Below are 466,152 nucleotides of genomic sequence, written 5' to 3' on the forward strand. Positions count from 1 at the left end.
TGATCATTTTCTTGCCAGACTTTACAATTGGAAATACACTGATGTTGAGCTTTAACTGCATTAGCAGTTGAAGTTTTACCACACCAGATCTGCTTGAGCACCAGCTTGGTGTCTAAGGCACCACTCACCACTGCGAAGGGCTTAACTTTGTACTGTCATACAGGTTTGGGAAAGTTGTTTCTTGGAGCACCCTGAGATTTCTCTTCTGTGAGTTTCTGCATCACTAACCTTGCAAAGAAGTGCACTCTGCCTTCTGCCAGACAGGAGCTTCTCCAGGCTGCATTTGGACCCCAATCCTACTCCTGTGGGAAGTGACAATGTCCCTGTAGCCTCCAGGAGAAGAGAGCATTCCTGTAGACAATTATTACAACCCAGAGTACGGAGAATGTCTTTATCTGAAGGGGGCAAAACTGCATTGACACAAAATGCAATCGCTGGAAAAGATCCCTGATGGGAGTTAAATACCTACTCAGCAGCATGCCCAGCACATGTATGCACTAATACTCTAACTATGATTCTTCCGAGAAATTCTTATTTTTGAAGTCAGCTCTAATGAATTCATGTTTAAATTTAACCAGCCATCTAGACTTTTCCTTTGTAATTTATGAATGAGAACAGACACACACTTGAGCTGCAGAGCCACAGCAATATTTACAATACAAAGCTGAGCAATGACAGCTCTATGATTTAGAAGTGAAACAGCAGCAAGTCTCAGATTAATTAAATTTGTAATATCAAACCCAGTCAGCATCCTTTCCCATTCTGATTCTATACATGTGATATCCTAAACCAGATTAGGAGGAATAGAAGTATTTTCAGCACATACGTGTTATGAATTTCAGTGGGCTTCCACTGAAGCCCTCACTTAATTCAGTTCCTACAGTAGAAAGCCTCTCAGTCTGGACACCAGCTGTGTAGCATGGCATGATGAGGAAGCAACAGCCTGACGGCAAGTGGTCCCTCACTATGAGGACCTCATTGTGCCACTGACCTGGTGAGATGGGAACAACAAGAAGTAGGTAGTAGCTATTTAATTTTAGATGACAGTAAGCGTCTTGGTCTAATTTTTATAACTATGTTTTAACTTGGAGAATAACAAATGAAAGTTTAATTTCTCCATCCTATACTTAGCACATGAACTGAATCATAATTTCCTGATTGAAGCACACTTACCTGTGCTTTCAGAGTCCACAATAGTCTGAAGGTAAGGAAGATGAGACCTAGAACTGCAAGAAGTTAAAAGCAAAACTGAAACTGAACATCAAAAATGCTGTCAGACTTACCATTCCCAACATTTAAGATATTCCTATGGTCCTTAGGGTATATTATGAAAAAATCCCAAAGAAAAAATCACAGACTATTTTCTTTCATTCTCATTTTTGCTTTTTTCCCCTCTCCCATTAAAGAAGAGATTGTGTCAGATAGTGATAGGGGAGTTTTTTGCAGGAACTGTCAGGACTGCCTACAGCTTGACTTGTGTTGGTTCAGAAATACATTCCAGACACTAAATTAGTTCAACAGAAGTACACTTGTTACTCAAGGAGAAAATATCTGAATGAAAAAAGTGTTAGTAAACATCTCATTAGTGAGACCTAAGAACCCAGGAAGCCAAGATGGGAAACACAGCAAATCAAGTGAAGCCACACTTTTCAAGGAAGCTGAACAAATATTCTATTTGAAATAGATTAAGACGGTCTTTTATTTTTCTTTCATAACCTATTGATGAAGATGAAATGCACTTTCTGGCACTCCAGACAGCACCAATTAAGCATGATTTCTTGCTTGAGTTCCTCATAACTCCACTTGTCTCTCACTTCTAAGTCAATTCTGTTTTGAGCTTTAAATTTCTGTTTTGTTCAGAGAGAAAACATTGATCCCACTCAAACAGCCTAACTTGAAATTCATAAAAATATAAATAATTCTCAATCCCTGCCACTAAAGTTACTGCCCAACGCTTGTGTGTTATTTTGTTAAAGTTACTTAGTTAGAAAAATCAATTCTTTGTATACTCTAAGCTTATGAAGGGTGGATCGTCTCTTATTATTGGGTTATACAGTACTTGACAAAATAGTCTGATGACTGTAATTGCGTAGGCTATGTATATTGCTTTACCTGCACACTTTACCAAATGTGCACCCTTAACTAATTCTCACCCTTAACCTTTTATCCTTTCAGATGTGAAATTTGAAATGCCCTATTCATAGGCCAGTCCCTTAGCTACAGCACCTTGTCCCAGACTCATGCATACCTCACACATTGGTTGAAGTTCAGACAGTTCATGTTATTTCTCCTAAGATCAAGAGTGAATACGGCAGACTTTCAGCCATAGCTCCCAGAGCCAGTGAACATGGCATTGCATTTGGACAGCACTCCAGTGTCTGTGGGAAATGTGCTGCTGTTGGCCAACCCTTTCTCTTCCTGGTGGTTTCTCCTGGAAAACTCCAGCACACTGAAACAATGCATTAGTGGAGCAAACGTACCAGCATATACTATTGAGCTAGATGATCTTAGTGATCTTATACAACTTCAATGATTCTATGGTTCAGAAATTACTAGAGAGATGCTAGGTCCCACCTCAAGTTTCTACAGGTACTGAACTGCATGCATCATATTTTCTAGCACTCTACAGCTTATATATGCTTGCTAGTTAGCCAAAGCTGTTTATCAATCCACACAAGAGATCTTTTAAAAAAATAAGTACCACTCTTGCCACAAACAACCTTGACACATCTGCACCATCTTCCATTAGCCATTCAAAGGAGCTAAACATCAGTACTGATGGATTGCTCTGAATCTCTTAACACTGAATATCACTTCACGCAATCTTTACAAAAAATGGATTTTCCTGGAAAATTATAAAGAAGAGGAAGGCTTCAAGGAGGTAGGGCTGTGCAGTTTGTTGGAGTGGTGCAGCTCTTAGCAAGGCCAGAAGGAAGCACTCATCATCTGAGAAGGACATTCCAGAGAAACCCCACTTACCAAAGAGCAATTGCAAAGCACATCCCTTTCTTTTGCAGATGGCCAACTTGTGAGGGTCCTGAGGCAGCCCCAGGAGTGCAGTACTGCTGGCAGACAGCAACAGACAAAGTCTCTTTCCCAGTAGCATATCTAAGACTGTTGGCTGTCCCATTTTGATAGCATTTACACCGTACAAATGTAGGATAATTCCCTTAAGGCTCTCAGTTGCCATACAGATACTGCAGCACTTCTTTGCTCCATACAGCAACAATTGTTTATTACATCAGTTTTAAAGTCACTGTAGGCTGTCTGGACAGGTTTTGATGTTTGTGGTATTCATACTGCAAGGAGCTGCCCTGCTGTATATATCGCAAAAAGTGCTCCTTGAAGATAAAATGTAAAAAAGCCAAAAAAAACCAAACAAACACAGCAGAAGCACAAGAGAGAAAAATGGATGTTTACATTCAACGTCTTGGGATATACAATCCTAATCTAGGTCTGTATAGTGACAAACAACGCAACAGTGAGATACATCCAGAGAACAAGGAAGAAAACAGCAACCTAATCTGGGGAGCCACAACCTCAAGCTATACACTATGGTTAGAATTACTGCTGACCTTGATTCCTGTTGTCCAGGCAGTAGAGATCCAAAAGGAGAAGAGATGATCAGAACTGAATTACTAGAAATATTCAGTTCTGAATTTCTCCACCAGCTCATAGGGCAACCCTGCAAAAATTGCAGTGTCTTCTGTTGCATCCCTATGTTTGTGGAGATGACATGGAGGCTGCAGCTGTTTGGAAACAAAGATGAAAAGGCACATAGCATAAATGGACTTACCTCTCCACATTTTTCCTAATTAACGGTGCTGTCAGAATCATGTTTCTCTCTTTCTTTCTTGTGCTGGATGAATTAATCAATTTTCCTCTGCTCCAGTCCTACGACTCTAAGGCAGGAGTTACCCACTGCATTCAAATGTTATCATTTTGACATTCATCAGCATTTTCTCCTCTCTCTCTGTGGGCTAGTGAAAGTTTTGGCATAGTTTATTTACAGCATATTCATTTCATGCCTCTAGCCATCCTAGGGACATCTCACACACCAAATCTTATAAAGGTTTTTGGGCTCATTTTAAACCTACTGGTGATTCACAGACCACACTAGCTGACTGGGGAGCACCACATCTAATTACACATCTGAATCACATTAGAATTATTTGGGAACTTAGACAAATTAGAATACAAACTGCAGATAAACTACCCATCTTGATTCTTGTCAGCATAAGCCTCCAGAAGCTACAGCAAACTGCTCTATTTAACAAACAAATTTCCATTTGACTGTTGTAATATATTGTTTGCCTAGAAAAATAGCAGAGAATTTTGCTGGGCTGAAGATTTTTCTTTGCATGTATATCCATATCCTGATTACGAGGAAGATATTTTCTACCATAAAGCTTGCTAACTGACGTGTATTATTGCTCATTATGACAATTCTCCTACTATTAGAAACTTCATATTAATAATTCAGATGAATTTCAGCCCTCTAGCAAGAGCATTTGATATGAAACCTGAGAAATAGATCAACTGTATTATAAATGGTAGAGATACATTTTCTGGCCACCTGGAGTCTATTGATTATTTTCCTCTTCATAATAAGGGTGCCAGGCAACCTGTTTGCTCTACATTTTTTATTTATTGTACTGACAAGTTTAAATCCTGTCCTGAAAATATTACTAAAAGACAAAAGTGCATAGCAGCTTGCTGTCCTTCCACAAATAATATGTTTTCCTGTTCCCCAGTATTTTTGCCAAAGGACAGTTTTGTCACAGGTTTCAATGTGCCAAAGATCAGCCTCTCAGCCTCTCTGACAGAAATGTTGCTAGTAAATACCTCACAGTGTGTATTCACCTTGGGACCCTGCAAGCTGCATTACCAGTGGGGATTACCATTACCACCAAGACTAAGCTCTGAAAGTGCATGTGAGGATGTGCTAGATGTTTAGCCCAGGGATTTGCACATTAAAACCATCCACTGCCAAATCCTCCAAAGCTCTGTAGAAGGAATTTCCAGAGTACAGCTTGAGGACTCCCATACAAATACAGCAGAGAGACTTTTCACCAGCTGGCCAGAGGCTGTCTCCCCTTTAGCAGTCTCTACGTGCAGAAGAATGCAAGTGGATGCCCAGTATTCAAAAACATCAGCCCTTCTGGAGAAAAACTCATTGCTGCTGCATCTTCCAGCCCCATCTAGTTCCCCCTTATCTCTGCAGGGCACTGCAGATGGCAAAGAACCAGGGACAATGCATTGCTCAAACAGAGCTGAGTCTGCTCACAGAGAACATTCCTCTGACACACAGCCCTTGAGCTCGAGGGACCTGACATGAAATCCCACATCTGGTGCTCTCTTAAGAAATTGGAGAGTGAAGTGGCAAATGCTTTTTGCACTTCTCACCCTGCTGCTTTCTCCTCTGAAGTGGTCCTCTACAAACAAGACTTCATATTACACTATGACCAGTGTAATAAAAAACGAGTACAAGCTTTTTACCTTTAGTGTGTTACAACAAGAAAACCTCAGGCTACCACGAATGTCCTATATGAATCAAAGGGGCAAAGGGATATTAAAGAAAACAGGCTTTATCCTCTCACTGGTTGTACATGTCATAACGCTGCAGAAGATGTTTGTAAATAACTGCCTGAACAAAAAGGCCGTTCTGAAGACTAGTTTCTGGAAAACTCAGCACTACAACTGGAGAAATAGAAAAAAAAAATCTTTTCACATACACCTTTTTCACAAATCGTTGTATTATTTGTCTGGTGACAAATGGCACTAAAATCAGAAAGATAAATCATAGAATCACAGAATCACCAAGGTTGGAAAAGATCTAAAAGATCATCCAGTCCAACCATTCACCTATTACCAATAGCTCCCACTAAACCATGTCCCTCAACACAACACCCAGTCCCTGAACACCCCCAGGGTCAGTGACTCCACCACCTCCCTGGGCAGTCCATTCCAGTGTCTGACCAACATTTCTGAGAAGTAATACTTCCTAATGTGCTGCTTGAATCTCCCCTGCCGCAGCTTGGAACCATCCCCTCTAGTCCTATCACTAATTACACGAGAGAAGAGGCCGATCCCCTGTTCACGCAACCTCCATTCAGGAAGTTATAGAGAGCAATATGGTCTCCCCTGAGCCTCCTCTTCTCCAGGCTGAACATTCCCAGCTCTTTCCCAGTAGCATATCTAAGACTGTTGGCTATCCTATTTTGATAGTATTTACACCGTACAAATGTACGAGTACTCTACATATATAAAATAACATGGCAGTCCTTTTTCTTAGGAGCCATCATGGACTGACAAGCAGAGAAACATTGGAAACAGACAAAAAAAACCTAAACTAACAACAACCAAACCACCCAAGACATGATGTGGATATGTGGGAGAAGTCACATTTGAAAGCAAAAAGAAAAGCTCTACATAATAGTTAGGTCTGCACCATGACGTTATGTGGAAGCCTTTATTGGAATTTCTCTTGAGTCATCCCCGACTGACAGCAACTTCAGCATGGATTGGACTGAGACCCATAGAAGCGTAAAAATAAATCTCCCAGATAATGTAGTAACACTTCAAATGTACTTAATTGTTGTGATTTTTTCTCAGGGAGATTCAGAGCATTACTTGCTCTAAGGGGAATGATTGCGGAATTTGAAACGTAAGCATTTAGAGAGCAAATTAATCTCTAATTATGAGTGCTAAAAATAAAAACACAGCTATTAATTTCAGCAGCAAATGATGAGCCCTTATGCTATGAAGCAAAATAACAGCCCTCTAGAAAATATTTGAAGAGACCATTGATATTTTTGCCATAATTTGCTCAAATTACTGTCAAATTTTTCCTCTGACAAGTTCTCTTATGAAACTATTTTGCATTGTCTCATACAGTTCCTACCTTCAATGAAGATCTCAGGTTCAGAAATAACTAATGCAAAGCTAATGAGAATCTATTAAACTAAAAGAATTCGGTGAATAGCTGTGTTGAGAAAAGCCTCCTAGCTTGAATAATGATGCTATTATCGAGTTTTGGTGCACCATATCATTTCTCTCAAAGGTCTCCCTTGACAGACACCTAGGTAAAAAGCATTTTACAATATATTGCAAAGGTTAACATTCTGGAGACTTTGAGACTGGATTCCCTGCAGCAATCTTTCAGCACCTTTTAAAGCACGCTGGAAAGGGGACAGTAGAGAAAAGAAAACCACTCCAGTGCTACCCATTATTTTATATCCCTCACCAGTACCGAGGTCCAAAACAACCAAACATCTATACAGAAACAAGAAAGCAGGCTTTTTCATTTGGTGGAATATCAGTTCAGAAGGCCACTTTGCCTGCTGATTATCTGCACAAGAGCATCTAAACTGGATGACAAGAATTTTGTTCTAAAACTCCATAAGAACTGGTTGAAATACAATCAGTAAGGCCAAGAATTACATTGTGCTGCTTTTAAATCATTTAAACAAATCTGCAGTTGTTCTACTGACCTTTAATTAATTCGAACCAAAGAGAATGTGCACCATAATATAAACAACTGTAAAAATAAGAGGAGAAACTGCTGATTCCTTCAGAAAGACCTTGTCAGGCTTCTGAATCCTACACTTCTCTCTGAAGGGCATTCAGAACACACCAAATAGCAAAAATCCCTGAGGATACATAATTAATGTGGTACGTCAGCTGCTATGTTCAATAAACAAGGAAAGTATTCTATACATCATTAAGAAAATAGATTATTAAAAATTGAACTCCTGAAGAAGAGAAGTCCAAACGTAAATTATATCAGAAGCTTGAATCCCAGGAGCATTGTTTTTAATAATGTTACAATGGATGCCTCTGTTCCCTTCCCCATGAAGCCCTCAAAATGCCAATTACCCACGGCAGCACACAGCTTTGAGTGTATTCAGCTATTCATTTGACATTGAAGCAGCCAAGACTAGACAGCAGTAGCAGTGGCAGAGTTTACCTACTGGAATCTAAACAGCTGCAGGGCTCTCCTGAAGACAAAGCCCCAAACCTATGACAAATTTACGTTGAATATAGGTTCAATGTGGGCCAAAGGAAGATTCAGCTTCGACTGATGTCTCCAGTTCTCATCTCCCTTTTCTCTTACACTTCCTTTCACCTGATAATATCACCCATTCTCCAAGTATCCTCCTTTTCCCTCTCATCTCCTATTATTCTTCAAAGCATTCAGATTGTCCATCTCACTGCATGCTGTCGCCTGTTCCTCCTGCTCCAGGTGTGCATCTCTAAAGTCAAGCACATGCTCTATTTGAGCACTATGTAAAAGTATTGCAGAATTGAGTCAGCCTATGGGATTTAGGGGACTTGGTATTAATCTTTTTAAATAATCTGTGAAATACAAATGGCATCAGATTATAAAAAAAAAGAGAGAGATCTCTATATATTTTCAGAACTGTGCATACCATGCATCCTACAGAGCGCTTGCAGTGATTCATCTCTTTTGACGTTAAGATGTGATTCACTTGACTGACATTTTATTTCTGAGGTGTTACAAAGTGAATGAAAAGTGAACAGAGCTTGCGATCAGTACAGATGACCTGCCGAGAGATGACCCTTCCTTTCACACTGCAGTAGGAACCTCATGTCTTTTTCCCTCACTGGTATTTATAACACAGAAAAAATAAAAAATTTTAAAAAATCTGAAAATTCTCTCATAAAACCCTGTTAAATCAGGAAATTAAAAGGAGATATATATATATATATATATATATATATATATTTAAGTAAATATCTATGGATGAGCTTTGGGGTATGGAATATGATTAAGATTACACTTTCTCTTACAGTTTTTTCCCAAGATTCAGAGCCTTGTCAAACTGTGTCAAAATATTGAGGGTTTGAGGCTGTAGCAGGAAAAAAAAATTCATCTGTGTCATATCTGAAGTTCACAGACTGCATGCTTCATATTAATGGCATAAAGTGTACCTTCATTTTTTGTACTCACAGTAGTACATGCTTTGAAATGGTTACTGCCTTTCAAGTAATTGCATGCATTGAAACAAATAGCAAAGATTAGCAACTTAACCATCCAGATTGCAAATTAGCTGGATGGGGCTACCAGATCTTTTATCTTTACTTATAAGAAATTATCATCATGAACAAGAAGGATTAACAAAACGAGGAAAGGGAAAGAATAAAAATAACCCATTTCTGATACAAGGTATGAAATTCCTTACCTAATATCCAGCTTAGATCATTCCTTGCACCCTTCGAGGTAGAATGGCTCTGCAATTTACTTATATCATAAAACAGAAAGGTAACAAAGGAGGTGGTTATGCAGCGAAGCATGAAAAAACAACATAGTTCATAGGTGAAAATAAATCTAAATGATACTGTAAAGCGATTCTTCACTGCTTGTTTGCAGAAGAGTAGTAGCAACCTGAACACAGGAAAATTGATTTCTTGAGGCAACCAGGTCTGTACCAGGGACACTATCATTACCCACACATTACACAAATTACTTTTCTAAGGACACACTTCAAACAATTCACTGGTAGAAATCCTACTCAGAAGTAGAAGCATTACCTGAGCTTTATGACCTGATGAGAACTGGAGGCAAATATATCTAACCTAAAGCTGTCTGGAATGTCACTTCAGGTGTTTTCAACCTTGGTGAACGTCAAGCTTCTCCAAAGAACTTCGTCAAGAATTTTTAGATTGATTTCAAGAGGCACTTAAACAAAAATGAATAGATGCAGCAATGATTATATTTGAATGAAGCTTTATAACTTGTAAAACACACATAGGTATTTTCTGACTCTAACTAAGCCTGAGCAGGAGGACATTCAGGAACCAGCAGGGGAAGGCAAATGAACCCAGTTCCTTTAAACTTCTATCTAAAGCCAGCAAAGGGAGCAATATTCTCATCAACAAACACATTATTCCTGATATGGACTCAAACAATATGTCCCAAATCAGTCACTCACACTTGTTGCAGAACCCATCGGTTTTGAGTCACAGTCAGTTGGTTTTACCTTAAAGTTGTATTATCACTGGAGAGCAAATGTTTCTCAAACTGTGGCTTGTTTTTGTCTCAAAAGACTTTGAAACTACTATTGGAAACATTTACATTAGAAAGAGCTGTGGCCCAACAGGAATAAGTTTGCCTCATTACTTCTGAAAATGCAGCATCTCAGCTATGCTCTTCTTGGAATGTGTGGGGGGATGGTTGGAACCCTCTCTAGTCTCATCCCAGTAGCTGAGAGTTGTTAAATGTGCTCTTGGAGCTCATTCACTCAGTTTCACTTGAAAGAAGCACACTTTGAGCACTCTAGGAGCCAAAGCACTGCAAGTGGAAACAATAGGGACATATTTTTTTGCTTTTCTTTTTCCAAAAATTGCACTCATGACAAACTAAGATGATACACTCCGCAGGTAAAACTGCAGTAGAAAAAAAGATCTGCAAAGCAGTAAGGTAGCAATCTGAGATTAAAAGAAAAACAGATAGAAGAGAGGACAAAAGAGGGGAGAATCTGTAGAAGAAATCCTATTAAAACATTGGGTGGTGCTTAGGAACACTATAATAGCAGGCTGCTCGTATGAAGACTTGTAATTGTAAAAGCAAATTGTGTTGAAAATGCATGGAGGACCCTCACCTGGAGGCAAACTGCTTTGTGAAGGGCAATAGCAAAGGGATTAATTCCTTCTGCTTATTGACATGGCTGTTTTCTAGGCTCTGGGAGTAGGCAATGTGAATGACTGGCAAAAGAAAATCCCACTAGATTTGGAGACGCGTGAACAAAAGAGTGAAAGCTGCAGCAGATGAGAAAAATGAATACAAAGGATGGATGGGTCTTAAGAGTTGATCCAGTTTCTGCCAGTATTGTCCTTGCAAACTTCCTGTACTAGCATTCATTTTAATTGTGTTGGGCTGTGCTGCCAAGGAGGTTGGCACACTGTAAGAAGTGGATAATGAAATGAAGGCAGTTTTCCTACATATTTGAGCCAGAGGAAAGCAAAGCTCTAACTCAGAATTACTTGACAATAGGAAGAACGACTTGGAGAATTGGCCCCACCTCTGGAAGTGCTCAAGGCCATGTTGGATGGGGCCCTGGGCTCTGATCTGGTTAAGTGGCAATCATCCCACGTCACAGGTTGGAACTGGGTGCTCTTTAAGGTTCCTCCCAACTCCAGCTATTCTGTGATTCTCTGAGAACTGGAAAACAGACAAAGGCATGAATACAGTCCTCCAATTTCTGGCTGCCTTTATAAGGACAGCAGGAATGAAACCAACTAGTCAGAGAGCACCACAAAATGAGGTTTTTTTTTGAAAATGAACAGAATACAAGAATATGGGCTACTATATACTTAACTGAAAATAGGGTGCTGAAATGAAGGCAGAAAAGCTGAGAATTAAGCAGTGACAACGAAAGGAAGTGTCTAGAAGGTGGTAGGGTTGTTCAAAATGAAGACTAGCCAAAAGCAAAACAAATGTTTTCAGTTGTCTGCAACTCAAAACCACATAAATCAGGATTGAGGAAAATCTGAGATCCCACTTTTTTTTTTTTTACCTTATCATTTTTCTCTGTGCCAACATAGCATCTTAGCTTTAAATTCAGTCTTATTACTTTAAATTTGTCTGAAAAGCCCAAATGTACAGAAAGACTCATCCCACTGTAATGCCATAGCCTAACTTCCTCATTAGGCCTTTAGTTGAGGTATATAATGACTCACCAACAGTATTTCATCTGAGTGAACACAATAATTCTAATAACTGTCTGCTAATTAGCAGGTTTTTGAGATAAAGACACAGTTGAATAGCTTGCATCATCTAATACCCCAAATTAATAATGCTTCAGTAGCAAATAATAACATGTTAGAGATTGGTATTGTTACTTTTTGGTACAGTACAAAATAGATTAAAATGAACTCAGCTTGTTTATCTGCAAAGCCTAAGACCATTTCAAAATGGTGAAGATCACTAGCTTGACTCTAACACGCAACGCCCTAGAAAGCTTTTACAAAGCTAGAAAAACTGCTCTTAAAGCAAGATTCAAACATTTCTGGATTATAATTTTATGAATAAAATTAATTAACCAACAATTCATTACATTTTAAAAGCTTCATCTGACCATAATGATCCTTGTTTGCAGCCCAAACAGTATTTAGTAATTGCAGAATGATGGAGCAATGTGGATATTTTTTTGATTACAGTTCATTACATAAGATTACAAGGAAGAATTTGTCTTTGAATCATAATGAAAACTTAATTGACACCACTATGCTATAATATTTCAAATGATTAAATTTCAGTCTCTGTCTTAATCAGTTTTATATTAGAAAGAGATTTTAACAAGATAATGCTGTGAGCATAATTTCATTCCTTTGTAAAACTGCTGGCTGGATCTTGTAAGTAATTAAAACTCCAGCCATCTTGGAAATCAAACACAAATGCAATTCCAAATTTAATATCCTTTAATATTATATAGTATAAATTCATTTTATTTTCCTCTACTGCCTTTAATCAAAATTTGTCTTTTTTTTTCCCCTCTTCCCCTAATAATTGGTTTAAAAATTATACTTGCAAGATCACTTCAAGAAGGATAAATGCCAGACACCAGAATCATGCTTCAGGACATAAGTTAAACTCGGGCAACAACATGAGTAGAATTACAAGGGCAAATTACTTTTCTATGCAGTATGTGCAACGATTCTCTGAGACTGCTCTCTCAAGATCTTCTCCTCCACCCACAGGTGCTCTCAGCTGAAGGTACTGAGAGTTCATTCAGACATTTAGCATTCTTCAAGTAGGCTACCCCATGAGTTCACATTTATTTCAGAAGCAGATCTCTGTGCTGTATTTAAACACGCAACAGCCCAAGATAAGCTCTTGTAGGGATCAATATGATGTATCGCAGGACTGCAGTCCTGCCCATCCTTCATACATCAGGCAGCCCCAAGTTCTAAAGCAGTGGGAGCATCTTTAGAACTAAAATACCTGGAGGAAAGAAAACAGGCCACACACAGTTGTGATTCAGCCAGCCCAAATACAGGCAACTACTGCTTTGTTTTCACCTGAACTCATTCCAATATTCAGGAAGATACTGCAAAAGAATCACATAAACACCAGCACCACAGGTTTAATTAGGAGTAACTCCTCAAATCACAGAGCGAGTTGTTTGTTGAGAGGTCCAGCTGGCCTGCGTGCTAGAGACACAGTCAAAAGAAATACAAAATCCAGCTTTATGTCAAAAATCTAATTGCCAAACAAGGAAGCAAGAAATTGAGGAAAATAAGTAGTTATTTGCACTACCTCACATGGATCACTAAACTGTAATGCCCTGTGTTAAAATGCATCAAAGCTGTTGCTAAGATGATTAAAACTACGTAATCACAATATTTTGATCCAGATTTCAAACTATATAAAAATTCAAGGATAATTGGAACCATGGTCTCAGCACAGGCTTGTCACTTACTACAAGCTAAAGGAACACAGGCTACAAAACCAAGTACATTTCTCTTATTTCTTAATTAGAATCTGCCACTTTCAAAAGTGTTCTGATTTTTGTCCCTGAAAAATCCATTTCAACAGAGCATTTAAAAACAGTATATAAAATAAAAATCTCACCTTTCATTCTTGCCAATGACAACAAAAGACTTAAGATGCTATATCCAAAATATGCAAGTATACAGTTATGGCTGAATGGATTCTCTTTTTGCTGCAAAATAGCCCAGCTACAGTCTGAATGTCAAAGAACGCCCCCTGCATAGAATGGCACAAGAACCATTCTCTACGTGTAAATGATGTAAAGAGGTATGGAGAAATGCATTGTATTCGCAATAAATCCAGGTAGCATATTAATTGCCCCACTCCCCACACACAGAATCAGTTTCATGGTAATTTTGCGTACTGACTTGTAAAGATTAACAGGAGTAAAACAATGAAGTACAGACATCTTATATTTAAAAAGTTTTATTCTTTTCCCCCCCTTAAAAAAATACTTACACATAGTTTTGATTTGATTATATGCAGTCATAAAACTGAGTTCAAAACTCAATCTTAAATATAGGAATCTAGGGAGCACAGACTTACTGACTTCAAAATTAGCTCCAAGTTTTTCCCTTAAAACAGAGAGCGTTTTACAATTAGCTGGGCTGGTAATACCTGCCTGTTTCCAGAAGAGTCAGTCCCACCTGTCCTGTGATCTTCCCCCTCTTGCACGTATGACGCTGTTTTGCCTTGAACTGTATATCAACAAGGAAATACACCATTGCTTGACTGGCACAAGTGACCAGGGCAAGGAGTTAAACCAGTGACAATCTGATTTAAGAAACCTAAAACAACAGCTACATAAAATGGCCAATAATTTTCTTCAAGTTAAATTCTCACACCAGGGTTGGACTAGTTGAGCACCAGAATAATAGCACAAAAAGGGCTGAAATTTGTCACCAGGGCCCAAGGAGAGAGAACACTTCTTAGCTCAGCATCTAATCACAGAATCCTATTAGCTGCATTATGAAAGCATATGTCTAGAGGTCCAAGAAGATAAGTTAATGGTCTCTGCTGCCTACAACATATCATATTGCACATCATGGTTTATTCCCTCTGAAACATCAAACCCTTTGATGGATGAAAAGTTATTTTGCTTGTTATTGCCAGATCTTGATTTCTCCAGCCCAGTCACAAGTTGCAAGGAGTGATGGCAATACTGGGTGACATACTGCACTCACACAAGCTTCTCTATGCGCTGACAAAGTACGAACAATCCTAGAAGTATGGTAGTTGTAGAAAAACACTTTTCCATCTGAACTTCCTGTCACCAAAAGCGTTCCATCTGGAGAAAACTCACAGCCCACTGCAAATCCTTCCACCTGTTAAAAAGAAAAATCAACAACAGTGTAACTCCTGTCTCTGATCAGGGAAGTTCATTGTGGTAAACTTAAGAATGAATACAGTACAAAAAAACAAACAAACACATATTTGAATAAATATGCACTAAGGACTTCTCCAGGTTTATATTAAGACACATCTATACCACAAACTTATTCAATTAAGCTACTAGCTATCCAGAAAGCCTTTTAGTAACTATTTTCTTCAAAAGGTATATAATTCAAAATTGCATATAGAAAAGCAAAGGAAGGCAATTAATACCAATCAGTGATTTATCATCAAGCACTATTAGCAAATACATTAAAACACACAGGTACTTTGCTCACTGTCTCACTTCTGGACTTGAGTAATATCAATCTGGTGAAAGGAAATACCTTATGCCCTTCATATCTCTTCTTTTTGTTGATTCGGTAAGGCCGCTGGGAGGAAAACAATGCCATGTAGTTTCCATTTGTCTGAGCAACAAATGCCGACTCTCTTGGGTGCAGAGCCAGACTTGGACAAGTGTAACGCTCCTGAAAATAACCATTATGAAATAAATTATTTGTTCAAATAAACTAAGTTGTTTTTTAATAAATTTGAAGGACCATAAAGACATCTCCATAAATATACTTACTACAATCTGCAAAGTCTTGCACAAAGTCAAATATTAAACCAAATATCTATCCCAATTTTCTAGAAATTGATCAAAATCCCACCTTCCTTTGCACTATAATTAAACAGCAGAACTGCCAAAGGACAGTACATAAATTTATTGAGACATCCATTTTCTGCTCAAGGAGAATGGAAGTTCAAATGTGGAAGCAAATCCTCTTAATCCATACCTCTTCCCGTGTGGTAGGGTGGGAAAAACATCACTGATTTTGTTATAGGGTTTGGAAGAGATGAACTGGGAGGGACGTTCTGGATATTGCCAAGTATTGGTCACAGAAATCAAATAGCTTTAGGCATTGTACCTGGCAAAGAACTGCATGCTTTGTGGGGGAAACTGAGTCTAACTGGAAGAGGTTAAACACTGTAGAAGAGGGAAAAAACTGTCCAGTTCAGAGATGCTGTCATCCTACAGTAGGTGGGCTGTATGTATTTGCTGTTTGTTTCTTTGGTAGAGGATAGGGAGGAGGTTATTATGAAAAACAGCCTTCTTTGATTCTGAACCCAACTGCTCTGTACTCTATTTATTTAGTGCTCTTTTTCTTTTTTTTTCTCTATTGCCAATTCAGGATGATGAAATATTTAACAGCAAACAAAGACATAACTGTGGAAATTAAACATGAAACAATCCCACTAGATCACCTACTACATGTCCCTGTCAGTAAAGAACAGTTCATTCCAGCCAAAAGGCATCTGTATACAATCCAATCATATTATATTACACAAGATATTAGACTTGAGTTTTCGAAAAGACCCAGGGACTTGGAATTATCTATTAACTTCCTCAGTAATCTCATTCAAAGCTGTCAGCTTTTCTAGACAATTTAGTCTATTAAATATCTTGCTTGAACAGGTTACTGTAATACTGTACCTGCATTGATAAAAGTAAATTTTGCCTCTCTGATTATATCATACAAGATATCAGCATGCATGTATCAGGTTGCTGTTATTATGCAAATATTAAATTTAATTTGTCAATAGTCTTCATTCCAGCTAATTAAAAATTAATCCTTTCACTATCCAAGGAGAAGCGGTGGAAAAGAAATGTGGTGCTACAGCAACTACTGCCATTGGTAAGTTAAAATAGCACCGCAGTTTTCTTCCCTAAACATGGCTTAGATGTTAGTGAACTAGCAATGAACATAAATAGTTTAACACGGGGAGATCTATCAGCTTTCCAAGTGGTTTTTAAAGATTAAAGTAATGTTGTTAATCTTACATGAAAAATCTGATTGGAAATTTTTGCAGCACTTTGGAAGTCCCACGCAATGATGGTACGGTCAGCCGAGTCTCGGCTTACTGCGTCTGTGCTTGTAAGAAATTCTTTTCCTTCAGGAAGAAAGAGTATATCCAATGTTTGCTGTACTGCAGCTTTGTACACTCTTGTCACCTAGTGAAAAAGAAAGTTTGTTATTTTGGAACAGACTAGAAGAGCATGATAATCTACGTTCTTGGTATTAATACCTATCTCCAACCAATTACAACTATATTTTAACATGTGAAAAAATATTTTATTTTTAAATATTGAAGTGCTAGCATATCAAATAGTTTGATAATGTGTATGTAGATAGTTCAAAAACTGAAAAATTACATGAGGTAGAAAAGAAAGCAGTTTGCATATTATATTTAGATATACATAAGATTCTTGAGGAATTAGAGTTGGATCCAAAACGAGCTGTAGATGCTAAAGTGCTGTGAAATCAACACAAGCTCCCTTCTATTTTACAAACTCAGTGTGCTCTGAGGATCTGTTTGGAGAATTCTTCTTTCAGGAAACTTTACAAGTTTATCTTTTGGTCTTTTTGTTCTCAAAATGTTAAGCAAGCTACAGAGGCAGGGAAAGGAAATCAACTATGTCAGCAGGAATTTACAACTTAAAGGACATGTCAGGAAGTAAGTGAATACTCTTGTTGCTGTGGAGGAAAGCTTGCATGCTTAGTAGGTACACACAAATGTGCTCCCAAGGAAGGTCCCCTTTTTCTCCTTTGTAGAAAATAACCCAGTTCATCAAGGACCTGACACCCTGGGGAAAAAAAAAAAGGAAAGAATGGTAGTAAAAAAAGAAATCCAAACAGAGTCTGCTCTTCTATAGTGCTGCCAGAGACAGGGATAGTGGTGACAGCAATGCTGCTGACAAGAAGGTTCAGTGCTTTAAGGACTCAGCAAGCATCCTGCCTTTTTCTGTAGGGAATCAATCCCACGCCTCCTACCAAGGTTCTGGTGCAAGGCAGCCTGTGCTGCTGCTGAAACAAAGGCATTTGCAGCCACTCTGCAGAGAACAGCAGACAGAGGGAAAAGAGTTGTCAATGCTTAGAACTACAACTGGGCTCTGGAGTAAATAGTGTGCCTCATGCAACAGCTCCAGTTCTGCAATTAATTCACATGAGCAATCTCGAGAGAAGCTTATGATATGAAAGCAAATACTAAGGCTCTCAAATCATTTTCCCAAATCAAAATATATTTTATGTATTTCCCTTGTGTTTCCCTGTTGCCATCTCCTATTGCCTCAGTGTCAACAGGCTCACTGTCCTAAGAACAAGTCAAGATCCTCTTTTAGGACTTATACCATGGAGGGCTGGATGCATGCAGAAATGGATCCTCAGCCACAGGACTCTGAATATTTCAACAGCCTGCGAAGAAGATCTAAAGAAGTGCAAAAGATTTTGAACTATTCTAAGGAATATATGAATAATTTTAATTTCCTTTCTTTCCAACTTTGTTCATGCAATTCTACATCTGTGTTGTCTACTTTGAATCTTGAAAATCAATACCTTTGATTTCCTTTTCTGATTTACCTCCACTGAAGACAGACTTCAAGGCAAGTGGCCAGATCAAAGTATTTCATCTCTGCATATGCTGATCTTTAAAACTAGGACACTGGAAGATTCGTAGTTATTAACATCCGAAACTTTCTTTTCAAGATAGCTAAACCATAACAGCCTCCATTTCCAACACAGCGTTCAGAGGTTACTCCTTGCAATCTAGTAGAACTGAGCAGAGACACTGCAGTCTTGTATTGAAACAGTTCTCAATTTTGTGAGGCATTTCAATGCCTGCCTAATGTCTGTAACATAGCATATGGCTGCTGAGTTCAGGGGACCAGAGCAAATAATTTACAATATCAAACAGCACAAGAACTTCTCAATTCCTCGCCTCGAGCTCTTAATCTATGAGAGTCTGGAAATGTTCGGAACAAGCTGATCCTACTGTACAGTAGAAAGACACTAGATGATCTCCTGAGGTCCCCAGCTCTGCTTCCTGTGATCTCAGCATGTAGAGGTATGGTAGCAACTGTTCTAAGAGTTTTTCTCACACTGTGTGAAATGCGGTTTTGGAACATAATGTTTGCACTTTGTGAAGAGCCTTGGTCACGCAACTATCCTACACACACTCCAATAACATCAATAAGGTGTAAACCTGCAGACAAAATATCAGCACGTTTTTCAACAATATGCCTGCATTTTTTAGATAGAGAATACACAACTGTGCTACTGCACAAGTCAATTTTTCATTCTAGGAATTTGCATAATATGCAAAGCAATTAAACTTTGTAAAGCCAAAACTGATATTTGCATATTTATAGCTTCCACTTTGTCTATGGAGAAATCACCATGCATAGCTATTTCTTCACCGAGTTATAAAAGGAAGCCCATAGTTCATTAGCAAAGTAGAAAATCAAGCTATTTCTTGGGAGCCAAAAACAGAAAAAAGAGAACAGTTAAAAAGCAAATACACCCAATTTACAATGGCTGCCTGTAGTATGAAATGGAAAGCCATACAGAATCTTAGCTGTAGGAAGTTCAGGAGAACTGACATAAACATAAGGAAATTGTTTCAAATCTAAAGAGGGGGGGGATTTAGGTTGTGAATAAGAAAGAAGTCTTTTACAGTGAGGGTGGTGAGGCACTCAGACAGACTGCCCAGAGACATGGTCCTTAGGACTTTCAAAGCCAGAATGGACCAGGCTCAGAGCAACTTGATCTAGCTGTGGATGGCCCTGTTTGCAGCTGGGGAGCTGGACTATAGGTCACCTTTAAAGCTCCCTTTCATCTCTAAGGACTGTAGGATTCTACGGCAATGTGGAAATAGTTTTTAAGTGTTGCTGAAATTCAGTATGGCTCTTACATAAACTGTCATCATCAATTCAAACATCTTAATTGCTAACCATTATACATACCTGCTTGTCTGCTAGTCAGTAAGAAATCCAACCAAATTACCCTGCACATCTTAGCTCTATAATAGGAAAATGTCATTAGAAAAATTAGTATAAAAGATATTTTCTTTACCTTTGACACATACCTCAGAAAAACTATGCTGCTTAATCATTAGACCATGTGGTAAAAGCTGCCTCAGAGAACAATAAATTAATACTTTGAATAGCAGATGGGAACTTGGAATACATAGTATTTAAATTCCCCTGTAAAGACGGCTTTCAGAAATAACTAATTGTAATACCCATGATATGAAAAGTACTCATAATAAAACTTTCTTTGTTCTACCTTGGCCAATAATTCATAACATGCCTGAGGAACTTGCTTGGGGAGATCATCAGTTTTTCTACCCTGCTGACTTTAGTTCGTTAATAACAAACTTATGGTCTTTTTCTATTTTCATATATATTGCCCATAAGCATTGGAAAACCACAATCCACTTGTACAAACTATGTACTTTACGGACAGAAAATAAATCTTCATAAAAGGAAGGCCTAATAGTTTCTAGCATCAACACAAGTCAACATAATAAGGCTTCTTTACAATGGCAACAGTTCATGGCTGCGGGCGTTCAAGTAGAAAGGTAATTTAGACAAATTAAATCATTTTCAAGTAGATTCTTATGGCTCCAGGGATTTGAGAAGCATGTTGTGATGCTGAATTCAAGGTATATATTTTGTACAAATATTCCATAATGCTTCTCAGCATAAAATATATGCAGTGCCTGTTATTTCGCTTCTCAGGAAGCTCAAAGCCTCCAGGCAAGCACCTCAGCACCTGGGGCCATTCCAGTTCTGTGCCTGCCACCCAGGACCTCCCCTGCACCTTACCCTCCTCAAGTCCCTCAAGCTTTTGGCAAGAAAGAAATGTGCCTGCACAGTTGTTTCATGAGAATTAAAAGATAAGGTCTTAGAAAAGACCTAAGGTGACAAGGCAGATGACTAAACTTTGCTCTGTAGATCCACACTCACAACAGAACCACAAAAATGTCACACACACACACAGCTTACTTTTTTGATTTCTATCTCAAAGCTACAGCAGCTGTTTTAATCAAAACACATGACGATAGACAGGAAGTAGTTTCATGTTCTCTTAAAGCATTTTAAGATAAGAATGATATATCACATAAATGAAAACCTGTATTTCAACAAGGCCAAGTGCAAGGTCCTACACCTGGTTCAGGGCAATTCCAAATATGATTTCAAGCTGGATAAGGAACGGACAGAAAATAGCTCTGCCAATTATTTGTATTTGCAGTCCAGAAAGCTAATCAAATTCTGAGTTACATCAAAAGAAGTTTAGCTAGCAAAGCAAGGGAGGTGATTCTCTTCCTCTAATCCATTATCACAAGACCCTACCTGGAGAACTGCACTCAGGTCTGGAGTGTGCAGCATAAGATCAGGTTAGAGGTTAGATCAGGTGTAGAGGATGGGCATGAGAATGATCAGAGGGCTAGAACATCTCTGCTGTGAAAAAGAAATGGCTGAGAAAATTAAAGTTACTTAGCCTACAGAAGGCACCAGGGAGAGCTTAGCGCAGTCTTTCAGTACTTGAAGTGTGCCTAACAGTAAGATGTGAGGATTTTTCATCAGGGAGCATAGTAACAGGACAAGGAGTAATGGCCTTATACTAAAAACTGGTAGGTTTAGGTAAAATATAAGGAAGAAATTCTTCATGATGAATGATGAAGCACAGGAAAAAGCTGCTCAGAGACGCTGCAGATTCCCCTTCTCTGAAAGTGTTCAGGGTAAGTGATACCCTGCCCGTAGCAGAGAATTGCAACTGGGTAGTCTTTAAAATCACTTCCAACCCAAACCATTCTCTAATTCTGTGATTTCTCTTTATGTAATTTGAAAAAAAAAATAAAAAATTATTGCTTCTGTATTTAAGTTTCAGTATTGTTTGCAACAGCTTCTGTTTTGAGACACAGCTCAAGATTATTGAGTCATCTTGCAAAGAGGAAGTGTTTAAAATGAAGAAAAGGTTGAGCTTAATATGGCATTGACCTATAAAGCTATTGGAATGAATACTTCACACCTTGTTTGGTGGTGGTTATTACAGGTTGTCTGTTTTTGGTTTTTTTTTAAAGTTACTTTCAGATTGATTGAGGACGCACAAGAAACTCCTGTTGGAAAGTTTCAACTACTTATTAGAATGAAAGTATACTTTTCTACCAGATTTTTTTTATCTAAAATCATCTTCCCATTTTGAATAGGATAAGTGAAATCTATAAATTAAGAGATGAAGAACGTCAAACACAGAATGCCTTTTCCCTGAGAAACAATAATTGAAGACTTTTCAATTCAAAAATAAGATGACTGAGCAGAGTAAAAACATCAAAAATTCTGCTTGAGTAGCATGGAGAAGGTGAGCGTTTTCTTCCATTATAAGAAGTAGATTCCAAAGTATCTTGGCTCATTTTTAGCCCGTTTCAGATTTGCAAGGAGCAGTTGCATCGGAGATATGCACTGACAGGTCTATGGTTCTGATCTGTGCTACAACAGCAATAGCCTTCTGAACAAACACAATGCAATTGCTCATATATGAGCTGTAGCCACATAAAATGTTTCTGCGCGCTCAGAAAGGATGTTGAGATTTGAAAACACATGCCGTTCTGCTCATAAAAAATGTACACAGATCAAATTTCTTTGAACTTTTTATCCACAGACCCAGTAAGGAATTTTCTCTGATAGTGAGGGAGGAATAACTTTAGTTTTCTAAGGCATCGAATAAATCACCTTATTTTAATTACACTGTTCTTCATAATACCACAAGTACATGACAATGTATCGGCTGTTTCCATAGAAACCAGAAGTACAAGTTGTTCCACCAATTCCTACAGCCTTTTTACATATTTATGTACTATCCAGAGACAAATTCATTAGGTCTCCTAAATACACGCTACTTAAAATGACTGCATCTCATCTTAAAGAAATGTTTCCAAGGAAACAAACGCACTGCACTTGTACTCTAAATTTATTAGATTTTCAAACTGCACTTTAATGACTTAGGCTTATTTCTTTATAAACTCAAGTGCAGAGATATAGATCAACAGTAATAAAGAGAATCTTTTTAAACTTTTTTAAGGATAAAGCCATAGATGGCAGTTGTAATACTGTAGCTAAGCAGGGTTAAATCCTGATAAATAATATCCAAGATGGGGGGAAAAAAGCCCTGTTGATACTCTACTTTGGCCTTTATTAATAATAAACTCAGTGCATTTCTCATCTGATTTTACAAGCTCTAAATAACCATTTTCACCAATTTTCTAGTTAATTAGCCATATCATTCATAAGGCCTAAATTAAAGAATGAGAATGTTGTGTACATCTCCAAACCTCAATTTTCCCTAAGACCGCCTGCCACTGCAACCAACTGACTTCGTACTTATCCTTTTGGAAACCTTCCTGACAACATTATTATTCATCTCTGCTGCACCTTTGTATTCTTTTGTACTCATCCCATTTCTAGTAAGTCAGTGGTTATTGTTTCTGCATGATATTCTACTCCTTTGTTATTAATGATTATGTTACCACTTTCTTTTTTAACAATATTTATTTCACACCACATAGGTTAGTTCCTACCTTCTCCTGTTTATCTAAACGCTCTATCAAAGTGCATTAAAAATTATCTTAGAGTAACATCAATTAAGCTTTATTTCATTTTTTCCTATATCTTCAGCCAATCCTTTCTACACAATCTGTTCTGTGACTGTGTCAGATCTTACCACTGGTTCCCTACTGCCTGATTTTGCAGTTAATTCGCATTTATGGAGCTCCAGAATTTCAAATATTGACTAAAAATCAGAATTAGAAAGAAGCAGAGCCATAGTCCTGTCACCTTTTTCATATTCTCTACTCAGATTACTACATGGTACTATATCTTCCTGTGGTGACAGCTGTAGCACATAGGTCTGCCCAAATTTCCAATAGACCTCACTAGATTACAAGACAAAGCACATGATCAGCGGATTAGGGTTAAGTCCCCTCTGGCATCAAAAATCTGACCACATCACAATAACTTATTCTTCATTTTTTAGCAGATCTCTTCCAGAAATATTATGAACTTTTCGAACTTTTGAAATCCACGTGAACAAGAAGAAGTTCTTGAATGTTTACAAAATGTTAAGAAATGTTCATCAGAACAATATAAGTAAAGGTAGAATTCCAAAATAGTTAAATGCATACATTCAGAAAATTCAAATGAATATTCAGACACAAGTTATTAAGAGCAGAGCTCTCCTTTCAGCAGAGCTAACAAAATCCTTGCTTTATAATATCTAAACCTTCCTGACACTTGTAAATAAATCTTTTTCTATTCAGACTGACTATTCACTCATTATTTAGGAACCTGAGCTTCTTTAAAAGTAATATCCATACCGTATAGTTACATTTGAAATCTTGTTCTGATAGTGCAACCATATAATCTCAGGAATTCAAATAAAAAAAGAAAAATATCTGTAATCATGTTTTCCTTTGTGAGTAAAAAGTCCTTAAGTGTTGAGCTCACAAATTTCAGTCTCAACCTTTTGCTCTCCGTGGTACTTCAAGGAATATTAAAACTTCAGGTAGAATAATAAGTTGTTGGGACATACATCGTCTCCTAACTAAAAAGCCAGTATAAAGCCAAAAGAGAGTGTGTAATCCAGCTAGCTTGTGCTGAACACCTTAAGACATCCATCAACAATTCAAAGAATAGGAATACCTTTAAAATCCATAGCTACTTTAATGTCTTGGTATTCTTCTTATTGTTGCACTGTTCCTTTTTACATGGCCTTTTACAAGGTTTTCCCAAGTTCAGCTCCATGTCCAAATATCTTGCTCTGTTGACACTGCAGATATCTGTGTTTTTGTATTGTTTTCACTTATCTTTCTATTAAAATAGCAGCTCACTTAAAAGTTTTCCCATTTTTCACAAATGTCTATAAACATTCTCCAAATATTAAATAAATATAATCAATCCGTTATACAGCAACGTACAGCCTCCAGAACAATCCCTTCTCCAGAAAGACAAAACTAGGTTTAACACAAAGAAATGCCACTATAACAAATCTGTATTTTCTATTCAACAGCCTCTTTTATTCTTTTTTTTTTCATGCTTTGATTATTTTTCTCTGTAATTTTGAGAGGCCCGTGTACTTTACATTTCACCGAGTAGTTAACAAGCTGTTCCTTTCATTCATTTCTCAGCTTAGCTTTATCTTGAAGATTACAGCTTTCTTATTGTTCTTCCATTCCTTATCTTACTCAGTGCTCAATGCTACATTTGAAATCATTTTGCCTATTTGCAAAAAACAGGGGTAGTAATAAATGTATTTCAAGATTCCTTTTTTATATATATCTGCCTTTCTGATTAATAGCGTACCGTACATTTCTCAATGTTTTAGTAGCTAAAAGACTGCCCTAAGTCTGTCTTCATACATTTTCATAGGCACTTAAAAATCCAATTTTTATAGCACATTTAATATATGAATAAAATTTATGTTCATAAATTTGCACTTCTGTTAAAAATCCTCCGCCAGCCAAAATAAAAATGAGATATTAGTAATCCTAGTCTGGCAATACATGGGAGGGTGCTCTGAAAGTAATGCCTCCTCTTTTATTATGTTGGCTTGCAATGCCAGAGGCAGATGTCCGTGGTATGGAGGTAGATACTGAACCTTCCAGACAATATTCCATTACATTTTGTTACCACGCAACAATGACAGCAGAGCAGCAGTCTGATAAAGCAAAAATATGCCACTAAGTACCTCTGTGCTGAAAAAAAAAAAAATGCCACCCTCTGACATGCATTGATTCTTACTGAATATTTGTGGAGGCCTAACAATGGATGTGAGCACAGTGACATGGTGATGCGTTTCAGCAGTGGCAATAGCGATTCACATCCATTGGTGTAGATCTGTATGAGCGCAACATGCAGGCTCTTGTTCATTGCTGGTAAAAATCTGTAGTTAATGGTGGTGACTATGCAAAAAAAATAGTTTTTGACCACAGAGAATGTGTGCTAACAAATACTGTTCATGTGCTCTAAATATCTGTTGTGGTTTCCATGGAAATAAAATGGAGGCATTATTTTCAACGTGATCTATGTGCCACTATCAATTACTTTATGTCACTGTCCATCATCAGAAAGCTTTGATGTGGCCCACAGGTTCATAGGAAAGCCCACATAATTCACTGCATATATACACATATAATTGGACAATAGATTTTTTAGTAGCCATTCCCTCTGACTTTTCTTTGAAATTCCACCAAAAATTCCCCTATTTCCTGAAATATGATGATTATTTTTATATATATCTAAATCTAAGATGCGTAAGAAGATAGCTTTTTAAAACACAGGCATGCATTCTAAATCATGACCTGTGAAACTGAATTACCACAAAATGCCAAAACAGAGTTTTCTACATGCAGTGAGTAACAAGGTTCAAGCTTTTGGATTAGGATGCTCATTATATTGACAAAATATGCTGCAAGGCCTGAAAAGGCTATTTGAAGTATGATAACGGGAGCCAAAATAATCATTACTTCACCCACACAGTTGTTCCAAGCTGAATGACAGGTTAAAGCACTTGAAAGAAGACGCAAAACAAATTGAAAGCCATTGGAAACTTAAGAAAGAAAGAATACCAGAGAAAATCTTTTGATAAATTAGGATGAAAGCACTTGAAAGACACTAAAGATGTTTACATCAAAACTGAAACTAAGTGCCAAGACACCTCAAATATCTTTTTGGTTAAGTGCAAAAAGCACTCATTAGAACAGGATAAATGTCAATATACTGGGCAGTACACTTTATCCAATCTTGAATATGACCTTAAGTCATAAGATGGAAAAGAACAAAAGCAAACTGTTTGCACACTTTGAATTAAGATAACAACAGACATTCGAGACAGGAAGACGTGAAGAATCTATTGAAATTCCACAAACGAGAGAGAAATGGGCATTACATACTAATGAGAGGTGTGACTGGTGCCTAATAAACATACTGTTTGAAATATAACTACATTCTTTTGTAGAAATGATGCACACACAATACCATTCTGCAAGAGGAAGCAAAGAGCAGTCAATTCATCATTTTTCCTCTTCTCCACTCCATTCATTGGATCTTAAACATCCTCTCAGTGCACATGCACACCCCAGGTTTTTCAAATTAAAACACCCTTTTAGAACCAATATAAATGTTAGTGTCTAACAGTTTACACCCACCACTGAGCTACAGCTATGTTAAATGGGAAACAAAGGACAACAGAAACTCCCTCCTTCCTTTGGAAACATTTCATAGTAGGAGAGCAGGCCACACTGCTGCTTTTGTCAGCCACAATACATACAAAATGGCTTTAAAACAAACACATCAGAAAAAGAGATCAATATCTGTTACAAGGCTAAACCCACTTTCTCCACTTTTAAGGTCACTAAACACTGTTTCTTATCAAAATTAAAACTCCTAATGCACTGCTTTATCTGATAGATTTCTGACTGATGAAGTTACACAACAGAATTGTTTCCTAATGAACAAAGCAGGTAACAACTTCTAAAAATTCCCTGAGATCACCAGGTACAGAAGTTGTTAGAAGAAATGAGCTGGTGGGGTTTTTTTGGTTGTTTTGTTTTTTATTTCACTGAGCTTAAAACTTTCTTATTTTACTTGGGGGAATAAACATTCATTCACTTGTTTGTTCTCTTGGAAAGTAAATTATTCCCTTGTAGAACAGTGGGATATTTCCCTTACCTCTTCATTAGCACCAGTTTACGGAAACAGAGTTACGCAAAATCTGAGTACTGCAGTGCCCTGCAGTTACAGAAATAAACAAGGTTTGCATTTCTCAGCGTTCAGCAGTTCTTTACAGCAGGTCCAAAGGCTGGAGCTTTGGCAATATAAACATAAGTGTATGGTTAGTCATTAAGAAAAAAAGAGAGAGAAAAAAAAAAAGCATGATTCTGCTAGTCAATAGAAACAAAAATGACTTCTACAGTATCTGTTTGTCCTCTGGAAATGAATTATAGATGTCACCCAAAGCATTCATTACTGGCTCTGAATGCAGATATACATGCAGCACAAGTTACTCAAAGGTGACTCCACATCATTTCAAGTCAGGCTACTGGGAGGTTGATTTTCAGAATTACAGGTGATATAAATAGTACTGAAATCTACAGTTTATCAGTATAAGTTTGCTACTTTGTCTTCTTATGTGCTTTTCATAAAAGCAAATATCTCACAAACTGCACATTGGCCTCATCTCTTCTTCTCCTGTAATCTCCATCTCAACACATCTTGTGTTTGTGTTCTTGATTGCAATAATTCCTTCTGTAAACCATGTCCTGCACTTTCTCCACTTTCCTGCTCCCTGTTCCAGCAATGCTGTTCATCAGTACCAAGGGAAGGTATTGAAACTGAAATTTCACAAAGAGGATTAAGGGTGCAAGAAGAACACTATTCTTCAAGCCAGCTGCCTTTGTAATTCCAGTACACCTTTCAAAGTCAAGACCAAATCACAAAGGATTGGCAGAGATACTGACAATAGGAGGACATCAGACTCCAAAGGTGACTTAGAACCTATTCAGCACAAGCATTAAAATGGTAGTTATCCTTTTACTTCTACTCGAGTCAATGGCAGTTCAACATAATCCTCAGGTCATTACATCACAGACTCTGGTAATGGAATTGCAGGAAAAAAAATCTTACTCAAGCGTAACACCTGAGCGGTGAATATCCACTGTGAAAATATATATATATGTTCTATTTATCTCACTGAAAGTGAAGTGCCTTCTCCCTTTATTTGTATTTGAAATTGTCTGCTACCATACATGAAAGATTTCTAACCACATCCCTCCATAGCTGCCCTCATTCAGAGAGGCATGTTTTTGCAACGTACCACATTGGGCATTTATTAATATAGAGCACCACTATCATTTTTTATCCATACAGATTGGGCACCCTAGACACATGCAAGCTGAAAGTATTGCGATTTTTGGCATGAACTTGCTCATTGATCACAGTTGATTACAAATCTGGAGTGAAATGTGGCATTCTCAGACAGTCAAAAAAGGATGTATACATATGTAAAATCCATCATGGAGAAACAACAGAAAAGAAAGGAAGAATGTCTCTGGCTATGCACTCAAGTACGCTATCATTTGATGAATTTGTGAACAACTGTAACGTTATTTACAAGAAAATTTATTGCAACACATTAGAAATAAATTGATTTATTTCCTCAAAACTCAGCAATAAATTCAAAGGAACAATTGCATCTCAGAATCTAGGTTGTGCACAAGAATACTGTACTTCCTCAATACAGTGATACTCATATCAACTTCAGAACTCTCATGCAGAGCCCTCCTATCTGAAATATATCTTCTTACATCCCTAATCTACTATTCTGTTTAGAGACAGTGTTTGGAGAAGTAATCCTTATCTTCTTCAGATCCCTTCTGCCACCCTCAAGAGCAAACAGATGGCTAGCTATGATGAGTAGGCTCTACCCACCCAAAAACTCAAAAGAAAACAAACAAGTATTCACTTTACAGTCACTTCTGTTCTTTGAGCTGTTCTGTTCATACAGCTTCCACTTGGTGTCACAGTACAGCTCTGGTCTTCCCTGAGCTCTAAATGACACCTGGGAGTGCAATGTTCTGCATTCTTCAGATTAAAGTAAAGGCAGAAGATATTTGTGCCTCTGTGTAGCTTTTCATGCATGTAAAGTTACCGCAAGCTACTATGCAAGAGATACAGAGACATATCTTGAACCACATGTTATAGATTAAGGAACTTCCTATTTCTTCAACTACCCTTTTTTTTTTTTAATAAAAGAAAAAGAAATAATTAAAAAAAAAAGTTAACTTCATAGAATCATAGAAACGTAGAATGGCTTGGATTGGAAGGGACCTCAAAGATCATCAAGCTTCAACCCACCTGCCACAGTGACTTGAAATGAGCTATTGGATTAATTAATTCAACTGAACATTACCTGTATTTATAGAAGACAACAATAATCATGTTGGTTGTGGGCTATGTTCCTCCCTGTGCTTCAAAAACATTACAAAGTTTCACATCAACAAATAGCAACAAAATCATTGACAAATGCAAAATGCTTTAAAATAAGATTTCAGCAAAAAAACAGGACATGAAGCAGCTTAGTAATAAGTGCACATTCATCCTAGGAAACATCCCCAAGAGGGATGGAGTGGGGGAGGAGAAAGAAAAAAGGAAAATAAGGATTTCCATTACCTTACACATCCTTATATCCCATGCTTTGACTTCTGGACTGAACCCTCCACAAATGAAAACATTTGAATCCGTAGGGTGAAACTTCAGTGTGCTGATTCTAAATTCATTTTTACTGCTGATGATTTGCTTTCCTAAAATAAAGCAAGAACTGAAGATTAAAATTTGATCAGAAAATGAAACATTTTGTTAATTTCAACCAAGTTTCAAAAATACCCAGGTTGCTAAAGGTGAGTGTGTTTATATTAGAACATTTTGAGTGTTTGGGACTCCCCTGGTTTTCTGGAAACACAAGATTGAAATCAGTAATTTCTTCCCACATTAAACAAATCTTGCACCGCTGACCACTTTTTACTGAGAGGAGAGAATCAGAGGACTGGCCCACGAAGGAGAGGAGCACCACCAAGGTCTCACATCAGCTGACAGGGCTAAATCTCCAAATCTAACAGAATATTTCCCAAAGAGAAGTCGTAGTCTTTCTTTTATTGATAGGATGAAAATTAGAACCAGAAGAAAAGAGTACTGTCTGAAACCCCACATACCAAAATGTACTACAGGTCTGGAGTGGTTTATATTTCTGTGAAGGGAGGACTGAGCATTCATCTTGAAAGAAGGCAATAATTTGCATATCTTATGAAGGCAATAGCTGTTCCCATGGATACACTGTTCCCGACATTTAATTGTTCACACTAATCTTCACAGGATCCTGTGGCTAATATCAACTGTACTGTACACACTTTCAAAGACAATAGAATTCAGATAGGTTAATTTACAGGACGTTTCCACAGGTCGCTGCCTTTGTGCTAACAAATTCATGACATTAATGTACATTCACTGATCTATTATTTTTGAAATAGCAGCACAGATAAAGATAAATACATCGTTTCATAATTTCAACTGTGTGTTATCTTCCATATACCAAATGGAGCAGCCTTTCAGTATACAAAGGGTGGGCTATGAGTAAGAAAGGGGCAGACTCTTTAGCAGAGTCTATTGTGACAAGACAAAAGGAAACAGTTTCAGACTAAAAGAGGGGAGACTTAGGTTGGATATAAGTGATAAGTTCTTTCGAAAGGGGGAAAGAAGGGAAGTGAGGCACAGCAACAGGTTGCGGAGAGGTAGTAGATGTCCTGACCTCTGAGCCATTTGCTGGACAGGACTCAGAGCAGCTGATCATCTGTAGGAGGCCCTTGTCATGGCAGGGGAGTTGGACCAGATGGCCTTTAAGGATCTCTTCCAACTCAAATGATTCTGTGATCCTGTGATTACAAAGTTTTAGTGAAGAAGCCACTGGAAAAGCCAAAGAAATGCTTATACTATTACAAAGCTTCTTCAAATATTCATTAATCAAGATTTTCATCAAGTGAGAGATATCTTACGAGTCTTAAACAACTGAAAATGCTTCGAGCTAAAAACATTAGTGATGGGTGTAAATACTTCTGGTTAAGTCAACAATACTGAAAATCTAGATTTTTTTTCATGCTTATTTCATGATTTAGAGCCAATTAATTTGATTTCATCATCAGTTCCAATTTCACCATCTGCTGAAATAAGCTTACACAGTCAAGAGAATAAGGCTTGTCAAATTATTTACTTATTCACTGTAAAGAAAAGAAGAGAGAGATTGCACTTCATCAGGCATGTACAGTTTGAGCTGGCACTTGCAAGGAAAATACACTGCAGGGATTTTAAGGAGGGGAGGCTGCTGCTCCACATGAACATCGGTTGGCTGTTTTTTTTTTTCCCCTTTTTAAACTGTTCAATTTGGTTGAAATCTCTGATCATCCATACAAGATCTAGAGGTCCTCTCTATCACTACTGAGGGGAACACTTAATTCAGTCCTCAGTGTTTCTTCCCCCAAAAGAAGAAAAGGGTCACAAAGGCAGCAGAGGCCTTCTCTTCAAACCATGTGCAGCACTGACCATCTTTCTTCCTGTGAGCTTGCAGTATCCTAATGACCAAGGAAGAGAAAAAAGACCTGACGGAAAAGGAACATACCTTTGTTTGCAACACAGTGTAAATGAATCCTGGCAGAAAGGTCCAGACCTTACTGCCATACAACCAACACCCATCTCTGATGTTGTGTGCCAACAGAATAAAATAGGAAGAAATACTTTTACAGTAGCCCTCATATTTAAGAGATCCAGTGGAACTTCTCATCTTGCATTCTGAAGACCATTAACTTCTCAACTGAATTTACTGAGATCTGGTTTTACCACCATGAGACTTCCGTCAGTTTGTTGAAATTAAACATATTCAGCTTCTGGGGGCCTTATTTTATATATTGCAAAAGATGTTATTTGAGCAGAAAACTCTCTTATCTGCAATAGAGTACAATGGCTGTAAAACAGCAAGCTTGTGTATATCTTTATTGTGTATATATTTACGGAACGTTAGTTCCTATAGGTAGTGGATTAAAGGCCCAACCAACTCATCAAGTGCAGAAAATTCTATTTTCTTAAACTTGCTTTGGCACAGATCATTTTCTTCTGTGAAGACTTATTCCAAAGCAAACAGTTCCCTCAATCTTCAATTTTCACATTTTTAGCAACAATACCTAGTACATCTTTGCATTGTGTTTTATACAGCACTTTAATTCAATTCTTCATCCATTAACGGCCCACCAGTAACATACACAGTACGAAAAAGTCTTTAAAGATATCCTGAACATATGTTTCTGCTCATTTTATGCTGCAACCTACTGTGAAACTGCTCAACTATGAAATCAGATATTTTAAAGGCTATTTAACATCGTGAATTTTTCACAGAACATCAGAATGGTTATCGAGCACAGGATGCTTCTCTAACTGTGTTTAGTGGTCCTAAGGTTCACACTCCTACCTGCGTAATCCAAAACATTCACTTCCATACCCTAATCAGTAAAGAAAAGTGGCATGGACATAAGGGTAATCTTGCAAAGTAGATTAGATTTCCCTACTGAGTTTACAAAAAGAAATGAGGCAGTATTTAAAAAAATAATAATAATCTTATTGCAGTGACAATCTCTCTCTCATGTGCAACAGTGAGAAGAAAATTAGATTGATCAGACATGATTCATTCTTAACAAATTGATGTTGGCTGTTACTTGTCCCGCTTATCTTGCTGTGCTTACAAATTGTTTAGTTAATTCTCCAAGGAGTAAAGTTACACCAATTACATGTATTTCCTATTTGTTTTTCCCCTAAATAGTCATAAATTTTTAGTACTTCGACTATTAAATCTTTTTACCTTCTGCGCTTGGAAACATTTCAAAAATAACCTCTCCCTCTTCTTAATATGAATTTACAAAATCTGCATATAAAAACTGACAGAGTGCTTCCTCCCAGCTGGAGGATGATCATTAATGTCTGTTCAACATATTACCCAAACTGCTGGATTTTTGCTTGGATTGTTGTGACCTCTCAAAGATATCCATGCGCATTCAAAAGATTAAAATAAAAATGTCAGTTAACTGTTCTTTTTTGTGAATATCATATGAAACACTCATGCTGGTACTATCATGCTATTCATGCCCAGCACTACCTATACAGTAGTAGGAAAGAAAGGTAGAACAAGAAGAGAAAGTCACAGCACTCCCAAGGTGATGATTCTATATGAACAATAAAATTTGTATCTGAGCAAACTGAATTACATTAGCGATAATCAGGTTATAACTATAAGGCTAACAGACTTGTATAGAAAAGAAAATAGAACAGAAAATGTGGGCCATCCTTGTGGAGGTACAAAAATATTTCAATAATATCTCTCAATGCAATTTAAAATAAGTTTAAAAAACAACAATAACACAGATGTAAAGTGACCATAAAAATATGAAATTCCTTTCCAAATCAACGCCTGCATTTCAGTGCCCTGCCTGTGGCAATGTGAAATCTTTCAAAATGATTTAAATTCCCCACTGGAACTCTGAGCATGAGACATTTGAGATCAAGCTCAGTACATGATGAGAAATACAATTGTAGCATTTGGCAACTTGGGAAAAGGGCCAAAATTTCTTGGAACATTCCCTCTCTCATAACATTAAAGAATGAAAAGTATCTATAATATGCAGATAATATTAATCCAGCCACTGTTCTGCCTATGCTATTAGCGTTAGCACCATTTCATTTGTGGCTAATGAAAAATCCACTGATGAATAAAATATTCCAAGAATAAAAGTTATAAATAACTTTTAAAAATATAACTCCCCTTCTAAAATTGGTAGAGAATTTGCACTTCTTTTGGATGTAACAGAAGGCAAACGCAAAACGTGTCTGATCTTGAATTGCCTAAAAATAAATTTTATTAGAATAAAATGCCCAGTGCTCTGTCAGAATATTACTTGCTATTTGGTTAAAAAATATATATATATATATATCAACTACAACAACACCAGCCCACTATCAGAATTGTCACTAGTAGAACAGGAATATGAATGCAGTGCATACATATACAACCAAGGAGTCCTGTTGGTTCACACGCTGCAGTACCAGTCTCGCATTTCTGAAACCTTTCAAAAAGTTTATTTTTATAATGAAAAACAAAAACGAAATAGGGCAATTAAAAATATCGGTCATTACTCTTCGCAGGCAAGTCGTTTTTTGGATTTACATAATACGTATGAACCGCCATACTGCAGCTCTGACCTTGCCCCATGCTAACTGCAGCCAAAGAACTGTTCACATGAATAACTGAGTTCCTTAAATATTTTATGCTTACTTTGGATCAGACCTATACTCTGCAGAATAGAAACAACTGTTTTCACGAAAACCATATGTGTGGAGAGTCATAGCCAGATATCCAGGTGTTAGGATAATGAATTACCTGTTATTTTAATAAACGATGATCTATTAAAAATGCCTTTAGAAGATCTGAACAACATCTGTGTTCAAATTCACTAAACCAGGGCAAGTTAACACTGTACCTCATCACTTGAATTCTCTCTGTTCCTTGTTCTTCCTCATACCACCACCAAACTTGAATTACAGCACTACTGTAGCACAATAGACTATGGAAGCCCGGAGAGGTTGTGGATGCCCCACCCTTGGAGACATTCAAGCTCAGGCTGGAAGGGGCTCTTAGCTGTAGGCATTCATTGCAGGGGAGTTGGGCTAGATGATGTCTAAGGATCCATTCCTGCACAAAAGATTCCATGAATCTATGAATCAAGCAAGCTAGACTTTAAGGGGTTATCTTACTCAGGTGGTTACCCTACTCAAAATCAGACCTTGCTGTGGCAGGTAGATCTCCGTTCCAAAGTACGGAGACTTCATGGCCTCTCTCCAGAACTCCTGTTTTAGTGTTTGATGACCCTTGATTTGAGACAAAGTTTGCTGTATTCCTATGCTTGTTCTTCATCTCCCATCCTTTCAGGGAAGAGCCTGTCACTATTTTCACTATGAGGGCACTTTCTTTTGAAAAGCCTTCTAACTGGCTGTCATTAGACTTAGAACAAACAAAATGCTAAGCCACAATTTTCAGTTAATAAGCCAGAGAAAAATAACTCAAAATGCTTCCTTCCAAAAAGAAAAAAAAAAGGAAAAGAAAGAAAAAACCTTTAAAAGTCATTCTTTAAAGGCTGTCAGGTTTCTTGTAATGATGAAGATGTAGCAATTTTTATAACATATATGTAATATAGAAAAAGAAAATGTACTGAAAACTAAGATAAGAAAGATTAAAACACAGCAAACATGACTAGAAAAAAATGTTGAGACAGAACAATATGCATAGAGCCTCAAAGACAGCATTATTCATAAAATCCCATCAGTATGCTTTTACTGCATTTAAGCCTGCTGCTAGTTAGTTCAGTCTAGCTATGGAAAGTAATTAACAATGATGTCCAAAAAAGCATATAAAAGTCCTCTGTGAAGAAACAGTTCTGTCATGTATCTGAAGTTAATCAAAGAAGAAATCATTTCAGTACAAATGAACAGCAAGGAGGAATGAATGATTCAGTGAACTAATGTAAATCAAAATCTTATAGCAGCCTTAGAGTTTTTCAAATGGAAATGAGTCTTTTTATATCAAATTGATTTGAATTCCAGAGGCAAGCTGCTTGCCCAGTTTCTTTGGAAAGAATTGACTGAAATTATGAAAAAGAATAACTTTACAAGAGAGAAGGAAATGGCCTGGATGTGTGTGAAATCTGAATAAAATTCTTATCCCTTACTCTTAGTTTCCAAGTCAGGCGAATATCACTGAAAGTCAGTTCGAAATACCAACAGTACGAGTGCAGTTGACAGAAGAAACCCTGTATTCATAAAATAAGGCAATAATGAACACCCTGACTCTGATAACTCATTTTGCCTTTGAACACAGAAATTACTCATGCAGTAAAAAATAGCTTAGAGGTCAGTAAGGAAAGAGCCATTTACAAGCTTATCTGTTTTGAAACTCATGTAAATATAACTTTCTACTGTTTTCAACACCTCAAAAACACTAGAAAGAAGGTATTTCTAATGAAGCACTAGAGTCAAAAACTATAATTCCGTTCCTGGACAGTTACACAAGCAATTTTCAAAATTAAAATAAATCATTACAATTATATACCTTTAGAATTTTTTCTTTAACTTTAGGAAACAAGTCTTCGCCCTGGCAGTCCTTCCAAATGGCCCAGGCACATAAAATGTGTTCTGTCACTATAAATCCCCTCAGTGACAGAAGCCATTCTGTTTTAGATTTATAAGCACTCATGTCAAAAGTTAAATCCACATACGTCAGTAAATTTCAGTTATATATGAGACTAGAAACAAGAAGACCACCACAATGAAGTCTGAAAACAAAAAAGTCTTATAAAATAAATGACTTGGTATATTCATAGAATCATAGAATGGCCTGGGTTGAAAGGGACCACAATGATCACCTAGTTTCAACCCTCCTGCTATGTGCAGGGTCACCAACAACCAGACCAGGCTGCCCAGAGCCACATCCAGGTCTTGAATGCCTCCAGGGATGGGGCATCCACAACCTCCTCGGGCAACCTGTTCCAGTGCATCACCATTCACTGTGTGAAAAATTTCCTCCTAATATCTAACCTAAACCTCCTCTGTCTCAGTTTAAGACCATTCCCCATTGTCCTACCACTATCCCACCCTAGCAAACAGCCATTCCCCCTCCTGTTTATATGGTCCCTTCAAGTACTGGCAGGCCACAGTGAGGTCTCCCCAGAGCTTTCTCTTCTCCAAGCTAAACAAGTCCAGCTCCTTCAACATTTCCTCATAGGAGAGGTGCTTCATGTAACACTACTACATCAGACATACAATATTCAATATTATGCCGCATGTTTTAAAGTATCAAGTAGCCATCACTGAATTTAAATACTTCTTTGTGTGACAAGTATGGAAAACAATAAATTCCTAGAGCACAGAAGAGAACCTGACCTTGATGTGAACAATATTCACAAATTTCCTTAATCACTTTCCCAGTATTCTCAGTTTATTCAATTCTCTGGATACTTCCATAAAAATTCCTTCTTAATTTTATATAAGATAAAACTCTCTTAAACAAAAGTTTCTTGTTGTTTTTGTATGAATTTCTTTTGCAGTTTCACACAAAAAACATGGTACGTTTGCAGAGGTAAATATTTAGAAACAAATTAAGAAGGAAAAATAAAAAAAATTGCATCTCTTCAACCATTTGAGGCCTAATCCCACCTTTATACACATACAGATGTCCTGTTATGACTGGCCCCAAAGAACACATGAATGCTGAAAACATAGATAAAGGAGGAGTAATGCTGACAGAATCTGTTTGGCTTGTGAAGGAAATGTGAGGAGACAGACCATTAATTGAAAATTAATTGTTGAGTTCACAATGTTCAAACTCACAGTCAAATTCACAATGCAGTTTCAATCTCAAATTTCACATCAGAATTTGTTTCTATACTACATGCAGAAGTCAATCTTAAGGGGTTCTGCAAAGACTTTAATGAAAGACTGTGACAGCATAAAAAAATACTCAGGTGTCATTCTGCCTAGTACTGCAGTATCTAACAACAGAAATTGCACGTGCTCATGAGGTTAGAGACATTCTGGTTCTTCTTAAGAATTTCATGCTACCCTTAATTGTGAGAAACTTTTTAATGAAGGATATTTCAAGAATTCTAACCTTGATCTATAGATTCTACACATTTTCAAAAGAAAGAGCAATGCTCACAATATCGAAATTTATCTGCATTAAAGGCTTAATACTGCTTAAGTGTACCAGTACGGGGCCTTTACCTGTCTCCACATCTGTTAGGTGCAGCATTGAATCAAAGCCACCACTGAGGATCCTTCTTCCACAGGATGACCACTGGGCAGCTCGGACAGCACAGGAATGACAGGAAAATGTCCTCAAACAGCCACCTGTGTCTACAGCGTCCCATACCTTAAAAAAAAAGGGCAGCTTTAATCATTAAACAGAATAATTTTTTCAATGTACTGATAACTAGTTAGAGCAAATCATTTTCTGACTAAGAAAGCTTTGCATTCCAAATGCATATCGGTTAAGCTGTAAATATCTGTTTGAAATAATTGCACGGTTGATTAGAATTAAGGCATTTTATTAACAAGGCATGAATATGTAATGCATTTTCATGACTTACATTATTTCTTGAAACATCTCTACTGCTCTCAGTAGCATTTTGTGTTATACTATTCCATCTATATTTCTGCTCTTCTGTGCATGAATACATCTAAATACCGTTTGTCCTTAAATCATTTTTTCTTTGAAGTTTTTTACTTTTAACAGACCTTTCTAGTGGATTGCAGCTTCCACATCTGCCTACAGATAGGCTATAATCATATTTCCCAGTCTTGCAGTTTGTAGCCTTAAGTAGAATTTCTCCTTAACTTCGCTGAGAAGTCAGATAAGATTACCTTACAGATATAAAGAACAGGTCTAAGCCCTCATTTCTCAGTTTATTTTGGACCAAATTAGATCAACGCTCAGCACTTCTGAAAATCCAATTCTAGTAGTTATCTGTTTATTTTTATGTAACAACTAACATTTGAAGAATACAAATAGCTCAATTCATACTTTAAGAGGAATTTTTAAACATAAATTGTTTCCAACTAAGACATTTTAGAATACAGAGCTACTAGACGTAATTATAATTTCAATTACTAAATGTGTTTTGCAATAATCAAGAGTTCATCCTTTTTGCCATATTCTTTTGTCATAATTTTTAGCAAAATTTTCATGTTTAGCAACAAATGACCCATGTAAAAATTTGGCATGCTTGCTTTTGTGGGAAAAAGGCTAAATATCCAATTATCTTGATGAATATTGCACTTCAGTAAAAGGTCAGTCATAAAATATCTCACGATCATTTCATAACAGCTGTTATTTGAACTGTCTAATGAAATATATACCAGCTGCTACAACCATACTGGTAAATCCTCAATTTTATTTCTTCTAATATTAGTAGTACAAATAAGTCAATGCTTTGGTACTACACTTCATGACAGGTTTATTACAGTATCAGTCAGAAAGTAGAACCCAAGGCAGTTTATTGCTTTGAAGTCACCATTTTACTTCACTATACTTGTCTAGGTGGTTAGTCATTTCCACCCTCCAAAAACTAGCATATTTTAAATAACACTGCTTATGAGCTTTGAAGGTTACTCTGAATTCTGTCTAATCTAATTAGCTAAATTTTAAGATTGTTTATATAATACTGGGAACATAGTAGGCAATTTGCAGAATATTAAAGAAGGGACCTTTTCAATAAGTGAGACCAATTTCTACATTTAGTTATGTCTACACAAGTTAGTACTGAATGACAACTGACTACATGTCTGTGCCTTTTAAAATATGTTAAAACGATAACAATTCAGTAAATGAAGGGAAAATAGGTATGTATCTAATAGCATCAACACAATTCACAGTTCACAGGAAAACATATGCGAGAAAGGAGAAATCAAGACTTCTGGTCATGCATTTTTATTTTGAATTCTGTTTTTCTTTACACTGGACAAAAAAAAAGGCAAAACCATTATTATACTCAGAAGGGAATGTTACATTATACAGAATTATTTCATCAAAGAATCTTCTAGCACAGACTGTAGTTCTGCAACATCAAGCAATCAAGCAATATTACTTGAATAGTCAGTTAAGACTGTAACTGTGATAACCATGCCCCAAAAAAGTAAAGAAATCAGGAAAATGTAGTATTAAGCTGCTTTTGAAAGCAAGTTTCTCTGCTTTAATGAGTTTTAATGATCATTTCAAGCTTCACAGTATTAAAAAGGGTTAATTGTGTCTTGGAGGGATTTTAATATGATGAAGCTAATGAATGAATCCGGATGAAAGGAAAAACAGGTGTTACATGCCTCAGATATTTTTCTGACAGGTTTCCCTGATTAAGTATGAAAACTCAATTTTCACAAGAAGGATGAATAAAGCAAGTTCTTAGCACTAGCCTGATTGGGAAAAAAGAACAAAATACAAACACTGTATAAATGGGAAAAGCACAGCCTTAAAGCTGCACATTTCTCTCCATTTTGTGAAAAAGAACTGATTAACTCATATGGATGAGACAACCACATACTAGGGGAAAGTCACTCAATATCATATTTCTCCCTTCAAGTATATTTTCTGTCAGATCCTTCTTGCATTACAGCAACATGGACAGGGCAGACTAGACTGAGGGTGTTCACTCCATTTACCCATCAACTAACAAACTTCTAATCACTGATTCACACACTGAGCGAGCACTTTGCCAAACAGGATTCCTCCTTCAGGCTACAGTCGTCTCCTAACTTTCATCCTAGCTTCTCTTTTTTAAAGCATTACATTACATTGGTCCCTTCCAGGTTCCACCAGGATCATAGGCATTGCATGTGCCTGGGATCAAAGATTGCCTCTCCTTTTGATCCATTGTTCCTCTCTTCTTATTTCTCTGCTCCTTGCCTCCAAATGGGAGATGATTGTCCTCCTCTGCTCTGTCCTTGTTAGTTCCCATCTGGAGTGCTGCATCAAGACCCCAGCATAAGATAGACATGGAACTGCTAGAGTGGGTTCAAAGGAAGACATGAAGATTTTCAGAGGATTGGAGTATCCTTCCTACGAAGACAGGCTGACGGAGCTGGGATTGTTCAGTCTGGAGTAGATTCTGAGGAGACCTCATAGTCGTCTTTCAGTACTTAACAAGAGCTGATAAATATGAGAAAAAACTACTTTTTCCATGGGTAGATAGTGATAAGACAAGGGGAAATTGTTTAGATTAAACATCTGGGGGGAAATTTATCAGTGAGAGAGTGGTGAGGACCTGGAACTGCTGCCCAGAGAGCTGTGGATGCCACATCCCTGAAGGCACTTAAGGCCAGGTTGGATGGGTCCCTGGGCAGCCTGAGCTGGTGGGTAGCAACCAGCCCATGGCAGTGGGTTGGAGTTGGATGAGCTTTTAGATACCTTCCAATCCAAGATGTTCTATGATGATTCTATGATTGCCTTTCACATGTCCTCTCAATTGCCCTCATGTGTGTCCTTGTGTTATCTGCACACAGTGGCTGCCCCCATCCCTAGCAATAGCAGATGGGGCCTTCCTGAAGGAATTTTTCATATCTTTTGTCTGGTGAACATACCTCAGTCTAACTTTAATACACTAGTGTATGCCCCATTGCATCTGCAGAGAATAATTTCAATTTTTAGGTTTCCGTGTTCATTTTCCCAGGACAAGGGAAGCTCTACTTGCTATTTGCAAGAAGTGGTATTTGATATTTACAGTTAGCTCCTCAGGAATCACTTAAGGGACACAGTCATGCCCACAAAATGTCATATAAAGGTGAGCCATTGAAAATCAAGATACAAAAGTGTGTGCAGCACTGAAAACAAAGCAATTAAAGAACAAGCTTTGCACATTCCAAACACACAAGAAGTTACCAAAAAGTGAGAACTATGAATGCTTAACTGTAATAAATGTATCCAATGCAATGAAGACTCTTCTGTGCTTAGAAGCAATAGGTATGTTAACTGTACTATGACCACAAATAGAGAACCTACTGCATGTGATTACCAAATTCCATCAAAGGATCATCACAAGGTAGACATCATATTTGCATTCTTAAGTAGTTCTTCATTTCTGTGTATGATTTTTCCACTGCTTTATCAAAAGCAAAGAAAAAAAAAAATGGGAAGAGGCTTTACTAACAGGAGAACTCTACATACTCCATCAAATGCTTCAGATAATTGCCAGCTCTATAGATGGTGCTTATTCTTTATGGGCAGCCACACACATTAAAAAAGAAGGGAGACTGCTGCAAAGGGATGAATCTTACCTATGCAAGATCACTTCTCTCTGCCAAACGCTCAAATGTCAGATTAACAGATTGTCCAGGATGAAAAGTACTTTAGGGCTTTTCTTCCAACTGCCTTAAAGATAGTTAAGTAGTTAAAGGAATAATTTATGTGTAAGTTTTTCTAGACTTGCTATCTTTATTTATATGCTGGCTCAAGCCAGGATAGAACAACAAGACTAAAATGAAAATCTGAAAGACTTGCATTCATGTACCCTGCAGAGCTGCAAACACCCAACACGATGCCTGAATCTGGAATCACATTCTCTAAATTACCATTGTAAATAAGAAACAAATACCATCTAACCAGTGCAGAGCATGGTAATTTAAAAGGTTACAAAATAGCCACCAGGATTCAGCAACAATTTTTTTTTCAAGTCATGACGAAAGGACACATGACAAGAGTCCCCTAGAAATAAGGAGAAATAATCTTAGCTCTGTGAGAAGAAATTTCAGCTCACTATTCTGAAAACCTTCTCCCACATATTCAAGCAACATTTTACATTATAAACACTAACCATCCATCCTTCCCCTTTGCAAAGAATCCCCAAAACATTAAAATATATGATTGCCATGAGTAAAAAGCAGGAATCACTGTTTTAATTTCTCCATATCTATGATTACAAAAGAACTCTCCAAAATTTGAAAGAGAAACAGGCTAAGACTCAAAGATTTAAAGTCAGCTAATTATTGTCAAATATTTTCTTCAGCGCATTTCTGGCATTAAGGTATCATGAATGCTTCAAAAGCATTTTTTTTTCCAGTTTTGTTAAAATTGGCTTTTACATGTCAAGCTCATTCATTTTTCAGTATTAGTTCTTGCTCTTTTGCAATTCACTATTTATAACATTGCCCTTCCATTCCTTTCTCCATTGACTGCTTTCATTTCATTTCCTATTCTGTTATAGAAAGTATGTTGATCATCGGATAGGTTTAATATACAAGGCCAAAATGGTGAGGTATGGACAAAAGGGACAAAACTGTACCAGTGATATTGTTAGAAAAAACAAAAAAACAAAAAACAAAAAAAACCACTGAGGGATTTTCTAATTCAATTACTTTTTTCACATTCTCCATCATATTTGGAAATAAAAGCATCAGAAGCTGCTCGCTTTTCTGCATCATTTGGGAACACTGTGACAATTCTGCAACCAGCATTTTAGACCTTCTCTCACCTTCAAGATCAAAAGACCACAAATTGTATAAACAAAACAATATAATAGAAGAGATTTATTGCAGATTATATGTTTCTGGGTCCTATTTTCTGTCTGAAAGCTTTCAGGAAAGCAGCCCTTGAAAATAAAGTACTTTGGGTTGAAGTTAATAAAAATTCTCGTGGCAAATCACAAATGACAGGATGAGAGGGTAAACATTTGATACTCAACTAAATAGCAGGCAGAGAAGAATGCTCAGGGGTGTGCTGTACTATCAGCTAGGATACAGGATAAAGGTTTTTGTCATCAACTGGATATAGGCTTCAATTCCTAAGCCACAGCATCACAAGTAAGAAAAGCTGTGAGAACTAATCTAACACAATTGATTAATTAGGAATTGAATGCATCTCTTTCATTGGTTTTCTGTGATTGTCTATATTATGCTAACCTCCAAGTGAACTGAGTTGGAGAAAATAAAATACAGCCACCTTAGTCTGAGAAAGGATGAGTTGCATCTACTCAGACCGTCAACTGCACAATGAAATCAAGAACAATGATTTAGTTGTGATAAATTAGAGGCTAGAAGTATCAGGCAGTTAGCTGTACACATTTTAAATTTGCATATATAAAATTATTTCAGCAGAGACAAGAATACTAAACAACAAATTAATTTCAGGACCATGCACAACAAAATTAAACTCTTAATGCATTAATTCAAGCTAATTTCAGCAGAGCATTCATATTGAAATAACAGAACTACTTTCCCCTTAACTTAACCACACTGTGCCATTCTACCTTAATTATGAACTTCCTCAATCAACGGCTTCTACTTCATGAATGTTAAAAATAATTCCCACATACATTAACTAACTACAGTGGTAGCGTTTAAGAAGCAGTCCTATGCAACAATGAGCCAAAGGTCTGGAAAAACCAAGAGCCCATGTCAGGCTTAATGTTTATTAAGTAAAATGCAAATACCTGTTGAGATGGCTATACAGAATATGATTTGAGGGTATACTAGCTTCATGTGAAAGGTAAATGTCCCTTAAAATAGCTTTTCAGCAGAATTCTGTAAAGCTAGAGAAAAGCTAGCACATTTTCAAATGTTATGAACACTTACTCCAAGAATGTTTAAAAGTGTGCTAGGGAACATATTTTAAATGACACCCATTTTCCTAATCTAGACATGGTGTAAAAGATACATATCAACACTGTCACTTGAACAAGCACTTAGTAAATTCCACTAGCTTCCTTTTTGGAGCTGATGTATTTCAAAACACTATTACTTTATCAATCCAAAGTAGTAGCACCAGTGACTCAAAGAAATGCCGACAATTATTTTTTTAATATCCGATTAAGAGTTTACATTTGGAAGTTTTATTACTGAGGTACTCTCACTATGGTAGAAAGGAGAAGAATGAAAAGTAGCAAAATATAACAAATTAGCCAAGGCAGCTAGGTCTCACTTCATTTTTCAACAAAAAGATAACATTAAAGTGCTTAAAGTACATTTGTTAAACCAATGAGGTGGAAAGTGTTCTCCTTACAAGAGAACAATATGTTAAATATTAATATAGGTCTTTTGCTGTTGAGGATTTCATTCTGACAGAAGCATACAGCGACTATCATACCTCATACCAGTACTATACTGCTAACTTGGTTAGCAGTACTAATAGAAACCAGACAGTGGTATGAAAATTGATTTTGCCAATCACATAAAACCATGATTTATTGCTCAAAACAATTACCAGGAATTCAACAATAATTTCAACTGAACAGTGATACATTTAAAAACTTCCAGAAATTATCCAGCCAACCCACCAACTAGCAGCACCTTTCCTGAAGCTCTGGCCACCCTTCAGGGCACCATGGATGTGATTACAGATCTCAGGCAACCCAGCAAAGAGATAGGAAAAACACAAATGACATGGATATTGTGGTCTAGAGGCTCATCTCCTAACAGACCAGAATGGCCACAAGACCTCAAAGTGACTGATGCAAATTTTACTGAATTTGGTGTATTTGTTACAACTGTCTTTCAGTTTGTTTAAATTCAAGTAATCTGAGAAACTACCCAAAATTTACTCATCACTGACTAGACTAAGGGGTACTCTCCGCATCTCTCATAGAGCTCAATAACATGGATGAACAGTGCCACTATTGATATAAAAATTATTCATACTTGAAGTAAGAAGGATCTGTTTTGATAGGACAAGAGGAAATGGTTTCAAACTAAAAGAGGGGAGATTTAGTCAGGTTTTTTGTTTGTTTGTTTTTTTACAGTAAGGGTGGTGAGCCACTGGCACAGGTTACCCAGAGAGGTGGTAGATACCCTGTCCATGGAGATGCTCAAGGTCAAGCTGGATGAAGCTTTGAGCAGACTAACCAAGCTGTAGGTATCCCTGTTTACTGCAAGGAGTTGGACTAGATGACCTTTAAAGGCTTCTTCAAACTTAAATGTTTCAGTGATTCTATGAACCCAGAGGTTCCTAGAAACCTTTAAATGCCTAAACTACACTTTATGGACACTTATAAGCACAAGGTCTTTTCCAACCTGAGCAATTTTATATTTCTGTGAAGCTTTTGGATCAAGAGATTTACACTGTCAGCTGGAAATGGGAACAGACAAATGAATTAAGTAGAATTCTATATAAGAAATAAAGTTAAATTAAAAACTCACAACCAAAACCCCAAACTGCTGTGAGTCTGACCACATACAATATGGGAATGCTCTTGGTAAAGCCTTAATAATAGCTATTACACTCAACCAGAGCTTGTTTGTTGATCATCTACTCTTGGAAATACACTTACTGATTCCATGCTGCCACAAATAATCTTCAGCAAAAGGAAAACCCGACCAACCAATTGAAAACACAAATTGCTTTAAAATACATAAACTGGCTGATGTTTTGCCACTAGGGCATAATTAATACAGCTTCCATGGGAATGGGAATCTTTCCAAGTCATAACTGGCAAACAGAGCTCATAAGAGAGATGTAAAGGAAATACATATGTATATATATATAAATGGTAAAAGGACTGAATAAGATTGATATGAATACATAGATATTTACTTTAAATTGCAAATTAATTTTTAGATTTTCACCGTACCAAAAACTGGAGTATAAAGGTATTTACTGTATTTTTGTCAGGATGAACTAATTTAACCTGAAAATAACAACTTGTTCAATCCCTTTGGTTTTTAAATTGAAAAGTAAAGAAAGAAGTAAATAGAGCACTGCCATGAGTGAATTCCTATTTTTTGGACATAATTTGCTCCCGGAACTACAGAAAAACAGATAAGATGAGGAGCCAGGATAAGACATTACTTCTGTTTGGTAGTCTGCAACGTTCTTTTTCAATCATATGAAGTTTTTGAACAAAGCTCACCAACTCCTTACAGCCTTTTCATAGGCAGTCCTTCACTTGAGGGTTTTTTTGGTAACACACACATTTCTAGTCTGGGTGAAAAGCTGCAAAGCACAAATAACACACATACAGATGTTCTGATGTGAAAGACAGGAACAGAAATACCATATTTAAACTCTTGACTAAAGTAAAAATAATAATTTTTAAAAGAAGTGGCAAAACACTACTTAAATTGAACTTTCCAAACAGAATTAGAATCATAGAATATCCCAAACTGGAAGATACCCACAAAGAAAATCGAGTCCAACTCTTGGCTCCAAACCGGACTACCTGAAAATCAAATCCTGTGTCTGAGAGAGTTGTCTACATGCTTCTTGACCTCTGGCAGGCTTGGTGCCATGACCACTGCTCTAGAGAAACTACTCCAGCTTTTTTTCATTACTATTATCTTTTTAATAGCGTTTGTTTGCTCAAAAGTAATAGGCTTCACACAGTAAAGATGGAAACCCAAATAAAACTGTCAAGGTACGAACAAGCTCAGGATGACAACTTGGCCTTCCAGGTCATTTATTTGGCAACAAAGTTAGTAGTACCAGAATTACAAAATGCCAGCTATATGTGAGTGCTTTCATGACATAGCAACCCATAGCACAATTTTATATTTATTACAGCATAACTGGAGATGTGACTGCTAAATCTGTCATGACTTCAGTTTAACAAACTATTTCCATGCAACACCTGGGGCTTCACAAAAATAACAAAGCTGAATAGGCACTTTCCTTCAGACTGCTCTCACAGAACAAAACAACCACTGGATATGAAATAAATCTCCTTCACATCACTTATTTTCAGAGTCACACATGAACAAGAAATAAAAACCGCGTCATCAGAAATGTTTTTCTTCTTAACTGGAAGCCAAATCAATTTAATGCATGTGTAAATATTATTAAGTAATATAGATAAGCTTTCATGAAAACAAGGTACAACTTACTATTGCTCAGACTACTTTATTATTGCTTGGACACAAAACATTTAAGTATGGAAGATAAGCTATATACAACAACATCATAATCTAACACTTCTTTTATTTGACAGAGTGACAACATAAGGGCATTTCTTATATTTAGGAAACCAATGAAAAAAAATTAAGGAGACCATAACATGTATTGCTACAGTCCATTATGGAATGCAATTATGAGAAGGTAAATCTATTTTGATGCAGGTCCTCAGAGATGCTATTAAGATGCCATTAAAACACCATTATAATGTTAAGTTTAAACAGCAAAACAACTTCATTACAAGTCCTACCATTATTTTAAACAGGGGAGCACAAAAAAATCCGCCATCTAAAATCAGACCAGCTAACTACCAATTCTCACCGTAACAGGTATTCTAAGTCAAAATAACTACATCATCCTCACTTTGGGTCTTCTATTTGCAATTTTAAAGTTTGTTAATCTTCACAAGCTTATGTAAGAATTAGGCTGCAAGTGGTCTGATACCCAAGGTGGCACTCACGAGAGTTGTTAGCACTAACGGAAGCTGAGAGAAGAGGGTTGTTAAACTAAATGGCAAGTCTCCCAGTAGAATCAAATATCTGGATTTTAATCTCTGTATTATTCTATTTACTGTAACTTTCCCTTCTAACTGAAGAAGTCTTAACAACACAAATAATTTATCATTAAGCAATTAGCAGTTTTATACACGCATTGCTTAAATGTACCTTCACGTAAAAGTGGTAAATTTCCTTCCACATGACAAGCATTTAGATGAAAAAAAATACTGCAGGATGACTACTATATTCATAAAATATATAATTATTTATTCACCCTCAGGCACTGGAGATGCTAGAGATTCCTTTCTTCACATCAGAAAGATTGTTTCCCTCAGAATAACACTGTAAGTTTGAGTTATTTCGGCTGCACTTCCACAGCTAATCACATAGTTGATGTAGCTTTGCCACAGTGAAGCAGAAGCTGAATGGCTACAGAGATGGGAGAAATGCCAGCCAGGGCACCCGTCTGGTGTGACACTGCAGGGACAGATGACGTCCACAGAGCAGCAGTATCAGAACAGTAACCAGCCAACTTCTCACTGAATGCAACTTTAAAAGTGGATACTATTAGAGAACACACAAAAATCAACCACATCTCTTTCCTTTGAATACTTATGGAAAAAATAAAAAGCAGTGCCTAAGTGGTTTTCAATCTGTTTCTGAACTGAAAGATTCCCCTGGGAAGGACACAATACGCAGCTACCTTAAGCCAACTGTCAAGTGACTTGCTAGTCTTAATCACTTCTTATGGATTCTCTAGGAGCAATCTGTGTTCCCAAGGGTCCAACAATCACAGGCTTAAGCCATTACTACTACCTACTGAATGGTACTTTTACAGTATCATCACATTATTGAAATACAATTCCCATTGTGCAAGGTTTGACCTATCATTTGCTATAGAAATACTTAAGCTTTGAATAAATAAAAAATGACCAGTTTTAAAAACAGTTAAGTTTTCAACACGGATAACCACAGGCTGAAGGCAGGAACAGACTCAGACATGGAACCAGTGCATCTCGCCTGAGAAAATTTATTCCAAATCTTATGGAAGTAAAAGGAGTGGTATGGAAAACTAGCTTAATTTTTGATAATATGGACCAGAGTTTAATTAATTTGTTGGTTAGAACTTATAAATCCATTCAAAACAATTATTGTGCAGCTGTAACATTTTCCTTAGTGACACTTTGTTACAAGATTAAAGCTGAGAGGAAGCGAACATGTTCATTTTCATCATTCTTCTGTATTTTCTCTACATTGCTGAGATCTTCACAATTCTATCTTTCTTCCTTGAAGCCAAAACATTATTAACAAAGTCCTCTCGAAAACATTTTCTTTCCCTCACTTCTGACTACTCATTTAAAAACTTTGGGGGAAATTACAGCAAAAGATTTTTGAAAAAACAGTTTCCTTCTGCACAAGCATGTACTTGTGCTTTATATCACACACATCTTAAAAGACGCAGCAGAAGACTACAACAGTTTGCAGCATAAATTCTTGATGTAAGGAGGCAGAGATGTCTGAATAGATGGACACATCTTTTGAAGTATTTTGGCAGACAGATAGACTTTAGGACTGTGCAAGTTTTCCCATTTCCCCTCTGCTCTTCAAAAGGAGAGATACCTCCATTGAAACTGTACTGGAAGTAGAAACATTCTTTCCTGTATCCCTTTCAAGACATGTTAAGGATAAAGCATTTTTGCTGGGATGAGATCCCTCTGAGCACAACCCCAGAGCTGCAAGCCCTTGTAGCAGGTCAGTGAGGTTCTGGCTGCACAGTCATACAGCAAACATCCATGCACTGAGATGCCAGCTCCTCAGGCCCAGTACATCAACTCTGTTCCACATCATCTCCACTGCCGGTTTTAGCCCAAACCATGCAGTACCAAGTGAAGTCAAGTGAGCTGAAAGGCAGCAAAGCCACAACCTTTGAGAGTCAAAAATAGGTACTGGGAACTGCAAAAAGTTAAACATATATCAAGGTGTAAGATCCATGTTGATGTGGATTTTAAGATATTTGATTTCAGCTATACACTTTAATAGACATGTAAATAGTTAAGAAAGCACTAAAAAGGACAATTGGTCTTGAAAGCTTACTTAAAACAACACGGATATTTATAAATGACAGAAGAATACACCTGCAACTGATTTGTCTAAGTGACAAAGGCCTCTGGATCCAGGTCTGGGTCCCTTAGCTCCCCCAGAACAATGTTATTGCCACCAAATACCTTCACTTTGCAGTGGTGTATCACTTTGAAGTACGTATTTCCTACATAAATTAAAGATCCTGACTGCACAGCACTAAGCTGCTTGCCAGACTCCTTGCTGATGCTCTCCTTATAGAGATCAAAACAAGACTCGGATGTCTCTACAGTAGGAATTCCTACTCAGGTAATTCTTTACTGAATGGCTGAAGAGAGATTTTGCTCAGAAGAAAGTCTGTAAAAGAACAAACTGTAAGATCTTGAAGCTGAAGAGCATTACAAAATGAATAACACTGAGATCCAAGGCATTTCGTAACAGATGTCTGCATTTACTGGTCACTTACAAGAAGTATATCTAGCATTGCAAGGCATGGGTGACCTGATTTCTCAGAGTTTACATTTGGCTCCTGGGATATTGAGTGCCTGCTCTAAGATCTGCTGACTCAAAGCTGTTTGCACCACAGATAGTAACGGTTCTCTCCAGAACTTACTTTTTCTTTAATGTATGCAACTGTGCACATGAGGTATTTCTTTGACACATCCCCATCATTTAGATGTAGTAGAGAGACTGCAGAGCAGGACTCTCACCTTTCCCCCCAGACACACCACTCTACTCAGTTTTCCTCACCCAATGCAGGCATCACTATAACTACAGCCTGGCCCACCAGTGCATGTTGCAGGCCCCGATGAGTGCCAGGAGCCCTTATGTGTCTGAAAGGAGTATCGCCACCCCCTTCAGCCTCGTTCATGCCATAGACTTGACTGTCACATCTCTCTCAAGCATTCTGATGTCACTGTACTTTTTCTGCCTTCACATTCACGTGCGTCTGCACTGAAGAGAACGGCACAGTTTTTGACTCGTTCCTCCTGCTGGCAAAACCCAGACCAGCTTTATGCTCTCTCAGGTTAACTTAGACTCAACTACTCCACAGAAACTTTAGCACAAATGTACATCAGCTGTGTCATTGTACTTTTTAAACCTGTTCTCTTTTAAAGTAAAGTGATTACAGGAGCTCCTTTTCTCCAATCTATTTGCATGACAACAACAGAAATCAGTAGGTTTTTTGGTTGGTTAGGTTTTTTTGTTTTTAGTGGTTTTTTTTTGTTTTTTTGTTTGTTTGTTTGTTTGAAGAAATTCAAGTATCTACTTATTAGCATCTTTACACAAAACAGAACTGATTAGCTTTTGTTATTTTTCCTTCACATATCCGCACCAATCCATTAGGCAGAAAGGGGCTCAATACTCATATTTGCCATCTTGTGTGATGAGGCATGTGGTTATTATTCCTCCTTGCTATGCAGTTTCATTACTACAAAAGGATTTATACTGCCCTTATGATGCTTCTGTACAAGACTCAACCCCTCTCCTCCTAACACCTGATGAGTAACATGTTAAATCATCAACTCAAAAGAAAACTATTGACAACAATCTCATCAAGGCCTTTATCCCAAAGGACATCTGTAGATGATTAGCAGGCCTAATTCCATATAGTCAGCAAAGCTGGCTTTGCACATTCACATACATTACTAAAGCAACACAGTCAACAAGTACAGCTACACCCACAACCACCTGATCACAGATCCCAGAGTGCTCCATCCTTTGCACTGCAATAACAAACAAGAAACACAACTTACACCAAAGACAATTTGTTTTTTTGCTGCACATGAAAAGTGTGGAGAATGTTACTTCATTATGAGATGTATTTCATAATATTTACCATACAAGTACAGTAGGATTACTGAATGAATATTTAAAAAAATAACAGTGAATGCAAATATTTCAGGTTGGGCTTGAAAATTCTAGCAGTATTACATGCTTCTGCTTATTCACAAAATTTAAGGAGATTAGTGACCAATTTTCAACATATTTTTCATCAGTACTTAATGCCTATTTAAGCACATAAAGACATCAAGGCCCTAGAGCATGTCTAAAGAAGGGCAACGAAGCTGTGAAGGGTCTGGAGCGCAATTCTTATGTGAGTAGCTGAAAGAACTGGGATTGCTCAGTCTGGAGAAGAGGAAGCTCAGGGGAAACCTTATTGCTCCCTACAGCTACCTGAAAGGAACTTGTGGTCATGTGGGAGTCAGCCTCTGCTCCCAGGTAACAGCAATAAGATGAGAGGGAATGCCCTCAAGTTGCAACTGGGGAGGTTCAGGTTGGAAATTAGGAAAAAATTTCTTCTCAGAAAGATTTATTTCAGAAGGGGAAAACTTTAAAAGGGAATCTCTTCACTTTTCAATTAAATTTCTACAAGAAAGGCAGAAAAGAAAGATGCAAGAGAGAAGCCAAGAACTAGAACATGATTTTCTAGGATATAGGAGGGGTTTTTTTGGCTGTAGAGTAAGCTGCCTTGGATTGTATAATGTTCTTTGCCAAGAAAAGCCATTCTTACAGAGAATGACACATGGAGCACTATGACTGAAAAAACCTTCTGGTATTATCATAAACCATATTTCTTTAGTTGGAGACGTCAACATACCTTTGTAACACTTTATAGTGGATTGCTACACTGTCGGTCTATTTTACTATTACTTCCCTCTTCGTACTCTTCTAAGAGGTGACTGCTTGCTTAAAAAAAAAAGAAAAAAAAAAAAAGAAAAATCACACACTACAGTTCATGCATTAAACACATTGACCAGATGCAGCAGAACAAAGGGGACAGGATAACCAGCTCCTCATGCAGCAGTATTAGACATAAGAAGAACAGAGGGGCTAAGCCCAGTAATAAGAAGAATGAAAACTTTCTTATGCTGCTAAATTTCCAGAAGTAAAGCACATTTTTCACAGTGGGTAAGATATTCCAGAAATGTAAGTACTACCTTGAGTAATTATTGTTAATTAACTAGCAATGAGACACTATTTCCAAATGTGACATTTAAAGCACGTAATGTGATTGTGAATATTCACAAAGATAATTAAGTTCACCTGCTTCAAGTCTTTGATTTCAGCACATCTGAAAACACCTCTTAAACTATCATTAGACCTGTAATCAAGTGTTTTGTTGCTCAGGAAAATTGGATACTTTTGCTTACCTGCTAATATAGTGATACATGTTCAAAAACAAATACTCAGCTTTGTTAAGAACCTCCCCCTCAGGCAAAAGCTCAGAAAAACACTAGTTTTGATTGTTTTCTCTGAAGAGACGGTTAAAGCGAAGATTCTCACACCATCAGATGAAAATAAAAATTACTGAACTCCCCTAATTGTACACAGACATAAGACTGATGTGATAACTGAAAATACTCCTCAAGGAACAAGGCATACAATATCACGCATACTAAGAATACTATCCACATCAGTTGTATACCTTCTTCCATCTTGTTTACAGCTGAGCCAAGGTTATTAGGAAAAGATAAATTACATCAAATAACAAGGATGAAATACGATGTACAGCACAAGGATGTTAATATCAGATGCACTGACATTATGCTGCTAGAGAGAGTATGACAAAGTCGTAACCATTATCATCTTCGAAGACAGAAGGGGGCTTTGAGCATCAATATTGATCTTGGCCTTGACCAACATTCTTGGAAACAATAAAAACATGAAAATAGGAAAAAAAATGACCCCAAAGAACAGGCCGTCAAGCAATGAGACCTTGCCATTTTATCCTTCATTCTTCTACATGTAAAGAAAGCTTCCTTCCAAGTGGGAAGGAGATTGATGAGTAACATGCTCAAAGATGTAGAAACATTTTGGCAGAATTCTGAAGTGTGATAGATTAAGTTTTCTCTGTTGCTCTCAAATTAAATTGAGGATTTTAATCAGTCAAAGTAACAGTGTGATTAATAGCAGGTTTTAAGAACGTCCTACTGGTCTGCAAGGTTTGATTAGCAACCTTGTGCTATAACTGAAAAGTGTCCCCTAACAATTCTTAAAATAATAACAATAATAATAGTAATTAAATGTTCTGAAAATGATTAATGCCAAGAAACTCTGGCATTAACAGACTGTCTAAAAAATGCTTATTCTGCTACCTACCTACATAAATACATATTTAGTGCACTACTTCAAAGGTCCATCAGAAGCACTGGCAACAAACTACTTGGAGAACAAGGAAGAGAACATGGTACTCATGCGTCAGGTCATTACCCTGCCTTCAACAGCAGCCAGCTGGATTTTTGCCTTTTCTCACTAAGGAAGGGGCAAAACTCACTCAAAGCAATGCTTATACCTCAAATTCCCAACTCTGTATTGTAGAAGGGGTGCCTACCCTCCCTAACATCTGTTTCTTTAAGCTGTAAATGGACAAAGACAAAAAAACATGTTTGTAAATCCTCTGGACATGAACAGCTGTGAGAATTACAACCATGTTGCCATACAAGTTCTGGTAAAAGTGATCATCACCAATAAAAGAACCAAACCACAACTTTAGTTCTTCAAAGAGAGCTCAAAGCATGTATGAGAAAAAAGAGAGAGAGGGAAAGCAACCTACCCAGACTCATCCAAAACACAAACACAGTGGAGAAGTAAGACTTAGAATACAGAAGGGGCAAGAAAAATCCATACTATGTAAAAACACCGAAATACTGATGAAATTTGGGAAGTTTCATGTGAACCACCTCTGTTCCCACATAAAGTGGCCAACAGAATAAAATGGGCAGCAGGTTATATCACACTGATATGACAAATAAGTGGCAAACCTAAAGCAATTCAGGTCAGCCAAAAGCAGGTGTTAACTGAAAGCCAACTGCTATGTTACATGTCCTGCAAGCTACTGCAAATTTAGCCCCCATCAGAGATGTTAGATTTTCTCCAAAGGGCATTGCTTTCTAGAAGGGTATGGTTAGGCACTGTACAGTATGAAAGGGCAGGCATATTTTAGCAAAAGTATAAGCCAATTACAGCAAAACATTTAAATCCCCACCCACAACTGTACACCACATATACTAACCTTCTGAGGAAGAAAAAAATAAATCACTTCAGAGCAATTACCTACTTTATACACGGTATTAGATACACTTGGGGTGACACGGTTAAACCAGAGCAATTTGCTGCATGTAATTCAAGAAATTCAAGGAATAATAACATATAATGACAAGAAACTATTATAAATTACTTCAAAACACAACATTTTCTATTGTTCTGCTAATATAGAGGAAGAATAACACGGCATGAATTTGGCAGTTACTCATCAACTTCACAGCGTAATTGCAGCACATGAAGAGTCATATTAATACATGCAAAATACCTACAAGCACAGTCACAGTAGTGGTCACTAGTAGTTAATATTTGCCCAAAAACACTTAAGCAATCAATATCTTGCCATCAGGCAAAGCAGAATGTCAGGAGAAGACTAGATGTATTACAACTCCCCAGGAGATGATTAGCTAAATTACTATAGCCATTTATTAAATAGTCTGATTTTCTCTTCACCCCTATATATCATGTTCATTAGCATCGATCACTTCTAAGTCTCATACACTTATGCTCTATTAAAAGCAAAGATTCATCCTAAGTATTAAAACATCTCAATTTCATTCTTACAGCGCTTCAAGAGGCAAGTTGTCATAAGCCTTCTTGATCCCTACAGGGTAATTAAGGACTGGATAGATACATTCAAAGACATACCTACACCCTGCAGATTTTGAACATCCATCACTAGAGGAAGAAATGATGTTCTACTCAGATAATAACTATGGGTTTAGCAGCTACACTCCCAGCTTCTGAAGCTCTGCATATCTATACGCTGTTGACCTATGAGTTATTTAGGGAGAAAACGGATATTGACCAACTTTAATAGGGTGTTGTTTATTTTTGTTTTTCAATTAAGCTACAGTTAAATGATAACTACCGACTTCAAAACACATCTATTTAGACTGTATTCATATATCAACATACTGCTTTTAAACACAACACTGTGAATCACCAAAGGCCTTCCGTATGCCTCAGAGCATTTTATGTACATATATATCTCAACATAATCAAATATAACCATGAACACAGTCAATAAAATGAAAAATCACAAACACAGCAAACTAAAAGAAGCAGTTTTAGCTGTCTCATACTTGCACCTTATTCACTGCATAACACAGTAGGGACAACAGCTCTGGACAAGTTCAGCCAAATCTAACCATCAGATCAATGGCAGCATCTCTACAGCACAGTTCTGCCAGATGCACTGTAAGCATGCACACTATTAGCAGTTTTTTCTACAACAGCACATAGTAACAAGTGGCTACAACAGTTCTACAAATAATAGTAGAACCGTACTTGAGTACAAATCTCTATCTGCAGGAAATAATCCCAATTAATTAACAAATTCTGTATCATCCCAGTACTAACTGACCTGCTCTCTTCAGAAGCAGTTATAGAATCCTTATTGCTCACACTGATTTAAAGTAACATCCAAATACAAGAGACAATATACAGTCAATATTGAAAACAGCCACCTGAAAGTCTGGACTCTAAAGAGTCTTCCATTCGTATATCAGTTGGCTTAGCAAGTAATGTTTTCTGAATAACTACTCATTTTTTCAGTAACATAAAATACATTGTTTGTTATTTCCAAGGCCACTGGTAACACTAGTAACTGGGAAGAAAACATGAAAAACACTATGCTACAGAAAGTACAGACAGAATTCTTAGCCCACTTAAATCAGGGACAAAAGTTCTTAGTTCTGTAAAGCAGCTAAGCATTTCACAGGCATTGAGGACACTCATAATTAGCAATATTTCAATACGAGCAGATTAAGACTTCATTTCCTAAATTGTTTAAACATTTTGCACTATAAAGTATATTGTTGACTTCAACACGTCTGCCAAGCTTTAACAAAGAAAACCAGCTGTCTCACCTCCTCAGTACATAAAAACTCCCATTTCGATGAGAGAGAGCACACGGTCTTGTTCCACCAGAGCAGTGCTACAATACTTGGAGAAGTGAGGTTTGAATACCCAGTGACACCCAGTGAAGGTGCATTTCTCAGCTGTAACCTCAGAGAGAAAGCCAGCTGCTATGAATAACAAGTCCTGCTTACAGTCAGATTTACTAAAAGCACATGGCAAGGGTTAAATGAATTGAATGCACAACTGATTCCTTTTGTAAGTAATTACCCCCAAAGCCTAACAGCTGATGAAGCTGGTACCACAAGCAGAGAGTGTTGGGATAGGAAGCAGGCAGAAGCTCCAAAAAGAAAAAGAGGAAACGTATGCCAGTGAAAGGCATGGAATGTTACCAAGAACAGGCAAGAAGACATCAAAGTTTGACTAGGGAAACTGGCAGTCATGGAAGAAAGTGAACAAAAAAGAAAGCAAGGAAATAAGTCAGTGGAAAGGTAGAAACTCGTAATGCACGCTGCCTAGTACCACTGACACCTCTCTAAAGTAATTCATAACCTGCACTGATATTAGCCAGTTATTTCACTTTGCAGATATGAAAATATTGTTAAAAATTTACACTCCTTAAATTCAGATACTGACAAAAAGCTATTAGAAATACTTAAAAGAAAGGAAGTTTCAAGTGGCGCATTCAAAGGGCCTTTTTGAATTAGTTGCATATGAGATAATTAAACTGTAGGACTATGATACCCTTATAGTTTCACCTGTTTGTAGTTACAAATTATATTTTTCCCTGAGCAGCCCTTGCACAATTACAGATACAGCATATTTAGAAACTGCAATAATCAGTCACCAACACTGCAAGTCTGCAGCACCCCATTTCTCCAGCACCAAACTAAAGTTTTCTATTGATTAAGAGATTTTGCTCATGTGGCAAAAGTTACATTCTCACTGCTAATTAAAATGTTCAGAAAGAGAAAAGTTAATGAAGAGAGGAAATAATTATCTGGAAGAAGGTACCAGGCGTAGATAAATTAGAGAAATCTTACTTCATATAGCAAGGTGCTATGCCACAGGTATGCATTTATCATACAACCATAAGCAATCTTTATTATCTGCCATTCCCTCCCACTAGGTATCTTCAAGCCACTGGCCAATTTAAACACTTAAGAAAGGTAGAAGTTTCTATGGAGAGCTCCAAAAGTGTGTCACTGAATTCCCAAGTGCAGAAATAATGGCACCCATTGACATTCATTGATAGTGCCTAAATGTTTATGGAGACCAATCAGTGATGTGAGCACAGTGAGGGGGTGGGAGGTACATTTCAGCAGACTTTTATGAGTGTGGCTATTGCTCATCACTGGCAAAAATGCATATTTAATATAGCTAATAGTGCTGGCTATGCTGAAAAACAGCATTTTATAGCCGAAAATTTGGTCTATCAAATAGTATTACTGTACTTATCTGTTGTTGTTTCCATGGAAGTAAATAGGAGGCATTACTTTCAGTGCAACCTACATACAATTCCATTTTAGATTAGTTATAGAAGACAAATCTACAGCTGGGTTTAAATTAAAAAAACAAAAATAAAATAAAATCACACTAGAAGACAAATCAAATACTCTCAGAATACCCAAGAAATGCGTTCTTCCTTGAAGATGGAGGATTACTATTACAGGAATACAAGACGGTAAGTCACAAGTTCCATACCAGCAAAGCAAGTTCTCCAGAGAAGAAAGTTTTTATTGTATTTCTTTTCCCTTCTATTTAAAGGGAATCTAAAACTAACACATTCTTTATAGCAAAAATATATAACAACGTCATTAAAGTTCCATCAGGCTTCACCTAAAAGATTAAAAGTCAACAACCTTTGGTACATTTACCAATATTATGATCTAAAAATGCACATGCTAAAAATAAACCCTGGTTTTAAAAAAAGCAAGGACACAAACATACTGAAAGTAAGAGAATCTTCAAGCAAGTTGTTTCTACTTCTGTTGCTGGATAAATCCAACACAAGAAATCTCTCAGTAGAACCCAAAAAAGAAGATCAAAGCTTCTCAAAGGTTTGTTTCCTTGACAACACTGACAGACCACGAGAGGTAAGGATGTATATCATAAGATGTCATGTACTTTTGTTAGCAGATTTTTTTTTATGTATATAGCAGTATGTAAGATGCAGCTACAAAGACAGACTTCTAGGAAAGAAGCAAGTTTATACTGGTGTTATTTATATTTTTAAACAGCAAACACATTTGGAATTTCTCAACTGGTGACAAAACTGATACTCCCACAATGTATTAAATTAACCTGAGAACATAGAACTATTCTAGCTCTGTTCTTTCCAAGCTCCAAAAGTCACAACATTTTTTCTTTTTACCAGGAATGAAGCATCTGGATGTGGATAACACCACCATATGCTTCTCCCACCTCAGGCAATGTTCTGCTCCATATAGAAGCTGTCCACAGAGATCCTGCATGTAATTGGAGGGTTTAATTCGTGACATTATCAGTTAAGCTTCATTAGGACACTGCTCCATTGACATCTCCGACTTTTCTCTCTGCTAAAGGGTTTGCTATGCTGGAGGGATGACAAGTTTGCTTATTAGTCTGCTAAAGGCCGCTTAAGAGACAGTTTTTGAATATTTGGAAGAGCTCTTAGTAGAAAGTACAAAACTCAGCAATTCACAACAGACAGACATTTCTAAGAAAAAAAATCAGAGAAACACTTCATATACTTGATTTTTATTTTTTTATTTTTTTTTTTGTATGGAAAAAAAAATGGAATGGAAGAGTTAAAGACAGTCCTCACCTGGCCTGAAGACACGGCCAATCACCAGCAGTTCTACTGTTATCAGAACTTCTTTTTCCTGAACTTTTCCCTGAGTAATTCCCACTTACTTTGGAAACACATGTATATAAGACATATCGTGACATATCTTTCTACCCCTGCTCCACTTCTCCACAGATAACATCATCAAAAACTTCAAAGAATTGGGAAAATCTCAGTGAGGGATCGCTTCCAGCAATGGGTACCGCTCTAGTATTCCCTACTAAGACCACACTTGGAAATGTTTTCAGAATTAAGATGTAAAACTGATGCCCTTACCGAACAGGAAATCAAACCCAGAAGTTGAGATTCACTGATTATTTTGCATTTATTTTTATTCTATTTTTTCTTAATACTACCTCTCTCACAAGTATTAGGATGAATTTCCATCCAACTGAGCGTTGCCTTTGATTTGCTTTAACTAAGAAGGAAAGAATACAATGGTCTATCAAGCAGTGGAGAGATCAGGATGCTGCTATTTATACTCAAAGAAACATACTCCTTTGAAAAAATCCTTTGAGGCACGAGAGTGTGTCAACTACTGAGAACATAATAAAAACCATATAAGTCATCTCCAGCTGTGGATTCTGAGAAAGTGAACAAAGGCATTACAAGGATTTCTGTTTCCTTGACAACAACATTGCTGGAAGCAGGAAAAAATAATTAAAAAATAAATCTCTCTGTAACAACGATCTCTGAACGTATCTAGGTATTAACACACCATAATGTAGAACAAACCCTAACCAAAATTTTTGTGATGAAGAGGCCAAAATCCACCACCTTCACAAATTGTTCTTAGTCAACTTGTGTTAATGGCTTTTGCAGAACGGTTGTGTAAGAGTTGGCTATTACCTCCTGACCTGTATTACAATCTTGATAGAAACACAGTCAGGAGCTTTAGTTGATGGTCAAATGCACTCCTTCCCGCACAATGTTCCTTTTACTATCAAAATTATGGGCAACAATAGAATGAAATAATTCTGTTATAAAGAAATACAATATAAAGAGAAGCACATGAAGCACTCAGAAAGTATCACTCTAGATCTTTACATACATCAAACAAGCACGCATCCATCCTAATCATCAGACAGATCAAAATCCCTGGGGAAAAAACAAACAAACAAACAAACCACATTTATATATGGTTGAGGGTATGAGGCACCATTAAAGGAAGACAGCTTCAACATTTCTGAATAGCCTGTTTAGCTGGTTCATCAACAATAGCATCTTCAACAAGAGAATGATAATGCTATTTTCCATATGCCCCATTAAGCAGCACAGTGACCAAAATGAGGCTTTTTACCACTTTCAAGACAATGGGAAGAACTTGCTATTTTTACAACAGAGCATTAGAAGTGCCCTAACATTGAATAAGTCACCTTGAAAGATCCTCCACATCAGCAACAGTTAAAGCAATATTGGCAGAGCTTTGAAAACAGAATCTAAGAAACAAAACATTGGGGCTACTTAGCAGCGCCGTATCTCATACTGCTCAGTGAATAGTTCGAGTCTAGCTCAGTGGAGACGGCTACCTGTGAGCTTAAAGGAGGCAAGCTGGCAGCCTAAATTCAGTCCCATACAAATAGACATAATAACTCTATCTATAATGGCTTCTTCAAATAAATTGCTATCAGAATGCTTGAAAACAAATGCTAGAACTTGTTATTCTGACATAGAGTAGCAGTAATGTCTAGGAAGTCTCTATTGTTACCATCAATGTTACAGGTGAAAAGAAGCTATTGTTTTCCCTTGCTTTCAGTCCAATGCAGCAGAACTAAGAATAACAAATTCCTCAGACATCCTACTATGCCATTTTTCTCTTGTGGAAAACACAATAACAAATAAATAAAAGGTTGTGAAAAATCTAGGAAGAAAAATAAAAGCATTTCTTGTACTATTTGACAGACTTTGGGAAGCAAAACCCATATATTAGATTTGACCAGAATAAGTAATACAACACCCCGGAGCTAACACCTGGAGACAAAATAGTCTCATAAGACCAGAGAAGTATCAGCAGGGATCTATTGAATCTGTTACAAAGATGAACTGCTTTGGAGATCACAAATCCCCAGACTTTCAAACAAGCACAGACCAGAGGAGGACATAACAGCACCATAAATCTTTGTCACGTCCATTTTCACTTGGCATCTACTTAGGTAATCCACTAGAGACTGACTGTTGGTCTAGACAGAGCCTCAATCTCAACCAGAAGCATGTAACATCTCTGGTTTAGCAGTGTCAACCTTTTCAATCTTAAAAACTTCCTTTCCTTCCATAGGTTCAGCTGTCACTCAGCTAAGCTGGAGTACAACCAGGCAAGTGGAGAACAAAAAGCATAAGAAAAACTTCCAATGCGTTACAAGTCATCCCATTAAACTTCTACTAGCACAGGTTTTGTATGCTAAAGAGTCAAAGTATTTCTTCCCTTGATCCTGTTATTTTATGCAACGTACTGAAAATGAAGAAATACTTTGCAATGAGTACCTGCTGCTATGCCAGCATTTCAAACAGAAAATGAGACACACAATTAAAAGTTCATACAAACATAATCGTATAAAGATGATATCTTATTAAATATATTAAAAAAAAAAAAAAAAAAGCCATCCACAATATTATTTTTATGAACAATTATTAAATAAACAAAGACCAGCACCAGAAACTACTGAAAACGTTTACATCTCTGGAGCTCTATTGCAATTATTTGGTTTTCCAAATAAAAGATATACCAAGATGAAAACAGTACATTGGTAAATATGTCTTTCAAGATACAACTTTTTATCTACTCTGTTACTACAGACAGATATTCAATGATAGCACAGGATCCAGAATTCCATATTTGGACTTCTAAGGCAGAAACAATGTGTAGTTTCCAGAATGTTCGGTCACACTATAAAAATTAGGCACCTCTGTCAGCTATGTTCAATCTCAAAATCTACAAGCAACTTATTAGCCAATATTAAAATCACAATCACTATTTCTATGTCTAAATGCACAAAACCAAAAGTGGCAGGAGCATACTAAAATTCAGCTACAGCAGCTACCGAAACAGAAGGCATAGGGGAAAAAGTGTTATCCCATGAAAACAGACTGGAATTAGTTTAAACTAAGAGTGAGACAAGCCCATTCAGAAACCTTAAGTAGGTACTTAAACTAGAAATGTAAGCCACTGAAAATACAGTTAGAATGCATTAGAGAAGAACACAGTCACATTAAGAGCTCCAAATAGCACTACTTTGAATCATGTTTACTACCTCTTTTGCTTGCCACCTATGTTACAAGCACCTCAACACAAAGGAAGCTCAATATTCAAAGAAAATTGAAGGTAAAGGACTATTATCAATGTCTAAATTTAAGCTCTAGAAAACGAAACAAAACAAAATCTCCTTCAATCTGCTACAAAGTCTTCCAAGTTAGAAGAACTTTGGGTAATTAATCTACAATACACAAAGCTTCCCACAAAAACTTCTGTCTTACTTTCAAGTTCCCATGAAGCTTTCTTACATGGTTTGCAACACAGCCATAAACTTTAGATTTAATGTCTTTCAACACACAAAATGGAGGGAAATATTAATTTAATACTAATATATGATTCATTAAAAGAATAATTTAGTTACCATCCCTTTCTAAGATGCTGCTGAGCCCCATCTGCTGGTAGAAGTGTTACTCAGGAGTATTACACACCAGAGCTGATAGTTGATTTTTTCCAGCAGCACCAGTTGATAACTGTTTTGTTTGCTTTAAAATACATCCATAGACAAACACACACATATACACAAATCCTTAATTAAAAATACTTCTAATGAAAGAATATAGAAGCCTTTGAAAATGTGCATTCCTTAAGTATTCCTTAGTATTCTGTAAATACTAAAGAATTTATACAGACTGCTTCATAGAGAAGATGGTAAAGAGCACACTGGTTAAAGTGGGAGAACACAATAAAACGACTTACCCAATTTCAGGTGAATTTCAGATATATTCTTGTGTGGTATGGAATATAAAACATAAAATGATGATTTATTTATAATAGTTTAGGTAGGAATAAAGAGACTGAGATTTCTAATTTACAGGAACTAATTTCAAGCATTTCTTTTTTCTCTATGGCAAAAAAATAAAATAATAATAATAATAAAATCCTTTCCCAAAAAGGGAATTTCTTAATTTGTGATGAAACATTTAAGAGGGGAATATTTAAACACAGAAGAACAAAAGAGATGCAGAACAGTTTGGCTAAATAAAAACAAAAAATGCAAATGGCTGCAGATCTTCTGATTTAAATCAAACCTAAACCACGAACAGCAGTTTGATCTGCAAGACAGAACTCTCAGCTCTGAGAAATCTCCACTCATACTGGTGTGGTATCTTCAAACAATACATACTTTGCTGCATTCACTGAGGAACTGAAATTTGCATAAAAATCTTCATTTGCAATTATTCATGATTAATTGAACGTGGCTCTGGATTTTAGGCTTCTTACTGTGTTTTGAGTCCAAATCAGATGCTCAAAGTAAATACTGCAGACATCCTGAATGTCTGTTACCATGAATATTCCCATTAAAAAAATAAGAAGAGGAACAAGCTTCTGTTGCCTGGATTTAAACTATAAATTCTAAGCAGGTGTTTTTGGAAGAAAACAGCAAAGGAAAGGGTAATGGAAAGTACAAGATTGGGAAAGGGAAAGAAAAAAAATGGGACATCTACATCTGCTTTCAATTGTTTGTATTATGCTTACACCAGTAAATAGACAACTCCAGACAGTGGTAGAGAGCCAAAAAATTCCCAGAAGATAAATTATTGCTGTTGTAGTCATTAGAGATTTGTGGGCTCATGACCCCAGAAAGTTAAAGAAATTAGCTTCATAACATCAAGACAATGCTTAATCTAACTGTGCCCTCTACTGGCTTGAAAGGTAAAGACACTACTACTCATACCGTCAGTCTTTGATTTCATTAAGAAACAAAAAAAAGCAATAAAAATCGTTTCCAGACGTTCCTCTACAGACTACCTTTCAAAATACTGAAATACATTTTAATAGGCTTCATAATAGCTTACACTGTCACTTAAGTAATGTACTACACTCCTACAGTCTGAAGTGTTGCCAATATTATCACACTCCGCATACACCAAATTCCCATGGTTCGGGGCACCTACAGAAAATCCATTCCTTTAACAACCAGCTTTACTGTTAAATACTGCTTCCAACCAAGGTTAGTAGCACCACCCTTCTACCTACATAGAAGAAAACTGACAGGCTGTTATTCATATTTTTTAATACTTTTACGTAGCAATAACAACTTTTTTTTAAGATTGCTTTACCAAGTTATGGTACATCCACAATTATGTTCACTCATCACTGAAACGAGGCTTTGGGGCAGTAAACAAACATTAAATAAGTGGTAGGTCAGTTTTAAGACAAAGTCAAAATGAATCACAGAAACACAGAATCACAGAACTGTAGGGGTTGGAAGGGACCTCTAGAGATCATCGAGTCCAACCCCCCCTGCCAAAGCAGGCTCCCTACACCACGTTGCACAGGTAGGCGTCCAGGTGGGTCTTGAATATCTCCAGAGAAGGAGACTCCACCACCTCCCTGGGCAGCCTGTTCCAGTGCTCCGTCACCCTCACCGTAAAGAAGTTCTTGCGCACATTCGTGCGGAACTTCCTATGCTGAAGTTTCAGCCCATTTCCCCTAGTCCTGTCCCCACGCACTACTGAAAACAGACCAGCCTCGCCACTATGGCTCCCACACTTCAGGTATTTATAAACCTGGATCAAGTGCCCTCTCAGCCTTCTTTTCTCAAGGCTAAACAGACCCAGTTCCCAAAATGAGCCATACTTAAGTCAAAGGCAGGCACAATTTTGTACGACACAAATATACATTGCTGCTTACAAAAAAAACTATCCAAAACTAACCAAAAACTATCAGTGCTTTTTGTATATCTTAGTATTTTCCTTTTAAGGCTGTTTATCAGGCAGCAAACAAGATTTAACTTATTGAGTACTTTAAGCAAGACTTCTTAGAAGAAAAAATACCATTATTTTTCCTATTTTGCCCCTATTGAAAAAGTTGTACAAAAGTGCTCAAAGTATCCAAACTTTGATAGTTTAACAGGTTATGGTGGAAAAAGTGGAAACAAGAAAATAGAAGTGAAGCAATTGAGAGCTTTATTCATGTTAAAGGACCTGTTTTTTGTTTGTTTTATGTGAAAACCAATGCTTTAGTAGAATCTGAGGAGAAAATAAACTAAAACTGTGTCTGAGAATGAAGAATGCTGCTTCAAAGACGTGAGATCAGCACCTACTTCACAAACTCCCACGGCAAAGTCAGGGGAAGGAGAAAGAAAACAGACAATCCCAAAAATATATATGTATAATAAAAGTCAACCTAAATGACGCTTAATTATCTACCGCAAATAAAACAGTGAAAAAGCAAAGAAAACTCAAATGTAGAGAGAATTCTGGGGAGAGGAGTGGAAGGAAATGCATTCTAACATGAAATCAGAAATCCAATCACAAATTACAGTTAATTCCTCTCATTTTAGAAATACACTGATACAAAAGCTGTTTTCTCTCTTTACTTACTGAAGTTAATTTAAAGCCCCTGAATTTGAGGAAAAAAATAATTAGGGAGCAGCACAGAGCTGTGAGTGGGGAAGGTCAGGTTGGGTGTTAGGAAAAGGTTATTCATCAGAGGGTGGTGAAGCACAGAACAGGCTCTGCTGGGGCCATGGTCGTGACCTGAGCTGCCATAGTTCAAGAAGCATTTGGACAATGCCCTCAGACAGAATGTCTGGACTTTGGGTGGTCCTTTTATGGAGCCAAAAGTAGAACTCCTTACAGGATCATTCAAACTCAGGATATTCTATGATTATGAAAGGAGGAGTCAGACTTACTGTACTGGCTAAGTGAACTAAGAATTGAAATCAAAGTCATTACAGTTAGAAGGAAAATACATTAACTACTGAGTATTTAAAAACGAAAGAAGTTTTGAGTGAAAAGGCTCCTTAGACCACGATATAGGACACAGATGTATAAGACCCAGGAAAGCACCTGCAGCAGCAGTCACTCATGCCTAGTATTGAAAAGCATTTCCTCTGAATATGAGCATGTTATAACTGCCAAACACACAAGCAAACATGTTATTCCCAGAAAACCATTATTTAATACAGTATTTTTAAGCACACTGATAAGTCCAAAAAGCATCTTGCTTTACATTACCTTTATTGTTTTATCCATAGAAGCTGAGAGAAGCATATGACTTTGTTCTCGTACAGTACACCACTGGACTGCATTAACAGGGCCGTTGTGTTCAGACATATGAAATATTAAGCTTCTTGGAACTTCGGTTAATTTATATCTGGATCCTAAATATGGCTTAATTAATTCAGATATCTTTCTCACTGTCTGCTCTCCTGATCCATCTGGCTTCATATCACAACTGGTGCTTTGATCAGACTCCTTTTTTTCACAGGCACTGGAATTTTCTTGGCGTAACCTTTTAGGGATATACGGCCTAATTCCTTTTGGGACAGTTGGACTATCTTTATGTGTTCTCTTCTGGGAAGCACCATTTCCAGAGTTTCTTGAAGAGCTCGATGTCTGTTCATAGTTTTTATAGGGCACACATAATGCAGTAGGACTAGAGTACGCTCTCCTACAATAAGATGTCAAATGACTGTTATTATTCGGTGCATAATGCTCAGGGCAATCTTCACAAACAACATTCATGCCAAAATTATCAGTGTTCTCAGTGAGCTGCGTTTCATATGTAGATTTTGTACTCAAAATACCAGGTGCAAAGTGCTGAACAGGATTTGCAGAACTCGGAAGGCTTACTTGTCTGCTAGTACTGAGATCGTCAGCTTTTTCAGTTTCTGCCTCAGGCTCTGAATCATCATAAGCAACCAGTGAGGAACTCATTATGGTTGGATACAGCAGACTCCAGAAGTCTCGTGATGGAATCCTCCAAATGATGATCTACAATAAAGAATTGACCATTCAGAGCACAATCCACGACGGAACCTACAGTTTCAATAGCTTAAGTTCTTAAAATCCTTTTCTGTTTCATTTCTGTTCATTCCTGGAATGTATTTTTCTATTATAGCACATATGTACATTCCATTATGCAACATAATGTGCCTCCAAGTACTTTGCATACATTTTTTATGCAGTGCAGAGATACATTTGTACAAGACAAAACTATGAAAATGAGTATGGAAAGAAAAACTTCCAACACAAGTACTGCAAATCACTTTCCCCTTGCTTGCAATAGCATTCCCTCCCCCTCAGACACAAACAAAAGGCTAATGTAACTATGCAGCATTTTAAGATATTCATTTATAGGAATATGAATACAATTACTTAGCAGCGAGACTAACAATATCTATTTATTTCAAATTATCCGTGTTGTTATGTGTGAAGGAACTCAATTGGCATCAAAAACAATATGCAGGCTGCTCTGAAAGTAATGCCTTGTTATATTGGCCCATAACATCAGTGGTAGATGCTGGTAGTAGAGGCTAAACCTTCCAACCAATATCCCATTACGTTTTGTTGCTGTACAATAGACGGCAGCAGATGGACAGTGTGACACGATGGCATTTGATATGAAAGCATGTATGAAGCAAAGGTGCATCACTGAATTATTTCATGTGGATGAATGATGGCACCCACTGATATTCACTGCTGCTTGCTGAATGTTTGTAGAGACCAAACAGTGGATGTGAGCACATTGAGGTGGTGGGTGATGCATTTCAGCTGTGGAGACAGTGACAGTGGGTGACCTCCACTGGTGCAGATTTTTACTGTGCAGCATGCAGGCTCTTGTTCATGGCTGGCAAAACTGTGTAGCTAATGGTGGTGACTATGTTGGAAAAGGCTGTTTTGTAGCTGAGAATTTGCTCCAATATGCAGTGTTATTGTGCCCTTTATACCTATTGCTGTGTTCCATGGAAATAAATAGGAAGCACTACTTTTAGAAGGACCTACATAAATGTATTTTTTACTTATGCAGTAGTCCTACAATGAAAGGAAGTTTTCTACTTACATCTACAGTAAGTTCCACAGAGCCTTTAGTTAGTGCTTATCATGCTACAGCAATTTAACCTACAACACCTTGCTTTAGGTCAGACAAGAAGCTATCCTCAACAGCTTCTTGATTAAAGCGAGAATGCTGTCTGAATGACAGCATCTACATAAGCATTTTCAGAGCTGATGCCACAAATGAGTGTCCTACAAACACCGCTGCAGGAGTAGTACACCAGAACTTGTAAAGATTACTCACTGAGCTTTTCAAATTAAAGCAAGCATGTTTTCATCAACCTAACGAAATAACTGCAGGCTATGCTTTGCATTCTGTAACGCTTACAAGCAAAATCCACAAAACTTGTTCCTACTAAAGCATGTATATGTAAGTATCTGATTCTTCTCAAATTATCAAGGTGCTCAACTGAAACAACATGACCAACATTTTAGCTCATAAAAGCACCGAGATCTCCCTCTAGAGGATGTTCCGTCTTTATCTGAAGTTTATGATAGCTATAGATCCCAACAAACAACTGCAAGGGAAAACTCTATTTTGAGTAATAAAACTTCATTTGCTAAAACAGGATTTCAGTTCAACAACGTCAAGAGCTTGAAGAAAAACAAAAAGTTGCAAAAGAACTCATTTGAAAACAGTGAATCAGCTCCACTTTAAACCTTCCATTAAATAAATAGTTACAGTAAAGGACAAAAGTATTTTGCAACACTTAAAAGTAAGCAGTTACTGTTTGTATTGCAAAGTTGCAAACAGACTCCCACTGGGATTCCTGGCTTTTAAAGAGCAAACACTGCAAGAAGATGACCTCTGTCTGAAAGCTATAAAAGAAGATATACAAGCAGAGTGGCTTTAGGCATTAGGCTTTCACTTTATTTAAACACATAAAACCAACAAACACAAGAAAACAAACAAACAAACAACAACAAACACCATTAAGTTGAGGCTCTGAGGTGACTACAGGACAATTCCTTGTATTCAGAATCACAGAATGGTTTGAGTTGTAAGATAGCTTAAAGCCCATCCAGTTCTGGCTCCCTGCTGTGGGCTGGCTGCCCCCACCAGCCCAGGCTGCACAGGGCCCCATCCAGCCTGGCTTTGGGCGCCTCCAGGGATGGGCACCCCCAGCTCTCTGTGCAGCAGCACCACGACATCACTGTCCTCTCAGTGAAAAATTTCTCCCTAACATCTAACCTAAATTTCCACTCTTCTAGTTTAAAACCATTTTCCTTTGCCCTGTCACTATCAACCAGCATAAGAAGTTGATTTCCCTCCTGTTTAAGAGATCCTTTGAAAGCCGCGGTGAGATCTCCCCAGGACCTTCTCTTCTTCGTACTGAAGAAGCCCAAATCCCTCAACCTTCCTTCACAGGAGAGGTGCTGCAGCCCTCCGACAAGAGGGCCACCTCCCCACCCCGAATAACACCCATAAGCCTCAGCACTCTCGTAAAAGCAAGGTATCTGTGCCATTCTAAGTCTTCCCACTCAGCTCCTGTTCCTAAAGACGAAACAAAACAACCAGCCACAAGTTCCCTACGTTGCTCCAAGAGAAACGTTCGGCAGAGCCTTCAGCTCGACAACGAGCCCCAGCTCCGCACGCACACGGAGCTGGCAGGTGAGCAGCCGTCCCCACACGGCTCTGACAGCCGCGATGCAGCACGGAGGGCGGCACAGTGAGAGGGGCGCAGGTCATGGCCGCCTGGCCGCTCTCCCCGGCCCCCCTCAGGCCCAGCCGCCCCATCCCACAGCCGCCCCGCACCCGCCACTACCTGAGAGACGCCGGAAGTCGCACCGCTGCGACAGCACCACTTTAAAATAGTGCCGGGTGGAAACCAGCACCGTCACACGCCATCCCCCATCCCAACTCCTGCCTGCATGGCGCAGTGGGAGAGCGGAGCTCGGACTGTGGCTAGCTGGGTGTACCCGAGGACCACTTTCGATGTGGATGCTTCGTGGGGGTGCGGGGCGAGCGCTGATTGTTAGGGGGGAACTGGAGGTGCGGAACGAGGATTCCGCATAGCGCGTGTTGCCCAGCCGGAACAGGCAGCAGCGCTCCGTGCGCGGTGATGCAATGGCTGTGACAGCGGAGCGCTGAGCGGTGGGGCCGCGTGGAGCTGGGAGCCGAGAGATCACGGCCAAGGGGGAACCGCTCCGGGATCCGCCTCCTCTGGGCGACCTGCGGGGTCTCCTCGGAGCGGCCCTTTCCTGGGAAGCTCCATATGGGTCAGTCCTGGTGGCTGGGAGATGGGTGGGGGCCTGGAATGGGATGGAACATTGAAATGTCTTTGAGCCTGACAGCTTTCCTTATCTAATACATTTGGTGACACGCATTTTGCAGGAGTGTAGAATATCCAGCTGTTTCTTTGATTTAAAGGTCAGAATTAACATTTCTATGTTTCAAAAGCTCGTTAAGACCCATGTCCCACATCACTGAATTCCTGGCTTGAGTTTTGCTAGCAAAGAAGGACAACACTGATGTAACTAAGATAAGATTTCAGTAGCATTCAGTTTCTTTTCCATCTTTTAATCCAAACGTTCCTCATCTTTTATTGACAAGATGGCTTTTCCTGCTTCATAGTAAAAATGCACCTTCATGTTTGTACTCAGCCCATACCCATTTTATCAAGGAGTCTTTCTGTTTTATAACTCTCTAGTTTATGTGCTCAGTCTCTGCCATGATATTTCAGCCTTTCTAAGAGGAGGCAATCCATCAGCAGGTACATTAAAGAATTAAGGTGAAACGATTTGTTCTACACCAAAGAATGAGCCTCGTTTCCTATTTTACAAAATCTGAACATGGCAGATTTCCTACAGAAGGATTTTATTCCAACTTTCATTAAGTGTTTTCTAATGTGAATTGACCCCGTATACTTTCTTTTCCAGTTAAATAGTTCGTGCTCATGAAAAGGAGAACGCTACTATTCAAAGAAAAGAATGTAAGTAAATTGTAGGCCTATGTCAGTTAAGAACTTAATATCTATTATACTCCTCTTTAAAATGACACTGTCAGGCTGCACATAATCAGACTTGAAGGGATCTAAATTAAGAAACTAAGGCTCACACATAATACATTAATAGTTACTTTTATTTTAGTTCACTCTGTAATGTAAGTATGCTGTCAGTATTAATAGACTAAAGTAGAAAGTAATGCATATATTACTCAGTCTTTTCAGAGTGTTCATTTGAAATCTGGGAATATTACAGCTGTCTGGCAAACAGAGCCTTAATGAAAGATATGTTTAGTTAATGGTAGATATGGAGGACTTGCTAAATTAAAAACAGAAGTTTTCCAGGCAGGTGAAGGTTGGTTTTTTTGTTTGTTTGTTTCTGTGGCAGTTCAAATATGGGATATAAATATACCAAGGTTGTGATTAGGCTGATTATTTCATAGAAGGAATACTTTCAAATTGTGCTTGACACTTCAACTATTATATTTTTTAATTCTGGGAAAAGGAGATAAATACACGAGGCTTTATTGTTAGCAGCTTTTATAATTTATTCCATTTAAATACATACCATGTAAACCTCAGTCTATTCATGCTGCATGCTAAGCAGTGAGTCAGCTTACCAGGAGAGTGGTGAGGTGCTGGAACAGGCTGCCCTGAGAGGTTGTGGATGCCCCATCCCCAGAGGTGTTCAAGGGTGGGGCCCTGGGCAGCCTGGTCTAGTATTAGATATGGAGGTTGGTGGCCCTGCCTGCAGCAGGAGGGTTGGAGCTTGATGATCCTTGAGGTCCTTTCCAACCCAAGCCATTCTATGATATTGTCACGGGATTCAATAATATACTTGTGAGACTGTCTAGAATTCTAGAGGGTTTTTTTTTAATCTGAACAAGTGTTACTCTTCTGAAAACAAGCAAACAACAAAAAAGCCAACAGTCTGCTCAGTTCAAAGCTGATCAGAGGTGACAGTCCCAAAAGTGCATCTCCTACAACCGTTTCCTATGAAATCATTAATGGGTAAGACAGATAAATGTATTTAAAAGGGCTTTTCCTCCTTTAGTAGAAGACTTCCTGAACTTGTTTCTGTACTTTCAACCAACTTGAATACCCATAATCCTTTGAAAGACATGTACTTGGCACAGAGCTCTTTCTTCATGGACTAAAATATGGCATGGCAGTAAACACCTGGAGTGGGTCATTTTCCCCAACACACTTGTTTTCAACTCAGTATGAGTTAATGAATTTAGCTTACCTTTTCCAGCACTACATTTGCCACCATCCCAGCTGGTTATGATCTAGGTAAAATAGGAAACAGTTTATGACTTAAGATAACATCACTTTCCTCAAGGAAAAAGGACATGCAACAGCTTGGGTGATTGCATCAGCAACTGCATCCAACTGTGATGCAGCACTTTGCCACCCCGGCCAATTTGCAATTATACTTTCCATAGAAAATTTACTTTTCCCTCAGTGCATTTTTGTCATTAAGATCTGCACTACATCATTTTATCAGCCTTAGGTTTTATCAAGATGACATTGCAGGTGCAGCTGTTGTTCACATACCGGGTGTCTTCCTTACCTTCTTCTAACACCGATCTTCTTGAATATGAACATGACAAAAATCAGAATGGCTTTAAAACTCTCTTACCGTATCCACTTAATGCTTTTCTATTTACAATTTCAAGTATTTAAAGAAGATGATGCTTTGATTTTTACCAACAACAACAAAAAAAAGCCTCTGCACTTATGTGTGTTTACAGACCTCATCATTCTTTGCAGAAAGCTGCTAAGCACGAACAGTTTCTTAAAATAAAGAGTTCTGCCTCTGCAGTTGAAGTTATTTTTTCTACTGATGGCAGGCTGATAATAGCTGTGCCAAATTTCCTAGACAGCAATAGAAATCTGTTTTCAGACTGGAGCACTTAAAGACAGTTTATCTAATAATTTTGGAGGAAAATAAAAACAACAATTCAGAGGAAGAAATGACCAGAGGAGCAAAAATTTCTGTGCCAGAATTATTGAAGACACGTATTGTGAAGTAGAGTTAATTCAGTGTAGTCCGTATTACAGGAGTTTCCACTGTTGTAAGTTACTAAGAGGTAGACATGTATTCACTAAAATTAAGTACAAACCTGCTTGTAACATAATTCAGATTATAACTGCAGAGATCAAAGAGAGATTAAAGTGCTTCTGATTTGGAGTGAAAATAGCCTTCCCAATTTATATGCGTTTGAAAACAAGAACTTGCTTAACAGTTTAACAGCATTACTGAACTTTCTGTGTTGTTATACTGTAAACCACGCAGCTGTAGTTTTCCAGACTCTTGGTTGCTGTAGATTTAAATTAATTAAATTTTAATTAAGATATGTTGGACATAAGGAAGACTGCTGGATTGTTATTCTTAGACTTCAGCTATCTCCCAGTGTTGTTTGTCTTATGCACTGCTGCAAAACAAATAGCTCATTCCACTTCAGATTATTGCTTACCTATGGATTGATTCTTCCACAGAAAGCAGCACTTCTCAATGATTACCTGTATGTTTCTTTAAGCTCTGGAGGAGAGCAGACCTTTCTCTCATATTTTTCTATGAGCTGAAATACTGCATTGTAAACATTAAGACAAAATTCCATTTAACAGTAAGAAAAATCTCTTGAAAATTCAGCTTTTGTGAGACAAAAATTTGACAAGGTACCAAATAGTACAAATACATTAAGCAGTCATAAATCTCTTCCAACTGATCAGAGATGCTCTGAATCCTAAATATATTTAACTAACTTGTCACCATTTTGCAAAGGCATTCTAGAGTAAGACGAGATACTTAGAGAAACAACATTGGAATGATCTGTGCATTTATTTGCTGCTCAATGTCAGTCCTTTTCTGCATGAAACTGAATTAAATGTTCTAAGCTTGTTTGCTCTTCGAAGCTCACTATGTTGAGGTCTTTATCCATCTGTTATCAATAGCATTAGATATGTGATCAGTGGAATTCTCTCTTCTTATTCTATTTCCTTAGTCCTCAAGGTAAACTTGGAAGAATAAAACATTGGTTTTTTATTCTACAGTTCTTCTGGTTTTGCTGCTGCTGTTTTCAATAACCAAGCTGAAAAACTGGAAGTCGTTGGATTTGAATTGTGAATAAAAAGTTCATTTACAGTCCAGCAAAATGGCTGATAGCCCGAACTGTGATTTGAAATCCTTGAGTCCACTTCAGCTGTTTGAGAAAGTAACTGAACAAGGAGAGAAAGTCAGAGCACTGAAAGCAGGAAAAGCACCAAAGGTATTTTCCATTCCATGTGCGGAACCGGTCATTTTTCAGGTCTTTAAGAGCACTGAAGAATATGATTGTTCTGAGATTTATATTGCATTAAGAAAAAATTCTTTGTTTCAAATTCTTATGTCCACTTTGTGGTCATACCTCAAACAAAATTGTTATTAATAAGAGCAAAGCTGTTATTCCTGAAGTAAGAACAGAGTGCTGTAGGCTTAGAAGTCTGCTTCCATCAGTTGTGATCCAAGATACTTGATATAAACTTCAATTGAAAACCATTTTCCTTTTGCCCTGGTATTAGGTTGTCTGTTTAAAATAATAATCGTTATCTTTCTCCATATGTTATTGTACAGATTAGCAAATATATCTTCTTGAGCTGTCCCTGATTAATCTTCCTGAAAAGATTCAGTATTTTGCCATTAATTTCCAGTTCCCTGTGCAGTTATCACTATGTTGACAGAGTCCTGTTTTAATATGTTCTCTCTTGTGGATTGTGCATGGGAGTAAGCCTTGAATACTAAGTGCTGTATAAAACCTTAACGTATTTATTGCTTACATAATACATTAGCTTTGTATTAAAAAGTCATAACAATGGAATTTATGAAGACCTTCATCTTCTTGTTTGTCTTCAAGTTTGTAAACTAATCGTTAACAAATGAGTTATTTTAAGTCAAGCCACTAAAAGAACATTGTAAAGTAAATTAGGTAACTGTTGTATCTGCGTATTTCTCTGTCTGCTTAAAATGTTAGTCTTGTTAAAACTAGAAAAACAGACAAGTGTTTTTTTTCCCTTCTCATGCACAAATGGAATATTGGGACAGACACTTTAAATACCTTGCCAATGATAACAAGTTGAATTCTTCTGGTTAGAAAGCGGTCACTTTCTATTTGCCTTAATTTTACCTTCATCAGAGATGCTACAAACATAAATAAAGGCTTGAAGTGCATTATTCAGGAGCTCTAAGTCAAAATATGGGTATAGATTTTTAGAGGACTGAGACGTTCATACGATTGTCTTCCTCAATTATGTCAACTCAAACAGCTGTTTTTTCTTCACTCAGGATGAAATAGATGCAGCAGTGAGAATGCTGTTGTCCTTAAAGCTGTCATATAAAACAACAACAGGACAAGATTATCAGGCAGGCTTACCTCCAAAAGATCATACATTAATAAACAATGGAACAACTAACGAAGAGGATGAAGATCTTGTGGACCCCTGGAATGTGCAGACATCAAATGCTAAAGGCGTGGATTATGACAAGCTCATAGGTACAACTCTTTGCTATTGCTAAGGGATTTATGTGAAACCATTGAAAGGATCACAAAAAATAGCAAAAGAACACAAATCCTGATCAGCAGAATTAAGTAACATTTAATTTATGGCTGATGTTAGCATTCACATCTAAAGAATTTACTATAGGAATTGAGAATGTCCAAGGCAAGGATTTCCCATTGAGGACTTAAATACATTTCAGCTAGAAATAAATTATGTTCAGTTTGTTTTTAGCCTAAGAACTATTATTAGAAGTTATGTTAATGCAGATATTGTGAATGGGTATGTTGATCATCAGTGTTTGTGATACTGAACAGCAAGAGCATAGAGCATTCTAGCCAAGTCATAGAATTCTTCTCTATCTGTCTTAGCTTTTGCATTAGGGAGGTCAGGGATGATCCAAAGCTAATGCAGGAGTCTCTAAGGATAACAATACAAGACACGCTGTCAAACAGCCAAGTGCTGGCTGAGGCAGAAAAGATACAGCTTGTGCATAAAAAACATAAATGGTAATTGTATTATATAAGGCAAAGGATATAACTGCCACTGACTAGTTTTCAGATCAGCTAAGGAAGGTATTGGTTACTATTCCAGTACTGAAAAAAAGAATAGCTTACCTTCTTCCAAGGATAAGGACCTGCTAGAAAATTTCCAAACAAGACCATCTCCAAGTAGAGATACTTCCCCTTGGGTTGCCAGCCCTTAAATGAGGTTGAGGAGGAGTGGACCCAGGGTCTCCTCCTTCAAGTCTCACAGGTGAATTGCTTGCACCTGTGCACCCAGGGCTGGCCAATCTCCTTCACCAGGTGCTCACCCTGTGACTAACAGTTCACATACAGTAATGGAAAATATTTTAGAAATGTTACAAAAACTTGCAAAGCTCTGTAATTTTAAAAGTGTGGCTTTAGTTCATTTCCTTATTTGTTTTATAGTTTATTTTTAAAGCTTGAGTCCGTAACATTGAAATAGGCGAGAAAACTTTTTCATTCACTAATTTTGCCCTCCTTTAGGTGAAATAGTTGCCAATCTTCAAAATATATTTAGAACCTCAGTGAAAATTCTTAAGCAGTTGTATGTTGCTGATGTGAGGAACAAGCAGACTTCAGTAAAGCTTTCCCCGGTTTCATCTGCAATGGGGAAAAAAAACAAAAACAAAAACAAATGCTGCTATTTCAGTCTGATAAAACCTTTCTTAAGTGAAATTACTTCATCTGAAAATGTTTTATTTTATTCAGTTGATTTCCTAAGCCACATAGCAATGAGTCATACTTGACTGCAATGAAGAGAACTATGCATTACCTTTACAAGCCTCTTGAGGGGAGCAGTGTCCATAATCTTATTGATACAAATGGGGAATATAAAGTTTGGAGAAGAGCATTTGGGATTGGAAGTGGAAAGCACGACTGGAGAGCTGAACATTTAAACATCCAGAAAGGGACATTAAGTTGCGTGCAGCCATTATATCCTCTGATACACAGAGCAACCCCTTTGATCTACTTAATGTTTCTCTGAAGGACAGTGGTTCTGCCATAAAAAAACCCGCTGCTATAATCAATCATGGGTGGAGCAAAATGGGGATGTAATGATTAGACTGGGCCTACTAGCATAGAGTTAATGTCAGGGAATACTGTTGGGACTCTGGAGGAGAATACAGAAGAGGTAGCGATTTTGCATTTTACCTGAGATGTTAAGATGTTGTTTCTGATTTAGGCCGTACAGATTAATGAAAGATCTCTTTTAGCCATGCTAATGTTTTATGTTTTGTTTTGTTTTTTTTTTTAACATTATTATGTTAGTTCGGTTTGGCAGCACTAAAATCGATACAGATCTGATCAATCGAATAGAAAGAGCTACTGGGCAAAAACCTCACCGATTTCTACGGAGAGGAATCTTTTTTTCTCACAGGTGAGATTTACTCATTAACATTCAAAAATGTCCAATTTGTTAAGACTTTCTCTAAGCATTACTGGGAGAAACCTGTGACCAGCAAAAGACCGTGTTGATTTACACCAAGTAAAGCAACTGCAATTAGCAACAACTGGTCTACTCTGTCAACATTTGAAACACTTTGTTCTTTTTGGGTACATGCATCAATTTTTTCTTATGCCTTCGCTAACCCCAGATAGAAAGAGAAATGTGCAGGAAATCTTTGCTTTGTACATGTTCCATTTTGACCCAGAATGTTAATGGCTGGATGGAGAAATTGGCCTAGCAAAGAATACCAGGGCTCATATGCTGCAAAACTCTGCTTATTTGAGCAAGGGTCTGCATGGCCAGTGGATCTGTGCATCTGTGCTATCACATAAAAAAGGCTCAGGGAGTAATATTAAACACCAGCCTGCAAGTCCTTTATAATTTATTTGTTAACATGCATAGACTTTCAGCCTAAAGCAGCTCTAGCACTTTTCTAATAAGTTCAGTCATGTTTTTCTATTTCTGTTTTTTGTTTTTCAGAGACATGGACCAAATCCTTCATGCTTATGAAAATAAGAAGCCCTTTTACCTTTATACTGGCAGAGGACCATCCTCTCAGGCAATGCACGTTGGGCATCTTATTCCATTTTTATTCACAAAGTAAGCTATTTCTACCATTAGTGTTATTCAAAAACATTTTTTTTCCTAAGGAAATGTTGACTGCTGTTCATGGAACTACCAAAATGATACATTACAATTAGTTGTTTGTCTGAGATAAATATTGATGAACTTAAGCAATATGATCATTAAAATAACCTAGTCCTTCTGTCACTATGAAGCCTTCCTTGCGCCTCCATAGCAGTTCCTAAAACTTTTTCTTCTCTTAAGCCAAGTTTGTAATGAAACTCAACATTAGTCATATTAGGTGGTGCCTGCAGTAGAAGCAGGACACAAAGATACTGGACTCTGAGCCAAAAAAATCTCTAAATTCTACTCCCATTGCAAATCATAACATATGTACAGGAAACAGTAACTCTTTTTTCCAGATAAGTTGTCATTATAATCTATATAAGTTGTTTATGTTTGCTCACATCAACTTAAGTGACTGCATATGGTGCAATCCTTTGCATATCATTTTGTTTAAAATGTATAAGAATACTTATAGCTGTCTAGCAAAAATGTCTTTATTTCTACTTATTCTAAAATAAAATCTCCCTGCTTTTATTAGGTGGCTGCAAGAAGCATTTGATGTTCCTTTAGTTATACAGTTAACTGATGATGAGAAATACCTTTGGAAGGATATGACAACTGAGAAGGCATATGAATATGCTAAAGAAAATGCAAGAGATATTATTGCATGTGGTTTTGATGTCAATAAAACCTTTATCTTTTCTGATTTAGACTACTTGGGGTAAGTTGAAATACACTTAAAGCACTGAAATCAGAAATGTATTTGCATTTTCTCTCCAACTTGAATAGTCAGCAGCGGTTATTTAGTAAGCATGTGTAGGCTTAAGAGCTTCAATAAGAGTTTTACAATACTTAAAGTAGAACTGTTGATTTTTATGCTATTCAGCATCTTACATGCATACTCATGTCATTCTCTTGTATAATATATGAACAAATTCTTGTGTACAGAATGCTTGAATTTAAATTACAAGAAATATATTAAAGGTAAAAATACTAAAACCACCGAGAAAGCTCCAGGCTGATTTAGGATGGCACCAAAGCCTTTGAGATGCTTTTATAGTTTAACCGCATTAACTAAAAGCATTTCACAAACAATTAGTTGAATACTGTATGAAAACGCAGCATTTCAACTGAGTGAAGTTTAAATATGATCTAAGAGAAAGAAACTTCTACTGGAGCTGCCTTCTCAAAAGGAAGAAAATATTTGGCAAAGTTCAGAACTGACGTTTTGGGCTTTGTTCTTCCATAAGGGATAATAAGCTTCTGAAAATACCTGGGTGAGAGGATGCTTGTTTTAGAGAAGAACTGTAGCCCCTAGACTGTGGGTCCTATAAGACAGCTTTTTCTACTCCTCTGACTTTCCTTCCTTAAAGTTAGGTTAACACAGATATACCTTGTGACTACTGAGTAAGGGCAAGTTAGACGTGCCAATCCTATTGCTTCAGTTTTCCAATAGTAGTAAGAAAACAGAGAAGATGCTGAGCTGTATTTCATTTGGAAAAGCTGCTGATGTATGTGGTGATAATGGAAGACAGGGAACGTAGCTTTGAGCTACTATTGCTTTAGTGAACCACTGGGATACCAAGCAACAAAGGAAATGTGATCCATTCAGGTTGTCTGAGTTGACAGAAAGGCATAAAGATAATTAAACTGCAGACTCCATAAGGCACAGTTTCCAAATGGAAATATTTCTACTTTCAGATAATTAGAACTCATTAAAAAAAAATAAAAATAAAAAATGTTGTTTTCATTAAATATTTGTTGGAAAAAAACAGTAAAATTTTCCAGGCAAGAAAAAAATTGTTTTTAGTGTCCTCTAATAATCCTCTAATTATCATCTCAGTGAACCACAAAAAGACCAAACTGATGCTTTCAGAGATTGAATCCTGCAGGCTTTGTAACATTCTCAGCTTTTAGAATGAAAACTTCTATCCTACTCCTGGCTTCCCGTGTTATTTTTCCACTTCCTTTCTCACAGGTCAAGTACAGGATTCTACAAGAACATCATCAAAGTTCAGAAGCATGTTACATTTAACCAAGTGAAAGGAATCTTTGGCTTTACCGACAGTGATTGCATTGGTAGGAAACAAATAAGTTTACTGGAAATGAACCTTGCTTTCACTTTCTACGGCACTATTTAAGTAGCTATTCAGGGACCGCTCAGGAAACAAAGGGGAACAGCAAGATCCGTGTTTCCAAGCTGATTCTAGAAGGATGTTATTGTAATTTCTTCAGTATAGAAAACACAACAACATTTCTAGGTTGTAGCATTACTAACAACAAAGTATAAAACAGAAAAGTTGAAATGACCAGGATAGTGAACCATTCCTGATTTTTCTAACTATTTAGTTATAGTCAATTATATACTTTCTAGAAACTTCTACTGCAAAACTATATAGAGACTTTTCAGAAAAAAGAAACTTCTACTGCAAAACTATATAGAGGCTTTTCTCTTCAGAAAAAAAACTTAATGCACACACATATATATATTCATAAGAAAAAGAATGTTCAAAAGCCTCATTATCATACTGCTAAGTAGTTCTTTCTTCCATTTGCTTCACTGCCATCATCATCAGGTTTCTGTCTCACTAAAGAAGACTGAGAGAGGATTTCATCACTGTTAACAAATATCTGAAGTGTGGGAACTCAAATGATGTGGTTACGCTCTTTGCAGTTGCATGCAGCAACAGGACAAGGGGCAGCGGGTGAAAATGTCTTTGCAAACTTCTCTATCCAAACTTTTTGTTTTGTAGGGAAGATCAGCTTTCCTGCTATTCAGGCTGCTCCATCCTTCAGTTCATCATTTCCACAGATTTTCAATGGCAAGGAGAACATTCAGTGTCTTATCCCATGTGCTATTGATCAAGTAAGAAAATCATATTTCTTAACTTGTTTTTCCTCGATTTGTTTGTGTAATTTACTGTTCAAGCATCATGGTGGCATATCAAAATGTGTGTGAAACGTTCCTGCAAGCATCATTTTCAGGTGGGAGCTGGAAGAGATCAAAGGGCATTCTGCTGTGTCCTGACAAAAATGAAGGCTTAGCTTCAAAATCATGCATTCATGTGTTACTTATTCTTTCCAGTCTTGAATCTGTCTCAACCCATTTCAAAGTCAGCTGTTATCAATGAAAGCAAAGACAGTATGATAATTATGCAGAAGTTTAGTGACATGGGGGTAGAAAGAAGCTTCTAGCCATCTCCATGGTAACTAGGGCAAGAGAGGGTGAGCCATGACTTGCATTGCAGGAGATTTATGTTGTACCCTGAGGGAAAATCTTCCATCAGAAATGGTAAAGAGGCAATGGAATAATTTGTGAGAAAGGCTGCAGAACCTCAGCTACAAGTGACTGCGCAGAGCAGCTGAGGAACATCAGTTACAAATGATAGTGGTAGCATCTCTACTGTAATTAAGCATTGTTTCTAGGAAACAGATTCTGCGCCATCTGAATCTTTAGCTCTTTTAGTCACAGGGACAGCCACTGGAGGATTATTTAATTACATTCATCAACCTCAATGTTACGGAGTAATATTTTTGCATTTGGTTCAAGTCACAGCACAGCAATAGCACAGCACCACCAGCTTGATCACTGATATAGTCAGATGTATCCATCTCCAAATCCTTGTTAACCAAGAGATTCAGAGTGTACAGTATAACTACAGAAATGAAAAAATAGATGATAATTCATCTTCTGGATGAACCATATCAGCTATGGAACTTCAGGGTCTTTCTTTACTTGAGGCCACCCATTAAGGCATGAACTGGCCAGCACTAACCAGCCCTAAAACCACGTTTTACCTTTATTCTGAGTTTTTATTGATGATTGTTCTAGGATCCTTATTTTAGAATGACACGAGACGTAGCACCTAGGATTGGCTATCCTAAACCTGCCTTACTGCACTCAGTCTTCTTCCCAGCCCTGCAAGGAGCACAAACAAAAATGAGTGCTAGTGATGTCAACTCCTCTGTCTTCCTCAATGATACACCCAAACAAATCAAGACAAAGGTAAGCTCTTCAAACCTTAAGCACACAGATCTTTACAACAAATGGAAGTGGTGATCCTCATGTTTACAGTGGCAACATTTTTAGGTCTTCTTTGAATGTATCTGCATCCTTTTCCTATACAACTAATTGCAAAGCGTCTTTAGGAATTGATAGTTACGCAAATTTAGCTGAACTGTCGAATGTAATCTTTTGCCTTGCCAACTAAGCTGATAGTACAAAAAATAGCTAGAATTTGTTTCATTTTTAGTCTAGCTATGCAAGCTGTGGAATATGTGTGCACTCCACAGTCATTAGAAGCTGACATCTAATGACTTCCTTTTGCTTTCTTGCTTAAATCTTGTTGCTCTGCCTTTTTTCATATCACCCTTCAGCTTCTCCTTTAATAGACAAGCTAGAGGACTGTGATAGAAATCTCTTTACAACGCAGTAATGCAAAGTTTAGTAGGAACTGGAAAATCATTGTGTTGTTTCAGATTAACAAGCATGCCTTCTCAGGAGGCAGAGACACTATTGAAGAGCACAGGAAGTACGGAGGTAACTGTGACGTTGATGTGTCTTTTATGTACCTGACTTTCTTCCTCGAAGATGATGACAAACTTGAACAACTGAAACAAGTAAGTAGCCAAGCTGAAGATAGTATCCTTCATTCCTTTCCTCGAGGACAAACCTTTAACTAACTTCACAGGTCATACGGTCTTTTTTTTCTTTACTTTTTTTTTTGAAATAAACATTTTTATTTTCTAAGTATTTTCAGAAGGATCTTTACAGTACGGAGCTGGTAAGTCCCCAGCTTTTTAATGATGTCTCCTTAGGCTGTTTTTAACTGTATGATAAACTCCACCTGTTCTTTGTGTGCAGAGTACCTAGATACAGCTTCAAAAGCTTGCTGATTCTCTTTTCCTCATTATCACAAGAAAGGACAAAAATGTTTTGTATAAGTTACATTTATACACGTCTGGCAGACCTCTGTCCATTGGGGGTTGTAGCAAGACCTTCAATTTTAGTAGCAATATATCTTCTTTGGAAGGCAGTATATTTAGTTAATAGTACCCACGTCATACTGGTTTATCAGCTTTCTCCTGCAGGAGCAGCTGCAAGAAAGGCAATAGCTACAGATTCTTTTCTAACCTTCTATTCCTTCCCACACAAGGACAAGGTTGGATAGTTATTAGTAATCCTTTTGCAAACTCTTGCAAATTGCTTCCTTATGGAAATCTGGAGTATATTTGACATACTTAGCATTTTTCTATAATGCTCCAGCCATTGAAATACTGTGTATGCACTTCTTGCTACTAACAGCACAAAGACTAGACTGCAGCCAGCAGCTTATCACAGAATCATTAAGATTGGAAAAGACCTCTAAGATCATCAAGTGCAGCTTGTACACCCATCACCATTACTGCGCTGCTGCCTCAGAATCAGATTAGAAAGCATGAAGTTACTGCTTACAGCAGCATTAGCGGAGCTGTTTCAGTTATGGTACCAAAGCTTTCAGAACTGCTTCCTCAAAGCAACAACATCTTTAAAAAATTAAAAATAAGAACTGAAATTAAAACAGTTTGTTCTTGTTGAAGTATTTTCCTTGAATTGCTTTTACAAATGGCCTGGTGAGAAGGGGAAGTAACAGTATCATGTTTATTGCCCTTTCAAATCATAGTTGCCTCAACCATGCTAAACTCAGCTGCTTAGTGAAAATGTTTTCAGGAGCAGAGCAACTGCATGGATTACCAACTCTTTATATGACAGCTAGCATTAAACAGAGATTGAGGGTGTGCTGTAAAAAGCTTACTCCAATCATATCTCATACTTTACCCAAACTAGATGAGAGAACGGTACAAAAACCTGAGCTTCTTATTGCAAAAAGCAAACTGTTCGTTTGAAATGAGGGGCTGAGGAGAAAAATATGCAGTTTCTTGCAAATAATTACATCACTTCCCAATCCAGTTTTTGTTTATTATATATAACTAGTCATACGTGAAATTACCCAGCTGCCTCAGTCTCTTAAAAGTCAATAAGAAATTCTTATAGGTGTGTTTTCAGTGATACCACATGATCTTCTAAGGCACACGCTCATTTTTAAGACATCCAAATCTTCATTTGCCCTGGCCAAGCTTTTTAAGAAATATTTATCACCAGGTCTTGTTCTGTTTAGCACCATATTTAGCAAGTAACACTTTCTTGACAGGCATACACAAGTGGGGAACTGCTCACAGGGGAGCTGAAGAAGGTGCTTATAGAAACATTGCAGCCCTTGATAGCAGCTCATCAAGAGAGACGGAAGCAGGTCACAGATGAAGTAGTGAAGCAGTTCATGACTCCACGGAAGCTTGCTTTTGAATTTTGAAGGAATGCTTATGTAACTCATCACTCAATCAAAACTGAGTAGTTGTTGTCTTCTGCTGTATATTATCACTCCCTAGTTATGAAGAGCCTGCACTCAGTGCTTTATAAATAATGCTCTCAATGAGCCCCGTATAAAGAGCATCAGAGTACTGGATTAAGTTTAAAACAGAGTTTAAAATAGGACTTGTATCTATTTAAAATCAAAGTATGTTAATTAAGGCATCAAATCTATTCAAGATATAATTACCTAATCTAACACAGAAGCATGTCTGTCAGCCCAAGACTGTACTTAATTGTATTTCATGTTGAAAATATAAATAAAATTGCCATTTTGATTATGAAGTCTGACCTGTAAATTGTTCTACAAATGTTGGTTAGCAATCAGATCTCAACCTAATAATTGGTAGGCTCCATTGTGTTTCACGTCACTTGGTTTACAAGCCAGTGTGTCCTCTGGGGGTACTGGGAACACGCTGCACGCACCAAGTGAGTGCTACATAGCAAATCACAAGGTGTCTTGGGCCTGGGATCAGTGCAGAAGGAATCTATGAGATCTATGAGTTGTATGCAAGAAAAAGAAAACCAGCCTGATTTTCTTACTGCCTTCCTTTTGGACCTGTCAGAGTTTGCAGAAATTTCACTCTAATTCCATTTTGGCTTCTGTTCAGCTGGTCTCAGTATCGTCAAGTTATAAAGTTCTTTCATATTCTCAGGTGGAAGATATTAAACAAATGCAAATGTTAGTTTCTAGTTCAGAAAAACACTAAATGTTGGATCATACAGTGAATAAAAAGCTCCTCCTGGACACATGGAGACTCGTAGCGTTGTCTGTCCTGTTTTCCTGCACTAGGTAGTTTAAAGTAGGGGTACCTGTATTTTAAGATACACTTTCTCACCAAAATACATGTTGTTAAAAAGTTTCAGTGATATTTCATTTTTCCTTGCTTAAAAAGAACTTTGATGTCTTTGCTGTGATTGATGGGATAAAAATCATGATTCACTAATTTGATTTAGTATGTCTAATTCCGAACATACAGTTAGAGCTGTCTTCTATTTATACAGAAAAGGCAGTTGCTAGCCCAGACACGGCCTTATCTAAGTCAAATAAATATACCTTTGATAACACTGGTGGGTACTGATATACAGTATTTGCAAATCATTTAAAACATAAGGAAGGCAATGAGACGGGGTGTGAAATATTTAAACTTTAACAGGTTTCCTTGTGCGGGTCACAAAAAAAAAGCCACCCACCACCTGTTTTTCTGTGAACCTTTGAAGTCAGCTGATGGCACTTGAGTTGAGAAGTTGCAAGGGTGAAAGTTCTTACTGGCTTCAAGAGACCTTGATCAGCCCCGTAGTTCCTTTGATCAATGAGCCCTGCCTGGAGCTTCTCCCTTCCTACCTGCAGTAGTTCTGCAACATCACATAAACATCCTTTCTAGCAGTGACCTGCATTTCTGAGATGCAAATGCGTGCGTGCGAAGCTGTGTATGAAGTAACCCTGTTATCTTTATATTTCTGCAAGGTACTGAAGGAAGAGCAAAGCAAGCTTAGTCTTAGAATCATCATAAAATGCTTAGGTTGGAAGGGACCTTAAAGATCATCCAGTTCCAACCCCCTGCCACAGGCTGTTTGCTAACCACCACATCAGGCTGTCCCATAACCAATCCAACACTGCACTGAATGCCTCCAGAGACACTACCCACTTCTCCAGGCAGGCTGTGCCAACACCACACTCCCTCTGAATGAAGAATTCCCATCCAGTATTTAACTTAAATCTTCCCATTCCCCCTTGTTCCATCTGTACCTGCCCACAAAAAAAGCCAGTCTTCCTCCTGCTTGTAAGCTCCTGTTTTGCACCTTTCAGCTGTGTGCTGAAAAGCACTGTTTAGCTTTTGTCCTATTTTTATGGTTTATGTAACCTGGTACCACTAATCTAATGTCATGGACTTTAATGTATGAAAGTAAACATTTACCAGCCACTACCTCTCCATAACCCATGGACATTGTATCTTAACACTAACAAGTGTTTAGCAATCAGTAGAAACACCTTTCTTTTTTTAAGCAGTGGAGCAATTCATAGGAAAGACAAACTAATCTCTATTTACAGTAGACTTCGATGATGACCTTCCTGTTCTTGTCACCTGCTCTTCTCCATCTTTAAACTACACACAAAACATAAGACTTAATGACCTTTAAAGGGCTTCCTGCAAACTTGTAATGCAACTTTCTTCTTGAAAATGTGATATGCAGATCTGTCCTTCAAGATGTATTTCACTAACCAAAAATGTGGTTATTCGGGAGGGGAAACGTGCTGTAAGAAGAAACAGTCACGTGTTTTATTCTAAGCACATGGATTGATTTTGTAACGCAGCATTTAAGATCTCATTCCAAAGTTTTAGAAGGGAAAACGATTGCAGAATTAATTTATTTAACTTTTTAAAAGGCTTCGTTGACACTTTCTCTATTGTTCAGTCATCACAAGGACTTGATCATTGTTTTGATGTCCAGTGCCTTTCAAACAGTGAAACAGAGTGCTTTATAACCCCATTTATCTGGGCTTAACGAGTAACCTCCATATTGCTACCAGAGCAAAGTAATGAGGGTCAGTCCTCTGAAGATTAACAGGTTGCAAGCAAGACTGGACGCTGAATTTCCTTATGTAGCAGCCAGCTCAGAAATACAGAGAGGTCAATGTGACCTATTAGAGCAACATTCCCATAGGTCTGATATAAAATACTTAAACGTGACTCCACCATTGCAGTTACCAAGGAACACGAATTGTGAATAGCTTCACATTACTCTGCCAGTCACAAAGAGGCACACTGAAACCTACCTGGATATTCTTAAACATTGCCAGAAGAAAAAAAGAAGAAAGAAAAAAAAACCCAGGAGCTATCAATGACATGAAGCCAAATGTGCCTTCTAAGGAAAGCTTGCTTTATTCAAGGCCAGCAAGTTTGTTTCTGAAAGAAATTGTCTCTGCAGAGAGCTATATGGTGTCTTCGTTCTGCTGGCTGGCCTTCAGCTAGATAATCTATCAGAATAAATAGTTCTGCAATTATCAGAGCAGCAAATACAGAAGCTGAAGGTCAAGGCAATACAAAGTAATCAGAAAATAGAGCAGCCAAGTTCTGAAATCTACAAGGCAAACAACTTGTTGCATATGGAGTTGAGTACACAATATAAACGCCATGTCACATCATTAAAGAAAAGTTGGTTCTTATTTACATGCCTAGGCTTACAGTACTTGTACATTCAATAGCTTTGCCTGATGGCTAATTCACCTTGATGTAAAATACTGTGAGATCTTGTCTCAAAGCAGGTGGTCAGTCAAACCCTGGCTACATTGGGTTTGTTTTCCTTTTTTTTCCAGTAAGGAGCTGTAGCAAACTACACAGTGCAAGCAATAAAGATTCTTAAAACAAATTGATAAGATTGGTAAGATACAACTTACCTCTTACGTTGCATTTATCTGTTCAGGCCCCAGGAGAACCTGCTTTTTACAGTGCTGAGTACCTAGAAGAGGATCTCTGTTCTCAGCCACTCTCACTGGCTTCCACAGCTGGGCCCACTAATTTCCAATTCATCTGTAATTTGTGCTTCTTGAAACAAGCTGTGTGTAAGTTATGCCCACCCCAAGAGACATTCCTAGTCATCTGTGTGCTTAAGGCTATTAGGGTAAGTTGGGATACTTGGGCTGACCACAGATAGTATCAGCGCTATCTAATAATAAATGGTTGTTTTGCTGGATATACAGCTATGTATTTTGCTGCCTGTTCACAGGCTGTAGTGCTTGAGAAGTAAGGTCAGCTGAGAATAATTTGCTATAAAGGAATTTGATTTCAGAAAACATTCTGACAGGGCTGGGATGAGTCAGTACCCTACTGGGACAGCCCTCAGCCAGACACATCCCTCGTGGAGAGGTGAGGGTAGAAACCTCTTAGCATTTGTCTTAAGAGAAATCCCAAAGCATGAGGACTTCATCAGATTTTCTGTTACAAGGACTTTCAAACCAAAGGAGGTTTGGAGCTGACACCCTAAAGGTCTAAGCATGGGTCACAGGTTACTGAGGCCATACATGCATTGGGATAGAATCAGACTCTGCGCCAGATCTTTCAAGCTCCCTCCCCCCCCAGTGCTCTATACCTATCTGGTATCTTAAAGCTGCTCTTGGATCGCATGTGAGAGATTAACAGACTCACAAGAGACAAACATTCTGAGAGCTGTTTGACAGCACAGCCATGACGTGGTTTAAAAAGCAAGCTGAAGGCTTAGGTTTCAGAAGGACAGATCTGGAATTTCTTACTAGCTTCTCCCTGAAAGAAATCACCTTTCTTCCTTCCTAGTAGCACCTGACATTTCTGAACTCGTCCTTCTAGTACATGATTAATTCTTCCCTGTCCAGGGTAGCTGCCAAGTCGTGTGTGCTGCAAAATCACTGTATGTGTAGCCAAGTCTATGCTATGAGCTGGTAAAAGGGGGCCAGAAGGTTATCAGCCCTAAGAGAACTGCTTTAAAAGCAGCCTTCCTCTTCCCCTCCAAAAACAAAAACACTCTTTCAGCAGATTCATTCTGTTCCAGGTGTCACCATTCAGGGAGAAACATGGAAACAAAACCATCTGTGTTACTCCTGAGGCAGGATCGACAATCAAAGCAGACTAAGCCTGCCACTCATTAAAAGAACAACTGGAAAGGAAAGAGATTCGTATTTCAGCCTCCACTGAAGGGATGTAATTGTAGAGTACCTGGGCAGAATTACAGCCTGCCTGCTCAGGCTGGAAACACAGATATAGCGAGTGCTCAGTGGATACCTTACAGCATTATATATAAAGAGAATGTGAGCGATAGTGTTATATTGTACACAAAACCATTGATTTCTGCCTCGGTAGTGAAGATGATTTTCTGTGCTGGTAGAAAATAGAATTAAATCTTTACCAAAATCTCAGCCTAGACCAGCAGCTTTTTGGAACATAAATATCGCATATTTGAGTGGCCTAAGCAGTGGTTACAGTACATTAACAAGATAAAAGGGAGGTTGTACACAAGTGCAAGCCTCCCTGATGCGTATGTAGTCCAATGAGAGGGAAATGAGGCTGTTGGTCAACGCTGTGCTGAAATGCCTCTGCTTCAAGTGCTGCCCATCAGTGGGGAGCTCAGTGTGTGTCTGTGTTGGGCTCCAAAACCAAACTGAACAAAATACGCCTTTTGTTAGAGCTGCATCAGCTATTTTTTGTTTATAAAATGATCTGTAAACCTCAGCACAGCTTCATACGTGACAAACACCACCATGTTCACAGGAAAGGCACGGATGCAGTTCAAACCCAGGCCTTTGAACAGCACCTTGAGCCCTTCCTTTCTGACACTTTCTCTTGCGCAGTGGATGAGGCCTTTATACTTATGCTGTCCTGACTCATCCACCTGCATCCGCGACTTGAGGACATCCAACGGGGTAGCCAGGCCCCAGGCCAGCACTCCAGCAGAGCCCCCAGAAAGCAGCACAACCAGGAAACCTGCAGAGAGAGAGCAGCGAGATCAGCTTTACGTGTGCCAACAGCTCAAACTGATTCTCCCCAGACTCTTATTTAACTCTTTCCAAATCTCATACTGCAGTTGTAGGGACAGGAGGGAAGAAGGAGCTGTGGGGCTATGCATGCTGCGCACAGGACTTGGCCTCACTAACACCCCCCCCCCCCCCAAACATTTCCTGTCCCACCATGTTGCCATCCTGGTTGGACAGGCTGCAAATCTCCCCCCAGTTGTTTTTATCCTCATGTTTTCCAGTGGTTATTTTGCTCAGCTCCTGCAGCTGTATGTTTCCAGAGGTCTCACACTGACCACAAGGCTCCTGATCTCACAGCATGCTTTTTTTTGGCATCCTCCATACAGGCTGTGCAGGTCAGAACCCATCTCAGCACCACACAAACCAGACACAACGTAGCCTAACAGCACTCACCCACTTCAGACAGACCTACTCATTTTTACAACTCTCGGAATGATGCTTTTTGGTAAATGTCACTTCTTTGGGCTTTTCTCAAAGTGGATTATCTGCTTTTAGGATATCCTCTGCAACTGAGGAGTTTGTCTCTTTCTGTTCTGCACCTGAACTTTATTTTCAAGCTTCAACCTGACCTGAGCAGTGCTTCACAATGGCTCACGGGAGGTTCGCCCATGTTTCATCTCCACCTACACATCCCATTTCTGCACTGAGGGGATGTTGTACCCATGTTCTAGGTACCTGAGGGTGCTGTGAACAGTCTTCTGCAGGAAGAAAAGTTGCTGAGGGATGAGATCAGACACTCAAAGTTCAGCTCTTGTTGATGCAGCAACCTGAGAGCACGACTTCCCAAAGTAAGCCCTTTTTGTATGTGATGTCAAATGCTCTCCAATACCTACCTGGTTTGCTCTTCTCAGCTGGTGTGAGCCAGTCACAGAGAGAAGTGTATGTCAGGAAATATATTGCAGAAGAGGAGCAATCCCTGCACAGCAATGCAGAGCAGCCTTTGTAGAGACCCCCAAAGCCTTCCTCCTTGGCGATCACCTTCAGACAGTGCAGAGACCCTCGGTACTTCGGCTTGGAAAGGGGCTGGGAGGATGTGACGGAGGGATGGGGGTTCCTCTGGGTCTGCATTCGAACTTTAGCTACTTCACTGGGTGTCATAAGCACAACCTGAAAAATGAGAGGATGAAGCTTAAATCTTCACATCTCAACTGCATGTTGGAGCTCACTCCTGCCTGACCCCTCAAATTACATCTCCTACTTTTCAGGCAATAATTGTTACTTGAAGCAAGCAAGCTGAATCTTGCTTCACTCTATCCATGCTAAATTGACCCAGGAAAGCAGGCGCTACACTGTGCAGGTTGCATGGTGAGGCAGAGACCCACAAAGGATGTTAGCTAGCTGGGAAACCAGATGGGCACAGCAAGGGGATGTGCTCGGCTCTCTGATGTAGCATACATCAGGGCTCTTTTGTACATCTGTACTTGGAACTAGGGCCATAACTATCAGAAAACAGCCTGTGCTAAGCAGAGTCACCACTTGCTGGGAAACACCCACTGACCTGGCCATCTGGACTGCCTGTAAGAGGATTGCCTCCATCCGCCTGTGACTGCATGTGTTTCTGACACAGGGCACTGGGGTTGGAGTGTCTGCAGATGCTCACGGACACCACAAGCATCCATCAACCCATCCATCATCCCATCATCTATGGGAAACAGCTCCTGAGCACCCCACACCACATCACCATCAGTCACAGGCATTGATTCCTCTAGGTGCTGGCTGCTCCAGCCTTTGGGAGTTGCAGGAAAGGAGATGACCTCTACCAAAACACCAGCCTGTGCTTTGCACACCAGCTTACGTCTTTCTTACATAAACCTACAATTAAAGCTGCTTGGAAATTTTGCTTCCCAGGTTGTTTTTCTTCCTTTTAGTTTTGCTTTCTTTTGCCAAGGCCTCAGGGCAGGACGTCACAAGAAAATAAGCTTTCCTCCTGCTGAGCACTCAACAGAAAACATCAGTTGCCTTCCCAGCCCCACGTGCCCCAACAAGACCTCCTGTTGTGCTTTCCCCACTTTGCTGCCTACCCGCACAGCACCAGCAGCACCTCCAGCCAGAGAAACATCCAGCCCAGATGGCTTGGCATCGGCTGTGCCATACCGCAGCTTGCAGATGTTACAGAGGAAGTTTCTGTATGTGCCGAATGAAACAGAAGAGATCAGCGACACTGTGAAGACTGACGCTGACACACCTTTGTAAAATCCCAAAACCTGATTGAAAACAGAGGGGAAAAAAAAGGCTTTTAAGAGGGAGTGATGTGGGAAAGTATATGTTCAAAACCACTGCCTACATACAGCTGAGCCTAAACTTATTGCCATCCTATAGATCACTGGCAAAGTTAAATCCCGTTCTAATTTCCAGGTAATGCTTGTACGCAACTGCAACTTGTCCTCCCCCGATTGACCTCAGCAGCACTGCCCCTTTGAAACACAAAGCCATGCCAGTGGCTCTGATGAGAGGTACCTACTCTTTCCGTCCTGTATGTTTCTTGAATGCAGTGCCAAATGCCATTGTAATGCCCCTCGGTCTGAATCCTCACCTAAAAATACAGGAGTAACTTAGAAATGCAGACATCACACTTAAAAACCATCAACGAATGTTGCAGCAGCAAAGCAGCTCATCAGCCATAATGAAGCATCCCCCTAAAGGTTACCATTATCTTTAAGAGAAGAACATAAAATGAAATACATTGATGTGACAAAGCTGAAAGCTTTCGGTCTCTGTATTAGTTTTCTAAGAGGGTAAAGAAACACCACACAGCCCATTTGTGTTCAGATTGTGGTCAAGAAGTAAAGTCCCAACAGGTACCTTCACTGTGTCCAGCGGATACCCCACTGCTGTGCTTAGGCCACCTGAAACAGAAAGGTTTTGGAGACAGTTAGCAACACACATCACAGCAGGCTGTTCTGCAGGAGATCATGAGGGGAACTGCAAAAAAATGCAGCTTCTGAGCCTGTCTGCTCTTGGTAGCATATCAATCTCCAACCCTGGTGTCTGAGCTAACAATGATAGAGCAAAACTCTTGGATTTCTCTGAAAACACAGCACACCAAGAGGAGGAATGTGAGCACTGCGGGGAATTGACAAAAGCAATTACACTAGGGTTTGAGGCAGGGCTGGGAAAACATAAAGCCTTGGGAAGGTACATGCACCAGCCCTGCTGTAAAGGGCCAGGTGTAATGCACAGAATTGGGCTGTCTCTGTTCCCCCTCTCAGTTTAGACAAGAGCATCTTCCCTGTGAATCAGACACTTTGTACACTGCAAAAGCAGAGCAAGGATCAAAGGTCTGGAGGCTGGGGAGGAGAGAGCCTTGTGCAAGGGCCAGCATGGAGCAGGGCAAGATGAAGGCACAGAGGGGGATTAGCACAAAGCTGTGTGCCCAGCAGCATGCCTGCACGCAGCAGCGTTTCCAGCATGCTGGGGGAATTTGTCAGCCCTACATCAGCACCCAGCTCATCTCAGGACCTTAAAATAGACGCCAGGATTGAAAATACATTAATCCTGTTGGACAATGTTACAGCCTTGGTGGTGGATACAGAGAGTGAAAGTGGATCAACGCGGACAGATAGATAAGGTGTTCGGCCTCCATCCCTGCATCACTGGCACAGGAGAGAGTAGGGGGGTGAGCAGCTAAATTCCTCCTGGTACAGCAATGCCCCACGGCTGGAGATCAAGCCAGGTGCAGTGGAATTGCACCTCTAAGAGTCATTTACACCACACCCATTGAAGTGCTGTTTGTGCCCTTCAGGGCAGGCACAGACAGCACCCAGCTGGTGGTGTACCGCTGGAAACAGCCACTCATTGCTGCTTAAAAAAATACTAGTTGCTGCAGGCATTTCACATTTCATGGGATGCATTCACCTGTGACTGTACAGCTGCTTGGAAGCTTGAAAAGCTTTGCTACATATTGGGAAAAAGCAGCAGCTGCTGGTGGTGGGAGTCTCCAGGAGGCGATCCTGAAGTGCACAGCTCAGATGAAAATAATCAACTGTTCCCAGCCTGCAGGAAAAATGAGGGTTGTTCTGCAAAAATCTGCCTGCTCCCAGGAAAAAAATAAGAATAAAGATTAAAAAAACAGGCCAAGAAGTGACTTTCTGTATTTTCAGTCCAAAACAAGAGTAGGTTGGAAGAGAGAGGGGGAGTGTGCAGGCAGCATGACCCAGAAGGAAGAGTGATGCAGCCACCCTATGCAGGAGTGACAACACAGCAGGTCACCTGGGGCCACCTGTCCTGTACCCATTTCCCAGTTGGCAGCAGGCAGCAGCCACAGGTTGCTCCATGCCAATTTCACATTGCATCTCATTCTGAAGGGCTCCTAATGTCCTTGGCTCCAGTACCAACCAAGTGCCTTCACTTGGGAGGGAGCACAAATGTAAATGATTCACCACAGTGGAGATGTGAGCCCTCAATACTCCTAAGCAACCACAGGGTACCTAATGAGCAGAAGCACTCTGGGCAGTCAGGGTTTTAGTGCTGGGGAGCTCAGCCAAGTCTGCCAAAGGCTGAAGAAGAAGGGCTTTGCATAGTGCCACATGATATTAATAGCTTGGGACAAAGATAGACTGACCCACACACACGCTGTCTGCATGGCAAAACCGAACAAGGCCAGATATGTACAGCATGCCTACAGGGAAAGGGGTCCTATAGGGTTCCTGCTGTGTCATACTGCACTGGCTGTGGGGAAATGAGATGATAAAATCAGAGCAATGCTCTTCATTGGGTTGCAGGGAGCCACTTGTCACACCTGTTTTTGAGAGTCTCTCAGGGACTGTGCAGAGACTGCTGGAACACCTGGAATGAACACACCCCAATACTAAATCTCTAACCCTGTCACAATCAGGCCACACGGGCCAAGAAATTAAAATAAGCAGAGCTGGCAGGAGGATCACAGCAATGGCATTGGCACAGAGGAAATGGCAGCCCTCTGGAGCTCACCTGCCTGCAACAGGCCCAGCTGTGACACTTAGGGAGCAAGAGGGAGCTTGGACTACAAGTTGGATCTATTGAGAACAACTTCCAGAGGCTTTTATTCTATCAAGAGCTGAGAACATCAGAGCTGCTCCGTAACCCAGACAAGCTGAACTCCTTCCTGTAATGTGACCCCAGCTATGGCTGGCAGAGCTGCTTTATCTGTACAGCCAAGGAGACAGCACGTTCCCTCTATGTTCCCTAGATGGGTTATTTTGTCTACCCCTGGGCTGCATGAGACCAACATGTAACCTTGCAAATGGGATGCAGGAAGACTGGATGTGGCCCACGTCTGGCTGCTGTGCTACCATTACAGGGCAGTGCCAAGTGACTCAGCTGCCCTTTCCCGAATCTCTGCACCCAGGACAAGATCTAAGTCATCCACAAGTGATCAGCAGCCTAGGGTATCAATATGCACCATACGCTGCGGTAGCAGCATGGCTAGGAAACACACACAGGATCATAGGGAAATCCATGCTAGAAGGAACCACAAGAGATTCCTGATCCAACCTCCTGCTGAAAGCTTCCTCAGCTTTATAGGTCAGGAAAGGCATCTTGAACTGCTCTTCAGTGGTTATTGAAAGGTCCTGCACCTGTGTCAGCACAATCCCAAGTATAACTGCAAGAGGCTCAGAGGAGCTGGGGATGTCAGTTGATGAGAAACCTGATGGAAGACAGCAGTGAGCACTTGTAGCCCAGAAAGCCAATCATACCCTGGGCTGTACCAACAGAGCAAGGGCCAGCATGGAGTGTGAGATGATTGTCCCCTTCTACTCTGCCCTTGCAGGTCTCCATCGGGTGTATCGCATCCAGCACAAGAAAGATGTGGAGCTGTAGGAGCAGGTCCAGAAGAGGACATGAAGATGATCAGAGAGGGCTGGAGCACCTTTCCTGCGAAGAAAGGCTGACATAGTTGGACTGACTTAGTTTGGAGAAGGCTCCAAAAAGATCACGTTGCAGTCTTACAGTACACTTAAAGGGAGCTTATAAACAGGAGGGAAGTCAGCTTTTTACACAGGTAGATAGTGACACTGCAAGGTAGAATGGTTTTAAACTAAAAGAGGGGAGATATCGATGTTAGGGGGAAATTTTTCACTCAGAGTGTTGAGCCACTGGCACAGGCTGCTCAGAGAAGCTGTGGATACCCCATCCCTGGAAGTGATCAAAGCCAAGTTGGATGGGGCCCTGGGCAGCCTGAGTTGCTGGGTGGCAGCCACCCCATGGCAGGGGACTGGAACTGGATGAGCTTTGAAGTCCCTTCCAACCCAAGTCATTCTGTGGTTTTATTATGGCCTGTCTCACCTCTTGAGTTGTTTGATGCCCTTCAGCTGGGTCTGCAGCCTCCTTGGGAGAACACAAGATGGCTTCAGCTCTAATAAGGACAAGCCATGAGGCACATTCAGCACTATCAACATCCCAGTTCTCACAAGAAAGCTGTCCCAGCCCTGGAAGCTGTCCCACGTAAGGGGACAAAAGTTGGCACATGAGCAATGCAGGAAGGCTATTTGGAAAGTGAGTCTGCAGCTCTAAATTCCTTTGCAAAAGAAGTTTATCCTCAGGTGACTGGCTCCTCTTTGACTGTGCCAACAAAAGTAAAGGTCCCAAAGGGAACACGGCCATCACTGACTCCCTGAGCTGAGCCCAGCCACTAACAGCACCTATTAGAGGATGTTTGATTCATTCTTCTGGGATGGACATTCCTCTATCAGCACCAGCACAGGGCTCACAACACCACTGCATGTCCTGAGGTCAGCAAAGAAAGAAGAATAAGCTGGAGCGCTGCTGGGACTCAAACCTGGCCCTGCTTGTGACAGTTCAGTGATGAGCAAATGAGTCGTAGCCCCTCCCAGGAAATGCACACCACTGCCAGCATCACACTGCCCAAATTCAGCAGATCCAACATGAAGGTCTTGGCTGTGCCTTCCACCCACCCGGCAGGATTATCCGGCCTGTCACCACCCCAAGCCTCTTGGTATTCAACACTGCTACATCTGACAGGCACATTTCAGAAGAGAAATGAGACCAGCGCCTGTGCTTTGCTGTTTAAAACAAGGCTGGGTTTGAGCAGTACATGCTCTAAAAACATCTAAAATTAAATCATGCTTTTCTCCCCCCCCCCCCCTTTTTTTTTTAAGTATGCCTAACCTACTTTTTCCTCCCTTCTCCTCAAAGCCTGCATAGAAATAACCCCACAGCCGTCAATACCTCTCAACCCACGATCATGCACATGCCATTCACACAGCCCCTCCTCACTGTCACAGAGCCATGAGCTGTGTCCTCAGCCCCCTGTGTCTTCAGTGCCCAGAGCCAGGACTCCATCAGCCATGCCGGGATTTGTTGCCCAGGCAGTACTCACTGCTTTGTATCTCCAAAAGGCACATTGCATTTGATCTCTGATTTTCTCCTACTGAAATAAAAACAGAGGAGATTACAGACCTCAGACAACCAAATTTCATCAGGGTGGTCTCTGCCCTGGTCATGTTGTCTGCATATTAAAGAAGACACTGTTACTGAGAAACCCCAGTGGGCAGACTCCCATCTCTACCACCGCAACCTGCCAGCTAGCTTAGCAACAAGGAAACACAGCTACCTGCTTCCAACAAAAAGCAACGCTTTATTTCTTTACCTCCAATGGCCCCCGCAATGAAATCCATCCGGACTGAGTCTGCTGCCTCAATGACCCCAACAGGCGTTAAGGAGGAGGAAGAAGGAAGGATGCCGGCTCCGCTTTGCTAGAGCCCCGTGGGTCCTTCAGATCCAGCGTGATCTGCAATATGAATCACCTTCCTGTCTTCTCCTGCCTCAAGGGATTGTGAGCCTCGTGGATACTTGATGAATTTGTACACTGGAGGCAGTAACAGGGAGGCTCCTGGAGCTGGTCCAAGAACACGGTGAATAAGTAATCCCCCGGAGCCCTGCAACGCTGCGCCGGAGCCCTTCTGCCTGGAAAATCAAAGGGGTGGTGCTTGCGGGGTAAGGCTGCCTGCAAAAGGGCCATTTCCCGCGGCTCTCATTAACCCCAGCATTCAGCTTTGCACTTGCTCTGCACCGCAGCAAAGCAGCACAGTGGCTGTGTTTGCAATGCGTGCCCCATCCGTGCCTGCCCTCCCTCCGGACAGGGCAGATTCCCTTCTCAACCAAGAAATCCCTCCCCGAGGCATTTCCCTCGGCTTTCCTATGCACACAGTAGATCCTGAAGCCCTACCCACATCCCCTTAAATAATTACCTGCTTGTCGTTTCTGCATGCATCCAGCAACAAATGCAAGCACGTGGGAAGCCTCCCTTTCAGATCACAGAGCAGTTTTCTCATCCCCCGCAGGAGCTCTGCTGCTTCACATCTTGCTCAGCCTCCCGACCTATTTCCAGAGCCAGCTCATCAGCATGGAGCTCTCTATCACTGCTGCCCTCACTCTGATGCTTTGATCGGCAGGGAAGAGGGATTTTGCTAGGGGACTGATCCAGAACCATTCTTTTTCATTATTATTACGGTAGAAGATGGTGATCTGAGGAAGGTAAAAAAAAAGACTTGCTGGTCAAGGGAAACCAGCCATGACGATGTCACATTGCCTATTTCTATTTTTTGCGCAAGAGTCCTGTGCTGGAGGTTAAGTTGTGCCCCTGGATGAACCTGGAAACCAAAGTCCTGATGCAGCGAAGGGCTTGCCAAGCCATGATCTGAATTGTATTTCTCCTGATGAGGTTTCACCAGGTCAGAGACAAGGCAAAGAGAAAATTTCACAGCTGCTGCCCGCCGGGTCGGCTCTCAAAGGAACTGAGGACTTTTGCCCACGGTGCTAAGTCTCCTGAACATTTCACAAGGCTCTTTTTTTCTCCCTGAAGTGCATATTTTGGAAGCTTCAATGCTGTATAACACAGCTCGCTGCAATCGGATTTTCTGAAAAACAAAAGAATGAAAGGATTTCTATCCATTTGTATTCCGTGATTTCTCACTCATCCTTCCTGAAACACATTTTGTGTTGGAGAGAATGTTTTATTCTACAGTGTAACGCCATGCAAGGACAGCAGGTACTTAAAAACAGGAGTAAAATATTATCCAGTGAGAGGGCAATGTAACTAACTGCTGACACACACCAGGTTACCCAGCAGCTTCTTCCACTTGGTGACCATACAGGAGTTGTTATGGTTCAGCAGCAGCCTGTACATGCCAAGTGGGGTAAACGGTGCTGTATCCAGTTCTCATACCAAAGAATTATGTCCCTGTGGGCCCTCTCCAGCTGTGAGTGTGAGACCTGGCACCTCGGTGACATATGGGAACAAGGACATGGTCCCTAGTGATGGGCAGCCTTGTAGCAGAGACATGCTCACCACAGACCTTGGGAACCCTACTGAGATGAAGGTGTTTAGTTTTGCTTTTCTGGGAGCTGCTCCCAAGCCAAGTGAAGGAACTCATGGTGTTCCCACTGTGAAAGCATCACCATGTGTCCCACTCATCACATGTTCAGGGACTTTGATGGAAGGTGAGGACAGAGCCTTCTGCAAGCACAGCCCATGTAAGGCTGCATGCCAGCAAGCACAGACAAAGGTGTCATTAGAAGTGAAGGAAACCTCTGAGACATGAAACCTGTGTTATTGCTTTTGCTGTCACCCTCAGTTCTCACAGAGAACTTCAAGTTTCTCTTCCAGCCGATCAGTTGTGAGCCATTCCCACCACCCTTTCATGCATGGAGCACAACGTCCAAGGATTGATGTAGTTCACCACTAATCCAGCCTGCAGTGAGACACCACAGCCCACATCTGTGCAAAGAAGCACACAAGTCTCCAAGTCTCAACCTCAGTGGTCTTCTCCAAGCATGCCCTAGGACATCTGACGCATGAAACATGCTTAAGAGCCTCTACAAAGACAGAACTCTGCTAGAAATAACTCAGAAAGTCGTTCCTCTAGAAGCAATCAGTTTAAGAGCGATTTGTTCAAAACAGAGAAATTTCAAAATGGATTTGGAAAAAGAAGAGCATGGACTCTTAGAATGAAGACTGGACTGAAAATGTAAAGCAATCTGCAGGAAATTATGAAACCAAGTGATAGAAAAGAGAGGATTAGCTTAGTTTTGCAAAGCATGTGCTGGAAGTAATGCCCCATTTGCTTCACAGGAGGATTGCCTTCCCACTTCAGTAAGGGAAGTGACAGCAAGGCAACAGGGCAGTACAGATACAGAGCCAAATGGAGGTACTTAAGGAGCCTATAGGAGCAATGTTAAGTAGCATCTCTTGAAGGAGACACAAAAGGAAGAGCATCCCTTTATCCCTCCCCTTCCACAGGATGCTCTCAGGATATCACCATCTCCATCCACCCTGCAAAGTGACAGAGCAGCCAATCCTTTCACCTCTGCAACCACCTGCAACCTCACCCAGCCAGACTGGCTGAGAAAATGTTCCTGCCTTACTGCATGCCATAACACGCTGCATTTTCCACTCCTCTTAGTCTATGTTATCAAAAATTAATTCCCTTCCCATTAATTTCAGAAAATCCTTGACTGGGGAGGCTATTCAAACAGCACCGTCCCACCAATGTCACCAGGCTGCTTGCAAATTGCAGAAGGGAAACAGTGACAGTGGCAACACTGAGCTGGCAAAGCCTGAGCTGCAACTTGCATATCAGTGGATGAGAGAGGGGTGGGACCTTCTGGCTCTGTCTGCATATCAAGTTATCTCACTGGACTTTGTCTCAGTCACTAACAGAAGAACAATAACACTGGGGACTCAAACATTAACTGCAGGAATTTCACAGCTCAACAAACAACACCCGTTAAGGAAACCATTCTGGCAGCTGCATTACTTCTCAGCAGGTATAAATGATCAATGATTTCAGCTGTGGAAAGCTGAAATAAGGTTGTAATGTTTCTCACCTGCTCCAAAAGGAAGGGAAGATGATGACTGCAGTAGTTCAAGAAACAATGCTGATTTGTTGTATGGCTGTAGGTAAGTCACTCAATCGTTCTATACCTGATCTCATCAACACAATGGATTGCTGTATGTCCACTGCCATGGAGCTAATGAAGGGGTTTCAGGCACCTGCCAGACACCCAAGGGTTTCCTATGAAAAAGCAGAAATAACATCAGCACCATCCTACACCAACACCCATGTGACATCCATCCCGACAGCACACTGAGCCTCTTTCCAATCTATTCCATATTTTCAGCACTTAAGAAGACACAGACAGTAATCTGGCAAGTCTGAGGATACAAACTCCCTTCACTGTGGGGAGGCATTCCCCAGCCCCCCACCCCCTTCCCCACCTGGCAATAGCTCATTCATTATTTGCCATGACCATAGTAAGGCACAACCCTCAGCCCCCTCACAAGCAGCTGGTGTCATTCAGGTGTTTGGCTGCAAGACACAAATCTGGTAGGAAGAATGATAAGTACTAAAAAGCACTGATGATGTTGGGGCAGCATCGGTGCTCTTTCTAATGTCTTTGGATCTGTGTCTTTTCCCAGTATGTGCGCTCCTACAGTGACCTCAGGTCTCTGCTCTAAACCTGTAAAAAGCAAAAATCAATGAGATTCTGCGTTGTTTTCTTGTCACTGCAGCTACATGATGCGATGTGATTTAACAACCTCAGAACTTCCTGGAAGTTTGGAAGAAAGCCCATTTCTAGAGCTATAAACTATTATTATGTAGGAGTTCAGCGGCTAAAGTCACATGGGAAAGATTGTTCTAAAGATACTTAATTGCCAAAACTGGCACCAATGTGTTTAGGAGGAAAAAAAGAACGTTTTTTTAAATAACAGCATTATTATGGGCTTGTGTTAAGAGGGGATATAGAAAAAAGAAAGCAAGAAGATTTTTATCTTGGGGGAGAAGAAGTGAAAAAATAATTAATACATTCAGCCTCTGAATATCACACAAGCTCACGGCCTCGCTTATCGCTCTTCATTTTTGTTTTCCCTGGCTCCAGCTCAGGAGCTGTATGAGCACCTATCTCTGAGTGCCTGGGAAGTTTCCACAAAGGCACCTTAGTCACGCTGCTCAGCCTGTTCTTTCGGTTTCTAAGAACATGGTGTCTTTTTTGGATGACTAATGCAATAACAAACAGATTTCACATGGCAGCTGGGAGAATGACAGGAAACTAACCTGTAAACAGGCCAAGATAGCTCTGTCCGTACACCTTAGTGCTGTTGCCTCACAATGTATTCCCCCTTCATTTTGGCTTTTTCTCTTCATACACTACTAACTGGTGCACACCATACAGTGCACCCACACAGCATTGTGTGGTAACTTAGCAAGTTGCTGCTGCTGGAGACCTGGTCTCCCAGTCGTTGACTTTGCACGTGGATACAAAATGTGCCAGAGGATTTCAAGTACACAATGTTGAAAGTGTATTTGTATAGCTGCTGGCAGGGAAAAACCATTTGCTGAGAGGAATGTTCCTGTAAGAACAAGCTGCTTAAAAACAAAGGCAGGAGACAAGCAGAAGAGGTTCTCCTGCTAGCTCTGCCCTTTCTACCTCAGAAATCAAGGACAAAACAGTTCTTTACCCATGTAATGGACACAACTGCCTGCTTTCACTTCACTGAAACAACTTGAGGTTATATCGTTTATAAATCCAGATTGGTAAAATACTATAAAATGTCAACTCCTGAGTTTTATCTTCTTTTTTTGAGTTAAGGCTTTGCTTTTGCACATTGTCACCAGTCACACCTGTATTTGCCGAGTGTCTGGCTAATATACATTGAGGGGAAGAGATGGGTACAGCTGCTTGGTGGACAGACAGCTGCTAGTTCAAGTAACTGGATGTGGTGCACACCTTCTTATCTCAGTGTACCTCTGTGCACCTCAGTGCACCTCTGGCATCTTAAACCCTGTTGCCAAACAGCTCAGCACACTGGGTCTGCTGCAGCCCCACGCTCCATATCACTGATTGCATGCAGATGCAAAGTGTCCCTTCTCCAGGAGAAGCTCAGATCAGGTTCTCCCACCAGGCCCAGCTCTCCTCTTGGAGGGGTCTCGTTTTGGGATCATGACCAGGAGGTTCTGGGGGATCATCAAGTCCCCACCCATCAGAGGGTCTGCCAGCAGAGAAGCTGCTTCAGCAGGACATGACTCCTGGCCAAATGGATCAGACACAGCCAATGCTTTTAAATCCCTGTCTTATCAAGGGATTTCATAAGGCTGGGAAGTTTCAACATTTGATATACAGTACCTTTGAAGCCTGGGGGACAATAACATCAGAGAATACCCTAAAGGCACCCAAGGTCATAAAGTTAATGGATAATAAAGACATTTAGTTCACAACAAATAATGCCATAGCTGCTCTTTTCACAGACAGTATTTGGAGTATCCATCACATCCCACCACTCTACTGGTTTACTGTTGTTGCTTCAAATGGGCAACCACTCCATGAAGCACTGGCTGATCTTTGAGGCTACTTGTACAAGCTCTGGAAAATGAGAGACTCTCTTTGCAAGCAGTTTGCTAGTGCAGATGCAACATTCATACAGCTCTGGGTATCCATGATCTAAATGCCACCAGCTTCACAGAATGAGTAGGGCACAGAGAGATGCTGCCCAGGAGTCTCTGAAGTGTGATCAAGGGAGATACGGCCACTTACTGATGCTAAAATCACAAGCAGGAAGATTTTGGAACATCTGAGCCAACAATGTGCACTCTATTGAACACTACTGACACCAAAACATGTATATAAGTTTATGGTAACTATGAATTTCTGTGTCTTTCCTAGCTGCACTGATGTTTCTTTGTTCTCCTCCCAGTTCTCTCCCTGCTTCTTCCCTCCCACTTCCCATCTCCAGGTGTCCTTGGTGCTCACCTTCTCTCAGGTCTCCTCTGGGTGCCATCAGGGGCAGAACAATGCTGAGTGATGTTTCTTAAGTGAGAACCAAGGGGAATGTCCTTTCCACCCTTGTCCTCCGGCATCAGCAGTAAGGCCTCTTCCACCTGCACAGCCACAGGTCACACCTAAAAGGCAAAGGGACCAATGGAACAGGGCTTTATAAAGACAGTTTTTTTTCTCTCAGATGTGGCAGTGCTGCTGCAGTACAAGCTGGTAGGCCCTCTCTTTAGTGAGCCCGCATCTCATTGTCCAACAGGGATGCCAAACTCCTCTCAAACAAGAAATCCTTCCTCACTCCAGCTCTCTGGGAATTGTGTTTGGGTCTGCCTCAGCAGAATGAAAAGGAAGTCAGCCACAGCTGGGTCAGATCTATGGAGCCTGAAGGGCACCAGAGTTCACAGTTGACCTATGAGTCATGCTGTGAGCCAGAGGCATCACACACCACTATGGAGGACGCATGACCTGCCACAGCTTTTAAGCTGTCTAGAAGAACAGTAGAATGGAGAACCATTAAATCTGGGTTTCTTTGAGTATCAGGCTAGCCCTCTCCTCTGAAACTCTATGTTTGCTGCATGCATAAGGCCCTGGACCAATAGGCAAAACATCTGGCCTAATAGCACCAAATTGTGAGAACGCTATGACTTCCTTCCCTTTATCACAAAGCTCCTACAGAAGTCACACACAAGTATAAGCACCCATATTGACACACCACCATTGTCCTCCCCACACCGAAGCTCAATACACTCCTCTTTATCGATATAGCTTTGCCTCACAAGTGTAACTCAGACGGAAAACATCCAAAGAAGAAAAAAATCAACAGATGGGAAAATAAGTTCATTCCTGGCTGAACCAACCCTTGAGGTCTCAGTCTTCCTACCAATGAGCTTTTGATGTTCTCTCTTCTAATTCATAAGGTGCCCAGCGCTCCCCCTGCCCTGCAGTTTGAACTCATGCCTGCTACAGTGGCGTTCAGTGGCTGCAAATGGAGCCTATTATGAAAAGCTTGAGCATGCAGGGACAAGACAGCCCTCTGCAGCCTGGGAGGGGCTGCACAAATGCAGACGAGGAAACAAGAATCCCAGGGATCCTGAAAAACTGGAAAAACAATCTGAAGAAACAGCAATGTAGCGTGGACAGCGAGGAATAACTACATAGATAGGAACTGTGCAAACATGAGACTATTCCAAAGAGGGGAGTGGAGGGAAGGGAAGCTCTCATACTCAAATATATGAATATGATATATTCAGTGCTGTCTGCAAATGCCTAAGGTAGTCACCCATCAGTCACTGTGCAAAGCCTTAGGGAACAGCTCAAGAAACAAGAAGCCAACAGAAGGAAGAAGAGGCTACCAAGAGCCAGAGATCAAGAATCAATATCCAGTACAGTTCAGAGAAGATAAAGGATTTAAAACTGCCTTCAGATAACTTAGAAAGCGTCTGCCAAGAGAGGGGAATAAATGACTTTCCCTGCCAGCTGTGGGTGAACATTGTAATTACAAAGCACTTCTGGTGGAGAGGGTGATTTCTGCCAAGCAGATTGCCTGGGATATGAGGGGATTCGCAGAACAGAGGAAAACCACTTTGGTAAAGCCAACCTTTCCCTTTTCATTAACTATAACGATGCCCCCAAGAACAGCTAAATCTAGGACAGGCTCTCGGGACTTGGTAGTTTCAGACCCACTTGCCTTTGCTTTTTTGTTCTTCCAAATTGAGCTGCAAGAAGATGGGAATGCTTTGGGGGCAACAGAGCGGGGGTTGGGGAGGGGGGAGGGGGGAGGAGAGAGGGGGAAGGGAAGGGAGCAGAAGTGCTGAGCGCGGCTCCTACCCCTTTTCGCCCCATCCCCGTCCCTCCCTCCTCCCGCAGCCAGTGCCTGCAGACGGCGGGGGGGAGTTGTCCCGCTGCCCGCCCCCCGGGGGCGCGGCCCGGTGCCCGGCCGAGGGCGGTCGATAGAAAGAGAAGGCGGGGGGAGTATCGGCAGTGCGCGGCGAGCAGCGCGCAGAGGGCCGGGCCCCGCCGGTGGGAGCGGAGGGCGCTGAGCGCTGAGCATGGCTTTGGATTTCCTCGCGGGATGCGTCGGCGGTGAGTCGGGGAGGGGGGTGCTGAATTGAAACAATATAAAGTAAATAAATACAACATTTCTTTGTAAAGGGTGGGGAAAAGGAGCTTGGCAGGAGGGAAATGTATATATTTATGTACATGTATATATATATTCAGCTAAAGCCCCTCTCTAAGCAGAAGGAGGAAGGGGAAGGAGCGCGGGGGCTTCCTGCAGCCCCTGATCTGCAACGCGGAGCTTTAACGTTAAGGGGAGGAGGGGAGCGATGCCATCGCTGCTTGTCTTCCTCTTCCCTGTGTATCAGCTTATGGCCTCCGCTTGTTTCCCTCTGCTATTTATAGCAGCCAATGTGCGTTCTGGAGGAAACCATTTATTCTCACACCGTTTTGATTCTCTACCTTTGCAAAGAGATTTTTTTCTTCCCCTGCTTCTCATCCCGGCCTTGTCGGAGGGACTCCGGGTTGTGGCCTTTATGTTCTGGTGAGGTGGCAAATTGCCGGCCTTCGTGTTGTCCTTGGGCACCGTGGGCTGCCCCATCCCTCTGTGCAGTGCATTCCCCCATGGCTTCTGGGGGAGCAGCAGAGTGTGCCCCGTGCATCATTTGGGATCGTAGAGGTATGGAGCTGGGGGAACCCTTGCTTTAGGCAGCACTGTGTTTTCCAGTGCAGTATATAACTGCCGAGCCTGCATGTAACACAGAAAGTCCCCTGATGCTGGCATAAGATAAAGTTGCTCCTTCTGCAGGTGTTGCTATCTGCCCACTCCTTTAGGCTGCCCCGGATTCTCCCATAGAGGCACGCTGAGCTCTCTGCCCATGGCCATGCCTCAGGGTGAGGGGAATCACTCTGAGCATCCATGTGACATGATGCTGCTGCAGACCCCAAACCACAGCCTTGCCAGAGGCATAGAGGCACCTGGTGCTGCTTTGGGACCAAATCAGGGTCCTGACATGCTGGGGTGCTCCCTGCCTGCCCCCCTGTCATGCCTCAGGAAGGCAGCTCATAACACCGTCCGCTTTGTTCCAGGTGCTGCCGGAGTGCTGGTGGGACACCCCTTCGACACCGTTAAGGTGGGTTGATTACAAAACACTTCTAAGTAGAAAACCTGATTAGTACTTTTTCCCGAGGAGATGGGGAGATTAACCAGATGCTGTAGAAGCCTCAGTCTGTGCTGAGAGTTTGGAGCAAGCCTCGTTAGCTGCTCCTTATGGACTGGCAGCCTCCAGCCCTGCAGAAGTGAACATTCTTTGTATGTATGACTCAGCCCTGAAATATGAACAAGTGTTGGCCCACACCCAATTCCATCAGTGCAGTAATATCATTGCATTTGAAAATAGGATCTTACACTTAATTTTGTTCGATGCTTGCTCCTCTGTAGCTGTTCACTACTAACTGCTAGGAGAGCCTCTACCTCCATGGCAACTCCAGCTCTTCTGTCCCTACACTGAAAGCTTTGCGTTGTTTTTGCCCCAAGATCTGCTACTTACTCCTCAGGCATTAATTTGTTGCATAAGCCCAGAGATGTAAGTGGACAAAAATCCATAGCATGAAGCTTGTTGGGGGCCTTTTTCTTCCCTTTAGGTATAATAGATGAATATTCTTCATAACTTTCCAAGTTAAAATATTATTTCCTTACGGTTAGCTTTGTGCCTTATGCATACTAAGAGTAGCTAAGGCCTTCTCAAAGATAAGATTTTTGGACAATGTTAATTTCCCTGGAGGCCCTTCAGCCCGGACTCCAGAAGTCCCAGCCTATTTTTCGGCCCTGGATGATGACTTGAGTCACTTTCTGGCAGCCTTATGTATAATCTCATGCTGGAAGAACAGAACAGGAGACATCAGTGTATTTACCACTGTGTTATAGTCATATCACTTGACTGCAGCACGCCAGCTGTGATAGCTATATTTGGAATACCTCCACGTTACTGAATTAGATATGCAAGGGCTGATAGTATTACAGGGGTCATCACCATATTATGTATTCTAGCCACATGATTGACTCAACACTGAACAGATTTTCACAGCTAGTGGATTTTAGTTCTTGCCAGTACAAGCTGCTCAAATAGTTAAACAATGTTCATACGTTTCTGAGAGTACAGTAAAGTTAACTGTTATGTAATTGGGTTGAATTAGACTAAATATCTTCAGGAATGGTAGCATCCAGACTTGAACACTTTTCTAATGGTGGTACAGGGACGGCTGTCTCCTCTCTCCCCATCCTGCCAAGTTCTGTTGCTTTACTCAAAGTGAGAGTCACGGCACTGAAGCCAGCAAAACCGCTAGAATTCTGTGCTCGTGCTGACATTCAGGGCTGGGGGAGGGGATGGGGAAGATGTTTCACATTATAAACAGCACATAGTGCATGAAACTAAACACTTAAGTGCCTGCAAAACTGGGGTTCCCATGCTAGTTTTGGCAGATGGGTTAACGCAAAAAAGATGTGCTGGCTTTAGAAGAAGCATCTCGCTGTACAATAGAGCGGAGCAGTTTGGTTTCCAGATGATTTAAAGCAAAATCCAGTGTGCAACGTGGCTTTCATACCACCAGAAGGGATAACGTTTATCTGCCCTTTCTCGGAGGGCAATACTAATGTTTGTGTTATTAACTGGCATAGTCACCACTGTATGTGGGGGAAAACTAACACCATAACCACTCCTTAAAAAAGAAGAAAGCATATTGCTTTGTATATGTATATATGTTAATAAGTTGTTTTGCATTTCTGTGGTTGGCCATCACCTTAGACTTTGTTTTATTATAACTGAACAGTGGGGAAGTTGCTTAGATAAGCCAGAATTTTATTTCCACTTTGCCCTTTAAGCTTCTTTTTTTGGCTGGTGCTCATTCTTCACAAGGGGGAGGGGGCTGGTGGGACACACAGGGAGAGCCATGCCTGGGAAGCCAGGCTGAGAAACCCCCTTCAAGCTGATCCCAGAGCTGGCACACTCCTTAGCCCTGGTTTGTTGATGTAATGTGTAAAATTGCTTTTTTGCTTTTAACTGCCTTTACTTTCTGAGCTAGGGGCTGTCTTCATTAACAGCAAAAGTGTTACTTTGTTGTAGATGAGAGATAAGCCTCATCACGGGAGAGTTACCTAGTAAGTATAGCCCAGGTGAACGCTTCTGTTTCTCTCAGTCTTAATTTATTCCAAAATGTAATAGTTCAAATAAAGATCTAAAAGACTTATGAAGCTTTTATCCTTTTTGGTTTTTAAACTGATATGTCCCTCTTCTACAACTGTGACGTGGAGGGAGCGGGGTTTAAATATCCGTTTAGTTATTTATTGATGTAAAGCCTTATTCTGAACCTTTCCAGTATGCATTTCCCAACTATGCGTGCTATCCACACACAGTGGCTGTAAGACAGAACCTCGGGTCTTACCCACCACATATCCTTGGAGGACACTAATTGCTCAAATGTCTCTAAATCGCTCATTTCACTGTTAAATGTTTGGAGTGTTATAAGGCTTTTTGTTGGTTTGTTTTCCTTCGTTTTGTGTAAGTCTTTAACAATGTGAAGTTACAGCTTGTCACTGTGGCAGCTGCCTTATTGACAGCAGCTTCAAACAGGAATGAAGCAAAATGAAAGGATGTGATGATTGGCAGTCAGTGAGTAAATAAAGATCTGTAAATGATTCATCCTTCCCGTAGGTGTGCACACTAAATTAGAACTTGTTGAATATAATATTAATGCCCACGAAATAAAGCTTTGTATACATCATTTTCTCGCCTAGCAGTTTGCTGCTGCAGGTGCTGCCATCTGATCTCAAAGCTAAGAGCTGCTTTTCTTTCTCAGGTGTGATGATGTGTCAGTACTTTTAGCTTTCTGAATACTTAGTTCTACAACATCAGTCAATGTTTCATAAATCATGTCGTTAATAGTAGAAGCTATACGCTGCTAGGAAATTAAACCTAGACATACAGTATTGATTATTTTAACTCGCTAAAGGTACTCGTATGGAAAAGTAAAAAGGCTGCTAAGCTGTAATTCTTCCAAAGCCCATATATTTGGAAGCCCTTTAACTTCATAACTGAGATTTGAATAGCAATAAAATGATAAATGGAGTCAGACCAATGTTTTGGGCTGTTCTGACAGCTCATTGACATGTATGGCTTTGCTTATGGGACTGCTTCCTGAGCAGCTTTAACAGACTCACCTACTTCAACCCCCAATGAGACTCTGAATAACAAAGGATTTATTTGCTGTGAGTCCTGCTCTAAGCCTGCTCTGAACTCTTAAGATGTTGTAAAACTCTGTTTCCTCTTTGAAGACCTGAGGTTGTCTCAGTCTCCAAGCATGGCTTGGTGTACACTAAAGTGCACATTAAAAAGACACTAAAAACTACAGCTTTGATTTACGAAGCATGAAATGACATGCTATGATGTCAAAAACACTCAAGCTATTCTTTTCTTCCCTTGAAAAAAGCCAACCTTAATACGGGCTTCTGAGAAACCATGTCCCCAGATTGGTTCTAGACCCATGTAACTTTAGGGGCCTTTCATTCTGTTGGTAGTGGAGTTACTTGAGGCAATGGGGATAAAAAGACTAAACTCAGGAATTTCCCACACCTAATAATCCTTTCTTTTGTTCCAAATAAGTCTTGAATTTTTGTGCTGCAGAGCTGCCACAGCAGTAAATGGTTGATAAGCATCTCCTCCAAGGAGCATTGCAGCCCTCCACGCTGAGATCAAAGACAGATGTCTAACTCAACCATTCTGGTGAAACCAATTACTGAGTTACTGCAGTGCAGGGTTTTGCATGAGCTATGTAGCTCCCAGGCTTTCTGTTTCAGTGAGCTGAAGGCAAATTGGCAGGAAAACCTGAACCAGACTTTCCCATCAAAGGTCAGAAACCACCTCAAAAAAGCAACGTCACCACTCAGTACCATCGCCTGTTGTGTGGAATGTTTTATATCCGTTTTGTAAAAATTAATTACTATTTAAAGGTGTGATGCAGCCAACACCCTCACAAGCAGTTTGCATTCAGCAGACTAAGAGTTAAAAGGCTAAGTGACTTTTTGTTCCTTTCCTTATCTGAACGTTAAGCTATCTTAAGTCTCTTCCCCTCAAAACTCTGAAAAAATCCCATCCCAGTGAAGGGCCTCAAGCCTGGTAGCCAGAAACACTACATGTGCTGTTGAAAGCTCCCAACCTTTTATTATCATCCCTATTTCACGCTTGACTTGTAACTATTCTTTATAAAATACTACTGGGTTTGTACAGATATTCCTTGGTGTGTACTGAAGTATTCTTGGCAGCAAAAGGAAGCCCTTGTGTACTCAGGACACAAAAGCTTCTACCTGAAGTTCTAGGTAACAGCATACCCCGTTATACTCCTCTAATTCTCAAAACAAGTTAGTCATATCCTCCCTTCATTATTTTTTTTCACTCTCCAAAATAATTCTGAACACTCAAGAGAATGTTTTTAAATGATTTTGCCACATACGGCATTCTAACGTCCAGTCTGTGCTTGTGCATATATATTTTAGAGCAATTCTTGATGTATGTAGCAGACACTAATTTACCAGTTGTGCTGCTCTCGATGTACAAAACAGCATCTCATACCACTTTTTATAGGTTCGTCTACAAGTTCAAAATGTAGAGAAACCTCTCTACCGTGGGACCTTCCATTGCTTTCAGTCCATCATAAAGCAAGAATCTGTAAGTACAAAGTTAACGCTTTCTCTGTTGTGGATCTTCATATATTTTGTATGAGAAGGGTGGGAAATATGGTTAAAAAAAAACCCAACACCCTATAAATATCATCATCAAAAGGAAAGCATACTCTGAATCTCACATGACCACAAACACTGTAGTATTTTGCATTGGAGTTTTCAGGTTTGGTCACTTACATTCAGAAGTTTGCTGAACATTTCTTCATTTTCGTCATTAAATTTGGCAATTGAAATGACAAAGTTAATTTTTTAAACAAATAGTTACTCAAACAGCTGATTTTCTGAATCCAAACAATGAGAGAACACGTTAATGGTTTTTCTCTTTCTCCACTGGAGCTTAAAGCCATCCCTTTAGTTATGGTCCTTAGGGCTTTTACTTAAAAATATGTATATAAGGCTTACCAGAAAACTTTTAACCTCGTGGACTGAGAGATTATTTTCTGAATGTACTCAAGTACGCATTTGCACTGCTGAAAATGCTTCGGTGCTTGCATTCTAAGCAGAGATGACCTTACTGTTACAAAGCAAGTTCTTCTGTCCACAGTTAGGAAGTTAGAGCATGAGTGAGATCCAGAAAGGACATTTTCTACACAGCTTCAGGAGGTTATCAGCACTAGTGCTAAAAACACTTCTTTTTCCTTCCTTCTTCCATCAGGCTTTTGGGCTCTATAAAGGCATTGGGTCACCAATGATGGGACTTACCTTCATTAACGCAGTCGTGTTCGGTGTGCAGGGAAACACGCTGCGTGCCCTCGGCAAAGACACTCCTCTGAATCAGTTCCTTGCAGGCTCGGCAGCTGGGGCCATCCAGTGCATCATCTGCTGCCCCATGGAGCTGGCAAAGACAAGGATGCAGCTTCAGGGAACTGGTGAATACAAACAAAAAACGAAGAACTACAAAAATTCTCTGGATTGTTTGATCAAAATCTACCGAAAGGAAGGGCTGAGGGGCATCAACAGAGGCATGGTCTCTACGGTCATAAGAGAGACTCCAAGCTTTGGCTTTTACTTCCTGACCTACGACTGCATGACCAGATACTTGGGCTGTGAAGCTGAAGACAGTTACGTTATTCCCAAACTGCTGTTTTCTGGGGGGATGTCAGGGATTGTGTCCTGGCTCTCTACCTACCCTGTGGATGTGATCAAGTCGCGGCTGCAGGCAGATGGTGTTGGAGGTGTAACTCAGTACAAGGGCATCCTGGACTGCATCAGGAAGAGCTACCAGGAGGAAGGCTGGAAGGTGTTCACGAGAGGCCTCACTTCTACGCTTCTCCGAGCTTTTCCTGTCAATGCAGCTACTTTTGCTACTGTCACTGTGTTCCTAATGTACATGAGGTCAGAAAATGACCTTCGTGAATGTGACCCAGGCCCGGTAATCCAGCAGCCTTCTAGTCTGTGAGCAGTGTGTGCTTACAACCTCGATCTGAAACCCAGCTGTCTTCTCAGTGCAAACAGCTGATCCACACAAGTGGTGTAAAATGTATGCTAACTGTATAAAGAACTCCTAGATGCATCAAATTTAAGATTTCATCCCATTACTTGTATAAATAGCACATGACTTTATAAAGGACTTCATAACCAATAGTATCCAAGTAAGATGGGGACCTGCCTTTAGAAAGTACTGTACTGCTGGGGCTCCAGAAGAGGATCTGGAGAAAGTCAGAATACCAGAAATCAGGTTTTAACCCGTGTTCTGAATGACCGAGTTGAATGAATGCAGAAGAGTGTTCAGAAAATAGATGCTTTTTGTATGTAGCAGGAGCACGTATAGTCCTCCCAGGTAAAGTAGGGAGAGGGGAGGGGAACTTAAATGCTGGAAGCATTTTGCAGGTAACCCTGAACTGTGTAAGACATGGATTAGTGCTCAGCTAGCCTCATGTTTTACTTTTCCTCTGCTTGTAAGTGTCAGTGGTTTTAGTAGCATCATTATTCATACTGGTTTGCTTAAAAAAAAAAAGAACAAATTGTTTCCAAGCTACTCCCTTACCTTTCAGATTAAACATCTCAAGCACAAAGTTAGCATTTGCACTTGTATTTACTTCTTCCTTTAAATTTCAAGGCTAGTACAGATTAAAGGAAAGTCAAGGCTAGCAAGACTGATGTTGTCTGCCTTCACCTCTACTTCTTGTTTGGTGGTGCACAGTGTGTGTGGGGTGGTTTTAGGCCATGTAAGCTTTGTTCTGAGTTAATGCAACTTTGTGCCACTTCTCCCAAGGTGCAATATAGCAGCCAGTGATGTACAGAAGTCCTACCTGTGTTATTGCACAAAACGTTAGTGGGTGTAGTGATAGCATGGCAGCTTGAAGTACCGTGGAAATACGCACATCTTTAGGTCTGGAAGTTTTATGCCTTCCCAGAAAATAAGGGGTGTAAGTGTAATGGTTTGTGTCGAATGCACTTGCATTGTGAATTTAAACAGTACCGATTTCTATGTATTTAGTTACAGTGCTACTGAAAAGACTAAAAAAGGGGGTTTGGAGAATTTTCTGGTTACGTGAATCTGCTGTGTTTTATTTTTATTGTTTTTAGCAGTCAGAGCTTTAAAATGCAATTCAACATCTGGAAGAACCACATGTATTGGGCACCAATAGCCAGGAGAAAGAAAGGAGTGCATGCTTGCTGGGCCATGTTCTAAAACATATCAAGCTACTTCAGTTAATTTGTTACATTTTCAGTTGGGACAAGTGCAATATGTGTTTAATTTATATGGATTTTTTGCACTGTAACAACATATGCTGGGGAAACCTGTGAAACTGATATGTGTTTTTATACCTTGAAGGTATGTTGGATGTTTTAGTGCCTACTTGCACTGAGATTCAAATTGAATGTTAAATCTGTCTACTAAGCTGCACATGCACAACTCACAGCAAAGACCATTTACACCTTTGTACAGTAGTCTGTAATTACTGTATATAAAACAGAGGGAATAAATTTTTTTTTAAAGATATTGATATCTTCTTCAACCTTTCTTATGTTTTTGCTCAAATACTTCCTTGTTTTAAATCTAGCCTGCAAAAGGGTGGGCTTTCTGGCTTTTGCCTGAAGAACTGTGTTCTCCGTCTGCCTTCCGTACACCAGCAGGAAGGAAAGCACCTTGCACCAGCTTGAAATACATCAGCTGGTTGACCTGACTTATTCATAATGATCTCTTCAGCAAGTAGCTCACTTAAAGATATTTCGCTACCAAGACCTGCAATGGAGTAGGGGGAGTATTTGGACCCTTCAAAATCCATATTTATTCAGTCTAAGTAGAATTCTCTCAGCAAGAACAATGGCTTTGAACTGGGGCACAGAAATAAAAGGCATGGAATAAGCAAACAGTGTCCTCAGAATTACCAAGGCTGGAAAAGACCTGAAGATCATCCGATCCAACCATCCTCCTACACCAGTATCTCCCCACTAAACCATGTCCCTTAGTACAACATCTGAACATATCTTGAGCACCTCATTTTTCCTAGTATCCAACCTGACAGACTGCCTGTAGAAGAAATTATTTGACCAAAAAGGCCACATCCTTTTACCCACACCATTTGTTCAGATGTTCTTTCCAGAAACTGATTCACATGGTACTTGAAGGAAATAATCTGAGGTGGGCACTAACAATTACTGATACTGCATTATCATCAAGTGTAAGGGTAAAAGCCAGCTTTCAACCTTTCTGATGTCAGCTACTTAAAACCCTTGCCATTGCAAGCATTTCAATGAGATACAAATTGCCTCAGCCTTCCTAAACGTAGTTCAGTTCCTCTGTACAAGATTTTTGCTGTCAGCCCATATAGCCAAGTGAGATCTGTATTCTGCTCAATCCAACAAGCATTACAGGCACTGGATGGGAGAAGCTCCCCAACAACAGAAGGGAAGAGGAAGGTAAAACTCACTGAGAGCAAAACTCACCTACCATCAAGTCCCTGTGCTCTACTTTCTCTGATGACCCACCCTCTTACTGGGTGGCTCATATCAGTGTTATAAATTACAGCCATGTACATGTTCAAATAGACAAAAGGGGGGGGGAAAAAACCACTGGCTTACACAATGTCAGCAATGAAAACAAAGCTTTGACCCAATGTCCTGGAGAAGTCGAGATTACTTTTAAACAAGCTTGAACACAAAAAATTCTTATGCTACAGAAAACTTTTCAGTGACAAATTACACTGTGCAAAGGTAGATGCTGTGGAAGTTAAGTCTTACAGAGGTTATTATAGCAGATCTCAAGCCACGATAGAAAAAAAAACACTAAATTAAAGCCTAAACATAAAAGCTGACCCAGCATAGATATGTTTGTTCTGTGAAATTAGATATATTTGCTACAATACCAGAAAACTACGTTAACAGCTGTTGTTACGCACACTTCTGTTACGTACTTAGTTAAAGGACAACTTAAAGCCCAGCAGCGTGCCAAATATTCGATTAGCAAAAAAGGGCAATGAAATCCCTTCTTATCAGAAAAGCAGCCCCAGAAGATAGGAACCTATAAAGGTAACATGCCGTATCAGGCATTACCATCATGGGAAAAGATGAAGAATCTAATTGTCCGTCTCTCTCTGGGGGAAAGTAAGACAGCAGGGAGGGCAGTGATTCTTGCTGGGCTAAGCTTGGCTTTGAAACCATGAGGAAGAAGACTGCTTGTTCCTATGTTCAGGAATTTATATATGCTCACAGGCAGTGTGAAAGGAAAGCAGAGGAAAATAAGCAGTCCCTAAAAGTAAGTTTGACCCAACAAACTCTTCTGGTAGGACACAAACTCACATTGGATGTCTGTTTGTACAGGCACATCCTTTACCCCACACAATTTCATCGAGGTCCTGAGGAGGTGCTCCTTCACAGCAGGAAGGTAGGAGCCCCTCTGCAAGGCCAGATTCTGTCTGCAGAGAGAAGCAGGTATATGCTTTCACCTAATGAAGAACCTACGATGGGGAATTTTCCAGACAGGCTAGGAGCAAGCTTGGTTACTTAAAGGTGGTACAGAAAAATAACTCTTACCTTTAATTTTCTGCAAGAAGTTCCTCCTGGGTTCCCTGCCTGCTCACAATGGAGTGACTATGCAGTTCCATTTCACAGTCTTGGGGGAAAAAAAATGAGGTAATGCACTCAAAATCAGATACACTTCCCATAGTAGTTGAGCATTTTAGTTTACAGCCCATTGCTTCTCAGATTCAGATTACAAAACTTTTCTCTTGAAGAGATCTTCTATCTGTAAACCATGCAAGAGGAAAGAAAACTGACATGCCCCCTCACTAAACAATAAAGCAGAATAAAACAGAAACACCAAAACAAACAAACAAACAAAACACCCAAAAAGCACACAAAAAGCCCCATAAAGGCCACATTATTACACCTTCAAATGCTGTTCCAAGCAATACACTTCTGTATGAATTTTAAACCAATGGGAGTCATCGGATTCATTTAAATCCATTGGAAGTTCAAAGCACTGGGTACGTTAACTATGGGATGGAAATTGCAGGTCATTAGTTACACCTTTCCCATGTATGGAGACCTTCAGCTCCACCAGCTGTTTCGACAAAAAGCAGCAATAACCAATCCCACCCCTTTGAACTGTGATGTAAGCAACTCTGAGACACATCAAAGAACACGAACGGTGTTCCACAGTCAAATCCTGATTATGATCCAAGACTTCATGTCCAAAGGCCAAATCTTCCGTTTTACTGGGAGAGAAATGTGTTGAAACAACTGCATGATGCTCCCTGTGTAAGGCTGTCACAAACTCTGCAAGCCAAAACTGCTGTTGGCGACATTAGTGATGCCTTTGGGAAGCATCTTGCAGTTCTGAGAAACACCTGATTTATGAGCCCATTATGTCATCCCATAAACACCATAAAGAGACATAAAACAGGGCTTTCTACAGTTTTGTTTCACAACCAGTTGCTGATGAGCTGTAGCTGAAGCAGATTTGTTAGGACATATCCAGTTACTGAGCTTTCTTGTGTATGGGTTTTCCACTATTTCACAATGAGTCCAGCTCATTCCTCTGCTTATCCCTCAATGATTTATCTCAAAAGTATTGTTCACTTGTTACACACAAACCTCCCTCCCACATACACACTCTTGTTGGCCTGCAGAGTACCACTTTGATAGCTTCTGCAACTGCATGGCAAACCTTACCAACAGTGATTCACTGGGGGAAAGCAAAATGGCGAGGCCCCAACTGCCTTCAGTGAACTCACAACAGACTTCTTTGGAGGGCACTGGTGGAGCGAATCATCACTATTTTATGCATCTATTAGATAATAAACCTAAACAGCTCCTCTACCAGGTGAAAGCATACCATTAATAATATCTTATTAGATTTCCACACTTCTCTCAAAGAACTTTCCTGAAAAATTCAAAAGAGCACTTCTGTGGGGTCTCAATGGACAAGCTTTCTCCAGAAGAATATTAAGTGCTCTAAACTGGCGCTCTAGACTACTTTGAGAGAAATGAATAACTCCAAGGAAAACTGCCTTGATGCAAGATTGTGAGTATAAACTTGTCTTGATTTACCTTTGGCAAAGAGAAATAAAATGGATAAGGTGAAATGACCTTACCAACTGGCAGCCATCTGGGTAGCATTTAAACGTTACTCTAAAACCTTCTTCACACTACCAGCCTTCTTCAACTTGATTCAAATGAATACTGCATCTCATGTTAACACAAAGCTTTCAAAAGTCATCATTATAGCTTTAAGCAATACAGGAACATTAGCGTAGTTACTATAAACCACTGTTTGATATATATGTATATATATATTTAAATGCCTTTTGTATTATATATAATACAAACCAAGTATCAAAGAACTGCATATTCAGGGATACTAGTCATTAGGAGCTGCCCTTGAGTTTATTCATCTGAACTGAGTAGGAAGACTGATCAGTTCCAGTCTTTCCAAGGCATGCACTGATGAAATCTGTCCTGTGAGCACCTTAGGATAACCGAGGACCAAGTGTTAACATATTTCATAACCACCTTAAAAACACTAGCTTTATTCAAACATTTTAATACCCCAGTAATTTTGTTACTGCTGTTAAGCATCTCTTCTTCTGTTCCTCATTTACTGTGGAATTGGCAGAAAGGACCTCAATCTGCCTTGAAAATATTATTGCTGACAACATACATTGCTAGAACATGTTCCATGTAGAGCTTGATTGACAATTTGTGACCACGACAGAGAAAAAAAAAGAAACATCAGACTGCACTATCTCAACAGTAAACTTCTCGGTCCAAAAAGAAGACAACCAGTGCCAAGGACAAGTGTGGCCACAGTTCTTGCAGAGAGCAATAAAGATCTCAGTGTTATCTGTTAAGAATTTATTCGCTTACCATTTCAAAGCTGTACCTGGGCTCTTCCTACTCACTTTTTAAGAACAGTAGTCTTTAGAACTAATGAGTTCCATTTGCCTCGCATTTAAAACAAGAACTATTGCTACAGGCAGAACAAAGACACAGCTAAAAAGTCTATTAAATTCTACAATTAAAAAACTCATCTGAGTTCAGAAGATAGAAAGCTTCAGGAATTTATGTGCACACAGTCTTTCAGAATTTTCTCCTTCCATTTCAACTGCAGGAGAATCAGTCAAGGTAACATTAAGCATAAATCACTGGTGAAGTTTAATGGGCATGAGGGAATAGACATTTACATCTTTTGCTCCTTTAAGAACTACAGGCTGCACTCCCCCAGCCCTCAGGCTCTCCTCTTCTTACCTGAGCTTGCTCACAGATTCATGGTATAAAGAAGGAACTTGTGGCTAGAAGTTGGCCATGATAGTTTGCGGAGTCCACTTTGTTGTTATTCTCAAAACTTGTAATTTCACTGAAAATGCATAGGGAGAGCTCTGGAATCAACTATTCCTGCAGTTTTAAGAACACAATGTGCCAATTAAACTATAATGCATAAATAACTTACTGCTTATTGTAATTATTTATTCAATCCCAGTATGAATTTCACTAGTTAACAAAGAAAGATCTTTCATGTTTCTAAATGTTGCTCCTCAGATTCAGGGATGTCCTGAATGCTTAACAATTTGAGGCTTAGATGAGATGCTCCCTTACACAGATGCAATAGAACTACAGACAACACAAGTTTCAGTTTCCAGCACAGCTTTAAAACAAGATTAAATGTAACTCAGTGGCAAACACATGTTCAAGGATAAGGAACAGACACCATCAAGCCATCCCTTTAGTTTGCAACTCAATATAACTGGTACCACTTTATGACACAGAGTTTCGTGCAAGACTGAAACCACATATACTATTAAAAAAAAAAGGTCAATTAGAACTAGACTGAACTCATTTTATTTCCTTCCAAAAAGGACAGACACTAATTTAACTGGACACAGAATTTAACTGCAACTATACAAATTTAAGAATATTATCCTGCTCAATAACTGCTTTTAAAAATATATATATACTGCCAAAGTTCTAGTGCATTGCTTATAATTGAATAGCCCACCTCTCTTCCAACCCCTAATAACCTCAGACTGGATTCATAGAGTTCAAATTAACTTAAGTACAGATGGCAATTTTCTTGCTTTTCAGTGTAGTTTTGTATTTGTATTATCATTGTTTTCTCCCCAGTCTACTGGTCTCAAAAGTAAGACTTACTTACTGTGTCAGCCATGAAGTTTGACAAACCTTGTAGGAAACAAATTCAGAAAAAAAATAACAGTTTTTAGTATAAAATACATGCCACATCCCTCTAAAAAATACTACTTATCAATTTATGTGCACTCATGTTTATTAGTCAGTCACATTTTTACTATATTATCTGCATATTTCTTATTTTGAACACTTGAACAAACAAGAAGTAACCACTTTTAGCCAGACCTTCCAAAATCCATGAAGTTCTTTGAGAACTATGAGTGGCTGTTCTAAAGTAAAAGGCATCCAAGGGGGTTCCAAGAAATATTCAGTCAAACAAGACAGCCGAAAGAAGATGACAGCTTTCCTTTTCCTGCTGTGACCAAGCCCCACAGTTCTCCCATGTCCTATTGTATTTAAACCATCAAGATTCCTCTCCTACAATTAAGCACAGTGCCCACATTTAGCTATTTACCGTATTGCTTCACCCACTTGCTTTCCAGGCATACTGAAATCTCACTATACTGACGAGTTTCCAAATCCACCATTCCAGTTAATGGAAGTCTAGGTCACACAAAAACAGAACTGTAGTCATCAATTATATTTATGCATACCACCTGATGTGGCATTACGGAATTTCATCACAAATCATTGTAATTGAATGCAAAGTAAGGAAACTTGAGTTTATTTAGCTTCCAATATCGGGAAGATCAAGAGGAACTAGGATTGCTCTGGACAAAAGAAAATAGACTGTGCTTACAGATCATTTTCTGCCATATTCTTTCTTTAGGATGACTGTTTTATTGTTGCCCTTTCTATTACATGGGATGTACATATTATCAGGTGTTAATAAAAGGTCAGTGCCTGTACAATACATTCTACAACTGAGCACCACTTTCCGTAACTGAACAGGCAAAGAAATTACACTGAACACCAGCATCTGGCAGTATTTCTCCAAAAAAAGTGACTAAAATGGGTTTAAATTGATTAACACTATTAAATCACATCTAATATTTGATACTACATGATCTCATTACAGCTATACGATACAATTATACAAAATGTGTTAACATCAAAGAATACAACCAAAATTAAGATAGCAAACAAAACCTATATAACTTTTTTTCTTTACAGGAAAATACTTTTGAAGTATGCATGTAACTGCCCATTCTTTTAAAGAAAATCTACCGCAAGCAAGTTATCAACCTCCAGGAAATCACACATAGCATTACTACGCATATCCCCAAAAAGTGTACAATATGCACACTTGGAATACAAAATTAAAAAAATCGTAAGCAACAGGTGAGCTTCATATTTATAAGAATGTGAAAAGTAGTCCCATTTTAGCACTGTTGTATAAAGAATCGTCTTTTTTGATGCAAGTTCACGAACCGACCCCTCTGGTCAGGGTCACACTTTACAAAACACCGTGTTCTTGAAACGGGATTACAGAGCAAGGTAGAGCATCTCAGCAATGTCACCTGAAAGTTTTTTGCTTTTTATTTACTACTTATCAAAACATGTCCTTTAGGTTTGTAGGGTTCTTTTTTTTAAAATTCTTTCCTAGAAACAATATACAAAGGGGAAGCGTATTTATTTTCAATTCATTCTCCTGTAAGATGGTTTTGAGTTCAAGAACTTTTCCTCCAACCTTCACTGGTTGTTTTTGGCCTTAGCATGTGTTAAAATGTGAGATTTCAGGTTAGTTGATTGCGCAAACTTCTTATTGCAGCCATCAAATGGGCAAACATAGGGCCTGTCGCCAGTATGAATTCGCACATGTGTGCGTAAATTGAAGTCCAGTGAAAAACGCTTTCCACATCCTTCAAATGTACACTGTTGAAAGGAAAACACACATTCCATTAGCTAAGAAAAGTAGCACTTGCCTTAATCACAGAGTAGAAAAACATTCTAACACTGAACATGCATAACAACAGATGTTGAGGTTTATTATAAGCACATCTTTAGGCATCACCATTAATTGTATTTAAAAAAATAATGTGAATATTTCTGGTTGTTTTGTACACCAGTTTATAAAGAGGAAAGAAACTCCTTGCAAGGGAATGCTTTCACTAGAACACAAGAACCCCACCACTCTGCAGCTCAAACAATATTTTGCTAAGCTGTACTAGAAAACAGAAACAGTCCCACAGCAGAATTTCCTTTTTTTCATAAAAAGCTGCACAGATTTGCTTGCTTTACAAACTTTACTTTCAAGATGAGCTCAGAATGCAAAGAGTAGCATGTTTTGCAGCAAATACTAACAAGGAAACACAAAGCAGCTCAAACACATGCACATAACTGAATGCCGCAAATCAAATCTCTGAAATGATTTATTTCTCCAATGTAAAGAAATAACCAAAAATACATATCTCAAGTGCATAGGAGTGAATCAGTGTGCTCAAGACTACGAATACCTGAGAAGACTATTTATGTGAATAAGATCATATGAAGAAGGCTGGGGACCTCTGGTGGCAAAAGCTCACATGATTTGATATGAATGGAAGAACACACAGTTAACTGCCATAATTTGAAAACTGATTGATACCTACTACTATAAATCAGTATCGTAAGACAACTGAGCAAAGAACCCTGAGAGACAGGGCCAGGTTGGCTACAGGACTATCACAGCACTCCTCAGATGGAGGAAGAATACATTTTCTTCATGTGGTAGTAACTGAAAACTTCCTTTTTAAAGTGGGTATATGTATATATACACACACACACACACATATATATATATATGTATATGTAACTTTACATTTTTTATAGAAGATATCTTTTGTGTACAAACAACTCATTAACTGCTATTAATGGACACAGAAGTAGACAAAGGATAGCCTAAGAAGTCACCCAGTTTTAAAGATCATCATCCAGCGCTTCATCTGGTCATTGAAAAACAAGCAAAAACACACTGTCCCCAAAGTGATACAGAAGCCATATTAAGAGTTACACTCTATTCACATTCTAACAAATAAGTTGTAGTCTGAAGTTTACAATACCTGAAAGGGTTTCTCTCCAGTATGAACTAGTTGGTGTCGCTTTAGTTTCGAGCTCTCCACAAAGGCCTTTCCACATTCTGCACATACATGTACTCGAGGGCCATGAGTGTGCAGATGCTTCCTCATAGCAGAGTTGTCCCTGAACATCTTTGTGCAGCCCTTAAAAATAACAGTGAAACTCAATCAGCCTGTAAGCTAGTACTTACAATGGTTTTATCTGCTTCAATAAAAGCATTTAACATGCTTTCATACTCTGAATCTTTCTCCTAAGATGGCCATGAGAAGGAGACCCCTATCAATTATTAAGAAAAAAAAAAAAACAAAAAAACACAACAACTATGCAATGAAAGCTAACATTTGTAAAGCTAAACAAGCAAAAAAACTCTCTTCTCACTTAGAGTTATGAACCATGTGCACTCAAATAAATAATAGGACAGTTTTATGGAAAAGATGCAGCTCTGGTAGAAGCTAATGAATGAACTAAACAAAAGCACATACACTTTCAAGGAAAATAAAAACAAAACATCAAAACATTAGATAGAATGATAGTTCATGGCTATCTATGGTATATCCTTTAACATGCTGTGTACTGTGCATACTGACTACTAGAAAACTCCAGTAAGTGATATATTCTGTAATAACGTATCACAGGCTACTCTCTAGCACCAATCTCCATCTGCACTGCTACCTCTCCCAGCTTTTCATCCGTTTCCTTCTCTGCCTTTCTCACTCCTGGGAAGAGATAAGAGTGTTTCCAGCACATAATGGCTTACAAATACCACCTAGTGCACACTTAAAGAAGAAAACCAAACACTATCACTTTGGGATAAAAAGACAACAATTGATTAAACAGCTTAAACCCACAGTGATACTGGGAAACTAAATGAGGTTGAAGACTTTGTGAGTTACTGTCAACTCAATCTGAAAGGAGAAGATACTCCAACTCAGATATGGTATCAGAGGCTCTTAGTCTGGGATACACACTGCATTGATACAGGACTACCTCTTTTGATTGCAGACTACGCTTAGGCTAGCAGTGGCCTGGTACTCTCTTTATTCAACCTTTCTTTCAATAGAAACCTATAATACGCTTTAGAAATATATTTCCTGCATTACACTAAATTCCTTTAACCACTTTACACTCTATGGGTACTCCAAATGATACTCTTTTTATGTAAAAGTAGGCTACCAGCATGGCTAAATTATGAGTCACACAGTTCAACAACAGAACCTAAAGAAAAAATCAACAACTAGTATCCTATTCTACAGGCTTTCTCCATGGAAACTATTTATTCAAATCTAATAACCACATTTAAACATGCCTTTTTCTTAATACAAACAGGAAATTAATCCTTTCAAGAAAAGTTCTCTCTTCAGGTACTAGAATTCAGCTAATTTAAGAAGTACTTCAGCAAAATAAAGGCACCATGAACTTGTTTGCATTTATTTTGAAGTTTCCTCTGACAGGAACAATTACATCTTTTATAGTATTTTTCTTTTTTAAACTGAAATCAAATATACAACACTAGAAAATACAGGAGGTGGAAGGATATTCCTTTTTCCCTTTTTAGATGAAGTTGAAGCTATGAAAAAGTAAACAGAAAATGAAGGCATCGTTTCTCACTACTGTACAGAATAAATGTTCTAGCATCTCCACGCACTGAACTGCAGTAAAAACATGACATATGAAGAATGTAAAGAACTGGAAATCAACAGAAGCACAAAGAGGAGTCCAGAACTAAGTGACAACTTCTTTCACTACAACTGTCAGGAAGAAGCCTTCTATTCATACTCTCTAATATGCACTACTAACTATCTCCCCTGATTATTTGCTCAGGCTCGCACTATCTAGATCAGAAGTCAGCAAGATTGTTTTTCTCTTTTTTCATTACAAGATAATCTGGCTAACAGAAGCTCTACAGAAGCCGGGTAATGCAGTAATGATAAAACTACCGATTTCAGTGACTACAGAATTTGTTCAAGACTGTGCCTTCCCCACTATCAGTAGATCAGAATTGTTATCTCCAAACCCCTCTCTCAAAATGATGCATCCCCCAGCTCTGTGGAATGTAATTCCAGTCTTCCAATAATGCTAACTTTGGCATTTGCACCACAGATTGCTGATTCCCGATCTAGACTCCCAAATCTGTCATAGCTTCCAAGCAGATGATATATAGATCTTAGGAACGTACTTTGAACAGCTTTCAGAACATTCTTTCAAGTATGTATTCTTGGGTGGCGGGAAATCACAACAGTAAAACCAGCATGTTAGGGACTGTGCATCATGGTTACCAGAAGATTAGGGATGCACTAACCTTAAGACAAGAATTGGGAATAATACATTATTCAGTTGAAGGTTTTTAAGGAAGCTTCTAAAGAGTGATAAGTTAAATACAGTTAGCAAAGTATATAATCTATTTACAGCAAGACATTTTATTTATTGTCAAGAGAATATCAATACAAAATTCGGATCTACAAACTGCTACCTTCTCAGAAGCTGAGAAAACTTGACTTACTTTGTGAGGACAAGCTATCGTACGTGGAGCATCATCTTCCTTAATTTTTCTTGGCTTCATTCTTAAAAAGAAAGAAAGAAAAAAAAACCCATTATTAGAAAGACACTGGTAGGCAGCTCTTCTCCAATAACTGCCTTCATAATGTACACACTTGATAGTATCATGTGAACCATTAATACTCAGTTTAATGTCTTTAGAAGCCTTACAATAACACTAAAGCATATTGTGATATTTGGAAAATTCAGCTTTTTTAACAGGACCTCTGAAACAGAGAATAAAATACTTAACACTACATTCCTTGTCCTCTGAACATGTGAAAAGAGGATTTTCCTGATTTACATGAATTGCAATTGACACTTTGTTTGAAAATCTTGTTTTTCTTGTGCCTGTGTGGCTTATTTATCTTTGCTTCTCCACCTTGCACCAGGACATTAAGGACAGGATAATTTCAACAGATTTTAGAATCCAAGAATGGCTCGGACTGGAAGGAACCTTAAAGATCACAGACTTTCAACCTCCTGCTATGGGCAGAGACATCTCCCTTTAGGCCTAAGTTGCCCAAAGCCAATCATCCGATCTGGCTCTGAACACCTCCAAGGATGGAGCATCCACAGTTTTTCTGTGGTACCTGTTCCAGTGCTTCACCACCTCATAAGGCATAATTTCTTCTTTATACCTAATCCAGAACTTATTCTCTTTAAGTTTAACACCATTATCCTTTGTTCCATCACTACACGTCCTTGTAGAAAAAGTCCCTCTCCAGCTTTCTTTCAGACCCCCCTTTGGTACCAGGAGGCGGTCTAAGGTCTCTTCTCCAAAATGAATGCTTCTTTGTCTTCACAGAAGAGGTGCTTCAGCAGTCTGATTATCCTCATGGCCTCTTCTGGACTTGTTCCAACAGATCCATGTCCTTCTTGTGCTGAGGGTCCCAGAGTACTCTAAGGCAGTGTCTCATGAGACTGGAGGAGAATCACCTCCCTCAACCTGCCTGTCACGCTAGTAGTTCCACCACACGATACAGAAGCACCACAGAAGCAGGGAAGGCAGGCAAGTTGTGGAACTTGCACAATGTAGACATCTGTTATGACCACAGAAACTGTAAGTGATATTTCTTGAAGTTATTGTATACATGGATTCCACTCTTGAAAACTGACAAGCAATCAATTTTGGCTACTGATAGGGGTATTCACCATTACATTGCAGATACCAGCAGCTGCCAGTGACCATACTGGAAACCAGTAAATGAACACTTGCATAGAAACTCAGTGTTTCAAATGCAGACATAACACTCCCTAACATTCTAACAGCAACATTACAACAGTCTTGTTCCAACAGTTAGCTGAGAGTACAAAAAGAGATAAGCAGAGGAGTCCACTGGTATCTAAGATAGTTCTAAGCCATAGGAGGGCAGACCCTGAAAACAGACATGGAATAATGGACTTTTGAGGAGAGACCAAAAAGGAACATGCATTTTAACGTACATTCTTAAACACTTGATCTGAAGCTGGATAAAATGCAACTTCTAAATGTTCAAAACTATTCTGAATATATGCAGGGAAAATATGTTAAAAGTTCTTCATTTCAACTATGTGAAACATAGAAAGAAACATTTGTTTCTTTGAAGGTAAACTCCAGGGTTGACACTGTCACATTCCTTGAAGAAGCACTAAAATCTACAGTTTCACTTGCCTCATTCATGCGGACAAACAGGAGAAGACAAGAATGGAAGTCATTCTGAGGCTGAATTAAGGCCTAACAAGTGAAAAACATTGCTGTAAATTCTTGAAGACTAGATTCAGTAAAAACTCCTTAGAACTACCAACAGAGTCTCCTATGGTTCCGTGGGCAAGAGAAATAGAATCATAGAATACTCCAAGGATCATCAAGTTCCAATGCCCCTATGCAGAGACCCCCTTCAACAGTTCCATATCTTTCCTGTTCTGGAGGCCCCAGACCTGGATGCAGTATTCCAGATGGGGCCTCATGAGGGCAGAGTAGAGAAGGACACAATCACCTCCCTGTCCCTATTGGCCACCCCTCTTCTGATGGAACCCACAGTGTCACTAGCCTTGCAAACTGCAAGAGCACACTGCTGATTCATGTCCAGTTTTTCACCCACCAGGTCCTTCTCTGCAGGGCTACTCTCAAGGAGTTCTTGTTCTTCCTCTACATGTATCTGGGATTACTCTGACCTCAGTGTAAAACCTTTTCTACACTGAACTTCAATAGATCCACATGGGCCCACTTTTAAGTATAATCCAACTCCTCTCCATCTGCAGACATAGCATAGTTCAAGTGAACTGCTGAAAGCACTTAATAGTGATTTCTTTGACAGAGTACAAATAAATAAATAAATAAATAAATTTTTAAAACCCCATTACCCTTGGATTTAGTGGCTACCATTTGTTTCTTTCTCTGAGAGGAGAAGACACTCCTACTAGCTCAGCATCTGCAGACTACACTGAATATGTACAATGCTAACCAAAGAACACTGTAGCCTCCTGAAAGGGTAAAGAACATGAGAATTGTGGATTCAACAATCTTCTAGAAAATGGTTGTGAACTATTTGTATTGACAAAGCTTTTCTTGTGCCACTGCCAGCACCATCAATCTGGAACACAGCAAGTTATTTTTGTTCCTGCAGGCCATTCTCTTTATTATCTTAACCTTCCTGGTAACTTTTCCTGAGATTACAGACTAGCTGAGATAATGTTATGATGATATTTAATGTATATGACCCAACTGGCATACAGAATGGCGGTGCTGAGTTTAGTTTAATATAAGTTCTGAACACTTAAAATCCATGTAATACCATGTAACTATGGTACAGGCATTAAGACTACAGGAAAAAAAACAATGAACCACACACGGTACCTATATGGAAAGCTCTTAACTATCCTTTGTATAGCATGCTCCTTATTGTGTCTCAATGTATTTTACAGAAGGAGAAAGCACTGAAATGCACATCTGCAATACCAAGACAGGCAAACAAGAAATATACTGACAACATGTGATGTGAAAGAACAGCATCATGTTGTAATACCAACAGACATCCTAACTGGACAATGCTGGTCCCATGAATACCTGTTTTAACATTATCAGTGTGTTAGATGTTGGCTCAGTGATTTCCCTGACCCCAAAAACCAAAATACTCAAAAGCCCACGATGGCCACGATATCATCAGAAACAGTAAAAACACCACCATTCTGAGTTCATAATAGACCTTTTGTAAAAGAGACTAAATAAACTGGAATCACTAAAAAGAGATGTTAACAGCTTTAATAGGCAATTCTCACACTACTCATACTTGGTATAAGATACCCCTGATCATCGTTCAGTGGAATCTATGTGGACAGCAACTTAAAGAAGAATTGAAAGACATTTCAAATGTCTTAGAAAAAAGCTTTTGGTCTTACTTTAAACAAACTAACTTTCTGCAAAAGGAGACCATGCTAGAACCTGGTTTGTTGACCTTAATTACACTGCTGCAGGTAGCTCTTGCTGGTGGTTAGATATTTGGATTCCACCCATTAAAGCATCTCTACCAGCTCCATCCAAGTTTTCTTAGCCTGAAATATTAATCAAAAACAGAACTCTAATATACACCACTATTTAAAACAACTGTAAACACACACATTAATACCTGAGTGGAACTACCAGAACAGCTGCCTTTGCTGAAAGTCAATTTAAATGGCAGGACCAGAATTCTCACTTCTGCTGCAAGTTTCCACTAGAAGTGAACCTTTTGGATGATGGTACTGGGACAGTGCAATTAAAGACTATACCTCTTAAATTGTACTTAAAGCATCACACTGGGGAAGGGAGGACAGGGGTGCGACAAAATAAGAGAAGAGGTTACAAATGTAAGCAACCTAATAACTGCACGGAATGAGGTCCATGAAAGTACTCTCTTACCCATGCAGCAAATTGCATGAATTTGCAGGTATTGAACCACCCAACCCCTCAAAATGAAGAATGTTACTCTGTCACTACAATACCAGAATGTAACAGCTAACTACTTCCTTTCACCCACCCAGTGAACCTGAAAAGACTTTCAATCTCCACAATCATGAAGATGGATACAATTGTTACCTTAAAGCACAAACCAAAAACTAACAGCATACAACTCCTGTTCCAGCATCTCCCTTTTATGCTTGTTAAACCTACTTTCCTCACATTCTTTTTTCTCTTTCTGTGCATAAACCTCAACAGCATTGCTCCCTCAGGCAACTTCTACTCTTCCCAGAGGTCTCTGGTGACCAGCAGTGATAATTCACCTCTACAGATGACTGAGTCTCCATTAAGAGAACGAGGAAATTATTCTATACCAGTATCGTCACTACCATTTAAGTCAGCACCCTCACTTCATCACAGCCCTTGTACTGCCCTACTGAGGCAGAATTAACAGGTGTCCCTGCCTATCTGTTAGCACTAAAGGATTCTTGAAACTGGCCAGACTGGCTTTCGGATAAATAGTCACAAGAGGAGTGGTACAAGGTGTCCTAGGAATCTATCTACAACCGGAGAACCCACACATTCAGTGTTTTAGTATGCTTTGTCCACAAACAGGTCAAAAAAACTGTTGTAAAATGAAACTGGTCTTGCTGACCCTAAACTTCTGGCAGAAATAATTACTAGTTTTGTTCTGCATAACTGGAACACATCAGTGAGAGAGTGAACCTTGCAGCATTGTACAGAGCAAGAGATTCTCCTCCCCCAGTAAAATAATGTGGGTAATTGTCAGTTTACTGCCCTTTTAAGTTTCTCAGCAAGAACAAAACCAGTACAGAAGTGTATACTTTATAAAGAGGCCTAAGTCATATAAATCTAGGTGGCCAGAATGCTTTGTCACTCTTAAGAAGGGTGTCTGATTTCAAACTCTAAGGCAGCTTCCTCTCCTTTGTTTTCTACCCATTTTGGAAAGTGATCTGAACAGGAAGGGCAGTTCTTATAATGGCTCTCTTTCAGAAAAGGTACTAAGAGGAGCAGAAGATAAAGCCATGGAAAGGATAGTCCCCTTACTGTGCCAATTCCCCAGCTACACCATCTTCTCTTTTTCTTTCTTTGCATTTTATTTGTGTTTGTTCTATTGCCTTTAGACAGTTCAGCTACGTAACCACCAAGGGGGAAAATGAGAGGGGGAAAAAATTAAAACCAGGGATGCTGGTTTTAAGTGGCTTTGGGGGAATTTCAAGACATCTTCCACATTCAGCAACTGAAAATACATCGGCTATTTCTCCAAGCTTTTATGACTTTTTCCACACAGAATTACTTGTAATCTATTCAGACTTGGATGAAACATTTTATTTCACCTTAGGGGAATTTTAGTGTCCCAGACAAAATGCATCAAAAAAGAGAGCAGTAATTACTAGGTTTCATCTCTTTCTTAGCAGAACGTTGACAACTAGTATTTCAAATTCTGACTTGACTGCCAAAGATAAATGCACACATTCTTTTTCACTTTCTTTTTTATTGCTCTTTTGAAGTGTACATAAGACACATAATAGCAATTTTATTTGTCAAATTCCTGAAGTTGCCCAACCAGGTAAAACGCACAGATCTTCTAAGAATAACTGAACACATCTCAATGTTCTGACACAGCTGGGTTATTTGCAGCATTTTCAACAGTTTCAGAATGTATAAAAAACCTTTCCTGGAAGTAGCAGCTCCAGTTAAAGGCCCAGATTCCTGCTACACAACTCAATTACAAATGCATCAGGAGAAAAAGAAGTAAAACAGAACAGCTGCTGAAATGCTTGCTCTGCTATGCCACCTAGCAGCTGTGTCACAGTGGTGCCTCTTCCATAGGCTCAGTTACTGCAATTTGGCGTTCATTTATTTATTTATAAAAAGGCTGCAGTTCTACAGAAGATTCCAAGCATCAAAACACCCACCCACACCCACACTTCAGTACTCACTGAGCTCAGAAGTCCAGACCCCTACCTGAAATCTGTTCATACTACAATTAAATACTAATAAGGCCATAGTTTTGAATTAGAAGGCTGCAAAGCAAGCCTTTAGCTTGTCCAAGCTTTGTCTATTTAAAGTTAACCTCAGACATTTGTTCACATAAATGAAGGCAACCATCTCAGTCAACTTAATCAAAAATAAGCTGCATTGTTATACAGTGAATTGAGCCTCACTTTTAGTATCTTATTTCTACAAACACATAGTACTATTTTTCCAAATATCTTTAAGAAAATCCATCCCAAGGTATCTTGTTTTTGACTACACCAAATTAACTTAGTATTAAATTCTCCGAGTCAGTTTATGCTTCCTTATACGTAGACTATACACAGATGTTTTTCTTTAAATCACTGAACTTAAATGTAATACTTTCAGCAGAGCACATGCTACTTTCTGAGTTTTGAATTCATGCGCTGCCCAAAGTTCTCACAATACATCTGAGAATTTCATAATTACACATCTTCAAGAAATCCTTCAAGCAACGTTTGAAACTTTCAAAGAACTTCGCATTAAATAAGCAAATCCTTTTAGAAGTAAAAATACACTGTACTCCTAGTACCTCCAAAGCCAATTCCCATACAAGAACTAAGCTTTTTCTTCCAGTTTTGCTGTGCAAGAAGGTTTCTAGTGATGGCTGCATGTGGTATTCAGGTAACTATGACAATTACTAGTAGAAAAATGATTTGCAGATATTAGAGCTTGAATACATGCTATTAGCTAAAATGGGTCCTTTCAACATACTTCACTCCCTGAGAGGGTCAACACCAAAACAAACAGTGTTCTAATATACCCATGTCATCAGTTTCAGCTATACACAATCACTTCAGACCTAATGTACAAAGGTGTTGGGTTGTTCTTTTCATGTTTCTTTCTTAAAACAGGAGTAGAAAATTGGAGTCATTGATTCTGACCAACAAATCAAAGGTTTTCCAAAAACATTGCATGCCTGAGGTTTTTACACATCTAGAATTAAGCTATCGCTAATTTGTACAGAATCAGAGCAACTCGTGGATACTGTCAAAGGTTGTACATTCCCAATACCAACGTGTATTTGCCCTGTGACTGAAGTGGATCACATTTCATCTCCTGTACAAAGACATATTAGCAGCAAAAGTATGAGACCATACATAGAAAACTCAATTTTTCTGTTATCTGCTGTAAATTCTAGCTCTAGAATTCCCTAGAACATTCCATCAAGAGAAAGTGGGAATTTTACAGATGCCAGAAAAAGAATTCAAACCTAAAAATGCACTACTTTTTACAATACTAAGGCACATTCAGAAATACCTGACAAAATCTTGTAATTTTAAGACCTAGAAAGCATATCAAATATCAAAACCAATCCAGACAGTAACACTCAGTATTTGCATGGAGAAGACACTATGACAAGATGTTAAACTTCATAACAGAAGACAGCTGTATGTAAGTACCTCAGTGCTTAGCAGAACCAAAGGTTTCAGAACATTCTGAAATACCTGAGAGCACTATTCCACACACATGATTAGCAGATATGTTTAGAATTGGAATACTACATACACTCAAACTAACACTTATATTTTGCTTTCACAGAAAATTATATTCACCCTCCCTGCAAGTCTCAGAGGAAAATCCATTCATTCTGATCATGATTAGCAAACCAAGTAACAACAGCAACAATAGGCAGAACCACACAACATTTCAGATAAAATCTCTTTTTCAGTCCTTAATGACTTCTTTTTAAACATAGCTTGCTCCAGAAGTAATGCCTCCCATTTATTTCCATGGGAAATGGGTACAGAAAGTACAAGAACACAGTTTGATAGAGCAAATTCTCTGCTTTGAATCACTATTTCTCAGTATAGTTACTAGCATTAGCTGTGCATTTTTGCCAACCAGGAACAAAAGCCTGCATGCTGCACTAGTAAAAATCTGCACCAATGGAGGTGACCCATTGTTGCTGCTGCCACTGCTGAAATGCACCACCCATTGCCACACTGTGCTCACACCCACTGCTTGGTCTCCGTAAACCTTCAGCACTGATGAATGATAGTGGGTGCCATTTTTTTCTCACAGGGAGAAATTCAATGACAAACATTTACTTCATACATATTTCCACATCAGGTGCCATTTTGTCAGGCTATTGCACAGAAACACAATGTAATGGAATACTAGTGGGAAAGTTTCGATTCTATTGCCATACCACCAACATCTGACTCTGGCACTGTGAGCCAGCATAACAAAATAGGAGGCATTACTTTTCGAGCAGCCCCATTTTCAGATTAGACAGTTTTGCAGCGTTCGCTCCCTGCTTCTTTCTAGGAGCTTTCAATATCCACAGTTCAATGGCTTAATTACAACAACTGAAAATAGAGTATGTGCCAGAGGTCCTCCACTGCATACACAGTGAAAACTAATAGAAGCAGCTTGAAAAAAGCAGCAAGATCAAACAGGGAACAACAGCAGACAAACCTTGCTGAGCGTCAAGATCCAACTAAGCAAGCTTCCCAATCAAAAGTTGTGCCAATAGCCCTTGTAACCTAGCAAATAACTGAAAAACTCAGTGCTCAGTGGCATTCCAAAAAAGAATCACTTTTCTTCCTGCACCAGCTGAGTCAGGAAGCAAGAGTAACAAAATCTGACCATCCACCTGCCTTAGGTGATACAGCTTTGCAACACAGCTCTGCAGAATGTCCAGCTAATAACAAAACGAAAATAAGCATAGTTTCATGCTTTTAACATTAGAAAAAACGATCACAGCAGCTCCAGGAAGTGAGCTGCTAAGCTTAAATTTTCAGAGACAGAGTATTAACGTTGTGTATGCACTGTACAAAGCAGTGAGCCTTCGGTAATTACAAGCACATGCACACAAAGAAGGCAACCCTAATGTTGCAACAGGACTTTTCCCCAGTAACCTCACGATTGCCCTCTGGTGGCTACAGGCTGCCCAAGCACTCCAAACCACACCAAGAGCTTGTCAATGCTACTCGTTGTAACAGCACTCGGGTGCCTTCACAAAATCTATCGGAAAATAAGTTATCTAGTAACTCAGGTCAACGGATTGCATATGTAAATGAGTAAAAATTTTGTTTCACTAGGGGAAAATACAAGCAGTACAGTTAACAAGTGCAAAACTGCAAGAATCAGTGGCACTTGAAAGCACAAGACACATCATTCCATTAAAAAACTATGTCTAAAACACAGCTTAAAGGGGGAGAAGGAAATTGAAAAGAACAGTAAGTGGTTTTACACACTATTTCAGCCTAGCTTTCTTATTCTGAACAATCCAAATGCTGCATCACATTTATTTGGTCCTTTGTCACCAAAGAAACTAAGACTACTCACATGAAAGATGCAGACTATAAATGCATTTTGGCCTTGCCTGACTAAATAAGAAATCACCCAATGAATATAGAACCCAGTTATTTTAATACGTAACTCACTGCTCTGTTCTGAATTTAGTTCCTTGGCTTAGAAGATGATTACACAGAATAGGTCATATTAAATTTATCATTTATACTGCCTAACAGATTCTCGATTAAACCACTGGAAAGAAAACAATTTTAGTTTGAAAATCCTTCTTCCTACTTACCTAGCAAACTCAGCCAGCTGCTTAGGGTCCGAGAGGTCAATGCCAGGTATTCCACCAGGAGGAAGCTTCTTTCCTGTCATGTACTCTGAGTAATCTGGAGGAGAATTCTCTCCAATGATCTGCTCTTCCACCACTGTTTCATGGTCGATATCTTTTTTATCATCTGAAACACACAAAATACTGAACTCAATATATGCTAAGATCAATACATTATACTAACTATTAGGCTGCACCTCAATACAAACTCAAAATTGCTGCACACTTTTAAGAACACAGTGCCCTAGTGGATTGCTACACTAAAAAAGAATGAAGATATCCATACACTTAACAATACAAAGAACACTGTGGGTGGGAATAACAGCAGAAGTAGCCTATCTACTTAAACACAGACAAGCGTAGGCTGCATTTTAAAGATAACACACTTTTCCTGAAACAATGTGAAAATATTTAAATTACCTTAATCTCTTGAAAATTAAGCTCTACAATGTTCACTTAGATCTCAACAGCAGCCAGCAACCAAATAAACCTAGCGGAGGAATGGTACTTACCTTAAGAAATTCTGAGTACTGATCTTTAGCTTCAGAAACCACTGACCCTCAACTAAAGAGTCATGGAGGGGCAAGAAACTTCAGCTACTAAGGGCTTCACTCCCTGCTCATAAAATTGTCTCTCCTTAACACTTGCAAATAGGCCTGAAAGAAGCAAAAAGCTCAACAGTGTGACTCTCTCCCCAGGGGGCTTCCTCCTTCAGTGGCAAAGACAGCCTAAGCCCTTACCCCTCTAATGTGTCAACAGCAGATAGGGATCATTCAGACCTTTGATCTACAGGTCAGTTAGAGACGGCTATTTAGCCTGCTCTAGAGCTCCTCCACTGGATTTCTGCTTAAGGACCACAAGGAAATTAGGTTGAAGACCTGCTGTTACTGACAACCCGCATTCAGACTGCAGAATGCGTCAACACAGTTTTCTCTCCCTCTTTGCTTTTTCTAAAAACACAAACCACAGAGATGCACAGAAGGCTGCGAATGGAAACATCCACGAATCTCCTCCTTGCAAAGCTCACATCAGTAGGGCAGAAGAGACAGCATCAATCCCATTTTCCACTCTCAGCTGAGACCACTTCCCAAAACGCACCTATGACAATAGATGTATATATAGCTTTAACTATTCAGCTATGCCTTAACAAACTTGCCACTGCATTACTTCTCCTACTCTGTACGCAGGAAGATTTTGCAAACCACTTAATGTACAGTCTATGTATGACTCGCAAAGGTAAATTCTTTGTAAAAAATCAAATTGTGAATTTACAGAAACATAACGTGGACAAGGACAGAAATATTATTTCTCCAATTAAAAAATAAATAAGAAGAAATCATCAAACAAGGAACAAATCAGGCAAAGTAGGTTTTTTTGAGGGTTTTTTTTGTTTGGTTGATTTTTTGACACAAGTACAGGAAATAACATTATTCACTGCTCAGTAACTTAAGTGAGGAAAGAGATAAGTCATAAGCAAATAAAAGAAATATACCATGGAGAAATTTTTATTCAATTTGTAATGGCTGCTTTTAATCTTTGCCACTGAGCTATTTCTAGAAATGTTACTGCTTGTTTGGAGTTTAATCTGATCTACCAGATCAAATAGCAAACAGTTCATGTATACGTTCCATAGTAAAAGAGGGAAATTGACTTCAACATGGCAAAGACAGCAGTGTAAATAAGAAAAAATCTGCAGTATTAAAAATAAATTGATAACTGGGACATTTTCCTTCAGTTTAATCTAGCTTTCTGCTCACCATGTTACCTTTCAGTCTTCATCAGTGCTTTAAAGAAAGTAACTGACTCCACCTCAAGCAAGTATTATAGGCTAAATTTTACAGCTGCAGGAGTTAGAAATTCAACAATAAACCTCTAATTCAGCAACCATTTGTTCTTCTGAACTGTCAGAAGGCTGAGAACAGATACTTAGTGATGCCTACACACACATAAAGGCATTATCAAGTTCAAAAGAGAACCATTTTTGAAAGCTAACTGCAAAGCCTTCTCCAGGCTGTAAGCAAGAATGGGATCATCTGCCTTCACATCGGCCATTTCCACTGCTACTCAGAACTTCCAGTTTGACCGTTTTATGACATTTGTAACAGAAACAAGTTTTCATTTCCTGCCTTAGATCGGATGCATGAGTCAACTGGGTAATTTATAGACATTCCTTAAGATCTTCTGTCTTTTCCTTGCTTAAAGGCCCTCAGTGCAACTCTGCTTTCTTGTTATTTGGAGGGCCAAGCCAGCCGCCAGTACCTTTCCTTCCAAAAGCCCACCAACAGAAAGCAATTCCACAGCAACGCTTCTACATAGGAAAACTATGAAAATATTACCTCACATGAAAATAAACAAAAGCATAACTATAAATTCTTGACAGTTACATGAAAAATAACCACTCATGTCTTCTTACACCAAAAAAGTGCTCTACAGCAGGATGGACCTGCAGTTTTAAAAACTAAGTCAACAAAAGAAAAGACAAAAACAACACAGCAGCTACCTTGAAGCACGGGCTAATGACCTTCAAGACAGACCTGATTCATACCACAGGTCAACTAAGTTATTAAAAGCAGCAGCTAACTTGAGCACTCTTAAGCATTCAGATCATCCTAGTTACTGACCATCTTATGATGGTCCTTGATACCATCAACTCACTGAAATAAAGAAACCTGTAAGTGCTGGAGGAAGTCTGAATTGCCTTTATCATTGTCCTCTATTCAGAACTTTATCACAGGTTCAGTTGTAATGCCCTACCAACCTTCACTAAGCAACTCAAAGTTTGGAGGCTAAAGTCCAAGCAAACTTTCACTGGGGCTAACAAGTTAACCAATATTCTTATTGCAAATAGGACATGTTGACTGCTTGACATTTTCTGCCTTCAATCAAGCCCCAGTAACAACTATGTCTAAGTGACTTCACCTCTCCTTACCACTTACAAAGCATCAAAAAAACAAACATACAGCATAGAAAGCAAACTCCCCAATTCTAGTTACACCTCTGGAGAAGTGTAGCATAAATAATGCATAGCAATTTCAGAGACCCATGTATAGATAGAGGAGTTATTTAGTTCAGGCTTCAAGGAGAGGCAAATTTCTTTGTGATAAAAAACAATGAGCTTCCTACATGAAGAAATTTCTTACTGAAGGCAGAAAGTTATTCAGTAGTTCTTTACAATATTAAGATGATGAAAAAAAACATATATCCTTCTTGTACCGGTCTGCCCTAACAGCTTTACCAGTAAACTACAGAGGATAAATTACTCCGAAAGTAATGCTTTCTATTTATTTCCATAGAAATGACAATAGCTACAAAGAGAACAAAAACACTGATAGAGCAAATTCTCTGCTACAAAACGCTATATTTCAACGTAGTCACCATCATTAGTTATGCATTTTTGCCTGCGATGAACAAGAGCTGCATTCATAAAAATCTGCAGCAGCAGAGGTGATCCACTGCTTCACAGCTGTTATGACTGTGTCACTGCTAGGAAAAGACTGCCTGCACAGTTCAACTTTTGCTGTTCTTACATGCATTGATTAGACTCCATAAGCATCCAACAACTGTCAATGAACATCAGTGGGTGCCATTATTTCTGCATAGAGGAATTCAATGACACACTTTCGCTTCATACGCACTTGCATGTCAGACTGCCCCTCTGCTGCCGTCACACAGCAACAACATGGAATGGGATGGATATTGGTGGAAAGGTTCAATTTCTACTGCTGCACCACCATCACCTCCTCTGGCATTGTGGACCAACATAATAACATAGGAGGCATTACTTCCGGAGCAGCCCCATACTAAAAGACAACTGCTCAGATGATTATTTTTATCACCCCTGTAATATGAAGTTAAATTAAAACCCTTTTATTTTTAAGATATTAACATATTTCTTTGGTTGGTTGGTTGTTTTAGTATTGTTGTAATTTACTGTGCCTTGTTTTTTTGTGTTTTTTGGTTTGGTTTGGTTTTTAGTGGTCCTGAAGAATCTTCTAGAAACCCAACACGACCTCCCCAAGTTTCCAAATATGGATCAACTACCTGGGCTTTTTGGAAGATCGCAAATCATTTTTAAACCATACATATACTCATCTTAGACTTCCCCACCTAGAAACAGGTTACTACAATGGTTTAACATCTTTGGGCCATGCTGAGGGTGGTTGTGTTACTTTAGCCTTAAGCCTGCAGGCTACCCTATATTATTAACAATGTAAGCCAACACAACCTATTTCAGACTGAAAAGCTTTGACAGTCCATCTTTATTTAGAGGCAGATGTGGTTTCACTAGGATAGTTCTCCCTCAAATCAAACTCCAGCTGTTTGAAATTCCAGCATTTGCTGGAGCCAGAACATCAGTCCCACCTTCCCAAGTGCTCACATATCTCAGAAGCAGCCTTGTAAATGCAATCTCGGAAAGCAATTCACAATAATCTTCCCCTTCTTTTACTATCGTGTACCCAACACCTAGTCACTAAACAGGAAGACTGAAGCTGAAGATGATAAAGGCACAAATACCTTTCCTTTCACAAGTGGTTAACATATCCATTGATATATACCTCTTCAACCATTTCAGAAAATGAAATACTTTTTGTTCAGTATCTGTTTTCACACATGGAAAAAGACCATTCTATTTGGAAGATCTGGAAAGCGAACATAAACTAGAACAAAACATTCCTGTTTCAAACTAAACAGATTAAAGTAATCATGGGTCACAAGTTTGACATTACCATCAATATTAAGGTGGTAGGAGAAGCTATGGTTAAGTCTAAACTGTTGCCAACAATAGTACAGCAACTAGGAATTGACCATATTAACAACAGAAGGACTGAGCAGACCACCTTAATCACCTTGCTATGTATTTCATTCACCATTTCTACTCGTTTCAAAAAGTACTACACTCACTTACAAACAATATACCCTTGGTTACATTTGACACCACGCATGTACAGGCTAACACAGTAGCACCGGAAAACAGTAATTAAGCCACACTGTATTCCCATGCAGCAGTGAGCAAAGTGCCCTTGTTCCCAATACAAATATCCAGGACCAGCAATATAGGACTCATTGTGCTACAGTGATTCACAGCCTCGTTTACTGTTCATCTTTTGATAAACTTTTTTGTTAAATATTCCAACCAGTCAATTAGCTGAGAGCACAAGTCTTAACTATGTCAAAATACAGAGGTCAAGCAGCTAGCTTGCTCAAAACAAAGCACACTGGATTCTGCAGAGAAACCTCAGTAAAACCTTCCTTTGGCAGGTAGGTAGTTTGTTCCAGGGGTTTATTTTCATTCCAGCTTTTCCTCTTTTGGAATTTTTCTGGAATTCATTCCCCCTCAGAAAACACACACTGAAGCAACAGAACTTCAGCATTTAACCATGAGCAACTTCAGATCACTTTTATACCATTCAGCAAGCTGTATTAAAGGTATAAAAGCCTACCAATCAGGCTTAATAAGCTCTGCTCTGAGGTTATTATCAAAGACTTTGAAACTCAAGGCAGGAGGGTGGAAGGTGGGCATACATGGAGGAAAGTCAAGCCTTTTCTTCACATGTGAAATCCATGATATTGCTTTTGGAGAGTTTCTTCCCCATTTGAAGTCAAGTAATAATGGGTATTCTGCATCACGCATATAATTGGGCCAAACATACCAATGCAATTCAATCTCCACTACATTACAAGTGGATATCATTCTGGCTGGGCTTGCATGGTCATGAGCACAAAGAACAAAACCTCTGAAATCGATACGGCTATCCTGATGTAAAAGTTGCGTAAGGAGGAACAGAATCAAGCGCATTGATTATGCACATTATTCATTTCAGTCAAGTAATAAATCAGCACACAGAAGCTCTAAAGAAGCATCCTATCAGGCACTCTGAATTTCAGAGCACAAATGCATGCTGGAAGCTGTCAATTGATCCCAGTGAGGTCCTGCATCCTGCCAGCTCATGAGTCATACAGCCACTTGCATTCAGCTATTTAGATAGCTGAAACCCAATTGTCTGTTTTAATTTCTTTTGTCTTTCTTGCACGGTCAATTCTACAACAGATAACAAGTGACTTTCATTCAGATTCCACTGACACACAGAAGCATATAGAAAACGCTGTTCCGCTGAACTGTACTCAAGAAAGTCTTTACTGAACATTCTCTGTTCATCAAAATGCAGGTAACTTTTATTGGGCTTATTAGGCTGTCAACTAAGTATATGTCAGAAGAACAATACACTGTCAAACTTTTTAATATGGACATTTATTTAACAACAAAATCAAAATCACTATTCTTTAGTATCTTCTCAGACAAGAGAATTAGGTCATTCAATATACTTTTCTTTCAGCGCTCCACTTACTAACAAAACCACTGGTCAACCACAGACAACATAGCCAATGATCATAGCAGACCACCTCAGAAGTTTAACAAGTACCCAATACTCTGCTGGGCTCACTGAATACTAAAAAGAGCAGGAAAAATATGATACACAGAAAAGGTGTCCCATTATTCAAGGACTATGCACCCATTGAGTGTTACAGGAAATGATGTTATTTGGCTGCTTTTTTTCCCCCACCCTCAAATAATGTTAGCACAGAACTTTCCCTGTAACTCTTCTTACAAAAAAAAAAAAAAAAAACAAGAAAGAAAAAAAAAGAAAAAAAAAAAAACCAAAAACCAACCAAACAAAACAAAAAAACAAAAACCAGAAAGCACTAATGTAGCACAAGTAAAATTTCTACTGAGGACAAAAAAATTCCCCCCTATGCATCTTAAAAGAAGGGTGAGGAAACTGAGACAAACAGAATCAATGGGAATGGCTGGCGCATGTCAGGTCCATCCCCAGCCCTGCAGATACCAAGCATGTCCACAAGATTTTCTTGCCTTTGAGAGACACTCCCACAAAAAGCAACTCGGAAACCTCCACTCTCCCTGTGCACGGATCCCTCGTGCCTATTAAAAAGCCCATTTGAATCGTTAGATCCAGCCAAGGAAAAGCTGAGCGGTGTTCCGAGTGTCAGCCTGAATCCGCTCCCAGCTCCGCCAGCACAGCGAGGCCACCACCGGGTCAGCTCCGCTCCTGCCGAGGGGACTCCCCAAGCACCGGTGAACCCCGGTCTCCACCTCGGGGGTGCGTAAGGCCCCAGCCAGGCCATGCTCTCCCGGCGGCAACCCCGGGATCGGGCGGTAAAGCCCCATCCCCGCCCAGCCCTGCTCTTGCCGTCGCCCGGCTCGGAGCTCTCGCAGCCCCCGGGCGCGCTCCCGGACGGTATTTCAGAGGGACGGCCGCCCCGGGGCGAGGCGAGGCGGCAGCGGGAGGCGCTGGGCGGGCGCTTCTCCCCCGCCCCCCTCGCCTAACGGTCACGGGCCGCAGCACACGCCTCATCCGGGGCCGCGGCCACGCTCGGCATTGAAATGCGGCCCAATGGGGCCCCGGGTGCGCGACGGAGGCAGCGCAGGGGCGGGAGGGAAAGCCGGGAAGGCGGCGGCGGCGGCCCGGAGCGAGAGGAAAGAAAGTGCCGGGAGGAGCGGGAGCGGCGAGGCGGGAGGAGAAGCGGCGGCGGGGCGGGGGGAGAGAAGCGAGGAGGCTGGGTGCGCCCCGCACCGTGCGCCCGCCCGCGCGCGCACCCCGCCTCCCCCTGCTGCAGAAACTACGCCATTGCGGCCTAGTCCTGGAGCCGGCGGCGCGCTGCTCCCTCCACCCGCACCCCCTCAGCCGCCGCCATCTTGGCGGCCGCCGCCATCTTTCCTTCCCCCCGTCGGAGCCGGGTAGGAGCAGCGGCAGCGGCAGCGCAGACCCCGCCATCTTTTCGGGGAGCCGCCATACTTGCCCTGGCGATGAACATGGCGGCGCCCATCACACACATCAAAACATGGCCTCCCTTCAAAACAAAACCGTCCGGACCGAGCCGGGCGGCCCCCGGCGCGGCTCAGGGCCCGGGGAGGGAGGGGTCCGGTGCGCACTTACCCGAGGCCCACATGGTGACCGAGAACTCCCCCTCCAGGGTCTTGATCTGCACCTGCTTCTGCTCCCATTTCCTGCCGCCGCCGCCCTCGGCCCCGCCGCCGCCTCCCCCGCTCAGGTAACTCTTCTTGCTGCTCTTCTTGCCGCTGCCGCCCTTCTTCACGCGGCCTCCCCCCCCGGCCGAGGAGGACCCGCCGCCTCCGCTCTTGCTGCCGGCGGCGGCCACGGTGACCAGGGTCTGCTCTATGTACTCGTCCTCTCCGGCGGGGGCCGGCACCGGGATGAGAATCTGGTCCTCGAAGCCGTCGTCGGCCCGCAGCCCGTCCGAGTCGTCACCCCCCACCACCTCCTCGCGGGTCTGCACCAGAATCACCTCCTGGTGGTGGTGGTGCAGGTGGAGCTGCCCCCCGCCGCCTCCGGCCGCGCCGCCGCCCGCCCCGCTGGGGTCTCCGTCCGAGACGAGGGGCTGCAGGGCGATCATGGGCTGGTGGTGGTGGTAGTGGTGCGGCGGGTGGTGCGGGCCGCAGTCCTCGCAGCACTCGTCCTCGTCCTCCTCCTCCTCGTCCTCCTCGCCGCCCACTACGGTGGTCTCGATGGTCTCCACCGGGATGGTCTCCACCTCGATCTCGTGCAGCTCCACGATCTCGGCCGGCATCTCCGAGCCGTCGGTGGCGATGTACAGGGTGTCTCCCGAGGCCATGGCCGGGCGAGGGGGCGGCGGGAGGACAGAGCTCGCTCGGCGGCCGGCGCGGGGGCTCCGCTCCGCTCCCGTCGGCGGATGGTGGGGCTCGGGCTGCTCTCGCGTCCCTTCCTTCTCCTCCTCCTCCCCCTTCCACACAAACACCAGCTCCTCGCAGCCAGCGAGAGGGAGGGAGGCAGCCAGCCGCCAAATCCCGGCTACGCTCCCTCGCGAGACTTCCGCTGCTGCCGCCGAGACGGACCCCAGCCCCGGGAGGCCGCTGCCGCCGGTGCCCGCCCCCCCGCCGCCCAGCGGCCAATCGCGCCGCCCGTCACGCCCGCGGTTCGACGAGGCAGCCGAAGCGGCCTATGGCGGGGCAGCTTCGCTCGGCGGTCCGCCTCCGTTCACCGCCGCGGGCCTATGGAGCTGCGCTGCGACCGCTGAACGCACCTCCAGGTGCGGGGCGACCAATCGGCGAGTGGCGGCGTCAGCTCGTTCCCGCAGCCCCGCCCTCGTTCCTTCGCCCCTCCCAGCGCTGCCGCCCCTCCCGGCCGCTCTCTCCCCGCTCCGCCCTCCGCCCCGCCTCCGTCTCGCACCCCCTGAGGCGCCGCCAGGTGGCGCGCGCAGAGCCCGACCGTTAACGGCCCCGGGCTGCGCATGCGCAGAGGAGCGGCGGAGCGGCTGAGGGAGGCAGCCGGCGGGGCTGGGGTTGGGCGCCGGCTCCTTTTAGCGCCCGACTGCAGGCAGTGAGGGCTCAAGTGCGTTGGTGAATTGAGTTGCTTGAAAAGCAGAGTTCAAAACGAACGGCGCCCCGACTCCAGCGCTCCCCCACATTCCAGGGCGTGGAAATCCCCCTCATAAAACGCGGCAGTGAATCAGCTCTTTGCCCTCACAAAAAGCCCTGCAGGCCCAACACGAGCCATTCCATACGGACAAGGCCACCTCCTGGGCCTCCCCTCAGCTTCCTTCCCTTGTTAACACCTTTCCCTCCCACTGTGTGGGACATAACGCAGCTCGTGGCAAGTGCAGGTTTGCTGCTTTGGTTATTGCCAAGGCTACTGCAGGTCTACATTAATTTGTTTATACCCACTGCACCACTGCTTTGCGTTCTAATCTCCCAAAGCGACACCTTTTAGGAACTAATATAAGATTCACCTTAAAGAAAAGGTTTTACTGCAGTGTGAAGCATTCTACGCGTTAGTCTATTTGACAATTGCTCAAGATGATCTTGGAGGTCTTTTCCAACCTTTATGATGCTATTCCAAGTCTCCAGACAGTGATACTGAACTCTGGGCTAATGGTGAAATTAGAAAACGTTTTCCTATTAAATGTCAGAAATAGCAACACAATTACTTAACATGTGGAGAGGTAGGAATTCCTTCTCTTCAGTCACTCTTAATGCTCCCGTCCTCACAAACTGCAAGATATCACAGAATCAAAGAACCATAGAATGGATTGGGCTGGAAGGGATGTTAAATCCCACCCAGACACAAACCCCTGCCCTGGGGTGGCTGCTCCCCATCAGATTAAGCTGCCAGGGGCCCCATTCAACCCAGCCTCGAACACCTCTAGGGATGGGGCATCCACAGCTTCTATGGGCAGGCTGTGCCAGAGCCTCATTGCAGTTTGCAGGTCAAACTTAACAATACAAGGAAACTACCTGTAGCTTTGTAACATCAGAATGTTTCCAAATTAGGGTGACGTTTCTCTTGCTCCAATTAAATGTAATAAAAAACGGTGAGACGTGAAGCTTGTGCATTGCTTTTTAGGAAAAAGTGCACAAATCATTTCTGCTTACTATTCTAAGCTTGCACAGAATGTTAATTAAATTATTATTTTAAAATCCCCTTCTCACACCATTTTCTGGTGGGGAAAAAGAAAAGAGAGAGAGAAAAAGAGACATTTGCTAGAAGCTTCTGTTATTGACTAGCAATCTCAGTAGAATACGCTTACCTGGTAGAAGAGGAAGTAAGTCAAATGTAGGATTTCCCTTTAGAGTAGTCTTACACACATCTGAGAACCTTTCATTGAAAAGTAATCTTCAAGCATCTGCTGCAAATAAGCCTTTATGAAAATATATTATTTACAAGCCCTAGATTGCTCAGTGCTGTTTTGTTCTTTTCCTTCCTCCTAGTTCCTTCCATAAAACCTATCATAAATTGTAGTTCACCATCAATCTGCAGAAAGCCATTCTTAACTTTTCCTGCACACACTACCAACATTATTTTTGTCTCCACTCTACTTTGTTGGCACTGTACAATTCCTGGTAACAATTTCAGTTCCTGAGCATGTCTAAGTGAAAGAGTCGAACTGAATTTGTTTTCTTTTGATAAGTCAGCTTCTACCTCCCTTAGCCTTTCTTTCCTTTGGATTAACTGGCTCAAACGTCTGCCTTTCTCCAACACGTAGGTTGCCAAAGGAAAACCTTGGGATTCAAAGAGATGACAGCTGCAAATCCAGCACAAAAGCAAAGTAGCTCTACATAATCATCACCTAGATAAAAAAGTAAGTTAGGGAATAACAAGGTTTGACCTTTTTAATTTTGATGCAGAGTCCCCCCAAAAAAGAAGTGCTGTCCACATATATCTGAGATATCACTATTAGATATAGTGGGAAAAAAAAAAGAAAAAGAAAAAAAAAAAAAGGAAGTAAAGGAAGACAAGAGAGGATATCTATATGAGGTCTGTGATTTCTGCTCTGTAAGAAATATCTTAATCCTCTGATCCTCCCTCTGCTTTTATTTTCTGTGTATGTTTGGTGTCAAGTGTTTTTGCCCTGAAACAAGTAGATCTTTCATTTAGGACATGAGCATCCAACCTTTTGACTTGCCTGGGTCTTGTTAAGTAAACAAGTATTATCTTAGGCCACATATAAAATATATAATATAGTTAATGTTCAACAAAACTTGTTTTAATAATTTAATTAAAACAAACATAAAAAGTAACAAAAACATAAAAGCAATGGGATGTTTGACTTCGTTTTTGTGAAACTAATACATCAGTGTTTGGTCTGTTGGAAGTACTTGCAAATTCTTAGTGAGTTTCTCAAGATGCACATCAGAGATTTTTTAGTCTAATTTTACTATTCCTGTGCTTCATCCCTGGAAGTAATTGTTCACAAATGTACATTCTGCTAAAAAGCAATAGTGAATAAGACACAATTGTGAAAGAAGGGATATTACAAAAGCCTGGTTAACAACTGTTTACATGGGTTAATGATGATAGGATAAGGGGAAATGGTTTTAAACTAAGTCAGGGAAGGTTCAGGAAAGATAATAGGAGGAACTTTTTCACTCAGAGTGGTGATACACTGGAACAGGTTGCCCAAGGAGGCTGCAGATGCCCCATCCCTGGGGGAATTTAAGGCCAGGCTGGACATGGCTCCAGGCAGCCTGGTCTGGTGGTTGGAGACCCTGCACATAGCAGGGGGGTTGAAAATAGATGGTCATTGTGATCCTTTTCAACCAGGCCATTCTATGATTCTGTGAACACACTGTGTGCTGATGTGATCAGTATTTTCTGGGAGTTGAATATCTGATTGTAACTCTGTATGTTCCATTTGAAAATTCATGAGTAATTATGATGACAGAAAACAGAATCACAAATATATGAATAAAAATGATTATTTTTCTTCCATCAATCTTGAAACCTCTCTTAAATTCCTTTACCAAATGGAAAGCAAGGATGCATATTTTTTGATGTTCACTGAACTCTGTCTAGCCAGCATATCAAAAGGCATAACATTATTTACCATAACATGTGCCATAATTTAAGGCTCGTTTTGAATGCTATTGTGGCTTGAAATGTAGCATGGATAAGTTGATTTTCATCGGGAAGATGCCTGTTTAACTCATTTAAACAAGCAGTCAAATCCACGCACACAAAATAAGGAAAGCAAAAACTTGATATTTTTTTGAGCTTTTTTGAGACACTGAAAATTACAAAGACTTGTCAGTGCCCCACAAGCATTCTGGATGTTTCTTTCACAGTAAGCATGTTAACATTATTTTATGAAATAACACAAGCCCAACTTTAATAATTAAATAAGAAAATGGACATCTCTGCTCAATAACGAAATCTGTGCGTCTTCACAGGCACACACACTTATAAGCTGGTTGAAATATTATGGATAACCACAGCATTTTATGCACCAGGCACCATCATGCGTATTACACACAGGTTTTGATTTGAACAAGTGTGTATGGGGGGGGGGGGCGTGAGAGGCAGAGTTAGTGCTGCACTGTGCCCCCTCCTCCACACATTTCACTGTCACCTGCACAGTCCACAACTCAAGCTATGCTCAGTCAACTCATGAGAAATATCACTAAAAATCATGTAATAATGTTAAAAGCTTACAGCCTTGGGACCATGTTATTAGCTGTCCAGGGCCATGCATGGTTTGGACATGGGTGTTTAAACGCAACATACTACAACACATAAGACAGGTAACCACCACCATTTTGCATTCAAGATGACATATATATGAGCAACTTGAAAATTTATATTTTGAGTTTACCACAAAGACTACTAAGCTTGGTCTTTAAACATGACTTAATTGGTCTTCTCAGCCCAGGCTGCAAAAGACCACTAGAAATTGCACAACTGTGTGCTCAGAAGCAGGCTGCCCAGGGTTGTGTCCACTCAGGCTTTGAATACCTCCAGGGGCAGAAACTCCACAACCTCCTCCCCTTGTTTCACCGCTCTCACAGGAAAGAAATTCTTTTGTTATTTTCAAGGAGATTTCCTGTATTGAAATTTCTGCTTAGAGCCTCATGCCTTTTCACTGTTCATGACTGAGAAGAGCATGGCTCCATTTATCTTTTGTTATTATTAATATATACATATATATATATATATATATATATATATAATGTGTAATGTTGTGATGTTAGCAAGGACAATCCACAGCAATTCCTGGGATTGTTCATGTCTGTCAAATGCCAACTAGCTGCAAGGAAATCAGCATTGCTGCTTATAGCACAAGATACAGTATACAAGACAGTAGAAATCTATTTCTCAGATATTCTTAGTAGAATTTCAGGAGATGATAGTCAGCATTCAGCAGCATTAGCCACTCAATCAATATTATGCTTTTTCCTCCCATGTGTTTTGTTTCTGGTGGTGAATTAGTAGTTCACAGCATCCAGAAATCACAGTTGCCGTTGCTATGCTAATCCATTGCATGTAGTATTTTGATGCATGATGATATATAAAAAGCTGATTCTCAAGTAGTAGGCATTTTGTACTACAGAACTGACTGTTCTGGCACTTACATCCACCACAGCAAGCCAAAACTAGGTAACTGCTCTTTTAAAAAGAAATTAGTTGGTAAATACAAGAATCTGTCCTATATTTAAGAAAATGAAGGTCTCAGAAAATAAGTTACTTCTTCACATATTAAAAAAGAACAAACAGAAGGATTAACACTGTATTTCTAAGGCAGGATTTTTCCTTTTAGCTGCCCCACCCCCTTCCCCTAGCCCTTCACCTTAAAAGAACAAGGAAAAATTTGAACAGCAAAATTTGTGAAATGAGCAAGTTCTTCACAGCCATCACCTCCAGCATTCTTGCTTACCTTTTTCATCCACTCAGCCTTTCAAATTCACTGATTTAGAAACTTCTGATAGCCTGTTTTTCCCTCCTTTCTCATTCTCACAGAGACTATTTTGAGAGATTAACCCTGCCATTGTCAATCAAGGCTGATTAATAAACTGATATTACTTACGTTGCTAGTTAAGCACATGACATGAATAGCTTTTGAGATAGTTATTCCTCTTGTGCAAAGAACACACAAAGATAGAAAGCCACTTACTGGATAGAGAGAAAAATCAATAGTTGAAATATAGAGTTAAACAATTATCTCTTCTTAAAACACTTATTAAGGACCTCTCTAGATTAAGGAGTAAGTTCTACCACTTCACAATATTGGGTTTTCCTTGTTATGTTCATCTAAAATGACCTATTAATTAAAGCAAGAAAGGTCTTAGTGAAAAAAAGAATTCTAAACTAAGATTTACAACACCAATAAAATAATCCATGAAGAAAATGCTAATTAGTCATACCACTTCACTTTTTTTCCACAGAGTTCTTCTCCTGATCCTCTATGTCTCTGTAGGATAAGTGGTTTTTATTTTACCTTCACAGTCCTTCATAATTTAGCCTCATCACCTCCAGCTGATCTCATGCAGCTAACACCACGCCCAGCCCTTACAGCCCACTATCTTCTGCTGCAAATGTCTTCGTCTTCAGATTGCTAAACAAATGTGAGGGAAAACACTGATTCTGATTCGTTTATGGGCTCCTACAGAATTCTTTTCAAGGTTCACAGTGACCAGAAGATTCTTCATGCTCATTGTGATATAAGACAGCTGATGAGCTCTATTCACAATTCTTCTGCTGTTTTTCTTTACCTCTAACAATTGCTGTTTTCTTTGCTGTACCACATCCTACTGAAAAATAAGAATTAAAAATAAACCAACCAGCCAATAAAGCTATCCCAATTAATTAGCTTAGATTTATAGCTGCATCCCTCTGTTTGTCATCTCCTCGTGTCTTTGAGACTGAGCAAAGTAAAGGGTGATTTCTCTATTCTGTTTTCTTGCAGGGGGTAGGAGGCAGCGTTTGCTCTGTTACCATTACAAACTAATTTCTAAGTCACAGTCACTAATCACCCTGCTCTCATTAAGCAAATGTTGTAAGGGCAAGATCAAAACAGATCATGTAAGTTGCTGTTCTTACTGTATGAAAGGATACATGAGTCAGTGGGCTTAATCCTTGGTCCAGAAATCTTTAACCCTTTAATTGTGGGCATAAAATACAAGTAAATATTATTGAGCTGTAAAGCTGACTGTAAAGTATGAATGTTTTCTCTTCCATTCACTGTGGATTTTATAGCTAAGGGTATGTAACTATCCTTCCAAAAATCACCAGTCATTACTAAGCAGTCACATTAGACCTGTAAATGTAGGGTTTTTTGTGTGTACCTGAATGGACTGTATCTTATGAATCATAGGTCATATAAGAATGGGAAAACTCTGGTAACTAATGCATGCTAGTTGAGCTAGCATGGCATGATTTATACAGAAAGTATAGTGAATATACATATATCTGGATTGCTCATACTGCACCATAGGACCAAAGAGCAAATCTGTAGCTCCTACAAAGAGCAGCTCCTCTCCATCCTGTTCCTGCATGTGCATACCTTTGATTTACACACTCCAGCCCTGATACTGGAAAGTGCTGAGCTCTCGGCTTCCAGTAAACTCACCAGATATTGATAGATCCCAGGAGCGCTAAGAAAGAATGAAATCTACAGTTAATATTATGTTGTAAAAGAGAAAGGATCCAAATCTGAATTGAATAAAACTTCTTAATTAAAAATAAATAAGTTGCATAAATCACTGCAGTCTCAATGGAAGCTCAAGAGCAGCTATTTGTTGTTAAACTTAGCTGGGTTTCTACAAGGCAATTTATATGACAACTCTATTTTCTCTGGCGGTTTTGCTGAAGTATGAATGTAAAAATGCACATTCCTTAGGCATAAGCAAAGCTGATTAGTTCTATTTTAGCGTGCCTATATGTTAGAAGGATTTGTAACTCAACTAATTGAAGGGATCGCCATTTTACTTTGTGTTTTACAGTCACATCTCAGTCCATTATTTTTTTCCTACAATAGGAATAGAGTTAAAACACTTTTCCAAATCAAAAATGAAAATTGTGTGGCATAATTATGTGGTTCTACGATAATCTTGGGAATTTCACAGTCTGTTATCGAAGTTATTCTGCAGTTATCCCCTGCAGAGGAAATACTTCCCATACACACACCTGTGCACACATGCACACAACTACCCATTGTACACGACTATCCATTTTCCTGTGGCTTTCCCCCCTCCCACCCCCTCTTCTCAAGGCTCAGCCTCTGACTTCAAGAGGTTGGGCAGGACAAAGTGCTCCTCTTAACCCTTTGGCACTCCCATTGTCAGCACTGAAATAAATCAGGCTTGAAGTAGATCAAGTTGAAGCCTGAGTATCAGGAAGCATCTTTGAAAGAACAGCTGTTAGTTGTGGTTTAGAAAGCACTGTCATACCACTAATGTACAGTAGTTTAGAGTTTTGTAGATGAGATCCATCAGCGCTTAAAGAGAGAGGACAGAAAACATTATTTAACCTGATGCCTTTCTTCATGGGACTCACACTTTCTCATAAACCTGATACCATTTGCCACAGGGGAATGTCTCGGGTTCTCACACCTGGGAGGTGGTTACAACCTTTGCTATTTTTTGTGCATGATATTTTTGCTGTGGAAGGAAAGTCCAGTTAGTGCAGTCCGTTCTGCTGTTTGCATAGGAACACCAGCAAACCCTTTCCCGAAGTCCCAGGACTGCAGAGGGGTGGCTTAAGTTACCTGTGGGATGAGTACTTGGGGTGCACGATGGAAATGTCTCTCATGAAAGCAACCGCAAATCATCTAAGCAACGTAAAACACCACGTGGAGCAGATGCTTTCCAGAAAGATGGCAATTCCTCGGAGAAACAAAGAAGCAGAAGAATGAAAATGGAACAGGAGAAAAAAATATATATGTAGCAGAGGAAGCTGTTTCCCTTCGAATTCTGCAAAAAAGCAGTCTTTCTAACTGCACACCGCGCTCGCTCGTCGCGGCACCGTTAATTACGGTGAGGCTGCGTTTGCGATGCTTCTCGCTAACGAGCCGCTCCCTTTACAGTCCCGTCAAGGCGCCGTTCTGGAGGCAGAAGCGCTTCGGTGCGCCGCGTGTGCGCCAGAGGGCGCCCGGAGCCGCTGCCTTCCCGTTCGTCCTCATCCCTGGAGGTGTTTAAAGTGTGGTGCGTGGCGACACGGTTGTATTGATGGGCCTGTAGTGCTAGGTTGGGCTTGCTGATCTTAACAGTATTCCCGACCTTACCGATTCTATGATAAAGGTGACACGAATGTTCCATATTACATATGGGGTGGCTTGCCACTGGCTAAAAGATGTCCTCCCTCCCCCCGAGATTCAGTTGCAGCAGCTCCCCAGCACCTTTTCCTGCTGGGTTCCACCTCCCTGCTCCAGCAGAGTTCATATGGTGACAGGAGAAAAATAGAAAGAGGGTCAGCACGGGGAAGAGGGGATAAGAAGAATGCCAGGGTGACTGTCATGTTGTTTGTCCAGTGTGTGTATGTGTATCAGTGACATGATTCAGCTACAAACAAAGCTGCCTATGAGAACTTGACTTTGTTCAATAAGATACACCAGTTTTCAGACTAGTTATATAGGGTCAGAGCGTGACACCCAATATAAAATAAAACACTTTATTTAGAGATAAAACTGCTAAATAACTGCATTTTACTTCAGAACCATTGGTTTAAAAAGAGATAGCATCTAGAAACAAGAAAAAGAGAAGTTAAATCCTGTATACCAACACAGAATTAAGCCACCTCAAATGTGAAGCCTACTCTTCAAGCTGGGAATACCCAATGGGATTATATGTGCAGGCGTTGCTGCTCTATTTGCTGCGTCATCTTTTCTGTTAGCAGGCAGAGGGGAGGGGTAGCTTAGTGGTGTGGCAGATGCATGCATTGGAAACAGGTGTGGGAAAGACACCTTTGGGTGGAGAAATGTGAGTGTTTCTGCAGAAGAGAGGAGTAGTAAATCTTGTGTCAGAGCTGTTTTTTAGGCTGTGCCCTCACTGGGGCAAAAGGTTTTTTTTATTACTTATTTTTATTCTTCTCATTATTATTACTCCGAAAGCTGCTAGCTGTCATGCTGGAGGTGAGCACGACCTGTACTCAAGTTCATGTAAGAGCAACATTTGATGGTACTCTGTACAAAGCCAGCAATTGTGCTCTTCCTGTTGAGGAAAACAATTAACCTGCCTGTTGCGCATTAAAACTTTCTCTGAGCTACTAGATTTCTTAATATTTAGAATCCCTGAGCAGGTACAGGAAATTGCTGATGAACAGAAGGCTATGGCTTGGAGTACCTGGCCTTATGAAACATGTTTGATTTGCCATAAAGCGCAGTGAGTATAGTGGATTTGTAGAGTTCAGGCAGTCATTATGATATGCTTTACAAGGGTCATTATTCCCAGGTGATGCTAAAATCTACCCTCCTTTTCCTTTGTGGACAAATTTTCTGCCCGTTTGCACTTTAATAGGGTGCCATAAAACCAAAGGTGCCAAATGGTCAGAACTGGATAATGCTTCTGCCAATTGTAGAAGATAATCTAAAGCTGGTGTTTCTTGTTTGTCTGGCATCCATCATTACTCTTAAACTAGTATAATTTGTTCTGTTTGCTACTGAAATGTAAAGGATGAAAATCTACCCTCAAAGAGAGATGCCAGCTCACTGAAGTCAGAAAAGCTTTTTGTTCTTCTCATGTGGTAGGGCTGAAACGATTGCAATGGCTACATGAAGGCATTGCTTGCAAAGAAACTTTCTATGCATCACTGACCATACACTGTAGTACTAGCCTGTTGGATAAACATTTAGGGATGAAGTCATATTTGTTTTGTTTACAACAGCATGGGCTGCCCAATAATTTGCTTTAATTTGCTTTTATAATCACCATGAGAACTCCTGAGTAGGAAGTGACAAATAAGTGTCATCATTTTCAGAAAATCTTTGGCCTCTTCACTAGTACTGTCAACAAAACATTAGAGCCAGTTACAGGTTTAAGCTGAGATGGATCTGCTCTCTGAACAACTCAGTCGTTACTTATAGAAATGTCTAACAACCTCACTTGGATTAACAGTCCATTAACTGCAGCTCTGTGGGTGAACACCAGCTTCATGTTGGAGCAGTGGTGGAGAACGGAGCATTGTGCTCACAGAGAGCTGACCTGTAAAAGCAAATGGCTTACTGTCCTGCACCTGCTCTGGGCAAAGCTGCTTACCTTTATATGGTACTCCTTCCACTCAACCTGCATTGTTCAAGAGTCTAAATTCAGATCACTCGAGGGGAAAACATATATATAAAGTACTGAAAAACGTAAACCCTAAAGTTGTATAGCAGACATGATGGGATTCTTGTTTGGTTTTGTTATGTTGTTTTTTTGTTTTGTTTTGTTTGTTGTTGTTGTTGTTGTTGTTTTGTTTTGTTTTGTTTTTGTTTTGTTTTTTTTTTAGTCTATATATTTGGGGTTTTTTTAGCCTGTATGTTTTCACACAACTGTGCTACCAAGCGATCTCAGTTCAATGCAAATAAAGGGAGAGACGATTGCATTGCTAATGTGATCAAGCAAAAAAATAAATAAAAATAAAAAATAAAAAAAAAAATTAGCTGCTTGCAATGGTGATAGGCATTTCTAAGGATGAGTAAGGAGGGAGGGAGTTGGAGAGATCCTTTTGGATCAGGAACAAAAGGGCTCCTGGTTGTGGAGCTGCTCCCAACAGTATGTGGTCAGTGGAAGGTGCACTTCAAGGAACAGTGAGAGCGGAGGGCAGACAGCGGCTCAGGTACAGACTTGTACAAAATTGCAGCGGGAACAAAAGCAGTGCTTTAATTTGGAGCTGTGTGTGGAGAAACATCTCTTTGTAACACAGGTGACCTCTCCCTGTGAATCAGTCTGGAGAGGAGTCAGGCAAAGGACTTGCTAAGCTTCGGACTAAATTGCCAAGGGCACAGCGCGATTCTCTTTACCGGGGTCCCAGGAACGTGACCCAGCTGAGAGCTGGATGCTGCTGGGGCATCTCACGCCGGAGATGCGTGCCAGGCGTTGGTCACCTTTGTGTCATTGCAGTCTCTCCAAGCTGGGAGGAGCTCTCATGCCCTAAATCGCATCCCGCTTCAGCCTGAGGCTCCAGCTTTACAGAATCTGGACTCCCCTCGCTTACCCAACACCTTGCCTCAAAGAGAGTGCCCACGGACTGCAGCACTTCTTCCCCCGAGGACACCTCGGGAGGTGGTGGTAGCAGCGATCTTGCCGCACCCCCGTGCCCTGCAGCCAACCTTCCTCCCCGCACACCTCTCGGGCCGCCTCCGAACACCCGGCACCTCCCCTCCGCCGGCGCGGGGCTATAAATGAGGGCTGCCTGGAGCGGGGTACAGTCCTGGAGCCATGGGGAATCGTGTCACCCGCGGGGACTTCGAGTGGGTCTATACCGAGCAGCCCCACACGCAGCGCAGGAAGGAGATCCTGGGTACGTCGGGGGGCTGCTCCACACGAGCTCGTAGTGCTGCGGGGTGGGCTGGGCGATGCGGGTACTGCACCTGCGGCTTTGTGCTTCCTTCGGTTCACATCTGCTTCTGCACAGACATCCCATGTACTTGTCGAAGGCCATGGGAAATCCCTTTTTCTACTGTAGCATTTCATCTCTATTCCTATACAACAATGTACGAACCTCTTCTATACGATATGTGGTCTATATGATCCTCATGAGTTTCTTTTAAGCTGCGTTGACAGTTTCCACTTCCAGCTCAGTTTGCTGTATTACTCCAATTGACTCAATTCAACACAGGGAAGGTCGGCTGGGGCTTCACCTAAATGCACTTTTTTCTTAGTAACACAGCAAAACAAATAGGGAGGGTGCAGGTGGGTGTTTGCTGGAGAACAGCAGAAAGCCCTGCTCTGATAGCAGAGCTCCACTGCCTGTATTTTCATCGCGCACAGGTAGCATTTAATTGCATATAATCATGCAGGATTGGGGAAGCTTCTGGGGACTTGGGAAGTTCAGGGTTTTCTGGACAACCAATAATTCAGAATTGTTATGGGATATAGTTGCATATTTCTTAAAATATGCTTCAACACTTCATCAATAAAGGAGATTTTGCCTGTTTGTTTTTCTTCCACCTAATCAGAAGGACAAAGTTTTTAAGTTTCCTTTTTATGAAGAAAGAGGCTGAGCCTGTGGTAATCAGGTGCAGCTCCTCCACTCCTCCACGCTCCCATGGATTAATCCAAGGAATACTCTAAATTACAAAAACATTTCCGGCATAGTTATGATGGCAGAATATCCTGCTCCGTGTTAAATTATATATGGGAAAATAATTATTTTTTCCTCTGTAGCAATGATAGAGAGGCAAATTATGCTGTCATATAAAATAAAGCCTCTGGCTGTTGTGCTGCTGATCCTTTTGATTATGGGAACTCTGGGTGAGCTTTGAGCAGGAGCATGTGCACCCACTTCTCTGGTGCTGCTGTGGCAATGGAAATGGAGATCCAGGAAAGCTGGGCACAACAGCCTGCATCTGACAGGGCAGAAGGGTCATGACTGCTGAAGTGTTGCTAAAAGTCATTGAGGTGATTGTGCTATCCCATATGCTACTAGTATAAATCACTGCAACTGTGTTGCTCGAAGCATGAAGGTCAGAATCCCCCGGTACCTAGTATCCTTACCAAAGGTCTGGTGTCTGTTGGGTGGAGTGCTCCTCTTGAATCTTACATGCATATGAGTGTGTACCTAGAAGTGCCCATGTAATTTACATTTCTGTATATAGCATTGCTTTAGGGTCAGAAGCATTCTTTGCTGATAAAGGAAGTACTTTCCTCCCTGTAGGTTAATGATTTAGTAGTTAAGCACCAAAGCTTGATTGTTTTCTGTTTTCGGCTGTAGCTTTTGGAAATGCTGATCTTACTCAGGTATGACTACTTGATTTAAATGCAAATAAAAAAAACATATATTAGGAAAAAAATACTGGGAGACTGAGAAACACATCAGGCAGTTTCCTTTTGCAGAAGTGGTATTTTCTTATGCTGGTGTTCCAGCATGTTTCTATAGAGTAGCTGAGTTTGATTGCCCTGGTTTGATTGTTAGCAGCCCTGGTGAGTCTGAGATATTTTTATCATTTAAACATGAGTTTCCGGTTCCAGTCTTTCAAGCTTTCTGGTTGCAGCAGTTACACTGATTCCTAGACAGCAGCCCCAGAAGATACAACCCAGGATTTATCTCTGATGTAATCGTTTATCCATCAAGCAGCTCAGCTGTGTACTGCAACCGGACTGGCTAGAAGCTAACTTACAGCAGGACTGCCGCAGTAGGAACTGCATCCCTTGAGGACTCATCTAACTCTTACAATTATGCTAGCAAATAGACATTTTGCACCAGGGAGAAGTAGTACTTTTTCCTCTTTGTAGTATCTACCTCTAAAACTCTAGCTTGTACTACATAGGTACCAGATGCTTCTTAAGATGCTAAGGAACACTCTTCCAAGCCAATACTTCAGTCTTGGCCTTAAGCTCATGTTAACTTTATCTGCATTATTTCAGTTTATTAAACTGAATTATTTCATTGCTTCCCTCTCACCCTCCTGTTTGTGAAAAACCTGTTGCTGTCATGTACCAGAACTGAGATTTGTGTAGTGCTGTGGCAAACTGTGTTTGGGAAATAACTGGCTGAAAACTAACCTGATGGAAGGAAGTCTTACATCTGCCTAGCCTTGCTGTAGAGTTGCACAACTGCTATTAGGGGATACCAATTTCTAGGAGAATTAAGAGGTCTACTTTGTTGTAGGGAAGGATCTGCTAGATTAAAGCACATACAGTACCTATGCAAGATCATCATGCTGTTGAAGCACTGAGTTTTGTGGGTTTTTCTCAACTTCAGAGGAAAAAAAAAGGATCAGAATTTCTACCAACATCTGAGCAACACCATAAACATACAGTGAGCAGTCAGTGCATCTGCAAACAGTCTTCCAGATACAAACAATGAGTAATATACCATGGAATGGAAGGAATGAGATCTTGTTCTGATCCAACCCACAGCACAAACTTCATAAAATTACTTTAGGCTGGTCAGAACATCTCATTTTAGGATCCTTAGAGAAACATTTGTTTTCTGCCAAGGATGAGGACTGAATCAGTGTTGCTCATGGTAGGATAGGAGCAACAAAATAAGATCTAACATTCAAGCATGGTTATATTACTTGGCTTTTCAGCAAGTTATTTGGTAGGGAAATGACACAGGTGTTTCATATGTACTTTATTCTGCAGGAACACTAAGATGTTAATTTATCAGCCTGAATCCATTTTCTTTTTGCATTCAGCAAATTTAGAAATGTATTAGTTTTCAGCCAAGAAGAAAGTTCACAGAATTGTAGGGGCTGGAAGGGACCTCTAGAGATCATAAGAGTCCAACACCCCTGCCAAAGCAGGCTCCCTACACTACATCACACAGGTAGGCATCCAGGCAGGTCTTGAATATCTCCAGAGAAGGAGACTCCACCACCTTCCTTGGCAGCCTGTTCCAGTGCTCCGTCACCCTCACTGTAAAGAAGTTCTTGCGCACATTCGTGCGGAACTTCCTATGCTGAAGTTTCAGCCCATTTCCCCTAGTCCTGTCCCCACACACTACAGAAAACAGACCAGCCTCACCACTATGGCTCCCACACCTCAGGTATTTACAAACCTAGATCAAGTCCCCTCTCAGCCTTCCTTTCCCAAGGCTAAACAGACCCAGTTCCCTAAGTCTCTCCTCATAGGGGAGATGCTCCAGGCCCTTCACCATCTTTGTGGCCCTCCGCTGGACTCTTTCCAAGAGATCCCTGTCTTTTTTGTACTGGGGAGCCCAGAACTGGACACAGTATTCCAGATGAGGCCTCACCAGAGCAGAGTAGAGGGGGAGGATCACCTCCCTTGACCTGCTGAACACACTCTTTTTAATGCACCCCAGAATGCCATTGGCCTTTTTGGCTACAAGGGGGTGTGCACAGTCGCTTTAGGAGCCAGGACAGCAGCGCTCAGGTGCAGAAATTGGAGCTTGAAGATGTCACAGGATGGCAACGATGAGTGGGAGCTGTGCAAGGAGAACATGCAGCCGCTGCGACAGGGCCCGGTCATGGCTACACTGCAGGAGGCCTTGGCTCAGCAGGACACCTCTAGCCACACTGCAGCTCAGCAAACAAGAATTTGAATCAGAAAACAGATTTTATTCTGGAGATGATCCACTGGATGTTTGGGACAGGTACATCAAGTGGACTGAGCAAACCTTCCCCCAGGGTGGAAAGGAGAGTAACCTCTTCTGCAATATTGGAAAGGGAAGTGAAAGCTCTCAAAAAGCAGCAGAGATACTACCAAGATCCCCACTATCTTAGTCTCTGGCTCAAATTTGGAAATTGCTGTACTGAGTCCTTGGAGCTGTATAGTTACCTGCATCGTCAGGAAATTGGTACAACATTGGCACAACTCCATATTACATGGGCAGAAGAACTTGAGGCTAGAGGAAGTTTAAGAAGGCATATATCTTCCAGGAAGGAAGTCTGGAAACTGAAGAACCTCAGAGGAGCACACTGGCAGATCTAAAAGGCAGGGGGAAGAAAAATGTGAGAGCTCCAATTAGTCGTGTAGGAGATGCACTTAAAGCCACAAACCAGAACAGAAACTTCCAGACTCCTCAGCAGCTTTCAAACAATCTGGGTTTTACTGTATTTGATGGAGATTCTGCTTCAGCTTCTGGACCTGAGATTCCCATACTTACTCCACAGCACTGGACAGAACCTCCAGCTCCAAGGGCAAAGGAGAATGAACTAAGAGCAGGACCTTGGAACTCTGGGAGGCGTCCTCGCAGCAATGCAAATTCTGGTGTAGAAGTGCCCTGTCCAGTTCCTGGTTTTACCCCATATGTAGAAGAGTCAGCTCAGCAGCAAGTCATGACTCCCTTCAAGATTGAACCCAGCATAAACCATGTTTTAAGTGCTCACAAGCCTGAGAAGGAGGATCCTCTACAACAGGTGCAGAATCACCATCAGGATACCCAGGAGAAGAAGTAGATGTACTGTAAAGGCAAAGTTTATGCTGGAGTGGAAGAATTCTCTTTTGAAGAGATTTGAGCTGAAGTCTACAAAAAGAAAGCAAGCAAGAAAGCTGAAAAGGAGATGCAGATCCTAGCACAGAAGATGGAAGAAATGCAAAAGAAAATTGAGGAACTGGAGAATAAATTAAAGGAGAAAGAAAATCACAAACAGCAACAATTACATGAACAGCCAACAGAGGTAACAAAGCCTTCACCACCTTTGGTACTACAAGAATGTACTTTATCCACTGCCACAGAACTTGGAATGGAACAGCCTCACTTGCAAAGTGAATGCTGCCTCTCAGAAGATATTCAGCTGCATAAACAGTCATGTTCTGAGGATGCAGTGTTCCTTCCCCCACCAGATTCTGCTACCTTTTTCTCCGTATTTGTTGAATCATCTACTTCAGCAAACCAAAATACAAGTCGTTCTACAGACCATGGCCAGAAAACTTCTCGGCGCCCTCTTGCTGTTCACAAACCTGTGAACACTGTGAAAGAGAACTTACCACCAGAAGCCTGTGATGAGCTTCATGGAATTGAACCTTTGACTGAGGATTCGATTGTGACAGGCTCCTACAAGCACAAAAGCCTTTGTGCCAACCCAGAAAACACATGTGACTTTGTTAGGGCTGCCCATCTGGCCTCGACTCCCTTTCATGGGGTAGTAGCTCAGAGAATCCCAGCTCCTGCTTATTCACAGAGTGTTATAAAGGAAGACTATCCAGAACCCAGGAGTGCACCTCTGGATGAGAAAACACTGGTTTGTGAGGGAACATACAGTGAAGCTGTGTGAATAAACTGAGCCCAATCCTGGAAGCAAGCCTGGAGGATACTTGTTCATCAGGTTCTTCTGTCTCTTCAGGATCTTCTCTTTCCTCTGTTAAACAAATATCCACAATTAAATACCTGCACGTCGCTGAGAAACTAGAACTTGCTCAGAGCTTGCCTGCAGAGCCAATTGCTGATTCTGGAAGTAGCAGTGAAATCGTGACTGGTGATGATGCAACTCAGTTCCTGTGGACTGCTGAACAGCGTAAAAAGCTTCTAGACCCCATGCCAGAGTCACTGACTGCTTCTCCAAATTTTCATTTGGAGACTGGTTCTCTGCCTGTCACTGAGTTTGAGAAAGACACTGAGCTAGGAAATGAGACTTACTCTATCAAATGGGAATATTGGACCAATGAAGAATACAAAATGCTTTTTGCTGTTCCAGTTAACTTTCTTCAGCTGAATGCAAAGGGATTTGCAATAAAGGTGTATTCTCAGCCTGTGCCTTGGGATTTTTATATCATGCTTCAACTACAGGAGCATTTGAATGCTGACTTTGGCCAAAGCTTCAGTGAAAACTGTAGCTGTTTCTTGTACCAAAGTTGCTCATTTGGAGATTAGTATTTTTTACAGCTGACTCTGATACTGCCTACTGCATACTTAGTCTGATGAACTGTACCTACTAAAACACAAAAGATACATATCTCAGTATATTAAAGCTCTGAATTGTATATGCTTCTGGCAAAGAAACAAGGAGCCTGTTTCCCCTTTATACTGCAGTATGTGGGCACAGCACTGTCACTGATGTGCAAGTTCTCTAAACAGTGCATTCAGAGCAGCTGCTGTCTCAGTGCTCATGCCAATTGCCTTTGGGGATCATATGTAATATAAATCACATGGGTAGAAAAATCAGTGTTGTAGTTCCTCTTGATTTTCTGCTGCTAATGTATTAAGTGAAACGGAAGGTTTCAATATAGTCTATGCTGCTTGAGTTTGTGCAAGGAAGCTGAGAGCACTCTCTTATCCATCCTATACCCTTTAACTTCCAGTCAACTACTAAACAAGCACAAACAGATCATAGCTGCTGTAGTAGTAATGAAGACACAGCTTCAGTCATTAGCACTATGCAGTGCTTTGCATCTGGTTAATGCTGCTGGCTGACCCAGCAACCTTGAACCTAGCAGCACAAAGCCACCTGGGAATTCATGGATGGTAGAAGGTTAAGGCTCTCTTCCATAATGGAAATGTAAAAACTCTTAGTAATGAGCTGAGTCAGAAAGATTCCTTATCAGTTTACACACTGAAGGGGACAAAGAAAGCAGAATTTTGTTATCCCATCCTCTGCATGTGTCCTATCAGTACCCTGTTATATTTATGGTTTGAATTCAATACCACTTTAGATGGGTTGCGCTCCTTGAAAATATATTGACAAACTAAACTACTAAAAGGCAGAATACTATGATGTCAGCTTGTTTCTGGTACAAGTTTCAGCACCAGCAAGCACCAGCATAAGGCAGAATCAACATCTCATGCCTGATGTTGATCTGCCAGAAACTCAAGGCAATAGAACATAGTCTAAGACAGCAATACCACAACTGCCAGTTTGTTTTTTTTTCTTCACTTCAATCGGTCCTTGGAAGCAGTGAAATCACTTCTGATAAGTTCTTTGTGATACTAGGTAAAAAAATCATTAGGAGTATCAGTAACCACACAGAAGAAAAAGCCGACTTACCTGACTGGTGATAGAGGCTCTAGCACACTCCTTTTTCAAGAAGCAACCTTCATCCAAGAGACATTCCCTTTTTGGAGGCTCATCCTTAAATGAACTCAGGAAGACCCTGGGTCCACCCCTCCCAGTCACATGGGAAGCACAGGTGAATCTCTTGCACCTGTGCTTCCTGGGCCAGCCACCTTCTTCATCAGGTGTTCAATAATCAGTTCAGGCTGTGATGTAACAGTTTCCTTACGCCCTCTTTTTAACAGACCTCCTAAAAATGCTATACTGAGTTGTATGCTAACTTTAGCTATACTTGCTGCATTGAAATAAAAGATGAAAATAATTTCTTCCTCTTGCTACTACTAGCTTCACATGGATATGGGCACTGCTGCTCCTTTAAAACTCCACCTCTGTGGTTCCAAGCAGCTCCATCTCCTGCACCTGCCTAGATCTGGTGTCTGCCAAAATGTGCTAACAAATCAGTGAGAGATTCTGTTGTCCTTGCTGAAGGGTCTGGGTCTCAGCCACTGTTCTTCCATCCAAACTGCTGCACCAACGGAAGTGCTGTTTTTTATATCTCTCCACTAGAGTTTTCTGTTGCTCTGAGATTATGGCATGCAGATAGTGGAGCTGCTTGGACTGGGCAGAATTATCTACAGCTGAATGCTGTACCAAAGTGTTTGCACTGCTTTTTCACCACGTGCTGACTTCGGAGAGAGAAGTCACGTTTATGCACTGCTCTACATCTACCTCTGCCTTCTTCGTGGCAATCTGTTGGCTCCTCCTGGACAACCGAAAGTAGTGTGTTTGTGTCTTTGTTTCAGGTGGGACTGAATTGTTTTCTTTAGAGTGACTGCTGTGTTTTGGTTCTAAGAGAAAAACAACATTGATAACAGATGTATGTAGTTGCTGCTAAGCAGTATTGTACAGAGTCAAAGCCATCCACAGAGAAGAGCCCAAGGAGCTGGGAGGGAACACAATTTGAACAGCTGACTTAACCTGGCCAAAGGGATATTCCATGCTATATAACATCAAGCAGAAGGAGTTTTGAAGGGGGTGGGTGGTTTTCTGTTGCTCAGGAGCAGCTGGGCATTAATTGAGTAGTGGTGAGTGATTGCTTGTGCATCACTAATTATATACATCTATATATATAAGCTATAATTATTATCCTTTCCCTTTTCTCTATCCTAGTAAATAGCTTTATCTCAACCCATGAGTTCTTTGTATTGCTGCTCATTCTCTCCCCCATCTCAGGGGGAGTGAATGAATGAATGCCTATGTACCTCTCAGTCACCTGTCTGGTTAAACTGCAACAATGTGGATAACCCATCTGCTGAATAAGCTAACAGACCTTCCCAGCAAGCTGGAGGCTGGATCATATACTGAGGAGACATGAGAATAGCTGGGACCATCTTTGTCCTGTTGTACTCTAAGGGGTGAATCCGCGTTCCCTGTGGTCACATAATTTTGTGCTCTTTCTTTGGTCTTTTTTTCAATTGTAAATGCTGTATCTTGACTTCCTCCAACTCCATCTAACTTCATACATAAGCATTATATATTAGTGCATTCATCAGGATGACTTCATCCAAGTTTAGGCATATCTCACTGAAGAGAGCATTGCTTCAAGTTTTGGAGGGTAAGAATGAAATGCTTTGCATTTACAATACTCCTGATGTGAAAGCTTCCCTGCAGACTGCCCCAGCTGTGGGGTGTCAGCCTGCAATACTTTAAGTTCCACCTGTCAGCCTCCCCAGAGCTTCTCCTTCACAGAATGAGAAAGTGGTTATCAGCATTAATGATAAACAGACACGGTGTTTTGGCTTAACTATTACACAAATTTACTCTTGGATAGAAGTTAATCATGTGTTGAATTTAATATTAAACCCTACCACACTACTTCATAGTTGTTACCTGTGATAAACGCGGCCCATGTGCAGAGCTGCTTGCATCCCATGCTGCTGCTGGTTAGAAGTTGCTGCTTTTTATTCTCTCATGAGAGATTATAAACTACAATCCTCCTTAACTGCAACAACAGTAAATTGGTCCAAAACTTTCAGTGTTCTCAAACTAAAAAATACAGCATAGCTAAGAGGATATCCTGGCACTTTGTGTTAAACTTTGGTACCTGTCCATTGGTACTGGGGAATGAGTAGTGGCATATTAGCATTTCTGGTGTGAAAAAGTGAACTTTCAAAAGTCACAAAAACTTGGACTACTTAGATGTTTTTATTTAAAACTTAGGCGGACTTCAGAACAGTGTGAACTTACTTGCACTAGTTCTTTCCCACTTGCCTGAGCACACCTAATGAAGGTTTTGCCCTGTTGTATGATCATGGGAAAGAACTGTGAATATCTCTTTTCTCTCATCATCCACAGTACTTAATCTTTTTTGTCTCTGGCCTTTGTCAAGCTCAGCTACAGGTGACCAACAGGCTGAAAACTGTTGGAATAGCTGCAGAGCAAGAGCACGTATCAGCCTGCTTCCTTAAGTAGTGCTGGATCCCTCTGAGCTACTGCAGATGTCTCAAGGTTCATTTCTATAAAAATCCCCCACTCAGTGCCTCGTACTGCTTTGCAAGGTCACATGAAGTATATCATCTCCAGTGCTTGTTTGTAGTACATACAGCTGCACAGATGCAAGTTGTTGTTGCCTTAAATGGTATAACAATGGCATTGGTATCGAAACAATAGTCAGATGGAATTTAGTTTTCATAAAATATGCCTGTAAAACTCATAGGGACACACTGTGTAACTTCAGGCTCAGAATGAGTGAATAGTCCTACAGTTTTATTTATGAAAGCTGTTAATTATTGAAAATTGCAGAATCTGAAGAAAGGAAGAGAGGTCAGTAGGTGGATAAAAGCCATAAAATTGGAAAAACTAACATGAGGGTTCATACTGAAAGTTAGAGGTGGGGTGTTTGTAAGGAGACCTGAAGTAATGAACAGCTCCTAGAAGATAAGCTTCACTTCCATGCATTTTTTTAAAAGAACAAATGAATGGCAAAAACGAACAAAGATCAGTAAGACGCTGCTCCATTTGCATGAGAGTGATCTGGCAAGTCTAACTCATGTGTCTATGATTCTATAGCACGAGAAGCTGTTGTGGGATTGCCTGTGTGATTTTCATGCCTGTTTCTGGTACGTGACTTTAGAACAGGCTCAATGACTTGAGGACAGGCTCACAGCAGAATGGGAACAACAGCACCAAATTATGTATCTTACAGATTCCCAATAATACTATTTACTTTCTAGCAATGCTAGTATTTGTAAAGGCACGTGCATGTTGAAAGCACTGGCAAACACTCAAACAATTACTTTTCCTTAATGCTGCAGTTGTCATATAACCACAGAGTAAAACCAGGAGAACCTGTTGTATGGCCTTCTTCCTCTGCTGGTATGTCTGAAACCAAAGAATGGAAAGGACTACAAAGAAGGCATCTGTATCCCTTTTCTGTTGGAAACAACATCTGGATGAGGCAGAAAGAAAGGGAAGTAGAAAAATATGACAGCTTTAGTCTGATGGTCACTGACGTATTAATACTCGTCCTCATGAAGATAAATGGGGCCACATGTTGACCATCGAGGTTGACATATGCACATACACATATATTGCACTTGATGCTAGAAATGGGAACAAAGCCCATACATTAGTGAAACCTTTTCTGTAGTGGCTTTGGAATTTCCATTTAATAAGATTAGGGCCTCAAACATAAGATGATAAAAAATAAAGAGCACCAGAAGTGGTCATGTTTACCTTTTCACAAGTTAATGAGACTTTCTTTGCATCTTTTCCCTTTAGCAAAATATCCAAGAATCAAGGCTCTGATGGGACCAGATCCACATTTGAAATGGATTGTATCTGGAATGGTTTTCACACAGTTTCTAGCATGCTATCTGGTGAAAGACTTATCTTGGAAATGGATTTTCTTCTGGGCTTATGCTTTTGGGGGTTGCATCAACCATTCATTGACCCTAGCCATCCACGATATTTCACACAACGTTGCCTTTGGGAACAAGCAGACCAAGTGGAACCGATGGTTTGCAGTCTTTGCCAACTTGCCGGTTGGTGTCCCTTACTCTGCTTCCTTCAAGAAATACCACATAGACCACCATCGGTACCTTGGTGGGGACAGCCTGGATGTGGACATTCCCACGGATTTTGAAGGCTGGTTCTTCTGTACACCACTTCGGAAACTGCTTTGGCTCTTCCTCCAGCCTTTCTTCTACAGTCTGAGACCACTGTATGTGAACCCCAAAGCAATTACGCAGATGGAAATTTGTAATGCCCTTGTGCAGTTTTCTGTAGATTCCATTATTTTCTACCTTTGGGGACTCAAACCTATTATTTACTTAATAGCAGGTACAATTCTTTGCATGGGCTTGCATCCCATATCTGGGCACTTCATAGCAGAGCACTACATGTTCTTAAAAGGATATGAAACGTATTCTTATTATGGACCTCTGAACTGGCTCACCTTTAATGTAGGCTATCACATGGAGCACCATGATTTCCCCAGCATTCCTGGAAGCAAGTTGCCAATGGTAAGTACATCATAATCTCACGTGAACTGGTAGGGTTTTGTTGTTATTTATTTATTTATTTACATTATGTGATTCTTTAGCAATAGTCTGAATTTCCCTACTTCCTTCTTCTATCTGCTTTTGACTCTTCAAAGTGGAAAAGACTCATGTAAAGTGAGACAGGAGGAAATCACTTGTCTAACGGTCAATCTATATATTAGCTATAATGCTAAATTAACATCAAACAAAAATCTTCCTATTTTTTGAGATGACATAAATATTGGAACATGTTCCAACTTGCTGCAAACAGCAGTAGCAAATAAATTCCTCCCCTTCATGACTTGTTTTAGCTCTGCTGCCCCTGCCCCACCCACTGAAACTGAGGCTGCCTGGCCTGTCATTGAGAAAATGCTGTGGCTTTACTCTTAAAATCAAATCTTTTTTTTTCTTACATTTTATCAGTTGTGGGAATCAAATTTTCAAAGCCCAGGTGTCTAGGAATGGTTTTGAATCCACTGCCAACTATGTAGTTGCTCTTCTGGATTTTAATACCAGAGTTCCTCAGCAGCTGTGCTCAAAGTGCCAAAGGGATGTGGCTACAGTGCATTAATCCTCTGGCATGGTTGGAAGGAAACGCTGCCTGCTGAAAGCAACTGCTGGAACTTCCTTATGAGGAGAAGGCAGGGCTGAAGTTATGGTGCTGTGACCTCCACACTACTGCATGACTCAACTTTTATGATGGTGTACCCAAGAAAAATGAATTTGGGAACCCCATTTTATGAGTTGTTGTTAGTGGTCCTTTCCAACCCTTGTGATTCTATGACTCTAAGATAGTCTAGTCCAAACACTGATTCATCAATAACCCATTTTCTTACTCACAGAAACACTGGGAGGAGGTTTGAAACAAGATATCTTCTTGTGCAGTAGAAGAGTGCAGAAAGCATGTATACCAAATGAATGTATATTTGTTTGTTTATTTATTTTTAAACACCCCTCCTGCCTTCCCCCCTTGACTGCTGGAGCTCTCTTCTGAAGAAGCTGGCTGTTCCTGATAGACTTCTGCATTCACATTCTCTAGCTTCTCTTGCTGACACATCTGGTACCTCAGCTAGAAAGTGGGCTTAGCTTTAGTTTGAAATGTTCAGACTTGTTAGATAGGCTTAGATACTTAGCTTACTGAAATGTAAATACAAAAGCAGGAGGCTAGCTCTCATATCTGAGACAAGGGAGGCAAGTGACGAATTGAACTTGCTGGGTTTGTTGCTCCAGACCTGAATGAAACCTGAAAACTTTTTCCCCACCCATATCACAAATAGTTTCACCTAACTCCTCAAGGCAGTGAGCAGATGGAAGTGTCTGCACTCCTCTGTAAAGAGGGTAGAATTATAAGTTGAATTTTATGAACTTGTCTTCATCTGTTGCTAGCTCTAGGGTACCTGAGACTTGCCCCGCTGGTAGAGGAGGTACCAGGTTTGTCATTCATTTTTATGTGATAGAACAACATGGAAAATATTGAGTACTGGCAAATGAACAAGTGAAAAGTCTACTATGAGGTAGAACTTTCAGAAGATCTATTGCAGAACATAGTGTGTCCCTTGAAACAAGTTGGCTGTTCTTCTATGCAATTTGAGAAGTTCCTTGGAAGAAAAGGGGACAGGTTCTCTGGATAGCTGTAATGTATGAACTTAGTGACAAATAGGGGTAGAAATCTCCCTTGCTTTCCCCTGCTTGCCTGCCCAGCAGATTCTTCACTCAGTATTTCTATTGTCTCTTTAGCACTCAAACTTCTAATAGTTTAATTGTACTTAGTTTCAAATATTGGCAACCCTAAGTTGGGAAAAAGGTTTTTTCTTTGTTCTTGCATGAGTAAATGGAGAGGAGAATTAAGATCAGAAAATATTTTAAGCATGGAAAGTAACTGGGTCATCCATTTGCTTATCAGAAGAGTAAATTTTGTCCTTTATTACAGGTGTTTCATCCAGTATGTGCTTTCTGAGTAATATGTTTGCCACTGGAAAGACCTTTACCCTAGGACTGCAGCGTATTTGAAAGAGGAAGAATTAGGCTGTGCCATAAGCTTGTAGAGATTGCAAATGAGTGGCATGAGTGCACAGTAAAAACTTGTCCCACTAGTATAATGAGAGATTACGCAAGAGAGATTTTAACGTTATAATTAATTGTAATATTATAATTTAACATTATAATGAAGGACTTGCTCTAAAAACTATAGCCATAGACTTATGACTAGGTTAGCCTTCAAGTGAAACTTTAAAACAACAAAATATCATGTTACTTACCAAAGGAGTAGGAAGATTGATTCTTCATTATCTGAAGGATTGAATATACTTTTGATGAGAGGGAACAAAGAACTAGGATGAACTTGGTACTCTTCCTACAGACTACAGTAAAAACTGTAACATTACCAGAGGCAAACTAGTTATTCATTAAGCTTGTGAAAGACATGGCATGAAACAAGATTTTATTAGACAGACAGGACTGGAAAACACGGTAGATGTACTTTGTTTGAATTGCAGATTTCCTTAACCCTGCGATGGCCAGGAAGGCTAGCTTGAGGTCTTCCTCCTTCCCCTACAGTCAAGGAGTTCAGAAGGAACTTTATTACTCTGCTTTCTAGCATTCTATACCTAATTTTTTATCTTGTCATAAGGACCTCTAGCTTCTGTTTTGCCCCAGGACAAAGTCTGTAGCACCTGTGTTGTAATACTACTATACGATATCTACTACTGTGGAATGTGATGGGCGTCCTGTTGCTGTACTACAAAAGACCAGAAGACAAATTTAAACCCCAAAGATGTGATTTATTATCTACTACCTTGATCTTATTGAAGAAAAGTATCCATGTACTATGTGCATGGTGCTTACTAACATGCAGAATTTAATCTTGGATTATCCTTTTGTAATTTCCATTCAAAAACTAGCAAATGCTTCCAAGTTGTGATCTGTAAGGAGGGGAGGGAGGAGCTGAAGCAAATGGACCCTTTCCAATGCAATATGTAGAGCATGGAATCAGGGAGCCAAGGATGGGATCAAGAAATACTGTATTACAATACGGTCCTTTCTGAGATGATGGTAACACTGCTTGCTAAAATTGCTACCTGGAAAAACTGCCATCCACAGGGTTTGTTCTGCAACCAGAATGCAACATGGAGGATGACTTTTCCAGTCTAAAGTACACTTAACAGATGTATATCTGTACATCTTAACAGTATATCTGTTGTATATGTATATCTGTTAAGATGTGTATCTCCATAGCAGAAGATAAAATTGTTCACTTTGTGTGGTTTTATTTTCCTCCCACGCAATGGCAAAATGGAAAGATGCACCAAACAAACTTCCATGTCCTCTCCATAAGAAAATCCTTCAGATTCACCTCCCTAACTGCAATCACTAAATTTTCCCTCTACACCTTTCTTTTATCAAAAATGTTTTCTTGTGGCTTCTCTTCTCTCTCTGATTTTCATACACCTCATATAGTTTTCTTGCCTGGAGTGCAGAGAACTTGCAAAAGGTGCACATGCTGCCAGCCTTCCCGCACCACGTGCTGCTGGGCACAAAGTCAAGCAGGAGCAAAGAACTACTGTCCCAAGATGATCCAGGGTAACTGGCTCCTGAGCAAGCCCTCGGCCATCTCCTATTGTTTCCACACCTAGAAAATGAGACGCCACCAGACCCTGCAGGGAAGTGCTAAACCGATGTGCTTGGTGAGCAAGCACCTCCTCCATCACTTGGCTCAGCAGTGACTTTCATTCAGCTAGGGAGCTTACTGTCTGAACAGCGCTTCCTCTCATCATCTGTTTCACTTATATTAAATTATTTCTGACTGTGGTCACAGGAGCTGAGCAGGGATCTAAATTTACTTTACTGTAGATCCTACCCAGTGCCTGGACATTACCCTTCTTGTACCTATTAACACATGCTTCTAAGGGGAAATTCTATCTGAATCATGTTGAAAATGAATCTCATCTGAAGTACAGACCATCACTTTAAAGCAAGATATAAGAAATTATTAGCAAGCCAGAGTTATTCAGTGACAGATGGAACATAATCAGACTTGGACTGAATCTTCCACCTCCAACACAACCACCAGCACAAGAGATGCACCAAAGTGCCTAACAAGACTTGTGCCTTGCCTACCCCATGTCACAGGAGCTGTCTGCCACAAAGCTCAGCTAGCGATGTAACCAGCATGAGCAGTACTGGCTTACAGTTTAACTCCTGCTGTCATTCTTACCTTTCAACAAAGGGCTGTATTAAGACTACATCATCACGCATTGGATGCAGCTGAGTGTTGCCTCCCAGCCAGCAACTCATGCACAACTTGAGTTTCACTGGAAGTCTTTACTGTCTTCCTCACAACTGGCTTTAAAATTGTGCAGTCTTTTTAAAAGGACAAGTCATGCTGCCCAGCAAGACAGGCTGCTCTGGTACAGAGCCTTGTTTGTCAAGGAGGTGGAGATCTAATAAAACAATGCCCAGCTAGTTTCCTGTGAGAAAAAAAGTACAAAAAAGTACAAAAAAGTACAAAAAAGTTCAGTACCAGCTGCTCTCCTGTGTGTGTTTTACAAAAGCAGAGCATCTGGCTGGAGCACTGACAACTCAGGACTTCGCACAGTCAAGTGTCAAACCTTCTCATCCTACAAGCACCCCAACAGCGCACAATGCTTCTGTGATGGCAGCAGTTGTAAAACTCGGAGATTTATAACAGGAATAAAATAGTGTCAGACTGATAATCTACTGATGAACCTTGAGGCATTTCTAACAATGGGCAGAGGAGGGACAACCCTGAGTTCTCCTCTGCCTGGAGAAGGAAGTCAAATTTGTATCAGGGGAGTGGAATAGAGGAAAGACTAAGGAAGCACAGCACTGTCTCTTCAGCATTTTCTCAATTGCTGTTTCTCCCCTAACTGGAACCCCCTGCAGACAAGTATTAACAAGTGGCAAACAATGTTTTAAACACAGTGTGTTACATTCCTGGCAGCTTATGAAGTAGATTAGTCACCTCGTTGTGGAATTCCTCCATTGAGAAGAACTGACCAAATGAGAGAGATTTGGTTCTGTCTGAAGGCAGAGATCCATCATGTGTTAAATCCTAACACTGTCAGGCAAAACTCGTGTAATAAATCTGCTAAGTATCTAAACGTACTGAAGTCTATCTCATTTGAACTTCAGAAACTCCAGAGCAATAACAAGTAACTTCAGGTTATGGCAGTGCTATCAGACCTAAAAAATAAGACCAAAGTACACTTGACACTATGCAGCTAAAGGAGCTCGTTCTCTCTTTTGCTCTTCCAGGTGAAGAAGATTGCTGCAGAATACTATGACAACCTCCCCTACCACCAGTCCTGGATCCGAGTCCTGTGGGACTTTGTATTTGATGATAGTATCAGTCCTTACTCAAGGGTGAAGAGAAAATGCAAACTGGCAAAAGAAAGCGAGTAGACCAGCTCCAGCTGCTGCACTGACATTTTGTTTCTTTGTTTGAATGGTTTGAGTGTGTTGCAGATGGATGCTTGCATGAGCTCAGCATAGCATTGGTACATGCTCCTTGGACGAAGAGGATGAGTGTCTACACTGTTTAAGCTACTGATACTTTTTAATAAGGGATACTGTATGTAACCTTGAAAAACTGGACGAGAACAATACACTCACATGAATCTTGGTCTAGACTTAGAATTAACTTCCTGGGACACGTGCATCCAATTTGGAGTTTTGGCCTGGTCTGTGATGAAGAATGTTTGGTGTGTGAATGGGCATGCTTGTGTGTAAGGTAGGACTGGTTTCTCTTCATGCCAAGTTAGATGTAGATGCTTTGCATGCATAGGACCGTGGAAGCAGGGATGACTGGCATGCAGTAGCAAATGACACTTTCTAGAGAACACGAGGGTGCCTTCAACTCATAGCATTGCTTAAATATCTCATGTCTGACAATAGCTGTTTGCAGTGATTTTGTATATGAAATGGAATACATACGTATTTTTGTGTATCCGAATCAATATTATATTAGTTGCTGTTTGACCTCTATTTCAGGATTTTTTCTAAGCCTTTTCTGAGCCATTTCTATTTTTAGTATCTGATATTCAGCACAACTTACTGGCAGAGCTGAACTGTGATGTGGAAAAACCCTTTCTTTCTTCTTCGGCTCACTGATCAGCAATGTGGCATAACACAGCTCATACTGTGAGGAATGGCCGATCCTTTCCCACACTTACTTTCAACAGTGTTCAGAATTCTGCATTTTCTCGTACCTCTCACTACTAGAAGCACCTCAGGGAGTAGAAAGCTTCTGGTTTAAATTGCTCCTTTAAGGGCTTTTTCTATTCCTGATTCCCTTTCTTGGTCTTCTGTGTATCATACCTATTTCTGTGAATAGGAGTTAGGAGTAGCTATCATTGAAGACACTGGAGATGTTACAGTAATATTTGTTCCTAAGCACTTGCAGTGCAATTCTAACTTCAGTGGGAACTGACTCAGCAATCAGGAAGCATGCGATACTCCAGCTATAAAAGCCAGCGCTAATGGTGATAAGAGGATATAACCAGGATGTAGAACTGGTGTTGTTTCTCTCCCTACGTGCTGTATATTGCACTTATGACATTGACCTAGATCTGTCATTTCAAGCCCGTGGAACAATTCCATCTTCCTGCCTCTCTTCTCCAACCACCACCAGCTTCTGGCTACCCTCAATAATAGTGTTTCATCCTTAGTCACCACACTCTTCTCCATGCAGAATATACTGAGCAATTTCTTGGGAGTTAGGAATTGAGATGTCATCTAACAACAACCCTGCTCACTGGAAAGCTGACTACTTATATCTATCCATACCAAGTGGCTAAAAGAGAACAGATCTATAAAACTCCTCTTATAAACTGACAGTTTAATCCCTCTAGTGGTTTTGGCTTTGTTTTCTTCTAGGAATCCATCTACATTATGAATGTGGAATAATAATTTCCTTTATGTCGATCTCTCAAAGACCATTACTGGGCCTGGGATGCCCAATTTCCTCAATAAACACAGTTTTGTTCCTGTCTCCTACAGCACTGCATCCAGTGAGTCATACTGGTATGACCTTTTGGCAGTAGTTTGTCTCAGTCCTCCTGGTACTTCATGATCAGATATTCAACTTCCAGTGTCCTTAGCAAGCTGTTTCACAACTCTCAGCCTATTTAGTAAGCAAACATAAGAACAATATTAAAGACTATTCTGTGTTCCTCATTCTGACCATTGCATTACTTTTCTGTGGAAACTGACTCTAACTCCCTTAGCTACTCCACAATAGCGTTACCCTACACAGTCTATATGTTAATAGCCAAGCCTGACATAGAAGCTACACTATAAACTGAGGGTAACAAAAGCTGTTGGCTGTTTCTCACCTGCATAGTGGCTGTGTCCTACTCTGCTTTGTCACAGTCCTCCTGTTCTGCTGAGGGATTTGAAGGTGCTGGAAATCTTGGTATCTGCTGTGCTCTCAGGCAGCAAAATACCAGTTAAGAGTGTCACTGTTCTCCTGATGGGGCTGATCACAGCTGCTCTCTGCCCTTAGAACCTGACAGGTGCACTCAGAACTTCAGCAATCTGGGATGGATTTATAGTGCTGAGTAAGCACCTGGAGATGGGATCAGGTGTTACTGCTTCTACCAGCCAAGCCCCCATGACCATCCTGTGCACCTTGGGACTCTGATCCCATTAAACGGCCCTGTGCAAACTTCAGTTAATTGTCTTAATCACAGAAGGCCTGCAAAGGAGGTTAAGAAAAGCTTGTTTGCAGTAGGTTGCTGGTGTTACCATAGGGCTATGCTGTAGCCAGGCTGTACTCAGCTTGGGTGACAGTGTGGTTATTGCTGACTGTACATGCAGTGCCACACTCCAAAGTAAAACACAGATTGAGCTGGGGCCCAACTTTGTCAAGCTTAAGAAAGATTAACAGAGACTTTCATAGAATGGTTGTGACTATCTGTGAGGCAGCACTTGCTGTTGTCAGGTATGCCATCAAATGCTACAGGACAAGAGGTAAAGGCCTTAAGTTGCACCAGGGAAGGTTCCAGTTGAGTATTAGGTAAAGTTTCCTCTCAGAAAGAGTAGTACAGCATTGGCACAGGCTGCCCTGGGAGGTGGGGGTGGTCACTGTCCCTGCAGATATTCAAGAAGTATGGAAGTACGGCATTGAGGTATAAGGTTGGTGGGCATGGTGGGGGTGGGTTGACGGTTGGACTAAACGATTTTAGAGGTCTTTTGCAATCTTAATTATTCCATGAAATGGTTTCATAATTAAGAAACACATGAGCTATTGTATTCATACAGCAGACCAGAATAAACTTCAATGATGTTTGGCTGTGTTATTCCTACCAGAAAGGATCTTTCTCCTGGTCCTGGAACTGTAGTGTTGTGTTTCACATCCACGCCTTTCTGCTTGAGTTCCCACATGAACATCTTATCCCGCTATCTTTCTCTAGCCAGGTGGGAAGCCAGCGCTAAACAGCTAGCAGATGTCAGGCTTGGACTGCAGATTGCCCTTCAATTAAGTTTAAATTTCCCTCTTTTATCTAGTATTTAGTTTACAGTGTAACTGGGGGGAAAAATAAACTGTTTTCTAGAAGACAGTTGGGGTGGCTTTGAAGATTGCTGAAGGACAACGGCAGACTCTCCCAGCCAAAGCAGATAAAAGTTTATAAGTAACCAGCAAGCCTGCCCCACCCCTGCCCTCCTGGGCATCCTGCTGCTTGAAGGCAGTCATGCAGGACCATGGAATTGGGTGAGAAGGGAGCCCTGGCCCAAGCCCTGCTCCAGCAGGGCCCCACAGCAGCCTCCAGGTCCCTGCCTGAGGGCTGAGGGAATGACCATGGTCCATAGGGCTCTGCAACAGCCCCCCAGGACCTGGTTTACAACATGAAGCCATCAGGAAGGCCCAAAGCAAGGAGAGGGAGCTCTGGAAACGCTGATTTCCACAGCTGAACTCCCATCACTTTGTGCCTTTTCCATAAAGCTGCCAAGGAGATTGTATGGTGGCTGCTGCCATCCAAACCAAGTTGAGCAGAAATTCTCAAGATTGAACTGGTGGAAAGAATGGTAGCAAAGAAAAGAACACGTGACCCAACAGGTCAGAGCGAGTGTGTGATGAAGTGCTCAGCTGCGCTGATGCAGCATCTTGTACTCATTTCTGAGACCTCAGTTTCCACACAATAAAGCTCACCAAAGCCTGCACCGAGTTAACAGGTGGAAACATGAAATATTAACAAGTGACTCCCATAAGGCTCTAGTTCAAGCATCTGGTTCAGCAGCACTGCATGTGGGATTTCTGCTTTGCTGTGGCTCTCAGCTCAGCACTCTCCAGGCGAGTCTTCATCACCGCCCTCCCCAAGCCAGCGAGGAAACATACCCAGGTGACATTAAGGTGGAGAAGCTGAAGGGGCCAACCATATAAACAAAGGCAGGGCCATGTGGACAATAAACAGTTTATTACCAATATGAACACAGATACTGTGATGCAGACGTACCATTTTTCTTTTTCTTTTTTTTTTTTTTTTTTTATATTGTGATAACTCTGAGACAAAGAACTTGTTGGCTGACAACTAACATGTCTCTTTCCTTCTGGTGATGCCACAATAAGTTTCTGTTGGCAAAGGATCTTCATTTACATTGCAGACTACTAATAAAATTACTTTGAAGTCATCTATCAAAAGCAAATGGTTCACGTGTGTTCTTATCTACTACTAAAAAGAAAGATAATACATTTAAATAAGCAAATACAAAATACAAAAAAGGCTGACAAATCCAATGTGCAGTGTCAGATGAAATCTAAAAAATCCAGAAATTTAAAATTTAATATTCTTTAGATTAAGACTTTTAAAATGAAGCAAATCCAAGGCAGCAGCAAGCTTCAAAGTGTGCTGAGTCTGCTAATAAAAAGGGTATAAGAACAAAGACAGTGCCGGTGTCCTCTCTCACCATCTTGCGTGACCTTGGGTACACTCGGAAATGATTCAATCTTCCTACCATTCTGAAGTACCGTCCAAATGCTTTGCAATCATGTTGTACTGATCCTACTCAACTCCTGCCGTATGGCTAGAAAACCAAACCAAAAAGTTAGCGCAGAACATTCTAACCCGCACATAGAAAACGCTAAGTACAGAGCTTGCAGGAAGTACGCGCCGGTAAAGGGATGAGTGGAGGGTAAAGGGATGAGTAAGGGTGAGCAGTCAGCTGTTTGCTTGCAAACTGCAGTTGTGGTTTAAGTGGCATCTGCGATTCATGTGAATGTCTTATTTTGCACTGGAATGAACTGGGGAGTCTCTGAGGGCCAAGCTGCTGGGAACATAGCAAACGGGCAAGGGTGTCCTCAGCTGCCAACTGCCCAGCTGTTATGAACACGTGGTGCTGGGGGAAAGGCAGCGGGCATGGCTTTTAGCTGTTTGACAGTCTCCTCTTTTTCCCCTTTCGTATGAAGCTAATTTGGGAAATGCAGGGTGTGGACGTGGATCTTTGCATACCCTAAGGCAGGTATCAAATAAATAGGTACCTTGCTGTGCATGTCAGTAATAGCAGCATTATGCTGTCTTATGTTGGCCTCGAAAAACATATTTTGTCAGAAAATACAAAGCAATTTATAAAAAAAAAAAACTTGCTGAAATATTTCATTTCACTGAGTTAGAAAAATACGTGGCTATTTGGATTGAGTTAACTTGAAATAGTTTTTCAAGCACAAGCATCCTCCAGAGGATGCTCAAGAAGGGTTCCCAGTTTGGTACACTTGTCCCCTCCTGTGCCAGACCAGTTGTAAGCAATTTCACACTCCCTGGTTGTGATAAACTGATGTGCCATGGGCTATGGGCCAGCCCTTTCTCCCACTTCCCCCTGTGAGTGGCACAGGCCAGTGAATCTTTCACAGGTTGGGGTGAAAACGTGTGTCAACAGCATAAAAATAAGGGATGTGAATATAGTGTTATGAATGAAGCTCAGTAAAGGTAGAAGGTTTTTCTTCAGATGTGTAGATAAATCAGGCCCAGACAAGTCTGAAAACACCAAGGAACTCCCTGCAGTGCCTATTATCTTATCTACAGGAAATTAGTCATAGAAGTGAGAAAAATAATGATTTTTCTCTTTCTTACCATCAATTATCTCCTCTTTCACTTTGTGTAACTCTCTTACAACTTCCTCCAATATTTCCTGATGAGACAAAACACAAGTCAGCTGCTCAGCATTTCCTTCTGATTGGTGGAAGAAAACTCAAGTTTAACACAGTCGTGGTGGGTCCCCCACCTTCGCGGCTGCTCAGAGCCTATTGCTGCTTGCAGCTATGGCTGCACTCTCAGGCCAAGGGTGCAGCAGAGGCTGGGGCATTTATTTGCACGTTTCGTACAGACATCTTGCTCAAATAGCAGTGAGATCGTGCTCTCCTGCTGCTCACCAGCTATCCCTTCTCTAAGCACCTAGCTGTAGAGGAAACCAGAAGACTGAACAGCTGTTTTGCTTGTACAGCGCATGCATGGGGGAAAATGGGTAGCTCGTCAACTCCAAGTGTGAAAAGACCTTTCAACTCACCTGTTTCATCCGATCGAAATCTAAGGCATCCATAGCCACATCATTGCTGCTGCTCACTGGCTTCATCCTTGATAAAGGGAAGAAAAGAACAAAATGCCAGCCCATCAGATGCCTGCAGTGCGTGCTGAGCCATCCCCCCCACAAAGGTATGGGTGCAACCAGTGCCAGACCAGTAACACCCATATGGAAGAGCTGGACTAGGGACTTTCCATGTGCTGCTGGGCTGCATCCTCAAGGCGGCTGCTCCTGTCCAGCCTCAATCCCAAGGAGAGGCTGCTCTCAGACTTCAGCAGAGGAGAGAACATGGGTAAAACTGTTCTGAAACCTAATTCAGGCTTTTATGGGGGTTGTGGTCCTCGATGACCTTAAACTACCACATACTGGGGTGACATACTTCATTACAGTAGTGGCAATTTGCAAGATAGATGTCTGGTTTTCTATCTTCCTTAATCCATTTTTTGGTACAACCACCCTGTCTTGGCTATCTAGGCTTTAATAATACTTAATAGGCTGTTAAAATAATAGTAAAACACAGGTTAGCGCAACACTAATTGAATAATAACCTAATAATCCTTTCCTTGGGAAGGCTTGACTCAAGCAGAGCTTTATGATAACACTGGACAGCACAGGCACTTTGTCTTGACCCAGAAGCAAACACAACCTGCCCTTAAGGCCTGATACATTTGGGTGTTATCAGCCTGCCTGGACTGTATTAGTTCAGAAGCTGAACTCTGCCGATGGCTATGGAGTAAACATAAAAAAGCAGAAGCTGTCTGACTTGCTGTCACAACCATTCTAAAACATCAGAAATGAATCATGCTAAATAATTCACATTAGAAGTTTCAAATGACTTTGCCATCATTTCTGGGCCTAAGCTGAGGGCTGGCTGAGATCCCATTGCCTCTGTGAGTGCGTTTGGTCTCGCATCTCTTTCTTGGGAAAACCTTCACATTTTGCTACAATTTCAAAATGAAGTTGAGATTGAAGACAGATACAAACACCATCAAACTGATCGGGAAGGAAACTGGCCATTGCTGGGAGCTTCTGCACAGTGCCCCACTCCCCCTGCAGAAGTTAGACAAGCAGCAAACACTGAGCATTACTCAGGCATTAAGCTAGCAATGGATTTTCCCCCACTCAACTCCTTCTGAGGTAGAATGACTTTGTAGAAGAGAGCTGGCACAAACATGATGGCTGCTTTAAATAGCTCACATTTCGTTCCCTTCTGCAAGGAGAAGAAATGGTCTTTCCTATATCTAATGGAAACTCATACAGCAGTGTCCCACTGATTTTAGGAAAGCAGGAGACTGCATTTCGCCCTAGGAAGACTGAAGCACCCTTTAATTTTTGGACAGGGCACATTCTGGCATCTGTAGCACAGGAATAAGTAAGCTCAGACAGTTGCCATTGACAATTTTCTCTCTGCAGACTTTTAGCACTGTGTTACGAGTAACAGTGTAAAACAAGGGCATTGCTTTGCAGTAAAAGGTAACTTTATGCAAGTCATTTCACTTATCCAGCCATCTCAGAGCTTGGTACTGCAGGAACATGAGGTGGGCCAGCTGGAAGAAGTCTCTCTCTCTTTCACTGCCCAATACCAAACCTGTCTCCATCTCCATGACCAACTTGGGTCATCATACACAGTATGGCTGTTTTCACTTGTGGGGCTGCTGGATTTCTTCAGGCTTCTTGGCTTTCTCCACGTATTTCTGAATGCCCTGTCTGGTGCCCGAGGCTTTTCATGGCCCAATGATATGAAGTTATTGCACCAAGCTTTGCACTCTTTTCCCATGTACCCACTGCAGTTGCGGAGGAATAACTTTTCCAAGTTGCAGGTTCTCCAGATCATTTCTATCTTTGATTTTGGATTTCTGCTGAAGTTGGACAGTTAAACCTTCCCCTACTGGCAGAGACATCCTGAACCAGCTGTAAAGCAGTGCTCCAAAACCTCCCGCCCAATTTGTCACAGCACACTGACAAGCCCACAAATACTTCAAGCACTTGCTTAAGTGTGATTAACTCCTGTGCCCACCTGACAGGGGCTGTTTCCATGGAACAAGTCTTTGACACAACACATGCTACCACCACACCATTACGACTTTGTGCAGGGACAGACAAAGCAAATAGAACAGAATGAGTAAAGACAGAAAACAAACATCAGTGCTGAGCACTGGGATTTGCCAAAGGACAAGTCAAGACAGGTAAGAAGGCGGGCTGTTAGCCAGTACCTAGAAGACACGTGGGATTGTGTGGGGCTCTTAGCTTCACAGCTCTTCACCATGGATGGATTTCTACAGCAATGGAATGAAACGAGACATGAGTTGTGCAAGTGCCACGGGGACAGCGCGACCATCCCAACTGCTAGCCAGCTGCAGGGACAACCTATACCACTCACCTAGACAGTAATGAAGATACGGGCTTTTCGACAGAATTGCTCCTTTCCCATGGCTTCTTCCCAGAGTCTGGAAAACAAAGATGAAAATTTGCTGCCAATTATTTTTTTCTCTAATAATAAAAAGTCCTGAAACGGATTGTTTTATACAGCTGCTTTCATTCATGAGCAACTTAGAAAGATCCAGGAAACCAAAAGTGCTGAATGAGTGTAGTTGCTTACATTGCAGAGAAAGCACTGGCAAAAAATCTGCTTAGGGATCTCTTGAATGGAGGACCAGACGCTTATGTGACACTAAAGAGACGTGGAATTGGAACAGTACAAAGAAAAGAAGAAATCACTGATATCAAGAAATACAAGTTAAATGTTGCTTATGTTTCTTGTTGCCATAGTTGGCAGAAAAAAATGGATGTGTGTGAAAAAAAAAGCAGTGAGATCTCCCCTCAACAACTGACATTTCCAGAGAGCATTTACTTAATGCTGCGTCCATTGCTAGCTAACAGAATGTTCCCCAAGCTATGCTACAGATCTCTTACCCCAGCCTCTTCCTATGCAAACAGTCCAACATAGAGTGTGCTCTTTCAGAGACCTGAGTGGCACACGACCTTATACACAAAGAGTTTGTTGCTCTGTGAGGTCCCAAAAAGCTCTCTAGAGGAATTATGGGCACTCCCAGAAAGTCCCTGGATATTGTTCCTCATTTACATGTGTGCACCCTTTTACTAACCTCTTCAACTTCCCTTGCAAAACAAGCAAATAGTGGCTTTGTTCCAAAAGGAAGCTGGAATGGTTAAATACTCATTCCCTTGGGAGAGATTTATTTTAGCATGTATGAAAGCCAAGGCTGATGCAAGGGTGATTTGGTAATGCAAAGCTGACTGGCTTGAAACTTATCTACTGTGATGTAATTATTTCAAATCACCATAGGAAAAACATATTTTAGGGACAACTTAACTTCACATACTAACTCCCAAGATCAGGCCTACTGCAACAAGTTACTAGGTTAAGGATGGGTAACAGTTTGAGATCCAAACCCCAAATGTACAGACCAATGCAGCTACGCTACCACAAGTAAAGCAATAGAGGTATGTGCCTCTACGGTGGCACAATAGTGAAGATGCAGATCCTCAGCTTTATGTCTGGACCCCCGTAATTGTATTGAATCCTTGCTCCTAGGCTGAGAAGTGCATAAAGTTACCATTTCCTGCCAATTACAGCTTTTGAAAAGATCATTACTAGGGAAATTTTCTGTTAGCTACTGCTACCGTGCTCTGACAGATGGCAATGAATCAAGAGTCCCAAGGTGATGCAGAACACTAGATGAAGGCGGTAACTAAAGAGCCAGTAGTTCAGTTTTAATACCTGATGAATTTTGCTGCTGCTGGGTGGGTCCTCGTGTACTGGTTGAAGGAGAGGTGCTAGCATCATCCTAAGAAGAGAAAAATAGGGCTTAATTCTGGAGATGAAACACAGAGTCCTCTTCTGCTCCAGAGATAAGTCACAGTACAGGTGGGACAAAATCAAGTTCTCTTCTGGCACATCTGACAGGCACTGCTATCAAAATATGGGCTTGGCTCGAGTCTATTGAAAATTTAACCTTTCTCCTCATTTAGCATGACAAAATACCTCTTTTTATTTATTTATTTGTTTATTTATTGCTAACATGGGCACTTTGCCATGATTCCACTGAATCACTCTTGTTTATACCAAAGCAGGCTGAGTTGCCACTGAAGAGTGCTGGCTGGTGAATTCTAAATATAAAACATCCATACATCAGTGTAGAAATGCTCTGTACTATGGAAACTGAGGCACCTGCAGGAACACTATGTCACATCTCAGCCTTTCAGTTCAGGACAGATACTGGTATTGGTGAGAGTGTCCCGAGTACTGACATAATGACATCACTCAGTGCTTCTCCTAACCAGAATGCTACACTCTTCATCACAGATTTATACTGTTTTTGGTAATTTATGGCTGACAGATCATAAAACATTAAACCCATATTTTCTATGACAACATTATTTAGCAGCCCTGAGAATACACTCAGGCAAAGCATTAACTGTGTATGGTAAGAACAGAATTGCACCAAGTTCGACAGAGGAGAACCTCACCACACTGTGTGCTCAAGATGCACATTAAACAGATTGAAACATTCTTCTTAATAACTTGGCACGATCAGGAAGTTTGGCAGGGGACACGGAGTCCTGCAGAGCTTCAAGGAGAGAGAACCAAAGGCAGAAGGACAGCAGAGGTTGAACAGTTGGAAGCTAACTGGTGCTGGGCACACCGGCACATGAGATGCTTTATGAACTTGCAGAGGGCCTTTGTAAGGGTACAGGCTGGTAACAAGGATGCTCTATGAGCAGCAAACCATGAGAAGGGACATGACATTAATGCCTCTTAAACCTGGAGAGATCTCTCATGCCTTAGCAGTTCAGCATGTAAAAAGTCTTTTAATCTATATGCTGAACTCAAAACTACAGCGCCACAGTTGTGGACAGCATACAGACAGACTGGTTAATGCAGACTGAACCCGAAGTCTCATTATAGTGTAAGTATTATGAATACGTTTCATCATTTGAATTGTCTAGTGGACAATGCACTGTTTCTCCTTCCCTCCCAGAGGTGTATTTTATACACACTCTGGGATTTGCAGTGAGCTGATTCTTCTTTGCATGAAGGATTACCCTCCATGGTTAATGATTCACTCCAGCTCAGCTGAAGCTGCAAATTTAAAGTATGTTACAGAGCCCTTGTCTCAAGATGACTTGCCAGAAGGGTTCATTGCATCTTTATTAGGGGCAAAAATCTACTACCCCCTGAAACACTTGGAGCAAACTATGAAAAATCACCAATTGATCTTGTATGGCCAACATCTCATCCATGAATGGGAAGGTAATTCTTGTTTCTAGTGTGCTTCCCAGGAAAGGTAGAAGCATTTAGTTTCGATTGAGTATGCATTACTGGGCGAGCACTGCTTGTCAGTTCCTGATGCACACCAGGAATGAGAACAGGGCTTTACAAGGCAGCATATCAACACATTTGCAAGAGCACAACCATGAGGAATCCTTCACTTACATTTTGGCTTTCCTCTTCTTTTTTGTCACCTGGCTTGTCTGACTGCGACGCTGCTTTCCTCCTTTGCAAAGGAATATGAGACAGGACAGAGTCAGCCCTACAGCATCACACCTCCTGTGCAAGGCACCAACCTCCACATGGGAAGGCTGATTCAAGCTTTGCTGAGAATTATTAATCGCTAAGTTAACCTTACAGAGCTTGACAATGACCAAATACATTTGGTTGTGCGGGACTTGAGATGGAAGTGATGCAACCAAACCTTAGCAATATGACTCCTAGGGGCAATATATTCAAGCCACATTCAATAGAAGAATGCAGAGTGTGGCAACTGTTTTTCCAGCCTTCTGTATTTATTTAATGCTTTCCAAAAGATTATGTCCAGAGTTCATGTTCAGAATTTCTTCTGAAATGATTAAGACATGGAGAGAAGTTGGAATCAGACCCTCTATACTGGGAACTGTGTTTATCCTAGTCCTTCTTTGCAAACCATGCATTGTTATCCTACTTCTTCTTTGTGCACCATGCACTATTGTCCTATTCATCTGCCTGTTTCACTACTCATATGTTAAAAAAAAAGAAAATATCCTTAGAGCGAAAACCAAAACATCTGTCACTAGGAACCTGTGAATTACAGTCTTACAGAATATTACTGATGGAAGGAAGGGAAAAAGACAAAGCAAAAATAATTGAATCATAGAATGGCCTGGGTTGAAAAGGACCACAATGATCATTGAGTTTCAACCCCCCCGCCATATGCAGGGCCGCCAACCAGCAGACCAGGCTGCCCAGAGACACATCCAGCCTGGCCTTGAATGCCTCCAGGGATGGAGCATCCACAACCTCCCTGGGCAGCCTGTTCCAGTGTGCCACCACCCTCTGTGTGCAAAACTTCCTCCTAACGTCTGACCTAAATAGAAATAGAGTGCTTTTAAATGTCTGGTAGCTTGATATGTCATTACAAGTTGTCTTATTGCAGAATAAATTGGCTCGACTGTCTAAGAATCAATAATAAGTCACTTGCCAAGATGTTGTCTTGTTATTCTCTTTATGGTTTTGTGCCCAATATCCTGACTGTGCTGCAAAAAAAAAAGTTTCCCTCCTAGTTTACTCTTCCCGAAAAGAATAACTTTGGAATAGATTTGGTAAATGGCAGAATCACAGAGGATGTATTTGCCACCATCTTTGAAGCTTTCCACTCTGAAGGCTTTGCTATAGCAACACAACTGTACGGCAACACCAGGCACCACTGCTGCAACACCTCCACCTTCACACCAAATACCAGAGGATGTTGGTGACTAGAGCCTGTGCAGGACTCATCAAACTGCAAGAGGCACCAAAGTGACCCACTGCTTAACCTAAAGGAGAGCACTTAGGCTCATACACAGTCTGCTGCAGAGCTCATGCTAGGGTTTACTTGAAATCTCAGTACAAACCTTTTTGCCAGTAATTTATTCATTTCCTCCATTAGTCCTCCGCTGCCTCCTCCACTACTTGTTCGATTGGCATCGCTCTTAGAGACCCCGCTGGGGCTGGACCCTCCTGAGCCATCTTCTGGCTTAAGACAGAAATCAACATTGAGATTAATGAAAATAACTTCATTTACAGTCATCAATGATCAGTTTTCCTAATCATCAGGAGCAGCGATCACAACCAGAGGCTAGAAGTGCTCTGGGGTTGAAAGAAGATGTAAGTAGAACTCAATAAACTCAGCAGCAGTTTGTGTGAAGCAATATGTATGGTTGAATGATGAAAATCCCACAGTGCTGTTTCTTTGTAATTACGTCTAGGTTACACAACCCTTGCCTAAGTAAAGGTTTATTTATGTGAAGCCTCAATAGTTTATGCTGGTAATTTTGAGCACTTACAATGCCTGTAAACAGTGGCTTACTGTGGCAGATAATACAAGTATAGACTTTGCAGAATCAACGAAATCCTGGCAATGTGAAAAGCTGCAGCCATTTCCCAACCCCTATTTTCTGAAGAGCAGTAATTCTACCAAACTTCCTATCTGCTCTACCAATTCCAGCTGCTCAGCTCTATCCTCTCCACAGACTCCCATTCAAAAGCCCATCCAGCTGACGCAAGCTTCATTGGCTCTGCAGAACCCTGTGCTAAGCCAGGTCTTACTACCCCACAGTATCAAAGAGCCCAACTGGCAGCCCCCAGCTGCCTCCTTACCCGCTGAACTCTCCTCAGTTTGGCACCAGCCAGAGCTGCTGCGAGCCCTGACACTGACCCATCTTCACTGGCAGCACCTTGGCCGGCGCCGACTGGCAGCGGGGGTGGTGGTGGGGGAGCAGCTCCCATTGGGGGTGGAGGGACTGGGGGGGGTGGCGGAGGTGGGGGGCCGCCGGACGAAGCAGGGATCACTGAAGCACCGCTGGGATGGCCGGGTGGGAGAGCTGGGCCTGAAAGGCAGAGAAAGATGAATTATACACCAAGAGCCATCTCCTCCAGTGAGCACACCACGCCACCTTCCCTGTCCCAGGGCTGCAGCCCAATAGCAAGAGTAGCCAATGCAAGGAAGTGCCACACACAAGCAGAAGAGTGGGAAATAGTGGATGCATCAATGGCCAGTCAGCTCTGGCTGTGTCCTGATTGGGGGATGCACCAATGCTCTCCTAAATGGTTGATGCATCAATGGTCAATCAGTATAATTGTGTTCTTCTGCAAGACCCTGTCTCTAACAACAAACTTCCTCCTTTCAGCTAATATTTTATTCTATGCTGAAATCAAAGCATGGACAACCCTCCCTAAGTGGCACCTTTCATCTGCTCTTCTTATAACCTTCTACATGTGGACTACAAACTATGTCAGGCAGCAGCATGGCCTTCTGTTGACACTGACCTTACACTGGAAGCATGGGCTACAGATGCATACCCCCTTCTGTTTTATGGCATGTGTGTGTTTCATTGTATGGTCTCAGCCGACGAAATGCAGAATAACAGTGAGGAGTTCAGCCCCACCCCACCACGGTTCAGTAAAGCTCTCACTGGCTGCATGGGCTGACCAAAGTGCTTAATCCTAGCACAGTGCTTTGCCCGTAATGGGTATGCCAAATATGTACACTATCAGGAGGTTATTCCCCTACATCATGCTCCCAGAAGAGGCTGATCTTGATATATAATCACAGGTTCGATTGTTCAGTAAGTGCTACTTCGAAAGGCAGGAGGATTTTAACTGAGGAATGTTTAAAAATTAACATTAGCAGTCTGGTTTTCTTCTTATCTAGGTGTTTTTTTTTATAGCATTGCCTTATTTCTGTGGTTAGTTCTGTGTTATTTCACGCTCCCAATTTCATTCTTGAAACGAACCGTAGCTGCTATTAGAAATGCATTAAACATTTCAAGCCCTCTTTGGTTCACAAACATAATAGTAATTCATTGTGGGTACAGTTAATTGTAATTGCAAAACGACACCCACCTAATTAGAGGCTAGCCTGAGGCAAAATCTGAACTGAGTCAAAATAATGGACTGATGCAAGTTTAAAATAACTTTATTGAACTAAGTGGATTTCAAGGACTTATATGAGCTGATGGGCTGAGCCTCCAGTGGCTGTAGTAATATTTTTAGCAGAAAGTGAATGGAAACATCTCAGTTTTCTGTCTTTTCTAGACACATTATTTAAGCATTATATGTGGTTCCTGACAGGAATGGATTCAAGACACAAAAACTGAGATCTGAATTGCAAATAGGCATTACGTGTAGCTGCTCTAACTCAGCAGGCTTCAGACAAGCACTACGAATTGAGACCATATGCAAAGTGCAGACCCAAGCTCTTGATCTGCCTGCATTGAAAAAGGTTTGCCCTCAACTATGAAGGCAGCTCACAGTGGGAAGGCAGTTTCTAGAAGTAAAGGAATTCTGTAAGTGCAGAAGATTCTGTGCAGCTCTAACAAAATCTTTGTTGTATTTTTGCTGGTAACAGAAATATCACTCAAGTGAAATAATGAAAATCACATCCTCTCTGATTGCCACATAGACAAGAAGTCTACTGCAGTCCTGGCTTCTAGCTTACAAGAGCCCATCTGCTAGGTCTGCACCGGCTGAATACAGGCTTTGTATGAAGGTGACTGACAAACGCAATTGGGCTCTGCAGAAACAACTCTCCTCCTGGGCTAATACTCTAAGAGCATGCCTTGCAACAACGCAGCTATAGGGCCCTTGCACTGTAATTCTTGTTTTTGTCTCGCTTCTAGCTTGAGAGGTTCTCAGCAGTCCTGAGTGCATTTCATGCTTTTCCACCTTGGTTTCAGATGTTACACACAGCAGCAGGAGTCCCAGGTCTTGGGTCTTTCTCTAGCAGTCATGGGCAGTGTGAATGCAGCTTTTTATACAGCTCAAAGCTACAGCTTTTCACAGGTCACAACTTGTTCAAAATCAGTACTTACGCAAGTGGGAAATGGCTGATGAAGTCATGTAAGGAAGGGTCCTCCTGGGCACAGTCACCTCAGGCCCAGCAGCGTAAGGGGGAGGCAATGGAAGACAGTGTGACATAGGCTGATAGCAGTGCTGTGGGAGATGATGGGGCGGAGAGGACAGGGAGGGGGCTTGGCCACAGGAGCCAGGACGGCTGGCAATCGCAGGCAGATGGGAGGCAGGTGCAGCCCCTAGGCGCTGCAAGAAGACCCCCACCACGCTTCTCCTTCGGCTCCTAGAGAAGCCCACAGCTTCAGGATGGCCATTCAAGGGCATGTTGGGCAAGGTTTCCTGCCCTGCTTTGTCTGTGGGTCCCCTGATGCTGTTGCATGGGACAGCAATCACAGGCAAGAGGGTGGGACTGTGCAGCTGCAGGCCATCAGCCCTCTGCCCCAGGGATGTGTTTGTGATGGGGGCTGCAGAAGGCTGAGAACTACTGAGAGAGGAGCGCCTGAGGGGCTGGCAAGAAGCAAACAGAAAGTGGGAAGAAGGATGAGAAGGTGGTGGGGACAGTGAGGCCCTTCTGACCCGTGGTAGGACAGTCCTTTGGGCTGGGCAGGATGGAGGAGAGGAACTTCGGGTTGTTAGCAGCTCAGAGGCTGAGTGTCTGTGTAGGAGCTGCAAGGGCTCTCTGTCTCTCCACAGGTATTGCTGAGGGGATTTACCAGGCAGCTCAGGGGCAGTCAGTGGGGCAGGGAGGGCACTGGCATGGTGTGGTGGCAGATGGGCAGCACCAGAGGCAGGGCAAGGAGGCTGGTGCTGGGAGGGGGGAGAGCACATGTTAATGTGCGAGGGGGAAACTAAAGGAACAGGGAAGACAAATGAAAAAAGAAAAAGATGGGTATGCAGTGAGGAATGAAAGCAAGGCAAAGCAACATAGAGAAGAAGGGACCACAGAACAAATGCAAACAAAAGCTCAAACAAATCCAAGAGGAGATGGTATAGGCATCTGCTAAGCTAAGGAGCTTCCAGCCCTCAGTAGAACTGGGGCTGTTTGAAAAAACAGCCCATGGTTTGGAATGAGCTGTGTGCTCCAATGCCAGCTTGTCCACAGAAACCTGCTGTGGTTGCAAGCATCAACCTTGCACCAGCCAAGCAGCAAGGGACATTCTGAACACAGTATTTGCTGCTCTGCAGCCAGGAGGAGATGGCCAGAACTCCCCAGGGGCCATATCACACGCCCTACAAGTGCCCAGATGGTATTTTGGCTGTGTTCCCTGATGCAGAAGAGCACATGGTAACCTCTGCCCAGACACAGCTCAGAAACATCTGTCCCTATCTAAGGTCTATGGGTATGTGTTTATCTCTGAGATAGTTCCAGGTAAAAAAACAACTGAAATGTTATAACAGATGAGAAAAAGAATTATAAATGTGACCAAATTGACTGGTGCCTCCAAAACAAAAGACCAAACAAGACCATCTTGGCTTGTTTGCTGCCAGCCTTCACAGAGGCCAACCCATATATAGAGGCCAAGCCTCTATAAACTATTCCTGTCAGCTCTTCACTCAGCCCTGTGCAACTTAATATGTCATAGAAGATTTTCATAAGCTCATTAAATATATATGTATTTTCCATTAAGCACACAGAAGACTCCTCACTTCATCACTACAAAATCCCCACAGATGATACTCCAGGGCTCTCATTTCCTCTGTGCTGCATCTGACCAAACCACAGAGCAATGAGGCAGCCCAGAACTGGCACTGCCATCCCTTTCTATTGAAGTCCTTTGAAAATGAGGCATCACTCCTCTGTGACCATGTACCCTTGGCAAGCCAAAAATCCCCCTCTGCTTACCAGCTTTGACAGGCCCCACACTTGTCTAATTCTACCTGCATGCCTCATTGCTGCAAATGCTTTAAAGTCAAATCATTGCCATAACCCTCGTTCCAGCATGGACACAGGATGCACAGAGAGGATGCTGAGTCTCCCTCCTTGTAGATCTTCAAAAGCCACCTGGATGTGGTCCTGGGTGTTCTGTGCTGGGTGTCCCTGCTGGAGCAGGGGTTGGAGCAGAAGGACCCAGAGATGCCTTCCTACTTCTACCATTCCGTGATTCTGTAATTTCTAACCATGCATATGAAACTATGCAAAACCCAACTACAACTAGAGGACAAAAGCAGGAAGAGACCATAGCTGCTTTGTTTGCAGGTATTTTATACATACCTGTGGTAGAAGTTCTTCTTTCCAGAGATTCTTGGCGCTGTTGCTGCTGCTCCATCACTTGTCTGAAACAGCAATGAAAAAACCTCCAGTCATTATGTATTCTTTATAAATTTTCTAAAGAGCTTCATTCACTGTGAGGTCCTGAGGATGTATGTACTGGGTAGCCTGAGCCAGTCCTCACAAACTCCAGCGCACAGATGTGGTTTTGGTTTCACTTGCCCCGACCACAAGGGTGCCAGGTGCTGGGGATGTGCAATCAGGACAGGGCCTGGCACCTGCGGGACAACACAGATGCTTGGGCAAGGGGCTGCCTGATCCATGTCAGGAAACTCCACAATGGGTCCTGCAGGAAACATGGCCAGAAGGTGGGTACTATATGTCCAGGAGAGCACAGCAGCCATGCATGTCCTCAACTCAAAGCACGTCAGCATCCCTGGGGAGCGGCAAGGGGCATCTCTCATAAAATGGCACACTCTTGAGAATTTTGCAGATCAGGAACCCAAAGGACTTGAAGTTAGAATGAAAATACATTACGTTTGTGCTGTGTTTAGCTGCTGGCTGTACAAAGCCTGGTGTGCCCTGCTGCAGGGCTGCCACTTTCTGGCATAGCACAGCTTTGCAGGTGAGCAGAGCCACCCTGCTGTGGCACACAACCATGCCAGGAGTACCTGGAGCTCCATGCATGCTCGGGATGGAATTACATCACTGCTTTGGTTGTTTTGCATCCTCAGGAGCTGTTAGCTCCCAGGCTGCCTAAGCAGATACATGCAGTGAGAAGCCTTTTCACAGGCTTCTCTTTCTAGAGACTTGCAGTTGCTCGATGCATCAGCAGAGGGCTTCTTTCACATGCTGTAATACTGCAGAAATTGCCAACGCTGCCCCTGTGACAGGCCCTTCCTGCCATTCCGTGGTTAAAAAGAGTGAGAGCTAAATAACCAAGTGTTTTCTAACACGCAAACACTGAAGGCAACTCTGAAATTACCTTTTTTTTTTTTCTACAAGAACTTTGTTTCTTGTTCTGTACAGCAAGGCAAGCTGAGCTAAAGGCAACACTCCTTTAAGGATTCCTTGCTCAGTATCTTAGAAATGTCTACTCGTACTTTCAAATGAGTCTGCAGTTTTCTTATTTACATTAAAATAAAAGACATTTTTTAATGGAAAAAATATCTATAAAAAATAAAGTTACGTTGCGTAGGAACAAAAAGAATGTCTTACTTTGCAAAACAATCCCCTTGAGCTTCAGTTCTAATTTAATAGACGGTCTGGGAAAATCCACAATGATAATTATTCAGTACAGATAGATCAATCGTAAGCTGGTATTATGTTCAGGTTGTGCAATCCAGCAAATACAGGCAATTTCTAGGAAATCATTACAGGCATCTGGAAAAATTATTCTATGTACAATGTGTAAAGTGGAAAGTTTTGAGGGACAGCCACAGTTGGCTGAATCCAATGGTTTTACATCAGCTAGAACAATCTAAATCAAATAGACATCAGCTCATATCTTGGCTCTTACTGGGTAGCTATGCAGTGAACACCGATACTACAGCATCAGTTTCGCTGCTGAAGTTCCAGTTCTAAAAGGACATACTAAGAATTCCATAAGCACACTGTCCTCTGCAATAGCTTGGCACTTATTAGCAAGATTTGGTGATGAAAGACTCGATGTGTACTCTCCTCTTTAAACCTTGATCAAATTCTAGGTTCATCTGGAGGATGGGCATGGGAAAATTCCACAGGTACAGAACTGGAAAGGAAGGTGGGTAAGAAGTATCCAAGTCCCTTGAGCCCCTGGAGCAGATGGAGGAGCCAGGTGCTCCTCAGAACTAGGGTCAGAATGGGCATTTGAAGTCTTTTGGGCTCATGCTAGCCTTGTCTGCCCTTGGGCAGGAGCAGTTTGTACCAGCCAAGCACATCCTCCCACACATGCTAAAAGGAGAAGTTCTTACACTCTAAGGAAGTCACATTTGTTCCAGTGGAACTAAATAAAGACCGAGATTTGTACAAGGCTGCTTAAGGAGTATACCAGGAGTAAAGTACAAGAAAGGACAAATCGCATCCTCTGACATAAAATGTGTTCTTTAAACATTTGTATAAAGGTCTTTAAAGCACACAAATTTGCACGGCATTTACAATAACTTGATTTCCTTGCCTGCTTACAAGACGCTAAAAAAACAGAGGCCTAAAATTAGGCCTGCTCTCTGTTTTAAGAGTGCATTAACATAATTAAAGCTGAAAATCCTCTAGTGCAGATGCAATAATATCTAAGTGCATATACTGGCATAACTTATTCCAGTCCAGTGGAGCAAAAGAAGCCTTCCCAGAACCATATGCCCCGTGGCAGTAGAATAATATCTACTCCAAGGGCTTTTACCATCTCCAAACAAGGAAACAAAAAAGTCAATAATTAAAATCTTTTCTCTAACTAAAGCTGGTCACACGTTGAACGTACACCTGAATGTGAGGTCTGAATTTTGTACATCTGCACATTCAGCAGCTCCCACTGGTTCAATCAGCATTGGACCACATCTTCCAGCCAGGCTGAGTGGCACACAGGCACAGAGAAGGAGCTTTCCCCTCACCTTTTTAATAGCTCAACTACCAGAGTAACCCTTATCAAGCCCAAGCAACATATCATCACACCTTAAACAGTCACCTATAAATCCCTGTTAAGCCTCAGGCTATTTGGGGTTTGTCATAAAGGAGCAGGGAAGTAGTTTCCCTGCATTTTCCCTATAATTCTTGTAGAATGGGAAAGAGAATCACATGTAGGGTTGTTTGCTCAGTACTGGGTACGTATGCCTTCTGCTGGGCAAGGGTAGCTGAAGATATCGCTGCTACAAGAGTCTTCGCTGAATCAGAAAAGCTGAAATGAGATCATCCTTCTAGTTTCATTATGGAGAAGGCATCGAAGGAAGGACATTCCTGACCACCTTCTTCCTTTGACATCAAGGAGACTACTGCTGGTGGCTGGAGAAAAGGCCATGTAACAATGGCACTAAGTGTATAAGGTGATGGGCATGAGTTTATAGTTTCATTTGTTAGCCTGTTTAGAGCAATGCATTTATAAAAGGAATGGCATATGATTCTGGAAGTAATCATATGATGAGCCTAAGTTATTCCTGGCAGTGCATGTAGTCCATTGCATACTTCCTGGGCAACATGAGTAGCAACTGCCAGTAAGCAATCCAGAACAGGGTATGGTTAGGCTTTCTTAATTTACTTGAGAAACACACACCACAGACTTCTTGCCTTTAAGCAGAGTCTACCTAGGGCTTCAGTTCACTTCATCCTTTGCAAGTCATTACAGAGGCAATATCAATAATTACAGAGCACTCAAAATCAACACAAAGTAGGTATGAGTAGAAAGAATGATGCTTACTAGTGAGCAAGGACTGCATCCCAGTTACAAACTAGAAGCTTACCATGATTAATCCAACTCACCTCCTTTGTGCTTCCATCTCATCTGGAGATGGCCCATTCTGGACCTGGCGCTGGGCAGCTGGACCTGCAGAGAGAAAAAGAGAATGTTATTGAGAATGCAGCAATTGATGACTTTTCCAAAAAATGCTTCTTCTGAAGAGGGCAAGGAGAGACATTAAGTCCCATGCCCAATCTGCGGAACTGGACCAAATTCCCCATACTTTGTAGTGTCACTTGACTGGACCTTTGGTTTTGGTGCAAAGTAGCTGCAGATTTTCTCGTGCACACACACATATACATGAGATATTTCAATAAGGAGACTTGTGATGAAAGAATTTCAGGGTTTAAGTCCTGCCATTGACTAGAAAATTCCATCACGACAAGCCTTAGCCACATTCATCACAAAATTTTCCCCTCATTTCATCAAAATATTTTTTCTCTTTTATTCAGAAATAAGCTCCACGCGTTATTATTTTCATATTATTATTATTATCTTGATTTTTATGTTACATTCAGAACTCTAGATGATTACTTCTGTTCTTACTATTACATAGTTGCAGTGAGAGATGTTCTTAAAACGAAGCACACACATAAAGTTCCCAATTATGCTTTGAAACTGCAGATTTCTCCATAATTTCTATACAAATGCCCTCCTCTTTCGACAGAAAAACAACAACAAAATAAACAAGAGAAAAGAAGGTGAGAAGACAATATTTCAGAGCCAAATAAGTAAATAATTGACATTCAATTGCTCTTTACAGAGCTGCAGATATTTTTATTTGCGTATTAATTTAGGAAGCTGGACAACCTTCCAGATGCACATGGTACATAACCCCGTGGACCCCCGTGAAGGTTGCGGGGTGACCTCATTGCAGCCTTTCAATACCTGAAGGGAACTTACTCCCAGGAGGGGAGTAAACTCTTCGAAAGGGCTGATAATAGCAGGACTAGGGGAAATGGTTTTAAGTTAAAAGAGGGAAGATTTAGGTTGGATGTTAGGGGGAAGTTCTTTACTAGGAGAGTGGTTAGGTCCTGGAACAGGCTGCCCAGGGAGGTTGTGGATGCCCCGTCCTTGGAGGTGTTCAAGACCAGGTTGGACAGGGCTCTGGGCAACCTGATCTAGTAAAGGCGTATGTTTGGTGGCCCTGCTAGGCAGGGGGGTTGGAACTACATGATCCTTGAGGTCCCTTCCAACCCGGGTCATTTTGTGATTCTGTGATTCTGTGACCCCAAAATGACCTAACTCTCTCTTAAGACATCTTTAGGTGTGTAACAGTTGTTTTCTAAGTAATGATTAATTCCACTGTTTTACAGATTGAGACTTCCTATGGAAATCACCACAGCGCAGCAAAATGCCATTTGTTTCTATAACTCTTTTCTAAATTCCTTTTTCTTCCATTTTACTGACATCTATGAGTTCATTTTGTTTAACGTGATTTTCCTCTCCAGCTGCTTTAGAAGTGGAGTACAAAAGCCAGACAAAAGAAAGCAAGCGTGACTAGAAGAGAGGGAGGAAGCTTGTTCCCTCTGTAAAACAAGAAGCAATGCAGTGGGAGCTGATCAGATAATGCCAACTGAGGGAGAGCACCCAACCTATTGCATGAAAACCAGTTGTAGAGGTCAACCACAGTCTGTGGCACGGGGATAACTGTTCTGTGTCACTGCAGAGACCTGCAGCAACTGGAAGTGAGTTTGAGGAAAGCTCTTTGTAGTGCTGTCCCGGGACAACACGGCGTTCTGTTTTCCCTTCATTTCTAATATGCTCAAGTTACCTACAGCCATAAGAAATAACTCCTTCTTGCATCCTCCATTTGATCTTATTGAAACCAGTCTTTTTTTGCTACAACCTTCACTCTCAAACCCTGAAGAAGAAGGTTAGATGAGCCCTGTTTCAGCAACCAAGATCTTGCAGAGGCTGGCTGACATATTTATGAGTCCAATCTAAGATTTTTAGGTCTGTTAATAGCCAAAAACTCAAATGTTGGTAGATTTTTTTTCTACTCTGGAGCTCTGGGAGGACTCAGGCAGCATCTGATGCAGTCTGCAAACTGCTTAATGCTCTGCAACAGCACAGCTCCCTGGTTCTGTTGTCCTTGAGCTTGCTTTTAGCACACTCAGCCGCAGCTTGCACTGATACTGAATATGGGTATCATTTTTTGCTTGGTTTCACACGTGTTCTGTGGGGTACATACAGCAGCCACCTGTTTGATCGAAGGCTTTTTTCAATTCAAGAGGACTTTTCCATCCTTAACTTCTCTCCAATGCTTTCAGGCATTTCTCAGACATGAACAAGCATGACCAGTAAGTTCTCCTTATAATGGCACCCTCATTTAAACACTCTACAGGCTGCACTGCAAGCTGCCTCCTACTCTGCCAGCTTTCAGGAACAGCACTTCTAGTAAATCTGAGAGACAGTTCTGCTTTTGACCCATCCACGGCTCCATTGCTGTGGCAATCTGCATCTTTAGCAACTAATTAATGCAGAAGATATGGCATGAACATCCCATCTTTCCTCGCTTCGTTGCTTTGTAATAATGAACCGTTCTTTATATAAGCAATTTTGGACTCAGCTCAAGGCAGATTCTGGGAAAGCACTGAAGTTTTCCCTGTTTCCTTTTTCTCCTCCTGCTTATTGGAGAAGGTTTGCAGCACTGAGCACCATACCCATGGCTGGAGGTGACTGAGAGAGCTCCCTGCAGCGAGTGATGATGGTTGGGTGCTGGTGGCAGCTCCTGGCACCTCCCACATCTCTGCACCCTGCCACCCACTGGAAATAAACCTTTTTCCTTTTACTCACGCTACAACTGCAAGTGCTGCTGCTGAGCACATGCAAGAAAATGGCCACATGAGGTCCATTTCCCCAATTAATCTGGGCTTTGTGAAAAGCCCAATCTGAGCACTTTCAGGTTTTCATTCATTTTTCGTACTGGAAGCAGAGCAGGGTTTCTGCAAGCCCTGTAGCCTCATGGTGCACAGAGACCAGTGTAACAAATGTGCTGGGCTAAGGAAGGGTCTATGGCAAATGCTGAGATGGAAACAGAGCTGAGACTGAAAATTTACATTCAGCATATGAACAGAATGTGATGATTTTGTTGGGAAAAAGCCTCACAGAAGTCTATGGGAGGAAAAGAGGCGACAGACAGACATATGCCTCTGCCTGCTGCTGGATGGTTTCTGTGTGTGCTTGGATGGTAGGAGAGTCAGGTTCAAGCACCAGGTCTGGCCCATCACCACACATTATAGGAGTTTGCTCTGGCTTCTTTTTTTCCCCCAGTCCAAACGCTCCTTGAACTCCAGCAGCTTGGATCCATGCCTACCACCCTGGGAAGGCTGTTCCATGTTCACCACCTTCTGGTGAAGAACCTTTCTCTAACCCCCACCTGACCCTCCCCTGACACATCTCCATGCCCTGCTGCATCATGTTGCTGTCACAAGAGAGCAGAGTTCAGTGCTGTCCCTCTGCTCCCTGTGAGGAGCTGTAGGCTTGCTCTGGGTCTGAAGCTGTCCTGGTACAGACAGTATGACTTGGAGATGTCCTGGTGTGGCCAGGGGCCACTGAGCTGCAGGAACCAAACAGCACACTGCTCTCAGACTCATTAGCAGAGACAATTATCCTGGACAAACCACTGACCTAATTAGTCTAGATAAAGCATGTAGATAAAGCAGGGTGTCTACACTGCTTCTGGGACCTGAGCTGATGCAACCAGCGCTGGATGACACAGCACGCCATGCAGACCTAATGCCTGTGGCCAGGTAAGGACTGTGACTGAGATCTGCAGTGGGCAGAGCTGGGGCCCGTGAGAGTTGAGTTTTGGCACTGACCATTCAGGAGGGTGCTCATAACCCACTTCAGGGTACACAAAGTCACAGGAAACAGAAGCACCCACGGAACAAGAGGGAACGCTGCCAGCAGGGCAGGGCTGGACTCATACCACATTGCCAGCTCTCATGCTACGTTTACCTCTCCTGTATTAAACATTAACTCCACACAGATAGACCTTCAGAGAGTATTGTTCACTGGCAGGATGCCTCCACAGCCTTTATAACATAAGATGTTAACTACCTTCTATAACATCACTGACCATTTGGCCAAAGTTTACCTGCAGAACTGCAAGAAGCTTTACCAGCCTTAATTAAGCTTCACTGGTCCTGGGAGGGTAACGTTATGTAAGTGAATTACACCCAACCCATGCCTGCACAAGTAACATTTGTTTGCATCAATTTACCTACAGGTGAGACTTGCAATCAACAGTTAAGGTACTCTTAATCTGAACATGCCAAATAGTGACTGGCAGAGCTACAAGCTTGGGGCAGCAATGTTGTACACAACCTCATTTTACCTTATACAACACTGAATTTTAGGAACCTCCAACTTAACAGCTCTTAAATGCATTATTTCCAATATTACAGTTGCTTTATCTTTTATCCTTTCACCTGTAAGATTACTTTAACCCAACATAAAGCACATCCTCCTTACACTGAATTAGGGGTGTGAGCACAAGGGGTCTGCATGAAGCAGTTTTCATTCAAAATGAAAACTGATATACCATTCACTGGTGCAATTCTGTGGTGTAGATAAGGTTGAAGGACAGTGCCAGAGATTGGAAAACACGCCTGGTATTTAAAATGGGAGTGCCCTACCCTGGTACTGGTTCACATTTCTTGCAAGCTAACAGGTTAACAAGTTAAGCTGCCTCAGTAACAGCTGTGTGTAGTGTGCACAGGTGTTTGGGGTTTGTTTTGTTTTGTTTTAGGACATCAACAAATGGAACTGCAGGGGCTCCTACATGCACAGCCATGTGCTTGTGCTTGCTCACTAAGCACAATGGGAGAAATGAGATGCAGAGAGGAGTTACACTGTCACTCACAGACATTGTGCTGCACGGTGATTAGAGAGAACCTGTCCTCAGTGCACCGGTGAGCACATCAACAAGAAACTAGCATGCTTCATAATCCACTGCTAATGCTGTTAATTCAGCTATTTTGCATAAAGCATGTTGGTAATTGTTTGATCCTGTCTCTTTATCCACTGTGGCACAGTATTTATAAGCTTTCATGGTGGCCTCTCAGTTAAGATAGGAAAGAAGAACTTATCTTTTTCTGAATGCAATGAAGATGACTCAGTGCTGAAGTAATCCCTCTAGTAAGCAACTGCACTCTGATAGCCAGGATCATATTCAATATGTAAAGCACATGGCACAGGTGCACTTCATCTCAGCATCAGGAGCATTTGTTTGGGGTACCACACACATAAAAGATAGTTCTAACAGATATAAAAGAATTTTAAAAGTTGATAAAGGTGATGGTGTGAATGGGAGGTATTCCACAATGAGACAGACCCAGGGCTAGCAGGGACAGTGTCACCCCAAGGGGAAATCTGATGGAGGCAGGGAGGGTAAAGGACTGTGGAGGTCCACCAGCTCTTGGAGCAAAGCTGTTTTCTCTCTTACCTCTCTCTTGTGCACTGTGTGTTATAGTACTTGATATTTAGCAGGCTAGAAAGCAGGTGCAGGTAGTGCTGACTGCTGCAGGTAGCTCAATAGGGATGGAATATCCAAGTCTTGTCTGGGGCTGTCTGTATTCTAACCAGTGACTGACAGCAATTGCATGGGAACTTGGAGTTATTTTCTCCTTAGGAGCTAGAATAGCATGAGCTGAGAAGTAAAACCTGCAGATTCCTAGACAGAGCATTTGGTTGAACCATGGCTTTTCTCTAGGGAAGCTTTTCTACCAGAAAACCCTCTACAGGACCATCCAGGAACAGGTGAGCCCTGTTCAGCTTTCCAAGAAAGAGAGCACAGCCAGTAAGGTGAGCACAGGGAACACCCACACAGGGCAGGGAAAGGTGACCCTGGGGCATCCCAGGGGGTTCTGTTGGCTGCACTGAGCTCAGAACCAGTGAGAAATAATTTAGTGAGTGCTTCATTAGGCACTAATGAAACAGGTGGATAAGCCAGCCACCTGCTGCGCTAGTACCAAAGTGATGCAGATACATCTCCGTGCCCCACAGGCAGCTCGCCTTGCTTCCAGACACAGTTTCGTGGCACATGAGCATCATACTTTGTTAGGGAGTGATTGCTTCTGGCATGGGAGCTGCCTCTGGTTCTCAGAAAACTGTGTGTGCATGAAAAACTATGGGACTAGATGTCTTCTTTTTGTTGGAGGGAAAAAGACAATGCTGAATTGCTGAGGGTGTGATTCCAGTGTTGTTGGTTTCATAACCACACGCAGGATACACGATAGGATGAGATGGCAATCAGTGCCAGAACATAAAAAGTAATCAGTAAAACTCAGAATGGCAAAGCTAAAAAATGTATGTAAGAACACACCTAAACAAGCCCACAAATACCTCAGTTCTTACTTTCTTCCCTTTTTTTAAGTTGCTTTCACAATGTGCATTAAGCCTATTTTCTCCACACATCCGGGTATAAACTTTTCAATAAAGATCAAGACCAGCTCATAATCTCATGCCTCTAGGCAGTAACGGAGCTTCAAGAAAGATGTCAAATATCATCAAACTCTTGTTAAAATCAAGAGGATTAGAGATACCCCACTGACACTGCATGGGGATCTGGACAACTCCAGAGCCCAGTCAGTAGATGCTGCAAGGAAGCCAAAGGAATAAATCAATACTCTGCATCATACAACATATGATAAAGATATTTTCCTGAATACGGTTTTAATGAGGTACTGAACTGTTTTGCTTGGTGCTGTCCCAGCAGAGCAGGTCAGCACAGGCAATGCCAGGCTTGTGCCCTGCAGGAAAAGCATTGCTGGATCTACAGAGCACTTTCCCACAGGCTCAATGGGACAATGCCTCAAGCCCCACATGTCTGTCTTGCAAAATATCAACTAAGCATCTTCCTTCAGCTGAGTGCCACCAGGTGTGCATTTGCATACGAACACACACATGTACCTGTTTATACACATGTCATGCTTACGATTCCGCTCATCAAATAACAAGCTTGAATTCATATTCACACATTCGGTTTGTCAAACATCATCTCTAGTTTTGTTTAACAGTAAGAATTATGACACATTAAATTAGAAATATACCTATACTTAGCGTAGCCTGATGCAGCACCCAAGGAGCCTGGAGCACCACAGTCTGTAACTGGCCCAATTCCCCATACAACACTGCAAAGCCAATCTCTCTTTTTTAAAGAAAAACATTGTTATTTTAAGTGTCTCCTTCCTCTTTCTCTCCCCAGTGAGGCAGTAAGCTGCCCAGGGCAGGTTTCCAGTTTGTACTTCCATGGAGAACAGCAGGACCTCCAGCTTTATTTGTGCATTGAAGCAACACATACACACAGAAAACACCACATTACAAACACTCAGTTTGCATCTAGTTAATGGCTAAGACCCAGACAAGAACCATGTTAATAAGATTAAAACCCCAGTGCTGCTGTATGCCAACCAGAATGGATGTTGTCCGTACCTGGACAGGGTGCTAGAAGGCAAAGGACTTTTCTACAAAACACAACTAAATGAAGATATATCTGGGGGTTTACAGAAAAATGTGGAAAAACAGCATTAGCAACACTTAGTACTCACTGATAATGAGAACACCAATCTAATAAATTCAATGGAAAAGCAAACAAACACAAATGCAGTGCCTGATCCAGTCTACAGTCACACGAGAAGCCAAGCCCCCTGCTTAAGGGAAGTGAAAGTTCCAGCAGCTGCAGGACCCAGAGTAACCTCCTCAGCCTCCAGTCTCAAGGCCCAGTCCTCAATTCCAGGAGGACTGACATGAGCTTCCAGTCACAGGCAAGTTCTCATGGAGGAAAGAATAAGTTAAACAGACATGTAACTATAGGAAGTATAAACACTGCCCTTGTTCTTAGCTATTTTTTTAAACCAGTAACTACGCCATCAGTATAGATGCTATTTATTAGCAAGTAAAGACAGAAGCAATCCAACATGTTGATTCACAAGTCCCCAATCTGTCTTTCTGCTGAAATGACTTCTGATTTAAGAGCCTTGACTAACGCTGGCATCACACAGATCTAATGGGTTTTGTCTTTCAAACAGGAACTCAGCGTCCTACTGCCCCATTGCCAGAGTTAAAAGCAAACAGAAAACAGAAATCGTTCAATAAAATATGATTGCAAGCCATCTCCTAGAGCGACCTGGATGGAGGCACAGAGCATTCCCATGCACAAAAGCCCAGCATCCAGAAAACTCAAGCTCCCCTTCCCTCTCCCACCAGAGCGCGGCATGCAGGGAGATCCGTTTCACCTACAGGACATCCTGCACAGGACGATGCAGTCACAGTGGCAGAGGCAGAAGCAGTGCCAGATCCATTCCCTGCTGACCATAGTATGGCAGCAGCCTCCTCAGCACACTGCTCTCCCCAGCGTCCTCATGCCCAGCACTTACCGCCCACCCTGCTGCAGGCCAGGTTTCATTGAATGTAATCTATCCCCTGCTACCTGCACAGCGCACTCAGATGCTTAAATATTTAATTGGGCCCTCTGCTTTGCCTGTTGCAGTTCTTCAGGGTGCCCGGATGCCAGGCTTCACTGTCTGGCACATTGTCTGGACAAGAAGAAGCACTCCTGAAATAATAACATGAACGTCAGAAAGAAATTCCATTTTCTGCCCCTTGCCCCAATTAGACACCCATAAGCTTGCCTAGATGGAAGTAATTAGTTCTGCAAGCAAATGCAGGGATGTGAATAATAGGAAGGAAAATGTTAGCTTGTACTGGGGGAAAAATGACTGCAAATGAACACATGGGATCAAGTTCACTGGCGGTGCAGCTGCTGAAGTCAAAAGGTTACATCAGCAATGAGTGCAGAGCTCTTGTATTAAAATAAAAGTGTGAACATGCTGGATTCAGAAATAAATATCTATGGCTTAGATATTAGACCTATCGTCTTTCAGTTCTTTCAACATCCCATCATTCTTGAACTCCCAACACTTTTCTCCCTTTCTACTTTCCTCTGTGTTACATAAGCATGGCAGGTTTCACAGAAGGCCATCCAGTTGAAGCTAAGGGACACTTGGTACGAGGAGGACACACAGAGTATTTAATCCCTATTATCTTTGCCTTATCAGTAGCTCTTCCATCCATCCCTTTCCCTTCTCCTTGCCTCTGTGTTGCTCTGTCCAGTGGTGACTTCATGCAGCCCCAGCTGCCCTAGGCAGTGTATCTTCGTAGCCTCTGTGAAATGACTCTGATTCAGAGCACTCCGTGTTTTGGCTCACTGAACTTAGCAAGTACATATTTATCTGATACCTAATTTCTCGAATAGCTGAATAGAAACTGGAAGGCTTTCTACAGTTAGAGTGGCTGAAACTCCAGGTGGATGTGGGTTGCGATCTACCTTGAGATATATCAAACAGCCACACCTGCCCTTCATAAACAATACAAATTCAGCATGACTGAGAATTTCCTCCCTCCCTGTTCCTACTTTCTACAACGTTAAAAAATTCTGAGTGATACGTATTCTAATAGAAAAACTGCTTATCATGTTTTCTAATGCTTGTTGCCATGAATTATTTATGCCCCATTTTAACACTATAGTAGCAATTCCTCTCAGTTATCAGATGCGGAAAAAATACATATTTGCTAATTAATATTTGAGACAGTAAAAACTCTGCTAAAAGCAAACTACCTTTTTCACTATGGCACACAGATGGTCTAAATTTTACCAGCATATACCCATTCTTCCAGCTAGCTGGCATGATAAGTACATCGGCAAACAGAAGTGTTACACTCAAACTTGAGTGTAAGTTCAGGTTCCCATAATTCTGATAGTCTTATGCAATTACTTTCTGAGGGCTTAAAAAATCCAGAAGTAAATGTAAAATACTGGTATTGAAACAGTGAAATTATAGACTGTTTTATCAACAAGACTTCAGTTTTTCTTGAGCAAACGGTCTGTTCAAGCCATTGCATTCTGTGTTTTGAGAGTGCTCCAATTCCTTTCTGTTCTCCTTTGCATTCCTCCTATATCATACGATGGCATATCATACACCTGGTATCTGAAATGACCTCCAAAGTGCTGACATGCCCTGCATCACTACTGGATCCACTTTTAAATAGCTCATTCAAGCAGAGCCAGTATCACCCTATGACTGGGAATTCCAGTTACACCTAGATGGCACAGCATGGCTCTGGGTGATTGCCAAAGAGAGCTCGCATGGATGGGGAAGTTCTTTCAGGGATTCAAATATGTACTCCTAATTCAGAAACTAAGAACCCACAAACACATCAACAAGAAAGAGATCCTTTGGAATTGGGAAATAACAGCACAGTTCAAATGGAAAGTAAATAAAGAGTCTGAGAAAGCAGCTGCTCCAGAAACTATGATGCAAGCCGTCACCTCAGCTTCCTGCTTTGGACAAACAAACTGACAATTTGCCAAATATTAACAATTTGTATAAACTTGAGAAAACCAACTAACAAACATTGAGTTCAAATGCTTTTATAGGATCTATATTGCAAACCTAAACAAACAAACCAAACAAAGCAGAAGTCTCACAATTTCTAACTATCCTTATCTGGCTCTTCCTCACAAAGCTTACAGGCCAGCCTGCTTGTGGCAGGACAGATGATTCCTGTACTAGCAGTACTTGGGGTTGCTGTGCAGAGATTTTAAGTAGCAATTCAGTGGACCATCTCTGATTCCTACATAAAAAGCAACCTTGACCCTATTATAATCATGAATCCATCCCAAATGGCTAGAAGGCAAACTCCCACTAACTTCTCTTGTATTCCATGTAATAGGAAATCAATTGCACAAACTGCATTTTGACAAACATACATCTCTAATGAGTCCACTGAAAAGGCTGAGAATCACTTGTGATGCCCCACACTTAGATGGTGCAGCAGCCCTCGGAAAGGAGATGCACTAGAAAAACGTGTTCTGTTTTGTTTTTAAAACAGAATCTGGCAAACTGTAACATTATAATCCACAGCAGTGAAGGTAATGGACAGCTCTAATCCTGCAAGTGGTAGCAGGCAGGTGGGTGGCTGTCTTACATGAAGCCAACTGCAGGAAGACTGTAATTAGCTGTCTGAGCAACTACTGTTTATATCTAGTGATTGAGTGCATTGGAGCCAATATGCTACTGATATAACTGGCATCGTTTTAATTTCTGTACATTTTGACCTTTATTGGAAAGGTTGCTTTCCCTTTTTTTTTCCCCCCCAATATTCATTTTCCATGCTTTGGGAACCACTTATCAGCTAAAACACAAAAGTTGTGCCAAAACTGAAATAACGCTATCAAGTGAACAGAGTGTTCGGCTTTCTGATTTTAGAAACATCTTTATCCACCAGCACTCTGAGAAGTCTGAGATCTAAAGAGTTCTGGAAAACATTCAAGAAGGAAAAGGGTAAAATGTCTGCGTTTCTCAGCTGGATAAAATACACTTAAAGAGCCATGGTTGTCCCACTGCCCATATCATTATAGTCCTGTAGATAGAAACGGGTTTCTTCTATAGAGGATAAGTCCCAAATGCTTTGTCCTATTTGCAGAAGCCGCATACACTAAACCAGGTTTAAATCTTGCTTTCTTTGCTGCCCATCAGAAGCCTATGGCATGGTAAGAACAGCCACTAGTAACATGATTAACATGATTATAGCACACTGTTTTCTAAATCATCTTCTACGCAAAATTTTAGTTGATTTAATTGCTTGAAAATGTTGAAGTCTATGCCACACAGATATTAAGATTATTCGGTACAAAGGAAGTGCTGTCACGGACTCAATAGTTCTCAGAGGGCTCAACTTTAATTAATGTAAGCTTGCACATTGATTATATGATTCACTTGAAAATATTCACAAGGTGCATTCTGTTCCCTGAGAGTCAGAGCAGGCATTAAAGGCACACTGTGATGTACATTTTGTATGAAGCAGAAGCCTTCAGGAAAACCTCAAGCCTGCCACACTCCTGTACAGGGCCAAGCAAAAGCAATTCAGAAGAAACTCAGTTTTGTGAACATGGCTGCATTACCAGCTATCAACGCCAACGCTACTGAGGGATGAATTCTCCCCTGGTGGTGTGTCTCTGCCCAGCTTACAGATGGAGCCCGGCTTTGACTCCTCATCTAACTTTCAGCCTTATATATATAGCTGTGATGAGTCTTATCCTCAGTGACTAAGCCATAAGCTTTCCCAAAATACCCACAGATCCAGGGAGGGTTTCGAAACCTGAATATCGCCATGTGTTGTGGCTAGCTGCTCAGTGCCCATGACTCACTGCTGGGTGCGCCTTTCCTCTCGAGCCCAGTGCTGTGAGCAAACCTGTCATCAGTAATATACTTCTGCTAGGCTCTGTCTTGCCAGCCACAACGGGACCTCTCCTGCATGAAACAGGCTAAAGGAGGTTTAATTATTGCTTTGCTTTTGGATGAGTTCTCTGTCCCAAAACCTGGCTTTCCTTATTGAGAGGAGGCTGGTATGGTTAGTGGCTGTGAGACACCTGTGACAAAATGTGTGCAAGTTCCCTCCCAGCACACAAGTTAAAAATATCTGCTTAGCCTTGGAGGGTGAATTCTCTTTGAAATGCAGTGAACAAGACTCAGCTGCCACCTCTAATACGATGGGCAGCTCCTGCAGTCTGCTCTCTGTCACAACAACTGCTGCCCTGCTTTCTGCTGCTGCTTAACTTCTTACCATTTGAAATTGTAAATGCTTTGCATTACAAGGAGAAGCTTGGAGGAAAGGAGAACAGATAAATCTTTTAAACTATGTTAAGCCCAGCCTTACTCACAGCAAAATGGCTCTTTGAGGCAATTCTTGAAATCTCTGGCAGCCCTGCCTGTATTCCCACATCTCTTACCCTGGGGTTGTTTCTGTACCTGAGCATCCCCCTTAGTCCCATGCTGAGCTCCCACCCAGAAGTGGAGCATATCAGCAGCAATCTGACCCAGCTCCAGGGGTCCACACAGGGACCCACACAGCAGCACCAGTGAGGAGAGGAGCACTCCCAGATGGTCCAGTTTGGCAGTGATGACTGACTCAGGAACACTTAATGGGAAAGCAATGTGTTCTCAATTCCATGTAGTAATTAAATCATGATTGTGGCTTCGTGTAATGTTCAAGCACAAACAGCATTACATGCTTGGTACAGAACCTGCGACTGCAGAACATTGCAGGTCTGTATTGTGCTCAGAGGTGAGAGCAGGCAGCTTCATTGAGCTCTTTTTGATCTAAAAACCAAGGAATCTAGCATCACTGGTTATCACTTCTTTATGCCCAAGATCTGCTTGACTCTTCTGGGAATCCATTAAAGCTCAAAAGCCTGCCAAGCTGAGAAAATTACCATGATATTTCCAGCATCTTTCCCCAGAATGTTACATTAAACCTTCCCCATCCCCAAGCAAGCTTTGCCACTTTTCTTCTGAGCAGCTTGGCAGGGTTGCTCCTCTCCAAGCTCCCCGTGTCCCCGCTGTGTGTCCCCTCTCAGGTACTCCCACTGAAGGAACTGGGAAGCTTTCCTTGTTGGTTCCTGACACATTTCTTTGGAAGCACTGAACTCAGAGCCACAATTCATGTGCTCAGCCAAGCAGAGACTACCAGGACTGCAGCCACCTTTCAGTTCCTGATGTGATACTCTAAATAGGAACCTCACTCATCATAAAACTGGAAAAATAACCATGCCTCACATCAGAAGCACCAGACTGGTGATGCATTTGCTCTCTGTCTGCCAAGGATGGGACCTGGCTGATCCCTGCCTCCCCACCCCCAGCACAGCCAAACACAATGGAGGGGAGTTGAGAAACGTGAGCAATTCCACATCGTGCTGCTGAAGCTCCTCATCTACGTGTCACCCAAGCTGAACTGCAAAACACGGCTGCCTGGCCTAGTTATCAAATGACCTGAAATTCAGCACGCTCATCTGCCCAACAGCTGCTTCATTGACGGAGGCAGGAGATCCTGCCTGGCTGCTGGCGCGGGGCCATGATGGAGTTGTGGCCTGGCATGCACACCTCGTGATGCTCCCAGCCCTGTACAATGTGGCCTCAAAATGTCTGGAAGCCTTCAGTTCTGCACAGCAAATCCTTCCTTCTCCATATTTATTTCTCATTTGGATCATTAAAAAGAGATTGCAGAGACCTGGCACTTCAAAGGGGGATAAGCAACAAACTGTCCTTCCCTACCAACTGAAATGAAGGTGAGGTTGGATCTTGTCAGATTTACTTCTTTCTAGTGAGGGTGCTGCATAAATAATAAGCAGCACTAACACATTCATTTCATTTTAGGAAAGCGACCTACATAGGAGCATAGTAAGCAACACAAAAGTGACTGTAGGAGTAATTAAGTTGTAAGCCCAGCACAGCAAACTTAGTGAGATAAATAATTTCAATAGGTACTATGAATTCCATAGTATTCATACTATTGCTAACAATGTGCCAAAGCAGCATCTGTCTTGTTACAGCTGGTTGTAACCACTGCTACGGTGTCCATTCCTGCATTAAAAAGACCAGTGCTTAGGCCTAACATAGGCCTTGCTCTTGGCATACTTCAAGATAGACTCCAGAATCATTTCTTTACCAGGAGAACAGACTGTAAGTGAGAGCCCAACCATGAATATTTGATTAGGGACACATGAAAAGAATCTGAAATCATGTGGTACCAAGAGTTTAACTCGAATATGCATGAGCAAACAATGTAACTAATATTAAATTCATGCTTGTATTTTTCTTGTTCTGCAGTGTTGTCTACATATCTACGTGAATTAAACAAATCGAAACCCCCAGTGAGCAACATCAGACCTAATTGCAGTGCAGAATGTTTCCCCTAATGAATTTCAGTTTTCATATTTTCTCCTACAAATGGTGTTATCGCATTACTGAATAAAAGAAGATTATTTATATGTATGGTAATTTATATTAAACCACTTATGTTTGACTTAATTATGTGAAAAGGCTATTAAAAACATTTTATATTAACACATTTTCTGTCTGTGAGCTACCATCATTGATGCTTTGGCTCTGTTCTCTTAGATGCTATGTGATAGGTGTGGAGGGCTAGATCCATGAACCACTAACATGCACAATGTACTCACTGCCCTACAGAGATGATGAACAAGGACAACAAGTCTTGATCAAATCATGGGATTCCTGTTTGCTGTGTAGGGACACCCTCCAGCCTGCACTCACTCCCACTGGCAGACATCTCCCATTAGACACGGTGAAGGAATGCTGCCAAAACCCTGAGCCTTGATCTGCGAGCTAGACACATGCACAGAATGCATCCAGCATGGCTCAGTGACACTGATAAACGCGAGCCTTCCCAGAGTAACACACTGTAAGTTGGAGGTGAAGACCCATGTCTGCAAAGTGCAGAGAGGAGCCTGTACCCCTACTTGCATTGCTAGGAATCATGGGTACATTCCTGCAATGTGTTAAAGTCAGCACCATACAGTATCAACTGTCCCACAAGTCCTCCTTCCTGTACATCTTACTTATCCTAAACTCCTCTAATATATCTTGAGGATGGTGCACCAAAGCATTATTTTAACCTCTTTCATTCACTCAATTGTGCCTGAGCAGAAGCAGGAACTCTGGTTCACACTTGGACAATTTAAAGTGTGCTGCAGAACAGGCTGCTTCATATTACTTTCCCACCTTTTTGGAGTATTTGCTAGACACTACTAACAACAGCTGAAGTCAGATCAGTTTAACTTCAGCCTAGAATCTTTTTTAAGAAGGCAATTTTTCTTTTTTGGCTGCACTAATAGAAGGTAATAATAATACAATTAACACAAAGCATTTTGCAATTAAATAATATTCAGTCTCTGTGCAATCTTAAAGTGTTGCTCTGTGAACTACAGAAAAACTAGTGAGAAAGGCCAGATAAGATATTTAGTTTTCAGCTCCATCATAATGGACAGCTAATTAAATGCTTTCTAATAATAGCATCCTATGTTTGAGGAGATAAGACTAATTACTTGTTGAATTTCGGTGAAGTTCTGCAGACACATGTACATAATCCTGATAACAAAACAGCTAAAATAACTTCTGTTCAACAATACAATTTGATCTCTTTTCTGTTTCTCTAGTTTTGATTTATCATTAATGAACATGAAGTGTCACTGCTGGAAAGAAATAAAGGGATCTGGGATTTCTTAGCAAAAATTCCATTACTATACAACACGTAATTGTCAAATCAACACAATAATGTCTTACAGTCATCGTATAAAACCCTCAGGGAAAGTAGTGGAAATTCCTCTGCCGACCTAAGAGGAACCAGAGAACACTTAGGATTGTTGTCATTACAATATGATGTTTGTGATTTTCATATAATCTGTGGTCCCTGCAATACTGCAAAGTTCATGATTTTCAACAAATAATTATCAACACCTTGTCAGTGACTAGGAAAACAGAGAGGGTCTCTGGGTTCTCTGGGCAGTACTCAGAGTTTTTTCCAATGCTGAAGATATTCTTACATCAAGACAGCAGAGTTTTAGCCCATGCACTCAATGCTCTCAGCAAGCACCACTGTGATTTGGAGCCATGGTATGTAGCCTAAATTAAAAGAAATGCTTCTTATTTCTGGGGCAATCATGCCATTGGTTTCATCTTCTCAGAGCAGGCCTATCCATGGCGTAGGGCCCTGATGAGAAGTTATCCAGCCCAGGTAAGATAGGTAGGCAGAGGATGAGCACACCATCCACCATTACCAGGAGAACTGAACTGTTTGTTCAGCCTGGAGAGGAGAAGGTTGATGCTAGTGTCAATGTCCAAATGAATCTATGGGAATGGCATGGCCCTGGAACAATGTGGAGGATTCTCCATCCTTGGAGAAGCTCAAAACTCGGTGGAACAAGTCCTTGAACAACCTGTGCAAACTTCAAACTTAGCCTTGCTTTAAGTACGTACCTGAACTAGATGATCTCAAGAAGTGCCTAAAGAATTCTCTATGAAGACATAGTGGAAATTAAGGAAGCAAATATCACTAGTCTCCATGGCATCTGAAGAGTAAATAAAGGAACTTCATCTGACCACGCTTTTTGCTACAAAATGAGTTATCTGCTGATGCCCTGGGGTCCACTGAGCAGTTTGAAAAACTTAATTAAGGTAGCTACTTCAAGGATAACTCAGCATTTAAGATCTAAAGAGTACTCAGTACTCTCCCAAATGCTTTCCTGAAGTTGAGTTCCATCATTACAGGTGACCTCCCACACACACAAAAAAAGGACCAAAAAGTAGGATGCTTAGTATTAAAATTTCCAGCAGCTCAAGATCTCTAAAATAGACAGTGCTACTCCATATGCCACAACAAATTAGTCAAAGCCAAAAGGTTTATCTTCATCCAATAATGAATAATTTCATGAGGCTGTGACAGCTCAGGAACACTGTTTGTAAACTACAAAGTTTGCAAATGAGGGAAGTGTCCTAAATGATGGCAATTCAGTGCCACTCTGCTCTTTTTGTGTCAAGGAAATGTTCTAGATGGAAGCTTCTGATTGCTCTTGTAATTAAGAGGGGTTCTGGTCCAGGTAAGCATCCGTGTACTCATACACAGATAGGAAAACACAGAGTTAAAATGGATAACAAAAGGAAAAGGTGTGATGAAAACCAAAATAGCTACGGGCTTAATGAAACCTGACAGGACTGCATAAATAAACATTGCCACAGCTTCTTGCAGAACTTAGGAAAACGCCCCGAGCACAAGAAATGCAGTGGTTACCATGGTAATTTACATACATCAGACAAATGGCTGGAGCTCTTTTCTTGTTTAAACTCCCAACATAAAAAATACGGGATGAGGCAAAGACAAGCAAATATCTTGCATGTATTGGTGAGAGATTACTCACGCAAGCACTTCCCAGGGGTCAGCTCTGTACCTTCAGTGTGTGACTGCCCTTTACAAGAGCAGAGGTCACAGTCTGGGAATTTCACCAGCTGGGTGCTCTACACCTCTCCTCTGCTTCCCAAAATGGGGCTTGGGGAGGGGGAATATTGCATGGATTAGCCTCCTTTCCAATTTCCAAGTGTTATAATTCGTGAAGGAAACTAAGTAAAGGAAGGTGGGAAGCATCTGTAATGCTGAGATAGAGCGTCCACCCTGTCCTGCTCCCCTCCCCTGCATGTCCTCACCAGCTGAATGTGGGCAACACTGCTGCCTTTTTGAAGGCACATGGAGGATCAGGCATCTCAACTGTGAAAGCCCCGAGCAGCCCTGCAGTAGCTTCCAAGGGTGCATGAGAAAGAGTATGACCCCATGACAGCATAGAAAGAAAGAGTTGATGCATCTGGACAGGCTCTGATAGGGTGAAAATGCAAACAAAACAGGAAGAGGTTATTCTCAGGTCTGTGCAGAGAAGTATTGGACAAAATGGTACACAGGTGAAGGCTCTCAGCTGCGAGGAGTTTTAAATGCAGACAGACAACAGGACAGGTCAGGGACTGCAGAAAGCAGACTGACTGGGTATGGTGCACGAAAACAGCAACTGCACTTGGGGAGAGATCTCAGAATGACTCTCCTGGGGGCATCACTGCATGTGATCTTTCTTCCTGATGGATGCACGTGGCATACACAGCTGCTGTGCTGGTGCATGTGGTCTTGGAGAGCAAACAAAGGTACCCTCAACTGAAGATGGGAACAAGAAATAACAAATGACAAGGAAACACAGAATCAGAAGTTGCCTTGATGATAAAGGTCTCTGTCTGCCAGAGATCACATTCCCATCAGTAACACTGCAGAACTGCTGAAGCTACAATTTCCTCCCAATGAAACGCTTCTGTAAAATACTTCTTCCCTCTGATAACACAGCTGTGTGCTGAACTGCAACATTTGTGGCAAGAGAGTGCTGCACGGACTTGTTAAAGACAAGGATCCTGCCCAGCTCCTGCCTGCTCTGTGGGGCTCTGGGAAACCCAGGAAGGAAGCTGGCTGCATGGCAAGGACACGGGTGCTGCTTGAATGTGAAGTGATGGACAGTGCCATGGGATGGCCAAAGGGGCTGCTGTCAGCCACATGCTCAGCTGCAATTCCAAATCTGGGCTGCAGTGAAAGCAGAAGTGGTGCATTTAACAGCAGACCTGGAAGCCTCAAACTGTTTAACCACTTCAACAGTTGAAAACAATTCATCCTCAGAATGTGAGTGTCTGCAAAATGTTGCTTCTGTGCAGTGCACAAAGTAGTTTATAAGACTTTCTCCATCTGCAGTTTCTTCCTGTCCTGACGAGAGAGCAAATGAGAGGAAAAGAGCAAGTGTGGAAAGGAGCAAATGAGACTGTTCTTACTCCTTATTTTCTGCTTTACAAAGGCTCCTTCTTCTCCCCTTCAAATGGGGAATTTCAATTCAAATAAATACTGGCCGCATAATAAATTTATTTAAATATTCCATTGCTTTCCGGAACATCTAGTGCCTTTAGTGCATTTGAGCTGGAAGCCTATCATTCTCATATTTGGAAAGGTCACGTATATTTCTACTTCCTGACTAGCTGATGTACTTTAATCATATTTTCCATGAAAATAAATAAATAAGCAATCATCTATAATAATGAAAAATCAGGACCGTCCTCAAGCTGGCAGATTTTACCTTTCTACCACCAGAACTGGCCACTGGGATGCATGCTGAGGACCAGCAGAACCAGATACACAACCAGTTACTGACAAGCTCTCAGAAAGTGAGATGGAGGTTGGTTATGAAGGGCAATGCACATTTTTAACTACTAGGGCCGACAGAAAGAGCTCCTTGGCTCTTCTCAAAAGACTGCACAGTAGTAACACAGTCACTCCTGACTCACTCTGGACTGATATTTAAACAAGAGAATGAAGGAAAAAAGTTCCAACATTAGACGCTACTTTGCAAGGGGCAGACTGACCTCTTGCAAGTGAAAGAAGCACCCATCCCCATCGGCAAGGGAACGAATGGGTACAGAGCAGCAGCAAAGGGCTCCGCAACAGGACCGCAAGAAAAACAGAAAATAGAAAAAGCTCTTTTGCAAAATCTATAATTTAGCTTGAGTGTCTTTTGCAGCAGTACTGAGGTGCTGAGACACGAAGATCTCACTTGCTCCTAAACCATTTTAGCAAAGCAGTTCTGAGGTCTGTAGCCACACACTGCACCTCAGTCTGCACTGCAATCTCTCACCCTGTAGCAACTGACACGTGGTGGAGATATATTTGACATTTAGCTATTAGTAATAAAATGATTATATTACAAACATAGAGGAAATTGTCACTTGTAGCATTAAACAGTTGTAATGAAGCCCTTCTACCCACAATGACATCATGGGCACCAAGCTTTTACATCTTCTGTAAAAGCAGGATTTATTTCTAAAACATATTATTAGAGATAAGGAATACTTATCTTGAATAATTAGTTCACAATTTTAACCCTATTCAAATACATAAGTACATAGATATCCCCTGAACATTTTTTGTTTGCTTCTGTCCCCCAACAGAAATATTTTCACTCCTCTTGCCAGCAGTTGCAGCAGCACATCTATGTAATGGAAAGCAAGGGACAAGGACCAGGTGAGACCCGTCTATTAACAACACTTCAAGGAAGTTATGGGGGACAGATTTGCCCAATTGAAATTGAAGCAGAGACGGCTGAAATGTGGATCTCGCTATTGCCAGTCTCACCCAACAAGCCCTGGCTCTGTTTATGAGCTTACAGTCACTCACATGTGGGGATGTGGGAGCATTTTGCTTCCTTTTCTAGCTAATGCTTCTTCCTGTTGAGTGCTCAGCTTTCACTGAAACAACATGAAGTCTGTTTTATGCTATCAGCATGCTCCATCCTCCACTGGCTGAAAATCACATTAACATTTCATCATCCTTCTGCCCACAAAGTCTATGAGCTGCAAATCCACTTCCTTCACGGGAATTCTGTTTCCTGACAGCAGCACTGCACAAGGCAGCATCGGAAGCTTCCACAAAACACTTCCTCAGAAGTCTCACCAGGATTGCCCTGAGGCTGGAATGCCACAAGCTTCATCCCACACAGAGTGACCATATGTTTCTTAGGAATACAAACCCACGTGAACACGGTGCATTATTTGCATGTACAATGCACTATCCATTGTTATATCTGCTCTATATTGGAAAAGATATCAACATATGGTAGCATGCACTGTCATCTGATAAAATTTCGCTGAAATTCAACTAGGAAATCCAGCACAAAAGCTCTTGACTCTCATAACTACTGTCTGTGTTTAATCCACACAAAGAATGGCAGTGGATCTTAATCTGACATGCAAATGAGTATAAATCCTTCCACAGTACTCTCTCTAACCAGAGCAGCCTGCTCCAATGCATTACCACTCTTTCTGAGAAGAACTATTTCCTAATGTCCAACCTAAACCTCCCCTGGAGCAACTTCAGGCTGATACCTCTTCTCCTAAACCACCAGCTGTCTGCTACTCTTAAAAAGAGCCTGACCATGTGATACTGATGTAAAGATTTTATTTTTTCCCACCTATATGTATTATGCATACATATATATATATATGTATATAGGGCTATGTATACTGAGCCCTATAAAACATACCACCTATTTCTAGTGGGTCTTGAAACATCTCCTCTTAGTGGGACTGATTACCTCATCAAAAAATATCACCCCAAACCATCAGGGTCCAAGAGTTCAGATACTATCAAAGGGTCGAATTTTGGGTTTGCTCCTTCTACAGGAAAAACAAAAAAAGACATAAACAGAACTCTTAAATATAAGCAGTGGAAGATCATTCTCTCAATGGTAGGGAGGAAAAGATCTGAATTTAAATTTACTCAAGCCAACTACCTGTGCTGACAAACCCATCACAAACAACGTGGATCACGACACCATGAGCCACAGAGGGAACTCTCTATTCTCCTATTAACAGAACCTTACATAAGAGGAATGAGATGCTCTAATAGAATAAAAAAGAAAAAAAGAGAAAGAAATTGAGGTGTAATTGTATCTACTCAGTAGGCACTGAGCTCAGTGTGGCTTAGTATGGGTGTGGAATGCTCAGTAAAAAAACACTTGAACCTATGTTAAACTAAGATAATAGAAAGCACACTAATTTTAAAACATACAAAGAGAACAAAATATCCCTTCACAAAAGAAAATATAAACTGTATTAACAAACCTACTTTATCTGTTTCTGACATACTATGATAAAATGTTGGTTTAAATTATGTAGTGTGAAGGCTGACAATATGTTTTGCAGTTATGTTTAAATAACTACTGTTCTCACATTAGCCATAAGTGAATCTTCACACCAAAAATAGCCCATTAAAAAAATAATGTGCAATCCAATTATTCAGAGTACTGCTGACCAGGAATCATTGCTGCAATACTTCCTCTACTGCAGCAGTGGAAAAGACGTATAAGGTGAAATCTGGGGTTTCCATTGAAAAACAGATAATTATAAACAAATTATGGATAAGCACAGAATTCTGTGTCTTATTGGCTTTTTGACTATGAATAAAAGCTAATTTTCTTTTAAAAAAGCACGTTTCATCTTAGCATTGAAAACAAAATGATTTTGCTTTCAAAGCATACCCTAAATTTGAGCTTTAAAATGGAAACACAAAAGTATGCTTAGTTTGAATTTCTCTACATTTTGATTTAGAAAGCTGGGATTTTGTTGCTAACATTAAGATAACCAAACATGGTACATTATATTATGTACATTTGAAGGTAGAAGTGAAAAGGAAGGCAAGTTTAGAATGAAAAATATATACTGTATCTCCTCGGGAGGGCCAAAACTTCCACTTTTATAGCAGTAAAACAGAAAGCGTTATCGGATGTAATGCATTTCTGGGAAAAGTCTTGGTTTTCATTGAAAGGATCTTGAAAATGTTATTGTTTTTTTTTAACCAGCACTGATAGAATGGCGACACACACACAATGCTCACTGCAGACCTCGCAATGAGTTACCCAGGCTTGGTGCACCTCAAGAATGATTGAGAAAAACACACAGGTTACCTATTACTGTATGGGTCGTTTTGCAATGGTTTCTCAGTGCATCAGGATAAAAATGCCTTCCTTGCGTATTAAGGTTTGCTGACCAAAACACCCCTTAACTCTCACTGAACCTCTGCAAATTTACCGCACAATTTGCAGCGTCAGGGAAAACATTATTTAAAACATGGTGGTGCTGAAAGATCTGACTGCAAAATAATGTGGCCAAGACAAGAAATATACTCAGCACAACCCTAATTGGGTGATTTCTGGACTTGGCAGTATAGTCTGAAAATCAAAAAGAAGGCAGCTTGGGACTACATCTCAGGCTGATGATATAATGAAAAGCCACCCAGGGGCAGTATCCATCCTGCTTGTATGGAAATCAATATAATAACAGCCAAATAAAATGCAGTTCCTGGGCTTAGAGGGATATTGCAGCAGATAGCAAAAAAAAGGAATCAAATGCCAGCTAGCCTGAAGAGCAACATATCTGTGTTTATTATTCAAGCTTTAGCCCTCAAGTCTAAATACTAAATTTAGAGCAATCAGAACAGTCAGAAAGATGAGGCATAAAATGAAGCACAATGCTGCCCTTTGGATTCTTGCCTTTTTCCACTTCTTAAAGCCACCATCTCACAACCCAAAGGTAAAGCTTCATTTCTCTCCCCAAGTCCAGCAACCTGTCTGCACATTTTGGCCATGTGTCCAGCATGCTCCCTCATCATGCTGGGTGCCCATCCTGCAGCATTTTGCATGTTAATCCTTGCCAGCCTTTGCATTAGCTGTGCCATTCTAGTTAGCAGCAGCACTTAATGCATTAGCAGGCTCTGGTGGACAACAAATGCTCTTTGCTCTTCTCCAGAGTTCATTAGTCTTGCTGTTTTGCTGATTCAAAGCATTTTCTTTTGCATTTAGCAAGGCCCCTGCAAGATGATGCGTGGAGCCCAAGCCCAGAGTCATTTATATTGTGGATGCTAATAGTGATACATCAAAGAAGAAAGAAAAGAAAAATCTCATCAATTAAAATGCTCGTTACTGCAGTCACTGCTAAAAGAAGTAAATGAAATAAATGTAATAAATGTAAGTAAATGTAATAAATACATTTTCTCCTCTGCATGTGACAGAGGTAAAATAATCTTGTGCTAACTAGAAACTGACTCAGCTTGTGGTTCTGAAGAATACTTTTGGGGAACAAGCATAATTTCACATTTAAAAATACAACCTCTTTTCAAAGTAATGGTTGAAACAACTGTCCAGAACTGCATAACTGCTGCATTTCAGGACAATCCCCATCCAGATGAGTCAGTTTCTAACACATTCAGCCTTCTGAGCCCCTCTTGCCCCACATAAGAAGCAGTGTGGCAGTTGGGTACCTGCAGTCCTGCTCCTCACCCCACTATGCCACAGGAAGCTTCACAAGAATGAACAATTCACAGTTATAAGTTCAGGCAGTCACAGGAGGTGCTAACTAACCTCAACAACTTCTGACCATCTGTATTTTTAAAAGTGTAACAAAAACCCAAGATACTCCACAGTCACACTGAATAATATCTGTGCTGAACAGCCAAGTAACACCACTGCAAACGTGCACAAATGCTGGCAGGCATGGTATCCTGCTGCCAAAGCACTGTCCCATGATGCCAGCACACCAGGTGCCATGTGGTCAGCTCTGTGTGTATTTAAAACTGCTCCTTGGTAGCTCAGGGTAAAGTAACTTGGGACATCTGCCAGGTTCCACTACTTACACAGTGTAGTTCAGTATTCAGAGTCTGAACTCACCAACTGGAGCCCATGGCCATGGAAGATCAACAACTGAACCAACCTGGAGCAAGATCATCACCTGTGTTGGCCAAGAACAAGGGGTTTGCAAACATTTTTGACCTAAGCTTAGCACAGGTGGCTTTGAGGATCCAGCACTTCTGCAAAGTTCAACAATGCCCTCAGACATCCACATCACCTGCTCTCTCCTGCCTCTCCCATTCCTATCTCTTAATACAAATAACATCAGACGTTCCCAGCTATCAAACTTCTAGATGACAAGCTTCCCAGCACGGTCAGTGCACATACTGTCTGTTCAAATACTAATATAACAATTGATTTATCCTTAACAACGTTTTTCTTCACAATCAATTTTTGTATTTCTTGCAGAAGAACATTTACAATGATTGCTGCTAATTTGCCTAGACAACATTATGCAAGAGAATATATACTTACAAGATGACAAATCATCAAAGTCACCTACTGCATATAACTGTTTCCAAAATTACTCCTTTACTACATACACTGAGGCCAGACCTCCTGCATTGCCTCCTCTCAACACCTCAGAAGCTCAAGTGTGATGCAGCTTTCCCACTGCACCTCCTGTTTAACTCTTGTATTGATACTAGGAACGTGTTTTAGGAAAGCACCTCTAAAGCAGCCGCCTCTTGCAGTAGCACTCTGCCAATTTGCATAACACCATTAGAAAATGCCAGAATATGAGATTTGTCACTCCCTACCTCCAATCCTCATTGCTTTGCTTAACATCAGAATGTCTTCCATATACTGTATGGTTGCCCAGAGAGGTGGTGGATGCCCCGAACCCGGAGATGTGCATGGTCAGACTGGATGGGGCAGTGAGCGCCCTGCTCAAGCTGTAGGTGTCCCTGTTCATTGCAGGGGAGTTGGACTGGATAACCTTTAAGTGTCCTTTCCAACTCAAACAATTCTATGATTCTATCACTGTATGGTCTTAGAGGAAAATAAGTATTGCCCCATTGTACAAGCATGATAGCTATACGTATAGCACGATATGATATGCATTAAATATAATCATCGAATCATAGAATGGTCTGGGTTTAAAAGTACCACGATGATCATCTAGTTTCAACCCCCCTGCTAAGTGCAGGGTTGACAGCCATCATCTATGTTTCCATTGCCCAGACAGTAGTGGTTCACTGGACCTCTGCTGTCATTGGCCTCACAGTTACAACCTTCTTACATGGGGTAGAAACAGAACTTATCTTTTCCACAGTGAAGACTGATAACAAGATGAACCTCTCAGATGAGATTTAGTGGATGCTGAAAAGTGGGCTCTTTCAAGCACTTGTTTTTCTCCCTTTGCACAGAGGATAAGTCTGCATTAAAATATAGCAAAAGAAGCAAAGTAAATGACTACTGTTATTTCCTTCTATTTAGGAAATGAAATAGGGCACATTTCTCCTTTACACTGCCATGCTCACGTTATCTATCCCCAGCAGCACACTGTGTGGCTCAGACAAGGATGCACACAGCTTTTCAGGTGATGTATTAACCACCAGAGGGAGTCCCTGGAAACCAGTAGCGGAGGAAACAGAATTAAAATTGATGTTTTACAGGGCGCACTCCAGAATACTAATCAAGACTAACACATAAAGCAATCCATGCAAATCAGATTGACAGTGATTGCTTTGCAGGGTTTGGCTTTTTGTCAGTAGAACTAGAGCAGATTTTTAAATGCAGCTCCCAGACATGAATCACGCTGACTTTGCTTCAGCTGTGCAACCGAGCACGTACAATTGGAAAAGCTGCATGCACTTTGTGAACCAAAATCACCTCTTTGCAGCTGACTTCCTTCCTGAACTACTGAATGACCTGAGCCTGCTTTATGTCGCTGTAGCCATGGCTTGCTTCCCACTGTACCACAGGGCTGGGCAGCTTGCTGAGCCACCTTCCCTCAACACTGCAGTCACCTCCAGGTGAGCTGATGTCTCCCTGCAGACTGTAAAGAGAATGTACACAATTATTATTGCCCAGCTTAAAATCCCATTTTCAGATGGATCTCCTCATTGAGATTAACTGGAGAAATGACAGCTTCTCATCTCCACGTGAGTCTGAGGTGCTGTTTGCAGAATGCCATCCAACCTAAAACTCCTGGTTCTCTGTCTCGGTGGAAAACAAGATGCTGGATGACCGCGCAGAGTCCTTTAAGAAGGCAATTAATAGAATTTGTGTGAGCTCCCTGGGGATTACCAGCCAACAGCAGAAGCTGCTCTACATGCTGTGCTGGCGGCAGCATATGGCGATGCACTCAGCACTGTGAATTAAACAGCAGACTTTGCTCTCAGCTCAGCCTGCTGTCAGAGAGCTGCACGGCTCTGCCCGAACTCCTCAACTGTACTGCTCTGTGTTGTGGTCCCAAATGCTGTGTGCTCTGATCAGGAATGCATTTTCATTGAATGCTGCTCATGCAAGAAACTGTGGTATGAAATGAAAGCGTAATTAAAAAAATAATAATAAAATTATAACAGTATCAGTTTTATTTCAGTTAAGTGTGAAAAATCCTCTCGGCTCAGCAGCTTACTCCTATCCACATACTTGTGAATTTCTCACCAAGTTCACCTCTGTATAAAACACAGCAATCTGCATGCACAAAGACCATCTGCTTGCAGAGCTCAGGCAGTCAGAAAAGTGATAACCTGATGAACGTTGCTCATGTGAATGCACACTCACACGTACTCTTGTGAGATCTCACTAACTGTCCCAGGGAGATCCATGGAGCACCACTACTAACACAAGTTTATGTCCTTTCACTTTGAGTTCTATAGCTTATTATTAATTAAATCAGTAGTTTAATTATTCTAGTAATTACTAATTAATTATAGCTGTAATTAGAATTAATTATTCTGTTAACTAGGAAGCTTGAAGAGGATGACAGCAAAGTTGTCATATACCAGAGAAAGGCTCTTCATAGCAATCTTTAACTGGTAAGTGAAGGAAAAGAGAGAAAAAATAGATCTTGTTTTGCCAAGGGGGGCCCGGTAGAGGCACCTAAAATATATATCCAAATGTCCTGTGGCATCTGTGTCTTTTCCTTATCCACAAAGACAGCCTTCCTCAGATACAGAAGTCTGTACTACAGGTGCTTACACTTACACTCCAGCTAATAGGAGGACTGCAGCCACAAAACTATTACTTGTTTAGATTGAGAGCTAAGGAAGTTAAAGAAATATTGCAGAGAGACGGGCTATTGTAGGAACTGGCACCAAGCTGGGAATTCAGAAAATCTACTAAATAAAGAGCTGCCAAATTTTTTGCCAGTTCATCAACTAATAAACCAAAACCTACTGTAACCCTTACACATTTCTGTCTCTCATCTCAAGTTAATCACTGATATAAATTAGTTAGGTTCCTGGTGGTTTTCTGTTTGGTTTTTTAGACACTAGAATTAAACATCATCATAAGTATCAGAACATCCCATTTTTGCAGGAGGATTCAAAATGAACGCAATATAATATTCCCTTGTTAGGTACACTTAGATACCTATTAATGCTGTAGAGCGTTGGAGATGTCATGATGAGTACAATAGCTTGGAAGTCTGATAGTTTACTTTTCCAAAAATAGAGAGTACAGGAGCACAGCACTGCCTTAAAAATCAATCCTTTTTTGGTTATTCAGGTTAGAAATGCCTATCAGTTATCACCTCCTAAATCTGGATCTGTTTAACTACCACCAGAGCAGACTCCCTGGCCATTTTTTTTTCCATTAAGAATAAGACTATCTCTCACAGCATTTAATATAATTTGTTTTCGTTGTTGTTTTTGCTCTTTTCTTGTGTTGAGAACAATTTCACACAATGCCCTTTCCAATATCTGGCTTTGAAGTAGTGTGCAAAAACTGTGGAGTGGGCTGTCAGTATATTTGCAGAGACAGCATCATTGTTTTGAGTGGAATTGCAGCACCTCTAGCCCATGCTGGGTCTGAAGAAGAAGAAAAAACTACCTTCCTCAAATGCAGTTCTTGTTCTGATAGAAATGGAGTCATGTTAGAATGAAGCTATTTTAGAGACTATCCTAGGACACTAAAATATCAAAGCACTTTCAGAATGACAGAAAATGAACACAAACCTGAAAGTTCACTGACAATATCAAACCTTTCTCAAAGAGCAATTTCTCTTTCACTGAAAGAAAAGAGATGTCCAATTAATCAATAAATGTCCCATGATCTATAAGTGTTGAACAAAACAAAACGCACTGAGACTCAATGAGTCAAAACGCACAGCGAGAGAAAAGATAAGTAGAAAAACACTGTTTACATCACAAAACACCCTGCAAGAGACCGCGAGAACTGGGAGCTCACATCTACCACCCTCCAGCATTTTATGACATCCCACCATGCTGTCCTATGCCAGTCATAGGAGGAGCAGGCAGGTATTCCTCCTTCTACCACATTGTCCCTGGTGAAAGGATGAAGAGGAGGGAAAGTGATGCAGTGCTGCTTCTGAGTCAGAGCATCTCCAAGGGCAAGGCAGCTTTCACACTTGGGTGGCTAAAGGCTAAGTTCCTGTCATAGTCATTGCTTGACACATGGCACGGTGTGTCCAGAGTCCATGCTAGCCCCAGAACAGAGCCTTTGCCAGTGCAGAGGATAAAGAGGCATGTTAAGCAAGAAAACACCCTACAAATGGTCCCAAAAAAAACAATGCCCAAAACATGGCCTACATTGCTTAAAGGTAAAACAATGTACTTCTCAAATTCTTGAAATATTTTTATTTTCTAAACTGATATATTCATCTGCCACTTTACTACAGTCTAGTAAAAAAGCCACATTATGTCTTTTACTACTGAACTCTGGGAACTTTGCTAGTTTTGCACCAGTTTCAGAAGAGCACAGGTTTGAGTGCAGTGGAGCTAGCAAATATCACTAGCAGGACTCTCTTCTCTCAACATGCACAAGTCTCCTTTAAATGTCTCAACAGTTTTCTCTCCACAGTTTCCTTCCTGAAGTGGTTTTCATTTAGTGCTGAAGATTTCAGTACAGTAAAAACATCAGTGAGAGCCTCAAGAGCCGTTAGACTTGTGACGCTATTCAAAGAACACAGGTACCTCTTGTTGCTCAAGAAGGGTGAGGGCAGCTGTGCTGCTCTAGGCAAGGACAGGAGAATCCTGTAGAAAGCAGCTTAGATGTTTGCAAGCAAAATGTTATGGGGTTTTATTGGCATAACACTGGGAGAACACTTGACTGCCCAGGAAAATGTTCTGCTGTAGATGCCTATCATTAGGGGATTTAAAAGCTGAAGAAATAATGCCTACTTCTTACACAGCAGAATAACCGAACAACAGTTTGTAATTCCAGATAGATTAATTATAGCAATGATATTTACATTTATAATGCTGGAAGCAGTCTCCCAAGTCCAGTTTATCTATCATAAATAAAGCAATCGACTTCCTGTGCTCCACTCAGCTGGAGCCAACCTAACAGGGGAGATTAATGAGTCTTACTTGCCACTTCTAGCTGGAACAACTTCTTCCAGCTCTGGGTGAACTGCAAAGGTAGCTTTTAACACACCAGCGAGCGTCAACTTTTCTTGTAATGATTTTAAACATGTTTCTCTTAATGTGGGCTCAACTTATGCTGTGTTCTCAGGTTCATAAAAATTCACAGAATCATACAACATCATGATCCTGATGATCCACAAGTATCATCAAGTCCAACCTCTGGCTCTACACAAGACCACTCCAAATTCAGAGCACTGAACCACCAGCTGGAGAGTAGCGCTCACCGGTTGCTCAGGAAGATTCACACTTGTTTGCTATGTAACAACTCAACTTTATCCGGTCCACAAATGATAATCTGAAGGAATTATTTCTTTAATAAGCAATATTCTACAAGATTATTTATCCCAGGTGGATTTTTCCAGAACATTCCTAGTGATAAAGCTGTATAGCAGATGAAAGGAAAAAGGTCATCATCTTACTCAAATTTTCTTTCTCTCTTCATTGACTTAATATACCACAGTAAGTTTGATTACAAAATTGCCCCATCTGCAGTGCATTTCTGAGCAGCTGAAGCTTACACTGAAACTGGAGAAAGCATGAGGCTGGAAATATTATGGAATTTGTTTATCTAAACCTTTCTTTGGTGCTTATGGCAGATGTCAGTTGGGTAAGACTTATTCCCCCAGGAAAGATTCGTTTTCTTATGAACCAAAAGCTTTGTGTTTTTAAGATGCACCCAATTAACCATTGCCCGTGGCTTTCTACTTTTGCTAGCACTGGGCATCTGATCACATGGATCATATTTACACTAGTTAAGTTTATTTACAAGTTCTAATTGCCTGCATCATAACTAGGAACAACTTCTAGGACTATATGGTTAAGACCTGCACCATAACAGCATGCTCACAGTCCAGCAATGCCTACACAATACGAGGTTATATCAGTCTTTAGATGCTACTAGCACACTTAAAAGTACAAGGGGCACAGAATAGACCTTTTAGCATTTTCTGATCTGCACCAATACACCTAATAATGTGGGAAAGCAGCCTGCAGCATGGTACATGAAGCACTTTGCATCGGGCACGAATGCCTTTATACCAGAAAGGCCTTGGAATCAGCTAGCTGCAAACAGGGACTGCACTCTGTGGTGGGTCCTCTCCATTATTGATGAGTTATTTTATGTATTATGCAGCACTGTAATGAAGATGTAGTCTTTTGTCTTCCCACACTGGGTCCTCTGTGGTGCTGGGAAGTCTTGGGGCAATATTATCATATAAAACAGTCACTGCATTGTAGAAGATGAATACAGCTGACTGACTTTCCCAGCAGTTAAACTTTAGTGCCACTGAAATATCAACAAAGATTCAGTACTACTTGGAAAAATTCTAACAAAAAATGAACTGAATACAACTTTACAAAATTATACCCAAAAACTTGCATGGTCTTTTGTGCAGAATCTGATGTACCATCATCACCACACACATCCTATGCTGACAGAAATACTACAAATACTTTGTACATCTAAACAGTAGAGAGAACTTATACTGTATATTGACAGTCTACTGTTTGATAAATCAATGCTCTCCTCTGTTTCTACCCTTATTTTGGAGGACTTAAAGTGCTTTACAAGCAGCTTCCTTCCAACAATATGGAAATAGTTCACTTTTTACTGAGGATATGAGTGGAACTGAAGGAACTTAAAAAGATCTCAAACTGAAAAATGTAGTCAAATCCAGCTCATGGGAATAGGAACTGGAGAAATATATTGCAAGCAGTCCACAGTGGTGGAGAAGAAAAACCAGATCAATATCAGAATAAAAGGAGTGAGGAAGAACATTCCCGACTGCCCCAACACCCTCCCTGCAGAGGTCAAGTTGGACCCGTGCAGCTCCATGCTAGAACGCAGAGAGCTGTGACCCTCATTTGTATTGTGTGGTCTGTAAGACATTTATAGTTGCAACAAAAAAAAGGCTTTCCTACAAGAAAATTTTAAAAAGAAAATAATTTATTTTGATCCCCTCCCCCACTTTCTTTTCCATGCTTTCCTCCAACTTCTCCCTACTTAGTCAAATAAGGCATCTGACCTGTTTAAGAAGCTCTGCAATGTTATCCTCTGCGTAAGGCTTTCCAGTACATAGAATCATAGAATTACCCAGGTCGGAAAAGACCTTGAAGATCATCAAGTCCAACCGCAGCCTAACCAGTACCCTAACTCTAAAAACCCTCCGCTAAATCATATCCCTGAGTACCACATCCAAACAGCTCTTAAACATATCCAGGGATGGCGATTCAACCACCTCCCTGGGGAGCCTATTCCATATAACATGACAGTTATATTCAGAAATACAAATGATATTTTTTGTATTGTATGTCAACAATACCAACTCAAGTCCCCACAACAAAGACATCAAAAGAAAAGCAAAAAAACCCATAATACATAACATTGATTATGCAACATGCACCCTACTGGAAAGTGCTGCCTATGTCAGACTTGCCATTCTTCTCCAAGAGGTACCAAGTCTTTAAGCCATAGAAATCCAAGACACTTACTGATATCTTCATCTCATGGCCTGCTCCAATAGCCATGTTATGCTATCATCTGTCATTGCATTTGTTAAATCTAATAGGATGTAAGCCCTGAAGAACACAAACCATGTCTGCTAAGCAGACATCAAGCAGCCTGCGAGCAAAATACATGCAAAATACAGGGAAAGAAACAATGCTGCTCTGTCCCCAGTGCAATCCAGCTGCTGGTGAAAAGTGAGCCAGTTACTTCTTGCATCAAGTAATTTATACCAGTAAGCAGGCCTGCCTTCACAGAGTGGACTCCCATGGAAAAGAAAATAATAACAGGAAAGCATTTGTCATACTAATGGCCTTAAATATGACACCATTAAACAACCATAAGCAGGAGATGAGCAAGTCAGTGCTATCATTTGCTCTCATTTCACAGGTTGGCTCAGAACCAACTCTGCATTTTTTACTTTAAAAGAGGACAGATTAAAGAGGCATGTAAGGAAATCAAAGTAATTGGGTATATAGACAAGCTAGCAGGTAAACAACTGTGATTCATTGAGACAACTGTCTAAAGGAAGAATGGTACACATTTGTATTATTACTTTCTTCTTATTTTATCTCATTTTTATTATTCCCAGCACAATCATTAGCATCCCTACACAGCACATGACTGACATGAATACTGTGTTCAGTTCCTGCACTGTAAGAACCTTTCTTTACACCCCACCCAAGGACACAGCTCCCATCGCATCACTGAGAAACTGGCTGGCCGACCCTCTGTGAGTTCACCCCTGCAGAAACAAGCCTCAACAACAAGTTCTGACTATGGCTTTTCTCCCAGCTTCCCCAAACTATTAGCCATCAGAGTCCTGGGAGGAATCCTTTCCCTGGGATCATCTCAATATCCAACCTAGATTAACGTAGGCTTGTGAGTCAGCAGCTAGATTTAGGATCTGATTCAGCCCAATTAACCTTAGGCACTGAAAAAAGCACTTGGCTTAGCATTCACTCATGCTTCATACAACCAGCACAGAACAGCAATGGGCTCTCATGGCGAATGAGACTCTCAGGAAAAAATGGGACAGCACAGTGATTCTCAGCTCTCGTTCATAACTGCATATTCATTTGAAGTGACTCATTCATTCCCAAGTCAGCCCTGCCTAGACATTATCTCCAACTCCCCCAAACATGGATTGCAACCATTTTTTAAACTTCTCAATTTCAGCATAATGTGCTGCTCAGAAAGCCCCACGCCACTGCTTTATGAACAGTCTTTTTTCCCAAGTCAGTCTAGTGATAATACCCTGACTCCACGTCTGCTGTAGGTATGATGCAGCCTCAGACTTTCTGCTGTAATCTGACTTAATTCATTTCAGTCTCTACAAGTGAGCAGTGAACTGAAGGGAGATGGAAGCCAGAACCAGAGCCCAGTGGCTGGCAGATCTGTGCTGCCTAAACACAGTAGCGTCTCAGTGGGGATATGTGAAACAAGTAAACAGCAGAAATAGTACTTCCAAAGCAGCACAAATAGCATATCCCAAATTGTACAGCTAGCAGATAGCTATGGTAGGCAGCTTTAATGATGAATGTGCCAGAGGGAACCTCTGAACCTCTGTTTAACTCTGCTTATAGCTGAGTATTTTAATAGTGTGTGAACAGTTTAATGCATACAAATGCACTCCTCAAAGCTGGATTCTGCCTCCTGAAGCACAAGATACTGTAGTACACAGGTGCATGGATATAATAAGGGCTTTTTTTCCCCCTAATGATTTTTACATGTGAAAAATCAAACTCTAATGCAGTGTGCAGGCAGCAGAATGGATGGCAGAGGCCATGCCTGAAAAAGTACACAAATACGTGTGTCCTACGTGAATTCCTGCTTGCATTAATTCATGCCCACAAATATGAGCAATATCCAATATGAGCTTGGCCAGAGCAGATCTGAAAATACATCTTGGACTTCATACCCATTATGTACTTTTGCTGTCAAGACTCAGATTTCTAGACAAGTACACTTAAAGATTGCTTCTTTCATTTCAGTGTCAGAGCAAAACAGTCTCATCTTGAAAGTCGTGTTTCCTTAGGATGTTCCTCTTGAATAACCTCAAAATACTGCAAAGAACAACCCACCTCCACAAGGGGAAGAGACAGACGGAAAAAATAATTAAACTGGAGGGCCTTTGGAAGAAAGGCACTCAATATAGATGCTAAGCCAATCCGAGCCTCAAGACCACAAGCAAAGCATATGAAATTTTGAGTTTAATCTGACGGTCTAAAAGGGTTGAGCATGCATGAGAGATCTTTAGCAGCCAAAGAGCTCTGCACTCTTTAGATACACTTATGCTTAGGATTGGAAGTGTTGGGCAGATTTCCTCCTGAAATTCTCCTGCTGTGGTACAACTAGAGCTGAAAAAGGGATACTTCAGTCCTTTGCTTCTGAAAACAGCACAGAATATATGCTCTTCAATGACTTCAGTATTTGTCAGCATAATAGCATGAATGGGTATATCAAAATTTTTAAAAAATGGCTCTTTTATAAGTATACTTACTAGTAATATATATTTGTGCATGCAAGGTTGTCAGAAGACAAGAACAATTAATGCATCAAGGATATCTGTAGGCACACAAACTGGTTTAATATGGACAGTTTGCTCTGCCTCCTCTGTAGTGCTGCTGCCTCACCCTAAAGAATACTGCTGCTAAAATGGGATGGCAGCAAATGATGTTACCATTGAATCACTGTGTTCTCAAAAAAACAGGGCTCTGATGTACATTTTACATGGAAAAAAAAAAAAAGGCACCACATGAGGGCTGCTTTCTGTTCTCAACTCATAAACTTCAGAGAGATCCTATGCACGTAACCGAGGGCAGTACTTAAATCCATCATCACAGACCAGGATCTGATTTCCATTGAAAAACCAGGACGTCAGCTTGGGCCTTTGCAAGCTGCTGCAACAACACTTTCATAGAACTGTAAACTTCACCACAAATCTCAGATGCAGTGAACATAACACTTATGAACAACATCAATCAATGTCCAGAGTATAAGACTTTTGCATTTAATAACTAGGATGTCACATACTCAGAGTGAACCAAAAGGACCATCAGATGCAACTGACACCTGATATACCGGAAATATAAGCTCTGTATTCCTCCTAACAAGCTTTTTAGAAGAAGTTGTTAATTTTACACGAGCTTCTGCTTATTTAACATTATATTCTGCCATCTTACATGTAACAACACACAGAAATCAACATTTGGGACCACCTGCCTGCTGAGGTATTCCCAAATAGCCATTGATTTCCTATTGTGAGTTGAGATACTGTGTAGAATTGGAAGGAAGGATAATAAAACCTGAAAGCACATACAATTCTTACCACATCAAATGCTGCCCTAAAGGCTGTCTAGCAGAGGCCAAACTTTTTTTATTTAGGATAATGTGTTTTATAATGACATGCCATACAACGCAACTGCAGTAGGTATGATAAAGCATTTTATAGAAATGGCACAGATTAATAAAGAACATGGTGGCTGCTAATTTACCTCCATCTTGTGAATTCATTATATTCAGAGCAAACAGCATTGCATTGGAGAACGTAGTAGCCTCTTCTTTGCTTGCAAAATTCAAGCCATAGACTTGCCGTGCATCGCGCCATTGATGAAAGGTAGGTGTTGCTTGATTGTACTTCAGTCCTTTCACAATTGAGTAATTAATCACTACCTGTGATATGAAAGAGAGGGGCAAAGATTAAACAGAATTCTGTCTTGAGTGGTGGGGAAGAAAAAAACCCTTTGATAAAGGTTAATTAAACTGATAAGTGATATTCCAATGGCAGCTCCTCCATGGCCGTTCAGTGTGGCAGCATGCATTTGGATGACATAAGATGAAACTTACAACAGTTCATACCAGCCCTCAGGGTTTGTGAGCTAATTCTGCAGACTCGATTACCTACTCGTGTTTTATACAGCAACTCCACAGGATGCAATTGTGCATATACTGCAGAAAGATGCCACAAGCCAGTGCCAGCTGTTATTGCCATCTTTTGGGGGACGAGCATGCACATTTGTCAGAAAAGGGGACAGAAAGAGCTCTTGGCACTGGCCCTCTGTTTCAGCAGATAAATGCTTGACTCATTGCACTAGTTCTGTTTTTTCTCTCTTCCTCTATGCCAGCTTCTTACATTAAGATTTATTTTAGTTAGTTTTTATTTTTTTGCCTAGAATTAGACAGGCAGTGACAAATCCAACTAAATATTCCCTCTCCCTGCTCCTCCCTTCCTCTACATGCTATAATTTCCAGGTAAGGGGTGGCTGCAGTAGAAGGGTGTTTCTGTATGTTTTGATTTAATCTGCCAGATACAATGCCCTATTTATCCTTGGGCAGGGCATATGGATATCCAGCTGGAATCCAACCAAAAACATCCAAAGCTAACACCCAGAACTCTCACAGTATCCATCTGTGGCTCAACAAAGGCACTCTGTTGTGGCTCAAATTTAAGAAACAAAATGAAATGTCAATAAATGGGATCACCAGTTATCCTCATAAACAGGTACAGTGTAGCTGAAGACAGAGGAGAAGGAAATGAAGACTCTGGCTTCATCAACCAGTAGAGGTTGGAGCAGAGGGGAATCAGGGACACAGAAACTTAAAATTATGAGCAGAAAAAGATTGAAATTCTTCTTCCTTTAACACTTCACTCAGAGTTTATCTGAATAGGTGAAACATGACACACTATGACTTTTTTTCTTATCCAACCCATGTTAGTATTTTCTACCCTGAAATAAAATAGTCTAACTGCTGATATCAATGTCTGCTTTGTTCTGAATTCTAATACATTCTGGATTTCAGTCATACTGTATGGCAAGGAGTTTCGCAGGCTGATTCTACACAGTATTCAATGTTCCTATCACCTTAATATTATAAAAACGTTTAGTCTCATTTCTATCCAGCAGTCTCAACCATTTAGCTTCAGTTTCAAGTGTAAACTCACTGGGACATGCATGGATCTGTAAAAAAGCTCAAAACCAAGAAGGCTTCTCATTGATTGCAGTCTGCAGGCTACTAAGGTTACTCAGTTATAAATTATCAGCAGTGAAGATGGTGGTAGTTGATATAACTGACAGTAACAGGACTTAGAAGGGTTTGAGGGTGCCTTAGGACTCCATCACAACTGATCTTGGTTGCATAACCACCAAGATCATAGTCAGAGTTCCCACATGGGTCTTACAGCTTATACTCCTGTTGATCAAGCCAGAAAAGGACACGCACATCTCCAGAGCATGAAATTATGCACAACTCTGTTATCAACTTGCTTCCCATCTTGCTTCCAGCACTAACCCCTTCATTGGCAGCAGTTGTGGGTTTGCTAAAACATGGAGGTTGTGGTAAGCAGCTACAAACTACCACAGCTGAGGCCAGTTCTCTGTTTCTGCACGCAGGCCCAGACCTGACCAAATTAATAACTTATAGTGTCAATTAATTGCTTATTAATTAAAAAAAAAAAAAAAAAGGGTCTAGTTTATATCTCAACAATTCTGTCCCTATTTCAGGTTTGGCTGAGGCTTGAATTTAAGAAGCCCCACCTTCCCCAGAGCCCTGTTTTTACACTTGCTTCTTAACCACATCAATGCACAAAGCCTTCAGGAGATATGATTCACTTTTGACTCGTACTTTCCTCCCTACTTGTGTGTTCAGCACATACACTTTGGCAGTGAGATCAGGCTGAGCTGAAATCACTTGAAGCAAAACCACCATTTTAAACCCTCTGCTGATCATGGATGTGGACTGAGGAACAACTGTTCATCTGCTAAGCCTTAGAGAAGGACCATCTGTAGTTTACTGGGTGTTTTTTGTTGTTGTTTTTTTATCTTTGCCAATACGTTACATGGTAACTGTAGCCAATATGCTTTACCTTTGTAAAGTTACAATTACAGCTGGCACACTGCAAATGCCAGTAAATTGTTTGCTTGTGACTGTTGAGCTACATGCTGGGTGGGAATGGAGGTTGCATGAAGACATTAAAGCCCCTGTCACCAAGTGGTTGCATTTCTGATCTGGCCTTTGCTACAAAACAGCCCTGGCCTCTGTGGCTACTCCAAAGCTTTAAAAAGCCACTTTGGCTTTTCTGAAGACTATTGCACATGTCAGCGTGAGTCTGTGCAGAGCAGAAAGGAGAATTCATTGACTTTCTGTCTGCAGCTCAGCGCTGCTGCACTCAACAAGCTCAGCACCCAGATGCATGAGATGGAGCAGTCAGTGGTGAGAACAAAACTGCAGTTCTGTCATTCTAAAAACCTTATGTTCTTTGCAATGAGCTTTTTAGATACTGCCTGTTAGAGAGCGAGGCAAACACAAACAAAGCAAGTGGAATGGGAAGAGAGTCATGTAAACACTAAGACATGCACCAGAAAAGGGTTAGGAAAAGCACCCGGAGAAAGACAACGAAAGGAACCTACAGAAGATGCCTTAAATGAAAAAGAGGATGAAAATTAAAGAGAGAGATTATTGAAGATGAAGTAAGAAGAAACACACATTAAAAGAGTAATGTTAAAGGCAGGCAAAGGGTGAAGTTGTGGAGATGACAGTATGCAGTAAAACTTACAACAGAATGAAATACAATTTGAAGTCGTTCCTATGTGGTGTCATTGTGTTACAAACTTTGAAATACTTTCTCAACTTCTGGAAATCTGCACGCCTTCATTTTATGCCAGATCTCACGTAATCTCAACATTGCTCTTGCAAAGCAGCAGTGTTTTAATAAAGCCTCCCTTCCAACATGACTTAGCGCAACCTGAGAGCAAGCTTGAAATGGCATGTACAGGGAATTATTTTAACTGAAATTCATTTTTGTTCTCATTGGATTCAACTACTTAGCAAGTCAAGCAAGCTTATGGCTCCCTGTGAGACACAGGTAATAATATGAAATGCAGAATCGGAGGCTTTCAGAACATTTGCTGTCTTCGTGATACTGTCTTTTTATAATCACGCTGAAGGTATTTTCTTTTAGACAGTTTTAAGTGACTAACGTAGCCTGTACATTTTGTTTGTATAGAGGGAGGATTTTTAGTCTTCATGCTCTAGAAAAGTGTATTTTTATATCTGTTTCCTTCTGACTTGAGATTTTTATGTTGCATAAGCAGGAAAACTTGCGGGCAAATAGAACATCACAGTTGATCTAAAACACGTTTAAAATACAGATCAGGTTTTGAATTTTGAGTACATCCTACATTATAAATTATATAGTGAGACAGAGACCTCTGGCACACCAAGTCTCCCATATATACGGATAGATAGATAGATTTTATGATATTTGCTTGTTTTATGCCAACTATTCAGATGCATCTTAGATTGTGCTCACATGAATGCCATTTACGTTCACCAGCTGGCTGCACAAAACAAACATCCAGCATGCCCTGCTGCAGCACTTATTCTCAAAAGTGACTAAGCAGCCACTGCGTTTCATTCGTTTTCAAAAATATTTTCTCTTTTTAACGTGGAGCTTCATTAATATGTTGCTTTTGCTTTACTGAGAATGATAAATACAGAAGCAAAAGACATTGCAGATGTTTGAAAAACGTGCTGCAAGAAGCTAAGAACTAAGAGCTAAAAATTAGTAATTACTGAGAAAATCACAAGCAGATCAACTTAACATTTTGGCATGTGGGAGGTGGCAGTGCTGGCTGCCTTCATTCCCTCTGGTGGGACAGCACGAAGTGAGCATGGGATGGGGCAGCCCAGGCAGACTGGGAGTCCTCAGCTCCCAGACTTCTGCTCTAAAATGCCAATATAGGATTACCATATAGCATTGCCACTCTACACAGACAAATTTTTGTTATTTTGGGTCTAACTGTGACATGTGGTGCTTCTGATGGCATGCACAGCCTGGTGCACTCAAGAGCAAGGTAGTCACTGGGCTGTGGCAGCCCAGGAGGCTCCAATTCCACTTGTGCTTATCTAAATCCCACCTAACTCTGTTAATACCCAGAGAGGTACTGCAGGCTTAGCTTGCCATAAATCAGATCACAGCACACATCCAGTGCTTCAAAATGCATTAGCAAGCACCAATTGTTTCTCATGGCAATGTAGTAAGTATGCTTTAGGAGATGGCAGATCCAGTAGCAAAAATAAGCAAAAAGTAAATAGAGAGCAAAGCCTGCACAACAAAATAAAACTAATTTCCCAAGGAAAAATGTAGGTGAAAAAAAAAAAAAAAAAAGTTAAAATCTCTCTCACATTCATCAAAAGTTCTTTTTGCAAATAAACAGTAATAAATCACGACACATTCTGCATCCCCCAAATCATGCATAATATGAATGTCTTGAGTAAATGAGCTCACGGGCACCTTGCAAAGAGCAGGAAATGTTGCTAGACTGCACGAACCATACAACTGCTAACTACAAAACTGATGGTATCTTAAAGAGACCAAAGGTACATGTACAGGAAGCTTAATGCAGTTACTCACTTGTTGATCTTGTAGTTTAACTCCAACAACCCTGAAGGTGTTTGTGGCCGTGTTGTGATATATGTTGATTCTGCTGAACCCCTGCTGTCCAGGTTTGATTGGCACCCATTTCTTACTGGTATCGTCATAGACCATAACTGAAGCCCGGGCTTGGCAAATACTCTGTTCACTGGAAAGAAAGAAAGAAAAATAGAAGATTAAAACATGAGAAAAATCAGTGAATTTGTTGCCCACTATCAAAAACATCTCAAGGAAGGGAAAACAAGAGAAATTACCTGAACCGCTTAAAATGTTTTGTAACAAGTCTGATAATCCTTTGGATACAATTTGATAGTTAAATTAAAGCTTGCATGTCTGCGTTCATACACTTAAAAAAAAAACAGCCAAAACCAACCCTCCAGTATGTTGCTGAACCGATCTAGTGCTTTATGTAGAAATATTAGGCCCTGAGGAACAACTGGTAGCACACCAATTTTATGAGCCGTCCAACAGTATGAATGCTCCATTTCTTTTTATATACCTACTGGCAAGCAAAGACTTTCAGATTTCCATGAAAACTGACTAATAGTTTACAGCTTCATGACAAAAACATGGCACGCGATGCTGAGTTACACATTCAAAACTGGAAGCAAGCAGACTTTGAACCATAAGCCATGTTAGGTAAACTGAAAAAATCAATGACGTTAATCCAGCTAACACCTAGTGCTCGGACCTGGTGAAGCACTGATACATCCCAGAATACGAAGTGCAAATTGCATTGGAACTCTTTTCTCCTTCACTTTAATAGCAATGAAAACAGGGAGGGAACTTCACAGAATTTTGTATTTCAGTGTCACTGTAGGTAAGTGTTATTTGATAGAGTATTAATAGAGAGCTGGTTTTGTTCTGTAGCCTCACAGTAGTTCATCATTTCTTTACCTATTGCTTGTGCATTAGTGACTAATACAAGCCTCCATGCTAAAACACAGTTTCCGTGTGAAAGAAATTCCACTGCAAGTACTGCTGATGTGACAGTTCAGTACGGGTCGAAGCACTTTAAAGACACCATTTGTGATACTTCTGGAATGGCAGCAGCAGTTTTGATTCCCAGTCTTCTGAAATCCCAGCCACTTTTCTTATACTGGAAGACATTACGAGTTACACCAAGTAAAAATGAGCCCTCCAAATGGTGAAGATCTGAGACCTTTGAACATAACAGGATTTTTCAACAAATGCACATAATAAATAAATAAATAAATAAAACCCTTAGGATTAAGGGTAGGATTAAATAAAACCCTTAGGATTTAAGTCCCACAAAAGTTTTAGGTTCATGGACACCCTATTAACTTCAGATCTATATACATTTATGCAAACCTCCTTTCCTCAGCCCAAACCATATTAAATAATTGTCAGCAATTCAATATCAAATGATAATCCTATTTTTTTTTCTCCCCTTCTTACATAGACTTCTTTGGCTTGATTTTCTTTCAGTGATGCTTCACTTTCACCCAAACAAATACAGGCGAAGCTCTCAGCTGGTGCTGAGCCATATCACTGCACCAAGTGGCACCACTTGTAAACTAAACTAACTGGGGCAAATGGAGCACCACTCAACTCTATCACTGCCATCACTTTAATGAAAGGGAACACACTGCTCTGGTTATTAAGAGGGTCTGGGTAGATTACAACAGCAATTTTCAGTCTTTTCTTATCCATAGATCTCAGAAAGACTTCCAAGGCAGATGTGATTTCTGTGAATTAAAGCCTATTGATGTTTGGCTCATTGTGTTGGTCACTTCTCTCAGCCTCCATTGACCTCCTCTATGCTGTGGGCAAGACTCTGAATGCTCTTCGCAGAGTTTACAGAGGGAACAATGATGCCATCAGACATTGTCTGTGAAGACCAAGGTAAGAAACCAGGTGTTGGAGCTGAAGATGCTTGTAGTCCCTTCCAGCTCAGGACAGTCTATTATTCTATGACAATTCAGACCAAAGTGTAAAAATAAGTCTGTAAAATATTCAGATCAGAAAGACTGAACATTGTATTTAATTAGAATTATAAGAAGAAGCTCATCCATGAGCTGCTGATGCTTTGCTGTGTGAGATACCTGAAGAAGTCCTGCACCCTCACTCATGTACTTACCCAGCAGACACCTCACCATCACTTTGTTTAAGGCAAGCTAATGTCATGTAGCAGCTTCCCCGTGCATCTGACACTAACAGCTGAGGGATTTAGATCTTGCTCCAGCCTCTCTAATCCTCCAACTGGTGCAAGAGCCTCAGGCTGGCAGGAGGAGGGGATTGTCACCTTGCCTTGGTTCCACAGATGTGGAGGAAGATAGAGTGATGTACTAGTAAAAAAGCAAGAAGTCTGCATTATCTCTGCCACACAGAAGTGGGATGGCTACGAATAATATCCAATACAGTGCTATGGCTGGATGGGTCCCACCTGTCCCTGCTACAGGGTGGTTCGTGACACCTCCAGCTCTAGAGCATATGAAGCATCACCTATCCAGTAAGCCTGTGGGGTCCCAGAAAAACCTATGCCTGGAGGGTAACTCTTGGTGTGACATCAGCTCCTGCTCCTCAAGCCTTGCTGGTTGCTACAAGCCTGTACTAAAGGAAGCAAGAACATGGCACTAGTTTCACCGCAGCAAGTCTGGAGTGCTTGCATGTGAGATGAACTTTGGACCCCACAATTGCCATGGTCTCCTTAATGAGACAAATTTTCTTAATTACTGATCCATACTTACCACAAAGAAAACACAGCTAAACATACAGACATGAAGGCCTTATTGTGGCATTGCTCATCATGCCGGATTCAGATTCCAATGCACAAAGCAACTTCGCCTTCAGAGTTTGCTGCTATTAATAACTGCAACAAAAACATCCTCTACAAACCCATGACAGAAATACAGATGTAGGCCCCAAGAGCAATATTTAATGCATGACAGCCAATTGTTACTGTAACATAAAGCAACACAGCAAGCTCAATTCCTGCTCTCCCTGCAGTCAAGGAAGTTTTTCATCATTCATTTAAATGGAAACAGGATTAAGCCAGTTATCTGGCCTCCAGTGAAATAACAGAAAGGAACATAAAACAAGTGCAGCACAAGGGGAATCCTTTCCTGCAAAACAATTCATCAGTCCTTCAAAACCTAAAATGCCTCCAGGGATGCATTGCTAGGTTGCTATTTCACCCTAAATGGAGGTGTAACTCTTCCTGCCCGAGGTCTCATCCTACCCATTAAAAGTACAACTGTCCTACTGCTGCTTTAAGGGGCTTCCCTGAAAATCATTCAGAAAATGTACAGTGTAACTCTTATAAAGGTCAGTTAGAAGATTTCTATTGCGCCCTGTAGATTGCATAATTTTACATATGAACCAAACTACATTGGTTTCACAAGGCTCCAGCAAAAAAAACTGTTATTTTTTTGACCATACTCCACTGATACTTATGTCAACTACATAAAACAGGTAACAGTTGAGGTCTTAGTTGTACTCTTGTACATAGTCAAATTCTTTCTCTGTGAGAAGAGTTTAGCAGGCATCAGCATTTATACACTAAGTCATGATTCTAGAAATTGCCCTGTTTTCCTAAGAATTCACACACAATTTACTGAATAAGTGGGTAAGTCTTGGAAAAGATTCATTGTATTCCACATATTATTCCAAATATTACACATTCTCCTATTGATTTTTTATGTTACATCAACACACAAGCAGACTTCTCCACCTGGGTTTCCACCACAGGTAATTAAATGTGTTGAAAAGCTATAATTGCATCTCATGTATGGCTTGCTTGGACTGACAAAGCAGATCTGGAGCATCCTACTCACTTCACTAGCTGTAGTGTCAGCAACACTTTCCTCCCTGAATGAGTCACTTCCAGCTGTAAGGTACCATTCAAGGTACAGAGACCAACTGCACTTGTAGGGCAGTTAAGGGTATCAATGAAGCTGCACTTTCAACCAGTGCTGCAATGCAGGTGGTTTCATCCACAAATGTTTCTCCTCTTCCATCTGTGCAGAAATTGAAAAATGCAGCCCTCTTCTTTCTGGGTTTTAGTAAACTTATGATAAACAAGGACTTATAGCCAAAAAAGAGCTACAAAGGAGTATTGATAAGGTAATACTGGGAGCCCTTTTTGTGTATTATTATTAATTGTCCTTAATGAAGCAGCTTGACATAAACTGGTTGACTGAAAGTAATTAAGCAGGAGGAGAAAAAATGACAGGGCATGAAACGCCAGAAATGACAGTAGAAGTTGGGATTGGGGGAAACATGGATGGAGGAAACACCTTCATCTTGCCTAGGCCAGTGAGCTATCCAAATATGAAAGAAAAAAGCTCAGAACGGAACCACAAAAGAACCAGAATAGAAAATAAAGTAGAATAAAGGGAGTAAACCATGATGATGGACAGCAAGCCTTCAAAAGAGGCCTTGAAGGCTCTCCAACGTTTGTCTCTCACATCCCAAACTAAGAAAAACATGAGAGGTCATGCAGCACTAGGGCAGAAATTGACCAAAAATCAACCATGATTTCCCTACTATTATTAACACATTATGTTTCAAGCTGCTTTCAGTTTTCTCCCCTTCAACCAAGCTGTCTTCTGGTACTCTGAGCAAATACAAACAACTTTTGCAAACATTTACCTTATTTTTAATTTCTTTTTTCCCATCTATTTGCATCCAACCTTTCTTGTTTAAATAACAGATCATTTCACATTACTTTGGACTGATCTGATCATCTGTAATTGTTAATATGGCTTTGCCCAAGTCTCATCTTATCTGGGAACTAACCCTCAGCACTCAGAACGTGCAAGCTGACTCACAGGCTATTTCACACATCTCGCTCCACTTCTGCACTGAGTCTGTCCACAGAAAGCTGTGTGGCTAAACCTGACGTGTGAGAAATGGATGCTGAATTAAGATAATGACCGAAATATCTCAACATTACCTTTAAAACAGCTAACGTAAATAAAAATCCTGTATACGTAGATGTGTGGTCTGTGTGATACATATCTGTGTTAACCTCAGAATTAGCAAGCAAGTTTGTGGTCCTGCAGCACTAAAAGTCTGCTGCAAACTCCAGTGGCCTAATTTGCTGAAAAGACTTTTGTCAGTTTTACTGGAATGAACAAAATCATGGTTTGGAAACAGGGAAAGTGTTTCAGCAGTTCCCTCTGCAACAACAAAGAAATAGGTGGACATTTCTGTTTAGTGACAGGATTTAGAGAACAACAAAGAAACAGGAGACTCTCTGAACAGCAGTCAGGTCACCCAGGTTCATATTCTCCATACCAGTGATTGAGCTCCTAGCAGACAGAACCTGCCTTGGCATGGTGGCTCTCAGCCTTCTCACCAGAGATTCTCTGCTGGCTTTGCTCATGACTGCATTTCTTGCTGGGAGCCTCATTCCTGTAACAGTGTCAGTTCCACTCTAACTTTGCTAGGGACCTCCTTTTTCAAAGTCTACTTCCCTCTGCGAGCACAGAACATCCGATGTCACCATCGTTCATCCTGCCCTTGTCCTAGAGCACCGAAGTTCAGAGTGAAGCAGGAGCACTTAGCCACTGATCAAACTGAAGGACGGCGCAACCCCAGGGGGACTTCATGCACAGAGGTGCTTCTGATTCTCAGTGACATCCAGATTGTTATATTAAACAATTGCAAGAAAACTGAGCACATACAAAGCCTCCTTCACATGTAGCTCTCAAGAAGACACTGTTAAATAAAGTCATGACATGCCTCCAAAAGAAATACATGTTTTACAGAGAAAAAACATTGAAATACTGGTACCTACAGCAAAAACAAGAGTAAGATGAATTTGCTTGCACAAGGAGGAGTATTGTTCTACTATGTTCTACAATGCGACATTCATTTGAAGTTCTCCTTTTCTGTACTGGTACACCCAGTGGGAATTGCCATGTGCTGTGACTGCTGCCGATATTCACCGCAGGCACTTAAGATGGAAACCAAAATCCAGCTCATGAGGCGCTCAGATCACACAAGGCTGGAGCTTTGAGAGATGAGTTGCTAAAGCTGGAAACATCCATGCAACCCTGGCATGACCAGAGAATCCACGATGTTATCTGTCACTCCTCAGTGCTCTTGGTGATGGAAGATATAATAAGTAATGAATGCAGAAAGATAATGCATGGAAGGGGTGCTTCACATGCCTCTGTCACAGCACAGCAGCTCAGTACTGCAGAAGTCCACACAAAACCCTGACCTCTCAGTGTTCACTATCACACTTAAACAACAGATCTGCCAATTGGGGTAAATTTAGGGCTGGCAGGCTGGCTGCAGATTTGTGCCCTTGTAAGCCAGCGCATCTGTTTCATTTATAGCGCTGAGATTTGGATGTCATGTGGTATGTTTTGCACACTGAACCGTAAGAGATATAATGATTCTAAGGGGAACTCCAGTCATCAGTATCTCAACTCAACACTTAAAAAAGTTTTTAAATAACCGCTGTGCAAAAGGTACCTCACAGCGGAAATGTAGTGATTGAGAGAAGTCTCAGCACTGCCAGGCAGCCCAATACCCAGCGCTACGGCCAACCTTCCTACTCCAACAGGGCAGGAGCAGTGCTGTGTTCGAACAGAGAAACCCCACTGCTCCATTAAAGCTTTAATTCACACAGCATCTCCATCTGCAGTGAAGTGTTGTTCGCTCTCTAATTTTGCAAGCCACCTTGAAGATAAACTTTGGGAGTTCCTAAAAATAACTATCAAGTAAATGTTTAGATGCTCCTAAAAGAAAAGATCAAGTGGATGCCCTGAGGAGAGACAGTGAACCCAATTATCTGTAAACACACAGACAAAAGCTGTAAAAACAACAACTTTACTAGATCAGCTTGCTATTAATATAAAACGTTTCCCTTCACCATTAAATTACAGAAATAAAAAGAAGAAGTAACTAATCTTGTAAAATACACATCATGCAAAACCCAAGACTAAACTGTCAAGTGAAAACCCATGACTGAAACTCTCATGCACCAGACAGCCAAATGCATGTTTCAGTAGACTAATACTTTAAATAAAAGCTTTTAAAGATGATATTCTTAATGAATCAGGAGAGGCGGACTCATGAGTACCTACAGCAGATCATCACACTGAAGTTGGCATTATGTAGCTACAGTTTCTCTTCAACCTCCAAAGAAATACAAATAAACCTGCGAAAACTCCTCTGGAGCCACCGGAATCACACTGACAACTCGGCTGTTCTAGCCTCTCCCTCACTGCCAGCAGCTGCATACGCACACAGCATTGCCATACGAACATAATTACCACTGTATAAAATCATAAATTACCCTGCAAAGCTATAACCACAATGCAGACCTCCTGCATCTCCAATGACACACACTTTCCATCCAGTGCTAACTCTGACAAGTGAGCTTGATGCCATTCAGAGCACAGTGCCCAGGTACTTACGTGCCCGCCATTGAGGAAGACCTGGTCAGGTAATCCTGGAAGAATAGATGCTCAAGTCTGGCACGTGCGTTTACACCCAAATAGAATATTTCACCAGATTACACAGCTGAACACGGATTTGGCAGAGAGACAACCTGAGTCTATGTGAAGTCTTATTACGAAAACAGGAAAGGGAAGTGTTACCAAGAGAGCAAAAGGGCAGGCAGGAAGTAACGCCTGCTTGGCAGGGAAGGGACTTAAAAGAATAAAAAAACCCAAACTATTTCTTTCAGCTGATTTATTGAACAAAAGTCCAAACAGTATAGATTAAGATTAGATGCACCACCTTTCCCTCATTGGCGGCGGAGCAGTTAAAAACATTTCATTATTTTCTCAAGGCACAGGTTTGCTCTCCAAGAAAAAGAAAGAAAGCAAACAAACCTAAGACCCAGACAAACTGCTGCTATCCATTTACAGCAGGGATGGGGGCATGGTACAGAACCAAGCCCAGGGTCCCCTGGCCGCCGTCATCCTAGTCCTTGCTGCCAGTTGGAATTGGCACAGGCTAACCAATCAACGACCCTACAGAAGGAGAAATCTCCAAATGTTGGAGAAGTCTCCAGCATTAGAAATAAGAACAAATTTACTCCAAGCAGTATGTAAGCACTGCATGCCCTCCTGTAAGTTGATACTTCAGTGCTACCTCTCCCAAGGTAAAGCTGCAGCAATTTTGATAGGCTGCCACTCGGGTGGCAGAAATTTGAGGCACATCCTTTCTCCCAGCTTCCTTTTTCTCCTCATTTCTTGCTCTGGAAAAGCAGTAAATGTGGATACCCCGCAAATGCTTCCCAGTCTTCCAGCTTGGCTTTAGGCTATGGGTGTGTTCTGGCATGATGTGATAACAGCGGAGGGAGAACTAGTGCAAGACAAACAGCGGGAGAGTGGTATGGTATGTTCTTCCTATGTTCTAGCTGCAAATAAGAAAATTCTAGGGTTTTCTCCCCATTTCCCCATGATTTTGCCTTCTGCTTTATGTCAGTGTGCTCACACATTCTTCTAATGTGTGTAAAAGCATCAGCTGTTATCCGTGACTGCACAAACACACGCTATGCAAATAAAAAATGCAAACATCTGCAGAAGAAAAACATTGGGTATTCTGGGCTCCTAATTGCTCCTTCTAATTCCAGGCCACCACAAGCACCTCTGTCTGGAGATCCAAGCAGAAAAGAAGGGAAATACACACAAGACAGAAAACAACAAGAGAAAACAAAATAATTCTTCAGTCATAAAAAAGCTGGTCATTTCCATTCACAAAGGAATTAATGCTGTCTTTTGCCTCAACTTCATTTTTTTTAACATACACTGCTCAAGAAAATATTTCTCCTCCGATGATATTAAATGTGCTGTCATGAGTGCAATACAGGTCAGCATGAGGGGGGACAGATGGCTCACAGCCAGCTGTGTGTCACTGCAGCATTACACAAACTGGGAAGGTTACACAAACAGGGAAGGAATGTATTACCTAACTTGAACCCAGTTCCCAAAAGTGCAATACTTAAGAGCGACCTCCCTGATCTCAATCATTGCACAAAGCCATGTCTTTCTCAACTATTTAGGTGCCTATGCCTGTATGCCCACCGACTGGGAGCATGCAGGTTTGACATGGCAGCCTAGTCTCCTTAGCACACCACAGGCCACAGAGCTTTCAAAGACGAGCTGGAAGGCAGTGGCAACTGTGTAGGACTTTGGGCCTTTCTTCCTCCATGAGCCAGCCCTGGAGAGCTCCAAGGCTCAGTGCCTGCTGAGCACTAAGGAGAGCAGTTGAGTTTTCATCTGATTTGGAAATGTTGCAATAGAATGAGTGTTTTCTGACATACAAGCAAAGTCTTTTTCATACTTTTTTTTTTTTCCTCTTTGTTTTGTCGTCATTGTTGTTTTTTAATGCATTTTTTTGCTTAACAAAACATTTTATTACCACTTTCCTGATGCTTCAATTTGGCAGCCGTTTACCTAATACTATGCCTTCTCCTTTGAGATCTGGCTGTTGAGCAACGCCTCGTCTCATTCATACATCCCACTTTTCATTACTTTAAAACTTGGCTTTACTTGGAGTCAAGTGGCACTTCCTCTGTACAGCTCATTCATTGCTTAGACTATTACTGCCAAGTACTGTTTACACAAACAAACTCAACTGCGTGTGTTAGAAAAGAAGTCCAGCAAGGAGAAGTGCAGAGTCCTGCATGTAGGGAAGAACAACCCCAAGCACCAGCACCTATTGGGAGGCACCCAGCAGGAAGACAGCTCTGCAGAAAAGTACCCAGGGTCCTGGAGGGCACCAAGTCAGCAACATGCTGCTAAGAAGGCTACTGGAATTCTTGGCTGCGTTAGGCAAAGCTGTCCAGATCTGATCTTGGGCACCCTGCTCTTGGAGTCCCTGCTTGATCAGGAGTCAGACCAGATGGACCCTGCCAACCTCAGCCACGCTGTGATTCTATAATATAACCTAAAAAATCCATCTCCAAACCACTGTGTTCTCAAACTGCTAAATCAATTGATCAGTCTGGCCATGCTGGCTCTAGGCACACAGGTGCAGGATGCTAGACTAAGGAAAACTCTGAGAAGCTTTTTAATTCTCTTTGGTGTGTCTGGGATAGATACAGCCACTGATTTTTGGCAAGGACACAGTACTTAGTTGTCAGGAGGGGTTTCCTGCTGAACCAAGCAGAAATAACTCTCCTTTCACATAATACAATAACATCTGCTAGCTCCTGAGCTAGCATAATTGGCACCCAAAGATTTGGTTCTTCAGATCACAGGTACAACTGGGCACACCTGAAAACAACCAGCCCTCCCCACATACTCATACCCTCACAGCAGGGACACTGCAGCCACCTCCAAAGTCATGCCAGGAAGCAGTGACAGCGAGCAGGACAAAACTCAGCTCTGCCCTGCAGCGCCCCGCCATAAGCCAAATTAATTTCATTAAGCACTACAGCATGCATTCCAGCAGAAGTGCTCTAATCACTTGCCTGCATTGCTAAAATGCCTTGGACTAGAGAGTGCTTAGAAGGAAACAGCACCCTGGAACAAATTACAAAATAAGACACAGTAGCTGGTTTCTGTCCAGTCCTCACGAAGGACTGCATGCCGGGTAAACAGATTATTTCAGTCACGTGTTGAGATCTGGGTGAGAAGAGCAGGATTCCTGAACACAGAAGCGAAGCTTTAGCTGCAATTATGTGAATATTCCCACAGGATTCTGAGAAGCACGTCTGCTGGCTTTTGTATTCCACAGACGACTAGGTTGCTTTCTTCTGAAGAACTGCATTACCAAATGTGACGTTACTGGTATGTCACAATAGCGTTATGTATGTTCAGATCTTGGAGCTACAGTGCAAACCCAGAAAGGTGAGACTCTCAGTCTCAAGCCTCACATCCAAATACAAAACCCAGCCAATCTTTTAAGAATGAAAAGAAGATGCACTGCAGAATGTGTTGTGCTTGGCTGTATATTCCAGAAAGTCTATTAGAGTCATAATCCAAAAATAGAACCATAACAGACATGAAGAAAATACTTTCTCTTAATGAATATATTTTTCACACCGCCCAAATCACTTTTCAGAAATGTATCTATCTCTCTTATTTTTAATTCAGTGCTGCTCCAAAAAGGCAGCTGATTACAATGCAAACTCTGCGTATGGCAAATGTCATTTCATTTAATAAGTTCACGATTAAGAAATGTGAAAATTCACACTGAAACTGCGCCCCCAAATTTCATCAGGCACAAGAAGACTGTGTGCATATATGCAGAAATCCTAAACAACAGCGTATAAAAATCTGCAGCTATATACTCTGATTTGCAAAACTAATTTCACAGCTGTTAATGGTCCTTGAATGTATGACATTTCCTCATACACTGGGATGTGCAACCACTAAACATGCTGATGAGACAAGAAGAAATGCCTTGTCCTCAGAATGTTTAACCATTTGTGTCAATATATGCTGTTGTTCTCTAACATCTCTATTTTTGTGCTCTCTGCTCATTTTGAAGGACAAGAAGAAACACTGAAGAGGAAACCAGAATACACTCATTTAGTATTGTAGGGGTTAAAAATGTGCCATAAGGTGCTAGCAAGCAATTGCACTGAATGCTTTTTTAATGAGTGAGAGTCTTTTAGTGTCTACTGATTGAGGATTTAGTCCCATCACTACCAAGGTCCAAAGAAGTTTTGCCATATACCCAGAATGGACAAGATCTAAACCCCTAATAAAGACCCATTCAAGCAGTGATAAATAAACATATGGTAGGGAAAAAAAAAAAAGGAGAAAAAAAGAACTACAAAAACCACAACCAACCAACCAAAGCACACAAAAGCACAAACACCATCCAGTCCTTAAAGGACCCAACAAGTTATAACAGACTTAAGGTGCTGTATTTTTTCTTTCTAGGAAGACCTTGACTCATTCCCACAGCGACCTTTTCGAAGATAATTTCCTCTCCTGCCCTCTGCTTTGAAGAGGGAGATCTCTGGACTCACCTGCTTGCAAGGGGACCGCCTACTCAGCCTGATGTGCACAGCCAAGGTATTGCATTAACAAATAACCCTATTGGAAAGAATTAACTCTGTGGCTGCCTTCCATTTTCTTCTCTATAAACTGTGATGAGCAATGGGCAGTGAGCCCAGACCCCACGTTAAGCAGCATGGAACAAGTTATAGACCATATGGAGAGAAATAAACTGCCACTTCATTCGCAGGATATCCACGATGCTTTTTTTGCCCGAGTCAGCTAATTGCACATCCTCAAATCAGCACAATTATAACAAATGGAGCATTATAGTATCATGGGGAATTTATCTAATATGATCAAAGTTTGCCAGAAAAAGTTCCACTTCAAATGTGAAAGTACTTAAGGGACTTGAGTGCCTGGGACATTTTACAGTCCCTACTAAACAAACATTTCCATGCTGTGTCATGTCTGCCAGTGGCATGGAGGACTGTGTCCTTCACTTCTCCCGTGTCAGCAATCCCCCGCAGCCAGCAGCACAGGCATCTCCCTGCTGCCATTTCCCTGCTGCCTTTTCCAAACAGAAGCTGAGAATTAAAGAGCACAGGCTATTTTAACCCATTCAGTCCTGCAGATTTCAAGGGGTGTACCCAGCTTTTCTATGTAACCTTGTTATTTTAAAGCAAAGCAATGGCCTTGATCTGAAAAGCCACTAGCAATGGTCTGAGTGCTGATGTAAACTTACTAGGAGTCAGTTGAAAACAATCTCATGTTTATGTTCACAGGCATACGCTATCTCCCAAAACTGGCTGCACAGCAGATGTTTTCACTTTCAGCTTTCACTTTTCCTTTCAACTTTACTAAATCATTTATTACAAGAGGTTTCAGCAGACCTAATCAGTGACCACGTGAACTACATACATTATTTTTCCTAGCTCCCAATTCCCGGGGAAGTCATATAAATTCCTGGGCTTAGGACTTGAAGCAGAAAATACCAACTTTTTAACAGTCTCAGTAAGAGATCAGCAGCTTCTCGCTCAAAATTTGCATTTGCTCCTTTCTTATACCAACCTTCTCTGCTATTCAGTGCTATCCCCACTTGGTGAAGTAACACCAAGCTGAAGAACACCTGGCCTTGCTTCTAGGCTTGTTTCTGCTATTTGTGCTGCTCAGAATAGGGTTGGCTGGAAATAGCAATTGTACAGACATAAGGAAGTGATGACTGAAAAAGGCACACGCAGCAGCACCATGCCAGCCCACCGAATCTTTCTTTCCTATGTAATGCTCTGAAGAGTAGGCACACACAGCAGCAGAGCATCCACATTCCTTCCACCTATCATCTCTTACAGCAGCTCTTACAGAGTCCGTTATTTAGCAGGATGCTGAGATGGCTTTGCGTGACTTGAGACCTGCTCCATCCTTCCTGATGCTGCTGGAAAACCCTGACCCTAACCCACACCAATATAAATGAACTACTGAAGTATCTGTGTATTTCCTGCTGGAATAAATGACGTGTTTTGTTGGGTTTTTTTTTCTAAATTTCACAGGAAGAACCATTTTCAGATTATTTTTAGTAAAAATAAACCAAAGGAGAGCTAGTGATCAGTGATATGCTGTAAGCAAATCCCTTGTCCAAAACCACTAACAATGCTTGAGAAAACCAAAAATTATCCTGGCGGCCCCTTCTTTCTTCTTCCCTTCCCAACTCCTTCCCTTCTTCCATTATTTCTTGGCAAAGATTTGTCCCCAATCCCTGGCAGATAAAAATACTTGATGAGCGCCAAAATTGAAACAGGATCCCTGAACACATTTGTGCACCAGATTCCTCTGCATGCAACACTTGGGATTTTACAAGATGACCGTGTATTTTTCTAAACCATAGCTGCACGTTATTTGCAGTGCACAAGATTCCTTAGAGGACATCAGAGACTATTTCCAATAATGGCAGAAGTATTCTTGCCCTCCCATGATTTGTGCTCTGCTTCCCCTAACAACCACCCTTACATCATTTCTCACAATGGATGTTTATATGTAACAGTATCCAGGATGCACCTTCTAATGAAAGCACTTCAGGCAGTAAATGTAAGCATTTTGGCTACGTGTACCCTGTTGCTGATTTTGTTAAACCTTATGAAAGCAATCCTCTGTTATAACAAAGCCACAAGGTGCAAAAAAAAAAAACAGTTGGGAAGATATCACAAAAGATGCATCTGGACCACGAAGAATGATCATCCTCAATCCTGCAGGCTTTCAAGTCGTCATGAAATTACCTGCGTTCACAGCATGGAGAAGTTCCTATGGTTTGGGACCATTTTCACAAATTAGTGCTGACAAAGATACTTCCATGAGAGCTAATGAGTTAAAATGTCACTAGAATAGTGTCCTCCAAACTCAATTGCGTGCCTCTATTACTAAAAAACTTCTGAGCACGCACTGCTACTATGGCATATTTATTTATAAACTACATACACATCCTACTTAAGTTCTCATCTTTTCTTCCCATAGCCATGGATTGCTTTGTGCAGCTCCTGACGTGCACATACCCTACTTGGAAGACATCTGAGTCTTCTAGAGTAGTGATCACAGATCCTTCCTCTAAGACCCAGAGGAAACAGCTCCGGTAAAATGCCAAGATCTGGTGAAGCAGCATCCTTTGTTTCTACCAAGCAACAGTGTCCAGCACAGTGAAATGTATCATGACTGGAAAGTTGCTAAGGAAAAAAAAAAAGAAAATCAAAGATCTACGGCTAATTTTCAGTTAAATTCCAAAATTTGCACATGAGGAATTTACAGTCCTTCTGTCAATCTGGAAAGCAATATAAAAGGAGCCGGATGAAATGAATTTGCCTTGAGTTAACTTTAAGTAGAATTAAAAAAAATAAAAAAAAATCAAATCAAATCACATTGAATAGCCTTGAGAAATAAAAGACTCAACCAACCTGCAGTGCTGAGCTGTAAACAAGGCCATATACATTCCTTTGACTTCAAATCCACACTTGGTAAATGGCAGCAAACACAGTGACAGACCATCAGGATGAAAGTTCTTTATAGCTCCTGTGTTCCCTGCCTTGTCCTCTCCCTCATATCAGGAACTACACACACACACATATATATTTTTTCTTTCAGAAGTCTAATTTTATAGCTCTCTGGTGTATTTACTGCCTAAAACACGTAGCCTGTTTGTCAGCACTCCAGACAGACTTGTCAAAAGATAACCTCCCCCAGCCAAACTTTGACATAAAACTTCAGCCCTTGAGCCATTGCGTGGGAGTGCGACACAGCGTGTGATGCTGAGATGTGCTCTTTGCAATAGCACGTTGCTTTTATTATGACAGCACCAGAACGTTCGGAACTATTGTTTTGCATAACTGACACCACATTTTGGGGAGGAAAAAAAAAAACAAAAAACTGAAAAAGTGAACTGAAAATCACTCACAAGTCGACAAACTGCAAGAAGGAGAGCTGCACACAGGGAATGGGGAAAGCTTCAGAAATATCCCAACATCTCTTTGCTGCTAGGTCCGCACCGAGTTCTCTCTGCACTCTGAAGAGCTTACCAGACCCAAGGCCCATGCAGCCAGCTCGCCTCACAAACTTTCTGATCAGGGTGTTATCAGATGGGCAGCATCGTCCTCACTGTTTGCTCTGCTGAAACCAACTCCAGCAGCACCAACAGCATACAGATCAGGCAGAGCACTGAATTGTCTCTGAGGCTGCATACTCCGTTTAGGCAGTTACAGCTTAATGGATAAAACACTGACCTCTGAGACCCTTTTTCAAATCCAGCCTGCATTCCCGTGACAGGCGGTGGAACTGGGTTAGAGAGCATTAGTTTCAAAGAACCATTTTTCTAAGTGCTGTCTGCATTTTTACCATGAGCCTTTTCTCTTCAGTATTTCTGCCTTCCTTGCTTGTCTCATCTCTTTCTGCTTAGGATGACTGGCTTCCAACACCCAGACAATGGTCCTTATTTACTTAATAATGCAACCACAGCTGGAAATCAGACTGTGGATTTGAGGAACGCTCCTATGAAAGACATAATATGTGAAAATAAAACTCCCTGCTCACTCTGTTTTGTAGCCTGCTCAGGGAACAGTCTCCAGCTCCCAGCTTGGTCTTACGCAGTGAGCAGACTCTTTGTTGTTTGCTGTTTCCTATCCCTCTCTCATGTTCTTGATGGATACTTGGCTCTTTAGGACTGCAGGGACCTCCCACATCCTACCATGCTACTTCTTGCTGTCTTCAGATGCTACCAGATCTTGGCAGTCACCTGTGCAGCACTGCTGGTCCCTTAGTAATTATTAATATTTTCTATTATTTGTTATATTTTATTATTTATTAATATTGTTTTAATATATATATATATTCTGTATTTTTTTTAGAAATATTATTAAAAAGACAGAAAAAAGTTGGTTTCAGTGGCATTTAAACAACTCCTCCCTGCTTCCCCAGAAATAAGGAACAGAAAAATACAACAGCTATCAATGGGTGTGCCATGTACCTCATTGCTCTGTCTCTCACTTTCACTGCTTCTTAGAGTTAAGGTCATACAGTTTAAAAAATGAGAATAAGAACATAACTTGATGATACACGATGTTTTCTATGCCTTGCTTTCTCTGTTGGCTCCCTCTTGGCCTGTGATGTGTGAAGCAGGCACCCTCACTCACCTGTATTCCACGTTCACTGCAACCCAGCTCTGACTTTGGATTCTAAAAGCACTGAAGTATTTACCAAAAACCTCCAAAAACAATGAAAACATGGCTCATGTAGCTGTAGGTGTGCACACAATGAACACGGAACCTATGGGATCTCCAAGCTTGTTTTGCTAGCTGGTGCTGAGTGAACTTACAGAGCCATCAGATGTGAATCATAGAATCACAAGGTTGGAAAGGCCCTACAAGATCATCTAGTCCAACCATCCTCCCTTTACCATACCTACAGAAAACCACTAAGCCATATCTCCTAGCTCCCTATCCAGACACCTCTTGAACACTGCCAGGGATGGTGACTCCACCACCTCCCTGAGCACGAGGTTCAGGAAAGATGGGGGTCATAAATTGCAACAAAGAAAAACCCTGGGGGATTCTAGGAAGCGACGGAGATCTGCTGGGCAGGGAGAGCTATGGAGCCAATAAGGTTTCACAGGCAGAGTGCTCTGTATGGGCCACAACACCACACAGAGCGCAAATGGGGCTGGCTGCGTGATATGAGTATAGGGGGGAGGAGGGGGGGGGAGTAGTTGTAAATCTGTATTTTCTTTCATTTTCTTCATCTGTACATTTATAAATTTTCACATTTATATCATCACCTTCTTATGTCATAAGTTCCATTAGGCTTTGACATAATTTGGCTTAAAGTAAAGTCAGTTCCTTGGTACCAGACTAGTGTTAATGTTCCTCAAGCAAAATTGTGGCAGCTTATCACCATGATGCTCTCATGAGCACCCAGCTCACAATAATAAGGGCAACACAGTGTGCAGCATGGTGTGCCCTGAGATGTGTGGCATGGAGCGGCGTCAGAGCTTGCACTGCAGGAGAAGGAGAAACATGCTTCCTTCTGAAAATAACCAGGGAAATAATCATAGTACAGCACTGTGGATAACATCACAGACTTCAATGTAAGCTGTGCAGACTGAAGTTTCCAAAACAGCAGAGCCAACCCAGCTGGGCTCAAGGAGCATATATCAGCCAAGAGCCAGAACAGCCCATGGGCTCTTCCTATAACCAGGCCAATACAAACAAAAATGCTTACACAAACTAAGAAACTGGTTACATGCTTGCATGTCTGTCACGTAAGACACAATAACCAATAATTTCATCCCTCTCATTTACAGTTTTTTGTTGCCTTTGTTGTGTGCATTCTTATGGTGGAAAAAATAATGGGATAGTACTCCTAAATTCTTCCACTTAAATTCAGCAAGAAGTGAAAGACATCAATTGATAGGCATGTCCTGCAGTAAAAATAACAAACTAAGCCTAATTTAGTTGTTTTTCCACTTAGTTTTTCCTAGTAAGCCTGGGATTTCTAAGGAAAATCCATGGGACACTTGGCACTTGATATTCTCACAAGTCTGAGCTTCTTTACAGGAGCAACATTTATGCTGGAAGAGTGTTGGCTGGTTTAATTCCAGCCTACTAGAGAGCAGCCTGCAGGTCACAGATCTGCTGCAGCTAGTTTGGCAGCAGCAACATGGTTTCTTCAGAGCAGGGCAATGCAAATCTGAAAATGCAGCTTCTATCTGGGGGAATAAACAGCCTTAATCTCCTGCAAAGCAACAGTCACTGAGAAAACATCTAAAACAAACAATTACAACAACAAAACAAACCAACAAAAAATCCATGGCAGAAAAGCACAACTTCTCCAAAAACTGGAAATCTCCTGTCTGCAGGACCTTCAGCTCTCCAGTGTATTTAAGGAGGGATGAGCTCTTCTTCCACTAGTAAAGAATCGTTGGTCTATATACATGTTCTGCATGTGCTCCAGGAATGCACTACAGTACAGGTGAATGAGCAGATTCAAACATGAATATGCCATCAGCAAGAAGCTACCAGCGCCCAGCCTGACCTACCTGGGGTCACTTATCTTTGTAGGGAAGGGGAAAAGGGCAGGAGAGAGGAAGCACAAAAAAACAGACCCAAGCCTTACACTGTCAGGCTGTCCTGGTCTGTTCTTTAAAGGGCTTTTTCTTAAGGAGAAAAGACAGTCGTGACCTCCTGCTGACTGCTGGCCCTCTCCTTCCATGTGGCAGCCAGTGGGATTAAAGAGCACACAGTGGGTCGTGTCTGGGTTAGCTCACTTGACTATAACTTACACTAAGGAAGAGCCCTTCATTTCTGAAACTTTCCACCAGAAGCTCACTAAATACTTAACAACCAAGAACCAAAATCACAGAAATGAAACATACTCACATGCTAACACCAGTGTCTAGTTTTAAATGGTTTTCAGTCTATTCCCATAATGGCACAGGCAATTGCAGTTAGCAAGATGCATAGTGCATTGCAAGAGGAGCAATCAAAGACATTGTCAGAAAAACAAATGGGATGAACTGTAAACAGCAATCAGATTTTTCAGACATTCAAGATGGGCACCACTGGTTTCTCGGTCTTAAATTTAGCATTATGGAAATTATGCTAAATTCTACTTAAAAACAAATCCGAAAAGGCAAAACCAAACTGCTGCCTCCAGCAGCCTACATGAGTGAGGAAGATCATGGCAATTTTGTTTTGCATCAGGTTAACACAGAACACTTTTAAGGGAAAGCACTATATTTCTCTGCTGTTTTTGCCTGCAGCTCAGGCAGAGAGCTGAATAGTATCTCTGTTACGCTATGCTCAGTAAGGAAAAATACCCCACTCTAAAATCAGCTTTCATAGGTTGTCACAGGATAAAATATACCTTCACAATAAATCAAGTTTAACAAAAGGATGACTTCTTTACATGGCTAATGGCTGACGTTCCTCTACAGACAAAGATGCTGTTTGACCTACTGCTCTAATTAGAGCAGCAGCGATGTTGACATTTGTGTTGCATAAAGCAGACATGCTAATAGCCAGAGGGGAAGCTGTCAGTGCCTCTAAAGATCACAGCCTTCGCAGCAATGCACAATGCAGCCTTTAAATATTCAAATAATCAATGCAATGCTTAACTTCTTGTGCTGATAATGAGAAACGATCCCCAAATAAGAAGAAAAGATTAGAAAACCATACTTGAGTCAGTGCTTTTGCTGAAAGATTAGCAGACAGTCCTTTGGTTTCGTCCTACTGAGCACATCATTTCCTTCCAGATTGTGCATAATCCAGTTTTGTCATAAAGAAACACAATTTATACTCTTTTCATGTTTTTCAATTACTATTAAAATACAATAATCACCGGAGACTGTGCTTCATACATCTGTGTGCGTCAAGTTCACCTAAGCATGAAAACAGATACCTCTTCTCATTTACAGATACATGAAGTGAGTTTTAATTTTACCCAGAGCCTCTACTTCATCACGTTCCCATGACGTGAACCGCACCATTGCTACAGACCGGCACTTCACGTTCTACAGATCAAAATCCCTGCAGTAAATCCTCTCCTCCCCCCTCCAAAGTACCCTACAACGACTGAGAGCCCTTAACGCTCCGGCTCAATTAGCTCCAATCCCCACTCAGATTTTTTTTTCCCCAGCACGTGATGTTCTCAAGCCCGCTTTTGCCTGAGGCAAAGCTGAACGCAAAGGATAACCGTGACAAGATGACATGCTGCAATCCACGACCAAAGCTCCATATTCTCACTCCTTGCATCCCAAGGAAAGAAGTCCTGCAAACCCAGCAACCGAGAGAGCCTCACTCCTCACACCCCAGAACACTGCTCAATGCAGCCCATCCTGGGCGCTTTCAGAGCCTGTTTTGTAATTAGTTACTGTAAGTGGATAATTGGATCATTAAGCTGAATTAGAGTAATATGATAACATGCAAACCGAAAACGTAACTCTTATTTATCTGACTATTCAGTTCAGCCTTCAAAACCACTGCAATGAAACTGCTAATGCCAATGAGTTCTGATGAAAGCCCTTTAAGCTTAGAGACAAAAAGATACAACAACAAACAAACACAACCTTTTAATTGGGTATTAGGCTAGACATTACTAATTTCTCCTCAGAAAGAGTAGTAAGGCATTGGAGTGGGCTCCCCAAGGAGGTGGTGGAGTCACCATTCCTGGAGGTGTTCAACAGATAAGGAGATGTGGCACTGAGGGACGTGGTTAGTGGGAGAGATGGTGGGGATGGGCTGATGGTTGGACTAGATGATCTTAGAGCTCTTTTCCAACCCTAATGATTCTATGATTCTAATCTTTTCCCCCCGTGTTTTATGACTGTAGCACTTTCCTTTGCATGGCACCCCACGAAGCCTGCACTGCTCTGAGTAAACTGCTGAGGGGAGGCATGTGTAGCTCATCTGCTGTCCGTATGTAGCTCCAAGTAAAGCAAGCAGACATATGTATATGAAAGGTAATGAGATGATCTGAAAACACATTACAGTGAAGAGATCTGTGAGCCTACAAACGTAGTGTAGATTAGGAGGAGACTCCCCTCGGAGCAGAGTCGAAGGGTAGGATTGGTTCAGTACAGTTAAATCTGTACCTCATTTGTTGATAATCAAGAAGGATCAAGCCTGAAGTTAGACTTATGTGTAAAGAAGATAAGGAAACAGGGCCACAGTACTGTACATCACTGCAGGGAGGTACAGTTAAGTTCGAGTCATTTACCCTGCAGCACAAGTGCTGTGATTTCCTATCGATCTCCACTGTAACTCTAAGTGGCAACAGAAAGACATTTCCACCATCAGGGCAGAGTTTTCCAAGAACAATTTTCTGCTTACATTACCTTGGGGAAAAATACAGAGGAACACAGAGGAAGGCTGGAGATTCTTCTTCAGATTCACTTTACACTTACAGAAATCCACTGATTTTACAGGAGGTTGTTTTGGTTTTTTTCCCTCACATTCACCAGCACTTTGCAAGAACATCCCCTTCCATTCCCTGCAATTCACTGTCCCAGAAATTAGAGTCTGAGCGTAAACTGGGGTACAACAAGCAGTTCCAATGAACATCAGAGAAAGGTGAGAAGTACACATGGCAGCAACAAGACCATGGTCACTGCACATGGTTTACTGTTAATGCTGAGTGTGAGAAGAGAGCTAAGGCAAGTAGTTACATCAGCGCTGGAGGGGAGCTGTTGCCCTGCATAAGAAGTAATGCAATGAGGATGTATTAGAAATGAAAAGCTTGTGCTATCCTAGAGCTGTTTAATCTCCTACCTCCAGGAAAAGCCCTGCTGATGAACTGAAAAATATGTCTTTGGAGAAGGGACCAAAAGCACTAATGGCCTTGGCTCCAAGAGAGATGATTTTTGTGGAAGACTGCAGATGAACATTGTAGCAGAGAAAGAAAGGTGGTGGGACTCAGTAGGTGAGGCTGATGGTTGGACTTAATAATAATCTTAACAGGCTTCTCCAACTTAAATGTTTCTATACCATAGATCACATTTTAATGGCATTCAAAGCCTATGATTCACCAATCTGATCCACCACAGCACAGGGGATGCCTCTTCCTTTCTGTCTCATCTTCCCTTGATGGGAACAAGAGGAAAGCTGCTTTGCCACAGCAGGTTCAGAGCTACCAAAGGAGCAAGTTGTATTTACACCAGGCTATTTGTAACACCTGATGGAACTAGAACATATCTGGGTAAAAGGCAATGAATGCTATTTTCCAGTATTGCTGCTAGCACTTGCACAAGCCAAGTGTCAAAAGACAGCATCTGATGCAGTTCCTGCAGGGACAAACCACCACCTGGAAGGGAACACAGAAGAAGCAGGCTATCAAGAAGAACCTCAAAAGACTTAATATCTGAGTGAGAAAGTTTTGTAAATTCATTGTACAAATTTGTATCCTCTCCTCTTTATCCCCTAATCACGTAACTGGCACATGGTTTGCAGGCATTGCTATAAGCAATTTACTTTTCCAGACAATAGAACAGAGCAATAGGTTCCTCCAGAGTCAGAACTGCTGCTGTTTTTAACACAACTGTTGAAGATGATGGCAGCTGGCACTCTCAGCCACAGAGCCTGCTGTGAATTGCTGTTAACAAACACATTTGGTTTCATTAAGCCTTTCTTCTTCTTCCAAGTGTTACAGTCATGGTTTCTGGAGTAATCACAGAAGACATTTAGAAACATCCGGGGAATGTCTGAAAAGCCATTTCAAGGGTTACCTCCAAGCTGCTGTGCTGTTACAGCAGCACAGGGTTGGCTATACTGTCTATAGGGTCTGATGCTTTGTGAGGCCACCAGCTTCAACTCCTTGGCCCCCAGCTGCATTCTTCCTCCTCCCCTGTGAAGAATCACATACCCACACCCACTATCAGGGTCCAGCCAGGACTGTTATCTCCAGAGCAGATGCACCAGAACAAGGAGCTGTGGGAAGGCACCGGTGCCACTGCATAGGGTGGCAGCAGGGAGCAGATGAGTGAGAGTAAGGCATGGGTCAGATTTTCAACAGGCCTCCAAGTACATTTTGCATGTGCTGAACCTGCCGCCATGCCTAGAAGAGCTGTTGCTTCATGACTGCTGAGGCTGTGAGCCTGCTGCTCTGCAAAGGGATCCACTTCTCATGATCTACTGAAACTCCGGATTTGGTTCATATCAAGTTTTGTTAAGGTTTGAAAATTTGTTTTATTTACAGAAAAAAAAAAAAAAAAGCCAAATAATAACACTCCTGATTTAGCCAGAAGACAACAAGACTGTGTTGTTGTACTGAAAACTATAAGGCAGCCGTACAGTCTTAAGAGGCATGAATCTAGGTTCCAATCTAATGCAGTAGAGAAAATATTTAATCTCAGGCTCTCATATGATGGAACTAAACCAAATTACCTCTGATGATGCCTTTTTAGCACTGACACTGGGATGGAGGAGTGGTTTTCGAATGGAAACCTGCTCAGTTTTGGGAACTGATGATGTTCCTATACCTTGGAATCATGTTGTAGATGCTCACAGCAGATAGAAATTGATGGCTGTAATCTCCATGAGGCGGATGCTGGCTGCACTGAAGCTACCCACCCCATGTGACAAGCCCATCAATCTGACACGTGTTATTAGCACAATTCAAGGTTGCAGGCTATTGCTGGAGAAAGAAATAAAAACCCCTCAGTGAGCAAGTGCTGAGAGAAGCAGAGAAAGAGGATGGCAACTTTCATCAGCTCACTGGATGAAGGTATGACCCTGGAGCATCTCTCAAGTTAGTGCTTGTGTATCAGAGGGACACAAGCATCAAGCATGCTTCTGTTCCTCTAGTTACACAGAGTGGTTCCTTGCTTGCCTGGTCACAGTGCTATATAAAGGGGAAAAACTACAGTAGAGATGAACATCAGCGTAGTAGTAAAAAATGAATTTAGAAGAGTTGCACTTCCACTGAGAAACTGCTCAGCACAGTTTAAAATCAGTTGTGGGATGCTGACATGAGGAAGGGTGCTGGATGCTGCTATGTGGGCATGCTCCATGCTCCATCCAGCTGCAGCACACCCACGTGCCTTGTGGACATTACTGCTGTTTCAGGGGATGCAGGGCTGGCTCCAGCTCTGACTTTCTGGAAAAGACAGAATCAGGGCAGCTAACTTTCACCATGCACCACCCTCACTGCCAGCAGATTTTCTAACACGTGCTCTGCCACAACAGCAGCCAGATTTTGACTCCCCCAGTATTGCCATGCATGAATCAAGATAAATTCAGCTCGGGTGTAACCTCAGGAACGTCACTGTGCTAAGAACAGAAATGAAGTGGGCCACAGTAGAGATGAAACCATGTTACCAGCAGGAAAAAATAAATCTGATGCATTTCTCTGACAATTAATAGCTACTAACAGAGAAACACTGGAAGCGTTCCACTAAATTCAAGTTTACGAGAAAAGAGAATATTGATTTTTAGAGAATAATTTTCAAATGCAATTAATGATAAAATGTTCGTTTGTTTTACAGTTCACAAAAATAACCCCAGGCCAAAGGAGGTGGAGCTTAAGCGATTGATTTCACTGAAGCAGACAGAGCATCAATTTGAAAGCCAGCCTTACAATTCTCCTTCTTTGAGTGAGTGGCAGAAGAGCAGCACAAAAGGGAAGCTTTGTATTAATGCAGTGTGGCTGATACAGATGAAAAAACACTGTTCTGAAACAGCTCCGATGACACACAGAAAGGGTCACCAGTGATACACCATGATTTATGTAGATAACCCCATTAGAACATGAGTAAACTTTAGATATTTTCATCCTATAATTATCTACTGGACACCCACAATTTTTAACTTGGAAACTAACAAGGAAAAAAACAATAATCACAAGCTCATCATAAGGCAATTATGTTTGTGTTTTTCATCTCAGTTTTGGTAGAAACTACTATAGCATTTTTCCACTGTAAGATGCCGTTTTGTCTTTTCCACCAACCCAGCAAAGTAGGATACGTCTGTCTCCCAACAGCTGGTCCTGAAAGGCAGCCTTTCTCTTGAAGTGAAATATCTAGGAACCGGAGAAGGCAAAAGTTGGTTCTCCATGTGCACTGCTATGTAGTGAAACTGCCCTCCCAGCTCCCTTGAGATGCTGCTATGGAATCCCCTCAGTGTCACCCTCCCTTCGTCCATTCTCACAGCCACACCTGGAGGGTTTTGCTTTCCATGTCTAGAGACAGGTACACTGGCAAATCCAATACATCAGTCACCAAATTTCCCTGCAAATTCGGCAGTTCGCTAAGGTACATCAGTTACACTGTACACACTATTGCTTAGGAGGATCTGCCTATTCATAGCACATCATTTACATTTTCTGGAGGTTTTCAGCACAGCAGAGAGTATACCAAAAACGTTCAACAAATTTTGAAAACTGGGACAGCTGGAGTCTATGATTCCATGATTTGTAGTTAAACAACTACAGCATAACTGGATCATTCTATGTGAACACATACAAATTGAGAATTGGATCCCTTTTTCCTCCTCCTAAAAAAAAACAAAAATCAGTGGTGGTGGGTAGGTGGAAAAAGCAGATCCAGAAAACATAAAGGCTCCTAATATTTATCTCAGCCAACACCCTAACAACCACAGTGAATAACCATCCTTTAACTCTAGTTAATGTTTCTGACTTGGAAGCATCTGATGATTTCCCATTATACCCCCTTCTATGCCTTTTCCACGCACACCTCTTTTTTAAGGCGTCTTTCTGCCCATCTCAGACACTGACTTTTCAGCCACATCACACCAAATCCAGTGTCTGGTGTGGTAACATCACAACCATAAAATCACAGAGTATGCTGGGTTGGAAGGGACTCTATCAAACCCATCCTGTGGTTTAAGGCTCTCAGCCCCACCCAGGTTAATGAATATTGACATTAAGTTTAAATAAAGCTTTTAGAGATCAGAATTGTAGATAAACCCTAAACTGATAAAAATCTGTTGTAGGGGTTATAATTCCTTCTTCCAAAGAAGGAAAAACAACCTGACCCTATGAAAAGCAGTTCTCCCAATGGAATTTTAATCCTTCCATGTAGAACATCCTCTCTTCATGGACTTCCTTGCCACTCTGCACATGGGTTACTGCTGCCTCAAACACTGTCACATAGAGCACTGTGCTCCCAAGGGAGCAGGGACTCTACTGACAGCAATTCCTGTTTAGATAATGAAGCCTTTCCAGGTACCCACAGATCTTCTGGAGGCTTTTCTTTGGGTCTGAGTGAGAACAAACTGCTACTGGCCGACACAGCCTCAAGTTTTCAGTTCTAAATTAACTTGAGACCATCATTATAACAATCCCATAATACCTTCCAGAAACAAAGAAGGGAAAGCAGAAAGGAGGATCTTTTCTCTTCTCCCAAATGCACACACAAATCCCAACATCCATCCAGCACAACTCCTCGCTGTTGGCCCTCTCAGGGACATGGTATGGAAGTGCTTACAGTGATTCACCTCTTGGCTGTTTTGGTACAGTCTTTGCTTGGTTAGAGCCTGTCAAAGAAGCAGTCTGTAAAGACTTCATAGCATCAACACAGAACACATAGTTGGACTGGCTAGGACGTGGGAGACAACTTGAGGTGCAATAATTTACTCCAGACCCCCATACAGGTGAGAAGCAAGGCCAGAATCAGACCCAGAAGCATCTCTGCTCACCCTTTTCAAACACACTATAACCCTTATCTGAAGCCTCACTAGACACTATGTGAACTCATAGTGAACTCACTATGAAGCCTCATAGACAGCTACGTATGGAAAAAGAAGAAAGAAAAGCAGTATTGCAACAGTAATAGCAGGAGACAACTGCAATCTCTGAGCTGCTCAGAGTGCAAATTTTCACCACCTGCACACTGCATGTCCAAACAATGCACCTTTGTAAAATGCAAAACATTTTTATCAATGCTGAGAATTAAACCCCAGTCAAATCTGACAAATAGCAGCTTATTTTGGGAACTCTGATTTATTTCTCAGGGATTAATGACACTTGAAAGTAGAACAAACCACTGCACTACAACAAACAACTGAAAGGAGAAATCAACACGTCCCGGTGATTTATTTCTCTCACTGAACAGTAACTAAAAGTATTGAACAATTCTGGATCAACCCAATCAAAACCATCATTTTGGGCCATAACAAACATTTTGTTCAGATTAAACTACAAACTAAGCGCTGCTTTCCAACGGGGGGTTCTTTAAAACTGCTTTTCTAATAAAAGCAAGGGTTGGTTTCATAAGGGGATTTGTGGCTGCGATTTCACAACTCCTGTGGAAGCTGCCTTGGGTCTGCACTGCAGATCTGGGCCCGGCCACCCCTCCTCCTCATCAGGACGTATCCTGAGGGCATTGCAGGGCCACCATGCATACACACCAACACTTGTACTCACAGGTCATGCCTGCACAAGCGGTAAACAGATTGATGGGCATCGCTGATTTTAGTTAGGATTTCAATCAGAAAGATTAATTAAAAGGATTCCTGCGCTATTTCCATTTTGGTTTGCACTTATGTTTTGGCTTCTTTTAAGCTGTTTTCCCAGAAGAAACTCGTACTGGTTAGCAGAAATGTGGTGCTGTCTGATGTGAGCATTACTCATCATCTAAACACAATAAGTGATTACACAGGTTAAATGTAACTTTATTCCAAATAGTAATCTTTACACTGATTTAAGCAAAGGCGAGTGGTGCACATTCACTGTATTTATTTTCTTTTTTCTGGTTTTGATTTGCCATACAGCCTAGTGATATAAATTTGAATTTCAATTCACAGCAAACAAAAATAAGCTTACGTACCTCCCCTAGTGCTATCTAAAATATAATGCAAATTAGAGATCAACTATCACCTGCCATCACAATGAGCTGACAGACTCTAATCTTATCTCTTCCTCAGTGTTAGAATTAACAGGTCTCTTTCATTATACTTTTATTCATGATTAGACAAGAAAAAAAGTAAAAATCCTCTGCTTTCTCTATTAACTTTCACATTTTAAACTCCCATTATTCAACTGATGCAGGTGAACTAACAATAATGAACACAGCCCTCTCTGAACTTCTGCAGGAAGAAGCAAGGGTGGCTTAATGCTTAAATATGAACTACTTTCAGACTCTTCCAGTGAGCAGACACTCTTGGTACCTTCAAGCAGCATGGGCTAAAGTATTCTTACATGAAGGTAAGGTTTTGAGGATTGTCTTCAAAAGACAGAAAACAAACACGCTTTCACACAACCAAAGACAAAATTCTTATACTAACAAAATATAAAATAGGATTTATATAGTTAGTGCCTTCTCTACATCTGTAGCTTATCAACGGCGAAATCCTACGTCTTTCTGGTAGGCTGGATTCTCCTACCACTTTTCCAGCACAGATGAATTTCCATATGACTTAGTTACGTGTTGAACAAAAGCCTCCTCTGCTGTTTCAGAATGAGACCTAAACGCAACACTCATTTCCATAATTCACATTTACAAAGGCACAGATTTCCCATTTTAGTCACGATCTGCCACCTGATGTTCCTCCTAACCAAATATCAACCGAAGAACCTTTTTTCTAGGTTGGAAGCTGCTCAAGCATGTACTGACGTGACATTAAAGAATTATTTCAACATCTGCAGTGACACTCTAAGGAGAATTTTCATTTCTCACTTCTCCTACCCTTTCCAAACTGCATTCAGAGTCACAGCCAGCACAAAGCAAATCAAGGCACCTGACCAGTGTTGTATGGATGGAGTACAGTGGTTTCACAAAAAACCACCACTACACAGTGGGAAGTATATCTTAAGGGCTGGAGGTAAAATACAGCTACTTAGAGGGTTTGCCTTGGAGTATTGACACTGGACAGAAGCCATGCTTGTGGGGAAAGAAAAGTCCTAGCCTTGCTTGCTTGGACCATCACCAACTGCCTACCACCCCAAAGACCTGCTGGTCATTCAGAAACAGGCCCGCCCTCCCCACCCCCCCCTTCTGCCACATCCTGGTCCTGAGAAATGCAGCATGTTTTGGTGACATGATGTTCTCTCCAGTCAGGGATGCTCACAAGGAACATACTGTGGCCATTCCAACAAGGAAGTTTCCCCAAGGAAGATAAGAGCAGTTGTAAACTATCAGCTCTTTGTACCCTCCATCTTCGTGTAAGTACTCCTGATACAGAAAGCTGCCTGCACTTCAGGACTCATTCCAGTGGAAAATCTCTGGAAAACCTAAAGGGCAGAAATTTTCCTTTCAGTTCCATTAAAGGCAGAAAACAATCTAATAACAAATCCCTCAGCCTATAGTTCTTCCAACTCCAATTGTTCCTACTGTGCCTCATATTTCAAAGCCCTTTTTAAACAGAAGTGCTATTTGCTTAGAGTCTTCATTTTAACCAAGCCTGCTGGGTATGGCATTAATAAAATTGCATTAACTGAGATACTGGGATAAATACAAACAATTATAAACACTGCTCTTGAGTTACTCCAGCCAAGGGAGCAGCATGTTTATAGGCTTGTTTCCTGCAGTGCGGAGGGAGAAGATTGGGAGAAGGAGGATGGAGAAGTGGACAGGAAGGGGACAGTGCTTGTTAGAAAGAAAACAAGTTTTGTTTATTTATTTAATCTGGTTGTCCTGGGTCAAACCCAGCAGAGGCTAGCCAGCTTGCATTAGCTAAGCATCCAACCAACTGCATTTGGGGATTGTGGTTTCATTTCTAGAGGTCTTAAAGACACCTGCTGGAGCTCTCTGCTAGTGTGGCCAAACATTGCGTATGGCTGAAAATATGCTTTGTCTATTTAAGTGAGGCTTTAACAGGCTGCAGGGCTTGAGGACCGATGTCAACAGCAGTGAATCTGTTTACACAGGCAACAGGTGCAAGGGAAGCATGGGTGCTTTCCTCCTTCAGCACAAAGCACAGCACTGGCAGCAGGAGGAAAGGAAAAATCCACAGGAAAAGCCTGACATATCAAGAAGGCCATGAAAGAGCAATTTCAGCCTCCCTTTCTCACTCTTTGCTGTCTCAGAGCACAAGATTCCACAGACACTTTTAAATGAGATAAGAGACAATGCTTTTTGGCATTAAGATGTTGTCAATTGGTGCATTTTTAGGAAGTCTGTCAGCACAGGAGTCTCCTTCTGGAGTGCACCGTGGCATCGCTTCTGCTCCACCGCCTGCACTGCAGCCATGCTGCTCACAGAGCAGCTGTGAGACTCTGAGCTATGAGGAGCCCCACAGTACAGCTGTGCAGGCAGGAGGGATACAGACCAGCTGTGGGGAGGTGTGAAAAAGGCAGCCAGAGCATGAGTCACGTTCCCTATGCATGCTGCACACCAGGGACACAGCCTGGTCTTGTTTCTTCTAACTACTGCATTCACAGGCCAGATGATGTGTTTGGGAGGAAATGGAAGGCAAGGCAACTCATCTAGCCATGGAGATTTTGTGAGTTTAGTTCATACCTCTATTTGGAACAAAACACAAGTCCCGAAAGACATAAGTCCTCCAAATCTTGTTCTTTTTTGACACAAAGCCAAGAAGACCCTGTTGCCACAGATTGGTGACAAGGAACAACAGCAGTGGGTGAACGCTAGCTGAAATATTCACAAAGGTGATGAGTTCCAGAACAGAAGCACAAGGGGTTGTGTGCACTCATCCTCACATCACCAGACATAATCCACACAGGACTCTAAAACACATTACAGCAAAAGTATGAATAGATGTTTAAATAGACTGTTGTCGTGTAGTACATTTCACAAATCTAATCTCAAGTAACTAATACAGCAGAAAGCTTGCAGTAGCATCAGATGTAGCATTTAATATCAGTTCATGAAAGCTATCAGTTTCCTTCTCCCTTTTTGGATATCTTCAGCTAGTGTTTCACACAAACACTCAGGTCCTGTTCCCCTGTCTGTCCATATTTACTTTCATCTGTGACAACATGGACACCTCTGTCTCCTACTACTCTCACCTATCATAACACCAAAATCACCAGGATGTTTTTTACTCAAAGTATTGGACTACAGCAGATGTACAGCAGATGAACAGCTGTGAAAGTAGACACAAAATGCCATCAAGCCTCTGGATGGGGCAGATGTGCTTACCTGGCATCTGCCATTTGACCTGAACTTCACCAGCCAGTCTTGGAACTGGCTAATCAAATCTGATTCATGAAACAGAACCCCAGACGAGATAGCAGAAATGGCTGGGAGAAGAGTAACTTCAGACACTAGCTATTTGGTTTGATAAAGTACTTAAGATGTGCTGTGAATAATGTCATAAAGCTTTCAGGCATATTTTCAATTGAATTATGCACATAAGTCCTTGGTTAAACTGGGGTCCATGCCCCGATTTGAATCCAGCTCTTCTCACCTAGTACTGAGTTCAAGGAGACCAACCTATCTGCTGAAAAGCAAGATAAGCAGCAGCAGGATCTGCAAAAGGAGTGTCATATCTCCAACTTCACAACGACAAAAGAGACAAATTCATTAGTGCAAGAGAGGCTGAAATACAAGTATTTATAAATAAATTTATAATAAATAAATTTATAAATAAACAGACTAAAACATAAATAACAGTAAAGAGGGCAGCTTGCTTGCAAGTCAAGAAATCTTTAGTTAAACTGTTGCTGTGTCTGGTGAGGATGTTTGTAAGAATATCACAGTAGTAGCAATGATTACTTTTAAGTACAATATGTCAGTCACTCATTCAGATACGTATGCAGTTAAGGACTTGATACAAAGCCTGCTGAAGCCAGAGGGTCTGAGAATAGTATTAGAAACCTGACTTCAGACACTTGTCAATAACAAAGTTTTACAGATTATTTGTGATCCATGACTGAATACAGCTTATGGGAACTGGTTTCCCAAGTAATATTAATCTGAAGAATCTTTTTGAACGCTCACACAGTGGTAATAACGTTATCCAGCTTTGGCAGAACACAGAATGACTAAAATTAGGTTTGCAAACATGTACTAAGAGACACAAGGCTTTGCATGACTCATCTACTTCTCTAAGAGCCTCCTTGATAGACTAATGGAATCCTCAGTGAGGATAATAATTTTCTCAATAAAGGCAGAAGATTTAAAGCAACCTTGTTCCAAGCACTAAGAAGATACTGTATTTGCCCTCGGGTAGCTCATTCATTTTCAAGACATCTAGCAATAGAAAAGCTCTTATCTGGAAAAAGTACTTTTAAGTATTTTCCTGGAAAGGTAGTTAAATCTGAATGAGCGTGTTAAACCCTATATATCCTCACCTCCTGCCACAGGTGGACTTTACTGGGAGGTCATAAAGAATGACAAGTGAATATGCAAGCAATTTTGTCCAGGAGGGACAATCCAAAAGAACAATTCATATGTATAAGCTATTTTCTGAAGGAGGGTGCCTTAACCTTAGGATGGTTTCACCAGTAGAGATCACAGCATTTCTCCAGGGGAGTCTCGCTATCCTCATTTTGCAGACAGGAAATCTGTTTTGGCTGTCATCCAGTGCCAGTAAAAAACTAGGTAACCTCAAGGCCCTTGCTTTCAATCCGTTCACCACATCGCACCATTTCCTTTCTGAAATCCATTCCAGCTCTAGGCCTCTACAACTACATTGGGGGAAATGAGAATAAATTCAGCAGTGCTTGGCATTAAGATGCTGAAGGTGCTCCGATCATTGCTTCCTACTCTACTTCTCCTACATCGAAGATGATCTCCTACATACCATACATGCCTTATCCTATCCAGATGATGTGGTAAGACACAACACTGACAGAGAAAGGTTTTTCTTATCAGTGCCTCTGAGCACGCAGTCTGCCTAGCAGACAGATTGCAAGAACCCAGGAACCTCAGACGGGATCTCTCTGTGATGATGCACTCTAAAAAGCCTGACCATTTAATCAAAACAACACTGGGTGACGCACATCATTGTGGAAAACTAATTATTGCACAAGACGAGGACTGTAGGAGGACAAATACTGCAACTCTCTACTAGAAGTGTGACTTCAAGTTGTTTGCTTGCAACCCAGTTAAAATTCACCCAGCACTGATAAAGCTGATGCTAAGTTCAACTTTTCTTGATGCTATCTGTTGTCCAGATCAATTCTATAGTCCCTGTACAGCCCCGTGCTGATATGAAACATTAGACAAAGATCTACTGGTATGTAGATCACCAAATCCCCAGTGATAGGCGGACCAGCTGATTAAATTCAGGTCTCACTAGAACTTTTGAAGCCAGTGATAGAAAGCTGGTGAGCAGAGAAGGGAGGCAGAAATAACATTGCAGGGGCTACAAGTTATGAAGTGATAGCTGAGAGAGTTTTAGGCAGAATAAGAAATTCTCAGTCATCAAAGTAGGAAATCTTACAGGCTGAGACAGGAGAGGCCACAAAATAAGAGATGGAATGGTTTCCCACCATCAGAAGTATTACAATTTTCATGCCACTTATCAATTAAAGATTAGGTCTTTATTCAAGACATACCTACAAATTGGGTAGCCAGCAGAAAAGATGGGAAAACAATTGTTTCAACAACTCCAGTATCCATAGTGCTCCCTTTCCTTCAAGACTTTGGGTGCTTTCTGTGTGGAGCTATCATCTCAGGGCCAAGGCAACACAAAACTGCCCTGGTCTTTGTACCTTCAGAGCAGGCTAAGAAGAGCTTCTAATGCTGGAGGTTACAGTATACAATGTGTCTGTATAAAGCAGGGAAGGGGAAAAATGAAGGAAATTTACTGTTTAATTGGTTTAATTGGTGTAACTGCAGACACCAGGATGCTTGTTATTGTTGCAGGGATATGAAAAAGGTACGCATCGTTCACTTTCCCACTTCATACCCAGAAACGCAACAGTACCAACATTTCAGTTACTGGTAATAACTCCACTTTCTCTGCAAGCAAAATGTCAAGGAACTTGACTTTTTAAAAAATGAAAACTGAGATTAGATATGTCATTTGGAAGCTTCCAAAACTGGCTTCCAAAGCCCTAGGCCAGGGCCATTTCAGCCAGAGAGTGAAGCTATACACATTTAAATAAATTAAGTACAGGAAACTTGCATTATACCTCCTCTTCTATGTCAAGGAGAGAAAGCCCTACACTTCTATGCTTCACTGGTCAGGCACTCATGATGATGCTAAAATACCATAACCAAAAGGCCAGGCTTCACAAGGAAACGCATTGAGGCAGATGGCCCCCATCCCAGCTTAAGAATTCAACTTCTCTAGTGCCTTAGAAAAGCAGCACCCTGACAAAAGCATGATAACTTTGACTTTGTTACATTGCTTCTGTTAGATCTCTTCACAACCCCTCTTAGGTCTTAAAATCTTTTTGCATAGCCACCACCATTTCAGCTGCAGACTTATGCAGCAGTCTCACAGTGAGGAATTGGGCCTAGCAAGCCAGTAAATGCATCATTTCTTTCATAAGGAAATGCAACACAGCATTTTCTGCTAGAAAGAAGGATCTGCTGTTAAGCACCTTTTGAACACACGTTTCTGGAACAAAATGCACCCTACTATAATTAAGGGTAGGGTCCTTAATTAAATTTTCTTTTGTCAGCTATTCATTTTCAAATGAAAATCTGTTGCCACGTTATGCCATTTTAATATTGGAACACCCTCAACCAGAACATCTGTGTGCTTTACCAGCTGCTGTAAATAACTGCCTTCTTTAAAGCAAAGTCAAACAGATTATGTGTATTACTACAGCCAACTTTCACTGTGGAGTTCATTCTCTCACATGTCTTAGTTGTCAAGAAGAAAACTATCAATTCATCTCCAAATATTAAAAAAACCAGCAACAACAAAAACACATTTACTAAAGAGACGGCAATGAGCATCCTATAACTGTGATAAAAACACAGTAACATTAAGAATGATTTCCATATTCATCTGCTTAGTATTTGATAGCAGTTGTAACAGCCAAATTCCATCACCCTGCAATTGCCAAGAGCAAAGGAAGAAGAGACGAGCCCCTGGGACATGGAGGTAATTGTAGCCATGAATTCAATGCAGGCTTGGTTGCTGCACCTACTAACTTAGAATATTTCTGTGCACATTAAAGCATGGCAGCAATGCTCAGAGCAGCAAAATGCAAAAACTTAGTCAGAAAGGGATATGGAATTTCTTCTCCCAGAGCTCAACTTTTAAAGTAAAAATATATCAGTTATCCTTTTGAAAAGGTTTTAAAATGTAAACGGTGTGTAAAATGTAAACAGTATATCACGTAATGTGATGAGGAGGGGCTTGGCCTCTTCTCCCAGGCAACAAACAGGACCCGAGGAAATGGCCACAAGTTGTACCAGAAGAGGTTTAGATTAGACATAAGAAGGAACTTTTTATCTCAGGGAGAGTGGTCAAGCACTGGAATGGCCTGCCCAGAGAGGTGGTGAAGTCACTGTTCCTGGCAGTGTTCAAGAGGAGTCTGGATGAGGAGCTACAAGATATGGTTTAGTGGCTTGTTGTAGCAGTGGTAATGGGAGGATGGTTGGACTAGATGATCTTTAGGTCCTTTCCAACCTTGTGATTCTATGACAGGATGTAGCGAGCCCACTTGGCCAAGTTTTCAGAACTCATGAGCTATGCCCAAGCACCATGCTTAAGCTTTTTGCTTTTGTTACTCCCTTCTGTTTCACTGCTTACTGAATCATAACCTTCACCCAAGAACGAAGCAGTACTGCAGAGAGGAGATCTACAGCTAAAATGAAATGCAGCAGTTTAAGACATGGCAAAACAACATCAGTAGGATCACAGAGATTACCTTCTTGGAGGGAACTTTCAGTTTTTCAGAAATATTGCACCAGTGAAGCTACGCTTTCACTTGTACATAGATTTGACTACCCAGGCAGAAGTTGCTCTTTAGACTTTTAAATACACCCTTCCTTTGGAAAGCTTCCCAACACTCCATGCAAACATTTCAGTGGTTTGGCTGATGTTGGAAGTCCCATGTAGAGACTTCAGCCAAAGCACAAAAAGTGCTGCCAAGGTACATCACAGAACTTAGCATACAGGGAAGGCTTTTGTAAATATGATGTATGAATACGTAAGGACATGCAGGGTTGTTATAAATTACGTTAGAATAGTTTATAAGGAGAACATTGATGTAGAATTACTTAGGTTATGTCTGTAAAGACAAGACTTCACACAGCTGCATAAGTACCGCAGGCACTGCATTATCAATATATTTCAAGAATTTAAAGTAAACTGAAGAACATGAACATTTTGGAAGACGATGTGTCAGAGAAATAAAGAACAGCTAAATGTCCTCTACAACAGGTACAATCAGAGCCATGTGAAGCACTCCATGCAATACTGAATCCATTTGATATTCTTCTGCTTGTACCTGAATCACAACCCAACTTCTGTCTTGACTAAGACCACATTTTACGAAGATTCTTAGTGACTCCATCTCTTGAAATTTCAAGATGTTTTCAAGCAGTAAACCAAATTCAAATCAGTGATCTCATCTAAAGTCAATGAGACAGTACCTGGATTATCCCCACATTTGTATTCTAAAACAGAAGCTAAAGCTAATAGAAGTTCAATTAATGACCTGATTCAGGAAAAGCAGTGAGAAAATTAAAGTGCTACATGCAGAACGTTTAGAGAACTAGAGCTAGATCATCTGCAAGCAATACCCCTATAAGCAGCTGATTTAGGCAGAGACTTTATCCCATACTGCTATCTACTGTCCTGGGTTTGTCCTTGGTGCAGCTAGTTCCAAAACCCATCAAAAACAGAACAAATCATCCTTAGCTGCTTGACAATAGCCCTACCAGGCTTGAATTGTCAGCGTGGGGAGAATCCACAACTTTTTTTCTAATGTCTTTCTTTGCACACACTTCCTCTTTCTTTTAATAACCTCCTACGCTGTAAACTGTGAGAATACATTAATCTCTAATTTCTGTGCAGCAAGAAGTCTAGTGCAGGCAGCGAGTATCATCAGCCAGACCATACTATGAAAAAGGTGAACTGCTGCAAGCCACAGTCTGGGCCAGCTGACATGTTTGAGTTGCTGACTCTATCTGTTTCAAGTTCTGCTTCACCTCACCCAGCCCAGACAGCCTCTAGATTTTGGTTCTTCATCCAGGCTCCCTTAAAACTGGAAGAAATAGAAGTGCTCATAGGCCATGCTTCACCTGCTTTTAAAGTAAGCAGCTAAAACAGGTCAGATGAATCACATTAGCAGCAGCTTTTACTCTCCACTGATTACACAAGGAGTCAATAGGGACCAGGTGAGATTGTAGACATTCTGAGTTAGGGGAAATGAAGCCCATCTCAGGCAGCTGCACAACTGCTTCCACAAGACTGCTTATCCTCCCATGGCTGAAAGTGGGGCTAAATTCCACTGCAGAAAACAGTTAAAAGTTGAAGTAATTGAACCTTCCATAGACTGATCTCAGATTTGAGTTCCCAACAAGACAAGGTCTTTCTTTCTAACATTTGAATTAGGAATTTGGATTGAAAGTTTGAGTAATGATTTCTATTCCGAGAACTACATCTAATTCAGAGTCTGACCAACAGCACGTCATTTAACCTTAGATTTCCTGCTAACCGCAAAGTAGGGATAATTATAATAATCATATAATAACTTGAGTTGAAACGGACCTCAAGGATCGTCAAGATCCAACACCTCTTCCATAGGCAGGGCCACCAACTTCCAGACCAGGTTGCTCAGAGCCTTATCCAACCTAGTCTTGAACACCTCTAGAGATGGAATATCCACAACCTCCCAAGCCAGCCTGTTCCAGCACCTCACCACTCTCTCTGTGAAGAACTCCCCCCTGACATCCAATCTAAACCTTCCCTCCTTGAGCTTAAAACCATTCCCCTTTGTGCTATCACTGTCTGCCCTTGTAAGAAGTTGATTCCCCTCCTGCTTATAATCCCCTTTTAAATACTGGATGGCTGCACTGCAGTCTCCTCTCAGCCTTCTCTTCTCAAGGCTGAGCAAGCCCAGCTCCCTCAGTCCAACTTTGCAGGAGAGTTGCTCCAGCCCTCTGATCCTGCAAGAATGCTGTCTTCATTGATTAACATCTTTGTAGTATATTGGGACTGCCCTCATCAAAAACGAGATACTGTTAGCTAGTATACAAACACTATCATGATTGCCACTATAAAGCACACTTCACTGATATTTACTTTCTAAACAGCAGAAATTAATTTGCCTGTAACTTTTTTGGGATAACACTCGTTGGTATTTACAACCTAATTTCTCTGTAATTTGTGTCTTCTGATCCGAGGCATGACAAGTTCACCACCACATTCCCTTTTCAGTTGTCTAAATCATGCACTAATGCAAAACATTCATTTTTTACATTCTGCTTAATATGCCTGTATAGAAATAAATAAATATAAAAGCCCACGCATTCTGTCATTAAATTCACCAGACAAATAGATCTGAGTTTCAGCAATGTAAACAAACCTACAGGCTTTTGCCAAGTCTATTGGACAAATATGAATAATTCCTGCCTAGAAGCCACACTTGAATCACCATAGACAGTTACTTGGGCTGGAAACCACAGCAAAGCATCACCGTCTCCACCTTCTACTCCACAAATTCCACCACGGACATACTCAGGAAAATGCTCACACTATACAAATGCCTGCATTTCAATCTGAAAAACAGCTTCCATTTACAGTAGTAATATATTCAGTGAGACCCACTGCATACATGCTTGTGGCCCTGAGCACATTGTGCCCACAGTGCCCACAGACACGTATGTCATGTCTGGTAGCATCTGCTTTAAATCTCAGCATTAGAGACAAATCCCTGTTTCCCTGGCTCAGGCATCACGGTCATATTTGATCCCCTCTCAAGGTTACAGAGATTTTGGGTCTGCACACTAAGCACTGACTACAGAAACAGATGACTTACTCTGGCCCATATGTCTAACTGAAGAGTTCCCAGGAGAAAATGCAGCCTTCCTGGGTTGCAGCAAGCAGTGGTACAAGAGGCTGCAGTTCCTGCACAGCCAGACCCATTCACCATCTCTGTTCCTGCCCACCTGAAATTGCTTGGTCATCAAAGTAAAACTCAAAGTGACAAGCAGCACCTGTTTCCACAGCTATTTTCCACACCCAGCTACATCTAATCTTTGCTTCATTGCCTCCTTTAAAGCTTAATAATGGTTTCAGTGAGCATTCTCACTCAAGTTTCTGACTTCTTTACTTAATGCTGCCATGGTTGGGCTCAGACATCTGAAGGGATCTGTGGTTTAAGTAATCCGTTCAGCATAGAAAGCCCTGGAAACACGCTTTCAGTCAGTCATCATTTTAAAACAAGAGTGCAAGCTGCCGTACAGTGTGTAATTTTGCACTGTAGCAATGCAATGGCAGGCTTTTGCTTCTCCTGCATTACATTTTCTTAAACACAGCTCCTGTACCAGATGGGCTCCATAAAGTATCAAACAGGATGTGTGTGTCAGTGCGTACTTAAAATCAAAATTTCTATTTGTGGTACACACCAAAAGACTCTGTGTCATCCCTTTAAAGTACTGAGAAACAACTAAAAGACCTGACTGAGTTCTAAGACTGGTCATTTGAATCTACATACATGTAATTTGCAGATAGAGAGTTTAAAACCTCAGAGGTTCTGAGAATGCACCAGAATGGTTTATTTGGCATGGTGCAGCCAGCTGCTTGCTCTGCATGGATCATAACCCATACAAAGGAAACTGGTGGGGGGAAAACACCTCAAGAAACAAAAATGAGGCAGTGTCTCTGGCTCTGCTGAAATCCCACATGCAGAAATCCCTGGTTGTGGAAGTAGAGGTGTGAGGTCAAGCTCTTCTTGCGCCCAGGGCTCAACATCCCCAGCAGCCCAGGGCAACCCAGCTGGCCTCAGATGCTTCCACCAGAACAAACCAGGAAAGCCAAACAAAACACATTCCAGGCCTCAGAAGCCAAATTGCATATCAACAGGCAGAAACACTCAATGTCTGACCCCTTGCTCTCCCTTCACTCACACACACAAGGGCAGCCAACTGGAATCCTGAGTGCTTGGCAATGGAGGCTGCCCTGACGTCACACAACGTGGCTGGGCTCAGAGAGGATGTGAGATGCTGCTGGGACAGAGCTGCACAGAGCTTGTACCCACAGACACCCACAAGCAACTCTTACACATCAACAGACCTGGATGTGATCACTTTTGGGGGCAGAGAACTCTATCTAAATGCAAGCAACTGGAGCTCGGCACTGAAGTAATGACAAGAGCATGACTTCCGCCTCTAAGCATCACCGCTCTTCCACAGGCCTCAGCGCCAGGAAGCCTCATCGTATTTCAGGATTGATTTTCTCTTACTTCAACCTTCAAAGCCAGGATATTGCTACATCTTTGTCAGCAATGTCAGAAGTTTCCACACTAAATCAGATGATTTTTTCATGTTAAACTATCTAGATACCTTACACGAGCTGTACCCTGAGGATTCATACTCTTCACTTTCTTCTGTAATCAGATGTTTTCGTTCTCCTCCTTCTCACTTTGCACTTTAAAAATAGTTTAAATAAACACATGTCTTTATTTAATGAGCCTGTGCTGTCTGAGTGCCTTTGGAAATTACCATTAGTTATCTTCACCAGCTAAAAATGACTATAGGGGACCTACTGATACGAATGCATTACTTGTTATTAGTGCCAAGAATCTTGCCTGGCAGCACAATAATGTCTCTGAAGTGTGATCTTTTCCTAAGGTTTGTGTTTTTTCCTCCACTCTTTGTAGCATTAAGCACTTAGGATTCATAAATCATTTGCTATTTTTCTTGCAACAGAAGCGTCCCAATCCCATAATGGATTCAGTCCAGTTGCACCACATAGCACACTTACATTTGACTCAAAGGCCTGCCTTGTTTGTTTAAAAGCATGGTGAGGCTTCAGCTGCATTCTCTGTTTTCAGATGAGGATGCAGTCATTGGGTGTAACTGGGACATGCATTTATTTCTGCCCAAGTGTAACTGCGTGTGACCTACAGCATAGGCTCTAGGCAGCAACTTCCTTCTCCTGTGACAAAGTCATGAACAAAACACACTCACACATTTATTTTGCTCTGACAGAGTTCTTCTGGGCTAGATGTGAATTTTGCTTGACTTTATCCTTCTTGCATGTTCTTCTAGAAAGGCTTTGACCACCACTGCCTACCTATACCTATCCATCAGCCGCAAACATTTACTGATACGTCTCAGTAATGTAAAAAGCACACAGGGGATGATTTCCCTCACCAATTTTAGAGGCTTCCTACTGAAGAACTCTACATCAATCTTATTTTCCTGCAACCTGATGCACTGAAAAATCATGGATGTAAGAAGCTGCTATTTTTCTAAGTTACAATAGCATTATAATGCCCTCTCTCTCCATCCTGCAATGCACAGACAACTGCAGAATTACATTTTCCACATTATTTAGCACTCAAAAAAAAAAGATTTTTCATGTAATTAAGATATTCCACACGTATATGAATATTTAAATACAAAGGCTATTTTTCTTTGTAAATAGCATCCAGCTGGTCCTGCTCTAGAATAAGAGCAGACTTCCATTCTCTCAATTAAAATAAGAACGTGGCTTTGATCTCAAATAATTTATAATGGATATTAAGAAGAGTCTCACCGGTTGCATTTTTACCTAGCTTTATAATAAACAGCCCCTTGCTAAAGAGCAGCAAATCTGTGACAGCTGGACAGAACAGCATCAACTCCATGAACTGCAGTTCATAGGAAACAACATCAAAAACTGCTGTCTCATCAAGCAAAGATGTTCTGTGGAGAAACAAATTATTTTTGCAAACCTTTCATTAGATTAGTTCTTACCACCAGAATTAAGGACAAGCCTCTAGATACAAAAACACTCTCCATTTTGAAGCACAAGCTTCAATCATTTCTTTTCCTAAACTTCATCTTTTTCTCCTTCTCTTTCCTACAAACTTGTTTTCTTCACCCCTCTTTTCCACCTCTCCCACAAACAGATTTAATGGGAAGTCAGTTTAATGGGAATGTTTTACATCATTACCAAAATCTGATACATTAATAAGAAGCTGAAGTCTAACTTCAAAGAATTTTTTTTCTACTGGATGGTTTAATAAAAGGTATTCCCTTTCCCTCCATACACTGCCTCATTACCTTTAGACTATGGCAGCTACAACAGCACTATGATAGCATGCTTTACATAGGTTTCCATGAATACAGTGCAATCTCCGCTGCTGCAGGTACGTGTCTAAGACTCTTCTGCGAGGATGTGGACAATCCAGATTTAAACCCAGCTCCGTGTGATTCTAAGAACAGGTTTTCATCCCACATCACCCACAGTGAGGCAAAGAATTTTAAGAGAGTCTTCATAACCTGAACCAACACAGGGATGCCATGCTACTTGAATGACCTAAATGGAAACACTTATGATACTTCTTGATAGAAACTGAAGCACAGCATGTACTTTCACCAGAGTGGGAAGTTTTTACTTTCAGATTCAAACTCCCAGCTCTACTTCCATGGACAGATCCATCAGCCCTGAGCCTACTCCTGTGGTCAGCTTTGCCAGGCTGTTACCCCCAAAGCTCACAGCACTTTGCGTCACGTTTCCTATAGCCTAGGGAAGTTTCCCTCAGCATCCCTCACACACAGGTTTTCATCTCTCAAGAAGTACTTCTAGTAATGAAGCATCGGCTTTCTTGACATCAACAGCTCTCTTGACATTCCCCTCCACCCCCATATGCAGCATCTTCTTCACCTGCAGCTGATTGAAGTGAAACTTGCAAGTACAGGGTTCAAACTGATGGAACATGTACCAAAGAAAAGGCAAGTGGGAACCCAAGCACCTGTGGTGTTACATAATTAACTTGGAGCTGGGACAGGGATGATGGGCACCTCAGGAAGGCACCAGCACAGCAAAACAAAGCACTCACCCCTAAGAAGCTGGCACTGCCAATAAGAGATAGGCAGCAGCTGTTTAATATACAAGGTAAACTCCAAAAGATAGAAAAAGTGCTTCAAACCTTTAAACATGCTACACTGAAGGCTAAATAGAGAAAGTAGAACGAAGAAGGACTTTTCCTAATGAATGCCCACAGGTGGATTTAAAAATTATCATTAATTTTGTTCTTAAAAGGAACCATCTGTACTTGCACGTTTGTTTTCATCTTAAGGATTGACATCCATTTCCATGTGTCTCGATAACTGATTTCAGCTCTGAAACCCGTGTCTGGATCCTTGCTAACCAGCAGCAACCACTGCTTGTTTGTAAAAACTGCTATAAGAATGGTTTAAGAAAATAAATAATAAAAAAAGAGGGCAAGGGTATGAAGATGTATATTGGATGAGAATATGAGATAAGACAACAAAGAATGCAAAAAAACAGGTTGCCACATCTACATGGCAAAGGGAGCAGAGAGAAAATTCCTTGTTCTTGCAAATGCTTTACACTGTAGTAGATGGTGAGCGACCCAGCCAGGTCTTTGGCACTAGATTGCTCCATGGGTTACACAGTTGGACTGGAGAAAAGACAGGAGCACAGCATTCTTCCCCACACAGCCTTAGGAATAAACACATGTCCCACACAATTTGATTTTGATGCATCTGGAATTTACCTCCTAACGTACACACTGAAGCTCCTCCAATCCAATCAATTATGAGAATAGCATATATGCTTATCTTCATTCCCAGCAATGGTATTCTCATATTACTTCCTCAGAAACATTCCTCTCCTCTTCAAATGTATCTGTGTCGAGCCAAGGAAATACATGACAACCACAGTGTCAGTTGTCATAGGGAAAAATATGTCAGCAAAAACATTTGATTCAATCTGCTGAGTAAAGAAGCAACATTTCCTCAGGGCTTTTGTCTTGTGTAGATAAATAACAACTGTCCAAAAATCAAGTAGCTAAAATCGATTTCAAATAACAGAGGACAGATTTTAGGCAATTACCCTCATGCACAAAAAATAATCCTAACTGGTTCCTTTTTTAATTTGGCCTCCTGGTCACAAAGTTAGTTGTGAACTCTCACGTGAAGAAAGATGCAAAAAAGCATTACAGATCTTACAGCTGTAACCCTCTGGGCACACGCATTTTCCCTGGTGAGCTGCATCATAGGGAACATTCACGTGTGCAACGTGAACAACTAGACTCACCAGTTCCCATGTGCAATCAAAAGCTTCTGCCCCAACAATGTATTTTTATCAAGTTTTGCATTCATTTTTGCCATATTGGCACAAGGACAAAATAAATACACACTACTAACTGGTTTGCTGGAGGTCTGCTTGCTGAGCAAGTGGCAATGCAGCATGCCTTCAGCTTCTCTTGGCTGCTAAAGCAAAGCCACCCTCTCCCAGCTTTTAGGTTCACACATTGGTGGTTGTTAAGTGCCCACTGGCTGCACTGAACATGGCAATGCAGGGTAGCAGAGGCTGAGACATTGCAATCAATTACATGCTGCCCAAACACCACCCCTGGATTTTCTCCATTTTAGACTTGTTTCCACCATTGCATTTAATGCCTTTTGACTTTAGTAATAGTTATACCCTGATTCTTCCACACTCCTGTCAGAAAAGACTAACTGCACTATTTGTTGTGCTTTTCACTGTCTGCTCCAGCTCACCTGGAGGTCAGACTCACTGACTTGGAATCATGATTTGTTCCACCCCTCCATTGTGTTGCAACCCTGTCACCCTTCTCCACAAAGCCTCACTCTTGTAGCAGCTGAAATCCTCCATTGGCCTCCCTCCTGCTGCTTCTTGCTCATCAACATGGTCATATTTCTTGCAGACCTTATTTCCTTTAAGGAAACAATTGGTGACACAAGTAAATGTCTTTGAGTGCTTCACCTACAGCGTCAAAAAGTCACTTGACTACTCCGACTACAGCTGCACTTCTGAAAATTAGGACTATTCAAGCAGCCTCCTTTTTTGGAGTGTTTAGCAGGAAAAGGCACAGAAGAAAGACCTGCAGTCTTTCTGAGCAGCAGCTTTTTTTTCATTTCTACAAATGGTTTTGCTATTTCTTTGGGGCAGGGGAAAGGAGAAGCCTCCTGGCTCTGAGTTTTAACATTGGAAGTTACCATCTGAGCGCTGTTGCTGCTGCTTTGGGGATCATCAGGTTAAAGGTTCTGTGCCCACTGTGAAAAGGCAGAATTGCTGCACTGAAATGCTTTACGTTCATTCTGAACTTTGCATCAGCAGATTTTGCTGCTTCTGCTCATAGCCAGCTACGTTGAAAGCCTCTCTTTCCTTTTTGTAGCATTCTCAGGCTTGCTCAGTGGATTGGGGAATAGAAGATGCAGTTAAAAATACTGTGATGCTGTGGTGGGTGGTGTATCAGAAATAGACAGACAGTAGCTCACTGCAAAGAATACCAAGTAATATCTCACCAAGATAAAGGCATGGCAACAAAAGAATAAAACTGCATTTGTGTTCTGCTGTTAAAGAACTAAACCTGGACAAAGCACAATGAGAAAAGTACCACTTATGGCCAAGTAGGCAACATTGGCTTTTGGCTTCATGCTCACAGCCCTCTTACAACTTCAGCTGGAGTCAGCAGGAGATGATAAAAACATGGCTGGTGAGCAGTGTTATCTCCAGTCATAAACAAAACATATGCCAGGTTTGGGGTTCTGTGAAGACAGCACAGAAACTCAGCATGGAAATGGGTGCAACTGGTATCTCACATAATCCAGCTGCCTCCACAAACCAAGAACCAACTCATCTCCTTTCAGCTTCACTTCAAAAGCAATTGCAGGTTTTCTGGAGCTATTAGGCACTTCCCAAGAGCCAGATAAACCCATCTTTCCTGGTGCAAGAAGCTACGAGATCATTAAATGGATTTACTTCCTTATTTTCTCCAAGGTTTAAGTCCCCATTCATTCAACAGCAACCACAGGGCTAACAGTCCATCCCAGAGAGCTTTCACAAGCAACACACTGGGGTTATTCCATCCGTCCACGTGGGACTTTCCTGTAGAGAAAACCAGCGTCTGCTTAACACTCAGCACAAATACTCCAGAACCATTTAGAACTGAAAAAATGCTGCATCAAACTGAAACTGCAGGGGAACACAGGACAGACAGTCTGAGAAGGCATCCCTTGTTCTGGGGTGCCACAAGCCCCACTACCCATCCATGGAGCCCTATGGATTTTTGAGGCCCAGCCCGGAAGGCCAACTGTATCCTGGACTGCATCAAGAGTGGAGGCCAGCAGGGCAATGGTAGGGATTGTCCCCCTCTTCTCAGCCTTAGTCCCCATCTGGAGTACTGCATTCAGGCCCCAGCTCAAGAAAGAGGCGAAGGTGTCAGAGCAGGTCCAGAGGAAGCCATGGAAATGATCAGAAGGCTAGAACACCTTTTCTGTGAAGAAGGGCTGATGCAGTTGGGCTTGTTTAGCTTGGAGAAGGCTCCAAAGAGACCTCATTGCAGCCTTCCAGTACTTAAAAAGAGCTTATAAACATGAGGGAAATCAACTTTTCACACAATCTGAGGAAACAGGCTTAAACTAAAAGCAGGGAAATTGAGGTTAGATGTTTAGAAGTTATTTTCACTCTGAGGGTGATGAGGCAATGGCACTACTGCCCAGAAGGCTGTGGGTGCCCCATCCCTTGAGGTGTCCAAGGCCAGGCTGGATGTGGCCCTGAGCTAGTAGGAAATGCCCCTGCCCATGGCAGGGGGGTCAGAACTGGGTGGTCTTCAAGTTCCCTTTCAACCCAAGCAATTCTATGAGTCTATGGTTCTGTGACATATAGGTTTAGGTTCCTGTGACCAGCCATACATGGGGTGGCCACCTCCCCAGCACTGGACACTTAGTTACCCCAACTGCAGGGGTGCACTGAAGGATGCAGGCAACTGTGCTTCTGCAAGAAGCATATAAATATCCACTTGCAGGTCACAGTCAGGCTGCTGGGCAGAGTAGGTGAAGGTAAGCTTGTGGTTTGTCCTCAGGGGAAAATGTCACCAGTGGAATGCAAGGAGCTTCCAAGCGTCAGGGTCCATCAGCCCAGAAAAGACTGCCATCTACTGATCCACCAGCTTTGCATCCCATGAATATGGGGGAGAGACTTCCACCCCACTGCTCAACTAGACCAGCCTTCTTTATCTTTCAAGATATGCTTTGATCCCATTAAATTGTAATACAGCCACAGGTACGGGTATAGTCATACCATAAAAAAACCCATCAACATGCAAACACAACCTTAACAAAGCACCACTGAAATGCCAAACAAAACAAATGCCATTTAAATGCTGCTATCCAGAAACCACAATGTGAAAGACTTAAAAGAAAGAGCCTAGTCTTCTACACATTAAATGTTAATACTGTTTTCAAAGAAAGTCTAAGAGAAGACAAGTAATTTAATAAGCCTAATGGGCGTGCAATTGGCATTTGACCATTCCTGTCATAAAAGTAGGTGTCTTCCTGGCATGAGATGTGTAGGAACAACACTGAAAGACAGCTGAAGCTTTTAAAACAGGATTTTTAAAAATACCTTCCTTCCCACTCCCCTCCCGGGGGTAGATTTATTGAGAGTTCCACTCTGTTAAGAATAGGATCAATTGGATGAAATACAAATAACTGCGGGCATAGGAAGTGGCACAGTAAGTTTGGGGCCCATTTGCAGCTTAATTTACTGCCAACAATCAGTGATGTTGAGATTTCAAGCATCTCCTGACAGCCCTATGACAACTGCAGTTACACAGCATTAACTGGCTTTCCAGTAAAATCTTTTCACTCAGCATCACACCGCATCTCACAACAGGGAAAGCACACTCCACAAGCCTATCTCCTCAGCATTTATGGATGGAATCGGGACATCTCGGGGGTTCCTGCAATTGCTTTCACTGCTTTTGACACTGTTCACTTCCACAAAGAACTGATTGGCAAAACATGAAAAAAAAAAAAAGGAAATTGCCTGTATATTAAATGCTCTGACAAAAGAAAGAAATAATATCAATGATAAACTTTCTAGCATCAGACAAAATAATTTGAAAGTATTTGATATAGAATGTTCTTCATATACACAAAGACAAACCGTCCTCTCATCTAGTTACACACTTGGTCAAACGACCTCTTCTCAAAACTGAGAAGAATAGAATATGATGCATGATGATGATGATATTCAGTCACACCAATGTATAACAAGATGATCCCTAATGCTGCTACAACATTGACACCATCTTACCCAGAAATTTTACAACATAAGTTATAAGAATGATACCCCTACCATGCCACTACAAACCAAACATATATACACACACACACACATATATATATATTAAGTCCAATACTGTTTTACTGCAGAAAAAAAATACTCAGTTTCTGTAGAAATCCTGTTTCATGCCTTCAAATACTTGTTACAGTCTGAAGAGACCTCAATACTTGCATAAGGACAGAGTTATATCGGGGATGGGGTGGGGCGGGGGGGTGCAAAAACAATGCTGAGCAAAACCAATAACAAATTAAAGGTGCTAATTTTATACTCTAACAAACCCCATTGCTCAAATGTTTGCAAACGTGAAACCAAACCCAACGATATCTTTATTTTAAGCAAAATTCATATGGAATCCTGCCACTACAAGATCATGACAAACAGGCACGTATACTCTGCAGCAGCATAAAATATAATCCTATATACAATCCAAGCATCAATTTTCTCTATCACAATCAGGATTCTATCTCAAAGGAGCATCTGCCAGATTCTCAGGAACCAAAAATAGCAAAGACCCTTTTAAACAGAGCAGTTTCTGGTTTATATTTATAACTGCACTGCACTTGCTGCTCCTGGCTGCACGGCTATGAAATCTGTGCACGATATATTCAATTACTCAGCTTTGCACTTCATCATGCGGTTAGCTACCGTTACCTGCATCCTACCCTTCAAGCACTTCTCCCCATGCACAGGGTAAAGGTTTAAAACACAAGAAACATTCACACGCTGAAGAACTAACTGTAGAGCTGACTGACATTACACAGCAAAAACCCGGGGAGAACAAAAACCGAGCACACTGATGTATAAAACAGAGAGCCTACCTGAATTCTTCAAATGCATACATGGCCTAGTAACTACACAAATGCTCTGAAATTTAAAATAATCTTCCTTGCGTGCAGGAAAACCATTTAGTTTGTCAAACTGCAGCAAAACGCATAATGACGAGACAGAATATTTGAAATATTCTGAAGAGAAAAAGGGTATGCAGATACTGGCCTGCAGCCTACAGCTCAGCCAGCTGCTGACAAGCAGCAGCTAACAGGGAAAGGCGATAGAGTACCATGTGATCATTCCTGCAAGTCTGATTAATGCAGTATACTCTAAGAATACAGGCTGATATCTTTATTATTCAAGCCAAATAAGTCAAATACTGTACACGACAGGCTAAATTATCATCCGCATGCTACACCAAAATCAGTAAACACGAGCAGAGGACGACAGAAAACTAAATATATACCATAACCCAAGAGACTAATCAGGCCCATTCAAGCCGACATTCTTACCTTGTAGTGATATTTTAGTCTGTGCTTTTATTCATATAAACCACCACTGATGCAACAAAAGGCTGCAGTCACCAACCTCCCCTTCCAAGAAAGCCAAACCATTTTAAAGGAGTTTATCTACTTGTAATCATTTCCTCTGTAGTCTATCCCCAACCAGTTTAACTCCTTCAGCCCTGAATTCATTGCCGTCAGTGCCATTTGCATCACCGCGTGAGCTTTTCTTGTTTTGCAGGGTTAACACCCACAGCCCACCGCCATGCCATGGAATGAAGCTGGCTAAGAGCCATCTCTGCCAGGCAGAGGAAGGGCAAAGGGAATGGGGAAAGTTCAGGATTTCGTGGCATTGCGGTAAGCGAAGGAAGATGCTCCAGCTGCCTAGCAACAGCACACGCAATCTCCACGGCAACAGCGCAGTGAGGCTCCCGGTGCAGGGGACCAGGGCTCGGGGTGCAGCCTGTGCCCACTGCATTGAGTATGGTCCATTCTGCTGGCTTTGGGACTGCATGGGTTGACCCCAGTAGCCCCAAGCAGACACAGCGATACACTAGGAGGGATGCAGAAAGGTTTTGTCACACCGTTGTGCACACCAGGGTGAGCCTCTGCATCTCTGTGAGGGAGACAAGATTTAAGGATACCAGGTTGGGCCAGGCAGAAGGGGAACAGGATGCTGGCTGGAGAGCAGGCTAGGGGAGGGGAGAACTGGAAATGACAGTCAGATTCTGGGATAGCTGCTTCTCACCTGGGAGGGAAAGATGGTGGGGCACTGTCTGGGAAAGGCAGGAGGAAGCACTGCCTCTGGGCTGCTCCCCATCCCTTTTTCCTTTCCCTTTATAGCTACAGCTCAATCCCAGTACAAGAAAACATTCTCACATGGAGGGTTGGAGTATAAAACATCCACCCAGACCCAACCATAACTCCTGGAGAGCCTTCAGTCACCCTCCTTGAGGACAACAGTTGTCCCATCAAGCTATGGGATTCTGAGAATAGCAAAATACAGGCAGCAATGTCACCAGGAAGCAGCAATCTGTGACACATCTCATCAGCATCTGAACCCATGGTGCTGATAAAGTATAGACAGAAGAGGCTGGAGCAATGGGAAAAAGCACTGTTGGCAAAATATCACCACTGGAAACAGTCTGAATTTATTTGGGCTGTGGTATATATATGCAGTAATGACCTTGGGCTTGGTTTTATATCCTTTTAAACAAATGTGATAGCATTAAGTGATAATAAGGGCACTCTGTGGGAGCACAAAAACACATGCAGTCACACCATCTGATGCAATGAATTATTCCATAGGCATCCAGAAAGAGAATAACTACAAAGTAGGTACTTCTGCTTATAACCTACTAAGACATTAAAACTACCACAAAGAAGACAACCTCTAAGGAAAGCCATCTTGCATATTTAGGATGCACTTCACTACAAGCATGCTTATTGAGCACAGTGCCCAAGAGCCTTGTGCAAGGCAGTGCCCTGCCTCTGACTTACAGGAAGCAGAACTTCATCTTCAAAGTCAGAGAAAGCTAAGATCCCATTCGTCTGAATAAGGAAAGCCTGAACTTTGGTTTCCTTGTTCACCCCAACCTTACTCTGACTTGAGTTGAAGTAGAACAGAGCCGTTTTTCACTTGAAACGTTAGTGTGTATTGATTATGCTAGCCAAAATAAAAACCTTTCTGCACAGCTAACAGCAGTTACAGCATGCAGCTTCCCTTAAGTATCCATTCTCTTTGAAACAGTTTACAAAACCACTGTCTGCTCTTCCAATTTCTGCAAGTGCCACTATGCAAATAAACAGTCAACTGCTGAAGTGATGGCTTCCCTCCTCAATGAGCTCACTGTGCTCAAAGGCAAACACACTCCAGAAGCTTTCAAAGCAGAGGTCAGCTGCTGAAGAGGTTCCAGCGGGATAACTTTTTTTTTAACTTCATTTTTATAAGCCAGCAATTTCACAACCATTTGTAGCCTTACAGACAGCAAGAGCAGGGCTCCTATCCTGTATGATAACCAAAAGTGCCATTTCAGGTTAATAAATCAGTAGGATTCCCAAAATAAGGATGGAAGACCTGAGACGATTGTGTCACTTTGCCCACATGGATGAGGATCAGCAGGACATTACCTAACGGGGATCACAGGGACTTTCTAAAGACTCATGAACTCCTGGATGGCAACATAAAGAAAAATGGGATTATAACATCTCCTTATGACTTCTTAGCAAAAAAGGTTGCAACTGTCCCACAATAGCACAAAAATATGTCTTGGAATAGGAAAATAACTCTAAGTATAGCTGGGAGAGATGGGGTGAAAAGCTAAAGGGGTGGGAACTGAGGTACTTCCACTTCTCAATGTAATGCCAGGCGGAAGAAGCAATGATGGTTCCCACTGAAGCAGTTCTGCAAGTTCTAGAAAACAACGTGTGTGTTTAAGTTCAGCCTCTAACAAACAAGAGAGACTGTGACAGAAACAGTAACCTACTACTTCAGCGGCACACAAAGGCCTTGTGCTGATACTCTGCATCTGTATCTCAGTTGCATCACTGTTGGTCCGTTGACCCAAGCTTCCACCAAGCCTTGGCCAAATGCTAGGTGACATTATCTGATCACAAGCTGAGATATCTTAATGAGATAACTGTTTATACCCTTGCTGAAGCAAGGGAAAAGCTACATAAACTTCTGCCATTAAGCCTGTGTTACCATTATGCTGAAGTGACATTTAGACCATTCAAGAAAAAATAAAAACCGATAAAAACTTCAGTTCATGAGGATGAAAACAGAAGGTGAAGGGGGAAATAGAATGAACCAACAGCAGCACATGTAATCTGTACACATTCACAACAGCTCCAGTGATCCTGCACAGTGGAAGATATAGCAATCACAGGCAGCACCCCAGAAAATGCTGAAAAATCTCCTTTCAGTAGGATATTCTCCCAGTTCAGAAATCTTTTCTAGGCTTAAGAAAATAAGATTTGAAAGGATTATTGAAATAGAAGAAGGAATGGCTACCTACATTTGTTCAAGTACTGAGAAAATTGTGGAAATAATTAGAGCACCCTAAAGTCTACTGAACAATGGTATATTCAATATTGGAGTATTGACTCAAACCTTCAGCTCTTAAAGGAAAGGGCGGAGAGGAAATGAACTTCTTTTCATCCTCTTCTCATCCATTGGATTTCTATTATACATTGTCTTAAAACTTAACATCAATTTTGCTGCACAAGAATAGTCTTCTCACCTACATTTCTGACTGCTCATTTCCATCTATAGCCTTCATTTTGATCACCAAAATTTGATTTCAAGAAGTTAGCCTTGATAAAAAAAAAACCAAAACCCTACCTGTGTCCACATTCATATATCTTTAAATGTAACCAGACGTGAACATTTGCACATCAAACTTCCCCCTCTCAGATTCGGCCCCTGTACACTTTGTGCTTTGCAAACCGAGAGGCTTGGCCTGGCCACAACACAGCCAGTGTCAGCTTTTTCCCACGCTGGTCTCCCACAGTTTTACTCTTATCACTTTGGGAATACCACATATCATTTTCATGAAGGGATACTCTGTACCAGGTGCAGATAAGCATGCAGCACAGTGCTGAAATGGAAAGTTTCCCCAAACACAGCCCCATCTGCCTTACTCCGGGGCTCAAGGAAACGCGCGCTGTAGTGAATCAGAGAAAATGGGATTCTTACTGATTTTCTCATCAGCCCTTGGGGATAACACTGCGCAACAATCTGCAGTCCAACAGAACTGAGACGGTCTGAATGAAAACTTAAAGCTGCACACGAATTATTGAGCTATCAGTCACTGCAATGGTACCTAAAATAACTGGTCCAGTTTAGAACTGTGGGGCGCTGCTTGCTATATAAAGCTGAATATTGAAAAGGTCTCTAGCACTTTAAATAGACAAGACAGACAGCAGAAGATAAGCATATTTGAGATAAATGTCAAATTAGTAAAAGAAATACGGTCATACCACCAAGCATCCAAAGAAACTAAGATTCAGCCTATGCAGTCTGCAAATCTTAGTTGATATGACTAAGACTTGGGTATTCGCACCAGAATTTCTGCCTGCTTATGAAAAATGATTTAAAATCATGCAAAATCTCTTCCAAGAAAAGGTATGAGGCTGCATGAATTAGAAGTGAAAGGAAATAATATATTATTTATCCCTAGATAAGCGACTATCAACCACAGCTTTTTCAATACAGCAGAGATTAATTTGAATCTTGCTGCACACAAAAGTTGCCTTAGCAATTACAAGTTATGCTCCCTCCGTATTCACCTGACAGCCGTAGCATTTTACTCCTGATACACGTTTGCTGATTAGCATCTTCATCTTTTTAGACACCGAGCAGAAGATATAAAGGGCTCTCTGAGAAAATTAATTGCAGCCACGGACTTCCATTTGGAATCTTCCTTCAAGCTAGTTGTAATTAGTTGACTTTTTCCAAGTTTTGAGGGATTAAGCAGGAAAGGAGAGGAGCAGGAGAATGAGACTAGACATGCATCATCACCACTATCAAATATCAGTGGATACGGAAAATGGTCTCTGAATAAGCTACTGGGCTCCTGAAAGCACACACTGACAATAAACCATTTGATACTTATGTGTAGGGTATACAGTGTTTATATACACTTCCAGATTAGTTTATATAGAAATGTGGAAGTGTGCACTTCAGATACAAATAAAACTATTCACGTATCACCAAACCCACACTGACTCCTTGCTATTTTCAAGGAAGAAAATGTCTCAGATAATAAAATCTCTTTAATCGTATATTTGCATGTTTGCAACCAAAGGTATCTACCATGAACTAGGCAGCTTCCTACCCACAGTTGAGGATATTAACATCTACTGACTTTCAGACTCGTCATTAAGTTCACTGGCAGGCCAGAAGTTGTACTTGAACGGAAAATACCAGCACTTACTTGACATCTCTAATAAACATTCAAAGAGTGCAGCTGTTAACAACTGAGCCTTCTTATTCCTCTGCAGTCTCTAGTAAAACAGTAGGAAGCAGTAGCAGAAAAATCTAGGCTAACATTTGGGGAATAGAAGCAGAAGTGTAACAGCGACCACACTGCTGTTAAGAAAACTCCACTGGCACAATGAATCTGTTGAGCGAGCTCTCTCTGCTACCAGATCATAGCACCAAGGTTTTAGGAGCTACTGGCTCATGAGGATTTCACAGGCACATCAGTGCTCAGATCTGATCATGACCCAGAACATCACGAGGTAAGGAATTTACCACGATTTAGCTGTATTGCTATCACATTAAGGTTGGTGTTGTTTCATTTTCCATAACAATAAAGTCCTAGTGCTTCACTCTTAGAAATGAGCTTATACTCTAAAACACAGGAGACGGATCAAGAATGCCCTTTTTTGTTCTTCACACAAAGAAAGCGAATACTGAAGGAATGACTTATCTGTTTAAGGACCTGAGAAATATCAGAGCTCCTGATCTTGGCTGCTCCTGCAGAATATCTTGAAGAGAGAGGGGTACACTCCAGTGAAACATTATTAGGTTTGACACTTTAATTAAAGGAGGTGTCAAAATTAACACACAAGTATCTTTTTTACATAAGCAGCATGTTACACTTCAGAGATAAGTGCATGTAAATTACAAAATCAGCATAGCAGCCAAAGCCTTCACACAACCCATCAACAGGGCAGCTTTTAGGACATCATCTGAACATCATCCATTCTCCAGTTTTCAGTGCTAGTGGGAATGAGACTCAGTTTCCTAACAGAAGGACAAGCACTAACACCCATAAAGAAGCAGAACCATAACACAGCCCTCATGCTTTGGGGCACCTTCCTTTGTCTTCCACACCCAGAATTTGCCATCTCTCTCCTAATTCTCCTGTGAGCTATGTAATAAGATCTGGAGATCTTGCTTCAAGACCTCTGCTAGCTCCTAGGCACGTGCTGTAGGCCTTTGACAAACCAAACCAATTCTGGTGTCCAAACCCTGGCCACTTTCCAGCACAACCAAGACGCAGCAACACATTTTGCAGCCAGAAGATATCACAGCTGGCTGGAACTGTATGGTCTGCCATTTCTCAACTTAATGACCCCACTTGCTCACTCTGGCTCAAAAAAAAAACAACAAAAAACACCTGCTTAGACAGCACAGCTGTGATTAACTACCTGTAGTACTGCTGGTAGCCTTTTTACTGCCAAGGAAGGAGCACCTAATACAACTTGCTCTACAGCAACATGAATCAAGGTTAGCATTACACCCACTGCCACCCTTACCCATGCCTACTGGGCTGTTCACCAAACCCCACAGTGAGCTGCAGCAAGTGAAAGCTTTTTTCTCCCCATGATTTTCACTGACAAAATGCTGTGCTGCTTCACTGCTATCCTGCTGGCGTTGCTTGGGGTTCAAAAATGTTGCCTAAAACCAAATATCCCCTTGGGCTCTGGGCTCCCATGAGCTTTGGCCATCTGCTGCTCCTACCTCACTTCAGTTCTCTCCAACCAGTTTTGACTACTGACACATATCTTGCAGAATTAATTTCTCATTCATGAGACAAATCCTACTTGCTTCATCTTCGGAGGTAAAGTGAGGTGAACTGTCCTCTAACATGACAGACGCTGGTCTTTCCAAGTACAAATGACGTCCTGAAGAAAATGGCCATCAAAGATAAAAATCCAAATCAACTCCTGGCTTAGCTAATTACAAATGAATGAAACCACAGAGCAGTCAGTGTGTCCTTGAAAGTGGGAATTAGAAATGGAGACAAGTGGCAAGTCTCTGCAGGTGGATTCCTGAGCCTCACACACAGACAGACCATCACAAAACTCAAAACGTCATCCAAAACTTACTCCCCTTAATTCCTTCTTAACTTCCAGCTATTGTCATGCATCGTTCGTTGTCATTCCACATTTTCAACTTACATTTGTATCTCATCCTCATCTCAGTATATCAGCCTGATATCTCAGGCTGATATCTGCAGATCAGCCTACCCTAATGCTTGCTCTCTTCAGCCTCACATTCCAAGTCACAATCTTCATATACGCTGCAAATAGCTCTCGAGTTGCAAGAATCCTGCTTTCTTGTCCACAGACTCCACCACTCTTCTCTCTGCTACCATAGGGTGCTCTAGGCAAGCATTACTTGAAGTGACATCAGTATTATCAGGTCATACTGCGGGACGCACAAGCAATGCCAGACCCGTGGCCTTTCATATAGACAAGGATTCAGTAACAGCCAGTCTGATTTTTAGCTTGTGAACACAGTTTTTTTCTCTCACCCCTCTTTATCTTTTAGCTACTTAAGGGTAGTGAGGCAATGGCAGATCAAGTCATTTCTAAACAACCCCACGCTTACATAAACTAATGCTGGTTCTCAACAAATAAGTAATGGAACAAATGGGTATTCGGTTGTAACTGTAACAAAAACACATGTGAATCCACTAAGGAATTCCAAAATACTTCCAGTTTTTCAATTTACCTTTGAAAACCTTCTTTCTCAATACACTTTGGACCAGAGAGGGGTCCAAAGGGGTATATGTTCTCTCTTGACCAACACACTGGGTTCTTCTCCTGAAAGTACTCCCAGGGAAGAAAAAAAGGCACGCAACACTTGCAAGTTATCATTGTACAAACACAGGAGATTCCTCGCTGGAAAACTGTATAAAGGAAACTGTCACGGAGCCAAAATATTCTCTTGTGACAGCCGAGCTTCTTGCAACTTCCCAAATAAGGCCGTGACTTTATAGAGCGTGTCTTTTCAAAGCCTCATTGATTTTCATCGTCTCATGAAGAAGCACATTGTTTATGTGTCTGGATGTGCTGATATTAAAACAGGATGAGATGGGCATACCTCAGTGGTTGCAAAGCCTGGTTTGCAGAGAGAATGAGCCAAATAATCACAGGAAGCTTCCAGAGATAAACAGCATCTTTCTACAGCCCCCTAGATTGGAGTCATCCCCTTTGCAAGCTCAAACAGGTAGGCGTGAAGATGCTGACATGGACAGCCAACACTCCCCAATATAGTGGGGACGGACACCAAAGGACTTTTCAAGCACAGTAGTCCATAGTTCCATATTCCAGAAACTTTTGCACTACAGGTAGGGTTCATGTTCAAAATATCATCCCTATTTTTCAAGAACTGCTTTTCTCACCTTCAGAGGAAAATAAAACAATAAATAAGCAATGAAATAAGATCGACTTTGCTATACCTACACAATATTTTAAAACCATTTTTTTCCTGAAGCCAACACAACAGTTTCACTTTAGGAAAATAAAACCTGGTGCTTCAGTTCTGCTACTTTGTTTATACTTGCAGCGCAGCAGCTGAAATCAGAAGTTTTTGGGGTGGGGCCACAAACTCCAAAAAATAAGTCCTTAAAAATACCTGTTACGATCAGACAGATTAACACAGAGGAAGGGCGATACAGGAGTGTAACAGTAAAGGAACCAAGTAAAGACAAGTAAAGGTGCTCACCCATCTCTGAAGCTGTAGGCTCGCAAGAAAGACTCTGCAAGGGAGGAATCTCCACCAAAGACCCTTCTATAGTGACAGTCAGCCCTTAAATGAGGTCTAAGAGAGGTGCAGCCAGGCTCCACCCCTTCTGGTCACACAGGTGAACTGCATTCACCTGTGCTCACACACTGAGCTGGGTTTTTTCCCCAGGTGATCAATCAGCATCTCAGGCCATGATTCAACAGTTCCCACACAACACCCTACACAAAAACTTGCTGATCTTGGCCATTTTAGTCATCCTATCTTTGTAATCATAGCATAACAATCATATGGCAAATAATATAATCACAGAACTTTAAGTCATATAGACAGAAAAGGGGGGAAAAAAGCATGAAGCAAGTGGGTGAGTAGAGTTTTTGTATATTGAAAGTACAAACTGTTTAGGTGATTGCTATTCAGAAAGTTCATACCACGGCACCACGTAGGCACAAAGGATTGAAAAAAGCAAAAGGTTCAGGTCAGAGCCAAGTAACACCTGACAGTGGCACCTAAATGATGAGTAAATCAAACTTACTTGTATCCAATTTTAAGTCATAAGATATGTGACTTCTAGTCCATGTGCAATACAACATAACAGGCAGTGAAATTCCGGCATAGGAATTCCACCCAAAGCGGGAAGACTCGTGCAGAAAGGACTGATGTGAGGCAGCAGACAAATGAGCTCCAGTCCTCTTCACTCTAATCACACATTCACAGCCTGCCTTTATTCTGCAGAGCACCGTGCAGCAATGTAACAGGTCATAAAACTGACTCATCCAACAGAATACTGTTGGATTTTCTCTGGCTGGATTAAGAGTTTAACAAGAAATCCTGCAACCGAATGATGGTGAAGTCACAAACAAGGAGAGCAATGGGAAAGTCCTTCTAGAGCCAACGGCATCTGACCCACCATCACACCTGCTCAGCCATAACTAGTAAGCTGTCCTGGAGGATGTATTTACAAGAGAAAACTCTAGAACGCTAATCTGAATTAACATTCCCGAATGAATCAAACTACATTAGATCTCCGCAGACGCACTCATTATTAATTAAATCAACCCTATTTCATACTTAGTATAATTTACTTTGATGTGAATTAAGCTTAATCAAATTAAGGTCACTTGAACATTGAATCTGAGAATGTATACAATGCTGTAATTTAGTTTACCTAATTTACTCTACACTCCCATTTTAGGTGATTTAGACTAGTTTTCCTTCATGTCTTCCCTGCAAACAGCTTTGGAATAGGAAGAGACAACAGAGAGTAGCAGAGATGCTGGGAAACATCCCACAGAATCAACAGTTTGTAGCTGTCAGTGAATTTGGTCCCCAGTAAAGAGGTAAAATAAACTTGAGGTTATGCTTGCTCACTCTCCACAATGGCTTTCCTGTCTTTCCATCTTTCCTAACATTCACCTGGAGTCCAGGGGCTGCAATAAGCCAGAGGCTGCAAGTCCTCACCTCTGAATCTTCCACCATTTGCAACAGCTGAACAGCTGTTAATGGGCCACAAGCAATACATGACCTGAAGAAACCCGTGGCAATCCTCAAGGAAGCAGTGACATTTGGCGTGTTTGTTTTTTGAACAGCGGGTCACTAAAACATTTGGAGTGTTTCCCACTTTAGACGTAGCAGTCACCACAGTTGTTTTCAATAAAATACCAGAGTAATGATAAAAGGCAACTTCTTCAGGCAGATATCTTGAAGCCACTTATCATATCTATACACAGCTGTAAGGTCTTATTCTGATTATCTTGTTCCAGCACTTACAAGGACACCCTTGATTCTCCTACCAAACTTCATGTTCCTGTTATGTGACTCTACTATTTTTTACCATGAAAGTGATTTTCCTACATACACAGCTGTGTACACAAATACACTCTGTCATATCTAGGGCACGAGTCGTCTAATATTTTCTGCGATGCAGGTACCATCTGTGAAGCTGAGCTGCAGGCCGGGACTATCATATTGTCATGTGTGTTGGGGAAATCGGAGATAGAAACTGATATTAGATTATAATCCTGTTGCATTCAGATGGAAGACCAGGACAGTGGTGACAGCTGAATGCATGATGCGGGAATGGCGTTCACCTGCACACCTCCCAGCAGGCCTGAGACATGCCCTTGTGAGCATTCATTGCTCTTTTATACTTGTTTCCATCCTCCCCAGTGTTCTGCCTGGCTCCATCTTCTCTTTGCTATTTCTGCAACACTCTCATATTGAATGCCATGAAATTTTAAAATAGTGTGCTGGCTCAGGGTTTTTGAGATTGCAGAGGGCTGCAGTCACGCAGTTCTGGCACTATTTTTGCTTAGCAACTCAGGACAGAAGGGACACCAAGCCCTTGGGCAACATCCTGCAGACCACAAAGCAAGGAGTGCTCCCTGGGACCAACACAAGGACCCCTTGCTACATGCACAGAGAACTCTCAGTAACCCTAAATGCAGGCTGCCCCACTGAAGCAGTTCTGCCCATCTTTTCATTCAGTTCTCACCTCCATTTATCCACTTGAACTCCCAAATGGGAAGGAGCAGCCTCACCGCAATGTTCCACCAGCCCCAGTTCTCACAAGGACTTACACCAGGCAGGAATCAGGTAGCTCTGCACTTCCTACAGCTAAAGATTTTCTCCCTCTGAGCTCTGCCCTCAGCTGAAGCAACCAGCCTTCACTGCTCCATTAGGCACCAGCTCTGTCAATATTGCACACATACTTAAATTTATTACGGTCAGTGGTCTTACCACTGTGGTCATTAGGTTCACAGACATCAAGGATGCTGCTGCCAGTAATAAGGTCAAGAATGCATGCAAGCCCTTTCCCAAGTAGTAGTCACGCTGCAACAGCAGCTGCGGTGTAGGAGGTGGGGAGGTACTCAAGATCCTATTCTTTCTCCATAGTCACTCTTTGTAGAGAGCTTCCACCCCAGCACAAGACTGTGCCACAAGTCATGGATCCCATCAGTAGCAGCTGACAAAGCAGCACTGCCATGAACTCCTCTAATGGAAAACATAGGGCGTGCTGGAGCCAAAGTGAAGGATGTAGCTCTGTGTTCCATTAATTCACAAATAGTCCTCAATGCCGAGCAAGCCAACCAACCAGCAGGGAGAGTGAAAAGGCATTTTATTAGGTGTACAGTTAAAATAAATATGCAAGCCTATGCTCTCTCTCTTTCATTAACCTAATTGGTCAAATTAATTAATTGCCTGAGAACAGCAAGGCTGCTTTACTGGGATGACTCAAAACCCTTACTCCGTAATGTAACAGCTGTGGGATCTAAAACTGACTAAGATTTACCTAGACAGTGTATTTAGTTATTTAATGGAAAGATTAGCATGCAAATGTATTGCAGCACTCAACACTAAGTCATGATAAAGTCTGAATATTCGAGTTACCTCATTATGTCAAAAGACGCCAGCCCAGTATTTCTCTCATTTTAAATCACAAATCCTTCTCAAAAAGGAACCCACAGATTATCTCAGATCCCAGAACTGTTCGGCAGGTGGGAACAAGAGCGACAAACAAAACTGAGCAGTTCAGTAAAATAATGGTTTTACCATTAAAAACATGTTAACTGGTAACGACAACAGTAAAGAGCTAATGGGCTGAGATACGTATGTAGAAGCCGTGTGAGAATGTGTACACGTGTGTTTGATTTTAACTTCCTTGTTTCCAATTTTAAAGACTTTTGAAGGAATTTTTTGAGCTCCTTTGATGTCCTTTGGCCCACAAACCGCAAGTTGAGTAACGCTGGTTTGCTCAGTGCTGAAGTCATCCTCCTGCTCATCCAGCAGACATGCAGCAGATTTAATTCCAGCTACAGCTTCCTTCCCTTGTATTTACTTATTTAAGCTAACCTTTTGTCATGAGCTTTCAACAGCCCCAGCAGTCGCTGCTGCACATGGGGGAGTGCATGCAAACATTATACACATGCATCATCCCTGCAGCTGATATTCTGGCCTGTTCATGGCTAAGGAAAAAAAGGATAAAGCATGCAATTAAACAGATTACAGAGACCACGGGCCTACTCCCAGCTAATACCATTCCAGTGTATTTTCTAGATCCCCTCATTACTGAGGGAGTGGCTTAGTAAGGAGGGATAAAGCATGGAGGCACTGGGAGGAAGCAGCGCTCACTGACTAAGCAGCAGCAGCAAATAAAGGGAAAAAGAAATAAAAAGGAGAAAGGAACAGACAGCAATATGAAGAACACAAGGAAGCTTGCTGTAATGCTTACTGATTAGCATAAGCACACTCTGTCCTCAGAAACGCTTTCTGAACAGAAGTCTCCATTCCAGCAAACCAAGAACTTCAACAGGACCAAGTTTAGGCATATCATTAAATCCTGTCCTAAAAGAAGACCTCGCTAGTTAACCTTTATAACTCCCCCTCAAGTAAGCACTGTCATCCTGCAGCAGATTAAAAGAAAGGAAGCCCAAAGGTTAAGAGATACAGCAGCCGCAGAGTTAATCAGGAAAGCATGGTGCATCTGCACCAAGGGCTCACCACAGCCAAGCCCCAGACCTGGCCCAAATCACCTGCATGGCCAGGCCCAAACTTCCACATCTTCCTGCTGCAGCACCCACGGCATCCTACAGCATCCTGCAATCACAGCACAGCACTAAGCTAAGCTGCACTACACAGCTTTTTGAAGTAAATCACAGCAAGACATGTCTATCCTTCTCAGCACCTCTTGGAGCCAAAGAAAGAGAACAACACTGAGATCTCAAGTTGCAGGAATGACACCTACTGCCTGAGAAATGAATTGCTCACCTACAAGGTGTCTTCCCAGCCATCAGCATGGGTAACTGAGGAATAAAACCCTCCACCACAAATCATAGACTCACAAGGTTGGAAGGGACCTACAAGATCATCTAGTCTAACCTTTCTCCCATTACCGTAGCTACAGCAAACCACTAAACCATATCTTGGAGCTCCTCACCCAGAACTCACGTAAAGAATATTTAGTCTGAACTGGAAGCGTGGTTGGTCATCAGAAATGTTCCTTCCTGTTGCCAGCTGGCTATAGGGTTTGTAATGCAAGCACTAAGGAGCCTGGGTAGAAGGATTTGTGAAACAGCAAGGCTATCACCTTAGTGAAAGCCAACAAGAACTTCTGGTGGCACCTTGGCTTCCCATCCTATATACACTCTGCATGTATGGAAGATGTGAGCTACCTTCTGTCTCTGTATGCAAGGACTTCCTGGTCAGGTTCACTCTACTGAACCCCAAATGGCCAACTTAGCACAGCTGGGATTGAGAGAAATCAGAGCACACACACACACACACACACATACAAAACGAACAAAAAGCAACCAAAACCATAAGCCAAAGTGGAACTTGAAGCAAACATCAGGCCTCGAAGCTGTGAAATGTAATGCTTTATCCACTGTCATCATAGAATCATTAAAGACAGAGAAGACTTTTGAGATCATCTAGTCCAACCATCCACTTACCACTAATACTGCCCACTAAACCATGGCCCGAAGTACCACATCTACCCTCCTCTTGAATACCTTCAGGGATGGTGACTCAACCACCTCCTTGGGCAGCCTGTGCTCACTACCACTATTTTTGAGAAGAAATATTCCCTAATATCCAACCTGAACCTCATCTGGTGCAATTTAAAGCTATTATCTCTCACCCTATCACTGTCACCTGGGAGCAGAGGCCAGCCCCCAAGTCGTTACAGCCTCATTACAGCATTTGAAGAGAATCTCTACTGACCATCCTCCAGGCTGAACAATCTCAGCTCCCTCCCTCAGCTACTCATGAGATCTGTGCTCCAAATGTGATGCTGCAGAATGGCACCATCGTCAGTCAGAAATGAGAAGGAGGTTTCTAGTCTCCAGTTTTTGTTAAGGACTTTAGGACTTTCCCAGTCTGTTTTCTGTGATTAAAACAAATAACAGTAACAGACATTCTTGAAGCTTTTATGTCTCTGAAGTCATGAATCCTCTTGGAAGGACTGTCACTGCCATTCTTCGTGTTTGCTGCAATGCAAAAACACAAAGTCTCATGGGAAGAAAAGTTCTACGCTGGTAAATATTTCAGAAATGAAGGGAGGGGGAGGGAAATGTGGTCTGTTTTCAATTTCACATGGTCACAGCCCAGCCTGAGCCACTCTCTGAGCACCGCTGGGAGATGTGCAAGCACATCCATGGGCACAGAGCTGTCACCGGGAAAACTGCCAGTTCCTTTGGTGTGCAGGATGAACCACCAGGTTATGTCACTTCCTACAGCTGGAAACATCTCCCAGGCACCAGACAGCACACCAGCGGGGTGCCAGGAGCAAGGTGGGTCAGCCCATGCAGAGCCATGAGCTGCTGTGCTTCCCTGGGGACCCCTCGCTGCCGAGCCACCCGTGTGTCTCTCAGTCACTTCCCCTCATTACCACGCATTAGAACATGAAGCAGATGAGATGGAACTCTTGGGGAGGTGGCTGCAAATGAAACCTGCCTAAGGGAGAAGGATGGGATAGAGGAGCAGGGGCACGGCTATCTCTCCTGGTGCTGCTGAGAAACAGGACCGAGGAAAAGGGCAAGTGGGAAAAGACGATGGATCCCAAGTGATGGATCCCAAGTGTTCTGAAACGACCACAAAGAGAACAAAGCACACATCCCAAAACTCTGCACCTTCCTGTAGGAACAACAGCAGTGTGCGCTGCCTGTCCCCCCCAATGAAGGACAACACCAGAGCATGACCTTAGATTTCTTTTTTCCCCCCCAAGTATAAATAAAAAGCAGATGAGATAACCCTGAGATTCAGATGAGGTTTCAGCAAAGAAACACACCTACACTGAACAGCTACAGAAAATCCATAGCTCATTTAATTTCCTTTATTTTAGTTCTGTAATTATTAGGACTGAACATTAGTCAGGATTCATTTCACTTTGGCAGCAGTTTTATCTTTGCTAAAGAGATCCGATATTACTCATCTCACACAGTGCCCAGAATTGAGAGAAACTGTGATAGATAGCAAGGCGAAAAAAAAGGAAAGAAATCACAAAACTGCTGACCTGCAAGGTTAGAATGATTTCGTTTGTTATTTGTTGAAAGATTTTGTGGATCCCTCAAAAACAAAAAGGGAAATACAAAGCAAGCAGTACCATACTGTCAAACGCAAGCAGCTAGCGAAGTACAAAGGGATAATAAGGAACACGCAGACACCTTTAATCACAACATGCTTCTAACAGAGCTGCTCTGCGTTAGGGTGTCTGCCACTTAACAGAGCCTGAGCGAGCCAGAAAAGAAGTGAAAGAGTGCATAAAGCCCCAGCCTTATGCCAAGCAGACACACACAGCCTTGCTTGGAGAACCACATTCAGCCTTTGCCGTTACATGAAGACGAAAGACTTCAGAAAACAGGGAATGAAGATGGAATGAATGGACTTGCCCCCCACCCCACAGCCAACCACTCCCCAAAGATCTGGGAGCACGGTGTCCATGCTTGGGATTTCACTGACATGATGACAGCGAGGCCGGGAGTTTTCCCATGCAGTGATTGTGGTAGAGCTGCACACCATGGATGTGGCTCAGAGGGCCACCAAGCTCCTGTAAGGCACCGTGTGACAACACAGAGCCACACAAAGGGCAGGAGTCAGAAAACCACCAGGTTGTTTTTACAGCCCCTGAGCCGGACAAAAGGAAATAAAAATTAGCTGAGTTACAAACTGCTCCAGCTCAGAAATCAATTAACAAGTGTCGGGGTTAAAGGACACTTTATGAACCGCTTGAGTTTATTACCCACCTCAGGGGACGCTACAAGTTGCCTACAGGGACAGCTCGCTGGGCCAGCGAGGTCAGTAACCTCAATTCTGGTGACATTATAAACAGAAACAACACATCCTCTCTGATTTGTTACAGAGGAAAACAGAAGGAAACAGTATAAAAAGGAAAAGACAGAAAATAAGGCTGCCTACATACAGCCCCAGTTAGCCCCCGAGCAGATAAAAAGCTCCAGCCAAACTCTGGAGTTACCAATTCCTTAATAAACAGGAAATGTGGAGGAAAGCAAAACACTCCTCTGCTTCGTGCTTGTCACACCAAAAACTCCGCCTGTTTGCATCCAAAACAAGAGGTTTAAGAAGAACGATGCGTATATGGTTCCTGTTAATCAAACAAGTTTATGCCACGAATGTGGGACCGTAGCACATACAGCCAACCAACACTCACCCTCATCACAGCAAAGAGAGACAGGATTTGTCATCTACAGTTGCACTTTAGGGACATCTCAAACATGGACTAACGCTGTGGCGTGTAAGAATAAATGACTATCAGTTATTTATGCAACATTTACTGTACTACAACAGGATTTTCATACACTGTGAAGTAGGAACATCTCTGCACTTGAGCATTTTCCACCCAGGAGGCCCTAAACCACTTCTGAGATAGAATATCTATTACCTGGTGGCGCATCCCCTTTGTATATATCTATATCTCTGAAATGATGGCCAAAAGAAATGATCAAAATAGAAATGGAAATCTATACTTAAAAACAGCAAGCATCCCATAAGTGCAGCTGTGTAAGGGACAGCAGAGGACATCTATTCACCACAAAATGCAATACAAATAAAGCACACACAGCGAGGCAAATGTTTTAAGAAGGCTTTAAATGGCTGTGCAGCCTGACAGGGGCTTTTAGATTAACAGAGCCTGGTCCAGCTCAAGGAGCACCACAACCATCCCAGCTGCAGTGGAGTCAGGCCTCTTTTCCTCTCCACAGTATGTCCCACGGCTCACACCTCCCACACACAGCCTGTATTCATAAGATCATAGAATCATTAAGGTCAGAATTCATCACTAAGATCACCAAGTCCAACAACCGTCCCATCCCCACCACGCCTGCTAAACCACAGCCCTCAGTGCCACATCTGCCCTTGACATGAACACCTCCAGGGCCGGTACTCTTCACAGGGAGCAGCCATGCCAAGAGAGAGGGAGGCGGCAGGGCAGCCCAGGTGAAGGAACACCTTTGCACGGGGATCAGCGGGCTGTAGGATCACATCACACCTCCAGGAGCAAAGCAAACCTTGCCACTCAGGGATCGTGCACCGCAGCAGAGCAGCTGTTACGGCCATTTCTAAGGTTACCCAAAGCGGAATTACCTTTGCAAAGATAATAAGTGGAAAGAATCACAGGGATTAGGAGCGGGATCGGGGCTGGGTCTCTGCGAGAAGCGCAGCCAACTCCGGAATTACCCAGAGCAGAGACGGGCTGGGGAGAGCGGGGAGCAAAACAAACGGCTCTTCCTTGCACAGGCGCTTCTCCGGCTGGAGGAAACCGGTGGATTGCCGCTTTTCAGGGACACAATGAACAAACTGACCTGGGAAAGGGGAATCGCGGCTCGCAACTGACCTACGCCGGAGCAGTCGGCGCTCTGCTGGCCCCGAGGGCGCCGTGCCAGAGGCCGTGCCCCGGGATACGGCGCTAAGCGGAGATCCCCGGCTCCGCGCTCTCAGCCTTTGTACCCGCCGAGCGAATCCGTCCGACGGATCGAGGCGACGGCGGACAAACGTGCCAAAATCGCCGCCGTCCGCTCGCGCTGCCCACGCGGCGAAGGACCGGGAAGCGCCACGCCGCTGCGCCGCCCCTCCGCCTCGACCCCCCGTCCCCACGGCGCATCCCCGCCGCGCTCACCTCATCTTCCCGGCGGCGGCTGCCGGCGTCCGGGGGCGGCGTGGAGCGGGGACTCCTCCGGGCGCCGCCCCACTCGCAGCGCCGGGCCCCGCGGCGCTACCCGGGCAGCGCGGCTGCGGGCAGCCCCTCCGCCGGCCCGGCCATGTTGCCGGCTCCCGCCCGGCTGCGCTGCGTGTGAGTGAGCGCGTGTGGGCAGGACAAAGCCGCCGCCGCCGCCGCCTCCCGCCCCGCTCCCACGCGCGGCGGTGCCGCCCCGCCCCGCGCAGCCTCCGCCGGCGGGTGCCGAGAGATGGGAGCGCCCGGACCGGAGCCGGCTGCAGCGGACGACCCGAGAGCCGCCCTTACAGAGCGGTATTTGTGCGGGTGGGAGGAACGGCAGAAATCCTATTCCCGGTTAGTGCCGCAGGAAGCGGTGCCGGCGGAGCCCACACCCTGCCCGCTTGCTCCCCACGCCCTCCCTGCTCGCTGCCAGCCGCCTCTGTCCCGCACCCTCCTTCCCACGCACTCCGCTCCTCCTGCCAGCACCGCTGCAGCTTGTGGAAGCGGCGTTCCCGCAGGTCCACAGCAGGGAGCTCCCCCGACCTTCAGCGCCTCTCTTTGCCCCTTTTCCATACATCATCCACTAGAAAAAGACGATGGTGGAAGCAGTACCCTCTGGCTTTCATAGAAGCGTGGAATCATTAAGGTTGGAAGGGACCTGTAAGACCATCTCGTCTAACTGTCAACCCATCACCCCCGTTTCCACAAGGACCTGACCCAACGGGGCACCAAATACTGCAGCTGTTTCTCATGTTTTTCATACATAGGTCCCTGTAACTTCACTGTTACTTCTTGAGAGAGCAGAGGCTCTTCCAAAGGTAATTTGCTGCTGGTGTCTCGGCGTCTCCCACACTTCTCTCCCACGGAATCACAGAATATCCCAAGTTGGAAGGAACCCACAAGGATCACTGAGTCCAACTCCCAATTCAAGTGTCACCCCTTTTGGACATATAACAAATCCAACAGCCGTGTGATCACAGATAATCCCACGGCAAGCACTGAGGCTCCAGGTGGGTATCAAAGATCATAGAATCAGAGACTAGCTGAGGTTAGAAGAGACTTTAGAGACCACTGAGCTCCAACCCCCTGCTGTGGGCTGGCTGCCCCTCACCAGCTCAGGCTGCCCAGGGCCCCATCCAGCCCGGCCTTGGGCATCTCCAGGGATGGGGCACCCACAGCTCACTGGGTAGCAGTGCCAGGGCCTCACCGCCCTCTGAGCAAAGAATTTCTTCCTGACATCTAACCTCAGTGTCCCCTCTTTTAGTGTCAGGAACTGAAGCAGTCTGCACAGGGCTGGGGATCAAAGCAGGGGGAGCAATGTGATGGGCTAATTCTTAATACAAATACTTGGCATTTTTGTTTCTGTGAAAATAGAAGGTTTCTATATATTCAGGCCCGTACAGCGTTTATTTTTATTGTGACAGCAGCTTATGCCACTAGAATAAGTACTGCAAAAATCAAGCCCATAGATCTGATGCCCTGGGAACCTATTTGATCACTGGCTTGTCAAGCCCGGCTGCAGCTGCAGCTGCAGGACCAAATGAAAATACACTACAGCAATAACAACAACAGATGACAGCAGCAGAAACCACAGTACTAATAATGCCTGTGCCTTTTATTTGTGGGCTTGCTCGTTCCTTGGTAGCTAATGCATATCTAATAACTGCTATTTCCAATGGCCATTAAGATGTTCAAAAGCTAATTAGGGACAGAGTTATTGCATGGCTGGGGAGGAACCACCTTCTGTGCCTGATTAGCACAGAGCTCAGCTTGTGCCCCCCTTCCCACACTGCACCTGTGCACCTCTTCCCAAGTCACCCAGCAATTGGCGTGAGCTCGTGGGCTCTCCCAAAAGCAGAGCTCCCCCTATTCCTAACGAGCCTCATTTGTTCGAAACCAAGGCGAACAGCCATTTCTTACATGCAATTACCCTACATTTCCAAATGCACAATGCACTTGGCTTGCAAAACTTAAGAAGTGTGTCAGACCACGGATCTGACTTGCAATTTGCACTGAGTGACGTTGGCTTGTAGAAACCTGCCCGCGTGATTTGTGATGGGGTTGCCAAAGGTTGGAATCTTACGCAAAACTAGTGAGCAAAAATAAAACCCATTTTCTTATTACTGTCTTCTGCCTAATCCTCGGGAGTGTGGTCACTGACCAGCTCATGTGACATATGGAGGGCAGCAGAAGGCAAGGAGGATGCTCATGAGAGCAGAAAGTTTCTCAGTAGTTGTGCTAGAATTTCCATCATGATTGAAGAGTGAATTCGTATGTGGGCACATCCATCATCTACTGTGGCTTTTCCCCCAACGCCCCCGCTGTGATTTCCTTGAGGCAGGTTTGTAACAGCCATACAGCACATGGCCAGCACTGCCATGCCCAGCCCTCCTGCCAGGAGGCGCCGTGTGTGGGTGCACCTCTGTGAACTTGTGCAAGATCTGCTCTTGCAAAGGGGTGGGAGCCTGAATTGCCCAAGGCACAGTGTGAGAACTGCTGCAGGAATGCAGAGTATTTGGGGCTGCTGAGCCTTTGTATCAGCCATTTTATTTATTCTCCTATTAGGAAACAAGAGAAAAGCAGAAGAGATGTTACATACTGTTACACACGCCAATCTTAATATCTACTAATGGCAAAGAAACAGAAGAGCAGTGTTAAGAACCTATGCAGTACCAGAACCCACAAGGCTTTGCCACCAGCATTCCTGAGCTGGTGGTTGTCCTGCCTGCTGGTTCTCTCTGTTGTCTGAGGAAATGATTTAACCATGTTCTGCTGGGAAAGACCTTATGCTGTGTTGCCATTACAAACTTAAGTCTTCAAAGAGATTTCAGCCTGTTCCTTTCTATGTGAACGCACATCACCTCAGCCTGGAGCCTTGATTCACCCTTCTCTGCCCTGGGGTGACACCTAGGACCATCAGAGCCTATCAGCCTCCTGGTGACCTCATTCCTGCTCCCTCTGATTGCAGATTCTCCTTCAGGGCCACAAAGAACTCTCTGATCCCCCAGGACCTGCCAGCTCCTGGCACTGCCCCAATGGATCTGACCCCAGCAGACCAGGGCCTGCTGTGTGTCAGCCTTCATCACCTGGGGAGGAGGAGACTCTCCCTAAGAGCTGCACTGCCCGGAGCACAATCCTCAGCACATCTCTGTCTAGCAGCAGCTCAAGGCCGTGGAGCTGCTCTCCTGCAGCCAGAGCCTTCCGGTGACTTTTCTCCCACTGAGTTTATCAAGTTCAGAGGTTTCTCTCCAAAGCCTCAGGCTTTCCTACAGGCTTCTGCACAAAAATACCAAGGCTCTTTTCAGAGAAAACAAGTTTCCAAATCAGCTTTTTTCTTTAACGTGCTCTTTTGGAAGGACTTTCCCAAGCAAGGAGGATTTATCCTTGTGCAATACAGAGGAATTCATCAGGCCAGATGAAAACCTGTAGCAGTACTAGGGAGATAAACAATGGCTACAGACACCCATATGCATTTATTTCTGAAAACTTGTTATCTAGATGGCAACTCGACCCTTTGCATTGTGACAACATTCAGTTGGGCGGCCTGGCTGGGACAGAAGGTCTAATTGTCAAATTCTCCTCCACATCAAATCACAGAATCATTAGAATTGGAAGGGACCTTTAAAGGCCATCCAGTCCAACTCTCTGCAGTGAACAGGGACACCCACAGCTCCATCAGGTGCTCAGAGCTCTGTCTGGCCTGACCTTGGCTGTCTCCATCACCTCTATAAGCAACTTGTGCCGGTGCTTCTCTACCCTCATCGTAAAATGAAACATCTTACATCCAGTCTAAATCTCCCTTCTTTTAGTTTGAACAAAGGATGCAGAAAGACTGGAACAGTGAGACGAGATGGCAGAAGAGCCTAGCAGGAACCAAAGGGAACAGGACCCGAAAGAAAAATGAGAGCATACAAAAGTTGAGGATTTTTTGAGGGAAAAAAAAGGAGAAAAAAAGAAAACAAGATGAAAAAGGAAAAACAATGGAAGAATGAAGAGGGGAATAGTATAAGAAAAGGCACAGCAGGCAAGAATAAATGCATGGATGGTATGCTTCCATTTTATGCTTTAGTTATGCTTCTTTGAGTGAAGGTGGGAGGTAAGGAAAGGATGGGGCCATTGCACTCTCAGGGCTCTGGTGAGTCCCATAGCCCACACTTCTCTGTGAAAAGGAGAGAGCCCATCAGCCCTTCCATTTTTCCAGGTGAACCTCAGGAGGGCATGGTTTACAATCACTAAAAGGAAATGAGAAGAGAGCTATAGCTGCTGCCTTCCAGGAAGCTGGCAGGAGCTCAGCTGTGCACGATCCCCGGGGCTCAGCTCTGGTGTTATCTATCTTCTCAAGGCCAGCCCTCATCTTCCTTCCGAGCTTTTCCACAGAGCTTAAAGCAAAGGCACCAATGACCCACCTGCAAGCAGGCAGCCAGAGTGCAAAAGCCAAACCATTAAGAACATTCTTAAAGACCAAACATTACATGCGGTGCTCTGAGAAAACAGCATCCAGCCACCCCAGCAGCATTTCCAGAGATGTGCTTTCATACCAGCGAGGGCAGAAGGGCAGGAACAGAACATATAAACAACCCTGACACCTCCAGCTTTCCTCTTAACAAATTACTTCAGCTACCGTGAAAAAATATGAGCTCAGCTCACGGTTTAACCCCACTGGAGCATTTCCAAGGCCTGGGTTTTGATAAGGCTTCTTCTGCATTAGGGGACAACGCAGTTCTGCACAGTCTGAACCCTTGCTGAACCTAGCAAGCAGTGGTTATCATTTTGTTTGTTTTATCGTCATTAAAACCCTGTTGGCTCCACTCTTGGAAGGTCAAAATAGTTTGGGCCTCAACTTTTAAGGTAGAGGCAGCGGTGCCCTCACCCCGAAGCAGGATCTTAGCTACACTCACCAGGTCAGTAATGATCAGGGCTATGGGCCGCAGCCTGTGTGTGGCCACACCACTGCTGGATGGGAGCTGCTGTGTGCACGGGAAATGCTGGAGGGCTTCTTACTTACAGCAACCTGCTGTTGGCTTCTGTTCTCTTCAGGTGCTGTCACGCAGCCAAAGAGCTTTGAACCTCTGGCATAACCACCTCCCCTGTGGTTACACACTGATGTCATAGATTCAGAATTATGATGACAATGGAAGTTGCTGAAAAGGAGAAGCTGGGCAGGAAGAAAGGAGCCCCACAACGTTGACATTTATCTTTTTGAGAAACTGAATCCAGAACGAACAGCCGAGGCAATTGATTTTGCAGGGAAAAAGTGTTCTCTTCAGGCTGCCTCCAGCAGGCGCTTCCCTCTTTAACATGTCTCAGAAGCACAAGGGCGATGACAAAAGCATCCAACATGGCTGCAAAACTGATCCAGCCTTTTAATTTTTGTTCCTATCCCCGATGACAGCACAGCCTGAGGGAGATTTCTCTAGTCTGCAGTCTTGAATCTAGAGCAAACTTAGCACATGCAGTGCTGAAAACTGGACTCCACACAACAGCTGAACTTCCTTCCCTCTGGCTAAAATGTTTACTCCAGGTAATTCCACAGGTCAGGTTTCACAAATATTCTTCTCCTAGGGGCTACTGCCAAAAACCCATTTACATGTAGGGAACCATTCCCATGACTGTAAGCTCAACACCTTGGGGTGCAGATATGTCCACAGTGAATGAATGGAAGCGTTTACGTTAACTTGCAAAGAGCCAAAATGTTGTATAAACAAATCTGCTGCTAATGTAGGACAGTGGAGCTGGTGGGAAGAACCAATCTTTACGTAGTACATATGACATGGAACTTTCATAGACAAAACACGAGGTCCAAAGGAAACTCCTATGACGCCATTGATAGCGTCACAATGCTCTGCCAAAAGGAGACACCTGCTTATGCTTCCACATCTGTCTAGAGACCAAGGAGAACCCACAGTGCCATGAACATCGTGGCTGATGAAGGTCCCCAGGTGACATTTAGAAATGAGCCGGCACTGGCACAAATGAGAACGGGTCTACAAAATATAGTGCTAGATGGGAGTTTTCTCCAAGCTGCCCTCAATGTAAACTATCACAATCTATATTTTATTTAAAGAAAGTTGTTCCATTAGGAAAAATGAAATTACAGCAAAACTGCATGACTGCGGAGAAACATAAATCCCTCTCAACAGGAACACAAACCGCTGATGTTCTTATTCATCTGGCAGTCAACTACACTCATCCAGAAGCAGACAGACCCTGTTTCAGTTGTACTCACTCTCAGGATCTGGTTCCTCACCTCCCACGGTTGGGGCTATGCAGGGACCTGGAGCATCTCTTCTGTGGGGCGGCCCTCTGCAAGGTGAGCAGCACGGAAATAATGAGGCTGCTACAGCACAGAGAGGAATCCAGGCCAGTAATGGAAGGAAAAGACTGCTATTTAGGCTTCTCACAAGTCTGTTCTTATCACTAGTAATTAAAGTGACATTTTCCATGCCATCTGTAGGAATTTTGAGGGTGCAGCCGAGTGGATCTGTCAACAGCGCTGGTTCCAGGGATGCAGGAGAAAAAAAACCAACAGCTTCTGCTTCTCTGAGCTGAGCTTGAGGAAACGAAAAGTGGCAGCCTTTGCAGGAAAGGGTCTCCAGTCTCCCTTATGAACTCTTGTCACCTGAATCACTTTGAAGGGAAAGAGCATATTCTAAATTTAATTCTTTTGAAGAACGGATTTAACAAGCTTCTTATATAGGAAACACGACCTTGTACCAATTAAAGTAGTTTAAAAAAAATTACACCACCACCAAATGTTTTCTTCGTGGTATTTTAGCATTTGAAATACACTTTTTTTCCCTAATTCACTAGCATTGAAAAGGTATTCATTTCTTCTTACACTTATCTCTTCTATGTGCTGTAGCTTTTTGGTAGGTTTGTTTAATACAGCACCTGATTTTATGGAGCTCTTCTGCAGGAAAACAACACCTGGCAGATTTTAAACAACTTGTCAAACCTCAGCACTACCATCAATATATTACCATCAATACATTACCATCAATATATAATTAATATCCACTTAACAATACAAGTAAAACATATAATTAAGGAGAACAAGGCTGTAGTTTTGCTATAATGTTTGCCCTTCAGGAATAAAATACATATCTGAAAACAGTCATAGGAGATAAACAAAGCCACGAAAAGCTTCTGAAACATCTCCTGAAAGCATATGTATTGCTTTCTGAATGCTTTCAGACTGAGTTAACAGCTACCTTCAGCTCCAGTAGGTGATCACTCAAAAATCCTCACACTTGAGAATATATAAGATCCTCATTTTGGGCAAATGTGGCAGATTTACACCAATAGAAACATGGAAGGAGGGTGGGGAGGAAAGAGCTGAAAGTAGAAGCAAAGTCACAGATATTGATGGTCTGGAGTCAAAGCAGCAGCACAAATGAGGATGCAATAGGAAAACAGGAGTTCAGCCCCCAAATGACCAGAGAAGCTGCTGGTTTTTGTAAGCAGTTAAGGAGAGCAAGATGTGCAGGCAAGGTGTGGTTAAGGTGGTTGTGTTCTGGGTGCTGAAGAGCAATGTTTGATATGAGGGGAAGAGAAGCAGAAAACAGGAACTGAAACCTAAGAAAGCTGAAAGGGACAAGCTGAATGCTTCATAGATGACAGCAATGACAATGAGATCTCCTTTTTAAGCAAGCTAAACCTGCTCCAGCCAAGTTCAGAGGCATAGGAGGGTGTGAAGCCCAGCTATCCCTCCAAGCTTGAGAGCTATTCTATATGGAAAGGCAGAAGAAAAAAGACAACAGCTGCAGAAACAGCATCAGATGAAGGAACATAGACATAAGAGTGCTGCTGAAAGACTGAAATAAGTTGAGAGAAAAACCCTTTCTTTCCCCTTCTAATTTTAGGGTGGAGGAAAGGATGTTCCTGAGAAAAATAAATGCAAAGAACTGAAGAACAAGGGTAGAAAAACAGGGAAGAGCTGAAGATTATACATAACAGTGGTTACATTGTGTAGAATATACATAATGGATAATGCAAATAACTTTAACAGTCATCAAACGGATATTTGGCTCCAAAAGTTACTCACCATTTGCCAGTTCCGCTAATACATTTATCTTGCTTTCATAGAGGAACAAAGAGATACTGAACAGTGAAAGTTAGAAACAGAGGAGCAGCAGGAACTTGTATGGGATGGGGCTGTTGATAATCCCCTTTGATTAGTATCCCTAGGGATAAATTCAGTTATTTCTTCAAAGGAATAATAGCTTAAAATGAAGAAGGGGATCCCAAATACAGCCAGAGGAGCACAGGAGGAGATAGAAAAGGAACAGCCAAGTCAACTGGCAGCTCTGCTGCAGCAAGACACCTACAATTCTGAAAGCAAAAAATCCTGAAAGTGCTAAAGCAAAACAATTAATAAGCATGAGTTGTGGTGACAACTAGCTATCTAAACAAAACCTGGCATTTGAATATTATGGCTTCTTTGGACTGGATTAACATTGGGAAGAGCAGAAGTATGCCTTAATTTCACAGATGTCAAACAGAGGGAGATGGATGTTGCCACTGAAAGAGCTGCTCCACTACTACTCTGTTCACATACTTCCTTCTTCACATCGCAGCTTCCTCTGCCTCAGTACAAGCATTCATACAGCCACATAGCTAAACCTGAGGAGACAACCAAGGATTTGCTGTTTTGTAATTCTCCTAATGTAGCTAGTGTATAGCTCCATTAACTCCCATACTGCTGCTGTATGGGGCGGGAATAAAAAGCTGGGAGTAAAACCTCTTCAGTGACAGCGCTAAATAACGTCAGTCTAAAGTGACTGACATGATGGCTTCAGCCTTACCTGAGGACAAGCTCCTAACACAGAGAAGTGTCAGGAGTTCTTGCAGCAAACATCACCCCATGCAGTGGAGCAACATTCTTCTGCCAGTCAAGCACTGAGAAATAATTGGTATCTACTAGCAGGCAGAACCAAGAAAGCAAGTAGTACGTACTTCTCCCTGTGGAAACAGAGCTTCACTTTCTATGTGCAGAGTTCACGTTCTCAGAGACATGCTAATGCATGAAATTATGTATCACAATATTTTATTCCCATATACTTCCAAAAACTAATCTCAAATTCACAAATGTACATCATCAGGTAAAAGCCCATCTCTTCTAGTATTTAACGTTAAAGAAAATATATTGTACCACACAGTAAGAATACAGTGAAAATTCATTTTAATACGTTTATTGGTGTCCTGCACATTCAGTGTAGGAGGTTGGAGATGTAATAAAAAAAAAAGTTTCAAAATTTATTGATTCCATTTCATTTAAGTCACTCTAAACAACCAGTGCTTTAGAGTTCAGAGAGTTGACGTGTACTGTCCATTATGAGCAGAATTTTTATATCTTTTTTGAGTCCACTGAAGACTCCTCTCTCTTAAAATTCAGATACATTCCTCAAAGTAAACAATACATTTCAATCCGTGTCACAATCACCACTGATAAGGCCTTCTTAACCATTTTATATCACCTCCACTATTACTTCATTGCAAAACACAATCTTATTTCGTACTATAAATATCCATCCATGCACAAAACACAGGGGGCCAGAAGTTACACATTAATATTTCATGTAGGTTTGAAGACTTCCTTTACCCTATGCAGGTTTATGGTACACTTAAAAAGATATCTTTAGACTTGGTCTACTTGGTCTTAAAATACAAATATACAATATCCATAAGCATAAAAAAGTAAAGCTGGATTGCCTTACCATTTGTTATGACTGCTAAAATCTTATACATGTACAATATAGCATCATGCTGATTAATATACATATTAGTTAAATATATCAACCAATAATGGGGATGTGGTCAAGCTTTATGTGTTTCATTTGCAAAAAGAAATTTGTCATATACAAGTATAAAGATTTTTTTAATTGAAACTTCTCTGGAATACCTGAACCACAAAGGCCATCTGTAAACCCTGCTGTGATAGTCAGCTCAAACCAGGACAATCTGCTGCTTCACTCCTCTGAAAGGGAATAGAACTCTTCACAGGTGGTACTCAAAGCGTGCTACTCCCAAGGGAGTGTACATCAAGAACGCTACTGTTTGCATCTTCTTTATACTTTTTGCACCGATTTATCATCCTCTATCAGAAGCAACTCAGTACCTTGACATCGCCAAAGATTTTTCTAGGTAAGTAGATATACAGTACGAAGTGTAGATAGTGAAACAAGTAAGCACATATATACAGTTTTTGAAAGGCATTTTCGTGACCATTTTAGCAGTGTTTATAGACAACATTTAAGATAGTCACATTCCGCTGATACCACTGTATTGCAAACTGCCGAGCCACGTTTTTATATTCAACTTGTACTGCATTGTATATTGTACACAAAAGAAAAAAAACAATCATTCTTAAGGTGTGACAACAATGGGGAAAAAAAATCACTAAACTGAGTAAAGTAACCAGCACAGGGCTTCATTTTCCTGAGGTTTGTAAGAATTTTTTTTAAACAAAAATCACAGTGACCAGGCTAAACTGCAAACATACTGTTAAGTTTTAAATATACAGTTTATACATAAGTTCTGTGCATGGTCGACTCAACTGCGTACGTTCACACAGATGTTTCCTCTATATGACTCGCCACTGCATAATACTTGTATCTTTTCCACCTGTGGAGATGAGATGGGTATCTTCACAGAGAAAGTCTACGTTAGTTACATGACTACTGTGTCCACCGTACACATGGCTGGGAGCCTAGAAAACATGAGTGAGAATGTAAAGCATCCTGAAAACAACATTACAACATTCAAGCTACAAAGAAAACCAAGGCATCCTATCACTCTTAAAATAATTCAATATTAAGTTAAAATTTCATGTTAGTCTCAGGCTTAAGTAAATTCCTTTGGAGTATACTTAACCGTGCTTTTTCATTTGTAAATTGGAAAACAACACTTAACACATTTCTTTAAGTTACAAAAGTGAATTGCTTTGAAATTCCTTACCCTAAACTGCGAACATGGATATGAGAAGAGATGTACTTTGCCAAAATCATCCCCCGTTGACAGCAGTTTTCTCCCATGTGATCGGCAAACCGCATTGATATCTGTTCCATCTGAACCTTCAGGCCATACACCTGAAACATGGAAGACTAATTAAGTGCTTCTATAATGGAAACTGAATTGGCAGTTTTTGTTTAAATATTGTTACTTGTTCAAAAAACTTAGTAGTGGTGGTACACTGGCACAGGTTGCCCAGGGAGGTTGTGGATGCCCCATCTCTGGAGGCATTCGAGGCCAGGATGGATGTGGCTCTGGGCAGCCTGGTCTCATGGCTGGCAGCCCTGCATATGGCAGGGGGGGTTGAAACTAGATAAGCATTGTGGTCCTTTTTAACCCAGGCCATTCTATGATTGTATGACTAGCATGCATACTTCAGAAGAAGCAGAAGATCTGGTCCTAATAATAGGAAATCAAGTACACAAATACTTCAGTTTCTCCAGTCAGCAAAGTGCTATTTACTCCATAAGAAAAAAAATAAATAAGGAAAAAGAATTATGCTGAACTGTGGGCATGTCTCAGAGTCTAAATGAATCTTGGTATGTTTACGTAAGAAATAACACATTGCTGCATTTGTTTTCCCTTCTGTTTATTAACAGAGGTGGTAAACATTTCTTCACATTACTACAGCCTTAGTAACTATCCAAGTATGATTCAACATACTTTCTGCATATTGCTTACTGCTTGACTTATGATACAAGAAATTATATGGTTTAAAATGTTATTTAATTATTAATCCCTCAAAAAGAAACAGACTGCTCTAAAATTTTAAATGCTTTTCTTTAGATACAATTACTTATATAAGCAATTCTTCCTTACGTACTCTACTCCTTGCTGTCCTTGCAAAAACTGTTGCCCTAAAATTCAACAACTGCAGACACAACCATGCAAGGAAGAAATCTCTGCATCAGATCTTTAACACTTCCAGCTGCCTGCTGAAATTGCAACAAAATCCCATCAGCTATTGAGATTTCTGCTTTTTTGTATGCAGTTATTTGTGAGTTGTTTTGTTTTTTTTTTAAGATTTTCATAATTCATACTTAATCCAATCCCTGCTTTGCATAAATGATGCCTGACTTTCAGAGGCCACTGACATAACTAGGTATAATATATGTTCTATCAATGTGATTTGGGAAAAAAAGAAAGCTATTTCTTGGCATGATGATTTTCAATGACTGTTCTTACACTAAAAAACCCAAAAGAAACAAACAAACCAACCAATCAAACAGTGAAGCCCTACTAATTGAGTGCATGCTCTTCCTTCACTGCTATTATGCTTCAGGATGAGGCATTTATTGCTCCTTGCTGCTTTTCCTGCCCCTTTCCTGAAAGATACCCATGGCAGGGCAGGCATGCTCAGCTTCCCTTATGTGGCCATCAAAATGGGAACCTATCCCTACTGTAAACAGTAGCTAAACAAACTAGCTTGGATTTGCATGCAGTTCTACCCAAATATAATCTTTGCATCCCTCCACAGAAGCAAAAATAAATAAATAAATAAAATCCCTAAAAGGAAGTGATTTCATCACGTCTTTATGCAGGTGATCTTGAAGGAGTTGCACATTATTGTAAATGAAACAGAGTATTGATTTTGCGGGCTGCCAGTTACTCACTATTCTGACCTGTGTGGAAACATCTCTTTGCTAGATCAGGGATATTAAAATAAAAGGCAGGGAAGAAAGAGAAGAAATGTGCTACATAGAATGAAGGGACACAGAAAAGCTGTTTTAAATAACTGCCTTGACAGAAAACAGGCTGAAAAGCAGACAGGAGTTTTCTCAAGATGTTAGTATGATAAGCTGAGAACCCCTAAAATAAATGGTTTGAAGAACAGGATTTCCATTTCAAAATAGGGAAAGAATTATATCAGTTCTGTTTGTTTTTCTTTGAGATTCTGTGCTGTTTCAAATGATTTCAGTGCCACACTGTTTTTCTCTAGTACATAAGTTAAGCACCTTTGCTAAAAAATTAGCCCAGTTTTTCCCTGCCATCTCTGCGGACATGACAAAAGGGACCCCTTCCATTCTCTCCTTCACAGACTGATGCCATGCTCCTTTCTTCTCTTTTCCTAAATTCATTCATTACACCTGTTCTCACAGAACAATATATAGATGTGTAATTATTCTTCTTTGTCAGCACTTGGGTAACGTTATCAGTTGGTCCAATACTTAAAAGCCAGAAGCAGTATTCCAGCTGTTATTGAAGCAGATGCTGATAAATGGACGATTATTTCACATTTTGCATGGCATCCCTTTCATTACATATCCCTCTAATGCATCTGCCTTCTTTAATAACAGCATAATAGTGTTGAGTCATGTTCAGTTTGCATGCAAGAGGAATCTGATCTTTCTGCACAGAACTGCTCTCTTGCCTGTTAGCCTCTATTCTCTATTTGTACAACTGGGTTCTGCTGTTCAGTTTTACAACCTTCTTTTGTTTCTGTAGGATTGCCTCATTTTTTCATACCATTCTTCTGTTTGTCAATTTACTAATCATGCAGCTTCATGCCAGTTACAAATAATACACTTATCATCCATGCTATTCATAGTCTAAAGTAAAATTCATGGTACAGACTCCTGGACACATTTGAACCCAACCAGCCTCATTCTCTGCTTTGCTTGCAATGTTTGGGGTTTTTTCACAGCACCTAAACATTTCTTCTACTCCAGTTCTTCATCCTCTAAAACTGAGCCAAAACAAACATGCAATATGACCTAAGGCCACAGGTTGTGTAACCAGCAGCCCAAGGTGCTCTTTTCAAGAGCATACAGATCAAGAAGCCTTTTATGGTCTTTTGTCCTGTACACGTTTGTATCACTAAGGTATCCCACACCGAACACATTTCCTTACATGGTGCTGATTTTCAGTTGAATGATCTCTAAACACTTCCAGGCTGACTGATCTTTATCCATACTTGAAGACAGGTGTTCAACAAATCAATGTTCATTTTCCATCTTGCCTTGATTATGATGAACTGTGAATGCTATGCATGCTTATCTGTGATTTTGACACAGTTCTACTTCAGTGAGAAAATATCCCTACTTTAAGTCAGCCAGCATTTACTGAACTACCAATATCCTAAGTAACTCATCCTAGATGACTTGAGTGTATCCCCTAAGGCCAGTGGGGCAATCCTGACAAAAGCTGCTCATATTGGCTGCTCAGAGGCCACAACGCACTGGAGGACAGAATGACTTCCAACATTACTAAGCTTGCTTCCAATTTTGCACTTTCTTCTCTCCACCTGGGGCCTGAAGTATATGGATCAACACACATTATGTCCACTCTTCTCCATGTTTCAAGTAACTTCAGATTATGCTTATCAGTTGTTTCTTGAGATATAACAAAGTTTGTCACAGTCTGATACTTTGAAAAATACCTGATTTTGAAATGTATTTCTCCCTACCCAAAGCAAAGGTCATACTGATAATAACTGGGTTAGCCAGCAGGTTATACAAACTCTAATTTGGGCATAGAATAAAAACAAAAAGAGAGCCTTAACACCTCAGCTTTCACAGTGTGAACTCTCCTCTTCCTCCTCTGCACACAGCATCTCAATACTCATTGTTTCTTCAGTTATTACTACATGTCATAAATGCATATTTGTATTAGATTAGTCAACAGTTTCTACTCTCAGTATTCCCCCTCCCAAATAGAACGTTGTAGTATTCCCAAATAGAACTTTGGATTTGTGCAGTTTGCCTCTCTAAAGTCCACTAATTTCATTTTGTTGTTCTTTTTTTCTTCCTGTATGACCTCCCTGATTCCAGTCATTCCTACACAGGATACATTCACACTCTCAGCAAGTGATTTCTGCCTCAATTGAAACCCACCTGGAATAAACTCCCCTCTAGGTCCTCATCTGTTTTCCCTATGAAAATAATCTGGAGACCTTGCTGGGTAGCTACTGTACCTTATATAACTTTCCTTTGGGAAAGGAATACTGCACTGTATTCCTTTCCCAAAAGACACTGAAATTGTTAAAATGTCACATCCTAAGCAGTTCCTGTGCTTTCACTGATTCTGCTACATACTAAAAAAGTTCTAATCTTTTATCTTTCCATGAGGATGGGCAACCCTGTCTGCACTAAAAATCTTCATTTCTTCACCTATATTTGTTATCTTTGTACCTCCCCAGTCTGCACCTAACTATATATCTATGAATCCTCAGTGTATGTGGCACCATGTTCTTTCCTTCTGTATCACATATCCTGTTTGAATAATTTATACCCTTTCACTTTAAAATCCTATTTATTGATTAACTTCCTCACCATTTCTATTACATTCATAAAATAATAATTGTGATAATTACTCACCTTAACAGCTACCTTATTTATTCCTCAAAACCCGTTGCTTTAGCAACGATACATAGTTTAAAATAAACCTGTTCTGCATAGAAGACTAAGAATAAAAATGTCTGCAACGTTTCCATAAGTTCCCCATACATGAATCTTTGACATTACAAGCAAAGACTTTGGAACTTTGTGCCAGATGTAATCCATCCCCAAGCACCATGGACTTGAATATATTAACAGTTTTATGTAGGCCTTCATCCCTTGTGTGAGAAATGCATGATGTTAACATGCAGATTTGCTCCTCTTACTAAGTCTGTGTGTTGTTGTGATACCCAAGCAGTGCCTGTCAGATAAACATTACCAAGTTTGAATGCTTCTTCCTGGCATATTGTTACTGCCATCCCATCTTTTAGGCTGTAAAAACATGTCCTTTCTGGCTGCTTTCAAACACATCAATGCCTTCATTCTGCCTGAAACATAGGCAAAAATCTTCTCTGCTTGCTGCTTATACTAAAGGACTCCTCTACGAGCATCATTTATGACTTCCTATGGCTCTTGCATTGAGTTTTAACAATGATCTGTTTAGTTCTGCATGCATTGTGGAGTAAATAAAATATATATATATGTAGCGTGCAATAGAACACAGCTCCTTCAAAAGCAGTAGAAATCCCATGGAAACAATTCATTACAATTTTGTTCCATTTCTACTTCTTTCATGTCATTTAATTGTTACACATTCTATCAAATTGGCATCAAATTACATTGAAGTATATAATGATAGGCCTGCCATCCCTTTTGTGTCTGCACAGTAGCCAGAGCAAAGGAAACTGGTCTGATGTGGAAATTTGGCCCAGTGGTCAGAAAATGACTGACAATTCAATAGAAATGGAACCTTAAATTGAAAGAGATGAGAAGGCAGCACTGGTGTGACAGAAAGGGCAGACTGTGGTTTCTTTCTTTTCCCTCTCACTTGTATCTTAATTTAATATTTATACTTGCAGCTAACAAGAATATTAAATCACGGCCTTTTTGGGTTGAAAGACGATGACAGATTGCAACAAGAATGGCATAACAGAAGTTCTGTATTTACCCCTGAAGTATGAATAGTCATGTTTCACAAGAAAAAATTGGCATCCACAGAATTTGTGAATAACAAGAATGATAAAAGCTTTTGAGAGGAAAGATACTTACCAAAAACATGGAATCCTAAAGTACAGGTGTACGTGGCCCATTCTATATCTCTTGTTGTTTCAACACTCACTACTTGTTTACAAGCTGAGGGGATCCCTACAAAAGAAAAAACAAACAAACAAACAAAAAAAACAACAAGAAAGAGTATGATAAACATTTTAATTTTCAAATCAGATTTTGAGTGCAGCAGATGAATTAAAACATATGGCCTATCTTGGCAGCTGTATGTTTCATTTAAATTTTAAATCTGAATTAGACTGCATGAACTACATACAAGATGATTAAGTATGATTTTTACTCACAATATAGGATTTCATAGTCCCCTGAATTAGACACAAGATACTGTGAGTTAACAGACCAATCCAGATGAGTAATGAAGCTGGAATGACCCTACAAAGAGAAAAATACAGCATTAACTGAACAGTATCTCTCTCTTGATGTAGTGATGACCACATTAATAGTGCTACAAAACATACTTATGGTGTCATTGAACCAGGAGGAAGAAGGAAGTTTACTTACCGAACATTTGCCAATTCTAGTGTACTTTCTTCCATTTTCATTTACGCCATATATATAAATAGAGTTGTCATGGGAACCTATTGCCAGGAAATTTCCATCTAAAAACACAATATTCAACTGTAATCATTCCAGTAAGAAAAGTTACACTGTAGGAACTGTACTTAAAGACCGTGATCTTGAAAAAGGATGGTCTTGAAAAATTTGGTTTTTAAGTTGTTTGATGCACGTGTCAAGGTTATAACACTGCAAATTCATACAGAAAATATCGCTATTAGAAACATATGGCGCAGCTGAAAAGAGTGGCAGCCCATTTAGAGCTAACCTGATTGCAACAACCTGCACAGTTCACTTGTATTTGTTTTTACCTTCCCAGTGAAGCCAGAATAAATGCAGTGGGTGGGATGGAGGCAGTGGGCTCCAGAGAGTAAAACATCAGCCTTGCAGGCCCAATATTACACTGCATATTTATTTTCAATTTAAGTATTTCTTAAAATAAATAAATACCAAAGAATTAAAAAGCAGTAAATAAATGCTCTCGAACCTGGTGAGTAACGCATTACAGACAGCTGTTCGTTTCCATCTGTGTGTACAGTGACCAAGTCTTTTGTTTCTGTGTCAAACACAAACCACCTGTTGTAAACACAGAAAGAGACTAATAAGTCATTCCATAAGAAATTTAAGTCTCCTCAACTCAACTGATGAGTGCATTAACTCCTTGAACAAAAGAATCTAGACCATTCAGTTTTGACATGATGATTAGCTATATTAATTTGTTTTTATTTAACTAAAATTTAATTTTGGAACTATGTTCAAGGGCCAAATAAAAAAATTCATTTCAACCATTGCGTCAAAGCATTCATGAAAAAACATAGTGCTGATGATTAACGAATGAAAAGAATCCTCACAAGGCTTCTACCATAATTCTGGGGACAAATAATCAAATACACTTGGCTCACAACCTATAAGCATTCTGTATGTTTTCAGTTAAGCACAACTGCTTTCAGTACTAATGGCAAAGTCTGCCCTCAAGTGACACTAAAGGAGAGGCTGAAGCAAAGGCACTCCGTTATGATTTGGACAATCTCAGTTAAACCAAGGGTCTGCCACCGATCCAGGATGAGACCAGTGGCTCCATCTCTTCTGTATAACAGTGGCACTATTTTTCACCCTGCTTTTTATCTGTCTTGTCTACAGATCACACACTTCAGGCAAAAGAAGCCTCTTCATATGCATTTTAACACTATGTCTAGCACAGCAGAACATTTGCTGACATTTTGTTAAAGCTTTTTGATATTAGTGCATCAGAGATAATACATCACTTGTTAAATCTTCAAATGAACATTCTTTTTCTAAGAGATCTCCTCCTTCTAAATCTCAGACAAGCTCTCTGAACACACCAGCAAAGTTAACTGCTTATCTCAGACTCCTCCGTTCAACTCTCCTTTGCCACAATGGACAGAGATTTAACACACGGGTCACTGGTACTGTGAGAGCACCTCCCACCCACCATCTGATGCTGACCCAGACTGCCAGTCCTGCCAAAATCTGCCTTCTGGCACTGACCTGAGATTGTCACACTCTCAGGGTAAAAACCATTTCCTCATTCCATGCTCATGCAATACTCAGCAAACAGTGCGCTGCTCCAAAACTAGTATTTCTCAGCACTAAAGGAATACAAATAAATTTCATTCTCAAATCCCATTCAAATCAGTGAGGGATGAGCATATATCAGGCACACATCTGCAAGTCAAGAACATGAACTTGGATGTAGCGAGCTGGAAAAAATATGCCTTGGGCACCAAACAGCAGCATAAATCTGTGCATCTTACCTTCCAGTTAGCGTCCCTACTGCGACGACAGCTGCTGAAGGATGAAAACCTGAAGACTGTGCTGGATCCTAAAATGTTGCAGAAGAAAACATATGTTTTTAGCAGTCCAAGTTATAACAAAGAACACAGTTAGTTATCTTCCGCAGGAACAGAGTAAGATTCTCCTTCTTGTTGTTTTTTTCTTTCATTTTTAATTGATTGAAATACCACCCAACAGATTTTTCTCTCTATTCAAGGCCACCGTTTTCTTCACTACCTAATCTAAAAATAACTTGTCAAAAGATTTCATAATAACACTGTCAAAGGCAACTTCTCAACAAATCACAAACAATAAGGATCAAAAATAACTTATAAAGTTAGAGTTGACCTACGAACTAATTACCAAAGCGGCAGTTTACCTGATGCCTAATGGGAAAGCAAGAATATGACTCAGTATCACTTACTGCTTAGCTGCAGATTAGAATACAAACTGGGTTTCCTATTTTGATATGCAGTTTTAAAACATTTTACTCTGTATATTATAATGTTCTGGAGACTGAAGTAGAATTGAACTTTTTTTTCTCATCATTTAAACATGGAAATTAAGCATTTTATTTCTAATTGTTTCTGTAGTTGAAAAGAGTGAGCTCCAGAAGTCTTCAGGTTATAGGAGGGAGTCTCAAAATAAATAGCTTATTGTTTCTTGTACCTGGAAAAAATCATTTTAAAGTGTAAGAAAAAAAAAAAAGCCTCACACGACAATTATGTCTTTGATTTTCTGTTCTGTAACTGTATCATATTGTAGCCACCTTAATAAACGTGATTCCCTTTCTATTACTTTGTAATTACTTCTCCTAGTGGCTTTGTGCAATGAGTATTCATTAATTTAAACAAGTGGTTAATTTCAAAGAACTTACTGTCTCTGCTTAAAAAGAAAACAACATCACACAAAAAAATAATAAATCAAAGTATACTGAGATGCAGGATCTCAATAAGGAGGTTCTAAACAACTACAGTAGTCCAGGAAGGGAAATTTCCTAGTTTTTATTTGGTTGAGTTTTGAAGGCAGTTGGGTGGTATTTGTTAGGCAGAGTTTCATACAACTAAAAAATTCTAAAAGTACTCCCGCCAATATGACAGCAGTTCTAATAGAAGGTTTAATCTTAGCAGTAACTTGTACTCATAACTATATTAAAAAAAAATGCATCGATCCTCCTGGCAAAAATAAGTAAATGCAAAATTATTTCTTCACTCTAGATAAGCAGCCAGTGATGTGTGAAATACTCCGGCATTTCAAGCGGTGAGTAAGGAGATTATTGTCAAGATAGATAATAGAGCTCTTTTCTTATTCAAACAGTATTTACTTAGAGAAGAAAAAAGCCCAACTCCTATGTAATGGACCCACTGCTGTTGCCATCAACCCTTCTCAAAAGAATAAATAAAGGTAAGCAAAGCAGTTCTTAAACACTTCAGTGGAAAGTTTCTTGGAAATTGCTTTATATTTGAAAAACTACAGCAATATATTAATTGAAGCTCATGGAAGGCCATAATCAGCTGCGCTCCTGTGCTGTTTCTCAGAGGACACCACAGATATGCTGGTAGAAACTTTGACCTTTATGAACTGACAATTGCTTTATTTCTGAAATAGATGCTTATCTGGTTAATAGATTAATTCAAAATCTCTTATTCAAGTAATGAGAAAATTACTTGTAAGTGCTCTCCTCTTTAGAATGCAGGAGAGCAAAGTGCCAAATTTTGCACTTCTCTTCCAATTCCAATCCTGAGAAAACATTCCTGTCATGACAAATATATCAGAAATACTAGCCCTAAGCTTTTTAGAAGCTGTATGCACAAAACCATACCTTCACACCTAGAGAGCCTACCAGGACGGATCCTAGACAATTTGGTTTAATATATCGATGTGCTAGTAGTTATTTTATCTTGCATTTGGCATCTTGTTAACAGTGCGATTTGCAAACACACTGAGATTTTAGCATGTCTCATGATTTAAGTAGCCTGCACTATTCCTATGGACTAAAGAGAGGTAACTTATTTTTAAATCTAAATCACATTATCACATCTAAAATCCTGAAGTGATCAGGAGGTAAGAAAATGTAATTATCTGTCTACTATTCAAGCCAAACTCTTAGTATTACTGATTAACATTTTTAGAAGAAAAAAGAACTACTAATCTTTAATTCCTTGTACTATACACCAATCTGTCTTTATAACCTGAGCACTGAACTGTGAAAATGCTGCTTACTCTCTAGTGCAGCAGAACTTTAGGTTTGGAATCTTCAATTGGTTTAATTTAAAAGTTTCTCATGTCAACAAAAATACAGATCCTAGAACATATGACCCCGTTTGGATGAAATAAACACCTTTTTTCTGCATTCCCAACTGTGATTTAACAAATACCTACAACTGGTGCGGGATACTATGAAAGACAGTAGATCAAATACCATTCTGTTAAGACTGATTAGAGGGAAAGAAAAAAAGTGATGGTGGCATCTCAAAACAGAAACAGAAGTACCACTTCCGTCTCTAGAAGAGAATGTCTTCTTTTGGATAAACATCTAAACATAGAATTGGTGTCAAAAAGTTGGTTCATAAAATCAGTTCCTTGAGATGCATGCAATACTTAAGACTGCATTATCACATATCCAGTAGGAGTTTGTATATGAGCAGATGAGTGCCTAAGTACCATATAAAACCAAGTCTACGCTCTGTATTACTTCTGTACCTATACATGGAACTGATATCAGAGACATGACTTTACATTCCAAAAATGTGTTTTCTTTGGTAGATACAACGTACTAAAATTCCTAACAAAATATAGAACACAAATAAAAACTAAAAAAGGTACCAAAGAATTATTTTCCTCTTTAATTTTTCCTAATATCAGGACAGCAAGCATAAACCAGATCAGAAATACTTCTAAATTATAAATACTTCCTAACACTTCCTAGTCAAAAAAAGTTTTGAAAGTCAGTAACACACCTCCACATGATGCAGCACAAACATCCACACAATCCAGGGCTTAAAACCTTTGGTTTTACAAGTCTCCCATTTTCAGAAAAGTTTTTAGATCCATCTTTGATTCTTCAAGCTAACACTAAGATACTTTACATCAATAATTTTATGAAAAAATCAAATTGAGAAGTGCTGTAGAAGGAGTCAGCTTGCATTTAAAAACGTATACCTCTATAACCTTGTTCCAGATAGGACGATGAGTCGTAGCATCCCAGAGGGTAATGTGTTTGTCATGTCCACAAGTGAAGAACTGAGGTTTAGAGGAATGGACTGCAAGCCCCCACAGCTCATCAGTGTGACCCTAGAAAAACATTTTATTATTTTTTTTTTTTTTATGAGGACAATAACAATAAAGCTAAGAATGTTTAAGGAGGCTTAAAGTGAGTAAATTATGTATTAATACATTAGAAAACTATGTTGCTCTGGATAAATGCTAATAATCCATTAAGATATATTTCTTGCCAAAAGTACCATAATCGTAAATGACATTGATTTGTATTTAGAAAACTTAAGTTTGACTCCATACTTTCATTCTTATTACATACCTAAAGACTTGAAAGGTGACAGCTTACCTGGGTAATAGGGAAAAAGTCTCCTGACAGTGTCCCCTGTAGGACAAAATTTCTGGTTGTTCCTATTAGTACAACGTCACCTTTTCCCTCAGCCACTGTTCTTATTGGACCGAACTGCTCTGGAATCTGTGTTCAGAACAAACATAGATAAGACAGACAACAAAATGATTTGTCAAGTATGAATTTTGTTTTAAAAGGCATATTGTCTAGCAAATGCATTTTAAGGTGCTGCAAAGAGAAGAAACAAAACGGATGGAATATACATTCTTGATTTTCAGAAGTTTATAACAGCTTGCATCAAACAACCCTTATCTATGGAACATTATATCTGTACAGATAAACCAAAAATCTCAGCAAAGAGAAACAGTTCCTTCATGCAGTGTTAACTTGACCATGTTTTAACTGCAACTGATATCAGACTGAGCATTCCCATTCAGAGGTATTATCAAGCTTTATCTCACTGGTACACAATACACCTGCAAGGTATGTGTCTTTGGCTACAGTTTAGGTTCTGAAAGACTCACTGCAAGTCTCCAATATAAAATGCAAGACAAAATGTAAAATTTAAAACATCAAGGAATACCAAAACGTGAACAGGCTATTAAACTATCACAGGCTTATTTCAGAATATCACATTTTACCATTGATCTGTTTTCTCACAGAATGCATATCCATAAGGAAAGAAAATGACTTCAAAAGCTCTCTTCAAAAGGCATCTTGAATTTCACTTTGAACAACAGTAAATTTAAAGATAGGTGATTTCACCTCAGTTTTGTGAAGTTTTTGGTAGTTTCCATTCCAAGATATTAACTTTCGGTCTTTTCCACCTCCTGACACTAGTGTGCCATCTCGCAGCATGCAGAGTGCAAATATTCCGCCCTCATGTGCTCCTTGAACTGCGTGGCTTATTCTGTTGGTGCCTGAATATAAGGAGAAGAGACACAACTAATGAAACACTCAGCTTAATAGCTCTTCTTCCCTGAAGTTTTTTTTTCTCCTCCATTTCTCTACCTGCCAAGGATTACACCTAAACAATGCTAATGGTGGGAATGGAGCGTTGCACTCATATCGACAAAAGAGACTACATTAGCCCATCTTAAGAATATATTCTCTCTCAACGCAAAAACCAGAAGTATTCATACTCTCAGTCAAATTCAAACAAAGTTAAACAGGTTCCCTAAGGCCATTCTTGGGAAGTTAAGCTGACTTCATGCATGAACTGAAGTAGCACTATGTGCTTTAACAACAAAACAATAACCCAACCACTTTTTATCCTCCAAGGACATCCCACAGCCATCAGAAACCTTGCTTGTACTGCAGAGAAGGTTACAAGTCTTTTCTGGTCTAGCAGAGGGTGTTGAATCACAACTCAAGAGAACCAGTACCTCTTTATTGATGAATGTAGTATATTCATGTACTTATTTATCCTCAACACACCTCCAAAACATCTACAGCAAAAATCTCTAACTTGAGAATCTTTACAATTATGAAATATATTATTCGTGGTTCTGTTACTTAAAAATGCACCTAAGCCCAAGTGAGGGATGGATGCAAGGTAGGAAGAAACAGCCGTTTTGTCAGCCACAGAACCACATTTCCTCCACCTATAGACACAGTGTGTCAGCTACAAACGCTTTCAAATAAGGGAACTTCTCCCTAGTACTGTACTGGCCCAGCCTTGAACATAAAGCTCTGACTAAAAAACATAGAAAATTAATTGTACTAAGTTGTATTAAAATAAGAAATCAAGAACAAAGGAGTTGTTGTTTGTTGGGTGGTTGTTTTTGTTGTTTTTTGGTTTTTTTTCCCCACCTCCAAAAATCAACTGAGGTGAGAAGATATGAAATAGTTCCCTTTTGTTTCTGGGAGGTGGGTCAGGACAGACCACATGCAGCCAAGATAGAAAAGAGTACTTGGCACAAAGCAAACTGGCACCTGAGCACTGCACTGACACTGCCATGCCAGCAGCTGCCACCATCTCCCTTGTTTGTTGTCAGTCCAAAATAACCAAGAGCAGCAAGGGGAGGGACTACGCGATTTCTGAACTTCATTTCATTGCAGTGTTCAAATGTCTTGGTTTAAAGGAAAAAGACAAGGAGAATAAAAGAGAAACCGAGGTCCAAAACCAATATTCAGCTCCATCTGCAACAGTGTCATAATGTACCAACTGCCCAAAAGCACAGAAAACTAACAGCTTCTTAGCTAAAAGTCCTCAGATGGTCAAAGTCTATAAAAACAAATGAATAAGGTCCAGCTGTGTAACTGATTCACCATGTTGCTTCCAGGTTGTCTGTCCTTCACTTTATGCATCTTGGGAAAAGGCACAAAGTAATTAAGGAGCAGCTGTCATCCATATTACTTACTCTTTACTAATAAGCCACCTTTAGGAGATTCTTCTTATTTCTATGCAGGGCACTTCACATACTAAGTAAATGTTTAGGATATTGTTACTGTTTGCCCTCCAGCAGAAACTGCCTTCTGCTGCTTAAAATAGTCTTTTCTCACTAGAAAATGTATTTTAAGAAGTTTGCCCCACTATCTGTTCTTTTGAAATAAAAGCGAAGAATTCAATTCGACATGCATATATTTTAGCCTGGGCATCCTAAGGAAACAAACCTATTTGTTCTCTTTTAAAGGATATGTCAATAGGCAAAACTGTTACAAACACAATACAGAGTGATGATATAAGTAAGAGTTTGAGATCATCGATTATATTAACAGTGTTTCTCGTTATCACCCTGATTAAGGAAACTAATTTTTCCATTTCTTTTTGTCATTAAAATGCACAATTACAAGTATAGCTTTGTGATTCAATGTTTGACCGCAGGGAACACATTCTATACAACATTGTGCTGTGGCAGTCACGTATAAGTTTTTTAAGAGCTGCAGAATCCAGACAGGACTGGTCTTTACACAGAACAAAATAAACAGAATCTATTCTCCTTAAAATGAGATTACACTTAAGTAAAAAAAAAAATCAGATTTTTTTTAATAATAAATTTTCACTGTTAATTTCATTCTTTTCTTACCTTTCCCCCAAACCAAAATGTTTCCACTCGAGTCTCCTGTAATAGTATCACCATTTTCAGAAAAGGTCACACACAGGACAAACTTTGGCTTCTCTTGTTTCTGCATGGTTATGAAAAATATACACTCACAGCACCACACAACCCATTCATCTTAATTGTACGCATTTGAGTTATTTAGTTTAGTCTTATATAATTCTACTACTAATCAGATGTCTCCAAAGGAGTTAAAAACATTCCTACAGTCTAAACAGTTGATATGTGCAAAGACATCACTTGAGGATGGAGTCCTAAAATGGCACTATCCAGCTACAAGTTATGAATGGATTGAGTGAGGTGGCCTGGAACAAGACTTGGAATGTTCAGATACAAACAGAATCCCCCCAACTACTTCCACATCCCAAACTCTTAAAGTATTTAGAAATGACCAAAGATGAATGCAAGCTCTATTACGAGTATTTGTAACATCAAGTATTATGAGTTTGGCTGGAGTATAAAGCTTAAGAAATCATCTCTTGAAAGAATGCTAAGGTTTGGTAATAGAAATGTTGCTTTAAGACTCTGTATTTATGGTGCTATTTAAGGTATAAGAGGACAGAAATTTTACAGTAATAACTAGTAATGCTTCAGGACATTATTTACAATGTTTGTTGACTACTAGTTTTGCAGAGTCTTAACCAAATTTAAGTATGTCATTTAGGTTTCTCACCCCTTATTGATATAAAGTACAAAAACTGACATAGCTAAACAGTGACGAATGACTCTACAGGCAGTTAACTTGGCACTACGGTAGTTATCTGCAGTCACTGCAAACATTGCTCCTTTGTGCATGACACTGCTGTGAAGCTTAGTCTTTGTTTAAGAACAAATTCTTATCAAGACCTTGAAATGAAAATGATATTTACCAAATAGCATCCAGCTCAATCTGGATTTGTATTACGTATGTCTGTGTATCTGAGCAGAACAGACGTAAAGGAAAAGATATTCACATAATTCCTAACTGCACTAAGGGGGAGATTGTCTTTCCTCTAACAAAGTAACTTAAAAATAAAAGTAAAAGAAAAATAGATGTGTTTTGTTGTTTTTTTTTTTTAACTTGGGGTAAGCATAAGGAGTTTTAAAGTATTCTTACTTTGCAGGTACTATTTTATTTTATAGGTACTATAAAGAATAAATGAAAAGGAATGCAAGGAACAGAATGGTAACTGCATTCCTGAATTTCACTGTAGTGACAATGCAAACATCCAGTGGGCAAAGAAATTATTTCAGCACTTACCAGCCCTGAAAAGAAGCTTAAGCTGCTTTTACATTGCACTCCAAAGACTTTTAACTGGCGATAACACAAGTGTAATCTAAAGTTCTATAATGCTTCAAAGTTGAATCATGATTGTGCTGTTTTGATTTCCTCAATTTAGCTGATTAACCCTTACTTCTATATGATTGTACCATTAGTAGAAACATAAAATTAAATAAATATTTTACCTCAAATAATCCTTGCTTTTTAATAAGGGAATTCCCTTCTAGTGTCCAAAAATAAAGATGTGATTTTCCACAAGTAACTATTATATTTGTATCAGTGGGGTGAAAATCTGCAGCAAATACAGCCTCATTAGAGCACTTGAAAGGAAAAAGAAAAACAGCGTATCAAAATTTAAAATTCAGAGAAAACAAAACAAGATGAAATTATTCTCTACTTGGATAAACTGATCAACTCCTGATACAAGAAAAAAAATTAAGCTGCTTATTTTTCAGAGTAAATTAAGATGTTTTACTACAATATTCTGAAGAAAAACAGCCAAAGATTTTGCATTTTTAAGTTAGTATCTAAGGTTATCCTTCAAAGCTATGTCAGATAAACTAAATTTCATAAAGAGCTCTGCATTAAGATGTTTCATTTCAGCACCTTGTCCTCCCATTCAGGCACAGGCCTTTTTACTAAACTCAAGACTGAACACAGCAATTCTATTTTATTTCTTAAAAAAATATTAGGATAATCAACAGCAAAAATCAAACATGCCCTTTCCTCACGTACTTTGATTTTATAAAGTGGAAAGTGCTAAAAAGGCACAATATGTTCTTTATAAAAGACTTTTCATGACAAAAGAAAGTATTCTCATCTACATGGAAGAATGCAATACAAAATATCTTATAGCAACACCTTCACATCCGCCAGCTTTTCTTCCTTCTGCCAGTCCCACACAGAAAGCACGTGGTCATTTGAGTCATCCACCGAGCAAAGGCTGCTTCCCCCATTCTGACGCAAAACATGGAAAACATTAATGTAGTGACCAATAAACATTAGAAACATATAGGAAAGCATTCAAAATAATTAAATACATCTAGATGAAAACGATTCGTTTACCAGCTTGTTGCAATTCTAATTATCCTAGAGAACTACCTGAAATGTAATTATTCACTGAATGTTTGAAAAATAAAGTTAAAAGGTTTCTAAAAGAGGAATGCTTGCAAACTGCTGAAAGATCAGACTTTGTGAGGAATGAGGTAGGTGTCTCGTTTTAAATATTCAGTGACAGATCTTCCCAAGGCAAACTACACATCAACATCTGCACCTTTAAGACGGCTTTTCCTGATGATTATACTGAGTTTGTTTCTTGGTCAATTACTTCTTGTCAGATCTGTTGTGGATACAGGGAACAATTTTACTCATTATATAGGAATTATGGATAAAAATTAGGGAACAAACTAGAAAATAAATGACTTATTTCTGACAGACATCTTTTTCATAGTTGTATCTTCTGCCAGCTTTTCTAATCTTAATAACCCTAATTTGTTCAGCTGTTCTTCATGCACCAGATTAGCTAGATCTTTTCCACACCCAGTTTTCCTGATGACTTGATGAAGATCCAACTGACACTCAATGTGAGCTGAGGGGAGATGAGGACACCACAGGTCTCACTAGTAACAGCCGTATAACCACTGCCATCTTTTTCCACGTGGCAGCTATACAGAAAGGCAGCATTTAGACTATTTTTTTCTTATCTTGAGGGGTTAATTCCTAGTTTTGTGTCTGTGGTAGAACAAATAAGTAATATTAGAGTGGGACAAAAAGCAATAAGGCATGAATATTTATCACATTGTTGCTGGTATTAACCACCTTGGCTTTGATTGCACCTGAGCTTGCTGGAACAGAACAAGCCTAAGGTTACACAAGCATTCCTTTGGCAGCAATTCTGACAGTCTTGTATCTGCCACCCATAGCACAGCCACTTGTTGCTGCCAGCACAAAAGTTTGGACTATCATAGAGCAAGCCTGTCTAGGGAACAGGTCAGTTTGGAGGATAAAGAAAGAAATAAAGGGAAAAAAAACACACGAAGCGGACTATTTCATTTTGTTATATAAAAGTTTGCTTCATTATTTTTGTGATGGATTAGGTCTCGTGTACATATCTCAAACACAGCTACAAAAATAATTGTGCCAACACAAACTAAAAGGAGACAGACAGGAATTAGCAGCCTGTAGACAGGGCTGTCTGAAATGAGAAAAGCAACACTGCTATAGAACGGGAAGTGATGCTTGAAACAAGCTTAGCTATGACTGTAAAATCACAGCATAAACACATTAAACATTCACTTTCTTGTGACGTCTGCCAATAGCAATACTCTGCTATAAAGCAAACATTATCCTCCAAAGCTGATCTTGATCCGCATTCTTTCTCCTTAGTAGCTAATCAGCTCTCCCAATTTACTCCACACTTCCCATAAAATAGTGTCACCAATAAGTTTCATGTACTTGTGGAAACTTTCACTGGTGTACATTTTTCTTGTGGATTACATCGTTTAATCCTCTTTTTTTACAAAATGCCATCAAGGCAATTGCACAATATATACACTTTTCTAAACTTCTGTGTGACTTTACAAGCTCATGTTCTCATACAGGACTTATAGGTGCCTCCTACATCATATATATAAATATATATATTTTCCATCTTGAAGGACTAGAATTTAAAGCATATTGCTGTGAAGGGAACCACAGGACCCAACTTTTAAACACCCTTTACCATATGCCTTTGCTGCTTTCAAGTGACAGATTTTGCCTCTCCCATGGTACACCCTCTTTTAAGTACACAATAATCTGAGATACAGGGCATTATAAAGGTCATTTGTTAATCTTTCTGGAATGAAAAAAAAAAAAAAAATCCACTAAGGAAGTAACTTAATTTTATTTAACAGAGGGAGAATCTCAATGAGATGATTACAGAAAAAGAAGAAGTACTTCTACAAATGTCTGTCCCTGAAGACATTAATTCCATGTTAGGGTATGCACAATGTAGACCTCAGGGACGGTTGAAATATGGCTAACTTTAATAATGGCAGAAATTGCTGGAAACAACCAGACCGTAAGCTTTCTTCCTCCAAAGAAGCAACTTAAGAAAAAAGATTAAAGGAAGTTTAGACATTGGTTTTCTTAAGGAAGCTAAATTTGCAAGGCTTTGTAGACCCATTAGGCAAGCATTCTCAGTATGACTATTATTTTACTCACAGATTTAGAAAAAGCAATGCAAGTGACAGCTCGGTCAAAGAAACCCATTCCAATGACATGCAGTGTGTTCAGAGTTACAGAATCCCAAACACGTACGTGTGGTGGTAATTGCTGTAAAAATAGACACAGACAACTGTTGAAACAATTTTGGACAAAAACATCGGGATTAAAAATAAAATGTGAGTGCATCCAAAAAACATTTTAACACAAGTTACAAAAGCTACTGGAACTTCACTAAATCTGACCACGTACATCATAAATCACTTGCTCATTACTATGCCCAGAGCCAACATCTAGGATTGACCATCCAGAGCATACAGTGTGTCAAATCTCACCCATCTTTGCTAGATCACAGAAGTTAATGAAAAATATTCAGTGTCTATAAGGGGAAAACCGTTGATAGCATTGCAACACAGGACCTACTGACAGGTCCAGAATCACCAGTTTATACTGCAGCAAACAAAATAATTGTGGTCCATACCACAGAATGACTTAGGATGGAAAGCACCTTAAAGATCATCGACAAAAAGGGAGTCCCAATGCATGCACAAGAAGAAGAAAATGCATCTCAAAGCCACTAGAGGGCAACCGCTGGAAGCACATGCTGAATAAGTTTTATCTTAAAAACAGCTAACAATTTAAAACAAAATCTTTTTTTCCCCTCCTCTTACAGAAAAATATTTAATTCTCTATTATTTTTCCCCATGTCCTTTCAAATAAAATAACTTGTATTACAATATCAGAGGAAGGAGGAAAAAGCAACAACCAGTCTCGGTAAGTAGATAGTAAAATTATTCCCACCCCTCAAAAAAGAGCACCTGTTATAGAAATGACTTTTACATAGGATTACCCATATACATCAACATTTTACATTTTATTTCACAAATACAGTCATAAGCATATGCATCTGTGAAGCTTAAAAACAGAAATATCAGAACAGCACAGCAGAAGTTAACACAGTGAGTAGAAGAATATCATATTTAGATAAATATCATAATGTGCAGCTGGGTAATGTTCTTCTCAATTACTTAAATCCCCATTATAAATATAATTTCTTTTTTAAACCTCTCTTACAATTCTTCTTTGTTAGGAAAGTTGCTGCACTATGAATCAGCTGCATAACACATCAAGAAACTTTTTATTCACCCTTTCCTTCTCTGCTTGTATTCATTCTCTCATTTTGTCTTAGAAGCAAAGACAAGTAATAAACTGAATAAATTCCTAGCATACAAATGAGCTTCACAGTGCAGACAATCATAAGAAACTGATTTTTGTCTTGATGCCCTTTTTCATACTTTGTCTTGGTAGTTGTGGTCAGGAATTAAGTGCTATAATGTACAATTAAATCTCTGCTTCTTCTCCTTTTCCCCACTTCCGTCTTCATTCTCACATTTCCCTTGCATCCCTTTCCCATCTTGTTAGGAGACCAACTCCCAAATTTCCTTTGCTCTGTATAAGTAATGGAACCAGAAACCACTGACTGATCTCGATAATGGAATGGAATAAATTTGATATTGTGCAAGAGGCACTCTCAGATTAAGTTTTAATTGTGTTCAGCTCCATAATTTAAAACCAGTTTAAATACAACCTGAATAGAACATAGCATGTATCTTCTCAGCTTGTGAAATAAACACAGTGGTATGTCAATAAAGGGGTTACTCACTTTGCCATCCTTGGATGTACCTGCAACTTGACCTGTTGCTATAGTGATCCTGTCAGGATGGACAGCCAGGCTAAAAAAGGAAGAAAAACAGACAAGAAACTTAAAGCCACTTATTATACATTAAATCAAACTTCTACTAGAGCCTGCAGCAAATAGTCTTACTTAGTTAGACAAACATCTCTTTCATATCAACATTTTAAAAGCACAAAACCAGAACTGGCTGAATTATTTCCATGCTTTCTGTTCAAAAATCTTATGAAGTAACCTGCTTAAGCCCCAGTGCCTCTAAGAGCACACCAAACAAGCACCAGCCTTATGCTGGGATTCATCTCACCTAGATTTAAATGCTTGTCGAGTATACAGAGTTCGCTACTTGAGTCACTTATTTAACTTCAGTTATCTCATGATATGTTGTAGAGATCTGGTCAGTAAGGTAAACACATTCTAGAGACAGTCCTTCAGAACAAACACTTACTCACTCAAACATATGACAAACTGCTTATCAGAATGTGTTGACCAGATATTCAGCAGTTCTTATGGGGTGCTACCAATTTCTTCTTCAAAAGGTTAGGGAAAAGAAAAAAGAAAAAAGTCCTGTAGTTACTGAGAAATAGTAATGCTGAAATTAAGAACCAGATCATGAGATTTCTAAAATTACAATTGTTAACACTATACTCAATGTTAAAGTCTCTAAGAAGTCCGCATTTCTGTATTAAAGTACAGCCTAGAGGGCAGAGACCACTTTCATCTGAACTTTTATCTTCATTCTTTTTTCCCTGCAGCAGCTCTGCATACAGATCTAGACATGAAATACCCTGAGAAATGAATAAATGACAATAAACCATCCAACTATATAACTGAGAACTGTATCCTCTCACTCATAAAGCAGAAAGGTTCGAAATTTCTGAAGAGTTAGAGAAATTTGAAGAAATGAGATCCAAGTTAAAATCTCCTCATAAAACTACTGGATTATACAAATAATTCAGTTTTATGAAACACACTCACAATGCAGTCAGACTTGATTCTCAGGTCTATTTTAGGGATTCATCGACAACAAGCGTTTCATAAAGCTTCATTTAAAGAAGGAATGTCAGATCAGTTCATAAATTAGGGCTGATCAGATAATCTGGGTGCTCTTTATCAGCTATTCTCAACAAGTAGATAAACCATATATTTATATGCCAATTCAATGATATTGATCTTTCCTGATATCAAAAGCTTGAAAACAACAACAAAAAAATCACTTTGAAGCCCTTGTTGGAATGCCTGCATGGCATACAGACCAGACAGCTCTGGACCAGCATGCAGAATATCTGCTATGATACAGACATGCTCAAAAACTGCTAAGGAAAATAGAAAAGAACACATATGAAGATTAATAATTCAATCTTACTTGAAACAGGAAGTAGGGGGAACCTAAATTAGTCAATAATTAGTTAGTCCAAAAAGAGAGCAATTAGAATTAGTAGGCTTATCATCAGATTTCTACATGTTTGTATTTTCAATGTAAAAGTGCAAGTTAACAAAAATAAGTTTTCTGGAGTAAATACACCTTTACATGGTTGCTAGACCTTTATGTTATTGTGCAAGTCTACTGCTAGACATACAGAACCAACCTATGCCTGACTTCAGAAGTTAGATCATTTGAATTTTCAAAACTATGTTGAAAGAAAATGAAATATTACAAAATAAATATTGTTTTAAGAGAGGAAAAAAGAAAATCTGAAGTGTAACTCACCACTTCACGTCATCATTATGACCAGTGTAATGTCTCTGAAGTTGTTCTTCAACGTTGAATAACACAACCACTGAGGCGATGAAATATACAGTTTCACCCGTTGGAAGAAGATACAGGTTACTGCGACAGTCCCGACCCCGATATCCATAGCTAGAGTGTTTGTCAAGCTGTGATAACATCATTTATGAATTAAGAATGTTAAAAATAAAGAAAAATGAAACAAAATTCCTGATAGTCAGCACCTCCTCGTTTGAGCACAGCATTATCAGTTCAAAACCTCCAGAACAGCCGTGAGAGCCAAAGCATTTTCATTGCTTGAGTGCCTGAAAAGCTACATATCACACCAAAAGCAACAGAGTAGAAGAGACAAAGACGGCATTTTATAGCCATAGCACTCCTTCAGTATCCTCCAAAATTTTCTAAATGATAGACTAAGGCAATATTGCAATTCTAAAGCTGTCCAAAGTGTATTTACCGTTCATGCAGGCTGACAAAATAAAAACTTGGACTTGATGGAAACACTGGTAAGCCATTCAGTACATGTCCCTGCATTACATTAGGAGGGACTGCATTATCCTTTGTTCAGGTTGATTGATTTCATTATTCTGGTCATTACCAACCAGATGGATAAAAAAAAAAACCAAAACCATAGAACAGTTACATCATACGTTCTGATTTATTTTTGTAGCATTTAAAAGGCAGCAGCCCAGATTCTGATGCTCATCATATCAACAGTAATTTAAAATTAATTCAATAAACTAACTGGAATTAATCCAGAAATAATCTCATTTAGGCTGAATGTGAATTCAGTCAAATTTTGTAGTTTTATATTTATGGAGAGTCATTAGGGACTACAACTATTTTGGCTTTCCCTTTTTATGGTAAAAGAGAGGAACAATATTAGCAGAATCCTGGCAAAACAGAAGAGCATTTTAATTCAGACTTTATGGAGAATCTGGCTATGATGGATATGCAGAAAGGTACTGCTGAAACCCCCATTACCTGATACTATAAATATATTTGTGCAGCATCCCCTTCATAAACAGTGACAACACAGCCAAACTAAAAGATCCATATTAGCACAGGACTACAGGATTTAAGAACTACAGTTTTTTTTACCCCTAAAACAAACATTTAAATAACAGCTGGCTGCTTTATTATTATTATTTTAATATATGTAATTGCCCTGCATGCACAAATATTAAAAATATATTAAAAAACATTCAAAAACACAACTTTTAAATTCCCAAAACAGCATTTTTCAGCCAAAGTTCCTTTAAATTTAAGCTATTTAAATCTGAAGAAATGAAAGCAACAAATATTTTTAAGTGATGAAGCATTTATTATCAATTCCTAATATGTTTGTAAAGTTACTTCTCTAGATCACAGGGCATCACTCAGTTTGTTTAAGCTTATTGTTCTCTATAAGGATGTTGTCCAATTGAAGTCAACAGCATTCATCGAGTTCAGCAATATAAAAAGTTGATAATAAATTATCATCTTACGTTAATGCATGAAATAGAATTTTCTTTTTTTTTTTTTTAAATTTTTTTTTTTTTTAAATTATACAGACCTTCACGAAGAAGAAATGAGGAAGAAATCTGTGTGCCTAGAAATTGCTGCTACATGCAAAAGATTTCATACTTGAGGGAAAATCTCCTTTCTTTACCATTCTTCCTGTTGGGAACAATGCTGCATTCAACAGCATGACTGCTGTTGTCAAATATTCAGTTTCTTTCTAGCTGTCTTTTTTCCTAAGATTTAAACTCCTGGGGTTGATCTCCTCACAATTTCCCACACTCAGATTTGGTGCCGTCAACTTTGATTTGGTGAACTGGCACTTCAGCGAATGTTATCTTGACCTTTCCTTTTCTCTTGGCCTGCAGCCTTTGTTTCAGACCTCCCGCTTACTAAATGAGCTTCTCTCAAACGATCTCTGCTGATCACAGCCCTCTCTCCCTGATGCACCCAGTGCCAGTGTCCTGCTTGGCACTGCCACCTCTGCTCCAGCCCTCCCTCACTTTATCATTCAGTATTTCTATTTCTCCATATCTGACTTTATTGTATAATCTGAATCAGTGGTTGGTTGTAGGGTTGCTGCTTTGTTTTATTTCCCTTCCTCCTCCAATTATCTTAAAATGTGAGCAGGAGTCTATCTTTTCTCCATATAGTCCCTAAACTGAGTGTTATTTTTAGTCGCTAATCTATTCCTCTTTGAGTCCTGTAGACACCTGCTCACTGACATAACTTTGAAGCATGGATGGTATTATTTGATTTAACTGCAAAGAAAAAATCCAGAAAAAAAAACACCACAATATTTTTGTGAAACCCAAAGTACTTACTTAGGGTTAGTTGGGGCACTTCATTAATTAATACCTTTCCTATTAATAAGGGATCATTTTGGATATACAGATACACAGCTGGGAGGACATATGAATAATCAAGCAATGAAAAAAAATAAATAATAGCCCATCTAGGAAATAATCATTTAAGTGAGCTTAGATGAGAAATTAATGAGACTGAAATCATGACCCTAATTATCATTTTTTAAGTCTGTAATATTAGCATTAACTTCCCTGTACACAGTGCTAATGGCAATCTATTCGGATTTTCATTTTTGTGGGATTTGTTTATTTCAGAAAGCATCTTATAACTCCCCATAGAATTCTTTTGCCCCTTCCTTAAGGGGAGGCAGACTGTGCAAACCTGAAAAGACATCATTCGGTTGTTTTTGTGATATACATACAATGATTCAATGGCAGAATGCTGCAAGCAGTATTTATCACTCTCTTCTCAACTATTTTACTAAACTGTGGTGCCCAGATATTTTTGATTTTTTAATTGATCCTCAGTTATTTCTGTATCTATTATCTATGCAGTTCCAGCAGAGTGGGGTAGAACCCACAAAAGCTCAGCTGCAATAGGAATAACAAGAATGGTTACTAAATCTGTCATTAATCTCTAGCGAATACAATGGGACTCTTGGAAATCCTGTGTGCAATCTGAAACCACATGGAGTTCTATTTATACAACTTAGAAAAAGAATATTTGCAGCTTTTCTTCTTTTTCATGAAGACAAAGCAACATCCTATTTGCAGTGCTCAGGACCAAAAAAAGTCTTTTCTTAAAATAGAGGTCCTAATGAAGGCTTAATCTCTCTAAATGTAGTGGATACTGCAAACAGCTGTTTGTGTTTTATATTTTACCATAAATCACCTATTATTTATACACAAATGAAATGTCATTTCATTTTTCAAAGGACAGACTTATTAGTAATAAAACTGAAATGTGGCAATTTCTTTACATGATGAAACGCTACGGGTTTCTTTCCAAGACAGAACTTTATAATCATGTCCACTTATAGATAGATATCTGTAGAAAAATCTGGTCATTTGACATTTATGCTGCTTGAGCACAGCTGAAATCTAAATGGTGGCACATATCAATTGCAATATGCTTTTCAGTTCTAGTCTTACTCAAGTACTGAAATTGTCCTTATAAGAAGTTGCTGTAACCAATGGCACGCTTTTTATAAAACACAGTTCAAAGTGATAAATTATTGCAGAGAGTCAGTAAAAAAAACCCCACCTTAGATTGTTTTATGAGTACTATAATTAATAATCACAGTTCGCTACACTCTTACAATATGCCTAGCTTAATCTTCAGCTAATTAGCATGCTTCAAACTCAACCTTCAGGCAATGTTTAAGCAAAGTCTTCAGCTGCCACCCTGTAATTCACTGAGTACGGAACAGCAGGCCTTGAGAAATGAGCACCTATTTGAATGGAATGTCACCTTGCACTTCACTAATGAAGCATACCTCATTAAAGAAGATCTAAAATTTGCTATACTTCAGCTCTAAAATTTATTTAAAACACATCATAAAGAAATCATTGACTTCAAGTAGTTCTCCAACACAGAAAGGATACACCCATTCCAGTTTAAGCCTCTTGGCTGGTAGTTCTACTTTTGCTTCCAAATTGTAAGATTCCACTTGCTCTTTGGGCATGTACATGGTAACAGGACGTCCACGAAGAAACATTTTTACATATCCTTCCTCTACAAAAGGTCAGAAATGTTTAGAGTTACACCAAAAAAACACAAAAGTCAGCAGAGAACTCCAGTGCTCCTCAATCCCTTCCCACTTAACAGTTTGGTGCGTTAACAATTACAGAATGACATGCAATCACAAACATATAAAATAAGCAGCTTTCTTTTCCTCTATATCACGCTCACTACACAGATATATATTTAAGTAAGTCCCTTTTTCTTCTAAAAATTATGAAAAGAATTAGAATTAAACAACATCACGAAGAACTGAAACAATTAAAGGGCTACAATTAAAATGTTGGTTTTTTTGTAACAAAGAATGTTACATATTACATTTTTAAAATGTTTGAAAGGGGAAAATGTCAAAGATTACAATTAACACAGAAATGCCACTTTAAAGTGATTTTATTTTTTAATCAATATTTACAGTGGAGCATCAGCATCTAAAGTATTTTCCAACACTCAGTCACATTCTTTGCATATCAGTGTAAAGATATGCTTTACACTTGATACAGTGTTAGAGATACATTTGAAGTAAGGAACACGAACAGTTAGTAAGAGGAATCATGCTGATGTACATGCAAAAAAAAGAAATGCGTTTTAAGAATCACTAAAGAAAGAGAAGGAGCGACAACATTGACAGCACATTATAGAAAGGAAAATGACACAGAGGAGAGAAGCTACAAAAACTGAACTGGCTGACAGAAGTAAACATTTCTAAAAGAAAATACTAAAAATAATTTGTTGAATTCAGAAGAAATATTTTTGGGGGGAGGAGAAGCAGGGATTAATAACAGATCTGGAAGTACTGACTTGGGGACTTCATGGGGCTTATAAAACTAGGAGATCTGGCAAATGCCATGAAGGTCTGACTAGGACTTTTGGGAACTGGCAAGGCCAAAGTGGGCGTCCTGTGAACTTCTGGTGAAGTTTGTCCACATTCAGAACGTGCTGGCTCTTGCTGCTCCATCGGCAGATTAAGGAATTCAGCCTTGTTCTCATGCGAATCAAGCAGTTTTGGAGTCAGTGACATCTGTAGAGTTACTAGACAGAATAATCGTGGGCACAAAGGAAATGGAAGGGCAAAAGTAACAAAATCACGTAAATAGAAAAAAAATAACAATTTAGGAGTCTTAAAATTATACTATGAATTGCTAGGTATCATTACAAGTATACTACCATGTTCTAATAAAAAAAATTAAGGCTTTATTTTAATTGGAAATGCATACATCAGAAATTCTGATTAAATGAATAAAAATTATAGGTTGAACAAAGAAACATAACAGCTACATTGTATTACCTACATACGTGTGTATTTTGCCTTTAGACTGATTCATCTGGGAGAGATCACAGTAAAGTTACAGCTAGGGCTCTCTAAAATCCCCTAACATACAGAATTCACAGACATAATGAAAACAACGAAATATAATGAGAACAAAACAACAATACTAAAAACAAACAAACAAAACACCAAAACAAGAGAATAACAAGAGTGACAGATGGCTGGAGTTCAAGAAGCTTGTTAAAAAGTGCCAGAATACTGGAACTGATATAAAAAACCTACTCTGAAAGATCTGTATGGGAAAATAAAGAGGGTAGAGCACTAAAGAGCAGAGCATTACAGCACTATTTGTATGCGCATGCAGCATCTATTTAATGAGCTTCAAACACAAGCCAATGCTAGTGATACTGGTGCAGTGAAATTTAATAGATTTTCAGCAGTGGTAAGTCTGGACTGTGCTTATCGAAGGCTGTGAATGGATGAAAGTTTAATTCACTAAGCTGCTTTTCTCACTTTAAAAAACATGGAACTCACAAAACTTGCATTTAGGTATCTACAGTGGAATTACCCACATTTGACCTAGTCACTCGAAACTCCTTTTTAGAGTAAATAGGAAGAAGCAGGTACTTTTACAGGAATTAATCACACTTTAAAGCATGCGATGAAGGCCAAAGTATATACGTCTTAGGTATGCCTCTCTCTCTCTCTCTAACTGTAAGTAGGAATTCAGGATGACTAGGCAAGGCACAGTACTATATATTTATTTAGAAGCTTGGGTACTATTAATTCTATGTGTATTGATTTTTGTTAGTAATACAAATATATCATCTACATAGTACCCTTCTATTTTTCCTTAACTAAATCTTTAAGACAGCACAGTTCCGTATGCAAAAATAGCGGTAAAGACAGACAAACTACAATGACATATCAGTGGCAAATCTTCTGAACAAATGTATCTTTCACATCCGCAATGCTGTGAATTTAAAACTGTTGTTGAAAATAACTCTCAAAGTTAATAACCATTGAATTGGAATTAGGAGACGTGAATGCTAGTAAGATCAGCAAAGAGGATCACTACGGACTGCATAAAACTGTATGACTACATAGAAGTAGAAACCTTTCAAAAGACTTCGTCTTGAGAATAAACATTTTTAAAATGAAATTTTACATTTGTTGCAAAGCTGAAAGATGCTGATTAATGGAAAAAACTGTTAGGAATAAGCTATCTCTAAAAGCAAGACAGATCTGTGATTATATCACAGACGTAAACATGCATCAAAAATGTACATATTTACACTGCAATTTAGCAGCAACTTTAGAAAACAATATGGCATGTTTACCAAATATAACTCTGCGTTATGACATTAGAAATTAGTTGTAGGCCTAAATCTGCTTATTTAGCGTTCAGAAAAATCTAACTCTAAATTCTACTCAGTATGAAATAGCAAAGGGAAGAAACCAAGGCTTCTATCATTGTGTTAGACTACCAGCAAAACAGCCAAAGGGGCAAATCTATATGAATTTCAGTAGAAGTGCAAAACACCATTTCAAACACAGTGAACATCCACGTTGCCATATAGCTCTCTCAACATGTTTTTTTTCTATTTCAAATTCTCCTGAAAAATCCGTGATTCAATTATAACCCATTTCTATTTTTACAGTGAACCTGCAGGTTATAATTCAGTAGACTGTATAATAGACTGTATAATATTTTTGTTCTACTCAAAAGAACCAGAAAAGTTTTAACATTGCAAAATGCATGCAAGTAAAAAAAAAAAGTGCAGTTTATACATAGAGCTTTTATCACGCTGGCACCATTTTGCTTCGAGAGCTATGAGGTTTTGGAAGTGCAGCCTACCTTTGCAGTGTGTCACACGGCGCTTCCCTTGTGGTTACAGAGACAGAGACAGAAGGGCTAGATAAAGATGTGTTCCAGTATAACAGCCTCACTATACACCTGCTCTATAGGCTGTCCAGGGGCAGTCTGCTGGAAGCTAGCTTGCTTCCTGACAAAACCTAAGCCATATGCTGTTCAGCAGGTGGGATCATTACAGACAAAACCACCTAGAATCACTGTTCACTCCCTTTATCTTTCAAAATTATTTAAGCTATATTATGCAACTACATGCCAACAGTAACTAAAATATCAAGTACAACTTTCTTAGAACTTTCAGTAAGAATTTACCCAGGTAAGGAAAGTAGAAGCTGCATAACATGCTTAATTACCAACATTTATCTACTGGGGAAGTGCTACAAGAACAACTATTCCGGACACCTTTTATTCTCTCACACTATGCAATCAATGTTAGGCAAAAACTACAAATTCTGTGTGAATTCTTAAGACTTCTTTTGCTGAAACAACTGTTTTCAGGAAAGAAATGTAGATTGTGGTTTTACTGTCACAATGTATTTAAATACTCAACTCTATATATTCCTAAATTCAAAACCAGTTACACTCTAAATCTTGAAGAACTGCTTAAGAGCTTTGTTGGATGCTGATCAATCCTTTTGGTAAACTAGGGATTTTCTTGTTCAGCTTAATGTAAGATACTGTCAAAGAAATATAAACAACCAGAATATGATAAAATTGATAAATGAGCCATTTTCTGTCTTCCTTATTCTATTGTAATGAATGATTTGTTTTAAATCTGTGTTTTTTCAGGACAAAATTTACTTAGGTGTAGAATTCAGTTTCTTATCTTCATCAAGGACAAGGACCAGCTCTTGCACTAATATGCCATAGTTTGCTTTTGAAATCATGTAATAAAGATAATACACGAGAAAAAAAAATGACTCTTGAATTCAAGATAGATCTCCAAAACCATAGCTTCAATACAACTTCTTTATTTGTAATCTGACAAACTGTATTACAAAGCATTGGGATAGATATGGAATTCTTTAAAGGGAGTAATCAAGTACAGCTAATAACTAAATTAATGTGTCATAACTGGAATGTAGTAACACTTCAATTCACAAAACTTTAATACTGCCCCAAAAGGAAGATATATTTGAAGTAAGAAGACATGGCTTTTTCTTCTTTGTCTTCTTACAAAGAAGACTAACTAAAATAAACCTACTGGGCCAATGAAAAGTGAGCAAACTGCTCAGGTTTTCTTTTAAAAGCTATAGCAATATATACTATCAGTATAGCCTATAAGCATCGCGCTTAGAGTCCCAACACCAGTTCCTGAACATTCACAGATAAAATCTATTGTTATCACATTTTTTAAATGTTTAAAAACGTTAAAAGTTCCTACCTGCACTGAACATTGGCTCCTTAGGTTTGCTGTGAAAATAACAAAGAAATACCTATTTTAAAAAGCTCACACAAAGTATCCACACATAAGGCTATTGATGCGATAAAAAATTAAATATATATATTTCTATAAAAGTAATGATATAATTCAATTATTTATACTGTAATTCTCAAGGCAGACAAAATTATAAACAGTATTCATGATGGTTCCTTAATGACAAATATTAACACTTTTTTTAAACACTGAGTTCTCTTTGCATTCTTGCAAACATAGATCTTTTACTACTACCAGATCCTTCCCTCCTGCAGCATCAGTTGTAGGAGAACATGGAAATTGGCCTAGGGCAGTTGTGTCAAATTTTGGTTTGCCGTCAATGAAATTAGGTATCCTAAGAAGAGCTACAGATATCATTAAGACTTAGGAATATATTCTTAAATACAATATATCTGAATATCTGGAGGGAGCTACTGTATACATAGGTATTTCCTTCATGGCTTTGCTCTCTCTGAACTTAAGGAGCAAAATAAAATTTGAATGGTGCTTTCCTAAAGATTTTACATAAAAGATGGAAATGCCCAGTTGGTTCCTGATGAACGACGGTATTCAGTGAAGCCCAGGAAACACGTGTCCATCATCATTAAAGCACTTTCTTTCCCTGTGCAGTACATGAAAGACAAGTTAAATCCACTTGCCATTTTGACTTGAGAAAACTATCTGGGAAAAAGTGAGGGAAAAATACATAAATACATGTGGATAAGGAAGAGACGGAAAAGATGAGTTGCTCTCTGGGTAGTACTACCCTGCTATGCTGGTCAGAAAGAAGAAATCTTTCTCAAGAAATAACAGTTGTTTGGGGCTTTTTTAATCATTCACCACTATGTAATTAATCTTGAGGGAGCTGTTTCTGATGAAACAGGAGGGTCATTAAGCCATACTAAGCAGTTATCTTTTTCCCAGCCATGTATTCATCGTACTCAGTACATTTATTGAAACATCAGGTTACTACAGCATAGCTCCGAGTGATCCCAGAAGAGTCGAGAACTCCGCAACTTCAGTGGAGAGATACATGAAAAGGATGAAGTATCCACAGAGCTTTGAAATGCAATATCCACATCAGATCCAGAACTGCACAGGCAGATAAAGAGAAACTAGACTGCTTGCAGGATTTTTGATAAGCATGAAAGATTCCCTCTCACTACAAATGAAACTGAAGCCACAACAAGCAATCTGAGTATTATTCTTTTTCCTTTGATTTGAATCTGCTGTATTAAAAATAATATGTTTTTCTAATGATTGAACCAACTAACAAAAGAATTCTATGGGTCCCACCTGGTACAGCAGCTTCTCATAATACCAGCCTGGATATTAATCATGCAACAAAATTCTTGCACCAATCTTGCCCACAGAGCCAATCTAAATAAATACCATGATGCATTACCATTTTTAGCACCAGGATTAAATTGTTTTCTTATGAGTGAAGACATTTATAGAAAATAAGCTCTTTATGGGATGCAGCATTTGTCAGAAATGCTACATTTCTAGAGACAAGACCTCCCAGATCTGAATTGTCCATGCTGACTTATTCGCTAATGCAAAGGGCTGATTCATTACAGTAATAAAGCAAACCATGTGTACCTTCTAATTATAAAAATCCTAACCAGACACAGAGCTTTGACTGCTCCTTTTCTCTTTTCCATGATCTTGAATCATTTCCTACTTACCAAAAACTTAACAAGGACTTACCTCTTGCTCAGAGTGATAGGGAACTGGGACACCCTCAGGCTACAGTCACTTCCTCATCCTTTATTATTAAAGCTTCTTAAAATATCTATCTAAAGCAATATGGCTTTGCATAATGGCTACAATTGTACATACAATTATGTTGAAAAACAGTAATTTCACAATTGCCTTCTTAGATTTCTGTCATGTATTCTGCTTTAAGCCTCATCTAGAGACCAGATATAACACAAGAAATGAAAAGGCTGCAAGTAGTTAAGTAATACCCTCTTCTTCATTCTTACACACACGTAGTTAGCTTTAGGAGGACAGCTTTAGCTTCTGGCATATAGAAGAGAAGTGAGCATGATTCCAGTCCCATGACTCTGGCTCTATGTTCTGCACAGTTGCCTGCCTTCAGCAGGAATTATGAGGAAGACTTTAGGAAGACGTTACCTAGACTCTTCCATAGGAAAAAGACACTTTTCAATAAGGTAAGAGCTGCGGCTCTGAACATCTGCAGGCTGCATGTGATATAAGAACTCAGGCCTTTTATCTCCTGGGAAAACTCTAATCACACAATTATTGCTCTAACAGCAGCAAAAGCCACGCTAGCTCCACCTAATGCTATCTAACATGGTCTCTCAATTAGTTCCTTAGGAAATTTCATTTAAATAGTGTATTTCATACATTATTTACATATCACTTTACTTGTTTATGGGACCACACCCCCAAACCCAAATTAAGTGATTTCTAATCTATGCTGACTGGATTGAATCCTTTGTGACCAGATTAAATGTCTGCTGAATTATGTAAACATCAGAATTCTGTTACAAGAGTATGAAAAATTTTAAAGTATCTTGGTAAAATTCTGATCAATTTTTAACCTAGAAACAAAACCATTTTGCAGATAATCATCAGTTATATCTTTTTATTTCTCCCCCCACTTCTTAGCTGTTTGTGAATCAATCTTTTTAAGTTTACAGTACCACTACGTAGTTGCTAAAAGTTGTATCTTTTCTTCTTTGAAATAATCAAAAATGTAACTAATGTTCTCATCTGGTTACTTTAGCAGCTTTAATATAAAACTAATTTCAGATAAATAGAACCTTATGCAGGTATCAAGTAGCAAGGAATAGCTTCAAAACAAAACTAGCAGTAATTCAATCACCCACTTTTAGCTGCTGCCTATTATTTCACAACAACCTCAGTCAATCTCCACATTGAGGGAAGATGCTAAAGAGATTAAAATAAGAAGTTGTAGAATCATGGAATAACACAAGTTGGAAGGGACCCATAAGGATCACAGAGTTCAACAAGAAGTTTTGTGTCCTACCATAGTCTCATCAGCAATCCAATGACTCCTATAAAGGCACTCATGCATAGAGATGCAGAACAGATGAATTACATTATTATGTTATCTTTGTCAACACTGTGTTTCTCAAAACTATTATCAACACCTCTTTTTACACAAGGAACTGTAGCAGGACAGATATAGGTGTAATTGCCATGGCTAATGGCCAAAATCTGTCTAGGAAATATGGGAAAGAATTGATCAGGCAAAACACTGATTTCACCACAAAAACTAAATCATCTGTATCTTCAAGATACCCTATTCTGAAACTCTTGGAAAAGACATTCTCCTTTTGTTACTGTCAGCAACACAGAGAAACACCATCAAGATGCACAGGGATACACATTACTTTATTCTGCTTCTTTGGATAGTTCCTGCACATAAGTGTATTTCTCCATTTCTCATTCATCTGATTTCAGCTGAGACAGTTATTGCCCATATATCAGCTGGGTGTCATTCCACATGTGTGAGATGGAAAATTTCATCTAAATTTGAAAAAAAAAAAAAAAAAAAAAAAGATTTGGAGTCTTTTGGAATATGTATTTTTTACCAACCAGTGGAGGTTTAAAAACAAAAAAACAACAAACAAATTCCAATATTTGCTGAATTGAAGAAACAATTTACACTTTTAGGGCAGAAGGCAAAAAAAAAAAAAAAACAAAAAAAAACCAACAGGATGACCATTCAAGAAACACTACCTTTCACTGTTCTTTTTACCACTGGATGAGCTGCTGGTGGATCCAGTGCGGTTGCGACTCCCTTTGGAATCTCCATAGCTTTCCCTCCGGCCTCCCGGGGACACACGCTCAGCAGAGCTGGTTCTCTTAATAGTACTAATAAAAAAAAGGGAGGAAGCTTAACAGCAGAACTAGTTGTACACACTTCATGACAAACATCTCTGAGAAATGCATCAAATAGAAAGCTGGCCATAAAAATAACATCATGTTATTACAATTGCTTAATAGAAAGCAATTTATTAAAGATCTTACATAAGAGCTTTGCTGAGTACCTTTTGCGATAGAGACCATCATACATTTTTGCCCAACTATAAAAAAAAAGGGGCCACACTTATATCAGACATCTGTAACACCTACTTTCCATATAACCTCCCAAATCTTTGAATACCATCCCACACTTCAGAATTATCTCAAGAAGAAGGAAGGACTCAAAGAAAGCACCAGACACCAGCTGACTACAGAAAACATAAAAAGTAGGTCAAAATTTGAGCACTAGCAAGATAACCAGTATCTGCATTCAAAATCAATTACAGTGTGGTACAAAGCTAGACAGCTGTAAGGTAGCTCCTGCATGACTTTCAGACAGAAAGCTCTCACTGACTGAGAACCACAAGGCACAACATAAGCAGTATCTATCACCCAGAGCATATATCAAAGGTGACAAAGTACTATGGTTTTCCATTAGTTCAAACCATTTTTCTCTAAAGCAATGCTTCCTAGGGGCAAGGGGAGTAAGTGAGCTGGGCTAGTTCCCTTGCTTTACTCCTTTCTCTGAGCAGGGCGGGCAGCTGTGCCTGGGATGAGGGACGATTTGCTTCCACAGCACCAGCTGGACAGGACTTGGTACTGGCACCTCCTTTCTCCCAACTCAGCCCTCTGTCTGCTTTACCCTCCCCAAAGATAAGAGCAGGGACATCTGTGCAATTTTCCTCACATCCTAGTCATGTTCTGTCTCTTCACAGAAACATTTCAGCTTTTTCTGCTCCTGCTCTCCAGGAACCAGGCTCATTCCAGTCATTCCCTTTGCCAACCCCAGCCCTGTTACCTTTTACACTCCATGGTGCTCTGCTTACCAAGAGACTCAGTTCAGGCATCACCATGGACTATTCCAGGCCATCCCATCAACTTCTAAAAACCACCCCCTGCCATGTTACCTCAGTCAGCTCCTCAGAGTGCCCCACTTCATGCGTAGTATAAAAAACAAAGTCATCAACTCTTATTAAGTAAAGGAAGCGAAGCAGACTTTTCTGCATGGTCAACACACGTAACTGTACAATACAATGGACACATCTGAGCTCAAGTCACGGCAAAGACAATATTTTTCTGAGAGGAAGCTCCATGCATTCAGGGCAGAGCAGATACAACTTGTGATGCATCTCAGATGGCTTGGCAAAAATCTTTCTGGAATATGCAGTGATAGTGCAGATATTCAATGCTGTGTTATTGTATTAAAAACAAGCACCATTCAAAGGATTAAGCTGAAACAAAAACGTTTCTGTGGAAAGAATGATGTAAGAGAGCAAGCAGAATGCTAAGCTGCACACAGGGACAGACAAATAATGCACGAGAGAAGCAAAAGGCAGTGAAAACTCGATTCTGTTGTCACTTCTGGCATTACTGTTTCCTAAGCTAGCCTAACCCTGCCCAAGTCTTCTCAATGTCAAATGCATGAAAACCTTCCTTCTATACTAAGTAGCATGCTACAAACATTAAACAGTTCTCTGTCTTTCTTAACATCGTTCCATATAATATTTCTCTAGGCTAACATAAAGCAGCCCCTGTACTGAACAATTTTACTCCATGTAAATAATCTTTATCAGCATGTGCCCTTTCACTGGATTTTACTAATGCAAAACATCATCTCCGTGTGATTTTGTAGTCAAAATAAGGGTTTGATACATCTTCTCTTTAACCAAAAAAAGAAGACGCAACATCAGCCAACACTGAAATTAAATGAAGGAAATCACAAAATTATGCTAACATCAGAATAACTACTGTAGCAGTCATGGAAGCAATTCTAAGCTAATTTAATATCGCTTGAGGTTTTATTTTTACAGCTATCAACTTCAAAAGATGAATGGATGGATAAAAAATGAACAGGCCTGAAGCTTAGAAGTGCAATGATATCTTTTTACTGATGAAGCCTCAAATCAGTATAATAACTTCTTTTACCACAATAGAAGAACAAAACTCTTTTAAGTTATTTTATGTCTATTAGTGCTTAAACTAACTAGCCAAAATACTTTCTGACAAATTTTAAACTTCCACCAACAGCAAAAGCCCAGTGAGATGTATTAGCAAATGATCAGAAAAAGAGGATCACAACAGGATATTTTCATTCCATTACATTAACTCCATTTTGGCATATGCATATTTTGATTTCTCCAGTGTTTAATATCAGTATGGCTGCAGCAGATAAATGGACACCTGAGAAAGGATTTAAAATGATAACAAATACTCATTTAACTTACAAGACTGTAAGAATATGACTGGATTCCAGAATTTGGCTTCCACAGTAGTGATATGAAAGGAGAACATTCTCAATTTTATTTCATTTTTTTTAATTAAAAGGTAATATTTGTTAATATCATTTTTAAACTTAAGAAAGGAATGAGTGTTAATGAAATATAGTAAAATTGACGTTAGCATAAGAGAATGGAGATAACATCAGAAACCATTGCTGGATAAGTTCAGTAATGCATTTATCAGCAACAAGAAGTTTTAAATGTACTTCTGAAAGTGTTAAAAATGGGAATAATAAATACCGTTAAGTTCTACAGTGTTAATGCTGCCACTAAAACAGCCACTTTCTATGACTCGAATCAGAACAGGAAGGAAAAGCAATTGAGCTTCAACACTAGAAAGCTATTAAGAATCCCTCACCTTAGAGCAGGCTTTTTCAGTTTGCATGCATTGAGAAGATTCACAGACCTGCTTAATCCACATTGAGAGGTGCGTAAACAAAGCAGAATAAAAAGTGAATGCAACAATAAAACATGGAAAAGACATTTAAAACAAGCTTACATTAAAAGACATCATCGCATGCATTTAAGGTATGAGATCACGTGCAAGAATAAACAACAGCAATTATTGGTTCTGGCGTCTGATCATTTCAAACCATACATTTAAGTACACCAATGTATCTTTGAATGACAAAATCTTAGCAGTGCTCCAAATACACTGACTCTTTCTGAAGCTACTGAGAAAAACAGAAAATCAAAGAAGCTAAGGAAACAGACAGATGACCCAGCTAGGAGACAGAAGACCATTAAGAAAGCAACAATAAAGACAAGAAAATAAATCTTGATACATATATACACACAACACTGCATAGCATGTATGTTTTACATGCTTGCATCACTGAATTGCACTGAGCAAACCCGGACAAAATATATAAATATATATAATCAAATTTCTGGAGGGAAAAATACTAAAGCTCATAAAATAAAATACATAGAAATAGTTGTATAGTAGTGAAACTAATAATACTAATATTCTGAAACTTGTCTAACACTCCTGACTCTCATTTAAATCAATTAGAATGAATTCAAGAATAATATATAACTTTAATTTCATTACGCCTTCGAGCAAAGCACACTAATAACTTTAATTGTTAGAGATAAAGTGAAGTAGTGTAATGGCTTTCCACTTGAAGTTCAATGGATAGGCTTTTTATATTTATGCTCCTTTTATTTAAAAACAGTTTTTAGAGAGTCAAGCATTAAATAGGAGACTAAACTGAAGTTTTGACACAGTTTGTGTGTGCCAGTTGCAAATCATTGCTGCCCCCTGAACAGAATGTGGAACATTAATTCCAGGAGACCGAACAATTTCCTAGGGGCCATGTGTTTAGAGTTTAGAAGAACAAGAATTCATCTTATTAAAGTATTTTATTCTCCCTACAAACAAAGCTTTTTATGTTTTCTTTGTTCCAATTTCTTCCTTTTGATCTCCATTGTCAGCTTTGTAGCATTGTAGTACTTTACAATCTGCTCAAGAACAAAGAGTGACTGATTGGCTCTTTCTAAAAGAGAAAGTATATGCTAGCCTACAGTCTGCAGCAGCATCCCTACTGAGAAAGGTACCGACTGCATTCTCCTCCCTTATATTTTCTTTTCCTCTTTTTTCCCCTTCAACTATTGGAAACAAAGCTATCCTAGATGAGTCACAAAAACCTAGATTTTAATAGGGAACTCAAAACATTACTACTGTGCGCTGGACACATTCCAAAGGCAAATTTAGTGTTAAGCAATGAACTTCAAGCCACATTGCTTCTGAAAGGAAGAATGGTGGGGGAAGGGAAAGTTCCATTCATGATAGAAAGAGTTCATCTTATGCTGAATAAAACTTTCAAACAATTACTCTACGTATAAGGTTCAGAATAAAAATCAGTATACAAAAAAAATTCCTGACTTCCACAGCTTACAAGTAGTAAACACACTAGATATAAAAAATTTTAAGTCCCTGAGACAAGGGGACAAAGGAAGACTTGCAAACACTTTACAAAGATGGGCAATTCTTGATTATCTGTATCAGGTGATTACCCAGCTCATCTGTAAATCACTTCAGTTTTGCATCAGCCAGCTTGCACCTGGTAGCCACGTAGCTGTGCAGCACATGCTGGTTCTGGATAAGAACTTTTGGTTCTAGTATCACCAGCATCATCATTTTTAACAATATTTTAAGTTCTGCACTGCATTAATTACCACATATTTTTAATCATTTGATTGACCTATGTGCTGTTATTGTGTATTTGCTGTATTCAGGTTATTTCATTCCTTCCTTAACTTGGATAGTCATGTTTTGGCTATACAAGATCTAAATGCCAAAGGGGGGTTGGTGCCCTCAATTCTAAATTGAAGTCAGAGTCAGTTGAGGTTACTCAATGCTCTAACAGATCTGGTTCTAATTAACACATTGGGCCATATAACAACCTACTGATATTGCATTTTACATATGGAAAACCAATATGCATAAAGGTTAAGATATTTGCATAAGGTCATTCAGAGAATGGGGCAGAATTTGAATAAAAGTCTGTTAGTTCCACCCTTTCAACCTCAATATTTTTTTTAATCATCTCCAGCGTTGTATTCCTGCCACAAGTAGTCATTTCCATTTCAAATATTAAAAGGGAAATCAGAAAAACATAGTGAACTCTGAACTGTATCTCCTTGGCAATCCAGCAAGAAGGAGGAGCACTATGCCAATCTGTGGGTTCAGATGAGTTAACCAACACATATAAATGAGACTGTGTTTGTAGACATGTCAATAAACACATCTATTTTTAAGCAATAGAATCTATGGATGCACATTTGATCCCTGCAGAGATCATTTGTGTATGTTTATACAGATAGGCATTGCTTGCTGTTTTAACTGGAAACAATATACTTCCTAACCAAACATTTCAAATCAGAATTTACTTATTTTTAATCCCCTTTTCATAACAGGGTTCAGTGAAACATCTGGGAAAGACTCCATTAACCTTCAGGTTTGCCTCCATTGAAAATATGTTCAACAAGAAGAAAAAGATGCTATTTTCCTGTTATAGCAATCCTAGCAGATGTTCGTAATTTACAGCAGCAAACTGAAGTTTTAAAAGAAAACCCAAATCGAAAGGAGTTATTCCTTTTTATAATTACCGATTTTCTTTCACTTTTCAAATTTGGAAACAATTTTTTCTTTCTTCACCTATATTGTATATATACACCTATGTAGTACATAAACACTCTATAGATATATTCAAGCTGAAAATAAGCTTTAAAAACATCTATAAGCACTTAATACTATTTAGACCTTCCATTTCACATCATCACACCTACACCAAGAATTAGTAGCAGATTCAGAATCACTTCATGTGAGAATAGCACTGTTAAAATGTGATTGTTTATCTGAAACCAGGACTTTAAAAGTTATTAAGAACTACACATAATTCAAGAACTGTTCAATGCTCATTAAAGCTTCATAACACAGAGAACTTCTGCCTCCTATTTGACCTTGCTGCTATATTCCCCATGCTGCACCCTCCCCCCCATTTTCACTGGGGTTTGGAACTGGATGATCTTTCAGCTCCCTTCCAACCTAAGCCACTCTATGATTCTGCTTCTACATATACTCACAGCACTTGAATGTAAAATGGTCCATTATAAATGTAAAGTATGAATGAACTCATATTAATGAGCTTATCTACTTGACTACTAGCAAGTCGGCTACTTCAAGCAGTTAAGATATATTCACCTATGAATACCGAATATTTTGTGCATGCCGTATTGCAAAAACACAAAACCCCTTCAGTTATTTTAAAGTTAATTTTCAAAAACAGAAGAGAATAATTTACTAAAAGTTTTCTACAGTAATTCAATAGTAGGGAGTTTAACACTCTACTCCCTTCCTCGGAAAGTATATATACACAATATATACATAAAATAATAAATAAGCACAATAGAATTATATTAAAATTCTTATCCCATGGAAGACTTCATTCACAGATGAGCCAAGGCAGTTATACAACTGTCACTCCCTAAGGATTCTCCGTAAGGACTTTTCCACTAGCACAGAGGGTATCCAGACAACATGCGAGTGAGGTGGGAAGGCTGTGGGATGCCCTTTATCTCAAGGATGTATAGAGCCATGACATTGTTCACAGGCCACAGAATGATCTTCACCTGCATCTGACCCATTCCGTACTGGAGCAGGAAGTCCTGTGTTGAACCTTGGATAGCAAGTGTGCAGAATCATGGGTCCCACCCTACGTACACAAGTGAAATGTGCCAATACTTGGGCTCACTCTTTTATTCTTTTTTTAAAATAAATACCACTTAAAACTCTGCTTTCAATTAACAAGAACAATCTTAGGAGACCTAAGAAAAAATAATATTTTTCCTTAAAAGTTCGTGATACATAAAATAGCTCTCCTTTCAAAACACAAAACCATTTTCTCTTTAAAAGTCAAGTAATTCCATCCACCTGCAAAAATTCTGATAACATATTTCTGATAATGAATACATTCATATTGTATTTACCTTCCCTCTCTTATCTTTGGCAAACTCACCAAAGCCTGCAGCTGCAATAAGGCCCATTTCATAGGAGCCCAGCTCTATTTGTGTGACATTGAAACAAACAATGCTTTCTAATTTCAATTCTGCATAGAATAGATTCTCCACAATAACAAAATTTGGAGTTTTATGAAAACCAGTGGTCCTCAAATCACCAACAGAGCAGCATACACTTAGTTAACATCTCCCCTTAGGAAGAGACCTTTAACAAAAAAAGCTTCAAACTATAGCATGTTAATACTCTCCACAACTTGCCTTTCTCAGACCTGACAGCATCGTCTCTACAAAATGCTGAGAATGATACACAGCCAAAGAAATGTTTCAAAAACAACCTCATGCATATAATACAAGTATATGTTTTAACAGGCAAACATTACAGCAGAGCAGCAGCAGCACAAGAACTGTCACATTTAACTTGAACTTGGCTCCACTCCATCTGTTGCACTTCTTATAACCTAGGTGTATAACAGGCATATATGTAATCTACAAAATAATACACAACTGAAATTGAAACATCATTCCAGTCATCTAACAGTAATAGTAAGGTGTCTATAGCTAGGTATTCTTTTGCATAAATTTGCATAAATGTGCTAGATGCTATTTTCCTCTGTGAGATACTTGAAACATTTCTAACATGACTCAACAAAGGTAGCACACTGATTTGTAACGATAACACAGTTTCTCTACAGACTGCATGTTTTCTTCTTACTATTAGAAAATCCTTGCCTTACTTTTTGCATCATGTTACAAAACAGCACAGCAGAAATGCTTTATTCTCTGTGTTAGACTGCAGTAACAAGAAAGTAACAGAAAATGGTAAATTACCCTAAAAAGAACACACAATGCTTAATAACCTTAATTCTGATTAATTAGACCTAATGAGTTTTAAATCTCCTATAATTAACTCCATCGCTTTTCATTCTGAGCTAAGAATTTAGACTACTGCTTTGAAAATAAGAAAAAACATATATTGAGAAGCTTGAAGATCCATTATTCCCTCAGTTTAACAATTACTGTGCTTCCAAGGGATGCATACCTTTTTGCTGCTGGTGATACAGTTTCTTTTCTGGTTCCTGATGGAGAAGGTAGAGAGCCACTTGGTTTCTTTGGTAACACAGTTCCATTATTAACAGTTGTCCTTAAAGGCAGTGTTTGTACCAGCGGTCTTGCTGCAAAACAAGTAGAGGATTAAATCATTGTTTACATATTCTTTTCTTATTTTCCTCTAGCAAACAAAGTAAAAATACTTTGAAATACTTGAAGAGTACCCTCCCCCTCTTTCCCTCCCCCCACTACTGCCAAAGTTATGTGGATGTAGGTTTTGAAGATGATTTAAGTATCTTTTTATTCATAATCATATTAAATGATCTTCACGTGGCTTAAGAACACAATTCCACAGCCTGTGCCATCTACAAAATCCTGTTCTAGCTCAGTCAGCTTACAGGTAGGCACAAAGGCAGCAGCTGCCACCAAAAGCAATCCTGTTAAGAGAACACCTGTCTATCACCTACCTGGATGATACTTGGAAGAGTGCTAGAAATAAAGGTAAGTTATGGTTCCAGAAACTCCTGATCTTCAACATTCTTACAAGTTTTCCACAAGTAAATAATCTGTTAACAAATCCTTATTCTCCAGCTACACACATCTGACTTCTTTTCTAGACTGTAGGCTGTCCTTACAGAAAGGAATTTTATCCACCAATCAGAAAAAGCTTTGAAATCATCATAACAGCAGATTTCATCAGCTGACATTATCTAACTGTATTCTGATCACATGTTGGCTCATAAAGTGTTACACACGTGTAAACTGTAACTACTAGTAGAATAACTGAAAAGTTCCATTCCAGTGCATTAGAAATTAGTTGCAAAAACAAAAAGCGGTTAAAACTGCAAGCAGTGAGTACTTACATGAAAACTTACATTACAAAGCAAACCTTGGAAACATAGGGAACATAGACACAAGCGTGTCAGTGCTCTCTGCACAGCAGGGAAGAAAACTGAAGCTCTATATGTCACCTGAAATTTGACATCACTTCATATTACAGCCATCTTTGTCAAGATGCCACAAGTCTCCAGGTTCAGAGAAAGAATACCCAGGAGAAAGTAGATGTTTGTAAGTCTTAAGAAGCACAAGAAAAAAATCTGGCATCATCTCAAAGCTGAGGGAAAACAGCTATGAAATACTGTGGGGAAAAAAACTGCTCAGGGTAAATATAAAATGATAAATAAATTTTAAAAAACCCAACCCCTAACAACTGCATTCAGATCTAGATTAAGATATGCTTGCATTTTATTGTAGCATAGATTGTAATCATGTATTGACTCATTCACCTAAAGTTCTCATACACTGAAGAAAAAACAGTGAAAGATTGACTTGAGGAGACTGCATTGGTAAATAAGATTTACTTGTGAATGCAAATTTCAAGATGAGCTATACTTGTTTGACACATACTGAAGTAGTTAACTGTGTTAAAATATGAAGCTGTTTGTTACACATTCATCATTTATTTATTGTACCCTCCCCATCAGGAAACAGTGAAGAAATAAGGCTTGTTTGGCTTAGATGACTGAAGGATGACATGAAAACAAGCCAACAAAGAAATAAAGAAAAACTCTGGGCTCCCTAAAGATAGGAGAAGCTGGGGTTGATGGGTTTAAATAGTACCATTTTTACCAAAGGTAAAAAGAACCAGAGTACTCTGACATCATGGGCAGCTTTAAGGAAAGGTGAAACAAGACTTGAATGAACTCATGGTGCCTTCCAGTGCTGTTTTGATGACCTATTTTAACATACTAACACTGTCTTTAGAACTGTATTGATTTTTCACTGTGCTAGAGTTAATTTTGTTCATAGCTGCTCGTATAGCTCTATGTTTTGGATTTGTGACCAAAACTGAGTTGACAGCACACTGATATCTAAGTTGCTTCAGAGCAGTGCTTACACTAAGCCAAGGACATTTTAGCTTCTCAAGCTGCCCTGCAAGTAAGGAGATGGGGCTGCACCAGGAGCTGGAAGAGGACACTGCTAGGACAGCTGACCCAGACAGAACAAAGAGGTACTCCATTTCATACACTATCATGCTCAGCAATAAGAGCTGAGGGAGAGACTGAGGAAGGGAAGGACATCGCAAACATTAGCTTTTGTCTTCCCAAGCCATCATTATGCATGATGAGTTCTGTTTTCCAAACAGATGAACATCTGCCTACCAATGGAAAGTAGTGAATCTATTCCTTGTTTTGCTTTGTTGGCATGCATAGCTTTGCTTCACCTACCAAACTGTAGGTATCTCAGCCCAGGAGCTTTCTGGTTTTCACTTTTCCAGTCCTGTCCCACTGGGGAAGAGTGAGAGGCTGTGGGGAACTCCACTGCCTGCCAGGGTCAACCCACAACAAGTGGCACTGCAAAACAGCTGAAACTTACTGTACTTCAGCTTCTCACATTTAAGGAAAGAGATATCATGATTCTATTTACTTCTACAGTATTTTGCTCTACTATGACTCCTACCCAATTGCTGAAACGTACTAATTATGCTTTAATGCATGTTTATTATATAACTAACATACAAAGCAGATTCTGTTGTACATTATAGAATCATGGCATAGCAGTTGCACACTTGTTTCCTGACACAATCACTGCAGTTCACAACACTTTCATGAAGCTCTGAGATCACAAATTAGAATAATAACTGAAGTTAAACAAGTAAAATATTTCTTCTTTGTTGTCATATGAAAATACTTCTTAAAGGGAAGTTGAAGTGAATTCCAATGGGCACTGGTTTATTCTTTTAGCCCTATGAAACTGAAACTAGCAGGAGCCAGCAACAACCCCTGTAACTTTTGATAGTCAAAGGTTTTTGCTCTAAATCCAAACCAAACTGAGAATCCACATTTCTAGAGCTGGAGATTTAAAGATTGAGCCCCCTGAGCAGATAATGTTGAAAGCAACAACACAAAATTCTTATATAGCACATAGAAAAGCTACAAATCATTTACTTATTCCGCTACTTATTCTGGAGCAATTTAGTTTTATTTACAAAGCTATTTCACACCAGTGGTAATTAACGCAACAGTCAAACAACCACAAACACATCATTAACTGTTAGAAGCAGTGGATGTCAGTAACTCAAACACACTCAGGTTACTGCTTTGTCAGTAACATTTATTTGGGAAGTTCTGTTGCTTCGAGGTCTTACCTGTGGTAGCAGCACTGACATGTTTACCAGCCTCAGCAGCAGCTTTTTTAATCATACTCTGATCTATGGATTAATAGGGCCATTAAGTTTACAAACAAACCAATAATTATAAAAGGAAAGAATAACAAACAAGAGTAAAATAAAGGCAGGAAGCATATTGAACTCCACAAAGTAGCTGAATCAAATAAGGAAGAAAAAAAGCCACATTGGTGAAGGAGCTCCACAAACAGAAGATAAGCAGCTCTGTGTCTATAACATATACTGTTTTTAAGCTGCCTAGCTCAAGTCTAGAACAAGAAGGTGCAGAGAGACTGAAAACAAGCTTAAGCTTTCCTACATTACTTCTTTGCTAGCCTTACACTTGAAATCTTTAAGCCAATTTCACTTATGAAGTATTCAGAAAATTGAGTTCTCCATCCCATGAATTTTCTTATTTCAGACTTTAAACAGAACAGTGGGGATTCAATTTCTCTTTCAAGGATAAGAACCTTCCCACAGTTCACACACACCTTAATCAAAGGCCACAGAGGAAACAAAAGAAAGATCACATCGTATGTTTCAAACAACAGTGGATAAGATTTTATAACACTGTGAGATCAATTTCCACTTTTTAAAACTGTAAATGTGGAACTAGTCATTAAATAATCAATAAGAAGAAAGTAGATCAAGTGCCACTCAGCCCACATGATGACACAAGAAGCCACAGTCCCAGTTTCATCATGTCCAAGCAGGCCCCACAGGAGGCCACTGAAATGCTTTTCTGAATTACAGTACTGAAATGGAACTTGGCCTTCTGGGCTAAGTCTTTTATGAAGTAGCTGTGCCTAACTATAGAAAAAACAGGTTATCACAGAAATGCATCATCCTTGACATAACAGCTGGAAGAAACAATCAGGATACTTCACATTCGGTTTTGTGTAATAAAATATGTTTAATAAGGCTGACCATACAACGATGGTACAACAGGTATATAATAAAATTAAAGAAATTGAGTGAATTTATTTAGCAATTACTAAGATTCATTTCAGTAATTTGTATGATGGCTTTTATCAAACCCTATTTACATTACCACATGTAAAGCTTCTTATAGTGTAATTTCACACCCAGAGATGTACTTATGCCACAAACACATTAAAAAAATAAGCCATAGAAGGGCAGAAATATCAGCTTATAAAAGCTTCTCTTGAATGTATGCTGAACTATGGCTTTGAATTTCTGCCATAACTAAGAAAACATTTCCTGATTTAGAACTCAATTGTTCACAAAATCCATGAAAATGTGGCTCTGTATTTTGCTAAGCAAAGTCAGCAGGCAAGAATTGATCTGGTTACTATCCAGAAATAATAATTAAACTTTATTTCCTTCACACATCACATAAGATCTATTTTAAAGGCAACATAAAGTCACTTCATCTCTTGTACTACCACATTTTGTGGAACATTTTGTTCTAATGGGAATTATCATCAGTAACATTCAACTTTTTGTTTTTCCCATTAAGACTAACAAATTCAGAATGAGGAGAATACAACACAGAGGGAAGGGAATGGGAGAACAAGATCACAGACATTTACTGTATATTCTATCCAACAAGCAGTGTCATCAACAGTGAGCTAATCTGGTTCTAGAATTCTGTCCACTTCTCTTTTCCCCATTTCCATTAAACAAACTTGAGATCTCAGTTCAGAAAGCCAAGTAGTTTTTACATATTCTGTTAAAGCAATGACTAAAAGTAAATATCCATCATAAATACATAGCAAGGATCAAACAATTTCCATCCCCCTCCTCCCACCCCCCACAAAAAAAAGTAGGAATATATTATTAAACATGACCCTTCAACATGAATTCAAAGTTTAATTTGTATTAACACATGCCAGGACCCCCCAAAGAATTTAAACAGTAGAGAGACCATGAGCATCTTCTGCTAATGGATACCAAAAAATGCCTTCGCCTTGTGAGGGAATATGAGTTTGTGTATTGTGCTTTGCTCTGATATGGCCCAAAGATTCTAGTGCAAACCTGTTTGTGCACTGGCAGTTTCTGCTACAGGAAGGTCAAAGGGACAATGGGACACAGATGGGATCCCATGAGGTTCCAGATGTGCACTCCTAATGATGTGGTAAGCTGCTACCTTTCTTCTGAAGGAGAAGAGCTTTACAGATCCATTGATACAAAGGGTTCATAAATGCACCTTGAGCATCAGGCCCTGCAGGCTACTGACATCCAGGACTCAGTGCTTCTATCAGGCTTTCAGAAAGAATATTGAATTGAAATTCCTTGGAGCAATCTAAATGGTGTTCTGCTGTCTTTTTCCCCCCCTCTGCCCTGCCCTTGTGAGGCACCACTTGGAATATTGTGTCCAGGCCTAGGGCCCCCCGTAAAGGAAGGACACGGGTGCAGAGGAGATGATGCCAGGGCTGGGTAACCTCTCCTTTGAAGAAAGGCAGAGGGACTTGGGCTTGTTTAGCTTGGAGAAGAGAAGCCTCCTGGGAGACTCCATAGAACCCTTCCAGTACTTGAAGGCAGCTTGCAAACACCAGGGGGACCAACGTGGTTTAATAGCAATAGGACAAGGAAGAACTGCTTTAAACTAAAAGAAGAGACAATTAGATTGAGATGTTCAGAAGAAATTTTTTACTCAAAGGGTGTAAGGTGCTGGAACAGGCTACCCAGAGAGGCTGTGGATGCTCCATCCTTGGAGGCATTCAAAGTCTGATTGAATGGGGCCCTGGGCAGCCTGATCTAGTGGGAGGCAACCCTAGCCATGACAGGGGGTTGGAACTAAATAATCTTTAAGGTCCATTCCAACTTAAGCCATTCTATGAAGTCTGTTCTACACAGACTTTCCACATGTAGGTTGTCATCACTCTTATTCCCAGGACTACCCAAAAGTATTTACTAAAAAATTCCCACTAAGCTTGTAATGAGCACTTTCTTTCCTATGTTTTTACACACAGAGATGACAGCATGTAACATCAGTGGGATTCTAGTAAGCACTTGCTACAGTGAAGCGCTGGATATCCAGGCTTTTCTGATGCACACACAGATCAACCTGTTCTTGTGGGGAAAGGATCAGGTTGAGAGTGCCCTGCAACATTCGTATAACACAGAGTTGCAACATCTACCACATCTGGAATCTTGATCTGTTATTCTGTAACGGATTGAGGCACCAAAGTTGGCTGTACTTTTCATTTGAACCTGAGCAACTAGCGAAGCAACATCCTGCTGGTCAGATCACCACTAAGCTAGCTCAAAGTTCTGATTTTGGTTATGCCTACACCATTTTAAACTGAATTAAAATTAAATTTTGTTTGAACTGTTTCCCCTTCCCCCCAGCCAAAAAACTTAGCAATTTCACAAATAGAATATGCAACATTCAGTACTAGTTATTATGAAACATTCACCAGAGACTTCATGAATTAATTTTAATAAGTCAGGAATTTGTAGCAATATGGAAACTCTTCACTGGTTCATGAGGACTTTAGAAGACTCACAGGTTTAACAATTTAGACTTGTACACGTTCTTTTTGATAGGTCAGATTTCCAGCTGTTTGAGTTTCAAGATGTTGACTTTGACCACTGGAAAGATCTAAACAATAAACTAGTACATACAAAACACTCTTTGAACTGAACTACCCATTTTACAAATATCTGAAATGCCAACCTTTGGTAGGTCCTTTCTTGTTTTGCATGGCCTGTTGTTCCTCTGTAATATTCAAGCGTCGAACCACATCAGCAAGGGCAGATTTTAGCAGCTGGATGTCATCTTCTTGCATCTGGACACGTTGCTCCAGAGAGGCAATGCGATCCGTCACCTCCATACTGCTTGCAGCAGAGGCACTGTCATCTATGCAAAGGAGCAGAAAAAGCGGTATTACCTACATGCATAATCATAAAGGAATAGCTTGGACAAATGCCTGTTGGTAAGGTTTTTACTCAGATCTGATGACCTCTTAAGGAAGAGAGCCTACAAGTGACTAAAAGGCAGAGATGTGAATTCTGTAACAACAATCAGAAAGAAGTATGATGAGATAACTAAGGTTGGTTTCTGGATTGCTTGCTGCTAATCCCACTATCAGTTATCCACTGTGTTCTGAACTGGAGTTTGGAGCAATCATCATTCAATATCCTACTTTATACAACTTCCAGGTATTGGCAATCATTTAGACAAAGAGTTAAATTTTTATTTTCTGTACACCCTCCTAGATTTTTCTTTCCCATAAGTAATAGAACCTACGTAATAGACACATGAGCAACAGATAGATTCAATTTTACAAGCACCTTCCATCAACTGAAGAAATATGTTAATCCCATATCGTAAAACCCAATTTACATGAACAATGTTATGAAAACATTCCTTCTGGCCAAAATAGAAACAATAAGTAAATTCAGAGTTATTCCAGAATCGTACTCTTAATCTTCTCATTTCAGAAAGGGTCATTACTTTGTATACAATTCACCCATTATTTGGAAGCAAACCCACAGAATCTTAAAGCCTGCAGCTCACTGATGAGGGCTACACATTCTTTCCACTCCAAACTAGCAACAAGAATATTTTTCCTAAATGAGTACTTTTGTTCCACTCCATTTCATATCAAATAGAACACTGTAATTTTTTACATATTAAATTAGGGGAAAAAAAGGAAAAAAAAAATAGAAAGAACAATGTCAAAGATGTCCAAGTTGATATCTACTAGGGGAAAAAGAAAATGCATCTTTTAAAAGGAGGACCTTAAAAGGTTTATTTAACTAGCTAGATTTGAAAACTAAAGGGAATTAGTATTAACTTACTTCACAATTTTAAGTAATAATAGTCTAGTGATTATGAGATTATAGCTTTCGTTTGAATATCGAGTAAGTTATATTTTATTTTAAAAATGGTATTTAAATTACCACCTACAATCAACTTTTTTCTGCCTCACTCCTCACAAGTATCTACTACATACATTTCTTCCACTCACTTGTTGAAGCCAGTCTCTTTATGAAGAAGGTACTATATGCTTTCATTTCTTCTGTACTTGATTTTCCTCATTCCAGACCAGATGTTTTCACTTCAAACGTACAAAGGCATAAAATGAAAGTTCAGTGGCTTGTGTCTAATAACTAGTGTTGAATTTTAAAACAAAGTCCTTCAAACAGGAAAATAACAGTTTCAACTTCTGAATGCATTTAAAGGCATGTCCAAAGAACTTCATACATATGAACTGTTAATCAAAAAAATCTGGGGGGAAAAAATGTATTTAAAATGAAAAGCTCTATTTATTTCCAATCCAATCAAACACAAGTTGGTTCCTAACTGCTGCTTTTTGGCTCACGTACTTCTCACACCCTCAGCATCTATCTGTGGTTACCAAAACTGACTTGGAAACAACTTTAATGCTATAACAATACGGAACACCCATTATTAGTTACAGGCAAATATAGCTTAAGTTGCTTGTTAATTCTTCACAAAAGCTTCAGAGCATATTTAAAATATCAGCATTAGCCTATTAAAGCTTTCACCGTTGCGTTCACAGCCTAAATGTGAGCATCCAGTTCTGACAAACTATAAGAGAACTCCTGAAAAACGCTGGAAAAGTTTCCCTTTGAGACAGCCTAAATGCTCTCCACATTTTGGCATAGTCACAATTCTGCTCGGTGCAGAACTCCGAGCTGCAGCTGTTGCAGGTAATTAATCCCAAAAATAAGATTAGCAGACATGCTGGCAGCAGTATGAGCTGCCTGTAGAACTTAACCTTTCCTTGTACAAACAAAAGGCCCATGCTGCTCTAATGACTTTACACTTTAACTCAGCTGGAAATAACATGGATTAGCATACTGGACAATAGGCAACTGAATCTAAAACTTCATTTAACCAATACAAGCCAAATTCAAACTTCAGCCATTCGGCTGAATTCAATATGGCATGGTATATTTTCTTCTGAACTCAGAGAAAAATAGCAAGTTTTCAAGATGAGAAGAAAACTCGAGGAGAAATTTGCTGGTGATAAAATGGACTGCCCCTGGTGTTACAGAAGAAACATTCTCATTAAAGTATCAGATTCATTTCAAAGTGTAAAGAAACAATAGTTTTGCTTAAACATAAATCTTCAAGCAGTAAATCAGCAGCATTTTTATTTACAGCCCCTTAAAAAAAAAAATTATCAGTGGGAGTGATTTTTATTACAACATACATCTCTCTCTTCTTTCCCCTCTTCCCAGCTGTCACTGTGACTCTTCTCCATGCATCCTTGCTAACAAAAAGCAATAACCAAGCCCTTCCTCTGGACACAGCCTATCTGTGCCTCCTCATCACTGTTCCTCCCACTCCTCAGAAATGGAACTCTCATTCCTGCTGCAGCCTCAACTTGCCTTTTTTTTTTGGTGTCCGCTACCTTACAGGATCCAGAGCCCTTCCAAGTACGCAGGAAAGAACAGAACCTCTAGCAACTTTCAGTAAGATTACAGTTGAAGACGAGATGTGCGAGAGCCTGACCACATTTGACCTTGCTTCATATCTGCATAAATATACCAGTAAGACGTATGGGATATAACAGAGCTACATTTCTGGAGAAAGCAAAGCACCGCAGTATTCACAAGCATGAGCTCCAAAATCTGCAAGGAGAGGCTGGAATGTTCCCACAGTTGAGATCTCCAGATCAGGGAACGGCAAGCAATTGTTACAACTGAAATGCAAGCAGATAAGCAATGTGTTGTGGTACCAAAACAAGAGAAATACTAATTAAAATTACCTAACCAAATAACCACCACAGAGGTTGTAACAGATGTTACTCCTCTCTGCTCACAAAAGCTGTATTGTAGTCCTACTTTGTGATTTGCCTCTGGAGCATATAAGCAAAGAGCAGGGGGAATACGTCAATTTTGTAATAATATTTGTCACGTGGTACACACTGAGTAGCACCACCTCTTCTCAGAAGGCAGTGAGATGCTGGTATTGCTGCCCAGAGGGTGCCCCATCCCTGGAGGTGCCCAAGGCTGGCTTGGATGGGGCCCTGGGCAGCCTGAGCTGGTGGGTGGCAGCCAGCCCACAACCACAGGATAGAAATAAATGAGCTTTAAGGTCCCTTCCAACCTAAGTCATTCTATGATTTCATGATTATCATTCCAAAGCCAATATTAAATATAAAGCAGCTACAAGCTTCATAGCACTTTATTCCACATTTTCTCCCATGTAAAAACACACATCCTGAAGTAGCTATCTCCAAAGAGGCTGTGACAGAAACAGAAGGGGGGCTGAGAAAGGTTCAGTGCCAACAGGCAGCAAGTGGGTCTGCACTGGGATGCTTTGCTGGAGGCCACCTTTCCACTCAGTGTCCACACATGTTGTCCCAATGCTGGGTTACATGTTTGGCTTTACAGCTCAGTTACAGCCACCAAGAGAAAGACACTTTGTGGTAATGATGTAAAGATCCTCAAAATACTTCATATGGATCTAAGAAAACACAAAGCATTTAAAGAAAAATCCAGATTGATAGAAATACACAGTAGTAATGTGCAGCTTTACTGTGTGGTTTTACGCTACTCTAAGAACACAATTGTGTCAATATGTTACTTTTTGTGACCATAAGTTCAGTAAACGTAGCTACTTTTTAACAGTGCCAGTACATTTAATGTCTTTCCCTCATCCCTCATAAAATCCACAGCTGTTCACTATCTTGAAAGGTGCATGAAGGAGGCCACACACCGTAAGCACTTTGGTGATGCATTACAATACAGCCAGTGTTCACCATCACCATTTTCAGCCATGCACAAACATCACATCACCCAAGTGGGTAGCACTGATTTAAGTGGGTATGGTGGTGAAGGGTCAAGGGTTGGCCTAAATAATCTTACAGGTCTTTTCTGACCTTAACAATTCTATGAAAGGATGCTAGAATTGATCACTGCTTCTTTTCAAGGGAGGAAAATTGGAAGAAATAGTAGAAAAAATAGGAATAGAAAGAAGAAACTTGCCTTTAAAATTAGATTTATAAAGTTTAAATTTATATCCCTTGAATTAGAAATCTGAAGTGAAATCGCATTTTACAAGTGTTCTTGTATTTCTGTGGATTGTAAAGCAAGCCTGGATCACCAGCCCATGAGATTAATGTCATACGTAATGTCCAGAATTAAATAAAAGAAGAAAGTATCAGTTCATATGCTTGGTTATAATCCATAATACACATTCATATTAATGTATGGAAAGAACAATCACTCATCATTTAAGCCTTGCTGAGATTCTGCAGGTTTCAAAGTGAATACAGCAGAAAAAAAGGCAATGTTCTTTGTGCTGCTCTTTAAATTTTCCAACCAGCTAATCCATGATCTCATAGATTGGAAAGATTTCTTGTGGCAAAATAAAAGACAATACTGAGTCAGATGAATAATCTGCTTCCAGAGTATCTTCCAGTTTTTCAGCAATTTATTACTTGTACTTTGCCAAATGTGAGGAAACATCTGAAGTACAGCCAACAAAAGGATGTGCACACTGTTTACAAGTAAGAATGATTTAAAGATTTCTTAACTGTATATAAGGAAAAGCAGAATGGCATACTTACACTGCTAGTTAGAGGCAAGCATACTAAAATGCAGGCTATTTTCTGATGGAAAACCTAAATCTGAATTGTAAATTAGATACGTAGGAAATAAAGGATCTCAAAGAATTAATAGCATTTTGCTTTTTTGGAGTGTTCTTTTTGTGGGGGATAGGGGGGGGTGGGAGGGGAAGGTGGAGAGGAAAAATAAAGCCAGCAATGACAATAACATCACCAATAACATCAGAAAAGCATTAAATAAAAGGAAACTATCTGAATCTATTTTTTTCATTGCCAAATGTCCATTGATTTTCGAGATGAGTAAGCTGTGTATGTATTCACTTATTTTCCACACATTGTTCAACAGAAATATTAAAAAGCTAAAATTAAAACAGACTTGGCATTTTTCCCCATAAGAACTACTTCATTAAACAAATATATTTCACCTTTGCCTCACACAGACACTAATTCTGAGACTACCTTGTCCAGCTCAGACTGTAGCAGCAGATAAAGTAATGGAAACACTAGATACTGAGTCTGACTGGCAAACAAATCTGAGTTGATTCAATTTATGCTGTCTCTTCAGAGTACCAATTAACAGGATCAAGTTGTTTTGGAAGTACATCATATACTTCTCTGTTTTGTTCTTCTATGTTTCCAAAGAACCTAGCACAGTACAGGTGCAGTCCAACACTACTAAGTGCTCACTAAAAGAAGCATCTCATACTTCTGACCAAAGCTGTCCTTAAATTTAGACTCATTGCAGAATATTAGAAAAGAAAATCCAAGTCTTCTAGGGACAGCAATTTCCAGCAGAGGCCTTCAGCAAAAGTTAAAACATAACCCAAACAATGGAAACTGTGGCAAAGGACAGTAGAGAAAAGGCAGCATCTCCCATACAGATGCCTTTCTAGCACAAAAATGTAGACCATGCCAGCAAGTCTGAAATGAGCTCAGCTGGTAGCTAGGCTCTCCAAAATACCAGCAAGTACATCAATGTCTTTACCTCTAAATTAATTGCTCCAGTCATTTACATTGCTCAGACATCACTAATAACTTCAGCACCACTACAGCCTTATGAAATACGCACGGGGATGAAGAGCCCTCCTCTGACACGCAGCCAAGCATGTGTGTGAAGGTAGGAGCTGCCCAGCTGCCTGAGATGCCAGTGCACACCCTGCTGCTCAGCGCAGATAGAGAGAACTGCAAACTGATTTGGACCCAGTATAGCAGAAAGAAATACCAAAGATGTTGCAATTCTTGACAAATTTCCTGTTTTCAGACTTCACCAAATCCACAGAAGCGTCAGATGCTGCACATGTCACTTGGCTACACGTTTGGTAACCTCCCCTTCTCCTGCCCACACCATCACAGAGATCTCATATGCCAGCCAAGTTACTGGAACTATTTTCTGCAGGCTCCTTAAGTCAAGCTAACACTGGTTTTTAATGATCTCTCTCCACCCCTCTGAACTCACCCTGTTTAGCTTGAAGCTAACAGTGCAGAAAACAGATTCCTGTAAGATCAGCATCTTCTGCTTCTTTAAAAACCCTGCCCTCCCTTTTTGGTTCATTGAACACATCTTTGAGTCTGGGGCACCAGCATCAGCCAAACAACATTTCTGATCAATACACTCTGGCTGAACTGAAAACACCAGAGCACTAGAAAGAGAATTAAGAAGAAAAACAACCACCAAAATCCAAGGATTAAAAAGAAAACAACTTGCAAAATGAAAATGAGCAAATCATTGCGGTACTTAAATAGTGGAATGCAGCGACAGAGTTGCCAGGCTTAGGTTCAGGATCTGGGAAGTCCCAAACATTCTGGTGGCTGCTTCTATGGAATAATGTCAGCAGTTATTCACAGACCAAAAGGCTCTCTGTGCAAGAGAACAATGCAAAATAAAACAGCAGTTCAGTTTCCTTTGACAACACAATACCAAGCTCCTTTGTTTAAAGGATCACTGTCGATAGTATCACACAGACCATCTTCCCTACATCCAATTTTCTAAAGCAAAACTTTATACCATACCTGAAACACAGCAGCAGCTCTCCAGACTTGTCTCTGAAGGACAATGACAACACATATGCGCAACAGCTTATTCCAAAGTCTGGCACATACCAGACTGCTTTGCTAGACCCTGATTTGACCAGATTAGAGCTTTCCGCTGTGAAAAGCAAGTGGATTTAAAGCCTGAAATAATGTTATCCTATTTAATCTCGTTATTTGGTGTGGTTGAGGAAAAAAACAGACAAACTACACTTAAAGTTGGAAAACTGTTGCTTCACATGTGATTTTGGGAAGCAAAACTGCTGCCAGCGGAATGCTATGGGAATGGACTTAACGTGAGATTCTCTAATTGCATTTTAAACGTATAAAAGGTAAGACAGAAAACAACATAGTTTTTTGATGGAAAAACTGATTCAAAGGAACATGAAATTGTATCTAATCTTCAAACCCGACAGCCATACCATCTATAAACTCATATATGTACACGTGCATATACTCTGAACAGGTAGGACAACTTTTCAGTTCTATCTCTATTCCAATGAACGTACTAATGAGTGATTAGCATCATAAGGAGATGCCCTAGTTGGGTACAATCAGATACATCTCACAGCAAGTAATCTGAACAGACCAGATTAGTTGCTCCATGTCCTCAGAAGTTATGTATGCGTAGGAGGGAGGAAGACAACACTGTCCCACACACCTGCCTAATGCTGTGCCTTGAATTGCACTGGGAATCCATGAGAAAAGTGAACCAAGTAAAAACAGCTTAAATCTTCATTATGGCAGAACAGATCTAAAGCACACTGTCAAAACTGCAATCCAAATGTGTATTCTTTATATGGACTACAGACGGTTATTTCTGTGAATGGTGTGTTCTCTGACACAGCTAGCTATTGTAGTCCAATATCTGTAAAAGCATATCGCTGTATTTCCAAACATTCACTGAGGAATGAGCTTGTCCCTTTACAGCCTTACCACTAGAAAGCTAAAGAAAAGGAATGCAACCTCCTAAAATTAGAAGCTGAACAGGAAAGAAGGATAATCCACAACAGCAGTCATAATTGAGAACCACCTCAGAGCTGGGTGCACTGCATTCATTAACAAAATGAGAGAAAAAAATTATCTTAACAGAGAATTCTCAGTAAGTTCCTTGTAGCTAAAAAGTCAGCACTTGCTACAGCTAAATTACAAGCAAATGCCCTTGACCTGCCTCTAGGTGACAAGCTGTAACAACCAGCAGCTCACTGGTTTCTCCCCAGCAGATGGTAGATGAGATGCTATTTGGAACTCAACCAGTTACTACCACTCAAGTGAAAAAAAAGAAAAACCAGAAGAATTTTTTGGCCTGACAATAAATTAGAGGGGCTTTTCCTCAAACAAGGTTTATCCATAGAACGTTTTACAGTTCATACTCACTGTACTGACCCTGTTAAGCATACACATCCATAGGAAAAGCTTGAACAAATTGTCATTGCTCCATGCTGCGCTGGACAAGTCTGTACAATAATGCAAACCATTGTGAAGATAATAAATAATATATGGCCTTCCATAGTTTAATATTAAAACAAGGTTAGTAGTTTGAGGAAAATGATCTCAAATTATCTGCCTAGAGTTACAAAGCTGAAGCCACAGCATAACAAGAGCTCAAAGAAAGGAAAGGGTACAATAATGGTAGAGGCATCTCAGGTAGAGCCAGGCAGAGCATAGCTGTGTTCTATTGTTTTACATCCTTGGTGATGGTTGGTGCGCCTCTATCACAGCCTGAGGAGAAGAACAAAAGCACACTGTGGAATGTGTGAGAGCACCTACAATGCCTCTGTCAGACCTGTCACTGTTTCCTGCTAAACGTTCAAGTCACCTTACAAAAATCTAGCAAAGGATGAACTCAAATTCATCACCCAGCGTACACTAGTGAGACTGTATTTAGCACTGCTGGGCAAAAAAACCCAAACTAGATGCGAGATTTGCTTCTGCTAAATGGGCTTTCAACCATGTGCAAATAAACTTCATGCACCAGTACACGCAATACATTTTCTTAGAAACTTTATCAGCACTGCTGCTGCAATCAATGCTTCAATACGTTTTCACAGTCTTTAGGAAAACTGAATGCCTCCACCAGATTCTTCAACTACTTCCTGGGTAAAGTACTTTAACTTGCAATCCAGGCAGATCAGAAGGAAAGCGAGCTCATTTAAAACATCTTTTAAAACTTTTAACAGTTACTGACAACAGCCCATCACTGCTCATTGCAGACCAATCTTATATTATCCGTGCGCTTATTTTCCTAAAGAGATGATCATCACCACTAGCAGGAGACCATTAGGACACATCAGCCACTGGCTGATCCGCAATTAAATGCGGCCTTTAAGTTACACTGGAAATGGCAGTATACAAGCATGTAAGCAACTACTTATATTAGCATACGTTCCTTCATTTTGCTAACTTCCATATTAGAACTGCAACAGATACACTTACTCAGGCAATTGATGGCTTTACCTGTAACTTCTATAATCTGCATTTTATTGAAAATTATAAGAATATATGCTAAAGTTTCATTTAAAAAACACACTTGAAGTTCAGAAATTAGCCAATAAAACAACTATTGGCTTCTCCAAGGGGAGCCTTCCCCGTTATGCTGATCCATCCCCATTATGCTGATCCATCCCCATTATGCTGATCCATCCCTCAGCTGCCAAGCCACCAGATCTATCAAAACTGAGACACCATCAATAGTTAGAAATCCTCTGCTACCAATCTGAAATAGTTTGTGTTTCATCACGTTTTATAACTGAACTCTTTGAGAATTAAGACTCGGAAGATATCAGCCTCTAATCAATAGCTTTTATTCATAAAATACAACCCTCTGTCAAATGCTCTTCTTTTACTTTTCTTGAAGACTTGCCATCCTTCCAAATTGTTTTCCGTGGACTCAGACCAAGCAACATAACATGAAAAGAATAAAACATTCTTTCTGCACTTGCAGAAAGGGTAACTGAATTGAATTCAAAGACAGAATCATCATTTTTGCAAACTCTGCTTATTTGTTCTCAGCTAATGGCCTCACTTCAAGCACTGCTCTGACTTCTCTTCAGAACTCTGAGCTTCTTGAATATTTTAGTTTCCGAAATTAATGCAGCATAACATTAGGTTTCATTATAGGCTGTCACTAAGACAAATAACAATTTAAATATTAAAGGAAAAGGTCTTCCAGTTTTAGGAAGTTATTTTCAGGCTTATTTAAAATCCCATCTTTTTCAGTATTGCCTTTCACAGTAATGTGGAGTTTTATCCACTATGGCCAGTTAGACTGAAGTTTGTAAGAAGTACTTGCATGAACTTGTGGCACTCTTGCTTAGATTGGGGCAAGGTGCCAGGAAGCCCACAACAGACTGGAATTCTTCCTATACTCTCCTTCTTCACCTTCAGCTGGTGTTAACTCTTCCCTCCATTTACTTCTGATAGATACCAAAGACTATTTGTATTCTTGTTTTCTTCAAAGCTGGATTTGTTAGCATGAGAACCTAACATGAGCCCTTCGCTGAGAGCAGGCCTTATGCCTGGCACATGGCCGTCCTCTGCCTCAAGGGCTCTCTGGGACTGATTTCCTCCTGGTGGCAGTCAGAGCTCCTACCCTAAGTATTCCACTTAAGAGATTAGATAGGCTGAGGGTGTGCTGAGCAAATTCTTGTCCAAATGCCATCTTTTGATGTCACTGAACTTAAACACCAGTGCCAAGAAAAAGTACAAAAAGCATGGCCTATAAAGCTCATCACTTAGTGGTTACCAAAGTTTCATGGTTACTCCAAGTTCCATGGTAAGATAGAACCTCCTAGCAAAGGCAGGCCTGTAAGTCTAACATCCTTAGGACAAAAGTTCTCTTTTGCTTTCTCAGCTCCACAGTTGGACCTCTGTACTCAGTTGCACAGACACAAGCTAGGGCAAGTATGGCCACTTGAATTAAGCCCATTTAATATTTTGATGGTTCTCCCATGAACCTGGAAATACACATAATTCTTTCCTCTTCTCCCTCTTTGATCTTTCCCTTCCCTATTCTTTTTCCTGAGGTCTATGACCTCAGAAGGCAAATTCAAAACATGCCAGGACACTGCAAAACATTACAGCCTTTATTTACGATTCAAATAGGAACCTTTTTGTTTTTTTATATCAGTGTTGATTACAGCTGTCTCCAAACATGTGAAGTTTATTTCAGTGATCAGATTCACCCGAGATGACACCCAGGTACAGTAAGCTGCCTCAATGCAATAGAGAACTGGATTTGAGGCAGTAAGGTGAGCAGCATGTTGAACTTGGAAATCAACAGGTTTATGAGAGGCAGAAAAAGAAAGTTATGCTAGATAAAAAAAATATAATAAACAATCTCCTAGTAACATATGCAGACCAAGGTGCCACATTACCCATACTTAATACTAGCATTTAGTAAAAGATCCCATGTGTCAGGCTCTATCTGCAGGAGAGAAGGCTCAACCCAAAGCTTCATTTCCGTGGGCTCCAGTGACACAATTCCTCAGTGTTTTTATTAAATGGCTTTTCAAAACCAACCCCATTGATTAAGCAGCATTCCCAGCTACCATCAAGCAAGCAATGGCAGTAGCAGGAAGCATCACTAAGGCTTTCACTTCCCCAGGTCACTACACTATCTCCAATATGACCAAATATTTTAAAATAATTTTAATTAAAAAAAAAAAAAAAAAACAAAAAAAAACGAATAAGAGTTGTATTTTAAGCTACATTACACACCATTAGTTCTACCACTGTCTAACTTTTAAGAGCTTAACAAGTTTTATAATATTCCTAGTTTTTCCATAGGTATTAAGCTTTCTATCTGCTTACTACTTGAGCCACAGAAGTGGCTGACAGCAACAAGGCAGCACTAGCTATGGCTCCATACCACAAGGTAGAACTTTTTTTCCCCACAGATAACTGCCTACAGCAGAGCAAGACCCGAGACATCTCTATTTCCATATAATCTCAGCAAAGGACCATGTTAAGCAGACCTACAGGAACATATCCTGTACATGAGATTAGAGATACAGATGGTACTCCGCACCAACAACCAAAACATTGCCAGGCACTCACAGCCAGCTCCTGACTGCTGATGGAGAAGCCACCGGACAAGTCCCTGCAAGGCAGGCAGCTGCTTCTGCTACTGACTTTCCTTATGGAAGAGCTCACCCCATGTCTCAAGTCAGCACATGCAGGGATGTAATTACCTTCATGAGGTGTGTTTAGGAGTTATCGACCCACACTACGGGCAAGTGCCTCCTGCAGCAGATCCTGCAGGCAGCAAACTCCGAGCAGCTGCAGAGCAACGAGTGGGTCCCTGGTTGTTTTATGAAGGAGCTGAGAACCAGTGTGCAGGTGGAAAGTACGAGATTAGGCTCACAGCAGGCACAGCACCCAGAATAGACCCATTTAAGACTAAAATACACTGTAGTCAAGACCTACCTTCATCTTTCCTCCTTGTCCTCAACAGAAACTACAAAAACATCCCTCCTTCAACTGTTCTTTCCTGTGCTCTCAATAAGATAAAAAGGGCAGGAATGATAATGTTCAGAGTATACAGACAAATAAAAAGATGATTATTCTAGAAATTTAATCTGAATGTGAATAAGGCACTGGATTGAACAGGCAGCTAATGCACACAGTTCTAAGATTATACACATAACATGCTGTATAAAGAATTTACCTGAACAAGGAAGTTACCTTGAAAGAGAAATGAAGGTGCCCACAGTTCTTCCAGCTAGTCCTGGATTATTTCAAATAGATACAGTTCCTCCCAGCTCCACGCAACAGTTCAGGGAGTTGTAGCTTCAGTACAACAACGTTGCTTTAGCAAGCTGTGAAGCCCTGTATCATTCATATCCAATGCCTTGTCAGCCCACACCTTTTCACTAGCTAATTATCATGTGGAAGTCTGTCAAAAATGTCTAGGGGGGAGGTGGGGAGGGGAGGGGAAACCATCAGCAAAAGGTAGTCATCAACACTCATTTGTTCCCAGAGCTTTCTGCTTACAAAAGGCCCAAGGAAGCCCACCAACAACACTGCACCCCACCCTACCTACCCCAGGAGGAGTCTCAAAGGCCTGTGCTCACTTCACTGCCTCCTGTTTCTACTCCTGCAGCCACAGTAGAGGGAATTCTATTGATGCAAATTGCAAGATGCTACTGAGGATAAAGAGACATTTGGAGCTGCCTGCTGGAATCATTTGCATTCTTTATTTCAGAGAAGATGCAAGTTCTGTTACCTTCAGATGAGCAATAAACAAACATTTATTGCATGGCATACATCTCAAAGACACAAGACTCTAAAGGACAGGTAACAGTGACTCATGCAACCAACAGACCAATTCCACCCAGCAGTAACTGGACAAAAGAGGAACAATTCCACCATACAAGGCTCTGATTTGTGAGGGGAGGCACAAAATTCCTACTTCCAGCATAGAATGCTTGTAGTTTATTATATAGGTATAACATTTTAGTATTACAAATGATTCTATACTGAGCAAAACTGAATAGATATGTAGCAGAAGAAGAGGTACTACGATAAACTGCAAATAAAAAGCGGTGTTTACACCGCTGCATAAAATAAATGAAGTTTCTACTAAGAAAACTACAATTACTTTTACATTAATGATAAATCTTTCTTAATGCACAGAGGTAAGGAAAACAAAGGCATTTTTTGTTTCATTGGCTTACAAAAACTGTTTCCACTGCTCACCTCAGGGGTCAGTAAGGGCTGTTAAACAGCTCTGATGCAGATCCCCCAGTCAGCCCAGATCCAGGCAGCTCAAATGCATCACAGAGGGTATGAGCAGTCCCAGCACCACAAAGCACAGCTGGGCACACCAGATCAGCTTTGTCACACCCTCCCGCATTTCCAATATTTGATGTTTGGAATACTCTTTTTTCATCCCAATATATCTGTTCTACTCTTAATCCACTCCTCCAGGCTGGATGGGGCTTTGAGCACCCTGGCCTAGAGGGATGCATTCCTGCTTATAACAGGGGCTGGAACTAAATGATCTTAAAGGTCCCTTCCAACCCAACCATCCTATGATTCCTCAAGACAACTATTTTAAAGGAAGTCAGACTGGGAAGTTAGGAATAGTCAAAGTTACCTACATGTATTTTATTTCTTAGGAAACACACACATGCAGAGCTGAGATAGCATCTGAGGAGCCCCATTAGGAAAAGTGAAATGGTTTTGGTTTTTTTCCACATTTGCTGTTTGGGACACACACTACCAAAGACTTCACAAACATTTGCTCACTGTGCTGAGTAGGAGATTGGCAGTTAACAGGTAGGCCCACACTGACAGACATCTAAAAGCTTGAGCTGCTTTCTCGTGCATCTTCCCTCGCCTTCCCTACTATTTGTCAGTGGCCCACAGGGCATCAAACTGGGCTGTGACAAAAAATCTAGTCCTTGAATGTCACATTCCATCCACTTCCTAAAATCAAACCAGAAAAGATACAGTCTTTGCAATTCTCAAATGCTATGTTTTTTTACTAAAAATAAAATAAAATAAATAAATGTGTTAAATATCTCCGTGCTGGAAAGAAATAACAGTCAGATGCACAAATTGCCTCACCCAACTCCCTGCCTCCAGAGAGGCTTCAATCAGGCAGCAGCTACTTCAAAGCTCACTATGCACATGCCCTGAGACTTAAACCAAGAGAAGCAAGTGCCAAATTCAGGAGGCAGGAAAAGGCTGAGATTTAGAGGCCTCCCTGAGGCTAAACATTTTTTTAAAATAAGAACTACAAAAACAAAAAAACCCTGAAGTTAAGCCCTTCTGGAACAATGTGCTCACAAATCTCTCATAACCTTCCAAGTCACAGCCACCAAGGTTAACGACCCAGCAGCATGCACATGGTTTCTGGGCTTTGTGAAAATACTACAGAGCTCTGCAAGAACCATTGGAGCTGCATTAGGTTTACTTCAACCTTTTGGAATCTAAGAAGAGTAAACAAACAGGAGACACAACAGTTCAAGGTACTTAATCCAGCCCTTCCTACACAGGACCAATAAAGATGACCGGTAGATCCAGCAAGAGCATTTCATTTTGAAAGACTCAAAGTACAAATCTGGTAAATCTCCCTCTTCCCCTTTCGCTGATCCTGCTGTTATCAAGTGAAATGCTTCAGTCACAATCACCCAGCCTTGATTCTGAGAGCAGAGCAGCAGCAGCAGCACACAGACTGTTTGTTACTGATCAGTTTGTGCTGTCTGGATGATATGCTTTTTCCTGCAAAGCTATGGAATAATCCAATCAGTGTGCCCCTCAAAACAGCACGCTCTCAAGAAAGGCAATATAAAGATGAGATCATTCATTCTATTTCTTTGTTAAGGAAATAGGAAATGTTAAGAAATACATATTTATAAAGTTGGAAAATACAAGAATAAAAACACAGTATGCAATTCAGAACAAAAATTCCTGCATATAAAAATACTGAGCGCACCTATGTGCCTGGGCTTATTTGACTTTTAAGATGTCATATACTGCAAACAACATAAGAATAATTATAAAATATTGAGATCTGTGGCTTCTAGGGGCCAGAGCTACACACACACAAAAGCAAACATAGGAGCTAAGTATTCCATATTGAAATATAGGGATCTCAACAGTAAAAAAAAAGAACTGTCTTAGTCTGCTGTGCTTTGAGTGGGTAACCAAACAACTGTATTTGCAATCCACATGTACTTTTCCACCTACACAAACTTTTAATTAAATTATAAATCATGCTTTGTCCTTATTACAGCCTTGCAGTGGCTGCCTGCCTCTCCCCTCTCTTGCCTTGCATGTGGTTTTACAGCTTCACCTTCCACCACCAGCCTGGCATAAGATTTAAAAGAGGGAAGGAGGGGGCAGGGTATCACTTCTATCTGCCGCAGTAGAAGTGATACCCATCTCTTTTTGTAACTGGAATTAATTTATTGGTGCCATTCAACACATGGTGCGATGAGCAGCTGCAAGGACAAAACACGAGTCCAGTTCTGTATGAGATGAGCCCATCAAGGAGCCCCATTTAGTCTGCAGCACCCATTATTCCCATAATTTATCTCCTGCTGCTCCTGAAGCTGATTTAATTCTCCGACCTGGCAGAAAACTAACCCAGCAAAAGCAAAAACAAAGTACCTCACACAAACACAGCGCAGATTTTGCTGTTGGGTTAGCATGTTAAATTAACTCTGACAAATTAGTCTGTCAAGTGTTCACTGGGTAAAACCACACAGAGCAGGAGAGGAAGCAAGACCTTCCACTTGATCATAGCTCATGTTAGCTTATCTGCCTGAGGTGCTGTTGCCAGAAAATAGGAACCTCAGCCTCCTGAGTATTGTCCCACCATGGCCCAACTTCCCTGGCTCTGGCCTGTTAACCTTCACCCCTGTGCAACCCTTGTACACCCTCTTATCTGATAACACCTGAAGAGCCAAGCCTGGCATCTTTCATGCCCCTCATCCAGTCTCCCTTCAGTCTATGCTATGTTGCATTATTTAATTGAAAAAGTTGAAGAATATATCTGAATGTATCTTCAAAGATAGTAGTTAGAATGATTTTCTTATTACATACATATGCATCAGAAACCAGATAAACCTCACCACGTGTAGCAGCTTAATTCAAAGAAGGAAAGAAAAGAGAAAGAAAAAAAAAGGTAGGTTGCCCTGGTATTTAATCTCCCTCTTTAAACAAATTTTAGAAGCAAGCCTATTATTCACACAGGAGTATGTCTTTGTGTAAGAGGTTACGGTGCTGGCAACAACATCCTACCTAGAAATCACAGCTACAGAATGGCATCTCCCAAATAACTCAAATGAAACAACACGAGAATAAATCATTCTGTTCTGTTCACTGTTTTGAAGTTTTCTTAACACAACAGCAAACATTTTTCACCTCTATCTCTGAATGTTTAACCCCGTGTCTCAGTTTACTGCTTGCAGAATCCAAAACCAATCCACCTAGGTCATAGAAGACCACTGAAATACATTTCAGATAACAGATTTATAGCTGAGCTAAAAGATTAGTTCTGAAAGACTACTTTTTCTTCCTCCAAACTTGTGCTGACAACACACCTGTTCTTTCAGATAAAGCACTAAAAAAATATATCTAAGCAAAACACAGCATACAGTAAATAATCAAATAGGAAAAAAACATCCCCTCAAACCAACACTAACATTTGGGTCATGTTTATTTAAAGCAGGAGTGGAAACACTGGGCTGTTAAATAATAAAATAGCCAGGTAGTCTGCTGCAAGCATACCCACAGCATTCAAAATGACCGTTCTTAGATCACCCAATGAAGCAGAACAGCTGTAAACTTGAAGCCTTGATTTTAGTTCTGCCCTATCTGTTAATATTTCCTCAAAGGAGTCAAGAGCCCTTAATTTTCAGTAGTGAATAGCAGCCAGCAGGGTGCCCAGGATCATGCCTTGGTGGCTCTTGAAGATCTCCAAGAAGGAGACTCCACAGTCCCTGGGCAGCCAGTGCTCTGATGCCTGCAGCACAGATGTGCTGCCTGACGGTCAGACAGGACATCCTGAGGTCCAGTTTGTGCTCCTCTGGTCCTGGCACTGAACACCACAGTGCAGAGAGGGACAGATAGCCAAGTCCTCACCATCAGAGGGTTTGCTTTACAGATTGTTTCCTATTGCAACACATTTTATGCTGATATAGACAGAAAGCTCAAATACAGCATACCAGAGCTAGGGCATCTTACAACAACCCCTTAAAAAGTTTTCTGCCCTTCAGCTTCAGGTCCTTCAGCCCACCATTCACACAAAGATTTATCTATGGGTAGCTGACCCCACCTACCCATCTGCCACAGCACAAAAAAAAAGAGCAAGTTCTCAGAAGAGATTTCTTCTCAGTTCTTAGTACAGAAAGGCCTCAAGCCAGACAAAACACGTAAATGCTTAACTTAAAAGTTGTATGTATAAAACCTTTTGTCCCAGAGGATCCCTAATTAGTTCATTAAAATATCCAAACCTGCAGGAAATTACGAGCTTCCAAACTGAAAAGCAGCTGCCAGAGGGATGACACTCAATCTGTCTAGCAAAAAAGGGGGGGAAAAAGAAAAAAGAAAAAACAAATTTGTCTCTCACATGGCATTACAGAGAGCTATCTAAATTAAAATGGAGCAATTTCATTTTCCTCCTGCAAGGGACAGCATTTCTAAGAATCCTCGTGCTCTCAGACTCCTCTAGAGTTTGGTCATTTGCATTTTCAGAGCTGGAAACCACCATCCTATTGAATTTCACAGCCAAACTCCTATGTGCTGTACAGCAGCAGCATTTCACTTCCCACCTCAAAACACATCAGCCATTGTTCACCTTGTTATGCTCTGAGCTATTTTAAATATGCTTAATATCCGGGCCTCACATAATCCACGGACAGAGACTCCTTGCATTCCATTTTAAAATACAATCCAATTTTCTCTGTTCACAGTTAGGAACCTAAAAAAGATAGCCTCATTTTTCACATTAGCTGAGCAAAGTCCTGGCTGCCACTGACCTATTATTTTGGCCTATATTTCAAAGTTGTACAGCAAGAAGACGGATACTCTTTAACATGTAAATGCAGTCACCAACTCAGGACACACTAATGCCTGTAAAGGTTTTTAACAGTTTAGATAAAGACCCCATTGCCCCCTGTGACCCAGCCAAGCTGGCCAGACCACCCATCTAGCAGTAGACCTCACTCGTGACCAAGAAGCCACCCCTGGCCAACAGACTCAGCGCAAGCAATGAATTGCACATAACACACTTACTTCAAGGTCAGAAGGAAAACCCACCTGCCAGACCCCACAGACCATCTCAAGCAGCACTGTCACTTGAGAGCTGGAAGAATTCTTCCTACCGAGACTCACACGTTTGTGAAATACTGGACAGGGAAAAGACCAACAGAACGGTATTTGTTTCTAGAAAACGTAAATGTGAAGCTGGTAGTTTGTCAGCATCTTTCCCAGGTTTCAGGATGATTTTCCCCCCAGGAGGGGAAAGCTGCTCCTAACGCTGCTGCCTTCAGGGTACAAAAACCTTCCCAGACCTCCAGGGAAATGCGAGACACCTATTCTGCACCTTACAAACTACAAACGTTATGGCTTCATTTAGGCTGATGCACTGGAAGGGCTCCTAACTCTCAGGTAATTACAAGTAGATTACAAATAACGTTTCACATACAAATGAGGAAAAAAAATAGTTCTTTTCTGGTTGTAGGAAGTTTCCACATTTACAATCAAACACAGCATCTATGCTATTAAGAAATGCAAACTGTTCCATTACTATAGGTATTTATTCTGGATTTAATATCAAAAAATGTAATTTCATATTCCACAACATCTAAAGGCAGTGTTTGAATCCTCACTTACTAGTTTTCAAATGGGCACGTTACATTTATTCAACAAGCAGTCATTTCGAAGCAAGACAAGAAAATGACGGACCATGTCAGATTTTAGTCTTTGGAAGTAATGGAGTGTGGACAATCTTACTTAATTACTTTCCAAAGAATTAATTTAGAGAAATCATGTTAACATATCATTATCCGACCCCATCTCCCTAAAAAAACCTCAGGGAGCTACATCCACATTTTAATTATATAATGAATGAACATTCATTTTGTTTCATGGAAGAGCAACATCACACACAGCCCCCTCCATACTCCCTCTAAGTTGTTGCAATACCTTATGGCTGCCCAATTAGTGTCATCTGCAAACAGCAAAACACCCCACAAAAATACAGTCATTACACCGTTCCACGCAATACTCCTACTTATTCTCTCTCATCTCCCTCATCATTTTAATTATCAAATGACAGGTTCTTCATTACAGCAAAACTTCTCTCGACCAAAGAGCTTCAGCATCAAACTTTAAAATTTTCAGCTTGAATTTCCATGGAAAGAAAAAACAGAAGTCAGAATAAAGCCTATTAAAATGTATGTCTCTGACTGGAGAACTCATTCTCCTCCTCCTCATGCATTCATTCTTCAATAATGTACCTTAATATAATTTTAATCCTTATTTGAATTGTTCGCACGTGGTTTAAGCTTCAATAAAAGAATTTGAGTTCTGGTATTCTTAATTAGAACTTAAAACACACACTTCAGTTCTGTAAAGTACTATTAAATTTTTTAAAAAGCTTGAAGATCAGATAAAGCATGTTTTTCTGCTGAGAGCCCAATGCTTTCATTTACAATTCTCTATGTTGTTTTATTCATGAAAAAATACTTGATACTTGCAGTTTCTCCCCATCCTGCTAACACTGACACAGATTCTCTATTGAGGTTAGACTAACACAGTAAGACTCTCCCATGACTGGTCCGTATTTTCATTTGTTTTGAAAAACCTTATTCTAAAAAAGAAATTAAAAAGCCACCCTTCCTCCCTCCTGCCAATTTTACTAACTACAATTGATGCCATTCATGATGAAAAAGAGCTTTTAGTAATGCATTATTTGGAAATACATAGCTAATTATAGAGCAACAAATTCATTTTACTTATATAGCATCTTAATAATAAGAGTTGGAGCTTCAGGAGTCTAACAATATATATTGTGAAAGTATCCATTACAGCAAGTTATTTTTATTTCATAGTGAACTGTTCACTTTACATACAATTACTAGACACACAACACGTGTTTCTGTATGCCACCCTTCTCCTCAGTTGCAGAATAGAAGCAAGCTTAAGATGAGTTTCTATCAAGTTGCTTCTAAAGTGCTATATAGTTATATGAAATATGAAGCAAACATTAACATACGGTCCAATCCTGTGATATGTTTGAGGGCCTACTAAAGCCAGAAGAAACTGCAACAGTAGGAAAAGTGTTCTCCAAGCAGTTCTTGTTAATAAAGTCTTCTACTGTCCTACAAAACTGACAGAAGCTTCATGCAGGTTATCTCCACAAGCCCAAAACATGCCACAGTCCTGCAAAGAACAAGTCTAGAGATGAAACACAAGAAAGCCTGGTATGCCCTCCTCCCTTAACATGTTGTTATTTGCTACTGAGAAACAAAAATAAACATGAATAAAGTGATTAACATGTTTGCAGCGCCACTTTGAACATGTTAACAACATCCTTTTGTACATGCAGTACATTAATTCGTCCAAGGAGACAAATTAAATCTATTTTATCTTTGCATTATTCCTAAGAGTGGTGACAGCGAAACAAATTACAACCCGTTCTAGCCTTGATGGCTTTGAACTAGCGACCTGCAAACTACAAGACTCTGATCAGCATTGTTGATGCCCTAATCCACACGCTGCTGTGCAATTTAGGTCCGGCTGTAGGAAGAGAGTAACTGGATGTATGTTGGAAAGTCAGGGAGAGGAAGTGCAGGAGTCAGATGTCAAAGAAAACTGCCTGAATAATACTATCCATAGAGGTTTCCTGTTTGTGGAGTTCATTTCCTCACCATGAGGGCATTCCTATACTTGCAGACAAATGAGTTACAGAGCAAACGTACATATATTCAATTTATTTGGGTGGAGCAACAGATAAGTTTCAGATAACTTGGAAATCAACCAACCAACGTCAAGTACACGAACAGTCACATGATCTACTCATCTTAACTTTAGGGGAATAGGAGGGGAAAGTAACTGACAGTTGTCAAAACTATTACCTAGCAAAAACATGAATAAAATAGATGTTGATACAGTTAAAATCACTTCAAAATTCCCATGAAATCTACATTTCTCTACTAATGATTGTACTAATCATTTTGATGGTAAGCCCTTTAAAGGAAATAATTAGCAGTATAGAATCCTTTGCAGATAAATCAATTCCATTTAGAAAGAATTTGTTCTACATTTCCTTACTGCTTTTCCCAAATACTCTAAACTTGACATTTCTGTTGAGCAAGGCAGCTGTGTTTGCAGAAATGACTGTTTGACTGCTAGCATTTCCCCAGTAACCAAGTGGGGAATACTATGGGTTGCAAATGAACCAACGATAAATGCTATGGTTATAAATGCAACGATAAATGCTATGCACACAGGCATCTTGCAGAACACAGGAAGCACAAATTTTACCTTTTCTATTTGACCCCCCCCAAATACAATGCCCACAGCTAGCAGGGTAGTGCGGGCCACATCCCTTAAACCATACTTACAGTTATGACTGGAGAGGGAATTGTGATCAGAGGACCCATAAACCACTGCCCAAACCCCACCTGTGCGCCCAACATGCTTACAATCACTACAGGTGAATTTCTGAGCTGCAAGAGTGACTGGGAGGCAAGATAAGCACTGTACATCATTCCAGCATGTGCCTTGTTCTGCAGGATTTCATCCCCAGTGTGGTTTTCTTTACCAGTTTGTACACAGCTACTAAAAAGCTTGACACTAGACAGCCTTACCAGTACTCCACTCTTCAGTCTAAGGAATACTTTAGTAAAATATTGGTTGTCTGTGAACAAACATAACAGCTTTCTATCTAAAAACTACAGAAAAGTTACATCAGAGAGGGTACCCACAACCTGGCACAGTTAATTCAAATGAACCTTGGGTGATTACTTGTTACCATCTATGTGATGCAAAACAAACCAAGTGTTCATTACCTAGAAAGTGGGATACGAGTTGAGAGCCATCCTTAGATAGGCACTAACAAGTTACTTTTTTAAACCAAAGACACTAAAATAAACAGAACAGGCATACCATCTAGCAAAATATTTTGCCCTGAAGAGGTTGTCCTCTGAAAACACAGGGGGAGATTTCTAGTTAATATGATAAACATTGGTAAGGTAGGCAGATACTGTTTCCTCTGGGTCTACAACTAAGGGAAAAAGAATGAAATAACTTGATTAAAAAACACACTGCAAGTTCATATTTCTTGCTTTGATGCCATCCCTGACTGACATCTGAATCTATTAACATACTGGTTCTCAAATGCCAACTCTATCCCACTGCTCTGCAAAAGCACTGAAGGAAGTAGGTGTCTTTGAACTAGCTGTGCTAAATATTTGTCCTAGATTTTAGACATGCAGCTCCAAATGAACATGTTTTCTTTGCCTCTTTCTTCTCTCCTGTCTTTCTTCATTTACAATATTTGTACACTTTGTAAGCTACAAAAACACATTACTACACAATCACGTGGACCAGGTCTGTACAATATTAAAAAAGAAAATCCTCCTCCTGAACCCAGAGCTGTTTCTAGAGAAAAACGAAGGCTCGGGGTAAACTTGCCCAATTTGCTCTCCCATTATCCCTTCCTTCTCTGACCAGGCCCTCTAACAACCAAGATCCTGTTTCCCTTACCCCATCATAACCTCCCAGCACTGTACTCCTCCCTCCCTCTGCAGGGAGGCTTCTGCATACCCTTGGCAGCTACCACCTGTCTCTAGCAGGGAGAGAACTGGGACACTGGAGAAGATGCAGCCATCCTCGTGCCAAGTGGAGATGCTCCCACTGCCCGGGCCACCTGTGCTGCCCACAGGTTGTCTGTATTATTCTCACAGGAGCGCTGGCTTTGTACCTCGATCTTTTCACATAGTCTCTTGTTTCTTCATGTCCAGACAGTCAGGAATTCCCATTATGTCTGTACTTGTGTAATGCTATAATAGGATGATGATATCAGGGTGGCAAAGTCCTTGGCTACAGCAAATGAGAACGAGTCCAAATGCAGCAGCCACAGATGCAGAAATGAAGGAAAATAGCTGCTTACCTTTGGAAGGCCTCAGGTAGGAAGGGATCTCTGGCAAGAGATGCCCTCACTTCCACTGCCAGTGCTTAAATGAGTGTCACTCAGGTACACTGCATGCACCTGAGCTCCCCTGGGTTGGCCCTGCCTTCCCACCAGGTGCTCATTAACTGCTTCAGGCTGTGACTTAGCATTTCCACTACAACTTGTAAAACTAGAATTAATCCTTTTTTCCTCTCTTCAGAAGGGAAAACCTTTCAACCTACAAAGATGGACAAATCAAGTGCGTACCATCCACACTGTTTTAATTTGCTTTGCCCTACACCACAAATCATATTTTTCTTCAAATGCCCATTACCTGCTCACTCTGTTTGATTCTTCTTTATTCCTGACCTACTCACAGCTCCACATCATCTTTCACAGTACTCTTTATACTTGAAAGAGCTTTCCACTTCCTTCCAAAGCAGTTTTCTTTTCCTCTTTCAACCCTAAAACCTTCACTGGTATTCCCCATCTGCATTTTTTTTCCCTTATGGGTCATGTGTCTGTATGAAAAATATCTGATCATCTCAAGGCACTATTCAAAGACCCCATTCTCCTTTTGTGCTTCATCTCGTATAATGAAGTCTCACTGAATGTTAACTCATTAAAGGAAAGGCTTTGAATCAAACCACTTTCTTTTATAAACACAGAATAATTCAAGTTAACAACAGTTTCCTGAGCTCTGCATCGACAATTACATGACAAACAGGCAAATAATCCCTACAGTAACTCATTCTCAAGGATAAAACTTAAGGATTAACTAAGATTTCCAAACCTATATGCAACATAAATATATACGGTGTATTTTCACCGCAAGCACTATGTGCTCAGAGTTACAAAAGAAGTGTGAGTTCTCAGAAATAAGATACTCCGCTTATTCAAGCTGCTCAGAAAGTGCTGTTACTCCCACTGTTCCCACATGTATGCTACTGCCATGAGCACAGCAAAAGCAGAGCCCGAGGATTTTGGTAGGAAGCCAGCTTGCTTACAAATGGATTCGAGTATGAAGTTTGAAATGAATCAATGCGATGCATATTTTCTTGTTAAAAAATTACTTGCAATAAAATATTTACTAAGTTTAGGCAAAACAGGCATCTGTTATTAGCACACAACCCCCGTACACACTCATGGTTTTCCCTCTGGAAGAGCTCAGAGAATACTGCAGCCCCACACAATGCACAGCTCAATTCTTCACATTCTGAAAAATGACTCCCACAGCATCAAGGTCCACACGTATCACTGCCTTCTGTAATCCTAGCCCTGTCGTGCAGCACACCGCAAAAAGAATCCTGCGGGATGTGGGAAAAATGAAGATACGAGAAGAGGCAGGCAAGCTGTTTGATGCAGTTGCTGTCATAAAAGCGATTTAATACTAACCTGGCTCCAGCTATGCAGATAGCAGAAAGCCAGAGCGCTGCTAAAACCTGGAGGAACTAGAGATTCACACGTCAGTTTTCAGTGAAATTTGAGATCAGGAAAGCGCCTTATTTTGCTGCTGAAAAGCAGTAACCAGTCTCCAAATATGCGATTTTCATTCTTAAGTTTTCCAGGAACAACTCTCGGCAGCTCTTAGCACACTCGATATATTTTCGGCCCAATAACAGCAAACACCAGCCAGCTACACAATCCCCAGTGCTACGCAGGCCAGCATCACAAATATTTCCTCTGATAATACAGACAAATTCCTCACTTCCTTCTGTCTTTTCCACAAGCTGTCACCGTGGGCCAAACAGCTCGCCTTCCAGGCCACCACACACATCGCACCAGGTAGCCTCTAACTGAAATAAATGTCAAAAGCCTATTAAAAATAAAAATTAAATAAAATAAAGGAGAACCAGGTGACAGCGGAGCAGCTTCCCCAGCACTGCTCAGAAGGCTGCCAGCCTCAGCTCACGGAGCCCAGGGCCACCTGCCCAGGCCGGCGGGACGCTGCATGCCATACGCGTGGCTCAGGGCTCGCCGTGTGACACAGCACGGTCACACACTCGGGGCGTCCTCTGGGTGGACGCACTCCGCAGTGCCGCACGGCGATGGGTGACGACTCGTGCCGGCGGCTCAGCGGATACACGCTCACGCATCCGCGCACACACGTACACGAATTCCTACGGGCCAGGTGCAGAAGTTCCCTGCGGCTCCGGAGCTGCGTAACGGGGAGGCTGAGGGCGAAGTTTTCCTCCCTCCCGCTCTCCCCGCGGCGCAGCCGGGGCCGTGCGGACAGGCCTGCCTGCAGGCCCTCTCCCCGCCGCCGGCCTCCGCCCCCGCCCCGCCGGGACGCCGGCACCTCGCCGCTCCCCGCGGCCGCCTCGCCCTCACCGTTGCAGAACTGGAGCAGCGAGGAGGTGTCGTAAAGGCTGCTGTAGCTGGAGAAGCCGTCCTCCATCCTGCCGCCGCGCTGCCGACCTCCCCTCGCCCGTCCCGGCGGCCGCCTCGTCCGCGCACTGAGGAGCGGAGGCGGCGGGGGCCGCGGCGGCCTGCTGCCTGCCTCACTCAGTTGCCATGGCAACCCATTCACTCCGCCGCGGATGGGGCGGCGGCCGCGCCGGGGCTGCGAGAGGGGGCGGCCTCGGGGCGGGGCGGGGCGGGGCGCTCCCCGCTGCCGGGTGCTGCGCGGCCGGAGCCGCCGCGGCCCGGGATCTCCCCTCCGCCGTCAGAGGGCGGCCGGCGGGATCTCGCGGGAAGGCGCCCGATGAAGGAGAGCGCGGGGAGAAAGCCGAGCGGAGAGCGGCGTCTTGCGGCCGCTTCTCCTCGGCAGCCTCCTGCGGCCCGCCCGTAGGCTGGGCCCCTCGGGGTGTGCCCTGCTGAGCAGCGCCCCGAAGGGAACGGGGCTAGGAGGAGAAACACGTTCGTGGTCGGGAGGTCCCTGGGAGGGTGCCCCGAAGCGATCCGGAGGCTGAAGAGTGAAGTTTGGGATGCGGAGAGTTGCAAGTCAGAATGTGTATGGCAGGAGTTCGGCGGCCGGTCACGGGCAGCCCGTCTGTTCGATGCTGCCTCAGCATCCCCCTTCTGCCAGCTTAAAAGCTCCCCTTGCTTCCCCTGGAGCAACCGCTGCGTAGAACTGCGGTGTCTTCATTTCAGAGGCAGCTCCTCTGGCCATAGGATAGAGCAGTCACCATAGTACTGTGACTGATGTTTTCTTACAGTAACAAGGTGAAAATAAGTGCTGGATCTCGGAGTCCACCCAGTCCCAACCCAATGCCATGGGCTGGCTGCCCCCCACCAGCTCAGGCTGCCCATGGCTGCATCCAGCCCGACCTTGGGCACCTCCAGGGATGGGGCACCCACAGCTCTCTGGGCAGCGGTGCCTCACTGCCCTCTGAGTAAACATCTAACCTAAATTTCCCCTCTCTTAGTTTAAAGCAATTCCCCCTTGTCCTATTACTATCAGGCAGTGTAAAAGTTGGCTTCGGTTTCTGAGCTGGAAATGCTGACACGTTCAGTGATCAAAAGCCATTTTTATTTCAAGCTCCTCTGCAGACAAGACAAAAATAAAGTGTTGCATTTCTGTAGCACCTTTCCACTTGAAAAATGCCAGAACACTTAAAGTGTGACTTTGCGTCTCAGTCCTTTAAGGAGCTTTTTGCATGACAGTTCCATCATATGGATCCAGTTACAGGCCCGAGTTCTGTATATGTGAGTCTCTGCACCAATCACTGAGCCATAGCAGTGCTAACACAAAAATATGCTATAAAATTAGGCTGGGATATCAGTTCCACATTAAAGCAGGGTGAAAAGTGCTCCCTTCTGAATTGCCATTGCCAGTATTGGTAGAATTGAAGAGATCTCCAAACCAGCGTGACAGAAACCACTGTGTTTTATAGCTGCAGGCTATAAGAGAAAGGAAGTTTGTAGTTTAGTTAAAAATAAAATATAATAAAAAATGAAAACGACTTCAAAAATACTATGTTTAAAATCAGCTGTGATTCTTTCTCACCTTTAAAATGAACAGAGATCCCCTAGGTTTTCTCACAGCCTTCTTAGGCATAATCTATCAACCTTTTCCAAAATATCACATTTTTCTAAAACAATGTGCACACACAAACACATACATATGCATGGGATTTTTTTTTTCCAGATGAGGTACAGTACTAGAGAAGCAGAGCTCATTTTTAATAGCAATTTTAATTAAGAAGTTCATTTAGAAGCATCATTACTGTGATAAGTTCCTCATCCTGAGGCGTGTCCTGCTGCACTGATTTTCCACTGGCTAGAGATAGTTTCAACGTAAGTAGCGTGCTCTCCAAGAACCACCAATGTTAGCTTCATCCGTACCTCCTTAAGATGTGCAGTCTGGAAAATAAATCTATGATATCTGTACTGCAGTGCGTGATTTTAATGTCTGCAGCAATTGCAGCACCAGGTGAATCACATGGAAAAGAATATCCAGAAGTACAACACCTGTAGCAAATAGTGACGTCAATGAGAGTGTTACAAAACATAGAGAAGTAAACACCCGGTAACTTTTGCAACGTGTTTTGCAGCAGAGGAAAGAACAAAAAGGGGCTCTGTTTCAGAGACAGCAAATTCAAATTCATGTAGAAAATGTGATCTAAACCTGACCTGAGCACAGCATCCTTGAAGAATGAGAAAATACCTCAACCTCACAATGCGTTTCCTACTGAAATTAGCTGGGAAGGTGCTGTGAAGCCGACAGCGAGGACTTTCAACTCGCTGTGCTGAAAATCATCTCAGTGATAGGACAGAAGATGATCTCAGCTCAGGTCTCTTGATGCGGTCATGATGTCATTATATTCAGAGGGCAAGTGCTGAGAAAGGAAAACAGTATTTAAAGACCAATTTAATTGTAATGATTTTTAGACCTCTTACAGTCTTATTACACTAACCTGCACTGCAAGGCACAAAATGAACAATTATATCTGGCTACGCGAACAATGGAACAATGGAAATGAAGAATTCACTAACATTTCAGTGGGCATTTTGGTGTTGGAGCTAAACAATGAAAGCATTTCCTCTACAGTCTATTCTTTAGTGAACTGTAACTTCAATCATTTCTACATGTCTGAGGTAAATGATATAAATGTGAGTGTAGCATCCAAAGCAACACAGTGGGACTGATATATTTGGAGGAGTTTTGTAGTACATTTGTACATCTTACTGCTGACAGCGTTAGAAACTCTGTGTGACGTTATATTTGGTATCATATAACACAAATAACTGTTTGATTCATGAAAACAAAAGAGCTTTCATACAACCTTAGCAGAATTCTCAGGAGGTCATACTCCAATTTTAGGACAAAGAAACCTTGCTTATGCTCCCCATTTATATGCTGGCATCAAAGAATTTCGATGTTATATATATTTCTGTTCCTTTTTTTCCCCCTATTTCTTTGCATTACTAATAAATAGGAAAAATATCCTGTAGCATTTTCATATCAGAGCTGTAACAATTCATAACTCTCAACAGGATAGGATTGTACAGCATTCTAATACGATGTAGCAGGTAACATTACAGCAAGCTGTCCCCATCACAATGCTGAGTTACAGTATCCTTTTAAAGCCCACTAAAATAATAGCACTGGCTCTGATTCTTATTCCTATACTATCTACATTTAGCAAGACTGCTGAGAGAAAAAAATGCTGAATACAAACATGTTCCATCTCACCAGTAACAAAGAACTTTTCAGAAGTGACTTTCCTTTCCAGGTCATTTCTTTGGCTCTGTCACACAACAGCATCAGGATGTTTTTGCCATTCGGTGATTGCTTTGACAGGCTACCTTTCATCCTCTGACATCTTGATCTGTGCAGGACACCACTGCCTTCACTGAGTGTATTCAGGGTATGAGATGGCACTTGGTGAGGGACGGACACTATGGTTTGGGTTTCCACAGCAAAACATGCTGTGTAGATCTGCCAGTGGGCTCAGGCACTCCCAGCCCTTCTTTGCAGAATTTAGAAGAGGTGAAGGCTCAGTTCAGCACAGAGGATGAAAGGTTTTTGTTGCAGGTCACTGTAATGCATGTCCACAGGATAGATCAGAGAAGTTTGGACAGCTGCTGTGCACACTGAGCCTATTTTGTAACCAGAGAAAACTTCAATATGCAAAGCATCTAGCACTGTCAGCAGATGTGCTGGTTTCACTAAAATTTATCAGTGGATATAATTATAGCATCTATTTTACTGTGACTAACTTCTGATGAGCCCCTTGAGCTTGCTGGAAATCATCTGATTGCTAGGCCATGCTCACTGCCATGTGAGTTGGTTCTGTAACTCATTTTGCTTCAGTTTGAGAGAAGTGCCTGTTTCACCATCTACAGTCTTACCCAATGCAGCAGTCCCTCTCTGCTCTAGCCTGGGAGCCCTCAAACTACATGCTTGTGCAAGTGTGAAGGCACAGCCCCATATTTCTGGCAAGGTGCTTTGCCTGAATTTTGAAGAACTCTGCACAGGAGCAGCAGTACAGTGTGGGAGCCTGTGGAGGGAAGGAAAGTGAGCTCCGGGGCTGTAGCACAGTTGGATGAGGTGGGCACATAGCAGAGGGCTCTGGAGTTAAATTCATAGCATTATAGGATTGTTGGAGTTGGAAGGAATGCTTAAAAGCCATCTAGTCCAATCCAGCTACAATGAACAGGGACATCTACAGCTCCATCAAGGGCTCAGAGCCCCATCCAGCCTGACCTTGGGTGTCCCCAGGGATGGGGGCATCCACCATCTCTCTGGCATCTTGCTCCAGTACCTCACTGCCCTTACTGTAAAAATCTTCTTATATCCAGTCTAAATCTCTCTTCTTTTAGTTTGAAAACATTTTCCCTTGTCCTATCACAACAGACCCTGCTAGAGTCTGTCCCTTTCTTTCTTTATACTCTGGAATTAGCTGCCTGCAGTCTGCCTAAATCCTCATTTGGACATTTATTTATTTTTCTTTCAGTTTTGCCCTTCTTCTTCAGTGAGCAGCAGCACAAAGTAAGAAGTTTCTTTCTCTCTTCTTTTTATCTCCTATTTTTTTTCCTTGCTTTGTTTTGTTTTTGAAGACAATTTTGTGAGGTGAATAAATTGCCTTCATTCTTCACAAGTGCTTTTTCCTCACCAGCAGACTATCTCCAGGTATTAGAGCAGGGCTCGCTGTCAGGGTCCTATCATAGGCTCAAATAAGGATTTCCTTTCCTACTGCTCTCCAGCAGACTTGCCTCCCAGTCCCCTTTATGAAAACACTTCAGCTGCTGGAATAATCGCTCATCTGAATAGCAGGACTCCACTGCTTCAGCCACAGCAGGGGTCTGCATGAATGTCACTACAAAGCATGTGGGAAAGATGGGATGTAAGGGGAGAATCACCATTACACAAGCACAGTCTGAGCACATTAAAAATACAATATAACAAATGTGGGTTGAAACCATCAAAGGTATGCATGTTTTACTATCCAAATGAAAATGTGTTACAGTAAGTCTGTACACATCGTGTTGGTCAGAATGACATACATTAATTATAGAGAAAATGACACAGTTCCAATGGAAGCCTTCTCAGTCACACTGCTCAGACAAAATAGTAGTGGTTTGTAAATCAATTAATTTGTAAATATGAAAAGAACACTTTGAAGATGAAAAGAATAATGCTTTGCACATCTGTGATTCTTCCCAAAGACAGGGAACTGCTCAGCACACAGTGGTGCTTTCAGGCTTGCACCACCTTTGTAAACTAAATACTGCCTTTATTCTACACATTCAGAAAATGAGAGGGAAAACACAACGCAGCCAAAGTCACACAGGGAGGTCAGAAGCAGAATGAAACCAGAATAACTACCACCTGGGTGCACTAACTATTAGACTATCCTGCCTGCAAACACTGAAGGTATCACTTATGCAGCCCATTATGAAATGCTTTCAAGCATAGTATCTGCAGTAGAAAGATCCTTATTTTCAAAAGGTCCTGTAACAACTCAGGTTCGGTGCACTTCAGTGTATGCAATGGTCAGCTGCAGACTTGTTACAACCAGCAATATACCACTGTGATACTAAACCAGTGAGAGGCAATATGTACTGCAAATGCATAGGAATGCAACTCCATTCCCACCTCTGTGCAATACGTGCTAATGAGCACAGCATTTTTGAGATATTAATACTCTGAGAGATCGAACTGGAAAGGAGCAAGATGGATAGCAGCACATAAAGTAATTACCCATTAACTCTTCAAAATTACTTCTTTTTTCCTTTCTAGCCCAGCTCTGCAGCCCTACATTAAGTGACTTCAGTCCTAAGTAGAGTCTGAAACTTCATCTCTTTAAAACCTCATCTGGTTTGTGGTGCAATCGCTTTGAGACAGGTTGAGCCCAGAGCAGCTCAGCACAAAGGATCCAGCAGGGTTGTCCTCACACAGCTGCAACGCTCCCATGGGAATTCCCTCCCAGCAGACTGAGCTTTCCTGCACCCACTGAAACCTCAGGGTGCCCCAGCATTGGAATATTCAGAAAGGCTCCCAGCAAATGTCAAAAAAGGAATGCTTTTGTGTCTAACACAGCATAGACACTCCTCCTGCACATGGCTGAGATCACAGTGACAATGAATAATCCAGAGACCTATCTTACGCATTCACTTAAATCATATTTTGTTGCAATATAAAATCTGATTTATAAAAAAACATAGCAATGTAAATTATTTCCTTCTGAATTACAGAATAATGAGACTAGAGGTTAATAGATGTGTTTTAAAAAAAAAAAAGAAAAAAAAAGAGAAAATTAAACATAATAAATAGATCTTTTAAGACATACACAGCTTACCTCGTTTTAACAAGTGTTAATGAAATACTCAATCTGTTGTGTTTTTAGAATGAGAATTTTAACTTGACAGTGAGAATTCATAAGAAGGTATAAAAGGCAGAAGTAAAAAACAGAAAGGAGCAAAGGATATTGGCTGGGTACACTCTAAGAGAAAAGATTTGGTCTGCAAACATATCTATAGCAATCTGGAACAGAGAAATGTGTCGCAGCTCTATTGAGCTCATTCCTCAATCAGAGAAGGACTGTTTTAGTTTGTGACTTACCAGACACAATGTTCATAATTTCAGACCTTCATATGTCACTATTCACTGATTCAAGATCCAGCATCATTAAGGCATTGTAAGAATTGATGCTTAATAGGAAAATTTACTGTCAGCCATGTAAATAATAAAGCACACATAAAACCGCATGTATAAGATGAAGCACCACATCAATTCAACATGCTAATGTTATAAAGGGCTCACCAATCTCATTCACGTCATTTTTTATATCTACAGTAAGAGCTAAAATTGATAATTTATGTTACTGGGAATATGCCCAAACAAGACATTTCAAAGTTCCTTGGGATCTGTGGAGAATGGATGGAGGCAAGTGTCTTCTGAGAGACAGACAGTAAAACTGCTGCGTTTCCCTTCCTGATTTTATATTGTGCTTGCCTTTTATTGTGAATCTGTTGGAAAAGCTAATTTGTGCTAATAAACAAACTATAGAGAGTAAAAGAGTTTGCCTGTGTATGGGAAATTGGTAATCACAGCCTGCACCTCTGACTAATCAGCAGAGGCAAGTGTTGGGTCAGCTGCAGGAGCACAGGTGAGAGTGATGTAGCTGTGCTCCCGGAAGGGGTGGAGCTCAACTCCACCTCCTCTAAGACCTCATTTAAGGGCTGACCCCCACTGAGGCAGCATCTCTTGGAGATTGCTCCTCAGTGAAGACTGCCCCAGCCTCCCTGGTCAAGGCATCAACACTGGTGAGTTTTCCTTTACATACAACCTTTGTATATTTACCATCATCTTTGTTAACATCTTTATATTAGCCACCCTCACAGCCTGCGATCTTAGTTCCTGCCATCACCCATGCTTATATACCATCTCAATTAATCTTGCTTGAAGTTTTGCTTCTGCATCTCCAGTATCTTTCATCAAACACAATATTAAATATACAAAAAGATGCAGAGGGAGCAGGCAGACGGTGTCCTGTTCATGCCATGTGGGTTAGCTCTGCACAGCACAACAGCAAAGCTCCTGGTTCCAATTCAATGAACCAGTGAGCTTTTCCTGAGCTGGCAGAGGAGACCGGCACTGCTAGAGAAGATGACCTATGAAGGATATGTGGAAAATTCAGCCCACTACACTCCCAGATTGCTTCAGTATCTACCAAAGCCTGGGACCACCTACTTTGAAACCTTACATCCCTGCGGTGCTATTGCAGCCTCAGCCCATTTCTGCTTTCCCATTACAAGATCCCTCGGCACAACCTGGAGATAGAAGAAAGCAGTTAAACCAGCAGCTAGTATAAACTTGGCTGGCTTGAGCAAAAAGCAATAGGGAGCAATCCTTTCCTGCTGTTTTTCGCATCGCTTTATGCTAATATCTAGTATGGGATGTAGCTTTTGTTCTTGTGGGTAACTATAGTTTTGTCTGGAATTAAACATTTTTAATTTACTTTGGAGAAGAATTTGGCTTGGAAGAAACTTTTCTGTTCTGCTCTCAGCACTCACTGTATGGCCTGCAATACAATCAAAGCAATTTTATGTTACACGTGTGTTTTTTTCTTAATTTCTTCCTATGGATTCACAGACAGCATATCCAGAACCTTTGATATTCCACTTTTCATCTTCTTCTGATACAGAAAATATAAATAAGATGAAATGAAACCAGTGATTGGACCAAAGAAGATTTCAGTAAGTTGCCCAGATACATGAGCAGAAATAGGGGCTTGAATGAGGGGATCAAGCTCACACAGTCACAAAATGTTTGTCTTTTGAGGAAAGAATGTGCCTGTTCTTCAGATCCTCTGTGAGGCAGTGCAAGATGCAAGATTACGGATCTGCCCAGGGAAGCCATGCATGGCATTCTGCTCTTGGTGGTGGCATCAGAAGGGTGGGGAATAGGGAAAGAATGGGGGGCAGTAGTGGCAGTGTCCAAGTGAAGCCCTGAGAAGCTGCCCAGGCCCAGCGCCTGGCTGCCAGCACTGCAGCGTAGGGAACAATCTGTCGTTTGTTTCATACAGAGTTTACTAATTTTACAAACACTTCCTGATGCAGCATTGTAGCTCTTAAGTATTTCACCACCTGACGTTTCTCTCTCAAACTTTCAAGAGAGTGAGGAAAAAAAATCATAGCTATGGTTAAGGGAAAGAAGCTAAAAGGATTTTGTCATTACCACAGTCATAATTCAAGGGAAAAAGAGCAGGAAGACAAGTTCTTTTCAACTCTTTGATGCCCGACAACCCCTCCTTCTCCCACCACTCTCTGACGGAATAAATACTGGAATAAAGAACAGAGTGACTCTCAGAAGAAAAATATGTATTGTGCTCCATAAATTACACAAGCAGATGCAGCCATGAACGAAAGAATGAAGAACACAAAACCCCCGCAGTGTGCACTGGCTGGCGGAGGGCTGGTGGCTGCCAAGGGACGCTGCGTGACCATGGGGCTGCCAAGCTGGGACCTCGCTCTGCACGTCACAACACAGCCCTGGCACACCGCACTCACTGCCTGCTCCTTACATTCATCCTCTTACACAGCTCTTCTTCACATCAGGAGCTGTTTAATGAGTATTCAGGCCATAAACAGCTCATGATATGTTTTACAGTTGTCTGAGAAATCTTGTGATAATTAATTTTGCTTTTTTTTTTTTCCCCAAAAGTGCTGCTTCAGATGAATATTCCCACACAGAGGTGAGTGTCCCACCCAGTCCAAAGCATGGGTAGAAGGGGCCCAGCCCGCAGTTACTGCAGCCTTGCAGAGCACTAAACTTCAGCTGACACTTCGAGTTCGTGACTTATTAGAAAAGAAGTTAGAAAAGCTATATAAAGCCTATATAGCATTATGATAATATATAAGGAATGATTACAAATAATCTAACCCATTGTTTAATGCTCATCTGACACTTCATTCAACTAAACAGTCTTTTGGTGAAGGTAGAACTCTGGATCCAGAACAGTCAGATTTATGTTTCTAGAACATCTCCCCACCCTTTCATGTTACCATTTCTTTCAAGACATCAGCAGTTAGGTACTATCATTTTGGCAGGAAATTATCCTGGTGCCATTTAGCTTCATCTGACCAATTAAGAGGATAATACATTTAAAGGAAGCTCGCAGCATTAGTTTCATTTCAGCAAGCTGTTTTGAAGAAAACCTGTAAATACTCCACACAAAAGGATATTATGTCAGCCTCACTGTTGGAAATGCCACTTGGTGAGCATCCAAGAATAAGAAGTAAATACTTTACATTGGAAAAGAATACACATGACTAATGATCCTCAAACGTTGTAGATGCACATTTGTGGAAAATTGTGCAATTAGGGACTAAAAGCAGAGTAAAATATCTGCTTACATTTAATTCTGCTGAGCAGATCGGGACCGCAGGAAAAACGTCCTTTCAGCTCTTGACTGTGCTCTCCATGGACCATGTGCTTTCAGTTGCATCCACAACAGAACTAGGGGAGAGCTTAGATATGGCTTAGCATATCAAACTTTTTCCTTTTGTTGGAAGAAGAGATTTTGTTTTCTCATTCAACTATTATTTTCTCCCATGTGAAGTTAGGAAGGATGGCATATGGTGATTGAAACCCAGAGTTTTTCCATCTCTGCATGTTTTCCCTTGGAGCTCAAAAACTCACATTATCCCAGTGCAGGGGAAGGAGAGGAAATGCAGTAAAAAGGGAGTAATAAAGTCTATAGCTGAATACAAGCCCCTTTCTAACCTGGCCAGAGGAAAGTTAGTGGAGAGTGATAACATTGCTCAGGATAATTATGGGTGGATGGCAAAAGTACAGTGAAGCAAAATCAAAGACAAAAGCATGAAATAAAATGGAAGCAGAGACAGTGTGATAGCAAGAGGTCATGCTACAAACACGTATGAAGAAGGCCAGGGGAATGCTGGCTCACTACTTGGGTGCAGGACAGCTGCTGACAGATGACACCAAGGTACAAGTGATTAATAACCACTTTTTCTAACCGTCTTCATTAAAGCTACATTTCAACAAACACATTAGGCCTTTGCATTTACAAATTCATAGGAGGTAACAGGGAAGTGTGCAGATTCAGCTGCTGTTGTAAAAACAAAGTCTGTCAAATGAGCCTAGCTCTTTCTATGACTGCATTGTGTTGCAGAGAGGGGAAAAGCTCTCGTTGCTATATAACTTCTCTTAAGCAAGGCTTTTAGAACTCTCATAAACAAATGAGGAAGCACAGCCCCAGTGACCCTACTACACCTGTTCTAACAGGTGTAAAAGCATTTAGGTAATTATACCTTAGAAATGCCACGAAGTGGAGGGATGGATGAAATACAACCTTGCATGGCTTTGTCCTTAGTCCCATTATATGCAGCATTTTCCTTAGTGAAGGAAAAAGGGAGTAGAGAGAACATGCTTACTTAAATGGGCAGGTCACAGCTTGTACACCAGTCAATAGGCAGATTAAAATGTAAAAAAAAGATCTTGGCAGCTTGAAGAAACTGTCTGTAAAGGCACGATAAAAGCTATTGAGGTCTGCCACAAGGGACTACATTTAGACAGGTATTATCTGCTGGAAGGTGGGTAATAACTGATTGGGAAATAGTTTTACCAAGGTTAGACCATGAACTGAACGTTTAGTTAGCCACGCTATGCAGAGCGGGAAAGGCAAGCAGCAAAGGGGTATGGATAAATAATCCATCAGAAATATGATGTAATTCTTTTACCATACTCAGTATTGATAACATCTCATCTGGAACACTGAAATCAGTTTTGAATACCGTGTTGTAAGTAAACACAGGCTGCCACAAAGACAGAATCCCCAAGACAACCAGATCATCAGGGTGAGCTTGAAAGCACAGCCCTGGGGGGCAGCCTGACTATACTTGGGGCTGTCTCACCCTGAAAGGAGGCGGGAAAGGGTGTGATATAATTCCCTAAGCACTAATTGTATCAGAAAGAAAAAACTCATTAGAACAAGTTTAAAAGGGGGTTTAACTTGTAGCAGGAAGGTTTCTTATTCAGATTAGACATTAGCAAAAAAAACCCAACCTTATCCTTTGTAAGGGCAGCAAGGCACCAGAACAAATTGCCTAGGAAAGTTACGGAATACCCATGGGAAGACTTTAAGAACATGTTAGACAAGTATCTGTCCTGATTAATGGGATTTAGTTGGTGCTGCCTTGAGTCAGGTGGACTAGGTGAACCCACAAAGACTTTTCAGCCTCTCTCCATTATTGTTCAGTCCTTAAAGCATTCTGGGGTATGGAAACCACAGGTCCAATTCCATGAACACTGCTCTGTTGTTCTTCTCTCAGTTATTTTGCTTTGTTCACATGATGGAGGCAGGAATACCTCAAATAATCCTGCTGTACTTTAAGACTCTCACAGCTGCTGTCAATCTGGGATAATAAGATGAGGACTCCAGCCCTAAAAGGCCAACTGCCTGCTTAAACAACCAAGTAGGGATTCACTGCTTCATATTCTTCCCTAAGGAATTTAGATCTTGCCTCCCAGTAAGTCAGCAATAGATTCCTAACACTGGCAAGGTCAGCCAATGAAGGAAATAGTTAATGTTCTATCATGAAATATTCTTTTTTTCTGAGTGTTGATTTATATGATTCTACCATATAAATGGGGCCTGGTGACAAAGAATCAGCCTTCCTTCTCACAGTCACTGATGCACATCAGGTCAGAACTAAGCAGTAGCAACCCAGCAGTGCTTGTTACAAAGTGAGCTCACGCCCCTTTCCCTGCAGAGACACAGAGCAGGGCCAGAACTTGGCAAAAAGTCGCGTCAGTTACTGTAGTGGAATACCAAAGGACTGGGTAAGCATTAGTGAGGACACCTCAGTCTTGTCAGCTTCCAAAACAATATGTGGGATGGCTGGGATTTGATTTTTCTACTCCATTCCCTTTTTTGGACCCACTCCTACAATGCCAATGCCACAGGCCAAGCCAATGAAATATGAAGGCTATTCACACTGACCAAGGTATTGCTTTCAGTTAACAACTCCTAATCACTGTTCAGCAGGAAAACACATTGCCATAGAGAGGAGAGTTCTGTGTTTGATGCTTCTTACATCTGTAACCAGCACATCTGAAAGTGTTCTGGAGCGCACTCAGTGTTTGGCCTCACATCACAAAGTACTGCTGTGAACAGCATCGAACATCTCAGTGTGTTTACAATACTCCCTTCTATGAGATGAAAGGCACTTATTTCCCAGTATTCAGAGAGCTGCATCCAAAAGTATTCTGTACAAACTGTCCTCCCTTCCTCTCATAAAACTATAATATTCAAATATGATTTATTTCTTGGAGGCATTGTTTTTCTAAACAGGTATCAAAATGATTATTAGCCTTGAAACCTGGGCTCATGTTTCTTCTGATCTTGCCTTCACAGCATTAACAGATGTAGTTTCTTTGAGAGCAATTTAGTTTTGATATCACCTGAAATACAGTTTTATACATATATATGTTTATGTGCTTTATATATAAAGGGTGGTTAGATTATATGAATTTGAATGTGCAATTTCATATATTGTATGTTTTTTATGTATCTCTTACTCCAGAACCTAAGCCATAATGTTTAAATTGATACTGTCCCATTTCTGCAACACAGGTTTGCTGCTCTGCTCAGACACGCCAGTGTGACATTTGAGAAAGCTGTGACATTTGGATCTGTGTCCGACAGAGGGAGGTGTTCAGAAACACGGAGGTACTCTGGACTCCTCCTAATTTTATGGAATTCAGCTTCGGGGAGGGAAAAAAAATAAACAAAGGAAGCACATAATTTACCATCACAATAATATTAGTTTGGCTACTCTCTTAGAATTCAGCTAGGGAGGCACTGCCTGCTTCCAGAGAGGATTTAGGATCGGAACAACCAGCATAACTCAGTGGCAGGACTTTTAGTCCTGACAGGTGGCCATCTCATCTCTGTGTTAGAAAGGAATTACGACCCTCTTACAAACAAAATGCACAGCTTGGTTTGTGCTGCTTGCTTACTGTAACTCAGACTGAAGCAGAGGTCCAGTCTGGCAGGCAGTTTTGGGCTCAGGAAAAACCTGAAGTTACTCAGCTGTGCTTTCCTTGTAAGCAGTCACTATGGCAATGGGAAAATATTGTGAGGTATAGGAATGATGGGAATATGACTCAGAGAGTACAGAAAAAGGAACAGTCAAAAACATAACTCCCAGCAGGCACAGAGTAGGCTTCACAAAAATAGGCACAAACAGAGGGTGACCATTTGGTACAGCTGTGTTTTGGGGGAGCATAAAGCTGTTACTGTGCTGTGCAGCTTTGTTCTCTGCATGATCAGGGAAGCAGCAGCAGAGGAAGCTGCTGCTCTGTGCTTGTGCTCCTCTTGCCAGTGAGACAGAGCTAGGCAGACACGGTCAGGTCAGTATGGTCTTCTGCCTCCCTTCCACTGAAAAAGGATTCTCCTACCCACTGTGAGGACACCAAGGTTGGTGGGAGGCTGAATCCTATATGGATGCTTACTTCTCAGCTCCCAGATTTGGGCCAGATACTGACAGGAGCAACAACGCAGGGGAGAGCATGTTGCTCCCTGCAGAGCATCACTCCAGCACCTGCCCAGTGAATGCACACCTGCAGCTTGGCTAGCCCGGTACCACTGGGACTGAAGCAATGCACTGGGCATTTCTAAGATAGTTTGTTCTCAGCAGAATTGTATCTCCAGTTTTTCTACTTAGTCCCTGGAAGATTGAATATATATATACATACACACACACACATATATCTTCATTAGCTGCAGAAGTAAGAATTACACTTTTTTTTTCCTTGTGTAAATAAATTGTACCTCCTGCAGCTAATGATGATTGCATGGCCTCTCTTATTGCCAGCTGTTTTCTGGATCCTTTGTGCTTTTAGCCCCAGCAATACTCTGAAGTAGTTAGCTCCGCAGATCAATTATGCATTATGTAAAAGCTTTTCTTTTAATCAAATTGATGTTCTGTCTTTTACCTCACTTAACGTCTCTATGTCCTCTACTCGAAGTGCCAAACTAACCTTCTCACTCTTTTTTTTTTAATCCCACATTTCTCTCAAGCTTCCCCTTCTAGCTACCCCGATTACTCCACCCTTTGCACCCTGAAGGAGGTGAGAACTGCCTATTCAGTGGACTTGGGGCCTATTGAATTTGGATGCTGTCCTCCAAACTTTCCTTCCCAACCTGCAAGCTGCCACTTCTTTATGAGAAATTCAGTCCCTGCAGTCTTTGATTCTGCACCCCCGAGCTTTGCTGTGAGAGGTACAACAGTGTCCTGAGGCATCAACATGGCGATTCTGTATTCTTTACCTTAAATACACTGGCCATCAGCACTGTTGCTGAGCAACGTGAAGCTGTGTATCACTGCTGCCTTCATTAAACTTTAAAAATATTTTTCCTTGCACACTAAAATAAATAATTGACGATGATTTCAATGTATGTTTAGCAAGTCCACTGGAATTCCAGTAAGTAAGTAAAACAGCCTTTATATGTATCTAGAATTAAGAAGAAATAGCTAATACCATCTGTAAAATAAAATGCACAAGTGAAAAATATCTCCACATACACAAGAATGTGTAAATCATTCAGAGAAGCTGTAACACATTAACATCAAAACCCTGTAATTATCTCCTACTGAACACACCGTACCTTTTATTTTTGCAAAGATCATTAAATCTTATTGCATAATTTCCAGTTAGAAAAAAGAAGAAAAAACAAACACAACAATTCTTCAACTTTATTATGCATATATTTGCTAATATAGCCAATTGAACACATTAAGCATGCATTAATGGTGAAGTACAGATTTCAACATATATATTTTTCTGCCTGAGTAATGTTGCCTGGGGTTATTAGAAGGGAATGGGTTGTAAAATTCAAGTGTACTTTTTATCGCCTAGCTGATGGATTGCTTGCTATTCACCTCTAGCACGAGTCCCCACTATAATAAATTGCTGCAATGCATATCTGCAGATTCTTTTCTATTATCTGTGTGAAGTCCTGGTTTTATCTAATTGGTGACATTACCAGAACATTTTTCTGCAAACACAGGAGCTTCCTGCCAAATATGATCGCTGCTTTAATCTGTAAGAGGCACATTTCGATGTGTTTCTCTGAGCAGAAGGGAGAGAACCTGAGCTGGAAGCTCTGGAGATCTCCCATCTAAGTGGCTGCCAAAATAAACATGAGCGGAGATAGAGGGATTAATCCTGTAATCCTGACTTAAGCAAAACTCCTGCTATCTTCAGTGAGATTCTCACTGAGGAACAGCTGTGGAAATTGGACTGAACAAAGCAGAATTGCAAAAGGCCAAGTCCTGCCCCTGCGTGTGCACGAGTGAATCCTTAAAACTTGAAGGGTGACACCCTGGGCCCGGGATAATCAGCACATAAAATCCCACCCAGCAGGACAGTGCCAAGACATCACTCAGAATAAATACTAGGCACGTCTGCAGCCCTTGGGGAGAACATTTCTATCCAAGATTCACTGAAAGGCAAGAGAAGAAGCACAAACTGAGACTAACATTCAGAATTAAATGTGCATTTTGTTTAAAAGCGTCATCCATTTTAACAAATCCTAGCAGCACTTGAAACATTTATTTTCCCTGAACTCAGAGTTATTTCCCATGTTTTCCAGCTGGAAGAGAAAATCCACACACATAAGGTGAGTGATTTTCCACAGCCCACACAGCGAGTGATGAGTATCATGGGGACAAATTAATCTCGGGTATAAATCCATAAAGATTAATGGAGCTCTAACGGAGATTAATTTGGCCCATCATCTCTAAGGATGGCAAAACCAATTAGGCCGTGTCATTAATCTTCCGGTTAGCTCAGGGCTGTTTCTTAGGCAATTCTGTGAAAAACTGCAAGAGAACAGAATTGACTGAAGGAGCCACTAAACAGGAGAATTGGCTATTGCTTGGCAATGGGAGCCTGAAATAGTGACTGCAGCTCTGAAGTGACCAATGACCTCCTCCCTCTGGATCCCATCCCAACAGGATGGTGCCCTATTGGAATCATTTCTTTGAGGACTGAATGGACAGTCAGCCTAGACTACAGTCATCCATTGGTTTTGTGTCTTTGGTCAGGGCAAGACTTCCATGAAGTTGATTTGGAGTCAAGTGTATTCACTACAGCCCCATAATAATAATTTTCCTGATCCTTGGAAAATATGAAATGATTAATGACTCATAGATCAAGCAGCACTTGAAAGATTCATAAACTTTAAAATTCCCCAGTTTGACCAGACAAAAACTGAACTATCTCATTAGAAATAATTATTAAGTATTGCAACATGAAAGAGTAAAAACTGGTCAACAGTGAATGATCTTTCTTCAGTTTGGATCAGAAATTTCTTTTTAAAGAACAATTAATTAGACAAAAAGGTAATGACCAGATATAGCAAATGCGTGCAAATCAAGGATGCACTGAACAAAACTATGGCTTCCAGAGCACTGTTAAGGGAATTTATAGAAAATGAACATCTGTGACATTGGTAAGGTCCAGTCTGGGGACACTGAATAAAGGAACTTGTGCCCCAAAGTCATGTGCATTACCTAATAGGCATGATAAAAATGTTCCACTGTGGTTTTGAAAGCAAATCTTGACAGCATTGAGATCATTAAAGCCTTATTGCATAGAAGGCTGCATTCAATATGGAACATGTAGCAGATTTTCCAGTTATTGGGAGAGAATGTATTTTAGCTGTAACGGGGTCTTCCCATCCATAGTTCTGCCTGAGTCAGGGTTTCATGGCCAAGATTTTGCATCATCAGTGAAACATCTCAAGTCCTAGAGAGGATGTTCTCTGATAAATTAACCCTTCTCTCCTCATTTTATGTGATGGAGGAATTGAAGGCAGGTGGCTCACATAGGCTAATAGTGTGGCCCGATTCACTAGGGGTTACATAGATATGCACCCTTGGACGGGAGCCCAGACCGAAACTTTGCATTGCAGGGATTTCCAGCTTGCACTCCCAAGCTGGCTGATCCCTATTAGTAACTTAATCAAACGCTGTTGAATTAAATTACTAAGAAAGGATGCCACAGAGTGACATGGAGTAAGCGTCAGACTATAGTGTATATAAGAAACTTGAATTCTAAGTGTCACTTGAGTGCAGAAGATGCAGTAGGATGAGAAGGTTTATGAGATAGCGCTGGTACAGCAGCAGAAATACAATAGTGATACCTCTACATACAAGTACTCATCAGCCTAGAAATTATGATGTGGATTTCATCAGCCAAAAATAGTAAATAAATGTACCATGGAGTGCTCCTACATGGTATTATCTGTGTTTTAAAAGGACAACGAAAACAACAGGAAATGTGGTTAAGAAAAAGCAGTCAAGTTAGGCCCATAATATATAAAAAGATAAAAGAAAGACGGTTTTAGTATCTTACTTTGGCACATGGATCTAAGGAAATATTCTGAGAAATGCTCCAACACAAGACTGTTTCCAGGCTATAAAATGAACATGTTTCTCACTGCTCATTTCTGACAACCATATTCAGCCATTAGAGGAAGAATATATACTTCCCTCAGTAATTTCCTGTTATACTGAACACTATAATTTCCAGGCAAAAAGAAAAAGAGAAGAAAATTCTGATCCCTCCCTAATATAGAAAGCTTTATTTCAGCTACCTTAATATGAGTTTTCCTTGTAAACAGTAGATCAGGCTTATCGCTACCAATTTGGGCACATGGGTGGTGCTGCAGTGAGTAGCCTCATAAAAATACCTGACATTCAAATCCAAGTCACCTCATAAAAAAAAAACTCCCCACCAACACTTACAATAGCCTCTCTAGTTCATGTACCTTCATTGTCCTACTTAAAATATGCATTTCAGAAATAATTTATGAGGGAAGACCTATATTTATAGTAATTGCTGCTCTAAGAGTCCAGTTGCCCTGAAGCTGCAGGAACTTGGGGAACAACAGCAAGAAAAGCAACGGTGGTCAAGCCCAGGCTTTGTCCTGCCCATAATACTTCAGCAGTTTGCTGATGATCTGATTGTTAAAAGGGGCTGTTGATTTCATCAGCAATCAGCTCTGGCTATGTGCTTAAAAACCAGATTAACAGACATCCTGAAATGCACATAGCCTCGGACAATCTCCTTATCATCTAGTTTGGATACACTTGATGCTATTCAGAGGTTTGCCGAGTTCTTTTTACTAGACTGCAAACACAATAATGGATGCATTTATTCAGTGTGTTGTGTCCTTGGTGCACTTTTAAAGCTGCATATGGGAGAGGTTAGCTCACTTCACTTGACATTTGTCCTACACTCAGACTCTATGCAAGTACGTGAAGTCCTCATGGTCACTTTCATATACATATTTTATCTCATACTTACACCAAATTAGGAACAAATCAATTCCTCACTTTGTCCACTGTAAGTAAGAGCTCCAACTGTGCTTCAGTTTGCCATTTTCAGAGGTTCTAACCCACGAACCTACTGTCATCTTACAGTGCCCAGCGACATCCTGGAGGATGGTATGGGTCCGAAGCGGTAGCATAGACATGCATTGCATCTCCCCATGACAACACCACCTCCAGCCCTGTGTTACAGGGAAGAGGAGCAGCACCTCATGCTGCACTGCTTATCCTATTTATCAGGAGATAAACAGGATCCCTCCTGCAAAAACAGAATATATGTCCCAGAAACCTGAGTTGACATAATTCCTTTAATCTGAGCACAGAGCTGCCAAAGGGGTAAATACAAAGGTGAGACAGACTTTTAGGTCTGGAGTATATCTCCCAGAGTCAGTGTCCAAGAGCATGAGCAGCTGGTTAATCTGCTTTTAGAAGATAGAAAAACATTTGAGTGTGAAACAGCCAGGAGCAGGGTGGGGGATGGGAGTGAAGATCAACATACAGTAAAAGCCAAAGAAGTGTGCAGCACCCACAGGACCCAGTGCTAATACCAAAACACATGCAGGATGAACCCAGAGTGGCTGCTCCCTTCACAGCTTTTGGTATCCACTCAGGGTCATGTCCCCACCTCTGGCACGCTGGGGATTTACTTCCCACACATGCTGGGCAACTGGGACTCCAGCAGTATGATTAAAAGTAATAACCATCTGTTTTCAATCAATAGGATCCCATGAGGATGGGTTAGTTCCTCATTCAGTCTATTAGACACCACGGGCAACACACAGACCAAGAACATTTCAAACTTAATTTCTATAATGGAGAAAATATCCACTGTTCAATGAACACTGGCATTCAGCCTCCAAGTCTGATACTTTCAGATGGCATCAGAGATCTCACTGTACTTCTATTTTTCTAGCAGCCCCTGGATGTCTGCCACAGCCCTACACTTGGCTTGCACCACGGTTCCATGACAGCTATCCTCCATCTTCACCCTGTCCCACAAGAGCAAAGAACATTTGCAAAGCTCCTGCTGACCAAAGCAGCCAGCTCCAAATGCATCTTACCTAATAGGGTTGTCTCAGCTGCTCCCATTTAACAAGTTGCGCACTGTACGAATCAGCAACAGGGCTGTCAGAGGAATTTTTTGTACCAGTTTTTGCTCTGCAAAGCCTAGCCTTGAAACATGCATGATTCATATTATAGTATTTGCTGCTGTGATACCAATGGCCAAGCTGGGGCAGCTTTCTGAATGGCTGCTGGAGGCATTTGGCAGCACACAGGAAGAACCAAAGGCACTTCCCAAGATCACACTGCAGACCCCAAAGCCAGTACCATGTGCAAGCAGCAGCCCTGGGCACTGCTAGGAGAGGAAATCTGGGGTTTCTGGGGAAGTTTGTGTAGAAATGAAATGCATTCTTCTATTTAAAAATCTGTTTTTGTTTTTGGAGTATGCACCAAGCTGTGTAATGCAGCAGAGAGACAATACAGCTATTTAATCTGCATGGATTAATGTCGGCTGGAGCTCCAATCCTGGATTTTCTTGGCTAGATCTCTGGATGGAGATTTCTTTTATTAGCTGATGAGTAACATAAAAAGAAGGCCTGAGAGCCTCCTACTTGGGAAAATTAAGTAAACTTAAAATCAGGCATTTGATTACAGATCTTGCTTTTCTCCTTACTGAAGGAAAGTAGTTATTTATAATCTCAAGCTGGTAAGCAACAAATCCCTTCTTATTAAAGTAAGTTAAACCATTAATGGCATTACAGTTGGTTTAGTTGTGTTTTTGTGTTACTGCCACCTGTCCTCATTCCAGATTGCACTGAAGCAAAAGAAAAGCCATTTTCTGTTCTAAATTCACACTAAAACAATCACTGTGAATGCACTATTCCTAAATAAACAAGTCAACGAGTTCAGATCTCAGTATTTAAGTCAGAAAGATTTTTTTCTTGCCACAGGTGTATTTAAAACAGGACAATACAGAAACAGATGTTATCTTACAATATCACACCCAGACCACAGAAAACATCATTACAGTAACCCTGTCTACTTACTGCTTAACACCAAGGCACCATCACACTTAAGGAAAATTAATTACTCTGTAGATGGAGGTAAGATCCCAGCTGTTATAAAACACAGTGTAATCCTCACGTCACTGGCAATGCGGAGCTAAGTAATGAAAGAAATGAGCAACCTGCACAGAAGTCTGGTGCTCCGCTGTTCTCTGCCGGGGCCGGCTCCTCAGGGATGGACTTCATGTTCCTCAGAGGGGGCCCTGGAGGGCTGTGGCCGGGACCCATAGGACTCTGCATGAGAAGCAGCCGGTGCCTTATCTTCTTTTTATTTATGTGAAGGTTACAATGGCAGCAGACAGCGATGCATAGACACTAAATTAATTAAGCTGTTTTTAAGCCACGGCATTAAGGTGATGTCATAAGAACCCGCTTAGGATAGCAAGGTCACTGGAGAGGGATAGAACATATCATGTAATAAAACAATCTGTGGTTTGAAAGGCTTGTGATGTATCTGGCAAGCCACTCATACCACAAAATGGACACCACCTGGAGGAATACTTTTTCTATCCACTGAACTATCCAGCAACACGCCCAATTTAAACAGGAGGTGATCTGATAAATCTGATTCAGCTGTGAGAAGCAGGTTACTTATGCTCAGGAACATATAAATAGATACCTAAGGACTAGATACAGAATTGTAGAACCATTAAGGAAAAGACCACTAAGATTACCCAGTCCAACCCATCTACACCATGACCTCTAACTATGCCCCTCAGTGCCACATCTCCATAGTTCTTGCACACTTCCCTGAGCAGCCTGTGCCGATACCTCACCATACTTTCTAAGAATAGTTTTTTTCCTTACATCTGACCTGAACTTCCCCTGGTGCAACTTAAGGCCATTACCTCTCATCCTATCTCTGTTACTTGGGAGAACAGGCTGACCTCCGTCTCCCTACAACCTCCTTTCAGGTTAATATCTTCCCTGAGACTCCTCCTCTCCAGACTAAACAATTCCAGCTTAGTTATATCTTTGGGAACACAAAGACCTGGGATAATATCTTGTTGCAAGATAATATAGTTAATTTAGTTCAGTCCAGATTGGGCCTGTGTTTGCATAGAAGCAGGTTCAGACAGAATCTTGTTGGAAGCAAATCTGTTCAGCTTTCACTTTGGATTGACTCAGTGTTGTCATTTTGCAGTGACAGTGAGATCGTGTTGTACAACTCAGCATGGGATTTATTCTCTATTTCCTAAGTAACTGGCTTTGCAGAAATCAATAACAGCAACAATTGGTTTTTATATTCTTCATAGCTGTACAAAATATCTATTCTAGGGAGGATCTAGCAGAAGAAATAAAGCATATGGTGATGCCGTGCAAACTCTTCATAATACTATTGCCTCACTGTGAAATATTCTTACTAGGAATCGTTGTGCATTTGAACTGCAGCCACAGTCTTCTCATAAAGAAGCCTTTTCTGCAGCTGGTAGAGAGTAAGGACAAGCTGTGTCTTCAGCATTAATGGAATCAGCTTCAGTGAGTAATGCTTTGTGTATGCGAACGCTGTGATCTCCTAAATGTGGTACAAGGATGGCAGCATTGGTTTTTCTAAGCAGCCAGTTCCACACGAGGTGAAGTGAGTCACAGCATTTGAGCTCGATGGAAAGTGCTCAGAAAGGGGCTTTTGTTCCCAGTCTACAGCCTCTAACAGCCTTTGAGATCATCCTGGCCATACTCTTATTGGCATTGGCATCAGTAAGGCTGTGTGAGCAATGCCTAGGAGTATAAGCAAAGGTCACACAAGGAGACTTAAATCAACTTAAAATGACCACAGTGGAGCCCCACCACCGTCTCCCATAAGGAAATACTCCAGGCAGCTGGAGACATAGATGGTGATCAATTTGTCACCGGGTGCTTTGCAGCAGCAGCAGCAGTTTATCTCTGTCTGCAATACCTGCACAAACAACTGAGGAGAAACATTTCCATTCCCCGCATGGCAGCCTATTCCCCTTTCTGCTCCTGGTAGCCTTTACTTGTAATTGCAGCAAGAATAACACCCTGAGGGCTTTATGCTGATCTGCTGGATTTGAGCATCACCTCTCAATTTACAACCTCTGAGTCCCCACCTCAAGGTGAGCACGCGCTGCTGGGATCCCATAAAAGCTTATGGAACAAGCTTAGGCCTGCGTATATTTTACCACCAATTTCACACAAGGAATTTAATGTAAGATATGCTTGGTAATCGTGCAAAACTGGAAGGCAGCTGGAAGGGCTCAACTCCATGCTTTGAGTCACAGGGCAGATTTTGCATTATGTGTGTGTGCGTCAGAGCAGTGCTATGGGCAATGAGCTGCACCAGGCCTGGTCCTGAGCAGCATGTGCTGGAGAGTGGCTGCGCTCAGAAGTGTTACATCTTGCAGCATCTCAGTATTTCTGAGTGCCTGGAGTTGTGCTCCAGTGGTGCGTAAGAGCACTTTTCATTCAAGGTGAATAGTCATCAAAGTGATAGAGAAAATTGTTAAGCACTCTTACTGGAGCCATCTTTGCTTTTCTTATATAACAGTTAATGCAGCGTTGTCTCAAACCATATAGGGTTTACTGCCCATTACTTCCAAACATAGAATATAATGATAAAAATAAATATTGTGTTACCTATTTGTTTTCATCATTGGACTGAATTACTGGATTAAGATGTGATCCCTAAGGCTAAAGGCAGAGGATTTTGCTCAGAGCAACAACTAGAGTATCAGAAGACGCAGTCCTTGTTCCTGTTGAGGAGCTGGAGAGAAGCACAGGAGCAGGGGTACAACAGCACTACAGAGGGTGAGAGCCCCCAGTCCTCCTCACTCTCACCCCCTGAGGACATATGCTGGAAGAATGAACTACTGCACTTATATATATATAGATATATGTATATAAATGTGTATTTATGTATACCTACATGTATATGTGTGTATATACACACACACACACACGTGAGCACTGTTGTCCAGCCGAGACAAGGGTACTTGGAGCAACCTCAGCATCACCTCTTTGGGATATTTCAGGGGGCTTATACATAGTGCTTCACAAATTTTGGGGTAAAAGCCAAATGAAACTTGAAGTAGACAGTTACGCTCTCATTAATTCCCTTGCTGGTGTGGAGTGCCCATAAGGACCTCTATCTAAACAGTCTGTTCTCTGGCTCAGTATCATCTATACCAGCTTGTGTATGTCTCTCCAGCCTTACTCAGTCTGTTCTCCTATGGGTTATATCTTCTTTAGCTAAGTGCCTTAGGGCACTCTATCTCCTTTCATAACAGCAAGACTCAAGTGTAACTTCTTCGTGCTCTAGAAATTTCATAAGTAATTCACTACCTATTAATACTGTTGGAGTACACAGCATTTTACAAACAAAAACATGACAAAACAAAAAAATAAGGAACTGTCTCTTTCTTAAGCTGGATTTGTTACCACAGAAACAAGAGTGTTTCAAACTTCACTGGCAGACATCTCTGCGTTGCTCTAATTTAGGCAAGTAGTAAATAATTGGACCGAATAGCTTCCCAAGGTACATCCATTTCCATGAAAGAAGCTCTCATATGATTTAACTTCCCATCCCCAAAGCATGCATGTTCAGTACGCTGCCCAGGACTTTAATCTCAGTGCTGTAAACTGCCATGATGTAATGTGATGGAAAGCACAGCATTGACAGCAGAGCAGCAAGCTCCTAGGCTGCAGCAAGAGAGGATTTACCCAAATGCAACAGCCATAGACACAGAAATAAATGAAATAAACTACTTACCTTCAGAAGGCCTCAGGTAGGCAGGGATTTCCAGCAAAACATCCTTGCTTCTTCTGCCAACCCTTAAATGAGATCTGGTCAATCAGGTGCACTGTGTGCACCTGGGCTCCTGGGTTGACCCTGCCTTCCCACCAGGTGCTTCATTACTGGTTCAAACCATGGCTTAGTGTTTACACTACACTTGGATTGGGAGAAAATGAAATTGGGGCTTCTTGTAGTGACATTGTTCATTTATGAACATATAACTCGGCTTGTTGAGAGGCACTTTGACACTGAAATGGGCAACTTGGGTGGCTGCAGCAGTACTGTATTGAGAGAACAGATGGCAGCCTTTGCATCCATTGTCTGTACAAAAGTAAAAGCTAAGGCTATGGAGCAGGGATAGACCTTGCAACACTAGGACTAGAGACACCTTCCATTGCTTCTAATAGAATCTCATGTTAGATATTTTTCCCCTTTAGAAGAAGGGCTCAGTGGTAACTAATAGAATAAAAATGTTTTTAATTTTTGTGGTTAAGGGTCATTTTGGAAAGTCTTTAGGGCTTGCTCGAATAACTGAGGAATGATAATGAAGTCCTTTGGGTACAGACTGCATGCCTGGTCTCCTCAGTTCAGACAAGCCACGTAGTCAGATTCTTTGCCTATTTTTGTTTCTTTGTAGCAGAAGAGTATTTTATTGATAGATTCACAAACATTATTTGGCAGCCTCCTTTCCTTCCTCTGCAGACACAGTCTGTGTTATGAAATGTCCTTGCCTCTGACAAGGCTTGTGATTTCTGTAGCAGATCTGCACACAATACTGAGCACGCTTATTGGAGCAAAACAGGAGATGCCAGCCTATTTGCTTTCTCATTTGTAAAAGTTTCCCCAAACACTTTCCTTTCCAACAGAACATTCACAAGCTGTACTGTACACGCTCAGACTGCACACAACTCATTAACAAGGCAACATCAGGGAACTTTTGATGTATCCACGTTTTCCCTCAAGAGTTGGACGTACACATTTCCAAGCTAGCGGTGAAAAGCTGCTGGCTCCCAGCAGCCAAAAATCACAGCAAGGCTATGTGCTGCAGCTCCCTCTGAATGAGTAAGCAGCTGAAAATATCTCTTGCATTTTCTTTGGCAGCCAGGGTTACAGAGAGTATTTATCCCCCTCTCTACATATTCTGCGACCAACTAGTGCAAGATTGCAGCTAGCATAACTGGAACACAGACCTTAGTCTTTAAAAGTTGCTGCTGGCTTCATCTCAGATGGAACAGCTTTGAGACATCAGTGAGTTCACCCATGAGATACTCTGCTCTCTTCTTCACAGCACTGGATTCTACATCAAGTGTTTCTCTTTTTATGTAATCTGACCCTATCTCTGTCCTGCTCCTAATGCTCCTTACTATCAGCCAAGGCATTAATCTCCAGCCTGTGTCCTAAATACATTCCTGGAGAGGCAGTGGAAGTAGGTATCAATTCTGTTTTCCAGTTCAATCACTACATGCCATAAAGATTACGTTTGTGCCAGACACAACAAGACTAAGATACACTCATTAGTTGAAACATGTTTGGATCAAAGAATTTAGAAGAAAAATAGTAGTTGAGAACTTGAGGTTTTAGGAATGAGAACTTAACCCAGTAAATCCAAGCTAAGCTCACTGAAATCCAGGAAAAAATTTGAACGTGTAATGAGGCAGATTTATGGTGAATGTTGTCAGACAGGATAACAAACTAGCTCAGTGCATTGAGCAAGTGGTGATCTCTGCTTCTGGCAGTGGCACACAGCACCTCTCAGGGCTTGCAGGGTGGACACTTAGGGTCTGCAAGAAGCACCCTGGGATTGATTTCCACATGCCAGGGCAGCAGGCTGGCCACTGGAGTGCATTAGGGTGAAAGGACATAAGCTAGGAAAAGAAACAGAAATTTGGCTGGGGCCAGCAACTCAAATAGCAAATCAAATAGGAAAGAACAAAACTAGAAAATGTTCATGTATTGGACCATTAAAGCTAGACTGTTAAATGCTGCTGAATGGGCCCCTAATAGACAGGTAACTTTATTTCTCAGGTCCCCAAGATGGACTCTCTAAGCCCAGACTTCTGAACCTTGTGTGACAATTTTAATGTTTACAGTAAATGAAAATCATCTGAGTCCTGGCAGTTTTTGCAATTGTTCTTCACAAAGATGGTAGTGATTGGGTGCATTACTGCACAGTTTATAAGGGTAAGCAAACTTCGTAGGCACCATTATTTTCCCCCTTTCCAGAATGAATGAATAGATAAATAAATTATCCTATAGCAGCCCTACAACTTTTTTTTTTTTCCAGCTATCAAGCACACAGAGCACACAGGGCAGAAGCACTGATGTCAACCATGCAGGCACACTGAGAAGGACTGGATCCTGGCAGAGGACCAAACCTCTCCCCTGCATGGACTCACAGCACTGCTGGGGAAAAGGGAAGATGATGAAGGGCCAGCACTGATTTCTGCACTGCATTCTAAATGCTGCTCTACTTGGTCTGCTCACAAGACCCCAACACAGAGCCCTCTCCAGCCATAGTGGGACTAGCTCTTATCTTTTAGACAAAGCAGTGCGGGATGCAGTTTTCTGCAGCGTAGCAGAGGCAGCTGCTAGTTGCATTACTCTCCTGCTTCTTTTCAACAGAAAGAAGGTGACAGGCGACCAAACCATATGTACATGTGGCAGTAGGATGCTGGAAAGTAGCCCTTTGTCACTATGTCCCCTTATAACCTGAAAGTTCAGATCCTCATTGCAAGAGGATTTGGGTCCTCTGAGGCTGTGGTAGGATAAACACAACCACAGTCTCTGTTCTGCCAGCACTCAGGCATCTGTCGGTACACATGAGTAGAAAGTTTGGCATGTGGGTCTTGAACTGGCCAGTGCATAGGAAGCCCAGTGCTTATGAGGTTTGAGACTCAGATACCCAACCTCTGCTCCCTCTGGGGATCACAAGAGCCCTTTAGGCTTTAGCAGCACTTGTTTCACTTACAAACAAGGACCTCAGGCTGAACTCCATCCAAGCAGTGAGATCCAGACTGTGGCTAACTGGGCCAGAACTGTTGCTGAATGGAACAATCTCAAAATAGGGCTTTCCCTTTCATTGTGCATATTTTATATCAAAGCAAAGTCTCAAAATAAAATAAAAAAATAATAATAAAAGATTGGATTCATTAGCTATTAATACTATTCACTGTTAGTATTTCCACAATAGCAATTGCACGCATGAATCTCCAGATACCAATGAAAATGTATCCTTCCTTCACATACCTTACAAGTTAATTGACATTCAGTGTGGCTTGTCAAGGGATGGCAAACAAAAGAGCTGGGAGGAAGAGGATTTACTCAGAATAAGCCGATAGCTACAAATGATTCTGAATCATATTGGAATTAAGTGCCTTAGTGCCATTAATGCCACTGGCACTGCTACTAGTCCTGACACTGGTGAGGCGCTTATTCTAAGAGTCTCTCGATTTCTCAGTGGTTAATTTTCTATATCTTTTCTTTTTCTTATTTGTTCTTCAGAACCCACCAGAGTAAAAAGCTGATGTCTGAAAGGATCTAATTGTGGCTATGGTTAGGTTACGACAGGCAGGAGGTGGAGGAACAAAAGAGGAACAGGACCGAAAATATATCTTGTTATGAGACTGATCCACTAAGATTTGCTAATTATAATGAATATGAGATCATACAGAAGCTTCTAATGAGCTTATATAAAGCGTTTCAAAGGGGCACTGTCAGGCTAAACATTGTGTTTAAATATATAAATTTCCTTAATAATTCTAGATTAGAGCAGAATGAAACCTGGATACCCAATTAAATCCTCACTCTTAGGTATTAGTGTCTGATCTGTATTTCACACAACAGTCACCAAAACTAGATGGGATTTTATTCTGCTCTCTCTTGACTGCAGCACACTGACATCCTAGGATGGAGGACGGGGCATGGATGCTCTGTGAAAGCTGGAAATGCAGCTATAACAACACACGAGGGACATGTTGCACCCTCGTCTGCTTTGTCCAAGCTTTGGGATCCTGGGATTGCATCCTTGGGGTTTGTGTGAAGGTATCTCACTGGGTGCATCTCTGCTGTTTGCATAAAGGTACCTCAGCAGACTGTCAGGGATGCAGCTCCAACAGAACCCTTGCAGTGCCCTGGGTTGTACCGTATACCTTCATCCACAGCTTCATTTTCTTGTTTTAGCACATGACTTAAATGTTTCCATGTTTAGATTACAGGCCTTTCAAAGCTAAGTTTAAATCCAGAGCAGAGGCTACACTGAGTTTAACTGAAACTGAAGGGAAGAACTTATGGAAAATTCTCCACAAAGAAGTTTTGTAAATAGTGGTTTGATACTATGGTGATCGGTCCTTAGAAGTACCAACTCCATTTTTCTCTCTACTCAATTCCTTGGTTTTCTTCCAACACACAGATTTTAGTCTTGGCCTACACAGCAGTGCCAATTGCACATGTTTATGCATTAACAACTGCCCATGAAGACATACAGAGCAGCAATGCTGGATCTACCTCCCATTTGAGCCTGTGCTAGGAAATGTGGGAGGGGGCAGAATGCCTTTGCCTCTGGGAGCAATGTGGTCTCAGTAAATTACAAAGCATGATCCAGATCTGAGAAGGGTGAGAGCGCAGTGGGGAGCGAAGCAAGAAATCTGTTCATATGCTGACTGGCTCAGATATATTGCCATGCAGAAGCACCATAAAGACATCCTGGGGATTCTGTCCTCTGTGTTCATGTTATCTCTCTCAGTGCACCCCTCAGTGCACTCTGCAGCTCACCTTCCAAGAAGGCTGAACCCCAGAGAGGCCTCACTGCTGCCTGCTGTAAGAGGAGCTGGAGCAGGGCTGTGTGTGACAGGGTGCCTGATCCCAAAAGTCACTGGGCTTCAAGCCATGGTCACCAAGGATCTCTTCTGGTAGGTGCAGCCTTGCTCTACTATTTGAAGCATCCAAGTGTATCCATTGCCACTCAGAAAAAAGACATGACAGTGTATTTAGAGGGTTGCTGCATTTGCTGTCCTGTGCTATCTAGCGAATTCTCCTATCCATGGTGGGAAGGTCTTCAGCTTCTTTCATAATGAAGAAGCAGAGAAAAAAAATTCTTCAGAATAACCCACAATCACTCCAAAAGAAACAAGCAGCAGCACTTAGAGGGATTATTGTCTCCACTTATCATTATCTGGGAGAGGACAAATGCGATGCTTTAGAAGCTACGAAAACATATGAAAACATCTCAGACTACTTAGGGAACTTACCACACAAACCAAAATGTTTGATAATTTACTTATTCTTAGCCATGCATTTCCCAGATGAGTATGGACAAAAATTCATCTCTGAAGCAACTCAAGTGAATGCGAGGAAGAACAGAGGCCATTGTTTTGTCTTCTCCCCCCCCCCCCCTGTTTCCAAAGTGATGCAATATCTCTTAAAACCAGCAGGGGGGAAAAATAATATGCAATATAATAAGGACAGAAGTTCATTCTGACTTCCTCAGTTTCCAAGCTTGCTGGAAATCTGCATTTGCTGGATACTGCATTCTCACGGCCCAGCAGATTGAGTGATGGACTGTTTTTTCTGTTCACCTCTCTTTCCAATCTCTTCTGTAAGCAGTGCAGCTGTAGCTGTACTTCTGAATCCGTCTTTAAATGGGGTGGAAATAAGTCTTAATGAGATTGTCCTGCCCTATTACCTTAAGTAGTATGCCTCAAATGAACCCTGCTAAAGGCTGTAATTCTCTTCAGAGACATGATTAAGTGGCTCATATTTCACTGTTGTGGTTTGGGTCATCACCAGATACTTGGTAGAATTCTGTCTTTATTGCATAACAATTACAGAAAGCAGTTCTTATTAAAGAAGTGAAAATAGAAGAAGATATTCTCCTCAAAAGGGCACTAAGAAATTTCTCGTGATCTCTTCTTCAAGAAGCAAGTGACCTTTGCATATCTTCGTCGTGAATGTGTGGCCACAAAACTTTACTCTCATAAATTCTAATGACTGGTATTCCTTCCCCATATCTGGGATAAAAACAAAGGTGCTTTCCAAGACCTGCTGCTGGCTGGGGTAGGGAAGGCAGCAGCAGGTGTTCAGGGATGGAAAGACCACAAGGAAGGGCCAGAGAGATCTCAGCCTGAGTTTCCCTAATGAGCAACACACCACAGCAGGGACACTGTGTATTTAGGACCTCGTGAGAACTGCAAATGCAGCAGAAGGGAGAAAATTCGGGGGCACTATTATTTGGCCAAGGCAATACATAAAAGATGGCCCTAACTCTTTGGAAACCAACAGCAGTGTCCTTACAGGCACAGGGTAAGCCCCTGGTGGTATCTGTCAAAAGTACCATTCAGGTAGCTCTCTGTCCATAATTTTTGGGCACTCTTTCCCTGCATCATACATTTTGGGAGGTAAAAGCACAGGGGAATTTCACTTGTGTAGATATGTAATATCTTCACTGAATTTCTGTTGTATTTCCACCACCAACATGTAAAGTTTCAGGAAGTACCAAGAAGAAATCACTTTTCCTATCTCCAGTCCTCTCAGCTGTGCAGTAAATGGGATTTTTAGATCACATTGTATCCACAGTAGTCAATGGGTAACCCACAAAATGAAGGTCCACAGAAGAAATCTCTCCTCCCCATCCAAAGTTAGCATAAAATACAGAGAAGGCAGCCAAGCACCACCGGTATCCAAAGAATTTGGAGAAAGAAATTGTCTAGGAAATATCTCAGTTCTGCTAAGTGGCTTTTGGAAAATGATGGAAGCATAAGTAACAATTAGCAGTTAACCTCCAGCTCCAAGCAGAAGGCTGTCCCTCATGACCAACCCAGCTCAGAGGAGAATAATCCATCCTGACAACTTTTCACGCCGTTTTGATACCTGACCAACACACAGAAACTCGTGGACATGAAAATCTCAGTGGTCTCACTTTAACCATGGAGACAAGAGAGCTAGGATTCAGCTGAAGTAAGGAGCAACTACTCCGAGAGGAACAAGACCAAGTCTGTAGAGGTGTACCAGGCCCGTGCTGGCCCCCAGCTTGTTGCAAAGCTCTGCAGTGAGCAGCAGCAGCAAGAGAATCTGGTCTCCATTTGCTGGCTCCTTGCTTCAAACAACCCCAAATACCAGTCAGGCTCATTCTCAAGAAAACAAACACTCTGAATCACGATAAAAACATTTGCCTGGATGGGTTGGGCTGCCCTGGGGTGGACCTTCAGATCAACTCATTAATTTGTTCTGTTGCTTCCAGTTCTCCTCTGTCCCTGCATAAGGCTTAATTCCACAAGTCAGATCATCAATTGAGCAATCGCCTCAGAACAAGGAAATCTTTAAAGATTTGGCACCTACTTAGAGCAGCCCAGCTGCTGAACTTCATTAGGGAAAGAAATCGAACACTAATCATGCACTCAACACTGAGATGCATTTCTGAGTGAGAAATTAAAACTAACACATGAAAACTGGCTATTTCTGAGCCTGCATCTACTCCTTGGACAACATTAGCTTCAAGGGACTGAGCAATGAGGCTCTCATAGAGGGGGGACTCATTACATCTTAACCAGAAAGTGTCATCAGTCACATTCCAGTCGTAGTATCCTTACCTGGTATATGGGAGAAACCATCAGAGTGGGCAGAAAGTAATAGAGTAGAGAAAAAGGACTGCTCAGCTACTTTCTGTGCAGGGAGGCTCCTCAAAAGTCTAAAGAAACCAAGTAATTGCAAGAGAGGAGTTTGCTGAGAAAACAACCGCTCTCCTTGTGAAAAGCTGAGAGCAGATTGAGTGCTTTCCCTGGAGTTTTTCAATTTTTTCATTAAGTGACTCAAAACAGAAACACATACAAATGCGGTTGGTGTCTAAAAAGGCAGTTTTTTCTTAGAGAAATATTATTCTCCAGCCTACACATGCAAGCAAGCACTGTGTGCCTCAGACTGCCATATCTGTTCCAGACATCGCTCATTCTCTGACTCCTTCCCATGTGATGCTTCTCCCCGTGACTTAGATGTTGAAAAATCAGAACAAAATGTCTATCAAACAACAAAAAAAATCCCTACTCCAGTGACAGAAGACACCCATTTGTTGCTGAATGGGTGAGAATGGATGGTGCATAGACATCCTGCTGACCCCCCAAAAGCTCAAGACACAAGAAACCTGACCAGAAAAAAAGATGATAATAACACTTAAGGCTCGTGATAAACATCAGTGGGTTGGCAGCACTACAATGAATCAAGCATTTTAGGTGAAATTTCCCAGTGAAATTACTTCAGTTTCATCAGTGTGCTGTCTGTTTTCAAACGGCTGTGCCTAAATACACCACTTGGAATTTATGATAGATGCAGGAAATAATCATTTCCTTCTTAAAACCCTTTCCAGATGGGACCCATATGCCTGCAGCACAAACACATTGCAATCTCATGCCTACGTCAGATGTGTGTGTAAAGGGCAGCTGACTCTTGTAGTAAGAAGACTGACTGGGAAGCCTCAGTTATGGGCAACAGGAGCTGCAGAAAATGACAGCATTGGTGTCCCAGGGACAAGCTGCTTGTGCTAGAGCCTCTGGTGTGTTAATAAAGCACCAAGTTACTACTATAGCAAACTGAGAAAGTATATTTATTGCTGCAGATCTAGTTATGAGGTGATAAAGGTTTTTATATTTTATGACTAATGTGTTCCCAGAAAGCTGTTTATTGTAAGATCACAGCTTCACCTGTCGGAGATATTGAGGGATGCAATTCCAGGATGATCAAGGACAATTTCAGGCTAGATCAGATTGAAAAGAATTAACAGGAACTGGATTGCACCTCCTTCTCACCACAGAGCTCCTCTGGAAGGGAGAAGCATTGCCCCACAGAGCAGCTGCAGAAGCCAAGCTTTTCTCAAGTGGTCACAGCAGAGCATTCCTCATCTCCTGGTGCTGGACCAGGGACCACAGGCGTGATTTACAGACATGCCCAGCTCTCACAGCTTCAAATGAGGACTGAATGTACAAAGTATCGTGCTGTGCCTCAGCATCTTGAGTTACAGACACACATCAGACAGAACTGAGTTTGGTTTAATCTTGCCAAGCCTCAGTGCCTCATATATAAGCTCTGAACAATACCACACACAGGGCAGTGACTTCTGCTAAGTCATATTTGGGAATGTTTCGGCCAGAGGAGTATGAAACATCAAGTGAGTCTGAATGAGGTACAAATACAAACAGATCTCCCCCAGCAATCATACTTGTACAAAGCACTTCCTACACAGCACAGGAGCCTGGGACTCCTGTAGGGAAATGAACTTGGGTTCTATCAGCAGGTCCCCAAACAGTGCCTGACAAGCATCACAATTCCATTCCTCTCTCCCAGCATTTCTTTCTCACTTCACAAATGCAAGGAATCATCTGGGGGAACCTCATCATTTTGTTTGGAGCCTGAATTGCAAAAGGAGGGAAATGTGCCCCACCATCTAAAACACGGGCCATGAAACAGGTCTGCAGCAAGGGAGGACCTCAGACAGCAAGAAGTGTTTAAGGCAGTTATGGCTCCTAAATACCAATGGCTTAACACAGACCATGTTGGAAATGCTGCAGATGTTGTGGGACACGGTGGGGAGGTAGAGAGAAAAATATCCTTTGGTTTTTAGGTGCCTTCAGCTACTTTAAATGTCACAGGCTAGGACTGTCAAGAGTTGTACTGGACAGCCTCTTTCTTCAGCACCATCCTCCTCAGAAAACAAATGGGAAGGGATAGGGAAACCTCATTTGCTCTTTGAGATAATATTTCAATACATTTCCACAAACCTAGACTTCCAATAATAATGTCTCTGCTAGCTGCAGTACCTTCTGCCTGAAGCCCAAAAAGCAGACAGCACACATGCTGCAAAGAGACCTCACCTGCCTCATTTAAATAGGGATGCATAAGGAGCCACACTGCATAGCTCTAGAGCTGCGCGCTGAGAGGGAGCTGAGCCAAGTCCACATTGAGATCAAGCCTGGCTGCAGTAGAGAGCAGACTGCTCTTCCCTTTGGTTCCAACAACAAAGAGTCAGATCTGTGGTCTGTGGCACCTTACACAAATGAAACGGAGCTACTGCCAGCCCTCCAACCCCCTCCTTTTCACAGCACATCAGAATTACTGCACAGGCTTGGGAATCCTCAGGTTGCTCCCAGACCAAAAAAGCACTTCTTTTCTTTCCTTCCAACAAAAGATCTGAGAATACGGGTAAGGAACTAAAGCTGGCTCACTGCAGCCTCACTGCTTTGAAATCAGAGAATTTGCACATCGCCAGCCCAGCTTGGGAGTGAGCGGCCACATGCAGAGCTTGGGCTTCAGTAGACCATGAGATAGGGGATGCTGTGCATGTGTGAGAACACCTGATGGGTTGCATTTGATATTTGGGATTATGGGGCTGTATCAAAATGCTTCACTTGCATAGAACTTTCCAGAGACTGCACAGGGACAGAGCAGTGAGGGTGCACTGCTGAGCTCAGCAAGCTCACCGTGACACTGCAGAATGGGCCTGAGGCTCGGGAAACCTACATTAGTGCAGGGCTCAGGGATATCCTGATTCTGCAAACAGCAATTTTAGCAAATTGGCTTCAGTTTCTCTTATAGGCGTGTTTGAAACATGTAATTTTAGCTCTGAAAGGAAATATTTAGCCAAAGAGTCAGGAACACACTTCAGTTGAAAGGTCTTATTTCCTCCTTTATTGACACAAATCCAGCAAAAGTTTAGGGGAAATCTGAAGGGAATTCAGTCAGATTTTCATACCACCTGCCACAGAACAAGCTGACTTAATTCTGCCTCATCACTTTTCAGCCCTATTTTTGTGTATAACAGAATGTATGTACTTAAGAGATTCCTGGTAACCTAAGAGCTACCCCCTCTCCAGCAACAGACTCTTCATCTCTCATGGCTGAATACCCCATGCTTCTGTAGCAGTGATGTTATCCACAAAAATTCAGCTGCACCACTCAGAACCAGCCTGTGGCTGACATAGTCTTGAGGAGTAAACAGGGGAAGAGGCACTTTAAGAACCTTTGCTCGACTTCAGAGGTTTTTCTGAAGTCAAAAGTATTGTACTAAGAACCAGAACCTTAATGACTCATATATTCCTAATCAAAATGCTGGGTGCACGAAAATCTCTTCAGTCACACAGAGACCGAGCTGCAGCTCCTTACAAGAGGAAAATAAAGAACACGAGGGGAAGCACTTAAATAATTGATGCTCTTTTCTTTTATCTGTGTGTAGGAATGGCAGAAAAATCTATGTACCTAGAGCTAATGGACAGCACCAGAACACCAATAATTGGTAATGAGAAAGAAATAGGAGTGTCACTGTCCTGAGATGGCCGATGTTTCTTTCTGTTTTATCTACCCATGTTACAACAGGAAATTGATAGTGTAAGTTTCAGGTTTCTGCTCACCAATAGATCACTTGGATAGTAACACTCACAAATGCCTTTTTTGGTTGGAATTCTGTCCAAAATGACTCACTTGCTTACATTTAATCTGCAATCTGACAGCTAGGATTTTATGTCTCCTGTGCTACATTCAAAAGACAAAATAAAACTCTGTTTTCATCCGAGGTTCAGTTTTCCATTCCAAATCAGTGCTGCAATCAAACATAAACCAGGGATTGAAAAACCCACTGCCTTTACCCTGAGAGCTGCATAATCACAGTGTAGAAGTGGAGTATTCCTACAGAGCAAAGCTTCCTGTTTAATAATTATAGGTATGTATATTGAGCCATCCAGATCCAGCTATTTAACGCAAAGATTTTGAATGATTTTAATTCAAAGATAACATTGAGAGTTCCCCCAGACAGCAGCCCAGAGGGAACAATTACGCAGCTGTTCTTACTACATTCCTGTGTAGGCCGACAGCACTGTAAAAATCCTGGCATGTATTTACTGTAACTACAGCCTCCAGTTCTCGAGGCAGTTTGCAAGGCATACCCGTTGCAGAGGGGCTGGCAAGGCAATCTGTAGACTTGACACTAATACCGTGCTTCGGCTAAACTTATTTATAGTTGCATGCATATGCACAGATGCTTGCATGTGGCTGTCCAGGTTGTTGTAAACAGGCCTTGAGATCCCGGCCACGTCACAGTGCTCACGACATTTGCCACTACAAATGGCTCCTCGCAGCTGTGCTGCCTGGCCAGATTCAGAAATAAGGGTTTTAGAAGTACACCACCAGTCTTACTACGATCATTAGATCCAGCAAAGAGGCATTTCTGTATGGCTGGATGCTAACATTATTTTAGAAAGTTTTATGCTGGTTTTCTTGCAGCACTTTTTATGGATTTTCTACTGCTGAAGTTCTGAACTCTGAAATAGCTTCTAAAGGAGAGATGACTGCAAAGGGAATTTCTTGATTTCAAAGTACCTGGATGGGAAGAGCCAGTTGCCAGGAGCTGAAGGACTCACAAAACTTGCAGAATCATTAAGGTTGGAAAAAACCTTTAAGATCACGTTCTCCACCCCAAACCCATCTCACCATGCCCACTAGTCCCTCAGTGCCTCATCAACACAGTTCTTGATCGCCTCAAGGGATGGTGACTGCCATACCTCCCTGGGCAGTCTGTGCCAGTGCATTACCACTCATTATCCATCTGAATTGCTCTTGGGGCAACCTGAGGTTATTACCTCCGCTGCTAAGGAACAAGAAGGGCCACCAGCCTGCCCCTAGAGCTGGATGAGCCATGGGGTCAGGAGGACAGCTAGGAGAAAGGAGAAACAAACCAAATCTTTCCCCTACTGTGTCAGGATCCTTCTGAGCTGCATCCACATTGAACATCCCTGTTGATTTTTGTCTCTTTAGCAAGCTGCTCCCGTACCCACCAGCACTTTCCTGAAGGCAATCTCCTGGGCCCACACTGGCAAAGGTAATTGAGACATCAGGAGCTCCTGCACACAGCATGCTTCACTTGCTCAATATCAGTTTCATCATTAATATCAGATTCCAAATATTGTCACTGTCATCCTGGTACATCCCACCCACAGCTCTGTGTGCTTCACAAGCTAATAGGACAGGCCCTCAATCAGAGCTAACTCTACCAACGAAAGGAACCCTCGCTGGTGCATACAGCAGCCCCTTGAGAAGATGAGTAAGGAAAACCCATCCTCCTCCTTCCTGCCTTTAGACAGTGGCAGGAGCTGTGTGAGGGCACAGGAGATTGTGCATGGCGCAGCTCACTCCGCAGTGCATACATAATTTATGTTTCTCCAGTTGCGTATTTCTGGACTTGGGACTGTCTGTGCAAAATGGAAGCTAAGATCAAAGAAAACCAACACCACTGCCACAGCCACCTTCTGTGGTGCTGTTTTAGCCACCTCGTTTCTGACACACGGCCTCCACAAAGAAAGTGAAACACCAGTACTGTGTTATATTGCTTGTATATAAACGCATACAACATACATGAAAAGATAAACACTTTCCATGGCACGAGAATATAAAAGAAAACAAAATATATTTCCAACAGCCCGTGCCTCTATTATGAAGCTGCCTTGGCAGAGCACAGCTCTAGCATTATGACAAGAGTTTCCTGCCATGCCGGCAGCACAGTGAGTGTTTACAAGACATCTCAAAGTTAAAAAAGAAAATCAGCTGAGAAACCTACTTTGTTCCAACCTGCTCTCGCTCGGACAGCTTTGACATGTACAACCCCACGTACAGTAACAGACAGGCAGAACACGCCAGGCCCTTATTTTGAAAGCAAGGCACACTTCTATTTTCCCTCAGCACACAACCCCCTTGCATTTATCTACCCTTGCCGCGGCCGTGCCGTTGGTGTGGGTTTATCAGTGCGTCCCCACCACACGTCCTGCAGGACCTGTCCCCAGAAGCTCCCATGTGGGCTGGAGGTGACTTGTACCCACACCGTCACCTGAGGATGGCGCTTGGGCCAGCAGCCCTCACCACTCTGCCCATCCTCTTCCTCACCCCGTGCCTTTTGGCACTACCCAAACCCTGCACCGGGGCTTCTCCTCGCCCTGCAGCAAAGGGCTGGCATGGAGCTCTGCAACCCGAGACCACGCGCCAGCCGGCGGGACGCTGCTGTAAATATAAATCTGGCTCTTACCCACAGGCAGTCCCTCACAGTCAGACATCGTGCAAGAAGCTCTCCTCGTCGGGGGCTTGGGAAAACACGGCGAGCAAACAGCGGCACGGGTCCTTCTTCTGGAGGAGGCGGGGGGTGGAAAATATCTCACGATTTACAGTCACCCGGCTCTTCCACGCTACGGCTACCCACCCAGAGAGCTGCAGCAACAGTCCCGTCTCTGCCTTCTCATTATGGGATGTAAAGATAAGAATGTGCTTTTGTGCCAAAAGAGTGTGCTATTGGTGGATAAATTTGTTGTCATCCCTCCCCTTCACGGAGTTTCCTCTTTAATGTCACAGAGGCACATTACCCGGGCTGAAAGGCCATGGAATATTTATGAAACAGCTTTTAAGAGCTGAGCCACAGATCTGTGCCTGAGGAGAGGACTGAGGCTGTGCGGGAGCAGCACTGCGGGCACAGCCACAGAGCCGGGACAGAGGAGGGCTGGAGCAGCACAGCTGAATATGGGGCCAGGAATAAATCCACTTGGTTTATACTACAGAGTCTGGGAAACAGCACTGGTGACACTGCTGTCCCACAGAGTGCATTTTGCAGTGCAATGCTCTGAGGGCAGATTGCTCTGTTACTCTTCATAACTGCTGCTCACTTAAAATGCACAGCTTTAATGAAGAATTTCATGGCTTGCTTTGAAGCTTGACTTAATCTTTGGGAATGTCTCCATGGAATTTGCTCTGTAAAAAATTCTTAGTCCTTTCAGCCATGTCCAGTCAGTAGTGAGGACCTGTGCAGACTGTGCCCTATGTTACTTAATATTGTGTCACCAGTGTTGGTGCGTGGGATGCAGAGCTGGAGGTTGAGGGAGATCAGAGCCCTTTGGGGTGCAATGGAAGGTACTCTCAGAGCCCATGGCACAGCCACCTGGGGCAATCTGCTGCTGGAGCTTGGGGAACATTTTGCTTCAAAGTGCTTCCAAGGGGGGAAAAATAAAAAGGCTTCATGCACACCAAGTGCACTGAGTGTATGCTCAGCATCTCTGATAGAGCAGGGCTGGTTTTGTTCATCCTCGGAGCACTCAGCAGCACAGATAGCCATAGGTAGCTTGAGTCTACAATAGCAGGGAGAGAATCAGAAGCTGAAAGAGCTGCAAATACTCCCAAAATGATGCCTCAGATTTCCTGCACAGGATCCGCCAAGGGTCTCCTGGTGCTCTCTATCCAGCACTGGGTGCCATGGGCTGGTGAAATTTGCTGGTGTGAAGTCTGCAGGTATCCCACTGCAATGGACAGCCATTGGAAGAGAATGTCTTGATGTCTGTTTGTGCTGCAGCCTGGGGATATTCTTTTGGGTGTCAGCTCCGGGGAGAAAAATACCACAGCTGTTGCTCTTCTCCCAGTATAAAAAGTGCAGGGCATTGCATCCATCCTTTTCCTTCACATACTTCCCATTCTTCTGCCACCCTCAGGCTCAAGGAATTACTTCTGATCTGGGAGTTACAGAGCCAAGGAGGGATCTGCTCTCATCCTCAGTACATATCAGGGAAGAGCAGAGGGCTTACATCAGAACAGAGAGCCCTTCTCCCCCCCAACAATTCCAGTGCAGAAAAATTTTGCTCTGACATGAGTAGATGGAGGCTTTTTCTAACTCTGCTCTGTACAAACACAGACTCCCAGTTCTGCAGAAACGTACATACCAACTGAACTTCAAACCTCACAAGTTCCTGGACCCACTTGCAGTTATAAAGCAAAGCAGCTGCCTGAGTATTTGCAAGATCAAGGGCTGGCCATCCCACCCTGCACTCAGAGCAAGCAGCTGTGGCTCATTTTGAGATTACCTCTTCCAGCTGTGTGCTAGTGCTCCTCTGCTGCTGGCTGAAGTCCTCTGGCAGTGCTGAAGTGGTTCCTGCAGTGAATTCATGACAGCTCCCAAGCCTGTGGCTCTGCTCAAATTCATCCTTACAACGGGCTGAAGAAACTCGTACCTCACTCAGCCCCATCCGTTGGCCTTTGGCTCAGTGTCTTCTGGGCAGGGGCAGAAGAGGCAGCAGAGAGGGCAAAGGAAGGAACAGAGACATCTGCAACTACTGTAGAAAAGAGGACAGAGCCGTGGTTAGGACTTGGCATCCCCCTTCTGCTGAGCCCTGGGAAGGCTCCATAAAACATTAAAACAGAGATATATCCATTGGGCCAGAAGTTGAACACATTCTAGCTCTTACGGGAACACTCACCACCGATTAACTTAAATAAGACTTCTTTCAATTAAAAGTTTTCCTCTACTCCCTGGATATTTTGGTTGCAGAGTTATTTTTCTGAGAGGATATAAAACTCATTTTCTTTTTTTTTTTTTTTTTTTTTTTTTTTTTAAGAGTAAAACTGAATATTTCTTTTAAGCTTCTCTGTCTCTCAGGATGAAAGCAGCCATGCTTGCTCCTGCATAGACACCAAGCCTGGAAAATTGAAGTCTGAGAGAGAAAAGTTTGGGGAATTTACAAGTAATCCATGGTGTAACGTGAAAGAAAGGGCAGCAACAACAGCAGAGCAGCAAGCTCCTAGGCTGCAGTAAGGCTTGCTCAAATGCAGCAGCCATGGGCACAGAAATAAAGGAAAGAAACTGCTCACCTTCCGAGGGCCTCCAGTAGGCAGGAATCTCCAGCAAAACACCTTTGCCTCTTCTGTCAGCCCTTAAATGAGGTCTGGGAAGGGGTGGAGCCAGGATCCACCACTTCTGGTCACTCAGGTGCACTGCATACACCTGGGCTCACTTGGGTTGGCCCTGCCTTCCCACCACATAATCAATCACTGGTTCAGGACTCGAATTAGCATTTCCATTACACATGGTAAAATACAGAAGCCTAAAATTGAACTAAACAACAAAATGTAAGAAGTGAGCACAGAGTATTATAGTGGGTATTAATGTGATAAGTATCCATCAGTAAGTGCTCTCTCTTGGTGGATCTGCCTGCTCTCCTCACCGCTGCACAGCACACACTCCTCTGCATCAGATCAATGGCAAATGCAGTGGAAGGAATGATAAACTTGATATGCGGAAGGAAGGCAGTGGAGTGTCACTTACAGAAGGTTGGCCTGGGCCCCTCTGGTCCCAAGTCAGAAGGGACCCACAAGGATCATCAAATCCAACTCTTGTCTCCATACAGCACCACCCAAATCCAATTCCTGTGTCTGAGAGTGCTGTCCAAATGCCATTTGAACTCCAACAGCTCATGGCTGTACCCTCTGCCCTGGGAAGCCTGTTCCATGCCCACTGCCCTCTCGAGGTAGAGCCTTTCCCTGATATCCAACCTGAGCACGATACATAACAGGACCTAATTTCTACCCCAGATGCTTACACATCCTATTGGACTTCTGATCTAAGTGCCTCTGGAAATCTGCTCTTTAACATCTTATACCTCATCCAGCCACTCCCAGCTGGGCACCAGGCTGTTCCACCACCTACACAGCAGGCAGCTGTGGTTCCAGTGGTGGGGTCTGCACACTGCCAGACACTGGCTGCTCAAACTGCTGGTGGAAAGGCTTTGCTGATCCTGTCCTTGATGTAGAAGCATGAACAGACCATTGCTGATCTCCCCTGCATTTCTCTCTCCTGAGACAGAGGGGAATTGTGGGGAGCAATGTCATCTAACCAGGTCAGACCTGGTTACTCAATCTGCAGTTTTCCATGAGGCCAAAGCAAGCACCTTCCCACCAAGTCTGGCAGGAATTTATATGTCACATCAGTACAATTTCCACGCAGTTTAAATGGAGAATGGCTGAGATTCGCTTCTTGCCTCTAATTTATGCAAATGCCATTGGATCTCTCCCAGCTGTGTGCAGATCTCTGCCTGCTGGGTACAAGCAGTGGCTGGGAAGGGGGGGAGGGGGAGATGCAGAGAGTGATGCAGGCAGATAGCAGCACGGTGGTGTCAGTGGATGACATCAAACAGCCTTAAGGGCAGTCCTGCAGGCTGGCCTCCAGGCTGTGAGATGCTTGTGGAGCTCCACCTGTGTGTGCAACAGTGATAGATTAGAAAGTAAGTCCCAATAATTGGGATTTTATTTCATTATTGTTTTCTGACACGTCCTTTTCACATTTTGACATGACAGATGGGGCGTGCAATAATGTCATTGTAAGAGAAGTGGATGCACTGACACAATCTCATGTGGTTTATCCAGGGAAGGGAAAGTAAGGGATGAAAGCAAGATACAGCTAGCAGCAAACAGAAGAATAACAGCATCCCCCTGAAATATACATCCCCTATAGATGTCTCCCATATACATCCCCCTACACATATCACCATTTTGCACCTGTGGGACCTTAATCTGGTTCATGTATATATATATTTTCCATTTTATTAATAAGATTTTCATTAGCCACTACTGAATCTGAGATTTGTATTCAAGAAAGGAAACGTCTCCATCATCTCCTCTGATGTCACCCCAGAGAGAAGATTAGAAGATTAGCTGTGTCAGCTGACACCAGCCCAGCGGCAGCGAAAATAATTTTGCACATTCAAAGAGAATGAGGGAGAAATTCCTCCAAGAAATGTGAGCCTGGCAGTGGCAATTGTTGGCTCACAATGAGAATGCTTTATGCAAAAGTGCAGATATACAGTAAATAAAATAAGGAGATCAAAGACTGGGAAGAAGATTTGTCTTGAAGAAGAAATGAGTGAATGGTCTCGATCTCAGCAGTGTTTTGGTCTCACCTAATTTACAGGCAGTTGCATTCCTGGGGGATGAGTTACAAAAGGCTATTGAAATTACACGAGGAAATATAAGTGCTATATCTGGAAGATAAAGTTGGAAGGGCCGAGGCAGAATTTGTGTTCCCACCGATTTGTGGGAGATTTTCATGCACATCTCAATTAGTGTTAATGGTGTTTCCCTCTGATGATGTTCCAAATGTTACTGAAGTGCCTCATGGGGAATGTAAGAAGCAAAAGAGAAATTCTACAATTAGGTCTGATCTTGCTTTTTCTGGATTCAGTGGCATTACTGTGGGTTATCTGAGTGGGACTGAGGCTCGCACAGCTGAGCGTGGCTGTGTTTGCTCTGCATAGATCTTGTGGAAATGGGAGTGTTGAGCTCTGAAGGTAAGTATTATGGTATCAAGTTTGGGTTTGCAGAGAAGGTGAGAGTTTTGCAAACCTGATTTGGCAGCTGCAAAAATAGCACTCCAGCAAACAGATGTTCACTGTGATGAGGGAAGTCCTTAAAAGATTCACAGACTAATGAGCTCTGCCAGGTTTTTAGTGGTTCCTACCAAAATTCCTATAAATCAGCCTAGCCTAGTAAGGAGGCAGGGATGAGAGGAATCAATAACCTCTCGGGACAGCTTGTATATCCAAGGTTAGCTGACAAAGGGCTTCAGAGCTGGGAAATCCCAAGAGGAATTAAGGAGCTGCAATATCATCCTTCCTGAAGGCAAAAGCCACAGTGACAGTCGTGTGCTGTAAGTGCTCCAGGGGCTAATTGCAGCCAGCAGCAATCGGGGATATTGTCTCGGCAATGAGGACACATGAGGTGTCAGCACTCTGAGTTATTGGCTCATCCTGAAACTGAAACTTGCTTTGGGGAAGTGAAGCTTCCTACTTCACCTGCAGGTTGATAACACAGCTATCGAGGTATGGTGCTCACACCTGCCTTCAGCCCTGATGGAAACCAGCCCTAAGCTGCATGTTGCCCAGAGAAGTTGTGGAGTCACCATCCCGGAGATTTTCAAGAGCTGTGTAGGTGTGGCACCAAGGAACATGGTTTGGTGAGCACAGTGGGGATGGGTTGATGTATTGACCAGGTGATCTTAGTGGTCTTTTTCAATGTTAATGATTCTATGATTCTAACGCAGAATAGTTACAAGAGCTGAAGACATTCCCACCTTCAAATTTCTACCTCCATTCCATCGCTAATCTCAACCTCATGATTTTCTGCCTACTCAGAGTCATTTCAAACTTAGAAAGGAAGTTCCACCAGCCCAGCAGAAAACATGCCATGAAAATTGTCACTGCTAATGGTAGCCATGGTGGGTCAACAAAAGGTCTGAGTTCCATCCCGTGCTTGTAGGAGAAGCAAACTATACTCTAGCTGTTGGCAAATACATACCCTAGAATGGGACTGAGCAAGCAGCAGGTAATGGGCTGCATAATCATTGGCAAAGTCAGAGCTGACAAGCACTTCTCTTGCAATCTTGTGCTGTAAAAAATCATCCTGTGTTTTCTGGAATAGCCAGCAGCAGAGTGAGCACCAGAGAGCAGCAATAATCACTGTCCAATCTCTCCACTCATCTGCTCCACCAGGCACTGTTCTCCCCAGCACTGGGTGTGGGCCTTCTAGGCAGGGAAATAGAATTAATTAAAGAATTACTAATGGAATCAGAGCTGAACAGCGGGGAAAATTATTTATTAGGTTATCTACGAATTTCGTACCGTGGCGCAGCATGATGCACTTTACAATCCACTTTCATTTGCTTCTTTGCAAACATTTGTCAAGGGCGCCTGGCAGCAGGAACGACCAGGGAGGAGCTTTCATTCCTAGTCATGTGGGAACGCCTCTGCCTTACAATAAACACAGCCACAATTAACGGAAGCAGTGACCTTGTTGGCAGTTTCTGCAAAGAGGACAAGACTCCATGGGAATAACAAATAAAGCAGATTATTATCACTTACGTGACCTTTGTGAGTCACGCTGGGGCTGGGGTGAGTTGCTGGGGCCATCACAAAGCTCCCGCTGCCACCACAGGGAGAAATCCCAGGGCAGGGAAGGGATTTTCCCAAGGTCACTCATCATGGGTGAGGGGTAAGCAAAGGAACCAGGCTGTCAGACTGCAAGAATGAAAGTCACGTTGATGCCAACATGCAAAAAAAAAAAAAAGAAAAAAGGAAAAACAACCTTTTCAGTCACTGCTCATGAGAAATGTCAGAATCTCAGTTTTTTCCTTTTTACTAGAAGTCTCAGTGAATGGGAAAACGTTTTTGCCCAGCAGGCTGATCACTGAGGGGCTTTGGTTAGGAGCAGCTGCTGCAGCACTGTTGGAAAAGGGATTTCAGGTACACGTATCCTTCCTCTTGCTTAGCCAACCACTGCTCTCCGCCTAGCCAGGATGCACACTGAAAGGCTGCAGGCACTTTGGTGACTCTTTGCAAGGTACTCAATGGTCCTGCAGCAAAGTGCTTCTTTCAGTGCACAAGCAAATGCCACAGCCTGACCTGAAAACCCAAAGAAGAACACATCTCAAATTGTAGGGTCAATAATCCTTGTAATTTCCTAGTTTGGTGCATGAAGCTGCTGTTTCTTTCTCAGTCCCAGTTCTGCTCCAGGACTGGCTGTCTCCTGTTTTCATTTCTGTACACAGACATCACAGCTTGCTGCACGGGGCAGCCAGGGGAATCCCAGGGCTTTAATACCAGTGAGGCCAAGAGCTTCCATCCTGGGCAGCCTTATAGGCCCAGGGCTGCACCCCGCAGAGCTAAGCTGTGCCCATCCATGAGTCCTTACCCCAGGCATAACACCATGCCGTCCTTCTCACCATGTCCTGGATCCAATCCTCACTTTATTAATCTGCAGAAATGACATGAGTTGCTCAGGGATCCTGGTGTTCCTGGGGCACACTGTTGTTGCATAGCACCTAACTTTCCATTACAAAATTACACCTGAAAGTTACAGAACCTTATTAATAAGAAGGTGTTAAGCTTGTGAGGAACAGATCAGAGAAATACAAAGGCTGCAGAGCTGAAATTTAATCCACCATTGATCTTTTAGTTAGGAAAGTAGCTGAGTTAACCTGTGACAAGGCCCAAGAGCAATCTGTCTCACAGCAGAGTCCACATCTAAGGAAACACCACATATGAATCACAGAATCATAGAATCACCAAGGTTGGAAAAGACCTCCAAGATTGCCCAGTCCAACTGCACACTCAGCACCAATAGCTCCCCTCTAAACCACGTCTCTTAATACAACATATATGGTCAAATATCGAGTTGTTTGTTTAGCAAAGGGCAGTGTGACAATCATATTTCCATTTGGAGTTTTTCCTCAGAGGGAAGGAGAGAAAGCCAAGCAGTTTTCCTTTCAGTGCACATGCATTCAGAAATAGCCGCTCAATTCCCAAACGTTATGGCTTTCCTGTCTCCCCGTGGGCACAGCATCCCCAAATGTTGTCTGCTTCCTCCTAGAGCCCCTGGCACACCAACAGATGAGATGAACACCCACCTGTCTGAGGAGAGATCTTGGCATGGTGCTTTCCTGCAGCTTGATGTCCCTTTTCATCCCAGTTTCCTCAAGAGACATTATTTGCACAGTCCCTTCCGTAGTAAATCCTGCACCCACTGGCTTGTTCCAAGATCCTACAGTTTTCAGAAGACAACAGTGGCTCAGGATGGGGGAGAGATTTACCTGGTTGAAGGCAGCTGCACCAGAGAAAGGCTGTCAGCATGGGGGGGTTTCTATCAGCCCATGTGTGTGGCCATGCAGCACACGCAGTGCCCTAAATCCCACGTGAATGCATGATGGGGCCATGGGAAGAGCAGCAAGGATTTGAGATGGGTGGCTGCCAGGAGGAGGGGGTTGTGGGTGACCACTGTGATATGCTGGGGCTGTGATGGATAACTCAATGGGCAAACTGGTCTTGCTGCAACCAGAAAGGTGGGGCACTGTCATGGTTTTCACCCTCCCCATTTCCATTGCCAGCCATCCACATTGCTCAGGATGAGGAGGCACAGCTATCCTTGCTGCAGTCCCAGCTGTTTCACCGACCTGCCCTGCCACCAGAGACCTCAGAGCAGAGACTCAGCTCCTCCCATGGCTCCTTTCCTGCTGCCTGCTATTTATTGCTTGATGGTGCCCAGGGCAGGAATGCAGACCCAGCAGGCTAAGTTTAGTTCGTGGCTCTGCCAGAGATTTCTTCCTTGACACTAAGCAAGAGATTAAATTTCTCTGTGCCTCAGTTTCCCTCTGCAATCCATAGATAGCAAAGTTTCCCTTTGTAATCTGTCCTGGTCCAGAGCTGCTTTATGCTGCTTGTTTTTGCTCTGTGTGCTGTTGGAGTTCTTTCTGCCACTGAGCTCTTGGCTACTTCTTTAATTAGTACGTCCATGTGTTTCATCAAGGGTCTTGTTACAGTTTTGATATGGTGTATGAAATACTGACTAGAGTTGAAATAAAATTCTTCCCAGTATTATTTTCTGTTTTGTATGGATTTCCACTTGAATGGTAATTCTCTAACCAATTAATCTGGGATTGTTTCAACAGTTCTGGAACTGATGTGGGCACAGAAAGCATACCACAGAATCACAGAACTCTAAGGGTTGGAAGGGACCTCTGGAGATCTTTGAGACCAGCCCCTCTGCCAAAGCAGGTTCCCTATAGTAGGCTGCAGTCATACTGCAAGCCCACATTCAATATGCCATCTACCATCACTCCTTGCTCTTGTTGCACACACCATCCCTTTCCTGCCCTACCAGCCCTGCTGACCTCCTCTTCCAAGCTGTGTTGCCACCAGATACATTTTGCTATGCATTTACCAAAGCAAATCTCATTGCTTCATTTTCTGCCCATGTTTCTGGCCTTGCTGCTTCCCTTTATGTTGTCTTTTCACGTCCTCACCAGCAGGTACAAACCCATTTTATTACCATCATCCAAGAAAGTCATTAGCATTTTACTCCCTTCTGCACATCAGCAACGAAGATGTCAGCTTAGACAGGTCTGATGAGGATGGCAAGGAGGAAGAAAGAACTCCTATGAGAGTAACATCTGTGTTACAGCCCTTCCTATAGGACCCCTTGGAAAAGTCCACTTTTGGGGATGTAACCGGAGCAGTACCTATCAGTGCTTTGGGACTGAGATGCCAGCAGTCTTTCCTTGCAACAAGACAAGTTCTGTGTATGAGCTGAAGATTTGGCACAATATTGTCTCTTTAAAAATATTACCCAACAATACAGTACAAAGCAAACCTCTTCTATCATATCCATATTTCATCTGCTCCTCAGAACTGTCATTAATGGCACAAGAGGCTTCACGTGACAAGCTGTCCTCAGGGCAGACTTTTTACTTCTATCTACATCAACAGTGCTCTCTGTTACACTTTCTCCAGGCAGAACTGTTCTTCTGGTGCTCCCTCGCAGAGATGCGATCTACATTCTTCTCTCTGCTGATGAAAACTTCCCTTAGATACAATAAGACTAAAGAGAGCAGTTACTCAGAGGTGGAAGAAGATGCACAAGGACGCACGCAGCATGAGGTGAAGAGAAAACCCATTTGCAAAGCCTGCCTGCTGGGTGAAGCAAGCATTAATTCAGACTCAATATGATCTAAATTAAACACCATGCAGCACCAGCAACCCCAAGGCAGACGATCTGATTTCACTGAAGCTATGCCAGGACTGAATTTGACCCTCAGTGTTATGTTGTATCTATGATTATGGCCAGGAAACCCGAAACACACATGCACACCCAAGCACGGGTGCCCTGGTTGTGTCTGCTGCTCCAAAACATTCAGTCACTCCTCAGCATCCCAGGTGAATATTTTGGGTGGCCACCTACCTCCATCTTCAGGAAAAGGTTACTGTGGCTGTCTGAAAATGTGAGGAGCGATAAAGCAGTTGTGCTCGCATTATAAATGCTGGATGGACTGTATTTTTTCTTACCAACTCAAAGGCAGAAGTAACAAACAAACAAAAAGTGCTAACCTTCCGGTAAGGTCCGTTTGATGTAACAAGCAGCATGTGCTGAACTCATCCCAAGGCAAATCAACCCACAGCAGGATGGAGCTGCACTGACATAACCCCAGGAGGAACCAGAGTGCAACGAACCACAGGATCCCAAGGGCTTTTAGATGCCAGGTTACAGATCTTAGGCTATTAGCCTTCAGAGTACAGGATCAACACTCATGGCTTAGACTTGTGCACTCTCCTCAGCAATTTGAATACCCAGAAGTAGAGTTTTGTGGGGGTTTTTTGGCTGCATTTTCTCTGTATTGAATTATTTCTTCTGGAGTGTGACAAAAGTTAACACTTCTAGCTGTTCTTATCAGTGACCTCAATAAAGAATAAGTACGATGTGGGGTGGTTCTGCAAGTTTGGTTAGTTGGATGTGGTTTAATAAAACCACAGCCCAAGCGTGGCTTTTTGTTTGGCTCTGTTCTAGATTACATCTGGATTTCATTTGGTTGGGTTGTTGTTTGGGTTTTTTTTTTTTCCTTTTTTTGGAGGCAAAGATTTCATTCCTTTGGGTAATTTATCTCCAGTTTGTTATCTGTTACCTACAACTCTCTCACTATACAATTCTGCACAACACTGTCTCATGCTTATACCTCTATTTTTAGAAATAGTCCTTGTATGAAAAACATAATTGAATGTATTGGTATTGAATGCTGCAGGACTGGCATTACACAAGAATAAGCTGACATATTAAACCATGAAATTCAAAGACTCTTATAGATACCTGATGTTTCCAAAACAATCCCCCAAACCTGCACTAACACAGATGGTGAGATGTCACAGGTTGTTGTACAAGTGATAAACAACACATACAGGAGACAAACATCAGTATTGCACATGGCCTCATTGGATGCCTCCTGCATCCACATTTGTCCATCCTGGAGGACATCCTCATCACCGGTGCCAACAGAAGGATTTGTTCTTCTGATGGATATCAGCAGTAGTTGAGGACCTGGTGTCAGGCCTCAGCTATCCCAAATCTCCCTCTATAAGGCCATCGGGTTCCTCTCCTCTCTAACCTCATATCTCTGCATTCACATAACCTTCAGCGTGTGCCACTGCTTGCTTGTGCTCAGCCTCCCTGTCTGAGAAAGAAAAAAAGCAGTGCCGATGTGATTGAAGATAATGAGCTGCTGATTAGCACTGGAGAACACAACAGAAAACATTTCATTTAAATTGCCTTTCTTGTTGAGTTAATTAAAATAAAACACAAAGCTTCTCGGCTTCATTATGATGCCTGCTTGGCTCAAAGCAGTGCAGCTAAACAGGTTTGCAATTAATATTTGTGTTGCCTTCCACCTGTCATTAGCATAACAACAGAGACTAACAGCACCTTTCCGACTGGATTCCCAGTGATTTAGTGCTGCCGGACGACTGACATCCTCTTGCAGCACCCACACGAACAGTGGGAGATGTCTGCCTACCACTCGCCCTTCTGCACTTACATTCTGCTTTATGCAGTGCTTCCATATCTCCCATCCGCCCAACGAGGCCGGTCAGGTCTTTGTTTAGGAGGCCGTAAAAGCTTTGGCTGGAGCATTAGGGAGGTTTCTGACCCCAGCCCGGTGGTTCATTAGGTCTGGGGATAGGTTTGAAGTCAGTCGGAGCAGCACTGGAGTCAGTAAGGCCATGAAAACGTGAGTGATGCTCTTAGGTTTCAGACGATCCCTTTTGCAGTGCACGCAGTTACCTCCGACCGCTTCTAAACCCTGCGGACATCTGTGACTGCCCTCTGCTGGACAACAGTGGAGTTGCTTTTGTGTGTATGTTTTCCTAACGAGCAGAACGTCAGACCGACAGAAAATTAACATTTCTTTTTCGATTTAGAGTCATATAACGTACATTGTACGTATACACCATACATATAATTTATATACTTTGTATGCCATACACATAGGCATAAATATGTATATTTGTATACTGTTCCAAGAGCACGAATACCTGAATTTTGTGCCATTTTGAGTGCCTGGTTCTACACACCTCTTCTTCATGCAGTAATTCATAAGCACGCGCTCTTTCTCTGTTTACCAATATTATCAGCTTCTTGTTTGAATTACTATTGTCAGTTTTGAATCGGCTGCAGGTCCAGCCCCAGTCTAAGCAACATTCCTTCCCTCACCTACAGGATAATCAGAATGATGACAGAAACAAGTGAAAATGAAGGACACCCCTAGGCCTTTGCAAACTGCTATCTATTTCTTAGCAGTTTCATCACAAAGCAGAGCAAGAATTAGAGTGCAATGAACAAAGGGATGGATACAAGGGGTTTTAACATAACAAACAAACAAAATGAATGCTTTAATAAACGTTAATGAGTCGAGCATATTATACTAATTTGCAACAAAATTCACAACTGGAGATCCGTTTCATCACAGCCAGGCAATAACAGGCCACCAAGAACTGCAAAGCTTTCTGGTGTTGCTACTAAGCAGCATTTTTGTTGGTGCTGAGTTGAGCTTTAATTCTGGGCAGCTCAGAAAGCTCCCATTTGATAATCAGATCACAGCGTCTGGTTGAGGACTGACTGCCCCGCATGAAAATGTCTGCCTTTGCTAATTGGTCTCCAGTGTGGGACAGAGGGTGTGTAGTTAATCATTCAAGAAGCTCGTTAGGCTCGCACCACATTCATAGAATCATAGAATCATTCGTTGTTACATTTGCTGATTTCTTATGTGCTCGAAAGTGTTGTACAGCCTCTCCTCGTTAATAGCAGGGAAGTCATAAAACTAATCAGATCCATTATCCTTCTTCTACATTGATATTCCTCCATTCATTTTAATGGCCCCATTTGATATACGCAGGTGTACAGGAGTTCCAGGCATTGGCTTTGCTGTTTTTGGAAATGGACTTCAATCCAAACCTGTCATAAAAGCAGCCATGGGCAGATTTGACCATTCTTTATTTTTTCCACTCTTTTCAAATAATAATAATAATAATAATAATAATAATAATAATAATAATAATAATAATAATAATAATAATTTAAGAGGAATAACTCATTTTTAGGCATTTTGTTGAAAAGGCAGACAGGACTGCTTCAACAGATATGCAGAACACTAGAAAACATTGAATCCAGTGAGAGTTAGTGGTGTAGCTGTGCCTTAGGTTCATTCCTAGCTAGGAAAAGCAGCATTAATACTGCAGTCTACTGCAAGGACAAATTTGCTAGAAGATACAGGGATGCTGTGATGCTCTGACCATTCATTTCCACACCAACAGTGGTGGGGATGTTGCAAGCTATAGAATGTGGGAGCGGGAGAAGCCTTCCTCCATGTGCCCACCAGTATTGCAGGCAGAGCCAGGCAATGCCTCTGGTGTGGGCTGATGGTGCTGACAGCGGGGAGATGGAGGCCGTCATTAAAGTGACAGCATTCTGCTGCGCGTGTGAGAGCTGCTCTGCAAAGAGACTCTGGAGTGAGGTGGGCACAGAGCAGTTCCCCACACTACGGGCAATATGGTTAGAATGGAAAAAAACAAAGTGAACAACAGGTAGGATTGCACAGCAAGAGCAAAATGTGAGAGCAGACAGATGTCAGCTCCATTAGCTCATTAAGGGTAGAGATGTTGGCATGCTGGGAAATCATTGTCCACTTTATGTCTCAATATTGGAAAGAAATTTACTAAAAGAGCCAAGGCAGTTTGAGCACTTGAGCTGTTTAATTATGCCTTTAAAGTTGTCTTTGAAGCCACAGAGTAAAGGATGAATGAAATACTCTCTGAAGCTCCTTATTAGTCATTCCTTTCTCTGATGGCAATAATTACGTTCTACATTGGAACGAGTGTTCCTAGTGAATCCCCATACTCCTCAATAACACTTGCAGCAGGGCAAGCTGTGATAATGATGCAGGTAATTAGAGCTGGGCTTGCAGGATATGAGAGCCACCAAGGTCAGCTGTAAACGTCCCTCTTGGGCAGAGCACCAAGGGCTCATCTCCCGAGGCTTAAGCCAGGTGTGAAATTGTAAGGATCTGGAGAAATTGAGAGCAAATGGTTTGACAGCTGCTCATCTGTGCAGACTCCAAGGGAATTTCCTTCCTTATTGCTGGCTATGTGCAGAATGCTAGATGAAATCTTTTCATTCAAACACTAGGAAAGACTGTTATCATTCTTTAGTCTGTATCTGTGTGCAATGTGCTGCATGACCTATAACGGATACTAACATCGACTGTCCCAGCTCTGTTAAACCTTAAAACCCACCCACTAATGGCCTACAGCAAACAAACAACAACAAACAAGCAACTCATAAAATGACAGTGATGTCTGAGCAGCACTTTTCTGCCACTGATGCTACATCTGGCATTGGCAAAGCAAGGCTGCACCGAAGCCACATCCCGCAGAGCACCTGCATGTGGCAGCAGCACGGCAGATTGCAGTGGGATTTTCTCTGGCAGCACCTGACACAGGCATGAATAATAAAGGCCCTCGTTAATCATTTACAGAGTTGCTGTTGCTGTGGATTCATCAGTATTAGAGTCTCCCGCTGAAGACTTCCGATCCCACGGAGCGCTTGGGCTCTGTGCTCGCCGAGGTCACGCTGCACTTCGGATGGTAAATAGTGAGAGCTGAGGTTGTGCAGCCCTCAGCTCAGCCATCCCACATCCCTGCGCAGCCCACAGCCCACGGCATCGGGCCGAGCACAGGCTGGCCGTGAGTCTGAAGGATCTCGAATGACGGAAGAAAGAGTGAAAGGGGGGGATTAAAAAAAAAAAAAAAGGCAAAACCCGCCTCTTAGAACAGAACTCTCCTTCCATAACCCCACCCTCTTCACCCCCAGATGAGCTCAATGCTTGGCTCTGCCTTTGCTCTTGCAGCCCTGCTTGCACCGGCCCAGCACGGCCACAGGAGGGGACCGCTGCAGCGGCTTTCCCCAGCCCGCACGGCGCGGACGGAGCCCGGTGCTGTGGGCTGGGGCAGAGCCGCTCCGCGACGGAGTCTGCTTGAAAGTTATGTGCCCAGAGTCCAGAATGGACACAGACCCGAATAGTTTAATCGTTTGTGAACGACTGGAATAAACGCGGGCGCGTGGCCGCTATTATCCAATGCAAGAGAACTGTGTGTAATCACATCAGCGGTGAGTGTCATACATACCATGAGACGATAAGTGAGTTAAATGCTTCGAATGCCCAAACAAAATGCCCTTGTTAATGTAAATCAAAATGCTTATTTTACTTTATTTTATTGATTTTTATGGGGGTATCTATCTGAAAGATGCTTGTTTTCCATCTGCAGATCTTCACCTACAGCTCCAGCTCAGGAGCAGTGCCTTGCTGTGTCTTGATGCATGGTTATACACGCATGCAGCCTGCACAAAGGTTGGGAATCACTGCTTTGAGGTAAATATTGGGCTTGGTTTGAAGCCTGCTGAAGTCAATATGACTCCCGCTGTGATTTTATCGGGCCTATAATTAATTCCCTAATGAAGACAGCCATTTATCTTTATTAGACGGGTCCTTCAGAGGATTGATTTAATCTAGAAAACTTCTCCATGACAAATTTTCAGAGCCCCATGTGCTCCCGGCTCTGTGAGGAGCCCAGCTTTGCCCGCTGCCAAGCATGCTCTGCTTCCCAAGGAGCTAATCAGCCGGCCCATCTCTTCTCAATCAATAAGCATTTATTTTAATTGAAACCAACGTCGACTGGATACCGACCAGGAATGTGAAACGCTCTGTATGGGTAATGTGCATGAGCTGGAGCCTGGGAGCAGGAGGCGACGTGACTGTCAATGGGAGCGCTAGCGGGGGACGCGCCACCCGGCTCTCTGTCACTTTCCGAATGCCCTATTTACGGCTCTCACCAGGGAGCTCTCTGTCTCGCTTTGATGATGAATTAATTTCCTCTGATGGATAAACCTCACAGTCCCCCATCGCAACACCTTACAGAATGCATTGCCTAACGAGAATGGCTCATTAACATATAAATCATGATGTATTTCTTTTTGGCACCACCGGCAAAACAGTGGGCTCAGTGCTCCCCCCTCATCTCACTCTTTCCCTAGAGGGAGAACTTTCATTGATTGCTTAATGGAAGGTGGAAAGAGTGAAATCACTTAATTGTGTGACTCCTCTGATGTGCTACTGCTTAGACCTTAAGTAAGCATTCGAGTTCCCCCGTGTGTTCATTGTCTCTGTGCTGCATTGCTGAGTTAAGGTATGAAGCTACTATGAAGCTACTCTATCGTAACAAGTTACAACAGCAGGTATTCAGGTGTTACTTCACTGAGTGTCAGGACCTGCTGAATACCCTGCCTACTATGTGGATAAAGCCTGAATTAACAGTGAAGGTACCAGACCAAGAACCTGTCAGATCTGTACAATCTTTTGCAGAAAAAGCTGCTTGCACCATGTTGCAGGGGATGTGCTCTATCTGCAGAGATACAAACCAACCCCAGGCCAGGAGCTGAGCAGCCCTCACCAGCACTGCCCCGTGCTACAGTTCATAAGCCCTTTATATACTCCACCTGGGAAGCACTAGCAAAACACCCTCAGGCACTGAGTATGTTGTGTTTAGACTCCATTATAAACTGGGTGGGTGATAGGAGGTGACTGACGACGTGCTCTTTGCACCTCAGATTATCCATCTGAGCAGACCAGATTAGTTGAACTAATAATTTTTCAGCATTTCACACACTGTGGCAATGAAAGAGTCCCAAACTCCCTCCATTTCTCTTTGACTGGACTGCACAGCAATTTTGGCTTTTTGAGTTGCTTGCCACAGGCAGCTGGATCTGCTGAGCCTAACTTGGACACGAGGACAGGAAGAACCACGCTGTCTGTTGAATGGAACGAGGCCTATCTTGGCAAGGGATGCACATAGCAGCTCTACCTCGCTTTTCAGTGGAACACAAAACAGCCTCCAGCACGCACGAGCCAGCTCAGCCTCACTTCAACCTTCTGTGTACCACCCGTTTGCTATGTTGCACAGGATTTAAAGCATGGATATGTTCTTATTCCTTGTTTTGTGTTTACCTGAGCGAGATGGGTATCACTTTAATTAAACCAGCTTCAAGTCAGTTTAGCACTTTTCTCCTTTTTCACCTCCATCCAGCTCTGTGTGGGGCTGCAGCCAGGCATGAGGTGAGCCCTGCAGCATGGGGCAGCCAGCCCTGCCAGGAGGAGGGCTGGGAAATTCCAGCTGCTGTTCCTGGAAGCCATCCTAAAAGTTATCCCTCGTTAACTCAAAGGAAGCACTAGAACTGTTGCAATGCAACTGAAGGGAAATCTGGTGCCATGACTGCAGGGCAATCCTGCTATAAAATATGGAGAGGTTGTTTGCAAGGCAAGTTCTTTTTAAACCCCTATGTTTAAACCTCTGAATATTTCCTTCACAATTTTTAGCTGTTAACATGAGGTATTGCTGCAGATTCTCTTCTACTGATTCACAGGAGGGAAAAATTCATCTCCAGTACGAGGACAGGTGATCAAAATAACTTACATTCATCTTGCATTCAAAGTACGCTGTGTGTCACACAAACCCAAACTGTAAATGTCTTGCAAGGAAATTAAATCCATTGTGAGGGGCATTGAGCACTCTGGTTCTCCAGGCACTTTAGTAAGGGTCTCAGTCTCATGTTGACAAAAATCACAGGGACAAACTTGCCCTCAAACCACCTGTACAGTCGGATATAATACAAGAATGGTGGTATAATAGACAGCCAAAGGTAATCTATAGGAAAAACTCACCAATTCTGAGGCCTTCAATGTAGATGAAAAATGCTGAGGCTGGTCATCCAAACTCCTCAAAGAAGCAGTCTCCAAAAGAGATACTGCTGTTGTGGTGGTCAGCCCTTAAATGAAGTGAATTACCTTCACCTGTGCTCCCACAGCTGACCTGACACCTGCTTCAGCTGGTTAATCAGAGGTTCAGGCTGTGATTACCAATTTCCTATACACCACCTTATGTGAAGCCATCATGGAGTTGCAGTGCAGTGGAACAGAACTGACAGGAGGGTGGATGAAGTCCAAAGGAGATGTGTGATGGGCAAAGCTGGGACTTTTGGAGGCCACTAACATTAACGTTTGTGGGGTGTGAGGGAATGGGTCTGTGCCACTGTTCAGCAACTGATCCAGAAAATATCCCTCTGCTGAGCACCAGCCTGCCTAGTCTACAATGATCACAAGTGCTCACATTAAACACAAGCCACTCGAGTCAACTATAGAAAGGAAACCAAAATGCCAGCCTGCTGAGCACACAGAGAGCATAGTGCTGCCCCATTCTGAGCATCCTGCACAGTGGGGAAGCTGGGGAAGAGCATCCCTGCTTCTGCTTCACTCCAGGCAAGCAGATTGTTGTTATCAGCAACCTGGCCAAGAGTGATTACAGACAAGATGTGTGTGACCCCTTATAGCTGGGGTCATGCACTTCTATCACAACAACCTTCCTCAGTGTGCCTCAGAATACTAGTTACTGCATCTGCAAAATCCCTTTGTCCAGTATTCCATCTATTCTGGGTTCTGTGAAGCTGAGAGTTTTACCAGTAGTCTCCCAAAGAGCACAAGGTGTAATTACACACCAATGAAGCATCCCTAACTGGGTGGTGCTGCATGCAGTGCGCTTTCCCTGCCCTGCAGCACTCCTGGTTACAGTGCCCATCTGCCCATGCAGTGAGGCAGTTCAGGGAACCAAGCTGGCACATATATTCAGATTCAAGTCCTGTAGAATACAGTTTATAAGCAGTTTGAGTTGCAGGAACCTCAGCCACTGGTAGAGAGCCAGAGTCCAATTTCTTAATGAACGTGTGTCAGCAAAAGACTGCACAGGAGGTGTTCTTTCCTGCAGCTTCCTGGTCCCCAGCCACATTCTGACTGCTAGTCTGTGCTCCTGACCATGCTCACACAACCTCCATACCAGGGAGCTCATTTGACTTAGAATGTTTTTCAGGTCAGTTTCTGGCTGTCCATGAAGCAGCGTGGCTCCTGGTGCTGATGTGAGACAAGTGGTGGGAAAACTTTTCCAGAAGCATGGATTTGCATTAGCTTAAGGCAAATTACTGCTTGCTTGCCCCTTATCCTTGGCACCCTCTCCCTCCCCTGGCACATCTCCAACCAGGTAATTCTTGCTTATGCACGTATTTTCATTATTTGCTCAGAAAGTTTTCTGTGATTTTGGTGGTTGTTCTGCAGTTTTGGTAGGTGAAACTATCAGAAGCTCAACATGCAGATGCACAATAGGCAAGGATGGAGACTGTGAACCTCTTGCAGTAGTGAGATGCTGCTTTGGCTTGGCAAAGCCAGAGCCAGGCACTCCTCTTGTTCTCACTCTGATTTAATAATTTGCTTTCTTTCCTGCACTTTGTTGATAAACATGGAGGTGTTTACTACACGAACTGAACTTTAAGTACAATCACGTCTATTTTTCCTAACCTGCGAACCAGCTCGTTTCACAGATGGTGGCCCAAGAACACAGCTATATGGCTGGAGTGCAGATAAATGGTGTGTGATAGCCGGGTCAAGATGCAAATCTACTGATAACATTTGACTTCGGGGGAGCTGCTTGGGGAGTAGAGGCTTTCAGCAGCCCCAGTACTCTGCTTACATTGCCTTGGGAGCCAGCCCTGAGCCAGCAGCAAGCGGGAGCACGCTGGCTGCTGGGCAGCCCCTTCCCATCCCTGGGGAGAAGACCAGCCTATCTTCAAATGCAAACAAATGCCAGGAATGGAAAACAGTGAATTATTAAAATATATGTATTCCTGCCATTCCCTGCATGTGATTAATCTGTTTTTTTCCTCTACCAGAGAATATATTAGTGAGAATGGGCTCATAATACAGAGGCATCTGGCTGAGACTAGAAAGAGCAGCATGCTTATGCATTATTAATGCTTCAGAAAAAGCAGATTTCCGTGGCCTGATTGTATGCATTGGACCAGTCTGGAATGTCCTTTATAGGATAATTAACACTGATATCTGGCCCATTTTTCTTATCTTTTGCAATGGAGTAATCTCCAGAATAAGGAATGTTTATTTTGTCAAACGGAGAAAGAGGTTGTGATTTGAAACAGCTTTTAATGAGTAGTTTGTGACCAAGGCTACTTTACTCTTAAAAGGAAGAACATGATCTGAGAAGCAGCACGGAGCAGGCATAATGGGGAAAATGCAAATCTCAACCTTAGCAAACCTGCAATCATAGAACAGTTCTTCAGGGATCCTTGGTTATTCAAGAGCTACAGTGGTGCTGCAGTCTGCTTCTTAAACAAGAAACATTTGAGGGGAACACAAAATTACAGTGGGGCTTCCTAAGGTACATGCATAGCTTTGGCACAGACACGCTGCATTTCTTTACTGGTTTATTTCTTGACAAATGTAATATGACATAAGGGGGATAGAAACCCAAAGCCAGTGCAGCAGGGCCAAGCGAGCTGCACAGGTAAGAGACATAATATTCAGGCTTGTTTTCCATCTTTGTCTCACATAGATCTGTGCTGGAAGGTGGTTAAATCAGTAAGAAACTGGAGAAGGCCTTAATCTTGGGCAGACAGAGCCATATCCGTGCCTGCTTCTTCTCAAAGGACAAAGTGGCTCCATGAGTATCTAGCTTGTAAATCAGGAGGTGAGGAGACAGCCTGGCTCCTGACATGGAGCTCAACAGAAGGACAGAGTCACATTTCCAATGGCAAATGGAGCACACTTCGAAACCCTATCAGTACTCATGGCTGAGCACTGACACGAGACCCCTTGAGTAGGATTAATTTCACATGTCTGGTCACCCTGGGCTGCTTTTATAATCAATCGTCCCTTTGAGGATGCTGTTCATTCTGTGCAGAAGCAGATATCCCACGGCGATCAGATGGATCACCCTGCTGGCCACCCACCAGGCCGGGAGCTCAGACTCATGGTGGACGTGGCTGGGAACAGCTCCATCTCCCAGCACATTTGTATGGAACAGGGCCATCAAACAGCAGTGCCTCAGGGACCTGCTGCTTCTCAGCCCCAGGGCATGGTGTGGCTCCAGGCAGAGCCCCAGGGCTGGGGTGGCTGCAGGCAGGCATAGGATACAGGCATGGCTGCAGGAAGCGTGAGGTCAACACCCAAGTGTGCGGGATTCACACGCGATGTGTGAGCACTGACAGGTCTGTCACTTTGCAGTGCCAGGCTCCGTCCCCTGTGAATGCAGATCACAAAAGGATGGATGCTGCCAGACTGCTTGGCCTCCCTTTAGCTGCAGCAGCAATGAAACCAAGCTAGAAAAATGGCAGTGCTGGGGAGAGCTCTCTCTTTTGCCCACAGGACTGTGGCTCTCCCCCAAACACATGAGGCCATCTGGCTTTCTCAATGATTTTTCCATTTCCAAAGGAAGGGAGAAGCCCAGCAGTCTGTTTTCACCACGCCTTCAGCCCCAGTCAGCACCTCTCTGTTTGGGAGGGTCCAAATGCTCTGGGGGTTTGATCCCCTCTCACCTGGTGTGCTGACCCTGCTGGCACGTTCCCTGCTCTCTTTCCCTCAGACTGGGGAAGGAGAGCGGCCCACCTTGGCAAATGCTTTGCTAATAAAAATGATGAATTGAAGAGCACGTGCAGCTTGTGGTTGAAAAGGAATCGGCTGATCAGCAAAACTTTTCTCCCTCAGCTTGTAAGGGCAGATTCAGTCTTAAGGCCAAAGCTGCCATGTGGTTACAAAATAGAAGCAGGCCTTGTAAGAACCAATCTAACTTTCTTCAATTGTCTTTGCATCTTTAATCATGTTCACCACTTAAAACGCAGCGGAGCTGGCAGCTGATAATTAGGCTGAGCCTGCAGCAGCATGGCTGGTGGCCAGATCACATGCCTCCTTTCATCTGCATATTTATGCATTCAAAGGAGAGGAAAACTTTCATAACGTTTTAATAACTAGGTTCTTCTGCATCCATAAATCCACTCCTCCAGGCTTAGCCTACACTCTCTTTCTGATCTTAAGTGAGTGGAAGAGGGTGGGGTGCTCTGTTTGTTCTCCCCATTCTTTTCCTGTGCATGAACGTGCAAAGCTGATCCTCTCAAGTTCACAGTCCTCCATAGGATGGGAGGTCAGACAAGGTAAAGCTGCACTTCTAAGGATGCAGGTAATGCTTTGATTTGGTTGCTGGCATGGGAAAAATTCCTCTTTCCTAAGGTAGCTCATCTATAGCCTGACAGGACTGCAGCTGTTCAGCCAGGCAGTGGCTCCAAACAAAAATTCCATTATCAAAATAATTGTCCTTAGAGCAGAGCCTGCAGCACGTTTTGGCCAGCAGGTTTCTTAGCCAGTTTCCATCAGACACAACACTAAGACAGAGACACTTTGGGCCACGAGGTGTTGAAAGGCAGGGAGCCGGTCCTGGTGTGTGGGTGCTGGAGTTCTACCTCGGGGCAGACAGTGAGGGGTGGGCAGCTGCCTCAGCACAGGCAGCCCTGGTGCTGTGGGGCTGGGACCAGGGGCACACATCCCTGCCTCCGCTGCCCATGGGTGGCAGCTCCCTTGACAACTTGGTGACATCCTGCAGGGCCCTTGCAGTGAGGCATTGCAGACCATCCTTTCTCTCCCTTGCACTTCACGCGCGCAGTGCTTGTGGGCTTTTCCATTAACACTGAATGACAGGCTCCACGGGTGGGAAAGCAAAGGAGATGAGGATGAAAGACTAACCCTTGTGCTCCAAGGACCTCAAAGATCATCTAGTTTCAAGCTCCCTGCTACGCGCAGGGTTGCCAACCACCAGACCAGGTTGCCCAGAGCCACATCCAGCCTGGCCTTGAATACCTCCAGGAATGGGGCATCCACAGCCTCTTTGGGTCTTTGCCAACCTTTACAATCCTATGATTCTACATAAGGTTCCCTGGGTGGGAATAGAATACTTCGCTGCTTTGTAAAGATTTCGTTGTAAGCTTTACTGTCATTGCCATATAGCAAGTGAACAAACAGTCTATTTCTGGAGCACATCCTGGGCTGATCTTTAGCAGTGCTAGTAAAACTCTTGGGTTTGACACTGCTCTAGACTAAGAGTGGAATGAGAATGGTGCAACTGCTTTGATTTGGAGGTAACGACAATGATCATAGACACACAGCAGTAGCCTTGGTAGACAAAGTGAAATAGTCAACCCATGAAAATGCAAACCATGGCACTGACTTCACCGGGAGGAACAATGAATTGTTTCTCATGTATTGAAAGAATCAGAAGAAACAAACAAGGGTAAGATTAATCAGGAGCAGGAGTTCACGACTCCCTCTCCAAACAAGAAGGGAAGCACACTGAACAGAACACAACAGCCAGTCATCTGAAGCATTTTTGGCATCTTCCTTCTGAGAAATAAGAAAATTTCCTTTGCAACCAAGTGTCCCCAGGACATTCATAAAACACTTCTCCAGATACCCAACGCGATGATGAACTTGTGTCCCCAGGTTTCATTATCAAGCTTTTAATCTCAGCCTGAACTCTCTGATCTGTCATTTGAAGCAGGGAGGGAATATGCAGTGGGGTTTTTTTTCCCCAGCAGAGACAAACAATCCTCTTGCTAAAGACATTATGTGGGAAATCTAACTTACAGATACAAGAATGTGGAAATTTGGTTGTTCATTTTGTTGCTCTGGGGGTAGCTGATGTTTAAATTCATTTCCAGGATGGATCTTCTATTTCCTACTACTGTAAGTAAGGTAACAGATTTCATCTGAGAAGTTTAATAGAATATTCCACCGTTTTTTATAAGATTTGAGTATAAATGTTTGTAAACATAATATAGTGTAGAAATTTGCCTTTTCTTAAGCCTTGTCTAGGCTTGGATTGGGAAGGTGCAATGCACCACATCAACAATCCAATGCAGTTAAGCGCCACATTTTTAATGCACAGTTTTAACCCCAGTTTTTTACAGGGTGTTATTACTACATTGTTTGGAACTTTCTAATCTAGAAATCATCTGAGGTCAATGAAAAGGCAGGCTGCAAATCAAAGCAGGCTGATCTTGAGGTGCCACCAGTCCTGCTCCACACGGGACTGTTTCCTCTCTGAGAGCAGATGAAATAAGAGCTCCTTGGACATGCTGCCATGCATGGCTCAGCTGCAAGTTTTGGAGGTTGCAAGGACATGCACGGATAGTGGAGATCTGCCAGCGGTGAGGAATACATGAGCTGGGACAGCAGATGGGGAGATGGGCAAAGAGTGGAGGGTAAACAGCAGGACAAATAGACCTTAGTGCACAGCAGTCAGGTACAGAGTTTTGGTGGGAGAGATGAGAATAGTGTTATGGTCATTGGGAATCAAAAGGGACGAGGCATTGTGGCGGTGGGTGCAGTGCAGGGACATGCTGCCAGAAAGGCCAAGTGTGTCTTAAAAAGCCATGAGCACTTCCATCTCTGAAGCTAAGTGAAGAAGTCCCCCATAGAACACTGCTGAAGTCTTCGGGACATGTAGTGGCAGAACACAGGTATTACTCCAGGTGTTACCTGAAGCCTGGATGATGCACCAGGATTTGCTCTTTCTTTATTCAGTCCTATCCCCTCACTCCCAGTCATGTGTGCAAACATAGTTAATGTGAGTCATACAGCATCTGTTGATATTTGTTAAACTGTGGCTTTTGTCTTTAGAGGACATCGTATTATCCTTTGTGGATGCGGCTCTATATCTGTTATTACAATATAGATTTAATTAGGAACATTCAAATATGTGCTTTTAAAATATGATACTACTTTTATCTGTGGTGGCAACACTTTCATAACCATTTTCTCCTAATAGCAGCATCCTTTGGGAAGATGTGATAGACACATTTAGGTAAATATTATTCCTCCAGCACACATGGTTTCCATTGCAATTGGTTCCCTGCTGCTTCCTTCTAAGCACCTTTCTGTTACATATTCCATGAAATACTGATCAGCGACAGCAGAGACAAATTGACTCCAGCAACAGTGAGTCTTAAGGGCAACAAAAGTCTATATCTCAGTTTCGTACGTATCGTAGCTACTAAAAGAGACATTTTAGGCATGCACTGAAATTTTCACTGGAATTGAAAGCTTAAAGCTGCTCAAGGGAGCAGAAGATGAGTTTTATAGACATTGAAACTGGCACTGCCATCAGAACAGGTTTCATAGCAGAAAATAACAGCAACAAGCTGGGAAAAAAGCAGGTTGGAAGCCACTTTTCCAACTGACCGTGCTTCTTCAAATGCATATCCAGCTGTAGCTGCTGATGCAGAGGGGCCATAACACAGAGATGGACACAACTGTGCACCTAAGCCTTGATCAGGGGATATTTATCTTTACTACTGCCCATTCTGTTTACTGGAGCAAAGGACAAATAACAGCGTAGTCACAGGCATTACACTGCTGAAGACACAAATAAAGGTGGAAGCAGCCAAGCGGTGGGATATGTGAGAGGAGACAGTCCTTTTATATGGGCAGATAAATACTGATAAACTAAAAGAGGGGAAAATTTAGATCAGATATTAGTAGGAAATGTTTCACTTTGAGTATGATGAGGTCCTGGCACTGCTGCCCATTAAGCTGTGGGTGTCCCATTCTTGGAAGTGTCCAAGGCCAGGTTCAATGGGGCCCAAGGCAGCCTGAGCTGGTGGGGGGCAGCCCTACAGCAGTGGGTTGGACCTGAATGGGTTTTAAGGTCCCTTCCAACCCAAGCCATTCTATGACTCTATGAACGGCCTCATCCCATGCATTTAAGCAGGACAGGGAATGCACTAAGAAGTGTGCAGGCTCCAGGGATGCACCCACTCATTTGAATGGGCTGGGCTACATTCCCCATCAAATGTCAGCCACTGTGGCAAAAACAGATGGAGCAATTGGAATTTGGTGGAGCTCAAGCTCTCTTTTTATTAGTAGCTTCTTATTATTAAGCACTATGCTCAAAACTTGAGAGAGGATAAAATTATGCCCATCTCTAGACTCTGACATTTGCAGGTGTTATGATGGTATCTGCATTTATGCAAAGCACCCCATAACACCCTGTACCACCTGCTGCCAGGCTGTCTTGACTCTGATTTGCTGGAAATCATACAACCAAAACCCCATAGAAAAACGTGCAACAAGGAGCAGGAGATGACTAAAATACTCAGTGTTCCCAGCACCAGCACTTTTTACCAGGAGAAATATCGAGGCCAGAAAGACCTTCCCAACACAACCTGGAATCACTGCAACTTATGAATGTTCACATCCCGTTTCTCCCCCTTGGAAGTGACCCCATGCTGGCACTTACCCTCACTTTGGGCAACACACTTCTGATTTGTATCTCCTAATGTTGCAAGAAACAGAATAAACTCTCATTAAATCTTGATAACGTGAAGCACCACGAAGGAGATGATCGAAGCCGTGCTTAGTGAGGTGAAAGCAAAACAACAGAGAACCCTTGACAGGACCACCCCTCCAACTTCCCCAGGGTCCATCACGCCAATTTAAAAGCCTGCAGCAATAGGACAATCACCGTAAGAAGAGCTTCCTTGTCATGCTAATAGAAATTCTCGTTAATTGTTATCACTACCAGAGTCCCTGAGCCTCAATGCAAGCAGCAGGGGTTACACAGCATGAGAAAGGCCCCGTTGCTGCAAGTACTAATGAGCTGAATAGTTAACACCTGCCTCAGGAAATCCAAGACCAGCTCACAACAAACACAGCACAACCCGGGCAAGAGCTTGGTGCAGGCTGTGAGGAATTCAACTCTGCCTCACAGGGATGCTGCGGCACAGCTCTCCTGCACCAGGCTACGAACCTACCGCTGTAACAGGGGGAGCTCAGCAGTGAGTTGGGCTTTTTCTCAGCGTGCTGGAAAAGGGCAGTGCCTGCAGACAGCCCAGGGAGGAGCATGTGCAGGTGTGTGCTCACAGGTTGTCCTCAGGAGTGGGTAACGATGCTGGGAAAGCTGAAGGTGGGAAACGCTTGCATTTGGTTGCATTAAAACATAGCCAATTACAAAAGAAAAACTATTCACAGCATGCTTAGAATAAACATAGTCATTCTTTACCATACAGATTAACACTTTGTACATAAATAATTTGAACGTCTCGCTCTTTCACAGAAAGTAACAGAAAAACCTTCAAGGTTGATACGTGGGAGCTGGCATTGCAAATCACACCTGGTCAAACCCAAATCTTGCATCCAATCATCCTGACACTGGGTTCCAGAGCTAACCTCCACACTGCTTCCCTTCTCTGACCCAAAGGAGCTGAGCCATGACCCTTCTCAGAAGGCCATTCCCAGCTTCAACATTTGGATATGGACCCCAACTCAAACCCTCCCACTGAGGTCTGAGCCCTTCCATCTGCAGTGGTGTGAAAACCTTGTTGGCAGCTGCAGGAGGAGCCGCTACATTCTCCAGCGTGTGTTATCTCTAAGTTATTTGGAGTCTGCTGAGCAAACTGGGCTTACTCCAGCCAGGTCCCTGCAGCTATTGCTATTTCTTGGCTGGAAAGCTGACTACTGAAGCAGCAAGGCTAGGCATTGCAGAGCCTGGCCACATTTGACTAAAACTGAGATTGCTTATGCGGAACAGCAGTGTGGGAACAGCTAAACAAGCTAGTGGGGCTGCGGGGAAGGAGCGTTCTGCAACAAGAAATTGGAGCTTTGATCAAGGAGACAGCAGCATTTGACTCAATCTGAGCTGGCAGGGAGATCACAACCCAAGTAAAATAAAGCATGTCATTCCTTTCAGGAGATGAACTTCTCCCCAGTGATTTGTTCCTCCCAGGATTGTTTCATATGATTTCATTGTCTTTAAAGTCTTCTCCCTAAGGAAGCCGATCGTTTAATATAGACTACAGCAGTAGTATCCGGTATTAAATCAGTTGGGCTGCTCTGAAATGAGGCGAGTGGGCGTCCTGGAAAGAAATACAGACACAAGTTTAATGGAAGAGATTGGTTCACCTCGACCCACTCCATTTATCCCTAAAGACACAGAAACAGCTGTCCTGGGCAGAGTCACACCACCCTGCTGTAAATGGGTTTCAGACTCTCAGAGCCTGAAAGTGGTCGTGAGAGACTGACATTGCACTAGTGCAGTGCTTTTACTTTGGTATTAGCCATATACTGATTGCACACAGATCCATGGAAAAGCAGCATTTTTGGCTTTGTTGTGAGCCACTGAGACATGATTCTTGAGCTCTGACATTGAAAACACCCATTTATCTCATTTAGCGTCTTACTTTAAGCTTAATAATTTAGCCCAGGATTGAAGTGTCAGCTAAATGAGGTAATTTATAATAATTCTGAAAACACGCTAGCTATAAAAGACTGTAATCAGAGCTAATTACAGGGATACTTTTGAAATCCACTGGTTTGGGACTTTAGTTTTGATAACAACTTGTAAGCCATGAGCTTTTTAATTACAGCAATGGTAACCACCTACTTTTGCACAGCTTCTTTCATCTCAGAAAAAACAGAAGCTTTCTGCAAACTACGTATACCGCGGGAACTACTTAGTGTAACAGCAAAATGAAGCCACCTCTGTATGAAGTAAGTAACTGTTAGACAATAAACTTGTGCAGAAGAAGCGTAGAGGGAAGAGCCTAGAGAAGGAAGATAGAATTTCTCATCTCCTCACAAAACAGGCTGCCCACAGAAGCTGTGGGTGCCCCATCCCTGGCCAGGCTGGATGGGGCTCTGGGCAGCCTTATCTGGTGGGCAGCAAACAGACCATGGCAGGGAGCTAAAGCTGAATGGGCTTTAAGGTCCCTTCCATCCCAAGCCATTCTATGATGAAACACTCTAGGCAACCTCAAGTTTCCCATCACAGAAGACTTCTGATCTAAATAAGATAGGCAGTATTTATACACACCCAGCGTTACACAGCACCATGGAAGACGACAGTGACCAAAGCAACGTGGCACCACACGGCAATATGACTGCAAACCCATCCCCAGCTCACCTGTCCATGTTCTTTGCTGGGTGATGATGAAACTCTGACACTGTGGTTGGGAGCTACAAATGGCAGCGGCCTCCTCAGGGCTGTGGACAGACAGCAGGCAGCCCAGGTGGCTGTAGGAAGGCCAGCACTTGTAGGCCTCTGCTTCCTCCGTCCGGAAGCCCCTCAGGAAGATGTAGTCTGGGAACACAAAGATGGCATGTGGGGAAATGCCAGGTGCACCTTCAGAGGCTACTTGTAAAATGAACTTAGTATTTTGCACTTGCGGGGAACTCTAAAAGGAAACAGGATAGTGATAGATTGACCCAACAAGCCCAAGCAGGCCATGTTAAGGTAATTGTTGAGCTGATTAAGTGTCTCTCGCCACCTTCATGAATGGCTAGTCCTTCATTCTACAGCCAGTGACCACAGTACCTGAATGTACAGGAGATCAGAACTGGACCAGTCACCAAATTCCTCACTCACTCAATGCAGCAAGCATCCCTAGCACTCCCTATGTCAGGTAAAGCACTCAAATTCCCATACCTTTTAAAAGAATAGGTCTTTTCTGCAGATAGAGCCCAGTCTTGTACAGATGTAAAACCTTTTCAAAAGCTCTGAGGGTTTCATTTATTCCATATCGTAATTTACCTGCATTGAAAGAAAAGATCATAAAGACAAGTAATTATATGACATGCCACGTAGAGTCTTCTAATATAGAAAGCTTACTTTACAAATATGAGATGGTACCTGTTGCATTCAGAATATCACTCAAAAAAGGCTGCAAAGTTGGTGGTGCAGAGTGTGGCAGAAGATAGGTGAAAAAATACCTGCAAAAATCCCACAGAGTGATTAGAACACAGCAGCTCCCCCTGTGATTGTCTACCTTTCCTGTGACTTGATTATCCCTAAGCAACCACTGAGTCAGCTGTGGTCTTTTAGGTATGTTTGAACACTTCATTGGCATCTCTCAGGCTGTTCTCATGAGCTGGTCTGAATCACAGAACATCCTGAGTTGGAAAGGACCCATGAGGGTCACTGAGTCCAGCTCCATCTGAAAGCTCAGTCCTTACAGCGTGCTTCATGTATGTTGCTTGAAGTCTGGTTTGTAAAGACTCCAGCAATGGAGTTTTCCCTCATTCCCCAGGTCAACTTTTATGTAATGGATTTCCCATTACAATATAATAAATAATAAAAATAATAATAAACACCTCTAAAAAATAAGGCTCACGCAAGACCTTTCCCATGCCCCGAAGGGACTGGGTATCCTTATTAACCCTGGAAAACCAAGTAAGAGCGACTCAGTGGCCTGCAGCAGTCTCAGCCCACTGCCCATGGTGATCCTACAGCTACCCACCATTTCATAGAGACCCAGAGCCTAAGGTAGAGGTGAATCAGCCTGTTCCCAGCAGCAGTGAACCAGAGCTGGTGCATTTGGGCAGATAACCTGAGCTGCCTTTGGCAAACATAGCCCTCAGGCTCCCAGAGCCTCAGCTTTCAGGAGGACTTGTTTGGCAAACCAGTTCACAGGTGCAGCCTTTGGGGCAAGTTCCTGGAGGGCATTGGAAACCAGCAGCAGCAGAAAAATGGAGCCTGCTTCCTCACCTGGCAACAGCACAACCATTTTCCTGCCTTCTAAGGAAAATAAATTTGCTTCAAAGCCATCCTTAACTACCACCTAACAAAGCTAAGGGAGAAGCACAAGTGGAAGAGCACGTGGCATTGCGTGAGCCCACACCACCTGCACATACCGATATGCATTGAAGAGATTCCTCTTCTCGTTTATTCCTTCGCACTTCCCAGCCGAAGAGCACTGGAGAGGAAAGCTTCTTGTGGGGAAGTCAAGTGTGCAGTCATTATCCTCCTCACATGACAGCTCCTCGGTGCTGGCATCATCCATGTCTGTCACTTTGAGGTTCCCATCCACCATAACAAACTGCCTCGGCTGGAAGTCCAAGAGGACTATTGAGCCCAGGGGGGAGTGTGCCAAGTAAAACAGCAGCTCCACAAGGCCCAAGCAAATCTGAGAAAGGGAAGATGAATATGCATGGGAAAAACAGATGAAAAACAGCTATTAAGTTGCAAGTAGAACAAAGGGGAGGGCATCCAATGAAATTAAAGGCAAAAAGGCACACAGTACTTAAAAGGTAATTATATGCATGCTACAAAATTTATTATCAACATTACCATGGGATTTGACTGCAGTAAGTAGTTTAGCAGCATTTTTTGCCACTTTGAACTGGAGGAGAGAGCTGTGAGGAAAACAATAGCTGCCCTCACGTTCCACGAGCTGTATTGATTTGCTAGCTGAAATCAGAAGGGTTTTTCCTCACTCTGGCACAGAATTAATGCACACCCCTCCCTTCCCCCATGCTGCTCCATACAGACCGAGGCCCCATGGTCATTAATACCAGATTCACGCATTGCTGCATCACTCAGCAGCACGAATTTGGGCACGCAATCACGCTTCTGAAGAAGCAGCCAAATCATGCAATGTATCTATTGCCAGCTTTTTGCTTTTATGGCAACTTTCTGGCCGCAGGGGAAGCTCAGACAATACCTGATCCAGTGTAATGCTTGCTGAATAATGTTTGGACCAACCAGAACTAGAAGTGCATTCACACCAAAGCAGCCCTCAGGTTGAGCACTCCATGCCAGGAGCCCTGCACCAGGAGCTGTGTCACCATGCATGCGTGGGCACACTGAGCTCCCCTCTCGCCTCAGGTAGCAATCTAGGCTTGGAACGTTCACAGCACCTCTGGGATCTGATGGAGCTCGTTAGAGGGGAAATCCCATCATTTTAGACACTCTCATTAGGAAACAGGACCAGACAGTAACAGTCAGCTCACTCCTTACATTAGCTAAAAGCACCCTGCTTTACATTACTTTATAGAGTGCTTTTCAGAGCTGGAGGTATTTGATCTTTCTTCCCGTGGGTATTTAGCAGTGGAAGCATTTGTGCAGCTGGTACCGACATGGGGGTTTTGTGCAGTCAATGACCACTTTGGAAAGCTATCAGGATAAAGGGGGACAGACTCTTTAAGCAGGGTTTGTTGTGATAGAACAAGGGAAGATGGTTTCAAACTAAAAGACTGGATATAAGGAAGAAGTTTTTTATAAGGGTGGTGGTGAGGCACTGGCACAGGTTGCCCAGAGAGGTGGTGGATGCTTTGTCCCTGGAGACATTCAAACCCAGCTTATCATCTCACATCAGCAGTTACAGATGCCACAGTCCCCACTGCATGGTGAGGCTCCTTCCCAACACCGCATGCCCCAGGCAGACAGGGGTTTTGTTTGCGGAGCTTTGCTGTGATTTTCTCTTGCCCCAAAATATTTCTTACTGACATCAAGGTGTTCACGCTTCTATCTGATGCTTCCTTTCCTCTCAGGAAGCAAACAAGAGGCAGTGGATCCCCAGCAAAGACCTTAAGGCACTCTGTAAAACAATCATAACCCAGCCAAGCTCCTGGAGAGCTTCTGCATCACGCTCAGAACTGATGCAGAGTTCATGGACAGGGATGCATTCCTACAGCATAAAGAAAGGTGTTCAGCAGTACTCGTGCCTCGGCAATACCTGAAGGCTCCGCTCAGAACACAGATGGCTCACAAAGAGTCACAGTCTTGCTACAAAACCTCACTGCAGAGTGGATCAACACAGTGGGAGAGGCAGAGATACAGAACAGGACGCTGGTACTACTCAGCGCCTCAGTCCCAGCGAGATGCTTTCCAGGAGGCACCCAGCAAACTCCAGGCTGGGGCTGCTCTCATGCCCTTTCAAAGGGGTGAAAGCAGGATGAGCGGAGCTCCGTCGGCAGGAGCGCACAGCGTCAGCTTGACAACCCCGCCCGCCCAGCGGCCATCGGGCACTTCTCACATTTACTCGGTTCGAGCTCTGAAATCCCACCGACGCCCCCGCCGCGTTTTGTTTCCTTACTTTGAATCTTTCCTCCCAGGGGGTCTGCAGAAGCTGGATCATCTCCAGTGGGGCTCCCAGCTCCAGCACGGCAGTAACCCCGGCTTCAGGCTCCCCGCCGCTGTCGTAACACTGCCCGTGCAGCTGCAGAGAGGAGCGGTCGTCAGCGGTCCGGTCCCGTCCCGCCCCGCAGCCGGCACCCCCGGCCCCACCGTACCTGCACGATGCCGGGATGCCGCAGGAGCCGCAGCAGCGTCACCTCCTTCAGCAGTTTGTACGCGGCCAGACGACGGCATCCGGCGGGCGCCCCGTACCGCTGCTCGCACTGTCGCACCTCCCGGCCCGCCCCGTGCACCGACTTCAGCGCCACGGCTCCGCCACCCGCCAGCGCCGCCCGCACCACCACCTTGGTGAAGCCGGAGCCCAGCACCGGCGCGGTGCCCGCCGCCCTCCGCACGTCCCCGCAGCGCAGCCCTCCCTCCGCCGCCGCCCCGCCCGCCGCCAGCCGCCGCAGGTCCCGCCGCCGCTGCCGCAGCTCCTCCAGCAAACCCGGCGGCAGCTCCGAGCCCGCCCGCAGCGACAGCAGCAGCAGCAGCGCCAGCGCCGACAGCGCCAGCAAAGCCGCGCTCAGCGCCGCGCCCCGCCGCCGCCCGCCTGCCTGCATGATGGCAGCGGGACCGCGCTGTGCCGCGCTGCGCCGCGCCGGGAGCCGAACGGCGCCGAGGGGCGGAGCGGGCAGGGCGAGGCCGGGAGTGGCGGCGGGCGGCGCCCAGGGCGGCTCCGGCACCTGCGGATGTCGCGGAGCGGAGTCGCCTCCCAGAAGGGCAGAGCTGCGGAGCGCAGCGCAGCCGTGCAGCGCCCTGCCCGACGGGGCAGCTGTAGGGAGCGGGAGAGTTGTAGGTCTGGATGGCACCCCTCCGGGCTATGGTACAGCACAGCGCGGTTCGGAGAGGTAAAGCTGTTTAGAGGCAAAGTTAATTTGGTTGAAACAGAACAATGCTGGCTAAAGTGCTTTGTAATTGTTTGCAACGCAAATGGAAATGTAAAAAAGCCCCTCTCCACCCAAAGCAGCCGATTCAGGCACAAAGCACGGCGCTGCCTTGCAGGGATCAGTGGTGATACACACCCAGCTCAGCGCTGCGTTTGTCATGTGAAGAAGAGCTCTCCTGTGCTGCTGAGTTTACACGAAGGAAGCAGGACGGGATGGGATGGGATGGGATGCAACACGATGCAACGTGATGCACTGCCATGGGATGTGGTGTTGTGGGATAGAGATGCAAAGGGATGCAATGGAATGGGATGGGGTGAGATGGTATGGCACGGGATCCTATGGAATGAGACGTGATGCAATGCAATGGAATGAGAAGGGGGGACGCCATAGAATGCCACGGGATGCTTTTCTCTCACTGGAGAAACATGCAAGAGTGGATGTGAGCAGCAGCAGCACAGTGGGACGGAGTCCAAAGCCTGAAATGCACAGCTGAGAGCAGGGGGCGGGCAGGCAGAGCCCGCAGCCTCCCAGTACGCACCGCTTGCTCAGCCTACATGATGAGCCATGTAAAATGATCCAGAAACTCTCTGGCTTGATTCTGTGCTCGGATCAGTTACAGCCTGATCCCAACGCAGCTCCTCCGGTAGTTGAGTTTCCTTTGTTGCTTTTTAACCTTAATAGCTCTTTAATTACCGTCCTTATTTTCAAATCAAGTGTACTTCTGTGTCATATTAATGAATATTCATTGTCACCGGAGAGTGCTTACATGCATTTTTACCTGTGTTTCCAAGGGAATAGATGCTAGCTGAATGCACTGTTATTTAATTTCAGCACGTCCTCAGCATCATAACAATATCAAGGTCTATTAGGGAAGACTCACAGACACAGAATAGTAATAATGATTGATTATTTATTTGCTTTATGGGAGCACTTAAGGTTCCTGCCAAGACCACAGCTCTGTGGTCCGAGACGCCTTGTGTACGGGGGCACAGCCCTCTGTGGGAGGGAGGGCGTGACAGGAAGCTTTCAAGTCTCCAAGTTTTGACCCCTTTATGTCATTTTATTTTGAGTTCTCCGCGCTCACAGTCACTGCTGAATTCACAGCAAGAACCTGAGGTCGCAGGGAATGAAATGGAGCACTGGTGTCACTCAGCCTCAGTGTCACCTGGTAGCCCAAAGGCTTGCCACAAGGCAGGGATCAATGGCAGGATATGTCACTGGGGTCCTGACAAGTGAGACCAAAGCAGCGTGGGCAGCAAGATGGAGAAACCTGCTGGTTTCCCTGAGCAGGTTTCCTGCTGAGATGCTGGCAGGACTGTGGTGGGCATGCAGTGATTGAATGCACTGCACACACCCTGAACAGCACTGTAAAGCTGTCGTGTGAGGTGGCAAATGGGAGCTGGATAAATGAGCCTGACAGGCAGCAAAACATCCCAGTTCATGCTTTGCACACTTGGCTCCAGCAATAAGGACAGTGTTGTTTGCTTCTCTGTCTGCATTCATTCCCCCAGGGGCTATTCCCTCCTGGCACTGATGCTGGCTGTGCTCCTGGGTGTGGGTGCAAAACTGTCTGTGGTGCTCCAGGCCAGCAAGGATAAGAAAGGCTCTCCACCTCCATATAAAGGGAATTGCCTCCCCCTGCAAGACAGAGCTCCTTTGGGTGCCTGTCCCCTGCTTGGTTCCCTCCTGTCCCAAGAGACTGGGCAGTGGCTTTTTCCCTGCTTCTCCTTTTACTTGTCTGCCACAAAAGGGTAAGATCAAGATCCTGGGTTAGCATAAAAAGCTGGGGAGAAATCCTAAGGGAAACTCCTCACACACATGAAAGCTTTGGGCAACAATCCAGAAGGGGTAGGCAGAGTTTACAGCTCTGATCAAAGAAACCCGCAGCTGCCATCCGTCAGAACACAGGGAAGCTTCAGGCACTGCAAGAATTTGGGAATGTACCTTGCCATGGGTGCCCTCACATCTGGGGGCAGCCCTCACCTGGGCTCCTGGCTGGGATCCTAGCAGGCACCTGTGCATGTAGGAGAGGGAGCAAAGAGAAACTGTCCTTCTCTCTGGTGTGCGTGAAGCTGCAGCCCTGGGTCTCTCCAGAACCTCAGGACTGAGGAGCACTGCTGCTGCTCAATGCATCGCCAATGAGAGCTTGCCATCTGCTGGAAGGCGATCACACTTACAGGCGACAGCCCTGCAGACGCTGCTGGCTG

At 41.4% G+C, this 466,152-nt stretch overlaps 9 protein-coding genes and 1 pseudogene across 21 annotated transcripts; 4 read left to right on the forward strand and 6 right to left on the reverse strand.

The window, feature by feature from the left end:
• Positions 1 to 13,847: 13,847 nt before the first annotated feature.
• WDR25 (WD repeat domain 25) lies at positions 13,848 to 70,933 on the reverse strand. Of its 2 annotated transcripts, XM_072338261.1 has the most exons (8): positions 70,893 to 70,933; positions 67,924 to 68,064; positions 67,306 to 67,741; positions 38,145 to 38,292; positions 29,952 to 30,082; positions 16,731 to 16,901; positions 15,235 to 15,375; positions 13,848 to 14,841 (listed from the first exon to the last, which is right to left on the reverse strand). In XM_072338261.1, the coding sequence occupies exons 2-8, from the start codon at positions 67,983 to 67,985 to the stop codon at positions 14,620 to 14,622; spliced, it is 1,311 nt and encodes a 436-aa protein (XP_072194362.1). In that variant the 5' UTR covers positions 67,986 to 68,064; positions 70,893 to 70,933; the 3' UTR covers positions 13,848 to 14,619. The 2 variants fall into 2 exon arrangements, with proteins under 2 accessions (XP_072194362.1, XP_072194360.1); XM_072338259.1 differs by having other exon boundaries at positions 67,306 to 68,064; positions 70,893 to 70,927.
• A 223-nt stretch (positions 70,934 to 71,156) lies between these two features.
• WARS1 (tryptophanyl-tRNA synthetase 1) lies at positions 71,157 to 85,898 on the forward strand. The gene is made up of 12 exons (XM_072338401.1): positions 71,157 to 71,346; positions 72,007 to 72,059; positions 75,129 to 75,343; positions 76,396 to 76,603; positions 78,404 to 78,512; positions 79,062 to 79,181; positions 79,750 to 79,932; positions 81,190 to 81,290; positions 81,965 to 82,077; positions 83,044 to 83,217; positions 83,691 to 83,831; positions 85,403 to 85,898. Exons 3-12 carry the CDS (start codon positions 75,230 to 75,232, stop codon positions 85,559 to 85,561), a joined length of 1,422 nt encoding a protein of 473 aa, XP_072194502.1. The 5' UTR covers positions 71,157 to 71,346; positions 72,007 to 72,059; positions 75,129 to 75,229; the 3' UTR covers positions 85,562 to 85,898.
• Positions 85,899 to 87,550: 1,652 nt separating this feature from the next.
• On the reverse strand, positions 87,551 to 99,876 carry SLC25A47 (solute carrier family 25 member 47). 3 transcript variants are annotated; one of them, XM_072339400.1, is made up of 8 exons: positions 99,313 to 99,876; positions 98,712 to 99,028; positions 98,442 to 98,489; positions 93,926 to 93,969; positions 93,585 to 93,656; positions 93,145 to 93,327; positions 91,957 to 92,230; positions 87,551 to 91,073 (listed from the first exon to the last, which is right to left on the reverse strand). In XM_072339400.1, the coding sequence occupies exons 2-8, from the start codon at positions 98,737 to 98,739 to the stop codon at positions 90,787 to 90,789; spliced, it is 936 nt and encodes a 311-aa protein (XP_072195501.1). In that variant the 5' UTR covers positions 98,740 to 99,028; positions 99,313 to 99,876; the 3' UTR covers positions 87,551 to 90,786. The 3 variants fall into 3 exon arrangements, with proteins under 3 accessions (XP_072195501.1, XP_072195500.1, XP_072195502.1); XM_072339399.1 differs by having other exon boundaries at positions 98,442 to 98,492; positions 99,313 to 99,875; XM_072339401.1 differs by lacking the exon at positions 98,442 to 98,489 and having other exon boundaries at positions 99,313 to 99,859.
• Positions 99,877 to 106,714: 6,838 nt separating this feature from the next.
• On the forward strand, positions 106,715 to 115,565 carry SLC25A29 (solute carrier family 25 member 29). Its single transcript, XM_072339402.1, has 4 exons — positions 106,715 to 106,975; positions 107,978 to 108,021; positions 112,525 to 112,608; positions 113,278 to 115,565. The coding sequence occupies exons 1-4, from the start codon at positions 106,942 to 106,944 to the stop codon at positions 114,019 to 114,021; spliced, it is 906 nt and encodes a 301-aa protein (XP_072195503.1). The 5' UTR covers positions 106,715 to 106,941; the 3' UTR covers positions 114,022 to 115,565.
• A 5,764-nt stretch (positions 115,566 to 121,329) lies between these two features.
• Positions 121,330 to 145,236, reverse strand: YY1 (YY1 transcription factor). The gene is made up of 5 exons (XM_072338349.1): positions 144,238 to 145,236; positions 136,247 to 136,409; positions 126,712 to 126,772; positions 124,196 to 124,354; positions 121,330 to 123,029 (listed from the first exon to the last, which is right to left on the reverse strand). Exons 1-5 carry the CDS (start codon positions 144,932 to 144,934, stop codon positions 122,847 to 122,849), a joined length of 1,263 nt encoding a protein of 420 aa, XP_072194450.1. The 5' UTR covers positions 144,935 to 145,236; the 3' UTR covers positions 121,330 to 122,846.
• An 11,699-nt stretch (positions 145,237 to 156,935) lies between these two features.
• Positions 156,936 to 174,105, forward strand: DEGS2 (delta 4-desaturase, sphingolipid 2). Its single transcript, XM_072337448.1, has 3 exons — positions 156,936 to 157,047; positions 167,924 to 168,666; positions 173,959 to 174,105. The coding sequence occupies exons 1-3, from the start codon at positions 156,966 to 156,968 to the stop codon at positions 174,103 to 174,105; spliced, it is 972 nt and encodes a 323-aa protein (XP_072193549.1). The 5' UTR covers positions 156,936 to 156,965.
• Positions 160,609 to 163,026, forward strand: LOC140252527 (mitotic checkpoint serine/threonine-protein kinase BUB1 beta pseudogene; annotated as a pseudogene).
• Positions 174,106 to 178,096: 3,991 nt separating the features above from the next.
• On the reverse strand, positions 178,097 to 304,408 carry EVL (Enah/Vasp-like). 7 transcript variants are annotated; one of them, XM_072337694.1, is made up of 14 exons: positions 304,178 to 304,408; positions 236,763 to 236,931; positions 231,844 to 232,021; positions 195,699 to 195,762; positions 192,255 to 192,316; positions 187,850 to 188,079; positions 187,105 to 187,226; positions 185,672 to 185,732; positions 183,956 to 184,022; positions 182,597 to 182,663; positions 182,430 to 182,492; positions 180,202 to 180,268; positions 179,769 to 179,826; positions 178,097 to 178,725 (listed from the first exon to the last, which is right to left on the reverse strand). In XM_072337694.1, the coding sequence occupies exons 1-14, from the start codon at positions 304,180 to 304,182 to the stop codon at positions 178,688 to 178,690; spliced, it is 1,251 nt and encodes a 416-aa protein (XP_072193795.1). In that variant the 5' UTR covers positions 304,183 to 304,408; the 3' UTR covers positions 178,097 to 178,687. The 7 variants fall into 7 exon arrangements, with proteins under 7 accessions (XP_072193795.1, XP_072193796.1, XP_072193793.1 ...); XM_072337695.1 differs by lacking the exon at positions 304,178 to 304,408 and adding an exon at positions 286,074 to 286,418; XM_072337692.1 differs by lacking the exon at positions 304,178 to 304,408 and adding an exon at positions 285,612 to 285,835.
• An 8,983-nt stretch (positions 304,409 to 313,391) lies between these two features.
• On the reverse strand, positions 313,392 to 429,792 carry EML1 (EMAP like 1). 4 transcript variants are annotated; one of them, XM_072337026.1, is made up of 23 exons: positions 429,584 to 429,766; positions 364,874 to 365,056; positions 358,057 to 358,189; positions 349,930 to 350,064; positions 346,162 to 346,190; positions 344,763 to 344,789; positions 341,502 to 341,631; positions 337,573 to 337,722; positions 335,835 to 335,904; positions 334,172 to 334,282; positions 331,829 to 331,924; positions 331,153 to 331,287; positions 329,674 to 329,773; positions 327,410 to 327,564; positions 326,645 to 326,770; positions 326,242 to 326,373; positions 323,061 to 323,128; positions 321,773 to 321,861; positions 321,232 to 321,329; positions 321,015 to 321,102; positions 320,713 to 320,808; positions 315,173 to 315,303; positions 313,392 to 314,924 (listed from the first exon to the last, which is right to left on the reverse strand). In XM_072337026.1, the coding sequence occupies exons 1-23, from the start codon at positions 429,609 to 429,611 to the stop codon at positions 314,799 to 314,801; spliced, it is 2,436 nt and encodes an 811-aa protein (XP_072193127.1). In that variant the 5' UTR covers positions 429,612 to 429,766; the 3' UTR covers positions 313,392 to 314,798. The 4 variants fall into 4 exon arrangements, with proteins under 4 accessions (XP_072193127.1, XP_072193129.1, XP_072193128.1 ...); XM_072337028.1 differs by lacking the exon at positions 429,584 to 429,766 and adding an exon at positions 390,736 to 390,995; XM_072337027.1 differs by lacking the exon at positions 344,763 to 344,789 and having other exon boundaries at positions 429,584 to 429,792.
• Positions 429,793 to 456,535: 26,743 nt separating this feature from the next.
• On the reverse strand, positions 456,536 to 463,801 carry LOC140253017 (extracellular tyrosine-protein kinase PKDCC-like). Its single transcript, XM_072338336.1, has 7 exons — positions 463,172 to 463,801; positions 462,976 to 463,098; positions 460,793 to 461,064; positions 459,792 to 459,871; positions 459,588 to 459,692; positions 459,066 to 459,242; positions 456,536 to 458,019 (listed from the first exon to the last, which is right to left on the reverse strand). The coding sequence occupies exons 1-7, from the start codon at positions 463,616 to 463,618 to the stop codon at positions 457,916 to 457,918; spliced, it is 1,308 nt and encodes a 435-aa protein (XP_072194437.1). The 5' UTR covers positions 463,619 to 463,801; the 3' UTR covers positions 456,536 to 457,915.
• Between the last annotated feature and the right edge of the window lie 2,351 nt (positions 463,802 to 466,152).

The sequence above is a fragment of the Excalfactoria chinensis genome, chromosome 5 (genome assembly GCF_039878825.1).
Source record: "Excalfactoria chinensis isolate bCotChi1 chromosome 5, bCotChi1.hap2, whole genome shotgun sequence".
In the NCBI taxonomy this organism is placed as follows: Eukaryota; Metazoa; Chordata; class Aves; order Galliformes; family Phasianidae; genus Excalfactoria; species Excalfactoria chinensis.

Bases quoted from the DNA above. Each gene is read 5' to 3' on its own strand.
- WDR25 (XM_072338259.1), bottom strand. From the start codon at position 68,007: ATGAGTTCCTCACTGGTTGCTTATGATGATTCAGAGCCTGAGGCAGAA. The intron at 15,376-16,730 runs GTAAGATTAACA...GGTTATTTTCAG, and splicing joins TTTCCAATCAGATTTTTCAT to GAGCGTTACACTTGTCCAAG. The intron at 14,842-15,234 runs GTATTTCCTTTC...TCTTTTTAACAG, and splicing joins AGAGATATGAAGGGCATAAG to GTGGAAGGATTTGCAGTGGG.
- DEGS2 (XM_072337448.1), top strand. From the start codon at position 156,966: ATGGGGAATCGTGTCACCCGCGGGGACTTCGAGTGGGTCTATACCGAG. The intron at 157,048-167,923 runs GTACGTCGGGGG...TTTTCCCTTTAG, and splicing joins GCGCAGGAAGGAGATCCTGG to CAAAATATCCAAGAATCAAG. The intron at 168,667-173,958 runs GTAAGTACATCA...TTGCTCTTCCAG, and splicing joins CTGGAAGCAAGTTGCCAATG to GTGAAGAAGATTGCTGCAGA.
- WARS1 (XM_072338401.1), top strand. From the start codon at position 75,230: ATGGCTGATAGCCCGAACTGTGATTTGAAATCCTTGAGTCCACTTCAG. The intron at 75,344-76,395 runs GTATTTTCCATT...TTCTTCACTCAG, and splicing joins AAGCAGGAAAAGCACCAAAG to GATGAAATAGATGCAGCAGT. The intron at 83,832-85,402 runs GTAAGTAGCCAA...CTTTCTTGACAG, and splicing joins AACTTGAACAACTGAAACAA to GCATACACAAGTGGGGAACT.
- EVL (XM_072337692.1), bottom strand. From the start codon at position 285,634: ATGTATGCATTTGAAGAATTCAG. The intron at 182,493-182,596 runs GTGAGTGGTATA...CCATTGCTGTAG, and splicing joins GTATCTTCATTACTGTCTAG to AAATCCATCCATGGTGAAGA. The intron at 180,269-182,429 runs GTACTGGCTAAC...CCCTTTATCAAG, and splicing joins CAATCCCACGTGTCTTCTAG to GATGAAGCCAGTGAGCAGCA.
- YY1 (XM_072338349.1), bottom strand. From the start codon at position 144,934: ATGGCCTCGGGAGACACCCTGTACATCGCCACCGACGGCTCGGAGATG. The intron at 136,410-144,237 runs GTAAGTGCGCAC...TGTGTGTTTCAG, and splicing joins GGTCACCATGTGGGCCTCGG to ATGATAAAAAAGATATCGAC. The intron at 126,773-136,246 runs GTAAGTAGGAAG...TTTCTTTTTAAG, and splicing joins CAGCTGGCTGAGTTTGCTAG to AATGAAGCCAAGAAAAATTA.
- LOC140253017 (XM_072338336.1), bottom strand. From the start codon at position 463,618: ATGCAGGCAGGCGGGCGGCGGCGGGGCGCGGCGCTGAGCGCGGCTTTG. The intron at 459,872-460,792 runs GTATGTGCAGGT...GGATTTTTGCAG, and splicing joins AATCTCTTCAATGCATATCG to GTATTTTTTCACCTATCTTC. The intron at 458,020-459,065 runs GTGAGCTGGGGA...ATTTCTTTCCAG, and splicing joins CCAGCAAAGAACATGGACAG to GACGCCCACTCGCCTCATTT.
- SLC25A47 (XM_072339399.1), bottom strand. From the start codon at position 98,739: ATGGATTTCATTGCGGGGGCCATTGGAG. The intron at 92,231-93,144 runs GTAGGCAGCAAA...CTCATTTTTCAG, and splicing joins GTGCTGCTGGTGCTGTGCGG to GTTGTGCTTATGACACCCAG. The intron at 91,074-91,956 runs GTAGGTATTGGA...CTCTCTCTGCAG, and splicing joins AGCTGAGAAGAGCAAACCAG to GTTTCCTGGTTGTGCTGCTT.
- EML1 (XM_072337028.1), bottom strand. From the start codon at position 390,802: ATGGAGGACGGCTTCTCCAGCTACAGCAGCCTTTACGACACCTCCTCG. The intron at 321,862-323,060 runs GTAAGATGCACA...TGTTTACAACAG, and splicing joins GTAGGGACGCTAACTGGAAG to GTGGTTTGTGTTTGACACAG. The intron at 314,925-315,172 runs GTAAGGAATTTC...CATGTTTTCTAG, and splicing joins ATCCATGTTCGCAGTTTAGG to GCTCCCAGCCATGTGTACGG.
- SLC25A29 (XM_072339402.1), top strand. From the start codon at position 106,942: ATGGCTTTGGATTTCCTCGCGGGATGCGTCGGCG. The intron at 108,022-112,524 runs GTGGGTTGATTA...CACTTTTTATAG, and splicing joins ACCCCTTCGACACCGTTAAG to GTTCGTCTACAAGTTCAAAA. The intron at 112,609-113,277 runs GTAAGTACAAAG...TTCTTCCATCAG, and splicing joins CCATCATAAAGCAAGAATCT to GCTTTTGGGCTCTATAAAGG.